Raw genomic sequence first — 576,716 nt, forward strand, 5'->3', positions numbered from 1 at the left:
ATTTTTTTTTAATGTCAGAATATATATGTATTTATATGTATGTATTTTTATAATTGTGCCATGTCCTTAGTATGAACCTTTCTTTCTTTCTGTACCTGTTATCCATATTGTCTTCGTTGAAGGTAAAACCTCTTTAAGCAATAATCGCTAGATTTCTATTCGCTGCTTTAAAAATCTCGTAATAATTATTTAGAACGACAGTTGATAGATCCGTTTAACGTAATTCATTGATGATAATGCCTAGGAACGAACGACGATCATTTAGATTTAAACACCGTACAATACGTGATCAGTGATGGCTTCATTTGGATTTAAAAAAAAAACAGTTTTGCTTCCTGTAACATAACGTTGTATGCAGTTACGAAGTTTAACACTGCAGGGCAATCTAAGATATGACCTTTAATATGCAATCAGTATGCACCAAATGGCAAACAGGCAATTCTGTATATTTTGGCGATTATGTAAACAAGCATTGGATTGAATTACGTAAATACATAAATATGAATATGTACATACTCTTATATATACTGGGAATTCCCAAGCGAAATATAATGATAGTACGTAAGATCGCCATAGCCTGTGGTATATATATACATGTGGTTGCAGATTTCCTTATTGTTTTACTTTACCGCCTAATGGCGGTTGGTATAATTCATGATACCAACCTTACAAATGTATTAATATCTCCTAAGATATTTTATCGAAATCAAATGATGTAAAATATTTGTATTCGCGATTACAACTTTACAAAACTCTAGTGACACGCATTGATGAATGTAAAGTTCAAAGCGTTTACGAAAAACGCTTTCAAATATTACTCAATACTGTTATTGTATTGATCATTGAATCTCTATTATTAAAATATTATAATATGCGTAATAGGCAACACTGTTATAACACATTAAGTAAAAGTTTTTATGGTGTAAGATAAGACGTTACTTGTTTAAGATTGTGTTTTGTTTTTTGCTAATTAAGTAAATGACCTTATTTACTATATTATACAGTTATTAATGACAGTCTAGAATTTTTGTTAGAGATCGACTCCGAACTTAGGACTAGATTACAGGCCCCGGGCAGTCTTAATTGTTTAATACAAATTAAAGGTTGAACCCATATTTTTAGGCTGTGTATTCTAAAATGTCAGTCATTTATTTCAAAATGTTATTAAGTAAATGCACATCTCTTTCCATTAAATCATTTAATAATGAATTAAAAATGAAAATGATCTGCCTAATATCATTAAGCATATTTCATGAATTAAAATTTAATTTACTAACAAAACAATGAACTAATCTTGACCTAATTGTGTGTCGGAGCTCTACTTGCGTAAACTAAAATGAAAGGCATACTTTTGTGTGCGAAGGTTCGTGGTTTTGAACACATAATCAAAATATAATTTAATAATACTTTTGATATTTATTTTAACTTTAAATATTAAGTAATAGCATCCTACGCTCTTAATTATGCTAATTACAGAACTTATTCGTGAACTATAAATAATAATACTAGTTGCATTGCCCAGTTAGAAAATAATTTAGACGTATTATACATTTTTTTTATTTACTACTACACTCGCATGTTGTACTAAATCATATTTTTTATTTAGATTTAATTATTTGGTTTTAGTAAGTGTAGGGTGATATCACAATATACAATGTCTGCTGTTAGTTTTATCGACACCACAGTTTTATTGGTGAGCTACATTTAAAGAGTAAAATTAAATAATTAGTTACAATTTTAGTAATCATCCATTAAAATTAGAAACAAGTACATAGCTTTTATATTTACTGTAGGTAACATTATTGAACAAAAGTATTGGCAATAATTTAATTTTGCTGTTGCCTCACTTCTTAAATGTCATCCATCAAGATTGTCTAATGACAAGACAAATGTCAAATAACACGTAACGGTTTACAATTTTTTAAAAAAGACGTTCTGACTAAAGATGATTTTTTTAGAATAATTACAAAAATTTAGTAACAATAAATCAAACAATGGAATTAAAAATGGCCCAAGCTAATCAACGAAACCGTATGTATTAAACGCACTTCGTTAATAATAATTTTTATGAAACACTGAAGTTGAATGATTCTTGACTTTTCAGGATTTTTCAAGCTCTCTCTGAAAAAAAATAGAATGAAAACATCCAACCGTGAATCCGATGTCGTAGTTCTCGACGAATCATTTGATAATCTACGCTCAGAATTTATGACTAATGTAAGTTTCGTGTGATTTATTTGATCATTATGTCGTTAATACAAAACTACATAATCTTGGTAGTTTTTGCCAGACAACACATAAAGATAAAGAAAACGTATTGATTTTTCTTACTTATAACTAGACTTAATAATAAACAAATCAAAATTTGTAATAACTAAAAATATATTGATATATATTTTCTGATTTCCACTAAAATATGAATAAATTTATATTTATTTATAACATCGAATTGTAGGGTCACTCCAAACCTCAGAAATATTCTCCAATTGTAATCAACGATTCCTGTGACAACTTATTCGATCAGTTATTATTGGATGCACCAAGTAAATCTGGCAACGTAAGTGGTTTTATTTAACTAACTTTAAAATTTATATATAAAAAGGGGAAGTGGTGTATCTGCTTGGGATTCATAGATTTTTATACTAACTACTGTATTGTCTATATATCTCGTCACTAGCTGTAACATATTGGCTTCTATTTAGTTCAAACAAGAGTAATGACAATTGTTATAAGCAGATATTGCCGAGACAATCATTAGAATTTGTTTTAACATACAACCTTAAAACTGTTAATTAAAGTAACCTATGATAGTACAGTACTCATTTGAATAGCTTATAATTCCGAACTTATCCTGTATAAGCTAACATTACTTTCTTTAACAGATTACTCTGTGGCAGAGACTTGCCTTTCTAATAATTTTAAATTATGATTGTAATTTGTTGAAAAGAGAGAATAAAACAAACTAATACCATTTAATAAATGTTCTCTGAAATATAAATTAAATTTAAATACACTATATAATAAAAATGTGTTGCACAGCACCTTTAAATAATTATTTTTTTACAGCTATGTGTAGTGTGTGAAAAACTTTTTATAAAATGTAGTTTATTTTTATGTATGCTAAGTTGGCCTTTAACTGCAATATGCAAAGTTCTATTATAAAAATGGCTATTGACATTTTTACTATGAAAAAAATTTTTTACAAGCCTTCTATTTTGAATAAATATTAGATAAGAACAAATATATAAATAACTTCACTAGAAAAATAATTTATTATACAATAATATTCTTCTTAATATCCACAACAAATATTCATTTTAACAATATTCTTTACATCTCAGCCAATGATATCATATCAATACAATATCAAAGTACAAAGAAATATTCATTTATATATATATGTGTGTGTATGTGTACAAATGATTAGAAAATTATCTTACTTGATAGATTTTTGTATTATTATTTTATGAAAAAAAAATTCTTTGATTCCAGGTTTCTCTTAACTTGACGAATGATTTCACATCACCTGTTAAGAAAGATTCCAGACCCAGTATAGGAGGCTGGTCGCCTGCCCAGAACATTATATGTGCTACTCCCAAACATGAGACAATTCCTTCCACACCATTGGACAAAGCTAATGTGACGTCAGAACAATGCTCTATTAAGAAAATACAAGATTCACATCATAAGCTGCTAAGCGATCTATATGGAGAATCTTGGAAATCAATACCGACATTATTCAAAAATTTACAACAAAATCATGACAATTTAGATGGTATTTCTAAGAAACTACACTTTAACGATGAAGAGGACAGTGACAAAGAGAACATACGATCTGATTTAAAACGGAATAAAGCTCTATATTTAACAGACTCGGAGATTAAAAAGAAAAATGATTTGGTTGACTTTGAAAGAAGATCTAAAAAGAAATTATACACAGAAAAGATTCCTAGTATCCCCGACCCTGATCCCGAACCCGAAACACCTAAGCTTAAATCGATCAAAAATAAAAATATAAATAGTTCAACAAAAAAAACCAAGGCTTTATCAGTTACCGAACTAGTAAAGGTAATGAGGAATGATGTTGATATAATAACAAAGAAAGTTCAAAGTGTAACCGTTACCCCTCAGAAGGCTGAAATAAAGAGGCTTAGTTTCGTTGGATCATTAGCAGGTATGCTTTTTTATCCCATATTAGAATTAGAATCAAAGACAGTTGGATTTCCAATAGATAATATTCAATTGTGCTGGAAATTTTAATTGCACAAGTGAGATTAGGAGTGTGAATTTGTGTTTGTACTGACACTTGTGTCGGCAAGTCTCTTTAAGCTATGGTGAGGAAATCATCATTTCATAAGTAGAACTACTTGAAGTTTTAATAAACTATTGTTCATACCGATATTAACTAATTTCAGATAATGTTCCATCTTGGAGGTGTCACGTTGAAGCATTGCAGTATCATGATAACTATAAAAAATTACGAGAACAACTCGCCAGACGTCTGTATGTTGAATTCAATAAAACAGTATTTGATGATGCGTTGGACGCCGATATGCCAATTATATGGGATACAAAATTGAGGAGTACTGCCGGGTGAGTGTTTATTTGTAAGCATAATATATGCCTCCTTGGTTGAGAGACTTACAAAGCAACAAGATTATAAAGACCTACGTTGAAATCCTGATTTGAGCTAGTTCGTGTGGTTTTTCTGACAAATAATTCTCAATTGTCAGTATTTACGTGTCTTGTTGTTTTTTTATAATATCGCTAAATGATGATATAATCACTGATTTCGGCTACAGCAGCTTATCTAGAGAAAGACCAAAAAAAACCGACATGAGCAGCTATGCCATTATTTAATGGTATAGAATCTTAAGATAAAATATTTTTTTGTTAAGAATACTATACTTTATGCTATGTATTCATAGGAATGTATTAATATATTTTTTTATTTTAGGACAACAACCAATAGACTGATAAAAACAGCAAGAGGTGACAGAATACGTACTTCAAGTATAAAACTATCAACGAAAGTAATTGACGCAGTGCAAAGGTTACGTGACACGCTCATACATGAACTCTGTCACGCTGCAACATGGCTCATAGACGGCGAGCTGAGAGCGGGACACGGGCCATTATGGAAGAAATGGTATGTGGACATTTTTTTTTTAAATTATAATTACAATGCAGATAAGCAAACAGGATAAAGCAAGGGGATAATATTATAAAGTTTTTGTTGACTAAGCTATGTTATCAGTTTTTTTATATCAGGGTATATTTTGTCTTATTAACAGGGCAACACGAGCGCTTAAAGAGTTTCCAGAGCTTGGTGAGATATCAAGATGTCACACTATGGAAATACATTATAAATATGCATATAAGTGTACTAAATGCGGTTACAGGTATAATTTTTTATAAATATTTTTATTTAAACACATATAAGTAAACACTCAGAGGCGCACGAATGCACAAACACACACATGCATCACAACACACACTCAATGCACGCATAAAACGTCATCACTCACACACACAAGATTTAACACTATCGTAGGATAATTAACCTGACTGTGTAAAAACATTATTTCAGCGTTAAAAGACATTCAAAATCAATAGACATAACGAAAAAGTGTTGCGGTTATTGCCGGGGAACATTTGAAATTATAGTCAATAAGAAGAACAAGGATGGCGTTATTGTCTCTACGCCAGCTAGAAAGGGAGGTCCGAATGATTTCGCGTTATTTGTCAAACAGAACTATGGTACCCTAAAAGATGGTACGAAAACTCATGCTCAAGTTATGAAATTGTTGGGAGAACAGTTTTCAGCTAAAAAGAGTAAAAATCAAGAAAAGGAGGAAATTTGTGATTTTAATAGTGATTGATAGAAAAAATCCTTGCCAGTAACAAAATATTATTCAGATAATATTTATAGTCAATGTATAAAGTGTATTTGCATAGAAATTTAGACGAATTCAATTCAGAAAAATATTGAAAAGACTCGGATTATATTTTTAAAATTATTATATTATCTTAAAAAAATTAAATAATTAAATTGTTCTCACAATATTATGATCTAGCGTAAACGCCCAGACGAAATCGTTTCTTTTATCATATATATTATTTGAACAAATGTACTTACTAGTACATTCCCACAACAAAAAGTACCTTTAAATGACAACTATACGTTATATCATTCATATTAGGATTAAAAGTAATATTAAGGGTATAATCCTACTATAAAAATGGGATGGAACCTTATTAAAAGTTAAAATGACAGTACTCAACCGGGTACCGTTAGCAAAGAAGTCCTGTAAAATAATTATCCGACTCTAGCAAAGCAAGTTATGATCTAAGAAAATTTTGATTATGTATGATATGTTTGTATTTGTGTATATATATCTTCAACTAAAAATTATTTTGTCTTCTTCAAATTTGTTTCACTGACTCTTTACACTCATTATTAATCTTATAACTAGAATATTTTACAATTATATAACTGCAAAATAATACAGTAAGAAAATCAAGAGGAATAATCCAATCGAACTCATAACGTCTCGAGTACATCGACGCGAGTTTGCTCTCAGTTCAAAAATATATCATCATATTCTGACCTCGCGCAATATATTTACAATCAACTAAAAACTATTGTATATTTTATATGTAAAAGATTTACAGATTCGAGATTACAATATGAATGTGTAAGTGTTTAATAATAAAGATTTATAAATGGTTGTCGATCTTGTGCGATCACATTAGTAGCGCTCTGAGTATATATGTACGTTTAGAAAAAAAGTTAACGATCATAAATCATTTTCGATTTGCATTTCAAATATATAAATTGATATCGTAATATTTGAGATGATATGTATAATGATTGTGTATAAAACATCTTCAATTTCAAGGATAACCCTATTAAATAAAACCAAAGAGTCATAAATATAAGAAAACTTTTCCCGCCATTTACTATTGTTTACACAGACCCAAAAATAAATAAATTTAAGTCTGATAAATGCTTTGCTCGAGAATATTTTATATGTTGACAGTAAACTTATATTTACGCAATTTTTTATAAGGTAAGTAGTATACACGAATTTATGAATCCGATGTGTTTTGTTTTTTAATTGTAATTAAATAAGGTACTAATTAAAATGAAGTCTGGACTTTGTGATTAATTTTAATTTATAATTGTATATTATAGAATAATTTATTAAAAATATATTTAATTATTATTGTTTTTGTATATTGTTAACCGTGTTCTTTAGATGTTTAATTAGTGCCACATGCACACTGAATACGAGCTAAACTTATTTTTAGGTATTTTAATTTAAATAGGAAAATTTACAAACGCTGTTTTTGTGTTTTTTTTTATCCTTTAATAATGTTTTTTAAAATTTATTTAGATAAGTTGGTCGTATTTCCTATAGTAGCGGTCAAATTGATTGCTATATTTAATAAATTATTTTTGTATTTTACGTAATTTTAAGACAGTTCAGTAATTATTTGTCTTTAACGGTACCAATTATGTACTTACGTCGCCACTGTTACTTCGAATATTAATTTATCCTTAGAAAATGAAACGTTAAAATGGCAGATTTTTAATTATATTAGACACAAACTAAATTCCTCGCTGGCGAAGCTGCGGTTTCAGCTAGTTAATAATTTAGTTGATATGTCAGGTCTGTTAATTGATATGACGATCCCTAAATTAATATGTAAGAAAACGTAACAATAGAATTACTCGATACGACAGTTTGTTAGAGTATCACGAATGACGTCATATAGCCTCGCGCTCGAAAAGTACCAGGGCGCCATAGAGTAGTAGGTGCCTTGTGTAAAGTACTCTCTTCTAAGTAGAGTCTGCGTAATGGTAAGTAGGCGGAGCTTGCGTGTGTCGATGTACTTTTTATCTCATGTACTACTCTACATTCCTAGTACTTCATAGTTCCGCATACTACTTATCCATACATTATATTATAAAGGCAAGTAACGTGTGTGCTTTTGTACTTGTTGTCATTCCTACTTTCCTAGTACCGGTTCATATTTTCGCGAACTCCCTTAATCTATATACATATATAATATATATATTTATATCTCAATTTTTCCTTGTTTTGTTTTATGTTTGTTATGTTAAGTCTTATTTTCACACTGCATACTGCGGAGCGGTGATGCAATCCGTTCCGAATTTTAAAGTTTTAAGAAAAAAAGTAAAATCTACTTACTGAACCGAAACTTAAATTTATTTATCACATGAAAATTAAAAAGTACGTTTATTATATAATATTTTGATTTAACTTAAATAAATTATTTAGAAAATGTTCCAGGACATTGCGCTGGGATAAAATTCTACCGATAAAAAAAATATCGGTAATTAAATATAAATGTGAATTTTAGCAGAGCTCAAGTAACGGCCGTCATGGTGTGAAGAAAAGAAAATAAAAACATATGTACCATTTTTCATCACTTCCCTTCTGAATGTGTAAAACAGGACTTGTGTTTTTTTTTCTGTCACTATCGAACAATTTCAACTTATATATCTATTTATTATCTCGAGCAGTTTTGCCAAGAAACAATTTAATGAGAAAGGATGTGAATACGATTGCTACTACCAGGGCTGCCAATACCACATCACTTTTAATTCGTATTTTCTCAGATTATTGCCAAAAGTTATATTTGTCGTATGGAGATAGAAACGAATAATAATTGGTCTAGATTTATTCGAATCGGCCTTTTTAGAAGTACAAAATCTACAGTGACAAAATCAATGTCCGTGTCGGAACAATGTATAATTGGAATTTTACTTATAATAATCTTAGTAAATTGTATTTTTTGTTTCTGGAATTCCGATTATTTCATTGTTAGAACGTTGCACCCATTGCTTTATATTTGAACTCTGATTGAATAGAACTTACGACGGATTTTATGGAAGTAATCAGATTTAGACTTCGAGTATCATTTTAATTTCTGTTGTATGAGATTATCGTATAACTACGCATAATATAGATTGATTTTGAAATTCTGAGAAAGTCTTCTTGGCGCTGATTGAATGATAGACCTTATTTTGTCTACTGAGATCTCTAGAGGATTTGTGTTAGAGTTCATTCGCCTTGTCATTTGTATGTTTTTTTTTTTTTTTTATGGCATTGGTTGGCGGACGAGCATATGGGCCACCTGATGGTAAGTGGTCACCACCGCCCATAGACAATAGCACTGTAAGAAATATTAACCATTGCTTACACCACCTATGCGCCACCAACCCTGGGAACCAAGATGTTATGTCCCTTGTGCCTGTGATTACACTGGCTCACTCACCCTTCTAACCGGAACACAACAATACAGAGTACTGTTATTTGGCGGTAGAATATCTGATGAGTGGGTGGTATGTTATTATGAATTGAAGCGCTACCGTAGGAAGAATACCGCTGCGACAAAATTATTGAACCAATTAGCTCTAAAGATATAAGTAATAAGTAATTAAAATAAATTTAATGTCTTTTTTCCTCAGTAGAGCCTGTCCAAACTTCAAAAGGATAAAATATGGAGTCATATTTCTCCCCTTAGATCTGAAATTTTCAAAAGTTCTTTCTAAGCGTCGTACACTAAACGTAATAGTGCGTAACGTTATAATATATTCAATATACATTCAGTTAATATGTAAAAATGAAATCTGAGTAAAATATTAAAAGTTTCGCTCGCACAGCGCTGAGGTTCGGGTGTCGTGTGTGTAAACAATGGCTGTTACAGGTAACTTTAACTTATTTATTGTAAGTAGTAGTAGTAATTGTAATATGATCATCAGTGACGTTTTGGCGTTTAATCAAAATAAGCAAGGTGATATAGACATTGAATCACATTCGTGTGTGTAACTCAGCTTTTTCGGAGCCCGATTTTCTAGAAGCCAAGTATTTGATTTTTGAATTCGATACGACATCTCAAAGGAAAAATTCAAAACGCAAAGACGGCAAGAAGCAAAGATATTGAGAATATTGTTTGATTATGCAAGGAAATTGTCTCGGTGTTTATTAAAATTTTCGTAGCACGGAACTTTCAAAAGGTAGGTAAGGTTTCGATAATTAAGTTACTTATTTCATCCCTAGCTGTTGCCGAATCATTGATATAACAATATTGATTGATCAATCTGCTTCTTAGAAAACAATTTAGATTTACGAGGGGTCGCTCGACTATCGACGCAGATGCCTTAGGGATTTTCGGCGACTTATCCAAAGCCTTTAATTGTGTTCAACATGAAACTCTGGTCAGGAAACTATATCACTATGGAATTAAAGAATGTGCGTTCGACCTACTGATTTCTTATCTTAACAAGAGAATTCAGAGGGTTGACGTTAAAGGGAAAAGGTCTCCTGGGTCTCATTTGGTATGGGGGTCCCTCAAGGATCAATTCTTGGACCTTTTCTATTCCTCATATACATAAATGACTTGCCCTTTCTTGTTGGAAACAAACATGATATAGTATTATTTGCTGATGATACTTCTTTGGGTTTTAAAATTAATAGAAAACAGATACAGTATGACGATGTAAACAATTCTATCTCTGATATAGTAAACTGATTTAGCGTAAATATTATTAGGCTGAATAATAAAAAAAACAAAAATTGTAAAATTTACTACACCAAATGTGCAAAATGTAAAAGCTGGTATACTTATCAATGGGGAATCGATGGATCCAGTTGAATCAACTGAATTTCTTGGCCTTACTGTTGATGCCAAGTTGCAATGGGTCCCCCATATTAACGGATTGGCGAGTAGACTAAGTAAGTCATGCTTCTATATTGAATAAAGGAATTTGAGTTTGTATTCCTGGTATCAACCATATTGATGTCACGAAGTTATTGAAGAACTTTGTACTATTTCGCAGCGAAGTTGATATGATTAAAGAAAAAAGTATTCCAGTCTTCCAGAACGAGAAATTGGCATCATTAGTTGATAATCCGAATTACGTTAACACGCATGTATAAATATAGATTTACTTCGGAATTTCATGACGTTATAATGTGTCATAATATCTATGTTCTTACATAGAAAAAATGTAGATAGGCTGTATCGCGAAGTAGTTTACATAAGTAAATGGATGGAACAAACACTTCAGAGAGGCTCATAGACAAGTCAGACATTTGATTATCTTTTATGTGGTCAATATGGCAAGTTTCATAGTGGTCCTATCTTTAATAAAAAAAGTCGTAAAGTTTTCAAATCTCTTAAAATACTGTCTGAATAACCAGGAACAGATCAAGATGGCCACACTTCCCTTCCATGTTGCACTCTGCTATATTTAATAAATTCTGAAAGGGAACCAAAAACTTATGAAGAGGCCCACAGACTCAACAAGCGCGAGCTTTTTGTTTACTAAAGGTAAATAAAAAGCTCATTGTACCCTACCATTCCTAGAACAAACAATGCTGGGTATATTAATGGGTAGTAAGGATGCACCCGCTCACACATTATTCTACATTTATCTCAGGTGGAGCCCAAATCACTGCATTACCTTCTAAGGGGCTCCTAACCAACACATTTTACAAGGTTAATTATAGCACTCATATTTCTGAAACCACGAATTGTACGTACGAATTTTATTATGTGACTACGAAAGGTTTGCTCAGTCCTAAAACTAAAGCCCAAATCTCTAAACTCTGAAACTCTTAACATCTGCACCACGTCAATAACTTATTCGCCAAGAGCAGGAACATGTGCACGAGTGATCACCACACATTTTTGTGTTTTATTTTGCAACCGATTTTCTTTGCTCACACTACACACTTTCACTACTTTATCTACATCTCTTTGCAACCTCGCACAGTCACTGAGTTGATTGAATTTGAGAGATAAACAAGTTATCGTCCGCAAACAGCAAATTGTTCGCCTCTTTTACCACATTTGGCAGATCATTGACCATTAAAATAAACTGCAAAGGTCCCAGATTGTATCCCTGACTTACACCAGACCTTGTGAAATATGATTCGGACTTATGTCCCCCATATTCCACATATTGTCGTAAATGTGGGGTGAACCCAACTGATGCACACTTTTTGAGTACATCGTTATCTACAAAATCAAACGCTTTCTTAAAATCATATGATGCTACATCAGGTTGTCCCCCTCCACGCACTACTGGCACAACGTGAGACATAGACATAGACAGTAGATTGCTGGTAATGCTTTTCACCGGCCAAAACCCGTGCTAAGCGTCCGATAGTTATCAGATCCAATAACTAAACGGTCCAATAACTAGCCTTTTCTTCTCAGGTCCGAGGTGTTAAATTCCGAACCAGTGGTAGATTTTGACTATCAATAAGCAAGTGTAAACACTTCTATATTGAATCAAGATTTTTGACTTTGACTTTGAATAGTTCGGTGCAGGTGCTGATAGCACTGAAACAGGTTTATTATAATTGTGTCCCAACTCCGCCCTTCGGTACTGGAACTACCCAAGTATTTTCTCTCTCTAAAAATATAGGGTCGTATGCCATCCGGCCAATAGATTTTTTCGGCTTAAGCTCTTTAAGAGCGTGCCTTACTTCGACCAACGTCAGTCGGTCCAAGTGTACTCTTGCATTTTCAATTTCCCCCCCCCCCCCCCAGCTTCTATCACCAAATTCACAGCAAACTTAGCTCGCTCTGCGTTATAAGTGTATGAGTTGAATGCTGCGTGTAAATAAATCCAAATCGCTGATATATTTAAAAAATTGTTATATAAAAGTATTTTTGCCTGTTTCCTATTTTTTGTCGACGAAATGAAAGGCAATTGAGTATAGATGTACATATTTATTGCAGTATTATAATTTGTCAGTATTTAATTAATGCGAAAATATTACAATGCGAAGCTTGGATTTAGACTAACTAACAGAACACAATGATTTATTAACTTAGTTTGTAACATATCGAATATCGATCTGTTTCTAGGTGCCAAATATGGACAGTGGTATTTGCTTATATTAATAACATAATATCTGGGCGTATATTTAATATTTCTCAGGGAGATATATTGTCAAAGGAAACTTTTTCCTCATTCGGGAACGTAACACTTAAATAACCCTAGGGCGTCACTGGGTGATGCATTAAGTCCTTTATTGTTATTTACTGGAGAGTTAGAAAAATACTCTTCGAATTCGTTGGATCTAGGCCTTCACTTATAATATTCCCTTTTATATTAATGGACACTTGCCTGCGTCAAATTTAATTTTGTCTTTCTCTGTACTTAATACAAATAAAGAGAGCAAAAAATACTATTTTTTAAGTTAATTTTAATAAAACGCCGAATGTTTGACGTAGAGGGACTAGACTCCACGAATGAATAGGTCATATACTTATTTTCTTCCACTGTTTGAGTATATTTTTATTTATTTATTTGGGAAGCTAACTTTATATACAAAGTATTTAATTCTATATATACGATAAAGTCTTAGAAATACTACAATGTACCATGTCATACAACTATTAAAGAAGAACTTCATAAAAAAAAAATTTAAATGTAGATATATATATAAGAGAAAAAAAAAGATAATATACAAATATACATTGTAAAAAAATATATATAATAAATCTCATAACATACGTAAGAAAACACTCCTATGGTAAAAAATATTCATTTAATTTTTATAATTCAATTCAGCGGTATATATAAAAATGGAATTATAGATTTTTACAACACTGTATAAAGAAGCAGGTTTGTTTAAATTAGTCTTAGTAGTTTCTATATTTAAAGATTTATTTAAGCTTTTATGCGTTCTTGCATTATTCAGGTACGTTTGACCTTATTGAGTAAAAACTCAAGTGCCAAAAACAATCTATACGTACGTTTGAATGTTTCTGTAATAAACAAAGTCCATGTCCATGTTTCTGCAATTGTGTAGTGAAAGGGTCTTATAAAAGTTTAACCGATTGAAATTTAGTGCAGTTTAATTTATTACTATTAAAACACTAATGTTTATTAATTAGAGTTTCTAAGAAAATATGAGTTGAAGACTTTGTAAGTGTAAAACTGTTTTTGATTGAAATAAAATCGGTAAATAAGTATAAAATAAAACAACACATTTTCAATACTTTTTTTTATTTATTTATACATAGTAAATGTATGACATTTCTGTCGTTTTGTTAAATGATAATAGGTACAGTCTTGAAATTATTAAAAAAAAAAGTATAATTTACAACAGAAAAAACGCAATTTTCCAAAAGGGTACAACAACCCACTTTTGTAATTTTATGTACAAAATTCTTAAAAATTAAAAGCGAGTAAGTTGCACACAATACAATACACTTATGTGCCGTGATATATTTGAATTATTTACATAGGAATTATAATAGTATGAGCACTGCATTTTTACGTATCGAAATTAACTCCGAATATTAAAAAAAAATATTATTTTCGATTATAAATATTACTTCTTTTCTATTTTACACAATTATTTATTACCTATCTATTTTAGTGCCAACATTATTTTTTTTCTAAATGTATAAATATGTTCATACATTTTTATAAATGTTGTTCATTTAACAATTCTATATTATGTGATCTGTTTTCCCGCTAAAATTGTGAATTCAAAAAAGGAATCGTACATAACCGTTCGAAAGGTAATTATGACATTTTATAATTGATCACGTGACTAGTCCTTCTAAGAATGTGTCAAAATAATTAAACAAATAATTTTATATGGTAACACTAAATAGAAAATACTGTATTTGCATATGGCAATATTTATAAGGGACATTTAGAATTGAATTTGTGTCATGATGATGCATAAAATTATAACACTGTAAAATTGACTGGAAACACAACATTCCTAAATCTATTGATATAAAATTCAATGTTATTTTTAAAACAGTATTTAAATGGACATTAATCTACTTGCCTATAAACTTACCAAAAACGAACCGTCGAAGTTTATTCAAGTGTCAATGTTGCAAGTTACAAATAATTGGCAAGTCTATAGAAACAATTATATTATTTGATATATTCCTTACAATAATTATGGACAGACTTATTAAAAACAAAATTCTATTCGATATCACATATATTTAATTTGTCATTTTACAACAACTGATAGCTTACGACATATCTTATGTCTAAAACAGATCTTTCAACTTTTTCGAATAATAATATAAATTACATGTAGTGCGTTCTTGTTTACATTTTTTCAGGTGAAAAAGAAAAAGAACTATTTGAAAAAGAAATGTTTTAGACATAAGTATAATATTGATAAAATGGCAACACTTAATGAATATTCCTTTAAGTTGTCATCGGCATAATACGATGATTTTAAAATGATACCATCATTGATTCATTATTTAATAATGAAAACGTTCATCATGATCAAGAATAAAAAAACAATGGCGTTTGTCTCGATCGAGATTTTATAAAACTTATATAATTACACGAGGCTTAAAAATAAATGATAAAAGCTATTTACAAGAGGCCGTCACGGTTCTTAAATACCGTTTATTCTAACTATACATTTATAATATACAATGAAATGATGAACATCAATAAGCTGGTCTCGTGTTAAAATGTTCTCGAACATTAGAAGCTAAGATTATCTGCCGCAGACGACAGATTAATGGTAAATCAGGTTTGCGATGGACCATCTTCTAAAGGTCTAAATCGTACAAACCCGTCCTGAGCTACCAGCATGCTTGCACCAGTATCGTTCGGATTAATCTCATCCTGGGGTTGGGAGTACGACGCTTCGTAACTACAATTTCTAGGAGCTGGTTGGGGCGTCCCCATAGCGCAATGATAGTTCCTTTCATTAGGGTCCTCGGAGAAACCGTATAAGTCAGTGGACTTCGGCCTGTCCGGGAAACCGTTACCTTTACCGCGCTTCTGACTACCGCTCGAGTTTACCATCGAAGTGGAGGGAGAATTGCGACGCTGTGAGTTCCTTATCTGCGGACAAGGACCCTCATAGCTTCGGTTGGGGTTAAGAGTTTGGATACCGGATGCGTGGTAAGAGGCATTCTCGGCATTGTAATTGCCATATTCATCTGGCATATGTGGCTGGTGATAATGATGACTCATAGAAGGATCGTAACCCATCGTCATGCAGTTCTGGACGTTTTTATTCTTTGCTCTGTGCTTTTTCCGCGGATTGCTATTCGTTCTTGACGAAACCCTATCATAGGACATGTGTTTGAAGTTATGGGAACTACGATTTGAACCGCCGTTGTAGTTTTGGTTTTTGATATCTCGAATAAAGTCACTATTGCTACCGTATTGGATGACATTGTATTCGTGGTCTAATGGATCGTCACCTTGTAACGATTGCATCGCGGGATCGCAGTTGGAATAATGGTCATCGGAGGCGGACTCTATACCGCTGTAACCAGCCATGTTTGGATGGGGTTTGATCAAATGATTGGTAACGCCTTGGCTAGATGTGGCATTGCTCGATTCTGTCGAACTGCTATGTCCGGCGTTTGCAATGGAACTGTGTCCAGAATAGTTTTCAGTGCCAGAATTGTTATCGCAATTACCGACTAATGTATTTAATGGGAATCTCTGGTGGTCTACTGGACCGCAGCATTGGTCTGGCAAGTTTGTATGATGACCCGCGGTTTCATAAATAGGCTTACCCGTTCTCAAAGTATACGTGTGTAAGTTCGTATTTGTATTACAAATAGCGGGAAAGTCTGATTCAAATTGTTCATTACTAGACCCTGCCGTGCAAGGGAATAGTCCAAGTCCTGGTATTTTTTGACCGTCAGCCTTCTCGTGTTGCAGAGAAGTCACTACACCTACTTTAAGACTTATTACCCAGGAAATAAGAGCTACTATGCTGATTTCGATCAGTCGCAATGAAAACTGATAGCCCCATTGCAACCAATCAAATTTGGTCATATTTACTTGATTTATACCAATTATGCCGTAAATTTGAAGCGTTGCCATCAAAATAAATAGCATTGCTGTGGCCAGGTTAATGTGTATCGCTTGGTGCAGATTTTGAAAACCATGAATATATGTGTGACTTTTCTTTTGTAATATCTGTTTAAGCATTTTGTACACATATAGGTAGCAGAGCCCGATAGTGAGGCAGACCATAATAAATATAATTTGACAAGTTAGACCTAGTACCCTTTTTTCGACCCCCTGTGGGGACCTAATAATCGTTTTACTATTTTCAAGGATATGCAACATTATACAGGACAAAAGATGCAGACCTCCGCCGATAATAATCGTCCTGGGGCGGTAGAGGAACGCGCAGCATGTAGTCTTAAAATTAATACTATTCGTTAAAAGGAACAAAATGGTTGACGCAAATGCTAGACTCAAGAATATCTCCGGAACGTGAAGGAGGATTTCGCTCGTGAAAACCGGCAATGAATTGTTAATATTATACGGATCATACAACATGTAAAATATTCTCAGAACACAAACGAATACCAATATCAAATGTAGAATTATAAAATAGTATTGAGTGAAGAGATGCGTGAATTTATTGTAATATATGATCGAATAGATGGAATATCCGGCGAGGAAGGTGAAAATAACGGCCGCTCCATAGATGTGAATGTTCCAAGCGACCGGCCATGTCACTCCGAGTCTTTGCACGGGGCCGTTGTTCTTCGAATCGTGTTTCAGTATTTTCTTATCTGAATTAACGTTTGCTAGGTTATGATATCTCTCCGTTGACATTTCAGGATCGCTCAATTCGAAGCCGATTGTCGTCGCCGGCGTGAAGGTTCCGTCTTTTCTGCTATCGTTTCGTTCTTGTTGTTTGTTTGTCGCATATTGGAGATTCCTTCTAGTGTTCGTTTCTCCATTCTGTTCTACAATAAGTGGCCTATCTAAATTATTCATATCGGGGTCTAGTACAGCTAAAACGCCTTCAGTTGAAGTGTCTCTATTAGAATCACTAAGTGTTACACCAGCGTCCTTCGTGACATATATGTCACTTTTTGAAGTCTTCTCTTGATTATGTTGGGGTTTCGCGGTGACTGTTCTGAGAAGAACGTCTGGAATATCCTCCTTCCTACCATTGGAACCGGAGAGGATCCTCGATATTGTTGGGATGTTAAGCGAATTCGGCACAAAGTCTGTGAAATTTGCTTGATCCGACCCATGCTTGTCGCCATCTAATTCTTCCGGCTGAAAACAAAAATAAATATATTTTATAATTAAATAAAAAAAAAAGAAATTTTAAATCATTATTATCAACAAGTGGTTCCGTAACTATGCATTGAACGTTATTGATTTTCAATTCAAACAAATATTGTCGCTGTAACGTTGTTTTAAAACTACATTCAGCTTGTTCCGTGACAAGTTGGTGATAGTTGGCAATAGTTACGATTTCAAGAGGTCAGAGAAATTTGTACCTTATGACTGGGCGTGTTAAGGGCCTTTTTCTTCTGCGGTTCCAGTCCAACTGGCGGCAAAGGCGGTGCGGGCGGAGGCGCCGGCACTTGTGGGGAGGACGTTTCCTGAAAATTGGGAAATTTGCTATTTGAGTGGATTTCGGAAAGGCAATTGGACATGTCTGTGGCGTTAGTTTTATTTTCTTGGAGTTGAATTGTTTTAAAGTGGCATCCGATGGACTATTTCATGCTGCTTATGCAGGATTTAGCTTTTCCGCGATAGTAAGATTTGTAATCAAAAACATTTTAGTTTTCCAAAACATTGGCAAGATTTTGACCATATAATATTTATATATATACTTAGAGAAGTTACTTTTTTTCTAAAGTTATTGCTACTTAATATACATATAAGTTATATTATAAATGTATTGCTTGTTACCTGTCCTGGTGGTCTGATGGGTATGCGTTCATGCCCAGGCCCAAGGGAAGGAGGAGGGATGGGCCGCCGATTAAGGTAACTGTTCCCATCTGTGTTCGTGCCTGAAAGTAATTATATTCACATTACAATATATGTAGATAAGTTACATATAATTTAATCTTTGTTACCTAAACGAAATATAGATATATTAACAAATTTGTTACAATCCAAACATGACGGTTATAAGTTTTTGAATTTCGAATTTAATTTCAAATATAGATCAATACGAAGGCGCGCCCTTCCACGCTGAATTGTCGGTGTGCATTAGTATAAGTGACGCTCGTGTTTATAAGACGTCTTAGTGTGCGTGTGATGACTAATATAATAACAGAGAAATCAAAAAGAATATAATTTCGATTATGTTCTGTTAATGATTGATCTATATTTTAACAAAAAGTTTCATGTAAAATAGTTTCTTATACACAGATTGGCCATAACCATTCGTCACAGAAATATTTATAATCGAGTGGGTTCGTAAGTTCGTGACTATATAAAACCTGAGGAGTTTTATAACATATTACATTGATATTACCTCTAAGTGTTGGCTTATCAGCAAACGGGTTTCGGTACTCCGGCGGCAACGGCGGAGTGAAAAACGCGCGGCCTGGCGGCGCGTACGAGGGTACCGCGCCGACGCCAGCCAGCAGGGCCGCGCCGTGGTGGGCGGGTGGCCTGGTGAATAATATTTATGTAAGTTTACATCATGTTAGTTTAGGTAGTTTCTAGTAATAAATATGTTGGGCTATGTGCCAGTTTATACAGCCCTAAAACTGAAAGCGTATTGCCAAAAAATAATATGCATCATGAGTCTTAAGGCGAGGCCCGTCGTTGACTAGGACTCGCGGCCATTTGACCGACATACAAGACTCTGGAATTGCTCAGCTCGTATGATAAGTTCTTATTAACTAATAATCTGATTCCTATAATTTTCAATAAAATTTATTGTTATTCGAAAGTATTCTAATTTTTTTTTATGGCTTTGGTTGGCGGATGAGCATATGGGACACCTGATGATAAGTGGTCACCACCGCCCATAGACAAAGGCGCTGTAAGAAATATTAACCATTCCTTACATCACCTATGCGCCACCAACCTTGGGAACTGAGATGTTATGTCTCTTGTGCCTGTGATTACACTGGCTCACTCAACCTTCTAACCGGAACACAACAATACAGAGTACTGTTATTTGGTATATATAAAAGTACTTAAATACATTCTAAATCAATAACGACATTACAAACGATAAAGATCCCGAGATAAATACGAAGATATTTACAAACACAATACGATAACGCAGACAAACGTAATATATACGAATAAATAATAAACAATAAACGCCAAACGCTAAATCGCTGGCAATATATTCCGTTTAACAATGAAACGTTCGAACGTAAATCTGCGCGGTCGCAGTGAATGCAAACTCGAAATTTCAATGAACGCTCGCATACCGCGGTTAGTGTGAAACGACACGTGCGGAATTTTAAAGTTTCACCTCTTTTGAGAAATCCTGATCGTGAACAGATAGCGTAATCTTTACATATAATAAAAATGTCTGTCCGTTCGTGAGATTTTTTTTAATAGTAATGTCAGCAAGAATGTCTAGTCGCGCTTGTGAAAGTCTGTTTATACCAAGTGTGATTTTATTTGATATGTTTTCATCATTAGATTTGGCTGCAGGAACAAACTGTTAAAATCGCGCACGGCCGTCTTTTAAGACGAAGATTTTGTGTTAATTCCAACACGCAAATCCTTCACAGTTCCGTTACGACCTACTAAAAGTAAATAGCACTCGTGAAAAATCATCAGAATAATTGACTTGACCAGCGATCTTAGGTTGAAACCTACTGGAAGGTCTCGGAAAATGCCATTTTAGCAATAAGACCAATTTTTTTATGACAACGGTAGTATAAAGACCTCAGATTTTAAAATAAAAGTCCATTGCAATTTCCCGGTAGCCAGAAACTCCACGTCACTTCAAATATTAATTAGTGACGTATTAAAAACACGTTAATTACTACGTACACTTCGGTATTCTGTATTCGCTATTAATTCCATATTCGGTTTTGTTGCTTCAGTATAATGTTTCGCGCGCTCCGCCTGGCTTTTGTTTCATAATCTACGGTAAACAATACCTCTAAACTCCGGTTACAAATCGGGATATCTTGACAGAATAATTGCTTTTTTTTATTGGTTCCATCAGGAATTTGAATTTAGTGTCTCAAAGCCTACAGCCTTACAAGTCAGCCACTAGGCATGAGGAAATAGTACCTTAAGGTAATAATCCAATATACTTATTAATATTAATTATAGCGACTAAATTAACAAAATTAAAACTACTCAATGATTTCTATAACTAGCTGGTCCACGCGGTTTCAGCTGTATTAAATGATCCTACTTCACACTGGTGGGCTGTATGTTAAATTTTACATACAAGCCAGCGAAATATATATATAATTGAGGTCATTGAAATTTGCATTAATATTTAGGTAATCTAGTCTCCATTATCTAAACCAGATCGAACGATTCCACAGACAAATAGTAGTACAAAACAGATTTCACATCAGCGTACAAGTTTAGCGAAATGTCAGTGACCCGTTGCCGACCAGTATAACTTGAACGTTTCACCAATATTCTGTATATGGTGATGTGGGTTTTCATAAACGGTGTGGGAACTAAAAATTGGCGTGGTGCCCGAACGATCGTACTATTTCGCCGTTCTCACCACGTTAACCGTATTTTAATGAATCCTGTTGGAATGTATTATAAATATTATTATTTGTTGCGGCAACACATATTAGAGTATACGAACCGTACGATTTGTTATCTTTATTCCGTTCTTAATTTGAATTTTGTTTTTAAACGACTTAAATTCAAATTAAAGGCATTCCATACGTTGCAAATGGGCAATTATTCTTCTATTTAATTCTTTATTCGAATTTTGATTTATACACGATTTTTTTTTTAATACGATTATTGAAATGGTATCGAAGATCATTGTTGTACATCCATTAAATATTTGCAATTCTATAATCTGTAATAAATCCGTCGTCTCTCTCATATCCCTCCATACACTCCAACCATGTCTTCTTAGGTCGTCTTCCCCTCCACCCATCTACGCTCACGCTCAATATTTTTAACTATAAAATCATTTACTGCTTCACCTAGAAATATTGTTTAGAGCGTGACTAGTTAAACAAAACCGTCTTTTTGTTTCGAAAGTCAAATTAAAGATTACGGAAAAAAGATCTCTAAGCGGTTATGATTAAGGCCGATTTTAGAAATCCGATTAATCATCATATACTCGTACATGTCATAGGGGACGATAAACATGATCCCACGCGGTCATGATTCGTACAGAAGCTGTTTAGAATTTTAATCGCTGTATATTTATTTGATTCCTCAATATAAATATTACACTATATAAATATTACACTCAATATTATATACAATTTAAGTAGCCAATAAAGTCTTGTCCATATTCTATTAAATATTTAATTAAATTAATTAATTTAAATATTGTAGTTATAAATACTCCCTAGTTTTGTCTGTGCGTTGATATTAAGTTACAAACGATTTTATATACATATATAGGTGATCTGTATTGTGTTTAAAAACAAACAAAAATAATAAATCGTAATGGTGAAATTTTGAATGAATGGAATGAATGAAAACCGAATGCATTGACTCAATTAATTAATTAAAAGTATACAAAGTACGGTTCGCACGAAAATTTTACAATGCGTTCACGGTCCGCTGTTTTTGTTGTTAACGCATGCTTGCACTTTTGTTAGGTAATTATAAGGTTATCATTTTGTAATGATTCTATGAAGAGAAAGTTTTACTATGTCAAGTTTCCGGCACATTTTTTCAAGTAATTGAAGTTATCTATATAATAAAATGAACGAAAATAACATTTTTTTTTTCAATTTTTGTCTATCTGTCTGTCTGTGTTTATTCCAGCTAATCTCTGGATCGGCTGGACCGGTTTTGACGGGACTTTCACTGGCAGATAGCTGATGTAATAAGGAGTAAGTTAGGCTACAACAATATTTTTTTTTGTTAAAGACAAATACGCACGAGGTCACGGGCAGAGCTAGTACTATATATAATAAATATACTATATATAATAATGAATATATAATTTGCATGACGCGCACAGAGTGACTTGAAGATGATCGCTAAGCCGCCGATCGCTCGAAACAACTTCAGTGATAAGTTTATTTTATTACGTAAAAGAAAAGAAAAAAAGAAGACATTGCATTTATCACATTTTTTTTTATTGTTAAAAATAGGTTCATTGTGTAACATGCCTTATTTTCAAATTCGAAGTTCAATATAAGTAAGAGGATAAACTTTATTATTAATATAACTTGTAGCAGAAGGAATACAATTTTGAAATTCATAAATTCCATACAAAGATACTAAATAATGGAAGGGTTTGATTAACGTCTCGGGAGTCGTGAAACAAAATCTAAAGTTAAGTGCTTCGAGAAGTTTCTATACCTATGTGTCACGTAGTTCGTAAACATTATAACTTTACGAGGTCAATGACCGTCGGCGTTGTAACATATGACAATAATTTCGAAATGAAAATATTTTCTTCTACAAGTTTCATGTAGCTTCTACGAAGGGAAGGATTACTTCAGTTTTTCACTTGGCTACTCGACGCTAGATGGCGATAGAAGCTTATTAATATCGCACGCGGCACTTTTGCAAGACATTCGATCTTTCATGTATTTTTTTTATTTACAGCTGTATTAAAATATACTCTAAAAATTGTGACTTATTTACATATTATTATATACATGTTTACACTACTTAACGCTAGATGGCGTTAGTATTAAGTATTACAATTTCTTCTTAATTCATATTATTCATTAAAAAAATGATCGAATACTGATTTAAAGCCCTTTTATCATTGTTTAATTTAACGTTAGTATAATTTTAAACGAACAAAAACTGCGTTATGTACAGCTACGATATCAAATTTCATTAGAATCGGTGCAGGAATTCGAGCGTATTTGTTTAACGAACAATCAAACCGACAGGGAGGTCGTTTAATTGACAACGGAACCCTAAAACCGTCGGATACAAAGTCTGAATTTCGATATAATAAATGAACGAGTGCAGTTGAATGCAAGTTTAGTTGAAAACAATAGCGGTTACACTAATGATGGTCGCGTTGAGCCGTCGAAGAATACTTTCGGAAAATATCCGGTTTGAGATGTGGGTTAAGAGAAGAGAGAATCGCTGAAATACTGGTAGACAGAACCAATGTTAACACCACTTTTTCATTTAACAGTATAATATCTAAAAAACACGACTTCCCTGAATTATAAAATGAATTAATTTATAGCCAGTGTAACTTGGGCCTCATACACCTTAATCTGTCCTGCCATTTAAACGTTATTGACATGCATATACAGTAATCTTGTGAACATAACACTAAATTTTTGGGCAGTCAGTTCAAAAAAATCCACAGAGTACGAGAAGAATAACACTAATTAATTTAAATGTAAAGAAAATTATTGTATATTTTTATTGAGTTGCAAGAATGGAATGTCTATAATTTATAAAGTCTGTGGTCAGAACATAATGGTCCAATAATGAAATAATCACCGCAAAAATAATTATTATCGTCACGTCGAAATTCGAATGTCATTTAAAATATTTTCAAATAACATGTAATTTATTTAATTAATCTTACCGCTGTGATGGTAATGCTACAAATGTATTCGTAAACAATTGGTACAGTACATGAATATATACACATAGTGTTTTATAGATACAGATCTGGCCGGACTTAATATTTATACATGAGCCTATTTTTGATGTAGTGTTTTTATTTGTTGAAACTTATGTTACAGTTACCTCATTATTATTTTTGTACATATATATATATATATATATATATATATATATATTTTAAATTAAAAATATAAGTATTTTTTTAGATCACTGTTCTTTATTGTACCATACATACAGAGGCGCAGTTTGATATTTCAAGCAAGTTTGAATTGTTTAAATGAAACTAAAGTAAGTTTCACATACACTTAATTTTTAGCTTCACGCAAAGGTTCTAAATTAATGATGCTAAAAGCGCACTCTTGATGTTACAACTAACTGTCAATAGATGGCGCTGAATGGTTAGCAGGTTTCTATACTAAATAGTACCTGATAATTTGATAATTGTTTATCTACCAACTAATCGTCTTAACCCAGGATACAGGGGATGCAAGAACCTGGGTGCCTTACGGATACATGCCTTACGGATGTGGCCAAGTCTTGGATCATAAGCCGCCTCAGAAAGTCTGTTACAAAAATTTTTTGGGGGGAGAGAAGCTCGCTGAAACACTTGCACTAGCTTGTAGTGCTTAAGGTTAGTGCACACGTATTATCAGACTATCATCCGCTCCGAGCAGATTTCATCACGATGTTCATCACTTCCGCCGAACATGAGCTGAATTTTAAACACATTTAAATACAGTGGGGTACTCGCACGGAGTTTTATGGGCATTGGCTTTGATTTTTTTTACAGAAACGATTTTAATCATCGCGTGCAACGAAGCACTGCTTCTTATTTATTTACAAGCTTATATTCAACTTTACTTCGTTAGTATTTATGGGTTAAATCTTGCAAATGAATTTTTGAGTTACTTCCACTGTAGCGATTGACGTGAAACGTTGAATACAATTTTATTCTGAAAATAAAAACTAATGCGTTAAAATTTAATATATTCGTATGCACTGATTTAATAACCTTTTTTCATATATATATATATAATAATTTATTGATATGAATCAAACCAAACAGTTTATTTTTAAAATAAATGTTTAATAAAATAGTCAATTAAAAAACGCTCATACCTTAAAAAAGCTATTATTTCGAGATTTATTTACTTTGACAACGAGACATTTTCATTTAAATCGTGAGACGGATTTAAACTTGACTTGTCAATCTAAAAATCCAACGATTGATACGAACGCTTCGTAATTATTCATTGCTTTCATTATTTATACGTCTACGTAGTGTCAAAGCTAAGGACTAGTAAAAAAAAAAATTGTGGCCATAATTGACCAGCAAGTACGCGCACACACACTAGTAAAGTAATTACGTGTTTGGCGAGTGTCAGCGTAGCAGTTACGCACACCAAGATCAATCAAGTTCGCTCGTTTGTTTTAGTTGTGTTGTAGTACTCACTCTATGTATATACATATATGTAAATAATCAGAGTTTCCTACATAAAAAAACAGCATGTCTATCTGTAATCGGAACTACTGTTATAAATGCGAGAGTACTTCTGTCCGTTCGTTATTTGAAGTAGACTCCTACCTGTATAGTGGTCCGCCCCGACATCACATTGATACAATTTATTAATATAGGTAATGACATTATATAAACAATTTTATACCGTATAGCACTCAGGATGTGTAACATAAAACCAGTGAAATTATTTTTTAAATTAAATTAATATTATAGATGGCCCAGTGGTTAGAACGCGTGCATGTTAACCGATGATTTCGGGTTCAAACCCAGGCAGGCACCACTGAATTTGTGTTTATAATTCATCTCGTGCCCGGCGGTGAAGAAAAACATCGTGAGGAAACCTGCATGTGTCTAATTTCAACGAAATTCTACCACATGTTGATTCCGCCAACCGGCATTGGAGCAGCGTGGTGGAATATGCTCGAAACCTTCTCCTCAAAGGGAGGGGAGGCCTTTAGCCCAGCAGTGGGACAATTTACAGGCTGCTAATGCTATGCTAATGCAATATTTGCGGAGATTGCTCTTTATAATATTTGTATAGACCACACGTAATAATATTCAAAACGAATAATATTATTTATATATTAAAACGAATTCTATATACATGCTTATGTAATTTAAGTGTGCCTGTCTTGGAGTTAATTGTAAGCGCGCTCTGTGCCAGATATTGTCCTTCTATTCAAATAGAAAAGCCTGGAAAAGATCACTGTAAACGATAACGAGGTATTTGCATGATTTATGCTTTATGACATAAGCTGTATTTGTGGCATAATAATCTTGTACCTTGTGCAAAATAAAAAACAAGTAAATACTTTAGATTGTCACCAGTATCAAATATTGATGTTTAACATTCGTAATATATTTAATAAAATTTATTTATAAATATAATTCAAAATACAGTTGCAACGAAATAAATGTTTTTAAAATTTAATGTTCGTTTTCGTTCGTATTCTATGACACGCTTGTTGAAACTTCGAATAATTGTATGCATATTCGTGGAAATTTCTGGCAAAATAATGGTGAGCCTTCGCTCCGGTATTGATTACAAAAAAAAAATAAACATAGTAAGTACAATTGTATGCACTTACGAGAACATTTCTGGCATAGTAGCGTAGGACATTCGATTCTGTTATTAAAAAAAATATTTGTAAAATAGTACAATAATTGTACGCACTTTCGTGAATATTTCTGTCAGTATCTTTAATCCTTTCGTTTCAGAATTAATAAAAAATATATATGTACTTTATTAAGCAAAAATACACAATTTTAAAAATGATAATATTAATAAATATAAAGGAGAGCGTAGGGCTCGATTCTATTTTTAAATTTTAATATTTTCTTCTTATTTAAATCGGATAACCACCTACGCAACAGTTCTATCTAGATTGGTCAAGCTCGCATCGCATTCGACATATTCCAATAATGAAAAAAGTTTTTACTCCACATATATATTTAAAATTTAATAAAACATTTTACAGTAAATTTAAAGATAATATTTAATTACAGCTGAAAACTAAAGTTACCCATATATTTGAAGCATGAATTAATTTAATGAAACCGACTTAGGTATTGATAACTTGGTCGACAATTTAAAACGAAAACAAAAGAAAAATGCAAATCAAGAAACACAAATCCAAGTAACGACGACTTACGTAATCCTTTCAGAGGGGATTACTTTCATATTTGCATAGTTTTTTAATTAAGCAACGTTCCGCCACGACGGCTCGCCACGGCATCGTGGGTCGTGCTGCGATGTGCAATTTTATTTGCATAATCGCTACCAATGAAAGAAAAGTGGTCACGATATGAATTACACTTGTACCATCGTCACGATTTTTTTAACGGAACTCCGGTCGCCTTTTTGAGAACTTATTCGGATCTCCACGAAAATTTAAACACACAATGTTTCCCGTGTATATATTTTTGGTATCTATATTTATAGATGTAATACAGTAACAACTAAGGCCTCCTCTCTCTTTGAGGCGAAGGTTTTGGAGCATATTCCACCACGCTACTCTAATGCGGGTTGGTGGAATACACATGTGGCAGAATTTCCTCGCGATGTTTAGCTTCACCGCCGAGCATGAGATGAATTATAAAACACAAATTATGCACATGAAAATTCATTGATGTTTGCCTGGGTTTGAATCCGCAAACATCGGTTAAGATGCACGCCATCTAACCACTGGTCTATCTCGGCTCTCGATGGATATAATAATTTTGGTTAATTATAAACACATAAAAATTAAAAACTTCAAATCAAGGTGTTAAGGTAAAGGTAAACTGAGTCATCTAGACACACACAGATGAAATATAAACTCACAAATAAATATATATATAATTATAAATTCTACTGTAATATCTAATGGTATTACCGGTTCGAGTCCAACGAAGCGATTTTAATTATCTTAACCGCAATTGCTTAATACAAACCACAGTTAATACGATTTGAATATTAATATATAAATTTATGTTATTTATTAATTAATCTCAATAATAATATAAATGATTATGTTTTGGATCGATGGATGTTACTCGAGTACACCAGAATCGCTGAACTGATTTGAGTGAATTTTGGTTCGGAGATACACTTTTTGTAAACAAATAAATTAACAACCACATGACAAATGCAGGTTTCCTCACGATGTTTTCCTTCAACGCCGAGCACGAGATGAATTATAAACACAAATTAACCACATGAAAATTCAGTGGTGCTTGCCTGGGTTGGAACCCGAAATCATCGGTTAAGGCCCGCGTTCTAACCTCTGGGCTATCTCGGCTCATTAATTAATTATATAATTATAATCAAAACATTCCTTGAAGATATTAATAAATAATCAAAACAATAACATATCAAAATATAATTAAAAACTAACGAATTCATCAAAATGTCTTTTGAACCGACGCTTTTGTTAAAATACTCATATGTTCAATAATAAGCAGTTAATTAATTTAAAGAACGTGATCAATGAACGGTGAACGAATGATGTTTCAAGTATTAAGAAATGTTACGATGCGATAATATTCATTCGACTCACTAGGAAGTATTTTAAACAATGTAGAGCGTTCGATATTGCCGTGCCGAACTTGGGCCGTGATTGATAGATCGAATGAATGATTAAACGGGAATGATAACGCTTTTTATTCAATGAGGATGTGGAATGTTTTAGGAAACTAGAATATCTACATACATATAAGAAGAGTTACATCAGAATCGTTTTTATAAATGTAAAAAAAGGGATACAATAGCACAACGAAAAACATTTATTTTTACGTTTTTTATAAACACTATCATCAATGAGGCCGTAGACATCGGCGCTGTAAGGAATATTAACCATTTCTTACGTTGCACTTGCTCCACCAACCTTGTTAGCTAAGATGTTATGTCTCTAGTGTATCCTCCCTTGAAACCGGATCACGACATTACAAAAGTATTGTTGTTCTTCGGTACATATTGTTCTATTCAAAATATATTACGATCTTTTTATATAATATATATGTTTACAAAAAATATAGACACTAAATAAAATATATCTCAATCAAACTTGGTGCGTGGGTGAGTACCTACATATTATATCTTGATAAGTTATTATCATCCGTGATACCAAGGACATAGAGTATATTATTCACTAGCATAGATGTCAATTAAAAAATGGTCCTTTAAAAATATGTATACAAGGTTACTGACATATCTTAGAAAAAAATATGAAATTGAATGAAGTTATGAATGTTACATGGTGACCCAGTGTAATCATAACATAGAGGAAGTGTACGCGTGTCTCCAGGCAAAGGACTCACTGAGTATTCAATATGGGCCAATGGTAGCGTCTACACTAAAATGAAAAAAAAAAACTAAAGTATTAAGCAATTATTTTATCGAAAAAAAAGTGGTTTAAAATTCGAATAGTTTTTTTAAGCCGTTACAAAATATTTATTCAGCCTAACTGCGAACAAATTGAATTGGAGTTAGACTCGATCGCAGTTTCACTATCGAATGGAGTCGTTAAAACAATAACCGTACGAGTAACGATTAACAATTATTATAGTGGGCAATTGTTTCGATAGAAAAGGTATTTTCCCTTTTCGACTTTTTTTACTTAGTATCGTGAAATGATTTTTAATTATAAATCAGACAGACAGGTACGGATAGGTACGGACTTGAATGGTAGCTTTATGACGTCATCGATCATGAATGAGTTTGTTATGTAATAATAAATTGCAAACTATAATGTCATTAATATGATTCTCCTAAATTGCATTCATACAACACTAAAATACTCACTAGTTTATAAATCAATAAAGTTTAGAATTGAATAAACTTCATATATATCATAATGACATAATACGTTTTAGAAATTAAAAAACAATTTGATTAAACGACTTTAATTCCGCTAACTTTATGGCAAATAAATCGAATTGCCCCATAACTCGATTTCAGTTTCAATTTCAAATGATTTAATTCGATAAAACAATTAACAGTTATCGTTGCCAATCGTTGAAACGAGTCTCGGTGTATTCCCTTTACGCTTTCTTGACTTTTGTTGGCTGTGTAACTTGCATCCATTGAGTAAACTTTTCTTTTGTTATGTTCGTTTATTCAATTAAATATATAATATTTATCAAGTAAAGAGTATATGTTTTATCGTATAAATCTGTACAATTCGTTTGTTTGTTTGAAAACGCTAAACTAAACTCAGGATATCTCGGTCAAACTAAAAAAAATCTAAGATAGATCTTTTTGACAAAAGTTACAAATTATTTACATTAACTTACAACCAACAGGGATTTCAGTACCGCTTATCAAGGGTGAAATCGATCAAATTAAATCAAAATAGTTACGAAATATTGACAATGAAAACAAACAATAATTAAATTTATATAATAAACATGTTATCAGATTCGTCCAGCATCAAAATTTAAATCCACAAGCCGAGTGGGGAATAGTCCGTTTTTACGCCGAAACGGATTAAACTACTCGGAAGGGATCAAACTTTTACGCCTCGTAAACGATATTTAACTTTAAGAGAGCACTAACTAGAATTTACGGTAATGATTTAATTATTTACAAAATTACATTACAAGCTATTTCGCGAACTACTCTTTGTGAAGCAGTACTTGAATATTTGGAAGTGTCTTAAATATGAGCCGCGATGCCCCAGAACATTGAAATTTCAAACCTGAACCATTGATTTTAATTAGAATAAAAAATACATTATAAAGACTTAAATATTCTAAATCGCACATTCGACCTTTTTAAAATGAATAATTATTTTTAGTTTAAAGATTGTTTAGCTATTTGCGTATGATTTTCGAAAATATATTTTTTAACGAGTCATCATTTTTCTGAAATGAAGTCTAATTTATTATTTTAAATTTACTACTGCTCACAATGAGTCACAACAATAAATAACACTGGACAGAAATTTGAAATCATTTGTTTGAAACAAGAAACAAATTTACGTCTGCGTTTAAAATTGGAACACCGAGCTTACCTGGGCTTGTGATAGGTTGGATTGCTGTTAGTCTTGAGTATGTCAGCGTTGGGGACGGACGTCGGCAGCGCGTGTTCTCGCTCCAGCTCGCTCTCATAGCTCTCAAGTGGTACGTGCTTGCCGGGCAAAGGGTCCGCTGTAACAAAAAAAAATACCTATCATTAGATAATCTTTTTATAAATTAAATAGATGTAGATAATAGTAAGACAAAGGGAGACCATTATATGATGAAACCAGAAATGGTTTGTCAATATTATATTACTAATTTATTCTGTTTATCCAAAAGTAGCGCTTAGTAAATGTCCCTAAGGGCTCATTCTAGAAGTATCCTTCTGTTCCACCGTATATCATTAGACATTTTATAGAAACGAATTAACCACATGAAAATAAACAGAAGGCCATCTCGGCTCTTGATAACACTAAAAATAAAAACTACTATAAAATAATAAATTAATTTAATTTTTTTAATAATAATTTAATTTATTTTATTTCAAATTAACATGTAACAACAAAGAGCACCAGGGCCCGATTTCGTTCCTAGAACTTTATTTTATAAACAAAAACCATAAATGCAAGCGCGCAAATATATACGGAACATATCATATTATATTATATTTCTCACGAGTTATCAAATTCGGGGTTCAGTGGAACGATAAAGACCATTGTTAAAACTTAAGGTCAAATAGTATTTTGTTACGGAGCTAGTAGTCGCTTTGTTCGACGACCTACTTGTAGTTTATTCTGAATAAGGACTGTGTTCTAAAGTATGATATGATATACACTGCGAAAGATTTATTTTAGCGAGTATATTAACTCTAAGACTAGCGTTTACCTTTAGCCACGGAATTACTATCGGTCGTTTAATCCCTTTCAAAGTTAAGAAGATTTCTCTTTCGATTTTTTATTTATGATATTAACCTTAAGTACTTATACAAATGTAACTTTTTTGCGTCAGAAACGTAACACGCAAACGTTACAATATATAGACATTAACGTTACAAAGGAACGTTGCAATAAAACTTTACTCTCATTAATTTTCAAAATCTCCGTGTGTTTTGGTTGTGACTTTATTGAAACTTTTAATAAAATAATCACGTTATTTCCTTAAGGTCTACTAATCTATTTATTACGTTGAGTTTTTGTAAATTATGATTCATTTTTTGAAATATCCATCAGTAGAATTAATAGAACGTCCAATATCACCGAAACTAATTTTGTAACGTAGTTTTTGTTCACAAAGATAATTTAATTTCCTCTTGCTTAATGCGACAGCATCCTAATCTTTGTGTAGCGTTAGTGTGATTGAATTTCATACGAATTTAGCTCTTATATCAACACGTTAAGGTCTATCGTTTGTGAGGCTAATCATTGTTTCACTCTGAATAATTTAATTTTTTTCTTACCTTAATTACGTTTCGATGGGTGATTTCAATATCATATCTACTAACGTTACAGAATTTGTTATTTACAAAGCCATTTGCCGTTATTTTAATTTTAAATTTTGATTATTTTTATGCGGTAAAAAAGATTACCGAGTTTCCCTTAAAATATTTGGTATCTGTGACAATGTATATTGTATTATGGTATGTATGAAGCTACCATCAGGTGGCACATTTATTACCTAACATTTATCCGTCTGCCTATAAAAAACACAGTGGTGCTTGCCCGGGTCTGATTCTCTGGAACATCTGAGCTGTTTTGAGTTTGAATGTTTTTACTCAATCAATGTTTTTCAGATTGTTATCTCTTTCTATCACCATTGATTTGACGTTGGAAAGAAGAAGAGAGCATTGTTTAACTCGCAACCAACTAAACGACGTTTTAAATAATGTTAGGATTTAAAAATAAGCCACAACATAACGTTATTTGTAACGATATATAACGTTATATAATTTGTAATATTATAGACGTGTAAATTACCCGATATCTTTTTCTGTTCGTCAGTTTACATGTATGCAAAATTTCATGACGGTAGGTAAAGTAGTTAAGACGTGAAACGAACAAGCAAACAAACTTTCTCATTTATAATTTAAGTTAGCTTTTTGATCCATTCTAAGGCGGGAATGAATAAATAACGAAGTTTTCCTCATAACACAATTTGGTACGAGCGAATTGAAGAAAAAATTTTTTATACTTTCTCGTGTTATTTTTATTGCATTCCATATTACCGTTTTGATTTAATTTCGTTTGTGTTGTAATTTTCGTTATGTTTTCTTTAACTTAGCATGAATTGCTATTTAATATAACATTACATTGCATTAGCATCCTGTATTTTCCACTGGGCATATTCCAGATTCCAGATTTATATTATAGAAGGTTTGGAGCATATTCCACCACGCTGCTCCAATGCGTGTTGGTGGAATACACATGTGGCAGAATTTCCACTGTTTTTACAATTTCCACATTTACAACTGGAATTACAAATGTGGATGAATCTAATGATTAAGGCTCGATCTAGTAATAAGTATATGACCCGAGTAGGCTGTAAATATGAACTTAAATAAATTTAATTTATACACTTGAGATTGAGGCCAGCGAGCATCAAAATAGCTTTGTGAATCTCCTAAAATATTAAATCTCATTACTATAAACATAGTCCATGAGATTAATTTTAATAACTAAGGTTATTTTGTTCGTTGAGTAATTATAATTATTTTTTATTTATTAATTAGTCGGCCACACGAATTCCAAGCGAGTTTATCGGTTAAGTTTCTCAGAGAAATAAAGTAGGACAGAAGCGTAAGTCATTACAGAAATCGTGTTGTGTTCATTTCTAAAGTCATAATTAACGTAAATCAACAAATCAACAGTTCAGAGAAGTAACGCCCCGAGAATCGGAATTGCAACTCGACGAGTAAACGGTGTTAGCATTGCAACCATTCTGAGCTGCCATGATTTGTAATTATTACTTTATTTTTATATTGACCTGGATCTGACTTATTAATAAGTAATCAAATTAAATTTTCTACCTATTATATCTAGGTACCACCCATTCTTCAGATATTCTACCGCCAAACAGCAGTACTCATTATTGTTGTGTTCCGGTTTGAAGGGTGAATGAGCCAGTGTAACCACAGGTAAAAGGGACGTAACATCTTGGTTCCCAAGGTCGGTGGTGCATTGGTGATGTAAGGAATTGCTAATATTTCCTACAACGCCATTATCTATGGGCGGTGGTGACCACTTACCATCAGGTGGCCCATTTGCTCGTCCGCCTACCGATATCATAAAAATAATAATAATTGAGTTTGTTAAGAAATATGCGAAGCGTAGTTATTCTATAACGCGACGAGCTTTTATCAATATGTTCTCTTTAAAATAGAATGAACTTATCCTAATAAAATTTCGCACATGAAATTTTATAGTGCATTGAATACGGCAGCACAGGTGCACTATCTCTCTCTTATAACCATGTTACAGCTATCCGTCAGGACAGGAGACATCAGGTGCGGGACCAGCCAAATTTTAAGTCACGCGAGTGTATCATCCCCAACTTCCTAATATCGATCTACTGCTAAGAATTTTTGGGTAGAAGCCTACGATCTCCGGGTCTGCATACTTTATAAGACACTTAATTAACTGCATGGTTAATCTTGTTGATTTTATTTTTAAATAAATGGTTCATTTATATATTCATATAATTATTATAAAACATATATGATCTATAAAATAAGTCAAGTAAGTAATTTAAAATAACTAAATATAAGGAGCGTTATATAATAAATTGAAATAGAAAGTTCAAAAAGTCGTGAATATAAAATACTTATTAATAAATGGAATTATGTCATTCAACTTAAAAGGCATTGCAGCCTTAATTGAATTTCATTGAAGTCTAGAAGCGAATAGCTAAAACGGTTTTCCTGTAAATAATAAAGCGAAACGTCGGAATATCACTGCTTTTAAAAGCGATCGATCAACTGTTATATTAAGGGTTTTAACAGTCGCCTCTTAGACTACATTTATTTGTATCTGTCCGTTGAATCAATAGTTCTTGAGGTTAGTGGTAACGTACATGCAAACATGTACGTTATATAAAGTAACATCGATTTTATCGACATTTTTCAGTTCATATATCTCTGAGTCAACTTCGAGACTAAAGAAGTCTGTAGAGACAAGTCGGGTTTGCACAGATGTATACGTACAGTGATGGTCCATCATGGCGGTGAACGAGAGGTCTGGTATTTGACTAGGAGTCTAAGTGGATCATATATAATTATATAATATAGGTATTAAAAACAGGCTCGCCTAAAACGAATTCTGCTAAATTAAATCACATAATACAATCGAACAATCCAACAATTTCAAACCCTCATTATTCGAATTAAAAAACCTGCCATTCATCAAATTATCGTAAAAAAAAAAACAACAAAGCAGTTAAAGCTATTGGTGATTCAACGGTCCCTATGCGCTTGCGCCTGAGTCACCGCAATGATGAATCAATCATACTATTGTGGTTTTGTAAATTATCTTACAAATAATAATTTCAAAGATAAGATAAGATATAACTAATGAATTACATTAACAGCCTGTAAATTTCCCACTGCTGGGCTAAGGTCTCCTCTCCCTTTGAGGAGAAGGTTTAGGAACCGCCACGCTGCTCCAATGCGGGTTGGTGGATACACATGTGACAGAATTTCTTTGAAATTAGACATGCCGGTGTCCTCACGATGTTTTCCTACAACGCCGAGCACGAGATGAATTACAAACAAATTAAGCACATGAAAATTCAGTGGTACTTGGTTGGGTTTGAACCCACAATCACCGGTTAAGATGCACGCGTTCACTGTGCCATCTCGGTTTATAACTAATCAATATAATAGAAAAATTTAAATGTATACTATGGTAATGTGGTGGTAGTCTCTATTTAAGGCTGTCGTTGTAGGCACCAAATAGCATTTTTTAGCAAGTGTAATTTTATTTAATAAATAAAGTATAACAGCGTCATTTAACAAAAATGACGCCACTGCAATAATTATTTAACCTAGTTACAATATAAGCAAATGTTACGTTGTTTCATAATTAATTTGCATTGCTCCGCGTCGAACCCGCACCGTTTCTCCGGAACACTTCAATTATGAATCAGACTGTATCCTTCTGAGTAATGTGAGTTGTGTTTATGAAGTTGTATCTTGCTGATGTACTAATGTTGGAGCAATATTAATGATGTTACTACTAAAGATTAAAGATTGAAGTTTGTTTGTTTGAAGGTCTTTATCAAATCAAATGAAAATATACTTTATTAAAGTAGGCTTTTATAGAATTGTATTACACATAAAGCTACCACTACTTTGGAATGAGAATTACTCTCCAACATTTAATGTACAAAGTCACGTCAGTTAAATACAATTGTGTATATATAATGTCAGAAAATCAAGTATTAGTTCCACGTTTTGTTATCATCTACGTAATCTTGTGTTGAATTTTGCCTTAAATTAATTGCCTTATTTATTTATCAATTGTTTTTTTAACAAAACAAATGATTTCAGTAAAGTTAAAAATATCTCCGGAAGTACTAGACCGATTTTGAAAAAACGTTTTGTATTAGTTAGCCTATTTACTGATAGCTACTTTCTGTCAGCGACTTCAGCGGTGTTGAGGAAGGTCTGTTTCTATACTGTATTCCTAAAAGCCTGTTTGTACTATTTTATGATAATCGCAGCAGTAATCAACGCGAGTGCAACCGCACGGAGCAACTAGCACATATTTAACGGTGCTTTCGGATATCTCGTGTGATATTATCAACTGACAAGGACAAAACTATACGAATCGTATGAGTAAGAACGAGAGGAAATGTTTCAACATGATGATAATATATTTCAATTTATATTTACTGTAAATAATATTATTCGATTACAAGAAATGTTCTCTTCATGTTACAATAATATATAAATATATCAACTATTTACGATTTATTTAAAAATGCGTAATCTTACGTCGTGTGTAACCACGTCGTATTTGTTATATTCAATATATTTTTCGTTTAACATTAATTCTTTCTACTACGGCTTGGACGTCAAGTGTTACGTATGTCCTTGGGATTTGAGCTTGCTTCGTTACAAGTTTCATCAAATTCGGTTCTGTTGATTGGCCGGAAAGAGTCAGACAGAGTTACTTTCGCATTTATAACTACTTATACAAATCATATAACACAAACATATCTTCGACTTTCTTCAAAGTCAAAATTACGGCATATTTAAATAATATATTTAATAAGTTTATAAAATACATTTGAATAAATAAACACGCCATATCAATATTAAAAAGACGAATGATATTTCTCGAGTAAAATACTTGACAAGATTCACAAATGCAAATTCGTTGTAACCTTGGAGTTAGGGTTGCAAATGCGGGACGGGAAAGTAGGGACGTACATTTAACATCGGTACAAAAAAATCGGGACACCGTTTATTACAATAATATCTTAATCATCATTATTTAATATTAAATATTTTAATAACATTAAGTGCTTAAGTATGTACAAATATGAATTAAAAATAGTTACTGTATAAATCTTGACCGCGTGAAATGGTGGCATTATTAAATAAATTATCGGGATATTTATGACGTGTCATATATTGTGACGAAATTAACATATATAATATATATGTGTTAATCGCATTAGTACCTATTATTCATTGATTATTGAATAATTTAAAACACTATGAAATGACTTCAATTAATGAAACAAAAAATAATAATGATAAAAGAATTTACCGCGCGAAGTTCATATTCCGGGACACTTTTTATCGGGACGTGTAACTACGGTCTAATGAAATATTCGTGAACTATTTGGTTCAGTGAGTGGATGACATAAATTATTAGTGACTTCAAGACCTAAGTAAATAGGAGCCGTCCTCTTAGGACGACCCGAATGTCTTCAGAACATCGCTGTTATGAAATATTGATAAACTAGTTTTTTTTTTTTAAATAAACTTGTATAGCTTGTAATGTAGTTGTCACCAGCGGCTTCGTTCGCGTTTTAGGGGTTGGTCATAATGTGTTAAGCCTAAAATAGAAGACCATGTCCAAATACTAGCTAAACTATAAGATACGCAAGTGGACTCACAAATTTACTCTCATATTTCGATAGGACGCGAAATCCGATACCAACGGAAATAGCTTAGACGCACCAACGGATTACAGATAATAATCTTTCGAAGGAAAAACTTAATATTTTTTGTGATGCCCGAGTTTTTTGTGCTTGACCCTAAGACCTCGGGATCCTCAGGCTTATATGCCAATAAAGCAACGAAGCAACTTTTATTGTTACATACTGACTGACTTTCAGACAAATACAAATCCAACTTTAGCAGACAGCTGAATAATAGGAAATGTTTATTGATTTCTACGTCTGTACGGATAAATTATTTCGAGTACCATCACGCGGATGGAACACATGTCTCATGTTTCCGACAAATGCAGGTTTCCTGACGATTTTTTTTATCTTCGAGTGTCATTTGAAGTGTAAGATAGAAGCATGACAAAACTTGATAAAAAAAAATCTAACCTATCTCATCTAGGATCGACAGTAACGTTTCTAACAGGTTTAAATCTTGGCAAACACGAGGGTTTCTGGAAATGTCATTACAAGATATGATGATGATATCGTCTGGCTGACTTCGGACAGTGGTCAGTCTCGTGGAAGACCAAAAAAAATACACAGGACATATTATAGTGGACAAGCGTGTGCGCAAAAACTGGTGCACTCTTAATACCATCAGCAACACGATCATAAAGAATCCGAGGAATGGGATTGTACACACTTCCAACTTCCAGACTTCAGGTTTCGAGAATTTTTCGTCAGAAAAACCCAATAACTTTTATCGGCCGACTTTTTGGCCCAAAACCTCGAGATCCACTAGACCAAGACGATTAGATATACCAACCCACGTTTAAGCAGCCCTCAGCCAATGGGATAGCTACAAAACGCTGTAATACAAAATTAATTGTTAATATCATACATATTTAAAACGACCTGAATTTCCTTACGAAGAAATAATCCGTGACCTACTCTATATGATCGCTCGACACGGTCATACAATATTCATGACATTTGATTGATTAATACTGACTCTACTCTTATTTTTGCGATTACTTTACGAAAATATGCGAATACTATTTATAATATCGTATTAAACGCGCATGTCCATGAAATTTCCCAGAAGTAATAATATGATAAATAATATCGCCTTCATTATGTATAAAAATCTAGTAATCGAGCTGAGCTGACTGAGTGTGTCTCTAATTGCGTTCTCAGGAAAAGACACCTACGTCGAGAAACCTCAGAAATAAAACCTTATCTAAATACAAATATTAAGGCAGATCACAGCCAATAAGTCTCTATACTTTCGGAGAGCCGAGATGGTCCAGTGGTTAGAACCCGTGCATCTTATCCGATGATTTCGGGTTCAAACCCAGGCAGGCACCACTGAATCTTCTTGAGCTTAATTTGTGTTTATAATTCATCTCGTGCTCGGCGGTGAAGGAAAACATCGTGAAGAAATCTGCATGTGTCTAATTTTAACGAAATTCTGCCAGATGTGTATTCCACCACCTGCATTGGAGCAGCGTGGTGGAATATGCTCCAAACATTCTCCTCAAAGGGAGAGGAGGAGGAGGGAGTGGGAAATTTACAAGCTGATAATGTAATGTAATGTACTTCAGATTTAAGAACAAACATCAAAAGAAAAATTCGTCTTATATCAGTAAATGTACCAAAAATGAGACTTGAGGTAAGTTCACTTAAAGGTGATGGTATAAATTTCTATTGGTAGATGAAACTGTTGACAGAATCTATTTATCTTCATGATGTTTTTCAGTACTGTCAACAGAAATTATGTATTAAATTCAGCGGGATAATTTTGTCAGGGTTTGAACCCGGAACCATCGTTGTATTCTCCTGTTCTAACCCCAAACCCATCTAGACTCCGTTTTAATGTTTTTATTAGAAATTGTTCTCGTGAAATGTTCGTTATTTTCTTTCTAATATGAATAAACAATTGGTTTGTTTTCGTTGAGCGTTTATTTTCTTTTCTTATATAAGTTATTCTATTCTTAAGAGGTTTTTGCTGTTCTTATCATTGAAAACAAACTATCATTAATAAGATAATAAGATTTGTATTGTTTGATATGATTTTTGTCTTTCAAACGACCCATAAACGAATGGACGAATTATAATGAATCAAAGCATATTCGTGGAATAAGATTACTTCAGTATGACAAAGGTGACCCTCAATTAGTACCAACATTACATTTTCCGACAAATTTTAAAAACAGCATATGTTTTCAAATTATATGTAATATAACATATTATATATATATATTGAGCCGAGATGGCCCAGTGGTTAGAACGCGTGCATCTTAACCGATGATTTCGGGTCAAACCCAGGCAGGCACCACAGAATTTTCATGTGCTTAATTTGTGTTTATAATTCATCTCGTGCTCGGCGGTGAAGGAAAACATCGTGAGGAAACCTGCATGAGTCTAATTTCAACGAAATTCTGCCACATGTGTATTCCGCCAACCCGCATTGGAGCAGCGTGGTGGAATATGCTCCAAACCTTCTCCTCAAAGGGAGAGGAGGCCTTTAGCCCAGCAGTGGGAAAATTTACAGGCTTCTAATACTAAATATATATATGTGTATTTTGATAAGTTCATGTTAAATTATTTGATACTGTACTGTATATGTCATTTAAAATCTCATATATATGTATTTTAAAATGGTGACGGTATGTGGTACTACCGCTCATAGACATTGGTACTGTAAGAAATATAAACCATCCCTTAAATCGTCAATATGTAGTTGTAGTTACACTGGCTCACCTTTCAAACCGGAACATGAGTCACCCAGGTTAGGTTAGTCTAACCTAACTTACTAAGGCGGGCTAACATACAGACAAATCACAAAGTAATTTATTTTATATATATATTTACTTATCCCAGCAACACAAAACATCCTCTTCGTCGTTCATATATCAAAAACTTAACTTATCCCCGGGTAATGTAACCCCGGATGTACGTAAATTATGGGTAGCTATTTTTGGACCACGGGGATACGACTTCTTAGCGTGTTGTGACTTTTGGCGTTTCAAGTGACACTTATATTCCTTTAAGTGTATTTATTAAGCGGACTTTCAAAGAGACGCAGTCGAAATGTTAACCATTTGGTATACAAGTTCAAATACCGGTATTTTTTAAAATAAATTTATGTTTATTTAAATTGTTTATTATCGAGGAAGACATACAGTTGTCATAAAATATATAATTTAAACATTTAAAAAATACAAAAAACCAATCAAGACTTCACATATTATTGAAATTAAAAGCAGACCTAGTTTGAAGCAATACATCGAATTACTTTAAAAGTTTATATAGAGCATTAAAAAAAAAACAAAAGTAAAACAAGTTAAACGACGAAATCCTGAGAGTATTTATTGATTCCTAGGCAGGATATATAAAAAAATATTGTACTTTAATGACTCTGTTATTAAAGTGATGGAAAAGAGGCTTTACATTTAATCCAACACTGTAACATGACTCAAAAGTGCTTATGAGTCTACTTGAATAGAAAGAATATTTTGAAGTTGAATTTTAATAATGAAGACGATTTTTGAAATGATAAAACAATAATGATAAATGAGAAGACAATAGATGTGCAATTTGGTGAAGCGGAGAAATAAACAGGACATGAAACGCGTAGAAGACACGTATGCCACGTGTCGATAAATTTATAACCAAGGCGGTAGATCTTTTTGATAGAAAGTCAGAAATAGTTAATAATAGCTAATTAATATATACATATATTGATAGGCATAAATTAGGCATTCGATTTGTAGCAGGGAGACTTTATTGATTGAATTTCTCAACCGCATCGCACGAGATGAATTATAAAAAACTCATTGACCTCAGATTCGTCATTAACACCGAAAAATCAAGCTAAGATTCCAGATTCAAACTAAACGTAGAACATTTACAAAGTTAAATTTTTAAACATACTAAAATAATCAAAGACAATCGAAAATTGTACATCTGTCATTAACGATATTTACTTTTGAATGAGTGATATATAAAATATTGAACGACGAATGAATGAATGAATGGGACGTTTTATACCAAAAGGCGTTTACACATTTCAAGCGTAGACTTATTTTCTTTTTATAGATACCGCCGTAAATTTCTTTACGATAGCAAAAGGGTGCTTGTTAAATAATACTTTCGACTAACATAGGGATTGCTCCTCACTAGTATTATTTAGCTATACAAAGCGATAAAATATTTAAAGTTTCATGTTTCATATAACTTTTCTGTGTGTCTATCTAATCGCATATATATGACATTAACATAATTTAAAACACTTTTATGCTCAAGAGTCAGATTCAAAATGTCAAATCGGATCAAGAATATATTGGAAGTATTATGGGATCAAATGAGGAAACATCCCAATTTGCGTGTTTAATTTGTTCAAGGTTTCGTGCAATGGAAACATTTCGGATTGAATTCCGCTATATGTTTATTCATCAACAAACTGGACCAGCGTGGTGGATCAAGCTCCAATTCCTTCAAAAACTGTTCTATGCAATGGATACCCATACAGAAAAGTTAATATAATCTTACAATCGCAAGGCGTGACGGTACAGGAGCTGCCCTAAAGGGTTAATTTTAAACTAGAAGATTAACTACGAGTTAAACACGTGTCGGTTGTTTTAAACGGCCATTACGTACTGTTTACCGATGGATAAAAATTTATCACTTCGCTTGAACAAGGAATACATATATCTTATTAAAATGGTTAATGGAAATTGTATTTTCAGAGCAAATTAAAAAAAAAAACTTCTTTATGGTTTAATAAATAGGTTTGTGCATGAGTGCCATCAGTGAAGCGCTGTATAGTATAGTATATTACATTTGAGATAAACATACCTTAGAGTATACTACTAAAAGTTCTTGATAAATATATCATTATTTATGATACAGCATAATTCCATTTAACTACTTATATACGCTTGAATTTAACTTCTAATGTTCCGATAACAGCTTCGTTGACATTCGAAATGTCATTCTTTCGCAAATCCATATCAGAATCAAAATATACTTTATTCAAGTACGCTTTTGAATCGTCATTTAACAAACTATTTAAAGTAAAGCTATCACCGGTTCGGAATGTAGATTCTACCGAGAAGAACCGGCAAGAAACTTAATAGTTACTCTTTTTCAACATCTATATACTATATGATTATCATATTTTATAGGATTCAAGCTCTCGATCAATGATAACGCGTTAATTTGATGTCAAATGTTATTTATTTGTATTTTGTCCTCTTGTGATTGGTATAGGCTTTAGGTCTCTTGAGAATGTAATCACTCTAGACTCATTTGTTACACACTAAGACTAAGTCATAATTTGGACAATTTTTTTATTGGGTCCAGTACTTTGTAAGAAAGAGATTTATTTTACACGCAAATGTATTTATCACTATGTATGTTTATCACGCATTCCTTCTGATCTCATAATCTGAAGAAAAAAATATATCTCAATTTCAAATCAATAAACACATAATGAGTTCTAATCAAAGCGTGATAACATTCAAATCGAAGTCTACAAACGCAGTGATATGATTTACAAAGATCTTTGTCTATTATAAAAAAAAAAAAAAAAATAGAAAACATTTGATGATTAGGGATTTCCCCGGCTTAGAACATTCTCTGCTAAGCTATGTGCCATGAAGGAATACACATGAAATTATATAAGATTATCAGTTATAGGTATATACTTAAGTTCAATGTTGGTATTTTTCATTTGTTTCTACGTCCATGTGTTGGTCGTGTGTTCGTTTGTTTTGACATTACCGCTTAAGGTTTAAGGAAGTTGTAAATTTTTAATAGGCAATAAGAAACGTGGAACATTGTTAGTTTTTTTTTCGTCATTAAATTGTTATCGATTTTGGACCACACAGAGTTTATACGTCGTTTTAAGACAGTCATATTTTTATGATGTCTCACTGCTTCGGTCACACACGCGCTGGCATATTATAGAGTGTGTTCAAAGAAGTGTACTATATTCTATCACTCTAATAATCCGATGGGACGGCAAATCCGACACGGAAATGTTCAGGTGAAGGACTAATGGTATACCGTGCTTTGCTTCACACTGAATGTTTACAAACGTTGCCAAATTTCTTCCAGTTACTGAGAATATTTTGACATTAAGATTTTATAAGAGCCACTAGACCAATGAGGCAGTCAAGTTTTGATCATATTAATTAAATAATTATAATCATTACTAAACAATGATGTGTGCACTCTTTGTGTCTCAGGCAGGCCGTCATAGTTAGCCAAATTAACTACCAGCAGTATAACCCTAATAAATAAAAAAGTAGTCAAACGAATGATGATTATTTTATCGTAATAATTATACAATCGCTTTAATTTTGTGCACTGTAGTTAAATCAGGTTTAATAAGCAACTGTGTGATCAAAACAGTTTTTATTATTTTGTAAAAAAAAAACTAATGACATAAACGGTAATTATTAACTTAATAAAAAAGCAGATATATATTTTTAAAATAGTCTAATATTAAATGTTAAAATAAAAGGGAGTTGAACTTCACGATACAAGTCACGTACACCTACTCGACAACAGATGGCGCTAGTCGTGTTCAGAATCATGACGTGACTGTTTACGAGATACGAATTTTCTTTAAAATACATACTGCTTAATATTTGTAACTTTATTTTTTTTTCATGTTTTATTTTAAAATAAATTTACTTTTTATATACGTGATAACTAATAAAATATACTTTTTTTAGCTACAAAATTGAATACATTCATAATTCGTAGAATTCATTCGAAACAGAATTTCTATGTGTGTTTTACGAAATATTCCTAATATTAAATCCATCATATATAATAGGCGGATTAAAGGTAAAAATACTCTCGGAAATGCTCATTCAAAATTTTTGACTTAGCGGACAATAATTAATTATGGGAATATTTTAATATAGCTAACCCAATTATATTCCTTATTATATATATATAAAATGCTTTCATTAAAGATATGAAGTTTTATAAGAATTAATTAAAAATCTCTAAATTGATTAATGGTTTTATTATTAAATATAAATACAATAAAAAGTAATTAAATAAATAATAATAAATACATCAAAAAACAATCTATAACAACAATATTTACGATAGTGAATATATATTAAAGATAGATAAAGATAGATCAGAGGTCCAAAAACGGTAGTGTAATTATGATGTGAACATCGCATAATCGCACCGTTACTTTAATGAAGCAACAAAATTAAAATAGATAGATAATCTCAAAAAGATCGTAAAAGATATGCAAATTTTTATAACATCGATGATATAAATTGCTTTATTACGTGAAATTAATTAACTCCAAAATTCGATAGAAATTTATTTCCATAATTTATGGTCGATCCAAACATTTGGTCGTTTGCTAAATTCAACGTTTCGTAAGTGCGTTTTTATGCTTAATTAGTTTTATATAAATTTGTGGTCGTTTTAAAATTCTTCGTTAACTACATCATCGAAACCGGTGGCAGTAGAATGTTCACTTGGCTATGAGAATTTTGGTATATGGTTTGGCGTTTTTAATTTAATCGTTTTATATGCCTCATCATCATTGTAGATAGTTATCTAAAATTTGAACACCGTAATGCTCTTCAAATAAATCTCTTCCATAGATACTATTAAAGCAACGTCCTCAATCCTAAGCGAACCTAATACGCCTCTTGAGGCTAGTTCCTAACAAATTAGGGAAAAAATAACCAAAAGTTCAATTCATAATCTATAAAAATCGTTCAATATTTTTTAGAAAGTGGACAGACAAACCGTAGCAAACGAAATTATTTGTACGTGACCACGTCGCACGATTTCAGTTCCTTTTAAGATGTCTTTTTTATTATATCGAGCGACGTGTTCAGAGTATTAGTCGATTCCAGACTTACTCCAGTTATTTTTTGTTCTAATAACTTATTGCATTCGTGGTCTTATTTCTGGAAATTTTCAATCAACTTAAATACAAAAACTTTACTAATTGTTTTCATCGTAGCTTTCGTTTTCTTTATAAATTATCTCTGGTGCAGCGATAGTAACCCGTGTGGTCTTTTTATCTGTTAAATGGTCCTCTAATTGATAATACATAAATGGTCAGTCAGTAAATTTAGATTCATTCGAGATGTTATGTTTGTTTATTCAATCGTTTGAAACTATGCGGGTTCGAATTCTAGGTGAGTGTTTTGTTATTTAATTTATCTTCCCAATTAATTGATTTAATTTAATGATTGAATTTATTTCTTTCTATAGATAGCTTTTTGATTCGTTCTAAGAAATAACTGTCTTAAAATGAAATCTTAGTCTTATGTTTTGAGTAACGTCTGAGAATTTGATAATTATAACGATCGGGTTGAACATTAAATTTTTTTGGAACACTTTTTAGCAATTAATATTCCGACGGCGTTGTGAATTTATTAAAGCTTATGAATTGATCATTCATCGGAATCAACAGTAACGTCATTGTCAACGAGAATAAACTTTACTTATGCGGTTGATGCGATGTTAATTTGTAATAAATAATAAAGTTATCACTACACTGGGGAACTATTAAATCAAGCATTTGTCAATTAAAAGATAAATTATATAATATAACAATAATTGGACTCACCTAAAACTACCAATATGAAGCACAGACTAATGTACAAGATCATCAGGAATCTTTGGTAACTAATAAACTAATATTATCACACACAAAATGGACAATCATTTAAGCGATCGCCTATAATTTATATCACAGCACACATCACTAACTACACGATTTCGGCCGCACTGCGATCCCATCAAACCATCACTATTATCAGCACATAATTTTTTTCGTAGCCGAGTGCATTCGGACCACAACTTTTTACCCAACTTAAACTTTCGGTCATCGTATGCGATATATAGTGTACCGTTCGTCGGTGGCGATTCCCATCACTATATATAATAAAACTCAGTCAATAATATAATTTAAAATGTTAATAAAGTCACTTTGAATTGTTTAAGTGTTGTATTGTACGATAGTTTCGACGAGACGAGCGACACAGGTCCGTCGTCTGTGACGGTCGGGACGTAACTGGCATGAAGTTGGTCGGGATTGGTGAAGAATCAAGAATGCGCGGCGCATGGTTGCCTCACCGGCCACGCTCGGATAGTTAGCCGTCCAAAATAGAGAGTTGTTTGTTGCGGAGTCGATAGGAACAATCCCATGAACCCTGAACGTTGTCGGGTATTATAACCAGATAGACAGTCGTGCATTGTCAGTGGCGTCGCCCTCGCTCTTGGCCGCTTTCGTTCCCTGGGTAGGTAAGAACGCATTGTCGAAATGCATTCAGTATACAATAATTCGAGTCGTCCGTCTCTTTCTAGCAAGCGACGGGAGAAAAAAACAGGTAAACGCAGCGATACCCAACACTTCGATATAAGAGTATTTTAAAAATCAAAATCGACGTTTAGAAATGATAGTTTAACAATAATTCGGTGAATAACTTGTGTCCGAGTAAATATTAAAATCGATATATCAATGGTTATGACTTTAAATAATATATACGTTTGATTCTGTCATCGGTCGCAATAAATTTCGATAATTAGCACATCGCTTATTGAAACACCAATTTGTATTGTGTACATTGGACGGCCGCTATCGTAGAGTAAATAATTTCGTGTGAAATATAATTGTTATATTATAATTCATAGGTGATATTAAAATAAATTAAAATTTCTTTGTCCGGCGACACAATTCTCGAAACCAAATATTGACGTTTGTAAATAAAAATCATTCCATTTCATCTTTGTTAACGAATAGTTGAAACAAGCACGCTTTGGCTCGCAATGATTAAATCCCAGTAATTATTTTAAGAGTGAAACCTCTTTGGGCTCGCTGAGGCATTATTTCAAGGAATCGTTGATCGCAACGTTTTTGTCTAATGTTACGTAGTGAAACGTTTTTGATGCAATACAGAAAATATAATATTCTTATGTATAACTAATAAATGCCCGGCGTGCGTTGTATAGACTTCATGCTTTTAATAAAATTGTTCGTTATGACTCGACTCGAACGTATCGTATTTGATGAAACCGTGCCAGAAATATTCACACAAGTATCGAACAACTGTAAGAAGTTTCAACTCAATCAGATAAACTCTTCAGAAACGCTTATGACCCTTTTTTGTGTAGAGAAGCTGAAAAATGTAATTGCGTTGTACTGCGTCTTCAAATTTGTCAGTAAAATATTTTTAGACACGACTAGCGCTGAAACATTAACCCTAATAGTCTACCAAAACTCGGCAGCTGTCATGCCTGTGTGGGCTGTGTGTATGGCAATTGTCCTATCGAACGATATATAAGTTTAAGTATATAAGTGCATTCTAGTGATGAACTACACTGGCTGACGAGCTCCAGCAACGTAGATATTAAACAAAAAAAGAAAAAATTAATATGTTTTCCAATTTATATACTGATCGGTCTTAAAGGCTAATCCCAAACCGATAAACCGAAATCCATGTTTATGTATAACAAGGACATAAAATTGAAGCTTGGCATGAATCGCCGTTAGTAACATACTCGTAACAATATTACATTACAAAAACCTTCGACGAAACTCGCTGCCTCTTCTAGTACAGTTTGATTAGTCATTAAAAAAAAATCTATTCTTTATTCAAGTAAGCTCATTAAAGGATTTCAATCATGTCACAAGTGTTGAAATATATGTGAAGCTACTACGGATCGGAAAGTAGATTCTCCCGAGAAGAACTGACAACAAACTCAGTAGTTACTCTTTTCCACCATTATTTTACTACTTGAGTTGTTATTTTTTTTATAAGTAAACCATGCAAATAAAAACTGTTGCGTTTATAATATTGGAAAGTTCAATGAAAGTCTTATTTTTAAAAGAGATTCTTCGTTTTGTCACGATCCGATACAGCCATTGTTAGTATTGGGTTAGTATAACTTAAAAGTTCAATGGTACCTTTTCGAGATATATAGTTTAAAGACAGACATATAATTCATGTATATATCTTTTTTTTTTTTGATTAAATCATAATTATCATTATTTTTTTTCCATTACGTATCCATTTAGTCCTTTCCAAACTTTTCGTTAATACAAACTGAAAATTATTCATATTCTTAGTAGGTTTCCTTATCCTTAATATTACTATTGTTTTCGTCGGTATTTTATATAAAGGCGTATGTCTCTTTGGACCAACGCTCCTTTAAGACGTGTTATTTGTACCTGTCCTGTTTTTTACCGTGACCTGGATGATGTCATCAACCCACCGCAAACTGAAGTTCATTAAATTGTTTATTGTTTCATATTCAATATTTATTTTTAATATAATTATGTTTGAGTCGTAATGGACCAGTCATTACAAGTCGGGAATCTGAACCGATTCTGAGTTCAAAATCGGAAAAACACCACTGAATTGATATATTTGCACGTGGTGTATGCCCAATCGCATAGACATCCACCAAATCTTTAAAAAGTGGGAGGAGGACTTTGCCCAGCTGGGGATGTTCACAGACTACAGTCTGTGAACATCCCACAGCATTTACACACACATTAATTGTAAAGATACATCTTTACAATTAAGTTTTAGTTTTTGCACGCGGTTTCACGAGTGCTCAACAAACAAATACATAAATACACTTATACCATTTACAATAAATAAGAATGTATGTGATTTCAATACATGTTTGTCTTAAATAAGCTTTCTATTTCTCTTATTCAACTGTAAAACTGTTTTCAACAGAAGTCCTAAAAGCTTTACATCTCTTACAGAGAAAAAAAAAATACTTAAAAAAGGCTCGTTAAAGGCGAACATTAAGGTTTCGACCGTTTAAACAAAAAAAGATTCCTATAATTTACGTCAAGCGAAAATGAATTTTAAGCGCTAACAATTAAAGCTTATAACGTACATTATAATGATTACTAGAATGGAGATTGTTATAGATAGTTTTGACACAAATAGGGTTGTATCAGTGTCGATAAATTTGCCCAAGGGATGACCCGTTCCGATTGAATGTAATATATTAAATCCTAGGAATGAAAAGATTTGTAAATAGTTATTTGACTCTTGGCTTGTTTTAGAATACTTTGTTTTTTTTATTCGATGCAATTGATTTCACCTATAATGTCATTCTGTTTTAAGTGGTCATGACTAAGAATATTGGGTCGATTCTAATGTATCAAATTATTAATAATAGGGGTTTGTACAAGCTCGACGACAAATGTACCACCCACTCATCATATTTTCATGTGCAAAACATCAAAACGTATTAGGACATGGGAGCCTTAAAGCTTCAAGGATAAGGGACATTTAGTTTCCAAGGTTGGTGGCGCATTGGCGATGTGTGCAGTGGCCAATATTTCTTACAGCGCCAATGTCTATTTAACCGTCCGCACATCAATCAAAAAGCGAATCGTTTCCGTCCCATTGTCTTTTTTAATTTAATAGAAATATAGGTTAAATAATTTTTGAGACAATAATGACGTCACGATTGGTAAGTTAATGCGTCTGCCGCATCTCTGTATTTAAAGAACAAAGATTGATATAACTAATTTCATAAGACAGTAGGAGTTTGAATGTGTGGCGTCGGTCTTAAATACCGAAGCGTTTCTATAAAAAGCGCGGATAGTAAACGTCACGAACACTGTGGAACAACAGAATACGCTCCTTTATTATTAATAGATATACAAGAACAAAATATTGCTTACGTCAATTATGTTTTTAACCTTTAAAAACAGAAACAAAAATTGAAGTTAAAATATCGCGTCTGCCATCCGCCATGTTACATTATTGTGACGTCACAAAGCATGCGTCGTCATACTCTATGACAGCAACGTCGACTTTTTGTAAATTAATATTTTTTTACAGATTAAAAATGTTTGTGACAAACTCAAATTGAAAATTTAAATATATCTAACAAATGGATTGTTTTTAATAAATTGTTATGTTATGTCTCGTATAATAAAATATCGCCAGTGCTACCAATCTTGGGAACTAAGATGTAATATCCCTTGTGCCCTGTTTACACCGGCACCTGTTTGCACCCTCTTAGCCGGAACATTACAATACTGCCCAGTATATACTGTTTGGGGGGTAGAATAGCTGATTAGTGGCTGTTACCCACCCAGACGGGTCAGCACAAAGCCCTACCACATAGTAAACTTGTATTTCTTACCTGGATCGTTTCAAATCAAAACCAAATATACTTTATTCAAGTAGTATATGTTTTTAGGAGCACTTTTGAAACATCATTTAACAAACTATTTAAAGTAAAGCTACCACCGGTTCGAAATGTAGATTCTACCGAGAAGAACCGGCATGAAATTCAGCAGTTACTCTTTTTCAACATCTAAAAATACAGTTAGTTAAATTCATAAATAGTTAATATATATTATGTTACATTACAATATTTCGTTGAGTTATAAAAAACGTACAATAAAACCTTCAAAATAATATATTAAAACAGGCAATTACAAATTAATATTCTTGAGTAATGATATAATTAATTAGTATTATAATTAATAAGATTAATACGTTAAAAGTAATTTAAATGCCAAACCTGTCTTTACATATTTAACGACTCAAATAATTACAAATTAAGACATTACGAAAAACATCGCTTCGATTTGAAATAAGGTCAATTTCGATAAAAACAGATGGTCATTATAAATAACACCTTTTTTTTTGGTAGTAGGGTTACGCGCGAGATCATTTGGGTACCACCTATAATTATTGTGCTAGTGTGATCACGAGTATGGAAAAATGATACACACTTTTATACGATATATTTGATCCGAGATGCACTGAAGCAGCATTGAAGCAGCATTGGGCAAGTCGAACATAAATAGTAAGTAAATGATATTTATAAAAAAAATCAAGAAAGTTTACTAACACACAAAATGTAAGAAAAACGCAACGCGAACCGTTATGTTGCTTTTTTCGCCAAATGATTTGAATGATATCTTCGAGCAAAACAATTTTCAACAATTACGCTACGGTTCAAACTCGCCCGCTTACGTTTTGAAATAGAAACATCATTCGTTATGCTTTTTCATCGTAAAATTTCGGAAAGGGCGAGCGCGTTGTGGCTTATTACTGGTTCCTTACAATTATGAAACAGTGGTTTTCATTATCTCAATTATTTATTAAATACTATATTAATAATAAATAAATAAATAAATATTGGACAACATCACATACATTACTCTGATCCCAATGTAAGTAGCTAAAGCACTTGTGTTATGGAAATCAGAAGTAATGACGGTACCACAAACACCCAGACCCAAGACAACATAGAAAACTAATGATTTTTTCTACATCGACTCGGCCGGGAATCGAACCCGGGACCTCGGAGTGGCGTACCCATGAAAACCGGTGTACACACTACTCGACCACGGAGGTCGTATATTGTTATATTATTATATATAAAGTAAACATGAGTACCTCCGTGGTCGAGTAGAGTGTACACCGGTTTTCATAGGTACGCTACTCTGAGGTCCCGGGTTCGATTTTGCCGAGTCGATGTAGAAAAAGTTCATAAATTTTCTATGTTGTCTTGGGTCTGGGTGTATGTGGTACCGTCGTTACTTCTGATTTTCCATAACACCAGTGCTTTAGCTACTCACATTGGGATCAGAGTAATGTATGTGATGTTGTCCAATATTTATTTATTTATTTATAAATATATGTCAGTTTTAAGGTTAAGGATTGCGGATAACTGGTCCGACTGTTCCATAAGACACTATGCAAGACGATATAAAATAAAGTCACTTCCCGCCGTCTGTGCGCTTAGATCTTTAAAACTACGCAACGGGTTTTAATGCGGTTTTCATCAATAAACAGAGTGATTCAAGAGGAGTGTATTTATATATGCTTACAACTTTTTTATCCGGAAAATCAATTTATTTTTCCATCAATCAAAAAGTTGTATATACGTAAAGCTTTATTGTGAAGTTGGAACGGTTAGTTAACTATTATATGGGAATACGAATGTATACTCCTATAATAAGTTTTATAATTCACAAAAGTTCAAAGAAATAAAACGTATAAACGATTTTTCAAAAACAATGTTTTTGTATCCGTTAAATAGCAATACTGTATTACTGTATTCCGTTTCAGATTATTATTGTGTGTGTCAGTATATGTACAAGGGACATAACGCTATCGGGTTATGCGTAAGATGAGTCATCATTTTTGTCTCTTCATAAAAAATATTGTGAAAATAATTTTAAGTCTGCCTAAAATAACACAATATTAAAATTGAAGCTAATTGAAACAAAACTAAAATACCCTCCATTCCAGTAGAATCTTACAAACAATATTCCATCGTGATTTTACAAGATTATATTAAATAATATATACCGAGACCGGCAAAATCTCAATAGTATTCACGTGTTATAATTCCATACACATATTACTAATAATTTTCAATCAGCACTCACAGTAAGCTGCTCAATACGTAATTGTATTATTATCAACAAAATACAACGTTCGTACCGTCGAACCCTAAAACATATAAAAAAACAATGGCAGGCAGGTAGCTGGCCCGAGCCGCAGACACAGTAATCGAATATCTATAAACTTCTATTTCTAACGCGTAAAATTAGCTTCTGTCACGGTAAATGTTAAATTCATAATTTTTCAATCTATTTATTGCGATGTATTATATCTGTGGTGAAATTTAGTTTTAATAATAGCATGCTTTTTATAACGAATAGTTCGGAGATTTTATAATCCGTATTTAGAATGCTTTTTGCCCGCGTTAAGGATAAGAATGTTCTCAGTTCGGCTTTTGGCAAAGCAACATACGCCTTATTTGTTTTGATATAAAAATAATTCCTAATTAAACATTTGTTGGAGTTATTAACTGACAATAAAATTTTATGCGATACAGGCTGAATGTTAGACAGTAATAAATAAAAAAAAAATAATGTATACTCTACATTTTTTATTAACGTTACCAAAAATTAATAAAAATAATTATGCAATTACAATCATAAAAAATATGACAGGAACATCAAAAACAGAATGAATAATTATATGCTTGGTGGTAGGGCTTTGTACAAGCCCGTCTGGATAGGTACCACCCACTGATATTCTACCACCATACATCAATACTGACGATTGTTGTGTTCCGATGAGAGAGAGGAAGCCAGTGTAACTACAGGCACAAGGTACATAACTTAAATCCCAATGTTCGCAGCGGCGCCTTACTAATGTAAATAATGGTTAATATTTTTTACAGTACCATTGTCTATGGACAGTGGTGACCACTTACCATCAGCTTGCTCATTTGTCTGTCCACCTACCTATATCATAAAAATTATAATGTTTGTCTGTGTAATGAGGTTATGTGGAAATATAGATGCTTAAGTCATTAGTGCCATCGTCAAGGGCGCACCTAATGATTCTTAAACGTCGCTTCAGAACTCCACTAATCACCGCGCCATAACATAATACAAAGGATTGTAAAACGATCTGTCTATAAGCGGATGGTACCACGCAAGACCAAAATGCCACGAAACATGTGGTACCATACAAGATATAAATATACGTGAAAAGGAAAAGATAATAGCATGTTGTTTCTTGAAATAGAGGTAAGTCTTTCGTAGGGTAATGTTCTTGGTATACATATGGTCTAATTTAATCACACACGTAAAGACAAAACTACTTTGACATTGGGTTGACGTGATATCATTGGTGGAGATCTTAAATATTCTAAGGTGTTCATATGGCTTTGTGAAAAGATGACGTTTTTAACATCGATGGTGTTTTCGGCACTTTGGAAGTAAAATTAATGAAAGGCAAAGGAGGTGGATGTTAGAAAGATTTCAATGAAGATATGTCAAGCAAGAACTGTTTGTATAGCATTGTATAGCAGATAAATTTGCACTAAGCCTAAGGCTTTTTTATCTTTGCGCCTTATTTAGTGTGTACGGTACAAAGATATTTCATAAAATAGCCTTTTATTTATAGCCTTTTATTATTATAAAGGTTGGCGGGCAAATGACAATGTAAGAAATATTAAGCATTCCTTACATCGCCGATGCGCTATAAACCTTGAGAACTAAGATGTTATGTGCCTGTAGTAACACTGCTTAACCACCCTTTACACCGGAACACAAAGACACCGAGTACTTCTGTTTGGCGGTAGAATATCTAATGAGTGGGTGGTACCTACCCAGACAGGCTTTCATTAAGCCTAACTCAAAACTCAAAGTCAATTAAAAAAAAATTATAAGTATTTTTTTTTAATTGTCAACACAAAACAAACGAAGTCGCAAGGCACAGTGCGTATGTAAATGCTAATGATCTCAGCCAATATCGTGTAATAAAACAAATATACCAGAAACAGTAGCTTCTGAGACTTCGAATGTTCGAAAACTGGTGCGAAGTTTAATTTAATTTTACACATAAAGTAAACAAGTTAGCGCAGTTGTTCGATAGCTAAATGTAACAGACATACACACAATCTCAGAATTAAAACGTTTTTCGAATTTATGTTTGTATTACTTTATACGATGTTATTGTTTCGATAAGGAAACGTTATTGACGCTCATTAACAGTCTGTAAATTTCCCACTGCTGGGCTAAGGCCCCCTATCCCTTTAAGGAGAAGGTTTGGTAATTGTATATATCAACGAAGTATACAGTATATGCATCACACACAAGGGAGTATCCCAAAAAGCGTTCTAAACGCCTGTGATGCTTGCTGGTTGCACACAAGGGTGATTCCGCAATTCGCAACAGTGGCATTTTGAACTGATGATGCATATACATATACTTTTTTTTTCTTCTTTTTTTTTTTCACTGGCTCACTCACCCTTCTAGCCGGAACACAACAATACAGAGTAGTGTTATTTGGCGGTAGAATATTATAATAATATAATAATAAGTAAAGTTTATTATCGCCACATTCGCACATAACACACATATTATTTTTAAACCTTTCAATAGTCATCGGTTTAAAAATTTCACATCAGCCGGGCGAACCGTGACGGATATATATATTTATAATTAATTTTCTTTTGACCTGTTATGCATAGAGAATATAATTAATTACTCTGTAATTAAAATGGTGGAAGAGAGTACCAGAGATTCTAGCCAGTTCTTCTTAGTAGAATCTATTTGAACCGGTGGTTATTTCAATATCGGCTATTAAATTGTAGGTCAGATACCGTTTATGTGAAGATTCATATTACTGTATATTTAATATATTGGCATACAATATATGTGTAGTAGGATATGAGTTATGGGCCTCTCATAGAGTCCCTTCCAAACCAGAACATAATCATTCATAGCACTGTTGGAGCTGAGATCGCTCAGAAGTTGGAACACGTGAATCGTAACCAAAGAAGCAGGTTCAAATTTTGACCAATAAAAATTTCATTTGTTATTTGGGGAAGTGAAACATATCGAGGAACTATAATAACCAACATTGGAACAGCGTGGTAGACGAAGCAGCAATCTTTTAAATAGAGAGGTCACACCAGCAATGGAACATTTACAGGTACCTCATACAGCGGAACTCACAGTATCTTCGTCGTTTAACCTTTGAATTTATTAGCATCTGAAACTGTACGCGATTTCGTTTCGCAACTCCAAGTAACCAGTAACCGGGACATTGTTTTACAAATAGATAACCTATGAACCGAATGATAACCCTCGTCATAAGGTTAACATTGTGTGTTTTAATTTGCATAGATTTTAACATAGTTTATTATTATCAGAAAACATTTAAATTTAAATAGAAACTGACATAGACAGACCGCACCTAAACCATATGGTTTAGGTGCGGTCTAGTCTTTCATCAGGCGGACGATCACATACCACCTGATGGTAGACGATGCAATCACCAACCTTGGGAACTAATATGTTATGGGACCCTGTCTTTCTTACCGTTCAAATCCGACAATAATACCAATTACTATTTAGCGGTAACATAAGTGGGTGGTACCTAAACAGACTCGTTCAAAGGCAAAACAAGTAAGGTACTAATTATATTTAAGCCTGGTCGAATCTTTGCCGTTCTGCTACTTCCTTTATGATACCTCTGTTCCTGTTATGATGTACGAGTACGTACTGATCGTAATTTTTGTGCTGTCATCCACACGATAGCTGTGATCGATGTGCCCCAGAAATTACAACAATACTATTGGAATTTGTTGCTATATATGTTGTATACTATGCATAGTATAGCCATTTCAATATTGATAGAAAACATAGACAAACGTTGTATATAAGCCAATGTATGTGAGCGGTGGTGACCATTTACCATCAGCAGTGCGATTCTGTAAGAATTCACTTCCCATCCCATTCGTGAAATGTTGACAACCGAATTACTGCGATACGTGATTTTGATACTTGCATCCTATACATTTTATAATTATTGGAGTCAATATCGCATTCATTAAATTAATATTTCTCGCTCGTGATCTGCGGTGAGTGAGATTCGTCTTACAGAATAACTCTACTCGTCGTATGAGTCATTTCCACATACCATTTACAAATAATTGAAAAAAACTTACCTAAAAGGATTGTCGTAACTCTACCAATTAATAAAATATTTTATATGAACTACAGTGTGACAATAGCTTTGTTTTGTGGAGTTTTTATATGTCGTGTGTTCGATGCTTTATATCACACTTAAACTGTAAATTATATAACAAAAAAAAAAGTATATAACTTATTTGTCGATATTTTTTGTATAATACGCAATCCTTAGTATATGAATATCATTTATATAAAAAATATAAATGAGTTTTATTTTATACGGTTATTGCTATTCAAGATATCAAATCAATTTATTATTGTATCTGTAGCGTAAAATTTATTTCATTATTTCAATATTATGGAATGTTTTCTTACGTTTCGTTATTTTAGCTTCAATATTGGAACATTTCAAGGACAAAAATAATATAATTGTATATCTAGCTTTACATTAAAGGGCAATGACCCGAATACGGTGGTAGGGCTTTTTGCAAGCCCGTCCGAGATGGTTCCATCCACTCATCATATATTCTACCGGTAAGCAACAATACTTAGTACGGTTGTGTTTCGATTTGAAGGACTAGTGAGCCAGTGTAACAACAGGCACAAGGGATATATAAGATCCCAATGTTGGTGGTGCATTGTTGATATGAAGAATGTTTATAATGCTTACAGTACCAACGTATATAAGCAGTGGTGACCACTTACATCACGTGTGTGTTAGGGCACGAAGGTATTTTATATACATCATGATGTATATTATTTTTTATTATTATTTAACAACATCCACGCTAACAGTTGCCCGTGCCTTTTTTACATTCTACATTAATATGTTTTGGTGTTTTATATTTTATATTATTTTACTGAACATCAGCAGATCAGATGAGCCGAGATGGCCCAGTGGTTAGAACGCGTGCATCTTAACCGATGATTTCGGGTTCAAACCCAGGCAGGCACCACTGAATTTTCGTGTGCTTAATTTGTGTTTATAATTCATCTCGTGCTCGGCGGTGAAGGAAAACATCGTGAGGAAACCTGCATGTGTCTAATTTCAACGAAATTCTGCCACATGTGTATTCCGCCAATCCGCATTGGAGCAGCGTGGTGGAATATGCTCCAAGCCTTCTCCTCAAAGGGAGAGGAGGCCTTTAGCCCAGCAGTGGGCAAATTTACAGGCTGCTAATGCTAATGCAGCAGATCTTCGCTAGACTTTGTCGTCCACAGCTCACACTCACTTATAACATACATATTTTTTTTCTTTCATACATTATTATTAATAATGTATTAATTAATATTGGTTAGAGTGTCTAGATATACAATATATCTTACAGATATAATTTATTTCTATAATTCATTTTATATTAATTTTATTCATCAAAATTATTAAATTATAAAAGGGTAACTTGATCGTAATGTTACGTTTTCTATAACACGAAAATAATTATACTGTTTGCCCAAACATAATAAAAACAAATGAGCGTTGATTAACACGCCGATGTAACTTGACGTCATTAAGAAGTTAACGAGAATAAATCCCCGCAAGCGCTGTACAGCGATATATAACGCTTTATTTATCAAGATTAATGATACGCTTATTAAATTCACCCTGTTTCGATACACCTGCGAAACAAACGAAATGCTTTGTCTATTATTTAAATAAGTTGGAAACACACGCGGCGGTGGAAACGACGCGTTTATTTAGGCGACGCGTTTTACTTGTTAAGCCTTTAAAATAAATTATATGAAAAATTAAATTTTAATATTATACTTGAACGTTCTCCTGGACAAAAAAATAACCAGTCAGTCAATAATATCGACTTGTTTAAGTCACTTTAAATTTGTTATATAAAACAAGCGCATGTAGAGCGATTATCTAAATACATAAAATATTAGAATTATATGATTCCTTTTTGTGAAAGTATTTATTTGTACATATATAAATTGTACTTTTACTATTAACTATATTAAATGAATATTTTGCTTATTTATAGCTTATATAATCAAAAACGGAATCATTAGTCGTTAAATTATCACCTTAATACCTCTCAGAGTCTTCTATATAAATACATATATATCTTATTTTAAAGACATAAAATTAAATAAAAAACAAAAACATTCATTTAAATATCGAAATATCTCACCAAAATTAAAACCCAATTGTAAAAAATTACGTTCACGAAATTCGAGACCTCTCACGTAGATTTTGTTATTATTTTTTTTAATTTACCATATAATCTAAATTACATTTATTACGGCTACGTGCTCGCGTGTAATTTACACCCGTGCATTTCGGGTTCTATCAGCCCCCACAATCAGCCTACGTTCTCATTACGCAATTTCACACTTTGTGCGTCAATTTTGACAGCTGCATGCAAATTCGCCCTACGTTATTAGCGCTTTTTAAACCGACTATGAGTTATATGTAATGATATAGCGAGATAAAAAACTGTCAATCATAATACCTTTTCTGGTTGATGAAGATTATTTTTCAAAATTATCGCTTTCTTAATAAAAACGAGTGATTATAGTTTAATATTTATATATATACTGGGAAAACTCAACAGACTGTCCTGCCAGTGTACGTGATATACGTAAAATTTTATAAACGCGAAAGTTTGTGAGGATGTATGATTGTTTGTTAGTCTTTCACGTAAAAACAATTGAATGAATTTAAGCACAATGCGTAGATTTCGTTATTGAAATAAATCATGTTAACATTGCCTGGGTATGCAGTGTCGTTTTATCGGTATTGAATGCATGCCACTGAAATGTACAGCTTAAACAGAAATAATCCCTAAGAAGATGAAAAGGACTGGAATTTAGTTACCACGAATTAAAAATATTTATACTAATATTAAAAATGGGAAAGTAACTCTGTCTGTTAGGTCTTCACTCTTAAGCCGGATTCAAATTAAATTTGGTATGAAAATAGTCCCGGGTAAGGATATAGGCTATTTTTTTCAATTCAACCGTCGAGTGGGTAAACTTAGGGCTGACCGTATATGCTATAGGTAAAGCGAACAAGTAGAGGGAGCAAAGAAGGATAATTCTTAACTATGTTCTTTCGACTGCTTTTGTTCTATCTGTTGATGAAAAAAACCATTTTAAATATACTATAAAAGATACGTTAAGGCTTATAACGCAATTACAAAAAATTAATCAACTAAAAACCAAAAATATCAAAAAAAGATTGAAAAGCGAGTTTTTAAAAACAGCCATTAAGCGATTCAATTTTACAAGAACGAAATCTTAACGATACTTTTTATTGGGCATGTCGTGACAAGCGTACATTTATCGATATCGATAAATAACATCTCTACCGTATTTCTCTCTCGACGTCTCGCGATGAAGATTTCGAAGTAATCTGAGAACGTTCTGGTGAACACAATCATTAAGTGCCGTTTAAAACTAAATTCGAAACTATTTGTAGCCTTTGACATTGCTTACTTTTTTTCAAAAATTGACAATTACTTTTTCAAATTTAATATATTAAATTATACGCTTAACAAAAATAGACCCATATATTTTAAGGGAGGTTTAAACGACCCCTTTTGTATTCAGGTGCCAATACCAGCCAAGTGCGCTGGACATATTATAGTAGTGCAAAAGTCTGCTGTGCTTGCACAGGCGCACAATATATTAAGTTCCATCATCCAATCGGACAGAAAATCAGTCACGGCAGGATTATTTGCGCACGACAAACGGTTTTACGTGCTTTCCAAAGCAAGGGCGTGTACACACTCTAAACTTGCAGAATCTAGGTTGCTGCTGAGGATTTTTCGATAGAAAACCCAAGAACTTTTATCAGTCCTGGATCTGCCTTATATGCCTGCCACAAGACTAACGAGAAACATAAGGGTTAACAATTCAACATAACATTTATACCAATATAATAGTCACCACATTCATTATCATCATCCTTCCCTTATCCCAATTTTATTTTGGGTCAGCGCAGCATGTCTTCTTCTTCCATACTTCTCTATCTGACGTCATCTCACAAGTAACATTCTTTCCAACCATATCGCCTTTCACACAATCCATCCATCGTTTTTTTGTCCCCTTCCTCTATATCCATCCACATCCATGCTCAAGACCTTTCTAAGCAGGATATATACAAATGTAATTGTTCTTTACTGACATACTTACTAAATAAAATGGTGGAAAAGAGTAACTATTGAGTTTCTTGCCGGTTCTTCTCAATTTAACTTCAATAATAAAATCAATACTCTAACATTACGATTCAAATGTGCTTTTATGAGTCTACTTGATTAAATAATATTTTTATTTTGTTTCGATACGTTCAAGTTCCAGTTGAAACTTTCTGAAGGTACTTATTACTTAAGCCTAAGGTTTTGCGCATAGTATCAACAGCAAGGATTGATTGATTTTCATTTTAAGTTGATGATTCATTCATTTATGTTTATTTAACAATAAAATATCGTAACTTTGAATGGTTTCTTACTGAGTTTCTTGTCGGTTCTTCTCGGTAGAACTTTCCGAATAGCTTTCTATTTGATTCAACAGTGTAACATGACGATTCGTAAGTGATTTTATGGGATTGCTTGAATAAAGAATATTTTTATTTTGAACACGGAATATATCGACTTTAGGTATCAAGATAAAGTTAAGTTTAAACAACGGTTAAGTATTACGTTACTTTGTCTCTGTTCTATTTCCACTCACCGACAGACAGTCGTATACATTCAAATGTAATTTCTTATCTTTATCTATATTTGTTTTCGATATCGACACATCAAGTTGAAGGCATTTCGAAGATTACACAAAAATAATCTTTCTTTAAAATTATATAGTACCTACTAGCTGAACCTGCCGCTGCCGCGCGAAATTTATAAAACACAAACCAGTCCCCGTTTAGGAGTGAAATGGTGGTTTCCTAAAAGACCTGAGATTTTGTGAATAATCAGTGAGTGGTATTTCCCTTTTATATATATATATATATATATATAAATTTATATAGATTGTCTTTTTTTTTAATTTTGAGATGGTGAACTTGTTAATATCGCCTATAGAATTAAGGAATCCTTCTCCAGTTAAGATCCTCCGATCAACAATAGGATCCAAGATGCTATGTCTGTGTCTTTAATGATACAACAGACTTCAGATTGTGAAATGTGATATATTTATATATATGTGTGGGTGTGTGTGATATATAATATTAATGTTTGGCGGTAGATGACTCGATATATAGATGGTACCTACTCAGGCAGACCAAGGACTACCCATCAGTATAAATAGCGATAATAATACGTGACGTATATTTGGATTCCGATTCGTGGTTTTGCTTCATCTCGGACCACATTGACGGGATCATTTCCACTATAACCAAGCTTTGATTACTCAAACTAAAACTCATATTTCTTTATTCAATATAGACGCATTACACTTATTTATTGATGGTCAAATAAAACAGTACGTTTCGGAAAAGGGAAACCCTGACCGGAGAAGAACTGGCGAGAGAAACTCAGCGGGTCTTTTTTTTATATTTACTTATAAATATCAAGCCATTTCCTTATGTTCATCTCATAATCTACATTACCCAATATAAAATACTTTAAAAATACAAAAAAACATCAAGTTTCGAGGTATTTAATCTTGCCACATTTAATTCCAATTTATGCCCAATTTTTTACCAACTCTATTGCAGTAATGTTTTTTTGTACCAAATCGGTGAATGAAAAAACTTAGCCTCTAGTTTTTATGTAATTTTTACGACAGATTATGCGTGGGCCAAGGTCTGATAAATGTCATTGGCGTTGGTACACTTTATAATGGTCGGTTAGTTATTATGAACGCAATTTTATTTTAGAGTAATCTTAGGCTTTTTTTTATAGAATTGTTTGGCGGACGAGCATATGGGCCACCTGATGGTAAGTGGTCACCACCGCCCATAGACAAAGGCGCTGTAAGAAGTATTAACCATTCCTCACATCACCTATGCGCCCCCAATCTTGGGAACTAAGTTGTTATGTCTCTTGTGCCTGTAATTACACTGGCTGACTCATCCTTCTAACCGGAACACAACAATACAGAGTACTGTTATTTGGCGGTAGAATATCTGATGAGTGAGTGGTACCTACCCAGACGGACTTGCACAGAGCCCTACCACCAAGTAATTACTATATAATAATAAGTATTAACATGTTGTCTCCGTTAACGTCAACATTGGCTCAAATTATTGTCTCACTGCTGAGGCTATCTGTTTCTCTTCTTATGGTTTGGAGTTTAAGGTTTGTATATACGTTAAATTGTTTATCGGTAATTGTTATCAACCTACATATAGCTTTTCCTTTTCTTCTCCAAAAATTTTAAGAAGTAAACGAAATAGATATGTAAACTACACTCTGATTTTTTTATTATTATTGTGTCTCCTGCACTGATTACACTGGCTCACTCACCCTTCAAGCCGGACACACAATATTAATTATCGTTTTTTGGCGTAAAAATATCTGATGAGTGGGTGGTACCTACCCTACTGTCGAGTAAATGTACATACATATGTTTTGAATAAAATCTGTCGAGTAATTCTTAGTCATCGAAAAAATACAAAGTATGATTATTTAATATAAATTTACATACACGTGACTTGCATGTTAATAATTTTAGAAAATATATATATATATATATATATTAAAATTCAAACAACATTCAATTTTAAATCAGCAGTGCCCTCGCGAGAAACGCTGTCCCTTTAGATTTATAAACCTTACCCCTGTAAGTTTTAAATGAAATATTTGCACTTCTATATCTATCCCATTCACACGTATTGATATTTGTAATGTAAGAATGAGATAGCACCAAATACGTATGTTCGCATAAGATTGAATTGAGTTAGCCCTATCTCTTTTTATTCGAGCAAGTGTAAAAGAAACAACATTATTAATTCGTATGCAATGAGTTTTAATATACAATGGCTGTATTTGAACCTGTAAGCTCCGGTTAAATTGAACGTATTTTAGCCACTGATCAAACTCTGCTCGGTGTTATTAATCTGTGTAGTCGGAAAGTTCTCGCAAAGCCAATAACCCGTTCAAATCAATATAACCGTATGCAGATACTAAATTATCATTAGAGATACTATTTGAAGATACTTATTAAAATTATGTTAATGTACTTTGTGAAATCTTTAAATAAATATACATTTTATTTTTTTATGTAAATATTTAAGCGTTAATAAATTCCCACCGCTGGGCAAAAGGCAGTGCATAATGGTTGATAAGCATGTCGCAGAATTACTAAAGTACGAGATGGATTACTGACACCCATGAAAACTCAGTGATCCAGGATTCCAACCTGCGGTGTTCGTTTAAGATCAACACGTTCTATCCACTGGGCTATGTGGACTTTCACCTATTCTCATTTGCCTAAATACAAAGAAATATCATCTACAACAATATCAATTCTGCTAACTTAATACTTAGTCACCAAACACACACACACACACATATATAAAAGAACTACGTAACAAAGGCACGAAGTAATTTACAATATTACGGACTATAGAATAATCTAGAACTGGGAAGTTACTTAATAACAAATATAGTTGTATTGATAATAAATTATAGTTGATTAAGGTATCGTTCTATTAATTATTTAGACACTTTAAATCATTTTCCCACGCCGACATTTATTATGGACACCCTACGAGATTGCAATTTGCGGACGCTCGGTAACCATTAAGCACACGCAAGCCGGACAAATAAGGCTGATTCATACTGTTCAGTGTGTTCAATTTTTTTTTTTATAATTATATATAGAGTCCTGTTCTTGAATATGTTTTTAATATTGGTTTATTTTTACTATTGTAGACTTTTAATTTTTTTTCATATATTTAAGTAATAATAAAAAAAAGTATTATATTAAAATTAAATAGTTTTCCAAAGAGCTTCAAACATTTTAAATAACGACTGTCATCATTTTCATTTATTATTTAATTATATTGAGTATGAAGGTTACTTTGTGGTAGGGCTTTGTGCGTATCAATCTGGGAAGTCCCAATCCTGTCATTGTTATTCTACCGCCAAATAACAATACTTAGTAAACTTCAAATTGTGTTCAAGGTCGTTAGAGCATTGGCGTAAAGGAAAAAATCTTGAGTGGTGTGTGGTGTAAATGTGGTGAAAAAAGCAAGCCTTTAAGCCACACAAGTTACGGGTCATCTACCAGCTATACTTTAAATTTACATACAAAACAAAATTACACAAAATATAAATTTAAAAGATTAAATTTTACACAGCATTTAAAATAACCATACTGTTAGTAAAACAACGATATTACTCAAACTATAAAAATCTCGCAGAAGTTAATACGCATAATTTAAAAGTTTAAAACGCGTAAAAACACAGACCACTGAACTCGTTGCTATTAGTGTAAAATAAACTTACGCATAAAAGCGACGGATGCGCCGTTTTAAAAATAAAATTTAAGCGACTTTTGCTATATCTTACGATTATTAATCATTTCATTTATATGTTGATTTGAATTAAGAACGCTTCTTGAATATATATCCAATATGGCACAGCGGCAAGAACGCGTACCGTAACTGTAGAATACGGGTTGAAAACCATACGCACCTATTAATTTTCATGTTTAAAATTCATCTCTTGCTCGGCATTCGAAATTTAAAAACGGAATTTGTTCACCCATTTGACACTAAATTCTTAAAAAAAAAAAATTAGGATGTATTTTTTATAATATTTAAATTGTTATTGCGAAATTTATAGAAATGCAAAAAAAAAATGGTAATAGCCATAAAAATCACAGAATGTTACGTTGCATTAAATATATTTGAAAATAGAACACGTCGGAGTCCGCAGTTGCTAATATATTACAAAAATGTCCCCCGCCGGGTTCGTCTGCCTAGTAAATCTCGTAAACTACTAAACGATTTTTTTTCACATAACATTGAATCTTGAGAAATTATAAATGACTGCATATCATCCGACTTTTCAATTAGTTATATAATTTAATGACTAAAGCCTAAATAATTAATATAGGATATAGGAATTCTTTCTGTTTTTTCGTCTGAACGCGATAAACTCAAAAATACCGAACAGATTATCATAGATTTTTATAAAAAATATCACAAAGATTGTTGAAGACGTCGGAAATAATCATCTCGTAAGTTATACGTAATATGTATTCACAATAGTAACGCTTTATGTAAACCCTTCTTCTTCCCGCGCGAAGCCGGTACGTTCTGCTAAGCAATCAATTAGATTGACTGAAATCAGCTTAAATTTTTTAAATATAATTTTTTACGCTTAAAATAGCTTATTTTCGTTAGCATAAGCTGTCTGAACATTTTACAAGCCAATCAAAAACGCAAATCCAAGAGAAAACATTTTCATTCGAAATTCGAATCTTTTTAAAATCAGAACGCGAATAAACAATTCCTTGCATTTCATTTCATTCTATTCGATTCAAAAGATTTTACGGCGAGCGAAACTTAGGCTCTCCGGATGAATTTCTGCTAATACAAGGACATAAGGTTTGATTTGTTACAAAAATTGTCATTACTTACGTTGCCCACTGTATCAAGAGAATGAAATCGAATGAACAGGTTTATCTTACAGTTTTAAATCCCGTGTGTTTTAAAATTCGAATATCCGATATGTATTGGTTTATTTTCAGTAAAATCTGGTTACGTACGCGATGGTCAAAAGATTTTATTTTTTATTTTTGCCTTTAATTAAAAAAAAAAAATCGTGCATAAATTGCAACGTTTGATAGTTATAAAGAAATGAGAAAATATAGGTTCTATATATTTTTAAATAAAACTGTCTTTATTTTATATAGCTATGGTTATTTATAAAATCTTGGTTTTGGTTAGGACAGACAAAATCATTCAAACATTAAAAAAAATAATACTCTGATACTGTTACTTATTTCGAAGAAATACAATAAAGCGATTTTATATATTAAAAAAATATGTTATAATATCAAATTTACATATTGCTGTTCTTAATTTGAAAATTAAACGAGTCATTAAGAAAAAAAAATACATATACATTTTAACGTAATTGAATATTTAATTTAATTAAAAAAATACACAAAAAAGTTTTACATACACATACGAAATCCACGAGAAGGAATTCGCGGGCAATGCTCGTTCGTATGTTAATTTTAAAGTAAAGAAAAACATGTGATTTTCGTTTGAAAACGTTCTAAAAAGTTCTTTCGTTACTCGTTCAAAAACCCGTCTAAGTATAATTTAAAAAGTTTCGAAGGGGCTACGGGACACGAACCTTTTTGCTCTTATAAACTTTTTTGTTATATTTCAACATTTTCATATTTCAAAAAGTCAGGCGTAATTAGGCTTCTGTGACGAATACAAAAAAAAACTACTTCTTTGTATATACATATTTTTTTCCTGACTGACGCATAAACTACATAGGAATTTAACTTTTACGCAAAACTTCGTTTTGCAGTATAATAGGGTCACGTGAATGCACTTTCAGAGGTGTGGGCTAATATTTATTTCAAAATAAAAATATAAATTTATTTATCTTCATAATAGTAAGTAAAATTAAAAAATTGTTATCATTGATTGATGGTACCACCTAGGTTGTTTTCGGTTAGGCTAGCGCTTCACCTGGTAAAATATACTCACGATATCTATCTTTTTATTCAATCTTTCTAGTTATTTCCTAAGTAAATAGGGCTTTGTGCGAGCCCGTCTGGGTACCACTCACTTATCACATATTCTACCGTCAAGCACCAATAGTAAGTATTGTTGTGTTGCAGTTTGAAGGATGAGTGAGTCAGTGTAACAAAAGACACAAGGGACATAACATCTCAGTTCCCAAGGTTGCCGGTAGTAAGGGGTAGGTAATATTTCTTACAGTACTAATGACAACGGGCGTTAGTGACCACTTACCACCAGGTAGCCCATTTGTCGGTGTATCTAACTATAGACGTTAAACATATACAATATAGTAATTATCAACCAAAACGACATACGGTACGTTATGCTATGCTATGCTATGCTGCGTCATTTAACAAAGAATGCTGAATCATTACACGAGTAACTATTACTGATTCCCGTGCGTTCAGTCTGCGGTATGATTCATGATTTTGAACCCTGATTTAATTATAAAATCAGAGGGTAGCTATTCGTAGATAACGTTAATTATATTAACAGACTAGCTGGGCCCGCGACTTCGTGCGCTTTTGAATTTAATAAAAAAGCACGACTTTATTATTATTTTCATTGAATTCTAAAATAAAAGCCTAAGTTACGCCTTATTACATCAGCTATCGGCAAGTGAAAGTCCCGTCAAAATCGGTCCCGCCGTTCCAGAGATTAGCCGGAACAAACAGACAGACAGACAAAAATTGTAAAAAATGTGTATACATTCATACGCATTTAGTAAAACGCGGTTATTTTAATATTACAAACAGACACTCCAATTTTATTATATGTATAGATAGAAACGAAACATTTCCTAACGAATAATGTTTTTTTTTCGAATTTCCCTTCCGACAATATTATGTAAATAACACGAATTGTTATTAAAATTCAGTACTATTTTATTTAGAAGGTATCCAAATCTGTACTATCATTATAAATGCAAAAGTTACTCTGTCTGTCCGTTGCTCTTGCCAAATCACTGAACCGAATTTGATATGAAGCAAACTTGAAATCCAAGGAACATGCGCTATTTTTACACACAACACCTGACGACCAACCCAAATACTTACCAACGACTAGTTACTAAATCACGGGTCAATAAGGTTAAACTGATTATCATTTACAAAAACACACACACATAAAAATCACAAAAACTATAGAAAACTGGTAGGGGAACCAATTCCACGAGTCAGTATTGTACGTATGTATCATGTATGTACAGTAATAATGATATTCGTACAAAGGAATTTCATTCGTTCATTTAATAATTTTCCGTTACTATGTTCCTTATATGATATTTCGTCGTAATGGTTCTGTTTAGATATATAAAAACTTACCTTTTAATCCTTTGGTGAGACATGTAAAAACAAATAATTTATATATTAAATATTCCTTAACTAAATTCATTATTTTGTTATACAAAAAGTATAACATTTCAGTTTCAACTAAAATATATATGTATTGTACATATACAGAATATCTTTTTCAATTTCGAAAGCATGACAATACAAAAAAAATAATTACAAAGTAATTTCGGGCTTTTGGTGAAAATTAAAACATACAATACACACATCATTGTATTGTTAAAAAAAAACCAACTACCCATCCAGGAATCGAACCCGTTAATTTAAAAAAGGCTACGTTATTATTACAACATTCGATAGTATCGCAAAAACGAATCAAATTCTTGGAAATAATGACATGTGTCAAATACAAGGAAAATGTTGAATTTTAATGAGACGTCTTTAATTCACAGATACCCGTAATATGGTCGAAACAATGATCTGTTTTTTTTTCTTCAACGCAAGCCCGCTGCGCAATATTTAATACAACATTATGTTCTAAGTTTTTTTGTGTATCTCTTCGTAGTGAAAGGAAATCCGTGGCCCAGACTATATAGTGTATCCTACCTATTAATCGATCTCTACCTTCTATAAATGTCTAAACTAAGTTTAAGTTATACTCAGTATTATATTTATTTAATAAATCCTTCTTGGGGCAAGGTATCCGTTTCGATGATAAAATTCGGCAAATCATTCGTAAAAAATACATTGGTAAAGAAGGCATATTATTCGATACAAGATTATATAAAGATTATAAAAAAGCGTGGAGCTAATACTTGTTGACTTCCAGGCAGGATGTATTATATACATATATAATTGTATTTAACTGACTTTGCATTTTTAAATGTTGAAAAAATGTAACTACTGAATTTCTTGCCGATTCTTTTCGGTAGAATCTGCATTCCAAACCGGTGATAGCTTCCCTTAATCTAGTTTGTTAAATGACGATTCAAATGTGCTTGTAAAATCCTACTTGAATAAAGTATATTTTGATTATTATTTTTTTGATTTGATATATAATTTTAATTGGAATTATATATTGTTATAATATAATTTTTATATGGAAGAAGAAGACATGCTGCGCCGACCCCAAGTAAAATCAGGATAAGGGCAGGAGGATGAGGATGATGATACAATTTTAAATGATTCAAAACATTTTCGCGTCAAAAACGTTGCATCAAAACGTCGCACCAATTTTAATGCCATCGCTCGAATAAGTGTCGTTTCAAGTTTCCAAAGTTATACGAACATAGTTGGGGCCGAGGTAAGTGTTATCAAATACACTATATATTAATATAGACTGACATTTGACTTTAACGTAAGAGGGTCATAAGATCAATCTGTTAGTTAAGCACTTTGTAGAAACTTCTAGAATCCAGCTTAGTCTTACCTGAGTGCATTTAGCTTAAGGCAATTTATCAATATTAACTGTTTTTTTTTTAATTCTCTTCGGATTTGAATAAAACTTCAAGGTCAAATTTAGATATAACGTGTGGTTCATATGATTTATTTTCATAGCCAGTGTTAATCCTAACTAATATTATAATTGCGTGTGAGTTTTTTTGTTACGCTGACACGTCTTAACTACTCAACCGATTATTGTGAGATACAGAAAATGACTTGACAGGTACCCTACCTAGCCCCTGCCCCTTCAAACACGAGGGTTAAACCGCGGGCGGATATAAGTTACATGTAAATCGACAACCGATTCCGGATGCAAATCATAACGATTAAAAACGATAAGAAACTTAAACAGAATCAATTATATTTATTTAACAAATCATCGTTTGAAATTACAGTTTTTTTTTTAAATTGAATACTTTTAAACGCAGCATGAAGACGCTAACTTCAAAGCAACCTAGCGTTCGTTCAAATATTTGCCTTGATACGCTTAAACGGAGAGATTGTCTCAAAATGGGACGAACTTTTTAGTTCTATATACGTACAAAACACTTCGCCGTATTAAAGTCTTCACTTCAATTGTGGAAGGCAGTCATATATTTTGACCGACCCGGTGTTAAATTACAAGGCTTTACGTGGGCCAACAAGGTAGACCATTTTAAGCTGTCTTATATGTAAAAAAAAAATTGATGTCAATTATATCTTTTTGATAATTTGTGCATGTACTTATGTATGTTTATAAATATATACTTTTATTAATTTACGAAAGCGAGTCCCAACACGTTTATTTTATCGGTTTGCATTAGTATGAGTGATGCTTGTGCTTACAAGGTGTTTTAGTATGCGTGAGATTAATAATGTATATCTTCTATACATATAATAAAATTGGAGTGTCTGTTTGTAATATTAAATAACCGCTTTTTACTAAATGTATCTGTATCTGTATTATTTTGTCATATTTTGTACATCTGTCTGTCTGTCTGTTTGTTCCGGCTAATCTCTGGAACGGCTGAACCGATATGACGGGACTTTCACTGGCAGATAGCTGATGTAATAAGGAGTAACTTAGGCTACGACGATAGCTTTTTTGTTAAATTCAAACACGCACGAAGTCGGGCACGGCTAGTATTAAAATATTTACTTAATGCTCGCCGATAATTTAAAGCGGAGGCTCGTGCTTTTGTCAGTGAACGGATCTATACACTCAAATTAAGTACGAATTCGATACTTTACGATAAGTGTTTTGTAAATTGTGTTAAGTAAAATGATATTCGTATAAAATGTAATATATACAAATAATAAAACTACATTAAAGGTGCGTGTACATTTGTAAGCGAATTTAATGTTATATCACCTACTTCTTTTTTCATATTAAGCTATAGAAGAATTTATAGATAAATAAGAATGTAGAGATAAAAAAAAGCACCCGTACATATTAATACGTCTCTCAGTGGACATAATGTGTTTAAGTAAATATTTTCGAAATTAATTTCGCATCATTATATCAGGTCCACTGTAAAATTTTACTTTCACCGCGCGTAAAAAGCACATTAAAACTTTCAAAAAGTGAGAATAAGCATATAGCTATTCTGAATAAAAAAAAAAATCACACGCAAAAATTATTAAATATACCAAATACAAAACGCACTTATATCGACAGACACTACACAACCCTATACCATTGGTCAATAATTCAGTGTCGAAATCTTGATCTTAAATCATTCTGAATTCTCAATTGACCGCAGAATTCTGAACTTCACATCGCCGCAGTGACGTATCCGAACTATGTCATTTTGAGCTTGATTACTTCCTGACACTGACACGAAATCGTGACTCAGGTACGCGCATAAACACAAGTGCTTCGTAACGAGTACACTCGTGTTCAATATCGAATTTCATGTTTTATTATCATAATGTTAATTATATTATGTAAATTAGAAACACTTCCCTAATCCTGACTTCTAAATTCAAACCTAACACGAACGAACAAGTGACCGCAGCGTACTGACAAACACAAACTGTGACTTTGTGTTTGACTAGCGATGGGATGAAGTCACGACGTGACTCCGGTACATTCATCATCTCAAGTGGTTTTGTTTGCTTTTCGAAGTACGGTTGCCATAACAAAATATATTTGAAGCGTAATTTAATTTTAAATTTCAATTTTCATAATATGATTTGTCTCTAGTAACGTAATTATTTCAAATTAATTTTAGTATCTAAATGAATGAGCGGTATAGTGACGTAGGCATATAAATGAGTTTGTTAATAGTTTCTGCGGTTATTTAATGACTGGTACAGTCAGAAAATTAAATAGAATAAATACTTTTTTTTTAAATATCGAATTTAAATCTATACTTTTTCTTTGCCATGTCTAACTGAAAAATCTACTAAACCAATTAGGAGCTGGGTTTAGTAAATACTGTAATTATATTGTAATTACCCGTATTAGCTTCACACGGATATAATAAAAGTCTATATAGTACTTTTAGATTAAAGAACAAACATACAAAGTTTTTTTCCGGACAGGAAAGTTTAAATTCTCGGCTTTTCTCGACTATAATACGGATGAATTACACATATAAACCTTCCTCTTGAATCACTCTGTTCATTAAAGACAACCGCATTTAAAGCCTTTTCGTAGTTTAAAAAGTCTAAACGTACAGAAGAAGAAGCGTACGAGAAGTTGCGCTTTGCTTCCGCTTTAAATATAGAATATTATCGTTTATTTTTTATTCTTTAAAATAAGACTTGTATAATTCTCATGCCTATACTGTAAAAGAACAATCGTAAACGTTTGACCAAGAGCGTTTAATTTAAGGCATTTTCGTACAAAACAAAAAAAGTATACCGTATTCTGAATGAGTTTGGTAATCGGCGCATTTATTTATTCCGTTCGAAAAGTTGAATTTAAAAATTGCATTAATAACGTATGAAGAAATAAAAAAATCTATTAAAAGTGCATTCGGCTCTTAAATGGTTTAAAATGGGAATTATTTATAAACCTTAAATGGATGTTTGGGATATTAAGATTTTGTTTTTTGGTTCAACGGTGACTACCTAAGTTGGCACCACCTTACCAACTTAGTTTATTAACGAATGCGGTTTAATACTTTATATTATTGTGTTCTCATTTGAAGTGTGAGTGAGCCCCAAATTGGCCCTAAGTTGGGTACCAAAGTTGGCGGCGTATTGGCGATGTGAGGAGTTTTGATAACGCTAATATCTATCGTCGGTGGTGACCTCTTACTATCAGATGGCCGTCCGCAAATATCCATATCACAAGAAAACCGTACCAAATGTTTTAATAAAACATTGGCTATTTAAACAAATTATTATTATTAAGCGCAATAAAATATTAGCCATACAAAATATTTATTAACCTACCAATTATAATCAATCGATCAACATAAACGACTATGATTTAATATCTCAAAAGATTTTTTTTTTATAATATAGCCTAAATATTATTATTTGTCTAGGAAAAAAATTATATTTTACGTGGACGTAAAAACCAGAATATACTACAAAGGTCATAAATGCATTTCATGTTTTATGACGTCACAACGAAATCAAAATGGCGGCCGTATGTTTACATCGTCCAATTTAATATTCCTTTTAATAATTTTAATTTCAAAACCGAAATCCGAGCTAATGTTATCTTATTCTTTATTTTTTATCTACATTAGCAAAATGCTTTTAATTCTAGTAAGCGGATTAGCGTTGCTCCCTACAGAATTACCCCACATTAATATCGGTTTACGGTTACGGGTTTAGTTTTTTTAATGTTTTTTTTTTATATTTTAAATCTGGATAAAACATTTTGAAAAAGGAATTAGAACACAAAATAATGTTTTTTTTTTCTCTTTACAAGGTTGTTTTATAAGTTAGAGGAGGATCTATAGTCTTCCGATAAACATCGTACATAGTTTGTTTATTTTTGAATCGTAAAAAAAAGTTTCTTCTTTACAGAAGATTGTAGATACCGTTACTAAATCTTTGTCTGGATAAGTACCATCTACTCATGATACTCTCAAACATCAATCCTCTGTATGCTGTGTTCCGGATCGAAAGAACAGCCGAAGTAATTATTATAAGAAGTAGTATCAATAATCAATTCAAGGCCAAAGTTCTGCCCTCCTTATCTTTACCCCCCATGATTTTGAAAGACTATATGTATCAGGGATGTTATGAAGCTCTCTCCGTAACCGTAACATAATCCGAAATAAATATATTTACTTAAGGAGTTGCTAATTGAATTTTAAGGATATATTTTTTATGTGGCTTATACCTAATAACAAATAGTATCCAAATAATAAGTACAAACTGTTACCTTGTAAATTTTTCTTTTAAATTTTTTAAATATCTGTAACTGAAACTGATTTATTTATTATTTAATTAGTGATCAATACTGAACTAAACTGTTAGATTTACTGAATTAAATGTTAAATCAAACGTTAAAACTCCCACCAGGCGACTCATTTATTCTGCATTTTTGATAAAAATAAAAAAAAAACCTCCGCTACGTAATTGTACTCGTATCAAAAGAAATAATAAAAGAGGAATTTATTTTCACATATTTTATTATTAGTGTGTTTATCGCAAGTATTGATTCAGTAAGGGTCCGCAGCCTATTGAGGTGCAGGTATGGGAGTAGACCGGGACACATGTCCCGGGAATTTCGTTAGGGGGATCGTTATTAAGGAATTCCATCGTCCATTCATAATTTTACTTTACCTTTTGGTGCAAACGAAACTGCAGTCGATATTTTGATTTTAATCGATTTTTAATAATTATAAAATGTAATTTTTAAATTAAATCTTTTAAATGATAAGTTTCATTACTTGTTCTTATAAATAATAAAATTGTAACAAGCATTAGCATTAGCAGCCCGTAAATGTCCCACTGCTGGGATAAAGGCCTTCTCTCCCTTTGAGGAGAAGGTTTGGAGCATATTCCACCACGCTGCTCCAATGCGGGTTGGCGGAATACACATGTGGCAGAATTTCGTTGAAAGTAGACACATGCAGGTTTCCTCACGATGTTTTCCTTCACCGCCGAGCACGAGATGAATTATAAACACAAATTAACGCACATGAAATTTCAGTGGTGCCTGCCTGGGTTTGAACCCGAAATCATCGGTTAAGATGCACGCGTTCTAGCCACTGGGCCATCTGGGCTCTTGTAACAAATTTCCATTCAAATTCAATTAAATGACAACGGTCCGAGACAAACGCTGACAATTAAAACGTATTTTTTTCAAGAAGACCACAGATTATTAATATCTGCCAATGTCATATCCATTTAAGGTCATATTGGTTTATCCCTACTAATGTTTAGCTCCGATTGGAAGACTATATCTATACGAATCTTATATATGTATATAAATACGATTCGACATTAGTAAAGTGCTTCTGATTCTAGCAAGCGGATAAGCATTGCTCAAATTTTTATATTTAATTTATAAACAGGCATATAGATTAGAATTTGTTGATTAGTACAGATAAATTTAACTAATTATTTTTTATTTAAATGCAGATCGGAGAGCGATACAAATATTTCTTTACCGCATTTATTGGCATGAAGTATGTTTAAATAATTACTAAGAAAATATTAACAAACAATATTTTATAAAAGACTCTTTAAAATAAATCTCGTTCACTATTTCGCATATTAAAAAAAAAATATAATCATAAAACACAATGACATTTTTTAAAAGGCTGAGTTAATCGCGTTTTTAATTTTCCGGCGATAATAGAGCTCGCCGCTTTGCGTTCGGAGTGTACAAAATCAGACATTAACATATTCAGGAATACATTACGTTAATTAAAAAATATTGTACGTGACGTCATAAACGATTAGTTACTATTAAAATTTAGGACCGTTGTTAAAAATTTGTCATTTTTATGTTAAGAGGAAATTGTTTAGGAATGGTGTTATTTTTAATATATCATAGGTATTTTTGATTATCTTATTAAGTTGCTCACTTAGCATATATTCTACCATCAAAAAGCAATTCCTGTGTTCCAATTTGACGAGTGAGTGAGTCAATGTAACTGGACAACATCTTAGAACCCAACGTATTCCTTAAAGTATAAAGTAATAAAGTGTCTATGGTGTCTAAAAAAAGTGTATATGGGCAGTAGATCACTTACCATCAGGTGGTTCATTTGCCAGTTCGCCTACTTATATGAGAAAAAAAATCTAATATTCAAGTAAAGTAGGAAATGTCTAGCAGTGCAACAATATAGAATAAATGGTAAAAGCTGCACTATAATAAAAAGCGGGCAACACTATGAGCTCAAGACTTTAAGTAGTATCCGTTACATCAAAATGATTAATATATAAATTTATTGGTACCGGCCCTCATCGTAACACGAAAACGAATCGATTATATTTTTATTATACATCAGTTAGTTTCGACTTAACATAACGATGTTAACAAATTAATCGCCTTGATGATTTTATCAATACCTTAACAAAAATTTAAATAATTCTCTCATTACAATTTAAACTTTATCGATAAGCTTTAAAGTTTAAATTCGATTGGTTTCATTCTGTATAAGTTTTGTATGAATATTATACTCAGGTAGATTTTTTTGAAGTTTCAAGAATAATACGCCTTCGATGCATCGCTTTCGAAAAAATGTAATAAAAAATAATTTAAAGATAGATAACTGATGATATGGAGGATAAGTACATTTTAAATTATCAATTTATTTTAAGGTATAGTGCAATACTAGCTGAACCTGCGGCTTTACTTGCACGAAATTTATAAAACCTTACCTACCGTCACCCACATTTAACCCTTCGAGGTGTGAATTAAACGAAGTAACCTGTGCCTTCCCTGGGACTCAAACACCATAGCAAATATCATCTAAATCTGTTCGCGGTTAAGCGTGAAGGGGTAATAGACGGAGTTATTTTCGCATTTATAAAATTAGTATAGTTGACATTCGTTTCAAGCGCATAAGTAGCATCTTAAATATTCCTCAATAACGATCGCAGTTTGTATTCTGTTTTAAGCATTGGGAAGTGGTGGTGACCATTCAGGTGTCAAATTTGTCGGTTCAACTATATAACTAAAAAATAGTATTATACAGTCGTACACATATGGGGGTAGTTATACAACAATTGTATAAAGGGGACGATCTCTAAATACATTTGCAATTAAATGCACCCCTTTTTTATTAAAAGCTTTTATTTGACTTGCAATGTTTGTTAGTTTGATTGCGACGAATATTACTTAAATTTGAAGCTACGGTTTTGAAATTTTACTTGTTCTGTTTCGATAACTATGAATTATTACGATACACGATTACTTGGTGGTAGGGCTTTGTGCAAGCCCGTCTGGGTAGGTACCACCCACTCATCAGATATTCTACCGCCAAACAGCAGTACTCCGTATTGTTGTATTCCGGTTTGAAGGGTGAGTAAGCCAGTGTAACTACAGGCAAAAGGGACGTAACATCTTAGTTCCCAAGGTTAGTGGCGCATTAATGATGTAAGGAATGGTTAATAATTCTTACATCGCTATTGTCTATGGGCAGTGGTGACCACTTACCATTAGGTGGCCCACATGCTCGTCCGCCAATCTATGCAATAAAAAAAACACGCGACCAAACATCCAGGATTGGCTTCAGACGAAGAACAATCAAAAGTTTATACCATAGACAAAATTGTTTATACATAAATCCTTCTTGGAGCGAAGTTCTTTTACGCAGCTTCCGTTAGAGTCAACTGGCAGGAATTGTCACGTAAAGGAAGAGGTTATTCCATCAGGCAACCTCTCTTTCTCTTTTCATTTTATACGGTTTTATACATTAGAGTACTATTTCAACTTAATTTTTGTTAATAAAAACTATTCATACGGAACTTGCAATTAAAAAAAAATGAAATTTGCATTTAGTTATTCTCAAATCTTGTTTATTTATTTCATTGTGTTTGTTATCTTAAATACTTAATATTGCGAAATTGCGAAAGTAACTTCATTCCAATCGGGTGCCCCAGGACACCTCTCGTTTTTTTTTCTAGATTTTATTTAGTATATTTTATAAAAGTAAGACAAACTGTTTTAACACACTATAACATTCATAATATGTGTATATATTTTGTTGGTATTTATAAGTAAGGTGTTTGCAGGTAGATCCCATATAATGCACGTTTCTTTTCGACCTCAACATTAGCCGTATCGATTCTCAGAGACGTTAAGATAATATTGACAAGACCACACCTAGTGTTTTTTTCTTTTCAACCCTAGCTATAAAGAGAGGAGCGTTGTATATGATACGGAATTTAAGTCCAAGTATCCTGATATTTGATATTATTTGTGTGTATACGTGCATGAGTGGATGTGTGCATGCAAAAGTGTTTTTTGAAACTATTTATATTTAATATTAATTATTGAAACATTTTTCCGCAAAAAAAAAAAATATGCATTTTTTTTTTTTGAGATTAAAATGGATTGTCGATTTTTGTGCTTTAATATTGCACAATTGTAAAGTTCAATACATTCATTGAGTATCGTTACTTTTCTCAATTTTGGGACGTAATAAGTAACTTGGCAAATTTTGGCAAGTAACTTGAGCAATATGTCAAGTTTCGCAGTTTCCAATATATCCAGCTCAATGCTGTTGTTTTAGTGATATGCCATATTTAGATGAAGTAACTATTACATTACCAATGACTTAATCTATCTTAAAAACAGCTTATACGCATCTTATTACTTTAATGTTTTTTGACATTTCACCAAGTGAACTGTACAATTAGTAAAAACGCTCTGGAAAAGTAGACAAAAAAATAATTTACCAATTCATAGAGTTTGTAATGTTTGCAACACTAAAGACTACAGAGAGGATTCATTTTGAATATTTCTTACAAAAATATATTCCAGTTTCACATAAATACCCAAACGGGCTTAACATAGAAATTCTCCGAAAACCCTTGTCCCGAAATGATCTAGGTTAATTATCCACTGAATTAAAATTTTAAAGCGCTTTAACGCCCGACGGGTTTACACTTATTTAAAAAGTATATATACACATATTGAGCAGAATTATTTGACGAAAATATATAGATCAATACATAAAACAGGCATACTTTAAATTAGCACTAAATCCGAGCGCCTCGCTTTGGGCAGCGAATAGGAGCGAACGATTTCGCCGTTCGAAAATATATATTAACAAATACAATCAGTATGTCATTATTTATATATAAAAAAAGCGGAATCGATTTTGACACACTCACATCAATAATAAATTATATATAGAAATAATTTTTGGAATGAAGTTTTGGAACGAATTTCTTATACGCGGCTTACATAACAGTGGACCGGGAAAAATCTTTAGATAAGGAAAAAGTTAATTAGGATACAATAATTTTATTTCTTATCATTCAATTATTCATAATTGTTAATTTCAATACATAATATATAATGAAAGCAACTTCTTTCTAACCGTGTGCCCCATGATATATATTTTTTTGTTTTTTTTTCCACTATTACCAATTTAAATTGAGTGTAGTTTAATTATAATTGTATTGTTGTAATTGTATTTAATAGTGTACACATAGCCTAGTGTTTTATTATCTGTGCATTTTATTTATTTTACATTATGTGGATTAACTTGAGATATAAACTAAAACGAACGAATAAACATCCAAGAAACCAGTAGAGGATGAGCTTTAGGAAATATTTGTGACGTTTCTTACGCTCGAATTCTCTTGTAATTTACGCAGAATTTTAATTATGCTATTTTAAGAAGTGGGGTCGCTTTAAATTTGTCTAGAATTTGATACATTTAAGATGGTCATTAGTTTTCAAATACCTCATGGGTCTGTTTATTATATATGGGAGTAATTTGCTACAAATGCAATTAATTTCTTAGATATATAAATAAAATCATGGGTTTTTCTTCTTTAAAGCATAACACAACGTGATTCATATAAAAACAGTTTCATTTGTTAAAAACAAATGAGTTTTACGTTATTAATATTAACTGAGGATTAATACTAACCTAAAAACAGAGAATCGACACTCAAATGTTCAAGCTTTACTTTTCATATTTGAAAAAAAAACAAACCGGAATTGTCCTTTACGCTTTTCAATTAAACTAATTAATTAAAAAATCAGGTATATAACTGAGTTTTAATGACATGATTAAACCACAATTGGAATCAACTATAACTTCAAAAAGTACGTTACGTTTTGACGTTTGGTTCACCTATCTCCCTCTTACGACTCAACTGCGTACACTCGAATGTCAATGTCAACACGAAGCTTACATATATACAGTATTTTGCTTACAAACTTTAATTAGTTAAATGAATTTGAACGCAGGTCCTGAACATTGCATCAGCAATGCGCTGCCAATGTTAGGAACTAAGATGCATAACAACCCTAGCAGTTCGAAACCAGAACACTGCTAAATGATTGAGTGCTACCTACTCAGACGGATTGCAAAAATCCCTATCACCAAATAATATATATATGTGTAGGGATTTAACGCCAAATTAATTTTGACAAAAAATTCTAATCAAAAGAAGTAATCGTTGGTTGATTTTTCGTTACTTTTGAAACAACGCCAAATTACCTGAAACAAAAAAAATATATATAAAAATTACAAACATGTCATCAATTTTTCCTAACATCAGAAATGTGAACGTGGGTTTGTTTGAATGTTCGTCACGTCTTATCTACACAACCTATCATCATGAAATTTTGCATACAGAAGAGGACATAAGGACACGTAACATCGCTCTCCCCCCCCCCGCACAGTCGAAGTGGAAAACTGTCTTTACGCATCAGTGACCTTCCACGTTTTTCTTTTATTAACACGTATTCTACTCTCAATTTCAAATAAATAAGCATCATTATTAAAATAGTCCTCATCGTAGTCCTTCGTAATCCACTACACCATAGCGTTGATGGTAATTTTTCAAATATATTCACACAAATTTCAATGCCACCTGTACAAAATTAGAATTTATCCATTATTGAATTAATCTATAAATATATAATATTTATGACATTTATCCAGGATGCTTAACTTTTTACCCCTTAAGGGGAAATGGGAAATAGTATTTTAGCTGAGATAGCTTACAGCTTACTCAAATGTTACTGTTCATCCGTGGAAGAGAGGAAATTGCTTTCGCATTTATAATATTAACTAGCAACCCGTCCGGGCTTTGCACGGATAGAGTAACTAACAAAATATTTCTATTGCAAAATATACATATAAAGAAAGAATCCTGTGGTTTGTTCTTGTTTGAACATTCTTGCGCGTACATTAGAATGATTCTCTAAGGATTCACTTCGTTTCTCTTTCGTGAAATATTGACAACGGACATTTTTTTTAATTATTATAGTTAATGTTGATTTCATGAAAGAATGAAACTCACATTATGAAATTTCACGTTCGTATTTTGCGGCGAGTTTCGAGTTTTGCAGAATGTCTGTACATAATCATAGAGGACAAACAGAAAGACACATTCATTTTGATGTATTAAGTATATAATATATAAAAGTGTCAAAATTCATATTTTAAACATTGTTGTATTTTATTAACCGGAATTTATTAGTTTGTACGAGTATATTCCGCAATAAACTGGTTCGAACTGGATTGTATTTTGGACAAATTTGACTTGGATACCTTAGTGCTACCCATGTAGTATTTACTATCGGAATAAATTAAAGAGTTCGAAGTAGATTAACAAAATCTGTTAATCTATACTACGATGTACCTACCGACGCAAGTTCCAAGCATTATTTAATATTAAGGACGAATATAAGCTTGCGTTATAAGGCTTCCAATCAAAACCGGCTTAAAGCCGTGTATCGCATAAATTGTCAAATTATGTTTGGCTTCATAGATAATGCGATTTTATAGATTGATCCGTCTTTATTAATTGTCCAAAGTAATATCGATACAATTATTTAATTTGGTAGTTTTATACAACTATTTTCTGAGTTTAATTTAGAAATAGTAATAATTGTTTTAATTTACATATTTGTGGTAGCCTGGTAGTATGTTACGTAGTATAGAAGCGTTATGTTAAAGCTTAATAAAAAAGAGTACTTTTAGTTTTTTTAAAACAATGACTGCCTTATACAGGCACAGGTTTGTAAATTTTAATTTTGGTTTTTACGTTACGTTCACGATGAGAAGAACGTTTCAATATTGCATAACGTTATTATATGTAACATTTTTGCAACGTTTCTGAGGCATTTTTATATTTCTTATGCTGTATGAGTGAGATCTTTGCCTTTTTAAAATTTTATAAAATATATATAAATAAAACTACCCAAGAAATATTATGTTAGTAAAGTTTATCAGGTAGTTGAATACTTTTTCCTTCCCACGTGCTAATTATTATGATTAATGCTTTTCCCCGAATATATCTAGTGACCCGTATAACTGAGCGATAAGAACGCTCTTTTATTTGAGTTATTCTAGGTATCAGAGAGAATTCAATTGAAATTAGTGTATTGTTTTAGTAAGATAACCTTAATAGATAAAGCTCTAGTGTCATTATAAAAGGGTCGTAAGTAATATTTAAAAAAAAACATAGTAGCAGTGTTAATTATAAGGAATTACCTAAAGCGTATGTTGGGGACGACAGAAGCCCAAGGCGTCAATAGAAACTGCGTTTTTTCATCGCTAGACTTCATCCCTTGAACCATTACGCTATTAACGCTCAACTAATTGTTCGTATAGTCGGTGGTGGTGACGAAATTCGAAATGGAATTAATATAAATTTTTTTTTCAATTATTGGACACATCAGTTATATACAAAGACTATGTACGCAGGAGTTTTTGTTTTTTAATTTAAAATAGGCAGGCAATGGGCCACCTGATGACACTTGACCACAATATAGGCACTATAAGAAATATGAATTACCTAAGCCTACTTTGGAAACTAAAACGCTATGTCCCTTGTCATAAATAGATTTAAAAACATACAAGTGGTTGTGCAATTAAGATCTCTAGCACGGCGATCCGATGGGACGTTAATCCATCACGACCAAAGAGATCAGCTATACTTAGTGCATTCCGAACAGCTGATCACATCACTACAATTTTCCACCGCGCAAGGAATTTCTACTTAAAACTCTATAACTTTTGTTTACCTCGAATTTAAACCTAGACTCTGAATACGGCAGAGCTAATTAATTTAGAAAGTAAACTTACCAAATAATCAAATTCCATTCTCAACGTAAATAAAAACATACGCTGAAAATTTGGACCAATGAAATTACGTCATTACACATTCATTCAAAAAATTAACCAATAAACAAGAGTTTTAATATGCACATACGTAATTTTATCAACACAAAACATACCGTCGGCGTGTTATATTCTAATTAGGTATATTGTTATAAATACTGAGTAATTATTAGTTTCACACTGTTATTATACGGTGGATTTATCCACGGCTGTTTCCAAATCTGTAACGATAATATAATTTACATAATAAAATATTTGGAGACCAGATACCTTTATTATGGGAATTATATTTAAACATGCGTTTATTTACGACTTCGCTTGTGAAATTCTTATTAGTTATCAATGGCTGGTGGTACCACCAAGGTGTCTAGGTTGTTATCGGTTACTTTAATCTAGATATCTATTCAGTATGTCTGTTAAAGATATATTTTTATTTATTTAATTTTTTAGTCCTTTACTTGGTGGTAGGTTTTTGTGCAAGCTCGTCTGTGTAGGTACCATCCACTCATCATATGTTCTACTGCTAAACAGCAATACTGATATGAATGTGTTCCAGGTTGATGGGTGAGTGACAAAAGGCCATCTTTGGTATATATTTCTATTATTTAGATATGTTTTTATCCCGCATAATAAACACAATAAAGGATTACTATTTTTATTTAAATAAATAAATAAATAAATATTGGACAACATCACATACATTACTCTGATCCCAATGTAAGTAGCGAAAGCACTTGTGTTATGGAAAATCAGAAGTAACGACAGACAAACACCCAGACCCAAGACAACATAGAAAACTAATGAACTTTTTCTACATCGACTCGGCCGGGAATCGAACCCAGGACCTCGGAGTGACGTACCCGTGAAAACCACACACTAAAAGTGTACACACTACTCGACCAATTTTTGTATTAGTTATATTCCGTCTGTAATTGACCTAAGATCTAGATTCCTTGGCTGTCTGGATGGAATCCAGCCAGCCTGTTAATATATATTTATATAGCTCAGATGCACTTAATAATTATTTACCATATAACAATCCAAAGCCGAGCTACGAAGCGTGTATCGATTATTAAAATCGATTAAAACTTCGAGTTCTATCGATGCTGTTAATTAACACGAATAGTTCAAACTAAGTGTTATGAATTCAATTTGTTAAGTCATTTATATTGATAACAAATTCGCGCCTCGCTAACGTAGTGGTTAGGATTTAAATTACTCAGATCAGAAAGTCCTGGATTCATATGTTCTGATAATTTGGCAAAATAAACGATCAATAAATAATCGAATTGATTAATCTCATGGATAATTAATTTATGTTTGACTAGCTTCGCGTCCCGGTTTCACACGGGTGCAATAAGGATCGATATAGGTACAACTTATTATAGAACAAACATTAAAAAAAGCGTCCATGTGTAAAATTTTCGGCTTTTTTCTAGAATAATATGCATGTATTATACGAATACATATAAATATTCCTCTTGAATCAAACTTTTTATTGATGAAAACCGCATTAAAACCCGTTGCGTAGTTTAAAAGATCTAAGCGTACAGACGGCGGGAAGCGACTTTGTTTTATACCATGCAGATTATTGGAATGTCTCGATAAATATTTTAGTTATTATTGATTGAGAGAAAATAAAGAAAAAATAAACTCAATTGAAAAATCTTTACTTATCACATTTATTCTTTCAAGTCGGTTAAAAATATTTTCGAGCATACATTACTTTAAAAACAGTGTCGTTTGTATTTCTATGTAAAAAATACTGAATGATAAATGCTTTGTTTACTCCGTCTGAGTTGAGATCTACCAATCACTTAACGGTATCCAGGGATCTCGCTCAGGGGTAAGGTCTAAACGGAGGCTGATACTAAGGCCGTCTGCACACAGTTAAACTATATACTACAAATTAGCATATGAGAATACTTACAGTGGCTATTATATATATATAGATATTTAAATAATAGCTAAAGTGTTCATTTAGTGTGTTACAATGTTTGTGTAAAAATATATCATACATATAATTTTAATGAAAAATAACTTCTAAATTGACTTCTTAAAATCGGCATTGAAAATTGCATTTAAACACTCGAAGACCTAATAATTTGTTCCTTTTTCAAAACTAAAAGTCACAGATAAAATATCAACTGTCCAACACAACAGTTTTACGTTCGGAAACATCCTTATATATATATATTTTTTATATAAACGTATGAATCTCAATAAAATAAAAAGAACGAAGTCGGTAAGCAGTAGCTGTTCGACATAATATGTTCTCGTTAGTGCTAACCCTTATATCACCGTGGGAACGGCAAAGACCTGTCTCGCCACAAAGCCTGACTGAAGGAAATCTTTTCCTAACGCAGATAAAATAGCACAATAGTGTTACCTCAGATTACCGTACACGCCTGACAGTTAGAAACAACGGATTTACGTATTTTTAAACATACACGAATTTATTTTATCTTTTTTCGTTCGGAAATGTAGATTTATTTTCTTTTATTTAATACTTACGGAAGGTATTTTTGTTCAATTCTACACATTGAATTACATGAAGTTTGTACTTCAATTTTCATGAATTGAATTAGACGGTTCTAGAATCTCTATTATTAAAAGACTAATGAGGTGTTCGTTATACGAATAATTACAAGGTCGGGATGGCTTAGTGGATAGAATATGCGTGTCTCAATCGAAGATTCTTGGTTCAAATCCGGGAATAACGAATTTGTAATCCTTTTGTAACCTTGTACACACCTTGTGTGTGCTTATGGTAGTATTGCTATTAAAAATAATTTTAATAAATATTATTATTTAATTATAAAGAAGACACTTGGTGGTAGGGCTTTGTGCAGGCCCGTCTGAGTAGGTACCACCCAATCTTCGTATTCTATCGCTAAACAGTACTTAGTATTTTGGTGTTCCGGTTTGAAGGGTGAGCGAGCTAGTGTTAATACAGACACAAGGTACAATAGCTTCTTAGTTAACAAGGTGGCAATGTCTATGAGTAGTGGTGGTCACTGACCATCATGTAGTCCATTAGCCCGATCACTAATACATAGAAAATAAATATGAATTATAGAAATCGAAGACTTGATGAATTTAGTCTGGAATCGACACGATCTTCGTTTAAATCCCACGTGTTATGTCCACTGAACCACCTCGGCTTTTATTCGTCTTTATGGCGAAGTAATCTAGTTTTATAGATACCATGATTATTATTTATAAAGAAAATAGCATATAATCTTCTCGATAGTGCCAGTTCGTGTTATGCAACGTGTTTATTTATTTAATAGCGAGTCATAATAAACACATGAGCGCCGCATTTTATAACTATGGGTATTAAACACATAGTTTTATGTTTATTTTAACGTTGTATACGCTATGTGTAGCATACAGATATCATATAGTAAATTCTTTAATAGATAATCAGTTAATTTCCCATACTCCCCCCCCCATTTCAATCAATTATAACTAAATCAATAGACTAATGTAAATCACTCGAGTTAATATTCAAGGTTGAATAATTTCTCTAATATCTATTCGATATCAATATAACGGGAACCTGTAATATAACGAAGCAATTTGTAATACAGGCCTCCTGCCTCAGCCTGCGGTCATATTTGAACAGTCGACCTCTACTTATACATGGTTGATTTGAAATAAGAACGAAACCTTACAAATTATGCATACATTGCTTGTTTTTATTGAGACTCATTTATAGATACAAAAATTAAAAAACGCAATGTATATCGGAATTGTAATTCGATCGTGGTTTGTAGTTTACTTTTGGATAAGTTTTGTTTCATATTATGGGAAGGGTTAAGCTATCCGCAAATGATCTAAAGGCCTTCGATGTTCGGTCTATTGATTGAAGATTATACTGTGAATATGGATTCTTGTTGATTGATACTTTCGTCATAAGACTGTCATTTGTACACGTATCCAGTATTGAGAATCTTCCTCGGTTATAACATTTCTGATGACTTTAAGCCACAGTGCTTTTGATATAATTTTAAAGTGTTAACGAATTTCGGCTATTTAGTAAGTACGTATATATACAACATAGGATTTATATCTTTACGGTAAATTGGGAGAATATGATAAATAATGCCTTAAAAGCCGGTTTAGTGTTCCTTTAGTAAAGTAAAAAAAAAAAGTAACCGCCTGTCCCTCTGCTGATTTAAGGTTTCATAGTTTGGAGAAGATTTGAAGCTTTCTCCACCATACTACGTGTGAATTAAAACAATAACGAAAAAATAATTTTAAATAATGTCATATTAAACCAAGATAAAAAAGGTTCGAGGCGACGTATACCGCTTTTTCCTCACGTGACGATTTCTGCCGTAAAAGAACTTCGTTTCGTAAAACTCATACAATTACTAAGTTTTATACGAACGAGCTTATAAAGATCGTTTAAAATAAATCACGGAATCCTAATATTAAGGATAAACCTATCTAGCAGCGAAGTCTTATCGGTTTACCCACATGTAACTTATATTAAATTTGATCAGACTGTTATATTCGACGTAAATTCATCTTCGTCCGCATCGCGAATCACAAATACGAAATATTTAACAGATAGATACTATTATGAAAATACATTTTGATTTACATCAATAATAATGTAGATTCTAGAACATTCCACAAAATATTTTTTTAAGAATATATCATAAATAAATAAATAATAAAACTTATAAAAAAATATATGAAGTGATTAAGTTAAACGAGGGAAGTCAGCGGATGAAAATCTGCCACCAACGCAAAGGAGAGAAGGGGCATTTCAGTCAATTTATTGTTACTCAACCGACTATCGTGAAATTGCTTTGCATTGCATACGTGTTGCTAGGGGTTCATACAAGAACTAGGGGAACCTAATTCCACACATCAATCCTAGTTTTAGGAAGAAACTAGTAAGTGGCCGTGAAGAATATTAAAATAATGTTTTTAATCCGCCAACCGTATACGTCTGATCTAAGCACGAGAAGTTCTTTAGAAATTCATATTCAATAATAAGATTTTTCTCCAAATTTTATAACGCGAGCCACTCGGAATCTAGCGATGTAAATAAAAATTGTATAATATGCCTTTGAGGTCTAATGGGCTTTCCTTTTACAAGATTTCTGTGCCTCGACCAAATGGTATAATTAAAATATACCAATCTAATTCAAATTGCATATTTTAAATATAAAACTAACATGACAAACGACTTTGAACCTTAAGGTAAGCTACATTGCCAGTCTGAGATCAAGCTGGCTTAATAAAAGACCAGGAAAAATTTGTCTGCATAAAATATCAACGTTTTTCCTCGACACCGTTTATTAGAGAGAATTCCGAATTCAAAATTTGTTTAAGTTCCGAATAGCGCGCTAAAGAGCTGTGATTGGCAGGCGCGCGTACGTGGAGGGGGAAGTACAAAAGACGGTGTAATGCATGTTTCATTATCACTATTGTGCGAGCCGAGTCGCCGCGCAGACGTCTAGGCGGCGTTTTATTGGATACTGGAAACGGGGGCGATTTAAAATGGGAATATGCAATGAGGTATCGATTGATAGAGACGGGTTCCGTCGAGTTTCTGAATAATTTGTGTTAAGATTCGAGAACGGAGGAGGTGTTGGTAATGATTTATATGTTCGCGCTGCATGGAATCGAATTTAATTTTAGTTTAGTATGTTGAATACTGTTACAATACTGTTCCTTACCATGAGTGTTTCATTTACACTGCGCTAGACGAAAATATTAATATTACATTAATATGTTTATTTGTAAAGATTATAATTATTTTTATTTTTTTTAACATACTTATATAGATGATTTACACTTGGATGTTTCATGTAAATTATAGATCGTTGCTGTTAAAATAAGACATTGTTACATTATATATATTTTTAAACTTTAAATCCTCTATAATGACAGTATACAATGACGATTAGAATGACGGATGTCCAATATTTCTTATAAAACCAATTCGCCGCCAACCTTGGACCCAATGTCCTTTGTTACATTAACTCAACATTATAAGCTCTTCAAATACCACGGCAAATAGCACCGTTGCATGTTGCATGGAATAAGCCTTACAATTAAAAAAGCATGTTCAAATATAAACATGTTATGTGTAGAAATGTCGATAAAATTTTGTCGACTTATGTTTCATAAATCATTTCACATAAATTCTAATATCAAAACTCGGTTATGTCAAGGTATAAAACTGGGAATAGATGCAATGTATGAGAGAATACTAATAAAACTTCTCTAATGCGATGCATAACTAGTTTTGGATTGTTCCGTAGTTTATAACACGAGAACTAATGAAACTACGTACACGAGCGAATTAGTTCAATACTTTGTGTTTTTGATATACATATATAAACTCAGAGGTGTATGTATTGAAGCATATAAGTGATACATACTTTTGTGTCAAGTATTAGCTTATAATGTGGTCAAAAATGTTATGTACATTTTTATAAACAATATTATAAATTCGAAAGTAATTTTGTCCGTCTATCTCTCTATTGCTCTTGCATGGCCGAACTACTGAACGGAATTTGATGAAATTTTGTTTGAAGCAAAATTAAACTCCCCAGAATGACAGAGACTTTTAATGGCTAACACGTTACGACCGAAACGTAAAAAGCAAGCGACGCCGCGGATGACAAATAGTAACTAAATGTATACTTAAAAAAAATGGAAACTTATCAAAATAATGTTGAATAATTTTGTATCACATAGCATTGTTATTTATCTAAAAGGAAATATTCTTATCTTTTTTATGATGTCGAATTGGCCACATGGTGGTAAGTGGTCACCGCCACCCATGGACAAAAGCGCTTAGAGAAAAATTAACTAACTTAACAACTCAAGGATATATAGTCCACTCAGCGTTATGACCGTCGAAGATTCGATTGAGAATTATTATAATAATGTAATTACCTTGATATAATTTTATAATTAAACATCCATTATGATATAAACATATACGGGTAATAAATATAGCATACATATTATATATAGATATCGATAGAAATCAAATTAGATCACGAGATGAATTTTAAATGAACTCCGCATGGTCTCTCTCATATTGTGAATAAACGTATATATTATATTATTATTCCTTGAAAATAAATGTTCATGAAAATCGTTCGCATTTAATATAGTATGTGCACTCTTTAACTTACCCGGTTATATATTGCTTCAATAGTCAATATCGAGAACATCGATCGATAGTCGAATGATTAGATACAATATAATTAGTAAGTTTTAGATAAACTAAAATGTACATAAATTAAATTCCTGCACTATCCAATTTCACGATCAATTTGCTATTCGGGACGCCATTAAATTCTAAATATTCGTATCTAGGCCGAAACACGAATAGAATTAAATAGTTTGTCGCTTGTTAACGCTAATTATCCGGCTCGAAGGACCAGTTGTCGTTCCCATATATAATTTCATTACGAATGCAAATCGTTTTATTTTAATTGTTGAACAAATATTTAATCAATCGAATTCTGCATCCGATGGAGTCGCGACTTATAAATTATTTAATAAAATGATCATCTCTTCTTCGTACGTTTCGCTGAAATATTGGCCTGTTTCGGATTTTAAGCCCTTTTATTATTTAATTAAAATTAAGCATATTACGTCTAAAATATTTGTCGTAGCGTTGAGTATGGAAAAGTAATCAGTTAGTCAGTTGAATATAATTTTTGCTATTACAGACAGTAAACGTACCATATCTATACTAGGGGCTACCCTTTTGTGGAAATGAATTGATGCTTACTCCACCAGGCTAACCCAATGCTGAATGGTAGATACAGTATATTTGAATTCAAAACAATCAGGTATCCTTATGATGATTTCCTTCAGCGACGATAAATTAAAAACACAAAAAGAAACGCATGAAAATTCACTGGTATTAGCTGGTTTGACCAGAAATCTTCGGTTAACATTCAAGTATTCTAACTGGACTATGTAGGCTCCAATTCAGCAATTATTCTACTGTAAATGGCGATCCGGTCACTTCAGTTCGCATCCAGAATCATATCAAGAAATTAGACGCCGTAGTAATTCGGACGCATAGATTAATTGGCTCAAATTTGTCATCACGACCATCCAATGGAGGATGAAACTACGTTGAAATTATTAATATGATTTCCAGAATAATAAAATCTTTATTGCAAACAATAATATAGATATAAATTTTACTTAGAAAATAAATTGTTGTGTATGACATTTTTTGGTAGTTAGGTATGGGTTTTCAATCTTTATGAGTGATAATTGAATTTTGGTGGTTTAATGTATCATTAATAATCATTGCTAGTATAATAAAAAAAAAATCCTAAGTGAGTAGATTCGTTAGGAGTGTTGGTAAAAAAAACAACAACATTCAACTTGGATAGGTTTGAATTTCAGAAAGATATTTAATTATGAAGTCTTATTTTCATCTATAATGAGTCTCGTGTGAGTTCGTTGTGAAAATCATGCGAAATTAAATGATTTAAAATTTAAAGGCTCGTCAACTCGATTTGGGGCGTCTCGTGTTCAAAATTATCTTCCTTATTTAACGAAAAAGCTTATCAACTTATATACCGTGTCACCAAATACTGTACCTACTTTTAATTACGTGAAATTAAACTGTTTTAATATAAATCAAATAACTTTTTTTTATTAATTTTATTGGCTGTCTACGGTGCGGCGCCGTTTTCCGTGCAACGGCACGGCACCGCCACCGGAAGATGGCGCGGCGCCGTGCCGCGCCACGGCGTCTTGTACCGGCACCCCACTCAATACGTATACCAAAATTTGGCTTGAGCTTGAAAGAACGGGACGTGCTAACGGCGCCGCACCGTAGACATAGGTCCACGCCCGTAAGTATCCTACAGTTGGATAAAGGCTATCTTCTGATAGTTTTGCGTTATGCAATTAGCATTTATGTATTCACTAAAGAAGCATTGTTATACTTGCTAATTGATTTATTGATTAACAAAGAGGGTTTTTTGTCAGATTATATATATGCACAATTTTTAATACAAATAATAAATAACCAAGGGACGATCGTTTAATTCCCAAGATGTGCTATCTAAACACTCACTAATTTTATAAGTAACCTATTGCAGTTATTCCTCTTCACGCTACTTTGCCGCGGTTTTGTGGACATATATATATGTATATAATTATTTTGGTAGGCGAACGAGCAATTGGGCTGTCTGATTGTAGTGGTCACCACCGACCATAGATATTAGCGCTGTATAGAAATATTAACCAATCCTTAGATCGTCAATGCGCCACTAACCTTGGGAGTTGATAAAGATCAGACAGATACGTCTACATTAATAAAATAAGTCTAGTGTCCAGCTTTGCCCTACAATCAAATAGTAATATTTAAAATCCACATGATCTACCAACCAGATCACTAATTTTAATACTAAAACTAATTGAATATAAAAATATTAACAAGGTACGTCTGAAAAATCAAATGATATCCGCTAGTTATAAACTGAGTTACAAAAAGTACACACGAGTTGACAAATACAACATAAAAAAATATTATATTGTTGTCTACGCGATTGTATTCAAAACGTTGATGATATATTTTAGACTACTTTTTGTTAAATATCTTTACAGAATTCTAGACCTAATCACACGTGAAATAAGAGTTATAGTTGTATCACAGTATAGATGTTATTAATATGTAAACTTATGCATTTATATTTAAATTTTAGACAAGTTTAAATTGGAACAAATTGTATAGTTTTGAAGGGCAATGTTTACACAGGTGAAATATATGACTCACTATTTCGTATACATGATACTACCTTCTTAAATTTGTCACATAACAGGAACAAAACAACATCTTGAATCAAATCTCAGACACAAGTTGCATACAAAACCACGATCGTGACGTCAGCAAACAACTTGTATCTACAAGTTGTTTGCACGATTCATATGACAAACCTCAAACTAATATTACGATTGACGCCTTAAAATTCAAGTTATTAAAGTCACGACCTATAAATGTACCACTACTGGGCCCCCTCCCTTTGAGGAAAAGATTTGGAGTTTAATTCACCATGATGAAAAACTCGATATGAATTAAAAACTCAAATTCAGCACATGAAATTTAAGTGGTTCTTGCTTGGGTTTGAACCCGGGATCATCGGTCATGACCGTTCAAGCCGATAGGCCAACTTGGCTCCTTAAAATATACTTAATATATATCATGATCCTAATCTAAGTGGGGGTTAAGTTACTGGTGTACATACCGGTTGGGTTCTATGTACTCACCATTTGTTGTACCGGTAAACAATAATTATTTCTGTGGCTGTGCTCTGTTTTGGATGAGTGAGCTAGTGTAATTACCGGCACAAGGGACATCTTAGATCCTGTGGTAGGTGGAGTATGACGGTGTTGAGTGTGGTATATATAATGTGCCACTCTATGGACGACATTCTAAGATACGGGTGAAGATATTAAAAAAAGAACAAAACGTTACTTTTTTCAGTAAATTTAATTTTAACCTCTGAATGTGTCTCTATAATCTAACAATTTCATTTAATATAATGATAAGATTTTGTTTTAAAATTCTTTATTCGATTTACTTACAGCAAAACAAATACTGAGATGGCCGGATGCTGAAGGAAAACATCGTGAAGAAACCTGCATGTGTCTAATTTCAACAAAATTCTGTCCCATGTGTATTTCACCAACCAAACGAAATATGCTCTAAAACTTCTCCTCAAGGAGAGGAGGCCTTAGCCCCTGTAAATTTCCCACTGGTAAATTTACAGGCTGTTAATGTAAAAACAAATGAAAATATAAAATAAGAGAAAAACGGTGGTGGGATACCCGGTCGTAACGAAGAGTCTTTCGGTATATATTATATATTTAATAAAAGACACAATGAAATAAATAAATTGTTATGGAAATAATAGATAAAAGGCGTACATAATAGAAAGAAAGAGAAGAGAGGGAAGTTCATCTGGTCCCATAGTGCGTTTTCCTTACTTGACGATTTCTGCCAATAGCAAATAATTACACCAAAACCTATCATGAATATAATAAGAAAACTTACTTAAGTTAAACACAAATATTGCCTCAATTCTAAAGGGTTAAATAAAAAATCATTTCTTATATTCAATTACGAAAATACGTTTATTTTTTTTAATAAAACTAAAATGTGGTTTTAATTTTTTCCTACAGTTTTTAGTTACAATTCTATAAAAAATGGTTTAACATAAATTATCAAATGTTAGTGACTTTGATTTTGGTATGTATTTAATATTTCTAAAATCAATTATTTTTCTTCGGTATATGTGAATTATGTATATAAAAATATCGTTAAGAATAAAAACGAACACGGCATGCTTAACAAATAACACAAACGAAAAATTTATCAGCAAAATCAATCTTAATACTTTAATACTCATTTAATGCCTATTTAAAAATTTACAGCGACCATAAACAATATTTTTAATGGTATTAGGATGATTCTCCTAATACTTCGCCGCCAAAATGCGATAGAAAAACCAACAAATTGAATATATTTTATTCATAAGAGCCGGCGTCTAATAAATGATTTGGGGACGTTTTTTGTTAAAACCTTAAAATTTTAAAGGTATCCCAAATAAAGGTAACTATATAAACAAAGGTTGGGGTCGGATGGAATGTCTATGGGATGTCGCGAGGTATAAAAAAATCATAAATAGATTAAATATAATCATAAGATTTCAGTTCGACTGTGAGCGGAGAGATAGCTAGTTGAAAGCGATGTTTGCTTACTTTGAAATTATGAAAGTTGAAACGTCAGCGGTCTTTTAAAAGAATATCTTCTATACTTATGTTTTTTTTTGTCCTGACTGAATATCAAAGCACAAACGCACAAACAAAATTCCTGTTATAAATCTGACATTGGGAAGATTTTTACGTAAGAAGTTTCTAAGAATATTTAATTTTTATATTGAAAAATGTGTGGAATTAATTTTGTTTGAACTTCACCCAGAAAAAAAAGACACTTATAATTATACAAAGTTACGCATAGCTAGTTTTACATACAAGTAATATCAAGATTAATTAAAATAAAATTATACTCAAGTAAGCATAGACAAAGGTCCTACAAGCACTACAGGTTTTAAAAAAAATCCATATATGAATGCCTTTTAATACTGATAACTATGTTTAAAACTACGCAAAACTTATGTACGAACTACGTACATTCAGTTTATACCAATCGACATTAAAAATAGTTGCTGTACAAATCACGACCGCGTGGAATGTTAGCAAGTATGTTACTAGCACGTTTTTAAATAGGTATTTAAAATTACCGTTAGAATTTGTAGTTACTTACCCACCCTCGATACGAAAATAATAATATGAAAAAAAAATCTAAATGTTTTATTTTTATTGTGTAGGAAGGTGAACTGGCAAATTGGCCACCTGGTGGTAAGTGGTCAAAGCCGATCCTAGACATTGGCGCTGTAAGAATTATTAACCATTCCTTACATAGCCAATGCGTCACCAACTTTTGAAACTAAGATGTTATGGGACATAACAACATGTGCCTATTGTGATACTTACTTACTCAGCCTTCAAACCGGAAAACAACAATAACCTACCCCCGGGCTTGCACAGACCCCTACCACCAAGTAAGTAGTTTACGTATGTACGTACGACAATTTAGTGCAAGCCCTTGAACGTATGAAAGTCCCAATTAGTGTCAGAACTAGTTCATAGCTTGCGTTCCTTCGTGCAATCTCGTAACAAAAATATTTATAGCTTCGCAATTAAAGAACTAAGAGCATATAATTTAAATTTTTCCTTTTGTTTTATTCAAGGGCATGCATTCTTGCTACCTCAAAGTTTTGTAGAATTAATTAGTAAAATTATGCTGGCATATTTATGTGCACGCTGAAACAAAGATAGAAATCTTAAATAAGGCTAGATGCATACGTGGCAGCTTATAATTGGGAATCGTTGAAATTTAAAATTGGAACTGCACGTAACACGCTGGACCAGTATTGTGAAATAAGCTACAATTTCTTCCTCCTCTAAGGGATTTGAGACCTTAGCCCAGCAGTGAGAGTACAGACTGTTACTGTACTTTAGCCTGAAGGAAAATGTTGTAACATCTTTTGACGTATAAAATACTTCAAATAATCTTTTGAGATTAGGTAAGTAATTGTGAATAGATAAGCAGAAGAAAATTAATATTAATATTTTAATTTTTTAAAAATAAATAATTAAGTCAACTTTTCCAACGGTAATTGATTTATTTAAAATTTAATAAATTATATATACATAATTTTAAACATATATTTTCATAAAAGATCAATAAAAAGAAAACACCTATTATCCCATCCATATTATAAAATATTTTAATTGCCCCAATCGAAAAAATATATTTATATACGGTAGATAAATTAAAATGAAACTTGCGTCACATAAACGCTGCGATTATAATCTGTGTGTGAACCGCCTTATGTTATGCGGTTCATTTTTGTATGAGTAAAAACATTAAAGGGTTCGATGCCTATCTGACTAATTATAATTATCTTTGTTGTCATCTCTTATTTAAAAACCGAAGGAATTGAATTGCATCGACATCTTCTATTGCCACGAGCGTTTAATACTAATAAACTTTAAGCAATATTTATTTTGAAAGACATTTTTTTTTTGGTCGCATATTATGAGGGCGGTTCCTTTTTGATTTTTTTAAATATTTATCTTGATACAAGGTAGATAATGTTAAGTATGTTTATAATTTCGATGTCTAAGGGATCCGCGGATAACGTGGTTCTTAAGCGACGGGTTCAAATAAGGTTCAATCAGTCCAAAGAGTTTTTATGTATTTTAAACGAACTAACCGTAACGGATTAGAAAATCCGTGTCTTTAAAATTATACAAATTAATTTAATATATAGGGTAACAATTACTGCTCCCCGTGTTAAAGGATAATTGAAAATCTGCATGTTTCGGGAGCAATTGATATATGATAATGAGGTGAAATTTGTTTGTTTGATTGTAGGGGACACCTCCGGTAATAAGGATCCAATACTAAAAGAGAATCCTTGGTAGAAAATACATTATTTTTGAGTGGTACAGAGCATAACTAACATTAGTCTAATATAATTTTCTTAATTAATAAACTGTAAGGAGGGACGCTACTAATGTATAATTGTGTAGTTGAAACGAACCCTTAAAATACATATTCAACCTTTTCTTTTAGTCTATGTCGAACAGTGAACATTTCTACGACTTCTTATTAACTAGCAACGAGCTCGTAATGCAAGTTATGCATTACAATGCATTTATTTTTATTTTTAACCTATTATAAGATATGACTGGCTTTTTACCAAATTAATTTTGATCGTGATATACCAGAAACTGTCACGCAGTACTAAGGTATTGGGCATTAAAGGCTAGAATCAGTAAAAAAAATAATAACCTGAAAAAAAAAGAACAGTGAAAATTTCTGAGTAATGAAGCAAGTGAGGTTCACACTCGGACTGGCTTTGGTCACACACACAAACAAAACTATAATTAATATATCTGTACGAGATTACTCGTACCAAAAATTCTTATTAATTGTGTATTATACAATAAAATATTCCCTGCGTTTGTCTGTTTGAACACGATTGGCTGAAACCCTTAGGCTTTCTAGGCCAAAACAAATTGACTAGGTAGCTGGAACTACCTGTACAAATATGTCCGGGTAGGGAGGGGATCCTTGACGCCCGTACCCAGTCTGACCTAGGCTAGACTTTAAGTCTCAACCCACTGGCTGAAATTTGATGATGGTTATTGAAGATGTTGGCACGTTTGTAAAAAACGAATGCAACAAATAAAGATTTAATCTCACATTTGCATAAGTCCATAACAAGAATGAACATTCAGACGGAATGTTTGGCGATAATGCATATAGTATGAGCTGTTACTTATGTACACGTCACACTAACGCTTTGTGTTAACAATTCACTTAGAGGTACCAATCCTGCAAAATGTCGCTTAATACCCAAATGTCATGGGATTTGAAATCAAAATCCCTCACACTGCCTAACGAATGGGAGCGTCTTTATTACCATACGAATAGAGTCTAATGTTCAACAAAAAAACATGTGGCCTACCGTATATAATTAGAGCGTCTAGCTATGAGATAGGGCGTTTACAAACTACGAAACTTATATTTTAATTAAGGATAGTTTGTTTTTTTTAAAACTTACATACATTCATATTTATTACCATCATACTAACTTTTTTTAAATTAAAAATAATAATAATAAACCCATTTTATTGAAATCTGCTTGGTTTTTTATTATTAATCACACTAAATTTACATATATTTTATAACAATAAAATAACTTTTATAAAGTTTTAAGCGATCTATCAAAATATTTGGATATCAAACATTGTGATTCATTAATTTAATACCCACGAGCTGGCACTTACTGAAAGACTAACCTAAGTCCTTTCTGTATATAATTAATTTGTTATAATAAATTATATAAATTAATTATATAATTATGTAAATATATAATAATGACATAAAATGTTCAATGTAATAAATAAATAAAACAAAATGTAATATGTAAGTAATAATTATTGCAAATAAATATATAATAATTTTAATTTTACTTCAAGTTTATATATGTCTATATTTTTCTATTAAAATCATATTTAGTTTTGAAATTATTATCATAGACTCTTAATTCCTTCGGATACAATGAACATGTGATTAAAATAACACGTGATTGGTTAATATTTGATATTCAATCAAGTTTCTTTGTTATCGTTTGTACATTGCCTTATTGCCTTCGGGCGGACGAACAGTAATTGGGCACGTAGGGGGTCATTTGCATTAACTAGAGGACTGTTTTGACCCCAGTATTGATTTCTAACCGGCACTACACGTGGTCGCTAGTTTTTGATTAAAATTTGCACCCCCTGGGCTTTTGCATCGGCGCTCTTAGGGTTACGTCTGCCGGTGTAAAATGAAAATGAAAAAAGCCGCGACTATTGTATTTTTTAAAGCAGAAAAATACATTTTGTCCATTGGAATTGTAGTCGATAACTATATTTTTTTGAGATAGAAAACCTGTTTTGTTTTTTATCACGAGAGATTTCAATTTAAATAAACCAATATTTTAATACTTGAATTAAATCAGTTTTATTAATAATATCTGACTTACGTCTAATGTACCTTTAATTTTGAGATGCACAAGTTTTAAAGTAATTATAAGTGTAAAATACCGGATAATCCTCCTCAAAATTTAATCCCCCTAATTAACAATAAAAATCAGAATGGCATGTCCACACTAGCAACTTAAAATGTCCACACTAACAACATCAACACGCTTAATAATCCCCATCTACTTTTAATGCTTTGTTATAAGAAAAAAAAACCGAATCGAATTTAAATACCACTTAATCAGCTGTCCATTATGTGTGTATGACTTGACTTTATGAACGTACATATTTTATACACACACATAGTCAAACACTGGGGTTCGATAACAATAACTTTAAGGTAAATAAAAAATAATGTTTGTTTATTTGAACAAATATTGGCGCCAATGTGCACAATAACTAATTCTACAGTATTAAAATACACGCAACCTTTTTTAACACAACACATTAGAAAGAGATAGTAATAAGTTAATTTATTCAGATCACACGTAAATGAGCCACTATTTGAGATGTTTTGTCCCTGGTGCCAGTCACACTGTCTCACTCAACATTCAAAGTAGTACACAACAGAATTTGATGTTGTTGTTGTTCAATTGGCAAATGGTTACGTATCTTGACCGACGTGTACAGAACGCGACCACTGATTTTATATTTGATAAAATACTTTGGCGACTGTAAAACAGAACGGGCAACCATTAAAGTAAAAGATTCACTGAAAATATATACAATATCGTTATCCAAATAAAAAATTCAAGTCAATTATGTTTATTCAAGAAACGTCCTTATTTTATTACACTTAAATATTGATTTTTTGATTGATTGATGTCAAGTTCCTCGGATCTTGTCGAATAAAAATTTGGCCAACAGTTGGCAACCAACTATGCGTATAGTTGGTACACGTAAAGCAGTATGACGTTTGGCGAGTATGAAACGTATCACGCACATCAACATAATAAAGTCTGCTTGTTTGTTTTAGTTATTTACTAGTGCTATACTCTATCTATATATATTCAATCTGAGATAATCGTGTTTGCAACTTCGCGGGGTCATTGGTATGTCATAATTGGACATAGCATAATTGAGAAACCTCGGGGTTACTATGTTGTATAAATTGAATCATATTTCCCTGTATATATAACAAGAATCGAGATAGCCTAGTGTTTAGAACGCGTGCATCTTAACCGATGATTTCTGGTTCAGACCCAGGCAAGTACCACTGAATTTTCATGTGCTTAAATATGTGCGTCTAATTCATCTCGTGCTCAACGGTGAAGGGAAACATCGTGAGGAAACCTGCACGTGTCTAATTTCAAAGAAATTCTTTCACATGTGTATCTACCAACGCGAATTGGAGCAGCGTGGTGGAATATGCTGCAAACCTTCTCCTCAAAGGGAGAGGACGCTTCAGCCCAGCAGTGGGAATTTAACAGGCTTTTAATGTAATGTAATATATGTAACACATTTATAGGAATAATAGATCATTATTCTGCCTCAAGCTTTTAAACAATGCTTTTATAATTTTCACAAATGATATTCGAATTTCAACCGCGAACTCGTGTAGTTGACCATAATGAATTAAATCAAAATATGCGCAACACTAAAATCAACAATAAAAAAATGTTTTATTAAAATGTCAAAAATTATTATTGAACGCAATCCATGTATTTTCGAAGGTATTTTCTTAATGAAAAGCTTTTAATAAATCTACCTATCCATCTTTGATTAAACCTTCATTTCGTCTTACGATAAATTCAATTAAAATATCAAATTCAATATTGTAATTAGATATGTCAGTGTTCAATGATTAAGACTTCAAGCGATAATGTCGTTGACCTGCCGTGACGTCACGCGTGACCTATTTGTTCTTATCAAATAAATCATAAGGTTAAGTAACGATGACCAGGGAACAAATGTAACGATTTTGTTTTAAATAGTTTTGCGAATATGATTGTTCAATTCGAGTGTCGGTTTGTCTGTTCAATTGAAAAACGGATGAATTTAAATGAAATGGTTAAAAAAAATTTAACTGATTAATTTGTTTTGCTGCGTTTTCTTGGTAGAGCAAGCTAGTGCATTTTTTTAATGCGATATTTTGCAATAAAATAGTTTCGCTTAAACTTCATCTGTGCTTGGATTTAGGCGTGAATTTTAACCGAAAATTCTGAGTTCGAAACGTTCTCGTTCTTGGCTGTTCAGCTAAATATCGCGAGGAAACTTGCAAGTGTCGGATGAAAATCTGCCTTGTTTATACACCAAGCCTCAAAACGGAGAGAAAGCATTTGTACACTGCTGCTTTTTAGATATAAAATTTATAAAAAAGATCAGCGAGTTTCTTTGACCGCTTCTTATCAGGTATAACCAACCATCGGGATATTGTATACACGTTACCACAGAAAATAGCGAAGTAAAAGTGCTCCCCTCAAAACGCGAGCGAAGACGCGGCGGAAACTAATATTGAATGAACAACGTTGAATTTGTATTTGAAAACTAACGCTGGTGACTTTACGCCATCAGGTGCGTCACGTGACTATCTGCTATCTACAGAAGTAACCTTTGCATTCTGAGATTCAATTTCACAAATTAATTCCCGATCTTTCATATATTTAGTTTTCTTTAGGTATTTAGAAAATTGGTTTTCCTCTTAGTAAGATTAAATATCTAGATCTAGAATACTGTGCTTCAAATAAATATTATCAGCAGTGTTGCAATCCGAACACCAATGTTACCTGTAACAAAAGAAAATACATATAAAATATTTAATAAGGAAGTAAATTTAAAATTGTATTCAAGCATCAAACAACGGGGAATTCCCCGTAGGTATTATAATATAATTTTATTAGCTTGTACGCTATGGTCGTAGATTGTGATTCTTAATTAACTGTTGGAAGGTTGACTGGCAAATTTGTCTCTAAAACATTTTCATTGTCATTGATTCAAAAAAAAAACAAAAAATCAAAATCAAAATATACTTTATTCAAGTAGGCTTTTACAAGCGTTTTTAACAAACTATTTAAAGTAAAGCTACCACCGGTTCGGAATGTAGATTCTAGCGAGAAGAACCGGCAAGAAACTCAGTAGTTACTATTTTTCAACATATATTTATTGTTATGATTATATTGTTAACATGCTTTCGTGCCTGGTATTACACTGGCTCACTTGCCAAACCAGCTTGATAGAATGGTTTGGTAGATGAAACTCAGGTAATCCGTCCAATAATATTTCTATTTATTGTAAATAAATGATATGAGCCTAAATGTACTAAGCTATCGAATTTATATAAGAAATTACGTATATACCTTACAAGGACTATATAAAATGTTGTTTTCAAGCGAGATTTGTATTGAAGATTTCTGTCTCCACAAGCGTCGAGCAATTTTAATAATTATTGTAAGAAACACATTAATGGTACAGTCATAAAAACAATCACTAACAGGCGTAAAATTCTCAATACGACAACATTATCTTAAACAGATCCAAAAAGAAACATTAAAATTTGTATTCTATTACTATTGAAATAAGGTTTATATTTAATTAAAAAAATATTTCATTCATAAATAGTAAGCGATATTTTGTAAACAATAAGACCGCAAGAACAAAACACTTTTGTAGAACAGTGTTCTAGGAAGGTACATTCGCGAACAACAATACTTAGGTTACTTCTTTTGTATACTGACATTGATTTTCTTGTCCTGTCGACACCAGAAAAGGGCCATCTGATATATTGTTCGATAATGGTAAAACAATCGGCTATTCGGTATTATACTCTTAATTTATGATGACATGTTTTTTCTTTAAAAGAGTATTGTTCAGAATAACATCTTAAATGATCGCGGAATACAAGCTATAATGAGGGCATTGTTTTTTATAAGCATTTTTCTTTTAGCATTATATTTCGCTTGACATATGTCAAGTGATTACGTGTAAGTAAGAGATTGGTCAATATTTTGGAACACATTCTATATTTAAATTTCGTTTTGGAATTTTAAAAAATACGGACGGTGATCATGCGTGATGTTTTTATGAAACGTTATATATTTGTTAACGTGAAAGATAAGTATGTATAATTTTGACGATTGCGTACCTTGGGAATGAAACGTTATCTCCTATGCCAATTGAAATAAAAAAAAAAAATTATTGTGATGAAATCCATAATTGTTAATTTTAAGGTAAAAAAAAACCGCTGTCTCTTTCGCTGGTTTATCTCAGGTTTGAGATGTTTATTTCCGAACCGGTAGTGGAATTTTAGCATCAATAAGCAAGTGAAAAATAAATGTTTCAGATCCTTACGAAAGGCTCAAGGGAATGTATGTTACATGTTATGTCAAAAATGCTATCATAATAAATACACTTTAATGAAGAGTACAAACCTCTCAAGTCTGCATTTTACTAGACTAACTTGTGACTGATAAAAAGCAATCAATTTTTTAATATAAAACTTTTTTCACATTTGGAACATCACTTTTATTATTACTTACAGTTATATATATATGTTATACATTAGAAAAAAAAAACGAATCACACTTTTAAAATTCAACATAACTTAATTTTGTAGAATATTTTTTACGACCCTTAAGGATTAATTAGAACGGCATATGAATATCGTACAATTGTATTCACTCTTAAACCATACGTTTTCATTCAATCATACATTCGCATGAAGACTCTAATAAACTGCATTTACGTCACCAAGAAGCCCGGTCCCCGGTGAATATTATTTAGATTCTTTACATTTGACGTAGGGTTGGCACAAATTAGTACGGGTTCAGGGCGGGCCGGTCGACGGTCGACGCCCTGGACGCCCTGAAGACTCGGACGACGGAAGCGGTGGCCCGGGGGCAAGTCGTCCTGGCGGTGTCGCTCGACGTGGCGAACGCCTTCAACAGTCTCCCTTTCGAGACGATACGGGAGGCACTCCGATACCATGGGGTGCCGACCTATCTCAGGAGGCTGCTGGAGGCGTACCTCCAGGACAGGGAGGTCCTCTGGGCGGGGGTCGATGGGAGGTTGGTCCGGCGTCGGGTGGGCTGCGGCGTTCCACAGGGGTCGGTTCTCGGCCCAATCCTGTGGAACGTCGGTTTCGACTGGCTCCTGCGAGCTCCCGTCCTTCCCGGGATGGGGGTGTTGTGCTACGCTGACGACACCCTCGTCACGGCGACTGGGCGGGACTTTCGGGAGGCGGCACGCCTCGCCGAGGTCGGAACGGCTCTCACCGTGGACCGTATGGGAATGCTGGGCTTGAGGGTCTCCATATCCAAAACGGAGGCCCTCCTGTTCCACGGTCCACGGCAAGGACCCCCACGAGGGGCGAGTATCACCGTCCGGGGGACGGTGATCAAGGTGCAGGCCCAGATGAAGTATCTGGGCCTCATCCTGGACGGTCGATGGAGCTTCGGGCAGCATTTTGTCCATCTCGGCCCGAGGCTCATCAACGCCGCCGCCGCTCTCGGCCGCCTCCTTCCGAATGTGGGGGGGCCGGGATCGCTATGCCGGCGTCTATATTCCGGCGTAGTGAGGTCGATGGCGCTGTACGGTGCCCCGATCTGGGTCGACGCCCTCACCGCTGACAACCGGGCCCTGCTGCGTAAGCCGCAGAGGGTCATAGCGGTGAGAGGCATCAGAGGGTACCGTACGGTGTCGTGGGCTGCGGCGACACTTCTCGCGGGCGATCCGCCCTGGGAGCTCCAGGCGGAGGTGCTCGCGGAAGTGTACCGGTTCCGGGTCGAGGCGAGGAACCGCGGCGACCGTCCAGGGTCGGCGGAGGTCGGGCGGATCAGGGCTCTAGCCCAGCGAGCCCTGATCGCCCGATGGCAGGAGGATCTGGGGTCACCCACGGCGGGCCTGGCGACAGTGGAGGCGATCCGGCCCCACTTGAGTCGCTGGGTCGAGAGGAAGAAGGGCACACTCACCTTCAGGATGACGCAGGTACTTACCGGGCACGGATGCTTCGGTAAGTACCTGCACGGGATAGCGCGGCGGGAGGTGTCACCCTCCTGCCACGAGTGTGGTGCGCCAGTCGACACGGCGCACCACACCCTGAGTGAGTGTGCTGCGTGGGGGCCCCAGAGGCACACCCTTGCGGCGACTATGGGCGGAGACCTCTCGCTGCCGAGCATCGTCAACGCAATGCTCGGTAGTGAGACGTGTTGGTCGGAGATGCGCTCCTTCTGCGAAAACGTGATGTCGCAGAAGGAAGCCGCGGAGCGGGAGCGGGAAGAGGATGCCGCTGCAGACCCGCTCCGCCGAAGACGACCGGGGAGGAGGAAGAAGCGCTACGCGCACCTTCTCCCCCCGCCTCAATAGGCGTCGCGGGGACTAGGGGGGGTCTCAGTACCCAGAGAACCCCCTCTAGGTGTTGGAGGCCCGCATAGGCGGGCCGACCGTCAGGGCGTCACGGTAGCATGCGCAAGCGATCCCGTGGCGCCCGCCGAAAGACGGAGAGGGTACCGCTGGTTTTTTAGTGGGTAAACCCGACGTACCTGGGCGCACTCGGCGTCCAGGGCTCCGGGGAGTCCCACACACCCCCCCACCTTCCATCACGTGGGGGAAGCGCGTAACGCGTTTTTCCAGCGAGAAAAAAAAAAAAAAAAAAAAAGGGTTGGCACAAATTGAAAATATTGTTTTGAAATTTAAAATGATTTTATGTTAAAAATTAATATTTAGCTACAGTTTTTATATTAGACTTTTATTTTGAATGTCAACCCTTAATGTGCGTACTTAAGATTTACGAAAATACTGCACGCCTTTCAAACTAGTCTAAAATGGTACCAAAAGTTTTAGAATTTTTTGCAGAATGCACCTTATTCAGTATTTTTATTAATCGACTGTTCATTCTAATTAAAAATAATTATACATTCGAGTGTACTATACATTTCACTAAACAGCACGACTTTACAATATAATTACTTAATTCAAATTTGGAATATTTTATAGATTTTATTAGAAATATATCAACTGCATCTGTTGTACTGCATTAAAAAAAGGTTCGTACGCGAGTGTCTCTCAATAACTTTCCACCGAACTGTACAATATTGTCACTTTGTTGGCAATCCTGCTCTTGTGACTTGTAAGTGAAAATGCATGCGATGGAAAATATTTTCTCACGCGACTGTACGTGTAGCAACATACGGATGTGGTATACGAGATTTTTTATACATGACCGCTTCCTTTAATTACGTGATTATATACCTATAGATTCGCCACCCATGAATGATCCTAATATCGAAAAAGAGACCCTGTATAGTCCTATTGTTCTAAAATCAATTCTGTTTTCAGAACATAGAAATTTCTATCAATAGTTCGACAGTGACAATAGAAATATTAACTTCAAGAGGTCCTCATCAACAATAATCGGTAAAACTGAAACCTAATTAACATTTAAATATCGAAGAGGGTTCTGACCTTAATTACTAAGACACATAATATCGTTTGTCTAGAATCCTAATTTCATTATAAGGTTGAATTTCTTTACTAATATTATAATTTAAACTCCTATGGCATAAAATGTGAAATGTCTGTAAGTTTGTCGCTGAATTACTTCTAAACGGCTAAACGGATTTTGTTATGATTTACTGTAAATGTACATTATGAGAAAATGTACATCAAGAAGTAGAATAAGCGATACAAGTTATTTACTTAAAAAAATAAGTAATAGGTTAGGAGATACGCTTTTTCAGTCTTCAAATCACACACAAACACTTTATCGACCAAATAAACCAAAGTCAACATTTAAGTTAATCATAAATAAATGGTGTCAATTAAGTATAATTTGTACAAATATAGATAAAAGAAAATATTAAAAAAAATTTCAATGCATATTTTTTTTTTATTGTAATAGTACCACCAGCACCAAATATGCTAAGCGGTTCATCGGCTAGGAGTCACCAGTACTAACAGCTGAAACTAAATAAAAACTTATAAGGACCTCTGGCAGAACCACAAACCTTTTTAAATTATTTAAATACATGCTCTTTTTTATAATTTGTTATAAATTCCGTTAAATTGATACGACATTTGGAACAACGAAGTATCCTATTCCAAAAAAAAAAAACGTTAAAAGACTTAACATTTCATTCCTTACAAATAAATCGTAATAACATTGAAAAGCTGCCCTAATCCCCCTTAAAAAGGTCTAAATTACATCAAACGATATATTTATTGCTGGGTTACAAAGATTATAAAAAAAATTAGGGTTCGGTTTTTTTTTGTAAGCAAAAAATCTGTCGTCGGCACAATAAATTAAAATATTTTCTTCCTATATTCATTTATAAAGAATTTTGTAAAATAAACTCTAAACACAGACCGTTAAGGTTTATTCGGGCTTACCATTAAATAACACATAAATTAGATATTAATAAACCGTTTCCCGTTACGTAAACTAATAATAACGGCCCGCGACTCCGCCTGCTTAGTTAATAAGACGAAGTCATTGTTAAGACGTTGGGAGATGATGAAATATTTATATTAATATCATACACAGAAGTCACTCACCCCGTACTTCATTTCGTATCTCACTCGAGAAATAAAAACTTACTTATAGTGATATGCTGTATTGGCCCGTGTATCCTTTATTTTGTATGTAGGCGGGTGGGAAAATAGGCATCCGATGATAAGTTGTCACCACCGTCCGCAGACATCAATGTCTACGGACGGTGGTGACCACTTACCATCGGAACCTTATTTCTTAAGCCAACACTGTAAGAAACTCACAAGACCAATACGCACCCAATTTGGCACTAAGGCGTTATGTCCCTTGTACCTATAGTTACACTGGCCCATTCACTATTCCAACTGGAACACAATAATAGTAAGTATTGTACTTATTATTGTGTGTTCCAGTTGGAACAGATTGCTGTTCGGAGGTAGAATAATGAATAATGAATAATGTGCAAGCCCGTCACTAGATGACGCCCTAACACCGAGTAAGTTATCATTTTTACCGTCAATGGCTTCACTTTTTGACATTAATAACATTAACAATTATTTTAAACGACTACAAATAAGTTCTAGTTTAATCTAAGATCAAATCATTGATACTGACGTTAGATGAAATAAATACTTTTTTAAACAAAATAAAAAATAAAGTACGTGTTACTTGATATCAAAATATTGTCACGTTAGGAATAATACGGAACCCAGGTATCTAATTCGATCTCAAAATATCAGTTGCTCCCATGCTGCCTTTAAAAAAACCTTATTTTTTGTTATTAAAACAGTAAAGTTGGTAATGCAAGAAATATATATGTAATATTATAAATGTGAAAGTAACTCTGTCTGTCTGTTGTTCTTTCACGACTCTAGAGTTTAACCTAACGTTACTATAGTGAGCAAAGATAAAAAAAATCACTTTAAGTATTAAATAGAAGAATTTATATAAATATTTAATTATTAAATAAGATCGTTTCAACAATAGAAATTTATTAATTGAATATTAAATGAAAGAAACCGTAATTGAAGCTGAGGGAATTCATAGAATGCATTCCCCTTTTATCGGACAAATCGGTTAATCTTAGTTAATTTAAAATGCGAAATCTCGAACTCTCGTAACGAACGGACAAAGTTCTTAATTAACGTGTTCTTTGTCTTTATTTTGTTTTACGAAAATTGTTTTAACGAAACTAAGCGTTCAATAACGGTAATAGTGTTTAATAATATGGAAAAGTTTGTGTCAAAAGAAGAATGTCGTAAAATCGTTGTTCTCTTCTTTGAAGAATGTCTTTTTTGATTGCGTCTTCATGGATGTCTCTGATTTTTTATTGACACTTTAGCATTTCTCATTAATAAAATGAACACATGAATATATTTCGCGACTGTATTTTTAAATGTTGAAAAAGAGTAACTACTGAGTTTCTTGCCGGTTCTTCTCGGTAGAATCTACATTCCGAACCGTTGGTAGTTTTACTTTAAATAGTTTGTTTAATGACGATTCAAAAGTGCTGGTAAAAGCCTACTTGAATAAAGTATATTTTGATTTTAATTATTTTTTTATTTTTGTTGTGTTTTAGTCTGAAGGGTTTGAGTCAGTGTAGCTACAAGCACAAGGGACATAACGTCTTAGTTCGGAAGGTTGGTGGCGCATTGGTGTGATGTAAGGAATGGTTATTATTTCTTACATTGTCTATGAGCGGTGGTGATCACTTACCATCAAGCCTATTTACCCATCCTATACATTACATAAAAAAGAGGAGTCATTTAGGTCAATACTCCGTGGGCGATGTCTGTCTGCGGATTTGTGATGATCCAGCGATAGCTGAACAAGTCAAACATAATGCCTAATGGTATACGGATTTTGATATATAACATACTAGTCGAAGCTGTACTAGCCGCGCGAAATTTAAATAAAATAAAAAAATATATAACCTATAGCCAAAAACCATCACTCCCATTACACATCGATGAATTAAAAAAAAAAAAATCATCTAAATCGATTCAGCGGTTTCCTCGTTAAGAGGTAACAGACAGAGTTACTTTCGCATTTATAATATTAGTGAAGATCCCATGTTTATAATTGTTATATATGTCGTAAAGATATATTTATTCAAGGACATATTAATTTTTTTTTACTTACTAAAAAAAAAAACAATTCGTACTAAAACTACACACAATGCAGCATAAAATGTAAAATTTGCAACAGACGCATAGTCATTGAACTATGAGGAACAAGCTATGCGTAAAAAGCTTATCCGGGGAATCGAACCCGTGCCGCGGCAGGTTGCGCGACAGAGAACCCTGTGAAGTGCTGTAACTTTATACGGAAGCCGGGCAGGTGTTAGCGGGTTCGACAGTTGCAATGTGAATTTTTTTTTTTTTTTTTTATTGTTTAAAGTCAAAAAAATTAGGTTTAAGAGTAACATCTGGTTCAAGGTTGAGTATTAATATACCTTTAGCGTCTGTTTTATTACTCGAGTGAGTAATTAAGGAGGGTAATGTTCTAACTTTGTATGTATAAGATACTTTTATGTGTTGCGACATATACTATACTAGTTGTTGCCTTCAGCGTCGCTCATCATGTGTTAGGCACACTCCTTTTTATGTTATCGGTTGGCGGACGAGCAAATGGGCCACCAGATGGTAAGTGGTCACCATGACCCATAGACAATGGCGCTGTAAGAAATATTAACCATTCCTTACATCGCAAATGCGCCACCAAACTTGGGAACTAAGATGTCCTGTCCCTTGTGCCTGTAGTTACACTGGCTCACTCACCCTTCAAACCGGAACACAACAATACCGAGTACTGCTGTTTGGCAACAGAATATAAGTGGGTGGTACCAACCCAGACGGGCTTGCAAAACCCTACCACAAAGTTCCTTGGAGTTCAAGCTTGCTTCAAACATTAATTACATCGAATTCGGTTCATTTAGCCGTGAAAGTGTAACAAACAGACAGACATACAGCGTTACTTTCGATTTCTATTAATCATTAAAGATTATAAAGTAGGTATATTAATAAAAATAATAAACAATATTATATTTTCTTTCAATGAAAAGCTCGTTGATTATGTACTAAGTTAAAACATTACGCTTTTATTTTACATAATGCGTGATTAAACTGAAGGCATACATTATAAGGTGTGAAGCGTTCGTGGTTAACATTGTACGCCTTTGTAGGCCAACTAGGACTGACGTGTTCATTGTTTAAGTTCTTGAGAAATATCGTGTTTTTAAAATAATTATAAAGGACATTTTAAATGAAAACCCAGCGCCACAGAATGCTTACTTAATGCCTTAGGGACGTTTTGAGCTTGTACATATAGTTTAAGTTTTAGTAGAATCTACATTCCGAATCGATGGTAGTTTTACTTTTAATACAAATCTGTAAAATGAAGATTTTAAAGTTCTTGTAAAAGCCTACTTGAATATTTCGATATTCATTTATTAAAGGTTGCCTCACAATGTATTACCGAAGAGCAATATCAGTTATGATCTAGGCACAAAGATAAGACGTTTGCTCAGATTTGAACCTGTGGGTGTTGGTTAAGGTGCTTTTTTCCCCAATGGTCTATCTCGGTGCTTTTTGTGTTGCTTTTTTTAATTTCAATACGCTTCTCTAAAGCGTAACTTCTTAAATATAAATCAATAGAATCATTTAATTTATTACTGTTTTTGTATTAAATTTATTTTAATTTAATAATTTTAAGAATATTGAGACACTTTTTTTTTCTCTTATATATAATAGGTTGGCGGACTATCCTGTCTATATACATTGGCGCTGTTAGAAATGTTAACCATTGGAAACTAAAATGTTATACTCCTTGTGCCTGTAGTTACACTGGCTTACTCACCCTTCAAGCCGGAACACAGCAATACTAATTTTTGTTGGCGGTAGAATACCTGATGGGCTTTTACTACTACCACCGTACCAAGTAAATGAAATATTTATTTATATAAATTAATATGAAAAAACATCATACATTAAAAAGAAAATACATATGCTGTCATACGTGTCATAGTATATGAAAGTTTTCGAAGATCGCATAGTTTAGTCGATCGTGTGGAAGTCACGCTTCGTCGGTTCGGTATGCGGGTTCGACGCGCGTTATTCAAATACTTTATCAGAGCGAAGTATGTAGCTGTAAGTTGTGTTACTGAAAATACTTTAACATAGAATTTCACTTACAGTAACTTATCTGTTAAATTTTTTTATTTTAATATAATAATAAATCAAACACAAAAATTTCCACTATAAAATAGAGAAATAAGATTTTAAATAACAAAGTAGTTTATTATAAACGTATATAATAAATAATTTATATACGGCACCGTGAGGAGCGGAGAAGGATGCAGAGGACGAGGACGATCAAAGAAAACAATGGAGTGTGTGGTGGATATGAGACAGATAGATGTGGTCGATCAGATGACAGGAAGAGAAGGCATGCTGCGCTGACCCCAAATAGATTGGACAACGGGCAGGGAAAAGAAGATACATCACTGTGATTTTTTGACATTTGACAATCACGCGATTAAGTCCTTATAGTTAGATGTCGACATTTATGAGATATAACTCGAATGGACGAGAACAGTCCAAGAGTTTCAAATCCAATGTCCGAATTTAAGCAGTTTGCTGACGATAAATCAAAATGGTCACTGCATTTGATCGGATCGCATTAAGACGTGTAAATATACCCAGGTGATCGATCTCGACTGACCTACTTCTGTCGAATGTCCTTTTAACATTTTTTGTTGATAAGATTAATATACAGACGGCACACAACTAATATTTAACGATTTAGATAAAAAAAAAATCGGAACGAACATCTGCGGGAAATAATTGCATCATGGCTTCACTTGGAAGATATTATCTCGTGTGATATGTTTATCAAAACAAGTGTGTGCACTATTATAGGTGCGCTATTTATCAATTCCCTCTCATAATGTAATGGTACAGCTATTAAAAAGAACCGAAGAGATATAAGATCTGAATCTGCAGCCTCATAAGCTACAAAGCCAAAAAGAGAGAAAAATTTATGAAAGAAAGAAGAAATATAGTGGTTTTACAAAAATAATGTCCAAATACAACATCGGACAGAGAGTGCGCTGATAATAGGATCAAATTTTAAAATTTTCAAGTATTTTCCGGAGCTCCTTTACAAGTAATACAATAAAATTTCACAGACTGTATTCATTGCATAAAATATTATAAAGAGCATATCAAAATACGTAGATCTCTGTGGAAAATTTCGTCGTTTCAAGTAAAACTTCGTGAGTTTTCTCTGGACGAAATCACTGGGTCGAGAACGGTAAAGTGGCGATTTGAATAATTTATCTTCTTTAAATAATATTCAGATATTCTATTCAAAGACTAGTTATACACCCGAAAGTCGAAGGAATATCTCCTAAGTTACGTCTACGTCATCATCATCCTCCTGCCCATATCTCACTTTTTTTTGGCATCGGCGCAACATATCTCCTTCTTCCATACTTCTCTATCTGACGTCTTCTCAAAAGCAACATTCTTTCCAGCCATATCGTCTTTCACCCAATCCATCCATCGTTTCTTTGGTCGAAATAAATGTTTTCCTAAATAATGTCTACATAATGGAAAAACTCTAAATATGTTCAAAGTGAAAATCTTCTTTGGTGCTATTATTTGCTAATATTATAACAATCTCTAAATTCTTGTTTGAGGAGAACAAGCTTATTCCACCACGCTGCTCCAATAGAAAATACATGTGGCAATGTACATGTCCACGTGTTACACACGCATCCGCCCCTCCGCCCAACACGAGATAATTCAGAAAAATATATAAATAAATATAAATAAATATTGGACAACATCACATACATTACTCTGATCCCAATGTAAGTAGCTAAAGCACTTGTGTTATGGAAATCAAAATATATATATACATATCTTCAGTTAAATTTAGTATTTTCTAGATCATTTTTTTGTTAAAAATTACGTCAAGTGCAATTTCAAGAGAAGACCTAAGTATTTATCTCTTGTTTTAAGAATAGCATGTTTTTTTTGCATAATAGGTACATGTATATATATGTATATATATAACTAATTGTGTTCCAATATCAACCTTAGAAGCAAAATTGTAATTAAAAACAGAAAAATTATATTCAATACAATAATTTTGGTCAAATAAGATACCCCGATTTAGACGTACAAGATCTTCCTGAGCTGGCCCCTAAAATGCCACATAAATTATAATCACAATGTAAAAACAAACAGCTAAAGCTTAGTGACCCGAGAAATAGTTAAAGGATCACATAAAATTGTAAGAAATGTTAATAGCTGGATTATGTTCGTCCAAACGATATGTACGGTCACACTCTCGCGCGAGGCATTCATTGCCCTCTATAACAAAAAATGGCATACAAGTATTTTCATTCTCAATGCATAATGCTAATCACAAGATAAACTTAATAGATAGAACGATGGGTAACTGGTTCAATTCCGCTACGCAAAAATATTTTAAAGGCTGATCTCGCTAAAGTTATGCCCACAAATTACCACCTATTCTGTTAATTAAATCGTACTGTTATATATAAGCATCTTTTAACCCTCAGACGCGATCACCACGCTATAAAATAATTCTTAAAAAAAAACAACAAAATTTAATGAAATATCTCTAAACATACTATCAAGGATTTATAATATGGAGTTTAATTGTATATAAGTCAGTTTAATCGAATGTCTTATTTAATTCAAACGAGAATGTAAGCTTACATAATAAGTTACATCTAGTTTTAGCTGCCCCCCGTGGCCAAGGATTGATAACGGACATTCTCTCTGGTACTATCACGGCTTGAAAGTACCCACAGCTTATAATGCGTTGAGAGCCTCGTCATTTCTCACTGTAATATATTTTCATTATCAAATCTATAATATATATTTATAAAATCGTTTGCACAGTCAAAACTACTGAGTATAAAAAGCTAATAATATATTTAGTTGTCTATTGCATACTGATAATGGCAGAATATTGATAAAATTAAATTCAAACGAACACCTTAACGATTACCAAATTGTTAACAAAAACTGCATATAAATTAAAGTCATCCATTAAAACTTATGACAAGTCACCTCCCTTACGATTAAGAAAGCATCAAGGTGTGAGTATGTAAAAACAGCGAGTTGCATGTGTGCGTGTAACAACCTTGATGTATGAATTAATGTGGCTGTTCGGATATTATAAGTTATGTTCGCACAGCTTGAGAGAACATTAGTTTAAGCATGCGTTTAAAATAATAAATAATTTGAAAGTTGAGTGTTGCATGACAATTAGGTAACAATATTTCATTATGGTACTTTGGATACTGAGGATTCGTTTACGGAAACGTCGAAGATGAGAGATTCCCTTATTATACACAAACATGCCTTTGATAGTAATCAATACAGATACATCTATGTCGTTAAAGCGTTCTTTGTAAATGAGAATATTTTTATCAATCATTGTATGTAGAAAACTAAATATATATACATTACAATGAATTTAGATGTATAATATTCGATACGAAAGTGTTTCAAAGTTTAGTCATGTAAATTAAAATAAATATTATATTTTTATTTACGTGTAAAACAAACCAATTAGTGTATAGATTAATATATAATTAAAAGTACAAAAAATCATGAAATTCGATGATAATCACCAGCACTTTGAAGCGCTTCTTTACAAAAAAAAAATCAAGACAAAAAAGCTCGAAAGCACACTTCCGTATGCACACTCGCTCGCCTCGGAAATGTTTCATTTTATATCAACGTTACAATAAACTTGTAGTTTCGAAACTTTCAAAGTTATCGAGCGTTTAAAGCCAACTCTCAACAAAGCGTTCAGCTACAGATTTCACTTTCTGAAGTGAGTTCGCTATTGTTTAGTTCGACTGGAATAAAACATTCACACCTTACCTGTTTGAAGCTCAGATTTCAGGAGAGAATATAAAAGACTTTATTGTATAAATATAAGTTACGGAACAAATCTGCCACGGCATACATTTGTATTTCATTTTAGAGAAATTTATAAAATATAATAATTGATAGAAAAACTTAGATTTAATTTGAATTGATTTTCTTTCGTATAAATCAATTTAATTTATAGAATTCTGTACACATGGTCCCATTATATATATGTACTTATTTTATCAATTAGAGAACTATCCGTCACACATACGAGTAGTACCTACGAGAACATTGTCAGTACAGTTATTTTTGGGTTGTACAACTTTTCTATAGAAAGAATTTATACTATGTCTTCTATAGTCAAGGTAGCGCTCGTACGAAACTATCGCTTGTCCGTCTCTTCGTCGACTGACGTCAAAAAATTGGTTTTCTCGAAAACGCTTTCATTTTAACGAGACATATTGGCGTACTCTTGGTGGTTCTTTAATATTATTAGCATTCGATGTGTAGTTTTGGAGATTAGATTACTTAAGAAATTTAAATGTATAACATATCCACTTCTTGCTGATTCTTTTAGATCGAATCTATATTCAGAATCGGCGCTAATCTTCAATTTATATAATTTATTACAAGACGACCCAAAAGTGTGTAGGAGATAACTTGAATAAAGTTTATTTTTGAACTGATAATAAAAGCAAAAACACATTTAAATATATTTGTGAAATGAACTTAAGAAATAAATGCTTAAATCAGCTTCGAAGAGAAGGAACCCGAGAAATTTGACTCGCGAACAGAAACAAAGTACCCAACAATTACATTATTTCGTCCAATCTTTATGGCAACATAAATATCTTAATAACAGAAGCGAACCCGTAACGAGACGGGACATGCAACTAAACAAAGTTAGCTTGTTACGAAATACGAGACGTATTTACCTAACAATTTCATAAAATCACTAATTATACGGTACGCCTAGCACTCACAAAGGGTAAGACCTTATTTCTTCTTTGTACACCATTTAACATTCAAACCAATTTCGACTTTGACTTACTGACATAAAACTTAAAATCCATTAATAATTACCTACATATGACGTTGTTGGTATGACAATACGTACAATGAATAAGGTTTGTAAGGGATGCTCTGATGCAACCGTTCGCATCGGTCGCGAACTTTATAATCTTCACGTCGAATTTCGATTTTGAACTTTATTTTATATGCGTCAAAGTTGATTATTCATTAAACGAATTGGTATGTTTGGGACGTTGAAGACAGTCGTATGTGCCTTTAGGATACGACTCCATTGAACTCTGTTTGGTATATCCGCCCATTTTTTCGTAACACCAGATGTATAAAAGGGCATTGTGAGCGCGCTGCGAACGAGTGCCCAATTATATTGTTAATTTTCAAAATATTAAAGCTTTGAAATATAACACGCTGGTACGAATAATAAGCTATTATATTGAGCGTTCGTTTTGCAAATTGTGAGAGATTTCGGACTGTAAAGATCGCGTTTCGTCTCGCTTATGAGGTGTGGCGGAATTCAAAATGGTGGTTGATTTCTATTTGAAAGGGGTCGATTGTGAGGAGCTGTAAGGAAAAAAGGATTGAGATCGGATGGCAGATGACACTATAAAGCTGGTCAATAGACATAATTATTTAATTGGGGTATTTAATATATTTTTCGATGAGTTAGTCATTTGTATATAATTTGGATTTAAGTTCTAATTATATATGATAAATATAAGATAAATCTACTTATATATTATAAGTGTATTTTGATATATCTCTAAGGGATTAGTAGACTTTCATAATTAGGCGATTACTATGAATTTTGGTAATTTTTTTTTATTGCATGCTTAAGTTTGTTATGCTCATTTTGTTAAAACTCGCCGCTAGATGGCATTGCAACAGACCAGCTTTATATATATGTATGTATATTAGTCCGTCCGTATTGTTCGAATCTTTGAGCAGCAGTTGCCCCCTAAATCCGGCCCTGACCATCGCCTGTCAAGCTCCTACATTATAAGACCGGAGAATTTGTATGGTTGAACGGGCTTATCTCAAGAAATACCGGTCAATTTGAGCTTTCTTTTTGTGTTTGGTAGATTGTTTATTGAGATAGATTAACTCCTCGCTTTAATCTTAAGTGTATGAGTACTGTTTGAAAGAGAAAAATATAATCTTTGGTATTCACAGACTGTTACTTACGCAGACATAAAATGACACCATGATACATGGTGTAATATTTTGTATATAGTAAATTAATAAATGTAAACAACATTTAAATAAAAACAAAGCAAATAGTTAAAGTAAAATACTTCGCAGCGTATTCGAGTGTTTTATTTAGTTTGATGAGGGTTCGTTAGTTTAAAATACGTTATATTTACCGCTTCTATTTTGCAAAAGGTCATATGTACAGATTGAATTTCAATATGAACTTTAAACCTTTTGTTACCGTATTTTTTTTCGTTATTCACCATTATAGTAGGCAAATATATTATAAGGAGTATGTGTTCGCTTCCTATGAATTTCAATGAAGCGTAATATCAAATAGATAACAGTACTATTTCTAATTAGAATTCTTATAAGATTTATAGAATAAGGATACATAAAAATAATATATTTTTGTTCTAGATCATAATACTTCTTCTCGAATTAAATCCTACCCTATTTATTACTGAGACACGTCTATTATTTTCTACGTACACCTTTTTCTTTCTAGATTCACCGTGAAAAATAACAGGAGAAGTTTGCTTGCTTATTCTAGAATTTAACGATTTAAACGTGAAACTAAATTTACTTTTTCTTTACAAACAATCAATACGAAAGTATTTACAAATATATTGCATGAATTTACACACATTATATGGAAATAGGTAAATATGAATTGTGTCGGATTCAAAACATCAAAGGCGCCTCAGGCTTTACTAAAGAGTATGAAATGTGAGAAACCTTTTATAACAATAAAATTACAACACAAAAGAGCATTTACTTCTATGTAAATAAAATGTAATTGAAATTGTATAATACTATAATTATCTGTCAAAGCGATTAAAAATTGGCGCCCAATGTGGGGCCCAATAAGTAGCCCAATGCAAAATGTTAAAATAAATATTTTACTAACATCGTTTTAACACCCAGAATATGGCTTAAAAGAACCGTTTCTCTCGTGATACTGCAATTCCCTGGAACATTAGTCACTTTAGAAGAGCCGCGTCAGACGAGTTTTTCTTTAGAAAATTAGCTGTTTTTCTGCTATTACGTAGAAATAATGAATTGCTTGAATTGAAACACTTGTTCTCGAGTTAAAGATTATCTCTGTGTTGCATGAATTTAATATCTACTTGAAATAAGTGGAGAATATTAATTATAACTCAGAGGGTTAAAATAAGTTAAATATAAACTTCTATGTGGAAACTCAAATTTTAGGTTATGAATATAACAGTCTCAGTATCTCAAATAAAATAAATTAAATCTTTTTACTTACCTAACAAGTGCTTAATTTTATTTGACTTAGATTATTATCAATAGATTACACATCAGATATCTCAGCACTGAATCAACATTCTACCACAAAATACAATACAAGACTTTTGAGCAATTTTTCCTATATACCTATATTATACCTATTTAAACAAACGAAATGTTATATTCTCCTTTATTATAAATCGTTACAAAGGGTAAATTCAATGAGAAAATGCTTAACAATCTAATAAGATGAAACCTTATGTTTGACGGTTCTATGTTAGTAGGCGAAGGCTGGATTGTTATATCAACTACATGGAACTGCGACTTTGTTCGTGTAGAGATTGGAGTAGATTACTTGGTATAAGTTTTGTAAAGGTCTTATTGCAAGCCAGTCGGGTAAACCACCGAGGTCAACTACATGTTTTCTATACGATGGCTACTAATACTAAAGCCCAATGTTGGTATACATATAATCTTATATCTTCAGAGCAGTTCCAGGTTAGAGATGGGTAGTAAAGTCATTTGAAGCTTGAGTCTAGTTGTGTCGGATTTTTAGCAGAAAAATCATTTTCCAGTGGATTAAAAAACATGACATGGGTTATCATCATGTATATATATATATAGTCCGTCCGTCCGTACCGTTCGAATCTCTTGTGGAGGCCCCAGAGCTGTTGCCCCGCCTCCCTCCACCCCCAAAACAAAATAACCTATGATAATTTATTCAAAATTAGATGTTGTCCGCGACTTTACTCGCGTTATAGGGGTAAGTCAGGTAGGCACAAAAATTAGCCTATGTCCTTTCGAGTTCAAACTTGCTTTTTACAAAATTTCATCAAATTCGATTCAGTGGTTCGGCCGTGAAAGTGCGACAGACATACAGTTACTTTTAAATTTATAATATTACTATACATGACTAAATAGAAAATTATGAACAGACAATTATTAAAAAATAATTTATATATATACATATACCTACTGATTATCTATCCAGAAACTTAAACCTCGTTCAAGTTATAAAATTGTAGGTTTTCCGACTTTGTTAGCTCTGCCATAGACTTTATAAGCGGAATAAATTACGTCGTTAATCCATATTCTAATATGAGAGGTAATATTGTTGTTTGTATGTAGGGGGGGGGGAGTAATCCCCGTACCTTATAATCCAATTCTAAAAGGTTTTTCATTGGTAGAAAGCCCTATTATACCTGAACGCTATACAGTATAAATAATATTGATATCATTTAATTAGAAATGTCCTGACAATCTCCTTTCAGCGGAACCTTTCAGCGGAAACAAATTAAATCAAAATTTTCATAAATTTAAAAAATAAAACGATAAAAAAATCAATTCAAAGCCAAAGTAAATGATTGTCAATCTAACCGGTGTAAACTGACCCGTCACTCACTAATCGCTGTGTTTGTTTCTGATCTCGTGGGACGGACAGACACACGTCAGGTTTAACAAGCGCTGGTTACTGGGGACAGGTGATTGGCTGGCCTAGATGCGGATCATTTGCTTTGGTAAATAGAATAAAGCCATCATTATAAATGATTGGCAATTTATTAACATATATTAATAATTTAATAAAGAGTGAATATCAAATTATGATAATTCAAAAATAGAATAATTGAACTGAAATCTTCGTTACATATTACACATATGTACATATTTGATCGATAATACTTCTCTACTAGTAATAGTTAAGTTTGGGTTACACTCGACCCCATAATTCCCTAAGAGTAAATCGTGATATGTCTCCACTTTAACCCAAGTCAATACTTGACCCAAGATACTATATTATGAAAAGAAAATATAATATTAGATCCAAGATCCGTTGGGACCAGTGGGTTGAACAGTATGGATCTTAAACAAAGTTACCCGAAATTATAATATTTCACATTTCTCTTTTGTACAATTCCACAAGGAGGACCGCCCCCCCCTCCCGGCTAAAGTATGTGTTATTTGTTAAATCTACGGCTCTTTTTAATAAGCAAATTTTATGAAGTTGCCCACTTGTTGCGGATTTTGATAGCTTATTAAATGTCATCGACTTTAATTTTCAAAAGAATTCAGTTATTTTAAGTAGTGGTGGTTCAAACCCTTACCTTTGAGGACAGTGGGACATGTACATACTATTACTTGCTTACTTATATAGATATTTTTTTAATGTAATTGTTCGGGTGGATCGATTGCTATTCAATGAGAAAATACTGTAAGCACTCTTATCATCATTCACGCAGTCATATCTTTAACAGCATGCTTACACTCGAATACTTACCAAAGTCCGCAACGTAAATAGCTCTTATGTAAATAATTAAGGATACGAGTATGGAATAAATACATTTAGTCTTCTAATATTGCACATACATTGAGTACCTACTCGGGCACAAATCGAAACACTAAGCGGTAATCGAATGCGGTCAGAACGCTAACGACTGCTGCACTGACCGCAGAACAGTTTCCGAACTAGTGCTGTCTATCTGTTGCATACACTAGTACAGGAAAGACCTTTATATTGCGATCGTTTTGATATTGAACGTTTTACCAACCGATTATTTCCTTAATGGGAAACTGATGTTCTAATTTTAAATTTACCAATCGACACACACGTAAGTAACAGTAACGGCCTGTAAATTTCCCACAGCTGGGCAAAGGCCTATCCCTTTAAGGTTTGAAGCTTATTCCACTATGCTGCTTCATTGCGGCTTGGTCGATTCACATCTGAGACTTCGTTAAAATTGGTCTCATGGTTTCCTCGCGATGTATTCCTTTACCGCTGAACACGATAAACACGAATAAGGCACATGAAAATTCAATGGTTCTTGCCTCGGTTAAGATGCACGCGTTCTAACCACTGAGCCATCGGCTCTATAGACGACACACACACATACACAATTCCAAATGAGACAGGCGTTTTAAAATTAGGTTAAACATCACAAACGATGTCTAGTATACCAGAATATTGACCGAAGATTGCGGTTCAAACCACTGAATATTCTATGCTTAACTTGTGTTTATAATTCATCTCAATCGTGAGGAAACCTATATATCGGAATGACCGTCTTCCACAGGTGTGCACTAGCCAATTTTGACCAGCGTAGTGGAATATGCTGAAAACGTAATCTCAAAGAATCCTCTCTTCAGAGATCTTTGCCCAACAGTGAGTGAGCTACTATTTACTTTTGATTTGAATAAAGCCCTTAATTTGTTTGCATTTGGGAGAGGACCGGTTGACCTTAATATTAGCACCGTGAAGGTTTCCATTTTCTCAGCTCTTTTTAAAGTTTATAAAAAGATGCGGTTTTTGACAAAGCCCAATAAAAATGTCTAAGCCGAATTCGGATCGTTTTCGTCAGAAAAAACTTACATACTCTTTATGAATCTAAATTATTTTCTTAGATCGGGAAGATCACAAATTCAAGTGCCTTTATTCAAGTTAATCTTAGTTGAAAGTTTTAAATCAATAATGCGATTTAAAAAAGTCCTTTTCATTATATTTCAAAATCATTTTTATTGGTTGACAGATTTGCGCTTTACGACTATCCGTTTTAAAAAACAACGATGATCCTATATTGGAGACCTATTCATTGACTGTTTTAAGGGACTCAACTCAAAGGTCATGTGTGGCAAGAAACACAGAAGCGGTTAAATTTTTCCAACAGGCAGAAAATTCCCAGAGTCGTACATATTATTATAATTATATTTGTTGCGACTACAACATGTATTCGTTAAAATAATATCGGAGAGCAAGAAAATATCCTTGTTAGCACATATCTCTTAAATGAGCAAACAGCGTTCGAAGACTCCAAGCAATAAATTAGAATTAGAGAACACTTCAACATGAAGCTGAGATACTTAATAATTACCAACGAATATCAAAATTAGGGCAAATACTGATTAGAAAATTCGAAGATAATTTTTTATACAATGCATTTTGAGTGGAATTTGGGAAACAATTCAATGTTTCTTTTATTTGCAAGGAAATAAAGGAATATTTATATTATTTTATTATTATTATTTTTATGGCATAGGTTACGAGCGTATGGGCTTACTTGAAGGTACATGGTCACCCACGTCCATAGACATTGGCGCAGTAAGAAATATTAACCATTCCTTACATCGCCAATGCGCCACCAACCCTGGGAACTAAGATGTTAAGTCCCTTGTGCCTGTAGTTACACTGTTGCATCGCGGTAGAATATCTGATGAGTGTGTGGCACCCACCCAGACGGGCTTGCACAAAGCCCTACCACCAAGTCAATTTATTTATGGCTTCAATTTATTTAACATCTACTTTGATATTAAACATTGTTTTTATTTTAGATTATTTATATGTCTGCACTACAAAGGTAAAACAAACGAGCCAACTTTATTATCTTAGTGTGGGTGACAGCTCTGTTTGACACTCGCCGACGTCGTTCTACTTACTAGTGTGTGCGTACTTATTACCAGCGTTGCAGAACTATCGATAGTTCGACTATCGATAGTTGATCTCGAAAACTATTTAGGATATCGATAGTACTATTGGTAGTTGCGATACTATTGCTAATATCGATAGTTCAGGTTAAAAGTAATACTATCAATAGTATTGTTCATGGGGAGCTATCGATATTGTCGGTACTATCGATACTATATCGATAGTATTGACACGTGACAATACTATCGATAGATTATCGATACTATCTCTAACATCTTAACTATTCTATCGATAGTCTATCGATAGTGGACTGTCGATATGCAACACTACTTATTACTATTACTTGCTACTATTATTTTCAATGCATTCTCATCTTTGATATATAACTTACTTGGTAGTAGGGTTTTAGTGCAAGCCCTAGGTATGTAGAGCTCACTCGTCATATATTCTAGCGCCAAGCAGCTCAAAGATTGGTACAGTTGTGTTCCACAAGCTACATAACATCTTAGCTCGCAAAGTTTAGAATTGCTTAAGATTTTAAACAGCGCCAATGTCTACGAGCGATTGTCACCACTTAACATAACGTGGCCCAACCCACCTAACTATTTAAATTAAAAAAAAATATTACAAATATAATACAATTAAGACATTATATCCAAATTATGTTAGTTCAGTTTCTTTGACTATTAAGTTAGTACCTTATTTATTATACTACAAATATATATCTAATAACTTCCTACAAACTCAAATCCGTAGTGTGCCTCAACTACGATGGGTATGCAGATAATTCCAAGCCCTCCAGAGAGGTACAGCTTGTACTGTGGAGAGCGTTAGTAGTGCTTATTACGGATTTATTACGGGAAAGATTGCGTAGAAGTGCACAAAACATCGGCAAATATCAAACATTGCTGACAACTTACAACCTTCTCAATACCACCTTTATAATATTATTATATTAACACGTAGGGCACTAAAAGTCCTCTGTTTGTAGTCCATCCAATGACTGCACGAATATTGACAGCACTATAACTTAATTTGGATAGCTTGATTCAATGAATACATCATATTATCTTAACACACCTGCTCCACCACCTTTTCCGTGGACAACGTGACATTAAACCTCAAATCTTCCTAGAGAATTACGCAATAAAATGAATATATTTTTAAATCAGACGGTACTTGCGGAGATTAGCGCTTTCAAATAAACTATTCAGCATACTATAGACAGCGACGAAAATAATATTGGGGTAAACCGCAGCGTCGTATTAACGAGTACCATTAGGAATGTTAAAATCAATATTCGATTACATAACCAACAATTACACAACCTACAATTTAATTATAATTATCTGTATTGAATGAATGAATGTGCGAACGGGTATTTATATAACAAGATACGAACGGAAACAATGTAAAAATACATATGCCATAAATTTATAATGATATTATGAACTGTAACGAAAAAGCAAAATATTGTTGAGCAGAGATATTATTTAATATGAAAGAATAATATTACAAATGATGCACATGTTAATAAATTAATAATTGTTAGTTATATAAATACTATAATAATACAAATAAAAGTTAGTAGTAAATCACTTTAAGTTTAAATGATCTTGACAAAAAACGTTCTGAAAGTAAGCCTTGAATGAAGTTTATTTTGTTGACGATAGAGATGTTTCTCTGACCTATAGTGACCATTATGTGGACTAACCAGCCAGCCAACTGTGTCATGTATCCCTAAAAGGATGGCATATTCAACAAGACCACAACGAATTCCGAAGCGTATCCTACCACACTACGAGGTCCTGACTGACTGACTCCTACAATTTTCGGACTAAAATACCCAATATATTTTCATTGGTCCAGCCCATAGCTAAATTACTAGTTCAGACAAAATATAAATCTACTTTATTCAAGTAGAATTTTACTAGCACTTTTGAATTGACATTTTACGTTATTATTGAACGTAATGTAGATTCTACCGAGCAGAACCGGCAAATTAACAATAGTAACTGCTATTGAACATATGTATAATCTCATGGTGAATATTATGCCTTATTTATAACATTATTCATGTATTTAACGATCCATTTAAATCGGTCAAGTATCAATACACCGTACTATAATTAACATCGTCTCTATTGAACGAATGAATAGTTGAACAAATGAATGAACGATGAGACAACGTGAATTTATTTGCTTATCGCGAGTGACGAAAATAACATCAGAGCAAGTGACAATTCCGTGGTCCGCAGCTCATTAACGCGCAAACAATACTCAATCGTACGGCGACGGGGCACTAAATTAGAATGAGCTTCGGTCGCACCAGTTGGAAATCACGTTCGATTCCTGGCGGACATTTTGGGGCCTCGTTTGTGTTCATTTTCTAGGTTAGCGGGTTGCGATTCGTTTGCGAGGGAAATGCTAATTTGTAACTTGAAAATGTTACATCGTCTTTTTAGAGTTCTAAATTCAAACGAATGCAATGTTTTTTTTTTTTAAATACGCTTAATTTTACTGGAATGTAAATATTATATATAGCTTAAATATTGATAAAATCTTTTGTATGATATGAATCGATTAATAATGACGTATGTACGTTTTCGTTTTCAACTAAATACTACACTTGATTTATGAGGGTTTTGCAGGTAATTTTTGGGAATACATTAATTAACTATATTATCATAGATATAAGAAAAAAAATTTGATTTTTTTATTTATATTTAAATATATACGTTTTGAGCATAAATAATGATATATTTTAAAGAATGAAAACTTAAAATATTTGACTTTTAAATATTAAAATATTTGTTTACCCAAAAACTAATGTTAGTGTACGGATAATTAAAGATTTAATTTTAATTTGGTGCAATGTATATAGTTAAATAAATAACACGACTAAACGAAGCACAATATAAATATTATGACAATATTTAGCTTTCAAGTTAAATGCCATGCATTAAACGGAGCACGGTGATGGAACATCATAGGGCAGTCATTCGGACGGACATTTTGAAACGCATCGCAATATACGCGATTAGCTTCAATACATGATTGCGCGGTTTTCGCGTCTATAGCCGATTTTAGTTCCAGAATAGGCACTATTGTCTCGTATGTTCGGAGATTCATATTTAGAACTTTGCGGAATTGTATTTGAGATATCCTGAACTGTCTATCCGTTAGCATTTCGATTTGAACTGGCTGTCTATATTGTTTACTAGCAGCACTCTACCTTCGCCTTAAATAAAAAAAAAAAAATATAAACATAATTTCATCGTCTGAAGTCAATTCTGGGTGTAGAACTAGGTCATTCTTATCATTAAGATGATTTGAAATTCGAACTAAATCAAATCCATTTATTTAACAAGATTGTCACACTTAAAATAAAATTTTATATAATATAAAATAATTACATATTTATATGCAAAAAAAAATGTCCAATGTTTTGACAAAGTTGCACGTGTTGGTTGCAAGCTGACGCCAAGTAATAAAGGAAAAAGGGAACTTTTGCGGTTGACACCCGAATATCTAATAAATGAAGTCGTTTTAATGCCTTACTAGAAATACTCCTAAACCAATATAAACAAAACTTATACCAAATGATGATTTAAAAAACTGTAATATTCTATTGGTCCTCAACTTTACTCGACGTATACCTCGGAAACTATAAATATAGTAAAACGGCACACATGATTTGTAAGAAGGATTTTTTATGGTATAAGGCGGGCAAATGGGCCACCTGATGGTGAGTCACCACCGCCCATAGACATTAGCGCTGCAAGAAATGATAACCATTCCTTACATCGCCAATGCGCCACCAACCTTGGGAGCTAAGATGTTATGTCTCTCGTGCCTGTAGTTACACTGGCTGTCACCCTTCAAACTGGAACACGACAATACCAAGTATTACTGCTTGGCGGTAGAATATACGATGAGTGGGTACCTTCCCTGACAGGCGTGAACAAAAACTTTCAAACATTGACCCTACCGAGTTATTATTATTGTCTATCTAGATATTCATCTATATTAATAAAATACATTTTGTAGCTGAAAAACCTACACATTAAATTGATACCAGATAAAATCTAAAACCTTCTAAAACCGCACTGGTTTTAGAAGGTTTTAGAATGTTATATGTATTATTAGAAACCGCGTCACAGTTTCACCCGCTTTGAATTTAGACTATATACGTCACAAATGCAAATGTCATGTTCTGATATAAAAAAAAGCGTTAAACGTATTTCAATAAAATCTACATAGTATTCAAGTTTTTTTTCTGTATAGTATTTAATATACGAAATTGGAAATTACATAAAAGTTGATCCAATTTGGACGGAGGTTTATATAAGATGGTTTATTGATGACTTATTTAAATATATACCTACTCATTAAATTGTGAATAGAGCGAGATGTTCTTTGTAAGAAAGCAATGGTTGAACCTTTTTCTAAAGAGAAGAGGAACTCTAGAACAAATACAATCTGCTTTACTTTTTTTAAATATACTATAAAATAATAATTTTATAGCATGTCAACTAGTCTGGAAGAATCGGTTCGAGATACACATCAAGACTAACAAGAAATGCTGTAATTACTGCTCTACATTTAAAATTTTATGCGCCCAACATAAAAACCAAATTTTATCGAAAAAAAACTAATGCATTTTCTAAAACCACCCCTAAGTTTATATATTCGATTATTTAAGCATTATGTATAAGATCGAAGCATAATATACAACTATGATTGGATTATGATTGCATTCGTGCCAAATGGCCCACTGGCCGCAGGATGGCACATAAATACAACGGATAAAACGCCGTGCCATTGTTGTTTAAAATATCCGACGATAACTTGTTACTCACAACATTGGTTGGGTGCCGCTTTGTTGTAGAATATGCTTTAATAATATTTTATCGACATTCTAAAGTTAAAATTTTAATTATTTTGTCGTCAAGATATTTTCGCAATTAAAGTTACAGTTCGTATATGAAATTTACTCAATTTACACACTGAAGATATTTGCCCAGCACTCCCAGTGTGTACCTATATGTTGATTGCTAGACAAAAGTGTCCGATACACGCATTGTGTTGTTTTGCTTCCACTTTAATGGGGGGGGGGGGCGTATTATAAGGGAGGATAGTTTTAGACTACAAAGTCGGGACGAGCAGGCAGTAATCTTTATTTTTAATCAGATTGCGTCATACAGCAGAGCGACTACCGTTACAAGTTTACGAGATGAATTCCTCTAAACCGCACCAGATATGATTGACAATCTCTAGAATTGATCTCGACTTGATTTGATACAACCGCAGATGCTGGATAGAACATTTTGTACGTGACTCATGTGTAATGGCGTAGAAATTAATTTGCTTCGAATATGATCATTTATTGTACATGTCCCAAGATACGGTAATGTTATTTTGCTTTCGAATATAGATAGATAAGTGGACGTGGACATAGATAAGATAGATAGATAGGTTCATTGATAATTAAATGAATGATCGTGAAGCGTTGAATGGGAATTTCATGTGTTGTGTCTTCAATGGGCTGCTGTTTTTCACCTTCGGATCTCGTCAAAATTCCAAGTTCCATCCGAACCACCTAGATGTCTGAAAATCTACAACTGCGCGATTTTCTAAGGCATTTTCTGTCTCGCACAACCAGAGTGGTCACTGCAAGTGGATGATGAGCTAATCGTTGTGGTGTTGTTTCCAGCTCAATATTTCCAAGGCTTTTTACTGGGCATACGTTACTTCATTATCATGGCGAGTTACTTTTACTTACACAATATCGTTATTTTTTATGCCATTGACTGGCAAATGGGATTGCTAATAGTAATTGATCAGCACTGCCCAATGCTATAGACATTGGTACTGCAAGAAATATTAACCATTCCTCATAAAACCAATGTGCCACCAGCTTCGGGAACGGAGATATTATATTCCTTGTAGTTAAACTAACGTTTCAACCCGGAATACATCAGTGCTAAGAATTGCTGTTTTGCGGCACCCAGATGGGCTTGCACAAAGCCCTACTACCAAAAAATGGTTTTAGAATTACTTTAGTACACTAGTTACGCTTATTGGATGTTCCCTTATTTGAACATCCATTTAAATATAATAATTAAAAAAGCAAATTAAATGCCTTCAACTTAACTTGACATGTAAGCAGAATCGAGCAATTATGTTAGGAACAATTCTTCTTTAATTAACGAAACTGTTGAGAGGAGACTGACTTTTGAGTTGTGCGGTCACGTGGTTTCTCAAAAGGAAGCTCGTAAAGTTTGAAATTGGTCCCACGATCCTGAATATCGACCGCAAAATCCCAAATCTCTTTTTATTACTTTAAACCGATAAGGACTTACTTGCCCAAGCTAATACTAATTCTACCGATACAACTAATATTATAATCCCAAAATCAAATAATTCTGTGACCTGATACTAAAAGGGCGAATATCAACACTCATTACTTTTGGTAATCAGAATAAAAACAATGAACACATGACAGTTGTTTTATACAACATATGTCTTTTTGTATATATTATAATGTAGTTTTCTTGATGTTGGATTTGTTCAGAGTATTCTATCAGATCCTTTATCAGCACCTGCTGGGATGCTTCTGGAATTCTATTTAATGGCTATTAATAATAAATAATGTTTAAACAAAAGAAAGAAGACGTTTGCCAGTGGGACTGACGTACCTGTGTAGGACAACAGTCCCAATATTTAATAAATAATAATAATAATGTAGCTGTGTTTTGTTTTTTTTTTGTATTGGACGAGCAAACGGGCCTCCTGATGGTGTATGTTCACCACTGCCAATAGTAATTCACGCCGCAAGCAATATTAACCATTCTTTACATCCCTCGTACGCAACCAACCTCGAGAACTAAGATGTTAAGTCCCTTGTACTTATTAAACTTACCTACTCGCCCTACAAAGTGTAAAGCAATAATATTAAGTATGACTGTGTGGCAGGTTTATATATGATGAGGCGATGGTACCTACCAAGACCGGCACGCACAGAGCCCTACTAGTAAATTAAATGTAATGTTAAGCTTATACCGTTTTAGCATAAATAAATTTATTACTGCTTAAATGAATTGGCCGATAGCAAATTTAACTCAAAAATTTACTTCAGCCCTTTTAACACGAAGCCACAGATTAAAACCATAAAATCGATTGCACTACCAAGACAAATCCAGCGTAACGCAATTTATCAAGAGCTGTTAAAACCCCCTCAAGGTCAACAAAGCCCCCTATATGCACCGATTTCTATTATAGTTCGTACCCTCTCTACTTCTATTCGAGATTATTCGAGTTTTGTTTATTTTTCATTACGATGCGGTAGCTATATGATATTCTATTGTTCGTCGTTTTCAAATGCCAGATGTAGGTCACGTGTTATAGTTTATTATTTAACGAAAACACATTCCTTATATTTATCACGGATACTGGTGTAAAATATTATTTATATACCAGTATCAAAAAAAAAAAAAAATAATATAACGCAAAAGAAATTTAGATAAAATTATATTATTTTTTTATTTAAAAAAGGTTGAAAAAAAGTTGTAATTTATTTTAATAATATACATTTCTAATTGACAATCATAAAAAAATATATATATTATATGCAACTTGTATTTAGATTTAAAAAATACATTGCAATTTACAAATAAAAACATTAAAGCCACTAGCCGACATTAAAGAGAATATTATAATAAAATGAACTACACGATAGGAATAATCAATTATATTAACGGGAATACGCTCCATATAATTCGGCACCATTACCGATGGTTTACACAACCGGTAGCACCCTGTATCATGTAAAACAAGATGGCGTCGTTGATCGAATTACGAAACGTGGCCATTTTTGCTTTATTATGCAATCAATTTAGTAAAAACGATATCCATTTGAGTAATTCGTATTATTTTTCATATGAAAATATAAAGGGATGTACACAATGGTCTTATCGAATTAATTAATAATAAGTTTTAGCAGCTCTAGGAGGGTACAATGTTATTAATTGATTGTGTAGTGTTGACAGATCATTATGGTAAGTTTATTGAATAATTTTGATCATTGAATAAGATTTTATATAATAAAATGAATAGTTGATTCTGTTCGAACTCTATGCGTGTTTCTTTTGTTATATAGTTTTGGTGGGCGGTCGGACAAATGGGCCAGTTGATGAAGAGTGGTCACACATTGGTATTGAGTGGATATTGGTGCTGGAAGAAACGTAAACCATTCCCAACATCGCCAATACGCCACCAACCTTGGGAGTTCAGGCGTTATGTCACTTATGGCTGTAATTACATTGGCTACCATTCAATCTAAAACACAATAATAGTAAGTATTGCTAAGGATAGGACATCTGATGTGTGGGCCTTACCTACCCGGACGGCTACCCTTTCACAAATACATATTAATTTAAATAACATAACTTGTAATTTATGTTATAGGGGGCAAACGAGCAGGAGGCTCACCTGATGGTAAGTGACTACCACCGCCCATGGACATCTGCAACACCGGGGGGCGTAGCCGGCCTTTCAGGAGGCTCTTTTCTTGAATGTTCCCAAGTCATATCGGTAAAAAATTAAGTCATACTAAAAAAGAAAAGCTCTACTTTTTACCAATAGTAACCGATGTTAGATTTACATTTAATATGGTCTTGTAAAATGACGTGTCAAAGTGCTTTCAGTAGCCTACTTTAATTTTGATTTGATTTAGCATCTTATGTGTTCTCAAAACGCTTATAAACTATTACAAATCCCATTCCTCCGTGCGCACAATACACTTAAAAAGGATGTTATGAAATGTTAAAAAAAAGTAACTATTAAGTTTCTTGCAGGTTATTTTCGTGAGAATTTGCATTCCGAACCGGTGGTAGCTTCACTTAATATAGTTTGTTAAATGACGATTCAACAGTAATTGTAAGATCCTACTCGAATAAAGTATATTTTGATTGATTTCGCGTCTTATTAATAATAAAAAAATCATGAAATTAAAAACAAATAATTTCAATAAGTATCAATTATCATGAACACCATTGCATATATCATATTCTGGATATGCAAAAAAAAAAAAAATAAAAGTAATAAAAGTCGTGGAATAAAACTTAAATAATTTTAGCTAGAGGGAATTATCATTGTGTCAAAAACATTCAATTACGTTGAAATTACGAAGGAGAACTTAAACTTTAAACAAAACATAGTATTACGTATGACCCTAATGACTGCCTGTGGTCAGTCAGATGTCATTACTACTGTCAGTTAGTGTCACTGAATAACAACTCGATAGCTATAAGAGCGTTTAAAATGTAATTGTGTATGTATGAATTATTTTAAACTACTTGTCGCCAGCGGCTTTGCTCGCGTTTTAAGTGTTGATCGACAGGTACGAGACATAAAAATTGTCCTATGTCCTTCCTCGGAGTTCAAGTACTCTTTATGACAAATTTTATCAAATTCGTTTCAGTAGTTTGGCCTTGAACAGAGTTACTTTCGCATTTGTAATATAAGTATAAATATCGACAACGAAATATATTATTTTTGGTGAGGTTCTAAGATCTTGAGTAAGGGCTAGTAAAAAACTGATATCGAAGGCCTGGAAGTATACACTGCTAGCTCTTAGTTAGCGTTGTAAAATCTAGGCCTCGAAAAGCACGGAAAACTTCAACAATCTCTCTTGAAAACAACCGCCGTGACCGTGACACAGGAGATCGATATATGAAAACTTCAATACAAAATGGAAGATAAAAAATAGTCCTTGGGATAGGAGGTTGGCTTTCCCTAAACAAAGCTATGACAATGATACCGTCGCACGTCATAACCGCGAAAGTGGAAACAAGAAATCTTCGAGTCTTCCAACCAATAACTGGTTCAATAGGACCCACGTGGGTTTCGTACATGGATTAATATATGACTAGATACGGCTATTATAAGCTATTCGATATTTTTAATAACTTATTGCAAAATATACATTGTACAAAACCTGGCTGATTGGCTCTATCATCAAACCTTCATAAGTGCAGGAATGAACGTTTATTGATGTAAGACATAAAAATAAGACAAAAAGAACATTAACTTATACACACACAAATACACATACACACAGATGAAAACAGTGTAGATATGTTACATACAAGTTTAGGTAGAATTTTATAATATAAGATATATTTTTAAACATATTACGTACATACATTCGGCAAACTTCACGCACTATTTAATAATAGTAATAATTTTATTTGTAAATTTATAAACGGCAGTCGCTAAAAATATAATTAAATTATTACTAGTTTAAATTAATTAAAAAATCATATTGAATATTAAATTCAACATCACAATTACAGTCCAGACGAACATACAAATCTGTTTATTTTACAAGCTTTTATTTATTTTCATCTGTCCCATATTATACAATACATACATACTTAGACATAATTAAAAATATTTTTAATATATGTTTATCGTAACATTAAACGCGAAAATAATTGAAAGAAGACGCATCTAGTTAATTTTATCTTCGTTCCCGTAGGATCGCGCGAAGTTTTGATAGCAGATGTTCCAATATTTGAACGGCTGGCGGCCCAATTTTATTTAGTTTTCATTTTCCGCGTCGGAGCACAGCGCGTTACTGATAACGCGTTTTTTTTTCGATAAAAACTTGCTTTCGTACCGCTTTCACAGCTGAGCTTAGCCTTTTCGTGTATGTTAACATATTTAATTGAAATTGAACACAATACATACTTTTATATAAACATTAGTAGGACTTCTTTAAAAGGTTTTAGTTACATTTATTCGCTTACTTGGCTTTACTGATACTATCTTATTATTATTTTTTTTAATATAGGACAGGAAATTACTTGATGATAAGTGGTGGATGGTAAAAAATATTAGCTACTGATTACATTGTCAGTGCACGGCCAACCTTAGGAGCTGAGATGTTATGTCCCTTGTGCCTGTAGTTGCTTGCTCACTGACATTCCAAACCGGAACACAAAATACTAAGTATTTATTTTGGTTGAGAATATTTAACGAGTGGGTAGCTTTATAACTATTTTATTAAATAAACAAACTCATTACATTTACAAACGACATAACCACACTATAATAATTCTAATATTAAATGCTTTGTAACATTAGACCATTAAGTTCGACCACCATGACCACAGGACAGCTGTTTCCCACCGATTACTAACAAAATGTCAAATTTAACTACATATTAGACAAATAACCGTTTTGTCACGGGTTCGCGTGATTGTAATCGTTTGTTTTAACCAGATTAGTACAATAGTGGTTAATTTTATACATCGAGGACAATAACATATACATATAATATATAAATATAGTATACATATATTAATTTATAGTATTCGTTTCTATAATAAAATTTCGTAATTATATTTAACTTTGCCGTTATTTATATTTAAATGCAAGAATTTATAGATAATAAAATAGCGTTGAGCTAATACTTGTTGATTTTCAGGCAGGATATATTATGTAAAATTGTATTTAAATAATCTGTTGCTAATGTTGGACAAGAGTAACTACTAAGTTTCTTTTCGATTTCTCTAGATACACTGGCCGGCTCACTCTGCAAACCATAACACAACAGTACTAAGCAATTGTATATGGCGGTAGCATATCTAATGTGTGAATGGTTGATCAACCCAGACGGTCTTGCACATCGCCAAAGAGGAAAACTAAGGAATTCGCCATTTGTTTTTCTAAGCGACATACTTAACGCGCTTCTTATTTAAAAAAAAATTCTTCATAATTCAAAAAAATGTTTTAATTCACAACGTTTTAAGATATTAGTAAGATATTAATTTAAGATCTAATTGAAAAAACATAACATATAAAAATTCATTACGAATTTTATCAACATAACATTCGGGTAAAATAATATAATTATACCTCACTATGACACAGCGACGTTATTAACTGAACGTAATTAAGTGTCCCATAATTTTTTTTTTTAAATAGAGAACTTGACAAAGACCAAGGCGGACGACATACGGTCGCCATAAATAAAAAATGTATTAATTTGTAGACACCTTAAATGACTGCATCGATTAGACATCTGTCTTATTTCACACGTTAAATTATCGTGACAGACTTTGAACAGAGATGAATATGGAAATGGTAGACGGCTTTCAGAAAAGAGGATATTATACATATTTGCGTCAGCTGATTATTGGTGGTCACCATTGCCTAAAGAGCACTTAAAATTATTAACGATTCGTTACATCGTAAAATCGCCTACGCTATCCTCCCTTGTGCTTCTCTCTTCAAACCAGAATATAACAATCCTTAGTATTACTGGTTGGTCGTAGAGTAAAGATTCAAAATAGCCCCCTTCTTAACTCCCCTCCTCTAGCATAGTTTAAAGATGAAACGAGAAATTTCTATTCTATATTCCATAATAATATTTTGTACAATACAATTATACTAAACTGGTGAAATCCTCCAGCCAGTATATATGTACCACTTAGTATAACACAGTTGAACGGATCAGGCGCAGATAAGACCAACGGTATTCAGATTTCCAACTTACAGACTTCGGGCTGGAACTGAGAAGTTTTCGACAAAAAAATATTTTTACTATTATTGAACCAACCTGGGGCTAGAACCCAGAACCTCTGGATCTGTGGCCTTACATCAAGCCTTTATACTAACGAGAGGGTCATAATATACATGTTATGTTTCAACTTTCACGTTGACCATACAAACGAAGTTTAAATCAGACTGGCAATTAAATGGAAAAAAAAATAAACAATTGTATCATGTAAAATGCTGTCAAAGAAATATTATTTTAGCATTAGCAGCCTGTAAATTTTCCCACTGCTGGGCTGAAGGCCTCTCCCTTTGAGGAGAAGATTTGGAGCATATTCCACCACGCTGCTCCAATGCGGGTTGGCGGAATACACATGTGGCAGAATTTCGTTGAAATTAGACACATGCAGGTTTCCTCGCGATGTTTTCCTTCACCGCCGAGCACGAGATGAATTATAAGCACAAATTAAGCACATGAAAATTCAGTGGTGCCTGCCTGGGTTTGAACCCGAAATCATCGGTTAAGATGCACGCGTTCTAACCACCAAAGAAATATAGAAATATATTCACATATAATAGACTGTTCTCTATAATATAATTTAATATCCCTATATATACATTGATTACATACGTACAATATATTTCGAAATTATGTAAAGTACATCGGATATTACAGACGCGACGACAGTTGTATGAAATTATCTTCTGTAATAAATATTATATCAGTCAAACCGCTGCAATTTCCCACGTTTGTGTTTGTTTGAATTAGGTTAGGTCACATTAAGAGAAATAGCGGAAGCGTCAGCGATTATCTTAAAAAAATTTGGTATAATATTTCAATATCAAATGTATTTTATTGCAAAAACTGTAATAAGTATGGGTGCAGGAGAATAGTACTTTTAGTACATAATTTACTAAAATAGTTTAAATAGAATAATAAATTGACTTCCAAAACTTTCGACTGATGACCATTTATGTTGGTACACACATTTATTAATACAGAATTGCATGGTCTTTTACTTTATTATTGATAAGTCAACCAATATATAATAAAGTCATCTGGAGTCAGTACAAATTACTTGACAGTTGAAACTATACGTTTTGAAAGGTGAGTTACGGCCAAATAAAGAAATGTTTAATATCATTTGCAGTGCCAATGTCTGTCGATGCTAATCACTCACCATAAGATATTCCATTTGGCAGCCAAAAAAAACGCTCACGTTTCCGCTCCCGCTACCGCGCCTACCAAAGTCGCATGTTTATAGAATACCCCAGGACTTGCATTTATGATATGAATATCTACTTCTGGAGTTATTTGCTTTGCGAAATATGCAACATTTTATTTCATACCCATATGAAAGGCTTCGTGAATTTAAAAAAATATAACTCATGATTAAATGCCATTTTATCTTGCATTTTTCCATTGTAAATACAAGCTTTATTCTTTTCATTTACGTATTATGCATTTTCACCTGAATATTAACAGGACATAAGTCCGTGAGGTCGTTTTAATTATGTATTCAAAATTTAATTTAATTAAAAAATCCACACGTATTAATGGTCGGCTACCAATTTTATCAAAAACTGTGATTGACGTCGTACGTGTTTGTGATTCTGTAAGAATTCACTTCGTATCTCACTCGAGAGAATTTGACAATCGACTTACGGCGATACGCCATTTTGATACGAGTATCCTATGAATTTTATAATTATCATAGTCACCCTAGCAAATCACTTATTTTTTATATATTACATTCATATTCCAGTTTCGATTCATGTTCGAGTTTATTCTTTTAGAAAAACTCGAGAGTTCAAATTGTGAGTTAGTTAGGATATTTTCGGTATTGCTCTGGTCGAACTCACTATTACGGGTTCACATTGGTGTATTATTTATGTACATCTACAGTCGTTGAATATGTTAGTCTCCTCGTATTACGACCACTATATGAATTATGAGTCGCAATGACACTACAAAATATAATTTAAATCAAAGATTTACAGTCACTTGTTATGTCCAAATCAATGTCATCTAACTATTGACAGGATGTCTTTAAAGATTCATATCCTGTCCGACAACCGGGTAACGCCATTAAACAATGGGGCGACTCTAAATAATAAAGATGTTTACAAACTGAGCGCTTAAAACGATAACTTTTTATGGAACGAGAAATCAGTCATTCATATGACATATTTGTTGTGTTAAGAAATTAATGTTCCAGACTACAGGACCCAAGATGTTCCATTGATATGAGCACTTTACTTGGTGGTGCTCTACCAGCACTAGTATCTAACGTTGTGTTCGGTTTACAAGCTGAGCTAATGTAATTACAGATATAAGGGGCGTAATTTTTTAGATATCAAGGTTGGTGGCGCTTTATCGATTTAAGGTATGGGTATACCAATAGGTGATGCATTTGACAGTCCTATGCATTACAAATAAAAAAAATATATATACATAAAGTTTTCAAATCTTCTTCGTCAAATTGATTTTTCAGACTTTCAATTAACAAAATAAATTGACATATCCATCTGTCAAGTTCCTAAATTAATATTTCGCACTTGACATAGGCGAGATAATCTGTATACTATTGGAACCAAAAAAAGAAAATACGTTCTTAATTCAAATAAAGAACGTTTAATAAATTATTAACATTTTACCGCTCAGTATGCAGTTGCCTTTATTTCCGTCGAAGTCTCAATAAATTAACTGGGTGTAACAAATTTGATTGCTATTGTATTCCATCATAATTGCTTTTTTTAATAACAGTATCACGCCTCTTTATATCGTCTCCATACATTTTATCATTGGTATGAAATTATCATCCAATTAATATTCTGTACTTTTAATACGTTTCAGTTGCTGTTTGTTACATTATAGCTTCGTAATAAATTTATTTTCAACAAAATAACATTCGTACTCGACGTTTTGATGTTCATTATTTGATTTTCTGATATTAGAGAGATGTGCTTGTGTGTGTGAGTATATAAACTGGCTCGTTGGTTTAGAGTTTATAGGGCTATAGATTTCAAGGTCATGAGTTCAGTTCGGGTCGGACTAATAATTGTTTCCTTTATACCCGAACACGTTTAAAGCATATCCTCATACTATGTACTAGTATATCGTATATCTAATATAAAACAACACATAAACGTGAAATTCACGTCACGGCATTGTATCTGCGAAGCATTTTAGTGTATAAGAATACTAGCTAAACTTGCGGCTTTACCTGCGCGATGTCTATAACATTTTACTTAATTCAAATTAATATAATGTTAAAAAAATGTAAATTTTAATCATTTTAAAATATATTATTGATAAATATTATTATTTTAAAAATAGTAAAGTACAGATGTAACTGTTTCGTTGTTAAATTTTGTAATTGTACTAATAACAGAAAACATTGTCTTACTAACACTATACGGGCTAGGGTCGAAATAAAAGTTTCATTGCTATTATTATTATTTACCTATATGTGCACAACACATACTCATCCGTCATCATGAATTTACAGGTGACGGGTGGAAAAAAAAGTAGCATATGTCCCTTGCCGGGACTCAAACTCCACACCAAATTTAATCTAAATCGGTTTAAGCGTGAACAAGTAACGGAGTTATTTTCGTATTCATAATATATTATTAATAAATAAATACTCAAACCTTCTTCGAAACGCGCTGCAGCTTATGATATAAGTATTACGTATATTGGATTAGTAGTTTTCATTCATTTTTAGCATTAGCATTAGCAGCCTGTAAATTTTCCCACTGCTGGGCTAAAGGCCTCCTCTCCCTTTGAGGAGAAGGTTTGGTGCATATTCCACCACGGCGGAATACACATGTGGCAGAATTTCGTTGAAATTAGACACATGCAGGTTTCCTCACGATGTTTTCCTTCACCGCCGAGCACGAGATGAATTATATACAGAAATTAAGCACATGAAAATTCAGTGGTGCCTGCCTGGGTTTGAACCCGAAATCATCGGTTAAGATGCACGCGTTCTAACCACTGGGCCATCTCGGCTCTTATTCATTCAGTTTAAACATTACAAAAAAAAATCATCTCCTTTTCATTAGTATCGAAGTGACATAATATTCCAAGCAATAGTTTTACGTTGATTATAGATCTTATAACGTAAATACAAAACGAATGAAATTATTATGTACAATTATCGCTTAATTTAAACCATGTACTACGTAATTATCTGTCCGGTTTATAATAAGCATAATTAAATTAAACACCGTACACATCAATTACTTAATTAGTATGATATTATTCAGAATAATCATTATGGAGATTAACGCTTTATTATTTATAATAATAAATTATAAATTATTAATTTTGCGTGATTGTCGCGAAGTTAAATTATAAATTACAATAATTGCAATTTCGAAAGATTTTACTTGATTTTACGCGTTTCGTTTCGTAATTAAATGTTTTATATATAAGGTCCACTGCTGGGATAAGGTTTCCTTTTGTGTGTAGTTTATTGTTTTGGAACAATAATACGAAATGATAATTATACTAATGTACTCATTCGTATCGATATGGATAAGAAAAGTAGGCACATAAAAAAAAATGTCTGCAATCGTGTCTCAAATAGTGCGACATTCTGATTTTAAGTTGGTTTTCAATACTCACACACATTACATTAATAGCCTGTAAATTTCCCACTGCTGGGCTAAGCCCTCTTCTCCTTTTGAAAAGGTTTGGAGCTTATACCACCACGCTGCTCCAAGGCGGGTTGGTGGATAAACAAGTGGCAGAATTTCATTGAAGTTAGACAAATGCAGGTTTCCTCACGAAGTTTTCCTTCACCGCCGAGCACGAGATCAATTAAAAAACACAAATTAAGCATTTGAAAATTCAGTGGTGCTGGGTTTGAACCCGCAATCATCTGTTAAGATGCATGCGTTCTAACCACGCAGTAGGGACAAAAGAGGCATGTCTGGCAATGCGTCCGTATAACAAAGTAAGTAAGATTAAAAAACATTAAATGATAATAAAAATAATAAAGATTTTTTTAATTGATTGTACCTGTTGACCAAAGTGGCCTCTACAGCGTCACCGAATCTTACAATATTCAGAAAAATATAGTGCATGAGTGTGTGCGCACAAACACTGATGCAATCGAATTCAATGTTAAAGAGAGATCATGCATACTACACATTAAATGCTTTCCTAGACATTGGATGAATTATACTGGATGAATTATACTCTAGGAAACAATTTCAAAATATTTCGAAAACTCTTCGAGTATAAATCTATCACGCCTAGATATTATCTGTGGCAAAGATATGTAACACATGATCTCATCATCATCATCATCCTCCTGCCCTTATCCCAATTTTACTTGGGGTCGGCGCAGCATGTCTTCTTCTTCCATACTTCTCTGTCGGACGTCACCTCACAAGTAACATTCTTTCTAACCATATCGTCTTTCGCACAATCCATCCATCGTTTCTTGAAAATGATTTGCATTAAAATATTAGTCCTAAATCTAAACACAAGCAGATATTATGATATACAATTGTATATGTTCTAAAAAAAAACCGATTATAAAACATCGACATCAGCAACATTAAACAAAATATACACAATTGTAAAAATATTATGACAAACAAAATTTCAGCTCTAAAATCGCTCGGAAAATAACATTGTCTGGCCACAGATAGCGACCACAAAAGATGGTTTATTCAAATGCAACCCTTTAGAAATAAAACTTGTTTAGTGAGCTATCTCGGCATTGTTATGGAGATTCGACTCGAGCGTGTGACGGGCGACGACGGAATCCGTCAAAAAAGACGTATGACATTATGAAATAATTCAATTGTTTATCTGTCACTACTTTGACAGATACTTTTGACAGCAAATAGGTTTTAATTATTATTATTTTTTTAATGGCATTGGTTAGTGGACGAGCATATGGGCCACCTGATGGTAAGTGGTCATCACCGCCCATAGACAAAGGCGCTGTAAGAAATATTAACCATTCCTTACATGCACCAATGCGCCACCAACCTTGGGAACTAAGATGTTATGTCCCTTGTGCCTATGATTATACTGGCTTATATAAAATTATATAATTCTACCAATAGTAATAAAATATATATTGGTGTCATATGCAAAATAAATAATGATAAGGACAGGACACTTAACAAAATATCGCAGGTTCAAATCCAGAAGAAGACCTCTGTTATTTTTTTACCAAAAGGTTACGTACTCTCACGTCTCAAGAGTCATAGAGCGTGTACTCAAAACGCATAATCCGAACCGAATTTCCGTCGTACAGTCAGCATGTAAAGTAGTTGCTTGACCTCGTTTCCTTATTCCATCCTTAATAGTACAGTTCGATACAACAATGCTTGAGGATAATACTATGTGAGTATCCGAACGTAGGCGTAAGAAAGCAAGGCGTGATCAGATCACTTCAGATTATACTGACCCTTCGAAGATTTAAGAAAAAACATTTGCAATAATGCACACAATAGTATTAATATTGATGTTTAATTTCTTGTTCTTTATTTAAAAAGTAAATTAATTTTACAGTGCAAAGAACCTTTAAGCGTTGGGTTAATTAAAAGGTTTAATGTTCATGTCCCTGATCCTGTACCCTCGAGCTAGAAGTATAATAAAAAAAACAAGCTTAATTGGAAAAAATAACACGAATTTTTGTTCTAAGATGTTACCTAAATCCTTATAGAATGTTGAGAATAAAACTACACTTTAATAAATGGTATAAAATAAATTCCACCAATTCCAATATTTGGAAGAATAAATATAAAGTACGTGCTATATAATACTTGAATAAAAGTTTGTTTAAATATATTCCTAAACGCATGCTAATGTCTGTCGAGCCCAATCCACAATCCTCGGTAACTTCACTCCAAGTTATAAAACTTCTACAATTGACATGTGACGGGTCGATATGTCCACAGGCTTCAGTTAATCGTATCAAGTGATTTCCAGAAATTATTGGGGTTATCAGTCATTACTCCCATTTTTTGCTATCATCAGTTCTCAGTAACAACCCAGTTGCTTGTATTTTCGATATAATCTACATCTTGAGGAGATCATGGCATTACATTTGATCTGATCCTCTCTATTGGCGATTCAAATGATCTTGTAAAAGTTTTGAATGAAGTGTATATTGATTTGGTCAAGAAGTTTTCCAAATTCAAATCTTCAGTGATTTTTTTTTAGTAGTAGTTTAAATTCTTGTCAAACGTCATTTTATGATTTAACTTGGTGATTGTTTTTTTGTAAATCCTATAAAGTCCATTCATCAATAGTTCTCTTCAGAGAGAAATGTTTTATTTTGCTGTGTTCCGGTTGGAAAATGAGTGAGGCAGTTTGAGCCAGTGTAATTACAGGCGCAAGGGACATTCTAGTTCCCATGGTTTGCGCAATGGCGTTATAAGGTATGATTAATGTTTCTTGCACTAATGCCTAGCGTTGGCGACCATTTACCATCGGGTGGCCCATTTGCTCGCCAGACTTCCTTTACGTAATACTAAAACCTAGAACTAACTTTTATATAAAAAGTGTTATATAATTTCTAGCCGAATCTACTGTTTGCTGTTTTAGCCGCACTTAATTTATAAAACTACCTATAGTACGCAAATCGTCTCCCTTAATTTCACCGAATGGTGAATTCAAAAAGCCTATGTCCATTTCCGGGAGTCAAATTAATTCCAAACTAAATTTCATCTAAATCAGTTCAGCAGTTTAAGAGGTAACAGAAATAGTGACATTCGCATTTTAAATATTAAATATTATGGGAACTTAAAGTCTCAAATGATTCAGTGAAATGTGAATAGAAAAAAATATGAATGCTATTCATAGAATAAGGACGTGCATATGACACATTTCTAAAATTATTATGTTATTACTTGTATAAGGTTTAGGATAAAAGTATTATTATATAAAACGCTGTTACATATTTGGTATAGAATAGATAAAAATAGAGGTCAACAGTATCAACTCGACCGTGTGCGTATCTCAAAAAGCATATTCGGACAGTCCCCAAATACAGTTGGTACCGTCAGCATAACAATAAAAAAATATACAAAAATACTTTTAAAAAGATTTTTTTTTGGCATTTTATGCTTTGAAGTACGATCATGCCTTTTATTTCTTCGACGTTTCTGAGCAGTCAGAGTGATACATAAAGATGTATGGAAATCATGTGATTTTTTTTCCTAACCGTAGTAATTTAAATGTCAATTTATCAATGAAATTATTCAATTTTATTTATTATTTATTCAAATTATTCAATATACACTTCGAGGATAACTTAGCGAATTTAATTATTCCCCTTCGCCGGATACGAATTTGTACTGAATATTTTTCGCTGATTATTTTCGCCGCACGAATTTTCTTTGCGAATTGTTTAGAATTTGTTTGTGAGCAATTTGATCTTTAAAGAGAAATGTTCTGACAAGTTTAATCTGAAACGTGAGCTATTATTAACTTTATTTTGTTCTTTTCTTATAACGAGTTCTTTGATGTAATGTACTTAAAGTACAGAAAAATACAAAAATATATGAAATTTCCATCCTGTTTAATTAGAGCACTCAAACTTGTGAATTTTTTAAAGATTTTAATCCTTTGTGTTTGATCTGAAAACTTCTGTTAAATTTACTTAGAACAAGAATATCTATATCTTTTTAAAGATAAATATACTGTTTAATTATATTATTAATAATTAATAAATTAAATAACATGAAATAATACCAAGTTATTTTAATTTTTCTGCTAACGCTACCGTTCAGTATTAACTCTGTAACAGTGCAGTTTGGCCACATGCCTAATACAGCCTGCGTGCTATCTGCACCAGATAGCCTAGTCTAGGTTCACATTATACTTATTTATTATTTTTTAACAATACACAAGATAATGGATGGATTTTTTAAATTATAAAAGTAAAAAAAAAAAAATCAATATAAAACGATGAATGATCATTTTATACTTCCATTAATCATACCTTTTACCCTAATAATGTTGTTATAATTATAAGAATCGTTAACTAAAGAAAATAATTGTAATCCAATTTTGAAGCCTCAATGTATGAAAAGAACGCGGGCTAGATAAGGTAAATGTAGCAAGTACGGTCCTGACTAATTGGGCTTTTGACCCCCAAACTTAACGCGTTGTTGGAGAGGCCAAAAAAAAAGAATAAGGCCTTGTTTGTATTTGTTATTAAAAATGGGGTCTCACGCATTTATGGTTTTAGATCTTTATAGAACTTGTTTATCTTTCAGATTTGGCAGAAATGCAAAGAAGAATAATGAGAAAATATTATATAATTATAATGGAATTACCAAGAGCAGTTCTAACGTTATATCTAGCCTTCATATTGTATGTGTATTTTAGACGGTACGACTAAAACCAGTACGATTTTTCAACAAGATATAAGTAATAAATCTGTCGAGTCAACAAAGATTGACATTAAAGCGAAAGGTGTTTTTACTTAGTGGTAGGGCTTTATGGAAGTCGTAGTGGGTAGGTACCACCCACTCATATATTCTACCATCAACCAAGAGTACCCAGTGTTGGTGTGTACCGGTTTGAAGAGTAACTATATACATATATAGGCACAAGGGATATAGCATCTCAGTTTTCAAGGTTGGTGGTGCCTTGGCGATGTAAGAAATGGTTAATATTTCTTACAGTGGCATTGTCTATGGGCGTTGGTGACCACATACCATTAGGTGGCCCACTTGGTCGTCCGCCTACCTAGATTACAAAATAGAGTTAAGGTGCAGGTAATAGATTTAAAAGTACCCTAAGTTCTAATCAACGAAGATGAGAGAATTTAAATGTAGCCTTTGTACTATTCCAGATTATAATCTATCAAAATTGTTAAATTTCATACAGATCCGTTCAGCCGTTCTGGCGTGATTGAGGAACAAACGTCCATCGCCGTTATAATATGAGATATAGCTCACTACAGCCGTCATATACAACGAAATGATAAACTAAAAGATAATATTATTGAATAGTTTTCGTAAAAAAATTGCATACGGTATTCGTTTTACGATTCGAGAATATTTTGGCACAAAATTATTCAATATCGTATCGCAATCGTCTCGTATAAAAAGCATCTATTGTGTCTTAGTCATAGCTATTGTTCCTTGAGCTATTAATTAAATTCGAAATATAATAAATGGTGTCTTGTTACGATATAATACAATGGAATACATATGTATTGTTAATTATATTATTGTAAATGTTTAGCTGATATAAGTAGAGTTGATATTGAGAAATGAAATAAATAATAGTGGTGAAATTTGTGTCAGACTGGTAGGTAAATATACTGTTTATAATATAAGTTCATTGTCACATTTGCACAAGAAATATTTTATTTTCATTATTAGCAGCCCGTAAATGTCCCACTGCTGGGATAAAGGCCTCCTCTCCCTTTGAGGAGAAGGTTTGGAGCATATTCCACAACGCTGCTCCAATGCGGGTTGCCGGAATACACATGTGACTGAATTTCGTTGAAATTAGACACATGCAGGTTTCCTCACGATGTTTTCCTTCACCGCCGAGCACGAGATGAATTATAAACACAAATTAAGCACATGAAATTTCAGTGGTGCCTGCCTGGTTTTGAACCCGAAATCATCGGTTAAGATGCACGCGTTCTAACCACTGGGCCATCTCGGCTCTATTTTATTTTAAGGATATTATTATTATACTTTAATGAATTTATATCTTCTACGTACACCCCTACCTATATCTATCTCTGTTTCTTTCCTCTAACTTTAGGTTGCCTGGAAGAGATCGCTGTTTTAGTGATGATGCCGTCGATTAATGGATTTTAATGGCCTTACTTGAGCCTCGTTTGCCTAGTGATTAGACGATGTGTATCTTAACCGATGATTCCGAGTTCAAGTCCTAATAACTACTGATTTTTCAAGCAGGAGAATTACGAATTACATTCATCACAATAAAAAATAATCATCTGCACGCATTTTAAGAAGAAGTAGAACCTCCCGCATTCGTACATAAGTGTGAGCACCTATGTTTTTAAAAAGGGCTAACGATCCGCCTTATATATTGTACTCAATATATAAGGCGTAATATTTTATATTGAAAATATAACATGACTTCAAACAGCGGGGCGGTGTAGTAACGTCACCGCGGGTTAAACCGCGCGTAGAAGCTAGTTATGAAATATTTGGCTCTGTGCTGTTTAATAGCAGAGATGCATTTAGCAGTAATGTTTTATGTTTTAAAGTTATAATGAAATATTTATGAACCTAATTTATTTACTGGTATGAATTAGAATCTGTATCACTTTTAGACTTAAGACTGCTCTTTCTTTATCCTTCAGAAAAATTATGACTCTAACCTTATTTTAATAAAAAAGTAATTTTAAAAAAAAATATAGCTGGTGTCGAACATGAATATCTGTGCAGGTATTTAAAAGTTACCATGGAATAAAAAAAACTCGCACACACACATGAACCCCGGCGACATGGCCCCCTATTTTGGGCAGTCGTGTAAAAATAATAATAAATACATAATAAGAATACTTAAATCATCAAAAACTTACTCTGTAGTACGCGTTGACGATAAAAACTTGGCAATTTTTCCTTTAGAGGAGGTGCCAGCTTAAGGATTTCGAGTAAAATATTTATTCATCATCTGTTTTCAAAAGGTACACTAATTTCACATCACACGAAGTATTCGTTATGTCGAAATGCATATTGAAACTGTGTGAATTTCCAAATTTGAACTCTTTATTTGAAAGCTTGCATTTCATGGATACGTAATACGTGGGGAGACCATAATTTTCAATATATTTCGGATATTTAAATACAATTTCTTAGACTATAAATTGGTAAACGTGATGCTTCAATAATGAAGTAAATAATATGACTTTTTTTATAAATCACGGTATTTTTTGACATCAATCCGATATAGAAAATCTTGAGACATACTGATCATAGTGAGGTAAAAAGGGAAGGTCGTCTGATACAAGGTTTGAATGAATGAAATTTACTTTATTGTACACCACAAACAGAAATAAAGAAACACACAGAATAAAAAGTAAAACAAAGTTAGTAAAATACTAAAAAATAAATGTTGATTATGAGTGTCGTACAATGGACGGACTTATGGCTAATTAGCCATCTCTTCCAGACAACCCAAGATACTAAGGTATTTGATACTAACGTCCACATTCAAATTCATTCAGATTGTATTTAACTAACACGACTTTGTATTTTTAAATGTTGAAAAGGAGTAACTACTGTATTTCTTACCGGTTCTTCTGGGTAGAATCTGCATTCCGAACCGGTGGTAGCTTCACATATACTCATATAGTTTGTTAAATGACGATTCAAAAGCGTTTGTAAGTATATTTTGATTTTGATTCAATCATCGTATTAACTTTGGATAAATATTTCCGGCTTAAAATAATTTAAATCTTTTGAGTCCCATTACGCTAAAAATATATCCTGAATTTCGCAAAGTTTTCTAGACAAACAGTATGTACCAGAATCCCAGAAATATCTTTGAAATCATCTCGTCTAGTCACCCTAAATTTAAAAGTATTTTCGGGTCAAATTGCAAGACGCTGACGGAACAGCAAACAGAAATACGTTCTATTAGTTTTACTTCGTTCACTTCAACAAATTTTAGCGGAATAAGATTTTTCCTTTCTAAATCTCAGTATTGATTCAACAGGATTCTCATTAAATAACTCTCAGTTTTCGGAACTTATCAAAACTTTGTTGGAATTCGCTGATTCGAATGTCGCGTAGATGTTGACGTCTTATTTGAGAAAACAATTAACGTCAAATTCTAATAAGCAAATAAAATTATGCATCAACGTAAATCTGGTCGCTCACCAAAAGAAGTGTTTTTATCGAGAATACATTTATGCATTCTGTGCTTTCTTACAAAAGAGTATTTATGTAAAGATTTTAAATAATAATCTAAATTCACTAAGTAATATTTTTTATCCTTAACGATTTAATAAAAGAAAAAAAAAACAATTTGAAAACAAGTCATGGGCACAGGACGAAATGCAATAATACAACCATAGCATAATATCGATTTAAAACGCTAAGATTACTTTTACGGCAAATTTTCACGTACCATTAAGTTACCGAAACGAATTAGTGATAATACCAGCACTCGCTGATGACTGTCAGGAAACGAGCGAGAAAAAATATACTCTAGTCATAAGTTACTTTATGGGAAATGTTTATTTATGCAAAAAGATACGCTATAGTTATATCATTACTGGCGTTAAGGGCATCGTCGGTCGGGGAACGGGCTTTTAATGCTTGCAAGAAATATGCTCTATCTATGTTAGAATGTCACAATATTTTAAATCCAAGTTTTAGAGTTCGAGTGCCCGTTGACTTGCTGTTGTATCCTCACATGGCTTTGATTGGGTTTCGAAAGCATGTTCAAGATCTGCCGATCTGGAAATGCGGTGGATCACTCATAAGTGAAAAGTGGGTTTTAACCGCTGCACATTGTGTTGAAGACCCTTCAGATGGAATAGCAAGTATTATTAGAATTGGTACTGCCACTTTCGAATTCGATGAAGTCGAAGAATTAGCTCAAGAAAGAGAAATCGATGAGATAATTTCTCATCCAGAATATAAACCACCATCTAAATATCATGATATTGCTTTGATGAAAGGCAAACCAGACTTTGTTCTGAGTAGAAATATACGATTGGCATGCTTAAATCTTAATTACACAGATAGTATGAAGCTGACAGTTATCGGTTTTGGTAAAACGGTATCCAATGCTCTAACTGGAAGTGAAACATTAATGAAGGTAGATGTAGACATTGTTAATAGTAAAATTTGTAACAGATCTATGCGATATATGATAAAGAGAAAAGTTTTGGCTCAGGGCATAACTGAAAATCAACTTTGCGCTGGCGATTACGAACATGGGGGTAAAGATACTTGTCAAGGGGATTCAGGTGGACCTTTGCAAGTGATGGATGAGAGAGTTGATTGCATTAATACTTTTCCTCTGCATAGAATAGTTGGAGTCACATCTTTTGGTAGAGATTGTGGAAGAAAAATGGCACCAGGTGTTTACACGAGAGTTTCAAAATACGTTGAATGGATTGAAAATATTGTATGGCCTGATTATTCAGTATCGCAAAAAGTAATAAAGGATACTATGATGAATGACACTGAAAATTGTTAAAATTTTACATGCAACTGTAAATCTTAAAGACGAGTTTTTGCACTAGGAAGTACTTAATAGCTGATGCTTACAAAGATCGAAACCATTGAGATACTCCATTGAACCTTTGGGACATTACCACAGAACAGTTTATTGGTGAACGCATTTTTTTATGGAACTAATCCAGAATGTATACCTTGAATATGAAATTATTTGATACGCAGCGTCATTTATGATATACTAGTATATCTATAAAACAAATACATTTTGTGAATTCTATAATTCACAATAACTTCCCGATCCCGTCTATAACGAACGAAATAAACTAACTTATAATTAAAAATTTGCATACTTACAATAATCTCCATATAAAATACTCCAGCCTCTTGGATATAGTTCTCTTTGAATATTTTAGTTATGATATATATTGAAGGATAGGGTCTCACCTGAAACAAAAGGAGTGTTCTTTGAAAAAAACCGTCAAGATTGAAGCCGCAAGGGACAGGTGCGGAATAAAAAATATATATGTAAGTGTTACGTTTGGGAGCGAACGGGTGTGGAATGAAGATGGTGTTCATAGCAAATGGGGAAGTGTGTCAGTTGAAAAATATATTTTCTTTGTTTTTTTTTCGTGGAATTCAGATTCGGTATTAGATTAGTTTTTGATACAATGTCAATTTGACACCAACTTAGATAATAATTTACCTTGTATTCTAGCAGTAGGACGTGATCTTTGATTTTTGTGATTTTCCTTTTATTTATTTTAAACACTTTTTATGTTAAAAGTTAGCTCTCCAGTTCGTAACTAAGGTAATTCGCCCGGCTGATGTAACGTTGAAAAATAGACAATTAAAGTTAGAGAAAGTTAGAAAGTCGTTTTATTACGGAAAATACAATTCGTAACTTACACTTGAATCAGGCAATTTTCTGTTTAGAAAATTGTCTGATTGAAGTGTCAGTTTTTATTAATGACAAAAAATACTTTTTAATCTAAAAAAATGTTCTGACTGACTATCATAAAGGCTAGATTATATTTTATTCCCTAATGCTTGAAAAGTCATTTTTTTCATCCCACAAAAACAAATAGATATTGTTAAATGTTTTTTGTTATTAAAGAAATGCCTCGTGATTAAATTGAACTTTATTTATTTTTTTATTTCATGGTTAAGGCCGTGACTAAAACTAGACTATATTATACATTAACATATCATGTTTTTTTATGTATCTAATATTACTTCAATATTAATTCAGATTTTACGCCATAGCTCCGTAACTAATATACTTATTAAATCGAAAAAAACAACGTGAGGAAACTTGAATGTGTGGAATGAAAATCTGCCAAGTGTTTCCTTACCCACAATGAAGCAGCATGGTTCAAACTCCCACCTCAAAAGGAGGAGTCCTTATTCCAGACATTTACAGCCTGAGATTTCTCAAAAAGATATTTCATTTGTGTTAGAGCAGAAATAAGTTATTAAAATAATCCAAGATATATATCAATACCGTTTAAGATTGAAATAATATGGACGCTATATTTCAAAGGAGATGAACTTTCTTTCTGAGAATCGTTTTAAATTTACCATTAATAAGTTCAGTTTAAATTGAAATATTAATTTATATTATATCAGACATAAGTATTTTATTACAAAATGATTATAATTTTTTTTTCATTTATTTTTATTTTGGTAACGATAACAACATGTCCTGTAGTTTCACCTGTGAGGATTTAAAATTATTAAGCCTGTGTTATTTTGACACAAATTGTTTAGTCATATCTATTTCTAAATCTATTAAATTTTAAGGTAGAACATACTAGGTGACCCAAATGAATGTTTAACTGAAATAAATATATATTTTTTTGCTTTATCATGATCGGCCTCGTAGGAGACACCCTTAAGACGTGAAAAAAACAATCAAACATTTGTAAAGTTTATCGGATAGGTTGACGTATATAGTCGTCTACTGTTCGACTTCGTAGCGTGAACTTGTCTTCCTTCCTTCCTTCCTTCCTCAATAACAGGCCTATTTTACGCAATAAGATTCTTCATACAATATATCCAGCTTTATACAATACTATATAGATAGCTTAGGTATGAATGTTTTTTTAATTAATTGAATGTAGGACTTTATGCAAGCCCATTTGGGTAGATCACACTTATGTACTTATCTTAAGCAATACTTAGTATAGTCGTGTTCCGGTTTGAATGGACCTAACATCTTAGTTTACAAAGTTAGTAGCGCGTTGTTTGTGCAAGAAATAGTTAAAATTTCAGACATGGGTGTCCAAGTCTGTCCGCCTATTGATGCCAAACAAAATGATGCAAATATTCATAATAAATTATAATGGAAATTGGGACTACGAATTTTCATTAAAGTATTGAAGAGTTTGGACATTAATATAAAGTTATTCTAAGACATTTTCTTAGTAGATTGTAATTTTATTTTTCTTTTCGTATTTTATTTCAATTATATAAATGTATTCGTATCTGTGATGAATTGCTAATCGTAATAGTTCCTCGGCTGTTAAGATGATTCAATGAAATTTTAAAGCAACTCTGTAATAGGAACTTCCCGAAGAATCTTAATCTTATCTTTGTGGTAAACAAATTCCTTTAAAACTGTTTTTCTTTAAGCTTCCGCCGGAAGTCGTTTCTCTATTAACGTCGCTTCTTTATTCCGCAAATAGCTTTTGCTACTTAGTTCAGTTTTTTGCATTTTTTTTTGAAAAACAATCTCTCCAATGGCCGACTTGGCGATAGGAATTTTATTACATTTTTCCGAAAAGTACTGGTTGAAATATTATCGTCTCATCTCACCGGTAGCAACAACATTACAACATTAACAGCGTGTAAATTTCCCACTGCTGGGCTAAATCCTCCTCTCCCTTTGAGGAGAAGGTTTGGAGCATAGCTCCAATGCGGACTGGTAGATACACATGTTGCAGAATTTCGTTGAAATTTGACACATGCAGGTTTCCTCACGATGTTTTCCTTCACCGCTGAGCACGGGATGAATAATAAACACAAATTAAGCACATGAAAATTTAGTTATGCTTGCCTGGATTTGGGCCCGCAATCATCGGTTAAGATGCACGCGGTCTAACCACTGGGCCATCTCGGCTCTGAGATCGTCTCATATCACCGGTAGAAATCTTATTATAAATATTATCAATTATTTATTATTTGGTTTATGATTGTCTCGATGATCTTGTGCCTAGTTCATAAGGCCGCAGATCCTTGGGTTTGATTGGACGGAGTCGGCCTATTAGAAGATTAGAAGAACTTCCTATTTAAAAATTAACAAACAAACAAATTTTACCTCTTCATACTATTTAAAGGTAACTTTGTCCGGCGGTTTTGGGTAGATCCAAAATATTTTTACGCGTGAACATCACGAGTTTGATCAGATTCCTGGAATATCCTGAAGATCGGCAGTTAATGAAATAACTCGGTTTAATCAAGCGACCGTTGTCCGTGTATCCGAATCTATTTAGACCCTAATCTTGGGTCTTAATTGAATATTTTAATTGGGTCGAACCTTTGACATATTTTAAGTGATTTTTTCTACTGCGATTTGTAGACGACTATTAACCATGACTTAAAGCACTTAATAAGTTTTTATCGATGATGAGGTATGAACCTCTGATCTCGGGATTTATCGAGACATTTAGCCAGTAGATCAACAAGGAAGTAAATTATATATAACACCCTAAAATAAATTCTGTGTATATAATTGTATGTAAATTATGACCTTCAATCATAGAATCGCATGAACTTTCGAAATTCAATTTTCATCAGGCGGTTATCAAATTGAAAGTGTCTTATTGAAACTTTTCCAATCATTGAGATTCAAGACACTTATGTTTGGATTCGTTGAATAGACCGCGTTTTTAAATCCCGCCTTTTCAAACCCGTCTGTTGGCCCGTGTTATCGGTTTTCATATTGGAGTCATTTCAAGACTTAATCTTTGAACTGATTAATTTCGTACCCTGGTTTTAGCGTCAGGGTTTTATACGTCAGATAATGTCGGGGTCACGAGATATAACGTACACGGGGTATCAATTAGAGATATAAAAAAACCAGTAGACGAATGATTTTTACGTTCATTTATTTGCTGAACACAATTTTTAAATTATTAAAATTTTAGATACAAAATTGTTCCAAATAAGGATGGTTACATAAAAGATGAAACTTTATCTGTTTCTCATATTAAACAGTATTCATATACTGTTTAATATGAGAAAACTTCATCACTTAAGATTTTATTTTTTTATTTAATTTGATATTTAAGATTTACTTGCCATGAATGTGCACAATTTCATTTCTGTCGTATATTACTTATAGTTAAACAAAATATTCTTGGTTTAAATAAGCTCTTATAAGCTTTTATATGAATATTGTACATGGTTTAATTAAATATAAACCTACCATTAGTGCAGAATATAAATTTTACAGAGACATGGAACTCAGTTACTCTTTATTATCAGCCATGAACATGTGTTTTTAGAATACACTATAGATAGGTAGGACGGTCAAATGGGTCACCTGATGGTAAGTGGTTGCCATCGTGACGTGATTTGTTCATAAAGTTTAAAATTCCTAATACTCTACACCGATTCCAACGACATAGCTCACCTAGATATAGTTAATATTCGGAGTTCTACAACACAGGTTAATGTAGGTTATATTGACATCAGGTTGGACATGACGTCGCCGTGTCGAGGCTTAAGGTCTGTATTACAAAGCAATATCCATATACAGAATGATGGAATATGTACTTTTAAATTCATATAATATATTAGCATTACCCGCGGGATCACTCGCTTAAGATTCAATTTGTGATTATAACACTAAATAAATGTCTGAAAGCTTTTTTATTACGGAAATAAAATATCGCAAATTTTATTTTGGCCGACATTAAAAAAAAAAAATCAGGGAAGCCGGAAGCCGAACGGCATTATCACAAACAATGTAATGTAGAATTTTACACGACTTTTAGTAATAAAGAGAACAACCATGAAGATTTTGGGCAAAAGTAATCGTTTCAGTAGTTTGCAAGTTTATCGATTACAAACACACAAAAAAAAATCTTTATAATATTGGTAATAAAATAGACATGTTTAAGGTACGTTGAAATCCACAACCCGTTGTTCAAAACGCGTTATGTCTAATTCAGGAAACAATTTACTAATGGTGATGCGGTGTCAATGCAGGTAGGATTTAGCAGTTCTATTGTAGAAGAGCTTGGGAAAATGCTGCTTGCAATCCTGCCACCGTTCCACGAGATCATGATCTGTACAGTAATTGTTTTAAATTTTTATTTGTATATCATTGAAGTTAATTAATATATTGTTTTATGAAAGAAATGTCTCGTGCAATTATGAAAACCAACGTATAGGGATACGCTATTTTTTTAAGTCATATATGTAGGCAGACTGGTAAATGGGCAAACTGATGGTAAGTGGTCACTATTGCAGGCGGACATTGGTATTTTAAGATATATTAATCATTCATTATATCACCAATACGCCAACAACCTTGGCGACTAAGATGTTATGTCCGTTGTGTGTGTAGTTACACTGGCTCACTCATCCTTCAAACCGGAACACAACATTACTAAGTACTGTTGCTTGGCGGTAGAATACATTGACGAGTGGGTGGTACCTAACTAGACTGCACATTAGAGCCGATGATGGACATCACATTCGAGTTGGTACTTACAGAATATGTATACTCAACGCGTACTAACTTTTTTAATTACTTCAACGCGTTTTCTAGTGTCATTAAATCGTCCACAACACTTGTTTGATTAAAGGAATATTAAATTCACGCTGGTCACGTTAATAATCTGAGATTAAAATGGGTGAAACTGCGAAGCGCAGCTATTTATAGAAACATATTCAATAAAACCTTCTTCGAAATGAACTGCATCTTGTTTGTTTTTGTACATAATATGCTTAAATATTATGTACATTAATTAATTGTTTTCTCGTTTAAAACTTAGCCAATGATTGCGGGTTTAAACTCGGGGAAGTACCACTGAGTTTTCGTGTGCTTAATTTGTGTTTATAATTCATCTCGAGCTTCTGAAGTAAAACATTGTGAGGGAACTGCATGTGTCTGATTTCAATGAAATTCTGGCACATGTGCATCCAACGACTCTCATTGGTACAGCGTGGTGGAGTAGGTTCCCAACCTTCTCCTCAATATGGTGAGAAGGTCCAAACCCAGCAGTGGGACACTTACAGGCTGTAACTTTAGTATAGACAGATGAGGTCAATAAAATATTGTTTTTGTAAGTTTAAGACTAATTATTGTAGAGCAGTAATTTCTGATATTTAAGATAACTCTGTTTTAACTAAAACTTTAATATAATTTTTTATTTACACGCGAAGTCAGCAAGTTTCCAATAGTCCAGAACTTGTTTTCGATCGAGTTTCTTTACTTTTTCTTTGAAACAAATTAAGTTACAGTTCCCTGCGTATTTTGCGGCGAGATATACCTATATATCAACTTTAAGTTTTTGAACAGAAATAGAGTTTGAAACATTTCATATTAATCTGGGAATCTATTCTATCATAAACTTATGTCTGTGAAAATCTATAAAAATATATTTTTCTTTTTATTGTCTTCTTGACATCAACAGATATATCTAAAAGTTTAAATATTGAGTTTTTCTTCTGCAAATGCTCTCATATTACTGGTATTCTTTACTGTGTAATATACTAGTTTCTATCCCAGCTTTCCCTGCGTGTTAATGAAAGGGGGGAAGGCGTTGGTAGATTTTAGGTGTCCTATTTTCTCTCCTATAGCCCTCACAGCGTGTGTGCAAAACTTCATGCTGATCGATAGAGAAGTTAAGACGTAAAATCATAACAAACACACTTATTTATTATATCATTTATGATATTAAATATTTAGCTTGAACAACTACAGGCGCAAGGGCAATAACATCTTAGTTCCCCAGGTTGGAGGCGCATTGGTGATGTAAGGAATGGTTAACAATTTTTAAGGCGCCAATGTCTATCCGCCTTCTCCTTCCTTCCTTCATTCCTTCTCCTCAAAGGGAGATGAGGCCTTAGCCCAGCGGTGGGAAATTTACAGGCTACTAATGTAATGTAAATGTAATGCAATGTTTTTCAATCCCGTGTGAATTAAAGCAATACCAAAAATAAGTTTAAATATTCATCTATAAAACCGTATAAAATAGAAAGAGACAAAGATAAAAAAAAAGAAAGAGAGAGTGGAGGCTCTACATTCGTCCCAAAGGAGTTAATTTCTCGTGACCAAGTAGTGTGACCAGGTCAAAGATTGGCGGTAAATATTCACCTCTTTTCATTGATGTAACCGTTTTAAGAGGCCCTTATAAGCTCCGTTCCATATTTAATTGAGATTGCCACCTAGACTAAGGTCCGACTTCATTACAGTTACTATAGAACAAACGGAGTGAAGTTCGTAAGATCAACATTGGGCGTCCTTGCATTGCTAATATCAGATGTAACTGTCAAAAGGTCAACAAACCTAAAACAACAGAGAAGTGGAAATATGCAAATGTTACTAAATACGAAGACTTTGACTTGGTCTAAGATTAGTTGAGAGGAATTTCGAAGTTACTTCACAGGTTAATCAGGTATGAGAATATAAAGAGATAAACTTCGACTTTTAAGGGTTACGGCGTTTTGTACGATGTTATAAATAAATAATCAATCAGATCCCAATTTAAGTAGCTAAAGCACTTGTGTTATGGAAATCAGAAGTAACAACGGTACCACAAACACCCAGACCCAAGACAATATAGAGAACTAATGAACTTTTTCTACAGCGACTCGGCCGGGAATCCAAATCGGGACCTCGGAGTGGCGTACCCATGGAAACCGGTGTACACACTGCCCGACCACGGAGGTCGTCGCTGTTATGTTATAGGGCTTTAAAAATTACATGAAATATTGTAAAATAATACTAAATAAAACCACGAGAAAATAAATAAATAATAAAATAACGTTCTGTATCTTTTATTTTAAAGGATGGTATATTTTTTTCATATTTAAAATTCAACCAAACGGAAGTATCAAATTGGTTCATAATTGATAGATTTCTGAGATAAGTTGATAGTTAACTATTTTTATTTTTGAATTCGGCTTATATATGTAGGTTTTCTAATCTAATAGTTGATTATATACAAATGTTGGTAATTACCATAATTAGTGGTAGGAAGATACTTCGACGAAACTTGAACTTAAACTTGTATATGTCCAACCGTCGGCCTTCTAATCTTAAACTTTAAGAATAAACTTTAAACCTTCGTCATGCTTAAAGTTAATCCTACCACACTATTCCATTGCAAATTGCTTGATGTGTGGCAGAAAATCATACAATGATACATACATACATGCTTTCCTCATAGTTTTCAGTGTCAGCCTGAATTAAAAAAAACAAACTTAAAATGTATATATTCTATTATACAATTGTATCTACACAGACATATTATCCGTGGCTTTGGTGTATCTTTAAGCTGATTTTATTTTTATTTTTGTGTGCGTGCATATTTTTATTACCAGACAAATTCAAAATTTAAGTATGACTGATATAAACAATAATAATAATTATTATATTTTTATCGATATAATATGGTATTTATTAATAAATATTTAAAATATTTGCTATAGAATTGCAAATATTGTCGTTCGATGTTATATTCATAAAGTAAACTTAATTCTGACTACGATCAATCGTGTTCAGCATATGCATAATGATAACACGCAACCGACGGGCAACGCCAAGCGGCGTGTATGTATATCACGTGCATTACCAAATACGAATATATGAATTGTGATCACTGTTTGTAGGGTTGCCATATCATCTGACATTATTATTATTAACTTTATTACTTAATCCCTTTATAATTATGATTTTATTGACTATACAACAAGCTGTCTGTCCCGACTTCGTACGCCTTAATTTATTATAAAGCGACAAATTTAAGGAGGAGTACATTGTTGGTGATTGGTGATTGGACATTTCTCCCCCTTAAAGTTGTCATGAGAACACCTATACGTTAGGTATTTTCTCTCTATACTCATAAATATATCGATTATAATAAAAAAAACACGGTTTTGTTTTATTTATCAATTTTTATTATTATAATATTTGTTTTTTTTTGTTTTTCAAAATGTTGACGAGATTATTGAATTTTAAATAAAGAACTTAGGACGGGGAATACCCGTTTGAGACCACTGTGGAATTCATTCTAAGCATCATTGTTTTTTGTTTGAAAGTCCAGATCATTTAAAAATTTCATCGTCGTTCAGCCCTGTCGCAAATAGTTTCCCCATAATAGCTCGATGCGATTGCGCGTGTAACAGACGGCTTAAAACTTTAATGCTTAATCGTCATTGGACGTTAGTAAATTAATAGTGATTAAGGGATGGTTTTATTGTTAGCCGGATTTATAACTATGCTTTGATGTGGTTTTTAAATGTAATTGTTATTTTTATTTCGGATTTAGTAATGTTATACGATATTTTTTTGTAAATATATATATAAAGAATAGGCGGATGAGCTAAAGGACCACGTGATGGTAAGTGGTGACCCTTTCTGTAAGAAATATTACATTAGCATACATACATTAGTAGCCTGTAAATTTTCCCACTGCTGGGCTAAAGGCCTCCTCTCCCTTTGAGGAGAAGGTTCGGAGCATATTCCACCACGCTGCTCCAATGCGGGTTGGTGGAATACACATGTGGCAGAATTTCGTTGAAATTAGACACATGCAGGTTTCCTCACGATGTTTTCCTTCACCGCCGAGCACGAGATGAATTATAAACACAAATTAAGCACATGAAAATTCATTGGTGCCTGCCTGGGTTTGAACCCGAAATCATCGGTTAAGATGCACGCGTTCTAACCACTGGGCCATCTCGACTCAGAAATACCATTGCGTAACCAACATTGGGAACTGAATAAACTCAACAAGTTGGTGGAACCTAAACTGATGGGATTGCCCAAAACCACTACCATTACCGACAAACGTTGTAAATTTAAATTTATTAAGGTTTTTATTTATAAAAATAAAAGTTCACTTGAAAGGAATAATTAAGCTAAACATATGTATCTAATAAGTTAGGATCAAAATAAATACGTTGGTGGTAGGGCTTTGTGCAAGCCCGTCTGGGTAGGTACCACCCACTCATCAGATATTCTACCGCCAAATAACAGTACTCTGTATTGTTGTGTTCCGGCTAGAAGGGTGAGTGAGCCAGTGTAATCACAGGCACAAGGGACATAACATCTTAGTTCCTGAGGTCGGTGGCGCATAGGTGATGTAAGGAATATGTAGGTTAATATTTCTTACAGTGCCTTTGTCTATGGGCGGTGGTGACCACTTACCATCAGGTGGCCCATATGCTCGTCCGCCAAACAATGCCATAAAAAAAAAGAAAACAACTATAAATACAGAAACTAAAAAGCTATACGCTTTAAATAAAAACAATATCGAATACGTATTAAATCAAGATGTGATAACCTTGAAGCTGTATTGAATTCAATAATCATCAGTAATAAAAAAAAAAAGAAATTATACCCGGACATAAACATTCATAGAAACGAATCAAATAGTAAATTTAAACACTGATAATCCAATGTAACACAATATTTTTCACAAATATAAACACAGTATTAAGAACGTGACGTCACCGGTCAGAAGAAACGGCGTTAGTTAGGTAGTGGCATCAATCTTGTTTTTTTATATTCCATTCCTTTAATTCTATAATCGTTTTTTGCATATAACCAAAACTTAGTCAATAAATGTACGTCAATATATTTAAAAATGTTTAAATAAATTGTCATTTATAGTATATTATACATAGATGTCATATAAATCACCAACACAAAATCTATTGTAAATCAATCTACATATACACTTAATATAAACTTAATATTTTTTTTATTTTAACCAATAAGAATCCAAATATCGCTCAAGGTTTTCTATAAGCCAGCGAACAAGTCAAGAAGTCCTCGCCTCTGATTGGTTCGTTCAGACTTATGCTCAATTAGCGAGATGCATTCGCATTCCGACATTTCATTTAGCCTGCAATCTATTGACACATAGGTTTTAATTCATAAAACGTTTTCCACATTAAGTCGCTGTTTCAGTTCAATTTAAAATCAATGCAAACAAAATTCCTTTATACGTTTGGCCAATTAAAGTATACATCTAAAATAATATTGTAAATGCGAAAGTAATTCTGTCTTTTAACATCCAAATAACTAAACGAATTTGGTATGAAGCAAGCTTAAATTCTAAGGAAGGATATAGGCAATTTTTTATGCATAAAACCTAACAACCAACCCCTAAAAAACGAGCGACGCCGCGGTTGACAAGTAGTTCTAAATAAATAAAATGAAAAATGATTACGATTATTTTCATTGGTTAAAGAAAAATATAACTTTATTTATTTTTTTATTATTCTAAATATTTATTCCTAACACACCTCAATAACCGTATATACCAATCGTAATAATTTATATTCGACATGAAGAATGAGTTAATCAGTGTAACAAAAAACCCAGGAGATATGGCAATCAGGATCCACTCACTAGCAGCAGTTTCCAGCGTATTAGCAATGTAACTAAGAAATACTGTCATGCTAATTCTGTCAGAAATACCTTAATAAGTGTTAAAAGGTCTTAGGACAAATTTGATTGGTGATAAAGTATTGAAAATCAAATCAAATCAAATTCCTTTGTTAAAAATATTATAGCATTAACCTGACTTTTAGATTGTTTCGTTTGTTCGGAAAAGAGAATACCCAGACCTGAGAAGAACCGGCGACAGAAACTCAGCGGGTTTTTTTTTGGCAATTTGTTATGATTTACAAATATTCAATATAAAAAGAAAGAACCAGGAGGCGATTCTTTTATTCCCAAGGTGCTATCAACCACGAACTCACTAATTGTGTAATAATTGCATAATTTAGCATTTCGAACGCTTTCTTGGGATGTCTTATTTTTCTTAAAATGATAAGTGGTCTTTGCCCATAAACATCGGCGTTGTAAGAAATATTAACCATTTCTTACATCAACCTTGGGAACTAAGTAGTATCCCTTATGCTTGTAATTATACTAACTTAATCACCCTTCAAACTGCAACACAATAATACTAAATAGTGCAGTTTAAAGGTACAATATGTGACGATTGGGTGGTACTTAGCCAGAAGGGCTTGCCTAAGTAAATACTTCGATGTCAAATTTCATTACAATAACAATATTACTGATTTCAAAGGTATTCGACGGATTCTATTGAATTTTTCACGCAACGCATTCAAGTGAATTAATATCATGACCTAGTTTGAAGTGATTTTGACGTTTTGCCAGCCAATAACCGCAGCTGCTGCAATTCGAACAAAAAGCAGATAGCATATCGGTCCAACGACATGTTATTTATATTTATAGCTAACATAAAATAATATAATGTTATCAATTATATTTTGAATTTATTATGTAATAATAATATGATTAATGGTCACCCATTGGTCGAAATTCGACCGTAATTCATTGCTAATAAAGTATAAGATGCATTGATTCGAAAAATATGTAGGCTGAACGGGACGAAACCTTATCACTACTATAATAAAAAAAAATAAAAAAAACTTAAAAAGAAATGTCGTTGATTTTCATCTTTGATTCTCACACGCAAGATAATCTTTGGGTCACCACAACTATCTACCGCCTACGACTTGGGCATGCATGCACTGCCATACACCTGTTTAAAATTAAGAGATCACTCTTTGTGTGAATGTGGCCTAGACGAAGGTTTCTTATCCCATATACTGTTCTCCTGCTCCAAACTCCTCCATCCCATATACGACGTTCTCCCTCCTAAAGTTCGTCGTCATATTAATGTTGAATGTTTGTGTTTAGTCCACTTGGTAATTTTTATGTAAATACATTGAGCGTAATAAAAATAAGTTGTTAATATTTTTGTGATTATTCTTATATGTTATGTTAATAATATTTTACGTTTATCTAATTATTTATTATTGTGTTGTTTTAGGATATGGGTTAACAAAGAGTCTCATACTACCTATAATCTCGGTCGTACCGATCAGTGTTCATCGTGTCTTTTCGTTCTCACTTGACAGTGGCGAAATAATCTGTGCCTTTTTAGCACAAATAAAAGCCAAAAAAAGGAAAATCATTTTTGACATATCGTGTTTAATGTGTGTACAATATTTTTTTAAATTATTTTAATGTACTTCTAATGGTACAAAGCTATTGCTTCACGTATTGATATATAGATTTACCGTTGACATTATATAATATTTGTTTTAAATTTGTCGTATATTTGCTAAACTTGCTAGATGTTGTCCTGCTTATATACATACTGTATGTCATGAATCCAGACCCCAGATTGACTCGAAAAAAATATACTGTTTTTTTTGTCGAAAAATTCTCAGTAAAACCCCGAAGTTAGATTAGGTGACCAATTTCGATACGTGCACAAGATACTACGGTATAATATTTTAAATAGCACATTTCAATACAGAAAAAAATAACACTTTGTCAATGTTACTGCTGCACGAATTCAAATCTTCTTAAAGAAATGATTAGCTCATTCAAGCACAATGCTCTCGCGCTAGTTGCGGCCGAATTCAACTAACACATACAGCTCACGATGGATTCCTCACCACCGGTCGGTGGTGAACGTGTAAATTATAATAACGATATTCTATCCACTGGGTCACATTGGTTCTTTTCTCCCGTTAGAATCGAAATTGATAATTCATTGAATCTCTATTTTCTTAATTACATGATGAGCTATGATTAAATAATAAATCAACGGGAATTCATCCATAGCGGTAAATTTATTGGATAGCAACATTAGCTTGTACTATTTAATAACACGAAATCGAAGCCCTTGTTAAAAACAAAAACTAAAAATAAATAAATATAAAAGTATTTAAATGAATATAACTCTATATGTTTTTATGATGGCAAGTGTATAACAAAATTCACTCATACAGTAATCCGACGGCCGTGATGCAGCATAGCTTTTCAATGGGAACCTACCGATTACTTCTCGTGTACACTCCATACAGTAAACCCATTGTTTGTTACACGATTTCCAACAGATATTCATTGTTATGCACTAAATGTTATATAGAAAAAAGCGTCCATCACAATAAACGTGCCGAGGAATTTTGACGTAAGTAATCAAATATTACATGCGAATAAGTTTAAAGCTTGAACCATTCAACTCGATATCAAAATCAAAATATACTTTATTCAAGTACAAACAAGCACTTTTGAATCGTTATTTAACAAACTATATCAAGTGAAGCTACCACCGGTTCGGGATGTAGATTCTACCGAGAAGAACCGGCAAGAAACTCAGTAGTTACTCTTTTTCCCCCCGTTAAGAAGCTCGTATATCGAAGATTCAAACTCCATAATTTATGCGATATAGAAAGGTAATAAGTTTAAGCGCCAATAGCTCAATGGTTTACGGGCCGCCTTGGGATGTAAAAAGTCGCAGGATCAATCCAGACCCCTTGGGCTATTGTCGTCCCCGCTCTTAACACAAGTGATAAGCTTAATTAGGGAAATTTCTACTATTCTATTTAAAAAAAAAAAAAGTAATAACTTGTTTAATTTTACAGTCAACAATGACAAGGTTCTATCGACACTAAGATAGAAAACTGACAATGCAATGGTAGGATTCAACAAGGCTAATAAAAATATTTTTTTTTTATTTTGAACAAGCTTGCGGCTTCGCTTGGCGTTGGTTAATAGTTCTTATGCATACTTTTCTTGGAGTTTAAGCATGCATCAAAACAAATTTCATTAAATTCTGTTCAATGGTTTGGCCGTTGAAGAGCAACAAACAGAGTTACTTTCGCATTTATAATATTAGTATAGATGAACTGGAGGCCACAGTTTGGCTGATCGTCGCAAAGCAACGTGCCTGTCATTCTTCTACCGTTATTCTTCGGAGAGTGTGCATGCATACCTCTTTCACCTTCACCTGCCGAGCAGAGCAGAGATTTTCCAGTTTCCAGACCAAATTTGCACCCGCAATCAGTTAAGATTGCCTTACATTAACTGCGCCACTGCGCTTACACGTTAAAAATGCTCGTTACAATTAAATTCGAAATTCGAAAATTAAATACACATCTTGAATATCGATATGAAATATATATTTAAGTAAAACTATTCGACAAAATTGTCACAACGCTTGTTTGTAAATAAATATTTTATACATCTAATGTTAAGACAAGAGTTTCTCAACAGTAAACATGGTCACATGTGATTGAAGTGTGTCCGGCACGTGGTTTACGGTTCCGTAGTTGGCGCTGACGGCTGTCGTTGTTAGTTAAGTAGTTTTACCTAGTTAAGCGGACTGAGTCTACGCGACTGATTCCACTATGTGACACGAATTTTGAATCTCCATTAAGATTCTTCAAAACTTTACAATTCATGTTATATAAAATTTTGCTTTAATTTTTTTTTGCTCTCGCTTTTATAGATTTTATTGCTTTTTTTTTTTAAACATATCATGTCAAATGTCTAAATTATAAATAATTATTATAGCGAGTGATAAACTAATAAAACCTTCTCCGAAACGCATTGCATCTTCTTGTATAAGTTTTATGCATATTGGTTTACTAGATTTTCAGTTAGTCCTCTAATATACTAGTATAGATATTCTGTTTCTGTGCATTGATTTAATTATATTGTAAATAATTTATTCATATAATTGAATTGTTTGTATATTTAATTTTAGCATATTTTAGACTGGATGTTGCTGGTAGATAATATCTTCAGACTTTATGTCATATATATTTATGGCTTTAAACGTAACAAGAACACCCCCCACCCCCTCGTCACACAGCTAGTTCCTTTAGGGGGCAAAGACGACGTCTCATCTAAGGGCCTCATACCACACTTGAACAATGAAATATATTCTAATATCATTATTTAATTACCCGTTGATTATTTCATGTTTTTTTTACGTAGTAGTAAGGCTTTTTGCATCACATCAGCGCTAAACCGTAATACCTTGTATTACTGCGTTCCGGTTTGAATGGTGAATGAGCCAGTTAACATGCACATGGGATCTTCCAAAGGTTGCCGTTTTGAAACTGTAAGGAATGATTAATATTTCTCTTTCTTTCTTTCTTTGACAGTGCCAGTCAGTTCACATACTTTAAATAAAAACGAAACGGAATTAGGAACACGCATAAATTAATTATTAAAAAAAATTGTTACAAAACTCTCAATTGAATCAAGCGAGTAGGTCATAAATAGTTTTTGTATAATATTACTTCCAATATTACATTTTTATTGTATGCATATTATACCATTACAATTCAATAAGACACACAGGGCGTTGTAAGCGATCGTTTCATTCGTATAGAAAACCGTTTCAAATACGTACGTACGATAAATCAAACGCCTTGTGTGACTGATGATCGGGCTGACTTCGTATAGTCCGCAATAAGGCTGATTACACGTTTAGTGGTTAAGCGGATGCGGGCGCGGGAGCGGGTTTCAATAACAATAAGAGCAATTATATCAATAGCTTAATATGTTTGAAATAAAATTGCAAAATTGCATTCACCTGTTCTAAATAATACTTGAGATAAAAACACTCGTTAACTTCAATATATGAGAAAAGAAAACGAAAAAAAAACGTTAAAAAAACGAGAACGCTAAAGTGTTTCTGAAACGTTTTATAGAATATAATACTTAATACGTATGAGTGATTTTTTTTTAATATATACTTAGTTATATTATAAATGCGAGAGGAAAACTGTCTTTCTGTCTGTTGCTCTTTTACGGGCAAACCACTAAATAATATAAGATAAAATTTGATATGAAGTAAGTTTGTACATCAAGAAAGGACAAAGGCTACTTTTTATGCTAATAGCCTGACGACCAACCCTTAAAACGCAAGCGAAGCCGCGGTCGACAACTAGTAACGTACATATATATAGAAAATAAAATAACCATTACAAAACTCGCTACCGCTTCAGCTCTTAAGCATGTCAGAGCCTTAATTCAGCAATGGGTCGTAGCACAATAAAAATAGAGCTCCTAATACAATGGGCTCCCTCTATGGTGGTCTTTGGTAACGAGTGATGGTTGAACGTCACTTAGTTATAGTCAAGGAATTGCGGAATGCATTCTTCATATAAAGAGCCGTCAAACGGAGTCCTCCGTTAATTGGCATTTGTATTGTCAACTAGCTGGGCCCGTGACTTCGTACGCATTGAATTTAACAAAAAAGTTATCGTCCTAATATCTTAAGTCGTTGGTAGGAGGCACCCGACGTGACGACGGAGTGGTGACTTGCGCGAGGGCTGCGCGCGGTACTGGACACTAGCGTGACTTTATATATCTATAATTCCAAAATAAAAGTAGCGTAAGTTACTCCTTATTACATCAGCTATCTACCAGTGATAGTCCCGTCAAAGTCAGCCGTTCCAATTTTCAATTTGACAGTATTTGTATTCTATTAAAGTTAGTATACATATATAATTAATAGTAATCGCATTATTTATGGATGGTTAAGTATTGTTCAATTGTTTCGTTCACTCAAAGATACACTATAGTAGCCCAATTTAGAAAATGTGAATCTTCATCACCATCATTATCAGCCCGTGTCAGTCAATTGGACACACTCGATTTTAAGCACTCTTCATGGCTCTATCTACAGAGTGCCCTACGCTAGCGACATACGGTCTGTTCCAACGACATTTCTGTCGCACGTGTGACTTGTCCTGCCACTTCAATGTTAACCGAAGATTTTTGGTTCAGATCCAGCCAAGCATGAGTGTCCGTGTGCCAATAATCATATCGACAAACATCGTGAGAAAACACGTGGCCGCTGAAATACAACCTCCAGAAATTATTCTTATTTATTCAAATAAAGAATATTCTGACTTTAAAATACATGTATATTTAATAAAGATCTTCTCATATTTTTTTATTTTGCTATCAATACAATTTAATTTGAAATCCGTCAAATTAAAAGATCAAATCTCAGCTCCCCAAATATTTGCATAAGACAGCTGTCACAGAGAGAACTCGTTAGGTATTTTTTATCTGTATTTAAATTTGATTGAATTCTTTTCCTCGTCAAGTACCAACGTATTATATTTAATCAAAAACTTTAACCTCATTTATGTATAAAAATGTACTCAAATATTACGTAAATACATTAGTATATTTAATTATTAAGTAATTGTTAAAAAAAATGCTCCCAATTTTTATTTTTATTTCTTTCTGTTCAAGTTTATTCGAGTATTTTGTTTAATATGAATATGTATTAGTTACTAAGATACTGCTACATATGTATACATACATATATAACAAACAAAATAATAGCAATTGTCAACAGCTATCATTCTCACTTCGAAAATCGAAGTCGTAATCACGACCGGCCAATGCCAGGAATCCCGGCAAATCCGGCGCCGGGATAGCGCAATATAACTTCTCATAACACCAACTAAACTGGAAAACGAAAATTGAACGATGAGTGGAATCGCACTAAGACATTTATTTCCGACGCCATTCTCGCGAGATATTCTCCGGGATTGCAGTCGGGATTGTGCAGTCTAGGACGCATAGGTTTATTCCGTACTCGACTGAAAATATATACAAATTATATATATTTATTTATTAACATGATTTTGAGAAACCGTTTATGATATTAAAAAAGAACACTCAGCTAATTAATTTTGTAAACAAATCAAAGGCAAACAAAAGCTTTTCTTGTTAATAATACTGAACGAATACTTTGATACGATTGATTGATATGATTTACATACACATACGTAAAATTTAAATATATATTGATAAAATTAAATTTGCAAGTTTATTGTTTATCAGGGTATAGAAAACTACAACACATTATCGGTATAGGTTTTAAAACATGAAAGAGAACTAGAATGCACTTTATGTATGCAATAAATAAGGCATATTATTCTGTACAAGAGTATATAGATTTTATTGATTGAAATTAGTATTCGTTGATTTTCACACAAGATCAGTACATCATTATTAAATTTCTTACCGGTTCTTCTCGGTAGAATCTACAATTCGAACCGGTTGCTTTTCATTGAATACAAACTTTACAAATAATACAAAAGTCTTATTGAAAGACCATCAAATAAAGTATATTCTTATTTTGAATAAAAAATAATAAAGTCAGGACGAGAGCGGAAAACACCGGTAGGCAGGATTGCCGGGCTCGGCTATTTGTGTCGTAATTGACAGCTCCAGTCAACTCGAGCTTTGTGAGGAGTCGATTTTATCCGTAGAGTGGCTCCGGTCAGTAATACCCATCTGTCCTGAACTATATTTATTATAATACAGGATGTTGTTATTTAATTGAGATATTTAATTTTAACTGTTTATGCTATTTTTTTTTTTCGACTATTCGGAACTAAATTCTTTATATATTTGACTCTTCCTTTTTTAATATGTTCCTATGAATCAATTAAAGAAGGTTAGCTGTAAAAAAGGCAACACCAATTGTTTTCAAATTTTTAATGTTATTTCAAAAGAATTTATGGTTAAACTGTTCCTAAGCAAGAAAGAAAGAATTACAGGTCACTAGGATCTGTAAATACGTATCGCTACCGTATCAAAGCCGGTGCGGTAGTTAAATATGAATTTATAGGTATTAGTTGTCGCTCGCTGCTTCGTTCGCATTTTATGGGTTGGTCGTCAGGTGTTCGGCAAGAAAGTATCTCATATCTAATTTCATTTTGTTCTATTCAGTGGCGTGATCTTGAAAAATCAACAGACATACAGACAGACAGAGTTACTTTCGCATTTATAATATTAGTATAGATTAATATTTTGCCAGTAGATTATTGGTAATTTTAATACTAATTGTCAAAAAAAAACAACTCTAAAGATTGTCTGATTCCATTTTTTTGTTAACTAGTTACATATCTTTATTAAATCTTTGAACGCAGATTATTTAAATTATTTAATTAAGAATATATAAATCTATTCTGTGGCACAAAAACGTTCTAGAAACTTAATACAACACATGATCGTGAAATTTCAGAAAGCGATATGAGCTACCTATAACAAAAGAAAGTCGAGGTAATTTCGGACATAAATATTGTATCTGAGATAAGAAATTAATTCTACTTAAAATATCAGTGCAGTGAATTCGGATATCTTGGTTTATCAAATTGAAAGATAATTAAATTGATTCACTTCGACCTCTTCGACCTTCGAATATAAAAAAGCCGGATGGAGCGCGCGGAACATTAGTGAAGCAACAAAAGCGAATACAAATAGAAAATTCAGTTGTAGAATATTGGCAGTGAAAAAAATATTAACCATTCCGTAATCGCCAAAGCGCCTCCAACTTTGGAAACTAAGTTGTTACGTCCCTTGTGCCTGAAGTTTCGCTGGCTCACTCACCTTTCAAACCGGAACAAAACTATACTAAATATTGCTGTTTGGCGGTAGAATATCTGATGAGTGGGTATGACCTACTCACGAGCTTGCACAAAGCCTTACCACCAAGTTGCAGTCTCTACTAAATTATACAGCCTTAAAAATTCAATTAAAAAAAATCGACTCATATCGATTTAAAACCTGATTAAGATAACGAAAAACACGTGTTAATAATTCCATTATTAAAAAAAAAAAAATCAAAAAACGCCCATACCAAAGCCGAGATAACGAAATTGCTACAATCCGCCACTAATTACGGCTATAAAAAGCGCATACGTTAATTATTATTCATTATTTATAAGATTAAAGACGGCGGTAGCTTTGACGATGATGGGTTTCTTTAATGACAAGCTATCTTCAGTACAGATTATGACATATCGTTGGTTAATTATATTCCTACCACTGAAGCGAGTAGTATTTACATGTAATTATTTTTATCAATTCCATTTGGAGTTTAACAACATGGTCGCTCGGTTCTCTTTTGTTTATTTGTTTATTTATTAAGTATTTAAATACGACTTTGAAATTCACCGGTATTGAGGTGTGATATCATAGACATACTATGATCAACACCATTTGGAGGCCAAGCAAGATCATAGTATAAGGCAGTTTAATATTGACCCTTGTGACAGGGTAACTACAGGCACAAGGGACATAACATCTTAGCTTCCACGGTTGATGGCGCATTGGTGTGATATAAGGAATCATTATTACTTCTTACAGCGCCAATATCTATGGGCAGTGGTGAGCACTTACCATCAGGTGGCCCATTAACCCGCCTACCTATTACATAAAAATCAGACCATTACTCGGTCCCTCGCTCGATGCCGCTGTAAAGATGAGTAGAAGTAAAAGTATTTATACAATCAGAAAAAAAAGAACACTTTTGAACCGTCACTTCCCGAGATTAAATAAACTTAAAGCTGCCATCGGTCTGGAATTTAGATTCTGCTGAGAATCGGCAAGAAGCTAATACATAAAACTAATAAATAAAAGGCCTTGTTCGGCGTCTGAGCTCTCTCCAGTACACCTTGCGCACACACTTTTTCTTCGTCTTTTATATTGAACGCTGTGGTTGAAATTCCAATTAAATAAAACATAAGGATTGCGTATATTTCTTTTAAATGTCCGATTGTTTTGTTAATATTGAATTCAAGGTCAATTGTTGCATCTGCAAGTGTTATTATTATTGCCATTATAAAATAAAAGATATACACTTGTACTTAGTACCTCAACCTTTTTAAATTGGTCGAAACCCTTGTCAATACAATTTGGTTCAAAAGACTTTCTCTTTGCTACTTAAAAAAACGCTGATCTTAGTCGAAGATGAAGTAAACCATGAGGAGATTTGCATGTGTCTATTTTCAATGAAATTCTCCTACACGCATTAACTCGCATTAAAGAAGCGTGGTGGAATAAGCTGGCAACGTACACCCCAAATAAACAAGAGGCTAAGCCCAACAGAGGGACATATAAAAGCATTTACTAGTATATGTTTATAAATCCGAAATTAACTCAGTCTGTCTGTCTGTCAGTTATGTTTTCACGGCCAAACTACTGAACCGAATTTGATGAAAATTGCTATAAACTAACCTTGAACACCAAGGAAGAACATAGGCTACTTTTTAAAACCCAATCCCTGACGATCGACCAAGCAAGCGTAACCGCGGACGACAATTAATAAATTATAAATATTCTCATTTTGAAAATATATTTATGTGATTTCTCTGAAAATATTTTTGGTCATAAAACATAATCCACTCAAGTAGGTTAAGTCATAAAATACAATACTCCGATACGTCTCGTCTGAAACGTCAATTCAACGTTTTTTTTTCGCTAAATGACATTTTGATATGGGTCAAGCGGCTATGGAAATACACATATGTTTTTTTCCTCACTCAACCCTATAACATGTTGATAAAATATTGTCGATGGTAATAAATTATTTATTAGATTTATTTAATGTTACTAGTTTTTACTCGATGGTAAGGCTGTGCAGGCCCGCCTGGGTAGGTACCACCCACTCGTCAGACCGCCGAACAGTATTGTTGGGTTCTGGTTTGAAGGATGAGTGATCTAGTGCAACTACAGGGACATAATATCTTAATTCCTAAGGTTGGTGGTGCTTAAGCGATCTAAGGAATTGTTAATATTTCTGACAGCACTAATGTATATTGGCGGTGGTGAGGTCCATTGTTCCATTTGCTGGTCCACTAACGATTACATAAAAAATAGCGGGTAGTACGGCTTGTGCCAAGCCCTACCAAGTTAACCTGTTGCTGGTACCGCAAAATTAAGTTTCACGTCTTCTACGTTTACTGTAAGCTCACTTGAAGAATAACTTAACTTAAGATATTAGTAATTTCTTCATGTAAGACGTAAAGCTAAAAAAGTGTTTTATTCTACAGAACGGGAAAGTATTCAAATAGAACTTTCACCATTAAGCAGATGTATTCAACAGCATTCAGTTTTTAATCAGAACGATTGCTATCTACAATTTGTAGATACGGGCATTGAAGTCACGACCTCAATTTCGACAGGTGAACTGAACCCTTAAGCACTAGTCTCGTAAATTCGGAATAAGAGTTAATAAATAATTATATAAAATTTATTTCTTTGAGTAGACCGACGGAAAGCACACTTGCAGTTCTCCACCTGTTGGTATATCTGCATGTAGATATTTTCAATGTAGGAATATTGACCAGTTCTTATACCAATAAAACTTTTTTTTTTGTCTTTTGTGTCTGTAATTATACTACATTTGCCCTTTAAAACAGCACAACCAACAGGAAATATAGTAGTTAATTTTGGAATCACTGATGAGTGGATGTTAAGCCCATACATAATGACTCTCACCGATCTACGCAAAATCAAAGCAAGCCCAAACAAAATCAAAACCTGTCTATTGTTACTGGGCATTGAAGGTTAGTGGATAAGTTACTTTATTTATTTCACCAGTGGAAGCCATGCTCGAGATGGACATGGATGAATAATGACAATACAAATATTAGTATCATAATTTTGTTACACATTGACTAGAGAAAGGAATACTAATTTATTAAAATTTCAAATTAAAACCCTAGTTTCGAAGCGGGCAATAAAATAATTGCGAGGAACAGCTCCAGCGGCACGTGTAAGTTTCATTCAGTTTTCGGTCTCACGTTTTTAATATAGGTAGGCAGACGTGTAAATGGGCCGCCCGATGGTAAATGCCACAACCTCCATAGACATTGGCGCTATATGAAATATTAACCATTCTTTACATCGCCTATGCGCCACAAACCTTAGGAGCTAAGATGTTATGTCCATTTGGTTATTACACTGGCTCATTCAACCTCTAAAACGGAACAGAACGATACTAAGTATAACTGTTTGTCACAATAGAAAAATCACATCAAATAAACGAGTTTCGTAAGAGTTAGGAGCAACATTTTTATTGAAAATTTATAATAAAGGAAATCGTATTGAAAGAAAAATAAGTCCAATAGAAACAGAACTGTGCCAGTTCGACTTACCTTTCGCCTCGCTTCAGATTCCATCCACGGACTCCAAATACAATTTGATTGCGCCAACTTGATTGTTTCAATGAAATTGACAAGAAAAACACAATTTTCACGACAAGAAATCCCGTCGATATTACTTGAAAAACAACTTTTAAGATATATTTTTTATACTACATTTGACCTCGAATTTATATTTCATAACGTTAAAAGATAAGACGTTATACGTATAACGTTATTGTGTTGATTTCAAGAAATCTTCAATGTATTAATTTGGCCACTAATATATTGAACTTAGGACGTTATTACGATGCAGGCGTTAGTTATCGACGGCAGATGCGAGATTACTTTAATAAGGTAATTTGTAAAAGTGAAACTTTTTGGACGTGAAATCCAAATTTCAAGTTTAATTCAAAGACTCACTAAATTAAACGATTCAAATGAAAAATTAAACTTGAAAATTGGAAAAAAAAAATTCAATTTTTTTAATGTAATTTTATTTTTATTCACATAAGTTTTAAATATAGATTTAAATAATTTATACTTTTGCGGGAACACTTTACAATTTCTTTGAGTTAAGACAACCCAACATTTTATTGCTAAAGAGAAAATCTTTTGTTTTATCGGTTGGGGTTGTGAGTCATAACTATTTAAACCAACGTAATGATGAAGGGCATCTCTATAAGCAGAGAGAGATGACAAGGAAGCTAATACCATGCTATCTGACAAATTCATGATCTCAGAAAAAGAAAATTCAGTCTAACTAAACACCCACTAAATAACTTTCATAAATAAGACCGTAACAGTTGAAATATTTTAAATCAAACTTTATCGTACTATAAAAAATATTAAAGAAAGGAGATTTTAATTGAAACAGTTATATTTAAAAAAAAAAATGTTGAAGTTCAACGGAAAAGATGTTATGGAAGTAATGAAAACTTTAGACATGTTCTCATTTCAATGTTGTCTGCGAATTATTCATCTCAACGAAACCTAGCTGGAGTTCTGCATATAATACGAATATATCTTTTCAGTTTAAAGCATTTCAGGGTTTACGCTATGAAACCATGAGACGCTTAGTAATAGAAATATGGACAAGTCACTATTGGAGATGGAAGTAATAGACGCTAAGGATATAGTGAAATTTATAATATATTTTATGTATTTGAAATAAAAATATCATAAGGAGTTAAAATTTGTTTGATTGTACGGTTTGTTCAGATGTAAAATGCTACATTGTTCCTACCTGCAGGGTATAAAGCATTATCATAAGATTTTCTTCATTAATAAATTGCACTCGTGCAAAGTCGAAGCAGGTCCCTCCGAATCCAAGCATCTATCATATCGTATCAAGCTAGAAAACCGCCATCGATCCGGCTCGAAGGACTTATAAGAGATTATATCTATACTTTTAATAGATTGAGGATTAATTAGCGCAGCGGTTATTGTAACGGCGGCTGCGTTAACGGTCGCAGGTTCTATATCTGTTTTGACAACCAATATGTAAGTATTTTTTTTTTTATTATACGTGTCTTTGGAAACTCTTGATGCATTACAACTGCTTTGAAACTAAGAACCTATATCTGAATAAAAAGGCTGCTCAAACTATACCCACTTTCCATGAAGCAACTTAATACACACAACACCTTAACTAAAACACTACCCCGAATCCATCTAGATTTGACGATATCTGTAATCCGATTTCCTAGACACTATCACGTACCGTCCTTATTGCGTAAACCATTAAGAACATAATGGCTTAACGAGTTTTATCCAGTTAACGTATGTATATTTACCATACCTGATATTATTCTGGGGACAGTTTTTTTTTATTATCAAGCAGGACGAAATAAAGCAAGATAGTAAATAAATACCTTTTTTATTTTCTCCTTACATTTTTAATCGACCAGTGAATGGATACAGTGGAACTTTATTAATGAGTTTTTGTATGAAGATTTTTTATATATTAATATAACTTATCCGTAGATTATCTGTACCGTTGCACCGTTGCTATACAATATTATATTTCTAAATTGAATCGTGTTATTTTATTGTGTTGCCAGGAAGCATCACTGTCTATTTCTTATTAAGTTTATTTTGTTTACAATTTATCTTATTTTGGTGAAATTATTTATATTCAATAATTACCTATATTTTCAAAATCAGACTGTTTCCTTTCTTTTAATAGAATACTTTTGTGCACGATTAGGTCATTTAAAACTGTTGAGATACAAGAGCATTTGTAGCCACTTCGATTCCCGAAAATACTTTTTTTTTTAAATTACCGTTTCCATGTTAAATAGTAGTCCATGTCTAGAAAAATATGTACATAATTTTCCAAATTATATGGTAACCCTAGCATTCCATATATAAACCGATAACCGTTTGAGTAACGAAAGAGCATTGAGGCTGAACGTTTCCGTAGGCCTAACCTAGGCTTTGCGAGCTAGCTAGGCTAGTGATATGTCGCTAGACACGTAACAAGATACATGCTGGTTGGCATTGCATCAATGGTTCATAATTTTGAACTAAATGTTCTCTTTACATGTCAATCAAACTGGAAATATTAGTGATATTTAAAAACAGTTAACCCAACCCTAATAGACTTTAAAGAGAGAAAACTAAAGTGGATTATTTAAACATTTTAAAATAAAATATATATCTTTTAAAAATAACTTAAGTCTAAAGAATTAACGTGCGTTATATACTTGGTAAAATAATTAACTCCAAATTTAAAGTAATGCAACGTCTTGCTTAGTATCCATCATCAAATATGTCTGAACCAATCAGTACCCAAATTATTTAAAAATATAACGCTTACTTATGTATATGAAATTATAGTCACACATAAAATAATATAAATATATTTATTTATATAAGAACTCTTTCATTACAAACAAATAAAATAAAAAATATTTTTTGTACATATCATGACCGCGTGGAATGCTGGCAAGACTGGCAGCATTTCAAAAAAGGAACCAACCCTCCTGTCACCGGTGGAGCCAATAAGATGAGATGATTTAATTTTAATAAAGGTTTGCACTATTACTCCAAGGTTCAAAGTGTTTTAACTGCTGATGGATCAAAATCATAATTTGGAATAAGATTAAATCACCATTGATAAAATTTTGGTATATATAGCAAAAATTTGTAACAACTTTTACTGTGCTAAAACAAAATGGTAAATGTTACAGTAAAAACAATAAATTCGTATCCTGCTGGAATGGCTGTAAAAACTGCTAACTCGCAATGGCCGATTTGTAGGGTTGTCACTTGTTAAAAAGTCAAAATATTTAAACTAGGGCAACTGTTTAGTATTTCGACATTTCGATACAGATTTTTCGACTGTGATATTTATTGTTAATCTAGTTTACATTTTTTCATTCAAAGTTACAGCAAACAAACTCAGACAGAACCTATAAAATATTTATTCTGTATTTTGGTCTTTATATCAACAATGACGTTAATAAAGCTGATTCCAAACACTATTCAGTCTATATGTCTGTATATATCTCGGTTCCTCTCATACGGCCAAACCTCTGCATTGAATGAATGACGCAAGGTTGAATTACTTTTTTATATGTAACACCGGACAAACCTTAAAACGCGAGTGAAATCGCGGGCACTAACTCGTTTTTATATATGATGATGACATTGATGATAATGATCAGTAACGTAAATGAAAACCGATGTAAATATTCTCAATAATAATAATAAATATTGCGACTTTCAGCATACGGAAGACCATCTTCGTGTTCAACAAAAAAAAAAAAAATTTAATGTAAAAAAAAATTAAATGTTTTTGACACGAAAGATCTGGTGTTGCAACCCTAAATTTTAATACGAAAGAGATACAAGTAAGCCCGTCCCACGATTTGCTTCTCGCCCTGGCGTTGCGCGGAGACAAACGGATTTCAAAACAGACTACCCTTGCATTTGTATGCGATCCTGGTACTTGAATCCTGGAAATGGTTCGAAATACATTTCATAAAAAAATACTTTTACTACTTACTGAGATGGTTATAATTAATTCAGACATAAATTCCTAGTTTAACTATCCTTAGATTCTGAGAACCTTATCTTAGGATCAATTCTGATTTTAATTACTAAATTATATAAATTTTATATAAAAGATTAATATATGAAAAAAAAATGACACATTTTATTAATTCAAGTATCATAAACCATGAGCAATGAAAAAGTCCTAACCTTCTTGGTTGTAAAAACTTTTCTAATGATACATAAAAGTGTAAAATTTAAGTAATCGTAAAAAAACACATTTTATATTTTACATTTTAGACTCAACAATACAGATCTATGATGTCGTCCAGATCAATTTTGGCTACGTTAACCAATTTCAAAAGAGAGACCACACAAATATTCAGAACATATTGTAGAGTACAAGTGTGTGCGTATAAACGCACTCCCTACACCCTCACTCTAATAATCCGAGACGGCAAATCCAACACGACTGGAAAAACATACACAGGTCCAACGGCTTTACGTGCTGTCCCAAAAAATTTTGCTTTGAATCGAGGACCTTGGGATCTCACTCTCAAAATCCGTGACTACAAATCCATCACGATCGGAAAGACGGGCGCAGGATCAACGGCTTTACGTGCTATCCGAGGCAGGGAAGTTTAGACACTTGAGACTCCAGGCTTTTACTGAGAATTTTTCGACCGGAAACCCATATACCATAGAGGGTGGGTGAGCCAGTGTAGCTACAGGCACAGGTTACATAACCACATAGTTCCCAAGATCGGTGACGCAATGACGATGTGTGGAATGGTTATTATTCTTCACAGCGACAATGTCTGTGGGCGGTGGAGGCCATTTAACGCCAGGTAGCTTATATTCACGATACCATAAAAAAACGATATAAATTACAGCTATATATTAATTTACAAACATTAAGGTATTTCCATTAAATTAATTTAATATTTTATTTGGTAAAATGAAAATTGTAAATCAGCGATATTGAATTTCAGAATATACCTCAGATTCTTTTCCGCTTAATATTTTCATAAACCCATCTCTGAGCTTCGGAACTTGTTTTTTTCGAGTGTAATATCGATGAGAATTTTACCAAATAGCTAATAGTGATTTGACCTATATAAAGATCAAAGGACGAAACCCTGAAGTTATTCTATTATCTATATCTATTTATTTTTGTAGAAATATCTTTGTTAAAATAAAAGTGAATTAATACTCTGGAAATGTCCCACTCTCGGGCAAAGATCTCTCTTCTTGAGAAGATGTAGAGCTTATCACTGATCTGATGTCGTCCTTCATTGTCGTGCAATAGATTTTCAAACACAAATGAAGCACATGGAAACTGATGAGCTTGTCCTGTTTTGAACCCCGCAATCGACGCTTAAGGTTAACGTATTCTAGCCTCTGGCCTATCTCGCCTGTTTTTTTTTCTGTTATATTAATTGTGATACAACCAATGGGCGACCTATGGTCACTACTGCCTATAGTTTGCACTGTAAGAACTAATTTTGTGAGATTTTAAGGACCTTTCAACTTCCAAAATGTTAGCGAGCAACAGCGGTTGCCGTTTATTTATGAATAATCGTAATAATATAAAAACTGATTATCATTTTTGAGCTTAATTCAATTAATATAAAAAAGTGTCAAATTTTATTTCCATATAAATCTATTTTTCCCATTTCTCCCTCCCAAAGAGGACAACAATAACAAAGTACCACTTTTTAAATGAGCATTTACAATGCCAACAAATTCATAGTATTTTAATAATTGAATAACCACAAATATATATTCATTATTTAGATATTTACCCGCAAAATAATTCAGCCATTTGTAATTCAACGTATGATTATAATACAAATATTTACACGCATTATTCGACGGACAAATGTAGGTCATTTTAAACACCGCTAATAACCAAACCCAATCCGTTAGTCGGGTTATTTCCGATCTATTTGATTTGCCGAAATGCAATTGACTCGGTTAATAAATTCTTGTATTGACGAGCGGGCTGTTCTGACACCGTTACGGTCGCAGATAATAAAACAATAGGCAGATGGAGCGCGCGGAACATTACACTAAAGCTACAAAAGCAAATACAATTCCCGGTAGTGTGAATCAACTCGTTTCTTTTTGTTAAGACAAAAGTGCTGTAACTTTAATTATTAATTTCAATGACATATTAACAAAAAGACAGTTTTTTTTTTATTGCCTGAGGTTGGACTGAAACCTGATGGTAAGCGGTGGGGCCCAGAGACTACCGGCTACCGGCTTTGTACCATCTTGGTAGCTAAGATATCCTGTGCCTGTAATGACACTTCCTTACTCTTTAGTGATGACTCGGTGATGTCTACCGAACTTGCACAAAGCCCTACACCAAGTTTCAATCGAATTATTCTTATTATTAGAGAAATAAATTAAAATATTTTTCTATAAATCTTTTATTCTTAGTGTCGGCAATGAAATAGTACGTGCACTAGTATGTAAGGCGTCGTTACTATACAGTATAGGAAACAAAGTTATTTAAGGGATATATTCTTCAAAAACCATTATATATTTGAATAGGATAATTTTACTATGAAATATTGCACAAATAAATTAAAAATCAAGCGTGCCTTACAATACTCGCATAATGTAACGTGTAACATCTGACATCTCACCTCGGTAATAAGGAAAATTAACATTATATCCTCGCGGAAAATGAATTCATACGACCTGATGGTCAACTTCAACGCACGTTCATTGGTTAAATCAAATAGCGCGCGCTTTGTGTTACACACATCCGTCCCTTTTCGCAAAATATATATACACATCAAAAATATTCATCTTTACATTAAACACATTAATTATAACGGATAACGATTAATTAATACCGTTTATATTGATCATTTTAATTAAAATATTAATTTATCAAAACAATAATATTTTCACATCCGGTGTGATGGGCGGTATGATTTATTGACGCGGTATTAGTTCTATTCGTCTAATTTTGATTTTGGGTTTCCTGCAGAATTTCAATTCGATTTGATGAGAGTTATTAATAAACTTCGAAGTTTTCATTTTGATAACACCGCAGATGTTAATTTGATATTATTATATTTGCATACTATCGCCCGCGGCTTTGTTCGCGTTTTAGGGGTTGTTCATCGGGTTTTAGTTATAAAAGTTTGGAATGAAAGCAAGCTTTTGCCTAACGAGTACCTAACACACAGACATACAGAGTTACTTAATCATTTATATCAATATAGAATATGACAATCGATGTAAGTTTGGGATGACAATATTTTTATGTTTTAATAAAAATAAAAAAAAATCAAAGCATAATAGAATATACTAGTAGACCAGTTTCAACCATCTCTTAATTCTGATTTTGTTCGACTACAATTAGCACTATTATTTAAATCAGATTGTAAAAATATGTTGATTTTTCCATATAATAATTCCTCGATTCATTCGCTGAGAAAATTAAAGGATAAATGTTAGCATTAAAATGTGGGGTATATATTGTACTTTTTTAAATGCGAACGAGACTGCGTCCTGAAACAGAATTAAATTTATTTATTACTTCAACAACATGTTATTGTTACGAGTCCTCATTCAGCACTGTACACACGTTCGAACTAAGCGAATGACGATCTATTTTCTGTCATTATTACCGCTTATTTTGTATGCAGGAAGGACTAGACTCGCGTGCACTTTAGAACAAATATAACACTTTTATGTCGTCGGTGAAATTGAATTTAGGTTCAACGAGTTGCCTAACGAACGACCTCACTGTTTGAACTCCGAACTGTACACGAAAGAAGTGCTGAAGATGGAGTGTGCAATTCGAACGTAAAATAGGTTCGGGAGTGACAGAGACAACATCATGATCTGCACTGGAGGAAAGAGATAGAATATTCGTTTAGATAAAACAAATTAAATTTTAAATTCAGATTATATTTAAAAATTATTGTTGTCAGTATTTTTTAAAGAGACTGATGCGATATTAACGTCGTATTAGCGTATTGTAACTTTTAAATTTTAGAATATTCTTGGGTACAGAGAAACGATCTTAACCAATCAGAACCATTTTGCGCGTCATTTTAGACGTCGTTGATTGGCTCCCGATGACGACATACATGTTCACAGATCGCCTTGCCATAGACAACCCACAGATTATATAGGAGTTGTGCGAAACAATTAATATACGTTATTGTTTAGTAAATATTTATACTTTATACACAAAAAAAAATATTGTTAAAGTTCGTGTAATATAACGAACATGATTATGAAAGTAATTTCATCATATTCTATTACAATTATAAACGAAACAAACTTTAGTTCAAGAAATAATTGGCATGAATTACAATTATTTTGTTGACAAAGACTTAAGTACTTCAGATATAACATTAGAAGTTAAAAAAATTACGCGGCACCCGAGGGGAGTGAGGGGTGTGAGGGGTGTGAAACATTGAAATTGATAGGAATTGCAAGCAATTATAATGAAGAAAATCGATTAATATGAAGTATCATTACATAGTATAAAAAAAAGTCGCTTACCGCTGTCTGTCCCTGTGTTTGCTAAGATCTTTAAAATTACACAACTTATATTGATGAATTTTTTTTAATAGATAAACTAATTCAAGATGAAGGTTTATATATGGTCTGCACAATATAGTAGAGAAACACTGATAATTTTAGAGGTTTCTAAAGTGATGTCGTAAATGAACACATTTTTGGCGCTTACATTGCAAACGCTGGCTGAACTCTACGAGATAGATCAAAATAATGTACTACAGTATTGTACACATTAAAAAGGTTTTCAAAAAATATCGCGACAGTATATGTCTATCTCTAATGGATAACCTACAATAATAATTTTAGTACTTTACTTATTACGAAAAAAAAAAAAATGTCTTATTTTCGAAGCCATTTTAAGCAATACAGCATTAATCCTTATCCAATTAATACATTGTGCATTTAATATAGATCAATATGGCCCGCTACAGCATGTAATTTAAATGAATATTTTCGAAGATATTACAGATTTAAAACGCACGGACATAGCGATTTGTATTGTATGACATTCTGTAGTATATTTAATATCAGCAGTGCACCCGTGCGAAACCGGGTCGGGTCGCTAGTAAATAAATAAATACGAAAGGGTTTCGGTAATTAAATAATCATATTAAAAAATAGCAACGTCATTTGATACACAAAAAGAATGAAGAAATGAAGATAAAATATTTACTGCACACAAAAAAACATTAAAGTTAAGTACACATTCATTTATTTGATTTGGGGTGTACAAAGGAGGCATTTATTGCTTTGAGTAATCTCGTAGAGTCAATCTGCCCTTTGATTCCTTTTTTCTCGGTAATCGTTAGCGGGAATACTTAATATATATAATATATATATATATATATATATATATATATATATATATATATAATTGTTTATCTACATCTTTAAAAAAACAAGTTAGAAGTTACGGAAATTACGAGTTCAGTACCCTCTGAATTTGTTATCATTAGCTTGTTTTTCAATAAATCCCAAGAAATACTATTTACATTGGAATATTAGGTAATACAATACTAAGGGCGCCTTCGGTTTGTTTTGCAGAATAAATTATGAAATATTTAAAAATATTTAAACGAATAAATACGAGGCACAAGTGTGAGGTTTCTGCGCAGCATATTTATCGATAACGTCCAATCAGGCATGGTCATGTGTGTCCACCTCTTCATCATCATCATCCACTGCTGGACGTATTCCTCCCCCAAGGCGCGCCACTGAGCCCGATCTTCGGCCCTTCTCATCCATGTTCTACCGGCCACCTTCCGTATACCACCAATATTCCTTATATATACAAATGATAAGTCCACCTCTTAACATAGGAAAATATATGTAACAAATAAAAGGAAAATTAAGGATATAGTAAAGCCGACACGCAGACACATGTACTAGAAAGCTGCGATGAACCCCCTCTCCATGACAGTATAAGCGCCACTTTTTGCCGTCACGGCGTAAGAGTCGTTTTTACTCCCGAGGCACGACAATCGATGTTTCACATTAAAATGGAATAATCACACGATGGAATCATAAAGATGTCGAAACACTTAGCTGATTTGCATCCAAGAAGCCGCTGAAAGCCTCATTCCATATTTTCTATATTAATAATTCATTTCGAGAAAAAAATTACCCTCATAAATCGAAAATTGACAAAATATGAGCCGGGATGGTTGAGACCGAATATTGCGGATTCAAATCCGGACATTCGGAATTGAACATCATGATGAAAAAATCATTAGATCGTGGTGGAATATGCTCCAAGTCTTCTCAAGGCGAACCTTTGTCTAACAGCGAGATTAACTGACTGTTAATATATATGAACATAGTCATTATACATATTTTTTAATTTAAACTATATTTAATAATATTATATCAAATACAACATATGACGACCTCCGTGGTGTCGTGTAGTGTGTACACCGGTTTTCATGGGCACACCATTCCGAGGTCGCGGCTTCGATTCCCGGCCGAGTCGATGTAGAAATAGTTCATTAGTTTTCTATGTTGTCTTGGGTCTGGGTGTTTGTGGTGCTGATTTTCCATAACACAAGTGTTTTAGCTACTTACATTGGGATCAGAGTAATGTATGTGATGTTATTAATATATTTATTTATAGTTTATTCATAAACATATAATAAATGAGGTTCTATTTCGTCTTCAAAGACTCTTGGACTTAATTATATGAAGCTAATAATGAGAAAAATATAAGTTTGAAGATTTGCATTAAAATCAAAGGAAATTAGGAACGAATCTTATATGGTTAACTTCGTTATAGTCAGTGTTATGTAAATCAATGTAATGTAAATTGTATTTACATGATTTTGAAGTTCGCACTGGTCACGTCAGTAGTATAAATTTAAAGCGAGTAAAACTGCGAAGCGGACCTACTTATGTAATAATATGATATACTAGAACTTCGTCCGATAAACGAAAACCATTTTACAAAGGCTTTATAAGAAAATCATCTCCTTATTGATACATAAACATTAAATATGCGCGTAAAAAAAATCAGAAGATTAAAAACTATGTTTAAAAATAAAGCTTTTTCTAATTGAAATATAAACGGCAGTTTTGACTAAAGACGGTCCCAATTTGTGTTGATGATCGGCAGTTAAGAGATGCACCACAAATTATTTACAGCCTGTAAATACCCACTGCTGGGCTATGGGCAAAGGTTTCCAACACACACAGACTTCCCAAGACATTTTCCATCGGCCTGCACGAGATGTCAGTCTTAGAACTGCAATATTTGATTAAAATTCAGGTGATCTACCTGTACGGTGCCATATCGGCTATAATAAATATTTAACAAAGATTTCCGCTGATGATTTCACTTTTATTCGACAATATAAATCAGCCGATGCTGCAAAGACCGATTGCAGAAAAGAAAACATGCCAAAACAAATGGCGAACTTCACTAGATTGCGACAAATAAAACGCCTATTCTTTCAAACTTGGCACAGGAATATAGGGGAATCTGTATTATTTGTAAGAAAAAAATTAAGATTTTTAGAATTTAGGAGCCAATACTAATTCATTTTAGTTTTATTGCGAGTTCAAGCCATCGAGTACAAGCTGTACGAAAATATATCTTAGTCTTTAGAAAATATGATGGAATAAAACTTCTGTAAGCTTCATTTCTATTCTTAAAATATTTAGTTTATAGAATATATTCATGTTAATTTAAAATACTTTATTCTAGTAGGTTCATAAAAGAACTTACTAGACTAAATATTCTTATAAAAATACCAACTTTTAATTAGAACTGACAATATATTCAAAATGTTTTTGTTCTTTAAAGAATATCGTATGTACATATAGTACCACTCATCATATACCACGAAGCAGTAATATTTAGTATAGTTGTGTCTCTAGTCTCTTCAAGAGTGACCAGGCACAAATTCCTAAGATTACTGGCACATTACGGATATAAGGGGTGATTATTCTTACAGTGCCAGTGTCTATGGGTGGTGGTAACAGAGGTTACCAACATGTAGCCCATTTGCCAACAATATCTAATATAATAAAATGAAATAAAAACAAGATAAATATTATAAAATTTCATATAAATCACAAGACGTCTTTTCCTCGAGACGTCGATCTGAGATATGTTGAACAACATCCAAAGGTAATTGTGACTATGAATCAATCCTATCGGAATATTCGATTCGGTACAGAGCAACTTAAATATTTTACGTTCCAAAGACATTCATTGCTGGCTGCCTGAGATGATATTACAACACAACCTTAAACAAAACCAGCAATGGATAGGTGATCACAAAATGAGATAGTTCAATTTAAGAGTAATAGTACAAGATACAGGACATAGTATCGGTAAACGATAGTTTAGGGTGTAATATACGGAATTCCGGCCAATTTCGTTGTAGGCTTTATGGGTTGCGAATTATACTGATAATGTTTCGTCGTGATTTATTCGAGATATTAAGCATTAATTGACAATACGGTATTAATACGGATGATGTGTGTATTATAGTATTTAAGAATTAATTCCAGTATAAATTGCGCTTCACAGAAATTTTTATTTATATTATTCATAATATGAGTAATGTTACTTGGTGGTAGGGCTTTGTGCAAGCCCGTCTGGGTAGGTACCACCCACTCATCAGATATTCTACCGCCAAACAGCAGTACTCAGTATTGTTGTGTTCCGGTTTGAAGGACGAGTGACTCAGTTGATGATGATGTAAGGAATGGTTAATATTTCTTACAACGCCATTATCTATTGGCGGTGGTGACCACTTACCATCAGGTGGCCCGTTTGCTCGTCCGCCTACCGATATCATAAAAAAAATGGTACCATTTAAAATTTAATTTTAGTTGTAAAAACCGGATTATTTTATTAGAAAAATATTTTAAAGTAACATTTCCTGAGGGTTCTCATTTAATTCTAATGTAATTATTATTTAAAACACTAATTTCAAGATGATTTACAAATGAATCCAAGCTATCGTCAGCGGCATCACAAACTACTGAATAAGGTAATGTTAGAAGAAAATTAAGTACTATCGACTGCGCTGGGCAAACACAATCTAGTCCGGAAAGATGCTCGCCTACCACGACTTCTCTAACTCATCTATTTTCACGAACATCGCATCAACTACTATCCAATGCTGATTATGTTCCCAAACATTGTAAAAAACTTGATACTGAATCAGCAATGTAAATAGATAATAATAATACGATAGCAGATATAGGAATTAAGGAGGATGAAATAGTGAAAGCTCTAATAAGTGTAGGTGGACGAACAATGTTCAAGAAAATTCTAAGTGCCAATGTGCTCGTTGGAACCAATATAAATGAAGGTAATTTTGTAAATACTTAACCAACGTTTGCAAACGTGTGACCTAGATTGTGTTGTAATTAAAACTGTGTCTTTATAAGTTGGTGAAATATTTCGCTTCATATCTGGAGCATAACCGGCGAGTTGACGTATTAGGTGTAGAATACTCACAAATATCAAACGCTAGTCATATATGGCCAATGTTGTTTCCAATTTCGTTAATTACCTGTAAAAAAGAAAATTTTATTAATTTTATTTATCCTTACTTTTGGATGTGGTATGCGTGTTATTTTACGCTGTGATTTTGCATAATATTAAACAAAAACTAAAATTATCGATTCAATAATTCTACTGTTGTAATACTGATAAAAACCTATTACTATAAAACATTTTTTTCGTAATATGCAATCACGAAGTTTTTATAAAAGTTATATGAAGTATTTTGTAAAAGTAATTTTACTATTAATTATTGAATAAAAATAGCTACCTCATAAAGTTGCTACGAATTAATTAATTCGACAAGAGCGATGGAGCGCAAATTTAATTTTCCTAATGGCAACATTTTAATAAAAAAAAAATCGTAAAAATAAATTTACAACCCATCAAAGAAATACCACATCGACGTATTTAACAATCACATCGGACAGCGCCAATAAATTTTATTATCATTGAAATCGTTAATAAAGCAATAAAAACGTATCATTTTCATATAAAATGATAACGTTTCTGTCTGTGATCATGAATTATAATTATTATGGTGACTTCGATTTATGTAAATTATTATGATTTGAATAATTTTGATATTTAGACAAAAAAAATAATGTTTGAGTTTTTTATTCGACTAAGAGTTTTCATTTTGTAATCTTTTCTGTTTGTTCGTTAAATTGTACGTCGATTACGATTCAAAAGTGCTTTTATGAATCGATTTGAATCAAGATTATTTTTACTTCGATTCATATTCTATATAAAATCAAATGTAGATACTTATATATTTGAATCATTGAAAAATATTAAATTTAATAGGAATCTACCACCGTTTCGGAATGTAGATTCTACCGAGAAGAACCAGCACTAAACTAGAAATACTTTTTTATCAATCATAAGTACATCTAATATTAATATACTCTAGGTATTTTTATCTATACTAATATTGGAAAAGCGAAAGTAACCCTTTCTGTTCGTCTATATAAATGCTTCATTTAATCGTATTCGATAAAATTTGGCACTATGCAAGCTTGAACCCTAAGGCATGTCATAATATCATAGGCTTAAACTTATAGATAACACCTACGTAAAAATAGAAAAAAAAACTTTAACGACTCTAGGTTTATTAAATGTTTTAAACGATTTTATACAATTTAGTCATATGGCTAATCGACTGAATGCAGGAGGAAGCTGCTGAGAGCATCGCTAGGGAGGGGCCGTGGGTGCGTTAAGACAATCCCGTAGCCCCTCCGATCCGAGCAGAGGACGGCCATCGCCGAGATTTTACTGGGGAAGATGCCGCACCGAAGCGTATTTTCGTCCTATTATACTTAATACACCGAAAAAATCTTTACTTCTTAGACACTTTTCGGATGATAGCTTCAAAGATCAGTTACAGTCAGTAACAATATTTGCATTATTACGTAAAAGGGGGTTATTGCCAAAATACATTATATTTAATAAGTTAAAGATCCAACACAGTTGAAGTGGACATAATAACGTCGATATTAACCGAGAATCATGGGTTCAAATTCGAGCAATTCCTCTTACAAGGTGTTTAAATTATATTTATGGTTCGTATTTCGATCGTGCAAAGACATCGTTGGGAAACCGGACTGTGTCGGATGTAATAATGACACACATGTATCCAGAAACCAGTATTAGAGAAGGCATGATGAATAAGCTCCAAGAGATTACCTCAGTCATAGGCCTTTGTCCAGAAGCAAATTACTTACGACGATTAGTTAAATGGGTAAAGCAACGCCTTCACACCCAGTCCAACTCGGAGCTCGAACCATTATAGTAATTTTAAAACTAATTTCATGCAAAAAAATAATGAAATAGTTTTAAATAACGAGACAGAGACAATTTTAATTGTATTATACGAAACACGTTTAAGTCCTTTGATAAAATACTAAGAATTTCATAATGACTTACTTACCGAGGAAGGACGTTGTTTAAAGAGAAAAATGCTCCTTCAGACGTTGAAAGAGAGAAGTTCTTATCAAGATTGTAATTATGGTAATATAAATAACTACAAGTCTTATTTAAGTATTATAATATAACTAGATGCTCGTCCCGACTTCGCTTAGCTAAATAACAAAATCTATCAAACATGATTTTTAGGAAACTTTAACCGTTTACGCAGAGCACGCAAAGGAAGTTTTCAAAATAATTCATTTTCCCCGTCATTGCAACATTTTTTATTGATACTCCGCTCTTGATTGTAGCGTGATGGTATATAACCTATGGCCTCGAAAAATGGGGTATCTAATACTTAGAATTTTTCATATTGGACCAGTAGTTCCTGCGATTACTACATTCAACCAAATAAACTCTGTAGCTTTATAATATGTTTATATGTATATAATATTATAATCTTGGGATTAATTAATGTCATAATGATTGTAAGTGTTTCCTATAAATAGTGGTCCATGATTTTGTAGAGTCTTTGTTTTGGAATAATAAATCGTTGAAGATAAATTCCTAAAAAAAAAAACTGGTTTTCTTATAATGATTTAATATTACTTAGTTGGTATTTGAAAGAGCGTTGTTACACTAGAACCACAAAAGTTCATTATGATCTGACAACATTGCAGATTGAAATTATTAAATATAATTTATTCGGAATAAAAGCGAATTCGCTCGTGTGTTTGGTCGGGAGGTGTAAGGCGTAAAAAAGTAGTCAAAAAAAGTATTAGATTGAACTCCAAGATATGTATGTGTCCTTGGAGTTTCATACGAAATCTTATCAAATTCAGTTCAGTGGTTTTGATATGAAATAGTAACAGACATACAGACAGGAGGTTTGACTTCAAAGAAGGGGTTCTGAATTTAAAATTCAAAATTTTATTTTTTTAAATTGGTTATTGTCGGAAATCTATCAATAATGAACCGCTGTTTGGGTATACTTCCCGTTTCGTACCATTTAAATTTAAAGAAAAAATACTACCCATTGTGTAATGAAGTGAAAAATACTTGTTTATAATTTATTTGCTCAGAGTATTATCGTCGGTTTTTGTTAGAATTTATTTATCTTAAAAATACGTACGTCACGAGGTCAAATTACAAACTACGGACTACTACTGAGATTAGTCCCATTGAAACACAACCCACCCCATTTGAATTACCTGACCTTGGGTTTGGGATGAGATCTCAGGATCTCCGGCTGCCACTTTTAAATCAAGCCACTAGATTACACTAGACATAAATGAATAAGACACCGTTATATGGTTATCTAATTAAGCGCCATTAAGTTAATTTGAGCCGAGATGGCCAAGTGGTTAGAACGCGTGCATCTTAACCGATGATTTCGGGTTCAAACCCAGGCAAGCACCACTAAATTTTCATGTGCTTACTTGTGTGTATAATTAATCTCGTGCTCGGCGGTGTAGGAAAACATCGTGAGGAAACCTGCATGTGTCTAATTTCAACGAAATTCTGCTATATGTGTTTTCCACCGCATTGGTGGAATATGCTCCAAACCTTCTCCTCAAAGGGAGAGGAGGCCTTAGCCCAGAAGTCGGAAATTTACAGGCTGTTAATTAAATGTAATGTAAGTTAATTTAGACAAATCTATCCGTAAAACGTATACATTATACAAATTCCATTCGAGTTGATCCTATTAATAAATAATACGGTGATGTTCGCGTGTGGGCAATATTTATTGCAGCGGTTTCGAACTCACGATACTCGACGAATAATGAATCACTTTGCACGCGATATTTATTTTTATGTCTGACTATGTTCGGGTGATTTGTATGAATATTTTTATTTTAGGTTTAATAGATCTTTCAATGCGAGTTTTATTTTTAAAATTGGTGATATGTGGTCAGCATTGTATGCTAAGTAAATTATTTTATACATGATAATAAGAAGATGTAATGTCGTATGCCTATAATTACACTGACTCACTCACCTTCCAAATAACACAGATTACTATAGCATCTGAATGTTTTAATGAAATGGTAGAATAACGGATAAGCTGGTAGTACCATCCTGATGGGTTTGCATAAAGCCACCAGTTACAGCAATCAGGCAAATGGTCCATTTGATGGCCCATGGACATAAACACTAAGAAATATTAACTATTCATTACTAATGCTCGACCAACATCTAACTACGTTCAATCAAAATCTAAAAACCTTTATCAAATATCAATACTCCACGAGAAATAGTTAATTTTGTCAAAAGTATTAATTATTATGCTATTCTAATATAGAATTCAATAATGCATTAATTCTCCCATCAATTCTGCAACTAGTTCTGGTAAAGTTGACTAGTTTGCAACCGAACGATCTTATTTGTTGACATTCAATAGGGTTCCGCATACTCCGAATTTAACTTACATTCATAACATTGATATCTTGATTAATAGTAGTAATAACCGTTATTGATCTATTCACTAATGACGTCGTCCAACTCCACATCACACTCAACGTGTATTAATTAATTTTGAATATAATGAACTAAACAAATATAAATTTGTATTTTTCTTGCTGTCTGTACTTTTAGTCTTCTCACGCACACTAAGACGTATTATAAGCACGGGTGTATGTCACTCATACTAATGCAAGCCGTTAATAATTTGAAGTGGAAGGGCGCGCCTTCGTAAGTAAAAAATTCTTTAATAGAATAAGCTTAAGATCAAGGTCGTATTTTTGAACAATACTTCTAAGGTAACGTTTCTGAAGCAAAGGCAAAGTTAAAACAAGATACAAATGAAAGTAAATAATAAAATTATATAACATATATCTCATATACCTATAAATAATACACGAGTAATCTAGTAAAAAAGTGCGTGGTTTAAATGGTTATTGTTAATTACATCTAGCTTCTAAGTCCTTTTATAACTGTCATTGGTTCATGACATCAACCATTAAAGTTTCGTGTCACAATGACGATGATACAATCGCTAACCCTTTTTTACTCTATAAGTGAAAAAGAGATAGCAATTTTCGTCCCTATTATTATACAAATAGTTCAAAAAAAATTTATTACATATTGAATACTAAATAGCGATATTTAATTGATACGGAACTCTATAGCTAGATATTAAACCGCGCTTGACAAGTTTTTCCATCTGTAAATTGTGTAGCGAACTGTGTACAACTTTGTAGACTAACTCTAACATAGATACTGAGTGCGTTTCTGTGTTATAATAGTATTGATCTGTTTGTCTGTAACATGCATATATTTAAATATATAATTGATTAGCTATATTATATGTAAGATAGATAATAATTATTTGGAATACATAACGAGAGAAATATATATTTCCATATTGATTTTAAAATAATTTTGCAAAAATACTACACATGTGAATGTTAGGTACCTTTTAATAAAGAAATGCAAAGACAGTTATACATATTATAGGCTAAAAGAACTAATCAACAGAATCTTAACCGGAAGGTTGCAAGTTCGAAGCCGGGTAAACCAGCCATGTTTCATGATAATATGTTTTTGTAATCCATTATTCAACGGTGATGATGAACATCGTAAGAAAACTCTGTCGTATATGGTGCATCAACCCGAATTTGAGTAGCATGTCACAAAAATTTTGATTTTTTGTCAACATTTTTATAGAAGCAACAAGGTGTTCGAAAATTGTTTACACTCCCGTGCCTCAGAAAGCAACTAAAGTCGCGCGCCTCAACAATATCCTGTAGTATCGTGTCATGTTGTTTGTTCATTTATTTATAAAACACTTATTTAATAAGCTAGAAGAATTGTTGAGTGAGTCAGACTCATAATGACGTCAAACCACGTCGAACAGTGAAAGACAAAATTTAAAAATTATTAAATTTTGAATGGGGAATTGCGGGAAATTGTAAATCAACCCTTTAAATTGAATTTTGGGATTGATTACACTGTTAATTATTTTCGAGTCCAGATATCTTTTTCATTTCATTTAGCATCTATATATAATATAATTCAACTTTGAGCTGATGATTGTACCGAATTATTTGGTAATAGTACCAGAGAACAGTTAAGTTTACTAAGTTAAGGGGACCTATTTGTAGGTAGAGTGTAAGTTGCATTAAAAAGCCAGACCTTTGAGACTATCCTCCTTACTGGCAGCAATCACTCATGGTAATTTATTTGCTGGTTAGTTAGGTAAGCAGCGGGTATCAGATAGTTTTCCTATTTTACTTACGGCACTTATTATTTAAAATGAGATTCTATTTAATTGTAAAATTCTAAAAATTCGGTAAAGGATGTTTGTGGCGCATTGGCGCTTGGGTGGCCCAAGGTTGGAGCCCCATTGGTAATTGGTGAGTTGTAAATATTTCTTACAGGACTCTAATACTGGTCACCACATAACATCAGGTGTGGCCCATATATAAGTCTGCTACTTATTTGACATAGAAAAATGATATTATGCAATAAATACACCAAGCGATATCCACTTCTTCATTAACAACCTGTCTCCTCTCCAATGCGGGTCATCCACCAGATGCACATGTTTCAGAATTTCGTTGAGACACATGCAGGTTTCCTCACGATATTTTCCTTTACTGCTGAGCACGACATGAACTACAAACAAATTAAGCACATGAAAATTCAGTAGTGCTTGCCTGGGTTTGAGCCCGCAATCATCGTTTAACATGCATCCATTCTAACCTCTGGACCATCTCGGCTCTGGATCTCCGCTTATATAATACTAATTTGTGTGTTATAAATTAAACAAACACAAAACACTAAACACAAACAGAGACATTGTTCAAAAAACATGACCTCTAGGAACCTCCAACAATTGTTCAAAATTGTCTTTGAAAAATTGCATTCCAATGCTAAAAATATATATTTGCTATATTTTGCAGTTTTTCATGCAAAAGTATATTTGCATACAATTGTTTGAGCTGTTTTATACTTCACTATAAGTTGAATGTTTAGCGAGGATAGCTACAAACGAGAGTTTTATTGTCTCATACAGAGTTGTTTGATAAAACCGCTTGTTTTACTTTTTTTATAAATAACTGTGAAAATGTTGAAATTTTTTATCAGTATAAATATAAACAAAGGATACATTTCTATGCTAAAGGATTGCAGGCATATAGCAGTCATGATATGTATTATTATGTTTATAAATATACTGTAAAAGCTGGAACTACGGTAGATCCTAAGATTTTCCAGTAGAACCTAAGATTTACCAATTCTTAATGGTAATTGTCCAAAAAGGTTTGCGATTCAAACTTATACGACCATCCACTAATTAATCGGTAAATGCTAAAACTTATTCCGATATAAGATTTACCGTAGTTCAAGCTCTTACAGTAATATATACATATATCAATGGAAATATATTATTTTATTACAATTACATAGAAGACTTTCCCCCTCTTAAGAAAATTTGATTGCTTTAATTCACTATTATTCAAATGCGTATTGATGGATACAAAAGTGACAGATGTTCATGCATGCAGGTTGCCTGCCAATGTTTCACGTCACGCCTGAGCATAAGAAGAATTAAAAAAAAATTTATTTTGTATAATGATGATACAGTTAAAGCAATACCAAAATATCTTTTTAAAAAAACGAGTTCTATTTTTAAATAACTTCATTATCAATGCACAAGAGTAAACAAAATCATATCCAGACGCAGCATCCAATCTTAATTTGAAAGCCGGAACAGGATGGAGCTCAGACGAAATGGAAATGCGGAAGTTGCATCAGGCATTCAACAAACGTCAACTGTATTTGAAATACCGAAGTATTTTGCAGATGTGTTATTTTATCTTATATAACAAGAGGTTGAATACAATTGGGTGCAAGCACAGGTGCTTATTCTATTCCCTCCTCCCTCATAATTCGATTGGAAGACCTACCTGTAAATATGCCAGACTCCTCTGAAGGAGCCGCTTTGATTCCACCCTGCTCTAATAGGGACAAGTTGTAACAGATATGTTTGGGTAGGTTTTCAAATGGTATTTTCCTTCAACGCCGAATCAATTTTAACGATAAAAACAAATTAAGACTGTAAAAACTCATGGTACTTCCCCGGCTTAAGCGCACAATATTCCGTTTTGATTGGTGTATGATATTAATACTTGGTAAGGTTTGTCGCTCATCACAAATTCTACCGTCAAACAGCAATACTTAGTATTGTTGTGGTACGATTTGAAGGGTGAGTAAGCCAGTGTAAATGGTACGAGAGTAATATTTGGATATATGGGATATTAATAAATATTTCTTGCAGCACTAATGTCTATGGGTAGTGATTAACATTTACCGTCAAGTGGCCCATTTAAACACGATCTAATACTTACTTTACTTGGTGGTAGGGCTTTGTGCAAGCCCGTCTGGGTAGGTACCACCCACTCATCAGATATTCTACCGCCAAATAACAGTACTCTGTATTGTTGTGTTCCGGCTAGAAGGGTGAGTGAGCCAGTGTAATCACAGGCACAAGGGACATAACATCTTAGTTCCCGAGGTTGGTGGCGCATAGGTGATGTAAGGAATGGTTAATATTTCTTACAGCGCCTTTGTTTATTTATTTATTTATTTTTATTTATTTATTACATAGGTCGCTAACAGAGCATACATTCATACAATTGTACATGCTAATAAACAAAAGAAGATCTAGACTAAATGATGCCCTAATTATAAGCAACACTGCATTCTAATAAGACAACAACATAATACTTAGTACTAATAGTTTAGTGAGCAACAAAAAATTTTTTTAAATAAAAGTTAGTATATGTACTCGAACAAAAATATAAGAATGTGTTTTTTAGTTATTACAATAATTAATTAACCATTTATAGAAGAATGAAGAAATTTAAGTTTTATGGTTTTCTTAAATTCATAAAGAGAATCAGAAAAAATATCAATATCATTGCTTGAGCATAATGTTTTGTGAGATCGTATCATTCTATTAAGTGGCGCATTTTGACCCAGGTTGGTTTTACAAAGTTTTTCATGAAATAATGAAACATTCTTTGATCTAGGTAGTCTTGATGGTATGGCAAAGTTGGGCGATGGTGACCACTTACCATCAGGTGGCCCATATGCTCGTCCGCCAACTAATGCCATAAAAAAAAATGTGCATTAAGTAATTATCGAATTTCTTGCAAGTTCTTTTCTATATAATATAATATTCCGAACAGGTGGTAGCAATAAATTTAACTTATCTTGTAAAATAACGATTCGAACAGGTTTATGAGGGTTTATTTAAATTAAGTTAATTTTTGGTTTTGAATATTTCTTACCGTACTCTCTACGGACGGTGGTGATCTTACTATCAGGTTACCTTTTCCATCTGTGTGCCTGCATTATATTAAAAAAAAATGTCGATGCTCAATTTGAATTTGGAATAATATCTTCAAACGCCAATTTCTATTAGAACCGGAGACGATTTGTCATCAGACGAATAGCATCAGGTGCTTGATTCTTCTTAAAAAACAGAAATCGAAGAAAAACGACAATTCTTAAAAGATTCAATATTTTCAATAACCTCTTATATACGAGAGATGAAATATTGGATCGTCAAATGCCTTGGAAAATTAGCCAAGTCTTCAAATAAGTGGAAAGATGGTCTGATAGAGTGAACTCGTGGGCTTTGTGAGGATTATGTCCTTATGGTAAAAGAAATAGAGGCTGAATTTCCTTGAAGTTTAAATCATGTTAGAAATACGTTCATTGGATGCTTTATAGACATGGAATTTATATTTAAATGGGTTTTACAATGTCAAAGGCATTTGACAACTATGCAGCAAGTATGTTCTGTGCGTCTAGATTCTTTATTCAACCTTTTAAGTTTCTTGATACGCGACAAAAATTCAGAATAGTTAAAAAATATTTTAACACAAAAACTAAAAATACTAACGTATTTCATTCTCGAAGTGCTTATTCAAAACGTCTAAAACAAAATGAGTTTCTACTCCACCCCCCCACGTTTCTTTCAAAAACGAAAAAAAAAAACACTTTTAATATGACAAATGTAGCTAGTTGGGTAGGGATTTAGTGTTTCTGCTGAATTTATGCCAGGACTCGTGCATAAATTGCAACTTCCTGTTAAATGTATCCATTACACGTTGACACTTTATAAGGTGGGGCCTCTCTGCGGCGACGAACTTAAATATACTTATTATGGTGATTTCATAGTTTTACGGACTCCATTTTTTTAACTTTTTCATAGTGCACATTGAATTTTTTGAATAAGAACGAACAAGACACACAACAAACAATCTTTATATTACAAAAACATATTACAGATATACGAAATAAAGTTATACGGCATTTTTAATAATGCTTAAGCATTAAAAGATAAATTCGTCAAAGACAGTCGGTTCTTGTTGAAGAGGTCAGACATTAACGTCTCCGTGCTGGCGATGGTCCAACCCGCGAGTGGCCGCAGATGACGAGACCAAGTCGTTATCGCGGACGACTTGAGCCTGATCTCAAACAAGCCTTAATTTGGTTTAAGTAAAGATAATATTATTAAATGACTATTGCTATCATAAAACTCACAAGACTAAGCGAAGAATTGGCGTTATAAAAACATTTAAATTATCTTTATTTATATACGGATGGACAACCAAATTATCCGTATTTACATGGATAAGTACTTAGAGAAAAAATGATACTACAAATTTGCTTTGCCAGTTCAGCATAGGTCTGCGATATTCTTACCCAATCGTTGATAAAATTTATCAATTCAAATCATTTCCACCCATAAAAATCGGCAAGGAATATGAACTACTAGTTGTCGCCCGCGGGTTCGTTCGCTTTAGGGGTTATTCGTTAGCTGTTAGGCGAAAAACCTATGTCCTTCCTCGGAGTTCAAGTTTTCTTCATACTTACAAAATTCACCAAATTCGATTCAGTGGTTTGGCCATGAAAGAGAAACGAACAGACAGACAGAGTTACTTTCACATTTACAATATTAGCATAGATTACATTGAACTCACATATAAGTCAGATATATGGAGTTCTAATGTTTGGCATTGTGATAATTTATGGTACCCAGACATCATGTACACAGCTTTATGACCAAATTCAGAAAATTTTTCGTAGTAAGATTACAATTATTACCAAATATTAATTTCTCATATTATATCTGAGTTACATCATTAAGTATATTATAATTCATATGACTGCCAGTGTATCAGCAACTTGGGAATTTATGTAAACCTTTCTTATTTTTTTCAATTCAATTTTATTTTGGGTACGAAAAAAATCATTCGAAGTGTACTCTCGTGTCGAGGAGGCTATCTTGAGCATCGTTTTCCAGGTCACGTAAATTTTCATATTTATTATGACGATATTATATTTGAGTGTAAAAGCATATTTTTCGCAAACATTTCTACAATTTATGAACATGACATACGACTTATTTGAATACATATAACATTGAATCTCATCGGTAAACATAGTCCCTAGTGATGTAGTCGCAGGTTTGATTTCGACCCCTTGTGTTACGGACCTACTTCTATTCAGATTTAGTCGACGACCTCCGTGGTCGAGTAGTGTGTACAGCGGTTTTCATGGGTACCCCACTCCGAGGTCCCGGGTTCGATTCCCGGCCGAGTAGATGTAGAAAAAGTACCTTAGTTTTCTATGTAGTCATGGGTCTGGGTGTTTGTGGTACCGTCGTTACTTCTGATTTTCCATAACACAAATGCTTTAGCTACTTACATTGGGATCGGAGTAATGTATGTGATGTTATCAAATATTTATTATTTATTATAGTCACCATTTTGAAAAGCCAAGTGATTGAAAAAGTTTATCTAATTCGTTTTACATTTAATTTCATAGTAAATATTTTTACTGAAATTTTTTTTCAGATCAAATACTATAAAAATTAAAAATATATATATATACAAAAAACTTTCGAGTGTATTCATAGAATATATTGTTTTTGTACCTAAAGGAACAAGTTTTGTACACATACGTTGTCGGTATATCTGTATGTCGCACAACAAATGCCCTGTCAATAACATATAAAGACAATATTTTTTTCGGTTTACACGAAAAACCTTGAGAAAACGACTCGGACCGCTTTAGGATCAGATTAAATGGGATTCTTACCCACTAAACCTGACACTATATGGCTGCCTTCGACATGGATCGCCTTCAGGATAATTTCAACATATATATTGTACTAGCGAAACAATGATCTTGACCCCCAACTCCTAGTGCGTGCTAACTAATGTTTTAGTCCGTTATTAGTACTTTTATCCGGCAAAAAGCAACTACACTGACTGGTCAGTATTTACAACATATATATTTATAATAAGGCAGTGTCTTCGCAATTACTAGAACCTTACACAAAGCTAAACTTAATTAAATAATATATATGTCGCAGCAAACTGGTTAAATCAGACATTCAATGCAACGCCTAGTCACTTTACTGAACTGGGAACTCTATTTAGTCTTGTCGGTTTTACCCCTAGTGTTTTTAAGAAACCAAAGGAACGATGGAAGCCCAGCACTTTTTTGACGCGTGCTTCCCGTAGCGCCAAAGGCTACCAAGTTTCGAATCTATTGATAAACAACCTTTTTTTTTCAGAAGCGTCTCTAAATTATAAACGGAAGATGAATTTGCTAAAATCATTCGAGCCACTGTTTGAACAGCACCGTTCAGTAAATGGCTAATTTAACCAGTTGGCTGCTTCATATATACAACTACGAAATGTTTGTATACTTTAATGGAGAAAGAGGTACATGAAATAGTAATTAGGGATCATTATGGAAATCGGGCGAGTCCAATTCCGGTAGAAAACTGGCAGTATTATTTAAAACAATGGAATTTATAAATGTGCTGAACCCTCGATTGGAGGCTGTAAGTTAAGATAGAATCAAAAGACAATACGAACCGCACGTAATTTATTATATTGAGCAAAAACGTTTGAAAGCAACGGTTACAGGCTAAAGTGGGCGACACACGGTCAGTAAGAGTAATTTATTTCTAGAAAAAACGCACGAAAGTACAAATTTAATATTTATACGCGTAATAAACTTATTATTAAAATTATCATTTACTTTTAAGAGACGGTCAATATTTTCACAATGCAGGTGTCTATGTGGAATTTGCCAGCCTGCCTTCTTATTCTAATAATTTAATATATGTTGATACAATTACACTAATCGCTCCTTTTCACATCATATAACTTATAACGCTTATCATTTAATAATAATTGACTCAGACTCAAGCCATTTAGTTATATTAAAAGCGCCATGTGTCACTTTAGCAAACTAAATAACTCCAAGCCCCTTGTCATGTGTCAGAGAGACCGCGAAGGGTCAACTATGCCCCAAAAATTGGTTTTGCCGTGGTATACGCTCATTTGTTTTTATTAACCCTTAATAGGTTAACCCTATGATGATATTTAAGATATGAAATTTCCTTCTATAAAATACGAAAATATTTATTAAATAAATAAAGGAATGACAAAGAGGTTTTTGTAAATATTCCTCAGTTTATTGTGCTCATAAAAATTGTTTTCCAATTGAAATAAAACTAGTTTTTAACGGATTTAATCGCGTATATTAATTATTTTAACATCCCGACGTTTCGAGCACTTTGCAGTGTTCGTGGTCACGGGCAGACTAAGGTGACATTTGTCTGTTTGAATTAAAAAGAAATATTATTTACAACTACCGCCAACGATTTCTTAATTGGTATCTTGAGTAGCGTTCCGGTTGCACGCAGAAGGCACTAACTGTATCTTTAGGTCTTGCAGTCTGGTGGATTTGGGATTTTAAATTTTTAATAAGTGGATCCCAAGTGTTAGAAAGTCTCCAACCATCTTCTCTATTGAAGTTCGGATGTTTTTGAATTTCAATAGCCTCGCGTATCATTCTAGGAATGAATCTGTGTTCTCTAGCGAGGATCTGTGGTTTATCAAATCGAATAAAATGGTTAGGTTTATCCAGAGCATGTTCACAGACTGCAGACTTTGAAGAACGCCTATTTTTGACATCTCCTATATGTTCCTTGACCCTAGTACCGATACTTCTCTTTGTTTGGCCTATGTAAGATAAACCACACTCACATTCGAGTTTATATACTCCCGCAGTTTGTAAAGGGATATTACTCTTGATAGGTCTCAAGAACTGGCTCACTTTCTTATGAGGCTTGTAAATGGTTTTAATCGAAGCTCGCTTCAAGATATTGCCAATCCTGTCTGTAACTCCCTTCACATATGGTAGAAATGCAGGTTGTCGCTCAACTGTGGGTGGCTTGATACGGCTTCTGCGATGCTGGCGAGGCACGGGCAGCTTGTTCTGGTGGAGTGCAAGCTTGACCTGAAGTAGCTCGTCCTCTAGGTGTTCAGCATCGCAGAGATGGTGGGCTCTCTGAAACAAAGATTTGCCAACGGTAGCTAACTGACTAGGGTGGTGGTGCGAGTCACCATTGAGGTATTTATTAGTGTGTGTGGGTTTCCTATAAACTGTGTGACTTAATGTATTGTCAGGATTCCTGATAATAAGGATGTCAAGGAAAGCTAAAGAATTATTTGCCTCTAATTCCATAGTAAATTGAATGTTTTTATTTATAGAATTGAGATGTACTAAAAATTAAGAAATCGTTAACCAATTAAGAAATCGTTGGCGGTAGTTGTAAATAATATTTCTTTTTAATTCAAACAGACAAATGTCACCTTAGTCTGCCCGTGACCACGAACACTGCAAAGTGCTCGAAACGTCGGGATGTTAAAATAATTAATATACGCGATTAAATCCGTTAAAAACTAGTTTTATTTCAATGTGTAATAATCGCGAAAATCTAAGACAACATTATTGTTTTCCAATGTTTGATACTTTCGTTTATTTAATTATTACTTGGTGGAGCTTTGTGCAAGCCCGGCTGGGAAGGTACCATCCACTCATCGGATATTCTACCGCCGAACTAAGTATTTCTACTTAGTTGTTCCGGTTCCGTTAAAGGGTAAGTAAACCAGTATAACTGCAGGCACAAGGGACTTAACATCCAATGTTGGTGGCGCATCAGTTTTATTTAAAAATAGAATTGATAGATTGCACATTTTTTTATATATGATATAGTTGGGCCACCTGCCAACCGCAGTAAGAACGGCTTTACTTGCTTACCGAGGCACTAAAGAATAAAAAAATCTACTAAAGAATAAAATTAGTATCCGTATCAGGACTTATTCTGAGAGCTTCTAACCAAAAAACCCATTAATTTCTTACTTAGAACATATAAGTTAAATACAAAATCGAAATAGTCTATATATACAAAACATTGTTTAAGTTTAAATTCTCGATTCTATTTAAAGATAAGATTATTATCATCGCCGCAGCGAAAATTTAATTCGAAACAGCGACTAAAGCAGCGATCTAAAACTGAAATGTATATAAAGAGCGGATCCGGAAACTCATTGTGGCTCAACTAAAACAAAGGACCAAGACGCTTAACCACTGAAAGTGACAGAGATATCATTAAAAATCTAATACGATTCCAAACACATCAAACTTTTATTGTACCCTGTATAATTTATCACGTTTAAACCGGTTCGAACTGGATCAATACGATATTTCAAAATTGTTTTTGTAACCTCTGTTGTGCGTTAAATGGTTTGATTTAATTACTAACATATTTAGGCAATTTAATCACTAACACTATAGGATAATTGGATTAAATAAAAGTTTAATATCTATGTTGAAACTATGAAAGGGTACAATGTACAGGTTGTTTGTTTGTAGGGGGTAATATACGGAATTAATGATACAATTCTAAACATATTTTCACTGATAGTAAGCTACGTTGTACCTGAATGCTATAGGGAATAGATTATATTTGTATCATATAATTTTCTTAGTTAATAAATTGCACGCGTGCGTCGCCGGGGCTGATCGCTAGTATTATTATAATTGTATCTTTCGTTAATACCGACTTTTGACTTTTTAAATACTTACGAAGACACACGAGTATAACACAGCGGAGTTCCAATTAATAATTCCAAAGGAATTTAATTATATATTGATATGAAACCGAGTAATAGTATCGGAGTGAGTAATACAGATATATACTATATATAGTATGTATGTACATTATTTTTATGCTAAAGCAAACGGGGGCTCACCTGATGGAAAGCGACTACCACCGACGATGGACTTGTGCAACACGGGGTCATGCAGGTGCGTTACCAGTCTTTAAGAAATATGTAGACTCTTTTCTAGAAGGTTTCCAAGTCATATCTGAATCCATAGAGTGGTTAGGTGAGGCTCAAATAGGCACCATTCTGATTTACATTTTTATTTAAGGCACATACATACATTTTAAGAAAATATTTCTAGATCCTTCTAGAAATATCTTAATCCTAGTCGAAGATGTTATTATCGCGTAGTTTGAGTGAAACGAGTGATATTGCAAACACAGTGCAGTTTCAAACCCGTTAGGGAAATCACGAATACGGTAGGTATATAAGAAAAAACAGTTCTATTATTTCATCTTTCATAAATATAATATTTATTGTTCTATTTTTTTAAGTATATATCGGTGATTTAAAATCGGATATTTTATTTTAAAAAAATGTTTGTGATGCGTTCGGATAATTTATTGTAGTACTCGTCAGTAGGGCGTTGTGCAAGTACATATTCTAGCGTCAAACAACAATACTTAGTACTGTTGTGTTCTGGTTTAAAAGATGATTGTATAAGAATCATAGCTTAAGCTTGGAAACTAAAATGTTATGTCTCTTGGGATATATGTCTGAATATAGGTTGCAGTTGTTTTAAGTATTGCGGTAGAATACGAGTATATTACGATGTCTCGATACCTACTCGGGCGGTCTGGAAACATATTTAAGATATAACTATCGCACGTGACATTGGCGAAATAATCTCTGCCTTTTTTGCACAAATAAAAGCCACAAATTTAAAAGAAGATATAACCAGGCATATGGCACGGCTCATTGATCGTTTTTTTCTGAAAATTCTATAATTTATATCACAATAAATTCGTTTTACATAAGTGTTTTTATACATGTACTTAGTCTAGACAAGAAACAAAACAAAACTAAGTAATTTAGAGTAAGTACGGACATACTAGCTAGAGTAGAAGAACAAATTGTAAGTTAATTTACTTATATATATGTATGTATATATATATATATATATTCACCCTCGTAAATCGTGAGTTAACAAACCAACTGATATATTTGCACACATATGTATAGACATTAATGAATTCAGTATTATTATGACTTATATACAAAAAAAAAACAAACGAAATAGCTATCAAAATGAACATTTCCATTTTAAAATGTATCAAAAGATCTCTTTCACAGTTTGCTATTCATTGCACCCGAAATTAAAGTTTAAAACGCGTTCATATTTAAGATAGAAAATTCATTATAAACCAGACGGTAAGACAATCGCGACGTCGGATGGGTAAACACAGTGTGAATAATAAAGAGAGCCTTAAATTTGTTTCAGATTGTTCTCAGCATCAAGAATTTTAAGTCTCTCTCAAGTCCTATTCGTATACCGTGGAGATATTCTTTACGAACAAACTCCTAACTCCCCGCAGGACACGAACGTGAAATCGTCAGAAAGTTATACGCGACATTATCGAAATTAAATAATTAAATCACGTCAAATCTCGTATCATCGTAGAAGTAAATTTTCAACGTTTCACGAGTGATACGAATTAGTTTTAATATAATACCAAAGTACTTACTTGGGTTGCCACCTGATAAGTGTACCTCCCGCACACATTGGCGCTGTAAGAACCATTCCTTACATCGCCAATGCGTTACCAACCTCGGAAGCTAAGATGTTAAGTTCCTTGTGTTTATCGTTACACTGTCTCAGTCACTCTTCAAACCGGAACACAACAATACTGATTAAACTACTCGCGGTATTGATATAATGTATTTCTTCTTTTCGGTAGAATAGTTAGCTACCCAGACAGGCTACCACAATAACACCAAATTTTAACTCGAACGAATATATATTTTTAGGGTCAATTTATTCGTTTCTTTTAAACAATCCTGTATATTCAACAGTTGTTGATTCATTTTAGTCTTTTGTATAAATAAATTCTTTCAATAATGATGTCTTCGAGGCGAATTACTGATTAATTAATTATAATAATTTAAATATGTGTTATCACATATGTCTTAATTGGATTTGAACCGGCTCCGATGCACGTATTTTATCTCCTCGACCATCTCGACTGAAATTAGAACAACTTCGTAACTTATAAAATAACTTATGCAGTAACGAAATATCGTGGTCCGGAGTATCAAAACTGTTCCGTCGCAGTAAGTTATAATCGTCTGGCACACTGTTTAGCTAATCCGTTTTCTAGACATGACAAAAAACAAACGGCCATTGATATTGATTTTGTACGTAAATTTAGCATTTTGATTTGAAACAGAAGCGTAATGTTATCATTTTCTTATGCACTTAAATAAAAAAACAGTAAGTGAGCCAGTGAGATGTAAATGAGACGAGGTGGCGCATTGACGGTGTCAGGAGCGGTTAATATTTGTTACATACGAATACGAATTAAATTTATCAATCATAAATAGATAGAAAGGGAATACGTATACCACAGTTACAAGTTTTAAGTTTAATTATTTATTTTAATTGACTTTACTCAAATAATCTATAATAACCACGTTTTCACTTTTGTTTTATAATAATCCCTTAAATAAAAAAAAAATATATAAGGTCGGTATTCTCCTTAGTTACTGAATAAATCAAATTCGGTTCAGCGTTTTGTCCATGAAAGCATAACAGACAGAGGTACTTTCGCATTTATAATATTATTACGTATAGTCATTGTTCTTTACTCAGATTCGAATCCGGGACTCCGCTTCCACAACGACGTAGTCATCACAGCTCAGACTCTAGTTTGTAAGTATATTATATAGGTACATTAGTTAAACGTCAAGTAAAGGAAAGTAGCTATCTAAGCGATTTGTTCTAGGACATTAAACAGGCGCTAAGGAGCGGTTTGGGGGGGGGGGGTGTTTCTTGGAGCTTAAGGAAACACAAGGTAACTTTATTTAATACAACATCTTATATAATAAAATGCGACTTCGAATCTTACGAAACGTTTCTAAAAACGACTCATTTCTTGAATATAGTAAGCGTTCGTTAATTAATTGAATGATTCTATCAATTATTTTCACTGATTCGTTCGTTAAGCCCATGTTCCGTCATGTTTTACGGAGGATGTGGTCGGATTATGCGGTGTCCAGTTAACAGGGAAGCCCAGAAATATTTAACGATAATCCCTTGCGCGGAATAGATTCGGATTAACTCGACTTTCTGTCTGGGGTTCGATTACCCTAATCTAATTGTTTGTTGGTAGCATGTTTATGCATTTAGTGAATATTTTAAAAGATGTTTTCACTGAAAAACTCAATATTAATACGCACGAGGTAAAATCTAATGTTTAGCTGTTTCTAGTCATTTACTAACATTATTATGTAGGAAACTTCGTATCGTAACGTGTGACGTGATATTTGAAAAACCGGACGCAAGTATCCTTTAATTTGTATATATTTTTTAATTCAAACAAAAAATCAAAATCATAATATACTTTATTAAAGTCATTTTACATGATTAAATTAATTAAATAAGCAACCAGTCAACGTCGTATATCACTTTATAACATTTAAGATTATCCATCAATCCGCTTTGAAGCAAGACGGTGCAATAAGCTCCAAACAGTCTCCCCTGTATAAGAAAGCCGTACATTTACGGAGGACCGAAGCCGAGGCCCCTCATTAATAAAGTTACACGCTGTTACTTTAGTTCTTACTTTTAGTCGAAACAACCGAAACTTAAAATACGTCATTTTACTAAATATGCCCCCCCCCCCTCCCGATAATAACTATCATTAAAATATTAATAACGAAACATAAGGTACTCAAGTAATTAGGCAATTAGATAACATTACCTAATTAAAGGGCAATTTGTAATAAAAATCCCAAAACAACTATTACATGTTAATAGGCAGGCTATCAGACTATTACCGAGTTTAATGGACACCGAATAAAACACCATACGAAACGAGTTCAGTGGGTCGAATGTCACACCGTTCTTGTACGGACATTGTTTAATTATACAACATTTATTTTTTTTACATTATCAGCCTGTAAATTTCCCACTGCTGGGCTAAGGCCTCCTCTCCCTTTGAGGAGAATGTTTGGAGCTTATCCACTACGCTGCTCCAATACGGGAATATGCTCTTTACATAAGATACGTTTCGTAATTACCTAGGCGATATTTCTAATGTATTTTAATTATTTCAACTTTCGGTGAGAGGACTGATTATCCTTAGCACTGGTTAATTAATTAGCCCAGCTAGGATAGTCAGTACTTGATCTGGGTTTCGTTTGTTGACCATTTTATTATACATTAATACTTCACACACACAGTTATACACACACACTGTCACAGTTCAACCATGTAATATTGTTATTATTATTATTTATATAAAGAACGTATAGTTTGTTCAACCGATCTCCTTGACATTTGATACAGATACACACACACACATAGACAGAACTACGTCATCCATATTCTGCTGGTATTATATTTAATGGGAATGGTATCGAACAAAGCAAACACGATAGGGATCTAGATCGTCGTTTCATTTGAAACTAGCGGGTCTCCCGCGGAACTTCGCGTTTACTCAAATGATTTTTTAGGAATTTCGAAACCTTTGACAGGTTTTGTTTTGATTTCATTTCATTGTAAACTACAAGTCACTTATCCACATTCGGCGCCAAAGTGATGTAACCTTACTTAAATGTAATCTTTAATATCAAATAGTATACATAATCATAATATATAATAGTTCAGGTACAATTGGAGTTTGTCGATAACGATTTACTTTTTATTTGTTACGTTTTTCTTTTTCTTATACAGCTGTAGTGCCGCTTTCTAAGCGGCCAGTAACTAATTTCCGTTCTTTAAAATAGATTCTTTGTTAAATCGTAACCATTTATTAAATTTCAATCAAGATGACTCTTTAATTTTCTGTACATCTACGACTAGAGCTCTTCAAAATGTCCTATAAATAATCACTGGGGCATAAATCTGCTTTCTTGTTTTTAGATGTTATTTATTTTGCTTAAGATAATGTGATGCATATATTAATTAAATATATCGTCCATTTTTAATATTAAAAGATAGATTTACAATCTTACGCATCTAGAAAATATATAAATATTTTTTTTTAATTTAAAGATATTACGCGACGGTGTAACGGACGCCGTGTTAAAACGTTCCACCATTAACCTGTGAACAAATCGAGGGACCTCACGTGCGACCCTTGTCGTCACTTAGCAAGATATACACATACAACTATATATATATATATGATATGCATCAAAACATTCAAAGTGGACTCGTATTCTTACTTTTGTACGTCCAAAAATTAAAAAAATATATATATTCCAAATTTTATATTTATATATGTACATAATGAAAATTATTTGTAACTTAAGGGTAGGGATTTTTGCAAGACCGTCCTACCAATAATTCATAACATATTCTACCGCGAAACAGCCTTAGTATTGTCGTGTCCCGGTTTAAATGGTGAGACATACCATCTTAGTTCCCAAGGTTGGTGGTGCCTTGGCGATGTAAGGAATGGTTAATATTTTCCACAGAGCCAATTTATATGGCCGTGGTATATTTACCATCAAGTGGTCTATTACCCCGTCGGCCTATCTATATCAAAACTGTGCACATTCATATATATAAAAAGTCTTACGTAAAATAATTCAAATGTATATATTATATAGTTAAGATAAAATATAATATTAACGTTTTAATTAAAATTACATTGTTTTAAACCATTTAAAACATTTCGTACTTAGACTTGAAGTAATAGTGCAATGAGATGGAATTTAACGCCCCTTCATATTACCCTTAGTGACAGGGATGTTTCGTTTCTCCTAGAGAATCGAAATTGCAATTTAAAAACGTAGCTAGTATCTTTAATGATTAAATATATAGACACGAATATGACGCTTGAATCTGAATCTTAAACCGGGTGAAACTACAAAGCGTGTTCTGGAACCTTCTCCGAACGAACGATGAACTTTCTTTGCCTCCTTATTGATACGTGAACATTTTAAATGCGTTGAGTTTTGTTACATTAAATGAGAAATGAGATCAATACCATTATTATGTACCAAGAATTCATTCAAAACGCGCAATGCGTATCTTCTGTTTATTTCTGATAAACTATCAGTACGTACATTGGTTTATTAGATTTTGGAGTTTATAAAAAATACGTCACATTATTTCCTAATAAAGGTGAATACACATGTGGCCGAATTCCTTTGAAATTGGACACGTGCAGGTTTCCTCACGATGTTATCCTTCACCGCCAACATAATAAGCACTAGCACAGCTGAGTTTGAAACTTCAGTCATCCGTTAAAATGCACGCGTTTCATAGATGTAATAAGTGTTATTAATTTATTTGGTTGGCGTCGTTGCTCATTCGGATATATTATAATGCTTTAAGCCCCGATAATCTGGGTTCAAATCTCAGGTCGGTAAAGTTATTAAATTTTTCTGTCAAGACATTTTCGGTAGCAGTTGAGTTTGGAAGTTGGCAGTGCTTAAGCCGAGCCTGGGAGAGCACGTAAAGTATTGGCCCTGCGCCTAAATTTTTTACAGTCGTGTCGGGCCCACCCTGTCGAATGATGAAAATAAAGTCATAGAGAATTTACCTGAGTTCGATACAGTCAAAAATCAAAATATACTGTATTCAAGTAGGCTTTACAAGCACTTTTGAATCGTCATTTAACAGACTATATTAGGTGAAGCTGCCGCCGGTTCGAAATGTAGATTCTACCGAGAAGAACCTCAGTAGTTACTCTTTTTCAACATTTAAAAATACGGTCATGTTAGTTAAATACAATTATATATGTGTGTAATATATCTTGCCTAAAAGTCAACATGTATTAACTCTGTATAATCTTGCGTTGACTAGAATATGCCTTCTTTACCAATGTAGTTTTTACAAATGACTTGAATTTATGAAACGGCAAAGTTAAAAATGTCTGCGGAATTTAGTTATAGAAACGGATACCTTGCCCCAAGAAGGATTTATTGACTGATTTTGAGTTTCTGTCGCATGTCAGAATATTTTCTTTTCCAAGCCGTTGGTCATTTTTACTTTAACCATCGATATGAACTTGTGACTCAAATTACTCAGGAGTTTTCACAGTTATCAGACAATAACTTCAACTTGAGTTAATTATAAAATTAAATACTAAATATTAATGCATTTGAGTATGATGATAATTTTTTTCTTGATATATATATTTACATATATACAAAGAAAATATTTATAAGACTTATAATATTGATAACTGTGTTACGTTTGAGTGCTTATTTATTGCGTCTAGCAACACTAAGCCGCTCTTCAAATAATAAAATATACGTAATGGTTATTATTCATTAATATATATTTATTTTGTTTGAAATTAATTTTTTATAACCTATGTGAACATTAAACTATGATACGAAGGTGAATAAAGATAATTGTTATGAATATTTCGTTAGTGTAACACCGAGGACCATTTTTGACCAGCTCTTTTAGTTAAAATTTGAATGTAATAAAATATCCCACTCCTGGGCATTTAACTGGATAGAGCATGTGCCCTTTCGAGTTAGTTTTTGTCATTTTCCAACACATCTCCAATACGAGCTGATGAAATATGGCAGACTTTCGTTTCAAATTCGCAGAATTTCTCTCAATATGAAATATATTAAAACGAAACAATTAATTATTATATTAAATATATCAAAAAGGTTTATAACGTCGTGCACTGAGGGTTATGGAGTGTCGCGGCGGGGGACTGGGTTAATTAAACTCATCGCTCCAACTACGAACAATTTTAGTTAGAAAGAAATGCCTGACAATATATATTTAGGTAAACAGAATATACTGTAAGAATAGTATACTATAAAGAAGAGTCGATATGACCCAATAATTAACCGATGATTGTCCAAACCCAGGCAAACACCACTGACTGACTGTCTGACTGACTACTGCCACCGATGCTTAGTTAAGTTTGTAATTAATCTCTCGCTAGATGATAGAAAAACATCGTGGGTAAACTTGCATGTGTCTTATTTGTTAACAATCCGCAATGGAGCAGCGCGTTGGAATTATCAACAAACTCCTCAAAGTGAGAGGCCTTAGCTGAGTAGTGTGTCATTTAGAGGATGTTAGATAAAATGAAAATGCAATACCTACCCACTCATCATACAATAAGAGCCGAGATGGCCCAGTGGTTAGAACGCGTGCATCTTAACCGATGATTTCTGGTTCAAACCCAGGCAGGCACCACTGAATTTTCATGTGCTTAATTTGTGTTTATAATTCATCTCGTGCTCGGCGGTGAAGGAAAACATCGTGCGGAAACCTGCATGTGTCTAATTTCAACGAAATTCTGCCACATGTGTATTCCACCAACCCGCATTGGAGCAGCATGGTGGAATATGCTCCAAACCTTCTCCTCAAGGGAGAGGAGGCCTTAGCCCAGCACTGGGAATTTTACAGGCTGCTAATGTGAAATGTAATGTAATGTACCCACTCATCAGATATTCTAAACGGCAAACAGCATGTATTGTTGTCTTCCGGCGCAAGGGCCATAACATCATAGTTCCCAATGTTGGTGGTAATGGTTAAAATTTCTTACAGCTTTTGTATAATGTATACATATATATTTTGTATAATATATACATATATATGCTATAACAAAATATAAATACATATATTAATTATTTTAAAGCTAAACTATATTAACTATGATCCGTTCATACTATAAGACTAATATTTAATTTATAGAAACTTGTGCAAAGCCCTACCACCAAGTAGATAAGTGTTTATAATTAAGGTTATTATAAATAAAATACTCACTAATAAAACATACAATGTATCATTTCATCGTTCAAGGATAAAAAACATCCTTTTCTTTGATATAATAAACGAAAGAAAATAAAAATACCGAAGCTAGAGAGTGCAAAATACAAAAATTGCTACAATCCCACTATCCAAAGCTCACGACCAATAAAAGCTCGCGTGTAGGCGCCACAAATGTTATAAGCTAAGATTTAGAAACACTAGAAGCGGCTCATCTAATGGATAATCGCAATAAATATTATATATTCATTTTTAATTCATATACAAAAGTAAATATATTTAAAAAATATGATGAATGATAATTATTATTAACACAAAGATAAAAAAGGCAAATATTTAATAATATTGTGTGTTGTTTTTTAATCGTATCAAGTTAAATATACTTTTTATTGATTTTAGTTAAACTCAATTTATGATAGTTTATGGCGTTTATGCTCTTGGTTACCATATCGTTTATTTATTAACTCGGGATAATAAAATATGACCAGGTTATAAGGAAAATCGGTAGGTACGCACAGTCGATAAAACATTAGTCGTATTTGTTTAAAGCAATTCAGATTGAGTATATGTCAATCATTTATTATATTCAAGACTTATGTCTACGGTTATTTCTAGAGCCGCACATTAAAACAGTCATTTAAGTAATTACACCTGAACTTGTTTACATCAAAGATTTTTTTCAATATTTAATGACAGTAAAACTGTTTACTTATATCGAAACGATCAAAGTCTCGCTTAAAAAGTAATAATTTATTACGATTTCGTAACTTCAAATCTGATGGCTCTAGGTCTATAATATAAGCTTTAAATTCGCTAAACATAAATAGAAAACTTTTATTTGATACTCGAAGAGTTTCGAAATCCCCAAACAAATATAAAGATTTCAATATTTCCCTTCCAGTATTGTACAACCGAGTACACGAGTGAGCCTGATATTAAAAAAGAGCCAGAACAATCATTCGGGCCCCGACTCGCTCATTCTAGCCCCATATCCAATTACGAGGCGCTGACTCGGGGCATAAGTACACTCGCGCACAGTTCATGATGAAACATAGTGAAATTATTTTAGTCACAACTAGTTAACGAGTTAACAACGCTTTTGTGTGTGGCTGAAAAAGAGATTTTTTTTTTAATATTATATGATTATGTTTCTCGTGTATCGTGTTGAATGTTTGATATGTGTGCGTAGGTTTGATGTGTGTATTTATAATTTAAATGGAAAAACTAGGTTTCACAAACATAGATCCAGTATGTTTTTATTAATGTAACAAATTTGTATTTAGTTTTATCGACTTTAAGCCTCTTCTATACATGTTATAGTACATTTATGAAAATGTTTCTTCTCAGGTCCGAGGTGTTAATTTCCGTACCGGTGGTAGATTTTTGACTATCAATAAGCAAGTGTAATCACTTCTTCTTCTTCTTCACAGATATTGAATAAAGATCTTTGACTTTGACTAAGCATATAAAATTCTCCTAAACTTTCTGTACTAATATTTATATATACAAAATAATAGTCATTATCGACACAAGTCATAACATCTTAATTACCAAAGTTGGTATCGCATTGAGGATGAAAGGAATGGTCAATATTAGGTGACCACTTTTGGTGACCATCACGCGGCACATTAGTTCGTCCACCTAAAAAAAGGGACTGAGAAAAATATCGTATTATGTGTATCATACACATATACAAGTAAATAATATCGTACAAGGTATTATTTAAATAACATTAGTGGTAATACCTTGAATTACGATTGATACTCACGTTAATGGCTACCTTTGCTATAAATGTTGATGTTGAACAATAAAAGATCACGAACACAAATACATAACACCTATATTATTCTACAAAATAATTCAAAAGTCTTTGCAAGATACCTTAGACATTAATTAGATTATATTTTATTAAAAAAAAAACAAAAAGTATGCAAAGTGTAAAACCGGACGATATGCTTTATGTGTGTATAAAAAAAGCTGAAATGGCCCAGTGGTGACAAGGGCATCTTAACTGATTATTTCGAGTTCAAGCCCATTAAATTTCATGTGTTTAAAATTAATTTTCTGCTCAATGATAAAGGAAAATATCGTGAGGAAATGAGTGGTTGTGTTTAATTTCAATGAGTCCGCAATGTAGCAGCGTGGTGGAATTAGCTCCAAACCTTATCGTACAAGGCAGACGAGTAGGCAGGTTTTTGCCCAGCAGTGGGTTACTTAAGACTGTTACTATACTATAATATATATTTAAATAAACATGTGTGTGAGTGATTCAGTGACATTGATTGAATAAGCACAACGAACATAACACGGAAACGGAAAACGGTATGGAAACTCAGAAATCATACTCGGGTTATAACTGTCAAAGAAAAAAAAAAAGAAAAACGGTAAGATGGCGTTACGTCCACTTTTGTGCCATGCATTCGTCAGCTTTCCTTAAATAAAGAATATCTGCCATTATGTAGCCAAGGCATAAAATAGATTTTTATATTTAACACTTAATCCATATAAATTATATATTACGATTTCATTTGAAATCAAAACTATGTCCCGTTAAAATTACTATAAATATAAACAGCTCGAAATTGTTGTGTAATGAATTTCTCAAATAAATAGCAATATAACTCGCAGCGTAAGAGACGGGTCATTTGGACGAGATGGAACTTGGTACATTTCTTCCGCATCATTTGTTAGCCGGCAATTTCGCAGAGTCACCGGTTAATGGTCGCACAAAAACGTGATGAAATTTGACGCGCTTTTAAAAAATGAACTTTGTCATTTTTACCGTAAATTCGACGTCAGACTCGGGCTATAACTGTTCGAGATTTTTTCGACGAAAATCCTAGACAAGGTCACGATTAATTGAGTATTATTTATCATTTGTTTAAAACGTTTTATCCTTAAGAGCTTTTTTGTGCGTGCCTTTTTGAGTTTCCCTATAGAGAAACCTCTTTAACGTCGATTTAATCCCCACCACGAAACGGGTTAGGACACAAATTGCTAATTGTATTGATGGATGCGTTCAAATCATTTCTGAGTCGTCTTCTCACCACCTAATGTTTCAAATGGGGTAACTTCATACCACTTGACCGGAACCCCTTGAAATAAATAACGTTAAATTATATCTATGCATAAACATAAATTCTAATAAATATAATTTCTCGATATATAAATCAAATAACACCCTTTTAACAAAAAAAAGCAAATCTTTTGCACGGTAAAGCGTAAAACAGCTTACGTGATTGAGACAAAAAAAAAAACTCAGTATACATAATAAATGAGAATCGAGTTCAAATGTATTCTTTTGATATTTAAATCATTGCCTAATGAAAGGTGCCTGGGATGTTTCAAAATGTATATTTCTCTCGGTGAATTGATTTTCCAACTGCAAAGATAGATCAAGATTCTCCAGCTGATAAATCGGAGCTTCAAATCCGGTTGACGATTTTTCATGTGCTCGTTTTTACATTTGTAGTTTCATCTCATTGAAGAAATAAAACTCTTTCATTATTTATAACTAAATAAACTGTCAAAGCTTACGTGTCGGAAAAAATTTTGCCCACCAGTTGGGCATTACACGCCCACTAGTAAGGTAGTATGACGGTTGCAGAGTATCGAGCGTAGCTGTCACGCACACCAAGACCAACCAACTTTATTAAAGTTGGCTCCTTTGTATAAAGACACTCTATAACTATATCTATCTAGATATATATTTTATAATACAATGCGGTCTATAAAATAACTAATGACCATAAACTACTAGTCAAAATTAAAAAAAAGGCCAATATTCGTAAATGTTTTAGAAGATCTATAAAGTGCGCTAGAAGGCCTAAGGTTATCAAAAGGATATCAATTTTACTTCTTTACTAGAGTAACAGACCATTTCTCTCATGATCTACTAACTTAGAAATATAGTCTCTACGTTATTCCTTAGTTGTATAGGATATAAATTGTATATCTATCATATCATTTTGATTATTAAATTGTACCCGTGCAAAGCCGGTGCGAGTTACTAGTATGGCTTAGAATTTATACTCACTAAACTGTTGTCACTGACTGACTATCAACGTACTAAAAATGAATCTAGAATGAACATTAGGATCATTGGTTTATTTTGTAGAATAAACATCCGCTAAGAAATTTCAACTTGAAAAAGGGGGGAAATGGCCCGCCCATTTAATTCTTTAATGTTGAACGATTCGAGACGAAGTTGGAACGGAGAGCCAGTATCTATACCAATATTATAAATAACTCTGTCTGTCTGTATGTTGCTATTTCACGGCCAAACCATTGAACCCAATTTGAGGGCATAGGTTACTTTTTCATGGCTGATGACAAACCTCTAAAACGACAAACTCGTGTAATATAAATCGACCTTAACTATAAGATATAACATTATAAGTGACCCATGATCCTCTATTTAATATTTTTTTATGTATATTTAGTAAAACAAACGCACGAACTCTTTAGAATATTAAAGGATCTGTTATTGTTTTGATATAAAAGCTATTAGCAACGTAAAAACCGAAACAATATCTTGTAACATATACGAAACTTTTTATACAAAATATTTTTAAATGTGTGCAAAAACAGATTAAATATTCTCTTTTACAGTACGCGCATTTGTTTAATCCACGGTCCCTGACAATTCCTTTGGTCCTTTGAATTGGATCCATTTCAAAATGAACCTGAGGCATAATAGAATTGAAAATAAATTAATAATTCACTTTAAAACACTTCAATCACGAAGACACTAGACAGAATTTTTAATTAAAAAACGTGTTGTTATCAGCGGAATGGTTCTTTGCTAATAAAAATTATCGGATATATTTTGTAAATTGCAATCGAATCGTTTTTTAAAAACAATTTTCTTTTAAGGAATATTTTTTTTCATCATTAATATGAATATTATACTAATAGTTCGTAAATTTACGATTACTGGAAAACAATTAACAATTTTAGCCTTCGCCATACTTCGCTACTGAATGTCGGTGAATACTTCTAGAGACAGAAGAATGACTAGAGAATTTTGTGTAATAAATTATTTCCTTATTTATTATCTAACTGGTAATAACTAGTTATATATATATATTTATATTGTTTGGTCTATATCCGGCGACCCGGGTATTGCCCGGGGCATCAGGGTCTAAAGGAAGCCCCCTTTGAGTCAGTGTGTGAAGACCTGATTCATGTATGAATTAAAATAATTCAGCATGAATCAGTTAAATTGAATTCAATACTACAGTCTGAAGTTTAGCCTCATGGAGCTTATATGATGAGTCGACTATTGATTCGTAATTCAAACCCAAAAGTCGATCAAATCACAGCTTCTTGACCATTCGTACTTACTATGCTGTAAAATTGATTTACTTTACTAAGACGTAAATATTTACTTACATTACATTACATTAACAGCCTGTAAATTTCCCACTGCTGGTTTAACGCCTCCTCTCCCTTTGAGGAAAAGGTTTGGAGCATATTCCACCACGCTGCTCCATTGCGGGTTGGTGGAATACACACGTGGCAGAAATTAGACACATGCAGGTTTCCTCACGATGTTTTCCTTCACCGCCGAGCACGATGAGTTATAAACACAAATTAAGCACATGAAAATTCAGTGGTGTTTGCCTGGGTTTGAACTCGAAATCATCGGTTAAGATGCACGCATTCTAACCACTGGGCTCTTTTACCACTCTTTAAAATAAAACTCAAAATTTTTTGATCTTATTAATTAATGTTGATCCAATAATGCGACCACCGAAGTACCAAATCAATTAAAAGAAAATATTAAAAAAAAAAAACAAATACGTAAATTCTAATTAAAAATGTACAATTTTTAATAAAAGTCAACACAAATGAACAAAACGCGAATAAATAGTGTAAAGTCAATAGAACTCTGTCATATGCAAATGTAGGACGTGTGGTCCGACATTAATGTACGCTGTGTGAGACCTCGGACATGTTGCTATGGAAACGGCGGGTAATATTTATAATAATAATACTATATGCATATCGCATTTTCTCAGCGAACGGATGGAATCCAAATATACAAAGAAGTATTTTTTTATGTTATTTATTGCTGGTTCGGAATGTCACTAAGGAGAAAAGACGAGAGAGATTTCAATATTCGTTTTCAAGGCTGTTATTTGTATCCATCGGTACGTAATTAAACTGAAAAAAAATGAGGGCCAATGAGTTAATACATAATGTGTCAAAACAACACTTTAAATAATATTCTAAATAGTACGAATCAATTGAATTCCAACTATTATTGTTTCGTCCTTATGGGTGGGTCAGGTCACCTTTCAGTTCGAAACCCGCGCAAGCACCATTGAATTAATGTACTTAATTTTGTTTATAATTTATCTCGTGCTCGAAATATCGCGAGAAAACCTGCACGCTATGGGTGAGAATCTGACACGTGGAAGGAAGGTGGACGCTCCAAGCCCACCAGTGGGACGTTAATATGCTATTAATTTTTACATTTTAAAAGTATTTCAAAAACCAGATAACTGATATATATCTAGTGAATCACTCAAAAATATACTATGTATTTTACGTTTTGCTTGTATTTTGTACTGATATGAATGACAATTTAAAATGTGTTGTTAAGATGAATGTTTTGAATAAGTTTCTAATTACAGTAATTAAATCTCGCTCCGCTTATCGCTACCCGCTCAGCGTATGCGTGATATCATGCTAATAGCAGGGTTTCAATGCATGAGATCGGATTTAAATTTCAAAGGCAGTCTGTAACTAGAGCAATGCTTATTCAGAAATCTTGATATATTAGTTTTTCAAATAATTGAGATGTTTACAATTATTTATATGAGATCTGTGATCATATGGACAAACTTATTTGAAATACCTACGTAAGGACCAACGTGAGATCTTCAGTCACTTAAATCTCTATATATACGAACATAGGAGTCGCTTAATATATAATTATATATAACACGTCACCACTCAATGACAAGGGTATACGACGTAAATTGAATAACCCATAATTTCATTGTGTGTCCCATGGGATAGTTCAAGTTTGAACTTTAATTTAATAAGACAAAGATTTACTCAATTATGTATTAAGGTTTAACTTAACGCGCGTGGGACTTGTGACGCGTAAAGTTGTGATCGCTTTTCAAACAAAGTGTTAGGTATGAGGGTCTTTAAATATTCGTAGCATTTTATCCAGATCACGTGGACTGGCTTGCCTGGTTAAGTACCACCACATCAGATATTCTAACAGCAATGCTTAGTATTGTTGTGTTCTGTTTTGAACGGTGAGTGAGTCACTAACTACAGGTACAGGAGAAATACCATCTTGTTTCCCAAGGTTAGTGGCGCATTGGCGATATAAGGGATGACCACTTACCACCAGGTTACCATTTACCCGCTCACTTACCTATATAGAAGCAAAGAAATAATAAAAACATTTTATAAAATATCAATTCGATGGCACCAATAACCGTTTGCCTTTCAAATATAAATAAAAAGATACTCAAAATAGTATCTCATTATTGTATTACAAAAGATTAATTTATATTAAGACCTTAATTACATACAAATAAATATTAAAAATTAACATTACATTAACTGTAATGTAGAAATCATGACCGCGTGGAATGGTGGCAAGAAATCAGCATTTCCCCGTTGAATCGCAATTCCGATCCTCTGGGCAAAAAGTGAACCCGCCTGTCGCCATTGTTTCATTATATGCATATTTATTTCCGAGTTTTCATTTGTTATAATTATTATTATTGCAAAAGCATTAATTGTCTTAAGTCTATGCAGTAATATGAGATAAATCAACGCTGCGTTAGTATATATATTGTGATCTAGTTGGTGAGGCGGTGAACCAAGCGTGTGGTTCTTGCGGTTGGGGCGTCGATCTTGTAGGTGGCCCGTGCTTTAACGAGGCCCATAAGTCTATATCATCAAAGATCAATGATTATTGTTAAATCTATATCAAATTAATGGTTAATTTGTATTATAGCATATGGTAACATCAATATAGTAACATTACTATAATGTGTTTGTGTATGTGTTTATCTTCGTTACTGAGTTTTAATCGCCGTGCATTTAAAGTGTCAGTATTACTAATAACGTAATTTTTTATATTAATTAGTGAATTGCTTTTAAATGCTTTTATTTCAAAGCTGTGCTATTTATATACATTAATGTATAGAACAAAGTAGTACTGCTGGGTAAATACCTAGTCTCCCTTTGAGGAGAAGATTTGGCGCTTATTCGACCACGCTTCAATGCGTGTTGGATACACGTGTGGCAGAATTTCATTGAAATTAGACACATGCAGGTTTATTCATCTCTATCGTCGAGGACGAGATGAATTATAAGCACAATATAGTACTTAAAAAGTCCTACCTAGGTTTCAATCCGCGATCGGTTAATATGCACGTGTTTGAACCAAAGATCCATCTCAGCTCTGTTTTAATAAATAAATTAATTTATCATAAAATATTTTAGTTAATACTAGTTTATTTCTTATTGTACTAAGAAAACTAAAGTTTCAATGAAGTGTAAGTTATTTAAATTAATTAGTATATCCAAATACTTTATTTCGTAATAATAATTATGTTGATCTTATAATAATAAATACATTAACGAAAGATATATTTTTTTATCTATAAAATTAATATAGATAATTTGCAACTCCTAGATATCGGGTTCAAGGTTACATAATGCGCTAGACAGTGCGGAGGGTCATACGCGCCAAACAGCTATAACGCTTTAGCCGCCATTTTGAAGTGCATGGCGCCCGCACCCCGCACTCCTCAGTCTTCATTCGACATTTGAAAAGAGTGTTCGTGTCCAGTACTGTTAATTCTTAGCAGGTATTTACTTTGATATTATTTCAGTTATACTTCATTATTATATAGAATATTATTATGAATCCTAACTTAATTATTTTATTGTATGATGTACATATATTTAAGATATAGCATGGCATCCTTAAAAATCCTTATAGTATTGGGAGGTTACGATTCAGTAGGATCTGTACGTTGGAATTCGAATCAATGATTGTATAACATACGTATTACAAGAAGGGAAATAAATCACTCAAACTAAAACCGTGTTTATGTCAAGACCAAGAGTGTCTAAAACCGTTTGTGTATATGTATTTAAATTCATTTTTAGCAGCAATATTGAAACCTTACCGTGATGTGCTCTTACCTTGTTTAATAGAATTCAGTAGGCGCTTGTTAAATAAATTTACTTTATGTATAGTAAACTGATTAATTCTAATTAAGCTTATTACATAAGTTATTAATATCAAAATGAGAATTTTTTGTGTCGATGAAATTATATTTGAAGGCACCTTGTAATGAAATTTGATAAAGCAGTTGATTATATCGTGTTTTAGGGACATTGGATCTTTGAATGATTTGTATTAAATTAAGAAAAAACTAGTTATATAGTACAAATAACGAAAAAAAAGGATAGGCAATAAATAGCAATAAAAATAATAATAGTTGACCTGGTACCGGGAATTATTTTAAGCAATTCATTGTTCGTCTTTCAGATATGTCTTTGTCACCGAATACGCCGCTTCTAAAAACGAAAAACAAAACAGTAGAAGAACTTAAGCTGTATGATGTTCGAATGAAAATGAATCTAGCCAAACATATTGTCACGTCATGTATGAACAAAACTATTAACAGAACTAATATAAGTGATAACGATTTTTACATAGAAGCACACAATTACATAACAGCTTCGACCTTATTGATGTCAACAATTCTAGCAAAGATAGATAATAAGGATAAGCCCAAAACATTTGCCGATTGGTTTGAAGAACTGTCATGGGAAAAGTCGGACGACTTAAACAGCGATACTCGGTTTTTAGATATACCACTTAGAGAATGTATTATCAATCATTATATATCCATGCAAAGCATACCGACTAATGTTTCTATATATGATTATTTAAAAAATAAAGGTATAAACATGACAATACCACAGTTTAAAAAGATTTTAAAAGTAAAAGGTTATAAAACGCAACGCCTTCCACGAAACAATGCAACTATTATTGTAGAAAATCCAGAACAACGTTTCAATAGAATGAAGTATTTATATAATCTTTTACAGTTTCGTGAACTTGAACTTCATATAGTTTATATTGAAGAAAAAATAAACAAAGAATCTGATAACTTGATGACCTTGAGTTTTGTAGCAGTGTCTAGTTTAATGGGTGTCATAAGTAGAAGAATTCAAAATATTTCAGTAGCGACAAATTGTATTCAAATAATGGAATCAAGAGATGATTGGATTATAAACAACGTATTACAACATTTATCTATAAAAAGCGTTATCATTATTGAAAATAGCACAATCGATACAAACGATCAGGTCCCAAAGATTAGCAGTAATAAAAGTGAAATGATTAAATGGTTACAAAAGTGTGACATACCACATACCTCTGAAATGCATTCAGCAGAACTTTTCGAATTGATAAAAAGATCTAAACGTACCCTTTCATCCGTGAAGCACAAACTCGACGAGATTTTAGCCGCATATGGACATAAAGCATTAAGACGTCCACGTCGTGCTCAATACTTAAATATTTTCGAAACATTTTCGAATTCAAACGATTTAGAAAATATTAACACGAACAGTTGGAAAAACTTAGAATTGGATTTGATTGAAAGAGAAAAGAAGGTTTATCGTGAAGATGTTGCTGTAGACGAAATTATAGACAAAGTATTGACGTATGCAAAATATGGGACGATACCTTATTTTTATACATACAAATGTGATGAAGATATTGACGAAATAAAGATGGCAGAAATAGTGCTAGATTAAAACGTTCAAAAATTAAAATTAAATATTGTTTTATTTTTCTATTCACAGTAAAAACAGAATCCTATCATGAATCATATAAGGTGTAAATTTTTATAGCAATACAAATTTAAAACACCTTAACAAGGTTGTACCTCAAAGAATTAGTAATTTTTCTATATAATACGTATTTTGTTAAAAATATTTTATCAAAGAAAACTACGGGACAAAATAGTCTTCCCATGTACAAATATGTCCTTTAAATGGAATGTTTTCACATACAACGGACGGGGCTTTCATTTCATGAATTGGGAAAGAAATTAAACCAAATAAAATATGTAGGGAGAAAAGGCTATTAGAAATTTTCAGATTGAAATATTTTTAGACTAAGATTCATATTTATGAAATCTGTATGTAGTATTTATCTAAACATTGCTTAGTCAAATACAAACGATTTTTCATTCATATTTGTTTATAAACAGGTCCCCGATACTCATTTCCGTTTTCCTTTGAGGGTAAACATCTTGGAAATTGAACAGTACAATTAAACCAGGGCACTTCCTCATAACTTCCAAGAAATACAATTCATAATCATGTACGTATAATGGAAATCAACAGCGAGCCTTTTATTTCAAATATAAATTAGGTAATAAAAAGAAACCGCTGCAAACCAAAAATGATCATAAAATACAACTTCTCCCTCTTTTTTGAACCCTATGTCCTATGTTGTACAGATATATATGTAACAATATATGTATATGCTAAGTTTCAGGACGATCAGTACAGTAAATTTTTAATCGTAAAGTTGTCTAGTAGTTGTTACGCAACTTTTGTATAATATGCATATAACGCGCCTTTTAAATATATATATTTGTTATTTAAAACGATAACGAACCCTTAAAATATAGACATGAGCAATAAAAAAGCTATATATTAGTATAATAATTCATTACAAAATAAAAATGAAACTATAATCTTATATTATAAAAAGATACACTTAAAACATTTTTTATAATTAATTATTCAGAATCACTAAGAGATGGCAAATGTGTATCCAGTTCTGAATCTGTAGAAGGTGATAAATTATCTATAACATTGTCTAATTTCAAATCTAAATCGAGAAGTCTCGCTTCCTCAGCAACAAGAGAAGACTCAATCTCATTTAATTCCTTCTCACCTATTGCTTTTACCACGTCTTCGAGATGTTTGATTACAATTTTCATATTAACAATATCTCGGTTAAGGTTCATCTGAATAATATTATGAATAAATGATGCTGGTGTTAGATTATTTATACAATCTGGCAATCTTAACACTTTGTGTCCAAATTGTCTTAACAAATTATCTACTTTGTATAAATTGGAATTTAGGTCCGTGTATTTTTCTATTAACATCCATAGTTCCAATCTATTCATGGTTTCTTTTAAATGTGGTACTTGGTGATATTCAAGCCATTCTATCATGTCACATTTCAAGCTATTTCGATTTGGAGCTTTGCAAAACTGTTCACAATACTGTATAAAGTTATCAATAATAATAACACTGTTGTTATCTAAATTGACAGCCGTGTCTAATATCCACTTGTCGAAACTGAAACCACCAGGTGCGTGTTTGAAACACTTAATTTCCTTCGAAGAGACGGCATAAATAAACTGATACAGCCATGCTTTATACTGATGTCGTTCGCATTCATCAACGTTCAGAATTTTATCAGCTGTTAGACCTCCTTGACATATGTAGTAAATAGTTTTTTTTTCTTCACGATAACGCATTACATTTTTCAAATACATAAATCTCTGGAATCTTACATCTGGATTTTCAATTACAACAGTATTCGAATCCGTTTTCTTAAATATATATCCCATTTTGACGAGTTTGTTTCGAAACGATTTTATATCTAGATAAGGAGGCAAGTCGTTTTGTAAACTGTTGAAGAGATCTGTCGTTGTCGGCATGACATTCTGTTCCAGATTATACCTCATGACTTCATCGTATATAGCTCTCCTGTCGATCTCTTTGATACAATCAATTGTTACAGACTCCTTCCAGAGCTTATATAAAACATGTTTGTGTAACCCTGTATATCTTTGAGCTTGTTCAAGGCATCGTTCTTCGTTACATTCTTCGAGGTCATCTTCTTTTCCATGTTTAATTTCTAAGCAAACTCGTTCGAGTAAATCATATGTTTCCTTGCCGTATGTATCAATTGTGCTATGACTTCTAGACATGGTTAATTGGATGTCATTTGCAAGACCACTAGCATTAGACTGCAGATGTCCATTGTCTAAAAGTTATAAAATAATCATTCACACATAAAAGAAAAAAGTAATTTAAATACAATTTATAAAAATAATACCTACTTAAATAAATTATTCTAGGGAAATGCTATTTATTATTCATTAAAGAACTCATTAGGCGAAAAATCAAATTTTAGTATTTTTATATAACCTAGATAAATCATAATTAAATAATTACACTACAGAAGCAAATATTATTAAAATTACCTTCGGTCAAATCGTTACAGGATACGTCCATGACGATCGAAATGTATGACACAACTGCGTGGTAGACACGAAATCGAAAGAGATAGAAACTTTGTTTGCCACGTGATAGAAAGAGACAACGGCCAGCCCCTCTTCATTCCTCAGCCAGACACTATAAATAGCTACGCGCGTAATGCGAAGGAAACTTTTTGTTTTGAATAAAATAAAATGATTTTAAATTTGAAATTTCTCTAATATAAAAAATAATAATTATAGCAAAATGTATTGTATTTATTGACTAATATCAAAAGACAAAATCATTACGAATTTTTAATGAATTTCTAAATGTATATTGTTAAATAGAATTAAAATCCTAACAAATACTTAGTACTGATCTGTTTGGGTTTGAAGGGCGATTGAGGCAGTATAACTATAGGAAACAAGGAGCATAACATCTTAGTTGCCAAGGTTGGTGGCCCATTGGCATCATCGTCCGCCAATCTATGTTATAAAAAAATGTACATAAGAGTTGATTCTGCAACACACTTTAGCATGTAAAGTAGATAATACGGATTGAATGGCGAGGAGTAATCGTGCATTGGTTCAAGGTCATTGTACTCAACGTTTATCGCGACCATGGTTATCCGTCAAATTCCCATTTTCATCAAGTTTTGTACATATGAGTATATTTTTGTTGATCATATGAATACAATCCGAATCTTTTACTCCTGTGTACTGTGATCCTACAGCAGTTAATATTTTATGCAACCCTAACTGATTTATTTAAATAAAGTTACAACTGAACGCTTTGCTATAGAGTCATAAGACTCCGTCACCAGAAAACAGGAATGCGAAATTTGCCGAGCCAGTGGTATTGTCTCCCACGTTACCATATATATATTTAAGATAAAACTAAATTAAAAAAAAATAAAGGCTACCATTTTCTCTGGCATTAGAACCCGTGTCTGCGAAATTGAAAATTTTATCTAATTATTTTCAAACGATATTAGACTTTATTTCTGACGTTTAAACATTAAAATCGCTTAGCAATATTCAAACAATTCTATGCACCTTCTACTAATCCATATGCAATATAAAATGTATTCTATTACTATAACCGTAACGTTGGAAATCGTTTGAGACTATTACATATACACTGTACACATGAAGTGCGAATAAACACAAGGCGTAAATGAACTCTATTGTCTAAGCTTAAGATTAAAAATAGCTTGCCGACGTTAATTCCTTAATAAGCTTTATTTTTAATTAGCCGCAGGCGCCCGTAGCGATACGGGTTCGATTCCCGGTCGCACTCCGGTTCAAATGTGTTTCATCGGTTAAATGTTAACTGGGTGCTTGTTAAACCTTAATTAGCGTGATCTTAAGTGGATTCTGTTTTCATCTGATCGGTGAGAACCATCTTTGTTCCTTAGACTTGTTAGTGAAAAAGTATATACATATATTTATAGACCTTCCTTTAAATAAAGCTTAAATAATACCAGCCGATGTCACAGTCGAGATGAACTTGGATTAAGTCGCATCTGAATAAATTAAATATACTGTTAAAATAACGTATAAAAAATCTGCGAATTAAAAACTTCTTTTACATACATTTACATTTTTACATTAGCAACCTGTAAATTTCCCACTGCTGGGCTAAGATCTCCTCTCCCTTTGAGGAGAAGGTTTGGAGCATATTCCACCACGCTGCTCCAATGCGGGTTGGTTGAATACACATGTGGCAGAATTTCGTTGAAATTAGACACATGCAGGATTTCCTTCACCGCCGAGCACGAGATGAATTATAAACACTAATTAAGCACATAAAAATTCAGTGGTGCCTACCTGGGTTTGAACTCGATATCAACGGTTATGATGCACGCGTACTAACCACTGGGCCATCTCGGCTCTCAAAACTTCTGATAAAGTATATCTATTGGTATGTATGTTTATATGTACTGTGTTTTAAACTATACAGGGGGTTGCCATATTCAAATAAATTTTATTAATAACGGAATAATCTAGATCAATATAAAGAAAATGACGGTTAATCTTACCTTTTGTTTGGCAGGACTTTGTGCGAATCTTAGTGACTTAGTTTTGTTGGGTTCCGTTTGAAGGACAATTGTTGACCTAGTACATACATGTAGTAACTACAGGTACAACCTACAAGGGACATAACATTTTAGTTCCCAAGGTTGGTGGCGCATAGGTGATGTAAGGAATGATTAATACTTCTTACAGCGCCTTTGTCTATGGGCGGTGGTGACCACTTACCATCAGGTGGTCCATATTCTCGTCCACCAATCACTGCCATAAATAAAAAAATAAAAAACACGTAAACGTTCCTCTTGAATCACTCTATCTATTAAAAAAACTGCATCAAAATCCGTTGCGTAGTTTTACAGATACAGAGGGACAGACAGCGGGAAGCGACTTTGTTTTATACTATGTAGTAAGCTAAAGTACAAATAATCTATACTAATATTATAAATGCTATCTCTGTCTGTCTGTCTGTTGCTTCACGGCTAAAACTTAACCGAATATGACGAAATTTATTATGAAGCAAGCTTCACCTCCCAGGCGACCAAACCCTAAAACACGATTAAAGCCGCGGGTGGCAACTAGTTTTTTAGAGTTTAAGATAGTTAATCTGTAGTTAGTCGAAGAAAATCGATAGATTATAACAATTATCAATACATCAATACAATGAAATCAATTACCAAGTTTGAGACACCTCACATGGGAGCCGAGGCTTTCTAATTCGTTAACACAATCAGAGGCACAGCTGGGCTGTACTAACTTACTCAAATCGAGGGCGAGTTAGTAAACTAATTAAGTGTTTAGTTTAACTTAGATAGGACACCGTTGATTCGTTTTTAATATCGCTTTAGTGAAAACGTGTTCCTTAATAAGTATTTATAAATCGTCTACGTCTTTTCGTTTCGATGGGCCATTGGGATGTTTTTATGGCAGGTAGGCGGACAGGTAAATGGTAATTGACCTTGAAGATATATTATGTCCCTTTTATCTGAAATTACACTGGCTCACTCACCCTTCCAACCCGAACACGACAATACGAAATACTGATACTTGGCGGTAGAATATATAATGTGTAAGCGGTACCTACCCAGACGAACAAAATGTAGAGAATGATTAGTTTTTTATACAGCGCCAATGTGTATAAGTAATGGTGGTTACTCACCATTTAGTGGCAGACTTGCCTGTCGTATTAAATAAAATAACAATACACACAATTTTATACAAAAATCACCGCTTAAAATACTTAAACCGTTATATTTACAAGCACATTTTAGCATCACAACACATTAAACACATTTCAGCGATTCTCCGAGGCTTTAATACGCATTATAAATATTTGCTGAGCCCGAAATAATAAACATTATTATCGCGGAACACAAAACATGCTACATTGGGTCTCCCGCCCTTTGTCTTACAGACGTCGCTATTATGTCGCACCTGCTTCTTTAATAAGTAACAACGCAAATAACATGCGTAATACAAAATATGATTTATACTATAATGAAAAAATAAATATAATTGTATATCATCTAAACCATTAGTGACTATGCAAGGATGAGTAGTTCCGCGTACGCTAAAGATTCCTAGACTTCAATGCCTTTCATGTAAGCTACCTTTTGTTTTTTTTTTTTTAATCTTATGTCTTTTATTAACAAAGATCTCAGCTTTACAGCCATAGAACATAAGCTTTCAAATAATAAGTAAATAATTTGTTCAATAGAACTACAACAGAAGACTTGGCAATTATTCTTAATAGTTATATTTATATATATATACAAATTGTCTATATACAATGATACAAGTGTTCGAAATTGTAACGAATAAATAGTGTTACAAAGGAATATAAATTATAAATAGGTATTGAAAATTTCAACTTGTAATAAATTATTAAAAATATTTACTTTACTAAATTCGCTTTACTTTAAATACATTGAATATTCACGAAGACTAATTAAAATATATTAAGCCAAGTAGCTTAATGGAAGGATCAGCGACATGCAGTCGCAGGGTCGATTTCGACTGACGCTTAATTGGATGAGAAATGGGATTTCAAAACTGTTGCAATTATTTTCTTCATAAATACTTATAACGATATTCCATGAAAGGTTTGTATATTTATTTAAATTTTATTAACCGAACATAACGTCATCAAGAATTTTTTGCCAGTCAAGCTTCATACTAATGAGGTATTTCTTACCTGTAGAATTACAGTAATATAAGCGTCAATAGCGCAATGGTTTACGGGCTGCCTAGCGATTTGAAAGTCGCAGGATCGATCCTGACCCCTTGAGCTATTGTCGTTCCCACTCCTAACACAAGTGATAAGCTTAAAAGGAGGGGTAAATAGGAATATTAGTAATTCCTTAATTAATTTCGGACTGTAATAGATAACTTCCTTTACCTCAGACTTAAAAAAAAAGAGTAACTACTGATACTAGTTTCTTGTCGGTTCTTCTCGGTAGAATTTGATCTGATTTGTCTGTGTTTTTGATTGGAGTTTCTGTTAAATGACGATTCAAAAGTACCCATGAAAGTCTATTTTAATAAAGTATATTTCGATTTAACTTTAATACTAAATAATATTAAATCTATTTTAAAGCAAAACCATCGAGATTTTTCCAAAATATAAATATTTCAACTATTTATCTTAAGATAGAGAACATATAAAAGCTAAACCGTTCATTCAAATGACAAACTAATTCTCAAAAATGTATCACAACAGTTCGAAATGAAATTATTCATATTCGAGAGAAATTTCCAAATAAATTCAATTGGATTATTTTTTATTCTTTACTACAAACCATAGATAAAATTATCAGAAGCGTATAATATTACAACAGAAAACATTTCATGAGGCTGATGCCTGTAATTAAATTCATAATTAATTAAATGTATATCCCACGTAAAGTACACAAGAGAATATAATATCACTTTTCGTATACATAATTAGTTGATATATATGTACACAGTTCAATCAAATCAACAAAGTCTAAAATCAGAAAAAAAATACGATATTTAAAGAAGGAACACTCTGTATAAGTATCGAACTGAAGAGAAGAAGACTTTGGAGCTGCCCTATATGAGGTAAGAATTTCATCCGACACATGCGGATGCCTCTTGATATTTTCCTTCACCAAGCACGAGATGAACAACACAATTAAACATTTTCCAAAAAGAGCAAAAATATATGTTCAGCTAAATACATGTTCCATATCATGTAGATGTAAAGAAAAAAACATGCAAAATTTACAATCAGAGATACGTTTGCGGGATTTTATTTGAATAATTTAAGAGGCATCTTGCCTCGAGCCGAGGTGATGCTATCAGTTAAATTGTGCACACACCCTCTTATTACTGCCGTTGGAGATTATTGCTTGGATGCGGTACCTGAATAGAAATTACAGAAAACGTTTTACGTATCAATAACGTTTCATCGTGTTTCGTTTGCAGTTGAAACCCTTGGCCCTCGGTAATCGTGCAAAAACATTTACTAAGCATATAACGCCTCGACTTATTTCTCTAATGGTTATAGAAGGGCTGGTTCATTTTTCGCCAATACGATCGTTGCTATTCAACAGAATAGTGCTGCTAACATTCTTGCCAGTATTTCGGGATTTATTATTGTATTTTTTATTTTCAAGTAAGTATATAATTCTTATGTAAACAATATGGGATTCGAATTAAAATCGTTACATAAGTACTGAGTTACTAAATGTTACGGTTGATACGCTGAGGAGGATGTTTGTAGCTTATGCTTTGACGGTAAGATCGGCCTTAGCTCAGTTGTGGGACATTTTTATAGAATTATTGATTATCTTTATATGCTTGATAATTGTTGTCAGCTATAAGTATAATAAGTAGAACACGCAGTCCAGTTTTAGGTCTCCATACTAAATTTAACGATACAAAAATGCCATATTCGAATAAAATTCGTAGATCCTTACTAAATTCTACGAGCGAAGATAAAAATTTCGTAAGGTGTTGAAGTCAACAGCGAAGGGAGTAATGCCGGGGGCGTGTTGTAGATTCGAGATAACCGTGCACAGTGGTACAGGATGTAATGAGTATACTGATGGGACAAGAATGTATAATGGCCAAAAAACATTCGAGTTGTCTTTGGAGTGAAAAAAAAAATCAGATATTATTTTGAAGGTTTTATTCAGAGAGACTGTGATGAGATTTGACTTGTTAACGTATTAATAGTGGTGATGAAATAACTTTAGCTTTTTTTTGAGTACGAAAAAAATATGTTTTGACTATTCTATGGAAATGGCAATACCCTATAAAAGTTTGGTCATGCCTACGGATGGATAAATCCATATGAAATTTGACATGAGTAGATTAAAATAAAAACTCGGACAGTAGCGATTTGTACTCGCGCACTAAGGGTTCCGTACCAGATAGAGAAATAGACACTGATGTAACAACAATTTTAAGTTTTTTTTCTATACTGCACAAATAGGAGATATTGCTTTTTGCCAAATTTCATGATTGATTTCATGAACCTAGGTCAACGGGAAGTACCCTATAGGTTTTGATTCCCTTTTCGAATGTATGGAAAATGCGTACTCAGATATTTTTTAACTTCTAAGGTATTTGGTATTAACTTCATAGCTCCAAGAGTTCTTAAGAGGGTCTCAACATCAGATACTCATCCAGTCTGACAGACAGGCGGACAAAAAGTGAACTTATACGGGTTCCATTTTTTCAAGGTAGGTTTAGAACTTTAGAGGTACGGAACTCTAAAAACTTATAATAAAGTTTAGTTTCACGTAGCGAAACTATTATACGTTAATTCACTATGACGTATTGTTTTTGGAAAACGTTAAATTCCCCTTTAAAAATGTGCAAATAATGATTAAAACATTAAATAAAAAACCCATATCAAGTATTCCTAATCCACAATCCCAAATAAGGTATAAACATTATTATCTTTATAAATATAATCTTCATCTAAGCAACTTGTCTGGTTGAGATCATATTCGTAATAAATTTCGTCGAGACGACGGCTCCTTGCTAATATGCACAGCGAAGAGACCGCAAGCCAACATTGCAGATGAGTTATTAAATCGAATTAAATCTATATTTACCTGCAACGACTTAAATGTATCAATACACTAGCTATCTGTTCTGGCTTCACATGAGTACAAAAATCTATATCTGACTTTAACATTGAACAAACATGAAAAAAATAAAATTGTTTTTTTTTTTTGCTACAAAAATTAAATGGTTGACTTTTCTCTACTACAATATGTATGTGTTATACATATAAAACTTTCTCTTGAAACACATGTGTCTATATGTATGAATGCCGCAGAAAATCCGTTAGATTAAAAAATCTAATCGTACAGACGGCAGGAAGCGCCTTTGTTTTATACTTTAATATAATGTAATAAAAATATGTCGTCAAATACTGAAATCACAACTGAAAACATTGATACCACTAGTTATTAAATGAAGTATACCACGCAATCACGAAAAAAATACCAAAAAAAGTAAAATTTTGTACCAAAAAGTATCCTTTAAAAATAGATACGAACCGAGTGTCGAGACAGATTCCCCTGCACTCCTAAATTTCATTGTTTCGTATACAATTCCATGAATAGGAATGACATCGCTTACCTGAAAAAGAAAAAAAAAAACTTTTAGAAATTGTCTCAAGTTGGGGGCCTTGATTACAAAGGCGACGAATACGTTATGAAGCTGAGTTAGTACAGGTTATGTATATAAATAATTATTATAGCGCTTAAAAATATTAACTCAGCCTTACGAGAACTACATAGTCGTCATATTGACTCAGTTCTAAAAATGAGAATTGAAAAAAAAATATATATATATTAACTCAGACCAAAATACCTAATAGCTAAATAAAAACTAATTTTAATAAATATTCAATATATTAATAAAAATCTCGAAATAAAAGCATTTACTGTAACTGATCCAAAATTGGGTTATCTGGAACAAATATCAGGATGCTTTCTAATATTAGGTGAAACGATCAATTAAAAACTTATGTGTTTTCTTTCAAGCAGAAATAACAAAAAAAAATGTGCTAATATATCTATGACAAACGCCGTACTATTAAGGGCAATATCTCGGCAACACGGAGTATTATTTTTAAAGCGTCCTTAATAGATTGTAACGGCGCAATATATCGCGTGGCGCGTGACGGTAACAAATATGCTCAAAAACGAGCCGTGAGACGTTATGAGTTATATCGTGGTGTAAATTTAATTCTGTTTGGTGTAAACGTTAAGTAATTATGGCTCTCTGAGATAATTAAAACGGTGGTTTGAAAATGTTACGTTTTGAATTTTAATAAAATTGCTTCAGTTTTACTACGTCGAAAGTAATTTGTAATTTATGTATATCATATTGTTCGTTTGTTTGAAATACAATAAATATTTGTTGATTAATTTAAAACGTAATTTAACAATATTATTTAAATTTACGATATAGTAGGAAACTCAATAAATTCTCCGATAATTTAATTTATATTTCTTTATGTATAATATATAATATATTCGCAAAATAATAATTGTATGTGTATGTATATAACAACGAATAGTCGTTATACATTTAGCAAAATAATCCAATTTAAAAATCACTGTTAATATAGATATTTTAAACGCACGATTGCGTAAATAATCTATCCAATTAATAAACTGCATTGGCTATAAGATTGACCATAGTAATCACCATTAAATTCCCCACTCCACCCATCGCTAAACTCAAGGCTGCACCCTAATTGGGTGTGCATTAAACGCTTATGCTCATATAAAATGATTTATTCATGCCTCGTGTCGACTTTATATAGCATAGGACCCAATGACCAACCTTGTGGGACACCAAACGACTAAATATCTTAGGCAACGTACATTGCTGTATTTGAAGAAATTTTGTTTACCACCGATATCACACTAACAGCAATGTATTTTAAATTATACAATATAGTCGAAGCGTTGTCTTTCTTGTTTAAGTGTTTTAGTCTGAGAGTGTCACAGCTTAGCCATAAAACATTTATTCAGTAACAGCCCCACAGTTCCTGTTAGACTAACGTACTGTTTTAATAGCATAAAAGTGAGTTATTTTTATGATATAATAACTTCACAATTATTTTTAAAAGCAGATGTTTAATTAAATTCATGAATATAAATTTAAATAAAATTCAGACTAACACTTTTATGAAAGAAAATTTGTCATACCACAAATGATTTAAAATTATGTTGAGCGTATCTTTAAACTTGAGCTTAAAACTACTTAAAGCAGTACAATTGATTAATGTTACAACACTTATTTATAACCCACGAGGGAGACATAACTTTTAATGTTACTTTTGAGGTTATTTCAAAAGTTTACTAATTTAGATCTTAAATACTTAGTGTACATTCTAAGCTGTAACGTCTAGAGTCACGTCCTAATTAGGCTTAAGTTATTGCCTTAATTATGACTTAAGTGTAGACGTAATACATGACCCGAATCTGACAGAGAGATTAACTAGCACGGATTAAGGCACAGATTAACTAAATCTTTAATATTTTCATTACAAATGACTCATGTATAGTTTGAGTGTAACTTTATATAGGAAATACAATCAGGTAACTAAATTAAATAATTCGAATGTATACAGGCCGACAGCGGTGTTAGAGTCGCAGAATCGATCTTCGCCCTTTAGTCAATGGTATCCTAAATCATAACACAAGATTTATGTTGACAGAAAAAAAGAGTATATAAGTTATTTCCTGATAAAAATAAGTTATATTTGAAGAAAAAAATCAAAGTCATTATTCAATGAATTTTCCGATGAATTAAAGCAAGAGACTTTCGTTAACGAAGCTATTTAAATATAGCGAGCGAATTGCATCGTTGTTTTTTAACCATCTTATAATTGAATAAATGTACTAAGGCGAATAAAATTTATAGTAGTAGATTTATTATCAAGTACGTGCAAGTGGAATCAAACAAGAACTTTAAAAAAGTTATAATAGAGATAAAAGTAGATGTGAAATGAAAGGGGGGGGGGGGGGGGGTTTATAGGTGATATATTAAATTCAATTCCAGATATTGAAAGATACGATTCTATTAATACATATGGGTGAGGTTTGAACCCGCAATCGTTATAATAAAGTTATCATTTTCCAAAAATAAAACGAATCTATTAAAAATTTAATGGGCTCGATATAATTTATACAAACTTATCCCTTCTCTTTAAAGTAGTAATTTTCCTAATTTCATCATTCTAGTCTCAGTACTTGTGTGTGTGCGTTGATAGTCAGTCAGACGAACGATTTTATAAGTAAAGCTGTAATTATTCTTTATTGCAGTTCAATTTTTAAAGGTAGGGCTTTGTGCAAGCATTTCCGGGTACCATCCACTCATCGCATATTCTACAATCAAATAAAAATACTAAATATTTGGCGGTACTATATAAGAAATTCTTGGAATATACAAAGTTGCATGACGTGGCGTTATAGCTTAAGCTTTCGCTTCCAGGTAAATTTGGGCAGAGGACCAATTGAAAAAAATAAATAGGACGGGGTACAATACATAACCTAATGATCACTGATACTCAACATGTTTTTATAAACAACAAAAAATGTGACAAAGAAATTACTTAACAAACTTTTTAATCGTCGCCAATACCATAAAACTTTTACTTATTTATATGGATACCGTGCGAAGATAGTATTTGATTTTGTGACTTGTTTGACTTAACTTTCATTTAGGATACTTCAATATTCACAAATCATATAACCGAACCATACTCGGAATCAATATTTCTATTGCTGAAAACACAAGGAAAATTAGTGGAATATTTTAAAAACTTATCGCCAACATACGTATAGGTAAAGTGAGTAGGGGGCTTCAATTTGTAATATTTTTTTCCCTGCCCTTGTCTCAAGCTATTTGGGGTCGACGCAGTATGCCTTCCTTCCATTCTCCTCTATTATTCATCATCTAAACGTTCATTTCCCCTCTCTAGTCTCACTCCATCCATCTCTATCTCTCTATAATCATGCTGATCACTATTTTAGCAATATGAATAGAATTATTATTTGATTAATATTTTTGCAACTTTGATTTTGTCTTTTGGTTATAAATCTGTACATCTATACATATAATAAAATTGGAAGAATAAAATTGGACTGATAGCTGTTGTAATAAGGAGTAACTTAGGCTACAACAATAACTTTTTGTTAAATTCAAATGATCATGGTGTCCCCTACGCCAGGTAAGTATTTCCGCCAACCCGCATTGGAGCAGCGTGGTGGAATACGCTCCAAACCTTCTCCTCAAAGGGAGAGGAGGCCTTTATCCCAGCAGTGGGACATTTACGGGCTGCTAATGCTAATGCTAAATTCAAATGCACACGAAGTCGCGGGCCAGTCATCTTATAAACTATTTAGTTACTCAGATGTTCGTCACTTGTAATTTAATTATTAAATAATTGTACAAGAATAACACACTGCTTATTAACATTTCAAAGAAAGTTAGAGTCTAGATTTTAACTTGGCTCGAACTTTAAACAGCTCCTTAAAGGCTCTAAGTAAGTCGGGGCATACGCCTTGAACTCGTTACCTCATCCATGAAAATTTTAATTATTTGCTATGCGTGAAAGACTTGCTAATTTTACATTTTAATCCCAACAGAGTGAGGTGCTGAAAAGTTTTTAATATTCCGTTAACTTCATATATACTTTTAATACCCGTTCAGTTATGTCTCATAACTCCATGGTAACTTAAGTACCTTTTTAAGTAACATAGCAATGCCCCTGCAACATAATTAAACCAAATCAAAATACATATATCGATCTACTTAAAATCAATTGAATACAAAGAAATTTTAAAAAACAATCATGATGAAATACTTGTAAACTTCACAGATTTCACATGTCTGGATATTTTAATACAATTTTCCAATAAAACTTAATTTAAGTATTGGCTATAAGAAAATAAAGACACGAAGGTGTCATTCGCAGCCACGAGCCGAGTTCGTCGACCTGATGCTATGAGGTTTTTAAATCTAATATCAAGACAAGTCCCTTTTGCAATATTGCCACTAAATTCAATAGTAAATTTTATTTGAAATGTAATATTAAATTCTGATTATAAACAATTCGTAGACAAATATTAGATTTATTTGTTATTCGCTTAACTCTCTTTGAATTAAAACTAGTTGCTCGTCCCGACTTCGCTCGCCAAATAACTGATTCTGTCATTGTGATTTATGCGAAACTTCAACCCTTACGCAGTGCAACGCAACGCAAGCTCTTAGAAGGGAATAATATTTTTCGTTTTGCAAGATTTTTCATTGATACTCCGCTTCTATTAGTCGAAGCGTGATGGCATGAAACTTTGAAAAATAGACTATCTAACACTGAAATATTTTTTCAATTTGGGCCAGTAGTTCCTGAGATAGGCGCTTTTAAACAAACAAACAAACAAACTCATCAACAAGTTTAATACAATTATATTTGTGGTATAAATATTAGGGTTCTGAAGTTACATAGCCTAGAAGCGCAATAAAACATCATATCAGTGAAAGGTCTGTTGACGCCCCTGGGTCACCTCATATGCCGAGACGGCATATGACATTACTTTATCTACAGCTCGTCACAAATCTTTACTACCTTGCTAGTTCATGGCGCGTGTCTATATGCGTATATAGATAGTTCATTTTTATATAATATTATTGTAGTGAGGAAAATATATTTTTTTAAACAAATTTGTAATATTATAATACATAGTACATATACAGGTATTTACATAAACATTATTAGCATTAAGTCCTCGAGTATATACATTATACAACTATAAATTAAAAATGTATAAATCATGACCGCGTGGAATGGTGGCAAGAATGCTAGCAGCATTTCCCCGTTGATTCGTAATTCCGATTCTCTGGGCAAAAAACCATCCAGCCCTCCTGTCACCAGTGGAGGCAATAAGACGAGAATAACTTTTAATGAAGCCTTTTGCACTGCTACTCCAAATTTATTTATTTATTTTAATTAATTCATTGGTGTTCCTTAATTAAAAATTCACTCAATGACCATATATTCTAAAAGCAGTGGGCGCCCCTTGACTGTCTAATTTTTTTTTTAATCCAGTTTTAGTTCATACAAATAACTCTCCCGCTTTTAAATATTAAGTACTGCGTAAATTCAAGTTTATAGTGAAAATTGAATCAAAATCAAAGAAAATGAATAGCGAATATTATATTATGAGTTTCGAGATAAATTTCAATTAAGTTAATGATTACATTAGTTTTCACTTTATTAAATTTTCATTCGAAGCATTTGTGTAAAATATTAAGTAGTCTTTATATTTAGTATCAACACTAAATAAAATAAAAAAAAAAATCAAATACGCGTACTTCTCGGGACGCCCGACGGAAGTGAGAACTTAAACTATCCAAAATACAGTTACCGCTGTGGGTTAGAATGAAAGGGGAGGAGCCATCGCTGCCGTAAAAAAGAAATCAGTTCAAGTGAGCTAATACGTATAATTATTAGTAGATTTGTTTTCACATAGCTCATCCGGGTAGGGACCACGCACTCATCAGATATTATACTGCCAAACAGCAACTTTTAGTTTTGTTGTGATCCGGTTTCGAGGATGAGAGAGCCAGTGTAACTAAAAACACAAGGGATAATATCTTATTCCAAGGTTGGTGGCACATTGAGTATATAACGAATGGTTCATGTTTCCACCTGGTGACCCATTTGCCCGTCCACCTACCAATATAAAAAAACAACTTGATACTGCATGATGAATTTTTCCTAGATTTTATGGACATTTTTCTTTCATAAAACCTATGTGTAGAATGGCGTCTAGGTGGGGGGATGAAAATGGTTTATTATACGGAACAGGACGCTACGCCTTGTTTGTGAAGCTTTATAAAGCTTGGATACGGTATTTAGGCTGACATTTTTATATTACTTAGTAAATAAAACATACGGTATTACTCTGTGGGATTGTAGTCATATTTTATTCAGTACAACTGTATCTCCTTCTTTATTTTACAGGATAACACTTTTTATGTACACTAATAGACTATTTGTAAAGTTAATTAACTCGTGTTATAGATTACACGAACGCGTCAAAGAGTCTTTAATGTAAACGAATTTATGTAACGTCGTCAGCCTACTATACTAAAGGCTATGATTTTCCTAGGGTCAAGACCCTGAGTGGTACAAATTAAATAATTAGGTTATGTTAGAAAATGATTAGTGATTAGTAAGAGCCCAGAGTTTGGAAGTCAGCAGTGCTCAATTCCGTTCCTCTCATAACTAGAGGATCAGACTTAGCCGTGCAGCCATACCAAGTCGCTATGTTTCATAAAGTTATTCTTAAAAATTTGATCTCCAGTACGTAAATAATTGAGCCGTCAATACGAAATCATTTCAAAAAATAAATGTTCAATTGGTGTTATTATTAGTGACATAAAGACTGTTTTTAATTAAGTTCTTGGCCGAGATTCAATAGAATATTTAACTTTTGATCTTGGTTATAACAAAAACCTAACTGATTTGCTTCATTGCTGGTTCACTCGAATCATAGATCAGAAAGACTTATAGTTTCGCGCACAGTCAAACTCCTTACAGAAATGATTTTTGATATCATTCAAAGTTAGAATAAAAAAAATATATTTAAAAATAGAATGAAAGAGAGATTTGCACGAACTATATGAACGATGAATGAATAAGAATGATATTATTATTATTTATTTACTAGTTGCGTCTTTAATATGTAATGTGTGTGGTATTACAAAGTCCCACAAAACCAGGTGACCTGTTTAACTCCGAGATCGATAATTGGGTCTCGTATTACAAACTTTTTGCTTACATGCTCATTACGAACATAATTATAAAGAATAATGTCATATGAATGAAGTAAATATTTTTTTTAAATCCTAAAACCGAACCGATAGTAAGATTGATATGATGTTTATTATCGATAACAAAACGAATCGTTAAATCAGGTATACATTTAGAATCCTTTAGTAGGACATTCATATTATTAGTATTGTATTGACAGTACAAACTTGACGCGTAACTATTTTTATGGTAATATTACATATTAAACTTACCCCTAAGCGCGCTGCATCGTCTGATATAAGTTTCGTGTAAATTGGTACAATAGTTTTTCGATTACGTATCACAGAAAAAAAAGTTTTTTGTTATTAGTAGAGAATCACACATTATTTACATTTGTTTCATCAATTTTGCGGTGTCCCAGAAAAATGGGCCACGTGGTTGTCACCGCCCATATTTGTTCATTTCATCATTCATTGTTGCACTGGCACACCCTTCAAACAGGAATACAACGATACTAAGAAATCTTGTTTGGCTGTAGAATATCTGATCAGAGGGTGGTATACCCAGACAGGCTTGTACACAGAGTAAATTAATAAATAATTGTCTATTGTTGTATTCCGCTCTAAGAGTTACTCAGGATAGTTAATAACAGCCTTATTAATTACATGCATAAAGGACATCACGACTTGAATTCTAAGGTTGGCGGCACATGAACAATGTAAGGAATGCCTTCTTATAGACGGAGGTGACCGCTTATCATTTAAGTGGACAATTTGCTTGTATAATGTTAAGGAACAGTCAGTTCTCACTGCTCTTAAATATCATTTTTCACGAGGTTTGGAACGTATCCTGCCACGCTGCTTTCACGCTTGGTGGACATACATGCGGCTGATTTTTATTCGGTATCTGTAGACTGATGATTATAATATATTTATCCTTGCTATGTGCATCCCTAACTCTTTCTACCTCTGTGTCTTTTCTCTGCCTTAAGGTGGCCTGGAAGAGATCGATGTTAGCTGTTTAGCGATCTAATAACGTGATAAGGCTACAGTATTTTTATTAATTTTTATTTTGAGGTTGTTTCCGTTCATCTCATTAATCACGTAAATAATATATACATTCTTTAATATGCTCCTTAATTTAGTTGATTCTTCTTACGTAATAAGTAACTTTATATTCCTATCCCTTAGTTAATACACGTTATTTCTCCTTTTTTAAACACCAAAAACTAAAATCAAATACGGTCAAAACTTTTTTATTCTCTGATCTCGTAAAATGTATAATAAGTACATTATTACCTTTTAACTTGATTTTTAATTTATTTATTTATTAAATTTTTGTTGACTTTTTAATATATTGTTTTTATTCGAAACTTGATTGGTTTGTCTATTCGTGGTCTTAATTTAATTTATTGTGTTATTGTACTGTTTGTTTTCTAAATTATAAATAAATAAATATAAATGAAAATTCCAGTAGCTTGCATGACCTTGAACTCACTTCAAATTTAAATAAAATCGCTAATTAATTTCAGTTCTTAATGAAATAATATAAAGATGAACTCTATTTTTGTATTTTTTCTTACAATTTATAAGGAAATCCGACTCAAGTAATAATGACTTGTCCAAAAATTTTCATTACTACACGACAACGGCACCCTTTTTAATATCCCTTCACGACAAGGGAGGAAGGTGCCCTTTAAGGGTGAACTGGCATTTCGGAACTATATTTAGGAGTATCTAACTGAATATTACTACGTAAGAAGCTCTCAAAATTAATATAAGGTGTGGCATATTACGCCCAAAGGCAACCGTAGTACATACGCTTAAACAAAAGTAAATTTAGAAAAAAATTAAAAACCTTTAAATAAACATTCATTACAACATTACTTGGTGGTAGGGCTTTGTGCGGGCCGTCTGGGTAGGTACCACCCACTCATCAGATATTCTACCGCCAAATAACAGTACACTGTATTGTCGTGTTCCGGTTAGAAGGGTGAGTGAGCCAGTGTAATCACAGGCACAAGGGTCATAACATCCTAGTTCCCAAGGTTGGTGGCGCATAGGAGATGTAAGGAATGGTTAATATTTCTTACAGTGCCTTTGTCTATGGGCGGTGGTGACCACTTACCATCAGGTGGCCCATATGCTCGTCCGTCAAACAATGCCATAAAAAAAAAAACAACAAATTACATCCTAACTATCCTTACTGTACTGTATATAAATGCAAAAGTAAGTTTGTCTGTTTAAATATCAACAAATTTATTTCATAGAATATAAATAGCGAAATACCAAAATAAAAAAAATAGAAATGTATTTAAAATGCAGTAAAGAAAATCGTTGTAAGGAGCACTCCTTTGAAGATTTATCTCAACTATTAGATCAGAAGCTGTACACCTCACAAGAGAAATCTATATCCGTCCCGTTATATTATCAATATAGTCAGGCATTCGAGTTGATCTGTTCGATTCCTTTAGTCCGATTCGTTAACGACTGAATAATCATCAAACGATAAGAAAATACTTAGCTGACATCAGGTTAACTAGTGTCTAACCTGAATGTGCATAACGCGAACATCTTCACAAGCGACACAAACAGAGCCTAGATGGTTCAGAGATTACAATTCTTGCTGAAGATTACGAATTTAAATCATATGCTTAATTTTTGTATGTGTGTGCATAAATAATTACGTAATCTGTGGCCAAAAAAACATTGTGAGAAACATGGAACAGATTGGAGTAGCGTGGTAGAATAAAGTCCAGACTGACTTTTTTATGGAATACGTAGCGAGCAGGATGCTCAGCTGATGGAAAGTGAATACCACCGCTCATGCAAATCTGCAACACCGGAGGTCTAACAAGTGCGGTGCCGGCCTTTATGAAATGTGTAGGTTCTGGGATACTTACAGAGTGTAATTGTTACTATATAGAAAACCTACTGATCTATGGTCCATTGTTCCATATTTTAACAAAACTTGTTATTTGTCTATGGGATGTATCTACATTGCATCACGATAGTGATGATGTTGCCAAATATGATCAGAACAATAAAAAACGTATGTAATGTATTCCAATCGGAAAGGGATGAAGATAAGCAAACCTTAGATTTACGTATTCCATGCGATTTTCTAATAGCTCAGCTGTATTGTGCACTAATAAGAGTTCTTGATTGATTTATCTTCATTACATAGTCTAAAATAAAGTCGCTTACCGCTGTTTGTCCGTATGTATGCATAAATCTTTAAAATTACACAGCGGATTTCAATGCGGTTTTTTAATAGATAGATTGATTCGAGAGGAAGTAGTAGAGGAACACTGATGATTTTAGAGGTTTCTGAAGTGATGTCGTAAATAAAGACATTTTTTGCGCTTACATTGCAAACGCTGGCTGAACCCTACGAGATAATAATGTGCTACAGTATTGTACACCTTAAAAAAATCTTCCAAAAATTCCGCGATGGTATATCGGTAGATCTATTTCTTAGGGATAACCCACAATAACCAGTTTTTATCCTTTACTTTTAATTTTTATCAGCATTGCACCCGTGCGAAGGCGGTGCGAGTCGCTAGTTATTTATAATAAAAAAAAAATCCACTTAACTACTTATATCTATTTTTATTTTACTTCCAAAAATTCAATAAAAGTTTCTTCGACCTTAAAAATTACATTTTTCGAAAATACATAAAAAATATCATAGATTATTCAAGCTCTCGATCAATGCTATCACGTCATCATAAATATTGTTTTTTCGAGTTTTGGCGTCTTGGGGTTGGAACAAAATATATAAACATTGAAGCAATAAACGAAAACAATCCGTCACAAATTTTGACATTAAAAATATATCACAATTCATTATTTGAGTCACACTTACTTAAAATTATATTTAGAAAAAATAAGTGACTCAGCGATTAAATTAAAATTTGACCTGAGGACCGATTCCATGCAAGTCACTGAATTTTAATGTGATTAATTAACAACGTCAATCTACAGATACCGATTAAAAATCAGCCAAATGTACATCTACCAAGCGTGAAAGCAGCTAGGTGGAATACATTCCAAACCGTCAGATCACATTTTTTAAACAGTACTGCCAATTCTGTTGCAAGTGTCAAACATTATAAAACTGACCAACTTCGGTTAAAGCGAAACCGTATTAAAAAGCGAATAAAAAACATAACTTAGCTCTTTGATATCAAACTCCATCAAAGCATCTACTAGCGACTTTGTCAAAAGGGGTTATTCTGACATTCGCTATAAAGTTATACAGCAATGACAATCGTTAAAGGTATTTCCGACTCTCTTTAGAGTTTAATGAATTATTCAAAGCGTGATTCGTCGTTTTTCTATGTGACGTCTCCGTGAAATGTGCGTTATTGTTGGATGAGGAGGCATTGTGTTTTTGAAGTTTCTTTGTGTTGATAAAGTGAGCTTTTATTGACTTAAATTTTTGACTTATAATTGCTATGAAATAACATTTTAAATACTTTAATAGTCATATAGAGTTCGATTCGCAGCATTTGAGACAAAATTTTTATGATATAGATAGGACGGGCAAATGAGACACCTGTTGGTAAGTTGTCACCACCCATAGACAATGTCGCTGTTAGAAATATCAACCATTCCTTACATCGCCAATGCGCCACCAATCTTGAGGGCTAAGATGTCCCTCGTGCCTGAAGTTAAACAGCCTATGTCACTACTCAACACAAAAACTATCTTTTTAAGTCAACATACATATTTTCAATATATATCCGATAATAATATATAGAATTACTTACTAGTGTATTTGTAAGGTTTCATTTCTCGTGTAATTTAAACATTTTGGAGTTCCATGTTTTCGAATGATGTATTATATTTATAGCTCTGGTTATAAACTGAACTAATACTAAACTTATTTTATAATTTGAGTACAACCACAGTATATAGTCACTTCCATTTTTTTTTAATTAATAGAATGGTTCTCGGTTGGAATATTTTGAGGCAACTTTTTTAAATACACCGAGTATAACTTAACACTAGGTGATGCTATTTTTAATAGTATTGCCATGAAGTCGCGTATTTTAAGCAGACTACATCCTCGAGACATTTTATTCGTTTCGCTATGTATGATTTTTGTAGTCTGAATAATTACATTTTGTACTAACTTTATTTTTATTTCTTTGAGACAAGGTGCATCCCGTAACAAGAATCCTAGCCAAGAATTGCAGGTTCAAACCTGACAAAGCATTACTGAATCTTAAAGCGCTTAATTCATGTATCATGTTGTGCTCGAAGATGAAAGAAAACATCCTGATGATTGTCTTTGTAGTGGAATAAGTTATTTTTAACTCAAAAAGGAAGAAGCCTTTGTAATAAAAAAAACGAGATGTGTCGCGGTACACCTGGTTGGAACGAAGCTGCTTTCGGTACATATTATAAATTAAATAACAAACACAAATTAAAGTTTGAATAATATTATACAACACTGTATATAATCCAAAGAGAAAGAGAAGGAAAGGTCCCCTGAAGGGGGCATAACGCTCTTTCCTTATGTGATAACTCCTCCCAGTTCGCTCTACTGTAAGCCACATAAAAGACCGACGAGTTAGTAACAATTTGAATTAGGAATTATTTATTATTTATTGAAAAAGTTACGCCATCAACTTATCACTAAGCACTAAAAATTAATATCTGATGTGGGTAACATTAAAATACACCTTTAAAGTTGTAAAGAACATTGACATTCATAAATATTTTTTATATAGTTTATATAAACTATAAAAATATATAAAATCAAATTTTAATAACTAAATATAAATTGAAATTAAGACAAAAAAAGATAAAATACTTTACTGAGGAATATAAAAGCGAATAGAAAATTTAAAAAAGAAAAAACAAAACTTGAATATATTACTTGTAAGGTATGAGATCGAACAATGAGATCTTTGGAATGTTTAACAAAGAAAAATAAGAACAAATATTATTATAACACTATCTATTTATCAAAAAAAATGGAGTGAGATGGAGGAGGCCTATACTCGTCGAGAGGTCCTTAGTTAAAATTAGTTTATAAAAAAAAAAATTCTTATTACTTTTATTATACTAAGGAATAAATGAGGCTTAAATAAATAAATAAATAAATAAAATCTATTTATCATTTCTCATTAATTATACATTTTCAATAAGACCTCAGACTTTTTAGTCGCAACGGATCCGGTATTTAACGAAAACGTTCATGTGTGAACGCCCTTTTTACAGCCATCTGGGAAATTACAGTTCGACTTCAAGTACTTGAAAATTTAATTTTACTATATATGTACTGTGGTTACAATCTTTTTAAGTGAAATTAATTTTTAACTTGCTCATAGCGAGAGGTGATGGCTCCGTTCAAAGTTAAAGTAACTTTCATGGAATGTGTTTTTATATTTAATTTTAAAATACCCAAAGAAGCTATAGAGATGTCAGTGAGATAAAAAAACAAATGCAAAAATACAGCAAACGAGTATAAATAATTCGTACGAATTATTGTAAATAATAATTCAGGGTTAATATTTTTTTTTAATTTTCTAGAAATAAATTTATATAAAATTTAAATTCTTGCACTTAAGTTCGTAATACTGATTTCATTTGCATTTTAAAACAATCTTTCGAATATTGTCTAAATATTAAAACCACAGTATATAGTTACTTGCTTTGTAAGTTTTTTTTTTTTATTAATAGAATGGTTATCGGTTGGAATATTTTTTAAGGCATTTTTAAGGACGAGAGGGATCAAATCGTATCGTATCGTATATATTACATTCTTAATATTTTTTTAGTAGCTAAAGTATCATTTCTTTCAGCTAAGATGTGTTTCTAACTCTTAGTAATTACATATCTGTCCCAGTAAAAATGATTTTACTATATACAGACGTGTAAAGTAAAATAAAACGGTACGCTTGTCTAAAATCTACATAGAAATAAAGTTATATTTTAAGTCCATCTTATATACAAAGTAAGTATTACTATATAAAAGTAATGCCCGAGTTTCAACGGTCGACCGGGGTGCTATTACACTCATAACCGTGGAAGGGACATTACACCACTAAAACATTAGCTATTCTCTTGAAGATGGTGTGAACGGTGAAGTGATAACGATATTACTTAATATTTTACTATTTAACTAATGCATCCTTTATCTAGCAGCTTATCAGACAGATCCTGAGGTTCTAGATTCAAAGTCCGGGGTATCTATCGAGTAAATCTTCCTTGCTGTTCGAACTTTCAAACTTGGTAGTATTCACACTTCCCCGCTTTGGAAAACACGTTACGTTACTGAACATTCTTTGATCGTATCGATATACAGTGCCGTTGGATTTTGAAGGACACTCTCAAAAGTACGTAAGGCATTAGTCTTGCATCTGAATTCTCCTTTCACTCAGAGTGAGGGAAAAGGGACCAATTTGATTGCGCACTCACAATCAAATATCCATGATAAAATATAATCGTTGCTTAATTTAACATGAAAGTTGCTTGAATTATACTTCTTCGAAAAGTAAACTCGACCAATAACAAAATTTTTTGGATATCTAGATTGTGTTTTTCAAGAGGAATTCGAACTCATTACCAATGACGTTTTAGTTTACTACGTCGGAGTGAAATCAAGATATATTTCTTAGGTGAAAGTAAAATTTAATTTCATAATGAGAGTTCATGATGAGAATTTCGAAGTTGATTTTGAGTGCAACGCTTTATGTAACGTTTTAGTATTTCTGACGATTACAATTTTATAACGTATACTGAGTTCTATGCTTTATTTTATTTTATTTAAAACCTGCCCGACTCGACTTCACCGAATAGAATTCATGTATTTTTTTTCCTTTCTCTTTATTATTTTGAAAATTCACAAACTTTTTTATCATCTAGTCAAAATAAATCTACCAGTACGAAAAATTTATCTAAATAAATTGGTGTACAAATTCACCTATTTTGTTAGTCCACTTAGTATGTTTGGTGTATTTAAAAAGTAGACTTTTTTATGTACAATACAGTGTAGAAAATAATACCGTAATTATGAATAAAAACCATTGAGGTAGAAGGTATACATTTTAAGAAATTAGAAACGGTAGGTGTGACCTGAGACTAGCACTGCCTAGTACCGACGACATGGTTAATCCGGTCCTGGTCCTTAGGGTATACAATCCTACAACATCCCATTCCGAAGACAATTCCCTAAGCCCGATCCCATGTAAGTTATCCGACAAGTTATAAATAAAAATGCACACGAATTCGTCGTGTAGCCTATAGTCAAGGGTGAGCGGAGCATAACCGGCTAATTTTCGCAGACAACGGACCGTGGACACATCCGCGTGCTCATATGACCCGTTTGTTTTTTGTCTGGACTTGCCTACCTGCTTGCCTGTGTTTTTTCCAAAATTGATTTGTCGTAGTAACATATCTTTCTTAACAAATTATTATGAGCTATATGTGTATGTATGTATTATATGAATATGTTGAATATTCCAGTTATTGTTTAAAATTTAGACTTAGTTGAATATTTCCGATCATTGGTCTATTATTATGTACAGCCCTTCTGAAACTAGACCTCCATTTAATTGGAGATAATTATAAGTTACTCATTAAAAACAGCAATTATATTTGTCAAATATATTTAAAAATAATAAGCCTAAAATGAAACAAATCTTTAAGGTTCATAGCTCCAGCAGAGCTGAATGTCTGGTAGACCATATCAAGCAATTAGTGTCGTAAAAACTAATTAAGGGAATCTTACAGAAACCCACATAAATTGTATAAGGCAAGCAAATAATGATGATGCATAAATAAACATTGTCTATTATATGAATTTCGATAATTCTAATCGGGACTCACATTAACGAAAAATTAATTTAAATTAATGTTTGTGTGACTTGAGCAACTGAAAGAGTTAGTTCAAACGGTCCATAGAGGCGTATTAGAAGACGGCAATTCAGCCCATGCCGCAGATAAGTATTGTTACCGTAATTGTTGTTACAATTACTTCAGCTACTTTCGAATACATATTATAATTGCTAGAGTCGCATGCAGACGGATGTAATTTTTTTTTTAATCTATAAGTCTGAAACTTTTTTCCAGAACAGTACCTAATTTAGAAAAATTCGGTCAGGGTCTGTTGATAAAAACATTGGCCCATTTGAAGAAAACTTAAGCGTCAGTTGATATTATTATTAATTTCCAAGATTTGCTAGGGGAATTACCATAAACACGCAAATACACCTACAATCGAACAGAAAATAACTATTATATAAAAAAAACAAGGAATTCAGCTCGCAGACTTAAAAAAAGGTTAAAAAAACCTCAAATGGAAATTGCAAATTTGAACTTGGCGTTTCAAGTTCAGTCTGAATTTATTGACAGCATCACCAGGGTTGCTAGTACTGAGACTCAACCCACATCGGGAACCTACTTAAGGGCTCAAAATACGAACGTCATATTGAAAATAATTTAAGCGAACGAACTCAGCGAATCTTTGCTAATGCGAAATTGTTTTATGTCACATTTTTTTTCTTTTTTATTGGAAAGGAATGGGAACGTGCTGACTTTCGACTTACTTAAGACCTCTTCACATTTAGCCCTGGTAATGAAATGTAATATTATCCATATTACACATTGTATTCTGGTTTTAACAGCGATCAGCTTTTTTTGTTTTGCCTCACGTCTCGACGGAGTGAGTCATCAACTTTTACATCTGTCTGATTATAAGTTGACTGAAGAATGATTATTATTTAAAATAAGTATTTTTAGACATAATATACCTATACCCTTATGTACGGAAATATAAAAATTCTATTTTATATGAATAATATGCCACATTGAATCGATCATACATTTCGTCGATTAATTGAAATTGAATCTTGTGTACATAACAATAATGTTTTTATTAATTTAATACAGGGACGCAGACTTGGGCTATATTATGATGAACTGTTATCATCACCGATATACATTGCTACTGCAGGGATACTTACACAAGCGACACTTTTCAGACTGGCAATCTTCAATGATGCCTGAATTTATTCGAAGTAATTATTACGTCTTAACATTATTGTATCTGAATTGAAATAAAATAATTATATTTGAAGTTCTTAACTTGAAAATATTTTTTTTTCTCATAAGAGTAGAGAGAGAAACAAGCGGTACTAGTTTACGTGGGTTACTTGTTTGAACGACAAACTATTACTGTATCTATTCGAAGAAAGTTTGATTTTTATTGATTGTAGAAAATTTCGATGGAAAGTTTTTTATAAATTTAATCTCAAATAGATTTTTTCGGGTAAATCAGTTTACATTTCTTAACTATTAATGATGTGGCTTGCTTAAAGTTATAGTAGCATTCAATAATAATATGTGGAGTAGATGTCCGAAAATCCACAACAGCGCGATTTTTAAGACATTTTCTGCCTCGCACAACCAATCTGTGGAACCAGCTTTCGCCGGCGGTTTTTCCGAACCGACACGGCTTGGGAACCTTCAAGAAAAGAGCGTACTCCTTCCTGAAAGGAACGCACCTGCACACGCCCCGGCGTTGCAGATGTCCATGGGCGGTGGTAGTTACTTTCCATCAGGTGAGACTCCTGCTCGTTTGCCACCTCTAACATAAAAAAAACGACTCGTAACGAATGATATTATACAAAAAACAGCCATTCTTTACGGAAGTAGGAAGTAAAAAGAAACCGCCAGTAAACGTCTCACTGTTGGCAAAGAACTCCTGTCTATGCTATTCAGTCACAAATACACTTGAGCCAGATTTCATTCAAAACATGTATTTGCTTCTCGATGTGTGCCTTCACTGCAGAGCACGGGATGAATTATAAATCCTAATGAAGCAGGTGACAACAATGTGTACCAACAATCAGCAATTAAGAGTCACGTCGTTTAACAACTAGATCATCTATATCAAAAATATATACTTAAATCTAAATGCCGAATATTATGTAATAAAATTAAACAGAGGAACAGCCTGTGAATTTCCAATGGGCTATGGCCTCCTCTTCCTTTCAAGAGGTTTGGAGCTTATTCCACCACGCTGCTCCAATGTATTGGATACACACGTGGCAGGATTTTCCTGAAATTAGTCACATGAAGGTTTCCTCACGATGTTTTCCTTCATCACCGAGCATGAAATGATAAATGAAAATTCAGTGGTGCTTGCCTGGATTCGTACCCGCAATCATCGATTAAGATGCAAGCGTTCTAACCACTGTATAATGAAACTTATGAGTGAAATTGACAAAACAGTGTATGTGAAATTTCTCGACAAATCTTTGTTCGAAGGATTAAGTTGTGCAAAACTGAGTTTTACTTTTAAACTTAATTTCATCTCGTTATTAATGAAACCGCTACTATTTCGAAATTCACTATGCATTAGTGTATTCCAATTTCAAAGAGAATTATTTAAAATATGATGGGACAATTAACCCGTCGGCTGCAAACAGGAAATTATAAATTGTACGTTTATTTTTATTTATTTGAATTATTTATGACGATATAAATATTTATTGCAAAATTTATCGTTGAAAATAATAAAATTATGTTTAATGGATGCCCGTGTGTCCAGATGTTCATTCCAATGGATAAATAACTTTACTAATATAAACGAGAGGAATAATCATGAACAAGGGTACCGAATTCTTAGTTTTAAGAAGCCCAGTAGTAAGACAATCACAGTAATTAGTTAAAAAAACAGAACACTATTACCATAGGGGTAAATACGAATGTGCTATTATTCATTTCAGATGTAGGTGAATGACCGTTGCAAACACACACACACTGATATAGATTCTACAAAGAACTTCAGTAGTTTTTCTTTTACCTTGACAAAATTTAATGATCTTTAAACTCCATTCTTAACAACATAATCTTTTGCACAGAATAATAAGCTTTCCTTATTTATATTTATTGGAATTTTAAATTTATTCATTGGTCAGTAATAAAATTAAAAATATATATTAGTATGAAACAAATGTATATCTCATTAACTCCAATCCACCATTAGAATCAAAACAAATGCAATCATTGCACGTGGGAAACTAAGGTTCCATTATGAACAAATTGTGCGTATTCGTCACGCTGATGATTACGATTATAGAGTCATTATGAATGAAGGTTATATCCAAAAATGTTCATTATTTTTATTGTTCCAATCATTTCAATATGTAGATTACCTTTCCCTTATCTTCCTTAGTCTGGTATTAAATTTTAAACATATTAAAAAAATCTACCAGTTGAGCTTTTGTTTAAATCTGTTTTGTGTTTTTGTATTTTGTCAAGTTTGTTACATATCTTATACTAGCTTAACCTTTACTTTATACTAACATATTATTGCTTAGAGTAATTATCATCATGCGTAATATTACGGATTGGTGTTTTCTCATGAGATTGAACTGAAATTTTACACATCCATTTATGTATTGCTCAATCAAAAATCAAACTATACTTAAGTATGAAAAGCATAAAAAATATATATATTTTCAACGGAGTATTATTACTAGTATTGAATTAGATAAGTGTATTTTGTTCGGTCACCTAAAATATGTCAGAAAATATTTCAATTTGTGACGTGACATGATATGTGTGGCTGTTACATTTGACTTGACGGACGGACGGCTGAAACGGGCAAACAAATTAAATTTCAATATATTGATATATTCTAATTTATAGCCAAAATGTTGTATTTTTCATTTCATTTGCATTAAGTTTGCTTGTTATTATACAATTGTAAAAGTATATTGCTTACTAAAAAATATTTATTTAAATATAATTATAATAAAATTCTAGCAATTAGGTTGAACGAGGGACGGACGCTTAGTCTGCGGCGAATTAATTATAAACAATTAAAAATACGTTAGTGAGTTGATTACGCAGTCTGGAGCAGATACAATGATACCAGGGCTTGACGCAATAGATTTTTGCACATCATACAATGCTCCGTTGCGGATGACACCGAGCAATCTATCGATCGATCTATATTCGATCAAATCAGAAATACTATCGCGAAGAAGAAAATGTTGCCAGTTCTAAAATTAATAACAAAAATATTGTTTTCAAATAATGAACATTTAAAACTTATTTACGGTCTGTACATATTAAAAATGTATCATAACATGTGAAACATTTATCTTTATTAAGAATTTCCCATGTCACTTCATAGTGTAGGAAAAATCCTGTAACAATATCGAAAAATAGACCAACAACGACCGACAGGCGTTTCTAGTGCTTTTTATTTTTTCGCTCGCCTGCATTTGACGTCGCTCGGGCCTCTGCGACCCACATTTATCATTGTGGGGTTGTTCGAACGGGTGATTTCTAATTTTAATATTTTTTTAAAATACCTTTTATAGTTGAAAAGGTGCGAATTTGTAATAATGTGTTTTTGAGAATTGCTATTATTTTTAGTTATGAAATATATTTATTTTTTCGAATAAATATTTAATATGATTAAAGTTTGTTTTCATAGAAATACTATTTGTGTGCGTATGTGTGAGTGGGGTGAATGTTATTATAGAATAAAATATTAACAAAAAGTATCAACTTCAGTTTTTCTTGAAATTTAAGTGGAACTTAATGTCAATAATGTATTTACCAAATTGATCCATAAAGGAAAGAGTTCTCAGGTGACAATCATAAAATAACAATAATAATACAATCGAATTGATTACCTCGTTAAAAACATTATAATTAGTACATATTCAGTCTCCGAGGAATTTAGACTTAGTCCAGGTATATACGTATGGGCATTATGTTATCTATTATGTAAAATAATATGAAAATTAAAAACTGGTCAATAAACGAAACGTGTTACTTATTATATGCCAAAGCCATTTCCAAAACACGACGAATCTTCTAGAATAAAATACAATCCTTTTAAAAAAAAAAATCCTTATTTAATCGGATAGATCAGTATAGATTCATATGACTTTCTAAGACGAATAATATATATTTTTAATCAATTTATCAAACATATCATATCTCATAATGAATATGATTGACCCAAGTAAAAAAATACATACAAAATTAATTTCAAACCGCACAATAATGTCTGTATGTATGAAAATTCTATATTTTTCAATAGCGAGTGAACTGGATAAATTCACGTGCCTATATTATTAATTATTTCAGTCGCCACAACTTAACAAGGCGAAACATGTTGATATTTTTATATTTCAACGGGATCACCGCAGGCGTATTGTGCTTCATTTGTATTTAGACATTATCCTATTGTAATAAGGACTGTATTCGCTTAACGTATATCCGATTCTGTTATAATGAACAGGCCGTGTTCGAAATGTTATTGAACATTGAAAACTGACAGCTCTGATAATGTTGATTCGAAATTCAAAAGGTTAGTTCATTATTTTGACAGTTATTACAAATTTCTGGTATTTTAGCAGTAGTTGGTTTTATTTGGTGGTACCACCCACTCGTCAGTTATTCTACCACCAAACAGTAACACTCAGTATTGTTGTGTTCCGGTTCGAAGAGTGTATGAACTGCAGGCATAAGGGATTTGAGATCTTAGCTCGCAAAGTTGGTGGCGCATTGGTTGTGATGGTGAAGTGTGTTATGGGTAATATTTCTTTTATCGCCAATCTCTATGAGCGATCGTGACCATTTACCATCAGATAGCTTATTGCTACCTATCTATTAAATAAAAAAAAAACAATGTTTAGCTTATGAAACATAACAGTGAATCCTTTAGAAAAGTATTCGTCAAGTATATCTCGTACTAGCTTTTTTCTCTATATTAAACACCATAGTCACCATATTTGATTACGTCGCTCTATTAATTATTCGTAACAATTTTATTATTATACCTAAGTCTTGATTTTATTAAAAATTCCAGTCACAAAAATACAAAACCGATCGTTACCTAAGGTAAGTGAAGATAAATCTTTTCCATTTCCGCATGACGGGTAAAAAAAATTGCAAAACGACAATTCCTCGGAGGCTTTTGTGGGTTATTTCTCAAAATTTTGGCTTACCGCCAGCCCTGTGTACTGAGCGGGAGATGGATTTAAACATTGAAGGCGCATATATTATCATTGGCTTATATTTTTTAAGGTAAAAATGTTTTGTTTTCTTATCAAACAGGTAGAAGAGAAAAGAGTTTTTACGTAAAATCCTTTTAAGAATATTATCTCGCCGTCACAATGACGTGTGTTTTGTGAAATGTACATATTTATTATTTTTTCTTTAGTATTTGGTTTTATTCGCGACTTCATTTGGTATACTTTATATATGACTACATTCGACCCGTTTGATATCGTACCAGTAAAACAAAGTGTAAATACCCTTTCCAGCGGAAAAATCGGTACAAGACCAACGTTACTAAATGCTTTCGTAGAAACGGGAATATCACTGGTATCTTCAAGAAATGCTCCTGCGAATTACCAGAAAACCTACCTCATGGTCTTGCCCCACAATCTAGTCTCTAGACCAAAGAATTTATAAAAAAAAATCACTTATATAAACGACATTAGTGTCGCACACTTTTCTTAACAACTTTTTGGTACGAAAAATTTTACCATACATTATTTTCATAAAAGTTTATCCATTTAAGCATCGCATGTTCTGGGAACTCTCAACGGGCGCGAGTTATTCAAACTTCATCAAAAAAACATTACATTTTGTCGGTGTGTATACATGTATGTACTATAGATTAGCTCAGCTATTATATAACAGTTATTAACCGCGACTTCGCTTGCGTTTAAAGAGTCTGATGTTAGCCTATATCCTTAGGGTTCAAGCTTGCATCATATCAAATTTCAACAAATTCGGTTCGTTGGTTTGGTTGTGAAATCTCAACAGACAAACAGACAGGCATTTTTTTTTATGATTACCTGATGGTAAATGGTCACCACCGCCCATAGACAATGGCGTTGTAAGAAATATTAACCATTCCTTACATCACCAATGCGCCACCAACCTTTGGAACTAAGACGTTATGTCCCTTGTGCCTGTAGTTACACTGACTCACACAGCTTTCAAACCGGAACACAACAATACTGAGTACTGCTGTTTGGCGGTAGAATATATGAGGAGTGGGTGGTACCTACCCAGACGGGCTTGCACAAAGATCTACCACCATGTGATTTTGCATTTATAACATTAGTAAAGAAGTTATAAATCATATTTTTTTATTGTAGTCATCTCATAAGTGCACACTGCTATTGATATCCTTCATAATATCTAAAGAGGTTTTACCTAGAAGAGATCGGCGTATTAACTTATTCTAGTTTAAATATTTGTAAATTGTGTGCAATAAATATATAAACACATAAACTGTAAATAATTCGCACAAAAATTTGAATGATATAATTATTCTCTCATCTTAAATTATTTTGTCTCCTGGAGACACAATTATAATCTTAAATGTAATTTCTTAGTCCTATATTAATAAAGACACGTGCGAAGCAGGACATTCACATATACACATAAAAAAATCTACATTTTGAGTCAAGAAAAAAAAACTTTATTAAATTTGTCCATCCGTTACAAGACCATATCAAAGGGCGGATATCTTTCAAAGTAAAACATATCCGCGTCACGTCGTGTGCGGTCTCTTGTATAACCATCAAAGATATTGTTTGATCTTAAAATATTAAGACGTATGATATGTTTGGTTAAATAACTTAGAATTAGATCAGATTATGAAAAGGCGTGAAATTGGTATTCGTTTATTTTGATGCAGGATATGAGAGACACCATCTGAATACGCAGGACAAGTGTACGCAAATACAGGTGATCTCTAAATCGGCTCGTCTCGCTCTCATAATCCGATGGGACGGTAATTCTGAAACGACCGGAAAGAGTTCAGGTGCAAGACCAACGGCTTTACGTACTATCCGAGGCACGTGAGTGTACACACTACAGATTCCGGGCTGTTACTGAGATTTTTTTTGACAGAAAAACCCAATAACTTTTATGGGGTCGACTTGGAGTGAACTCAGGATTTCGGAATCTGCGGCCTTACATATAGCCCGCTAGACCATAGATGCAGTCAATTATATTAAAATCCATATACAAAGAACTAAAATTCTTGACGGTTCTTGGTGGAATGTAAAATGTACATCTCGTAACTAAAGCTTTGAGTTTATTTAAAATTGTAATAATCTATGAAGCCGCATTGTAGCAGACGAGCACAGTACAATGAGCTGCGATTATCCTAGTTCTTTCAGTCCAGTAGTGGGACATTAGCAGGCTGATACCATAATCTTGTAAAATAATTCATTATTGCTCGAATAAAATTTATTCTGATACAATGACAGTTTCTGTACAACGATTAATTTTAAAAGTAATAATATAATAACAAAACTAACTAACAAAAATACACTGACAATAACCAACGGATGACTGAATAAACGAATAATCGAAAATTAAAATCGAGATCCGATAAATGATCAATACACAAAATGGCGTCCTTAATTCGTATGTTTTGAACCGTGAAATTAGCGACACAAGATGGCCGCGGACTTTGAATGTCGGACTAACGATCCGTAGCTACGAAGCCATGTAACTAAATTATAATCGAATAAGCTATTTGATATTTATTTTATCTAATACTCAATTTGTTTCAAGAATTTCGTATTGTGACTTGTATACGTATGCCTATTTGGACAGCGTGGGTACCCACTGGGGGGTTCCCATTCATCATTTATTTTAGAGACATAGAGCAATATTTCATTCGCTGTGTTTTAGGTTGAAGGGCAAGGCCGTGTTTATATGTGTGTAGTAATCTTGCTAAAAGACCAGTAAGCCTTGGGCACTTAGCCTATCCAATATAAGGATTTGGTTACACTCTAGTAAGTCTACAAGCGCCATGTTTTAACTAAAAAAATATTATCTGTGTCACTATCGAAATTGTGATAGAGTATCTAATAATCTAGACTAAATAATTGCTGTCAAATCTTAGCAAGCAATTCTCAATACACGTGCTAAGTTTTTATTTAAAATTAATTTCATACTCAGCATTTTCGAATGAAAACCCGCCAAGTTCCAAATATTCTTAAAAACAGAATAGATTTTAAAACAGTACAGCATAAGGACATATGTGGTCATATTTTTCACTTTAATTTAATCGGTTACGGCATTTGAATAACCTTACTTGGAACGCCAAGATAATTTTTAAATGAGATCAAAAGAAATGACTATAGAATAATCTATGTATTGAATTTAGTCGAAACATCTCACCAGTTTCTCCTCCCACCCATTCAGAATCGTCCTCTCAATACAAATTCCAAGTGTTATTCCACACTAAACTATCTAACGAACGCTTGAAAAATAAAACTGTATCGAGAACGGTCGAAGGTATGGTTCGATTTCCCACGGGATCCTGTAAACGAATTTCGCACAACGTTCATGTACCTACTGTATTAATATTTTGGGGGAAATATCAACGAGTGAAAAATTGTGAGTAATTTATTTTGGAAGTAATTCGAAATTCAAAATGTACTTTGTTTAAAGTTAATGAGCAATCAAGCTCATACGTTTGTCTAAAGGGTACTTCCCTCTTAATTAAGTAGATATCTAAAATTTATAAATTACCAACATTGTATTATAAGAAATATTGTTACTTCACCCTGTTGTTCTAAGGACAATATATGTAAGGACGTAGATCGCGAGATCCTAGGTTCGAATCCTGATCTAGTCGATAAAAAGTTATTGCCTTGTCTATCGAAAAATTCTCAGTAACAGTTCAGGGTCTTGGAAGTTGGAAGTTAGAAGTGTGTACAGCCCCGTGCCTCGGAAAGCACATAAACCAGTTGGTTTTGCGCCTGAAGTCTTTCCGTGTCTGATTTGAATGCACTTACGAAAATCATTTTACAAGCTAAATGCTAAGTCGCACCGGTCGGAATGTAGATTTTACCAAGAAAGAGAAACTCAGTCTTTCATTAAAGAAATTTAATTCTATTCAGTCAAATGTATTCCATACAAATCAACAAACACTAACCTTACGCTTACATAATCTTGTACATAATTTACTCCTAATTAATATTTAACAAACGCTCTACGTAAATAAACTCTTAATGAATAGCTAAACATCAAAGTTAATTAGCTTTATTAGTTTTTTGTCTGCAAACGAAAAGTACTCGATAAATATAACAGTCGGAAGTGGAAACAATTTCGCTAACTACCCGCAAAATGCCGATATTGAATGTGATCATCGTAAAATTTTATCTGCGGGCATAACTTTACTAACAAGAGAAAGGTAGAAACGACAAAGGTGAAATTTCCATATCGAACTTGTGTTCCGTACGAATATATTAATTGATTAATCCATTTTTTTTCCTTCAATCATCATCTCCGAAATAATAATAATAATAAAAAAAAAAAAAAAATTATATTAAGATTAGCGTTTACAATTCGATCACAACGCAACCAAAAAATATATTAAAAATAGTAACAGCCTGTAATTATACCACTGCTGGGCAAAGAACTCCCCTTGTGGGAAGGAAAAAAGCTCTTTTCAACGCGCTACTCTAATCGGATACACCTGTGATATACTCACATACAAGTCTCCTCACGATATTTTCCTTATCAGTCAAGCATGAATTATAAACACAGATTAAGTACATGAATATTCAGTGGTGCTTTCCTAGATTTGAACCCGCAAACTTTCTTTAGGATTGACGTGTTCCTATAAATGACCTACATCTCGAAATATTCAGTAAATTAAGGACATTGTAATATTAGATGAATATCATGTAATTATGGACTTTTCTAAGAATAAAACACAAAGGGACTCACTGATAACAATCCTATATTGTAATTTAGGTGGGCACAAAATATTCTCTGAATTCCTACTTCAGAAGCGAGCAAGCCAACCAATATTAATACCAATTTAGTCAAGGTGAATTGCACGCCAACATTGGTCCAAAATAATGTGCTCAAGAAAAAAGGAGACTTCAAAGCATACCCTCTAATTGGATAAATCACAACCAAACTATATTAGTATGAGTTTTTATTTTGATCTAACTAGGCGGGCATTTGAGCCAGTTGATAATTAGTGGTAACCACCGCTCATAGACATTGACAAAGTAAGATTTCTATCATCCCTTACATCTTCAGTGCTACCAACTTTGGCAACTATGTTATTATGACCTTTGTGCCTGCAGTTACACAAGTTCACTCACTCTTCAAACCAGTATACTAAGTATTGCTATTTGGCCGTGGAATATATAAATGTATCACAAATGAGCATACACAAAGACCGACCAAGTAAAAATAAATCAAGTAATTTTTAATTTATAAAAGTTAATTATTTTAAAAACGACACATAATTTTTGAAAATAAACATTCTTTTAGGCTCTTACGTTCCCCGGTTGTTCGAGACAATTATCAATTTATATAATCAACAAACACTCTTTGCCGTTTCCATATCTGGCCACAATATCTGCGGAACCTTGATAGAAGCGTCTGCAACGGCATAAATTTAGTTAGAACACCTTTTTGCACTTATTGTGCTGACGTTACTGAGTTACTGACATTTACTCGCACACTGTTTTGTTTTCATTACCTGTATCGGATATGTACTAGTTTTACTGCTATACTTGTTACTATTAATACTTGTTGATTTTCAGATAGGATATATTGTATACATATAATTGTATTTAACTAACATAACTTTGTATTTTAAATGTTGGATAACTAACTACTGAGTTTCTTGCTGGTTCTTCTCGGATCTACACTCCAAGCCAGTGGTAACTTTATTAAATCTAAAAAATCTTATAAGAAAAGAACGCCGAACAATTAGATTGAGTATTTTTCGAGAGGTGATTAACCTTTTAAACGCGACAAATATTTTAGATATTATTTGAACAAATATTTATCGCAAACATTAATATTATTTCCTTAGTCAGGAGAACAATAAACAAAAAAAACCTCTCGCTTTGAGTCAGACAAACGGTATTATTTGAACTCTTTATATTTTCGGATACAAAATACGAAATATCGCTTTATTTGCGAAGGTAAAGGATTTGTTCGCGAGCGAGATAGTTTTGCATAAAAAAATGTTTCTAGTTTTTTAACCGACGTTGGATATGGAGATACGGTTTTTCGACTATTCCCCCGGTATCCATTCATATTCTGAGTTCAACGATGTACTATATTTTTCGATAAAGTACGAACTATTATCATGTCGAATTTTATGAAAACTCGTCTAGGTAACGATGGGCTCTTTTACTGGGGCCAGACAGCCAATAGGACGGCATTTCGTCTGGTCATTATCATATGACATTAGTGGGCCCATATAATTTATTTTTATCACACATTTTTGGGCCTCATTTTCATCTTAGCTCAAGTGACGCCGAAGAATTTGTGCTGATCTCTGCTCAAGCACCTTTGGAACATTTTACGACGCAATTAACTTTATAAAAACATCTTCAAAGAAATTATATGAAATAAATGTAATAAAAACTACTGAATATTTAATAACTCTAGGCTTGATTTTAAATAGCTTTGAAAGACGATAATAACACAGTGAAAAAACATTGAATGAAAGATATGACTAAAAGTATGAATAAATATTTTTTTTAAAACATATGTGTAAAGAAACGGTTATTAATCAAAATTTTAATTAAAAACAAAAATGTATTACTTTAACCCTTTTTATTTTATTCATAATAACTTAAATCAGTCTATTTAAAAATATCACGAAACGCCAGCAAAGGTTTTACCGAGAATTCGATGAATTTGATTAAAAATCGACATTCGAATCGCAAACACCCGTGATATTATTTTATTTTTTCGATTCAAACCGATATTTTAATAATAATATTGAATTCCACGACTGAATAAACCGAAAACGGTATTGCGACAGTTACAAAAAGCAATAATAAGTAATTCTTAATACTATATACATATTATATAATCATTTCATATTTGTCCGCCAACAAAACAAACATTTAAAAAAGAACCAGTAACAAATTCACCGGTTTCTTTATATGAACAGACTCAGAACATATACATATATATTTAAAGAGTTAACTTTCGTTTTCAATGATCATAGCTTTTTGTTTAACGACGAATGTTGATTAACGAACCCGTGAACCCGCTATAAGAGAGTTCTGGAATTATAATGTCATTCTAATTTTTTAAAAATACGAAGTATGTTCCAGAACAGTTTCTACTAAAAGTTTCCACATAATAGAATTATTTGTTGAAGTCATGGAGTTAATACTAATAATATTAAAAAAAAAGTTACTTAAATCGAATACACTGAGTGAAAAAGGCTACTAAAGTACTAACTAATACGAATGATTAATGATACAAAAATATCGGTGTTAATAAATAAAAGTTGAATATAAATTATAATTTTCACATCGTCCTTAACCCAGATGTAGAGGAAAATGTCCAAGTCATTGGGGATCGGGCCGCAAAAACAAAGTTTTCCGTTCCTTATAGTCATGGCCATTTCACCCGACCCGGAACGTGGCTTCTATCACACCGTATCATTTTAAATATTACATTTATATTATTAGAACATAAAATTTAATTTTTTTCGTATTATAATATTATTGGGATATAATACTTTATAAGATTTTAAATTAACTTGGTTATTTTTATTACTAACAGTATTTAAAACGGGTATTGTTCTGAGAACAAGACATTCCTAGATAATGTCGAAATATCGAGCTCCACCAAATAATAATAAAAAACATGGTAAATATCCCGTTTTAAATACTGTTATAATACTTTAATAATAATAATAAATCATTTATTTCAGACATTATGTCCATTTTTGTGAGTAACAATTATCTTATCCTAGTAGTAGTACAATAAATAATACTAAATAGAACAAAAACAAAAATTAAAATTAAAATAACTGTTAACAATCACTGCGCCGCCATTTCTTTAGAGATTGCACAACAGTGATTGATATACAAGTAATCAAGTCTGCTGGACTACTACTATTTTATGGAGTTCAACATCGTTTTTTAATTTAATACTGTATTTATAAAATAATGATATTTATTGATTAAAAGCTACTAATCGCAAAACGCTGGATATAAAGTAATATCTTATCCTCCAATCAGAGTCTAAAAGTGACAGCCTAAACATGTCCCACTCTTGGGCTTTGGCCTTCTCTCCAATTTGAGGGGCAGGTGTTGAAACATACTCCACCACACTGCTGCAATGTGTGGCAACAACACACGTGGCAGATTTGATCCGCCACCTGCAGATTCTTAACTTCTTACCAACAGGCCATCACGGCTTTACACTCTAACCATTCACTTAAACTTTTATTACTGTACAAATACAATTTATATTGACTTAGCTGTAAATCAGGCTTTGATATTACCGCCTATAACTATGTCAAAATCTAAATTAATTATATCTGTGTTCACAGTTAAGTAACGCAATATTGGCAATTACCACCTTGTTCAATTTGTAAGCAATTAACATTTTACTTCATGGCAGGTATTTGTGCAAGTCGGTCTCGAACCCACTCATCAGATATTCTACCGCCAAACAGAAATACTTAATCCTAGAGCCAGTGTAACTACAAACACAGGGGCAATGACATATTAGCCCTCAAGGTTAGTCACGAATTGACCATGCAAGAAATGGTTAATATTTCTTACAGCGCCTACGTCGGTGGTGCCCACTTACCATCATTTGCCCTACCTACCTATGCTATAAGAAAAGATTAAGAGCAACACAAATCATTTGTGGTTTCTTCCCCAAATGTATCCATCTTCAAATTCCAAGACATGCGTTTATGTCAATTCAAGTGGATCAATGGATTTCGTACCATATTATAATTACCATCATAGCTACGTGGAAAACGATGTCACTAAACAAAACATATTTTTAGACCCAATATTTTTTTAATTAATTATATACATTTCAGATAAATTTTAATATTTTACACGGACGGTGTAACGTACATCCACCCTCCTTTATATTCCGACGCCAAATAAACAGTTCAATGAAAATTCTTATCATTGTCTCTTAAGATAATATCTGTTCGAGACAGCAGCGTTTTATCGAAATGGGAACCGCTTCGTAAACCATTTACTTTTGCGGTTTCAAAATAATCTATTTTCAAATTAGATATTTTATTATAACAATTTTTTTACCTGTTAAAATGTTTTCATCGAATACGAAAAAGCTATTCTTTTAAACGTCTATTATTCTCGTTAGGTTTTTACTTCGTGAACAGTCACACGGTCAACATGATGTTGTGGGTGATATGCAATTTTAGATACAATAATTATTACAATTAAAGCAAATAAGTGTTAATATAGCGCGTCAATATAAATTTGATAATGCGGTATGTAACGCAGTAATCTCATTTGACAACTGTTAATATTTTAAATTGTCTTTCTAGATAATAAGTTAAACAAAATATTTTAATAAAAACACTTACTAGTCCGTCGCTCGCGTTTTCGTTTTTAAGGGTTAGCTGTAATGTGTTAGGTATGTAAAAGTATAACCATGTCCTTCCTTAGAGTTCAAGCTGGCTTGATACCAAATTTCATCAAATTCGGTTGAGCGTTCCGGCTGTGTCAGAACAACAGACAGACATACAAATAATTTCTAACATTGCACTACCGTGTTCTGAGTTCATTATCATAGAAGTCAAACGGACGGACCCTGCTTCATACAGGAGTAGTGTATGAGTATATAACACTTTCTACCAGTGAAAGATTTTTTAGAATTGGATCTCTAGTTTCGAAGATTACCAAACAAACAAACTAACAAAATTTACCCCTTTATAATCTCAGTGTAGATTCAGTGTACTGGATATACAAATAGCGAAACATCACTTCCAAAAGTAGAACGGTCCAATGCTAATATACAAAATATGATATATATCAAATATATAAATTTAAACACCCACACAAACAAAACTTATGATCAAAGATTATACGGGTCTATTTCAGCACAAACAATATCAAACTATCAAAACTTCCCACAAAACTACTTAGTATTAATCCTTATTACTATAACAATAAGGACTACAATCCAAGCTAAATATAACATATTTCATACTGGCAATGCAATCTGTAATTAATCCTAAGACCCTGATAACATTCTAAGGGTTTATTGAGACATCAGAACCAGTGGCGTCTTATACCTGTCACATTCATGGGCCCATCATGTACAGACATACTTCGATAAGCTGTTATGAATCTTATCAGCATTGAATAGAGTTGATTTTACAAAATCCCCTTTAATACGACAAACTCTTAAGGCCATCAAAGTGATGACAAGAGATTTGATACCTTAATCCTTTAAGAATGGGTATAAATTTGTATGAATTTATTTTTAAATGCTCGTAGGTTTATTAAGTTTTAGTAAGTACTTAGTATAAAATTTTGAATTTTTCTTATAAAACGGGCGTGTGTATATTTTTGTTACGCGTCACGTCTGAAATTTCTAATTTAATATTCGTGTTATTCATGTTACGTTTAGAGGCTATAGAGTATGACGTCACAAGTTATGAAGCACTTACACACGTATGATAAATATTAAGCTATTACATACATACATAAATACGGCATTAATATTTCAAATATTATAAGCGCGAAATTAAATTTGTCCGTCTGTGTGCCTGTAACATTGTCACGGCCAAACCTCTAAAAAGAATTTGATAACATTTTGTATGAAGCAAGCTTGAACACAAAGGAAACATTTATACTTATATCTATCATATATATTCCAATCCCTAGAACGCGAGCGAAGCCGCGGGAGAAAACCAGTTGTATAACAATAGCTTCTGTCAATTAAAACCAAACCTGCAACCCATCAGAATAATCAGGACACTTAAAATATTAAGCCATTGGTACCTGTAACAAAAGAAATGAATATATTTAGTATAATGACGAACAATTAAAAATTAAAAATTTAATTTGTTTAATTACTTAGTACTTAGTTGTTAAACATAAGTTAGTACTTAAACATAAGTTACTTTTACTGTCGATGTTAATTAGTTACTTGAGGCTTATTAACATATAAACGACTTAAAAATATTCAATTTTAAAATAAAAATGGAAACTCAATCAGTAAAACATATATAGTTTAAAAATGTATTATTAATTTTGTTTAAAAAATATACTGTCCGTAAATCCATGTACATCTGGGCCTGGGAAAGGTTTAAAGCTTATTCCGCCACGTTGCTCCAATGCGGATTAGTGGATACACGAGCCAGATTATCATTCGACATGCAGTCGAAACCGCACGTGATGAATTATAAACACAATTTAAACACAACGAGATGCTTGCCCTGATTTGAACCGGCTTCGGTTAATCTACACGTGGTCCACAAGACCATTGGCTCGTCATAATAATAACCAAGGGTAAAATTATGTTCTATTTCATGTTCAGTCGTGAAGAAATTCTAACACCAACACCAATAAATAGTGGATCATCGTAGCGAATTAACCTTCAAATAATTCTCGTTAAAAGCACTTGCGCAGCACTGGGACGCTTATAGCTTTTATTAACTGAGGAAAATTGTTGGTTGAATACTGTTTTCACCGGATATCCGCTCCGTGAGTACGGTTGGAAGAAAAATGTATAACATTTTACAGATATTGTATTATAATGGTATTTGTATCGAACCCACGTCATTTTTAGGATAACTGTAAATAACTCGTGCAAGCCCGGCTGAATTAAATTAAATTTTATTTTCAGATATTATTTAAATAGCAAAATATATAAGCATTAACAAAAAATTACTTATAAATATTCGATACAGATTTTCGTTGTTTTAAATAGAGATATTATTTCACAAAAAACATCCATTCACTTCTAACGCTACTTCGAAGCGGATCGTTCATACATCTTGCTAAAATTCAGTAATTTGTTAGGAGATGAGGCGAGACACATGGACCCCGTGCAGCCGCAGTAATCCACTCCTACATGCTACATATCCCACATGCACGAAGTTTAACTAAATAACGTACATAAACTACATACATAGATGTTACTACGATAACGGTAGCACAAATACTTCCAAATATTTTAAGACAATAAAAAAAAAATAGAAATTTTAAAATTGAAAGAGTTTCAACGAGTGTTTATAGATAAAGTTTAATGATAAATGTTTTATTGCTAGTAGAGCGATCTCTACCAGGACACATTCATTACTTTTATTTTTATTTACATTATCAAAAACTAATAGAGTAAAAAAGTAACTTTGTCTGTTGCTCTTTCACAGTTAAACCACTGAACCGAATTTGATGGGATTTGGTATGAAGCAAGCTTGAACCTTAAAGTAGGACATACCCAATTTTTATGCATAGCACTTGACGACCAACCCCTTAACGCGAGTTAAACCGCGAGCAAAACCTGGTATAAAATATTTGTGGAATAAATTATTATGTGTAGTGTGTATGTAGTCCACTATAAATTGTTATTTGGTTCGTTTCCACTAGACGGAGACTGCAAACTGCAAATCTGTTCTAAATTCAAATATTAAGACGATCCATAAATTAATTCATGGGTTAAAGTTTCAAAAACACTCAAATATAGGCTGAAAATAGATTAGTCCGTTTTCACACTAATATTTTAAGACGTAGACTTGCTGTTATAAGTGTGCAGTCAAGTCGAATTATCATCCCACGATATAGTAAAAATAATAGATTAGAGAATGCACCTATGTTTGAGCACGGACTTGTCTCGTACAATATTTTCTGTATAACTCTACTCAATTGTGACTAGCTAACCAGCCAGTGCCGTTTGAGAGACGCCGTCGTGGTCGATATCGATCTTAACTTTAATCTACCGACGCTGTCAGTTAGTCAGTGAAACGAATACCTACAAAATATTGAAATTTAGTCTATTTGATGGTAGATTAACCTACCAGTCACATAAAAAAAAATCATATAATCAAAAATATAATATCGATTCACACTTTACTGAAAATTAAAAGAGCCTTGAGAAGACATTGTACAACCAAAAATAATCAATTCGTTACAGGCGAACAATAAGCGTGATTTCACAAGTGTTGTAGAAGACGTCAAATTATTCAAATATTATATTTAGTTAAATCTTACAACACTGACCCCAATGGACCGTGAGATAGAGATCTGTAATAGAGTCTGACACGTAGCTGGTTCATGTCAACGCGTGTCAGCTATCGTGCGTGTCAGTCATTGCAAAAATGTAGTCACATGTTTATCTTATGACCCAAACATGACACGTGAAAACATTTAAATATATAGTTTCGACATAATATTGAGAAAAAATAACTTCCTATGTTTAATAAATAAAAATGTTGGTACACAGCGGGGCTTGCACAACCAACCTGTGTGGTTAGGTACCACACGCTCGTCTTATATTCATTTCCTTTTGTTATTTTTTTTCTTTTAATTTAGTTGTGTTATATATAAGAGTGAGTGATGAAGTCCAACCATAAGCATTAGCATTAGCAGCCCGTAAATGTCCCACTGCTGGGATAAAGGCCTCCTCTCCTTTGAGGAGAAGGTTTGAGCATATTCCACCACGCTGCTCCAATGCGGGTTGGCGGAATACACATGTGGCAGAATTTCGTTTGAAATTAGACACATGCAGGTTTCCTCACGATGTTTTCCTTTACCGCCGAGCATGAGATGAATTATAAACACAAATTAAGCACATGAAATTTCAGTGGTGCCTGCCTGGGTTTGAACCCGAAATCATCGGTTAAGATGCACGCGTTCTAACCACTGGGCCATCTCGACTCATAATAACCATAAGCAGTTAGGGATATAACAATAACATCTAATCCTCCACGGTGAGTGTCCCATTGGCCATCAAAGAGTGCTATCTATAACAAATTTCCTTGCTAAGTCCTTGCTTCCAAAGTGCTATCTACACCAATATATACTTATATGTAATACCATTTAAATTTTCAGTAATTACTAAATCTAGAAAACTGTATCACCAGTTTTCTTTGTTCACACGTTCGAATCAATTTATTTTCCAACACCAGAATACTAAAAAACAACCTCAAACTTCAAAATCCGATCCCGGAGGTGCTGTATCCAAAGAAATTAAACTTCGAGATAAATTGTTCATAGTTGCATCTTCTATCACTTGGGGAGACTGAGCCACAATATCCTGTAAAGTTGGTGATATTTATCTGTCTGCCAACATTTTTCATTTGCAACTTCCGCTTCGGCGCAACTCGAGCAATAATGCCGATAAAACTAAGAAAATGTTACGTGATAACTATTGGAAATGAGGTTGGAAATTGTTCTTTATATATTATTTTGTAAACAGAAATGAATTTCCTTGGTGGTTCAGTGCAAACCCATCTATGTGGGTACCAGCCACTCAGGTATTCTACCGCCAAGCAAAATGCAATACATAGTATTGTTGTATTCCAGTTGAAAATGTGAGTGAGCCAGTGTAACTGAAAGCACAAGGGACACCTTAGTTTCCAAGGTTGGTGGCGCAACCAATTTGCTATATTAATAATGGTTAATATATCTTACAACGTCAATGGATTTGGGCGGTGGTGACAACTTACCATCAGGTGGTTCGTTTACCCGTATCATAAAAAAGAACTAGAAAAAAAAACACTTTTATTTTTTTTTCGAACGTTATAATTCGAGAAATAAATAATTAAAAAAAATCTTACTTAAAAAAGTATATTTATATTTAGATTGTGATTCCTTACGTTGCTGCTTTTTCAAAGGATGAATGAGCCAGTGTAATTACACGCATATGGAAGATATCACATTAGATATCAAGTTTAGCGGATTTAGGATAAGTTCGTACCTCTTGCCGAAGCTTCTATGTGATCACACGTCTTTAGGCTGTTCTAACTGCTCGTTTGCTTATAGCAAATAAATAAAAAGATAGTATTGAGATTACTAATATGATCAATTGGACAGTGAAATTCAATCCGACCACATAAATTAATAAAATACTATTAAAAACAAACTAATCTATCCATCAGAACATTATCCTGTTCACCCCTAAACACGATAGGCCGGGGCGAGGTCCATTATAGGAAAACATACGTTTGAGAAATATGACACGTGTATCGACGTCAATACGGCACTTTGTCAGGGAAATTGATTGTCCCTTGAAGCTTACATACTTTTTTATTAAAACTAAATTCAAGGGTTCGATGGGATAAAGCTAATCGAGCATAGTTTACCCAATGTTTTTCGCTCAGATATTATGTTTTTGGAGAATTTTTGAAAATTGAATTTTAGATTTATACATATTATAAATGCGAATGTTATGTTGTTTGTTTGTTACGCTTTAGCATGAAATTTTGAACCTCTCCCAGTTTCCTACGCATTTCTCCAAAACTCCTTTCCTCTGAAGGACAATTCGAAGTTTACTGCTGATTCGAAGTACTATTCTTCTGCCAGTCTGTTGGTTTATATATATGTGGCAGAATTTCATAACATTATATATATTAATATCGTTGTAATTAAATTCAATTATAAATGGAATTTTAAATTAACATGATTATTTTAAATACAATTTAACGCGAAACAATAAATATTCCAACGTTTCGAAATTTTACCCGCCTTTACGTATAATAAACGATATATATTTTTACAATGCGGTACCTCATAATATACGTGAAAACAAAATACATTTCCTTGGTATCGTATAATATTATAAATACATTTTCAGTTCGACGTATTTCCTCTTAAATTCAACAGACCACCAAATAATACTCAATACATTTCCAGAACGGTAGCCGTTCGCATTAGTGACGTCACTGTTAACGTCATCCCCCAATCTTACCCGCGCAGGCGAGCAATGAGCAACGAAATTCAAAATAACATTCCAATTTTGAAATTGGAAATCAACGCTTCGACGCTGATATATTTAAAGTATAAAACAAGATTGTACAAGACTTCGAGAAACGTCTGAAAAAACGGGAGTTCTATCACGGCAGATTGACATTTAATAAACAGTTTTATAAAAATATATAAATCATATCATTTTTGTATAATTAAGATTTTATGTATAATTTATTTGATTAATAAATACCATACAAATCTTTTGACAAACAATAAATTCAGTCAATTCAACAAAAAAAAAAATGTGAATCAAACTAACATTCAGAACATTTGCAAAGAAATTGCGTCTTACTTCTTTACGTCTTTGGCAAATTATCTCTACTAATATTGTAAAAAGGTTAAAATTTGTTCGATTTTATACGTTTATCACTGATAGTAAGGTACATTATTCCATAGGGTATAAATTATTGTATATATGTACGAAAGCGCGGCAGGCCAGTAGTCTATAAAAAAATAATTGTTTATTTCGGAGGAGAGTTGGATTAGAGAGGTGACTTAAGATAATCAAGGCCAGTGTAGCACTTAAGGGTTCAGAGTACGCACGTCCATAGGGTGTCTCCCGTGAGGCCGGACCTTGGTTCAGGGCTTCGTCGGGAGAGAATACATTTGCAGAATCTTTATACTCATCTAAAGAATTTCTTAAACGTATTTAGTGAATCATTATCATTATTTATGTGAAGTAAAACATAATTTGATAGGAAACCCGCAATATTAAACAATAACATTGAAATTTAATTTAAATTTGATATGATTTGACCGAAATTGTTTGGTATAAACACAGATTAAAATAACTACGATTGAATTGCAAGCTCTTTATTTTGTTTAACATAAATCGTAAATATGTATTTATATTTAAATATGTTAAATATAAACATACTTTCGCTAACCGAAGTAATTCGGGACACATAATTAGTGATCTTGTAAGGCCACATATGCCGAGGTTCTGGGTTCAAACTTGGGTTTGACATGGAAAAATTCTCAGTAACAGTCCGAAGTCTGGAAGTTAGAAGTATGAACACTCAAGCCGTTAGTCCTGTGCCTAAGCTCTTTCAGGTCATGTTGGTCACACTATATGTCCTGAGCCATGGCTGTTACGCCTGAACTCTTTCCCATTGGATTATAAGTGAGGGAACAGAGAGTGCACCTGAGTTCTCGTGTTGTGTTTGAGTGTTTTTTATATAAAATTGGTAGGCGTGTGGTCACCATTGTTCACAGAGATTGGCGCCAATGGATCGCCAATACACTACCAAAATCTACAATTAAGTTCTCAAACACTGCACTCTCGAGATCCGATAAAACAACAATCGGTGAAGATCAGAGATAATCTAGAAACATCCCCAACGTGTGTTGGTCTGTAAATAATCGGCACAATATTAACAAAGTTTGTACCGAACGGAAGTAACCCTAGTCTCTTACTAATAATCCAAATATATTTATTTGGACGCTGAGATTTGAACTGTGTACTTCGCGATTATTAGCCTTATAAAGTACCCACTAGACCATCGAGGCAAGTGAAATAAATCACAAAATTCTTGACTAGATTAAACGAGACGTCAATCGTTAAGTCTATAATGAAAAATCTCATTTCTAGGCGCGATTTTGGAATATCTTTTGATTATAAGTATTGCAAAATGAAACATTTCATTACAAAAATAACCTGTCGGATTGAATTATTAAAACGTAGGATTCTTTTATAAATCGGACTTCTTTTAATAATTCAATTTATATACAAATTAAATTTTATATTAGTATAAACTACCTTTGAAGTTCGTGAGATCTTTGTTAATCTCTGCCCTTTTTAAATAATATATAAGTTAGCTTTATTTGAATATTTGGAAGAAGAAAATAATTTTAAATTATTAATATTTATGTTTGAAAGTAAGAACTAAATATATTATACAAGAATAATAAGTACTTCAAAGAATTGATTTCTTATTTTGTTTAGGGCGAGTGCTAAGTGTGTTATTGAAAGTAAAATTTTACTTGGTGCTAGGGCTGTGTGCAACCTCGGCGGGGTAGGTGGAGGTCGTATTGTTGTGTTCCGGGTTTATGGGTGAGCCAGTTGAACTACGGTAGCAGTTCAAAATTTTAAGAATTCCTTACATCTCCAATGCGTCACCAACCTTGGAAATTAAGTTGTCTGTTTTTGAAAGCTACCGTCTGCTGTACAACTTCGGTAGAATGCCTTACGAGGCATTTGTCCAGTTGTGGGAATTAACGTAATAGTAATCTTATGTTGAATAATGTGCCTTGTTTATGAACGTTTTTTTAACAATTTATTTGAATTTATGAATTGTTTAAAATATCTGCGGATTTTTACTGTAGAAAGATAGAAAATGTTTGGAAATATTGTCTAGCTGAAAGCATCATACAAATACATTTATTTTTTAGTGGAAATTCGTCAATTGAATATTTTTCTAATAGGGGATGGCCCCGGGCGTCAGGGCTCAGCGAGTTTTCATTGGTCTACTCATACATTTTTTTTTACCAATGTATACAACGTTCGTCGAAATATCATTGAATTTTTAACGGAAACTTGGTACCGGTAACAGAGCATTGTTCTGGTTCTCTATTCTCTTACCAAGTAAAAGGAAATACTGATCACGAGCCAACGATTTTCAATTCGGTCGTGCAAATTAAAAATAATAACTTTGCTGTTACCAAAGTGTTGAATATTCTTCTAACTTCTTATCGTAAAGCTAACTGAGACGCTGATATAGTACATAAGTGGTTGGGTTATAGGGTAGGGGGTTGGGAGAGGTGCAATAGTTTCTTCTTTGATAATTGAGTAAAGAGATAACCTATGGCATATTTAAAACATATATATTTACACACACACATATTTATTGATATGCACATACATGGATTTTCTGCTAATTGAAATTCTGATTGAAGCCTTGATTTTAACGCTAAATAAATATATTTTCATGAAATACGTGGGCTATCTGACCGTAAGTGATCACAACCGTCCTTAGACGTTGGCGCCTTTCAAAATTTTAATCCTTACATATCCAATGCGTCACCAATCTTGGAAATTAAATTGTCTATTTAACGGTAGCATACGAAAACGAAACCGTGGCGCCCGCCGAGACGTCGAGGGTACCGTTGGTTTTTTAGTGGATATTCCGGTGTATTAGGGCGCATTGGGCGTCCTGGGTACCGGCCAGTCCCACATACTATACTTTATATTATACGTTACACAACATACTTCACACGTTTTTTCCGGTAAGATAAAAAAAAAATGTGTTCAGTAAAAACCGAGATCTATCGGTAAAATACGTTTATCAATACCATACGTTTCATCAATTTGACATTAATTTTGGATTCTCTAAAAAACCACGATTAATAAAAATGCAATTATATAAGAAATAGTTGAAGTATTTATTTCATAATTAATTGTATTTTTTTGTTGAAAATTCGCGTGAAATAAATATAATTGATAGAATCAATTCATTTATTTTTATTTATTTACAACACGATAGATAATTTTTATAGTTTCAAAAACATTTTAACTGTGTTTAATCTTTTAACATTTACTACATAAAAAAAGGTAAATAATAAATTATTTAATAGTCTGTTGATGTACTTAAGTCAGTATTATAATTGCTGGTAAGATTTTGCATAACCAAGATTAGGTACCACCAAATAGGAATCATTTGTATTTTTGTATTCCAGTTTGAAGAGTGAGTATTTTTTGTTCCTATTGGTAGAGTACTGATCGTCAATTGTATGAATATTATTTCCTAGACAACCTATAGACGTTGGTGACCACCAAGGGATCTGATAGCCTGTCTGCCTTTCTGAGTCATGTAAAAAAATATTTAATTTTATTTATTTACAATGTAAGTTATATAAGAATCATCAATTTTGATTTTATTTGCTTTTGTGGTTTCGAAAATATTATCCATCTGCTGTGTAAAGCCTCCTTTCTTTTGTTTTAAAGCATCGTGAGGAAACCTGCATATGTAATCAACCTCCTAAACGAGGTTTAGGTTTAAAGGAAGCCTTTGTTATTTTATCTCTTGATTACGAGTTAAGTGACTCTGTGAGAAGTCGACTGTAGGTAGTTCGTATTAAGTTAGTCTTCTCAAGTTTTTTATTAGTCGACTTAGTTTGCTTGGACTACTTTTGCGTTATATTTAAGATTGAACTTCGTATAAAAATGATGAACAGCATCTCTTTTTAAATTTAGTAATTTGTAAATAGTGAGGTGTCGTGGGATACCTAGTTGGATCTACATTGCTTATGCTTTATACTATGTATTAAATAATATTCACATTTGAGAATAATTAAATGATAATATAAAAAAAATATATTTAAAAATAAATTAACATCTTTTGTAAAAATACTTTTAATTGAAAAATCGTAATCACCAATCAAATTAAAGAAAAATAATTATATACCAATAAGCGTGTTTTTTGACATTATATATTATTTTCTAAAGTTGATAATATTATAAATACGAAAGTTTGGATGGATGTTTGTTAGTCAATCACGCCAGAACGACTGAACGGATCCGAATGATATTTGGCACAGAGGTAAACTATACTCTGGTTTACCTTACCTTACTTAAATCAGTATAAACCAGAAAAGAGTAAATTCTAAATCGGTCGGAAGTAATATACCAAGTAAAATTTTAATAATTCAAAAATGCTTGCGTTCATATAAAAACCGATCTCACCAAAATAATAATACTAAACTAAATTAATTAACAATTATTCGAATTCTACTTCATTCAAGTAGGTTCTCTGAAGGATATTTCGCCATTTCACAATATTAATTAATCTTAAAGTTAACAAGAATTCTACTAAGATGAATCAACGAGGAACTCGGTAGGTTAGATCCTTGGTTGCTTCGACAAGGGATTAAAAATGAATTGGTTATTTACGAATAAATTTTGTACACACAGCAACAAAATATTCTAATGCGTATAATTTTATTTTCTAATTACGTCAGTTTTATAAAAAAAAAAAAAACTTTGTCTATTTATAATTGTATAATGGGACTATCCATTACTTTGACCCAGAGAGAACGTATTGGCTTATGGATTCGAAATTCTCTTTGTGGTAACTATGTATTTAAAATGTTGGAAAAAAGTAACTGAGTTTCTTGTAGGTTCTTCTCGGTAGAATCTACATTCCGAACCGGTGGTAGCTTCATTTAATATAGTTTGTAAAATTACGATTCAAAAGTTATTGTAAAAGCCTACTTGAATAAAGTATATTTGGATTTGATTTGTGCATGCCCCCTCTGTAGCAATTGTTAGTACCATTATGTTGCGATTTAATTTATGTTTTTATTTAAAGGATGCGTGACATACACAAGGGAAATACCAACTTAGTTGCAAATGTGTGTTACGTTGGTGGTACGAGGAATGATTATTTCTTACAATATAAATGTTCTGTGACATCGGTCACACTTAGCAGCAAAAGGCAGTCCACCTACATACGTCAAAAAAAAATACCATTATTTAAAATCGAGACTAACATATATGAATTAGTAAGATTCCAACTTTTTTTATTCCAATCTTAGTTTTTCTTTAACTGACTATACTGAACTGTTTTGTTTCCTATTTATTTATAAATACCGGACAAAGTCACAGTACTTTCTATATACTAACATTTATTTCTTTCACAATATTAATGTTTCTGTTCGAAACACCTGTCTGATCACTCACAAACCGCAATTAACGCAATAACATACCATTAAGAATATTTAGCAATTCAGATTTTATTAAGCAATAGGTCATAGGTCTGAAAGCGGCCTGAAGACACTGCCTCGCCTTTAAACAGCGACAATCAAATATCAACTCAAAAGTCGAGGCACAAAGTTTATTTTCCTTTAACCAAATCTATTGGTCATCTTGATGTACCCAATATCTGTGATATTGGAAAATGAATTGTATATCTTAATGTTAAGGTGTGTTTTTGTTTGAGGTTTATTAAACAAGTAACCTTTCACACATGTATTCCGGGTTAGGTAATTTCGTCTGCGCGAATATAATTATATGATTTATTCTGACCATTAGCGCTTAAAATATGCTAAATTCCTCAAGTATGGTATCCTGTGTGAATCTCTGACCTGTGTCTTTGTTAGGCTTTATATAATCCCGGGAGTATTTTAAGTGTGACGTAAACGAAAAATTCTTTCGGAGCTGCTGGACTGGACTGTTTGTATAAAAGTTAAATGTTGTATAGGCGAAGATTTCTATTTAATATAAAGAAGATTTAATGCCCTTAAAAAACGCCTTTAATCGTTGCGTTGCTTTGGTTTGTGTGACTCGCCGGTCCCTATAACGCCTGGTACACCGATGCCCCTTAAAAAAATAGCAGTACCTACTCCGTCTCTTAGGACGTCATGGGATCAGCTGTTGTGCACGCTACCGTTAGATGGGTGCTTAATTTTAAATTTTTTAGACATTTTAGATGGGCACCGTCCACTCCTAAATTATTCTAGCACCACAGATCAATGAAATCAAATGATATATGATATATCCAGTCGGCTCGTACACACACAATTGAATCACTATTTTACAAAATTAATTTTCATTTAAAGCTACCACCTATTTGAAATGTATGTATATAATAATCAAATCAGTAATATAATCACTAATGAGGCTACGAAGATATATATATATCGTCATAGAACACAGTTGGTAACGCATTGACGATGTAAGTAGTTCTTGCTGGGACTGTATCGAGCATAAACCACTGCAGTGTCTATGGATGAGATTAAACACTAACCTATTGGCTTCCCAACATAATTCTATCAATGAAAATACTAAAACATCCCAAACAGATATATATTTCTTCTTTAAACAAATCTCAGAACGTAACGGTCTAAGTAGTGAAGGAATCACGCTCTTGAACTATACGAGCTTTACAATCGAAATCGTTCGGGTGTGATCTTGTTCTTGCGCTAAGCGGGCAGCGGGGATGATAGCGGAGCGTTTCATAGTACGTATGACCGAGATTGCCCAGTGGTTGAACACGTAACTAACAAGCGTGGAAATATCAATTACGTGGATAACAAATGAGTATTTAACTTGTATTTCTAATTAACAATTAATAACATCCCGACAGATGAAATTTGTGAGCCACGGTTTGCTGATACTTGAACAGCGTGGGAAAATAAGCTCCTAACCTACATATATAGCTAGAAAACCTTTGCTATTTAATTAATTTTTAATACTTAAAATTTGTATTGTTTTCAATGTTCAAAGACAAACCATGTTTGTTGTTATTACAAATATTTGATATATGTATATTATTAATTGTTTTTCGAATTACCACTTGGGTATAATATTGAGACTTGGGTATAATAATGCTGTTTACATTTGAACAACCGTAAAATATTGAAGAAGATTCTTGTAAAGGCCTCGTATTCGTTATCTCCATTGGTATCGTGGTAACGAGGTCGACTTTATTATCATAATTTGTTAAATTAAATCTTTTATCGTTTCCAAACATATTAATTAAAAAAACAACTATTGGAATAATTGTAGTTTACTTAGTCACTACAGTTAAATAGTAATACTAATATTATGAACCAGGGGTAAGTGAGCCAGTAACTACATGCACAAGGGACATAACATTTACGTGGCGTACCAGTGTCTATAGAAAGTGTTACCCATTACTTACTATGAGGTGGTTCATTAATATCAAGTGGCTCATTTGCTAGTCCGACTACATGAATTTACAAAAAAATAATAATAATATATTTTAACGTCGTCTCTTACGCAATATGTCAGCTACCTTATTCAAAGACTTGATTCAGAACTACGAAGTTCAACCTTTTCTTCTTACCTGTACTTCTAGTTTCCTAACATCACTTCGAAACACTTTAGTTTGTCTTTTAAAGTAACCTTAACTATATTTAAAATAATAATTTCTACCCAAAGGTTGATTACTTTTGTTAATTATATAAGGTTATTAAGGATGTAAGGTGGCTTCCATTAATTAATCTTGCGTTAAGTGCTAATTAAGTAATTATCAATATACGCTTATTCAATTATCCCGATTATTTGAGCCTGCGGAAGTTTTTACACATCTGCCTCTGTAAGCACGCGAACGTACATGACCTGGCAAGAAACCACAAGGTCATTTCTGCTTATGATTGCATAAAGTCATAATTACTTTGTACTTTACAGAAACATTTCTCCGAGCATCGTACCCACGCATCTCAATCGAGCATCATGGATTGGAATCCAAGCAATCGCCTGTTTATCTATGTTTATAATTCGTGTGTTCGGTGTTTTAGGAGAAGATTCCAAGAAGTCGCATGTGTTATGAAGTACTTCAGTCATGTGTACCCAAAATAGCGATCTTGAGACGCGTCATTGAATTAACTTCCAGTTTTCTTAAAAGGTTGTCCCGGGTTGTCATCTTAACGAATACTAATTAATATTATTAATGTGAAAGGAATTTTGTTACGCTTTACCATCTTAACTATTCAACCGATCGTAATTTTTTTTTTCATACACCTTGTCAATACGACCTCCGTGTTCGAGTAGTGTGTACACCGGTTTTCATGGGTACGCCACTCCGAGGGTTCGATTCCGGCCGAGTCGATGTAGAAAAAGTTCATTAGTTTTCTATGTTGTCTTGGATCTGAGTATTTGTGGTACCGTCGTTACTTCTGATTTCCCATAACACAAGTGCTTTAGCTACTTACATTGGAATCGGAGTAATGTATGTGATGTGGTCCATTTAGCATTAGCATTAGCAGCCTGTAAATTTCCCACTGCTGGGCTAAAGGCCTCCTCTCCCTTTGAGGAGAAGGTTTGGAGCATATTCCACCACGCTGCTCCAATGCGGGTTGGCGGAATACACATGTGGGAGAATTTCGTTGAAATTATATACATGCAGGTTTCCTCACGATGTTTTCCTTCACCGCCGAGCACGAGATTAATTATAAAAACAAATTAGCTACATGAAAATTCAGTGGTGCCTGCCTGGGTTTGAACTCGAAATCACCACTGGACCATCTCGGCTCAATGATGTGATGTGGTCCAATATACATATATTTATTTAAAAAAAAAGAACTAAGTAATAGGGTATAAGGTAACCACACCTTCCCCTTCCTACACACGGGCACACACAGACATTGATGATGTCAGCTGGCAGCCCAATCTCGTTTGAGACCAGCCAAATACGCAAGACACCTTATAAAGCAGAAGTGTGTGCATAAACACAGGTACATCCTATTCCGTCACTCTCAGAAGCCGATGGGACGCCAAATCCAACGCGACCGGAAAGAGTTCAAGTACAGGACCGCTTTATCTGATTTCTGAAGCACGGGATTGTTCACACTTCTAACTTCCATACTTCATGCTTTTGGTTGCCCGACCTGGAGTTTGAATGCAGAACTTCGAGGTCTGTGGCCATATATCCATCCAATAAAGCAACTGCAAATTTTATACACTAGACACAGACCTCATTGCTTGATATGATCATAATCACTGATAATAATGGCAGTCATTGTGTAATAGAGAAATATTTCGATGATTGCTTTTAACGTAATTTATCTTAAGATCTATCTTTAGAAAAGGTTACATTAGTGAATGTTAGATTATCTTTTAGGTGCTAAAGATAAGTTTACACTTTAGCGATATTGTAATAGGTTAAAAGAATACCATTTCGAAAATTTCTTATACGTATAAAATTATGTTTATTATAGAATTTTACACTTTTATTATGTATGTTATAAAGAGGTACCATTTATTTGTATGTAGGGGTTATCTGTGGTGGGTATTCTCTTTGGAACTAAAAATAAATAAACTATTTTTTTTTCACTGGCAGCTACATTATTCCTGAGTTTTATAGCAGATACAAAAAGATATATATCAGATATTATCTTTATTAATAAACAGCAACCGTGCGAAGCCGGGGCGGGTTGCTAGTAAAATATAAAACGAATGAGTAAGTACCCGTTCACTCGAAATAAATTCCTTCCACCAGAGAAAACATACATAGGCACTAGCAATATTGTCTTCGCGATTGAACAAAACTCAATAGTTATTTCCAGGATATGAAATAACTTTAATGTCCATTGGTATAACTCGACACACGTGTGATTCAGGTTACTCTTGCCACACTCGAGTACAAACCATTTAAAAAACGAAATAGTACTTTTGTCTTTTTTTATTTTAGGTCAATATAACCATTGAGCCAATCCGAGTCACTCCAAACGTGTGATTCAGATTACTCTCACCATACTTAACCGAGAGCCGAGATGGCCCAGTGGTTAGAACACGTGCATCTTAACCGATGATTTCAGGTTCAAGCTCAGGCAAGCACCACTGAATTTTCATGTGCTTAATTTATGTTTATTTAAATTTGTGCTTAATTTTGTGCTCGGCGGTGAAGGAAAACATCATGAGGAAACCTGCATGTGTCTAATTTCAACGAAATTCTGCCACATGTGTATTCCACCAACCCGCATTGGAGCAGCGTGGTGGAATATGCTCCATACCTTCTCCTCGAAGGGAGAGGAGGCCTTAGCCCAGCAGTGGGAAATTTACAAGCTGTTAATGTAATGTAAAAATACTTAACCACAACCAAATCAAACAATAACGACGAATCCTAAAACTTCTCGTGAAATATCAGACTTTATTTACCCAAGTTATATACCTACGTCACTAAGGCATATTAATTACTGATATTAGAGGATATCAGTGTAACGACTAATAATTCCAATTGCTTCGTATCATTAATCAAAACCTGCGTCATTAAAACTTTGGCAACCCGACCGTTATTATAGATCGGCTAACAAGTTATGCTTAGTACAGAATAAAAGCGAGTTGTATTGAAATGATTCAGGGTTCCTTGTTTATGTAAAAAAAACGTGTCCAAGCGTGAGTGTGACTTGAGCAGAAAGGGTTCCGTAACATTTGGGTTTTTACACATATTTCAGATTTTCGTTTTTATTATTTACACTTATTATCATGGATTTGTATTTACTTTGAGAAAAACAATGAATATATATTTTTTTCCGGATTCGTTCGATATGATCTAGACTGAACCGGTGTTAACCGGAAATATAAAAACATAATTTGATTTTCATCCTCCATTTTTTTCGAGGTATGTGCAAATTTGTCTATAAAGGTACCATCCACTTGATACATGTTTTACAACCAGATAGTATATCCTTAAAATTAATGTGTTCTGGTTTCCTGGTTAAGTGAGCTAGTGTAACAACAAACACATTTCCCAAACTACCATCAGGTGGTCAGTTCTCCAATCTGCCCTTACTACAAATAATAAAATTAGAGTGTCTGTTTGTAATATTAAAATAACCGCTTTTTACTAAATGCATATATATGTATACACGGCACTTGTACCAAAATATATTTTTTTTACAATTTTTGTCTGTCTGTCTGTTTGTTCCGGCTAATCTCTCGAACGGCTGGACCGATTTTGACGGGACTTACAGCAGCAGAAAGCTGATGTAATAAGGAGTAACTTAGGCTACAACAATAACTTTTTTGTCAAATTCAAACGCACACGAAGTCGCGGGCACAGCTTGTCAATAATATAAATGAAGTCGGTTAAAAAAATCCTTTCGTTACGGAAACCAAAAAGCTAAGAAACTGTTCGTAAGTAATTAAGTAAAGTAAGTAACTAAGCAAGCTTCTCAGCAACGGCCTCGATTCTTCGTAAGCAAAAAAATTTACAGCTTATTCTACGCCACTGCAATTTTTGTAAGAATTTGTTTCAACACATGTACGTTTTCTTACGTTTTCCTAGCCGAGCATAAGATGAATTGTAAACAAATTTAGCACAAGAAAATCTTAGTAGTACTCGCCTGAATTTAAACCACAAAAACATGCGGTTAAGTTACATGTAATCCATTCACAGTTCTTACATAAATGTAAAGTACACATTTGTGAGGTCAGATTGAAGTGTGTGTAGATTTTTTAATAATTTCTGAAAACATATACAATTATATAAATTATATTGGACAACATCACACACATTACTCTGATCCCAATGTAAGTAGCTAAAGCACTTGTGTTATGGAAAATCAGAAGTAACGACGGTACCACAACCACCCAGACCCAAGACAACATAGAAAACTAATTAACTTTTCCTACAGCGACTCGGCCGGGAATCGAACCCGGGACCTCGGAGTGGCGTACCCATGAAAACTGGTGTACACACTACTCGATCACGAAGACCATCAATTATATTTATGTATCATATATTAATATAAATAATACCTCCAAATTCCGTACGGTACAATAAGCCTTAGGTACAATTGGGCGAAACAGTTTTGATGCTATAGGGTAAACCACGGTACAGCTAGTTAGTAGTTAAAAAAAAGGAATTCTTATTTAATAAAATGCAAAGACATCGGTAATTTTCATTGAATGAATTTCACATGAAAATACTCTATAAATTATAAGCATTGAATGGTAAGTCTGAAAAGCCCACGTATCACACTAGACTTGATAATCTTAATAAGAACTAGAAACTTGATAGCAGTTTCTAGGAAAGCTATACAGAGGTTCAATAGAGCTTTCATCTCGTGTCGAAAAATACCTTCAGAATAACTTGAAAATGAAAGAGCGAAATAATTTTTTAAAAGCTTATTTATCCACACCCTGTATATGTGAATTTTTTTACTCAATGCTAATGACATGGTAATGTAAGGCTTGTTTGTTTTTCTTTGTACATAATAGCTTAGTGACTGAATACCATTATCAACTTGGATCTCGGATTCTAACCTGGATGCGTTCTACGATACTTTTATTAATGATTGTAACTTGCAGTCGTAGGATTCCGATACGCACCGGAACGACGCGTCTTTTTATTGCCACGCCAAAAGTGTTGCCAATTTAAATATTAGTTATTGACGGACGAATCGTTAATCACTTCATACACGAAACAAATTCGGTTTTATTTTGTATTCACTTTTGTTGTTCCAATATAGTGTTCCGAGAGATCTATCTACCCTTTGTTTTATGAACTGAGATTCGCACATGGACAGTTGGATACAATGCATTTCTGCGTTTAAACGTGAAATGTATATAATATAGGTACATATTTACATTGAATACAATTCTAAATAATTCTTTGAATTTGTTTTTTGGTATGATTTGATTTAGTTATTTGAAAGGGCTAAAACATGAAATATCTAACGGATCGGTTAAAAAAAACGTAACAGCCTGTAAATTCTCCACTCCTAGGCTAAGGGCTCCCTTAATCTGTGAGTAGTTTTGGAGTTTATTCCACCACGCTGATCTAATGCGGGTTGATGGATACTCATGTGGAAGAATTTCTTTGAAATTAGACACATGCAGGTTTCTTTACGATGCTTTCCTTTATTGCCGAGCACGAGATAAACATAAATTCAGCACTCTAGGATTAAGAAGATGCATTCCAAATAACAGACCTTCTCGACCCCGCCCTCGGATCATTTAATTTAGTCAAAAAGAAAATTTACTTAAAATTTTCATAGGTAGTCTTCATTACGAAAACGCTCCGGTAAATTTCTGTCTAATAGATTACGCTATGCATTGATTAGTTAGTCAGGTACGACATTGCCATTTATATACAAGTACATCGATTACGTACGACAGTGTAAAACTCAATATATTACTGGAAATTCTAACATTTTCAAAATTCATGTTAAAAACAGAAACTATTGAGGGAGAGAATAAACTTGCTTGTAGAGTTCAGTAGAGGCTTTGTGGGTAGGTACCACCTATTCATTATAAATTCTACCGCTAAGCAGCAAAAAGTGCGGTTTAAAAGTCTAACTGCAGGCACATGGGAGATCTTATCTCAGTTTCCAGGATTGATGACGATGTAATGTATAAAATCTTACGGCTCCAATGTCTATGGACAACGGTGACCAGTCATCAGGTGGTGGATATATAAGAAAAGATTCTCGGAAAGACATTGGAGCCGTAATCCAGACCAACAGTAAGACGTTCAGCGTGCACCGTATTGTTACAAATATCTACATATAAAATACCAGTTGTCGCCCGCGGTTTCACTCGCGTTTTAGGGGATTGGTTGTCATGTGTTATGTAAAAAGTAGCTTATGCCCTTCCTTGGAGTTTTATTTTGCCTCATACCAACATCATCAAATTCGGTTCATTGGTTTGCCAGTGAAAGAACGACAGACAGACAGACAGAGTTTCTTTCATAATATTAGTATAAAATTGTTAAATAACTAAGAGATTAATTTTTAACTTAAAGCGCGAACTTTTGTTTTAAACTATCAGAATAACATTGCATACTGTTGGTTGAGACGTTAATATATACGAGTAGAATAAGTAAAGTTCTCACAAAAGATAACGAAACTTAACAAAAAATTAACAAACTGCTTTTAACCCAAATCCTCAAGAACATTATTACTATTCCGAACTTAAACAAGAAATTTAAATTCTCTGGCAGAACATTACAAGTAATTAAAACAAATGGAATAAAAACGAATATCCAAAACGCCTTACAAAGACGTTGTTTGAACTGAATTCAGAGGCAGGCTTCCTGCCAACGAGAATTTGGTGTTCACACTCCGGCGCACTTCAAAAGGCATCTCGGAAATGCTCGAATGTGAAGTACATTGTAAATTATCAAATATCTAAATATTTCTTAATATTAATATCACGCGTAACTACGAAATCATTACTTTTTCGTTTTAACCAATTTTTATCAAATGTACAATTGTATTTAATTTGGTCTGTCTAAGCTTACGTGCTCTCATATATTATTTCATATACATAGGTGGATGGCAAATAGGTCATCTGATGGTAAGTGGTCACCACTGATACCACCAAATATAGACATTGTTACTGTAAGAAATATCAATCATTCCTCGTATAAATGCGTACCAACATTGGGAACTCAACAACAAATGCTATGTCCCTTGTGCCTGTATTTACACTGACTCACACACCCTTTAAACCCAAACACAACAACCCTGAATATTGCTGTTTGACGGTAGAATATCTCATGAGTGGGTGGTATCTTCCCAGACTGGCATGATGAGCGGGTGGTACCTAAACTAAAATTAAATTTTTAAATAACCAATGCATAAATAAAATTGTTATTGATACTATTTATTTATAAATAACTTCTTAAATATTCCATGTTGTTGTTTCGAATGTTTCTACCACCTAACATGAATACTTTGTATTGTTGTGTTACCGTTTAAGGGTAGCGATATAATTACATACTTCTTTCAAATTCTGACATTTTATTTGAAGATGACATTACACTAATACGGATATATTTATGGAACCGAAATAAAAAATTTTTAATTCTCCGTTTTATGATTCAGTTTGTATATTGTGTGTGTGTGTGTTAGTGTGTGGCCGTGTGTTTGTTTTCCTATTTATATTTTGTGTTAATCGTACCGTATACTCTCTGTTTTTTTAGGGTTGACTAGAGACTGCCCTTTGGCATTACGTCTTTGTATACAACCTTTGCATAATTTGTGTAAAAAAAAAACAAGATTCTGTCGGAATTCTACGAAAAACCCTTCGAGTTTATGTTTGAATAAAACATAACAGATCTTTTAAATTCCACTCGAACTCTTAAACTCGAATTATAGAAATACCGACATTCTTTTCACACTTGCGAATTCACACCGTATTCAAAATACGCTGCGGTTACAAGAGCGGGTTAAATTAAGCGTGAAACGCGACAATTCCTCGCAACTTTGCAGCTACGTGTGTAGGCGACTTTATTTCGAGGGGTTTAAATATATTATAACACTCGCTGTTCTCGCGATTGCTTTCACGTGGACGCCGAAATTATGTGACGTCATATAAAAGTAAAATATAAACGTTTAGACTTTTTGCAAATCAATCTGTGACGGTACCATCCATTTGTTGCAAACATCGATACTTTGTTTCGCTGTGATTTAAATAATGCTTACCTGGCCGTTTATTACACTGGTTTGAGGAGTTTGTAGTCAAATCAGTGTCTTTTTTATTTTATTTTATTTATTTATTATTTAAGCGATAATAGGAATAGACATTGACACTTTAAGAAATGTACGCTATTCCATACATTCATTATGTCCCTCATGTTTCTAATAACATGGACTAAGCCTTTACTACTGCTTGGCGGAAGGATCTGGACTTACATTTACCATCAGCATAGGTATTATCCCGCCCGCATTATTGTTACAAAAAAAACACAATCGAATACAACACAGACAGAAATTGCAAATTACGAGCCATCAAAAAAGGAGATCGGCGAATGTGGCTAGGTATAATAAATTAGAGGGGGATTCAAGACACCATGAAATTTGAGTGATGTTATTTATGAATAGCCCCTTATCTTCAGAGCCCGTAAGGCCCTACTTAAATTATTATCTGCCTTAATCATACAATTACCATTATATATATATATTTTTTTTTCATATGTAGATTATTTATATGGTAGACTTAAATAAAGAAAAAACCAATTAAAGGAACCGAATAAATATAGGTATGTTAATGGATTAATTTTAATCTTTATTTACTTGGTGGAAGGGCTTTGTGCGAGCCCGTCTGCGATACTTACCCACTCGAACAGCAGTACTCGGTATTGTTCTGTTCCGGTTTGAAGGGTGAGTGAGCCAGTGTAACTACAGGCACAAGGGACGTAACATCTTAGTTCCCGAGGTTGGTGGCGCATTGGCGATGTAAGGAATGGTTAATATTTCTTATAGCGCCATAGTCTATGGGCCACTGGTAGTGACCACTTACCACCAGGTGACCTATTCGCTCGTCCGCCTACCCATATCATAAAAAAAATCTTAGTATTGTTGTGGTCCGGTTTGAAGGGCGAGTATGAAAGTATAACTGCAGACATAATAACACGCCCTCATATACTATAAATATATATATATCTATACCATATATATAGCCAAGATGGCCCAGTGGTTAGAACGCGTGCATCTTAACCGATGATTTCGGGTTCAAGCCCAGACAGGCACCACTGAATTTTCATGTGCTTAATTTGTGTTTGTGGAAAACATCGTGAGGAAACCTGCATTTGTCTAATTTCAACGAAATTCTGCCACATGTGTATTCCGCAACCCGCATTGGAGCAGCGTGGTGGAATATGCTCCAAACCTTCTCCTCAAAGGGAGAGGAGGCATAGTCCAGCAGTGGGAAAATTTACAGGCTGCTAATGCTAATGCTATACCAATATTAAAAAGGTTGGTTTTGTATGTAGCCGGTAATCTCAACTCTGGATCGGGGTAGTTCGATAGTGTAGTATAAAAATGCATACTGGAAATATTTAATGTGTCTTTTAATGAATAGCATTACTAAGCTGTTTCTTTCTTATAAGTACCGAGTATGACGTGAATTGATCACAAATTTAGTACAAGAAAGACTTAATGGTAAATAAAATCACTTATATATATATATATATGTGTGTGTGTATAAGAGTTGTGTTGTTTACTCAAATATTATATACACTTACTTGCTGCAAAATACGGCATGTTTAGTTAAGTAATAGAAAATATAAAAATCACGAAGATTTTTTAAATTTACTTCACAGAAAATCAAAGTTAATTTCAAGACAGTCCGGCCTTGAACGGACTCAGTGGACATCACACGCTCGAATGGTTCAACGGACTCGTGGGATAAGGGTTTGTTCCACTTTGAAATAATTTAAAAACTAGTAATATTATGAAATATAATATTCAGAATTAATTAACCTTAGGATACCGAGGAGTTTTAATGAAAAGCGAGAAACGACGTCATTGGTAAACCCCTAATTAGGTCGACCGGAATCGAGAGATTAGTGGGAAACATACATACGGACAAACTATTACGTACATACTTAACATAATACGTGGAAGATATTATGGTGAATAAAAGAATATATAAAATACCCTTTATTCGAACATATATGATATCTATCTTTTGCTATAGTTAAAAAAAATACCTAAAATACAGCATTAGTTCGATTCCATTTAATTCATGATGACATGAAAGAACTTAAATTTTTGACTAAACATAAGCCATTATTTATAAATAAATCGTACGTATAATATTTATTTCCATATACTTTCGAATACTATTGAAACGCCCACGCAATATAAACTTGATACAAAACGTAAGTAACGATATTAGAAAACTTTACTCATTTTATATCATATTATTAGGATTACATATTGATAAGATTATTTTTGAATATGTGATGAATTCACTGATTAAACAGAAAAAAAATTACATATTAATTTTAGTTACCAACAAAGCACACAGTGATACAAGTAGCTGTTTTAGAAAAAAAAAACATTTGAGAAACTACTTTGTACATAAATGGTGTCCAAATTACTGCAGAACAATATTTTAAGATCAATGGTTTAGTTTATAATAACGAGGTAAATGATTCTAATTACACAAATAAACATATAACTGAGTTTTCGATAAGTGAAAACATACAATTCAAAAGCAAAAAAAATCACGCCACGTGACTTGACGTAACGTGACAAATGAATAAATGATACAATATTCAAATTCGGCTTGAGATTACACAGCTATTATTTTATATATATGTAGGTATACAATCATAAGATCTTGTTAGCCTGATGGATGTCTTGTATCCTGGATTCGAACTAGATATCTCACTATGAAATATCGGGTAATTCATAGATATAGATAGATATTCTATCTTAATTGGTGGTTAAAGTTACTGCTGATATTGTTGAACGTGGGGGAAAATTAACTAAATTATATTTGATTATTATATGTAGCTACGAAAATGTCTTCAAATAATATTTAATAAAAAACCTAATAAAATAATTTAATTACTAAATTTAAGTAATATTTTATTTACGAATATAATATTTATTGAAAAGTCAAATTCAAAAAATAAAAAACACTATTTTGTGTAAACGAGTACAGTTATAAAGTTTTTATCGAACATTTTATTTCGTATAAATTTATTATTGGCACCAAGTGGAACGTACCAAGAACCCATTCCAAGATATCGGATTACAGCACAAGTGGCGACGTGAGGATCCCCATTTTTCAAGACTTGTCCTGATTTAGAGCACGATGTATCTTAGTCTTTTCCCTTGAATAAAATTTTAAACTGAGGAAATGTTGCGAAATCTTTCACAAAGGAAAATTTGATATGACAGCGAAACTAAATGGTTCAGATGGATAACGAAATCTTTCTTACATATTAAAATAAGATAAGAGTCTATACATCCCACAGCTGGGCTAAGGCCTCTCAAGCTGGTCCACTGGAGGATAGTGGAAATACAGGTGGCAGATTATTATCTAATACATGTTTTATTTCACCACTGAGAACGGGATTAATTATAAACGCAAAACAACACATGTTAGTTTGTTGATTTTCCACTGGTTTGAACCAGTAATCGTTGATTTAGATTCAAGTGTTGTAACCATTGGACCACCTCGGCTCCCGGCTTTGATATATCAAGTAAAACTAATAGCCCTCTCTGCTTCTCTTCTTGTTAAAAGGCTTGCAGCATATTCCACCAAGATAAATTTATACGACACATAGGTTTTCAATATTCCTTCAGCGTAGTGCCCAACATTAACAGTCTGTAAATTTCCCACTGCTGGGCTGAGGCCTCCTCTCCCTTTGAGGAGAAGGTTTGGAGCATATTCCACCACGCTGCTCTAATGTGGGTTGGTAGAATACACATGTGGCGGAATTGCGTTGAAATTAGACACATATAGGTTTCCTTACTTAATGTATAAAATGTATAATGTATATAAAAACCGAATTAAACAACTTCATATTAATGTTTGATGGTTGGTTTTTCGTTTGTAAATAAATCACACATATATTCGAATAAAAGAATTACCGATTTTCTATATTCGAGCGACAGGCGTAACATATTTTTGTCCCTTTTGTTAATACGCCTTGTATACACAATCCATAGCCTTCTATTGTCATATATCTGACACAAGTCTTTGTATTATATTACAAGAAAGTCTTAGCAAATCTGATTTTTGGTATAAAAATAACAAGATTTAACTTAAATAAGAAAGGTAACTAAAACATTATGCCACCCACTCATTATATATTCAACCAAGCAGCACTACTTAGTTTTGTTGGTTTTCAGGTTGAGTGTGGAGAATTACAGGCACGAGGGACATAACATAGCTGTTACCAAGGTTAAGGAATTGTTAAAATTTCTTACAACGCCCATACCCGCCTAACTAGGAAATAAAAAAAAAAAACTATTTGAAAATTTGAATAAAGAACCCATTATTTTTTAACATAATTATAAAGTCAAATATCACACTATCAAGTCTTTCTTTCCCTTATCTAAAAGTATTAAAAAAACGCAGCTGACACGTAAACCACATTTTATCACTCACACGAATAACCGTTTCCGGGAATTTAGAGTGCTTTGACACATAAAATAATATCTGTCATCAGTACAGTTGACGTACACTTAACTTAAATGCAACCATTGAAAAATCTGGAACCACAGTGGCGCCATCTTGTAGCGATAGTAATTAATGCTATGTCTCATCGCCATATATTCCTTTTCCCACTTTTTTAATGATGCGACAGTTGGTTTTGACCGCTTACTCGTTTGCTTGCGAGACATACAGCAAGCAGTAAACTGTCCACTTGGCTTTTTTTAACGCAGCTGTTTTCTCGTCGTCCTCGTCAAAGTAACACACAGAAAAAAATAAGGCACACGAAGACAATTATATATGCAACACATTATAGGTTAAAAGTAAGAAAAAAAAACCTAAATTTGTGCAGCATCGATCTCATCGTTTACTAGCGAATTCTTCCAGACACATAAAGTCCGTAAACTTATTATAATAATACTGAAAATATTAAAATATATATATTTAAGAAATATTAGATAAATATATGTACCTGCTACATATAATGAAAACGTGGTATGATACAGGATTATTTTAAACAAAAACTAATGTCTTTCCAGATTAAAAACTTGTTTCTTAATAAAAACCAAATAATGACTTAATATAATCCTAAGACAAAACAAGTTAATAAAAAAAAAACAAGAGGCTAAGACTTAAACTTTAAAGAAACACCTCGACGGAACACGAATGGAACGAAAAAGAACTTGAACAGATGTGACAATGACCTAGGCCAGTCTATTTACAATTCTTGATTAAAGGCAATCAAGTAATTCCAAGCAATGAATCTTTCCGAGACTGAAACATCAAACGGATAAATCGTCAAGAGACAGACAAATGTGACCACACCCCCGCTAACAGCTGTTACTAACAAACTGAGAATAAAGGAGGTGTTATTTATTACTGTACCTTTTTATGTGATGAAACAAATATTGATTTAACACTTTGACAGTGCAAATTAATTAATTTTGCATACTGAATTATTTTACCTACGATTTAACGTATGTATCGAATTTCGTTGCAAATTTACAAAACTTGGGATTTTTGTGGAAAAAAAAGTAATTATTTTATGTTAGTAAAAGTACTAAAAGATTACGTATTTATTGCAATAGATTCAAAGGCACATGCGCTAAATACAGCAATAAAGGTTAGACTTGTTGCGGTTTGAAGAAGCTCTTTATAGCCAAAATTATTTACCTTCTCATGTCACCAAAACTTCGACGGTCTTCTAAGCAAGTTAGCAATTTCAATTGTGTAGAAAGTTCTAGAATTTTACTTATGACATTTCCTACCTGATTAACATCGTTATTATATTTAAAAAATTCTGTATAAAATACATGGATAAGTGACCATTATATATGACGGAGTAGCTTGTCCCGGCTTGTTTTTAAAAACATTACGTCATCATTGCTGACGTCACGAATTTCAGGGTTTGGATTTCTATCCATCCTCGAAGGTATGAAATTATTCACTCAATGTAACACGGTATTATGGACGGTAAAATATTTCAAACTAATTTAACATCTCAAAATTCACTAAATATAATTTAATAATCAAACAGTTTTAAATTATTAAAAATAATTAAAACAACAATTTCCAGGCACGTGTTTTTCTTAAATACGTGATTTTCCGCCGACATATAACATTATTATCGATCAATCACTAAAACAATATATTACCCTTTGTTTTAGTTCGAAATTATTATCTTAAAAAAATAAACTGACACTACCATCAAAGCAATTTCTCAACACTTCTCTTTTCTCAGCACATGACTAATGGCAGTGCAAAATACACAAGACACGCCCTCGAATTGTTCAGCAAAGTGACGATGCTACAAACAAAACGAGGATTGACGTAAAAGTGGGTGATTAACTGACACCTTCGTAGGGGGAATGGTAGGGTTTATTCATTATTGCTCTTAAGATGTTTGTTCACCTTTTCTCTTGAACAATATTTATTGAAAAACCCTGATGGTATTGTTGATAACAATGGTTCGTGATGATAAAATTGGTCGCGACAAGAACATCACGTTAGTGGTCAAAATACATATATTTTGTAATATTGAAGATAAGTAAGATAAGGCTTAATAGTATTTTAGGTATTTAGTAAGCCTAGGTGGGATAAAATATGTTATCAGAAAAATATAAACCACAATTTTTTTACGACTTACGTAGTTTCTCCTGTAAAATACTGACTTGATTTATTAATTATAAATATTCAATTAGGGAATAAAAAGACATTTTCGACTCAATTTAAAAGTTCTAACCACAAGCATTTTCTTTTTCATTCCAACCCCATAAAAAAAGAAATTAAAAGACCGAATCGTACAAAATTTGGCACTCCATATGCTAACCTAACCCTTCGCTGGATCCCCTAAATCCCGACACGGTCTCTTGTACCTCACGCACCACTGCGTGCGAATTCAGATCTCCCCGGGGCTGAAGGGCCCTCAAGGTGTCTATGGGTGGGATAGGGTTACCATTTTTTGTTCCAAAATTCTATTTTTGTGTTAATTGATATTTATGTTACAAAGAGCTAAGATGAAAATAAAAAAAGGTTTCTATTATGAAATAGTACGAAGCATTAACGGAAATATAAATCAGAGCAATTGTTTGATGTTGAGATTAAATGGAAAAGGTAATTAATTTTAAATGTTTAATTAACAAGAGTTTATTGAGCGAAAGTTTTCGACGAGCACAATTTTTCACAATAATTAGACTTTTACATAAAATTTTGAAGAATTTTGGAGTGAAACTTTAAACATGGGCGCTATGGGAATTCATCAAGGTCGAATTTTAGATCAACATTTCTAAATGTAACTCAGATATGAATTATCAAATTTTGAAACATAAAGGAGGTACTTTCCATCTGTGTGTTATATGTTAGATGAAGATGCGGAAATTTCAATTGTGATGCTGCAAGGGAATTAAAAATTTATGGACATCAAACTGTAAATACTCAAAATCTAAATAATAGGATTACTGAACATAAATGTAAAGATATATCTTTCCCAAATTTGTCAAGTTACCTCACGATCAGAAAATGAAGTAGTAGCAGTTTAGCAGTTAAAAGCTGATCAGAGGAATATTCCAGAAGGTTCATAAATAATGTTTCAAAATAGCCTGTGTCCACATCTCACGTATGGTAACCCTGGACGGTGGGTGGCATATATTGTGAAATGAAACAGATGTATCGAGTTGAGTGTTGGCACTCCACGCAGATTGCTCTGGGGTACTTAATGCGCGACGAATCTTGAAAAGGCTCCTGTTTGAAATTTCCTTTTGATAGGTCTCCAGTGCTACGTCTAGACAAAGAAATAACGAACGCTGTGTATAAACATATTAGAATTTTTTAATTATTTCGAATGGTTGTCGTAATTCTTATTAGCAAACGTATAATTATCCTTTACGAAGATATTTTGTATTCAATAGAATTTTTGAAAATGGAATTTTAAGTTTTGTTTTTATCCTTGGTCAATTATTTAGCAACGAAAAATTTACTCCAAAATGAGGATTGTTTTGAAAGACGAACGTTTACGACGAGACGAAGTTTGAGTAGGTTATCGAATTTTGATTGGACATATATATTAATGTTAAATCCTTTTAGGTTTTGCGAGTGTTCACTATTTGATATTTATTACAAATACGAATTTTCGAGTGTAATGACACAAAATATTCCAAATATAATATATAATATAATTACTAGTTTAAATTAGTTTATTGAATATCAAATTATATATGCACGTATCATTTATAGGTTACACAATTTGAATGTTGTATTAATAAACTATGTTATATATATTCACTTGGCGGTAGGGCTTTGTGCAAGCCCATCTGGGTAAGTACCATCCACTCATCAGATATTCTACCGCCAAACAGCAGTACTCAGTATTGTTATGTTCCGGTTTGAAGGGTGAGTGAGCCAGTGTAACTACATGCACAAGGGACGTAACATCTTGGTTCCCAAGGACGAGCAAATGGGCCACTTCATGGTAAGTGGTCACCACCGCCCATAGACAATGGCGCTATAATAAATATTAACCATTCCTTACATCACCAATGTGCCACCAACCTTGGTGATTAAGCAGTTAAATCCCTTGTAGTTACACTGGCTCACTCTCCCTTCGAACCGGTACACAATTACAGTACTACCCAGTATAATATAATATCTGATGAGTGTGTGGTGCCTACCCAGCTAGCACAAAGCCCTACCACCAAGCAAACATGTATTAGATATCGTTTTGTAAATTATCTAATTAATCCGTCTTAGTACAGAAAAGTAAATTTAGTTGGTCTGTTTCGGTGCATAGATATTCTCAGTAAGAAAAATATCTTGAAACCAGAAAACATATATTTGACATATTTTTGACCACTAACCACCTATTTTAGGTATCTTATTTAAAAAAAAATTAAATCAGTTTAGTATGATTAATAAATAATTTACAAAAAAATAAAGCAAACATAAATGCCAATACACATACATTTACACGCGATTGGCATCGTGACTGACTTTACTGATAATACGTTTGATAATATATTTATTTATTTAACTCTTCAAAACTATTCGTCAAATTCTCATCTAAACGTAATTGTTGTTATTTCGCGGAAGGTAATTAAACATTAAAAATACAACGCCATTTTGTTTATGCCTTAAAGGTGTTGAAGGAGAGCACTCAATGCTACTTGAAGCGTAGATAATTAAAATATACCATTCTGTCAGGAGCGATTAAACTTTATTTATATTGAAATTTTATTATCTATTTTAATAAACAGATATTTCAAAGGATCGCAATTTATACTAATATTATCAATGTGATAGTCTGTCTCCTGTACTTTCACAGCCAAACCCCTTAACCGAATATAATGGAATGAAGCAAAGCTTGAACCTCAATTAAATACATAGGGATTTTTTATAACTAACCTTACCTTACACCTGACGAACATGACTAGAACGATGATAACCAGAAAAAGGACAAAGTGGTACGAAAAGTTTACTAGAAAGTGAACCTTAATAAGTCTAATTGTTAGGAATAAAAATAAAAATTCAATTAAATTGATTTTATGTCTTATTAAAACTATGAGAACAAAGTTGATTACCGATATACATCCACTCACCAGTAAAAATGCTAAAATACTTCATTATTGAAATCAGAATCTTACCTGAAATAAAATAAAAAAAAAATATTAAAACTTCTATTATCTTAGCAGATTCTTAAATAATCTTCATTCACGATCTTAATACTTATAATCTGAATGATCTTTTAACTAGAATTATTTAATACGAATTCCAAGTTAAATTATCTGTATAAAATATCTTCTATCAAAAGGAAATTCATTACTGTATAAGATATTAATGTAATGTAATCAACTACATATTTTTCAGAATTCATATAAAAAAAGAACTAAAAATTATAATTAAAATATTAAGACAAAGACTAGAAGTTTATATAATAAAAAATTACACATTAATGGTATATCATAAGATATTCAGATTTATTTACATAAACTGTAAAACATCACAATTAAGAATTGGCTTTAGGCGATAGAATATTTGATACTCAGGCGAGCTTCGACAGCGCCGTACCACCAAGAAGATTATATCTAGTATTAGGACAGATGGTCGATACTAACTGAATTTGATTTAAAAATAATAAAAGAAACAGCCTGTTAACGTGCCTTTGCTGGGCTGCCTTTCTTTTGAGGAGACGGTTTGGTGGATGCACGCTGATTCTCATCCACCACGTAGAGATTGCACGATGTTTTCCTTCACCACCGAGCACGAGATGAATTATAAATATAAATTGCCTTGCCGTTAAAATTCACGTCTTGCGAGCTGCGTCATTGACCTAACGGTTATAAAACTTAAATATTATCTCTGTAACTATTTTTTGCTAATTTTTTTTATTTCAATCAGCTTTGATAAATACAATCAAGGCAAAGGTGTGATCGTTAATAAATGTCACTAGCAAAGGCATCTATTGCATCGAATATATCTTTAAACTTTTGCCTATACTAGCTTCATGTACCTTAATTGCGTAAGCCGAATTTTGTCCAAGTTAATCAGTCAGTCAGTCAGATTATGGGACAATGGCTGAATTTAAAAAAATGGTTATACTCTCATTTTGAAGAGCTCCTGCCGTAGATGTGCAGAAAATTAAAGAGCATTCTTGATTGCAATTTACGATTTAACAAATAATTATATTTAGAGAGCGGAAATAAGTTACTGGCCGGTTAGAGACCGGTACAACGGCTGTATAAGAAAAAAAAAAGTTAACATTCTAAGTAAACAAATGTATACTATTTGATATAAAAAAAAAATCATTTAAAAGAGGTTTCATCATTTTGGCGCCAAATATAGTGACTTGCAGTTTACAATGAAATGAACTCAGACAAAACCTGTCATAGGTTTCGAACTTCCTATAAAATCTTTTGAATCAGCGCGAAGTTTCGCGGGAGACCCACTAGTTTCTGTTTAATGTAAAATAGTGTTTAACTATTATAATTAAGATTTAAGACTATTAACTATATACAAATAAAAAAATAAACTTGTTACTATAAAAATCATGACGTGGAATGTTGGAAAGAAGGCTAGCAACTTTTTTAATTCTAAGAACTTTCCTAATGATACTTGTACTATTCGTTATACAAAACAAATTATGCTTGCACTCGGATGCTTTATGAACTTCGTCTGAAATGCGCTGGCCTTTAAGTAAATAATTCTAATATCTAATTAATTATTAGTTCTTTTCCCGCAATGAGAGTTATCTTCTAAGATTAAATATCAGTGCAACATTTTTATCTCGTATATCTCGACTCTCAATGGCCCAGTGGTTAGAACGCGTGCATTTTAACCGACGATTTCGAGTTCAAGCCCAGGCAAGCACCACTGAATTTTCATGTGCTTAATGTGTGTTTATAATTCATCTCGTGCTAGGCGTTGAAGGAAAACATCGTGGGGAAACCTGCATGTGTCTAATTTCAACGAAATTCTGCCACATGTTTTCCACATACCCGCATTGGAGCAGCGTGGTGGAATATGTTCCAAACCTTCTCCTCAAAGGGAGAGGAGGCCTTAACCCAGCATTGGGAAATTTAGAGGCTGCTAATGTAAAAAAAAAAATCTTATCAACTAAACCACCAATTATCATATCAAATAGACGATTATACTTGTAACATCCATTCACCAAGTCAAAAGGACGTAAAACTCACAACAGTAAGATTAATATTTTGCCAAACATTAAATATAATAAATAATCTAGCCTCGATCAACCATCGGACAGTATTCAAAGCCGACGTCGAGAAAGCGTTAACAAATTATTAATATACATAAAACCGGTACAACATAAAAGAAAACGTAACCTTTGGTCCTTCTAATTCCGATCGTAATCGTAAAACCGTACAATCTATACAATATCAATCGCAACACTCGAATCGTACCAGTTCCCGTACCGTAATTCAGGGTTAGCGATCGTCAATAGAATTACAAACCTCAATCTTGAATGGTCGAACCGTCTCTTTTGATTTCGGCTGGTGGCACAAGGAGCAAATAATATAATTTATCTGTTTTATTATACAATAAAAAAATATATGGCATAGTAGTAGGGCGGGCAAATGGGCCACCTGATAGAAAGCGGTCGCCATTGGCGACATACATTGGCGCCGTGAAACAAAATCTAACGCCAATGCACCACTGACTTTGAGAACTAAGTTCTTACGTCCCTTGTCCTATAGTTAAACGGTGTACGAGTCTCTTTGTAATGTGAATTTCGCAAAACAAAATATAACAGTTTTGAATAAAGAATACAATAATGAATATCATTTAAATGTTTTAATTAGTCGAGGAACAATAACCTGAAAGAGTACATATGCGTAGTTTTTTTATATGAATTAATGTATATGGAAATATTACTTCACTAATTCAAATGATTTCAGGGGTTGATTGTTAAATAAAAATGTATATAATTAATCTATATCGACGTCTGCTTATCGAGACTAATAGGTACATTTTTATATTTTATCAGAATACACCTAGAGACCTGCCTCTCAGTGTACCCCGAGCTTAAACCTCGAACGGCCAGTTAACCCTCACTTACTGCGTCGTTCCGAATGGAACACAACCAGTGTTTTTACGCCACCTGATGGTGGAATTAGTGCGCTATTTGCGGGTTAACTCCGCCCATTTCGATTTCATTAGGGTATAAAAGACCGTACCGATATATAGGCAATACGAAAGTGATTTACGGGTCAAGTTTCACGATGCATCACATACTATTTTGGAGAATATATCGAAATTTCGAGACCAAAAAGAATAACAACTTAAATGTCGTTACTTTAAACATGGAATAAGGCAAATGCCTTTAAAAAAGGGGATTGAATTGTCATTGATAAGGCGTTACAGGATACGCAGGCGGGCAAATGGGCCACCTGATGGTAAGTGATTACCGTCCATAGACATTAGCGCTGTCAAAAAGATTAAACATTCCTTTCATCGCCGATGCGCCGCCAACTTAGGGAGTTAAGATGTAATGTCTCTTGTGCTTGTAGTAACATCGGTTCTCTCCCTCACTCTTCAAACCGGAACACGACAATACTAAGTATTAAGGTTTAGCGGGAGAATACTTTAAACACTAATTGCCGGCGAGCATTAACAAATATTCTTACATTAAATCGCACACAAAAACATGGTGTAAGCATAAACGGCACTCATACTAATGCTATATATAATTTAACAAGGATTGAAAATAGTTTATTCCAATCACAAGAGACAAAAGCCAAAAAACAACATTTGACGTGGAATTCAAGCAATACCATTGGTCAAGCTTGAAAGGATGCCGTTTTGAACGAAGACGAAGCTGTTATCGAAACTTTGGAATTAAATATAAAGTGTATATAAGTATTTTATTGGAATAGTGTTGTAAAAACTGGTATTAGCGCACAATACAGCCGTGCATAGCAAATAGCGTGGAAAACATAGATCTAGGGTTTGTTTATATTCATAATTTCTTCAATTCCAATAGACTAAAGGTCTATACAAGATCGGAATACTGCTCTGATTTCAAAAGTACTATTTTACAATTAATATATATGTGATCAATATACCAATTTATCTTACTAAATACAATATCCATTCATCATTAAACTTTCATATTCACACACACACATTTGAAATCTTCACACACAAACACAATGTTGATATTTGTATATTTATCTTAACATTAACGTAGGTACGTACAGTCGATTTATGAAGCCACAAATTACGTACAAGCTTGTATTAAATTTGTGTGTGTGTGTATATTACTACATTTATCACGCTCCGCTTAACAATACTTGCTATTATAATAAAAAACCGGCCCCAGATGTAATTTGTTTTAGCCTAAGATTAAAATGTTTAATGGAAGTGACATGTGTAACCATATGCCTTGATGGTCATATGTATTGTCGTTGAAAGATACTTTTATGATTGATAAATTGCTACACGTGAAAGCGATCCAGTGGCGCCCGCCGAAAACAGAGAGGTTACCGCTTGTTTTTTAGTGGGTATTCCGGTGTACTAAGGCGCACTAGGGATTCTGGGCACCGGCGAGTACCACATACCTTCATATAGGGAACACGCGTTATGCGTTTTTCCAACGAGAAAAAATGGGTATGGTAGGTACTCTTCCCTAAATATCACACGATTGAAACCGCTTGTGCAGAATCGGTCTGCCATCTTCCTTCGTTGTGATAGTGTCCCAGGGCATTGTAAATGCCTTAAACAGGCTTTCAGGGGCACAAAAGTTGGTAGCTTTTGTATTTGCTTGACTAGAATAATAAACTAGGTACAGATGTAACGATTCACAATTGTTTAAAACGAAGATTGATGAAAAATTATAATGTATATTATACTCATTTCAAAAACGTCTCTTGATATATGTATAAAAAGATTAGTATCTTCGAAATTGTTGATATGACAAAAACATCAAACACATCGATCATCATTTCAAGAGTAAAATAAAAGGTGTATCTGGAATACTTTCTTTGACAACGTATCGTTCTACTCCTGTGAACATCGGGAACCAGTAAACCCTTTTCGACACATTAGTGAATCATCATTATTGTGCCTATAATGACACCCTTCGCTCACCCTTTAAACTAGAACACAACAATAATAAGTATCATAGTTTATCCGTAACAAGTGGGGCATAACCTATCTGGGTAGACGGGTTTACTCAAGATCTACCACCTAACTCACTAATTAATATCGTTATAAATTTACTTTAAATATATTCCTCAATTACAAACATTCGATACCATTTCCAACACAAACATCTCGGGCATAATAAGCGCCCAACAGAATTAGAAGGGCGAAAAAATACGGATTCCATCAAAATTAGCATAAGACAAGGTTTGCGAAACTTTTCTGACAATTCAATCTACGCATGCTAATTTACGCAGAGCTTGAGGATTCCTTCCATCAAGCTAAATGGATAAAGTGTGATTTGTAGGGAGAAAGTTTGCAATTTTTCTCGGTAGTTTGAATATATTACGGTGGCGATGTCGTTTAATTTCCTTTTTTAAATTTATTTTGTTCAATGAAATATTTCACGATTTGCAAAAAAAATAATACGATTTCAGAAGCGAATATATGAGGCGGATGAGCAAATGGACCACCTGACGGTTAGTGGTCACTACCACCCGTAGACAATGGCGCTGTAACAAATATTTAATCGCCAATGCGACAACCACCTTGGGACATCATATGGTACCTTATCGACCCTTTAAACAGGAACACAACCATATTGAGTACTGCTGTTTGGCGGTAGAATAAAGCCGTTGGGCTTTGTGCAAGTCCGTCCATGTTATAAGGTGTTATGTCCCTTGTGCTGACAGTGCCTTTATACTGGCATACTAAGAATTGAAACAGAAAAAATAATTGATGTATGAGCAATACCTATAAATTCGGACGCGACCATAGTAAACCCAGGTAGACAGACTTGGCATTTATTTTTTATAATAACTTCTAATATATAAATGTATATATTAGTAATTATGTTATATATATATATATATGTTGTTAGTGTTGCTGCTCCAATGCAACACGTACAGGCAGATGAGTTGTAAACACAAAGTAAGCAAATGAAAAACCGGTGCCTGCACGTGTTCGACGGCAAACTTCGGTTATCCAAGCCCTGCCACTCGTTCCCATGTTCAAAACATTTCGACAAATAAAATTAATAAATTTCAATTATACCGACTCAATATTTCAAAGTTATAACACTTCGAACAAAACAAATTCGGAGATTTAATATACTTGCCAAATTAGTTAGGTTTTTTTCCATTTCCAAGACAGAACATTAATCTCTTTCTCGTTACAACTTGTGATTTATATACTCCACGATTTTGTTTACTTGGCGACCTCTGGTCGTGGGATTAAGGAGTCAATAGTACTGGATATGGCTTAGTGTATAGAACTACGATTACTCATAAATTCATCGCAATCGGCCTCGTGAAACAGTGATAATTATGTTCTTGTAGGAATTAAAATTATATGAATGTTAGTATGATTATCATTGTATTTATGTTAAGTTTGATCATCTGTCTGTGCAAGCCCATCTGGGTAGGAACCACCCACTGTTACAGGTATTTATGTGATCCGGTTTAATGGTCAAGTGAGCCAGTGTAACTTCTGGCACAAGGGGCATAACACCTTAGTTCCAAAAGTTAGTAGAGAGCCAATTTCATAGAAGACTACGTAGAGCATATTATGCGCACACAGGTGCAAATCCGACACAACCGGAAAACGAACCGGAAACGACTTTAAGTGCTTCCTGAGGAATGGAAGTATAAATTTCAAACTTTCAGACAACGGACTCCTATTGTGATATTTTTGAAAGAAAAATTCTACAACAGTATTGGTCGGATTCGGTTATGAACTCAGGACCTCGGGCTCTGCGGCCTTATTGACTAGCCACTACACCAGGGAGACAGTAACAAGAAATCGGAAATCGTTTCAATAAATTAAATATCACACCAACGAAAACGCGATCAACAGATAATTATTGAATATTCGTTTCACTTATTTTTTTAGGAATTAATATATTATAAACTAATTCAAATTTCAAATAGTCTAAATAAAAAAAAAATGAATAACCTCATCTAGTTATGCTAGATCACAGATAAGATGCTAGGAACGGGTTAAACTGATTAGCCCTTAATCCCTGCGGCCCTCGAAAAGGTTGACAATGTCTGCTGCTTAACGTTGACAGATTAAAGAATTAAAGAGCGCCTAAAGTTTAAAGTCCCCGGCTTCTTGATTTCGTGTCGCCCTTTTTTAATTATCCAAGTCTAAAAATTCAATAGAAGAAACTTTTAATTATTAGGAATTAACGAAGAGGATTATACTAGTATCTTGCATTTAGAGATTAAATACTTCCGATTTTGTTTAAAACTTTGTACAATTAATTCTTATTAACAACTAGCAACCCGCCCCGGGGACAATTTATTAATAAAGTAAATTATATTTATATAGTACACCGGCATAATGTAGCATATGTACCTGTGAAAATGTTTTTAGAATTGGTTCATTAGTTCAGGGGATAACCTCTTACAAACAAACAAATGTTACCCCTATTTTAGTGTAGATTTATTTGGATACCTAACATCTGATAAGTTATCATAAGTAAGAAATTTCGGAACAAATTTGTATATTTGCACATAAAATGAAATTTCGTGTCATACAAAGGAATATTACGTGCGTACAAATGTTAGAAGTAAAACTTACTTACACGTGTAATTGTTGCACTGAATTCAACTTCCTTACTTTGGTCTACATATATGTATTTTTTTATTGTTAATTTGTTTTGTAGACCTTTGAACATAAAAAAAAAAAATTAAATTCAACTTCCATCGAATAATCCCCTACTACGAAATCATTCCTCATGAATAATTCAAAGGACGTTATTTTTGTAGTAATGCCAAACTGAAAAAAAATACACATTTTTTTTTAATTGGATTCTTCGTATATGCGATATTGCCATGGTTGAGGATACAAAAATTAAATATATTAAACTTAAAACTATCTTAATTAATCATAGGTCTACGACTTAATTTGGACTTAAAAATTTTTGCGAGATTCGACATTTGATCTGAGTTTAGTTCTAAGCCAATACGAGCCAGAGATCATCAGGTACATCACGAGTTCTGCATATCGGGAATGTTGTTTTCCGTATCAGAAATGCAAATTAATTGCATTCTTCGGTTTCGGTCTGGGCACATCCCAGAAGAATTTTGTGAAAAAGAAAAACTTAACCAATATACATCAAACTTCTACCAGAGGATAAATATAATTACTAAAGCTAAGCTTCCAGTTTCATCCGGTTTCAATTTAGAATATTGTCGTAACACGCGTTTCATGTTCTTGTTTTAACGTAACCATAATCGTATCATTAAAAATTTAAAATAAATTCGTAATAAAGGCACTTTTAATATTACTTTATGTTGGAACAAAAAAAATCTTTTTTTCGAAACACAATGTAAACTACATACTGAGATAGGCTCGTAAAGGTTTATGAATCGTAAAAAAAACGTAAAGTCGTTTTAAGATCGTTATTATCATTCGTTTTTATATATTTTTGTATTAATATTTTTAACATATTATATAAGTTTGAACAAGTTCAGGTGATGGTTGAGCATTATGTTAGCCCTTGTCAGTACAAATATTGTATTCTTGTGATCCGGTTTTAAGGATCCGTGATGTTGTAACAGGCAAATTGGCAATTTAAGGAATGTTTAATGTTTATGAGCGGTGACCACTGACTGACATTGACTCAGGGGGGCAATTTGTCAGACTCACATACAATCATAATGAAAAAGTATTTTTATGGCATAGCTTGGCGGACGAGCATATGGGCAACTTGATGGCAAGAGGTCACCACCGCCCATAGATAATGGCGCTGTAAGAAATATTAGCCATTCCTTTCACCACCAATGCGCTCACCTTAGGAATTAAGATGTTATGTGCCTTATGTCTATAGTTACACTGGTTCACTCACCCTTCAAACCGGAATACAAAAATACTGAGTATTGTTGTTTGGTGGTAGAATATCTGATGTACCTACTCATACGGGCTGGCACATAGCCCTATGTCCAAGTAAATATTAGAATTAATCCATATATACACTAATACATCAAATGCTATTGTAACTTTGTCTGTCTGCCTATCTGTCTGTCTGCTGCGCTTTCATGGCCAAACCACTGAATAAAATTTGACTAAAATTGATATTAAGCAAGCTAGAACACTAAGGAAGGACATACGCTAATTTTTATGCCTAACAATGACGACTAACCCTTAAAACGCGAGCTCCTAAAAAGCCTTGGACGACAATTACTTACATATACATATGTATATGCATTAAATTTAAGGTGATATATATCTATTCATAAGACCTAAATTGTTAGTAACCCAAAAATAAATTCACACATCAAGAGGATTTCTCTACGTCTTAGAAATAAAACATTAGCACGAATTAAAGAGAGGTTTTTCAAGAAACTGCCGTCGACAGTGTTAAATTGCGGGGTTGTTTCGACCCCCGAACTCGATTTAAGCTAAGCGTTCCGTTTTACGGAACCGATGTGTGTTATAGCGTCGTGTTTGTCTTTATTACTTAAGTTGAATTTAAAATATTGAGCAGCAATTCTTTTTACAATTCCTGTGTTCGATCAATTGGAATTTTTAATGACTGTCTGTTTATTACTATATTTTTATATAGAATAACATTGTCGTAACCAAATTATTTTTATTCGTAAATCATTGCGAAGTTTGATACAAATCACTTTAGTAAAGTTATTCCTTTGGCCATATGAGAAGGAATCAGTACAAGTCTTATGACATACATATAATTCCTTTCATTATTGCTAAAAGCAATAATGAAAAGGTTAAATTATATATATACGCTACAAATAAAATATCTTCAAATAATATAATTTAAAATCTTATTCAATGAAAGCTCCTAAAACTTTAGAAAAAAACAGACATTTAAATGTCTATGACAAGCTAATTATTCATGTGAAATTTAAGCCTAAATAATATGTTATACGAGTTTTTATTACAACTCTTTCCAAATAGTAAAAGGTAATACAGCGAACTAGAATAAATACGTAATTCCATAATAATAAAGTCACTATGCCTCTATTATTTGAATAGAAGCATATTATATTCAGGGAAATAAACATTTCGTTATCTAAATAGGTCATAACACAAGCGGGAACGCGAAATACGTATGAGGAAACGCTCTGGAGATGGATAGCGGCAATATTATTAAGGTCCTTTGTAACACACTGGAGTAACGTTTGTAAGTATATATATAATGGCAGAATATAAAAATACACGCTTTGAGTAAATAAAAAATAAATAAAAAAATATCCGGCTCGAAGGACCACTTTTTATTACGAGATTGAAATGCTCATTACATGATAGATTTACTTTTACTTGCTCATAGATAAGCTATAAAAACTGGCGGAGAATGGTTGATAGTCTTAATTTCAGAAAATTTTCTAGTCTCTACACGTGTTAAGTCAGTTTGAGTTAGTTCGGAGTCATTTATGATGACAAAATTAGTAAAACCACACTTATATTTATTTTATAACTGATATATACATCGGTATTTATAAATGCATTACATAGTCAGGTATTTTCGTTGGTGCCTGTAATTCCACTCGCTCACTCATCACTGCCATTGAAACACCGCAATACAAACATTGCTGGTCGATGTTAGAATAACAAAGCGTACTGTTACCTAGACGGACTTGAGTCCTTTTACCAGTAGATAAATATACAAGCCCCCAATAACGACTATACCAAGCAGGTATGAACGTAGGCTACGTGAGCCAAATTCGTAACATTAACAGAATTAATTTAACCCATAGGGAAGCTTGGAAACTTTGGTCGTATCCAATATCGTGGTTTAGTTAACGCTTCGGTTACATTCATGGCATAATTATTTCAAACTATGGCATGATTGGCCTTCCCCGTAAGTGTGGTCGAGTTAAGAAGTTTCAAGCAGTTTAAATTATAATAAGGGTTTGGAACGAATTAGCTAATACAAATATATTATAGTAGGTTTTGGGAGATCTTTTAAAGCGTCAGTATAGAGGGTTAAATTCAATATGAAGCTTGCGCCATTTCCAAGAAGATTTGGCAAAATTGTAGTTATAATTTTGCTTATGAAATATAATGCAAACATTCAATTCTATATTAAATATAAAATCAAAAAATATAAATCTGAACACAGTCCTATACGAGAAGATTGGAATACACTCATATGAATTATTTATAAAAAAAAAAAAAATTAAAACACTTTTAATTTTTCATTTCGGTTCGTGTTAACAAATAGAAAATCACAAATTTTACCAAAATTAAAACCAATTTCCAAATACAAAAAAATACAAACGTAATTATTTGTTTCAGCATATTCAGATTTCAATTTCATTACGATTGGGAATCCAAGTGCTTGACAAATAAAATTAAACAGAAATCAAAAACACAGCGCAAAAACAGATCTCGTAATCAATTTCTGACAACACACGTCAAAGAAGATTATTACCGACACGAAAACATTCGTACTTTGGGTTGATAATTAAAAAGTCAAATTTCGTATAAAAATAGTAAAAATTCCCCTTTAAAAACTAGGTATCTGTTTCAAGATAGTTCTTAAAGTATTTCCCGATGGGGTTATTTAAGAGCATTAAACGTCAGGCAACGCCGCGATAGCTCGTTAGTCTATAACAAACGACTTATAAGTTATGTCCTAATGGACTGCTTGAACGTATTATACGGTAACTTTTTAAACTTTCCGAATTATCTTTCATATAACGAAGGATTTTTTTTCGTGACTTCGATGACGAAGCCGATATGCATCGACTTTTTCTTATAACGTTCTAAGATGCACATCTTCCTACTCAATTGCAGTCATTTATAACATGAACTTTGTACTTGAAGATATTCTGAATATTCCCTGGAAGCCTTTGCCCTTGTGAGGATAATCTTATCTAGTAAATAAGGAGATAAGCAGGCCACGCATACGAGGAAGGCGACATATTTATTTACAAATACAAAATCCCTAAATAATTCAATAAATATAAAAACACATTGATGATAAAAGAGATCACCAAGTGGTGGTCTGGAGAAAAGTAACGGCCTGTAATGTCCTTAAATTAATGTCTTTAATTAATGTCCCACTGATGGGCTAAGACCGCCTCCCACTCACTCCAACGCGGATTGACGGATACAAACACGTGCTGATTTTCTTATGATATTTTCCGTCGGTGCAACCCGCAATCATTGGTTAAAATGCACACGTTCTAACCACTGGCCCATCTCAGTTTATGAAAACGTGTTCTAAATATAGCAATTAGCGACTGATTAACATTTTAAGCTTCAATAACATACCGGTAATATTAAGTAAAAGGTGCAGTTTTTCAAAGGTTATGTTCATAATAATGATCAAGATAAAAGTATTTATATCACTAATGTATTATTTATAAGAATTTTGCTTAAAAAGATTTCGAAAAACGAATTCATTGGAATCAAATTGAACATTAAAGTCATATCGATTTAATTGTGTGATATTTATCTAAAATTACGAACGAATTTTAATTCAATTAATGAAAGCAAAGATACACATACATACCTACACATACATACCTACACACATTCTTCCAATAATTTATATACTGTATTTTTATACATATATAGATACGTCGACACAAACAAAAACAAACACTTATAGCTGTTTTAAACTAAATGTCTGTAGTTTTCTAAAAGCGGATGTAGTTACTAAATTTTTATTGATAGAAGGCGAATGGGCGAATAGGCCACTTTATGGTGATTGATACCATTAGATCATAAACAGATTACCAGCGCTGCGTTCGCACGGTGGGCACGCTTAAATAGTTTTCGTTTATGTCTTGCGAATTTTATTTGATAAAAATCAAAGCGACTAAGTGCACGTCGGGGATTTTAACTGTCAAATTTCTTTCACATACAGTAACGTTTACTTGTTGATAAAGCTAAGTAAAAATCCGTCTATCTTGATACCGCGTATTCTATCGTCAAACAGTAATTTCGGTGACGCATTGATGACAGAAGAGTTAATGTTTCTTACAGTGCCAATGGTTAAGAGCGATGGTGTTCACGAACATCTGTTAGTTCATATTCCAGACTGCTTACTCATATTGAATTAATAAAATAAACTTGGCTCTAAAATTATACCCTAAGAGTTCACGATTGAAAGTTTAAATTAAAAAAAATATTTTAACGTTTCAAATAATACGCTAAAGACCAACTCAAACATCACTCGATTTCCCCTCCCGTCTTGCTTCTCAGTTAAAGGAAAAACAATTGAATTTTAACAGTTAAGAGAACTCCGTGACAAATATTTACGCCGAACGAAGTTTTAGTAACAAAACGAGAATAAACTCATTATTGTAACTTCTCTGACGACTTCAGTTTGTATTTACGAGGGTTCTAGAAATCGCAAATCATTACAAGTCTCCTTCTTTCTTTGACAAAAAGAAAGAGATGGCGAGTCTAAATGTCGCCATGGTCGATTACACAAATTAAACATTCTTTGACTTATGACTTAAAGTGGGGCTCGTTTTGGACTTATTTAGTTATGGGCCACACACCACCATTTGCTCTACCATTAAAAAACAATTCCTTGTAGTCCTATGCCTCGTTTGAAGGCTAACTAGTATAATCACAGGCATAAGGGACATAACATCTTAGTTCCCAAGGTTGGTGGCGCATACGTGTTGTAAGGAATGGTTAATACTTCTTACAGCGCCTTTGTCTATGGGCGGTGGTGATCACTTACTATCAGGTGGCCCATATGCTCGTCCGCCAACCAATGAAAAAAAAACATTATATCTTAGATCTTAATTAGAATAATTATGTCAATGCGAAGAAACTATTTTAGTTGTTTTAAATTATCTCTGAAACAAATTATACATTGTAGAATAGTTTACTTATTGTCAAACTCCTTATAACAATTTGTAAGCAAAGTTTGAATTTAATCACAAATACCAAAAAGTATTTACATCAGATTGAGGAAAGCTATATCTCGCTAATTAGTAATATTATGTTTTATGTAAATATTATTTTTTATTAAATTTTTAAAATGTTTTTTGTGTATTTTTTTAATTTGAATTTTTTGAAATAATAGTAGCAATGCTTCACAATAAGGAATTATTAATATTCCTATTTACCCCTCCATTTATGCTTATCACTTGTGTTAGGAGTGGGGACGATAATAGCCCAAGGGGTCAAGATTGATCCTGCGGCTTTTTACATCGCTAGGTGGCCCTTAAACCATTGAGCTATTGACGCTTTATTATGAACGAAGCTTATTATGCCAAATAAAGAACCACCGATGGTTCGATACTCTACAGTATCAATTACGGATTGTTAAATCAACAATATTACATATTAACATAATTTAGATATAAACAAACATAATAAATAAATATATATAACATAAATATAATTAACCTTTTAAAAGGTCACAATGTTAAACATATTTAATTTGTGTCGATAATTTATTAATTAAAGATTTCTAGGTCAACGAGAATTAAAGTTCATTTTTTAGCGCTTTGAATATATATACGACCTTTCCAACTCCTTTATATATCTCGGCATTTATAATTCTGCTGGACGTAAATAGAATTTATAAAAACTAATTTTTTAATTAAAAAAAAAAAACAAAGCAATTATATATTCTATTCCGCACTAGAAACGACATGAAATTAGACTCCGCCGATTAGAACTGGAAAGAAAATCCAACAATTAAAATAAAACAGATACTCGTATATAAATAAAATAGACAATTTCATTTATCTAGTGTACAGGTGTAAGGTTACCGATCCTGAGGTCCTGGATTCAAACCCCAGGCCGAGCCGAAAAGGGCAGATTTTGGGTGTTTGCGTCGGAAGATTCACAGCTGCTGCTCACAGTTTGGAAGTTGGAAGTGTGTGCACTCTTGACTGTTCAAGTACGTAAAGCCATTGGTCCTGTTCCTAATTATCCGGTCAGGTCGGATTTGCTGTCGAATCGAGATGTGAAAGTGAGGATGAGTACACCTGTGTTTGCGAACAATGTGTACACTTCAATATCACCCTCGCGATTGATCTGCTTGGCCGTAATCCGTCAAGAGGATTTTATTAATTAAGTATCATTTTTATTAATGTATCCTGAACGGAAGTCAACGTACTGTAGAATACCATAGGCCATATCTTTTGTTTGCGTAGACTTAGAGATTTGACTATTTTCTAAGTTCTAAGGGACCGTATGCATCAGTATTTGGTATTTAAACTGAATACCTGGACGCGTTCCCGAGAAAAAATATTTTGACGGACACACATTCGGACAGAGAGGCAACGAAGAGTTCGTATAACAGTTCCTTTTTTTCGTTTAAAATTACAATTTATACCAAAATATCATATATGTATTTGTCAAATTTTTAACAATGTTTACAGCCGAATTTCGACCACTGAGCGAATAATATTCGTTTTAATTATATAGCGATTCCGTAACGATATTATATGTTCCTTTGTTGAACATTAAATTTTATCAGCAACCCCGATTTCAAACGACCCAAAGTTGTAATTTCATCTCAAACTTTGTCACGTCATAACTCTTCGTTTGACTTATACAGTGTTCCTTATATTTAATGAGTCGTTATTGTACTTCAATAACCGATCATTTTTTTTAAATTACGAATAGAGGTTTTCTTATAAAAGAATAGATAAATAAATTAATAATAATATACGTCATCCGTTGCTTCGTAGACAATTCTACCATCCGTAAGGTTAACGAATCGTTTTTTAATTATCGTAACTCGGCAGGATTAAATTTTTACTTAAATTTAGTTTTAGTTATAGTTTTAATTTAGTTAACCAATAATCTTATAATATTACATTATAGCCGTTCACAACTCCCCAAGAACAGTATACTTAAAGCGTATTCCACCACATTTCTCTATTACGGAGTGGTGGAAATATCATAAAAGTATTTTTTTAAATTATTAAACAAAATAACCAATAGTAAATTGATTCGAATTTTTGATAATATATAATAATAATAAAGGTAGTAATAAATATTACATTTACTTCTTAAGCCCGTCTGGATAGGTACCGTCCACTCATCAGATATTCTACCGCCAAACAACAGTACTCAGTATTGTTGTATTCCGGTTTGAAGGGTGAGTAAGCCGTAACATCTTAGTTCCCAAGGTTAGTGGCGCATTGATGATGTAAGGAATGGTTAATATTTCTTACAACGCCATTGTCTATGGGCGGTGGTAATCACTACCATCAGCTGGCCCTTTTGCTGCATTATACAATAATCAATCCAAGAAAATGTAGATAATAAAAAAAAAACATATTTTAAAAACAAAGTAGACAATCTGAATCAATTCATGAATGATTTTTAAATGCCCCGAGAGCACTTACCGAGGCATCTGTAAGTGACGATCGTCCCGATCGCAACATGTCAGCCAATTGTCCCGCGAGACAGCGCTCGTCAAACTTTAGAGGATATTACGATAAAATATTGACATTTTATTGAATATTTATCTGTATTATGTGAAGCGTTCTATTTGTTCTTGCACACACGTAGACCGATAAAGTTTCCACAAATGTATGTGTATGGAATTATTAGCGAATGGAATCTTTTACAATTAACCTGTATAACTATATATATATAACACGTACTAATATGGATGCCCTGAATTAGTATTAAATTGTACAATCTTATATTCTTATTCCAAATTGTAGCTTCGCTTATTTATTTATTTAATTGGCTCATCAAGTTTATAAGTTAATATAAAATAATGTGTTCTTTTTATTGTTAATATTTGCTAGCTTTTGTACTGATTATGATAATAAAATTTTCACATTTAAATACAGGGAAAAATTTATACATTCTATATTTGAAAAATAATTCAAGCGCTCAAAGACCACTTAAAAATAGTTTAGGAACTGAAATCGGTATACTTTATTTGGTCGTAGTAAGTTCGGGAACCAATTGGCTGTCTCGTGAGACAGCGCTTGTCAAACTTTCATCGAGTTTGTAAATCTAATGGCGTGAACTTGACGTAACGGTTTTATTGGATACAAAGATTTATGAAAATAAAAATTGAATAAGTCTATAAAATATTCACAGAGGACAATAACATTACCTATTATTACCTACTTCCTGAGTAATATTACCACTGCACTACTGGGCTGAGTCCTGCTCTCCCTTCGTGGAAAAGATTTGAAGGACATTCCACTAAGCTGGTCCAGTCGGGTTGGGTATATTATATGTGGATATTAAATGTTAATTTGTAATAAACCAAAAAAGTACAAAGGAGTACTATTTTAACGCTGTGCAAGTAATACGAACATTACAAGACAAAGACTTATGTATGTTCAGAATTTAGCCCATTCGTCTGAAAGCTCTGCTAATATAATATAATGCTATGATAAGTAATGAAGATAGCATAATTATTATCATATTAGTTAGGAATATCCTAAGATAATTTTAAAAATCACACCAAACATTCAAACTTAAGTATTCATCTCCGCCATTATTAGTAATCTCAAAATATAACCTAACAATTATATCGAACTAACAAATGCATTAAGTGACTGTATACAAATATTTTTAGCTGCACTAAGTATAGCAACGAACAAGTATCCGTTAGCTGGTAATTTGTCTGAAATGTCTGCGTATCTTCAGTCATACGTGTAAATCTAAACCAATTAGGCACTGCATATATTACACGGTGTGACTAATGTTATATTCTAAAATAGAACTAGCATAAGCAGTACAATGATTGAAATTCGTTTATTTAAAGATACCTCCTTTTAGATATTATTTATACGGTAACTACCAATTATGGCACGACAAATGACAGGTTATTCCAAAACTGAAGATGGTTAAAGATATGAGTAATTTTTTGTCAAGAATAAAGTACCGTTTAAAATCAAAAATATATAGAATGTAACATTTCAGCCACGGCGCTTATACTTTAGTAAACCATCTGTGCTTGAATATGTGTCTAAGCATAAATGTACAGTGTCCATTCTCATAATCAGATACGACCGGAAAGAAGTCAGGTGCAGGAACAAGGCTTTCCGATTCACGAGAATATAACCGTTCAGTCTCTATATTGCTAGTGATAATTTATTTAAAAACTCAATATTATTTTCAATTGCTCAACCATGGTTAGACCTTAGACCTAGTGGTGCTTATATTTATGAGTTAACCTCTAGACCAAACAGTCAACAGGCAGTCACAGCTAAATATAAGGATAGACTGAAAATGGCAAACTTGTAACGATTTTCATTTGCGACGCGAGTTTAAACCGATTAGCACTAGAATTCACTCGAACTATTCCTGACTGGAACTATTATCATTCTAGTTTCAGATACAATTCTATTAGATTTTGTACCATAATATTAAGCTGAGTAATTGGATTTTATTGAATATTGAAAACGATATTTTGAAATTGCCCTTTTAAATAAATGTATATGAATATTATTTTCAAATATACTCGAGTAGGTCAGTAAGAATTCATATTTGAATAAAAAAAGTAGTCTACCCTATAAATATCGAGCATTCCTCGACAAATAAATTGAAAATGGAACGATAATGGAAATAATTACCATATTATAATAAGCGACTCTTTTAGTAATACATGAATATTTATGATGAACAAAATTTCGACTAATAGGTAGAAAAACAAAACTTTGAGGTTATGTGGATTTTTAGTATAGACAAAATTTAATTTATATAATAAGGATGCCAAGGTAACATAAACCTTTGAAAAAACCATTAAGATTGGAAATACATTTATATTTGTTGTTTTTTTATTAATTACAAATGACTTTTAAATTGAGACCGATTCCTGATAAACAAAAAAAGTGAATTATAAAACTTCTATCCAACACTATTTTACTTATCATTATGTTATCAACAATTGCTAAAGATATAAATATACATTAAACTCCAAAGGTTTTTCGAAAATATATCGCTTGTTAATAAAATTTATTGTCCAAATATTTGTAACCGATTTGATCGTTTCGAACGAAAACCGCAAACAGTCTGATTTAGTTCGTTAAACTACGATGAATAGCTGTCAGAAAATATTCAGCCAATCAGGCACAATCTAAATAGCAAACAGAACAATTTAATTTAGTTACGTTCTGCGTTTTTTAAACTAGTTCTAGTTCAGATCTGATCTTCCTGTAAATTTTAGCCATTATTTGTTTTTATAAGTTTAAAGACAATTTCCAGGTCACTTAGGCAATAGTTTTATTAGGACGAGACAGAAGAAATAATTTAATTCTTACCTGTAAATAATTTTGACAAGAAATATAAAATGTGTTCATAATTATTAAATTTATTAGAACCAAAATCGAAATATTCTTTATTTAAGTAGGCTCATAAGAGCACTTTTAAATCGTCAGGTTAAAGCACTGAATTAAATTTAAAGCTATCATCGGTTCCAAAAGTAAATAGAACCGACAAGTAGTCAGTAGTTAGTCTTTTCTACCGTTTTAATCACAGAGCATGTCAGTAAAATACAATTAAAGTTTTATATATCCTGCCTAGAAATCAATCGATACTAAGTCCTCGCTTTTACATCTAATAATATAATTTTGTATTGGTAATATGTTTTGCGCAAGACGGCTGGCAGGAGCTGGATGCGAGTTGCCGAAGAAAGACCACAGTGGCGTGCATTTGGAGAGGCCTATGTTCAGCAGTGGACGAATGCGGGCTGATGATGATGATGAATATGTTTTATTTATCAACGATTTTCTGACATGAGCTTTAATTTTTTAATAAAGTGTAAATTAATTTTAATTATCAAATTCAAATCAGATTTATTTCCAACATTGTGTTTAAAACACAAAATAGGTATAATATATCATATACGATACATAAAAATATTTGTTCAAAAGATATGTTTAAAATATAACCGTAATGAAATGATCATATTTCGGAATAACATCGCGAAATGTTAGGAAATTGTTTGTATCGGACGAAATCAATGGGATAAGCCTTAAAGCATCTCCTTAATAAGGGTTTTGGTCTGTAGTTGACATTTTACGAGATGTTATAATTGTTATAACAACGAACATTTTTATCAATTTATGATTCTAACAAATAATACGGAAACCGGCTTATTACAAACGCGATAACAATAATAATTCGGATACATATTTCTCTTAACGCTTACATATTTTTATTTGAATACCTATTTCTGAACTTGCCTGTTCGCCCTTGTCCTTACGCACTCATCGCCAAACACCAATATTATTATTGTGTCTAGTTTAAGCCAGTGTAAGCCAACAATAGCCAGTAGGAACAGCCAATTTTTAGTTCCCTAGTTTAGTGGTACGTGTATGTATAACGACTAACAAAATTGCTAATATTTCTTCTAAAAGTCAATCCGAATGCACGATCACTAATTTTAATACTTTTTAAATAATAATAAAAAAAACATCCTTTTTCATCTCATTAACTCATACATTATATCAAACTTATAAACTAAAAACAAGCTTAGGTAGTCGCTATATTATTTTAATTTCCTCACACCGCTTAACGATATTAATTATACTTATACGCTTCCCTGAAAGCTTTAATCTGCTAAACTATATTACGGCACCTTGGCACCTTCAGCGGAGTGCATTTAACTAAGGAACGCTTTTATTGATTTAATGCGGTTAAAAGTTCACTTGAAGCAATGTATAGAGGCATCATTTATTGCATTGACGTCGTATTACGTTAATTAACTATTTCCTAAATAAATACATATAATTATAAATAATTAATATTTATTACAATAAAAATTTCATACCACAAAGAAATCTTATTTTTATCATTAAAATATATATATAAAAAAAAGTTTGTTTTAAAATAACCAAAACTTTAAGGACCAGCGGCACGACATGTGCGTTCTGATTGACCGGAATTGACCACCGTCGATCGTTGTCAATCGACGATACTCAGCTAGCCACTTACTCAAGTGAGCACACTTACTGCAACGTATACATTCATTCGACACTATCAATCATTACTACTAGGTTTTGATTTACTTTCCCGACCCGACTTCGTATGGATAAGATTCATAAGATATCCCTCTATTTCCTCCCTCTTCGTGTTGAAATCTCCAAAATATTGTATAGCAAACATATGTTCCAAATTTCGACTGTCTAGACTTAGCAGTTTTGGTTGTGTGCGTCAGTCAGGATTGTGTTAGATGATTTAGGATGATTTTATAAGCAAAGATAAAACATTATAACTTAGACTTAATTAAAAAGGACACGATAAAAGGTCAACCACCTAATGTATCCGTTTGTTTATATTTTTATTTAAGGGCTAAATGCAACTGATAAGATCTTTCAAAGAGAAGGACCCCGATATCTAAAGCTTTATTTCTAAAAAAATATTTGCCTCAATTTTTAGATTGATTATTTGCACAATACATATCTTTTTCTGTCTTTTTTATGGAATAGGTTGGTCATCACTGCTCATGGACAATGGCACTGTAAGAAATATTAACCATTCTTTAAATCCCCAATGGGCAACCAGCCTTGGGAACTAAGATGTTATGTCCCTTGTGCCTGTAGTTACACTGGCTTATAATTCCTTTCAATTGTTTTTAATTTGAAATGTTGATCAACTTAAATCGACTCGCGTCAACCAAATAACAAATTATATTTAAAAAAACGAATCGTAAAAAACGTTACAGCCGAGTAATGATTTCTAATAGCGTCATTATAAGTTAATAGTAATCAATATCTCATAAGTATAGTTTATGAGATATTAACTTTCTAAAGCGTAGGCAGACGAACACAGAGACCGATATATTAGAAACATGATACTCAATATTTTACGACGTTTTTATGTTTGTTTAAAAAGTAATAAGTATTTTTTTATTGTTAGTCATTTTAAATTTTAAGTTTATCGTGCCTTGGAACCACTGATTCGAATTTATGTCAAAACAAAAAGTGTTTGAAAACATTATTTTATGTAAGTTTAGGATAATGATCGGCTTTAAAACAAAACAATTCGTTTGAGATTGTGACTGAAAATTTTATCAAGTGTATGGATACGCATTTATAAAAAAACTGTATATAAATATAAAGATTATTCAACGAAACGAAGAATAATGAAAAATTAACAATGACCTTGAAATAACGCGACATCATTGGTCAAAATCATTATTATCATTACATAGTATAAAAGAAAGTCGCTTACCGCTGTCTGTCCTTATGTATGCTTAGATCTTTAAAATAAAACAACGGATACTGATGCGGTTTGTTTTAATAGAAAGATTGATTCAAGAGGAAGAGGTTTATATGTGTAATACATGCTTAATATAGTAGAGAAACACTAATAATTTTAGAGGTTTCTGAAGTGATGTCGTAAATAAACACATTTTTGCGTTTACATTGCAAACGCTGGCTGAACCCTACGACATAGATCAAAATAATGTACTACAGTATTGTACACCTCAAAAAGGTCTTCTTCTTCTATCTCTTAGGGATAGCCCAGAACAATAATTTTTTAAGCTTTACAATTTTACTTTTTACGAGAAATAATGGCTTATTTTCGAAGCGATTTTAAGCAATACAGCATTAATCCTTATCCAATTAAGTATCTTAAATACATTGTGCAATTAATATAGATCAATATGACCCTGTACAGCATGTAATTTAAGTGAATATTTTCGAAGATATTACAGATTTAAGGCGCACGCATATCGCGGTTTGTACTGTCTAATGACTGAAAAACTGTAACCGTTGTAAGACATTCTGTAGTATATTTAGTATCAGCATTGCACCCGTGCGAAGCCGGGCCGGGGCTAGTTATGGTATAAAAAATAGATTTGAAAAAAACTTGCACATAAAATTTTAGCGACGTTGTTAAATTTTGGAATAACTTTGTATATATAAATATATATATATATATATATACAAGAATTGTTTGTAGTGCATAATATAGTAGAGCTGCTATTAGCAAATCGATTAGAATATGTTAATCTTAGGTTTGTTTATCTTTACTACTCCTGCGAATGGAATATAGTACACATTAAGTCAGATGGCGCGCTAACATATATTAATGTAACTTAATATATGTAGGTATTTAGGTATAAGTATTTTTGACGGTTAAAACTAGTTTGAACTGGTTTGGTGTTATGAACGTGTCGCGGCTTCGCTTGCATGTTAAGGGTTGACCGTCAAGTGTAAGGCATAAAAAGTCCATCCTTTCTTCGTTTGGGCTTCATACAAAATTTCATCATATTTAGTTCAGTAGTTTGACCGTGAAAGAGATAAAAATGATCTATAATTTAAATAAAAAACTTTATACATAAGGACATTCGACGTATTTCAAAAACAGATTTAAAAAAAACCATCTCATTTAAAATTCGAATAACTATTCTATTAACGAATAAACAATTTATCTAAAAGAGACAACGATTATAAAATATAAAAAGAAATATTGTATCACCGTAAAAACCAATATTTTAAACGTGTCTCGACGATAAACTTAAATTCAAATGGTAAATCTGTGTTACAAATTTCTTGGTGAAATTAATTCCATAATATTAGAAAACGATTTAGTGTTGTGTATCTAATCGATTAAATTTATCGATAAGTTTTCTGTCACAGATTTTTTATTTTAATTTTACAACATTATCCAGGCGATTTCTAATTTGATTACAATCTCGGAATAACGAATACAATGCGATTGTTATAAAAACGACTTGCAATGGTCACGTAAATGGGTATAAAGTAATCATTCAAATTACCTGAATTCCACAAAATTAGATTGTAACAATACACAAACCCTGCGTGTTCTGTTGAATATATTATTTTTTTTATTTTTGCTAGTCAGAGGGAACACCAATTAGGCACTTCGAAATAAGTGGTCGTCATTCACGAAGCCAGAAGCACAGGAAATCTCAAAAATTCTTGACCAATTGTACAATATACTTTATCCGAGTAGGATCTTGCAGGCCCTTGTAGATAGTCATTTTACAAATGTATACTCGTGTAATTTATTCCAAGTGACGCTATTGCACTTGTATCTTGAAACTGTAAACAATTATAAAACAAGCAAAATGCAATTAGTGGAAGAAAAATGTTATTTGGTCATACGACCATAACATTTATTTTTTCTTTATAAGCAAGCGGACGGGCAAATACGACCTGATGGTATGTGGTCACCACCATCCTTAGACATTGGCCCGTAAGAAATTTTAATAATTCCTTACATCTCTAATGCACCACCGCCCTTCGAACTAAGTTATTATGTCCCTTGTGCCTGTAGTGACATTGGCTAACACACTCTTCAAACCGGAACACAACAATACAGAGTATTGTAGCATGGCGGTAGAACATATATTGAGTGGGTGGTGCCTACCTAGACGGACCAAGAACTACCTAAACTATTTGCCTGAATATGTGGTTCAAATGAAATTTTAATGGTAGCCAAAAACAATGAAATAAAGACGGGACAGTCTTGGAGCCATTGAAAATAATAGTCAAAAATAATCATCGAAATCCGTTCGAAAACAAAACGATAAAAATATAATACGGACTAATTGAAAGACCATATTTTTTGGGATGTTGGTTGAAAAATAGGACACCTTAAATGATATTAGTGTCAAAGCGTTTAAAAATCTGTTGGCATTTAAAACGTCAGAGTGGAATATTTTAGCGGGGAATGATTTTATCATTTCCCGGAACTTTTGCGTTTTATGCGGGAATTTCAAATTCAATTATTTATCAAGTTTCGTAATTAATAGTGGAAGTCTTTGTACTACTATCCTCGGGGCTAGTAGAATTTACATAAAATCGAATTACTATTCTCTATTCGATGTCGTTTTGTAAATATCGTATAGACAAAATTAATGGTTTTTCGTTATTTATGGAGCGTACATTCATATTCATGTAAGTATTATTTGATATTTTTAGCTCCGTGGTTAGAGCACGTGTATCTTAACCGATGATTTTGGGTTCAAGTCTGGACAATTTCTTACGTTTATGCATCGCGTGTTCGGTGGTTAAGAAAAACATTGTGAATATAACTGTATGTTTCGTATGTAATCTGCCATATATATATGAGAGGTAATCTAAGCCCAGCTATGGGATAGTCCAGTGGTTCTACACCGATGTTGGTTCATCCCAAGTAAGCTCTATCGCTATGGATTTAACAAGAATTTTATTTCTTTACTTTCGTTTTAAATCTTTTTAAATTAATTTGAACAAAATCGTTTTATAAGACTTAGATAACACACTTTGTATTTAACACTTAAGTCGTATAATACTCAGTAGTTACTCTTTTCCACCTCTTCAAACAAAAAGTTATGTTCGTTAAATCCAATCTGTATATAAATCTTGCCTAAAAGTCAAAATTACTAAATCCACACTATTTTATCAATATAAATATGATATTGTTTTGAGAAGTATGCCTTATTAATTAAAAGTTTTAATTTATTAATTGGCAAAGAAAATAAAATTAATTAGCAATAATTTACAAAATATTTTATTTGGGAAACGTACCTTATATCGTACTGTTGTTGCCTTATATTAGGCAAAATTAATTATACAATCGTTTTCAACGCTAGCTCAGGTCATTAATTGAAATGTTATTTTGGACTGAAGCCAAATGAAATAAGTAAATACGATATTCACAGATTTAATTTAAAAAAAAACTAAACAACAAAAAAAACATCGAAAACATTCGTATTAAGAACAACTAAGAACTCGTTCATCGAATTCAAATAAATCACCCACGATTTTAGCCGAAAACGTTTAAAAGTCCAGCAAAAATATATAAAATGATTTAATAAACACCACAATTAAGTCAAAGGCAAAAAGTATGCAGATTTTCAGAGCGGTCACGAAATTATGCCGCAAATTTGCCATTCAAATTGAAATGGGATGTCGCCACGCCATGCGGACCCGTAAAACAATTATTCACTCATCCACACATCTAAAAAGTTTTATTAAAAAAAAAAAAACGAAACAGCAATGAAATCACGGTAGATAAATAATTGATTTCCTCCAACAACACGTTACAAATCACACGATTCAAACGTGCTTTTATGAGCCAACTTGAATATCGAATATTTTGATTTTACTTTATCAAATCTCGCCTTGAATTATACTGAGTACTTACAGATTCCCTCTTTATAAAAATCTTTAGTCCAATTCCAATTTTAAAATTGAGAAACCAGCAGCAATTGACCTTTTATTATAGTTAATATTAATAATTTTAATAATATTTAACGTTTATCAAAGGAAATAGGTAAATAAGTCTAAATACATGCCGGCTAATACATTGTTTTTCGCAATATGAAAAGGACACATGTACAATGTACATATATTAAGGCAATTACAAAGTCAAGCGGACCACCCAACGAAAGCATTTACCAAAGCACAGTAATGAATATTACCAAAGACGTTACGTCCCTTGTGTACTGTATAGTAGCCATTTTTGCTTTAGTGAATAAAGGCCTTAAAAACGAAATTTCAGTTTGAAAAATTACCAATGACTTCTTATGCATTACCATATTAAGCAACCTCGGAATTTTGATCGCTACCATCAAATATCTCTATAAAATGTAGATCCGGGTAATCCACTTCAGGTCCCACAAATGTCTTTGCTATCTTGACCTCTCTTGTGATGTAAATCAATGAAACTTGACCGGTTTTTATGAGGACGTTTAGCACTAAGGCCAAGTTATATTTTAGCACTCACTCTAAACGTGAAACTCTCGCCTTTTTTATACTTCTAAATTTTTTTCACATCGCAAATATTCAACTCGTGATGATTCTAAGCTAACAAATAGCCACAAATTTAAAGGTCTGTAAGAAGGAACTCGAATCTCACCTCTGAACACGAGTATGAATTGTTATATTATTATGGTTATTTATATAATAATTATAAAATTTATAGGATGCACTTATAAGGTGACCTATCATCGTATGTCGGTTGCCAATATTTCACGAGGATAAGTGAAATCTTACAGAATCGCAATATTTTATCTTTATCAAAACTCAAATGATCATCGTACAACACATGTGTGACCAATTAATAATACTGTTAAAGTATTACTTTTTACTTTTTCATGACAAAATATTAAAATTTTCCAGTAACATTAACTAAAAAAAATATTTAATTAATCTAATTATTATTACCTTTTCGTTGAAATTAGACACATGCAGGTTTCCTCACGATGTTTTCCTTCACCGTCGAGCACGAGTTGAATTATAAACACATGAAAATTCAGTGGTGCCTGCCTGGGTTTCAACCCGAAATCATAAGGTGCACGCGTTCTAACCACTGGCCATCTCGGCTCCAATAAATTTATAATTTACTTAAATATATTTTCATAAAATAAATTGTAACTTCCAACTTAAATATATTTGTATTAAATCAATGTATTTCAACATCAATCATCGAAGTATACATTATCAGTGAAATAATTATCTGCACATCTTGATATTGATACTTTATCGATATCGATATACATCAACTCTCATCACTAGCGTCCCGGAATCGAGCCAATATGCTAATAAAACAGCAATTGATTTGCATGAAACAAATCGGCCCACCAATTATTGTTATAGCCGATTAATTAGAATAAGCGACGTCGTGTTGGGTCTTATCTTTTAGGAATCCTTAGGAAAATAATAGAACCTCATAATAATCTCTTCAACACTTAAAAATTGACATAAATAAATTCTCCTCTGTAAACCGAGGTGATTGTATTTCTATTTTTTTTATTATACTGCCAATAGTAGATAAATAAACTAATATTTTATTTAAATTAAAAACATATAACATAAGTAACCTGAACGTGACATTTTTAAAATTATACTCGTGCCATGACTTTCTTTGCTTTAAATCTAAAATCATCTATACTAATATTATAAACGCAAAATAAATTATGTCTGTCTGTTACGATTTCACGAGTAAGCCACTGAACCGAATTTGATGATATTTTATATGGAGAAAACCCAATGGAAGGACATATTTTTATACTACGGCAGCTCTTTTAATAAGTAGCCAATTTCACGAGTAAAAACTATTAAAATATAAAATCTTGGTGGTAGGGCTATGCGCAAGCCGGTCTGGGTAGGTAGCACCCACTCATAAGATATTCTACCGTCAAACAGCAATACTCAGACTTGTTGAGTTCCGCTTTGAAGGGTGAGTTAGGCAGTGTAACAGGCACAAGGGACATAACATCTAAATCCCAAAGTTGGTTGTTGGCACATTTTCGATGTGAGGAATGCTTAATATTTGTTACAACGCCAAAGTTTATGGGCGGTGGTGACTATTTACTATTAAGTTTATGGGCGGTGGTGACTACTTACTATTAGACCCATTTGCCCGACCGCGTAGCTATATTACGTGTTGTTGGCCGTGCTGCTACTGGTTATCAACCAGTGACGCTGGTAAGAGCAGCCAGGCCGACCAAAACGTGAGAATCGGACGAGAACTTGTGCACACAGTCTCTTAAGACAATTCAAGATTTTAAACAGCAGCCGTCACGACAGTACATGAGCCGTCACAAGTCGAATCGCCTCGCCTCGTTCTCGCCGCAGACAATGTCAGTTGGTTCTGCGTGGATTTTTGTAGCTTTGTACTAATATTTATCATAATACATTAACTTAATGTTTATCGAAACTAAACTATTACGTTTTTTGTAATGAAAGGATTTCACGTGTTACATCATTTAATTAATCCTTATATTTATTTTGAAACGGATTAATATTTTTCATAATATTATTAATCGTTAGTTAATATTAACATAATATTATGTGAAAGCGTTTAAATTATAATATAAATTATTAATAAAACAATCAAAATAAAATAAATAATTATAATAATATATCGTGGCGACGTATATAGTACACGCGCCATGCTTACACATGGAAGCTAATGGCGGCAGCAGAGTCACGATGGCATAAGAGGGCGACATGCCATTTGTCGTCACAGTATACAAGTAGGTGGTACCCCAAGCCCCGTTTTAAGTACAACAAGCAGTGTCCAAGCAATCCCATCTCCCACACATATTTTAAGGGACTTTTGGGGCTCCTCAAATTGACCCAAAAGTACCACCATCGGCGAGGCCAACCCCTCCCTGGATTAAGCTGAGCCTGCGTAACCCAAAAGCCCGTCAATAGAAGTTTAAATCAAAATATACGGAACCATTGCTATTGCAATTTTTTTAAACTTCAACTTACACCTCCTTAAAACAAGTTTATAAACAACTAATGCCTATAAAATAAATTACGCGTGTCAAAATAACAGCCTCGTAATTTCCGAACGAAAATCGTTTTTTGTGAGCTTTAAGATTTTTGTTATTCATATATTTTTATTGAGCTATCATTTATACTTATATTTAACTTCGTAAATGTGAAATTCGATATGAAGCTATTAACACGAAGTGTTGATAGGACATTGGGCAAATCCATATGTCCGAAAGTCGGTAGAATAACTGAGGTTACCCATATCTACATTACGCTTTAATATTTTATGGCATAATAATTACTCTTTTCAGGTGGAGCTTGTATATCTAGAAGCACAGTTTTTTTTTTTCAAATATATAAGCTCTTGACTGCTATCACATCTGATGCAAAGTGATAAAGCCTAAGGTGGAGCACGCTTGCCTATAAGATGCCCATTCACTCTAGGCATATATATTGTAGGTGGTGGGGAATACGGAAATCGGAAGGATATTCCAGATCTTCGCGGTGCGTATAAAAACGTAACGTCATGTTAAACTATTGAGGCTGCTGCTGTGTATTCCAGTTTCAAAAGTGAGTAAGCCAATGTAAGCCATATCACAAGATTCTGGTATGCAGCCGATTGGCAATATAAAATAAAATTCTTATTCTTTTGCTTTCTTGATATAGATTTTGAATATATAAGGTACTAATTATCACGTCATGGTAGCATGCGCAAGCGATCTCGTGATGCCCCGAAGAGACGGAGATGGTACCGCTGTTTGATTTATGGGTATTTTGGCGCATCCAGAGCCGACAAGGCTCACGTACCTCCCAAATCATGTGGGGGAAATGTTTTCAGCGAGAACAAAAAAAAACTCAGTATCGAGTCAGAGACCCGTAAAAGTACAAATTTTAACCTGATTGTGACAAATTAATAGAACTATTTTGGTAGGTTGCTGTCGCAGTTGACACTTATCGGTCTGGATTTGAACCCGCACCCTTCCATTACGAACCACATTTTTCTATAGACCATTTCGTTGTTCATTTACTCTACTTACAATTACTAAATAAGTATAAAGTTTTCATATCCAGCATTATTCCAAAAATGTGATGGTGTGCGTTTACAAGCACAAACGTATAAACCAATCATGTTGCTATCTCCCTTTATCTCGCTAGTGTATCTATAAAACAGGGATTATCTTAAGAACCCATCGCATTAGTCAGATAATGAACAGGGAATTCACATTACCCTTGATAGTTTGCAAGAACTTACAATATCACAGATGTTAAAGATAATTTTTATCGAAGATTTCGCAATACGAAAGCAGGTTGTATATTTGTTTATCAGGAGAGATAAATCGGTGACAACTGTGTCACTAACTTGCAATCACAATCGTGTTCGAAATAAAAACAATTCTGTGGTCTTTCCGAATTGAAGACAAGAAGATCCTACTCGTTTTATACTACACCTGAATTATGTTGCAGATGTCTATGGTCTATGTCTATGGACGGTGAGAGTCACTTTCTACTAGGTGAACCCCCTGCTCGTGTGCCATATATGCCATTATAAAAAAAGTACCAAAGTACTTTATGGTATGTTTTCACAATTACCACAGACACAACTTTTCACTGTAAATACAACAACAATAAATAAAATCAATGCTCAAGGTTCATAGGATTTTTATGCTTATAATTACACTGGCTTATTGCAGGCCGCTCTCCTCTAGGATATGATCTCGCCCACTCTTATCGAATGTCGATTACGGCAGTGCGAGGTCATCCCGTCTGCAGTATTCTTCAGAGCCGTCTGAAACACGTCCGGTCAGGCGAGGTCTCCACCTCACGCATCCACGGAGGTACGCCTACATGCACCTATCATTGAGTACGATACGACACAATCACACATCTAAATACTTATAATAATTATATTTTAGATAAGACTAATCGTGCTGTCTCACTCGCACACTATTCGCATCTTTATTGCACCTTGGACGGTTAGAAGAAGAATGTGAACATAAATTTGATCGTCTCGTAGTATCGGTTATTATCGTTGTTAATAGGTGTCATAAATATTCAAAACATCTCATAAAGGAACAAAGATTTCCGTTGCCTTAAGTCCAAATATTTACAATGACGTACGAACTTTAAAAGAGAGGAAACATTTTAACCATTTCACTATCATATACATTGTTTTACAATTGACTAAACTTGTAAGGGGTTACAAGTCCGTTTGCATACGGTACAGAGAACGTTTTTGGTCAATGGTATACGCATATATAATAAGATACCGGGAAATATAATCAATTTACCATTTACTAAAATTAAAAAGTTTATTAAGACTAAATAAATAAATAAATCTTATTATTCATTAAAATAATATTTAAAAAAAACGCTTGAACTTAGGCTCGGGTTCCATCACAGGACAGTAATTATTGTAAAAAACAGCATTGTAAATCTGTTTATTTGAAAAGAGCAACTATGCGAGTTTCTTGCCGCTTCTTCACGCTGGAGGCTGCTTTCTGAAACGGTGGTACTGTTTAAATATCGACGATTCAAAAACGCTTTATTGTGAAGTTTACTTGAATAAAATTTATTTATTTTGATTTGACTTCTTTTTACGCAACTGCACAATAAGGAGTGTAGTGTTTTCAAGTTATATGTCTGTTGGTTTGGCATTGTGTGATCACTTATAATCAGAAAGCCTATCTGACTGCGCTTACCAAATTTATAAAAAATAATACCAACATTCAACTTTACGTAATTTATTTATATAAGATAATTCTAATATAAACATTAATCAGATATAAATTTTATTTGTTATGCTATCCATACAAGCAAAATAAATCAAGAACAGATAGTATTTTTAATTCTGAGAACTTAAACAGTATTAATGTATATGGGCAGAGGCGAATGACTTCAAAATATTTTTTAACCGAAATCAGTTTAAGGATAATTACGAAATCAAATAATCATAATTCCATCTTAGAATCTTGACTACGATTTATCTTTCGTCTATAATTTTCCGATACATCTCGTTTATCACATTTGGACCAAACATGTAATTTGGCCGAGCGTTCACGCATAAATTAAACATTTAATTATTGGACCGCGGTCCATGGCGGAGTTAGTAAATTGAATTGTGTTTGGATGAGGTATGATAATTTACACATAAATATATTTAATTAAAAATATTTGCGGTTCAGTGTATGTTTTATTTTATGACGTCACTTTGGTGGAATGATAATCCTTCAACGTTTCAGTTGTGTAATTTTAAATGAAAACCGAAATTAGTTACTTAATTCTTTGTAAATGTTATACTGGGCAAATTTCGACTTAATTCCCACGATCTAACAAAGCACATAATAGCTTGTGAAGAATGTTGGTCAAACAGTATAAAATAAAATCGCTTACCGTTTTCTGTCCCTATGTAAGCTTAGATCTTTAAAATTACGCAACGGATTTTGATGCGGTTTTGTTAATAGACAAAGTGACTCTACAGGAAAGTTTTTTCGTATAATACAAGCATATAGTATTTAAACACTAATAAAGAGACTGATAGAGAAAATAATTCTAATTTTAGGTTTTTTTTTTATTAAATTGTAAAATATAGTATTATAGTATATCCGGAACTAATGTTCCAATCCAAAAATAAATCACTGATAGAAAGTTACCTTATTATAAATTATATTATTAATATATATCTGTTTCTTTATTAATAATGGTGCTAATTATACAATAATTATTAACAGAAAAAAAAAGAATTTTTGACGCCTGTTTTTCAAATAATTTATTTGTTTATTAAGAAACATTAATGTTATCAATAATAATAATATTATTATTCTCAAATTTTTAATCAAAATTATGTTCGAATTTCGAACATAGGGCGAACATTGGTAAGCAGTAATGTACTATAATTATATAATAAATTATTATAAAATAAACATTGGATGTTTTTAACAAACACGAAATGATAATTAATAATGTTTATAATTAACATAACATCTTTATATCGTTTTACGATTATCATATATCTTATTAAATGATGACAAATGCTCTCTCACTAATGTATTATGGATGAAAATTAAATAATTTATTTTTCGATCACAAAGAATAAATTATCTCCGAATAAATAAAATAATTGAAAAATATTTTAGAAACGAAGGAATTCATAGAACAGTTTGGAATACTTATAACATTTTTATTCATAAGCTCGAAAATAGTTCGTCTCCTTCTAACACATAAGAAATGTCTACGAAGAGACAGAGATGGAATAATCTCGGAGGAAATGAGATATGCAAATGTATTTACATATTAATCATAAAACATTAAAAATATTTATTGATAGCGAGAAACTTAAGTGTATGTTTGAGAGGAGGTTGGGGTTAAAAGTAACAGTGGATTTATCTCGTGTGGCTTCAGTGATATTGGGTTACAAAATCGACCTATTGTCACCGTATTTGTACCGGAAGGTCTAAAATGGAACCAAATTCCCCACCTGCACCTACCCCCATATACCCCCTATAGAGATTGAGTGTATTGGCCTATTACTTAACTTGCGGGGCCATTTTCAACTGTTGACTCGAGAAATGGTTCCCGCGTATCGGGAGCGGGTACATAAAACAGTTTTATTGCCTATTCCAAAAGAAATATTTGGTCATTTGATTTTTATTTTGTCGCGTATGATTTTCTATCTTTATCATAATTCTTTCATTGGCCTTTCGGAATATTTGTCATGGAGTTAAGCTTCAATATAGCTGTAATTACTAGACATAGACTGTCTAATTGGTGTAAATGCTAGCTACAAGGCCACAAATCCTGAGATTCTGGGTTTCAACTCTAACTCCGGGTTGGGACGATAAAAATTTATTGGACTTTTCTGTCAGAAGATATTCTCGGTAACAGCACGGGTTCTGTAAGTTGGAAGAGTGTCGCTTTCGTGTCTCGTAAAGTACGTAAAACCGTCGTTCCTGCACCTGAACTCTGTCGGATTTGCCGTAACATCGGATTATGAGAATGAGGAAATAGAGAGTGCATCTGAGTTTGCACAAACTTGTGCACTAACATACCTATGTCCTGCGTAGTTGGCTCTCAGTTTGGTCCCAAGAGATTGGCCGCCGTGACTAAAACCGTCCAGGTCGACATCATCGTGAATAACAACCACGGATAAATTCTACGAAGTCGTTGTAAGAGATCTGTGGCCACAATAAACGGACAATTATTTAGTTATTATACAACTGCCATTAAATTTTAGATTTAAATCATATATATTCACGAGTATTCAATTTAATTGGACGATCGTGTGGTTTGATTTTTAAATACCTGTGGTTTTGTTTTTATTATTATTTTTATATTTACAATACCTGTTACAAATATCGTACTTTTTATGATATAGGTAGGCACGTTCAAATGGGCTATCTGATGGTAAATGGTCACCACCGTTCATAGATATTGTTGGTTTAGGAAATATTAATATGTAAAAGATATTAATCATTCACGACATCGCCAACGTTCCGCCAATTTTGGAAACAAAGATGTTATGTCCCTTGTATTGCTGCTTGGCGGTAAAATACTTCACTATACCAAGTGGATATTTACTTATTATATATAAGTTTAAATAAGTATTTAGGGTAAAGAAATGCCACTTCCTATATTATACATATGCGTATCTTTGTTAAACAATACACAGTAAATATAAGGCTTAGTTAGTTAAGTAAAAAAAACCGTATTACTTAATAAGGTTTCAAAGTAAAAATTAATTAATAATAGTAAATAAAACACTATATATATAATATAGGAAACGACTATATACATATATTAAACTTTATGCGTAAGCATTATTTCACTACATTAGCAATAGAAAGAACAGCCGATCAAATAAAACAATTCAATAAATTCAGTAAGTATTCGCCTAATAAAAGAATTAGTTCGCTTTGACAAACGTGGACACCATTTCATTTGACCTACCATAACCGTATACCTCAAGGGGTCGACACGACCGTTACGGTTCTGGATAAACTGGTCGTTTTTCAACACAATACTGGCTCCCCAGTTTGATATATGAGAGGGAATTTTATTTAATATCGGATTATTGATTTATTGCTCGAGTACGCTTGGCCCACATATCCCGCGCCTCCCCTTAAATTGTATTTAGTGACGTGTCGCCATGAATGCCATATAATTCACGAGTATTGTTGTTTAGGTATTGTTGTTGATATACGGACAAAGAGCCGACAAAGAAAAGACGTAGAGTGTAATAAAAGAAAGAATCGGCCTCTCAATGTCTCAAGCTAGTCTATCGTCTGGTTCGAATTTTAAATCCCTGTTTTTTTTTTTTTAAATTATTTAGTGTTCCACTTACATAGCCGGACCACCTTTTCAAACTTAGAATTACTACTTTGCTATATAATATATAATGAGTGAGTGTTACCTACCCAGACTAGCTTGCACAAAGCTCTACCACTGTTTTAGTGATACTTTACATTCACTTTGTACATCATCCTTAACTTTTTTCTGTCGTAAGTATCAGTAATAATATTTCAAAGCAGAACTCGAAACGATATGAAATAAGGATATTTTAAAATATTTCCGAAAAACCGACTTCAAAAAACCATAGGGTGATATTGAGACGGGATCACTTCCACGCTTTACTGACCCACACATAGATACATATATATAACCACATGAACAAACAGATCCGTTTCAAAGATACAATAAATGGTAATAACTAAATCCTTCCCAGCTAACAGATTAATAAGTACATCGCTATTTTTAATGAATTCATTAAAATCCAAAGTGTTCGCTAAATAGCAATAAGAACGATCAAAATAAAAAATTACAGCCATCCAGCGGCCCTCCATCGCTAAGCACCGAAGTTCCTTCGAAATTCGTGTAATTAATACATAATTCACAATACTTTACTTAAGTTTTCACAACTTGCGTAATTTTGTTGTTATCTTTGACTTCGTAAGTTTCTTCACTTAATAAATATAATATGCACCTTTTTTTAATAGTTCTTACTTGGTAGCAGGGCTTTGAGAAAGCCCGTCTGGCCACCCACTCATTAGATATTCTACCGCCAAACAGCAGTACTCAGTATTGTTGTGTTCCGGTTTGAACGGTGACTGAGCCAGTGTAACTACAGACACAAGGAAGATAACATCTTAGTTCCCAAGGTTGGTGGCGCATTGGCGATCAGTGCGGCGACAGTTTCTAAGAAATGGTCGAAAACATTGCAAAGCAACGTAATCTTAACCTTATTACGTACGTAATAAAGTTTAAATTTAGTTGAAGAACGGAATCGAGAAACTTATGAATCCTTAGCCAACACACAAATATAAATCATTCGGAATGTTGGTAGTTTGTTACAGAGAACAGCCATATTTGTTTTCGACATTTCGAACTTAACAACGTATTTGTGAAGTTCGGTGTATCTTGAAAATTTTATTTTCATTGATAATAACTGTGTTATTTGATTACTAATTGTATTGTAATGGAGAATATACGACATTACAGTTATAGGAAGTGTGCGATTTGTGGTGTGCGAAAGTTACCCAAGTCTAACACGCTCCTTTCAAGTTTTCCTTTAGACCCAGATCAGTAAGTTAAATACCATATTTATTTTATGTCTTCACATTATTAAATTTATCAAAACATCTAACATTTTAATGTTTACAATTTTACAAGTTTACAACAGAAAAACTTAAGTATCTGGTCGTATATTTGAATCGAACCGACTTATGAAAAGTAAACTTAGAAGCATGCTACCCTTACTTTAACGTATAAATGCTGCTTTCAGATGCCGATTATGGGTGAAAGCAACTGGTGATGAAGATTTAATTCATTTGCCGATTGAGAAGTTGCATGAGTTAAAGTATATATATGTGGTTCTCATTTTGTGCCTGAGTTTTTCAATACCAAAGGAAATTGTTTACTTAAAACTGCAATGCCAACTGAGAAGCTTACTAGATCACCTTTATCTGATGATACTTTGAATGAGTTTCCTTTACATGTTAAGTCTTTTTATGAAATGAAGAAAAAGGACTCAGGTATGTAAATTAAAGTAAAAACGAAGTATGTGATTATTTAAATTATAGTAATTAAATTCTTTACTGTTTGTGTTCCTCCAATTACTTTAAAAAGCACATAAGTTCTCATGTGAATTGCATAGTAGAGATTAAAGATCATCTAGATATGTTGAACTTAAAACGCCTGTGTATTTTACAAAATTCTTATTCTATAGTATCACATTAAAGAGGTTGCATATTAAATAATAAACTCCCTTTATTTCTCTTTCTTCATATTTTAAAATTTCATTTTGCTGAAATGCAAAAAAAACTATACTTAAGTAATGACATTCATATTCATATCTAATAATACAATTTCTTAATAAGTAACATTTAGTTTTTTGTATATTTATTTATTTACTATATACTATTAAAAATATTAATTTACAGTTACACATTTTATGTCATTTCAAACATTAAATTTTAATTATTTTCTAAATATTATTAATATTTCTTTCATTTCAATTAAATTATATACCTAGATTCAATTCAAGACTGACTGGATTGAATATTGATATTGAGTAATAACTAAAGCGCAATTATAATTAACTGCTTATATTTCAAATAATTTTATTTTATTAACCATATTATTACATTATATTAATTAAAGAATTTGTTTATTATTTATAATTAGTAATTTTTAAGCATTTTTTTTCTATTACTTTTATTACCATGCAACAATAAGAAAAATATAACAAAGTATTCTTTTGTTATATTTTAATATAAAAATTGAAGTTACTGCTTTATTTTTTCATAATTTAAGTAATTCATAATATTTCTAATTTCTAATTCTAAGTATGTACTGATAACAATATTACTCATTTAAATTATTCGATAATTGCACAAATATTAAATGCATTCAAGGTTTGTTAATTATGATATTATTTAATATTTGTGTTATTACTATTTATTTCATACATATTTAATGTTATTTATTATTATAAAATGTTATTTGGTTTTTGAAAGAGATCATGATTTTTTTATATTTGTTATGCCAATTACTTATTAAATATTCCTTGTTTACAGTTGTACTGGCAGAAAGTACCAATATCAATACCAGAATGGCAGTTGAGGAACTATTCAATTATTTAATGTAAAAAATTATATTTCATTTACTTCATTTTGTTTGTATCTTAATTATGATAAGTAAAAGTAGACTATAACTCACTTGACGATTTTAAAAGTGCTTGTAACAACATATGTAAATAAAGTACATTTTGAGTTAAAAGTTTGTGTTTTTATTTATTTAAATCCAAAACTATAAAATGAAAAATACAGACATGATCTATTTTATCGACAATTAAAGCACATTACTATTTTATCGATATCGATACATTTATTGTCGACTACACCACCTCCCTACAGTTGTCAAAAAAGTGGTTGGGTTGGCAGTAAGTACTTCCGTATTTTACTTCCAATTGGTTGGTAGTGCTTCTCGTACAGTTCATATATGTGTGCGTGAGCTCGGGACTAGTGTTCTAAGTGCCGACTCTTACTTTATATACTCTTTGTTGGCGATGTAAGGAACGGTTAATATTTCTTATACCGCCATTGTCTATGGGCGGACCAATTACCATCAGGTGGCCCATTTGCTTGCCCGCAAAACTATACAACACAAAAAAATTAAAATCACTTGCTTGGTTGTAAGACTTTGTGCATGACCTGATCAGGGGGCAACCAATCGTCACTGGACTAATCAAGTTCAAACTCTTTTTTATTTCATATCAAATATTCTATCGCCAAACAGAAGTTATCCTTAGTATTGTTCTGTTCCGGTTTGAAGAGACAGTGTAACTACTGGTACAAGGGACATACCAACTTAAGTCCCAGGCTTGGTGAATCAAGGTTGGTGGTTGGCTAATATTTCTAACAGTGTCAATGTCTATGGGCGATGTTGGTTACCAACACGCCTATTTGCTAATCTCCCTCCCTTTAATTTAGTGTTAGTAAAGTAACTACGTTGACATTCCAAAAATAAATCATTCAATTAACTTTATAATTTTATTTATAAAAAAATTTTAAGTCTGCCTGCCACAGATGTAACCTTGATTATATTTACAGTGGGGTGCGAAACTAAGCTTGGCTGTAAATCTTTCCCCCTAACATTATAGGGGGAGCGGTCACAATATATTACTGATTTAAAATTCTATTATTTATTTTAAATTTCGAGGCGTAATTGGTATCATCTGCGGTTGGTTCCTCTTAACCCTTAAGTGGATCCCTTCGCGTCGAATCGACACGATTATTTAATTTCTAAATTCCGGATACTTATCCAAGTGGGGATTTGACTGATTAACGATATCCCTATAATTTATTATATGGAATTACATATCTATACTAATATTATAAATGCGAAAGTAATTCTGGATGTCTACTTACTTTTTCAAGACTAAATCGTATTTGATGGACTTTTGGTATGCAGCAAACTTGTACTCCAAGAAACGACATAAATCACAAGAGCAAAGCTGGGGCGACAACTAGTCATTATGTCAATAATGATAATAGCATTAATTTTTTAAATGCAATATTATAGATGTATATAAGGAGAGGTATTGAATCAATACGATAAACACTATCACTTTGTCATGAAATAGATAATTAATTTATAAGGTGTCATGTAGACCTCACCAGAGGTCGACGAGGACCTCCGTGGTCGAGTAGTGTGTACACCGGTTTTCATGGGTACGCCACTCCGAGGTCCCGGGCTCGATTCCCGACCAAGTCGATGTAGAAAAAAAAAAACATAAATTTTCTATGTATGTAGTACCGTCGTTACTTCTGATTCGCCATAACACAAGTGCTTTAGCTACTTACATTGGGATCAGAATAATGTATGTGATGTCGTCCAATATTTATTTATATTTATTATTTATGAAAAAATATATTTCAAAACAAAGTCTATTTTATTATATATTGCATAGTGTAGTATGCAAAATTTGAACAATTATTTAAAAAAATATAGCAAAGTAACAGTCGATTTTTTTCACTACTAGGATAAATCTCAATATTTGTGGAAAAGGATTGGAGTTTATTCCACACGCTGCTCTAAAACGTTTTGGATACACGTGTGTAAAGTACATTCCGACACGTGCAGATTTCCTTACATATTTTCCTTCACGAGTTGGTTTATAAGCAGATACAAGACAGGTGAAATTTTTTAGATGCCTGCCTCCCTCCCTGATTTTCCACCAAGCCATATCGGCGTAATAGTTATATACGAGTATTAAAAATACCCGTAGTTTTACTCCTTGAAGATAATGATCGAAGACCACATTAATCAAATTAGTTAATGTTATTTAATTCAAGCCTTTATAATCATTTCTGTCGTAAAAACGACAATCAATTGTGATTAATTTAAGCAAAAATTCCTTTAGTTAAATTATCTTACTTTTTGGGTAGATTTGCCATAAAAAGCGAGTAATTAAGGAGAGATGAGAAATGGTTTTTAAGACTGATTACGTATTTCCCTAGAGTCGATAAAGGATTTATTTGGTAAATAGAACTTGTTTTTTTTTTTATAATATCGGTAGGCGGACGAGCAAATAGGCCAACTGATGGTAAGTGGTCACCACCGCCCATAAATAATGGCGCTGTAAGAAATGTTAGCCATTCCTCACATCACCAATGCGCCACCAACCTTGGGAAATGAGATTTTATGTCCCTTGTGCCTGTAGTTACACTGGCTCACTCACCCTTCAAACCGGAACACACCAGTACTGAGTACTACTGTTTGACGGTATAATATCTGATGAGTAGGTTGTACCTACCCAAACGGGCTTGCTCAAAGTCCTACCACCAAGTAAAGTGTATTTTTTGTTGATATTTCTCAGTGCCAGTTTGCCAATGACTGCTTCCTTCAAGTGGTCCATTTGCCAGTCTGCCTACCTTGTTTTAATTTAGTGTCAGTAAACAAAGTTTATTGATTTTTTATGATATTTTTTTATATAAAAATAGTATCATTAAAAAATCTAATCATTTATAGAGGAGACTGGGGCTGATTGTGTAATTTTTATAACAAAGTTTCATATTTTTTATTGGTTTCAATGTTTTATTTAAGCATATGTTTGTTTGATTAAATAACTACTCAGAACATTAATTTTAATATAATTAAAAGAATCATAACAAAAATAACATAATCGAATTAAATATTTAAAAAGTCACGTGTAACTTTCAAACTCGTACCATGAGCTGGTTGTAACACTCCAAAGGCAAAATGCTACAACAAAAAGCAATCGTTATAATACCTTTTTATTAAGTACAAAGATCACGATTAGTTAATTTTCATAATTGAATTCGTAAATGAATATTTTATAATTATTGCTCTCATCTACATCAGCCTACCCTGTGTCTGTGAATCGAAATATTAGCTGTTGGTACAATATTTAAACGAGGTCGAAGATTAACTTATATAAACATACAAAAGGGTTAGAGTAAGTACAAACAAAAGTTGCGAGCTTGGTAATATCAGCGGCTTACAAGTAAATATTTTACGATTTCCGCAGACTAACCGATGTGCAGACATATGTTCCGTCAAAATATGAATCTAATAAAACTTTTATGCACTTAATTTACGTGAAATTATCTTGTCTATCAGTAGGCATATACAATCCCAAGAGATGAAATTAACGTACTTAATGGATTTTGATGAAACTTGCCGTTATATTGGAGCAAATCCTGGGTCATCATAAAGCGTCCATCTCCAGGCTAATAAAATAATTTTCAAGATATTGTAAAACAAAGATGATTTTGACAGATAACTAGATCTTTAGACCACAGTCCGTAGTAATACATTAATCTATCCAATACGTAAGTGCCTCAAAGGTCAACATCACTCTTGCAAGTACCCCGGTTTTGCTAGCATGGGAGATGGTAGTCACTTTCCATCAAGTGAGCCTCTTGCTCATTTGCTGACTATTGTAAGCACAGTAAAAGCATTTCTGAGGAGTCAGTTTTAAGAAAAACTAAAATATAAAGGTTATTCAACGTTATAGAAAAATGATCTATGTAAAGGTTACTCTGTATTTCAATGTTTATATACAAAACATTGTCTACACTCAAGGAAATTACAAGGTACAAAATATTTTTTACGGATTTTTTTATCTCGATCTCGGATATCAGATGAATTCTGTTTCCTACACTCTCTTAAACGTATGTTTTGATAAACGACACCGTGCTTTATTTCAATGTCAATAGCACAATGATTTTCTAACCGTGTAGTGATATAAAATTCACCTGTCAATCCGAACCCTTGAGCTATTTTCGTCCCTATTCCTAGCGCAAATTTACTTTGCACTTTAAGATAATTTAAGAAGTCATCTTTCATCAAGTTTAAGTAAAGTTTAAAAGTAATTTTAGTAATTCCTTATTAGGGATATAATTGTTTCAGTAACCACGGTGTTATATATAAGTATACATACATATAAGTATGTATACACCATAAAGTAAAACATGTAACATTTTATACAATGTCAATGCGCCACCAACTACAAGTACTAAGATATCCTTTTTTAACTGAAAATACTTTGACCCCTTCTACAAATTAAAATTACATAGGGCTACATCCTGATCCCGGAAGTAACTGTTTAAATAAAGCCCATTGGGAAGGCCTATATTGTACCTTCACCTAGTTTTTGTGTGATATATTTTGATTTCATATTTGGAACAATTTCTATATCGACATATAACCAATCGAATCTGACGCGTAATAAACACATCAGAGGTTTCTAGAAAACTCGATTCAACAGTATTGCCTTATGAAGCGTCAAATAGATATACGGTTGACAAAATAAATAAATCGAATTCAGGTAAACAGAGTGTGTGATCTTTTAAAATATACAGGACACTTAAATGTTTGTATCGAATATAATCTAATTTAATATAATCTGCGTCAACAATAAATTTTATAATCGAAAAAAGAATCCTCAAACCGGTCCATGTCTACGACAAAAAATAAAACTCAATTTAACATCTGACACACCCTTAATAAGTTTTCGATATCGCGTAACGGAAACGCCTTTTTATCTATGAAAGTTCTTCAATCAAATTTAAATCTTATTACAAAGCTATAGAGTCGATATGGAAATTCACTCGATGTTTGGATTTGCAAACTATAATCTGAAATTATTAAATTTGATTTTGAACTCTATCACAAGGACTTAAGGGTGGTATTGACTGTAAAATACAGTTGTAAAGGTCAAGGCCTACTTCAGGTGTCTTTGGGACAGGGTTGTATGTTAATCAGGTGATAAATATACGAGATACTTTCGTTTGAAATAACTCTGGGATTTACGGCTGTTGGGACACTGGTTTAAAGATAAACTGAGTAATGGATATTAACATTTTTTTATCTTAATAATCGTAGGAGGTATTTTCTCGTGAATTTTAATATTGGTATATAAGTCATGCAATTGGGTTTTCGTTTAGATTTATAAACATTTAATTTTAACTCATAAATGTGTTCAGAATAGTTTTTGGTAGCGATTTAAAGACTTTTAATGTTTGTAGTTTTCTACTCGTTTTTTTTTCAGTGGGACGAAAACGACCATATGGGTAGATGAGGGTTGAAAAGGATATAAGCGTTCTGCTGAGCAATGGCTCCTCTCATGTTAAGGGTAATTAAGAGCTTATTCCTCCACGCATTTCTATTGTGGTCGGGGATTAAATATTTAAAATGTAAAGATTTCATGAAAACAGTAAAATTTGCCTTTTTTAAGTTCCACGTAATATTTTCCCTCCGAACACGAGATGAATTAAATAAACCTCTTGAAATATTACATTGCACTTGGACTCGCAGTATGAGCATCGAGAAGGAAATCTGTAGGTTTTAAATTGTATACACAGAAACCTTAAGTTAAGAAGCTATATATATAGACTTTGAAAGTAAAATTTATGGAAAATATTTCCGTCTGTAGATTAATTGAACGAAGAAATTCTATATGTTTCCAGAATAACTACTGCCGTCGATTTATCGCATCAAAGTGTCAACTGGATAACCGATTCAGATCTCACATAGACCTGCAGCTTCCACCATTGGAATTCAACACCTCCATATCTAACACGATCGCTTCCCTTGGGGAGTCACCTTAGATTGTAAGCAAATTTTTTTGCTGCCTTTCCTCTTGTATTCGATATATGTAGGAATATGTAGAATTGTCTTGATGGAATACACGGAAGTGTAATTACTTTAAAACTGTCTCTAGGCCGAGTCTATACATTATTGATTTTCCTTTTGAAGTGACGTCTTATTAAGCGCGATGAAAGTAAAATTTCAAGGTCAAACTTGATTGCATCTCTCTGAGCGAAAACTTTATTGATTCGAACTCGTTAGACTTTCAGATTTTAACTAACTGTCCTGTTGGTCTCGTGGTAAGAATGTATTACTGCTGATTCCTCAGTCTCGGATTGAAATTTAAGAATTATCGCATTTTTTGACACATCAAATTATCTGTCTTACAGAGAGCCTAGAGTTAGGAAGCTTTACACTCTCACGGTTAAAAATTCAGGTAAATTTGTTTGTTGTGCTATTGTTCTTTCTCTGGTTGTGTTGAAGTATATGCATAGACTATATATACATAGTAATTTATCCTAATAATGTCCAGTAAGATTAGTTAGGTAATCCTTGTAGTAAATGCTGTGTGATTTGGTCTGGACAACTTTCAGACAATGATTTCTACCTTCAATTCCGTTTTTTTATCATAGCTTATGCAAGCTACAAAAATGTCTACTGGTAGGGTTGACCATCAGGCACAACTGATCGCTCACCTCTATAAGAAAAATATTTTTTATCTCATTCATTTCTTATAGCCACGAACCTCACTTCACGTTTCAAGCCTTACAGTTACTCTGTCGTTGTTTTTTCCGGATAAGGGTCTTGTTGTTCAATTGTGTGATCGCTCAAAACATTTCACCTGTACATTTCAGTGCGCAAACATCTCGTAGCTTGAAAACGCATTTTCATCTATTTGCGAACGGCTTTTAACAGGAATGTTTGTTTTTGTTACAGAATACGAGCATGTTTCCGACTTAAGCATTTATTTGTATGGAAAATCTGCTTTAAGTTTCTTTGTATTTTTGTTTAAGCTTAACATCTAGGAACGGAAACCATTCTGTTCTTGAGACTTAATCCAATGCTTTGTATTATTATGTTTGATAAGATAATTCTTCTAAATTTTAATTGTCCTCCTAAAGTTCTTTTATTATAGTTTTTATTTTGACTCTAATTTTTTTCATAATTATATATTGAATATTTTGAAATTACCATTTTATTCCAAAATGTTTTTTTATCAATGTAAACAACATACTAGGTTCGAGTAACTGAAGATACTAAAAAATGCCTCTAACATACTATAAAATCGACCTCAATTCAAGATTGAAACGCATTAAACAATCATGGGGCACGTTAAGGTGTACATCGGCGGTCAAATCGCTCTTCTCAGTTGATTACTGATTATATCAAAAACATCTGTTTACATCTCATTATTAAAATAATGCGAAATACTTAGTAAAAGGCAAATTTATTAAATGAGCCGGTTATTAATAAACATCATATGAGCCACAGATAAAATTACCATTTAGTCGACTTGGAAGTCCATGTATTATTAGAATTCATGTATTTCTATTAGATTATTCAGTTTCCATCAAATTAAGTGAGACAAACACAAGATAACAAAACGCACTATTGGAATAACAGTAGGAAATAAAATAAATGGGGACACGGAACAAGAGCTCTATGGAAGTGGTACGTATGCGAATTAATTATATCTGCATAGTATAAAACGAAGTCGCTTCCCACCGTCCGTACGCTTAGATCACCAATAAACGGATTGATTCAAGAGGAAGGTTTATATGTATAATATATGCATGTTAAAGTATGAGAAAAGCCGAGTATTTTAACATTTCTAGCCGTAAAACAAGAAGGTTTTTTTCTATTTATGTTTGTATCCGCGTAGAATAGCGACAAGTAGCTAGTTGTAAATAAAATGTAAGGAAAGTAACCTTTAATGAAAATTATTATTTTAAATTCCTTCTATATGGAAATGTTTGGAATTGTGTAATCCATATTTATTCGACAAATTATAAGTAAGTATAGCATTTCCATAATTCTTGTTGTTCTTAGATAATAATTATTCTGAAGAATATATCAAGTTCTAGTTTATCTTAAGTTTGTTTGTAAGACGTTCTATTTGCAGAGTCCATAGACATGTATTTGGGTCAATTATTACTTCTACAATAATATTTACTGTAACCAATTTGAACAGAGACGGGCCAGTAGTTAAAGAAACAAAATTTACGGGTTCGAGTCTGTGCTAGAACTGCTGAAAATTCATGTGTTTGAATTGTTTATGATTGCGCTCTGTAGTGAATGAAAATATCGTGAGGAAACCTGCATTAAACTGAAAATCTGCACAAGTGTAGCTTCGAATGAGGACAGAGTGTGGAAAGGACGGAGTCCTTAGTCCGGCAACAAGAAAAAGCTTCACCTTACTTATCAGGTTAAGTTCAGTAACATACTTCTGTATATTAATGTGTATATATCGTGCAAATACAAATATTGTATGTTTGTCACTCTTTCTGTGTGTGTGTGTTTTACACCCACACAACTTTACCAAAAAATTCATACACTGCTAGTGTACATAGCCTCTATGAAAGGCGATCGCACGTTTTTTTTAATGTTTTACGTTACAACGCATTAAGCATTAAGAACATATGTATTTAATTAAACTCACGTGGCTTGTTTGATGTATCCGTGATATAAACAAATAGTAGGTACTGACCTGAAACAAAAAATAAACAAAATTACCAAAAATGAAACATGGAGTCTATAATAACAAACTTAGTCAAAATCGTCCAGTAGAAAATTATCAATAAATTAAATTAGTTTGAACACACCAACAGTAAATAAATATTCCGACATTTAAAGCCGCCAATAAAACCATAGAACGACGAAATGTATTGAATTTTATTAATAATTAAATCATAAAATTGCAAGAAAAAATTTTTTTTTATATTAACCATAACAGACAAACCAACATTTTAAGCTGGACACAATTATTAACATCCACCTAGTACTTAGCATTAAATTAAAACTTACATAACAGTTCTTTATTATGCAGTCGACGAATTTAAACCCGCTTGCAACAAAGGAAAATTGAACATTAAACCGTTGTATTAAAGTTTAGAATCGGTCGGTGTTCTATCAGAAATATAAAGAAAATTTACAACTACCCTCATAAGTGAAACGTCTTATCCGGATGATGTATGAGGTCAATCTTTATTCATACGGTGTCTGGACCGGACCGTACATTCTAAACTGGACGTATTATTTGTCTAAATAAAATTTATATTTGCTATGCACCGTTTAATTTCACACTGATATACATTTTTTTTTAAATATTTAAATTGACTTTTATTTATTTCATTAGCACCATATTAATGATGTAGATGACGTAGACGTCTTCCAACTAAGAGCCTCCTGCTCGTTTGCCACCTATATACATAAAAAAAATAAGAGTCGGAAGACGTCCACTGCTCCACAAGGATCTCCACAGCGGCCGATCTTTCGCTACCCACGTCCCACACCCAGCGGCTTCGCGCGCCCCTTACAATATCATCAGTCCACCTTCTGCATCTTCCAGTTCTTTGTGACCACGCAAAATCTATTCTGCCACGGTGTCGGTTCTACGAGGTATATTCCCGGCCACTTATATTTACATATTTATTTACAAATAAATTATTTAAACTCTTAAATTGTATATATTATACATAAAACTAGCGACCCACCCCGGCTTAGCACGAGTGCAATGTTAAATAAACTACAGAATGACTTTATATAAACATTCACAGCTTTTTTTGTCATTATTCAATACAAATCGCTATGTCCATTTTTAAATCTGTAATATCATCGAAAATGTTCAATTAAATTACACGCTGTAAAGGGCCATATTGATCTATATTAATGATTAATGCTGTATTGCTTAAACTCGTTTCGTAAATAAGCCATTATTTCTCGTAAAAAGTATTGATGGTATATTCAAAATACATTATGTAGTAAATTAATTTCATTAACAAATTAATGAACTCCAACAACATGGAAATATATAAAATGCACCATCCAGATAAACTTAAAATTAAAATATATATAAAACAGCACAACTAACTGCTCAGATTTTGGATGACGTCATTAGATGGTAATTATCATATCCTATTAAGTGAGTTAATCTGTCGAAATCAGCGATCTGGACCACTTAGAATATTAGTGACAATGGAGGCAGTGATTCGAAAAATCACCTTTAAAGACATGTTAATTTGGATACTATTCCAAAATCATTCAAGGTGGTTTATAATATCTTATTGAATAAATCATTTTATTCAATCACATCTCTTCATTTTATGATAATTATATTTTTAATTATACGACAAAACTTCTAATATAAATCACCTATCAATACATATAATAAAATTGGAGTGTCTATTTGCACTATACATGGTTTATATACCAAAATTATTTTTTTGTATACTGGCTTAAAAGTTTTTCAGTTAGACCATAATATACCATAACCAAAAACGTATTCTAATTTATTATAAAAGATTTAACCTTTTATGGTAAGTTTTCTACTCTACCTAATACTGACCCGCAGTACCTATGATTGATATAACATTGTTGACTTCCTGTTGGCCAAAGATTCCAATGTTTTGGGTTCAAATACCGAGTTGAGCCAGTAAATATAAAGGTTATTCCATCCAAAAATTAAGAGTATTCCGGAATCACCACACTCTCGTTTCTCAGCGCGTAAAGCCGTTACAGTAGGTCACGTGGGCATTATTATCATCATAATATAAAAAGAAAAATAAGAAAAGCTTAAGCGCCAAAATTGTACTTTTGGATAATGAGTGTTAAATTTAAAACTTTAAGACTCATTCCCGAATATACTGAAGATATACAGCTACATATATATATGTTTAACAGGAACTCCATATTTCAAATACAATATCAACTTGATATTACGAATGATATTGAAATAGTAACCTTTGAACTTTGTTAATTATAAAGCATAGATGTCAGTATGGAATAAATAGTAAATAAATACAAATTTAATTTTGAATTATTTACAAAATTTACTGATATATCATTTAAATCGTAACCAATATCACAATGGCATACTGGCCGTCTTGCGATATGAAAGTCGTGGGTTCAATACAGAATCCTTGGTACTCGCTGATACATAATATGCTTAATTTAACACATTACAACACTAAAGGATATTACAACACTAATGACTGTTGACTGCACACCTTGGGAATGAAATGATCGCCTCCAGGCTGTTTTAAATAACTAAAATATAATTATTATTGTACATGCAAAATGGAAAAAAATGAGTTTCTTTCGCCGGTTCTTCTCAGGTCAGAGGTGTTAAATTCCGAACCGGTGGTAGATTTTTGACTATCAATAAGCAAGTGTAAACGCTTCTAATTCAATTCAACTCTTAGTTTAATGGCTTTTAGTTGTGCCACAGGGCACAAATTATTTCGCCAATGTCACGTAGGATGGAGAAGAGTAAAAACTTCTATATTGAATAAAGATTTTTGACTTTCACTTGATTTTGACTTTGACATTACAAACGTCAAAAGAAGGCGTAGAATAAGTGACACAAGGATTCCGAGATTCTCGTCGGTTTTTTTAAACAAACTACACGCTCTAAGTTCGTATTTACGATAATCAATTTCGTATAACAACGAACATGCCAACTCATAAGAGCCTTATTTTAATTTAAAAATGAATTCATTATTTTTTAATTAAACCTACACATTCAAACATTCACACGCACACATTGAAAAATTGTAATTGTAAGTATGTTTACGACTTTGAAACGCAACAACAATAATACAATAATATTATTTGTAGCGGTAATACGTAATTTACATTTCATGCAACAAAGAATTCCCTTTACAATTAACTTTATTCAATTACAACAAAATCGGCTTTTATGATTATACCTAGTCGTCTTTTTTTTATGTAATAGGTAGGCGGACCGGCATATGGGCCACCTGATGTTAAGTGGTCACCACCGCCCATAGACATTAAAGAAATATTAACCATCCCTTACTTCGTCAATGCGCCACCAACCTTGGGAACTAAGATGTTATGTCTCTTGCGCCTGTAGTTGGACGGGCTCACTTACCCTTCAAACCGAACACAACAATAATGAGTACTCTTGTTTAGCGGTAGAATATCTGATGAGTGGTTGGTATCAAACCAGACGTGCTTGCACAAAGCTCTATCACCATGTAAACATCACTTCCCTTCGTCCACTTTACTAATTGGTATTTAAGGTATCACTGGCACGATACGGGCATATGAGTCAAGATAAGTTTAAAAATTGAAAAAAAAAAGTATAATTTCCTAGTCATTTGGTGTACATTGTGTTCATACTGTGAGCGTTCCTTCCCGGCCAAGAGACATTTTTGTATGTTACATGCTACGAAGCTAATAGTTTTATAAACATTACAAGCGTGGAGCTAATACGTGTTGACTTCCAGGAAGGATGTATTATATACATGGTATATAGGTACATAATTGTACTTAACTAACATTTTGTTTTTTTAAATGTTGAAGAGTAACTATTCAGTTTCTCACCGGTAAAATCTGCATTCCGAACCGGTGGTAGCTTCGCTTAATATAGTTTGTTAAACGACGATTCAAAAGTACTTGTAACCTACTTGAATAAAGTATATTTTGATTTTGATTTTGTATTAATACAGTATTAAATACATAAACATCGTACATGACTGTGTTTTTGTGACTATAGAACGTTCTTGTACATATATTATTTTACAATCGAAGGATATTGTATTTGTTAGCCAAAAGTTTTGTAATATTTTCCGGATACACGTATGTATGTGGGTTTATTTATTCCGCCATATATACAAATATAATAATACCCCAGCTATAATTTTGCAGAGAAGTTTTTTAGTATAATTTATTTTCACGTAAATTACATTACGTCAAAAGACGTAACGCAGGGATCGTAACGCGCGTAAATAGAGATGCGCCGTCAACATGGGCCACATGTGCCGTTTTGGGAACCTCAACAATCTTGGGGCAAAAATATTGGAGTTTTGAGCCAACATTTTTTTATTAACAGTACGGAAACATTTACATTTGGAAATTGACAGTGTTATCACGTCTACAAATAACGTACTTCTTTCGTATCTTTTTTAAAACTTTGTTCATTGGGAACTTGGATCAACTTGGCTTTACCGTTGGTCCAACGCTTGACTTCTCCAACCAGTTTGGATAGCTGTCCCATCGAATTGTAAGAGAGCCAACAGGCTGCACATGGTTGTCAACACACTTGAGCACACACACACACATCATATCCGCCTCAATTATCTCTATTGAGTACAATAATACAGTCCCAAGCAATTGTGAAAGTGAACCAACTGAGTTGGACATAACTCGTGATAATAAATTTATACCTCTAAAATAAAAATCCACTATTTTTCAATGTTGTCACTTTCGAAATTTATGATGATTTCCTTTTAACGGTAACAGCCGTTTCATGTTTGTGTCCTTCACGAATATTTCTGGCCTTTTTTATTCGTATGAAAGATTGAGATCAAATTAGAATTTTTGTTTCAAAAGTAAACGGAACATAAACGACATTGAGCGAGGTTTGTCCACTTTAAGTTAATGTATATTCATGTAAAATTATTACATTCGTATTTCGTATACAGAGCCGAGATGGCCCAGTGGTTAGAACGCGTGCATCTTAACCGATGATTTTAGGTTCAAACCCAGGCAGGCACCACTGAATTTTCATGTGCTTAATTTGTGTTTATAATTCATCTCGTGCTCGGTGTTGAAGGAAAACATCGTGAGGAAACCTGCATGTATCTAATTTCAACGAAATTCTGCCACATGCGTATTCCGCCAACCCGTATTGGAGCAGCGTGGTGGAATATGCTCCAAACCTTCTCCTCAAAGGGAGAGGAGGCCTTTAGCCCAGCAGTGGGAAATTAACAGGCTGCTAATGCTAAATGCTAATGCTAATTTCGTATACATTACTTTGGGACAACTCTTCAGATATTAAATCTGTTTTCATTTTCAAAGCAGTTTTCTAGGCTATTTATCTTGGAGCTAGAGTCTCTCTTCGAGATGTTTTTAAAAAGTAATAATATCTTCAGTTACGTCACAGTATATTTACAACAACGTTATGTATATTCAGAATAACATTGATCACTTAACGTTTAATACACCTATGTAAAATGACGAATCAAACAAATATAGATTTTGAAGTTTAAAAAGTAAGCAATAGCATACAAGCGCTTTTGAATCGTTATTTAACAAGTTTAATTTTAATATCAAGCCATCGCCCGTTACTCTTCTGTCATTTATATCCTGTACAATATAAGATGCCTCATTATTTACTTTTTTAACATAAGTTTTAAATTCAGCGATAGGGAAATATAATACGTTTCGAGGAACTTTATTATATACGAATACTCGTACCCTGGATGTCTAACCTTGTCGAGTTGAAATCTTCGTGGTTGAAAAAATTCCTACAGGGCAAATACATTGATAGCAATAACGTTCCTGTTGGTCAAATATTAGCACTGTTAGATAAGCGCTCGAGTAAAATTAAGCCAATAGACAAACAGATCTCGATGCAACCTGATCAAAATTAAATTTAGATTAATATTGGCAGCGGTGTAAGATTACCCGATATTTGATTAGCTATCCAGAAATCACTGACAAGATTTGTTATTGGTAACGAACATCGATTGAATATTGATTTCACAGTAGTCAATTTAGAAGTTACTCAAACATCTACGTAACTAAACATAAGTCATAAAATAATATCCTTATAATTAATTCAACTGACTAAATGATAAAATCAGTGATTAATAATGGACACCTTAAAATTCCATACAGCATTACGCAGCATCGATAAATCATCGACATGTGTACGCATCTCGTACAAAGAGATGATGAAACTGCAAAAGTGAAAGGAACACGACCTTCGACCTCAGCCTTTGGTTCAAACCACTCGCCACCGCAAAGAATCTATCTTGTGTCATCATTGAACAAAGTGCATACGTATGTTCTTAAGAAATTGATTAAAAACGTATATTTAGCAGATCTTTTAGAAATCTGAATACGCGGTTCATCAATTTAAAAAAAAAAACATTGTCAAAACTGAAAACTGATCATTAAATTTCATTTTCATCAACTAATAACTTTTTGGTTGGGCTCTGAACAAGCCCTTTCGGGAAGATACCACACATTCAACATCCATCATTCTTAGTATTGTTGTCTTCCAGTTTGCGAGGTGAGTAAGCTAGTGTAACAACAGGCACAGATAACATAACGTCTTAGTTTCCAAGGTTGGTTGGGTTGTTTAAGGAAAGGTTAATATTTCTTACAGCACCAATGTCTATGTCCGCTGGTGACCAGTTACCGTCAGCACATTTGCCCACCTTGTATCATAAAAAAAATTAAGAGACTATTCTAAATAATTCAGTAATAGATATAGATCTTAACTTTAATGTTATCTCCATCTTAGTCCGAATAAGAAAATTAAATCCTAATTTGTACATAATAAAGAAGATTATTTTTTGCGAAATGTGCCCAGAATTTGTTAATTTAAATAATATCATTATCCGACTAATATAATAAGCAGCTAAACATTTGTTTAAAAATGTATTATTTAAACGTAAAATTACATAATCTAATCTATAAATCGACGTTTATACGTTTACTCCTGACCGTGATTCTCAAATTGCAAAATCAAAGAGTTCAAAGGTCGAATGCTGCAATCATTTGTCACGACGTAAGAGCGATTTACCACGGTTTAAAAGAAAGGCTTTGTTTTGTAATGGTTTTTGGATAAAGGTTAAGATAATTAAGAACAGATAATGTAATAATAACTGATCTTGTTGGAGATAACAAACACTTTTTATTAAATACTATACAAAGACAGACATTCGTTGTGAGGTCTTTTTCATTTTTATTTGTAAACAATTTCAGTTTACCTCTATTGAATGGTGGTAGAACTACGGGTATACTTTGTAGTAGAGCTTAGTATAAGCACGCCTGGTTAGATACCTACTAACTACAGTTGAATACCGCCAAACAGCAGGACTTAGTATTATTGATTTCCAGTTTGAAGGGTGAGTAACTACAGGCACGAGACGAAGCATCTTAGCTTCCAAGGTTGATGGCATATTGGTGTTTAGAAAAGTTATTGTTTCCTAAAACATCAGTCATCACTTACCATCAGGTGGCCTTAAACTGTACACATTTACTCTATCAAAAGCAATAAGATTCGTTCAAATCCGTCAGGTTGATCCTTAGATAAACCTGTTCAAACAAAATCTTCAGCTTTAAAATATTCGTATGCATTTATAAAATATTCGTATACTACTCGTATGTGGACAATACCATTTTAGTTTTGTATTTTCATATACTTCGAAGATTAAATGAATTTAATCACGCTAAAACAGCGAACGCAACGTTTTGTTTGTTTTTGTTTTTCGGAATTTACACAAAACATTAATCCAATTAGTGTGGAATTTGCATATGGACAATTAAAACCAAAAGTTTTGAATAAATGATTAATTACTTCTAGCCGCGCGTGAACACTAAAAACGCTGATTGGGTTGTTAATAAGAGAAACTTGGTTCTAAAGTTGTATAAATAGATATTTTTAGATACTCTTTTAACATCAATGCAGTTGTTTTTGTGTTAGGACTTCGTATTTCAGATGTAAAAAGGCGAAAGTCGATAAACGTTGATACGCTGTTTTGATACATTTACCCTTTAGATGTTATAATCATTATGTCCAATATTGCATATCACTTCCTGACATTTGAATTTGTAATGATTTCGAATTATCCAATTGTTTCGAATAGCTATATATATAGCTATTCCTCTTACTGTTTTGATATTAGGTATAACCACAAAAAAAAAAACCTAATAGCTGTTTAATTATAAGACTATGAAACAATTAAATCATATCAAAGATTTTTTATCGGATCCGATTTCAGTTTGGGATGGATTTTCATTTCGGATATCCGATTCTTTCGCTTACGGAGCTTCAAAACACCCACGCCAGGATTTTTTTAAGGATTTTTGTTTTTTTTTTTCCGTGAATAGTAAGTAACCTACAAATAAAGTCAAACTGTTACATTGGAGTTTTGCAATTTCTAAATAATCTAAATCGTAACTGAACTATTCGAAATGATCGGATAATCTGTTACCGTTACCGATATATCATTATAACATTTATCCGTATCCTTATCCGGATTCGAAATTACAAATCCATAACCTGACCCCTGCCTTTCACAAACAGAGCAACTCTACTGCTAAAACATTTAAAAAATTAAAATTTTACAACGTACACAGTACAAGCATATTCGAAATCAAATTTCCGTACAGTGACTAAGTCTGAAAAATCTTTCATAAAACGTTATTAAATATTCACAAGCCATCGTCAATATCGGCGCTTAAGCGTACAAAGTCACGGGAGTTTGACAGTGGAACTGAGGTATTTCTACGAAATTTAATAACACGAGGTCCGGGTACATACCCTTGACAAAGCGCCCGTTGCTTTGCGATCCGATGCACGTATTTAGTAATTTTAGAGTTTAATGATCGTATAATACATGGATACGGTAATTTGGTCAGAAGCATACTAATATTGTATTTTGGTCGGATTATTTATTAATATTCTCATTTCACTTTTCATATAACTATATTAATATCATAAAGAGGTTAAATTTGTGTGTTTGAATGTAGAGGCTAATCTCTGAAACTAATGATTAAAAAAATGACACTGATAGAAAGAACATTGTTCCTGAATTCTATTGGGTATAAATTGTGTATATACATATATATATATATATATATATATATATATATATATATATATATTTAGAATATATATATATATATATATATATATATATATATATATTTAGAATATATATATATATATATATATATTGTATGTATTTTTTTTATTAATTAACTGTATCCGTGCGAAGCCGGAGCGCGTCGCTAGTCTCCCAAGAAACGATTCACAATACAAGAGATTGTATTACAGAGAAACGCGTATGTGGTTGAAGCAATTGTTGACGTTTGCACATAATTTTGTTGCCAATTTTTTATATCTTTAAAAAAAATACAGAAAAATTAACTCCAAAAGATCACCTTCCAAAATATTCTTAACTCAATATACCAAATATATTTGCTTTAACTAAGTAATCACGAAAACATAACAATATACATTTAAATTGTGAGTCCTATTCAATACTGTTATTAATGATGGCTTGACTTGCCGTCCCATTGCTAAGTAATGAGCAATATCAAAATGTAAACATTAAATTAATCGTTCAACATCTGAGCAACTAAATTTAGTAGCTAATCTAAACATTGCGATAAATTAAATAAAAGCATAACAATAAAAAATGCCGCATCCATTAATATAAATATTTATCAGATTAAGTTATTCCAGTGCTGAAAACCTTTACAGTGCGAATTAGATGTTAATATTTAATGACCGTTTCATCTCTTAATCTATTCCATCTTGTTGATTGTGTGATTTTATTATTGAAATTTAACTTAGAATAATATTCATAATAGTATTTACTTGGTGGTATGGCTTTGTCCAAGCCCGCGTGAGAAGGTACCACACACTCATCACGTATTGTTGTGTTCCGGTTTGAAGGGTGAGTGAGCCAGTGTGACTACAGGCACAAGGGACATGACATCTTAGTTCCCAAGGTTGGTGGCGCATTGGCGATATAAGGAATGGTTAATATTTCTTACAACGCCATGTCTATGGATGATGGTGACCACTTACCATCAGGTGGCCAATTTGCGCGTCTGTCAACATATATCATAAAATAAAAAAAGATTCGTCTTCTTCATTCAAACGTCAAATTGCTAATGACGGAAAGAGATAAATTATGTGGCTATTCACTAGAAGTTTTCAATTTTAAATTTGGAAATACTTTGCAACCCCGAATAGCAAGTAAGGGCAAATCAGTAATAAACAGTAACATTCAAAAAAAAATGTCATTCATAACTTATGTTTAAGTGAATGTGTATTATTTTGTTTGTACTTTATCTTAAATGATATTTTTTTTCAACGCTTGCGATTTTGACTCTTATGTTTAAAGCATTACAATCAATATAAATATAATGATTTTCTACTTATTGTCAAGTGAGGAGGCTTTAGCCCAGTCAGTTACATGATGTCAATATGACATTATGTTAAAAAAAATTTTTTGGTGCATTTTACGTTAGAAAATTGTTCCACCATGCTGTTCCGTAAATATATGTGGTTGTGGATGCATGTAGGAGAAATTTAATTGAAGTCAGACACATGCAGGTTTCCTCACGATGTTCTCATTCACTGCCACGCACGACATGCATTATAAACACAAATTAATCACATGGAAATTCAGTGATGCTTGAATAATTTTGAACCCATAATCATCGGTTAAGATGCACGCCTTCTAACCACTGTACTACCTCGGCTCTTAGTATAACTAACACATTACAATGACTCGAATTGTTCCTGTGATATGATCACGATCAAACGCGCGTAATGAGCTTTGAAAAGGTCAATTGCATTAAGTAACGCCTACTTGTCTATTGATATAAAATTATTTAACCGTGGGAACAGACTTGATTTTAAATTTATATTTATTTATATATATATATATATATAGTTTTCGACCGTGGCTTCGCTCATATCGTTGGTCGCAGGCGTTCGTTGTTAAGCATAAGAAAATAGCCGATGTCCTTTCTTGGAATTCAACCTTGCTTCATACCAAATATCATCAAATTCGGTTCAGAGGCTTGGCCATGACAGCAACAGACAGACACAATTACTTTTGCATTTATAATATCAGTATAAATAACGCCTTATAGTAGTCACCTATGTATAACATCTGAAATCTCACCTTGGTAATGATGAACGTCGACATCAATCAATCATCAATCCTCAGAAAATGAGTTAGTACCCTGTCGCGCCAAATCTAGCATCAAGCGCGCTCATTGGTCAAATCAAATCGCGCGCGCGCCCCGGCTTCCTGTTACACACTTCCGTCCCTTGTCACGTAACCGCTCCCATAAAAAATCAGCGTATTCCACCAAATTGTTTACTTCAATGCGTATTGGTAGACTTTCATCCAACGCATTCCAAGTCGGCTCCTTAAAAGCGTATTTATGTATTTAACACTTAGTCATATATTACAAATTATATAAATAAAGAATTATGTTAAATAAGTTGCTTCACAAACATAAATAAGAAATATTGAAGAAAAATTATTAGATTATTGGGAACATGTTTTACCGGATGATATACAAAGACCACGTAATAAATCATATGACTTACAAAGCATAAGAAAGAATTGCCATTTAATTTCCTGTCTCCAACTCGTTCTGACATGCATCTGACTTTATAACATGTGGAAATTAATCCGATTGAGATTCCATATTCAATTCACTTAAACTGGCTTGACAGAGGCTTCGTCTGATGTATTGATCCTTCTTGGAGACATGTATTACTAATAATTCACCAAAGACACTTAAATATATGTATATTAATAAATTCTAATGTTTATTAAAAATCAACATCAGGGCTATTTGATGGTAAGTGGTCACCACCGCTTACAGACATTGGCGCTGTAACAAAAATGATAACAGTTTCTTACGTGACCAATTTACCATCACGAGACATTTTGCCTACCTAATTGTTGTATTTTTTATAAAAACGATTTTTTATCTGTTATTTGACATTGATATAAGGAAATATTTATTTGTTTTTTTTTTTTTTTGGTTTAATGTATTAATTATATTTGTTTGTACATAAACTTAAGTTTATTTTACGGTACAACAAACATTAATACTAAATATAGCTGTTTGACGATAGAATTTGTTTTGTTTTGTTTGGAGGTATATGATGAGTATATATCTCTATATAAATAAGTATAGTTTTCTTTTAGTGTTCATAATAGTTGATTTTTATGTATGACAAAAAGTAACTCTATGAGTTTCTTTCTTATACTTTTAGATGATATCTACATTCTAACCAGGAAGGACCAATGGCTTAACGTACTCCTTGACACGCGAGTGTCAACACTGCTAACTTCCTAACTTCGGGCTTTTACTGAGAATTGTTCAACAGAAAAACCCAATTACATTCATTGATTCCACACGGAGTTCGAACCCTCGACATTGAAACTTAAAACAATATAATCAAGGAAACTTTCAAGGTCAGTTACGGTATAATAATTATGAATTCACAGAATAAACAACCGCACAGAGTCACGGGGATCAACTAGTAAAGTATAATGTTAAAATATTTACCAAGTCAACACTTCTCCGTTGCCCTTAAGTCGAAACTATGAACAATGGCGTTTTAAACTTGTTGATGCCCACTCGTAATACTTAAATGTTAAGTGTAATATACTCAGTATATGTTAAGTATATTCTTAACTATGGGCGGATACGGACAAGTGTGTCGATGGCTTTTGTTTATTGTGTACGGTCGATGGGACTTGCAGTATATACAACCGACTTAATAAAGAGGGATTCAGTGTTTTCATATAAGTTTGTACGTACGGATGAGAGATAAAAACTATGCGATGCGAACTACGGTTAATTATAGTAAAATCACAATCTGTAAATGAACCAGTGTTGAGCTAAGGCTCTTTTTAAGGAGATGAGTTAGAATTAGTTCCAACAAAGAAAATTTCGTCGTAATAAAATAAAGCACATTGATTATTATGGGGTACGAATCTTCAACCTGCAGTTAAGGTTATCGTTTTCTTACCATTAAGTCCTCGCTTAGATACTATAAATGCAGTTTTTTGAGATAAAATGGTTTCAAAAAACCGCTGTTTACCGCTGTACCTATGACTAAGAAGACAATACGTTCATGACTAATACAGTCAACGATTTCTCCTTTACAATTCGAAGCATGTTAAACATGTTAATTTATATAAATGTTCGTTTGTACACGTACAGTATTTGCAATTCGACCGCGTAATAAAAACTGATGAGTAATTGGAAAAAATGACGGTACTTTCGAATATTCCTAGAAACACTATTTCCTTAATACTTTGAGAAACTAAATTTCTTTAAAACCGCTTGAGTCACTTGGTGGTAGTTTTGTGGAAAAACGTCTGGGTAGGTACGACCCATTTATCAGATATTCTTCAAACAAACAGCAATAATCAGTATTGTTGTGTTCCGGTTTGAAGTAACTTCAGGCACAAGGGACATAACATTTTAGTTCCCAAGAATGGTGGCGCATTAACGGTGTAGAGGAAGGTTAATATTTCTTACAGCGCCAATGTATATGGGCGAACCACTTACTATCAGGTGGCCCAGTTAAACTATACAACACAAAAAAATTAAAATCACTTGCTTGGTTGTAAGACTTTGCGCAAGACCTGATCAGGAGGCAGCCAATCGTTAATTGTCAAGTTCAAACTCTTTATTACTTCATATCAAATGTTCTATCGCCAAACAGCAATTATCCTTAGTATTGATCTGTTCCGATTCCGATCCTATTTGAAGAGACAGTATAACTACTGGTACAAGGGACATACCACACCTATACCGAAAAAAACTAACTTGATTTTCTATACAAACTTAATAATTAATATAAATAAAGCAAAAAAAAAAAAACAAATAAATATTTTTTTATATCGATCGAAATTACAAATTAAAAAAAAAATGATTTCATAGAAAACTCAAAAACATATCAGTATTCGAATTAATTTGGTAGACTGGCAAATAGGTCACCTGGTGGTAAATTCACAAGGTTTGTGGCGCATTTGTATGTAGCGACGGTGACCACTTCCCATAATGTGGCCCATTTTTCTGCCTACGTAATTAATAAAAAAATTAACCATATGCCGGTAGTGACACTGTGTCAATCACCTTTTTAACTGTAACTTAATACTAAGTATTTAAGCGTCAATAGCGCAATGGTTTACGGGCCACCTAGCGATATAAAAAGTCGCAGGATCGATCCTGACCCCCATGGGCTATTGTCGTTTCCACTCCTAACACAATTGATAAAATTAAAAGGGGTAAGTAGGAATATTAATAATATTCTTAATTAAAAGAAAAAAAAGTATTGATATTTGGTGGTAGAATCTCGTTACTGGTATCAGAAACACTTCCCATCACCAAGGTACACAAAATAATACATTACTCAATCAAGATCCATGTGAACTGAATTTCAAAGAATTTTTAAGAATATTATTTGAAACAGATGTGACGTAATATAGAGACTAATAAAATGCATTCGCCGCAAAAATAACATTATAACGTGTGCTGAATAATTAATAAACAAGGAATACTGTATGTTTCGCGTGTTACTGCTATAAAAACTAGATGGCTCATTAGGCGGCACGTTCCTACAACAAAGGCTTGCTAAAAGACAGCGCAGACATGCTCTCAAAAAAAAAAAGTGTTCCATATTTAAAAAATATTTTCTTAATTGTGCTAAGGTTGCAATTAAACAGCCACTGCGTGAATAAAATTTCTTAAATAGCTCGTTTTCTATATAAAGCTATTATTAAGGTTTTCATAGCTGAACGGTATATATGTAGCCATTTACGATGAGAAAGTCTCAGGTTCAATGCTTCATGAGATATTTCTTTACTATAGTCGTCCCCATTCTTGATAGAGATCTTCAGTTAACTAGGCAAAGTAGAATTAAGTAATTGTTTAAAATAAACAATTGCTGATTTTTATACTGACGCAGTTTTCCCAATACCCGGAAACCGGAAAACATCAATACAAAGTATAAACGCTATACCCAGAAGGGATGTGACACAAAATAATTTTCCAATTTTAAACTTATTTGTTCAATAGAGAAGCATTAAAACTATTGATACTTAAAGTGACAACAACAATATTGAAACGAATTTGTTAAATAAAATATTTAAAAAAAATTAGATCATAGTAAGTCAAACGATTGTCGTTAGTCTACGCTGCGTTCATAGACACTAAATATAAGTACAATTAGAAGCAATGTTTGAGTCTGTATGTTAAAGTTAGACAACTACTGTTAGCACTTTTACACACTAATTTAGGTCATATTTGGGACTAGATGGACTCTACGATTATGTTCGAATATATGATCTCACCTTTATAATGATATGTTTTTGTTTATTGTTTGATATTGAAAGTGAATTGCCATCAGATGGTAAGTGACCACCACTGCGCCGCTAGACATTGGTGTCGAATGAAAGTTCTTTAAAACACCAATACGTCAACAACCTTGCGAACTAGGCTAGTGAGTTATGTCCTCTCTGCCTGTACCTGCTTGTCCGAGTTTGAAGTCGTGACCTTTGGCTAACATCGATGTTTAATCCATGGGTCGTCTCAGCCCAATAAATCAACATTTATTGCAGAACTATCGTTACCTTTTAAATCTTCTAAACCACTCCAGCTACCCTTATGTAACAAGTCAAACCTAAGTAAACACTAAGCCTTGTTCACACTAAATCTTCAACCCCCAACGTGGATTTACCGAGGGTGATAAGGCACGATCCACCCCTCATTTAATTAGCTGCCCCTAAAAGGGGGAAAAATTGCGGAGTGGGTACGTGACCTAACGCTGTACGGTAAGTAGTGTGTGTCAATTTTTTGTGACCTAGTTTAGTTGTATTGTTCATAGGAAAATTATAAATTCTAATTTTTAATATTTTTCTTAATAAATTAAACCGACATATATGCAATGACCCAGTGCAGTGATAGTATATGACACAAAGACCCTTTATAAGAAAATAAGGCACTTGTTACTCTATCAATGCGTCGTCAAACGTAAGACGTCTGTGACTAAATACTTGGAAACATCATACGTAAAAACAATTCAATTGTTTGATTGTCTGACCAGATAAAGCCTAAACCTGCTATTCGATAATAAACCTTATCGATTCATGAAATACTACGGACTCGGAAAATTACAGCTTAAACATCAATACGTAGAATTATATTCTATATGATGAGAAAATGTTCTACTATATTCAAGCAATGATGCGTTTTGCTTATAAACAGTAAAATTGTCTACGAGCCGTAATTCAGACGTTACCATGGTTTGCTACTTATGGATCAGTAAGCTACGAGTAAAGGATAATAGGATAAATCTATAAAGATTTCAGATAGCGTTTCAATAAAATATGAAAACCTCATTCAGACAAAACCCAATTCTTAACATTTTTTTCTGAAAAACTATTTGGATTAAAATTTAATTGCACATAATTTTATTTGACAACTGGCCTTATTTAAAATCAAATCAACTACTAAGCAGTATAAGGTGACGAGTTAACTAAAGAAGCTTAATTATACTTATTAATCAAACATCCGAATGATACACATAACTTGTATTTAGTACCTTGTAAATGTATGTTGCAAACTTAACTGAAATAGATCGGGTTGTATCGTCCGATGTTACCAAATTCTATTGTGTATTCCAAACCTTTAGAATTTAATTAAACGTAAACTGTTATGTGAACAGTCATCATTAGCAATGTTGATTTGATATCGCTTTACTGTAATAGACTGTACATTTATATCTATATCTATATATATAATAAAATCGTGGCTGATCGATATCTATACATGGAAGATATTTGAGAAAGAATATTAATAATGGTGTTTATTAACGCAATAGATGACAAAAATATGTTTTTTTGAATTTTTGACTGTTTAGCTCTTCTAGTAATCTATCAAAAAAAAAACTGTCTTGGATATGGAAACTACAATACCACGACAGACGCAATATATGTCAACCATATAATATAGTTTGATATAAAATTACTAGTACTACTACCAAATAACTGTAATCATTGAAATCTTTACAATCATCAAACAGCTTGGGATCATGACGATTGATACTCAGTCATGCTAAATAAAAAAAGTATGACAGCAAAAACACCTTTAATCTTACGCATCATATTCGATTTTCAAACAAGACTGTATCATTGTTTTGTGTATTTTTACTGAGGACCAGCCTAAAACAGTGATGAGCATGAGCGTGGAAGGAGTGAGGGGAATAGGACGACCTAAGAAAACATGGATGGAGTGAGTAAGGATAAGAGAGAGATGGATGTGAACGATCAGATGACGAATAATAGAGGAGCTGCGCCAACCCCAAATAAATTGGGTCAAGGGCAGGGAAAAGAAGACTGAAGAACTGTTACACCAATTTACATAAACCTACAACCACAAGTTGCATAAGATTAAAGAAGTCTACCCACGGTTTTGGTGGTCATTTATAAATATTTAAATATTGTCGAAGTCTTTGTAAGGAAGGAATTTGTATTAAGGTTTTATAAATTTTTTTAGCAATTCTGGTGTATTTTATTTTAAACTAGCCGATTGTCCCGACATCGCATGGCTATAATACAGATTCTGTCATACATGATCTGTGTGAAACTTTAACCGTTTACGCAGTTCACGCAACGGAGGCTCTCAAAAGGAATGATACTCCTCTGTATAACACATTAGCATTAGGGTTGTATAGCACTGAAATATATCAAACCGGACCAATAGTTCTAGAGATTTAAGAAGTAGTTTCAGAGGTTCCACGTTCAAGCAAACAAACAAAGTATTCAGCTTTTTATTATTAGTATTATATTCAAAAGTTAATTACAAAATCAATTACCAATTAAGCTTTATTTATTTATATTTGTAAATTTATGTATAATTATTTTCTATATAAAATAAATAAATAAATACGAAAAAAACATACCTATCAAATTATTTAAATAATAAATTATTTGAATTAATTATTTGTTTGTTTGGCTCTATCGTTAATAAAACACGATCGTGTGGGCGAAATAAATTACGTTCTCAAAGCAACATGACATGCCGGGCTGAGACAATTATTTTGAAATCTTGAAATAAATATAAATCAAAATGTATTAATTTGTATTTAATTATATCAGATATATTTTAGCGAAACTACTGAGTTTCGATTCTTAACGGTAGAAACTACATTCCGAATCGATGGTAACATTAAATTTAAACTAAATAAAGTTGTTTTGTTTGTATTTGTTTAAGACATATTTTACGTGAGTAAGTATTTTATTTTGAATCTTAATGTGGATTAAATTCGTGTGGCCTTTGCAACGTTTGCAGGAAGTGAGCGGCGTATTCACCCTTATTGCATTCAAAGCGAGGGATTTTGAAGTTATACTTCTTTAGACGCACTTTTAATTGATAAGAGTGATTATTTTGTTTCGTCATCATATTTGCTTGCTAAAATACGAAATATAAGTCACTCGAACTAGAGAACTATATCAATAGCCTGTAAATTTCCCATTACTGGGCTAAGGCCTCCTCTCCCTTTGAGGAGATGCGGGTTGGTGGATACCAGTGTGGCAAAATTTTGTTGAAATTAGACAAATGCGGTTTCCTCACGATGTTATCCTTCACTGCCAAGCACGTGATGAATTATAAACACAAATTAAGCACATGAAAATTCAGTAGTGGATTCAGTAATTTGAACCCATAATCATCGGTTTAGATGCACGCATTCTGAGCCATCTGGGCTCTCATATACTAGACAACTAGATGTGAATCTATTCGAACACAAGATGATTACACAAATCTAGCACACGAAAAAGAAAATTACGTGTTACTTGCCCAGGAATTAACTCGGCACCATCGGTTAAGATTTAAGTATCGCAATCGCTGGGCCACGATAAATAAACGTCATAAATACAAATATTCATAGCACTTTGGGCTTACAATTAATCTAAAATTACATAATTTCTTTTAACATTGTATCATACGGGTGTTATAAATTATATATGTCCATACAAACGAACAATTCTTAGGCAATTGTACGAAAATGACAGACAGTAACGGTTCAATGGACAATTTATCTCAAACAATTGGGTAATTCTGCTACTATTTATGGATACGTAAGTTCAAATGTAACTCATTGAATTTTTATATATAATTTTTAATATATCTTTAGGTAAACGCTAACTGATGGTAAGTGGTCACCACCATCCATAGACATTGGCGCGACATTTGGCGGATAGAAATATTATGCGCCACCAACGCCACCAACCTTGGAGACAGATATGTCATATTCCTTGTTTCACTGGCTCACTTATCTCCAATAGGAACACCACGATACTAAGTATTGCTGTTTGGCGGTCGAATATATGAGTGGTTGGCCCATACGGAGTACATACATATATAAATAACCATCTTCGCAACTGTGGATATGACAAAAACATCAAAGACATTAGTCATAATGCCAAGACTAAAATAAAAAAATATATCTGACATACTTTCTTTGATAACGTATTGTTCTACTCCCGTGAACATTGGAAACGAGTATAGCATTTAAAATATATTATTAAATCTATATTTCGTCGAGTCATTCATTTCGTGATTATGAGTATTGAGATTCGTAGAAAATAGAAGTGGAGTTCATGGAGTGGACTATGGACCTTCTATGATTAGCTCATTCATACATTGTGTTTGATCGTATATCTATACTAATATTTTGAAAGTGAAAGGCACTCTGTCTATCTGGATAAACTACTGAACTGAATTGGATGAAATTTGTTATGAATTAGCTTGAAATCTACGGAAGGACATAGGGTTTTTATGTAATAATTATACTGACATATACATTATATATGATATCACATATCAGTGATATAAAAGTGACTGCCTTTAAATACCCCACAGGTAGGGTAAGGTCTCCTCTCTCTATGAGGAGAAAGTTTGGAGCATAATCTATTACGCTGCTAAAATGCTAGTTGTGTCAAAAGTGGCCGAATTTTAGTAAAATTATACACAGGTAGGTTTAACCGCCGCGCACGGAATAAATCAAAAACACAATTTAATCACATAAAACCTCAATGGTGCTTACCTGGATTTGAACTCACAATCATCACTTAAGATTCACCTGTACTTATATATTTATAATAAATATCATATGTATATAAAATAACATTATTAAATAGTAGGTACAGTATGCAAGTAAGACATTTTATTATAATAAAAATTAAAAAATAAAAGGTAAAACACTAATCGACATTTACGAAGATAATCTCAACAATGTGGCAATATAAAACAGGATTTTCCACGGTTAAATAGAAACAAGGGGTAAGTTGTAAAGTTACTTATCTCAGCCGTGAATCGAACCCGGAATCCTCAGGTAAGTTAGGACGCGGATGGGCCAAGTTAGAAGACATTTTGCTCACAGATAAGATAGGATGAATTGGGCAACAAAATGTTGTTTTTTCGTAACATTATATATAACATATGAACACTGTCCTCCATAGCAAAATATATAATATATTTAGTGACCTTGAAAAATAAATGTTAAATATCGACACAGTGTTATATTATTCAAGGATTTTTTTTTATATACTTGTAATGGAATAGGCGTTTGTCTTCCATCTCACCTTATGGAAAGTGTAGATAAAGACGAAGGTGGTACACGCCCATCCAAAAGAAACCTGTTCTCTCTACTCAGACTAAGGCTCCAGAGTTCAACTTATCAGGAAAATAAACCCCGGCAGGTCGTTCTAAATCTTGGCGACTCTCACCAAAAATGAGCTGCCAAACCGTTTTCTTCGACTTTTGTCAACAACGTAGGGATGAAACTTTTGCCTGCGCCTAGTAGTCCGATAAAGGAATGGAGATGGCTCAATCAGTTAGAAAAGAGCATTTAAACAATTGTTACTTTAATTAAAGAATAGAATAATATTTATTACTTTAATTAAATTATAAAAATCAATAATATATTAAAAAAAAACTTATTTTAATATAGTTAAAGAATAACCCGACGAGTAACAAGCGATGCCGCAATGCGCCGGCGCACGGACAGCTAACACGTAGATCGCGATACGCAGCTGCTGCCCAACGAGATATCGGTGATTAATAATTGCGTGTTTTCCGTCAACTAGTCAGAGATTCGAATAAGGACTTGAATAAAGAAAATTTTATTTTATTTTAAATAACTTTGATTTAAATGTAACTGTTATTTATTTTCGCATAATATTAAATTAAATAAATTAAATATTTATATTGTTTAAATTTTGTAATAGTGTTTATTGATCGCGGTGCCACTTTGTGCTCCGTGGAATAAGATTCCAAATATTTCCGAGAAAGGAGTTTAATAGGTAGGTCACTTTATTTTTCATACTGTTCTAAATTTGAAATTATTTTAAAAAAATGATAGATGATTTGAACGTATCTTTAAAACAAAAAGAAAGTATTATATAAAGAGTGATGAAAAAATGTTTATAGTGCGTGGCTACTTTATGGGTATGAGTTATACATAAAGTCGACTTCCAACGGCAACGAGACAGACAGACATGCGTGATTAACGACTACTGGGCGAAGATTACGAGATTAGTTACCAGTTGGGCTCCGTTGACATCGATAACTGATTTGCAACGTATACCTGTAACATTTATAACTGTTCATTTTAAGTAACTATTATTGTAATACCATTACGTGCGTGTTATCCCACGTGTGGGGGAGGACGGGGGGGGGGCGAAGTCAGATGTTTATTAATTTATTATATATGTAAAATTATGATCAGTTCAGTAGTTAAGACGGACAGCGTAACAAGCCAACACATAAAATCACTGTCATATCTGTAATATTACAAAATTCGATGCCTCGTTAGTCTAATGGTAGGTTATAACGTTGCGGATCTCGAGGTTCTGGGTTCAAATCTCTTTGACTAGCCCATTGCTAATTCATTCTGCTCGTTTTGCGATAAACGTCAGTAACTCTCGTTCAACTCCATCTAATTTCCGATTTTATAGTTTAAACTACGCTCACGTACTTGTAATGATATAGTCACATCGAATGGCAGCGATTGACAATCTAGGAGATTGCTACGTATTGATTGGATGGATGACTCTATTTATTGTTAAATATCGTCATAGCATATAATTTAGACTTTACTCTCAATAAAAATTACATTTTATATTGTATGTAAAATAAATATTATCGTCATTACATAGTATAAAACAAAGTCGCTTACCGCTGATTGTCCCTGTGTATGCTTAGATCTTTAAAATTACAACACATTTTGATGTGTTTTTTTAATAAATAGATTCATTCAAATGGAAGATTTGTATGTATAATACATGCACAATATAGTACAGAAACAGAGGTTGCCATAATGATGTAGTATGCTGGCGCAATCCTATGAGTTAGATCAAAATAATGTACTACAATATTGTACACCTTAAAAAAATCCACGATGGTAAATGTCTATCTCTTTGGGATAACCCACAAGCCGGGGCGCGTCGCTAGTTAATAATAATTTATTCCTGAACACGGAAAAAATTACATGTTGTATAATTTGTGTTAGCGTTAACTACCAACGACCCATAGGAAATCAGGAATAAACATCCGTATGTGTGCAAAAAATAACTCACACTAAGACACAGTTCATATTATAACCAAATTGTATGTGTTAATAGATTTTGATCTTTTGTATATAAAGCAACCTTATAAATAAGCATTATCTACCAACGAACTTTCGTAAGTACGATAAACATTTGTATGTGTGCAAAAAATTTAACACACACTAGGACACCATTCATATTTTGCGTTGTTGTACGTGCCAGAGTTAGTGGCTTTTGAACTATTGGACAAAAACGGAACGAAATACAATGTGCATTAGCGACCAGCCAGAAAGTACAGGAGTAAATATATGTATGTGTGCAAAAAGATTAACTCACACTAAGACACTGTTCATATTCAGAATTGTCTGCCAACGAACCTTTGAAAGAACAACAATAAACATTTGTATGTGTGCAAAAAAATAACACACACTAAGACACAACACTTACAACCAACTTGTATGTATGTGTTAATAGTTAGCAAGCGGAGTTTATAAATAGAACTTCCGATCCCCGATTAAAAGGTAGATAAATTATCTGAGCAAGACAATCTTTTAAATAGCAAAACAGTTATTCCACGATAGAGTCTTATCGATACCAAGGACAATGGCATAGGCTTGTAATAAATAAAAATTACAACGGCTACCCATTGTTTTGGGTACAAGATAATCGCATTAGGCGACTTACGGAGCCTGGTTATGCAATTAATCTTCATCTAGCCGGACCGGGTGAGTGGCTCAAGTTAAAAAAGGACATACTAGAATTATTAAAAACGGGTGGAGTTTCGTTGAGGCATTCGTTGATTCACGTGCAGTAACTTAATATTTGGAAAAGAGTAACTACTGAGTTTCTTGCTAGTGCGTCTCGGTAGAATCGACATTCTAAGCCGGTGGTAACTTTAAAAGTAAGAACCTACTTGAAAAAAGGTACTGCTTTAAATATATTCTTGACGAGTCTCTTTGTTTTTGATTTTAATTTATTTTTCAGTACTATGGAAGATTTGGTGGTAAGTACGACCGTAAGGCCTACGCTCATTATACGCACGTAAACAATTAAGTCACTTTATAAACATTCATTGTGCCACCTACTACGGGCTAAATTAACCTTTTAACTAGAACTCAGTAATACCAAGTATTCCTCTTTGACGAAAGATTACTGAGTGTGTGAGATAAGACAGATGAGAATTCTAATGAAGCACCAACGGTTTTAAGTGCTCTAAGGAGTGTTAACACAGCCAATTTCCAAACATCGGACAGAAAAAAATAATTATGAACACAAATCAAGCACTCGAAATTTCATGTGCTTGGCTTTTAATATACAATTTCTAATCAACGTTTAAAAACCAAGTGTATTTTTAGTTTAAATCAACATTTCGTGATGCACCAATTTAATTTAAAAAAACATCAATTGCACCACAACAAGACCCTTGTATGAAACCCTCAGTCGTCTAAAGCATTCTGCAAATTAGGGTATGCGTTTGAATTATTGCTTTGGCGAATTTTTTATACGTTACATCTATTTGACTAAGCGTATGTACAGCATGGTGAGTAGGTACAAGCCAATGTTTGTTAATTTTGGAACGAAGTTCTTGTACGCGTCACGTAAGGAAAAACCGTTATGTCCTCGCGACCTTTCCATATTTTTCTCTCCTACTCTTTATATTGTTTATATTACATACATACATTAACAGCCTGTAAATTTTCCGCAGCTGGGCTAAGGCCTCCTCTCCCTTTGAGGAGAAGGTTTGGAGTTATTCCACCACGGTGCTCCAACGCGGGTTGGTGGAATACACATGTGGCATAATTTCGTTGAAATTAGACACATGCAGTCAGATGAATTACAAACACAAATTTAGCACATTAATATTCAGTGGTGCTTGCCAATCATCGGTTAAGTTGCACACGTTCTAACCACTGGGCCCACTCGGCTCAGTACTATTGTATATGGTATAACCGTTTTAATTCTTGCCGTCTAATATTCTCAATACTTGTCAATTTATATTATCGCGTATATTATTTAACTCATAATATACAGCGGAAGTAACTTCGTTCTAAACGGATGTCCCAAGATTCCTCTTATTTATTTTAATAATTAAATTTTCAATATTTAGCGATCCGTTGCCATTAAAAGAAAGTAAAGTGAAGTGACATCCTGTATATCACAGCCTGAGAAAAGCAGCCTTCTTTTGAGGGGAAAGTGTGAAACTTAATCTACCATGATTTTTATGTCATGTAGGTAGGATGACTGACAATGATGTTAAGGTATAAAAACTGGTGCTACGCTAACTTTGGGAACTAAAATGTAACGTCCCTTGTGCATAAAGTTACATTGGCTCGCTGAAACTTCAAACAGGAACACAAGTATACCAAGTATTGCTGTTTGGTGGTAGAATATTTGATGAGTGGGTGATACCTTTTTTTTTTTTTTTTTTTCTCGCTGGAAAAACGCGTTACGCGCTTCCCCCACGTGATGGAAGGTGGGGGGGTGTGTGGGACTCCCCGGAGCCCTGGACGCCGAGTGCGCCCAGGTTCGCCGGGTTTACCCACTAAAAAACCAGCGGTACCCTCTCCGTCTTTCGGCGGGCGCCACGGGATCGCTTGCGCATGCTACCGTGACGCCCTGACGGTCGGCCCGCCTATGCGGGCCTCCAACACCTAGAGGGGGTTCTCGGGGTACTGAGACCCCCCCTAGTCCCTGCGACGCCTATTGAGGCGGGGGGAGAAGGTGCGCGTAGCGCTTCTTCCTCCTCCCCGGTCGTCTTCGGCGGAGCGGGTCTGCAGCGGCATCCTCTTCCCGCTCCCGCTCCGCGGCTTCCTTCTGCGACATCACGCTTTCGCAGAAGGAGCGCATCTCCGACCAACACGTCTCACTACCGAGCATTTCGTTGACGATGCTCGGCAGCGAGAGGTCTCCGCCCATAGTCGCCGCAAGGGTGTGCCTCTGGGGCCCCCACGCAGCACACTCACTCAGGGTGTGGTGCGCCGTGTCGACTGGCGCACCACACTCGTGGCAGGAGGGTGACACCTCCCGCCGCGCTATCCCGTGCAGGTACTTACCGAAGCATCCGTGCCCGGTAAGTACCTGCGTCATCCTGAAGGTGAGTGTGCCCTTCTTCCTCTCGACCCAGCGACTCAAGTGGGGCCGGATCGCCTCCACTGTCGCCAGGCCCGCCGTGGGTGACCCCAGATCCTCCTGCCATCGGGCGATCAGGGCTCGCTGGGCTAGAGCCCTGATCCGCCCGACCTCCGCCGACCCTGGACGGTCGCCGCGGTTCCTCGCCTCGACCCGGAACCGGTACACTTCCGCGAGCACCTCCGCCTGGAGCTCCCAGGGCGGATCGCCCGCGAGAAGTGTCGCCGCAGCCCACGACACCGTACGGTACCCTCTGATGCCTCTCACCGCTATGACCCTCTGCGGCTTACGCAGCAGGGCCCGGTTGTCAGCGGTGAGGGCGTCGACCCAGATCGGGGCACCGTACAGCGCCATCGACCTCACTACACCGGAATATAGACGCCGGCATAGCGATCCCGGCCCCCCCACATTCGGAAGGAGGCGGCCGAGAGCGGCGGCGGCGTTGATGAGCCTCGGGCCGAGATGGACAAAATGCTGCCCGAAGCTCCATCGACCGTCCAGGATGAGGCCCAGATACTTCATCTGGGCCTGCACCTTGATCACCGTCCCCCGGACGGTGATACTCGCCCCTCGTGGGGGTCCTTGCCGTGGACCGTGGAACAGGAGGGCCTCCGTTTTGGATATGGAGACCCTCAAGCCCAGCATTCCCATACGGTCCACGGTGAGAGCCGTTCCGACCTCGGCGAGGCGTGCCGCCTCCCGAAAGTCCCGCCCAGTCGCCGTGACGAGGGTGTCGTCAGCGTAGCACAACACCCCCATCCCGGGAAGGACGGGAGCTCGCAGGAGCCAGTCGAAACCGACGTTCCACAGGATTGGGCCGAGAACCGACCCCTGTGGAACGCCGCAGCCTACCCGACGCCGGACCAGCCTCCCATCGACCCCCGCCCAGAGGACCTCCCTGTCCTGGAGGTACGCCTCCAGCAGCCTCCTGAGATAGGTCGGCACCCCATGGTATCGGAGTGCCTCCCGTATCGTCTCGAAAGGGAGACTGTTGAAGGCGTTCGCCACGTCGAGCGAAACCGCCAGGACGACTTGCCCCCGGGCCACCGCTTCCGTCGTCCGAGTCTTCAGGGCGTCCAGGGCGTCGACCGTCGACCGGCCCGCCCTGAACCCGTACTGAGCCTCTGAGAGACCCGGACCGACCTCCTCGAGGTGCTGAACGAGACGGGCTGCGAGGACCTTCTCGAAGAGTTTGCCCGTCTCGTTCAGCAGCACTATTGGCCTGTATGCCGAAGGGGAATCCATCGGCCGACCTTCCTTCGGCAACAGGACCAACTTTCCTTCCTTCCAAGGCTTCGGAAACTGCCCGCTGCACAGGCACTCGTCGAACAGCTCCCGAAGCCTTGCACCCAGGAATTCCAGGGCGTCGCACAGAACACGCCCTGGAACCCCGTCCGGACCCGGCGCCGTGTTCTTGGCCCTCAAGCGGCCGAGGGCCATCTCCATCTCCCGCTCCGTGATCAGTGGTGGAGCCACTGCGTCTTCGATCACGGAGCGGGGGGCCATCTGCGGAGGGACATGCTCGCCTGGATGGGGAAAGAGTTCCCCGACCAGGCGCAGGAGGAGTTCCGGCGGCAGCGTCTCAGTGACGGGGGCGCCTTGAGTGCGGAACTTTCCGCGTACGCCGCGGTACGGGCGCCCCCACGGGTCTCGATTGAGACCCGCCAGAAGCTCCTCCCTGGCCTTCTCCTTGGCCTTGCTTATCGCCAGCTGCAGATCTTTTTTCAACTGGCGATAAGCGTCCAGCATCTGTCCCTCCAGGTCCGTGTCGAGGCCGTTGCGCCTTCGACAGCGGACGTAGGCCCTCCGCGCCCGGCAGCACGTCGCCCGAAGGTCGGCGATTTCGGGCGACCACCAATAGACGTGCCGGCGCGGAACCCTGCGCCGGGTCCGAGGCATGGCCGCATCGCAGACCTCCTTGAGCGAACTGCGCATGCGGCCCGCCAGCTCCTCTGCGCTGGCGCCCTCCGTCCTCCCCGCGGAACCCCACCGCTGCACGATGGCGGCCTCCTTGACCAGCTCTCGATCGACCTGGCCGAGAGACCACCTCGGCAGCGTAGTCGGCACCCTCTGGGGTTCCGCCGGCCTGCTAGAGGTGGAGATCTCGAATCGGATGTACCGGTGATCCGATAGAGTCTCCACCTCCTCCTCCACTCTCCAGTCGACCACTCTGCGTGCAACGACAGGGGTGGCGAACGAAACGTCCACCACGGAACCCCCCTGATGTCGCACGCAGGTGTGAACCTGCCCCCTGTTTAGAAGGGACAGGTCGGAGAGCAGGGCCCACACCTGGACGGCCCTCCCTCGCGGATTCGTGGCGGGGTTGCCCCAGGCACGCGACTTTGCGTTTAAGTCGCCGAGAACCAGTATCGGTTTCGGCGACTGCCTGGCCACCGCAGCTCTGACTAAGCCGAGGTAAGTCTCGAACTCAGCCAGGCTGCGATTAGGGGAGAAGTACGTACCGACGACGACGTACTCCCCCCACCCCACCACTACGTAGCCCGAGCCCCTCTCGATGAGTGAGAGGGGGGGGCCCGTTCCGCTCCTCGTGAGAACCGCCACGGTGTCGTCCGAGTCCCCCAGCCAGTGAGGTAGGGGAGGGACGAAGTAGGGCTCGCAGGCCACCGCCAGGTCTACCTGCCACTCCGCCATGGACTGCAGCAGAAGGTCCTGCGCTCCGGCGGAGTGGTTCACGTTCGATTGTAGGAAGCTCAGGTGTGCTGGCATACTTGATTCTTCTGAGCTTCCTCCGTAGCCTGGCGGCTTTCCTCGCGCGGGGCGGTCCTGGTTCCTTGGACCGCTTTACCCTTCGTGATGGGGGGGTTGCAATCCCTGGCCCCCATCAGGTGCCCCGAAGGCTTGCCGGCCTCTGCGCAGACCGCGCAGCGCATCTTGGCCGTGCATTCCGCTGACTTGTGGCCGTCCGAGCCACAGCGGTAGCACAGGCCTCCCCTCTCCGCCTTCGACGGGCAGAGCGCCCGTGTATGGCCAAGGCCCATACACTTGTAGCAGCGCATAGGGCGCTGCTCCACGACGGCCACCTTGGCCGAGCTCCACCCGACGAGGAGGCGACCGGCAGCGGCCAGCTTCTTCGCTGCCGTGAGGGGGCAGGTGACGCGGACCATCCCCATATAGCCGGGTCCGCGCTGCATCACTCCGCACTTCACCGCCTCGGAGGAGCAGTCACCGGCGTGCGCGATCGCCGCGGCCAGTTTCTCCAAGGTGACGGAGTCGTCGAGCCCCGTCACCTTCAGGTCGGCCTTCTTGACCGGGCGCACTACGTCAGCGACCCCGTCGAGAACTGTGCGGAGCTTCGCCGCCAACCTATCGGCCTGCTCCGCTTGGGCTTTCGGCAGCTCGAGAGCCCTGGCTCCGGTCGCCGTGCGTCGCACCTTCAGCCCACCGCTGATTCCTAGGTCCTGGAGCTTGACACTTTGCTCCGCTCTCTCCAGGACCTGCGCGTAGGTGACGCCCTTTCCTACTGCTTCCGGCTGCAACGTGAGAACGATTGCAGCCGAGCGAGGGGTGGCCAGCTTCGATTTGGCTGGCTGGGGCGTTTTCGGCAGCGTCTTAGTGTCGGAAGAGGTGGTCTTGCTCCCCTTCCTGCCCTTCTTCACCACCGTGGACCAGGACGTCTCCTGGTTCGGTGGTGTTTGGGACGTCGCCGGTGCCGGTGCGCTCGGTAGGCAAGCGGTGGGCTTGGTCTGAGCAGCCAGAGCAGCCGCCTTCCTAGGCTTGGCTGGGGCTCCCACACCCCCGTCCTGGCGGGCCGTCGAGATAGACGGCGGTGGACCCTGCGACATCTGCGTTTTATCTGCCGCGGAGGGAGGTCGCTGCATCCTCGCCGGGAGGCGCTCCTCCAGGCCCGCCAATTGGTCCTTCATCGCCGCGCCGATCGACGTGACGATGAAGTCCTTGAGCTCCTCCATCGAAGGAGCGCCTCGCGGGGTGTTGGCCGCCTCGGTCGCCGCTGCCACCGTGGTACGCATCTCCGCGTACTCACGGCGGTGGGCCTTTAGCTCCGCCTTGAGGGAGTCAATCTCCCTCACAATTTTTCGGTTTTCGACCGATAACTCTCGAACGGATAGGCCGATCCGGGAGATTGAAATGTCAACGGATGCAGAGCAGAGGGCCCCACAATCGCGCCGAACACGGAAAAAAGATCGAAACAATAATAAAAAAGATATAAACGAAAAACTTAAAAATAGCTTAAAAACAGACAAAAACGGGAGATATAAGTAGGTTAAAAGTGGAATAATAATTTTAATAGTGAGAACTGAGTGAGGTATTTTTTTCAGATTTTTACGACAATAAATGGAGAAAAAATTTTGAAAAATGTACTTCGAATATTTAGAGTTTCGGTTCGCTTAAGAAGACTTTCAAGAGCGATCCGATTCTTATAGCGAATAATCGATACAGATTCTGTTTATAAAAATTAATAGCTCCGGAACGGAGACGCCGATCCGGGAGTGAGATGTCTCGATGGATGCAGGGCAGAGGGCCCTACAAATGCGCCAAAGAGCGAAACAAGATAAGATTAAAAATGAACGAATTAAAAATAAAAAACAGAAAAATATAATGAAAAAAGGTGAAAAATTTTTCGGTTTTCGACCGATAACTCTCGAACGGATAGGCCGATCCGGGAGATTGAAATGTCAACGGATGCAGAGCAGAGGGCCCCACAATCGCGCCGAACACGGAAAAAAGATCGAAACAATAATAAAAAAGATATAAACGAAAAACTTAAAAATAGCTTAAAAACAGACAAAAACGGGAGATATAAGTAGGTTAAAAGTGGAATAATAATTTTAATAGTGAGAACTGAGTGAGGTATTTTTTTCAGATTTTTACGACAATAAATGGAGAAAAAATTTTGAAAAATGTACTTCGAATATTTAGAGTTTCGGTTCGCTTAAGAAGACTTTCAAGAGCGATCCGATTCTTATAGCGAATAATCGATACAGATTCTGTTTATAAAAATTAATAGCTCCGGAACGGAGACGCCGATCCGGGAGTGAGATGTCTCGATGGATGCAGGGCAGAGGGCCCTACAAATGCGCCAAAGAGCGAAACAAGATAAGATTAAAAATGAACGAATTAAAAATAAAAAACAGAAAAATATAATGAAAAAAGGTGAAAAATTTTTCGGTTTTCGACCGATAACTCTCGAACGGATAGGCCGATCCGGGAGATTGAAATGTCAACGGATGCAGAGCAGAGGGCCCCACAATCGCGCCGAACACGGAAAAAAGATCGAAACAATAATAAAAAAGATATAAACGAAAAACTTAAAAATAGCTTAAAAACAGACAAAAACGGGAGATATAAGTAGGTTAAAAGTGGAATAATAATTTTAATAGTGAGAACTGAGTGAGGTATTTTTTTCAGATTTTTACGACAATAAATGGAGAAAAAATTTTGAAAAATGTACTTCGAATATTTAGAGTTTCGGTTCGCTTAAGAAGACTTTCAAGAGCGATCCGATTCTTATAGCGAATAATCGATACAGATTCTGTTTATAAAAATTAATAGCTCCGGAACGGAGACGCCGATCCGGGAGTGAGATGTCTCGATGGATGCAGGGCAGAGGGCCCTACAAATGCGCCAAAGAGCGAAACAAGATAAGATTAAAAATGAACGAATTAAAAATAAAAAACAGAAAAATATAATGAAAAAAGGTGAAAAATTTTTCGGTTTTCGACCGATAACTCTCGAACGGATAGGCCGATCCGGGAGATTGAAATGTCAACGGATGCAGAGCAGAGGGCCCCACAATCGCGCCGAACACGGAAAAAAGATCGAAACAATAATAAAAAAGATATAAACGAAAAACTTAAAAATAGCTTAAAAACAGACAAAAACGGGAGATATAAGTAGGTTAAAAGTGGAATAATAATTTTAATAGTGAGAACTGAGTGAGGTATTTTTTTCAGATTTTTACGACAATAAATGGAGAAAAAATTTTGAAAAATGTACTTCGAATATTTAGAGTTTCGGTTCGCTTAAGAAGACTTTCAAGAGCGATCCGATTCTTATAGCGAATAATCGATACAGATTCTGTTTATAAAAATTAATAGCTCCGGAACGGAGACGCCGATCCGGGAGTGAGATGTCTCGATGGATGCAGGGCAGAGGGCCCTACAAATGCGCCAAAGAGCGAAACAAGATAAGATTAAAAATGAACGAATTAAAAATAAAAAACAGAAAAATATAATGAAAAAAGGTGAAAAATTTTTCGGTTTTCGACCGATAACTCTCGAACGGATAGGCCGATCCGGGAGATTGAAATGTCAACGGATGCAGAGCAGAGGGCCCCACAATCGCGCCGAACACGGAAAAAAGATCGAAACAATAATAAAAAAGATATAAACGAAAAACTTAAAAATAGCTTAAAAACAGACAAAAACGGGAGATATAAGTAGGTTAAAAGTGGAATAATAATTTTAATAGTGAGAACTGAGTGAGGTATTTTTTTCAGATTTTTACGACAATAAATGGAGAAAAAATTTTGAAAAATGTACTTCGAATATTTAGAGTTTCGGTTCGCTTAAGAAGACTTTCAAGAGCGATCCGATTCTTATAGCGAATAATCGATACAGATTCTGTTTATAAAAATTAATAGCTCCGGAACGGAGACGCCGATCCGGGAGTGAGATGTCTCGATGGATGCAGGGCAGAGGGCCCTACAAATGCGCCAAAGAGCGAAACAAGATAAGATTAAAAATGAACGAATTAAAAATAAAAAACAGAAAAATATAATGAAAAAAGGTGAAAAATTTTTCGGTTTTCGACCGATAACTCTCGAACGGATAGGCCGATCCGGGAGATTGAAATGTCAACGGATGCAGAGCAGAGGGCCCCACAATCGCGCCGAACACGGAAAAAAGATCGAAACAATAATAAAAAAGATATAAACGAAAAACTTAAAAATAGCTTAAAAACAGACAAAAACGGGAGATATAAGTAGGTTAAAAGTGGAATAATAATTTTAATAGTGAGAACTGAGTGAGGTATTTTTTTCAGATTTTTACGACAATAAATGGAGAAAAAATTTTGAAAAATGTACTTCGAATATTTAGAGTTTCGGTTCGCTTAAGAAGACTTTCAAGAGCGATCCGATTCTTATAGCGAATAATCGATACAGATTCTGTTTATAAAAATTAATAGCTCCGGAACGGAGACGCCGATCCGGGAGTGAGATGTCTCGATGGATGCAGGGCAGAGGGCCCTACAAATGCGCCAAAGAGCGAAACAAGATAAGATTAAAAATGAACGAATTAAAAATAAAAAACAGAAAAATATAATGAAAAAAGGTGAAAAATTTTTCGGTTTTCGACCGATAACTCTCGAACGGATAGGCCGATCCGGGAGATTGAAATGTCAACGGATGCAGAGCAGAGGGCCCCACAATCGCGCCGAACACGGAAAAAAGATCGAAACAATAATAAAAAAGATATAAACGAAAAACTTAAAAATAGCTTAAAAACAGACAAAAACGGGAGATATAAGTAGGTTAAAAGTGGAATAATAATTTTAATAGTGAGAACTGAGTGAGGTATTTTTTTCAGATTTTTACGACAATAAATGGAGAAAAAATTTTGAAAAATGTACTTCGAATATTTAGAGTTTCGGTTCGCTTAAGAAGACTTTCAAGAGCGATCCGATTCTTATAGCGAATAATCGATACAGATTCTGTTTATAAAAATTAATAGCTCCGGAACGGAGACGCCGATCCGGGAGTGAGATGTCTCGATGGATGCAGGGCAGAGGGCCCTACAAATGCGCCAAAGAGCGAAACAAGATAAGATTAAAAATGAACGAATTAAAAATAAAAAACAGAAAAATATAATGAAAAAAGGTGAAAAATTTTTCGGTTTTCGACCGATAACTCTCGAACGGATAGGCCGATCCGGGAGATTGAAATGTCAACGGATGCAGAGCAGAGGGCCCCACAATCGCGCCGAACACGGAAAAAAGATCGAAACAATAATAAAAAAGATATAAACGAAAAACTTAAAAATAGCTTAAAAACAGACAAAAACGGGAGATATAAGTAGGTTAAAAGTGGAATAATAATTTTAATAGTGAGAACTGAGTGAGGTATTTTTTTCAGATTTTTACGACAATAAATGGAGAAAAAATTTTGAAAAATGTACTTCGAATATTTAGAGTTTCGGTTCGCTTAAGAAGACTTTCAAGAGCGATCCGATTCTTATAGCGAATAATCGATACAGATTCTGTTTATAAAAATTAATAGCTCCGGAACGGAGACGCCGATCCGGGAGTGAGATGTCTCGATGGATGCAGGGCAGAGGGCCCTACAAATGCGCCAAAGAGCGAAACAAGATAAGATTAAAAATGAACGAATTAAAAATAAAAAACAGAAAAATATAATGAAAAAAGGTGAAAAATTTTTCGGTTTTCGACCGATAACTCTCGAACGGATAGGCCGATCCGGGAGATTGAAATGTCAACGGATGCAGAGCAGAGGGCCCCACAATCGCGCCGAACACGGAAAAAAGATCGAAACAATAATAAAAAAGATATAAACGAAAAACTTAAAAATAGCTTAAAAACAGACAAAAACGGGAGATATAAGTAGGTTAAAAGTGGAATAATAATTTTAATAGTGAGAACTGAGTGAGGTATTTTTTTCAGATTTTTACGACAATAAATGGAGAAAAAATTTTGAAAAATGTACTTCGAATATTTAGAGTTTCGGTTCGCTTAAGAAGCGAGTGGGTGATACCTACCCAGGCAGGCTTGCATCCAGAAACCTGCTCCAACTCGCGTTACACATGTAGCTAATTTTCATCTCACTCATGCAAGTTTCTTCACTTTTTTTTACCGCCGAGCACGAGATAAACGATAACCACTAATTAAGTAGGTATATAAAAATGAATTAGTGCGTGGACGACTTTGAAACTGCATCTGCGGTTAAGATTTACGCTTTCATACTGCTAAGCCATCTCGCCGTTGTACTGACATTGACCACTGACTTTAATGATTACTTTTAAAAATAACTCATTAATCAATAACATTAGATATTTTATAAGACATTTAAAAAAAAAATGTAACAGTAAAATACTTAAAATTAACTTATTTGCTATCGAGTTCGTAACTTGTACCCAAAAAATTATATAATCTCGGGACAAATGGATGACACGCAATATACTCAGCTGGAGTCTGTCCTTGATAATTTAGGATTAATGGTCGCGCTAGGGCGCAGGTTGTTAAATTAATCATTATCCTTATTTTTCACACTGATCTGTCATTCTGATAAATTCGACACATTGCCCTGAAATTTACACCCACACGTATTCTAATGCCAAGCAGTAATGCTTAGTATTGTTGTAATACGGCTTGAAGAGTAAGTGAGCCAGTGTAACTATGGGCACAAGGGACATACCATCTTAGTTCAAGGAATGATTAAAATCTTTATTACAGCGCCAATGTCTGTAGGCGGTGGCGACCACTTACTATCAGGTGGCGCTTTAGCCAAACTACCTTTAAAAAAAAAAAAAGAAATCCATACAATTGAGCTTATGCATCAGGCTATCGGGTATATTTCAATTATTTTCCTTGCGTGAAATAAAACGGCTATCAAAAATCATAATCGTGCAACAGCCTTGAACATTTCTGTCTATTCCAATCGAAAACGTAATAAAGATAAACAAACCTTAGAGTATTAATCAAAAGCTCGACTATTATATATGTAATTATTTATAAATTCCAATTTAACGACTTATATCCATTTTAATTTAACTCCCTAAGTTCCGATACCAGCTTCGTCGACGTTCAAAACTCATTTTTTTTCGAAAATCCTTAATGAATATCACAGATTAATCAAGCTCTCGACCAATATCGCATCAATTCGCTGTCAAATGTTGTTTATTTGGCTGTTGTACTCTTGTGGTTGGTAAAGGCGATACGTTAATCAATGCCCAATCAACAAACAAACTTACTCATTAACGAAATAATTCCAATTTTATCCAAGAACATACCTGAAACAAAAACGAAAGGTTAATAACTTGTGAAAACCATTTTATTAAATGTAAAGTTTAAAGGACAGGGACGTACATTAATTTACTGCGGTGTCTCGGTTTGTGTGAAAAATTAATAAAACAGGTGTCAGTTCGAGCGAATATAATATTACTATACATTCTAAAATGTTTACTAAATACAGTTTTTGAATCATTTTATTTATATTCTCTACTGTCTCCTCTACGTAAGGGTGGACTTAGAATTTTATTCACTTCCCGTTCGCAGCGCCATTAACAGGTCCAATCTAAACCAAATCTACCTACTCGAACACACTCAAAAAAGAAACATCAAAATCGGCCCAGCCGTGTCGGAGGAGCTCATTCACATAAACATATACAAAAGAATTGTATTGTTTTCAAAATTATACTTTAAAAAAACAATTTTCAAGAAAAAATCATTAGCCACATATTAAAAATTAAAGTTATTACTACCATATGAACACGATACTAAACAAACTTCAAAATTAGGTAATGAACGAGATTTCCAACTTCACTTCAATTAATTCATCGTAAAATTAATCACCGAATACTAGTCGAAAATTTGTTTGACAGAAACCCTTAACCCGACCCGAGACTCGAACCGTGTACTCACTAACTCGTTCAACTTAATAGCACGTTTCATTTGAAATCCAAAAAGGTGGAGTGTGTTTCAGTAAAAAGTAGGTTGGATTGATTTCAGTTATGATGCTGGGAGAAGTTAATGTTAAATACAAGAGCATATTATTTCAAGTGATACTTCTTTGGGACTTTTTAAGAGTCAAATTTGAACATACGAAACATTCCTGCCGCAAAAATATTTTACTTTTTTCAAGTATATTGGGCTGCATTCATATACTAGTTTATTTTAAAACAAAAATCCTCTTCGCCATCCTATGATGATTTCGGATTGAGAAATTCTGCAGTCGATAAATCACTATTATGGAGTATTATGCATAGGTCTATAATAGTGATTCTTGCGTGAGGTCTGCATTTTAAACGATGATTGCGGGTTCAAACCCACGCAAGCACCACTGAATTTTCATGTGCTTAATTTGTGTTCATAATTCATCTCGTGCTCGGCAGTGAAGGAAAACATCGTGAGAAAATCTTGTGTCTAATTTCAACGAAATTCTGCCACATGTGTATCCATCTTACTGGAGCAGCGTGGTGGAATATGCTCCAAGCCTTCTTAAAAAGAGAGGATGCCTTAGCCCAGCAGTGGGAAATTTATAGGCTGTTAATGTAAATAATACTGATTTAAAATATTTTGATTTGATTTGATGTCATTCCGCAACAAATGTCCGATAGCAACAGTTGCTATACACTAACCGTAATAACACCACAGGAGATATTATGGAGCATAATATCGTAAACAGGTATATTTTTACTTGCTCTCCTAAACTCCCGAACTGCTGAAGCTACTGAGAATTTATGGACACAAAATCCAAGCCGAGATAAGAACTAAAGATGTAGTCATTATATAAACTGTTCACTTAATTGGTTAGGTACCACCATTCATTGGATATTCTACCGCCAAATAACAATACTTACTTCTGTTCCGGTTCAAAGGGAGCCAGAGTAATTCTAAGCTCAAGGCTTATAGCATCAAGTCTAAGGTTGGTAGTGCATTGGTCTGATGTATAGAATGGTTATTTCTTATAGCGCTATTATAAATGGGTGGCGGTGACCACTTATCATCTCTATTGTATATAAAACAAAACTACACAGACAAATGATATACAGCATATATACATGTTAATATAATAATTAAGAAATATATAGCTAATTATTACGCCATATTCGTGTTAAATATTTCGATAGTGTGTCAAGGGACTAATAAACTTTATTTACGGCTGACCCATATATTTAGTACTCTTGTTTCTTATGAGTTATTTATAGGAATTTGATGGTATTGGGTAAACACGACGTGATAAAAGAACAAGACCTGACTTTCGAAGTTAGTGTGAAAAAATATTTGTTTCCAATTAAATTTATTTTGAAAATACTATGTAAGGATATTATGGATATTATGTAATTTCGGATATATGAGGATACCGAAATTATTTCGGATAATAGAGAAAAATAAAATTAAAATTGGTCTTTATATATAGACTATTATTTGGTATCAGGTATAATTTACAAATAAAAAACTAAATAGCCTTTAAAAAGTACCTTCTTTAATTACAACACTATGCAAAAACTAAATTCGTTTACGGTTTCGAATAGATTTTTATTTCGGATATCTGATAGTTTCGTTTACGGTTACAGAGCTCCATAGCATCCCTGATTTTAACGTAAAGATAAGGGGTAAAATAAAATAACTGAACTATAGACAGCGTTTTTAAATTTGAGGCATCTATAGTTTTTTTTTATTATTATTTAATTCGATGTTAAAGGAAAACAACGTAAGGCCTATATGTGTTGCGTGATAATGCCATATGTGTATCTACGGACCTCTAATGGTTCCAAACTTTCTCTTAAACGAAGGCTCTTATGAGCAATAAGATATAACGATACAATTACGAACGCTTACTTTTTATGTACTATAATACGTATAGTCCTTATTTTTTTTTTAATTTAAAAAATTGCTGGGCAGTCTGGCAAAGGAGTCGCCCTGATTATAACCACAACCTACAGAAATAGGTACGGTAAGAAGTTTTAACAATTTTTACACAAGTGATGCAACACCAATTAAACGGACGAAGATGTTATGTCTCTTAACTAGTACTTACACTGGCTCACTCACCATTCAAACCGGAACACAAAAATACTAACATTTGTTTGGCGGTCGAATATGTGAGGACTGGTACCTACCCAAAGAGGCTTGCATAAAGCACTACCATACAATAAAATTATTATTATTTCATCGATATATTAAGTTGTTTAGACAACCTTTTATTATGCTCTAGATACGGAACCCATAAGTATTATCGTATTATGATAACCTAGATAAAACTAAAACTTCCAATGTGAGTGAAACCGTACAAAATATATAAGGTTCGTCAACAAATAATTTTCTCGTTTAATCTCAAGGCATTTTGAACTTTATTTTCTATACATCAAGAATCAAAACTAGCTGTCAATAATCTTACGATATTTTAAATATTAGTGTACGAAGAAAAAATCAAATCATAAAGATTGCACATATTTTTTGAACTTTATCTTCTAAGGGAGAAGTGATAAAATTAAATAAATCTAAATCTAATAATAAAAGTTTCTATCAAAGAATCTAATTACAAAAGTATTTTAAACCACACTGATTTAAAATACTACACATTCAGTTAGACAATTACTGGGCAACTTATCACACTGTAACTATTGTATCAGTCATTATCTTTCCTCATACACGCATATTTTGGCTGGCTTTAAGAAATTCAGCAAAAACAAAAGACATTTGGCCATTACGTGTTGCGTCTCTAAAACGGGCAATGAATTTGACCCCCATGAGCTCTTAGGGAAGTAGCGGAATGATTAAGTTCATAAAAATTCAAATGATAACATTTAAAACCGCTTGAAATACGCAGGGCTCTTACCGCTCTAAGGGGGAGTTTATGAGCTATAGTCTGAACCAATCGAAGAACGAATAAAGGTAAGTAAACAAACCTCAGATATAAGTATATCACGCGAATAGCTCTCCTATATTATGTACTTCTATATACTATATATATATACATCTTTTATAATATATCTTTATTTATAATACAACTTATCAAATTTTACTTTCAATAACAGTGCCCGCGACTTCGTGCGCGTTGTTTGAATTTAAGTTATTTGGATATTGTAGCGTGATTTTATATTTATTCTATATATAATTCTAAAATAAAAGAAGTTACTCCTTATTACATCCGCTATCTGCCAGTGAAAGTCCCGTCGAAATCGGTTCAGCCGTTCCAGAGATTAGCCAGAACAAACAGACAGACAGACGGACAAAAATTGTAAAAAATGTTATTTTGGTATATGTACCGTGTATACATACATATGCATTAAGTAAAAATGGGTTATTTTAATATTACAAACAGACACTCCAATTTTATTATATGTGTAGATAACAGTTTAATAGCATAGATTATATTCAAGGTTTCGACCAAAGATATGGCGTTATTTCGATGTAAATTTTTGGTTATTTGGCTTTTGCCCTTGTGTTGTTGGAGTTGACTATAAGTGGTTTATCAAAAGAAATGTGTGATGTATGGTAGAATGCTACATATGACTAAGTTTACGTGAACAGAGAAGGGTCTGGGTAGAATTATGATCCATAATTAAAAAAAAGGTCAAGACAAAGTATACCTTACGAAACACAAACCCCCCTTGGGTTCAAGACACTTAAATGTATCAACGTGGTTTATGGACGCACCCTTACGACGATATATTCGCTGTAAAATGCCAGCGTAACCCAACATAATCTCTATCACTCGGTAATACATTCGAGCGTCCAATCCTGTTTCCGTACCGTGCCGTCACGTGATCGCATTACGTTCAAATGCGTGTAAAATTGAGGAGAGATTGCTTCTTACGAACGGAGCCGTGTAACTCGTATCGTTAGATTTTTGTTACAGGGTGCTGTAATTTATTACAAGTGTTGCTGATTTCAGTTTATTTTAAATAAAAACCAATTTTTTTTTTGTAATGATTATGTAAAGTTGTTACTTTTTTAATTTAAATGGGATCAAACAGGAAGTAATTTTCCAAGAAAAAATACTAAGGAATTGATAAATTCCTTTATTTTGAAGTCAGTTAATAAAAACGATGGTGGAAAGGAAATATTAAAAATAATGCGTCATCTCGCTAATTGCGTTAATATATATATATATAATTTACAATTGTCGCAATGTTTGACGCTAAAGTACCTCAAAGGTGTTCTAATGTTGAAATTGAATCCACCACTTTAATTAAGATCAGGTTGGTCCACATCTCTTTCAATAGGACACTGTAAATTATTATATAAAATACTTTTTGAGCCGAGATGGCCCAGTGGTTAGAACGCGTGCATCTTAGCCGATGATTGCGGGTTCAAATCACTGAATTATTATATGCTTAATTTGTGCTTATAATTCATCTCGTGTTCGGCGATGAAGAAAAACATCGTGAGGTAACTTGCATTTGTCTAATTTCAACGAAATTCAGCCACTTATGTATTTCACCAACCCGCATTGGAGCAGCGTGGTGGAATATGCTCGAAACTTTGTCCTCAAAGGGAGAGGACGCCTTAGCCTAGCAATGGGAAATTTACAGGCTGTTAATGTTATGTAATGTAATAATTTTTTTGACAACTTTTTTTTAGTAAACCTTTTCTCAAGACATTCAAGACGTTACACTACGGTGTGAACAGCGGTTCTGTTAACGCATTTTATTATCTGTAAACGAAAATTTAATACATCATTCGCGTGTAAACCGTGACGTGCTTCATATACACCAGATGAATAGAAACGGCGATTTAATAGAAAAATGATAGCCAATTTAGTTTCCAATTGCGTAGGAGTGATCTATTTGTGGGTTAACGGAGGTGGCTAGTAATGGGCCTAGATTTTTACCCGACATAAGTACAGATATTTGATCGATATAAACACGCATCGTGTGCGCAAATCACGTACAACTTACTTTTTTTATATGATATAGGTAGGCATGGGCCACCTGATGGTAAGCGATCACCACCACCCATAGACCCATAGACAGCGGTAGAATATATCATGAGAGAGTGGTACCTACCCAGACGGGCTTAGAACTTACTGAAGATATCAATCAGATGAAATTGAGATTAAATTTTATATATTTATTTATTTATATAATATATTGGCGCGCCTTGGGGTAAGGCAGACTTTATACCGTGACAGAAAAAGAGAGCAGGACAATCTTATACTTACTTGTGCGAGGAGTGTTGCCTACTCTTTTTTTATAGGTAAATAAATGTATAAATGGTTCATATTTCTTACAAAGCCAATGTTTATTGACGGTCACTTGGCATCATGTGAACAATTTACCTATAGCCTACCTATATCATTAAAAGAAAAAAAAATAGTAACAAGAGTACCAAAGGAATTTGTCACTGGTCCTCTCGGTAGCATTTACATGAGGATATCATGAAATCAAAGGTACATAAAGTAAGCTCATACTTGATTGATATTGTTATAGATATGTTAGCTATTTTCCATTACGGCCAGTAAACATTTATAAAAAAAAAACAAACAAATAAATTATTGAAAAACCACGATAAACCTACATGTAATGTTTTAATAAAATTTAAAACCTGCATAGCGAATAGAGCATTCGAAAACGTATTGTATTTCACGAACTATTCAGTAGTTTAATGAAAACAAATATTATTTATTAGACGAGCGAGGAACTTTATTAATTTAGCTTCGAAAAATATGCATGGATTAATATGTTAGTGCATAAATTAGGGTCTCCAGACACTGTGAGTCTGAAAATATTTAGATAAATCTATGTGTTCGTCGTTGATCTTAACATTCAAACCCGCGAAGAAAACCCCTAAACTTTCAAGTGCTTAATTTGTGTTTATAATTTATCAAAAAATCCACAATACGCATCAATCTACCAAACACCAGTGGTATCCACCGACATGATTTGGAGCGTGGTGTGATATCCAAACCTTCTCCCACAGATCCTTCAATAAGACTTTCACTGTATTTACTTTCATAAATAAAATTTAACACATATAAATACGATCAAGTCCTATGTGTGTGGAAGTAAGCACACATAGAAAGGCATTCATAAATTCCCAATGCGCTTTATAGAACTTCAAGGAAATATAACACAATAGCGTTGCATTTGAAATAGGTAGATCGGCTCTATCTCTGGGTATCCCGGCCTCTTTGTTGGGATTTCTTTTGATTCTCATTTGTCACATTGTGTCGATACTTGCTCTGTATTTCTTCGGTTTCTTTTAAACATACTTTTCATACTTTCTTATACATGTTTTGTGAATAATACAACAATACCGGAATTGAGGAATTTGTAACGTAAAGCGTTTACCAGATTATGTAACTTATACTAAAAATGCTACCATCGGCTAGAAACATCGTCAATGTATCAAATATTGACCTTAGCAATGTAAGGGATACCTTACATTGCTAAGGTGTCACCAACTTTGGGAACTTCTTGACGTTACGTCCCTTATACCTGTAATAACAATACTAATTGCAGTATGTCGGTAGAATATGTGATGAGTCTGTGGTACCAACTTGTGGGTTTTCACTAACCAAGGTGGTAGGTAGAAGCCTGCAGGTATTACAAACAAGTAAATATTATCACATAACCTTACACGCTACAATTTGGACCGCAAAGCGGCCAGCTTATCATCCCTTGTGAGTGATTTACTAAATCAAACTAACTGAAACTAAAACTCTATATTTAACTAAATTTATATATTAATATATAAACTAAATATTTATATTCCATCGGTCTGCTATATTTCGATAAAATGGAGTCCAGATAAACGAAGCGTTTTCATAGAAACATATAAAAAACTTTCAGAAAGCGAGATGATCCATAGGTGAAAACCGTGTGTATATAACCACTAAAGATTCAACACATCCACCGTCCATCTGTATGTAGTACAAAGTTCAAACATATATACCCCCCATCAAAGGGGGGCATTTAAAAATCTAAATTTTAATCTCATATAAGTTACTCTTTTTGTGACAAAAATATGATTATTATCAAATAAACATTCTTTTCTAGTAAAAACTTTCATCAAAATCGGTCTAGTTCTTTAGGCATTATTAGAGGGCAAATAACAATAATGGAGATTATCTCTATTATAAAACTACATACAGTATAACATTTAGAATGTAAATTGAGAATAGTGTGTTTGAATGTTTGTTACATGACATCGTCATACAGAAGAACAAATTACGAATAAGGGACTAATCCAGGCCCTGTAATAAGTCATACTTTTGTATTTATTCTTAAGGAATATAGATTTACCACCATTTTAATTTACGCCTATCAAAGCGGGCAACAGCTAGTTTTACTAATAAAGGAATTTCTTCAACATTTTTATTTAAAATCTAATTATATTATTTAATTAGCTTCTCTTGGAACTTTGTTAACATAGAAAGTAAAGAAAAATTCTCTTTGTATTTTATCTTTTATTAAACATTTCAAGCACAGGTGAGCATAGCTTTAGCAGTTATAATACAAATAATAATATACCTTGTCTTAAGTAACAAGTTGTATCTGTAAGGGATGAAAAATTACAGTCAATTATTTTAGTTATCAAAAATATATTAAAAATAAATTGTTATTTTTTTTTTTACCTTTACGTTTGTTACCTCTGAACTCCGTTTATGAACCGAATTCGAAATTTTTTTTTTTTTTTGTTTTGGAGATGTACTTTCCGTTTGGTCTTATATAAATTGTAACGAAACTTATCAACCCTAAGAGTGACAAAAATTTTTGAAGTAATTTTTTTATTTTTTTTGTAATCAATATTTTTTTATTAAAACTCTGATTAGAATAACTTATAAGTATGTCAGATTTGTTAATACTAATGTCCTCTTGTCATTGATGTATATTTGTATATGTAAGTGTGTGTCGTCAACTTTTATTGAGTTTTTGATTTGTAATCGTTTTTAAGGAAACATTCTAGAACAATGACTTAATTAAACTATTGTTAAGCTTTATCAGTTCAAGAAAATACCCTACAAGCTGACAGAAGATACATTTTCTAACTTTATCGACATATATCATAATAATACTAACCAATTTGCACAAAATATATATCTAAACCCTTCTTGTGAAATGCAAATCCCCACAGCAGTTTCTGAGATGTACCCAGACAGACACACCAGGTGACTTCAATTAGTTATATATGTAGATATAATATTTAAGCTGCTGCTAATTGCATTCAAAACAATATTCCACAATTGGAAACGTGCATTATGTATTCAAACATTTTTAGTTTTAAAGTAATTGAATTATAATCCAATTTCGTTTGCTTATTTAACAGGAATAAACCTAACGTGTATTGACGTCACATTATGAAGGAACTATCTAAAATTTATAACTTAATTCTGATCGTGATGTCGTTAATACACACTACTATCGAAACTCGAACGATTCTCGAATTAATCCTCGAAAATTTTTCACTTTTTAAAACTACTAAGTATATTTTTATTTGTATGAATTTACGATTTGATATTTCACTATCTTACAGTATTTAAAAAAGGAACAAACGTTTAAACACGCATCATACTTAAAAATATCATGTTTTGTAATTATTTTTGTAAATATTTCAATACTTTTAAGAGTAGCTTATTTATTTATTTATTTATTTATTTGGGAAGCCAACGTGATATACAAAGTATCTAATTCTACAAGATACATCCTGTCTTAAATAAATATTACCATGTACATCACTCTTACAGGCTAACTCATCATTTAAGACAAAAAAAAAAGTAAAGAATCAGACCAAAAATACTAATGTGCTTATTAAAAAAGCAATAAATTACAAAAAATAAAAACAAAAAACCTATTAAAATTATAAAGTAAAAATCCAAGAAGAAAAAAATACATTATACAGAAAAAAAAAGAAAAAAATATATAAATAGGTACCTCTATAGCAAATACAACTGTGACATTAAAACAGTGTTAGCTTATATATAGATGTTAAATCCCATTTAATATACTAATAAATTAGTTTTTTGTAGTTTATTAGTCTTCTTGTGTATTACAAGTAACTGCGCTTCGCAATTCACTCGCTTCACATTTCGACTACTGACATGACAAACATGAATTTTATCTTCTTGTAAATAAATAAAATGAGACAATGGTAGGATATGTAATGATGTTCAAATTCGAAAATAAATTTAGCGCCGAGTGCACTAACTCACGCCGATAATAAAATGCAATTTACCTCCATTATTATATCCACGAAATTTCCAATTTCAGTCTTAATAAATTCAAGATGGCGTGAAATTTAATAATCCGCATTAACGTGCAAGCTTCAATTTGTATACCATACATTTTAGACATTAATTTTAAATTTTTATGATATATTTTATATACTATTATTTATATTATATTCAACGACAATTAATGCATTATTTATGGGAGATATCTGAACTATCTTGTCGTTGAATATAAATTTAATATTTATATTGTACTAATAATGCTTCCTATATTAATGTCGATTCAGAGATTTATGTGGAGAACACAGACATACAGGGGATATATTTAAAACAATTCTTTAACACAGTTTTTAAAAGCCACTGGTGGGCAAAAATCTACTCCTTTATGAGATAAGTTACGTCATGATATATTTTTTCATAATTAAAAAATTCAAAACACTAATTATAAAAGTAAACTCTCAGATATGCCTTTTGAATTTAAATTATTTATCGGTAAGAGTCCTTGACTTTCATACATTTACCATCAATATTGGTAAACAGTTGGTACGCGAACACTCTTAACTGGACACTTACACTGAAAGAATTATACACCACTGGCTTCAGCGACATGAGTTTGATAATCCTTTGATTAAATCGATCATTGTAGTGTGTTATGCTTTCAGCGATTTAATTAAATAAAATTATGTGTTTACCCAGTAAGTTATTAGCTGAGCCAACGTTCTCGGTATACTGTGACGTCATTTACGATGTTAATGTAAAATTGGTTAATCAAAGAACGATTCTTCAATCAAGATTTTTGTTTATTTTATTTTAGGAAGGCAGTTGATAAAATTGGTAGCCAGATGGTATGTGATCAACCTCGAAATATAAGCAACATTGGAAAAATAAAAAAAAAACACTACACTACCAAAAAAACTACCGATCAAAAAAAAACACTGGGAAATTTGCACTCACCCTTCAACCTGGAAAATACCTAGAACAATTATTGGGCGGTACAATGATAATCAACGAGCAGGAGGTATTTACTCAGACTAGCCTACCCGCATGCATACTCATACGTCATATATCCTTACTTATCAAATCAAATCAAATTACTCTTTATTGTACACCAGTAAAGACATACTTCAGTCACGTTCAAGAAAGATGCACAAGAGGCGGCCTTATCGTTAAAACAGCGATCTCTTCCAGGCAACCTTAAGGTAGAGGGGTATATAATACAATTACTCAATTACTAATGAGAACTGAAAAAGGGGATTTAAAAAAAAATGAAAGTTTAAGAGTATAAAAAATCGTTACTGGTGGTCGAGTTCTACATATGTATTTTTTCGTAAAACATTCGTAGCATATGTGAAACCGGGCCCGTCAATACAAATGGCGGAACGAAATGACATGTTAACAGAAAAATGAAATGTGTACAGAATTCGAAAAACCGAAAACGAAAACAAAATTATAACTCGACTGTTTTAGATTTTTCAGAAAAATATATAAGGTTTATGCACCATTACATCGGATATTTTCGCTCGACACTTTGATATAGAAAGAATATTCTCATAATCCTGCACAAGCGCATAAATATATCACTTATCTAGCTGATAATCACATAATATAAGCACATACGACTGGAGAGCCGAGATGGCCCAATGGTTAGAACGAATAATTCATCTCGTGCTTTGCGGTGAAGGAAAACATCGTGAGGAAAATTCTGCCACATGTGTGTTCCACCAAACCGCATTGGAGCAGCTTGGTGAAATATGCTCCAAACCTTCTCCTCAAAGGGAGAGGAGGCCTGAGCCCATTTACAAGCTGTTAATGTAATGTAATGCAATACGACTGGAGTACGAAAGATTGCAAAGTCAACTAAACCACATTTTACGAATTTTAAGATTTAAAACCAGAACCTCGACCGACCTAAATACACGAGCCAATTCAGACATCATTTATCTCATAGGAAAGCAAGGAAACCAATCAGTACTTGGATTTTATTTGTGTAATATATTTTTAATTTTTTCACCTTTTTTCAATGATAAATTTCAAATCATTTTATCAATGAAAGATAATTACAGCGTAATTACAGCTTTTCGATATTTTAAAATTGAACTAATTTGAGTTCGTTTGTATCAAAATAATAATTTTACTAATAATTCAATTCAATTATGATATTTTAAGACAGGTATACCAAGAATAATTCATAGATATTTGTAACCCACATAAATTAAAAATAAATGTTTAAGTTCTTGTGACATCTCGGCTTAAATATCTCATAAATGATAAAATGTAATCTTTGAATTAAAGTTAAATGTCCTTACAAAAGCGAAGAACATCTTACACTTTACTTCCGTTATAAGCTAGCGATAAAATCTACATTATATTTCATTACTATATCTTTCACGACTACTATACTATATAAGATATATAAGATCAACCAACGACACTTTAAAATGACTAATAATTCCCAAAGTGCTACATTTTATTACGCCAGTGACAAATTGTAACTCAAAGCGAACTGCAAGTCTAAAGACAATTTAAAATGCTGAAAAAACTATTAAAACGATTAAATTCGGTCTAACGAAATATGTACTTGTCAAATACTATCAAATATATTGATGTCCTCCTGGCCAATTATTTCTCAAAGAAGACCACTGTCAACTGAGCAGTATTCCCTTATAGTTACGGAATATGAAATCCGATAGGACCAAATAAAATTCTGGAGCAGGACCAACACCTTTACGTACTTACTGATTACACTCCCAGACTGGAAGACAATGGTACCTCGACTGGCCTAAAAAATTAGAACTCCAAAATCTTTCGGTATCTACGGCAATATAAGCTGACCATTAGTACAATTATCTTTCAGCTGATTCTGTACTTGTTTTTGTATTATGTACAGTACAAATATACCGCTTCGTCGGTCTAGTGAGATATAAGGCAAGATCCCGAGATTCTGGATTCCAACCCCAGCCAGGAGTCTAGAAATTAGAGTGTGTTTACCCCCGTGTCTCGGAAAGCAGTTTCTACTCTTTCTGTCGGATTTGTCCCATCGGATTATTAGAGTGAGGGAATATGCAGCAACCGTAGGACATACATATGCCCCGCGTAGTTAGTAGACTAGTCACCCTTGAGATTGGGCGCCGTGACCGATACCCTTTAGGACGAAATAACAAACATACGCTTCAGTGTATAACGGACCTAATTTGACGGAATATCGGTTTTCCATGGGCCATGACATACGCATGACGTTTTCAAGCCTGAGCTTAAAATCAATTAAAACTTAGTGAGGCTGCCCGTCCAGTAAATGTTTTGTAGTATAGCTTTATAGTATAGTATTTTACTAAAAACGTAGTCGATAACATTTCTTTAGCGCTAGCGACTACAAAAAAACTGTAGTAATTTTTCCGTCAAAATAATTTCACTCAAATATAAGACATATCCAAGTGTCATACATTATCATCGCGTCCAAAGAACTTTGGACTTTAAAAATTGCCAAAATATTCCTATTGCTATAAAACAGCAGATTTCATAATAAAGTACCAGCTGTTAAATCTCTCACTGGTGAATTTATTTATTTTGTATTCATAGATAATCTTACGATATATATATTAAACATACACGTATTATATTATGTTAAGGGTGATATACTCACTATGTACGTATCAATGGCAAGTGCACAACATTAACGAGAAATACGCATTACGCGGTAGCCTAATATTCACTTACAGAGAGGTATTTACATTAAAATTTTATTATTCGTATATATTGATACATTATAAATACATACATTAAAAAATAAACAGGAAATTTGTGAAAGTATATATTTCAGAAACTGTATTCAACAGCAAAGATATAAATCCCCCAGGACAGATATTAAGATAAAACATCGCGGAAAATACATAAATTAATTTTATTGTGCGCTCCGCCATTTCATACGCGTTAAATTTGGATTATACCTGCCTGTTTCGCCCACACTATGAATGCTTGCCTACAATCTGGTCGATTGATTGATGTTTATAGTTTAAAGTAATATAGCCTTTAAGTTTATCAATAGTCGAGCTATATACCAGCAAACCACAGGAGCAATTTATTTATGAAGAATGATCGTCATCATTTTTATTGTTCCAGCCAGTCACTCGAACGCGTGTTTCGCAGCGAACGATTTTTTGGTTGAACATAATTTGGAATTGGTGATATATCCTGATGGTAAGCGGTCACCACCGCGTGGTCATATATACGAAATATAAAATTAGACGTTGCCATAAGAAATCTTAATCAACTAAAGAGACAAGGGACATAATAACCCAAGGCATTTGCGATGTGAGAAATGTCTCATATATCTTATCGCGCCATTCTCTACCATCAGATGGCCCAATAGCCGCCTATCTATACCCACCATAAAAAAATACAAACCAAGCTAAAGTCAAATATTAAAGAAAATCTTATACGATTACAAATAAAAGCGTTTATTATTGCACTGTTAGCTAAGATCCATTGGATATTCAGTCTTAGATAGAGGCCAACTCCCGCCCTATCTGTGTTCTGTGTTAACACATCAGTTCGTGTATTATGTAATGATGTAAAGTTTCTAAATCTTCGATTGTGTAATTATTCGTTCATATCTTCTCATATCTTGTGTACCAAAACGTATTTGTTCAAATTTATTTTATTAAAATAGTTAGTTAATTTTGTTGTTAATAGATGGCGTTAATAGTTCTTTAAATCGCGCTATAATTGTCTCTAGTCATTATTTTAAGTATGTCGTCAATCAAAATAATAATTTCAATCATTTAAATCTTCATTTCATTTATCAGCTTCATTTGTTTTCTAATATAATAATTTTAATATTTATTTATTCAAATAGACGAATAAAGTACTTTTGAATCGTCATGTTAGTCTTGAATTAAATGTAAAGGTAACCTCCGGTTCACAAACAGTTTCTACAGAGAAAAACCGGCAAGAAACTCAGTAGTCTTTGTATTATCCTTCAATCTAATGAGTTTACCTTCGAAGCTCAAATTCAACACTATTCATTATGATATTTTTCTTCCTAATTTATTAATTAACTAATGATATCATATATCAGTTATACTCTACCACAATCTACACTTTGAAGACCCGTTTTTTATACATTTTATTTACACATTAATGCAGATGTGATGCATCATTATATATATAAAAAACATCATAAAAACTGCAGCCCTTTCCACCCCAAAGTATCTGCTTAGTAACGGTAATCTACGAAATAAAAAAAGTGGAAAAATCCCTAAAAAAAAACAATTTCCATGTAAGATTAATCTTTCATACGACGTCAACGGTTCCTTTCACCCCTTACGCGTTACTAGTGTAGAGGGATGTTTTAGGGTGTGGTACAAGTTGATAATATTTAATTTACTATGTGATGAGTAAATACGGGAATATATGAATCTTAACTGAAGATTGCGGGTTCAAATCCTTGTACTTTCATTAACTTTATTTATGTTTACAATCTCGTGCTCTAGTTAAGGAAAATGGAGTTTGGTAACGCGAATAAAAATATATATCTACCAACCTGCATTGGAGCAGCGTGGTATGATATGCCCCAAGATGTCTGAGTTCAGCAGTGAGAGGTGGATATGCTATTAATGTACTTTACTGACGAGGTATGTTACTTAAACTAAAAAAAACTACTAAATGTTGTAGCGGTTATTTAAGAACGAGCTGAACCTGTGGCGTTGCCCGGGCGTAATTTATAAAACACAAACTTCCAACCCACGTTTTAACCCTATAGGGGTGGAGTTTCGTAAAATCCGGTATTAGTTACTTTGCCGATGTCTACACCCTATAAGATAGTTACCTGCCAAATTGCAAGTTTGTACGTGTTATAATTTCTGAGATTTCGTGATTAATCGCTGTTTTAGCGATAAGGCCGCCTCTTGTGCATCTTTCTTAAACGTGACTAAACTATATATATATATATATGTATATCCAGTAGTAACTCTACGCTTAATTAAAACCTATTGTTACTAGAATTAATTATATTTTCATTTTAATTTCGTGTAATGAATCTTAATATTTATAACAGCCGAGGTTTATAACTTGCGCCGCGCGTAATCCAACGCGGGTCGTTAAGTATTCAGCTATCTCCACCTGGAAGTGACTCTGGGAGGACTTGAAGGGTCTATTGTGCAGGCCAGACAGACGCACCGGCTTTATGTAGATACGTCTAAGCGCTATACTTCAGTTCGACATCGGCTACACAAATTTACGCAGATACTCAGTCCTTGTTAATTGTATTACTGACTCTTTCAACGAGTAATTCCTCCTTTCATTTTAAGGAATAGATTTCTTTTTCTTCGTGCATCTTAATTGATGAATACAAGGCCAGCACCAATGAATTTTCATGTGCTTAATTTGGATTGTAATTCTACTTCTAGTATATAGCGGCGAAGGAAAACATCGTGAGGAAACCTGAATGTGTCTAATTTCAACGAAATTTTGCCACGTGTGTAGCCTCTTTCTATACAGGTTAAAGTAGCTTAAAAAACGCGATAGCTCAAAAATGATTCACATTTGCATAATGCATATAGGGGTTAAAATTATCGTAAATAGTCACCCCGGTCAACTCTTAATGGAAACACGTCGAATTACCAATATCCCTGTATAATGTTTTTGAGAACTTGTAAGGATTTTTGAAAATTAATCCGCTAAAATAGTTACATCTATGACACTCGAAATACTTCTAGGAATTTGTGTTTTGGATTCCGTTCGATATTCATACCCTAAGGAAAAGTTTTTCAAACAATACAATCAACGTGATTTTAATGAAACACTTCTCATATCGTGATCTTACACGGAAGATTATTAAAGGTACCGTCAACAAAACTACGACAAGGTGCTTTTTTAATAATTAAATTCATATCGATTTAATTTACCTGGATTTACGTAACACCTGCTTTTAATAACTAATAAATATTTGTCATGACGATCGTTTCAAAACTCGATTACCGTTCGTGTTGATACTGCGACCATTACCAGGTAAAATCGATTTACGGTCATGATAAGCTGTGTAAGCAGCCGTTATATTTGCATAAAAAACTCGTGGTTTCCTAGAACCACGTGGGCGGGTAACGACAACAGAAACCTTAAAAAAAAAACAATTCTTTTTCTTTATTGTACAAAATGTAAAGAAGAGATGACATAAAATTTACAATAACTGATATCAAATAATTTGCACATGTTGAACATTTTTTTAATGATAGCAAAAACTCGTCATACAAAATAAGGAAAAAATAGTCGACGATTAGAGAAGACATTTGTACAAAAGCATTTACACTTATATGTAGTTAACAATATTATTTCAGTTAATTACTATTCATAAATCCATTATTCATTATTAATACATTATACTTCTGTAATTATAATTGGGAAGCACATATGTGGTAGAAATTATTACAAAAAAGACTTCGTAGTATCATTCGTGATTGCTATACGTGTGTGAGAGATGGTTGACGTAAAAATCAAAACAAATTTATCAAATTATTTCAAAAGCGATAATTCTGTTACGCTTTCACGGCAAAACACTGAACCGATTTTAGTGAAAATTGGAACGAAAAAAGCTTGAATACATATGGTATTTTTAACCATTTAAATTGATTTTGAAGGTCTTTCGTCAATGCGGACAAAATCACGGTTTCTTCTAGTTCAAAATAAATCAATAAATAATAAAAATATAATTTACCTACTATTAAAAAACAAATTCGTAGATGAATATTTACCGAAATACTTGACTTTTTTGCTGACGCTACATACGAATGTTAAACATAATAATATTTATCGATGATAAGTGATGTTTCATCGATACATACAGCTGAATCATGTATGTGTGTTCAATGAACGCCATTATTTAATGTAAGCTGTTTGCTATCTGTTTTCAATGGACTTACTGGGGTAAATTGTCTTATCTGCGAGTATTAACCTAGATTATAAAACAACATTATTGATACATCGTCTGTGTTTAGTATCTACGTATATAGTATAAATGTATCTGTGTGTGTCACTTAATCTATCAATGTGTGTACTTGGTGATAGAGCTTTATACAAGTTAAATACAAATTATAATCTATATATGTATATATTAAAGCGAAATACCATCATATACCACACACTGATTAATCACGAAATCCCAGAAACTATAAAACCAACAAACTTGAAATTTGGCAGGTAGATTCTTTAGGGCGGATTTTACGAAACTCTACCCCTAAAGGATTAAAACGGAGGTTGGAAGTTTGTGTTTTATAAATTTCGCGCGATCAAAGCCGCAGTTTAAGCTAGTAAATGTATATATATGTTTTAAAGCCAAACAGCAAGACTTAGTATTATTGTGTCCTGGTTTGAAAGGTGAGTGAGTACAGCGTAACTACAGACACGAGATACATGACAACTTACTTAGGTGGTAACAACTTACCATCAGGTGTCCTATTTGCCAGTCTGTAAATCCTTTGTAATAATCCTATTTAAAAAAATACATTATAGAATTTCAATAATGATGAAATAAGAATTAAAAATCCGTCTACGACGATATGGATATATATGACGTTGGATACAAAATTGAACAATAATTGCCTTTCAGTATATAGATCGAAACCAATAAAAATGTCACAACAGGACTTGCCACTCCGTATATTCGCAGCTAAACACGAAATTGAAAAATATACGATCATATTTTCGTTCATCGATGCGTGTCGTCCTGAAACACCTATACAGGAACATTCTAGAATCGAACCCGCACTGTCCTAAAGGGAAAAAATCAAAACAGACCGCGACCGCAAATGAAAGTTCTCGTCGGTGACAAAAAATGCAGCGGTGGGTACCCGTATTTTAGGGTTGCTTGTGAAATTGGAAAAATGATCTTGGTCTTTTTAATGTGTAACTTGTATGTCATTATAAGTCTAATATCAAATTTAAAATAAATGCGTGTTATGTTTAAATAAAACCTTTTTGTAAAATTATATTACACTAAACTTGTGTAGATTTGTGCTATTCATTTAATTTTTTTTTCAACCTTATGGTATACATGCGTCTTTATTTTATAGTCAAAATAAAAGCTTCAACAGTTTAGTTTGAAATGCCTTACGAATCCCAATAGAATCATTTGTCAACATCATTTGTATAAATACGTCATCTAAAGTCATAGACTATTTTATCTCGATAGAGTGTCGCACTACAAAAGGATTACTTTTAATACAATGTTTATTATCTTGATGTGATGACAGCGAGTACTTTTCGACACGCTTTGACATTCTATCTAAACCTATAACAATCCAAGGTCACAATATAAGTAGTGACCTTGGATCCTTTTAAAATTATTTCAATTATGTATTAAACAAAGTCACTAGCTTATATTAGTTTCTATATGAACAAACCTTTGCAACAATCCAAATCCAAGAACTATTTCGACCATAAAATGCTACAAAGGCCTTCTCAAAAAATGTCTGGAACCACTCGGATATAGAAAGTTTCTGGTTTGATAAAAAAAATGTCAGTCCATACGCGAAACTTTCGCAATCAACTCTGTCGCTATTTGTTAAAATAAAACCCGAGTCGAAGCTAAAATAAGCCCTGTTCTACGGAACCGTGTGTACGGGGATATTTTTGTTCCTTTTAGGAGGACGCTTATTTTTTTTCTATTAAAAACAAAGCATGTGAATTATTTTTTTAGTTGTATAATAAAAACCTACTTCATCTTCGACGTTCAATATATTAAAAAAAATGTTTCTCTATTTTATTTCGTATGCGTTCCTAAGCAATTCATCCTATTGAGATTAAACTTTTGTACTGTTTACATTTGCTTTGACTTGCTTGAAGATTTCTATTATAATACCATTAAAGAACTTAAGTATATAGGTAGCGTACGAGTCAGTCGTGTAAATATGGACAGATAAATAAGTAATTACTCAGACTTATTTTTCAAGTCAAGCCAGTCAAGTCCGGCATATAACTATGCAGTAGCACATAATTAACTATTTTACAAATAACCTATACTGGAGAAGGTGCAGCTTCTTGTATAATAATATGGTGTGCTGAAAACTTTCAAAACGCCTTGCATTTTCTATTCTATGTATATTGGTTTATGAATTTTACCAGATAGGCATTACAATAAAAACCTTACCTCATTTATAAGTATAGATATTTTACATTAACAGCCTGTAAATTTCTCACGGCTGGGCTAAGGCCTTCTCTCCCTTTGAGGAAAAGGTTTGAAGCATATTCAAGAACGCTGCTCCAATGCGGGTTGGTTTAATACACATGTGGCTGAATTTCGTTAAAATTAGACACATGCAGGTTCCCTCACGATATTTTCCTTCACCGCCCAGCACGAGATGAATTACAAACACAAATTAAGTACATGAAAATTCAGTGGTGCTTGCCTAGGTTTGAACCCGAAATCATCGGTTAAGATGCACGCGTTCTAACCACTCGGCCATCTCAGTTCAAGTATAGATATAAATAAAAAACCACAGAGCCGAGATGGTCCAGTGGTAAGAACGTGCAATTTAACCGATGACCACTGAATTCTCATGTGCTTAATTTGTGTTTATAATTCATCTCATGCTCGGCTGTAAAGGAAAAAATCGTGAGGAAAACTGAATATATCTAATTTCAATTAAATTCTACCGCATTTGTATCCACTAACTCACATTGGAGCGTTGTAGAGTAAGCTCCAAACCTCCTTAAAGAGAAGAAGCCTAGACCCAGCAGTGGGAAATTAGTTATTTTATCCTTCTTTATAAATAAAACATAAAAGCTAATAGTTTCAATTTAATTTTGAACAGAAAATACGATGAGAAAAGGCCATTTTCAACAGAGAATAGTCAACAGGTGAACGCAGGTGCACCCTCTGTTACCTAACTCTCGTTATGCGATGGGTTATCGTAATCCGATCCAGGACGACCGGAATGCAGGTTGACGGCGGATTGACGTGATTTCTGTGGGACAGGAGTGTTGACATTGACACTTTAAAACTTCGTAGCACTCTTAATTTTTGGTTTTGTCACAAACTTTTGACTCAAAATCTCAAAAACTATTTATTCGGTTTACCCGGGGTTTGAACCTAGGATATATCCAAAACAACGGCCTTAGAAACGGCCATCGTATCCAAATATATATGTTACTGATTGGGGGGATTTACGAACCATGTTCACATTTTTTTTATTTGTGAGGACGTTATGTGAAGCCCACAAACAAACAAATATTTTTCTTTTTTAATATTTATGTTTTGACTGAAATCCACTAGTGCGTTTTGACATGGAAAGAGTTTGCGTCAAACGGCTCGGGGCTGCGCCATGCTTTTTCAGATGTACACGGTCTAAATTAATAGTACCCATGATAACATTGCCTCAGTAGTTACACAATCATTTTTTGTTTGAATGAAACATCACTGATGTTAGAAAGAGAAAAATATATGTGTAGCTATTTACTCGCTATTATACAACGTTTATTAAGGTCGTAATAAATCCGCAACCAAAAATCTTTACCCAATAAAGTAACAAGCGTCGAAAACCGAAGTGGTTGTAACCGTAACTTAGACAAGCATCCACACCTCGGGTATCGGCGTTCAATTAACGATGTCAACGCGTGGAATTTTCCAGAAGTTTCTATAATGACTCTGCGAACGGGAAAAGTTACGAAATCTTTGAAAACGTAATCTCGGAAAGTGAACGCTTCTTAAGTATGTTAAACTTTTTATGTTACAATTTTATGTTCGTCTAAGTTACATTGTTACTTTATCGATTCTGTTTTTTTTACTGAAACTACGTTAAAATTTATTTATAGCATAGTTATAATATATATATAAAGCAAGCCCGCCTTTTATTTACTCGTCAAATATTCTACCGCTAAATAATTGTTGTGTTTCAGTTTGAAGGGTGAGGAAGCACGTGTAACTACAGGCACAAGGGACATAACATCTTAGTTCCCAAGGTCAGTGGCGTATGGGCAATGTAAGAAATGGTTAATGCTTACAGCGTCATTGTCTATGTCCACTTGCCATCGGGTGTCCCACCTGTCCCCCTACCTATATAATAAAAAAATTATATTTAAGCAATCGACAATAAGATTGACAAAAAATAAAAAAAGGCCCGCTGAGTTTCTTTCGCCGGTTCTTCTCAGGTCAGGGTGTTTCCTTTTCCGAAACAGTGGTAGTGTTTAATTTGACTATCAATAAGTAAGTATAGTGCTTCTATACTGAATAAAGGAGTTTGAGTTTGACGCTCAGCGCGACTCACCAGTCACTTGTCTACCCGGTTTGGATTAACATGTGTTTGACCATCTTCCGCGTAAGTAAAGTCGGTTCACATTTTAAAATTTTATTGTTTATGATTTCCAACCCTACAGACATTGAACACGCATATAGTAGGGCCTAAACCTTAAAGAACTCAATCTGAAAGCGCGCTAAATTTTATACTTATATCTCAGTGCACTAGTTTGTATCGTGATATAACTGCAACTAAGTTGTTGACAATATATAAAGGCAGTGGTTTCGAGTGTACGGCGGTTTTTATGTCACGTGCCTTCAAGTGCATGTTAGCAAACATATGAGAATAATTAGTCTCTATATTCCAGAAAACAAACTGTTTCAGTTAATGACGTCACAATTCCGTCTCTAAAAAGAGTTTTTATATTAATTTATATTAGAACCGGCTATCAGTAATTGAAAATAAAAATATTTTTTATTTCAGTAGGCTCAGAAAAGCACCTGATTCACGTTACAGTATTGAATCAAACGTAAAGCTACCATCGATTCAGAACGTTGATTGCAACAAGAAAAACTAGCTAGCTACTCTATAGTTACTCTATTCCAATAATCAACATAGAGATGTTCATTAAGGCTACTTGGTGGTAGGGCTTTGTGCAAGCCCGTCTGGATAGGTACCACCCACTCATCAGATATTCTACCACCTAAGAAAAATACTCACTATTGTTGTGTTTTGATTTGAAGGGTGAATGAGCCAGTGAAAATAAAGACGCAAGGGATATATAACATCTTAGTGCCCAAGGTTGGTGGCGCATGGTCTGTAAGGAACTTTAATATTTCTTACAGCGCCAATGTTTATTGGCCGTGGTGGCTTCTAGTTATTCTACATATGCCCATGGACATCTGCAACACCGGGAGGCTTGCAGATGCGTTGCCGGCCTTTCAGGAAGAAGTACGCTATTTTCTTGAAGGTTCCAAATACAAATAAATATAATATAAAAATAAGAATAACATACTCTATAACTCAGTTTATTAATACATGTTTATTTATTAGACTTTAATTTTAAACAGCTTCAATATATTGAAACGAAACAGCTCGTTCGTAAATATAACAAGAATGGAACACTACTCTCCTCCTGCAGGTTACATCCAGAAGGTTCCTATTTAACGACGCATTGAACGTAAATTATCACGACCGGACCACGCGCCATATCTTATTAAAAACCATGAATCCCAATTCATTTCCCATCTGACAAATGACTAACTTAATTATCTTTACAATGGATGTCCAATACAACACTATAGACGGATAAATAGGGTTCCCGGGGGAATAAAAGCAAAGGGTTCTGTATAGAAAGGGTGCAATCTAATTTCGCAAAAAAGGCACCTTTACGATACACACGACCTCGGGCAATGGATTTCTAAGCCCTTTGCGATATAAATTATGAATTTAATTATACACAAAGTTAGGAATATATTCATATTGTTGGATTTGGACAGTTATCCGCCATGTTTTATATTTAATGTTTCGTTAAATCTTATTTCGGATGATGGAATTATTTTAATTCATTTTGATAAATTAAATATAAATCTATATTAATATTTTACAAAAAATATTTTCTGTAAACTCTTTTGAGCGGAGTTAAACTTTATTTGTCAAGAGTAAAACATTGAATGAATGCAATAAATACATGTATGTATTTGTTACACGTATATATATTTTATATGCCTACGGTATATTTATACTATTAAGTGCATTATACATGAAAATCATAATCATAAATTTATTTAAGTAGACTATTACAAGCACTTTTGAATAGTCATTTTATAAAACTAGTTTAATTAAAGTTACCACCGGTTCGAAATGAAGATGCTACAAGAACCGGTAAGAAACTCAGTAGTTACTCTTTTCCAACATTTCAAATACAAAGGTATGTTAGTTATATGGGTTAATTACAGTAGTATTGTACAAGCTTGCTGTCTGTATGTCCGAGGGAATTCTATAGACGATGAGCGACCAACCGTGACTCGTCGCGCTGAATGGCGATCGTTGAAGTTGCTTTTTCAGAAAAACCGCCCTGTGAATCCCTTCACGCTTTATTTCGATGTGAGAAAATTCTATTGGGAAAAATAATTTCTATTCGTGAACCTTTTATCCCATTTACAGGCACTTCGAGGCTTAAAACGTTTGAAATTGCTTACATTATTATTAAGAAACAGAGATAGACTTTGTTAATGAAATTTTTTTTCGTTGTAATTTAGATTTTTTCAGAAATAAAAGATTGCTCGATACGTGATGTTCCATAGCACTAATTAAAGCTGTAGCTAGACTAGTGGAAGACTTGACAGGAAATGAAAACTAGTTCAGCTTGAGACGTGACGCTGAACTTAATACTGGCTACATTGATTTATTTTTCAGTAGATTAAATCTGTTAAAAGACAATAATATTTATGATCATTATCTTTTATTATTATTAAATAAAAAGACCACTTAAATAAAGAACAGTTTTATAGTAGATACGAAGCGTAGTAAAAATCGATTTTCAAAAACTTTATTATTGAAATGTATATAAGTGACAAATTTAATTTTCCTTCTTCAAATTCCTTTAAGGTCTTCGGGTCAAATTGTTTCATTGATAGATTGAGGTCGATCAAACCATAACATTTGATAGTATAAAGTCATTTGATTGAGTAATTATAATGTCTTCTATATATATATGTCTATATATAATACTAAAGTCTTTGTTCATATACGTTTCAATGTTCTTAATAAATAATAATCACAAGATAAACTAATTAATTGGCATAATCTTGAAATTGTATCGAAACGACGGTTCTCTATGAATTGCAAAACCTTTTATAAGAAAGGGAATACCGTATGTAACAACATTTTTGTTTAAAATATTTAATTCAGACAATTGATGGAAGAATATTATGTAGCTATTTTTCATTTAAATGTAAACTCAGATATAAAGAAACAACATCTTAAAACTTTTTCCATTTCAAGCATATATGTTCCCGACTGGATACGGAAAGAGACAGCAGCAGTTCAGTATTGGATTGTGTAGAACTGATCTTGCTGATGTATAGTGTTTTAAATGCAAAATTTCATCTCGTATTTATTCACCGAAAAAACAAACCTCCTCATATTGAATATTAATGTCAATAATAGTGCTGTTTTCCGGTGAACCGTGCCCAAATATACAGAATCATCTAAGCCTAATCTTTAACAATTATCATTGCCCACTCCTGCCAAGTATTACCCTTAAGTCGTATAATTGTATAACGTCATCGACTGAGACACAGGCTCGGCCTAGTTCAGGTACTTGTACTCATAGAATAAGCACGTAAAAATTGCAATAATATTCATAAGTTATAATACATGCATGTAAAATTGGTTTTGGGTTCTAATAAATAAATAAATTAGAAAAAAATACAATATTTGTAATTCTTCAAACACAGGCATTGTAAAAATCATAAATTTTCATTTAAGTAAGCCTCAAGAAATTCGAGAAAAAAATGTCAAATACGCGGTTTCAATTTAGACGCTAAAACATAATTTGATATAGAATTATCAGAACATGCTCAAGCAAGAGCGTTTAATATTCATTCGAGTACTATAATTGGATTATCAACAGGCTGTTAAACACTATACAATTCCGCTCCAATGCCTGATTTAGGACATTTCAAGTCGCCTTAATGTCAAATCTCTTTGTTCAAAGTCATAATACAAATTATTGATTTCAACATCGTTTTGTTAATTATTAATTATTTAACAATGGCTATATATGGATAATCTCGAAGTTTCAAACTCTGAATCGAGCCTATGTAAAGATGTTGGTAGTGTGAAATTCTTAGTAATATCTCGAAACTTGAATGGAATCAGAGTTAATACTTCCGTGTTATGGAAAGCAAGTAAAATTGGTCCTGCACCTGAACTGTCTCCAGTCGTATCGGGTTATCGTCTCATCATTTGTTATTAGAGGGAGGGATTTCGGAATGCACCTGTGAATATAACGAGCAGCGAAGCGAAGAAGATATAACCACACATAATTGATATATAAGCGAAGAAGATATAACCACACATAATTGATAACAGAACCTGCATCTAACATTCTACGTCATCAAGATCAAAGAGCATAATAAAAATGAGAATAAAATCAATTTCGGAAGAAACTTTCTTTAGATTGAAATATTCTTCACTTTAACTAATATTTTTATAAAGACTCAATTACGTGCTCCTCAGAATTTTTTCATCGGTAGATAGATTGAAACTATTCTTAGAAAATGTACCTGTATAGCTGCAATTACAAATTCTTCTTGAAATTGTTGTCATAATATTAATCACAGTAATAAAGTTTTATTTAATTCGGTAGACAAGAGTAACATCTAAGTATTTCGCTGGTTTGGTTCGATTAAACATACGAACCGATGTTTAATTTACAATCGACTTCATCCAGTAACTTGACGAACGAATTTGTTGATTTACGTCTTGTCTTCCTGGAATAATTGCCGAACACAATAATCATCTTAAAGAAATGTTATATTTTCTTGTAAAATTTTATCCAGATTAAAAACATCTAGTAGACCATTACGGAACATTTCCAACACAATCCCTACCTAATGCGCATCCTCCTTGGATAATCTACAACGGGGCTTCAGAATAAATTAGACATTCATGATATATGACCTATTGTGTCTGGGTCTAGACGAGACGTTTAATGGTAATTTTATCACTGAATAATTCTAGACTGAACTTATATGTATGTTGTTATGTAAGAAATTTAATAATAAAATGTCCACACCGCAATGTGTAGACAAGCTCTTAATCTTCTCCTCAAGAGGAGAGAACTTCTTTGCCCAGCAGTGGGCCATTTACAAGTTATCACTTTATTCAATTAATTTGGAGGATTCCCGATTATGGTTAGAGACAAAAAATTAATATTTTTTTTTCATTCCAATAATTATTGGAACCTGCATTCGATACCATCACATACATATACAAACTAAAACGACATAAAGAAATGGAGTATAACAACAAAAAAACATCTAGAGAACAATTTAACGTTCCTGAACAAGACAAATGTCGGTACGGCTTATCCGCGTCGTGGATTAATTAATCATCCAATTACAACTTTCTGGTTAAAATATTTAACGAAGACTAATTATTGTTCAGGTTCAATTCGTGGAAATATGAAATTTTATACAAAATTAATGTTGAGATTGATCTAGACGAAGTTGTATTAATTTAATGTTATGCAAACGGTATACACAACTAAAGTAATCTCTATCATCTCACTCTAATGCCAATTAAAACTAAAAATGAATATAGATATAGTTTAATGAGTAAAGAAGCTTTTGAGTTTCTCTAAATAATTGTAAAACTACTGATATTTCGACCGGCTCATAATGGTTTCAAATCGTCGGTAGATTAAAAAAGTTGAGAGGTGTCAGGGACACCCGGATGGAACGAAGTTCTTATTATTATAAGAAATTATTATAATTTTTTCTTATTTATTATATACAAAAAACCTGTACATACTCAACAAAAATAATCGTCGCGACACCACGCCTGTTCAATGCGAAATGGAAATGAAAAAATCTGGCATGCGTTCTATAAGAGAGAGAGAGAGAGAGAGAGAGAGAGAGAGAGAGACAGACAGAAACATGCGCACGCCGCACGGCTTACAATAGCTTACTATAGCAAAAAGTGTCGTTACAACTTTTCGTAAGATTTTTTTCCGTATAGCCCCCTTTCACAACGCGCGATAAGGAACTTCAGTCCAAAATTTAATTCTTTTTGAAAAATGATCCAAGCGTGCATGTTATAGCGTACCTTTAGGTTATCATTATTTATTGATGTGGAAATCAGTGTTATTAAAAACACATGGAAAGTCTTAACATATCTCATAATAAAATTTGGTCACTACACCATGAAAGTAAAGAAATATTAGGTAATTGTGACCACTAACCGTTTGTTGAATATCATAGTTTGACCTATCGAAAATAAAATAAAATGTCATGGAAATAAACATGATCATATAAAGCACATTATCAACAGACACAATAGAGATAGGGCTTTAAATTTTAGTAATAAAATTAAGACCTAAATATGAAATAAAACTATGGACCTAAAACGTTTGGAATTTTATCGGGGTGGCACCACATTCATGCGGAACGTAAACTTATTCACACGTTCTAAATCCAAAGTCGTATAGTTTATAGTAGGGGAAAATAGCCACCTAATATTCAGGACAAATGGACTTTGTACCGTTTTCATTGATAGTAAAACCATCACATTTGAACTTTAATTTGTCAGTAAATAGAACGAAAATTATTGTTAATACAAAACAAAACTAGATCCTAGATCCTATTGTTTCTATGACTAGGGATTTCCAATTAAAATTTTGCTAGAATTCATCCAGTCTCAGCAAACATACAAAAACATCCTTCGCAATTATAACCTTATCAAGATTTATGAAAAAATGAAATGAAAAAAAATGAAAAAAAATATATCCCGCTGAGTTTCTTTCGCCGGTTCTTCTCAGGTCCGAGGTGCTAAATTCCGAACCGGTGGTAGATTTTTGACAATCAATAAGCAAGTGCAAATACTTCTATATTGAATAAAGATTTTTGACTTTGACTTTGACTTTGACTATCAAGAACGCGAAATGAATTGCAAAAATCGATAAACGTTTGTTGCATGAACGACGTTATTAAGCGTTCCAATATTGTCAAAAAGTTGACAAAAACAGCCTCAGCAGCCGTGGAGGCAATAGAAACTTCAGCCAAGTTCCAAGTTTCGATACCGTGTCTTCCAAGAGCAGATGTGTCGTGACTACTTCGTACAAGTTTTGGCGACTTCGCGACACGCGGCGACATGTGAAAAACTAAAGGAAGTTACGAAGTTTATCGTTTTTCCGTTGTTTCATTTGGTAATGTACAAGTTTTGGGTAAACGCATTATTTATCTTTTATTCCTCTTGCTCTTTTATTTGAGTTCGGCGGTATTTTGTTAAGGAACTTTTTTACAATAACACGATTCGATCATTTTAGAATTTCTTTTATAAATGGATCCTAAATAAACTAATTAATAATTTTCATCTCCATATATAATTACATATTTACTAAGATACGGGAAATTTAAAGAATTTACCTTTTAACAAATTTATAAATTTTATTACAACCAAATTAATCAATAAATCTTACAATTTATGAAAAGAATACTTTTGGATAAAAATCCTTGGATTTAGGTTCGGATTCACACAAGACTGAATATTAACATAACCATTTGAAAAGAGCAACTACGGGACCCTCTTGCCGTTTCTTCTAGCCGGAGGCTGCTTACGAAAAAATATTAACGGTTCAAAAATGCTTTATTATAAAGTTTACTTGAATAAAATAGACGTAATTTGAATTTGGTATGATAAGCAGTATTAAAGAGATGGCACTTTCTTGTCTTTTAAATTAACTCAGTGAGGGTAATTTTTTTAATTACACTTGAACTAAAGCAAAATAACTTCCATTACAGAGCAAAGATTTCCTGTTCTCTTAGGAAAAATATTAGAGTTTATTCCATCACGTTACTCTAGCTGTAGCTTAGAGTTATACACATGGAACCTGCATGATGTTTTCTTGCATAGCTAAACACGAGATGAATTAACCTCGAATTAAGCACATAAAATGTAAGTTTTTCTTGTTGGAATTAAAAGTAGAGACGTTGAATTTTACTTATGATAGAAATGTATATTATTACTAGGAAATTTTAGGGATTTAGTTACATTTTTTTTGGCAAACATATACATAACAGCTTATTATTAAATGCAAAAACCCTGATAAAGCCAGTATACCAATGAACCAAGCCACTTAGGCATTACTTTTGTAAAATACTCTATATAATTACGTAAAAAAAATACAAAAATAAACTCATTTTCATTGGCCTTTATTCAATACTCGTATTTATTCTGGTAAACAAATATAATACTCAGATTTATATATCAAAGCGATGCCACGAAACCGCTTTGTCTATTACGGTATTTGAAACTTCAAGACAGTTTCAACTTGAAAAGACACGGTTGTCATCCCACAAAGAGAAAAAAGTTGGGTAAGTCATAGAAATATAATCGTGGCCATGGAATGCGATCACTGAACTGCGAAATCGCTGTACAGTCGTCAGCTAAAGTTTTTTTAATGCGAAATACTTTGAATTAACTCATTACTTTGGAACTAAGCACAGACTACACGAATGGTTATATTCTATAAGCCGTACTTGGAGCATAAGTGGATATTTAACTATTAAAACCGAAAAGCTTGACTGGTCCTTATCCATATACAAATAAGATCTAAAACTGAATGATTGTGTTTATGTACTGTTTCATATCTTAAGCCATTGATGTTATACTAATGAACATTTTGAATGTTGTTGGACGTACGTATGTACGTCCTAGGGAAACTTCTTGGCCCAGGATATCAATTTTTTAATTTACTTTTGTCCTTCAATATAAACATTGGAACCTTTGCGAAACCGAGATGAAAAAAACATATATTAAAAAAAAACAATTCATTACATATTGATTTAGCATACAACGTTTCCAATGTAAATTTGTATATTAATTCCAATTTGTATATTATATACAACCCATCCATATCCATTATATCCAGTAAACATATAATGCAGAGTAAATTAATTGTGTAGTGGTACTATATATTTATATTTTTAAATATGCGAAGTATATATACAGGAAGATACAAAGCAAGTATGTATATTAAATAAGTTATAGAAAAACTATAAATATCTATGTACAGACCTATATATCTATCTATCTAAAACATATATACCTATATACATATATATAACTTAAACAAACAGATGAGAAACAAGAATAGGAATGAAGAAAAATATTTTATATATATATACCGATATCGATTAAGAAACTTTTCTGCCGTCCGTACGTATGAAATCGAAACGCTCAGGGAGGATACGAACTAAGGAGATAAATCACGCGAATCGTGACTTGATCCTAATGCATACTAGCTACATGCCCGGACTCGACTTGTGAAGCCAGATGTTACTTTGGGGGTCACATTTTCCGCTTATATAATTTCAGAATTTTTATATTCATTGTTTTCTAATATACGATGCATTTTCAAATACAAATAAATGCTTGTTATTTAATTTGTTTTTTTTTATGCTATATGTTAGATGGCCTATTTAATGTATTGAATATACAGATATATATAATCTTATTACTCTTTCATAAAATATAAAATCACAGGCACAAAGGACATAACATCTTAGTTCCCGAGGTTGGTGGCGCATAGGTGATGTAAGGAATGCTTAATATTTCTTACAGCGCCTTTGTCTATGGGCGGTGGTGATCACTTACCATCAGGTGGACCATATGCTCGTCCGCCAACAAATGCCATAAAAAAAAAAAAAATCAGTACAAATTATGACGAGCGGGTCGGGGGCACGAATACTAGCACGATTGTAATTATATATATTAATAAATCCATTTAATAAATGAGCCGAAAGACGCATATTTGAGCGTCTCTCAGAGCTCTCGACGATCCTTTTGATATATTAATAACAATTTCAAAAAGAAAGCTATCAATCCAAGTGCGCATAAACTAAAATTTTCTAAATAATCTAGACACGCGGTAGCGTGTCAGCCAAGTTCTAGTAGCAGAACTGGCGTGCAGCACCGTGTGTAATATTACACGAACCATTTGGAGCCACTTTTGACCTCCTCATAACTCAAAAACTATTTGACATAAACGAGTCAAAATTGGCTCATATATTGAGACTCGCGAGATACATATGTGTTCCTAATTTCATAAACGCATCTCAAACGGTTATTTAGATATTAACGTCTAAAAATCGTCATTTTTATCACTGACTGACCTATAGATCAAAACTATATCCTACTTCCAGGTGACCTAGAAAGTTCAAATTTGGCATGCAGGTAGATAATTAGGCTAATATAAAGGAAAAAATCTGAAACTGGTAATTTTTTATCTTTTATTATAATTTTTCAATTATTGGGTCTATTAGGAACACTTATATACTTAGTTCCTGTAATAACTGTAATAAAAAAAATAATGTAAGAACCAGCAATCAAAACTTATGACAGCCGGTCTTAATGTGGATTTTAAGGTCTTCACGTGAATATATAACAAGTTGAATACCACCCTTAAGTTTTTTAAATCCAAATATTTCCGTTTTAGTACTTATGAGTATAGCCGACTTTCGTATTTATTACGTTATTCACTAGCATTTAGTGCACATCAATGGTGCAAAATAATTATACTTAAAAAAATAATAATAATAGGCATTTCGGTACATTGGGGAGGTCGACAACAGCAATAGCACACGTAAAATAACGATTCAATTTAAACATATTTTAATTTGCGAACTAGAAGTCAAAACTAAGTTACAGATATGAAGTAATGTACATATATGTTCAAAGGAAACAATTCTCTATTTGCTTAGCATATTCTACTACTATACACAAATTACAAGGCCTTCGCTTTGACGGTGCTCTTTTCGACATAGGCTCCTCTATATTAAGTAAAGAGCAGGCTTACGTTGGCCTCTCCAGAGTTAAAACCTTAGATCTAGTACATCTTATCAATTTAGGTCCAAGTCAAATCAAGACACAAGAGAGCTCTATTGTAGAGTAAAACCGTCTGCGCACGTTATACCACCCCTACTTGGCCAAATTAAGTATAAACAGAAAACGCGTAAAAAAAATCAGGACACTGAATAGGCAATTCACTCGAACATTTCAGAGGTACCTACAAGAAAAATAAGAAAGTATCAAAAAAAAGACAATTATACCCCGTAAACGTAGGAAAATAGAATAGCTTAACAAAAACCATTTGGAAATAATTTTGTTATTAATAAGTACCTACTAATAATTTATATACAAAAAGTAGTGATATCCCATCAAAAACATAAATGTAAAAATGAGAGCCAAGTTAAATATTATGATACATACCTCGGTTGTTGACTTCAACGACAAAAGAAGTGAGATCTAAATTTGTGCCAAGTTAAATAGTCCTTTCTGAAATTTATTTATAACTACATAAAATATCATTTCTTCTTATAACTTGGGATAATATATTGTTGCCTAAGGTCTGACTTGGCTAGTTCTTATATGTTTATAAACACAAATTGTAGTTTGTGTTTAGAATAACAAATTATAACTCAGAACATCTAAGAAGAATGGAGGACAGCTCAGTATTGCTTAGTTAGTGTTAACGTACATTAAGAGCTGCGATGGTCCAGTCACTAGGAAACATGAATCTTAACCAGATATTGCGAGTTCATATCTAGACAAGTACCATTGAATATTTGCATGCTTAATTTGTGTTTATAATTCATTTGTAAAGGCTTAGAACTTACGAAGGCTACAATATAATTCGTATATGAGAACTAGCCAAGTCAGACCTTAGGCAACAATATATTATCCCAAGTTATAAGAAGAAATGATATTTTATGTAGTTATAAATAAATTTCAGAAAGGACTATTTAACTTGGCACAAATTTAGATCTCACTTCTTTTGTCGTTGAAGTCAACAACCGAGGTATGTATCATAATATTTAACTTGGCTCTCATTTTTACATTTATGTTTTTGATGGGATAAATTTTAATAGAAATAATGTTTATTTTTATATATCGCGCGATGTCGGCAATCAAATGAATACTGGTTCATTTGTTTTCATTGTGACTATTCAAATTAGAAAAGCCTTTACACATTTATATTTATTAAGTTGATAAATAAATCGCCACGTTATTATGTAACGATCTATTATTATTTCGTTTAGATTAATTTATCATCATCAAATAAATAACTATATGTATATATTATAAAATTTGTACGTTTGTATCTTCGGAGCTAATAAACCAAATCTAATATTTGTTCTACTGGTATACCTTATCCCTTAGTGCTATAGGGTATAAATAGTAACAGTCTGTAAATTTCCCACTGCTGGGCTAAGGCTAGAAGCATACTACCATCACTCTGCTCCAATACGGGTTGGTGGATTTACATGTGCCAGAATTACATAGAAATTAGTCACATGCAGGTTTTTAATTGCATGTTAAAATTCAGTGGTGCTTGCCTGGGTTTGAGCCCGAAGGGGTACATGTCAGTCACCTCCTCGTGGTGTACCCTGGGCAACGGGGCCGGCTTGAGCTTGCTCGTCGGCCACGGCTAAGACTGGCGGGAGGGATGCCGCGGGGCTGCTCCTGGTACGTCCCTGATCGGCGTCAGGGCGGACCATGTGAGTGGCCTCGTTGGCTAGGAGGGAGTGGGAGGGCTCGCTACTCGAGCCTCCCAGGTGTTTTACACCGGCGGTTTGCGGCGGAGCCTACCATCTTATCCGCCGCAGGGCGTCAGCTTCGTTGACGCCCAGCCTCCAGTGGCGGACTCGGGGGAGTTCGCCACATTCCCGCGTGGAGGATGAGGAGGAAGGCGCGCACTAGGTGCGCTTTCCATGTATATTCAGCCGCCTTACGGCGGCTGCCGCTGGTGGGGTCGCGGTTGCATGCCCTTGGCGATCCCGTGGCCTCACCACTCGGCGGCATGGTGGAAACCCGAGGATGGTTTTAGTGGGTAGGACAGGGCATTAGCACTAGCGTGCCCTGGCACGGGGCATTAGTTCCCGGTTGAGTCCCACATACCCGTCCCGGTCCCCCGACCGGGCGGCATGCGTAAATGCATTTCCTCCTCGTTAAACAAAAAAAAAAAAAGGGTTTGAGCCCGAATCATCGGTTAAGATGTACGCGTTCTAACCACTGGGCCATCTCGGCTCACTAGGCTACAAATTATAGTCATATTATATTATTGTCTTTAATAATAAATTGCAGATGGGGCGTGTCGTTAGTTATTTAACGACAAGTGATGAAATCACTTAGTGTGGTAGGAACTATATATAAAAAATTGTCTTGACTGACTGTCAACAGTCAAAACACCTGATCTTAGGAAACTAAAAGTTAGAATATAGATTCATTTTATAATGTAATCATCAGTTAAAAAAAAAATTTGGGACAAAAAAAGCGTATTTTATAAAAGTAGATATTACGCATACACTCTTCATATTACGTAACGTGACTTAGTTAATCTTATGCCATAAGTCATATCAGAGAAATAAAGATAACACTAAGAATAATAAAACATTATTAAAAATAAAAAATAACGAAAACATATACAGACACACATATGTACATAATATGTACACTATGAGGGTACGTAGACAGCTTGTATCACCTTTTTTTTAGTTAGCCGGAATTCCAGGTCAAATTATATTATTGTACTATCATCGGTCCTTAGTATGTGTGCCAATATTCAATTTAATCAGTCGTCGCGAAATACCGCTGAATCTTTAATTTACAGATATACATACATACAAAGCAAAAACAAAGAAATACTTAAATTTGTTGCCCGCGACTTCGCTTACATTTTAGAGTTGGTCGTCTGGTGTTAGTCATAATAAAGAAGATTATGAACTTCCTTGGAGTACAAGCTTACTTCATACCAAATTTTATCAAATTCGGTTCAGTGGTTTGGCTGTAAATAAGCCACAGAGAGACAGAAATTTATTCGCATTTATAATAGTATAAAATGTATATAAAAATGTACATAAGTCGAATTAAAAATAAATGGTTAGTAATTCTAAATTCGAAAAACATTTAACATTTGCTGAACATTTAGAGTCCATTAAAGGCTGTAACAAATTCCATTAAATCACAATGAAACGCGGCAGACGAAACACTCATTCGAAATTGAAATATGTAACAACAAACACTTCATAATGCAGGAACAGCAGTGTTGTTTTGTGAAGCTATTTATGTTTGTAAATGCTGTACAGAGTACAAGTATTTCATAGCTATACGAAACAATTCTATTAAATAAAAATTAAAACGGAACTTGGAGGTTCTATATGTATCCGTCAAAATAAAAAAAAATGGTAAAGAAAGCATATTATTCGATACAAGATTAGACAGATGATAAAAAAGCGTGGAGTTAATGCTTGTAGATTGCTTGATGGAAGTTATCCAGAGAGGATATATAACATACATTATATGTAATTGTAATTGCATTTAACTAACATGACTGTTTTTTCAGATGTTGAAAAAGAGTAACTACTGAGTTTCTGGCCGATTCTTCTCGGTAGAATCTACATTCCGAATCGGCGGTAGCTTTACTTAATATAGTTTGTTAAATGACGATTCAAAAGTGCTTGTAAAGGCCTACTTGAATAAAGTATATTTTGATTTGGTATTTTTGAATAAATAATAACCTTGAATCAAGTAACTTGGCAATTTTGTTAATACGACATATTTGTGGGCGGATTTGCTAATGGGCTATTTGATGGTCAGTAGGCACCACTACCCATACATAACGGTACTTTAAGAAACATTAATGATTGAATGAGTGTAAGAAATTAAGCTGTATGACATAAAGCTAATAGATGATTTATCTGCATACATATTGCTGTTTGGTTGCAAAATATTAAGATAATTGAGTGGTACTCAGACGGGCTGGCTCAAAGCCCTACCAGCACGAAAAAAAATATAGTGGAGAAGCAAATATTATATTATACATTATCAAACATATTCCTATTAATATTTTCAAACAGAGCTTAATACAAAATATGTTGAAAGGAACCGATAATCTAATTTTAAAAAATGGTAAAAAATATTATTAAAAATACTGTAGGAGACTCAGACACAAATACTAAAACAAAAAATAAATATTACTTCGTAATAATTAACAATATTTTAATTAATGATCAGCAAAGTTGCAATCCACGTACAATTTTGTAATAACTTTTGCTCATAAAAGAAGATTTATGACTCAGAAAAAAAGATAAAACTCATTGTTGTACACAAATTACCTATATTTTCGCAATTGCAGCGCTGAAACACGGCATTAAAGACTCAAGATTAGTTTTCTCCTAATTGCACAGACGTAAAATCTACAAAGTTTCCAACTTCTTCGGTTTCGTTCAAGTCTGTACGGAACTCAGTCCGCGTTTTAATACCGGCTTGCGATTCGCGCGCTTTCTCGCGAACACTTTATTGGTCCTTCGAGCCGGATTTATGACTCAACTATAATACTAGAAGTAAACACTTGCAATCCAATCTTAATTATACTTCAGGGCTGCTTCAAGTATTTAATTAAATTTAATGTTGATAAGTTTACATAGCACTTTTAATTTAACTCGGTTAAGTGTTGTATTTTATCTTTTGTTTAGTACTAACTACCCGACCCGTCTTCGCACGGGTAGAATAAGGGTTACATAAAACGTTTAAACTAGAGTACAAATAAAAAACTAATTAATTAGATACGGGCCCACCAATTTCTTTTTATGTTTTTCATAATAAGTAATTCGCTTTAAATGATATATATTATTTTTATCCTATTCTGGGATCAGGCTTTCACTTCAAATCAAATCAGGATAATTCGTTAATCCTATCACAACATACGTGTAATTTGTAAAGATACAAATGAATCTATTACTATTATTATAATATATAACTGGGAATAATATATATATTGTTTTAACAGCCACCTAACACATTTTAAGTTTGAACTGAACTACAAGAAATAGGCAACCCTTATACCATATTATTTTAAATTAATATTAAAATCAACAGTTCACACACATACAAACACACCCACGGACACTTCTATCTATGAACCCACAAAACAATAAAGAAAACTTTTATTCAAGCATTACATTTATACAGTAAAAATAAATTAGAAGCGAATCTTTTATAGCAAACAAGATCAGTTCAAACAGCCTTCAATACAGGAAGCTGCAGAATTTTTAATACTATTCCCTCAGCAAACAGTTGCAGCCAATCGAAAATGCATTAAGATTTCCTCTCAGTAAACCCATTTGCTGGCCCATTGTTCAGGCCAAGTTACTCGAGTGCCGCTTGTTTTAAGAAAATCAAGACACGGAATTGTGTTCACTCATTTTAGTTTTCTTCTTTGGGATTTCGCTAATTGTGATGTTTTGGTTTACGACTGCTGGAATGAAACTGTATTGCGAAAGGTCGTAAGTAAAATTAGATTACATTTGAAGGGTGAAAAAAGTTGATGAAATTTTAAATAAATTAATCCGCGTCATAGAGTAGATGAAAGTAATATTGAATTGCTTTTGAACGAAAATTATTTTGTTAATCTTATACAAAATGTTCAATCAGAAGTCAAAAAGTATCACGTCATCACCTGTGATGGAATTGTATCATCCGATTTTTCCTAAATCGCATTGACCAGATTGACCTTTCGACGTAGACGTATCGCATACTTTATTCGATGCTCCACACGTTTCGGTCGTTCCGTGCCGATAGCTGATGAATGGTACCCATAATTAAGGTTCTGGGGGCATATTTCATTCATTATTCCTTCTCCAAAATACAGGGCCTTTAACATAGAGTATATTGCTTTTATACCTGTTTTGTAAATGCGACTGTAGATTCTTGTATCTTAAATAATATTTTCGTGATCTCCAATTAAAAATTGAAAGCGGATGAAAACTTAAAAACAACGGATAGTGTTATTCTGTTAAATGTTCAGACATGATATTCCGACTCTCGTGCGATTATTTATAAATGAACCCAAAAAGCTCTTCTCCAATCCGTCACAAATTATTAATTTCTGACGTGGCTATAACGGAAATTGTAGGCCAAAATTATTTCCAAGAACGCAAGACAAATGATCCGATGGCTGCCCCGAGGCACATCGATCGCTCAACCGCATCAAGCCAAGATCTCGTGAAAAATTTCCCCTCGTCTGATGTAGTGTCGCATTAGGTGTCGCAAACTAGAATTTGAATGAGATAAATGATGGCCACGAACTCCACACTGTGTAAGGAATAGATTATATTTGTTAAGAAAAAGCGGAAAAAATTAAATTTCTTTTTTGCGATATTTTTTTTTGTTTTTTTATTCAATTTAAAGAATTGTTTATTTGACAGAAAATTTTTCAGAATTAAAGTTTTAAGATATTACATATCTGAAGAACGACAAACGAACAAAATATGGCGTACTTTGTATATATTTGTATTCGTATTTAATATATAACGATAAAATCTCAAAAATCACATAATTCAGATTTATTGTTATATCGCTTTCCACCATTTCAATAAGCGTCATCTAACAGCCGTTTGCTTTGAAAACTTGTTTGTTTCAACTTCAGTCGAGAGGCGTCTATATTTTGAGGCACTCTACAATGCCGACACTCTACGACACGCATATCGTGTACGTTGAATGAAAGTAGCACGAGATGGGACTAGTTGTTTCATCGCTTGAAAACTTTCTGCTATTCCGTGTCGTTTAAATGGCTTTAAAGTGGATTTTTCCTGAAGTGACACGAAAAGCGTTTAACCTAAAAATACAATTTACTCGAAAATATTTTAAACAATAAACCTTAGATGATATAAAATCATATCGTTTACTGACAACTTTATAAAATTTAAAGTTTTTAGGAATATGATTTCCAAAAACGATAGTGCATGAGTTATGTTTCTGTGAACTACGACAATGGCTCTTTGTCAAATAAATAGTCGAGAATCGGTCATTTTAGTCCCCCTTAAATTAATTTTATTTCTCACTCTCAACGTGGCAACGTTGCTAATTGATTTGTACAACATTAATTGGATCCAGGGCACAACATTGTTCCAACATATTGGAGCAGGTATATACTGAGATCGGGATAAACGGTTTGCTTGTAATTGTAGTTTAGGTATTACTTAATAAGATGCTACAACTACAACTAACGAGAACTAAGCAGATTATTATGATGCTTACTTAAATATATTACATGTATACCCGTTACCATGTCATACAGGTAACATTATTTAAGCATAGAACCAGTTACTGTGAACTATCTATAATGGATATACCGTCAATTTTTTTTTTTTTGGACAACATCACATACATTACTCTGATCCCAATGTAAGTAGCTAAAGCACTTGTGTTATGGACAATCAGAAGTAACGACGGTACCACAAACACCCAAGACAACGTAGAAAACTAATGAACTTTTTCTACATCGACTCGGCCGGGAATCGAACCCGGGACCTCGGAGTGGCGTACCCATGAAAACCGGTGTACACACTACTCGACCACGGAGGTCGTCAATGACTTTTCTGAAGACATTTTGGAGACCTGAAATCTCTCATGTAAAGTTTTTGTGTATGCCGTTATAGTTATGGTAGCGTTCGCTTCGAAAGCGCCTGGACGGGCAATTTTCTGTCCGACATTGTCGGCTTATGAAGCTTTATCTTAAAATGATAACAAAATATGTACATGTTTATATTCTATAGCTCTGTATTGTATTATGTTGCGTGAAACTATAAACTTAATATGGAAGTTCTTTACCAAACGGATTAGTAGTTTCTGGTTGAAAAGAGAACTTAAAACTATCGTACAAAACTTATGTGTTTATAACATTGGTAAAATTTATCTATATTATAATCGACCATTCACTAAAACATTTAAAATAAATGTCAACGGACACTGATTATCGAATATATTAACAAAATATTATGAAATTCATCAAAAATGCAACTGACAGGTACAAACTTGTTACCACCATGACAACCCAAGACGGATGCCCCTTTCCTTTACTACGTCTGAAAGGTGACGTCACTTCCTCGACCACGTCAATCGGTTTCCGTTCTACAATAACATAATAATTCTTACACCACCAATGACTATGGGCGGTAGTGACTTAAGGTGGCCCAAATATTCAGCAAAAAAGTTAATTAAAATCATGAATATAATCTGAAATATAAAGCAAGATACAAACAAACATTTAAAACAAAAAAGATTATACTGTATAACTGAAACTTTGTTTAACGTTTTTGTAAAGGTCCTTTAATGAAAGGGGTGCTCGTTTTCTTTTTTGCTTCTTCCCTTTGTTTTATAATTTTTCATGGAGTTGTAAGCGTAGGAACGAATGTTGCTGTCTCTAGCCTTGGGGTGAGTAAAGTTTAAGAATTTTTTAAGTGTTTTCAGCTTTAATATTTGCCCGTCTATTTCGCTGTAATTTTAAATGATCATTCAATTGTTTTGGTTTATCGCTATACGTAAATTTATATAATTGATAATTGCTGAATAATTTTTAGATTACTATTTACACAGTTCTAGATTTCCGATAAATCTGATAAGTTCGTATACAGATAACGTCCAATGAACTGACATGGGTTTAAATTTAAAATAACATACAATAATCATGTTAGTGAAGTTGTTATCAAACCGATTGTTCATTTTATAATAAATGAAAACTGATCAGATAGTATAGCTAAACTAGATGATTTTGATACTACGTTTTAAAATTTAGACGATTCAGATGTAACTGGAGCAAATGAAAAAAGTATACATTCAATAGCAAATATTTAAAAATGTCGAAATCGAAACATTTTCCACCACTTAACCGCCGGCGTTTAATGTACCGATGTTTACATATGGAGTGAAGTGTTGAATGATAAACATAACATTCGGGAAACTGTAGGTGTCAACAAACTGCCCGACGCTGTTTACATAAATTTTAAGATAGGTTTACATTGAGCTTAATTTCAAATTCAACTATTTACGTTATTATACTGAAGGAAGTTTTCAAACACAAATAGTGGTAAGAACTTAATTACATTACAGTCAAGCTATTATAAATGGGAAAGTAAATTATTATCACAATAAGCTACCGGACACGTCGATCGCGAACCTTATATTAACGTACAAAGGTATAGAACTTCCGGTCAACGGGAAGAATAAATTAACTTCGCATGAAGTCTCGTCGATCAGCTAATATTCGAAATAAATGTCATTCGACTAAACTTTATGTACAAGATATGTATTATTCTATCGTTCTGTGTTTTCTTCTGATTTTTTTATTGGTTTGTCTGGTCATGTTAAATATTCTAAATCTTAAAACAAAATATGCGTTGGATTTTTTTGAAACTACCTCGTTGATGACCAAGTATTAGAAACTTTGAAGTGATAACGAAGTTTCAGTTCAATCTCACCAGCAAATGCGTTAAATAATTTTAATATACATATGAGATATTAATTACTCCCAGATATACTCTTAGTTTACGTTCGGATTCTATTCTTTTTTAAACTAAATATAATTTAATATTGTAATTTCAATTTCAAATAAAAATTATATCACTAATTAAAGCAAAATAAAACTGCCATGGAATACAAATACACTAGTAGAATTAAGAAATCTTTTTGAATCGATTAGACATCACCCGGTGCTCGACGTTTGTCCATCTGATTTATTGGCAACCTACCTTTAGCATCAAGCAATGCTTTCATGCATCCAAAACCCGGTGTGATAACATTAAACATTTCAAATTATAAATAAAACTGTGATAAACCCGTGATAGAAAACTAAGAAGGAACAAAATACATAAACACAAGTAACGTTACAAATAAACACAGTGTAATACAAGCCTTAAAACATGCTCTGGTATCTATCACATCGTAGCGTGTTTGTGTCTTGTACTTTAACACTTCACAAAACACCGGAAGTAATTAAACCGACCAAAGAACATAGTATTAACATGATGTTACTAATTACTGTCTCACGATAGTTTCTACAATGTTTAAATGCAGATTGTTTCGAAGTACAAGTTCTCTAAGTATCTCTCGTAGATTCACCCGTATGAGCATGTCTGTTTTTTTCAACATCAATTAATATCGTCAGTAAATGTAAGCTTTAAATATAATCCTCTGAGTTTCAACGTCGCGTGCGTCTGTAATAATTTATGAAATTATTGAAATATTTTCTAGTGATCGTATTATTGTTGATGAAACGAAATAATTCCTGAATCATCGTGATTTTTTACCAAGAAACACTGGCAACTGCGGCTCAGTAGATTTTTCCACCAATTAAACGGTACGAGTATGTTATTTAATATAAAAATTAACTATAGAGATGAAAATCAAAACATTGTTCTACGTTTTCATAAAATTGCTTCTGCTAGAAATTAATTAAATCTGAGTCCACCAGATAGCATCGTTGCAAGCAATTACTAATTTAACAATTTAAATTTAAGAATATTATTTAGTTACAACGATTTTATAAGAAGAAGTAAGTTGATTTGAATTCGATTAGCATATATATCAAGTGCATTGATCTATGCTAATGTCAAATATGTAACATATAATGGAATTCTTATTAAATCGAGAACTGGTAATCGGGACAACAACAATGTTGTTGTGGTTGAATAAAGCAATATGGGAAGTCGCAACGAAATTGTACTTCAGATATGATTCATGATACTGACCGAGTTAGCACATTAACTCGACCCAATTTTCCACTTTTCTTTGTACAGTATATCATCGATCACGTGTACCAAACGAACATTTATCAAAACGAAACAATTGTTGAGACAATATTGGAGAAAGCACCGAAAACGCACATAAATATATATATAATATAAGCGTACAAGCAAAATTACACTCTTCAAGCACGTAACATAGGTCATTTTCCTCTAAAAAGGGCACACAACTGGTCACTACAGTTCTCACGATAGAAAATTGAATGAAAACATCCATTTCGTTTGTAGAGTACGATTGGAGACGTTGAACAAAGACCATTGAGACCATTATAAAATTCTGTTAAAGGAATTTAAACTTTAATGCAATTGAAAATAGTTTTATAATATAAGCAATATATAGTAACTGTAATGTTTTAACTAATTTCATTAGAATAACTCAATTTAATTATTTTTAAATAGAGATTAAAACATAACTTGAACTAAAAGCTAAATAATGAAATATTTGCATTTGAAAACAAAAACGTTCAAGGTCAATTGAAGAACATTCGATACGAAATACGAAAAAATAAAAGAATTAAAAATAAATAAAGTCATAAAAATATCACTTACAATATAAAAAGAGAAAGAATTAAACACTATAGAGCATTTGAGGTGGTAAGTACAAAACATTGGGCTAGACAGCTCTCGGCGCTGGGAAAGCTAGAACAATTTCAGGTATTAAATATTTCATCAGGCGAAGTTCTAAGCAGGGAATTCCGCTCACGCTCGCAGACCAAACAAAATGCGCTGCGAACTAGACTTAACCGTGAAACCTAACTTAGCTAACTTTTAAGCGGAGTGTAGAATTCAGAAACAATGCTATGGTATGGTCGAGTAAAATAATTTGCGAGTTATTCAAATGCGCTGGTAACTATGCACTGTGTCGTCGCTTGCTTTCCTTAGAACACACGGTCGGAATTAATGATGAATAAAAAAATTTTACAACGACGCAAATAGCCTGATATGTAAAAAAGGCGAAGCCGGTGAGAAATGGCGTGAATAAATATAGCAAATAATGTATGCGTTCTTAAAATAATTTGTAGATTACTTGAAAGAGCAACACTGAAACATGCACATCGTTGTCACGATTATGGAGATACACCATACGACTTAAACATTATTACCACACAATGAAAAATCACCAATAGTACAAACTACTACTAAACCTAAATCTTTGGTTTTTTCTGTAAAAATATATTTTAATTTAGAAAAATGCAAACACAAAGGTGCGACGGATTTGGCTGTGTGTCACCTAACCTAACCAGAAGAAGGTAGAATTTTAAGCGCAATTCTAGATAGATCATTGTACCATTCGCACTCCTTAGTAAGACATTACAGTTCACGGAATGAAACTGCGATGTAATCCTACCGAACGGCTATTATATGTCTTATCATTTAAATGCAAAACGGTAGTTTTAGCCCCGTGGAGTAGTATCGTTCGTCTTCAACTTATGCAGATTTGCGGGGGAATCTCATGGAAATGAAATCGTCCAAGTTACGACAGCTGCGTTAGAAATATTTGCCAGTTTCAGTGCTTGAACATCGCTTTTGGGATTTCGCTAAAATCTTCCAAATGACATTAACGAGCTAAATTCAGACACGATTGCTTCCTGGCGTCACTTGCCTTTGAAGACTTTGCATTTATATACTATATTTTCAATTGCATACATATTTTTAATTCAAATAATATTAATAGAGGTGTTTCAACAATTATTTTTGTTGTTATGTTAAATAAAAAAAAAATTGTAACTGCATAAACAATATATCAATATAAAACCTGCATATAAATGGGTTACCTTGCTTCCTTTAAAATCATTAATTTAAGGAGAGTAAAAAATCGTTGTTGTCCGTATAAAATGCTTATATTCATATTAACTTACTTTTAGCTAAATATAATGACTTCTTTATAAATAATCACGTTACAAATCCCTGGAAATAAATCCAAAGATTGATCTACAATCCAAACTAATCCGTTCTCGCCAGTCATGCCAATCCTTGGCGCAACTTTGATGAGACTACGTGACGCCATTATCCAGTTAATGGGACAGGTTTCGTTAGGTTTGACTTGAATGTAGGAGTCTAAAGCATTAATGGAATCTAGAATCTAAATTGTTCAGGAAGCAATTCATTAGGAAGTGAAACCACTGGAAATGATTTTGATCAATTGGAGAAATGGTAAACAAAGATGGAAGCACTTTCGATAAAAGTAAATACCCTTATATTTAAATATTTTAACACCCTTATATTTATATTTATATTTAAAATAAATTAACTAACGTTTCATATACTGTTAAATTACCGTCAAAATTAAGAAGATATTTTATTTTTAACCTTTTTTAAATTCAGCCATTTAAGCTTTAAAAGAAGTATAAATCGTACTTCTATCTTCACATTAAGACTAACTGTACTAAATCTGGGGAAACTGAGTAGAAAAAAAAATCGCTGACTAATTCATGGCAATCAGTCTTGCACGATAAAAGGATTCAGTGTGCCCTTACTCCCGCTTTCCGGAACACTGTGACGTAATAAACATACCATTCTCAATTACCTTAATTTAAATATTCTACAAGTGATGTATTTTTTCATATTCTTTATTTAAAGTCAAATTTGTTTAGCTTTTTAAAAATCAGAAGATTGTTTTTATTAGTTTTGTTTGTTTTACAATTTCAAGCGTTTTGTTTTCAAGTTATGATAAACTCATTTAACTTTATTTGATATTATGCCGAAAATGTTTCGAGATAATGTAATACCACCCACACTTTTAGTACTAGTGACTGTATGATCGAAACTAGAACAAAATACAAATGTGAATGTATCAGTTTTGGTATCTGATTAAAATACCTAAATCATTTTAATGGCTTTTCGCTGCCTCAGGATCTTAGTACCGTTTTTATTATAATTAAACTTAAAGGAAAATTTATTTCAAAAAGTTAAAAGTAATCAAACATCGTCTAAAACGTTTAAAGTACGCTATATACTAGCAAAACACCTGAGGCCAGAATTAAGGGACTACATTAATTAATAAGGAACTCCAACGTTCCAGTTTACTAGGGATGGTAGCCCCAAGTTCTCATGATACTAAGACATCGTCAAAGTTAAAGGTCCTTTAACAACGGCGTCCCAAAGTTTTTGAGTAATTAAACATCGCCCTTTTTCACAATCATTGTCGCTGAATGAAAGTTTCGTTGAGATTTCTGGTCTTGACCTGACAAATTAAGTTGGACAAATTGGATGGACTATTCTTTTTAAGATGGAACTTTTTAACGGTTGAAGTAATGAGATATTAGTTGAACTCGTCAGTCTAAAGAGGAATTGTTGTTTGGTATAAGGTAAAAACTAAACAGAAACCATTTAACGCGACTGTAAAGGGATCACTATTTGGTATCCCATTATAATATTAATTAATTACTTATATTTGATTGCAAAATTTAATTTATAGTGATTCAAAATAATTTAATATTCAGTTTAATAGTTTATTAATTAAATAATCTTGTAATTAGTTACGGATTCGTGGCTTCCAATATACTCATTAGAGTAAGAAATGACAAAAGGGTTTTTCGGAAAGCGTATCTACCAATATTACCAGAACTTCGAGCCTCAATAATTAAAAAAAATAATCAATTAGCGACGGCAATCTCAAGGAGAATTAGGATGAGAAAGGCTCAAAAAAGTCTAAAAGTTTTTCCACAAGAATTTCTCTTGGAGTATTATATATTTAAGTGATCCGTGACCTAAATAAACGGTACAGGTGTAAATGATTGATGAATAATAATAAATGAAAACATTAGTTTAAGCTCACCTCCATCCTCAGGAATATTGAGCAGCTTCTTAGCCCCAGGACTCGGTCCACGGACCGCTGACAGCGCCCTTTGCAGCGTCTCACTCATCTGCTTACCACTGACACTATCACATAACACTATCACACACACAAATACACTGAACACTCTCCGCCAGCTGGAATCCTGTTTTCCCATCGCCCTTCGCCGTATGCTCATGATGACCAAGTTAAAGAGGCCAAGCTACATTTTATGCTGACGGCGCCATCTGGAAAATAAATAGTAAATTATTATCTCAATTGTAAAAGAAAAACACAGTGACATTAATATTTAAACTAATATATTAACATAAATCTTAATATCATTCATCTAACATGATCTTAAGATACCAAAGAAGTCACTCGGATGGTGGGCTTGATTGGAAAATAACTTAAAGACCAATAAGCAGCTTCGGTTCTAATCATGTTGACTTTTTTGCAAGATTTATAATAAAAAATATATTACTTAATGTCCGCTTACATATAAAATAAATAAAGATATACAAATCGAACAGTATACAAAGAAAATAACAACACAAACGATGGAATCATTCAACAAATATTTACAACAAATTTTCAAATAAAACCAACGGAACAGTCCAGAAAAGTATAAGAATAAAATCGAGTACCATTCTGCTGTGACTAGCAAAAACGACATTTATCTACGAAACTAAATTAAATTTTTATAAGATCATGTTTGTAGATTTTTTTTTTTCTACTGGAAACAGAATCGTTATTTCTGTTCAGCGCAGTCGAGGCGCTATAATGAGGATCGAGTTTGTACTTGTCTATTTTTGTTCGGCTGTTCGCTGTTAAGCCTTCTTGAGATTCTTACGACTATAAGAAACATCTGTTTTAAATTATTTTATTGAAAATATACTATAATTAAAATAGAAGTTATTGCGAAACTTGTTTCGAAATTTGTTCCGAGAATTCTTGTCGGTTTAAAATCTGAGATCTAGTTATTAAGGCTAAATTATTTAATTACTCGTTCGACTTTGTTTACAAAAGTTTATTTATTTAAAATCTATATTTCATACAATTTCAAAGTTTACATTAAAATATTTAATAGAAGGTGAGAAACTTACAAAATGTCATATTCAATAAATATCAATGAACCAATAAATGAAAAAACTATAAAAACTACATAGAAAAAGTATTTTAATAGATTTCTAAATAGTACTTATATAGTTCTAAGATCAATCAACCGGTAATATTACGTATGATCAAACCATAACTAGTTTACTACAAAAACTTTAAGGCGCAACGCCAATCTATTCGTCCAACGTCAACATAACCTCTAAAACCAAACAATACATTCCAGCCGTTCAAGGTCAAAAACCGATACAAACCTACAAAACACCGGTCACACGACATTCATACACTATTACAACAGCATCACAACACTTTAAAACACTAATTAAAACACTAAAAACGAGAGCAGCATGGTCCCTTATCGAGAACGAAACGAAACTAACCTAATATTTTAGGCTTACGTTTACTGATACCTATAAAAATTTGACCGCCAATACGCGTTCATTTCAAAAGAACTCTGACTCGATTCCTTAGCCGCAATATTTGCATTTCTTAAATAGATTTTTATTGAATAATCAACTCTATTTCCTGGTCATTAAAGTTGATAAAAAGTTTTGAGGACGGTTGAATTAATTTTGTGAAGCGGCGCGAACGAACGCATCTTTTGTATTCAGTTTTCTACCTGAGTCTTGTCCCTTTTTTCTTAAGCCACATGCTCTTTAGACTATTAAGGTGGCTCGTTCTTATACCCTTACAATAGAGTTTAAAATCGATTGCTGAATAGTGATGTGTTGAGAAGTGAAACAGTCGATGATTGCAAGCGCCTTACTTTTTCTGTAATAGGAAAGCTCCATCAGGAGATACGGGACTTTAGTAGAATGGTTCATACATTCATGGGTTTCTTAGAATGTATAAAATATGTGGGTTTAATTATTATAATACTGCAAAAAAAAAATACGAATATAAGTACATGTGAGTTTTTTTTTAAATATAACATGAGCTGGCGGACTAGCAAATGGGTCACCTCAAGTAATGACCATATATGTACATATACATTGGGGCTATAAAAAATGTTAAACATTCTTTAGATCACCAATGCGCCACCAACCTTACAAACTGAGATGTTTGAGCCTGTAGTTATACCAGCTCACTCAATTTTCAAACCGGAACACAACTATACTAAGTATTGCTGTTTGGTGGTACAATATATACGGGGACGTTGGTAACCTACCCAGATACGCACAAAACCCTACCATCAAGTAAACCCAATTGATCATCATGAAATTGCAAACTTATTCTCACAAGCACAGAAAAGTACCACCGTAACACCTGCACGATGACTCCCTCGCCCTCTCCCTGTCTCACTCACACCTGGGCAGAAACTATTTGCTTATTCTATGTATATATTTATGTTACCGGAATTGTATGAAATCTAGGCATTGCATACAATTCCTAGGAATGTAAGTAATTCCTAAAATCGCATGGAAATGTGTAAAATAAATTACATATATACGACACATTTCCTAGGGAATCTACACATTTCCTAAATAGCAATCGGAAATGTAAAACATTTGAGATATCAATGGGCACGCGGGGATAGCGGGGCGAGGGGAGGGTATTGTTAATGAAAGTTTGACTTTATAAGAACAGTATAAGTCAATTTTGTGATAAATACATTTTAAAAGTTACTAGATAGTTGATTTCGAAGCTTTAATTAGTAATATGAAGATTATTATATTTTACGATAAGATTACCTGAACGTTGTTGTCTCAACGAGTGCTTTAATAAAAAATATTATTCTCATTTTAACAACGTGCTTATTACAGAAAGTATTATTTTTATTTATTGCCTAATACGATATTAGAATTATTTACAATTCCTAGGAATTGTTCACGTTTCCTAGGACATTTATGTGTTAAATAGTTTTGAAACAATATTTTATACATTTTCTAAATAGTCTAAATTGTCTTAATTTCCTAGGATTTGTATACAATTCCTAGATTTCATACATTTCCGGTAACATTACGGAAGCGAAATACCACACACTGATTAATCACGATATCTCAGAAACTATAACACCTACAAACTTGAAATTTACCAGATAGGTTCCTTATAGGGTGTAGACATTCGAACAAGAATTCGGATTTCACAAAACTCGATCCCTAAGGGGATAAAACAGGGGTTCGAATTTTGTGTTTTATAAAATTCACGCGGGTAAAGCCGCAGGTTCAGCTAGTAAATTATATGATCGAAAACAAAAAAAAAACAATATATGTTTGGTTCTATTTTAGCGATACATAAAGAAGAAACACACACACTTAATATAATAAAGAGGAAAAATTGTTTGTTGTATGTAAGAGGTAATCTCCTGAACTAATTTAAATATTTCCATCTTTAATTAAATATGCATTATTATTAAATATTTATTTTTTGTAGGATTATCGGCACAAACTAAATCATATGCAGGCGAAACCGCGGATTCAGCTAGAGAACATATAAATTTAATTGAAATAATATTCGTCATCACCATTCAGCAAGCTTATACTGTTACCTGAATTAACTACCAAACTTTGATAACTAATCTTGTACGTGGCCTCTTGGCAGGAAAATGTATGGAATTTGAATCTGCTGCCGAAACCCTTGAGATTGTATGTTGATTTATTATTTAGTACCTACATCATATATTTTATGTTTTTTTATTATTTTATTATAAAGCTTCATTAAAAGTAAATAAGTACACACATGCACAGCCTCTAAATTTCTCACTGCTGGGCTAAGGCCGCCTCTACCTTTGATGAGAAGGTTAGGAGCATATTCCATACAAACATTCATTTTCATTCATTAAGAAAAAGGTCCAAAAGCTGAATTGTTTGTTTGTTTGAATGCGTTTATCCCATTATGACCGTTTATTGAGAATGGTTAGGGTTAGAGTGAAGGTTCTAGAGTGGAGACCACGAATTGGAAAGCGTAGTGTAGGACGCCCTGCGGCACGGTGGAGCGACGATATACGGAAGGTGACCGGTAAAACATGGATGAGAAGGGCCGAAGATCGGGCTCAGTGGCGCGCCTTGGGGGAGGCGTACGTCCAGCAGTGGAGTAATACAGACTGATCATGATGATGAGGGTTTGAGTGGAAGGTTTGGAACTTATTACACTGCGATGCTCCAATACGGGTTGGAAGATACACATATGGCAAATTATCTTCCGATACTAACAGATTTACATACGATGTTTTCCTTCAGTTAACCACGAGAAACAAACAAAATAAGCACATCCGTACTCCGGTTTCAACCTACTAATTCTGATTAAGATTTACGTAACCACTGGACCATCACGGCTCATATTCGTTAGTGAAATTAAAAAGTATATCTTAATAAACGTGTAAAATATGAATGAAATTTGTCAACATCGCAGACCGAAAACTAAAAGCCGCAGTCTAGACACAGACTAATGAAATAACGACCCTCCGTACTTCAGCGACATGCCTCTGTATTTATTATTTTTATATTCAGACTATTTAGTTTTTTTTTTAAATTATTAATAAAATTAAGAGCATCTTTCTTTATTAAAATAATTAATTATTAATTTAAATGTAATAATGCCTGTTTCAAGTTCAAGCTGATAGGAAGGAAAGTAAGTTAGATGGGAGTGACCCTTAATATCAAACTAAGTTTTTGTAGCTCAAGGCTGTATAATTTATTCCTACTAATTAATACTAATAACTCAAAACGCTTACATACTTATAAAAAAGGGCGTGTGGGCTGTTTATAAACTTGACATTTTGATCCAAATGGAATATTTTTTAAATTAAAAAAAAAAATGCATAAATAGTCTGTCTATTTAAGGGAATGTTATAGGCAAAATCACTTCAAGCTTCGACTGTTAGAATAAAAAAAAAACTATAAATAATTCAATCTGGCATACCGTAGTAATATTATATTTTGTATTATATATTAATATACAGAAGTTTTATATGTTTTTTTTATGTGCGTCATTCATATGAAAACTACGGAACGTATCGATATGAGACTTTGACTATCGACGCGAAGCCGTCCTCAAATAGTTATAGTTTATTATTATTGTTTTAATTTTGTTGCACCCTATTTGAGTAAGCGGGTAGGTGCTAGTCGGCATACAAAAGGCATCTTCTGGCTAACTGTACTATATTAACTGTATATATTATATCTAAAACTGTAGGTATATTAACCAGTAATTCTGCAGTGTGGTGGAATAAGTACCAAACCTTATCCTTCTGAATCTTTTGTCCAGCTAAGAGGCATGCAAGAAACATATACGTTGACATGTGCATGTACGACTAATAATATTCGAATTTAAAACAAGAAAAAAAAGCATTTAAAATAAATCTACAATATTTTATACGTGTTTCTGTATATATGTATTATCATTGTTGCAAAAACATCGTATTATCATATGTTTATTACATTACATTAGCATCCTGTAAATTTCCTACTGCTGGGCTAAAGACCTCCTTTCCCTTTGAGGAGAAGTTTAGGAGCATATTCCACTAGGCTGCTCCAATGCGGGTTGGTGGAATACACATGTGGCAGAATATCGTTGAAATTTGCCACATGCATTTCCTCACGATGTTTTCCTTCGCCGCCGAGCACGAGATACATTATAAACACAAATTAAGCACATGAAAATTCAGTGGTGCCTGCCTGGGTTTGAACCCGTAATCATCGTCTAAAATGCACGTGTTCTAACCACTGGGACATCTCGACCGTCAGACCTTTCGTTACAACTTGCTTTAAAAAAAAAGCCTACCTATATAATACAACAATCATATGTTCACGAAAAAAAAAAAAAAAAAACAAAAGAATATTTCTTATCAAAACAGAAAACGTTAATATTGATAAAACTCAATAGCCGGAGCCGATAATTTCTCAGAAAATGAAACAACAATTTGAAAGCAACTTAATTAAATTTAACAAAAAAGAATATTTATACTTATAACGAGTCAGAGAAAGAAATTGAAATTGCTTTCATAATTACCACTAGCGTTTCGCTTCGACTTCGTATATATTTTTTTTCAAAAATATAAAAACATCTCATCATCAAATCAGCTCGTTACTATTATAAGAAGTAGTAACTTAACAGCCTCTAAATATAAAAGTGGGCTAAGACCTCCTCTCCCTTTGAGGAGAAAGTATGGAGCTGTAAGTAGTATCCACTATGCTGCTCCAATGCGGTTGGTAAATTAGACTCATTCTGTTTTCCTTAAACACACACACAGCAGTACTCAGTATTGCTGTGTTCCGGTTTGAAGGGTGAGTGAGCCAGTGTAACTAAAGACACAAGCGACATAACATCTTAGTTCTTACGGTTGGTGGCGCGTTGGTGATGTAAGGAATGGTTATTATTTCTAACAACGTCATTGTCTATAGGCGGTGGTGACCACTTACCATCAGGTGGCCCATTTTCTAGTCCGCCTACCGATATCATAAAAAAAACACACACACATACACATACACATTAGCACTTTAAAGTTCAGTGGTGCTAGCCCGGGTTTGATTTCGGGTCCATCTCGGCCATTAGAAGTAGATTCAAGTTAAATTTTCTTGTTGTAAAGTTTACTTGAATAAAATACATTTGATTTGATTATAAATTCAGTTTCGGCATACTTTCGTTTAAATTGATCAAGTGATGGGAAGTCATAGACGCTGGCGGTGCCAGATATAATGATGGCGCTATTAACACAGTTAAAGCGAAGCCAGTCATAGAATATTACATATGTGCCTTATGAGATCCTGTTGCTGCTCTCTGATGATTAGCATCACGCATCGTGCAATTGTCTTTTACACTCAGATTCGAATGCACAAATTATTCGCAAATAAAATCGTTCGATGCGAAATTGTTGGTCGGACTAAGAAGACATTTTGAACTTGGCTTGAAATTTTGATCTACTCAAATATGTTTGACAAAAAAAAAATTACGACTCAAAACAGTTTCTATAAACGATATAAAATAAAAGTTATTAAAAAACTTATTTTCCTGTTAAGTACACTTCAAATATATCCTTTATATAAATTTTAGTCGCTATTTGTATCATATATACGTTTGAAAAAATCTCAAGTTGCATTTACAGGAATAACATTTTGCATTTTTCGTAATAAACTTTTCGACGAACACTTTTCCTAGAAATGATATTTTAAATTCTCTTTCTCGCTGAAATAAAATGCTATATTACAATGAGTCGAAGGCCATATCGTTTACATGGATGAAGTAAGCTTCACGTAATGAGAATCTAAATTCTAATTAACTTCCATTCTAATGACTTGTGCGTACCACATTGGGATTAAATAGATACAGTTTCAAATACCTATCAACGTACACCTGTTAATCATTTATAGTGAAACAATAAACCGTACGATCGGACTTCCAGTGTATCGTTTCCGGAATTTGAAGAAATTTTAATATAGCCACTGTTTCTGTTGACAAAATATAAATTCATATATTGAAGTAAAATAATATTTAAGATTATTTTCCTTCTTACATCGATGTTATCTGGATCCCTGATGCAGACTTATATTATATATTTGTATTGCATATAAAAATTAAAAATACCAGATATAGAAAAACAAAATAAATAATAATCCTGAAACTCATGTCGAAAAGCTGCCTGGAAATAATAGGCACGGACAACATGTCTATGAAGATAAAAATACAGTAATCAAAATTAAAAAACCTAATCAAAACCAAATGCATCTACTACTACTACTACTACTACTAGGACAACATAAGATGGTATTAACATTATAGAACCATTATAAAACGGCTTCTGTCCGATCACACCGCGACAATTGAGAATAAATAATACTAGTCAAAGAAAAACTTACATTCAAAAACGCCACAAGAGATTCGACGATTCACATAATTTATTTATTTAACAATAAAAATGATCTACTGAAACAGCATGCAGATAATATTCACACAAAACTCAATTAAAAACATAGCTTTTGTATATAATCTATGGTCCTGACGTGCTAATGACGGAATACATCAGTGGATTTTTAAAAAGTAACACATTTACATTTTTTACCTCTTAACGACACTTATAGTCCAGTTAATGGTCAATAAATCTAGATTTTCGTGTAAGAATAGCAATTTGGACCTCTTACCCACTGCATATTTATGAGGGTAACGCTTGGCGCCCGATGTGGGACCGGCCGTAATAATCTCCTATGATTATTGGTCAAGCATTAAACAATTAGTCTTTGAGCACTGTTTTCGTTGACATAATACTAAATCATTTTATAATTTGTACCCGGTTATTTGCAATATGACATATGTAATTCTTGTTTTTTTTTTTTTTTCTTTATTCAATATAGAAGCGTTACACTTGTTTATTGATTGTCAAAAATCTACCACCGGTACGGAAATAAACACCTCGGACCTAAGTGGAACCGGCAAAAGAAACTCGAGTTTTTTTTTTTAATTCTCCAATTTTCGAAAAAAATCATAGTTTCCATTACGATTGCAAACTAAATAAGATTGTATCTCATCTTATTGGAGAATACGTGTAACGAACGGACAAAGGGTACATTGTTAGGTACATCATTATAAATATAACAGTAGTAAATATTAACATTGCAGATATATTATATAATTTGTGATAAAAAGTTAACTTATTCAGTACACAGCTATTTACTTATATGTTTTAAAACATATAGTTTAATGGTTTAATAAAAAAAACCGAGATAAGTGTGAGTCGGACTTGTGCATTCAGTGTTCCGTACCACCAGACAGATAGACAAACGGACACTAATGTAGCACAAAATTCTAAAAGATATTGCTTCTTGTCTAATTTCATGATTCTAGGTCAACAGGATATTATATACGAGTATACTACGGCCATATCTTTGTATTAAGCTGTGTAACTTTTTTCACAGCTCCAAATTACTTCAGCCTTACTGGTATTCATTTCAACCTTTATGCGTTCCTGAGAAAAAGGCACTTTGACAGACGAACAGACGTACAGACCTCAAAAAAATATAATCGATTCAATGTTAACTTCATTGAATGTCATATTAAAATAAAAGCGTTCCAACACAATCGGATGTAAAGAAGATAATCGGATAAGCAAAGTTTTTTTTTATTGTATCCCGTAAGGAGTCGATTTGCATATAACATCGATATTCAATTAGGGGTTAAAGTAATTGTTGGTGCAATGCAAACGAGGTCTAAGCTCCGCATTTATCGATTATGTTAATCGATTTCCAATTAACATAATTAAATGTGGTTACATATGGTATAAACCCCACAAGGTACGCGCAGCTAATTCCAAACGAATTGAGATTTTATTTCTAAGTACGGACCACACGCATTTCAATTAAAGAAATTAAATTCTGAGAACTCATCGTTAAGGAATATATTGAACACTTTAAACTATTACTTTTGTAAATACATAAATATATACTATTTAGGTTATCTACAGTAAAGTAAAGTAACCGTAGGTGAATTATTCCTATATTGTTAAGGACAAGATTTGGAGATTTCCCACCACGCTGTTTCAATGAGGATGCACACGTGGCACATTTTTCTCCAGCACATACCTATTTTCTCACGATGTTTTGCTTTACCATCGAGCTCGAGACAGGCTTAAACCCACAACCTTGGTCAAGTTTAACATGTTCTTACTCTGGACCATCTTGACTTATGAAACAATTTTTGAAAACATCTTTAAATACTGATTAATTATTTCATTGTATATCAATTTCATATAATTGTAGTTCAATTATCTAATACATTTCTACTAGTATGACTTGCGTTGTATTTTGAAATGGAAAGATTTTTGTATCTTGCTTATAATTTAAATATTTGATGGTATGAAATATATTACAAACCAAATGTTTTAATAAGCGATTAACATACATACAAGGGTTACAGACACTAAATTGCAGACAAAAGTATTCCAGTTGTCACGAAGAAAAAACATATTAAGCTTAGTATACATTTGAAAAAAAAGCATCGACAAAATAAGTTTATTTTAAACTCTTTATTAGAAAAAAAAAACAACCTATGTAAAAAAAAGCAAGAATGAAGGCTAAGAATATCTTTAACACGAAACATGTAAAAAAGTAAATAAAAGTAACTTGTAAAAGTCCCACGATTGGCCAAAGTCTAATCTTCTTTGAGGCGAAAGTTTAAAGCTGATGGCAAATATTCATCCGATACATGCATACATTTTACGATATCTTTGTTACTACGAGCACGAGATGAATTTTATAATTCATAATTCACACAAACGAAGCGCATGAAAATTTAGTGTTGGTAACCAGGATTCGTATCCGCAATTAAGATTCACTTGCACCCATTGGACCATTTCGGCTCCGAGTGTGCCCAACGAAAATCAAAATTCGTCACATCACCAAAAGCCGGCTTGCGTCTGGTAGCTGATAAATATTCAGGAAGGGTGGACAGAACCAGAGGTTCAACAATTTGAATCTTGGGACAACCGCGTATTAATTATACGAGCGGGTTCGGTAGGAACAAAATATGAAAATTTTCTAATTAATTCAACTGTCTGAACACGAATTGGCGGAAAATTAACAAAAGGAAAATTTACCGCTTAGTTCCCGTTTCTGCATTGAATCGTCGCCGCATTATTTTACTACATTTAAAATAGTAATTACAAAGAGAGGCAAATTTGTATCCAATGTTATTTGTGAAATAGTTTTAATTAGTTTTGGTTTGAGAAGCTTAAATCTTCTACCGACACATCTGATAAATAATTGCCAAATCTTAAAAGATTAGGTTTAAAAATTTCCTTTAAAAATCAACTGAACACATTTCAAACTAGGACTCGAAGAAAGAAAAAAAAAAACCAGTGCCAACACAAAAGTTCCTCAAGCATCTAATTCTGAACTCGAAGCTCGGAACTAAAGAGCATCAACTGCAAAACCCAAGGGCACAGTTCCGAGACGATAAAGTTCAAGCAGGTTAAGTACTAACTTAGCGCGAACTCGCAACGGCAAGCAACTGATAGAGGAAATATAGACGCTGGATAATATGAATTTGTTTGTGATTAAAAGAGATTAATAAAACTAATGTAAATTAAGAAAATTACGACACAAATTATCGTATCTTTATAAATGGAAAGAATGAGAGAGGGAGAAAGAGTGAGTGAAACGCAAAACAATGAATTTCAGCAGCAAATATTTATGGATGTTATCTGATATATTCAGAGCTATTCTGAAGCAACATATCAAAAATCAACCTAAAAAGACGACCCATTATTTACCCAATCATAGAGTTCGTTTCAAATGTACAACAACATAACAAATGTCATCGTCGAACCGAACCTTAATATGGGACATTCAGGATACGAAATTAATTTAATTAGTTTTTTATAATGTCTATACAAATCAATGATGATCCCGAAGATCAAATTTAACAATTTATTTAAGACGCTATTGTTTTTACTTTTGAAGATTATTTCTTATTAATCTTTATATTAATCTTATTGGTAAGTCAATATATTCGAAGTATAAATATATAAATAAATATAAATATTGGACAACATCACATACATTACTCTGATCCCAATGTAAGTAGCTAAAGCACTTGTGTTATGGAAATCAGAAGTAACGACGGTACCACAAACACCCAGACCCAAGACAATGTAGAAAACTAATGAACTTTTTCTACATCGACTCGGCCGGGAATCGAACCCGGGACCTCGGAGTGGTGTACCCATGAAAACCGGTGTACACACTACTCGACCACGGAGTTCGTCAACTCGACCACGGAGTTCGTCTACTCGACCAAGGAGTTCGGAAGTAAGTTTATCCCAAACATTAGTACCATATTTTTCTTTAACGACAATTATTATATCCTTGGAGAGATTTAGATTAGGTTTCTCTTCCATCGCCACTAATTCTCCGTCAACCATTGCAGCAACTTATAATTATATAATTGATTTAGAAAGTTTGCCCTCTCGTGGTCGAGTTTGCTGAATTACAGAATTTGTTGTCAGTTCTTTTGTTGGAACAAATTTGGAGACGGGTTTATTTATATTATAATCATTGTTTACAATAATTCCCATTCTTGATATGGTTCTTAGTTGTAGAACATGAAGGTCTTGTCTGTCTACTTAGTACCTTCTCGAAAATATCCTCCCAACAAACTGAATTCCTACGCTCCGTCATACGAATGACGATGATGAGTGAGTCATTGACAAGCACTGACAAGAAACGCAGTAGTTATTTTTTGTCATCAAATATATTAATGTATTAATCATATTTAATTAAAATAAAATAAAAAAAATTTAAACATAATAATAACATTACCATCGTTCATACTTTAGAGCATATCTTAATTTTAACATTCCAGTTATACGAAATGAAATAAAAAATCTATAAAAAAAATTAAGCGCCATTCAAAAGGACTCCCGACTAATGCGTCATATTAATTCCTTGTCCTTAAATCAATTATCATAAAGATTGATTTCGCGAAGCATGTTAATAGCGTTATCTTTGTATTCACATATGGTATTAGGTAAGATAACAAAGAACAAGGAATATCTTAAAAGTGGTATATTGGAGAATATATACAGCAGATGTTTAATTGAAAAGTGCTTTATCTCTTTCTGTCATCATTGGTGTTACATACGAAAGAAGAAGACAGTGTTATTTAACCATTAACTACTGGAAACATAAGTAAAGCCTCTTAAGATGAAATTGTGTAAACAATATTGAACTCAATATAATTTGGACGCGATTATCATAAAACGTCTTTTATAATCAAATAGAATTTTTTCTTCTTTCATGTGTGTGTAAAAATGTATAAAATATTTATTTGTTGTTATTTTGCTAATATTTTCGACTGAGACAATTAATTAACAGGTTTAAAGTATATCTACATTATTACACATTATGATAAATATTTCTCGTGATGTCATTTCTAATTTTATATTCTGTGACCAGCAATGATCAATCAATGTCAGGCTAAGTCTCGTGTACTCTCGATCAAGTGTACAGGTAACGCGGCGTGTGCTTTGAGTATGGTTTTATTTGACCTTTTAAAATCTTTGAAGAGTTGTTTTCTGATATTACAGGTTTATTAGCTTTTAAAATAAATGTAATTATAAGGTATATGAATATTTTGGTAATGGGAAATTGGGAACTAAGAAATTATGTCTTTTAAGCAATATTAAGCAGGATCTAATGGTAGAATATGTTATGATTGGGTGGTACCCAAATCTAAGACATCAATAGCCTCTTCTATCAATACAAGTAACGACTATACACTTATTATCTCTATTACACGTCTACACAATATTAATAATTCTTTTGTGAGATACACTAACACAACAGACACAAAAAGACATAAAAAAAAACAATTGTTCAATTCAAAAACATTGCTTAGAACCATTTGTCTGGCAAAAGTTACTATAGAAGTAATGACTTTATGGACTTTATATATACATATACAGATAATGATTCGGAAATAATACAACCGTTTTGGAGCCGTTTCTATTAAATAAAAAATATATAGAATATATTAAAAGTCAAGTATTTTGTATAAAAGAAATAATGAAGCCTTTAAATTTCTTTAGCGGTTCTCGTCGTGTGGGTCAGTCATCAATTATTCTTTGTTCTTCTTTGAAAAATAGATAGCCAAAGATACATAAACATACACTGTTATATAACCATTTTATATACTATTCTTAGTGTTACATTAACTGTTTTTTCTTGGCATATGTAGCAAACGAACAGATGGCTCACCTGATGAAAAGTGACTCCCATCGTTCATGGACATCTGCAATATAAGAAGGCTTGCTGGTGCGTTGCCGGCATTTTGTAAACTTGATTTTAATTTTTGCACCACCAATGTCCTTAGACAAATAAGATAATCTTTCAATACGAGGTGCAATTGCTTGACGTAACAATTTACGGACAAAATTCACTTCTATTTTGTTCAAGTTACGGGTCTTATTTAGTATATTTTTTCCAGAATAAACAAAAATCAAGTTAAAAATGTACTTGATATAACGGTTCAAATAAAAAATTAAAGATTCCAGATACCAATTAAATTTAGATGGGACCACATTGGAAATATACGAGTCGAATCGAAAAAGATTCATGAAAATTGGTTCGTAAGCGTATGCTTATTTAAGTATTTAAATGACTACGCAAACGAATTGAGAATCTGTAATTCTTGAATTATTTGAGTATAGCTAATTACGTAATAAATAAAAAAGAAAATAACTCAAGTGAAAACAGAAAAGTCGCCATTAAAACATCAGATAGCATGCACTCCGAACACAATCAATAGTCAATGTCTTGCTCAGAAACCTATGCCATCGCGTATTGTGTTTCGCCCTCAAGGCCTAGACGCATCAGAACGGCCATTGGACTCTGGCCAAGTACATTTGGCACGGTTTACGCAAATTATGTTTACAATATACCATCACGTATGTCGTGTTTATTTGTTAAGCCGTAAACATGTAAAAAGCTGACGTTAGTTGTTTTGTACGTTGAATATATAAATATTTTAAAATGCGATTTCGTTATTTCGCTGTTGGTTTTAATTTTTGAATTTGCTGTTTTTCTTTGACAAATGCAAAATGTTTTTGCGAGTGGGTTGAGCTGCGCAAGCAAGCCTTGATAGGCATATTTTATTCGTTACTTAATCACCGTTTAAAAGAATTAGACACATGGATATCATTTCCTTGAACATAGGAATTAATTAATCATGCATTGGTGTCTACTTCCTGCAGTGTATCTAACGACTATGAGGGCAGAATCTTATATACGACTTTAATTTGCCAGTCGATACATTATTTGATTGGTGGAAAATAGTAGTTACTGAATTTCTTGCATAGCGTGTTCTTATTTTAGGGTAGGTAATATCAATTTAATCACTATGATGAAAATTTCAGCTACTTCCAACCTAACGGATCCCATTTAAACGTTACCAAGTTCGCTGGATCAGAAACTATTAGACAAGTTTTTGGGAACTAAATTAAGATTATTCACAATTCCGCTATTCCCGACTTGCTTTACAGTAAGCGTAGTGTTCAGCAAACATTGCGATGTAAATTGCTAACGTTAATCTTGCGATTTCCTCTCCTGAATTTAATTCCGGTAACGATAAAATCTAAATAGCTCGAGACGATCGCGGGATAGCTTGGACGTCGGCCAAATGTATGTTATTTTGCGATTATTGTAAGGAAAACCTCCATGGTGATGGACAGTGTCTGAACGTATTATACAGTTTTAATAAATACATCACTAACTTATTTACTTAAAAAGGTTATCTAACTGTCACGCAACATATACTACACATATATAGTTAGATTCTAGAGGAAACTGCTTTTGTTTATCCTTACCTATTAGAAGTCAAAATTTTAATTTTAAGAGGGCGTTGCAACCCCTTTTCCTTAGAATTCATGCTATTGTCCCGATCAAAGTGTTTTCTTCTCAGACGAACACAAATACATACGTTTTTGGGATTAGACAAACAAATGAGTCTAGACGAGATAGTATGTGTCTTTATTAATATAAAATATCAAAATGATGTACTCCAAGCTGCATACTATAGACCAATAACATAAAAAAAATACAGAATTTAAGGGCAGAGAAATCTAAAAGTATTTATTTGAAATTCAAATCTGAACAAAATATAATATTAATAATTCAATAACGCGATTCGCGTGATCGTATTTATAAAATAAGACGGTTAATATTTCATCAAGGCACAGCGCAATATGTTGGAATTCATTTAAGGCGCCGTGCTGTTTATCTTTTTAAGGGCGTAATTTGTTTTTCAAATTGATTGGAACCTCGAAAGCCGCGTCGGGGTTATTTACGTATATTTAATCTGTCAAAACCACGCACACTGTTATGTGTTTGGTGTTTAAGACATTTTTAATAATGTAAACGATTAAGAGATATGCAGAACTATTACGAATGAGTATATAAATATAACTTTAGAGATACAATAAAATAATTAGTGAGAGCATTTTTTTTAATAATAAAAAGCGCAGTTGTCCTCGTAGACGGAAATCGTGGATCTTAAACGAGACACGCGGGTTTAAGCCTGGACAAGAAATGTCTAACGTCTCTTATAATTCATGGATATACTTGTTAGAGGATACTAATGCGCTCTGCAGCAGAATTGAGGAATAAACTCTACACTCTCACACTTACGAGAAAGAGGTCTTTACTCAAAAAGAGGTAATTTTACCATTTCTGCATTAATTTGTTTTTAATAATAATAAACAACTTACTCAATAATGCCTACTATTTTGATTTTATTAAAATATTTAATAGTAATAAAATTTTACAAAAATAGAAATTATTTTTTTATTCTTTAAATGCCGTATATATTTGAAACTACGTAGGGTTGGTACCACCCACTGATCGCATATTCTAACGGCGAACTACAATACAGTATTGATGTGTTCTGGTTTGAAGGGTGAGTCAGCCAGTATAACTACATAGTTCTCAAGGTTGGTTACTAGTTCTTACAATGCCTATGGGCAGTGGTGACCACTTACCATCAGGCGGTTTAAAATCCGCCTATCTATATTATATTTAAAAAAAAAGCAATACAATGATGACTTTACAGTAATTCGGTACCATCATACCCAATAGAACCAAATATCAGAATACTTCATTGATTAACAATAAACCGTTCAAAATTAAAATCATTTGGTATGTTTTAACAGTAAGTAGTTTGACAGACAATTAGTTTTTCATTCATAATACCTTGGGGAGTAGTGTCGTGGTTTCCATTATCATCGCAAACAGCTGATAGGACGCGTTAACACGTACATACGATTAATCATAGTATTCATACCTAATGTACCGATGCGTTCTCTTTGTGCAGCTGATATTTGATGCTAATCATGTTTGTGTCCAATCCTTGTGATCAAACTTGGGAGAAACATTAATGAGGAAGTCAATTTATAAACTACTAGTAACCTGCGGTTTCGCTCGCGCTTAGGAGCTGATTCTGAACACAAGGACTATGTCCCTTTGAGTTAAAGCTTGCTTTATACCAAATTTTAACAATTAGGATCAGTGGTCTGGTCACGAAAGAGCAACAGCAACAAACAGACACACGGACAGAGTTTTTTAGGTTTTGCATTTATAAAATTAGCATTTTTAAAAATCTCATTCAGATTGGATTGTCTGGAAGAGATGGCTAATTAGCCATAGCTAAGTCCGCCCGTTGTACAACACATCAAATATTTGTGTAAATTTTTGTTTTTATTTTTAGTAATATTTTTTGTTTTGTTTTTTGTATACTGTCCAAATTTTTGAGGTTTGTGGTGTACAATAAAGTATATTAACATTACCATTAGTATAGACTAGCTGAACCGTGGCTAGGCCTATTAATTTAAGATGTATATAGATCTATAATATATCTTTGAATTATTAATTTATTTTAGGAAGGCAGAGATGCGAATTCGTAGGTGACATCAAAATATAAGCCACTTTAATTACTACGGGATCTTAGATGTTACGTCCCTTGTGCCTGTAATTACACTCTCTCACACAGAATACTAACACGCACACACACAGCATTGCAAAGTATTGCTAATTGACAGTGACTTGAAAGCGGATGCTATCAACCCTGGTTGACTAGAACAAGGCACAATTACCGGTTAAAGGTAGTAAAAATAATGACTGACACAAAAAATATAACAATTAGGATTTTGTAGTTGGGAATAAGTTGGCCAATGATAATACGGATGTTTTGACCAAATATGACAGATAGACAGAACCAATGAATATTGTAGAAGTGTAACGAACTTTTATGAGGATAATATGCCTTTCTAAAACCTTTAACACAGCAGTTAAGCAAACATACCCAAAACTATGAATAAATCAAGTACCAAGTATAAGTGAAAGTTTTGATACCCTAAATCAAAGACCATAAGAAACTTTACCAATTACTGTTTACCAAAAAGCATAATCACGTCAGACAACATTGATATCTTTACCGCAAAATAATATAATTCTTGTAGCCGAGCCCAACTCAGACATTTCTGATCCAAAGATACGGCTGAAGTTTTAAGCCTTTTGAGGATCACGGTCGGGAGCAAATGCCGAACTAAAGTTGTGCAAAAGTTTGTATCCAACGGAAAGACAAAAGATCTCGGAATACTTGTATTAACAATTTGTATAAATACAAGAATTTTACTTAAAGCATATTTTTGTGTGATGATTTGAAAGAAATATTTCCATTGAAACTTTGCTGAATATTATCGTTTGATCTCAGAGAATTTAATTTAGAAATATAAATGGAAATGTCTTTAATTAAGCAAAACACCCGTTTAATGGTCAGTCTCAAAACAACCATTGGTTTAAAAGAAGAAAACATTCAAATCAGCGACAATCATCGATTTGAAAACCAAACTAGAGATAAAATCTATCGAAAGAAACTCAGCAGGTTTTTTATGCGTAGGTAGAATGAGGTAAGAAGTTCAACAAATTCTGGTCGAATTATTCTCAATGTTAGACATTTAGGATTACGAAAAAGCCAATACCAGTACAGTATGAAACGTAGGTACATTTGAATCATTAACTAAAAACAAAGCAAATCTACATAAATGGCTACAAACATCAGGACCCCGGTCCCATTGAAATAAACCATTGAAAATAAAAAAGGTACCACATACGGACGGCTGTCAGCGGTTGTCGAGATACGTATGCGCAGACAGACAGACAGGCTTGTCAATTAACCGCTGAATTATTATATCGTTGCACGCGATCCGGGATTCAATGCCCGGACAGGGACATATGCAAATCGATTGTTTGTTAAAGAACCTCTTTCTTGGTATTGTTTTTGCGTTTTTTTTGCACAATGTTAAGATTGTTTCGTAATGTTAAATTAATTTTCATATTTAATATTTTCTGTGCACTGACAACTTGACAAGTTAATGAAATGTGGGAGCATTTTGCACGTTTTGAATGATAATTAATTAATATTAAAAACATGCTTCGTATTTTTATTCAGAGAATATTTGTTTGATCGAGATAATGTCAGAATTACAATACGTTCTGACTCAGGGATCATTTGAATATTCGCTTATGCGAAGTGTTATTGTTTCTGTTCGAAGTGAAACCTCTTTAGTGCGATAAGTGTAAAAATTCAAGGTTATATTTGAGTGCAATGGTCTTTTTTCCATTTCAAATAGGTATTTTGAGAATAGGTTGATTAGTAAATGAATCAACTGATGATTAGTGGTCAGAAATAGTTTATTGTACGTCGTAATCTTCAAACCGGATGGTTGCTGTGTGGCGGTAAAATATATGATATATCCAGTATAACATAACATCTTAGTACCTAAGGCCGGTAGCGCATTTTAGATGTAATGAATAGTCACAGTTGCTCACGGCAAAAATATCGATGGGCAGTATGGATTACTTACCATCGAGGCACTTGCCAGACTGCCAGACATATTGAGGAAAAAAAGGGCAAGACAAAGAAATCATCAATTCCTATCACATGCTAATAAATGAATATTTATGGGTAACTCATATACTATTCACATATACTCATCACCATACGAAAAGTATAATGTACCGTTGTCATAAAATTAATCTTGAAATACTCAACATGGATTTGACAAAATCGGCCATTGTACTATTATGTTTACAGCGAAGATATAACACCAGCTCTTGTTTACTTAGTAAGTTATTATCTAAGCCAAAGTTGCGTGAGTACTGTGACCAAATACACGATGAAATGAGACGGATGGTAGCTTCGATGTAATTGAATTCTAAATTAATCTGTTAAAAATCGATTCTTTCGAATCAAAATCTAAACCGGAAATTCAGGAAGAACCACTTCTTACCCAGTCATTATAGCGGATGAACATCTTATAAAACAATTTTTTTGTCGAATTGGTTGTGGAAACACTTGGCCCTTGGAGTACTAGTGCATAAAGCTTCATTAAAAGTATGATTATCTTAGTGACAGGTAGGTTGGTTCGTTTTTTGGCCAGAGGATCGGAATTGCGATTCAACGTGAAAATGTTGCTAGCATTCTTGTCACAATTCCACGCAGTCAAGATTCATAAAGTAACTATATTAAATTCATATTTGTATTCATTTAAGGACTTAATATTAATAATTCTTATGTAATATTTTAAATATAATACCAAAAACCCGTTGTACTAAACCGCCCATTGTACTATGCGCTGCTTCAGCGACGTAATTACACAAATTCTGGGGTTCATAAGCGCGTTATTATCGAAGCCAATATTGTGTGAGTATTCTATGACGTCAGACAATTGACGAGAATGAAAATGAAATACCACGTTTTTTAGACAAAGTTAAGTATTCTTGTTTATCTGACGTCCATACAGAATTTTTGTCCATGTTCATCCTCATCCTCCTGCCCTTATCCCAATTTTATTTGGAGTGGGCGCAACATGTCTTCAATCACAGAATTCTTACCCTTTTCAGATATTTTAAATAAAAGGAGTGGTGTAAACAATATATCATCCCAGAAGATATTATAATTCTCACTGACCTATTTTTATCCGATGAAACAGCAATCAGACTAGACCAAAGAGAGATCAGCATTAATTCGCATAAAAAATATACTATCGGATATAAATGATATTATATTAAAATAAACAGCTTTACGCGCTTTCCAAGGCACTTGATGGTAAGTGGTCAACATCGACAATTGGCATTGGCTTTGTAAGAAATAGCAACCATTCCTTACATCAGACCAATGCACCACCAACCTTGGGAGCGGTTGTGTTACGTCCCTTGTGCCTGTAGTTACACTGGCTCACTCACCCTTTAAATTTGAACATAGCCATACTAAGCACTCATTCAGGTAACTACTCAGGCGGGCTTGCACAACACCCAATAAATATTACTAGTCCGATTCGGAATTTGAAATTTGAACCTTAGAATATAAAGCTTTAGAAGCTAGACACTTAGCTAATGTGGCAATGTGTAACATATATAATTATATACCTATTTATATGATTTATTCCAGTCTCCCCTTAGTATTTTTCTTTACTAAATATATACAATAGTTTACGAAACAAACTTATACGTATTTCTTTACGTAAGTTGTTTTTAAAATACAACAGTAATACCACGTGTTCAAACTCGCCATTCATCATATTCGTACTCAATCGTATAACGGAGCAAACGTAGCGAGATTTGATGGGCGGGATGCGTATTTACAACTACTCTATTTTCATAAATAAAAATATTACTATTTGGAAATTTTATCAATAAATGCTATGCAAGAATTTAATTTAGAGGCCTATTCGCACATCATCTACTACGTCAAATAATATCTCGTTTGCATCCTATCGTTGGACAAAGCCCTCTGTCATTAAAAGTGACCAATTACGCTCTACCACGCTCCTTCGTTGTTGTTGCACAAGAGAGATAACAAATACAAATTAAGCATAAAATCACTCAACATTATTTGCCAATATTTATAACCGTGACTGTTGATTCAGATCACATGCGAATCTTGTACACGATTTTTCATAACGTTTTTAAATCGTATCTAAGCGTTCTGGGTTTATTAGCGAAACTTCATCTGAATTCTCTGTAAGATATATTAACTATATCACGTGTTAAATCTTTCTCCAAGAATCAATACAGAAATTATTTTTTATTAATATTATAAATAATTTATTACAAAAAATGTGTTTGTTTGCATGTACATGATAATCTTCGGACTGATGATCAAATTCTAAATTTGTATTTCACAGGTACAAAGCTACATTTGCTATAGGTATAAAATATATTTATATCACGTATATGAGCCGATCTATCACAACTTTGTCTCAAAGACATACCGCTTAAAACAGAATATATCTACAAGATATCTCTAATACAAAATGATGTGCAATCAAATATTTTTCGGTTCGATGTGAAATGGGTGGTGCTGTAACAATAAAATTTTGGTCCTTTCTTTTATAAAGCACACGAACGAAGTCGGAACGGGTCGCTAGTAAAAAATAAAACACTTTCAATTACTATTTTGAATGCCAATGCAAAATTGTAAATTATTCTATTTATTAAGTAATACATAAATATGTTTTTTTTTAAAGAAATTGGTAGGCAAAGATATATGGGCCACCTGATGGTAAGTGGTCACCACCGATTTTTTTTTTTTGCGCAGCAAGCGATACTAATTATTCCATATATAGCCTATGTGCCACCAACCTTAGGAAATAAGATCTTATGTCCCTTATGCCTGTAGTTACAATGGTTCACTTACTCTTCAAACCATAACATAACGATACTTGAGTATTGCTACTTGGTGGTGGAATATTTGATGATGGAACCTACTCAGACGGTCTTGCACAAATCCCTACCAGCAATTAAATGAAACATAAGTTTATTTCAAACAAGACATCGGTGATGCGCATCCCAGCGGCTTATTAAGCGCGCTGACATATTTATGCTAATGTTAGACTTACCGGCCTTACGATATAGCGCGGGTAATACCCGCAGTGTATTATCTAAAGTTTATGAACAATTAGGTATAAGACTGACATGTGTCTGTGGTGAGAGACTTAGATCGAATACGGAGTAATTGCTATGAAATAATCCTCAGTTATATGGATAATTAATGATTTGTTTATTTTTGTTCCTGAGCTAAGTATTTAATTTTTTTAATAATTCGATATAAACAAATATTATAGACCAGCTGAATCTGGTTTATCGGCGCGAAATTTATAAAACTTTTACGTTATACGTAATAACACACCAACCGTCATCTCCCATTTTAACATTTCGTGAGGTATATTAAATAATGCATATGTCCTTCCCTGGGCTTCAAACTCTCTCCATACCGAATTTCATCAAAATCGGTTCAGTAGAAGTGAATAGGTAGCAGATGGAGTTACTTTCACATTTATAATATCAGTATAGATTATTTATAGAGCCAAGATATACACCAGCTTGTACTTATTTTGAAACAAATATCCTGTATATCTATCAAATTTTAAATCTAAAACTACTTATCGAAATTAAACTATAGTTTAACATGAAATTCCTTTTGTTAAGGAACGCTACGCTCTGAGAGGGAGATTGATTGGAAAAATTACTGATTTTAATATATGTTTTGATTAACCAAAAAAATGTTGCCTTATAAAAAAATACTGTATATGAATTGTATACATCGCGTAAATACTTAAGAAATGGAATTTGTCAGATCTATTATAATAGATTTATTAAATTTGTATCTACTTATTCAATTATGAATTTATGAACTTATCAAATAGAGATATAAGCTATTTGATTGGTGGAGTTTCTTGAACGCCATTGGTTGCACCTGACCTTGATAATACATTTCATTCGAAATTTGAATTTTCGTAATGAACTGTTAACGGTTGTTACTTCTTAGTACATTTCAACATTTGTTCCAGTTTCTAAATATACACCAGTTCGACTCCCGGGTTTACTAGCTATCCGCGTTCTCTATAAATATTTACAAGACTTAATTGAGGTTAATCGCTTTTGTGAACATTACGATGTTGCATCTTTTTTACTCATCAAGTTCTGTAAGGAAGGAAAAGGACAGTATGATTTTGTACGAGCATAAAATTAATTATCGCTTGTTTATCGAAACTTAATACTATATATATATATTGAAAGCATATATTTTTAAAAATGGCAATAAACTACACACAGTAAATAATAATTATAGTTAAATATACCATATATATTTAATTTTGTAACTCGAAACAAGATGGCGCCGTAGTAATTCAACTTCTATGTATTTCAAGCGATCGCCATGATAAGCGATGACCTTAATTTCGGGCACCGCAGCCGTTCTCATTGGAGACTCTCATCTGTGCGGGACATACAACAGCGCACAAGCGTTAAACACAAGTGAAGTCTTTATTTCCACACTCTAAGCTTATATATTAAAAGCATAAGCTGATTGTTGTCCCCGTAATTATGGGATCGGTTACGGTCTCATTTTGAAGAGTTCCAGCCGTAGATGTGCAGAAAATAAAGAGGAATCTTGGTTGCAATTTACTAAATTGTTACGATTTTACAAAGAATTAATTTTAGATAGCGGAAAAAAGACTGGATGGTTACAGCTGTTCTATGTATAAGAAAAAAAAAATGAAAAATGTAAACTAAATTAAAGTAAATTATTTTCGGCAAACTCCAATTCTAACTGAACTAATGTATTCTATTTGATATTAAAAAAAATCATTTAAAATAGGTTTCATCAATTTGGCACCAAATGTATGTAGATGAGTTGCATTTTATTATAATTAAAAAAAAACCCGAGGACAACGACTGCCTTTGCTCGTAATATATGAATTAATAGATATGTCGTCTTTAATTAATTATATTAAAAACTAGTTGTTGCATGCGACTTCGCTCTTTAGACGTTGACCGACAATAAAGTTAAAACTTCCTTGGAGTCCAAGCTTCATACCCAATTTAATTCTATTCAGTTCAGAGGTTTGAACGTGAAAGAGCAACAGACAGACCGACAGACAGCGGTACTGTAGCATTTCTAATATCAGTATGCATTAGTATAAATTTTTACAGATAAAAAAATACCTAAATAAAGGTTGTGTTATTCATATTTTCTTAACTGTGGCATATTAATTAATCTCATGTCAGCGCTTTCCGTGAGGTACTTGTATGTGGAATAGTTGATCACGACGCACTATACCGAGTAATTACTCGACGAGAATGAGTAGCGCCGTCGTCAGCAGCTTTATTGATGTATCTACATTGTTGTTACGGCTTAGGTTATAGATTATAATTCTATGTTATCTAATAAATAACGTACCACACATTTTCATTTACTTGGTACAACTTTGTGAAAGCACGTCTCATGTGAGGACCCAGATTGGCGACGTCACGGAGGCGGCTGTGACGACAGTAAATTCTATCAGTGCTTAAATTCACACCCCACCGACTACGTTCTAAGCCGATGTGCGATCTCATAGGAGACACCCTCAGGACGAACGTCACTCTCGAGCCCAAAAGGGTTCACTCTAAGGCAGAGTCGTTCGGTGACGCTGTAAAGCCAGTAGGACCAACAGCAGTACTCAACCATGATACATAAAAAGTCTCATATCTGGGTGAGTACCCCATGCTCGTCAGATATTCTACCGCCAAACAGCAATATTTCGTATTCATATGTTTGAAAGGTGAGTGACTCAACGTAGGGAGTACTACAAGCGCACATAACATTTTAGCTCTCAAGGTAGTAGTATGTAAGGAATGGTTGAGGTACTACAATAAAAAAAAAACCTTGCAGAAGCAGAAACATTTTTCAACAAACAAATTTAATTAATAAAATTAAATATGCTTCTCGGGATACCCACAAACATACTTTTTTATTAGGAAGTAACAATGGAAACCTGCAACATGACGTGTAGAGTAAATAAAGAATCGGATGAGGTTCATTATTATTTTTATTAACAGCATTCGACTTTAGGTTCTTTGAGGGCACTATTGGGCAGTTTGGAGCCTATTCCACGTTTATTAATAATTAAGATAGAAATTAAATAGCATACAATTAATGCATACACGAATATTATTCAAATAAGATGTAAGGGAGCCATAAAAAAACGAAACTCATAGTTATTAGAAGGGGCCTTAAAAGGGCACAGACGTTAACATCTGTAGAACGGAACGTCTGGCTATTTATGCTGCTATTTGCCCGGGTTGAAAACCATTACAAAACTTTATTTTAAAATAATATAGATATATATACGAATTCATTCTATATATTCACCTATAGATTTGTATATATAGTATATATACAAATCTATAGGTTTATCCTTCATTAAATAGCGTTGCTTCTTTTGCCAGTTCACAACACTTTAAGTACCTATTACACAAATTTTATTATTAGACATTTTACTAATAAAGAGATGAACTAGTTGGTACTTTTAGGTTATAACAGAAGCGGATAGTATTCTGATCACAACTAGAATTATTTTAGTTCTTTTTGAAGCGATCGTGAGAAAGCCTGTAAGTATCGAATAATAAATCTATATAGTCACTATACTAGATATCCAAAGATTTTTTTATGTGTTCCGTGAATCGTACTACAGATTTGGATAATCCCAACTCTCCCCTTCCCTGACACAGGCGCTAGAGCCTTGATGAGTAATAAATTTTAAAACCTCTTCATAATCCGCGAAATATTCTGCTGGATTAAGTACCATATTATTTTTAGCAGTCTTTTCTCAGTAATAAAGCATATACATACTAATTCCTTAAGTACAAAAAACAAAATAATTCCTAGCAGTCATTAGGTTAGGTTAAAATGGTCAATCGTAATAATAATATAAAATAAATAATAAGGCTTATCCTTTTGAGGAGGTTTGGAGTTCATTCCACCACGCTGCTCGAAAGCGGGTTGTTTGTTACACATGTGGAAGAGTTTCATTGAAAATAGATATCAGCTGTTTTCCTCACGATGTTTTTCTTCATCACGCAGCACGTGATGAATTATAGACACAAATTAATCTCATTAAATTTTAATGGCGCTTGCCCGGATGTGAACCCGGACTCATGAATCACCTCTACCTCGTAATAAATAAATACAATAATAGATTATTTTCAAACATTATTATCGTACTATTGTCTTAGTTAACTTATTAAACAGAATTATATAAGTAATTAATAGGATCAGTCAAATTATACTTTATTAAAAGTATAACACTAAGTTTCACTTGGTGGTAAGGCTTTGTGTAAGCCCGCCTGGGTAGGTACCACCCACTCATCAGATATTCTACCGGCAAATAACAGTACACTGTATTGTTGTGTTCTGGTTAGAAGGGTGAGTGAGCCAGTGTAATCACAGGCACAAGGGACATAACATCTTAGTTCCCAAGGTTGGTGGCGCATAGGTGATGTAAGGAATGGTTAATAATTCTTACACCGCCTTTGTCTATGGGCGGTGGTGACCACTTACCATCAGGTGGCCCATATGCACGTCCACCAACCAATGCTATAAAAAAAAAATAATAACACCTCGCCTTATTGCGTCTACTGGTGATAGGAGGTTCAGTTTTTGCCCAGAGGATCGGAATTGCGATTCAAAGGGAAATGCTGCTAGCATTCTTGCCACCATTCCACGCGGTCATGATTTCTACAGTAACTATTTTTGTTTTCATTTGTATAGAATTAAAAAATGTAAACAATAATTTTAAGCTTCATTGATATTTAATTTTACTATATTTAATAAAATTATTTATCTTAAGTAAGGTGTAGTAATATAAACTGTTATTAAAACTGTTAAATAGAAAATAGTTAAAATCAGTTGATCACGACATAGTTTATACACTAATTAGACACCTACAGTGAGGTGCGGTGCAAGTTAGTACGCCCGACTAGTGATGTAATTAAAATATTATAATATCGATAAATATAAAAAAAATCTTATTAGAACATTATTTGCTATACGACTAAAGCTCATGTTAAAATAATAGATAAAGTATTATAATTCGACAAATATTTTTTTCGTTGAATTTAATAATTAAAATACAAAATATCATTGTAATAATTAGTCATATTAATGTGTCTGAGTACTAATCTCTAATTACTCATTCGAATCTACATTCCGGACCGGTGGAAGCTTTGCGCTTAACTAATCTGGGAACATGACGTTTCAAAAGTGCTTTTATAAACATACCAGAATCAAGTAAGTGCTTTTATTACAAAACAGAACTTGTACTTCAATTCAATTTTGTTTCATTTTTACGCTGAGTGATAACACTAAAGATAATTTTAATATTACTTACCCAATTCCAATTAAAAATAATTGTATCATAAAATAGTTAACGATGTTAAAACTTCACTAACATTTATGATAATTACACTTCAATTATCACCAAATCCATAAAGCTTTCTTTATTAAACTCATTATAAAGTAAAATTCCATAATATGTTAATTAAAAACCCTTTAAACTAAATTCAATATCGATAAAAAATTCTAGACTATAATAAATAAATTAAAAGCTAGACAATAAGCCGCAAGGTGCACGATGAAGTCGGATGCGACGTAGTGATGTGCATATTAAAACATCGATTATGAGGGTAGACAAAGGAAGCACACGCCAAAGAATCTTGAACGATTTGTTCGTGTCGTGCACATGGCGCACGCTTTGATGTAATTTTTAGGGATGGGACGATAAGCTTTCCCGATATCGATGTAATTAAATATAACACATTTTAAACATGTGGGATTTGACTGAGTGCAATAATGTATGGATGATTCCCGATAAAATTAATCTACAATTATAATCAAAAATATCTTATATAATATGTTTATTAAAGACAAAAATAAATTTCATTGAAGTCAAATTATGCTAATAATATAATTACAAATAGAAAGGTACTAATAATACTTTTCAATGTTAATTGCAACGGACATGTGCAAATAAACATAATATAGGATCCACATTACTTCATTTAAAAATATGAAATACATAAAAAAACATATATAGTTGTATTTAAAATATATTTATCGACACAACCCCATCACTAATGAAGTGTAAACGTAAAATAAAAGTACCGTAGCTGCAACAAGCGGTTAATATTTTTAGTTTATTTTTAACCTCGCGGCTGAACCGTGATCTTAAGCTTTGGCGAGCTGAGATAATTAGTATAGATTTTATGGGAATACTTAATAACTGACTCGGTTGAATCATCATTGAATTTGTAACTGGTGTGAGGGATACGTAAAATATCTATTAAAACCTTATGACTAGTAATGGGCCTGGTCGAGGAAGCACCATTGAATTTTAAAGTATTCAATTTGTATTTATTATTCACGTAGTGCTCGGCTGTACAGGAAAACATCGTGAGGAAACCTGCCGTTTCGGAATAAAATCTACCACGTGTTTATCCATAAATTGAAATTTTATTTTCTTAATTAGAAACTAGCCCAGAAGAAAATTAATATGTTTTTTTCTCTACTAAATGATTTGATATGATATGGATTTCAGAAGAAACTTACCGTATTTTAAATTGACTATTCACTCTTCAGATATTCTACGGCCAAACAGTTTCCAGTATTGTTGTGTTCCTGTTTGAAGAGTGAGCGAGCCAGTTCAACTGCAGGCACACGGGACATAACATCTATGTTCCCAAGGTTGGTGGCGCATTGGCGATGTAAGGGATGGTTAATATTTTTACAGTGCCGATATCGCATTTGCTAGCCTAGCCATATTATAAAAAAATATAACCAGAATTCGAAGAGAATCTGAATGTGTTACCACGTGACAAGAGAACAAATATTTAGAAGAATAATACAAAGAAAAATACTAAACGAAATGTAATCCTTGGTGGATGGGACTTGAAGTTTTTATAATTTAACTGAAATTGACTACATATAATCAATAATGTATTTTTTTATGTATACGTTCTACTGTTAGTTGGATCACCGTTCCCAACCTTTCGATAGTATATAATTACGCGAGATAAATTATAATCTAATGGTATTTACAGTTATAGGATGACACTTATACGTTATGAAAATAATAGTGTTTTTTTTTTTCTTCATCTTGTCATTATTTACTATTAAGGACGTAGCATTAATTTATAAGGTTAAATAACTTGTTGAAAATCTTGTGATTTTCTGAATTCTTTGATTAATATCGTAATTTTTTTGACTTAGACAAAACTTTTTGCCCCCGAGGCAGTAATCAGGCTAGCGAAAGTCGTGTTTCTAATTAAAAGTTTTAATTTAGTAAGCATTGCCAAAGGACCATGAAATAAGGAAAATAAAAAAAGGGTTCATCAAAGTTACATTTACAAAAGACCGAATTTTCTTGTACATTTCAAATACATAAATCACCTTCGGGTAAGAGGTCTCGTAATTAAAATTCACGTAAACCTACAAATGGTTTAGACATGACAACGGTTTTTTGGTTAAACTGCGATAAGTTTAAAATTTTATGATGAAAGAAAACGTTTACCTGTGTTACGTTGTATAAATGTTTAACGTAAAAATGATGAAAAAAAGTTTCGATAAATTTAATTTTCGCTCTTTACAGTTTAAAAAATCAATTAATACAAAAATATGCGTACATATGATTTTGTATTCTCAAGAAATGATTCAAATATGAATTTCAAGAATTATTTAGTAGTAAGTAAATTCATTTCGCAACACAAAAGTCTGAAAGATAGAAGGGCTTATTTTTTGCTCCTTATACAAGTGCAGATTTCGATATTCTGGATTCGAATACCGGTTCCGACCACCAGACTTCTTCGTCGCATTTGGTAAGTCATTAACTTATTGCACGTATTAAACTATTAATAAATTAATTTGCCTCTGTCTAACATATTCATAGATCTATAAGAGTGCGTGAGCCCTGAACGTTTAAAGATATCTCCTCAAGAGAGTGCTCCTGTAATTATTTTAGGCAGTTAATTTCACGCTACACCTAAATCAATTACATTAGCCTTAATTGCTGATTGTAGAAAATATATTGTACACGTACATTTAAGTAATTTAAAGCATTTAACGATTGAAAAATATTTACGGATAACACGAAGCTTGACGTGATTTATATAAGGTTGTAATAGAATTAACGATGTAAATGATATAGACTGGAAATGTAGCATCGGTGGTCGAAAATAGCTTCATCCGTTGCGAAGGGTTCTGATTTCAATTCTCAAGACTGTTCCAGTTCAAGTCGACAAATTTACGAGTAATACCAGGATTTAATTTCGTTTTGCAACTTAAATTTATTGATTTTTCATTTAATTCAAAATAAAAACTAAATCGGTTCATAAATGACGAATTTGTGAGGTAACAAACATACAACCGAATTGATAATCTTTTTTGAAATATATAGGCATAATTAACTTTCGAAATGAAGAATTAACTTTGGCTCAACCATGTTTTATCCACTGGTATATTAGCTCCAAACATTTGTGCATAGACCGATTTCCAAGTTATGTTCTATTTGACCAATACGTGGCTTACCAATAGCCAACTTATGATCTATTTGAACAATACCTGGCTTACCAATGTCTCTGGGTCCATTATGTTTATCAATTAAAGACGTATTTGTTGATGCATTACCAATACGCTACCAATCATGTTATAATCAACTTACGTCATAATCAAATTACAGTATCTTTACCTTTGAACACTGATACATTTGGCGAGTGGTACCAACAAATTACGAAATGTGAGTAAATTCTACACAGAATATTTTCCAGCATATCAAAATCAAAATTTGACAAACTATTTTAAGGAAAGCTACCTCCGGTTCGGAATGTAGATTCTATCGAGAAGAACCGGCAAGAAACTGAGTAGTTAGTCTTTTTCAATATCTAAAAATACGGTCATGTTATTTAAATACAATTATATACATATATATAACATACATATGTTATGTCTCCTGCCTGGAAGTCAACAAGCATTAACTCCACGCTTTTTTATCATCTATATAATCTTGTATCGAATAATATGCCTTCTTCACCAATTAAATTTTTTACAAATTATTTGAATTTATGAAACGGCAAAGGTAGAAATGTCTATATATCCCACTGCTGAGCAGATACCTGTTCCTTTGAAGATGCTTGAAATTTGTTCAAGCCCATCTGAATAGGTACCACCCACGTACCATATATTCAACAGCCATACTTAGTATTTGTGTGTTCACAAAACGTGTGACAAAACGTCTTAGTTTCTAAGATAATAATATGTATGACTAATATAAAATCATTTTGCCTTTATCGTCCAATATTGGGCCAACTTATTTACAATAAAATATTGAAAAAAAAGGTATATTACTCTTTATATATAATTAAAATACATGATTATATTTATGATAAAAAATCTTAGACTTCGATTTTGTTGATTTCTAGACAGGATATATAGAAATGTAATTGTACTTTATCGACATTCTCTGTAATTGAAATGGTGAAAAAGATTTCTTGACGGTTCTTCTTAATAGAATCTACTTTCCGAACGAACGAACTTTACATGTAATTCAAAACTGTAACATGACCATTCAAAGGGCTTTTATAAGCCCACTTGAATAAATAATATTTTTATTTATTTTGACATAAATTTGTAAAGTTACCTTGTTGAGTTAGTAAACGACCGTTCACCAGATCCAGTAAAGAAGAATATAATACCTGAAACAAATAAAAAAAATATTAATGTGATTGTGACAGTTTTAATTAGGAAGTTTACATAATATAATGGAGTGTGCCCGGAACGAGGACTATAGACAAAATATGTCATTTGTATCGCAATTAGAATCTTGTGTGGGATACTTAAATAGCATTTTAGCTGATTCCAATACAGAAAAATCTTCTGAATTAATGAAATTAGTTAAGGTCGACCTTAATAATAGAAAAGATAATGTAATATTATAAGTAGTACTAACTAACTTAACTTTAATTACTTGTTGTTAATTTTATATTCGTTTTAACGAACTCTTTAATTAAAGAAAAAAATAAAAACTTTGGTATAACCTATCAAATTAAGATGACATTAAATATAGTTGCTCAGTTAAAAAGGTTAATAACATTTTCATTTTTGTCTTATAATATTAAATAAAACAAATTTTAGTATAGTTAAATTTAAATTTTACTTAATTGTGAGTGCTGTTATTTATAAAAGAGATTACTTTGTTAATTAAAATGAATGATTAATGAAATCTATCTTAAGTAAAGATATAAATTCGAAAGTGAGTTTGTTTGTCTGTTACACCTCGTTTTACCTACTCAACCGATAATCGTGCTAATTTTATACACGTCAACAGGGTACTGGAAAGATAGAGTATCTACCGCCCACGTATTTCCCACGCGAATCCACAGGCAGAAGCTAGTATTCTAAAACTATACGAGGCATATTTTAGCGAAGCGTAAGTTTATAGAATTTTAAGACAACAGAGTTAATTACTTGAAAATGTCGTAAGCTGTTAAGATCGTGCTAAAGATTAATTAAAAACCGTGACGTAGACGGATACATCCGAAAAGAGCATATTAAAGTACTCATGTCTCAAGGCCCCAAACAGCAACAGCTTGTTAATGTGCCACTGTTGTGCAAGCCTCCTGTGTTTTTGAGGAGAAGATTTAGAGTTTAACCACGATGCTTTAACGCGAATTTGTGGAATTAGATGAGACAGAATGTCGAGTGATACATGCCGGGTAACGTTAACAATAACTAAATAAAAACGCTCTGCATCTTCTGGAATAAATATTTTGTGTATTTGTTTATCAATTTCTTAAACATAAAAAAAAAAAAATCTCATTGATGACAATAAATTGAACTTGTAATATAATCCGGACGAAATCTAGAATATTAATCGTAGTTTATATACAATATCTAAACGCACTTTATGTAGTAAATAATAATTTGATATAAGCTCAAAATATATGGTATAATAATGGCTAATTTCGAATACAAAATTCGATTGAATCGAAACAACGGGACAGGCAGCGTTCAATTTTACAGTTAAATGCTCAATTAATATCATGAAGTCAAAATATCGTCCACAATCGAATCAGCGATTCCGATACGATTTATATCTGCCTCGAATAATTGCTAATTCTCTACATCGGAACAATTTCGCTACAAATTTCTCGTAGGCGATTAATTTGAATTTAGATATGTCACATCGATTGTCATTTATGATAATATTAATTTATATGTCTACGATACTAATTATCCTTCGTTATCAATAAATTAGCTTTCATTTGTTTGAAAGTCAGAGTTGTCGCCCGCGACTTTGTTCGCGTTTTAGAGGTAGGTCGCCAGTTGTTAGGCAGAAAAACCCGATCCTTCCTTGGAGTTCAAGCTTGCTTCATTTTAAATTTAATCAAATTAGATTCAGTAGCCGTGAAAGAGCAATAGACAGACAGACAGAGTAACTTTCCCATTTATAATATTGGTATAGATGTCCTTCTCTAATAAATAAATATAATAATTGGACAAAATCACATACATACTCTGATCCCAATGTAATTAGCTATAGCACTTGTGTTGGAAAATCAGAAGTTACGACGGTACCACAAACACCAAGACAATATGGAAAACTCACTATAGCCACTAAACCCGATATAGAATACCCATGAAAACCGGTGTACACACTACTCGACTATGAAGGTCGTTCTCTAAATCCTACAAAAAATTTAAATTACATTACAATCGGTCCAGCGTTGAATACACTTGTGTGATTTAACAAACCTAATATTAGTCTTATAGCTAAAATGACATCAGCAAAAAAGGTTTTAAAATAAATACAAAACAGTATTGGACTCCGGACATTTGAAAATGGGTGTGTTATCGCCAAATCCGCAAAGAAGCGCGTTAGTCAAACACGAGGGTGCGGATATGCAAAGTGCTGCTCTGCATTTGATACGCTTGTGCCCGTTTATATGACCCCATGTCACACCGTAGCGTAACAATAAATTTGGATACAACTTTGGCATGAAGATATAGTCAGAAATAGAACATTTGTTTCACCCAGAAAAATGTAGCAACACCAACAACACCAACGCCTCCTATCCTCGAGGGCGAAGCCACGGGCGGTAACGAGTTTAAAAATAAATTTAAAAATAAACTAAAGGGTTTGCAATTGCACACCTCGAAACAGAGCGGCTTGATCGTGATCTATTTTATCATACAAATATTAAAATTATTACTATTCAATTATACATAATTGTATCAAAGCATATTATCAATCTCTAATGAATAAGACTTCTTCCATTGAAGTTAACATTCGGAACATATACGTCCTTGCTTTTTGGTTGATTTGTATATGTGACAGGTTGAGCTTAGTCACGACGTTTTCCTTAACAAAACAAATCATGCACCAATTTATAAATTTTAATATAATGTTAAGAAAAAAATTATAAATAAGACTTATTACTCTAAGACATATTATAATCAAGATAAAAAGAACGTGACGTTATTATTTGTTTGTTTTTATTCATAGTTAATAGTTAAGTAAATTTAATGTGATAAGTTAATTATTTAGCAAATCAGAGTAAGAATTTCTTACCAGTTCTAATCGGTAGTATCTTTAGATTTGATTTAATCTCTTCAAATTACGATTTAAAACTACACGAAAAAGGCTATTTGAATAAAGAATACTTTGATTCTTGATTACAAAACGGTGTAAGAGAGATTCAAAAGTTTAATATTCATGCGACGGCTTATCTCGCAAACGCGCGCATGTTATATGCGCATGTGTTAACGCAGGGCTAAGACAGATCACGGCCTCGTTGGTCCAGTGGCTAGATATAAGGCCGCACATTCCGAGGTAATGAGTTCAAATCCACTCGAAACTTTGGGTATTTTTGACGATTTGAGGTTAACTATTATATGTCCTGTGTAGTTGTCTGATTTCCCGTGAGACTGGTCGCCATCAAATCCGTAAGGAAGACTTCAAGACTAACTGGTTGAGTGACAATATTTTTTATTACGTTATCAATTTATAATCAAAATCAGAAAACACCTTTGCATTAAAAATAGTGCGTGTGTGAATGTTTGTTTTTCTTTACTTCACAAGAAAAACCATTAGTGCTTGTCTGTTAAGCCCGCAATAACAGTTTGAAATTAACTTGTTCATAGATTTAGTACACCTAAACATACGAACAGATATATTAAAATGATTTACGTCCAAAGACAATATTCCAACTAGATTACGTAACGATGCAAGTCCCATCGGCTTTTAATATTCATAAGATAGCGTAACCAGTGAATGCATGTTGCGCAACATGCACATGTATTCATGTAGACGTCTGGACAAGACATTACTTGTTAGGTGCCAACCAGATATAATATAATAATTGCCTCGAACATTTTCGTTAGCAAAATAGGATCTTCTGTACTAATATAAAGACGATTTTATTGTAATTCCTAACACATAAAGTTACTAAACCAATATACAGTACTTTTTAGTAGATTACATTACATTTAATTGGTCGTAGGTACCACCCACACATCAGATATTCTACCGCCAAAAATTTTGAAATTTTGTGTTCCGACAGGCTCAAGAAAAGTAACATTGTTTTGATGTAAGGAATGGTTAATATTTCTTACAGCGTCAGTATCTATGGGCGATGGTGACCGCTTACCATCGTGGCTCATTTGTCCGTCCACCGACATATTTAATAAAAATAATAAAATATTATTAAGCAAGTAGTTACGATTCTCAGTTAACCCGCTTCAAATCTAGTATACCGATATAAAAATAGTAAAAAATACTGATATAGAAAAAAACATATTCACACGGTTTACAATAAAACTAAAAAAAATCAATTATCTCCAAACAATTAAATTACTAATGCACCACCTATTAGTTAATTAACAGTTATATAAGACAGAACAGAGCGACACTAAACTGTGTGAATTTGTCAACTTGCCTAAGGCTAACCGCACACTTTGCACGTCAACCGCATTCGTACAGGCCGGATTAATTCACTACACTCAACGCCGTTTATTGTATTTAAATAAACTAAGACGCTCAACATTAGCGTTATAAGCACATCAATGTAAGTTATTTCGGTAATTATTCAGTGTTGCTATATATAAATAGACGAAGATTTAAAGGATTTGGAATTAAATAAAAGCTTGTTAGTTTTAAAGAGGGCAACCCTGAGAGATTTATGTTGACTGTTGATATAATTTTAATATCATTGGTGTTGTGAGTTGTTTGTCAAACTGTAATCATATATATTAATAGCGTAAGTCGTTTTTTCCCCAGTGATTATGGGGCGATGGCTGCATAAAAAAAATGGTCATGGTCTTCGGTTATAGTCTCATTTGGAAGAGCTGCAGTCGTAGATGTGCTTTCTTGACTTGCCGCTTATAGAGCGGTGCTACGGCTGTACAAGAAAAAGAATATTTAAATAAGGTTTCATAATTTTGATATTGACTGGCGGTTTACAATGATATGTCGAAACAAAATTCGTCATAGGTTTGGAAAATCCTATAATAATTATTTTAAATAAAAGCGAAGTTTCCCGGGCGACGCACTACTTATATTTTATTCAAGAATACTATTGCTTGTTTAAGTTGAAATTTAATATAAATCTACCACGGGTTCGGAAAGCAGATTTGACATTTAAGAAGTAGAAATAAAGTGACGTCATCATAGTTTAATTTGTAGACACGAGGTATGCCTTTGTGCAAGCCCATCTGGGTAGATACAACCATCAGATATTGTACCGCCAAACCGCAATACTTTGAATTGTTGTGATCTGGTTTTAAAGGTGACTGAGCCAATGTATCAGGCACAGGAGACATATTGGATTCCAAGATTGGTGGCGCATTGGCCATATAAGGAATATTTAAAATTGCTTACGGCTCCAATGTTTATGTAGGCAATGGTGACCGGCTATCATTAGGGCTTATCATTATCCCGCGTATAGACCAATCCAAACGTTATAGAAGTTGAAGTATTACAATAAGAATATATTCAAGTATGTGTGAGAAAACCCAATTTTTTTAACTTTTGTATAAAACAATATGGACATATCAATTAAATCCTTATTGGAATTAGGAAATGCGATAACCAACGAATATTTGGTACAATATGTGGTAAGTTTTTCTGAATTAAATTTTCAAATACGTTTAAGAAAACCGAGCGTGACTGTACCGCGAGGTACAGTCGCGATTGGATTAATGTTAATCCAAACTGAGTTAGTTGGGATAAGTTACTCTTGAGAGGGCATTAAATAATTGTATAAACACCTAAAAAGTATTGTAGTTAAGGAATTAATACCCAATTTGTTCAAATGTTGGTTTAATGCACTTCGAGGACTTACCTGATTGTAAAATGTACGTGTGAGGGGGTACAATTTTAAATTGCGAATATGTTATATACAACATATACAATACCATAATAAACATATAACTATAAATAAGAAGCAATAAATATACTAATATTATAAAAGTAACTCTGTCGGTATGTCTGTTGCTTTATCACGGCCGAACCACTAAACCAAAATTGATAAAAGTTAGACTTGACGACCAACCATGAAAATGCGAGCATAGCCGCGGGCGACGAATAGTTAGTAATAGAACATAAATTTCCCATTCCGGCCAATCTAAATAGAAGAGGAGTCGTTTCCCTAGATGTGTTACCTCATCAACGAGCAAGAGATTTATTATAGACACAAGTTAATTGCCTAAAACGACTGGACTTGTAACAGCAATCTCCGATATATATCCAGATACGTATTTGATTCTCTGAGATATTTCGGGTCATGTTATTTAAAGTGGATAAGTTTTAAAAACAAATACACTTGATAGACAATGAAATAAACTTGATAAACAAATACAATACATCAAAATCAATATTGTTGTAGCGTTACACTGTTTAATTCGTTTTGATAAAAATAAAAATTTACTGAGAAAAAGTTAAAGAGCCGAGATGGCCCAGTGGTTAGAACGCGTGCATCTTAACCGATGATTTCGGGTTCAAACCCAGGCAGGCACCACTGAAATTTCATGTGCTTAATTTGTGTTTATAATTCATCTCGTGCTCGGCGGTGAAGGAAAACATCGTGAGGAAACCTGCATGTGTCTAATTTCAACGAAATTCAGCCACATATGTATTCCGCCAACCCGCATTGGAGCAGCGTGGTGGAATATGCTCCAAACCTTCTCCTTAAAGGGAGAGGAGGCCTTTATACCAGCAGTGGGACATTTACGGGCTGCTTATGTTATGTTATGTTATGAGAAAAAGTTATACCTGACTAATTCATAAGAAATCTTTAAAAAATTATTTAAAAGAGAGCAAACTTTTATTGAACCTATTTTTGTTGCTTCAATTTAAATGAGATCAGTCAGTGAACCAACACATGTAGACGCGGTTTTACAGCAAAGCAATTAGCGACTTGATTCACAGCATCAATTTGAAAATTAACTTTATAAAACAAAGTAAAAAATTTATGAATCATAAATGGAATTTAATTTGCAATGAATCGACGACATTCCCCGCCAATTACACGCCAATATTTCGATGAAGCTGAAAAAGAACGAACAGGTGAACCTGTTACGCTGTGACTGATCTTGAATTCTCGTCAGTTTTTGTTAGTTAATTTAATTCTTAACATTATGTCGACATTTTACTTTGCCGATTCATTTTTTACGTCACATTAGCAGCCTGTTAATTTCCCACTGCTGGCCTCCTCTCCCTTTGGGGAGAAGATTTGGAGCATATTCACCACGCTGCCCCAATGCGGGTTGGCGGAATATACATGTGGCAGAATTTCGTTGAAATTAGACACATGCAGGTTTCCTCACGATGTTTTCCTTCACCGCCGAGCACGAGATGAATTATAAACACAAATTAAGCACATGAAATTTCAGTGGTGCCTGCCTGGGTTTGAACCCGAAATCATTGGTTAAGATGCACGCGTTCTAGCCACTGGGCCATCTCGGCTCAAACTCAGCAGGATAGACCCAAAATACTTCTTACGATATTCAATTCTGAAATGAGTACATTAATTAAATATTGGTATTCGTTATTATTTATTATTTTTAATTATAATTCCTCAAGCAGTTCTCAACGCGTTACGTGCTGTGTGAATTTGATTCTGTATCCGACTGTAAATTCACACTGCACGTCATTGTGTTAATCTGTCTGGTCAAGTCTAACTCATCATTGTACTGTACCGCTCTGGTTAAAACAAGTAAGCCTGTGTAATTAGAGACTCAACCGGCGTCTTCGTTGCCATCGCAGTAATGAATGGTTAGTATTTTTTAATGCCTTTGGTTTATTTGTTTTGTATATCAATGGACTGTCGCCGAGCTTTTGAAGATAATTAATGTGGCACTCGTTCAGTGTGTTATTATGAATTTGATTCGATCAATCGAAAGAGTTGAGTGACTTTTATTTCAATCCGTGGATTGAAAAGTATTACATTATCTTAATATTATAGATACATATGGTATGTATATGTTTTTCTATGTAGTTTTATATAAGTATATGCATATATTGTTATATATTGTTAATTAACTTTTAATTAATTTTTAATTACCGCCTTCATGGTTTTTCTGTTTGACCTAAAGGTTGACTGGTAGAGAATGCCTTCAGGCATCAAGTCCGCCTTTTGTCCCATTAACTTTATGGTGGTCAATAAATCATTTAAATAAATAAATAAATACATAGTAATTATTTGTTAAATTTCGATTGATTTTGGTCTTTTTCTCAGTTTTCTGGTCAAACTCTCAGTTTCCTGCGGCTTTCCTTTAGTCAGAAAACTAAAACTTTAAAATATTTTGACTGTTTCACTTAACATAGGCTTAAATATGTTGTATACATTTAGTAGTTGTAGATATTTCTGTTTTGGTTGTAACATAAGTAACAGCTTGTAAGCGCCCCACTGCTGGGATAAGGCCTCCTCATTAAGGAGAATTTAAAACTTATTCCACAAGAATGGCATAATTTCATTGAAATTAGACACATGCAGGTTTTCCTTCATCGCCGAGCACGAGATTGACACAAATTAAGCAGATGAAATATCAGTAGTGCTCTCCTGGCTGTGAACCCGCAATTATCGTTTAAGATGCACGCGTTCAAAACATGTTGGTTGTGAGCCAACGATGTTCAATGAAATCATATTAAAAATGCATATCCGCAGTACTATTGTGCCATTTTACATATATATATAAGCTTTAAAGTACAAACGTTTGAAGAATAGGTATTATCTGACGGTATTGGCCATAAAACTTCCCTTTATGCCGCAAACGATGAGAAAAAAAAGGCGTAACTTTTGAATTTGCGCATCGCGTATTGAAGCCATTTTGAATATTAAGGTTTTGGTAGAATTTAGTGGTTGAAAAAATTGATAGTGCTAGCGGTCGAGCTCGTACTGGCTTTAAAGTTTTACAAATGTCAATTGTACAAAAAAGAAAAAAAAAACATTTTTGATATTAGTTTTATGATTAGCTAGTTGTCTTATATAATCGCTCGCATTTTAGGGTTTAGACGTTAGGTGTTAGGTTTAAAACGCCTTTGTCCTTAATTCGAGTTCAAGCTTGCTTCATACCAAACAAAATTCATCGAATTCGGTTTAGTGTTTTATCCGTAAAAGCGTAACAGAAAGAGATACGTTCGCATTTATAATATTAGTATAGATTTTATTAATTCCTTCATTTACTTATGTTGGTATTGAAATATGGATTAGCGATATTCGAAATTCAAATAATTATGATATTGATATATCTCTATTAAATATATCCTTTTCAAACAGCCGACATCATTTTCGTAAAAAAAAAAAAATGCATTTTAAAAATCGAAATATATTAATACAGAAATTCTCTCAGATTATTATGAAATGAAAAGAAAGAATTCACATCTGAACTAAACAAAGCAATAATCAATAGTGAACACTAATATAACAAAAACTCGTGGGGCCCACTGTAGCTGTTACAAAGGATTCCGCGCTCACAATACGAAAGCCCCCATCCCTTGAATATCATATTTTTACGACGAATACTTTAAGGGTTCTGATTAATCATTGGGTCTCATACAAATATACCATTAATATCATCGAAATGATTTTAAACTTTATTCCCATAGTTATAAAGATGTTTATGATTTATTTAAAATATGTTATCGATTTGAGGAACTTGATACGATCGTTTGTTTAACAGCTTATTTTAAACTATTAAATGGTTCGTATTGAGTTTTTTATTAACAATGGAAGAGTACCTACAGATGTGTACTGTAATTGCAGTCATTAGAGACTAGAATTGTGGTTTAAAACTGGATAATAGACATTTTTTAAAGCAATCCATGCAATTTATGAGGGTGAATATTTAAGGAATTTAAATTTTAAGTTATATACATATTAGGTATGTACGTTTGTTGTGGTTTATTCTGCTATATTATATTTTTGTTATCGTATACGTGTTGTAAAGTTTATAAAATTGTTGGCATTTGCGTGTAGATTTACACAGTACTAGTAACCGATTTTTTACAATGAAATCAAAAAGTCAGCGTAAGTATGCTGAGTAATAGTGAGTTATTTTTTTTAAAATATTTTATACATACTATTGAACTCAATCTTATTTGAATATTGATTTTATACAAAGATTATTTTTAACACAACTGACTTTTTTACAACCTTTTAAAAAAATGTTTGTTAATATGGACTTTTAACCTACTTCCACTCAACTAATTGATCTAAAATTTAAATGTGGACGACAATACAATTAAGTGTATGACATAAGCCGAGATGGCCCAGAAGTTAGAACGCGTGTATCTTAACCGATGATTGCGGGTTCAGACCCAGGCAAGCACCATTGATTTTCATGTGCTTAATTTGTGTTTATAATTTATCTCGTGCTCGGCGGTGAAGGTAAACATCGTGAGGAAACCTGCATGTGTCCAATTTCAACGAAATGCTGCCACATGTGTATCCACCAACAAGCTCCAAACCTTCTCCTCAAAGGGAGGGGAGGCCTTAACCCAGCAATACGAAATTTACATACAGGCTGTAACTGTATTATACACAAACATTTGATTTTAAAAAAAATATATTTATTATTACATATTTCTACAATTTCTTAATAAGTATATCAATATAAAAACACCAATCACATCTAGTTTCTGTGTTTGAGTTTACATTAAAAATTAAATAGACAGTTAACTTAATATCAAAAAAGGAAAAAAAAAACCAATTAGTACAGGTCTTAATTATTACAGAGGTACAAAGAGAAATAACCTTGATCTATTCACTTACCTAATTTTAAAATGTAAAATTAATTTAAATTTGGAAAAGAAAATAATTAATAAAAGCAGCTCAAAGAAACCCACTTTGAATCCGGTAAGACCCTCCAGTTTTTCATACTTTATAACTGTGCCATAAAACATACGTGGTCTAAAATCATATTATCAAACCAAGTCAAGTGTGCTCAGTAATTAATTTCAAAGCCAGAATTCATTTCGTCATAATTTTCCCGCTTTTAAAAGCTTAATATGAACCATTTAGTTGACGGCCAGGAATAAAAAAAAATTAAACAGAAAAACTGGAAAATATTTCACACGCGAAATTGTTCCCTCCGTAGCATTGCGTTCAATTAAATATAGCGGAATATAAAATGGCGGTGGAGTTTTTTTTTTTTTTTATTTCTACTGTGAGACGAGTTTTAAAATTCGAGTGCTTTTTCGGTGCGATTTCGTACGGCTATTCTGGAAGACAGTCGAAATTACTCGACGTTGAGTTTCGATTGTCAAATATTTAGAATCTATTTATTTACTGATAATACCGAAAATACATAGACTTCTTTCAACAGACATATCGTTGAAATTCGCACAAAAATGACCACTTTAAAATATATATAAATCTTTTTCGATATTTCAATATTTGTAGTATTGGTTATACATGCTTTTTACTTGTTCAATTTTCGTTTTAAATTCACTTTTTTAGTTTTTTTTTCAGTTCAGTTTAATAAATTAAATGTATGAAACCTGAGTCCTGGATGGAACAAACTTGCTTTATCTACATATTACGTATTAAACACACACAATAAAATATGTTTGGGAAGCGTTCAACGACGAGGAATCAAATTGTTATTATAAAATTCCGTGTGAATTAAAACAATATAAAAAAAGTTGAATAATATAAAACCGTATATAATAGAAAGAGTCAGAGAGAAACAGAAAGAGAGGGAAATATTGCCTGGAGGAGGCTTAACTCTTTTTTCTTACGTGACGTTTTCTGTCAGTTCACTCTACTGCAAGCGGAGTAAAAGAACTTAGTTTCAATAATAAAAGATCTCGTTATTATTTCATTCCTATATAGTTGTTTAGCGACGTCTTAGATTATGAGGCTTAAATTTTGAGCCTCGGGCGTAAAATCCCGGGTGAGTTTTTATTTCAAGGAATTATCAGTAGCAGCCTTAAGAATGATTATATTACACAACCCAGCCGCGAAACGAACGTAAGGCCTGTTGATTGAACTTAAGACCTCGGAGTCTGTAATTAGCTCTTCAATGAGGCAGTAATAGACGCAGCAAGTAAATCACGCAACAAGCTTTTATATCATATAAATTGTGTCAAATGTGAAATGACGTTAAGTTAACAGTCGTTTTAACGCATCTAAATAAATACTTGTTTTTTAAAAGGTTTTTTACTCTTAATTTATTATCAATAGAAGACTATGAAATTATTTAGAATTTAATTAATTCCATAGCACAATACAAACGATGCCATAATTAAAACATTAACCCTTATCCAAATGCGGTGGTATCAAATAGAAACATCACTCTCTTAGTGTTCTTCAAAGGGTTGAGGGGTACTTCCAGTTGTGAAGTATCAAATAGGATAGAGCCGGGATGTCGAAGTGGATGGAACACTCGACTATAAACCGGAGAAAGCTTCATTGAAGCAAACATTCCAAGATTTTTGAGTGATATATTACATTTTGTGCATTTATAAAGGACTCGTGTTAAATATATCTTACATTGGTTAGGAAATTATAATTAACTAATTGCCTGTCTCGACTTCGTTCGGGAAAAATAAAGATTATTTTCCGAGATATTTTTTAAGCATTCAGAGAAAAATTAATTAAATAATATTGAGACTTATCGGGTAAATCATTGTTTATTTGTTTATATAATTGATATATCAATAAAAAACTATAATTAAAATGATTGCAACTGTAGCTCAGAAACATGAAGGTGATCTTATAAAAACAATATTAGTATTTTGTATTATTAAAATTCTTTAAAAAATTTTGGTATTCCTGTGTTTAAAACAACAATTCATTTTAACAGCTCTATAACAGGACCAAGTCTGTACGTGAAATGTGTATCAATTATCTTGAACGTTGTTATCCTGGTTATTTCAAAGGAAGAGAGTCACAAGAGATTAAGATTATAGAGGCTAAAATCACAAATTTAGGATACCGATAATATTTTACCCGGAAAAAAGATTCATCGACGCAAACATTTCAAGATTTTTAAATGATTTATTACATTTTGCGCTTATAAGGGAAAACTCTTTGGAAAAATATTTCTTACGTCGTTTAGGAAATTATAATTAAGTCGCTACACGTTCCGTATTCGCACAGGTACAAAAAAATATACAAATTTAAGATTGAAGAACAAACATAAACTATTATATTATTAAAAAAAAACAAATTTACTTTTAATAAATTTATTACATCAATATAAAATAATAATTAATTAATAACAAAATACTTTAATCTATTTCTGGTAAAATTATTACAAAAACAGCTTAACAATGATACGCCTGACCGTATATCGCGCTGCTTCCCGCCAAAAAGCGAATGAATTTAAAAGACGTCTGACAGTTTGACGCAAGACGTTCGGAAAGTCACACTAATTCTCCTTATAATATATATAAACCTCCTTCTTGAATAACTCTGTGTATTGATGAAAGCCGCATTAAAATCCGTTGTGTAATCACTCTAGAATAAAAGATCTCAAAGTATTGACGGCGGGATGTGACATGGTTTTATATTCAGAGATAGTAAAAAAGCAATGGACATCTACATTGACCTAATGATCCACGAATAGTGTGCAAGTTAAAAAAATAGAAGCATATATGAAGCCGAATTTGGTGTCCGATTAAATCTATTAAAATAACATAGTATATGTAAACACTTGTATTCTTACATATAGCCTTTGAGACTACATTTATAACTGTTAAAGTCATTACCATTTTCGTGGCTCGATTGTCGGTTAAAACACAGAGACAATCTAACCGTAAAAAGCAATAAGCCTTCCGAGCCACAACAATGTATGTCTTCCATCAAAATGTAACTACTATATGTAAACTACGCACATAGAATACAAGATATGAATACATGAATACAAAAACAATCGTTCCTCAACAAGAATAACAAATCCCATAATCCAGTCACAGGTTCTTGGGATGACATACGTCCGACTCGTGGTGTAAATTCGCCAAGTTACGGGTGTGATCACATTGCACTTAACGTTCTATGTAAATTATAATTTTAATATTAAAATTACGTCGGACGTTATGGGACGGGGATAAATTTTCAAGGTCGTTTCTGTATTTTCTGATATAAGAAAGTTTGACTTCTATTACATGTATTGACTTGAAAGAGTTTTAATTTGTCTTTGTGATGAACCGACGTCAAATTATTTTATAAGGCTATTACGTCACAGTATGTTTTTATGAAAAGTCATCGAAATATAATTGCACGATTCGTGTAGAAACGAAGTGCTTAAGAACGTGTCACGGTGGAATTAATTTTATTAGTACGTATGAGTTCGATCTATTTCGAAGTATATACCCATGTAGCCTAACAATTATACTATAAATTGTTATTGTACCATAGAATATAAAAAAATAATTGTTATTGTCTTCCGGTTTCAAGAGCGAGCGGACCAGTGTAAGCAATTCTTTAAAAAAAGATATTGGCATATAACATATCAACGAACATAAATAAAAGAGGCATATCTGAGATCTCGTGGTTTGCGGCGAGCAGACGGTGCGAGGAGTGATGATTTTTCTTACAACGTTTATTGGTGAATGTGACCAGTAATCAAATCAATTTGTCTGTGCGTGTCTTTGTGTGAGTTATTTTATCTATAACTATAAAAATATCGCTTTTTTATACGGCCATCCGGGAAAATCGCTGAATATTTTGACATGAAATTTATAACATTATATTCAGCGATATCAGAGATGGTTCTGACTAATCATTATCATACAATATAATTCAACGAAATAACTTCGCCATAGCAACGCGTGGCCGGGTCTGCTAGTTATATAGTAAAATAAAAATATTAAGTTTATCACCAATTTGTTCGTACTTATTTTTGTTTTGTTAGTATTTTAATTAGTAAATATACTTAAAGCAATCTTTATAGCTTCTTAAACATCACATTAAAGTTTGAAAAATCGCAATTGCCAAGATAATTTATGTTTTACATGAACAGAAAATATTGTATCGTATTTGTATTTTTAAATTAAATCGCTGCCGCTCCGCTCGTCACTGAAGCCTCGATTTGAGTCTAGACCGAGCATTCCTAAGCCGAACACGCACGACACAAAGCGAACACCTTATTACCCTACAAACGCGATATTCACAATGCATAAACTAAACGTTTCACCATCTTACAGATAGCTCATATGGACCAACCCTGATTTCAGATGCATATTTTGGGAATAATTATCAAAGTAGACAACAGCTTCTCCTATAAGCTATATTCTCCGCCTGAGAAGTCAATACACATGTACAATAATATTGTCCACTACAATGTTTTCTCACCGAATACAAAACCATTATGAACATATGAAAATTAATCGTTACTTGCTCGGCTTTGAACTCGCAGTACTAAGTATTCTTGTAAAGTAGTTTGTAGCTATTTAAATAATTCTATATATAAATAGCGTAAGCCGATTTTTGTCCCAGTGATTATGGGACGATAGCTACACATAAAAAAAAACTGTTTGTTATTTAATAAATTATTATGATATATTAAATAATTAATTTTATGCGGAATAAGCGGAATAAATAAAATAAATCAAAACAAAACCTGTCACAGGTATCGAAAATAAAATTATCTTGAATAATTAAATTTATTCTACAAAAAAAAAATGACTTCACATTTCTCCCGTAAATAACGCTAATTTCATATGTAAAGACCTAATATATAATTATATATGATTATTACATGGCCATTTGAACCGGTGGTAACTTAATATTTTGTGTGGTAATTTAATATCTAGCTGTGTGCTGTTTGTTTGGAAAATCTTAATATTTAAAAACCTAATTAAAAAAAAAAACACTTCAGTATTGTCAAGATAAATCTCATTGTTATGGATGAAATATATTTCGATATACATGCAAACGTAATCGAGTCGAGATTCGATTTAAAATAATCGAATCCAATCTAAACGTATTGTTAAACGAGAATATATATAAAAACTATACTTTATAACAAAACAGTACCCCTCTAAGACGGTCACTTATTATTCCACTAGCGTCTCACCACCCTCGATATCGCCTGTATCACAAACGAGCAAACATTGTGATACAACAAATATCGGTTTTGGGGGTTGATTGACGTCATATAAGCGAGACGAAAATACTTTCATCAGTATTATATTGCTATATGTAAATATTTGGTATATATAAAAATATTATATGACGGAATGAACGATGGTTTATTATTAATGAACATAATATGACAACGAGAGTCAATATGTTTCAGTAGATAAAACACGTTCATCTTAACAGAAGATTGCGGGTTCAATCTAAGCGAGCACTATTGAGTTTTGAAGTGTTCAATTTAAAAAAAAAAATTCTTGCTCGGCAATGAAAACACTTGCCTAAATTCGCATGTGTGTATCCACATTGGAGCAGAATGGTGGAACAATCTCCAACACTTATTATACACGTATGGGATAAGCACGGGTAGCTATGTAGATAATGAACCGTACAGCTTCATTTTATCTCGTTACATAAAAACGCCATTGTTTTCCAATTTTTCTCATGCCTTATACTTTCTAAGATTGTTTCCATTTCATGCTATTTTAAAAACTAGAAGAAACTCTAGAAACCCGCCCCGGCTTCGCACGGGTGCAATGCTGATACTAAATATACTACATGCTACATCTTACAACGTTCACAGTTTTTTTGTCATTGGACAATAAAAACCGCTATGTCCCTGCGTTTTAAATCCGTAATGTCTTCGAAAATATTCATGTGAATAACATGATTTAAAAGGCCATATTGATCTATATTAAATGCACAATGTATTGAAGGTACTTAATTAGATAAGAATTAATGGTGTATTGCTTAAAATCGCTTCGAAAATAAGCCATTATTTCTCGTAAAAAGTAAAGGATAAAAATGGTTATTGTGGGTCATACCTAAGAGATAGACATATACCATCCCGGACTTTATTGAAGACCTTTTAAGGTGTACAATACTGTAGTACATTATTTTGATTTATCTCGTAGGGTTCAGCCAGCGTTTGCAATGTAAGTGCAAAAAATGTGTTTATTTACGGTATCACTTTAGAAACCTCTAAAATTATCAGTGTTTCTCTAATATATTGGACATGTTTTATACATATAAACTGTCTCGTTGAGACAATTTTTCTATTAAAAAAACCGCATCAAAATCCGTTAGGAAAATTTTAAAGATCTATGCATACAGAGGGACAGACAGCGGTAAGAGACTTTGTTTAATACTATGTTATGATTATATTTAGGATGGCAAAACTATTATTCCAAGGCAGAGGACCGAAGAGTTTACTATATATATATATATATATATATATATAAAAAAACTTAAAGAATATCCCAAAATCGATGGCAAGAGATGAATAAAAAATGTACATTTACGTACAAAATACTTAAGTTTTAATGTTGTCTTAGATTTTCGCGATTATTACACATTGAAATAAAACTAGTTTTTTTTAACGGATTTAATCGCGTATATTAATTATTTTATTTTAACATCCCGACGTTTCGAGCACTTTGCAGTGTTCGTTGAGTCTGCCCGTGACCACGAACACTGCAAAGTGCTCGAAACGTCGGGATGTTAAAATAAAATAATTAATATACGCGATTAAATCCGTTAAAAAAAACTAGTTTTATTTCAATACTTAAGTTTTATTGTTCTTATCTCGAAAACCGCTAACTGTTCCGTATAAGGTTACACGCAGTAAATAATGATCGGAATTCGAGCCTCGCTCGTAAAAGTAATGACTTCAATTTATTAGGTGCAGCGCTGAGCGATTGTACGTGATAATTAAATATTTGTCATTTTAAATTGGATATTATTTTAATTTATAAAGAAGAATATACAGATTTTCTTATTCAAATGTATATTTATTTATTAATGAGCCGTGATGGCCCAGTGATTAACAGATATGCATCTCAAACGATTATTGCTCGATTATTTAAACCCAGATAAGCAACATTTAATTTCCATGTGCTTAATTTGTATGTTTTAGGTTCAAAACGACGAGCGTTAGGCCCAGCAGTGGGATATAAGCAGCATGTTACTTCACATTTATGTGTGAAAAAAAAACGTAATAAAACTTTAAATGACAACATATTAACCCAAATAGTATAATTATCAACTTTACACTTTAGGGTGATAGTTCGTAGGTCGCTAAGAGATATTAGTAAACTTAATTTATTCAAACGTCACGCTATGTAAGCACTTGAAGAAATGCCAACAGCAAAAGCGATGCAGTGATTCAATAATGATGTGATGGTACGCAGATGGTACGGTAACGCTTGTTACTAGGGCACTTGTCCTTTACTTTAACTAAAAATCAATTGAATCGGTTATTTAATAAAACAATTGATTTGTTACAGTTCATAGACCCTCGTACCCCCATTGAGATGATAAAGGGCAATGAACTCAGGAATAACAGTTCTCCAATTTCAAATTTGTTTAACGTAAAACTTATACATAGGTATTTATGGTGCTCAAAATAAACACATTTGTGTCGGTTGCTAAATTATAATTTTACTTGGTGATACCACCACCAACTCAACATATATTTTACTACTGTGATTGCGAGAGTCTAATTATCTCAGTTCTCAAATTTGGTGACGCTTTAGCGATGTTAGAAATGATGGTAGTGAATCTGGTGACCCACATTTGCCTATACATATATACAGTTACCAGAACCATTCTAAGTTAATTGAACAATTTCTTTATAATTATCGAAAAAAAAAATATTTATTTTCAAAATACATAGAAGGAAATAAATTGATCTCTCATCTTACAAACACAGTAGAGGTAGTGTTGTTCGCCTTAAAAGCTTATCCCGGATAAAGGTAGCGGCGGGACTGTTCACGTGGGATCCGTTATTAAAGCTCTCATTGTATGTGGCTTTGCCTTTAACAACAGAGATTCCGGGATTCACCTATTACTGTCCAGAAAGATGATGTATAATTCAGGTTTGGAATTAAAAAAGAAAAAATAGTGATCTTTTTAAAGCAAGTCCGCCAAAAATTATCCATAGTTCCATTTATAGAGACAGTATTATGGGTAGATATCACTACGTGTGTGTACGTTACCTATGTGAGAAGCTTATTAAATTACTAATAACTATTCGCTCAGTGGTCAAAATTCAAACACAAATATTATTATAAAATTTGAGAATACACATACTTATATGAAATTGGCCGTTTCGAAAATAAATAATTTATCATTATAATCGAAAATCTATCAAAAAAAGATATCCCGCTGAGTTTCTTTCGCCGGTTCTGGTATATCTGGGGTGTTTATTTCCGAAACAGTAGAAGAATTTTGACATCCAATAAGCTAAATAAAAATATTTAAATTAGATTTTTGCACGTTTCAAACATTTTCATTTTCTAATTTCCAAATTTTATCGATAAAATTTAAAGCAAAAAGAAATGGCTTACAAACAGAGGAGAAAAGGTCATTGAACTGTTATTCTTACCTATTAATACATAGAGATACTATCATTGTTACTCTCATACAAGTGAAGATAGTGATCGAAAATGAGGTAAATGACCTTTATTGACAACAATCGAAGGTGTATATTTCGAAATCACAAACGCTTTTCGAGAATAAAAACACAAGTACGTTGTCTCTAAATCGTGACATTTTTGTTTGAATAAGGCGATAATACTTGATTTCCATTTATGGTCCTACTAAGTGTTTGGGGCGAGTTACGTTCGAGGTGTTTCATATTTATGGCATAGGAGTTGGATATAAAAGGGCCGAGATGATAATGTATGTGAATATATTATATTATTTATTTTCGTGTTTTAATTTGATATTTCATTTTATTTCATACTAGCTGTCGTCCTCGGCTTCGATCGCGTTTTAGAGGGTTGGATGTCATAAATCACTCAATATTTTTATAGCTTTGCCCGTGAAAGCGCCAGACAGATGGAGCCACTATCGCCTTTAAAATAATATATAATATAAATAAAAACAAGAAATTCTTGCTGTCAAGTCAATAGTCTAAGCTAAAAGAATGAAGTTACGATGCACAGCTTCTTATAAATTAATATCATGTACTAAAACCTTTTTAGAAACGCACGGCAATAACTGGTATTCTTTTTATATAGATTGATGAGTTTATTAGTTTTTTCAGTTGCGCATCAATACAAATATGCCTTCTCATTTATTAGAACAATCTTAAATTTCATTATAAAAAATGCCTAAATTCGAAACTTTCATGGTATATTTTTGTATTTGATTAGTGTTCTTAGTGGTTTTTTCAGTTTTAATTATACAAACGACATCTTTCATCCAAGATCTATCTATAGTGTACTTATATATATTATGTTAAGTTAAATCAAAATATACCTTAATTAAATTCACTTGGAAGTAGAGCTGTGTGGGTACGTACCACCTACTCATCAGATATTCTACTGCCAAGCAGAAATACTGCTGTTTCAGTTTGAAAAAAAAAATTGGTGGTGTATTGTCGATGTAAGAAATGGGTATACTTTTTAACGGCGTCTATGGGCATTGGTGACCACTAAGGTTGCCGTCTGACAACTGGCCACCTGGGGTCAATTCCTATTATATAAATATAAAAAAAAAAAACTATTAAAAAAGGCTCCTTTGTAAACAAATTAAATACTTTTTATTGCGTACTACATTTTTAAATAAACATAAAAGCAAGAGAAGATGAACAAAACTGGTCTCATCACCAAGAAAGCGATCACAGAGAACCTTTGCATAAGACTATTATCGGAGAAGAAAAAAAATACTGAGAAGTTACTGTCACGATACTAATAACAGTTTACTTATGGTATATTAATTTATTGTAATTAAATATGGAAGGTAGGGATGACCATGAATAGAAAAATAAATTATTCAATTCTAATAAAAAACATATAATTACGTTTATAAATATTGTATTCCCAAGCGTCAGAAATATTATATTTCACAGATTTTAAAATATTCTTTATATATTTCATTTTATAGCGGAGCGGAAAAATAACACGTAGGACACTTATCCGGATATATATATCGGATGTTGAATATGATCTCTCTACACTGAGACTTTAAGCACCCTATATGCGGTTTCGTAGAACTTTACCACTAAAAGACTGAATCATAACAAGGCTGGAAGATCATACCACACCAGCAATTATCCCTACAGTGGGCAAATATCTTTCATACTGACATGATCCTCGTTGATCTGGTGACTAACTTATAATACCTAAGTCTTGGGTGTGACCAGATAAAAATGAATCTGTCGATAACATTTTCTGTATAATTGTGGAGTGGTAATTTAGGTGGTGTTTGAGTAAATCGTATTGTAAATTTTTATACAAAAAAGTAATAAGAATTAAACATCCTCAATATTCTAAGGATAAGGATAGAAAAGCACATATGTCATCTCTGTTACCTTATTCTGATTTTTGGTGGGGTCAAACAACCACAGATGTTCTAGTTGCTTTTTGACACACGGGAGTATAACACCGCAAACTTGATGATGTCGTCATAACTGATGTCGGATCAAGGCAGACCAGCCAAATACGCAGGGTAGATGATAGTGCACAAGTCTGCATAAAACAGGTACATTCTCTTTTCCCTCCGGCAAATCCAACACCATACATTAAGAATTCAGGCGCAGGCATACGTGCTTTCTGAGGCGCGGGAGTTTATACACTTTCAACTGCAGACTCATTACTGCGACTGATAATATTGTATCGTTTTTTATCGCAACCTGGTTTGTGAACACAGAACCTGGGTTTCTTTAGCCTAATTTCTAGTCACTAGTCACATCGGACTGATACTGAGGACCCAACAATGACTCTATGTTACCTCTAAATCTACAGCATAATAAGCCACCCAAAAATCCTAGCCAAATAAATTAAATCTGTACCATTAAACTAAAGATGCCTTATAAATCTAATTTAATATCAAATATATCAAACGTACTGAGTTAGCATCTACAAATGACAATTAATCTTATAATGGGATTAGTGACGTAATGTAACATACTGATAATAATCAAAGTGACAATTAACGACGAGATGAGGTCCAGTGGTAGTGGTTTCCGTTATAAACTATTGATGTATTTATCTATGTTAAATACTCCAGCATCTATGTCCATATTTTGATGTCTTGCTAGAAAATGTATTTACGCAACGCTCCAGGTGAGGCAGGGAGCTCATATACCCTGAACCAATGACACTGATTGTACCAGAATACCAGAATAACCATCTGTCGGTGAAAGAAACATGGGCGCGAGCTGTTTAAAAAACAAAATACTATATTGTCGTTCAATGGCTAATGCTTTGACTTAGGATTATTTTCTGCTTTATCGTTTTGTACAGTTTTAAAGCATGGACCATCAATGAAGTCACCAGGAAACGACTTGTTCGAGACGTGCTACCTTCGCGTGCTTCATATCACTTGGGTGGAGAAAGCAATGAACGAAACTGCTCTACAGCTCGTCAAGATGTAGAATAAGAGTTTCAACTGGCAATATATAGGAATGCATTCAAACAGCTACCGGCCAACCTTTAGGGCAGGCAACTTAAAGAACAAGTGCCAAAATATGACCTTTGAAATGAAAGCATGCTCACAAGAGTTAGTGTAAGATTAAAATTATTATCTTAATTATGCAAATAAATATAAATTAACAGGATTGACAGACTGGCAAATGGGATATCTGATATTATGGTATTAATTCTAACATAATCAGTTCGAGGAATTTCTACGTAGAAGACATATTATGTTTTCGCTTTGATATAGTTTATAAATAGTAACATATGATAAGTATTTAACCGATTCGTCGAACGTATCAGCAACATATACGTATATTTAAATTAAAAGCTAAATGTAGATACTAATAAATTTATAAATTTCTAGATTTAATTAGATAGACATACAGGCGACCACCTGGTGGTAAGCCACTGTATATGTTTAAAAAATCACTTTATTAGCAGAGCTGGTACAGTACAGTAGCAGAATTAGTAGTAGTATTTTTTATTTTGTTCTGTGGAAACAAAAATAGTGACCAAATTTTAACTTTAAGGACAGTATTAGCTAGAAGAACAATTTGTCCATAGCTGGGATATTGCAAGTTACATCTGTAGCTAAACTAAAAGTAAAGGCTTATCCCCTGCTTATCCCCTTAAAACACCAATCAATGTCATATTATCTAAATTGACTTCAATCTAAGTGGGCATTGGTCGATAGTAGTCGATGACGCAACTGGCGACCGACTTGAGTATGTAGTCATTAATCAAATCATAGCAGAATCAGGCTTTTACGTCAATTTTAACCTCTAGACATGTTTTTATTTGAGATTTACACAACTTTTTCACAAAACAATGGACAATGTTTTAAGTACAATTATCGCAAAATGAACTTTCTAACTCGGTCTCAGAGTCTAAAATTGTATGTCAGTAACTTTATAAGAAAATCACCTTTTGTTGAAGTAAATAGACAAAAAAAACTTTACGTTTGTGAGTAAGTACCAGATATATACAGAACCGGACACATTGACATGTGCCATTATGAGACTTCGGGGACGAATTTTTCGTATTAAGGGATAGTTCACTTTATTTATATTACTAACCTCGTATAAATTTATGTGTATGACATCCTTTCGATCGGTTTTGACAACTAAGGTAACTAATTCAAGGATGTCTAGCCATCTGAACTGGATATTTTATATATGTGCACGCAAATACAAGTACAACCTTTATTTCCTCCCGGACGTGAAATCTGATCCGTCCTGATAAAGTTTAGACTTACCAACTTTCAGACTTCGACCTCCAGGCTGTTATTGAGTATTTTTCGATAGAAATACCCTAGATCTAGGGGCAGCCTTATGCCTTATAAACTAGTCACTATACCAACGAGGCAATTTTATTTATATCTGCCTAGAAAGTAATAGCTTGTTTATATTACACCAGCGAGTCCTACATACTAACCCTACCTCATGTAGAGGAAACGCGTAATGCGTTTTTCCAACGAGAAAAAAAAGTTCGACCCTGATTATGATTGGTAGATTTATTTACATATGAAGATGATAATAATTGGAAATAAAATATATAATTTAGTATTCGTTGATTTCCATAAAATATATACAATCACAATTGTTTACACGTCATAATGTTCAAACTGTTTTCTCTTTTCTCTTCAATTTTTTCATTAATGTGTGTGTGTGTATGTGTGAAAGAGAGAGAGAGGACAGATCAATAAGAATGACTTACATACCGCCTCACATATAGGTACTCATTATTTATCATATTATTATATTACAACATATATTATTACATTAAATGTTAATAGTTTGAAGTCATATGATCATTTAATGATTCGCTTCGCTTCGCTTCGCTTCGCTTTAATAAATACTTAGTGTCCACGGTAACCTTTGCCGAGAAAACTTCATAAAATCTGTCTGTATAATACAAATATTACAAAGTTTAAACGTAAAATATTCCCATTTTCAAAGCAGTAATTTCATTTTCTTTTAGACCACTGAACTATTTATATATTAATACGTGAAGAGAAAGCCACGTAACCCCTTTTTAAGCATATTGCGCGCACGATGGACCGTGTGTTTTGAGTGAAAATGAAAGTGTAAAATTTATAAATCCATACTAATATTATAAACCCGAAAGAAAATCTATCTGTTATGATTACATGGCTAAATTACAACACTGAATTTTATGAAATTTGCTATGCAACAATCTTAAACATCAAGGAAAGACATAGGCTACGGTTTTATACCTAAAACCTAAAACAATTCCCAATAATACGCAGACGAAGCTGCGGGCAAAAACTAGTGAAATATAACGTTCAATTTACATTCATACTGCCAATGAAAACACACATCAAGCCAAACTAAAAAATCAATAACGCTTTGACATATCTTTAGGATTTTTATTTCAATAATGACTATTCTATCGTCCAGCCGAACCTCAATTTTCCTATCTTTCGAATCACTTTTTACTTTTATTAGCAAAGAATAACGGAATTTCGACCAATAGGCGACCAATAAACTTTATTTTATCCAATACAAACATTTAAAAAGTACAAAAGTACTTATAAATGTTTTTTTTAACGGTGATAAGGGGCTGGGCTACAAATATCGATGTAGATACCATCAACACATAAATTATCTTACTTATAATCACTGATACTTTGTTATTACTGTGTTAATGTTAAAAGGGCGAGCTAGTGAAGGGCCATAACATCTAAAGTCACATGATTTGCGACAACAACAAAAAGTGCTTTATACTTGATAAAACCGACAGAGTTTTTAAGTGAATATGTCCCCACCAATGACATCAAAATATATACATTAAATATAATTTTTACAATTTTTTATATCTGTTCTATGATTCGTTTTCCGTGTTTTTGTTACAAAGATAATTATTATTACAATTTAAAACGTGTTCAGTAATAACTTTTAAATCCAGTGATTAGTGTTTTTAATTTGATTTCGTACTTTTATGAAATAAACGATCACATTTATGCATAAAATAAATATGAATTTAAAATTCTCGGTAACTGGCGAACGGGGAAAAAATGTAATTGCGTAGCGAGCGAATATATATTGGTTATTTTTTATTTAACAGCGAGTAGAACTCCTGGCAAGCAACTAGTTATTATACATTAAACGGAAGCGAATATTATGGAATTTACAAAGTATGTACATGACCTAAAAAATTTAAACGATGTATGCTTATAAAATGTTTACAAAACCGCAGCGTTCTTCGTGGTTATTTAAGTTATCCTGCATAATACTGAAATTTAGAGACTTGTTTGTTCAGTCAGAAATAATTAAGAAAGAATAATGTTTTCAGGTACAATTAGTATACCCGAAATCATCGGTTGAGATGCACGCGTTCTAACCACTTGGCCATAATAAATGCATATACATTATTATACAGTAATTGATTCTTTCGATACGAAACCCGATCCCTAAGGGAGTAAAAAGGAGGTAAGAAGTTTGTATGAACGACCTATGTTTCTGAAGTAAGAGAAAGAATTTAAAATGCATGCTCTATAGATGGTGTAGAGTTGTACTAATAATGTATCGTTAGAAATCAAACCCCTTTTGGGGTTAAAACATGGGAAGGGAGTTTTTATTTATTTTAAGAAGGATATTAAATGGTATTTGAGTATAATAATTATTGAAAACATCTACTTACTATTACTATAAGGAGGGGTGTTTTATTTTAACAATAAAAAGTATTTATATATATATATATATATATATATATATATATATATATATATATATATATATATATATATATATATATATATATATAAGCGTGAACAGTGCGGACCGAGTCGTACATAATAAAATTTAGGAATAAAGATTTATTTGATTGTAATAGATAAAATCTGAATCTGTTGAACCGATTATCCAATAATAACATTTTATTATATTTCAGTAACAATAAGACTCTTACAGTTACCTGAAATATATCCGCGGATACGGATAAATCCGCGGTATAGATTTCTCTTATTCTAAAAAAAGAACTACCCACAATTTATCTCGTTGAAATAAACTTTTCTCTATTCTATTTAGGAAAGTAAATTTTTATTTCGAACATTGTTCATAGTACGTCAGTAGACTTTGAAAATACAATAGCATGTTTGTTATCGGATACTTCTAGGCTTCCTTTGTTTAGCTTGATAACATGTAGCTGTCATCTATTTTGTTTCCATCTAGAATCAAATTATCGATGTCGATTTTAGAACATATTTAGTATTTAGTATTTAGATAGTGAAATTGTAAAAGGTAACAACTAAAGATTATTATTATGAGCTCGTTCTAAACATAATACGTTTTAGAACGAAGAGGCATTTGAAGAATCAGATCCAGGTAGATGTAAATATTAATTTCTGGTATAGAATTATACAAACTTATTTAGTTTATAGAGTTATTAAGCAATGGGTGGGTGGTGGTGACCATTTACTATCAAATAGTTGCCAAAAGTCAAAGTCAAAGTCAAAGTCAAAAATCTTTATTCAATATAGAAGTGTTTGCACTTGCTTATTGATTGTCAAAAATCTACCACCGGTTCGGAATTTAGCACCTCGGACCTGAGAAGAACCGGCGAAAGAAACTCAGCGGGATATATTTTTTTTCATTTTTTTTAACCATTTTCCATGTAGGTACAATGATAAGTATATATTAGTTGTTTGAAACAGCCTGGAGGCGATCATTTCATTCCCAAGGTGTGCAGTCAACTAAAAAGTCATTAGTGTTGTAATATCCTTTAGCACACAAACGCTCTTTAACGACTCTTTTGAATTTTATAATTGAATAATTTTGAACGTTTTCTGGGATCCTGTTGTAAAAACGTATACATTGCCCCAAAAAAGAGTTACTAACCCTGTGTAATCGGGTACTTGGAGTAACAAGTTTATTCTTGTTCCTAGTGTTAATAGAATGTACGTCACAATTTCTGGGAAAATCATTTATGTTTTTGCGTACATACATAACATTATCAAAAACAAATTGAGAAGCGACAGTCATTATTTTAATTTCTTTAAATTTACCTCTTAACGAATCTTTTGGGACCAGGTTATAAATTGCACGAATAGCCCTCTTCTGCAGTACAAAAATAGTATTAATGTCAGCTGCATTACCCCAGAGTAGGATGCCATACGACATTATACTATGGAAATAACTGAAGTACACAAGGCGTGCCGTATCCACATCAGTCAAAAGTCTAATTTTTTTTACCGCATAGGCTGCAGAGCTAAGTCTATTCGCCAATTTATTTATATGGGGGCCCCATTGGAGCTTAGAGTCTATTGTCATACCAAGGAACTCTGTTGATTCTAAAACATCTAATGCTGCCCCGTTTAAACGTACACTCGTTTTGACACATCTTACATTGGGAGTAGTGAATTTAATACATTTAGTCTTTTTACTATTTAACATTAAATTATTAACACTAAACCAATTTACTATTTCAGAGAGAGTATTGTTCACATCGTCATATATTGAAAGACGTCTTTTTATTTTAAAAATTAAAGAAGTATCATCAGCAACCAATACTATCTCGAGTTTATCACCTAGGAGATGTGGCAGGTCATTTATATAAACAAGGAAGAGAAATGGTCCAAGAATTGATCCTTGAGGGACCCCCACAGTAACTGGAGACCCGGGAGATCTCTTTCCATTTACATCAACCCTCTGAATGCGATTGCTCAGATACGAAATCAGAAGACTGAGTGCAGTGTCCCTAATTCCATAATGACGTAGCTTCCTGACCAATGTTTCGTGTTGCACACAATCAAAGGCCTTAGATAAATCACAAAATATCCCTAAGGCATCCTGTGACTCCTCCCAGGCCCTGTAAATATTTTTAACGAGCTCAACACCAGCGTCAGTTGTCGAGCGACCCCTTGTAAATCCAAATTGTTTCTTGTGTAGCAACTTGTTATTGTTAAAATGTACTAGCATTTGATTTAGTAATAACTTTTCAAAGATCGTGCTAAGAGTTGGTAGTACAGAGATGGGCCTATAGTTGTTGGGGTCTGATGTACTACCTGATTTAAATATTGGTAATACTCTACTATGTTTCATGAGGTCAGGAAACACGCCACTAAGGACACATTTATTAAATATAGTGACAAGGTAGGGTGCGATTACATCAATTATTGAATTGACTACCCTGACAGAGATCCCCCACAGATCGGCCGTTTTCTTAATATCTAGTGATCTGAAGGAACTTATTACATCACTTACACTTACTGTATTAAATTTAAAGCTAATATTACATTCTTCCACATGGTTTTTTAATAATGATTCAGCAACGGTAGGAGAGGAATTTAATGAGTTAGTAGTCGAAAATGGAATGTCAGCAAAAAATTTTTCAAAAACAGTTGCAACATCCCGATCTGAGGAAAATAAATTGTTGTCAATAGATAAGCTAAAGTCGGAGATGTTATTTTTGACTCTTCCAGTTTCACAATTAATAATTTTCCATGTCATTTTAATTTTATCAGGTGCGTCAATAATTTTTTTTTTTATATGCAATGATTTAGCTGTATGACATACACGTTTGAATAGTTTAGAGTAGGCACTAACATAACTGATAAATGAAAAAGACCGGTTGTATGATCTTTCACTATAAAGTTCATACAACCTCTGCCTACTCTTGTGAATTCCGACAGTCGCCCAATCATTAAATTTAAGAAAATTCCTAGAATAGACTGTCTTGGAAGTAAATATGGCATTAAATTCTGTTTTAATTAATTTAAAAAAATTGTTATAAAGCTCATTAGAATTATCATTTAATTGTAAATATGAGAGCTTTGCCATGATATTACTTCTGAACTTCTCAATTCGATACAAATTGATTGGAACAAATGTCTGTTTTAAATCCTTAGCATTATTATTTATTTGCGAATTAAATGAAGCCAACTGTCCACAATGATCAGAACTTAACATATTTATAATACATTTATGATTAGGTACACAGTTGGTAAATATGTTGTCAATACATGTTCCAGTGGATTCAGTGATTCTAGTTGGCTCTAAGAATAAGTTAATGAGGTTTTATGAATATAATAATGATCTGAATCTAATACTTGTGCTACAGTTTTCTAATAAATTTATGTTGAAGTCACCACAAATAAAAATATATTTACTTGATCCAGATAATTTCAATAATGCACTTTCCAATATTTTCTCAAATGCTTCATATAACCCGCTAGGAGGTCTGTATACGCATACAACAATGACATGCTCAAGCTCTGCACAGGCTATTTCAATAGTCTGCTCAATAGAAAGGCTCACAACATCCTTACGTTCTTTAAATTTTAGATTTTTGTTAATAAGTATTAATGAGCCACCACGTATAGCTTTTTTTCTATTGAACATACTAGCCATCTGGTGACCACTAAAGTTAAACATAAACTGATAATTTACAAGCCAATGTTCTGTTATACATAAAATATCAATGGCATTACTGTTTATGAATAACTCAATTTCTAAATCTTTTCCTGTCATTCCTTGAATGTTTTGGTGCACCAGGTTTACAAGTTTACTATTATTATTGTTTTGATTATTTCTAATTTTAAGATTTAGGAATTTATCCAAGGTTAAATTACTATTAGGTAAATTAATATTAGTATTAATAATACTTGAGCCAGAGACTATCTCTTTTGTCTTAAAATTCAATTTAAATTACTTTTATCAGTGTTAATATAAATTAAATTGTTATTTTTATTATGCATATGATCCTTGGTAACATTAGGCATAAAATAATTATTGATATTGTAAGCTATTAGGTTACCAATTTGTCTTCTCGATTTTATTGGTAGGTACATAGTACCCTCTGTCAACTTAAATCTATATATGAATTTATTAATGTCAAATAACATAAAATCATTGCTACAATGTCGGGTCAAATTGTATAAAGATACATTTAAGTCATAAATATGTAAATTCTGTGCATCTGTCAAGGTATGTGAATATGGAAATGTACTAATTATAAATTTGCATTTCTTTTGATTTTGAATTTCACAAATGCCCGATCGCCAAACTATATTAAATAAAAAATAAGATTTCAACGATTTGAATTTTTTGCTCAAATATTTAACTGTAGTTAAGAGACCGTCTTACATGATTTGTTGTAACTTTAAAACAATGAAAATATCCTAACACTAAGAGCTATCATATTTACATACATATACATCAGGCATGTGTATAATGTTACTACAAAAATGTCCAAAATACCGCATCCAAGGAAGGATGTATCGATTTCAACTTCACACGGTTAATACATCCTTCCTGGGCCCTGTCCCTGATATTTGTATTTTTTCTAGAACATTTTTATTTATCGATAACTATATTTAAACCTCATGTTATTTTTTTAATAATATACATGTAGTAAATATACTTTGGCTTAGTACTCGTTGACTACATATGTACTTTTTTTTATAAAAAGCGACTCATATTCCAAATTCAAATATCTTTATTAAACATAGAAGTATAACACTTTCTTATTAATGGTAAAATTCTACCACACGTTCGGAAACAAACACCTCAGACTTGAAAAGAACCGGCAAAAGAAACATTATTTTTTTTTGTCTTAAATTTTAGTTACCAGATAAATTATTTATTTTTATATGTCGTGTTAATTTTATAATAACCTTTATTGTTTTCTTTTAACCTTTTAATAGCAAAATTATGAACGTTTTCCACAAAATACTTACCAACCCTGTGTAGTCGGATAACAGGAGTAACAAGTGTGTGTTCCTTGTATTAATAGCACACTATCATAGAGTTTCCGTTTCGGGTCTTCCTGTTAGTGTACATTCCGAAAATTTTATTATAATAACAGCAAAATGTCTATTTAATAGTTTATATAAGAGCCTAATTAAATAAAACATTTCGATTGTGCTGTTTTATTCAAATGAAAACTTCAAAGTAAATATGTGTTACGGTTAGTTAAAAACATTTTGGTTATATTCATATATCCTTTCAATTTGTTAGCGAACGAAGAGTATTCACGCTACCTGATAACTGATTGGTGGGTTAATGGCTGATTTACATACGCGCGATTTTCAGCCAATAGTTCTTGAACTAAATTATATTTCACATGCGAAATTCGAATATCAAAATATCAGAATATATGAGACTGTATGGAAACTTTTTTTTATGATAATGCAAAGATACACGATATACTTCGTAGAAAAACATTTACATATGTTTGTTATATCAAAACTCATTTTCTATTATTGCTTGATAATGTACCAGTATTCCTTTACATTTTATTTCCTTATTATAATGCTGAAGCCGAGATGGTCCGGTGGTTAAAACGCGACCATTGTAACGAATTATAATAGGTTTAGGTAAGGACAATCAACGATGAAATTTCTTGTGCTTTGATGAAGAAAGAAAGAACCTGCATGTGACTAATTTTAATGAAATTCGGCCACATGTACGTCCATCGTCCCGAATTGGAGTAGCGTGGTGGGATAAGCGCCAACACTTCTCCTCAAAGATAATTCTCCCTAATTTTTTTGTCATTGTACAAAATAAAGGATTTTAATATGTGTCTACGTTATTCGTATTTGGGCATTCTTTATCTGATATGTGATTTAATTTCATGCAAAATACGCCAAAGCTAGTGTTTGTCCTGATATTAGAACATAGAACAGCGATAGGGCTGTTCGCGGGATCGTCTGGGTGAATAACACGCACACCCCAATTATTTCACAGCATCCAGAATTAAACATCTATTTTCTTTTTACTAGAAAAACGCATTTACGTGTTTCCCCGTTGTATGTGGAACTGACCGCTTCCATCTGCAGCGGAATACTACTAAAAAGCAGCGGTTCCTACTCCGCCTTCTATCATTACGGTAACAGATTCCGCAGTAGCCGAGATGGCCCAGTGGTTGGAACGCGTGCATCTTAACCGATGTTTGCGGGTTAAAGCCAGGCAAGCACCACTGAATTTTCATGTCCTAAATTTGTGTCTAACAAAATTTAAAAAAAAAGCGTGATGGAATATGCAGTTCTGCTAAAATTTATTAATAAAAACGCGTATTATTCTGTACAATACTCGATGGGCGGACGAGCACATCGAGCGGTCACCATACATTGGCGCTGTAAGAAATATTAATCGTTCCTTACATCGCTAATGCGCCGTCAATACTGAGTACTGCTGTTTGGCGGTAGAATATATGAGGCGGATGAGTGGGTGGTACCTACCCAGACGGGATTAAATACTTCATAAATTTAAAGGATATTAAAATATAAGGTATTATTAATGGTATGATGTTTCATCGAGACCAATATTTGTTTATTGTGGTTTTTCGATATCAGCTCGCATGACCTAAATGAAACTTGATGTCTCTTCGTGGAAAATCAAATTATTTGTTATATATATTTAAAAAAATATATATTTTTTAGATTTTCGTGTTTATGTTTAAAGAGGAAAATGGTTGAATGCATTAAGAGCACTAGAAAAAAAATTTGTGAAAGGTATGGTATTTGAAATTTACACTCTACACGTTACTTAGACAAAGGGTCTTGACGGACAGAGAGACCGAGAAACGGACGACGATGTGACTTATAAGGATTAATTTTCCTTTAGAGGTGTATAACCTTAAAAAGTGTTGGAAATTGAGTCGATTCATATCAACTAATTATCAAAATTAAAGTCAAGAATTTCCCACTACAGCTTTAAAACGATGAAGAGTCATAAAGATATCTCCCATCAAAATAGTGATATGTTTAAAATTTTTAAACTACCGAAAACAGGGTTAACACTTTGTATAATTTTGCAGTATGTTTATTTTTCATATTATACATCAAAATATTATTTTTTTCAGTTAGCTCTTATTGTTATTGAATCTAAGGCGGTTCGAAATGCAAAGAAACTCAGTAGTTCATCTTATTCTCAAATGAAAGTCATACAACTATATTACATCAGCAAGAATAAAGTGAGTGTGACTGAAAAGTTTTTAAACCCATTTTACTGTATCGTACTTACATTTCTATACCGTGTGTAAAAAAAAAAAAATTAAGTTTAATTAGAGTAATTTTATTTGATTTTATTACATTTATATTTTAAAACTTTACAGATATTTTAGCATAGAAAATTTCCAACAACTTTCCAGACGTTTTTAACTTTGAAATAAATCGAGAAATACAAAAGTAGTGGCAACCCTGAGAAACTAAATGTATTAAGAGTATCTTTTAACCGTAAAAATCACAACTGCTCATCAAGTCTTCCATAAAATTACTCGCCATATATTTATATCTTTGATCGATATCCCAATTTAAAAGATTTCATCAGCGTCTGAATTTCGGACGAAAAAAGGAAAATTTGCATTTTGTCGGCTAATCGATTCTCGTTGCGTAGCTATCGAGATTAAGGAATCGAGTTTTTCGCTCGGACCTTGGATAGGGATCGCTTCTTACACCGACACGAATAAAAATAAATATCCGTACAAATATTTAATCTAATTCTACTAGAAAAAAAAAACCTTTGAATCAGTTTCAAATGGCGTAAATTCCGCGTTCAAGTAATTAATTTGTTTTTTTAAATATATTACTCGCAAAATAAAAACATTTTTATTATCTGTTGACTCACTTATTCTGTAAGAAGAAATTCGAAACTCAAAGCAGAACACGAGCGTGAAATGTTCGAATATGCGACATTGACTAAAATAATTATAAAATTAATTGGGTCGGTGAAATGTTGACAATTTCACGAGCGAGATACGAAGCTTCTCAGACAATTACACTGATGTTCAGATAAATGCATCACTGTACAGTATACAAATTTGCCAAGCGTAAAAGAATAAAAAAACTATCTGAGAAATTGAGTATCCCTATGTGTCCAAACATCTTGGGCAATAAAAAATTTGCATGATCAAGCCCAGCTTCTTTTGTATCTTAATAAATATTTAATATTTTGCAACGGTGTGAGCGCCGGTTGAGCCGCTTTACCTCCTTTAATACGGGTTCTTACGCAACTTTTTTCGCCCTAAAATCGCTGATGGCCATTTTGATGTTGTTTACGGGACTTCCACTTTTGTTATCTTTGCATATCTGGCCTTGTTTTTTCTAGATCAATTGATTTTGTTTCAAAGGATTTCTTTTTGTGAACGACTAGACCCTAATGTTATTTTGAAAGAACAATATTATCTTAATAATAATAGAATAAGGCTCTTTTTATTCTAGATACGAGGAAGATGAGTTTTGGCAAATGGTCTATTGTACAAGGGGTTTGCTTTAACCAGTGATACGGTGAAAAAAACAAACAGTCAGTTAATGTGTCACTTCTGTATAAGGCCTTCATTCTTCTTGATGAGTAGCTATTGCATATTCAACCACACTGCTCTAATACTGGATTTACGTACATGGCAGAAGTTAATTTCTCATGTTAACTTAACGATGTTTTCACTGCCGTTAACGAGGTGAAACGTAAAAAATAATCAGTATAAACATTACAAAAAAACTCATTCCGTCTGCCCATCATACCTTAGTCTTGTATTATACATTTCTTATCTTTAGTCGACATTATACAAGATGAAAATCAAGTTTGTCACGTCAATAGTCTAAAATTGAAGCGGGAGAAACGGCGAAGCGTATCAACTTACCTACATAATAATACCATACACTAAAATCTTACCGCGATCTAAATTAATACCTAGTATCAATGTTATATATATATTGGTTTCATATATTTTTTTTTATATAGGACGAGGAAATAGGCCACGTAGTAGTAAGTCACCGCCTATAGACAATGGTGCCGCCTATAGTCAGAAATATTAAACATTCCTTTCATCGATAATGTGCCACCAACCTTGGGAACTAAGATGTTATGTCCCTTGTGCCTGTAGTTATACTGGCTTACTCACCCTTCAATCTGACAAACAAAACTAAGTACTGCTGTTTGGCGATAGAATATCTGGGTGGGTGGCTTTGCACAAAGCCTACCACCGAGTAAATTTTTTCAGTCTGGCAATACAAAGAAATTTCTTCGATATTACTACTACAGTTTATAATATTACAAAAGCCTTCACAGAATATTTTAAATAGATAACTTAAACATTCAATTTATACACTTTCTTAATCATATTATAAATATATGCGGTCTTCTTCGAAATGTTTATTAAGCATCAGTCAAAACATATTAGATTATGTATGAACTTAATTGAATTACGAGATGCGTGCTCAATTTGCATCGTCGAAACTTGACGCATATGCGATTAGAGCATGCATAAATTGTTTATTACTTAGCATATTAAGCCTTTGATCCAGCGTTACCAGTATACAACATGATAAATCAGCTGATCATCGGGATCTGTATCTTAGTGGATTGTATGTAAATATATATCTATAAAAATACATTTCAGGCCTTTTAAATTATGTACATCTTAATTATATAACAACAAAATCGGACTCAAAAACAAACGTCTGTGAACACATCTATGTAAATTATTTCGTTGGAAAAAGTACCAACTCATCTGGGCTGGTATAACTATCAATTCTTTGACCGTCAACAGCAATACGGATCCTGATTGAATGGGGACTGAACGAGTATAATTACAGGCACAAGACATATGTAATCTATTACTCGTACACCTAAATATATATATATATGAGTAAGGGCAATACTGACAGTTACAGTACTTTATCGAGTTCCAGTTTGAATGGTGCCTGATAGTCTAATAAGTCTTCTCTCGTGTTTTGGAGCTTATTTCACCCCTCTGCTCTTATGCAGGTCAAGGATACAATGTCTTACTCAAATTAAGCATAAACAAACACCGTGATTGAAGATTGAGACGGAAAGCGTCTTAATCCTCAATTTGAAATTTATAAGGGTTACATGTTCTCACCTCTCTCATACATAATCTTTTAAACTTAACTGAATACTTACATATACGTCAAGACTTTGCGCTTTTACATATAAATATGTATGTACAATAATTATTATATGTAGCTTATTTTATATAGGACTCGATATTTAATCTTTATAACGTCAAAGGAATAGGTGAGACAGTATTAATGCCTCAGCCACTCAAAGTAATCCATTGCCATAAGGCAAGGTCTCTTCACTCAGATCTTCGATGGTTAGATCAGTCTCTTCGGTAAAGCAATCGCGATTTGTTCCCAGCGGCCTCTTAATTTAGCTATGGAGATTAATAAATAAACTTAACCCGATAAAGCCATGACAATACGCCTTCGAAATATATATACGATAATTTTATTTAGCGAACAAATAAAATTCTTACATCGTTTAATTCACGTCAGCGTATCCCATATACATCGGGATCGTATATTGTATTTAAAGCCGGGAATCGAACCGGCGCATTAATCCAATCGGCCCCTTTTGTTTTGTCTCGGCCTTATTTATGTCGGAGTGCCCATTCGATACCGATTCTTGCCTCTTACGTGGACACAGGGACGTATTTGAGAGGTAATTTTTTATATTTTATTAAAGGCAACTATTACTCTGAAGTGATAAAAATTATATTAATTGTCTGTATTCTATAAAAATTAGTTGATTTTAAAATACATAAATACAGATTTAATTATGATTTCATATGAGTAATTAGATACATTCATAAATGTTTTTTTCGATTTAATTCCGTATATTCTATTAGAGTTTATACTTTTTATTCATATATTATAAAAGATATTCATTTTTAATTTATGTTATTGAATAATCTACTAAAAGAGAAATGAAGAAAATGTTAATTTAAACTTAAATCACAATTTATACACAACGTTGAATACAAAGCAAATATAGGTAATCAGTATAAATTAAAATGTGATGAAATTTGATCGTACTAGATCAAAATATTTTTTTTTTTCTTTGTCTGTAAGTTCTTTTACGGTTAATATAACTCTATCCATACCAGAACAGGTAGCTGCTTTAAAATAACATATAACGTATGCCAAACATACTCTCAAAGTTAACGACGATATAAAGAAATAAAACCAATTTATGTTAAATTTTTTGCCGAAATCCCTAAAAGTATAGCTTGATTTCCACCAAAAAAGTGAGACACATACTATTGTTTCCATCAACGGATTTCCGCACAAAAAGTTATCCCCAAATACGGCCCTGTATAAATTCAATTTATAAATTGTCATTCTGCGTTATTTATGCTTTATTTGTACTAGATATTTTTTTATTGAACATCAACATTATTTTGTACGAAATAGTTGCCATATTTAAAGTCTTTACATATTTATTGCGTCGGTTATTCGAAGATTTTCAACTTATAGTTAGTTTTGTTTGTAGCTCTAACTTGTTTATGGTAAGAGAATATTAAATTCGTCCAACGATATTTGTATTAATTTTTAGGAGTAGGTGGCAAACCAGCTGAAGGCTCATCTGATGAATATCAACGAATTCTTCATTCAAGTAGGGTCATAAAAGCACTTTTTGAACTTCATGTTAGTGTTGAATTTGTATAGCTACTACCAAAGTAAAAGTTGTTGAAGAATCTTATTATATAAACAAATTAAATTTGTTTATTTGTACGTAGGAGATGTAATATATGGAACATATGATCCAATTCCAATATTTTTTCTTTTGGTTAGAACATTATTTGTGAGTGTTATCCCTACATCACTCAGACATAATAAATAAATTATAAATATATCATATGATTTTATTTATTAATAAAACGCACCCGTGCAAAACTGAAGCGAATCGTTGGTTATTCAAAAAACTTTATTAATTTATATTTGTCAAAAATGGCCTCTAAATTGAAATCAACTACAAGACCATAGACATTTAATTTCCCGTTGAAATAAACCAGCGTCTCGAGCAGTTGTCAAAGACTAAACAGAAACACGATAAAGAGCATAGACATTTAAGAAGACAAGAAGACCTGTCATTTATGTTGTTAAGAGACTGGAATTATGATGTACGAGAAAATCTTCTAAGTTCTTACAACTACAACGATGTCGTGCAACTTGACTTAGATTTGATTCATCTTTGATTTTTTTTTTTTGGTAGTGCTCAAACAGTAAGTGGTCAATCAAGTTTGCCTGAATATTGACAACTTATTGGCTGACTTACTAAAACTATCTTTAAGATCGATTTCATATGTATTTAACAGGGCAGTAACATAATGACAAGACATTATTTTCCAACAACCACGCAAATTGTAGGAGTCCGGAAACATGGATAGTCTCCGAAATAATTTGTTTTTTTTTTTAGTCAGATTTATTATTGTACATGCGTCATTATCTTATAACTTGATCACATTATTTACAATTAGGTAAGTAATTTTAAATTAGCTATCAATCTTAGCTTTACTATAGATACCTATTTTTCCGCTTAAACGTATAAATTATTTTAATTATTCGGCTTCTTTATTTATGTAACACATAAAAAAAAGCAGGCAACTAAATCTGGCAATCATTGTTCTGCCTATGTACACATCTTCATGGAGGACAGATGAACGGTACAGAAATTGATTTAATTCAGCGCAATCCAAGTATAAGTGTCAAAAAGGTGAGTTGTATAAAACCATTCTCCATAAAAAATACATGTATATGCAAATTTTCATAAAGATGGGTCAAACTATGTCGAAGTATATCCATCATACATGAGATACAACAATAAAAACGATATTAAAAAATAATAAGACACTGTCGTGAAATAAACCATAAAATACTAAACACTGCATCAGTTTAAAGTTATAGTAAACAAGATAGAAGACATCACGCTTAAACTCGGAACTGTAGTTAAAGTTTGCGAATAAACCGCACCGGATAAAGTTAGTATAATGCCTGCTTCTTGGATAAATAGAGATTTCATTTGGTTTTAGAGAACAGATATAACTACCTACAAACTTATTTCGAATCAAGAACAAGAAAAAGTCTTGTGATTGTCCACATTATATTACATTAGCAGCCTGTAAATTTCCCACTGCTGGGCTAAGGCCTCCTCTCCCTTTGAGGAGAAGGTTTGGAGCATATTCCACCGCGCTGCTCCAATGCGGATTGGTGGAATACACATGTGGCAGAATTTCGATGAAATTGGACATATGCAGGTTTCCTCACGCCTGGGTTTGAACTCGAAATCATCTATTAAGATGCATGCGTTCTGAACACTAGGCCATCTCGGCTCTCATTGTGATTGTCCACACTGTCATCTAATAAAGATTATTTTCACATGTGCAGCCACGAGTGCATTCATAGACATACATATAAAAACCATATGTGAAACGCAGATATTCTTAAATATATTTGCGTTTACAACTATAGATTATTGAAAACATAACAAATAATTGAGAATCAAGATATTTCGACAAATGTTTATAGATTCATTAGATTGAAGTAGATTTTCAATAATGGACAATTTTTTCATAAAAACAGTACGAAGTTGTAAGAGATGAAGTGGTCAACTTTAAACTTTTATGAAGAAAAGCGATGAAGCAGAACGTTGCAGGAAAACACAATGTTACTTTAATATAATAAAATTCCTGGTGAAAATATCTCCTTAAAATTAGTCACGAATCTTCGAGCAAAATTATTCCCGAAACAGCGACTGTAAAGATTACAAATGCTCGTCATAATGTACCTTAATATTATTTTTTTAAATATATTTGTTTTTAAAATATCGAAGAGTCCGTTTAATTTCTTCCAACCAACAATTTATCACCAATTTTCTCCTATTTATAATCAAGTCGCAGAATTCTTAGTTAAAAAATTACTCAATATTTTGAATTTATGGACGTCACTTGGAGGAGATAAAAATTCAAATGGCACAGCGTTAAACCGTCATAATTTTACCAGAAGACTACATATAATTTATTCATATTTACGTATATAAATATATCGTCGTTTTTGTCCGTTTCTAAATCTGAGAAAACTGACAATATTTCACGTTTTTAAATATGGAATACTTTCGAAAATACTACTACGACCAAATTTTACCACACATAATGCCAAAATGCTCCTTCAGTTAGCACAATTGGTAAAATTTATGGGAAAATTTGACCCACTTATCATCGCGTGGCCCATTTGCCACTTGCATTATATCCACATATACATATATTGCCACAATGTTATAAAATAATTACTATCTCAACTTCAACAGGCATCACTTTCTTCTAATATAATTGAATTTTATTCTACATTTAAAATAATATATCCATCGAGTTAAGGGTATATCCCTTACCTAAACATGATTTCTTGTATTTTGTGTAACAAACAAACAATCAAGATCATCATGATGCAGATTTGTTTGATTATTTTTAAGGAAAACCAAATCTGATTCTAGTCTTGAAAACAAAGCCGTTGAACCGTATTAAAATTCAAAACGTCAAGACGACTTGCAAAGTAATCCGATCTCATAGTTCGGAGCGCTCAACTTTATTAGTATACATACTTACTTAATTTACTTTTTAAATTAAAGTTTCATCGATTTATTATAGTAAAAATCAAAGTGAAATTGTAATTGTATGATCAAGATTTTTACAATAATTTAACTAAATAAGATTTTTTTACCATCATACAATATTGACAATTTCTTATAAAAATATCATATTATTAAGTAAATTGTAATTCAGAGCTATACTTTGAAAAAACAACCCCCGAGTTCCTTTAGCTGATTCTTTTCAGTTCTGATATATTTCTTTCCGAACTATAGGTACGATTTTTTATACTAAATAACCGAGTTTAATTAAAAATTCTCATCTCCGGTTCGGAAAATACCTGAGAAGAAACAGCGAAAGAAACCGAACAGATGTTTTTTCGTCAATTTGTGATGTTTTTACATATATTCAATATAGGAATGAAATAGCAAGCGTTTCATATCCAAGGTGTGCCCTCAACCATGAACTCATCAATTGTAAAAGAACCTTTTGCACACAAGCAATGATTCTGCGAAACTTTATACATCCAAAATCATTATTCAAACATTTCTCTCACGTTACAAGAAATTCTTATTCACAATTCGTACGAGGTACACGTTATATGTAATCCTTTACACATTTTATAAAACATTTCCGATACGAAAGACATCGAGACACAAAATACGAGTATGCAGTCCATTTGACTACGCCACTTTGTGTTGCTACGATGCTTGACGTATAAGGGACAACAGGAAGGAGGAAAAAGAGCGGAGATAAAATGAGGGAAAGAGATATACATATATATGCACATGTTCTATCAGATAGAAAATTGTTGTAGCAATTTTATATTTGGTTTGTGGTGACGATGTAAGAATGCTTAATATTTCTTAAAGTAATATTTGGGCGGTGGTGACCACGTACCATCAGATGACCAGTCTGCCTACATATTTTACCTTAAAAGAAATAAAATATAAAATATCATAACTTTCTTTCGGATGGATAAGATACTATATACAAAATCCCAAACCTCTGATACACTTTATTGACTTTCACGAGTACTTTTGAATAATTTTATAGTATTAAATCGAATTTAAAGATTCCACCGAACCGAAATACTAATTAGTAAGAAACTCAACAGCCACTCACCCGAAATAAGTCACTTTGTATTTACATAATACACAATACAATTTTGATATATAAAGTTAATTATCTAATAATACGCAAATATTTAAAATAATCCAATGCATTCGAAAAGGTTTGGAGCGTTCATCGTCTGTAACTTGGATCGCATCCAGAGCAAATATTGTTGGAAAATTGCTAATTTATATCTTGTAGTCTCCACGAGTGGGATTCTCCATGAGTGGATTCAATAAGGAACAAATGTTGAAAGAGAAGTGATACCACAACAACTTGCTTCAAATATTAAATAAGCATATCGTTAAGTAAGGAACTAAAACATTTTTATATTTCAAAGGATTTACAAACATTGAAAGCGAATTTGTACAAATTCAACTACATTTTCTCTTTAGTTTAACTTGATGGTAGGGATTTACAAGCCAGTCTGGATAGATACCATCTACTTGTATGTATTCTACATTTAGTTCTGTTCTGAATGGTGAGTGAGTCAGAACTAGAGTTGCAAGGAACACATTAGTTCCCAATTTTTGTGGTGACGATGTAAGAATTGTTAATATTTCTTACAGTACCAACTGGTATTGGTGTCGGTGACCTCTTACCATCGGATGACCAAAATCAAAAATCAAAATCAGAATTAAAATATACTTTATTCAATTAGGCTTTTACAAGCACTTTTGAATCGTCATTTAACAAACTTTTTACCGGTTCCGAATGTAGATTCTACCGAGAAAAATCGGTAAGGAACTCAGTAGTTACTGTACCTGTACCCAGTCTGCCTACCTATTTTACCTAAAATGAAAAAATATATAAATGATGTAAGATTGGAAGATTTGTTTTTTTAAACGCGATAAGGTCATCTATCTGCAATTTTGTGTCCGTCTACTTTGGGCAAACGTCTTAATCCTCCTATAACCTAGTTATCCCTCACGATTGTTCTATCAATGGAAACTACCCTTAAATCAAAACAACGTTTCTCTTCACCAAATGAGCCTCTGCTGCAATTTTATTAAACACCCTAAATCCTTGAGGGCGCAATCAGGATGGGTCCGGAAAGGCCTTCAAATTTAGAAGGAGGGATCGAGAGGCAAGTCTCGAAACATTGTTATAATGTTTTGAGTTCGTTCTTGTGACAATTTGATATTACTACAAAATATTATTGAAATATGTACTTGTCAATTTTACAGCAAAATATCCATAATACAACAGAAAAGAATACGACTTATTATTACAGTCTAAATAAGTTATTTATTGACAATTCCATTTTTTGTTACAAAACTAAAATGTCCGATTTATTTCTTTTAATGGTTAGAGTAAAGTACAGATTTAGTAATTTTTGATGTTAGTTGAATATTGAAATTTGCCCGCACACATTGTACCCTAATGTTTGTTTTTTATTTTCTGTTTATAGATCATTTTTGTCAGGTTTCGCGTGCGACTTTAGTAATGCTATTGAGGAATGATGATGACGATATTTATGAAATGCACTCTTAGGCATTTGCACGTGATGCATGTAGCCATACCGAGATCTCAAAGTGGAACATTTAGATATATTTAGCTTAACTAATGAAATCAATTAAAACTTGGTGAATGGACCTTGGCAGATAAAATTTTTCATTTCTAATTAAATTTTTTTTACAATTTTTTTAAATTTATTTTTATCAAGTTCATTGTTTCAATTTTATCCACACCCTGAACCCTTAGGGGACAATCGGACAGGACCGGAAACACCCCTGAGACGGCAATCAAGAGGGACATATCCGAAAACAAAGTTATGGGTTGTTTTGCTGCACAGGTTCAGACTAAATGATTTTTGAGGAAATATTTTAAGTCAAATTTTACAAAAAAAAAATGAATTTCTAGTCAAATGAAGAATGAAATGCTTAGTATATTAAACTTTTAGAATCCATTTGAAACCAATTCGACCGTAAAAAAACAATGAAAACCGTTTTAGACTTAGTAAAATAGTAAAAAACAAAGTTGTACTAGTATTCACGGAATTTAAAGATTGATGGAAAATTGACCTACATTTTTTATTGTTTGTATTTTGAACAAAATTGTAAAGCCCTATACTATTAAAGCAAGCTATAAATCTGCAGAAGCCAATTGCTTGATCAGGTTTATAATGAATCAGAAATTATTATGATATTAATTCAACTCCAAGCTCTTACTTAGACCGAGAACGTCGAGATGGGCAACCTTAAGCCGACCTTGATCTGCCACAGCCGGCCAATAGAGACTAGCCCACCACGCCGGGCATATTATTTATATTTATTGTGTACAAACACTGGTGAATTATCTATTCCTCTAACTCTCATAATCAGATGCGACGGCAAATCGACGCCTTTACATGCTTTCCGAGGCACGGGAGTGAACATACTTTCAACTTCTAGACTCCGGGCTTTTACTAATGTTTAGACAGAAAAATTCCTTAACTTTTATCAGCCTGACCATGAGTTTGATCTCAGGACCTAGGGTTCAGCAGCCTTATTTCTAGCCATTAGATCAATGAGGATAGAGATGACATGACGGCATATGAGAGCGTCAAGTCGTTTGCCGTCACGGTATACGAGTTGGTTTTACCCCCAAGGCGCGTCGAAATATGTTCAACGTCAATAATAACTAAGCTACACACAGCACAGTATTAAACGTTTTCACACAAATGTAATAAAGTTTAAATTACAATTGGAATACAATGTTACAAAACACAAACCGTAATAAACCATTATCAATCTCGTATCGGTTTTAATAAAAGTATATGATATAATTATATACACTGAAAGTACAATTTGTCTGTTAAAAGTTATTTACCGGCATAATATAGTTTTTATTATTATTTTTAGCAGCCTGTAAATTTCCCACTGCTGGGCAAAAGGCCTCCTCTCCCTTTCAGGAGAAGGTTTGGAGCATATTCCAACACGCTGCTCCAATGCGGGTTGGTGGAATACACATGTGGCAGAATTTCGTTGAAATTAGACACATGCAGGTTTCCTCACGATGTTTTCCTTCACCGCCGAGCACGTGATGAATTATAAATACAAATTAAGCACATGAAAATTCAGTGGTGCCTACCTGGGTTTGTACCCGAAATCATCGGTTAAAATGCACGCGTTCTAACCACTGGGCCATTTCGGCTCATTAAATATAGTTTATTAAGCAAGATTTCTTTAGTTAAAAATGCTGTAACATTTAATGTCCTGTCTTAAAACTGGTTATTTGTTTTATATTTAAGATGCAATTTTAAAGACTAAGGCGTTAAGATACGTGATAGATATATAAAAGCTATATATATGATAAATAGCCTTGCAATAACACGTTGATTCCGATCTACAGACTATATATAATTAAAGGTGAATTTAAAATATACAATATACATATTAATTTGATATCACAAAGTTTCCAATGTTTTCCAAATTATCTTAAATATACAAATAACTTTCGAACTTCGAGATAAACTTCAACTAAAACTATATAGATAAGATATCGAATACACGAAAGTTGAGATCAATCAATTGATAAGAAAATGCTCTCAGGAGTTTGATGAGATTCGCTCATTAGAGAACGCCGACTTCCGTACAAGTATAATTACTGGGCTAATTTCAATAATAGCATCCACGGAAAGAATTGAGCAATATCAATTTTGTTTAATACTAGCTGTGCACGCGGCTTCGCTCGCGTGGATCAGTTAACTTTATTACTGAAATAAGATAGGTATAGTCTATTCTGCTTTTGGATAAGGGGTAGCTTTTTGGTACTAGAATTATTAAAATTGATTCAGTAAACTCGCGAACTTGCGAGTTTCGAATAATGATCTGTAAACCGGTGAGCTATTAAGACTCCATATACCTTTTATTATTTACATGTATAGCGGTTTAATGTTTGAATTTCTTCGCTTATTTACTTTAATGATCCTTATTAATTTTAATCTCTTTTTAGAAATTTCACAATTTCAGAAAACGTTGTGACACCTTAAAATGTATGCATTTCACCGTGTGTTTTATAATTAATAAAAAAAGATAATATCAACAACTAGTGCTAAAGGAGTAAGTAAGTAGAGCAGAGCTCTTTTGGCAAATAAATAAAGCAAAAATCAATACCGTCGAAGGGTTACCGGTGGCAGTAGGTTACAAACTATTATTAAATTGAATATGACAGTAATGAATACCTAACACTTGCTTAGAGGCTCTATTTCTCTTGGGAGTCTCAATCTAGTGCTAATAGTCGTTTCGAGCTCAAATAAGGTAACGGCTTAAAAACCGTACATTTCAGTTTTCCTGTATGTGTCAAATTTTAGCATCGCGTAGTAAATCTTCAAGCTTCCTTCTCGGAAAGATAATTTTCTTTATTGTCTAGATATGTCATTTCTATGATTTTCAGAAAAGAACTGTACATTTCTCAAACTATGATAGACGATTGCGTTGCCCTAAAAACTTATTCGCCCTTTCTTCTATTTATTTGTTGATACATTGATTTATTGAGATACGTTTAATGTTATCTAGTTATGATGGTTTCTGATTTGAAGAATCAGTCAATATCTGGTCAGCGCAAACTTAACATTTCGCACTTATGGTTTAGTTACATGAACATCCTGTAAGTTTCTCACTGCTGGGCTAAGGTCTCCTCTCCCTTTGAGAAGAAGATTTGAGCATATTCCACCACGCTGCTCCAATGCGGGTTGGTGGAATACACATGTGGCAGAATTTCGTTGAAATTAGACACATGCGGGTTTCCTCACGATGTTTTTCTTCACAGCCGAGCACGAGGTGAATTATAATCACAAATTAAGCACATGAAAAAAGGGTTTGAACCCGAAATCATCGGCGCACGTGTCCCAACCACAAAGCCATCTCGGCTCATGGTTTAGTTACTTTTCCTTTTTCTGTTTGATTAGTTCTAAAAACTGGGCCATCTCGGCTCTCTCATTTACCAAATATCTGATTGATATTGACCACATTTCTAGCATTTATCATATTCCACTTAAGTTTAAGAACAAACTAATTTATTTTCGATAGAGAAAAACACTTGTAGCTCTTAAAAAAATACATACACCGTAAAATTTCAAACAGTAGTACAACGAGCTCGCAACAGCTAAACTACCACCGAAGTTATAGTTTTAATTGTTCTCATTGTACAAAGTTACAATTCATACTGGAAGTTAAATGTATCGCATTGAAATTGTTTGCACAAGTGTTCCGCGTCTCGACTGACGTCTTTTATGTGACGTTGAGGATATACGTGTGTTTATCGCGTGCGTTTTGGATTTCTTACATTTATTGCCGCAGAAGCAATTGTTTTTGTGATTATTGTGGAATATTTCTTTATAATGCACGAATGACAGGCGTGAATCTTAGTTTGTAGTAACGGAGATGGACATGTTCAGGCACAGGGCAAATATGCTTTATGAGAAGTTTTAAAGACTAACAAATTTTAAACACCGGGTGCTACACAGATTTTTTTAACGAAAAACTCAATATTGTTTCGTTGACTCCGCTCATAAATGAATTCGAATCATACGCAGCCTTATTACCAGTAGACTAAGGAATAGTTTTGTTTGTTTTAATGCAAGATCTAAATTCATTTATATAGTAAACGTTTAATTCACTTACTTTACAATCCAAACTAATAGAAGCTTTACTGAGCTCACTTGAAATAACTTTATCTTAATTTAATTTTTTTATAAATTTTTAAAATTATTATTCATATTCCAAAACAATAGTGCCAATTTATTTGGTGTTTTCACAGTTTAATCGAAAACACTAAAATACGAACTTTAGATGTTAGTCGAACTTACCTAACTAATTTTAGTAAAGGTCAAGTCTTAAAATAGTTACATAGTCAGATAAAGGCCAGCTTAAATACCTAGGTAGTACGAAAACCGATGAATATCCCATTGCGTATTGATGAAATCCGAAGGCTCTATTGACAAATATGTGTAGGGCATAGTCTGAATGTGTTTGTGAATTATTGTGCCCAGGCTTCTGATACATAATATCACGCTTTACACTCGTGAACGTAAGCCGTGATTGGGAACCATGGTTATAAATATGGAAGAGCTTCGTAGAACAGATTTTTTATCCATATAAATGGATAACATCCAGCGCTATCGTGCATATCCTTCCGTTTCGTTAACTCGATCACATTTCATTGATACGTTTCGACTTATCGCGCGTTTTATTTTTTAATTTGATTCTCTAATCTGATATACATTGCGTATTGGGGAGGATATTGATGCCAGGTTAGTTAAATGAACTGAGTTTTCACGAGCTTAATTTGTGTTTATAATTCATCACGTGGTCTTCGTTGAAGGAACACATCGTGAAGAACATGTATCGAGTCGAAGACGACATGTGTATCCAGTATCCACCAATCAAAATGAAAGACATTTTGTATAGAAGTGCGCTATATGCACTTTTTAATCTAAATATATAGAATGTAGACACCCGCTAAGGATTTACTATTAAATATCAAATATAATCTATTAAATCTTTTTAGGTCACGAATAAACACATTCAATTAGGAAATCGGCTAGCCACGAAAATGACGCTATCCGGAGAATAGCAGAAAATCCAGGACTTAGCTGTAATCCCCGATAAGATTGATCGCGGTCAAAGTTCCGGTAATTCCCGAAATTACACTAAGCACCTGCGAATGATTTCATTTGCCAAATAGTTGTTATTTGTTTATCATTTTAGGCGAAAAACATCTTAATGTATATTGTAACTAAATTCATTTTGGCATTCAATTGATATCTTAATATAGTCTTTTTCTTCTTAATAATATATTCGAATATTTAATTAAATCTTTATTGTTACATATGAACAAAACTTCCTTTTAACCACATATAATATAGCAAATGTAACGTGACGTTAACGTTTTAGTCTTGATTCCATTGTCGTGTGTCTAAAGTGTAACGCGCGTTAAGAAACAATGTATTAAATAGCATCTTAAAAAAAAAAACAGAAATTATTAATCAAAAAAAAAAACCTTATATTTTCTGTTTTTTGAAAATCGAACACTGTTAAATTATTTTATGACATACTTAATAGAGCACCTAAGATGAAAATATATATTGCGTTCGAATTTTGAAAAAAGAATAACATTTTTTTTTTCAGTAAGTATTAATCCTATCATACCACCCATTCTCAGAATCAAAGACGATCATAATAATATAGACGGATAGGTTTACGCGACAAGAATAATTCATTTACGACAGCAATCGTTTTTACTTATCATTCGCAATACATCTTGATTTATTCAGCTGTCGAGAAAGAATACTGAAATGAGTTTTCAAATAGTAATTACTGAGTGAATATTCTTTTTGTATTTAACTTACATGACTTTGTATTTTTAAATGTTGAATAAGAGTAACTACTGATTTTTTACCTTAATATACGTTTATTAAATGACGATTCTGTGCTTGCTGTGTGAAGTGCTTGTAAAAGCCTCTTTGAATAAAGTACATTTTGATTTTGATAATAATTTACAAACAAAAAAAGGTGTTTTGCATAGCACGCTGGATATTAGGGAATATATCGAAATATAAGTTTAAATATATATGATATAACTCGGGTCGCGATACGAGATCAATGTCGGGGAATAATTCCATATTGTGGGAACATCTCGCGCTGCCATGATAATACAGATGGATGGCTTTACACCACACTGAATTATTTATTTAGGATTTGACATCCGAATGTTTTTGTACATTATATTTAAAATATTAGGTTCATTTATAGAATAATATTCAGTACATAAGGCAGCTTCAATAATGAAATAAAAAAGGAGGTATGTAAAGGTTCGAACAAATTATTCCGTAGTTTGAGTCTATTTAAAATGTTCTCATTTTACTGAAATCATAGAAATAATATTGTTACAAACAAATTGGACCTAGAAGTTTTTTTTTCATCGCACTATATAAATCCTATGAATATCTTTGTGTCTCATCGGGTCCACCCGACTTATTCTAATTGAGTCGAAACTTTGTATCATTGTTGTTTATTTTTGCGCAAAGACTCCTGAAATAATACACCTAAGGATTAAATTGGAATATTTTTAATATATTTTATATATAATTATCGTAAACACACCAACTTACACGAAACATGATATTCACGCTTGTCACGTCAAACCGAATTTAATGTCGGTGAAATTGCGCAGGACAGATAATGACATAAATATATGTATTAATATACCATAATAAAAACTTTTTCGAAACGATCTTTTTATACACATGAACGAGAAAAAGTGCCACTTAAAGATGAGCGGTTACCCCCACCCATAGACATTTGCACTGTACGAAATATTAAACAATCCCTACATCGCCAAGCGCCTCCAACTTTGGGATCTGAGATGTTCATATCCCTTGTTGTAGTTACACTGGCTCAATTTTTTTTCAAACCGGAATACGTAGAATATGTGAGGAGTAGGTGGTACCTACCAAGTTGGGCTTACTCAAGGGCTTACCAGTAACAAAAAAAAAGAGCTGTCGTTTAAAAATAGTCAAACTAATATGCACCGAACTTTAAATAAGCAAGTCAATGTTTTTTTTTTAACTCTAAAGTCATAAAGGCACCAAAGCCAAAAGTTACAATAGCTTCACTCAAAATATTTTTTCATATTTAAGTAAGAATCAGCCCGTATATTTTTAACATCTTAATTCCCAGGTTGGTGGCAAATTGGCATATGAGGAATCATTTCTTAGCCAAAGTCTATGGGCAAAGCTGAACACGTATTATCAGGTGACCCTTATGCCAGTCCAGGTGGACTACTTATGACAAAAAATATCACTGATGGTAAAATGCTCACTCTTCCCTAAATCAGGGTTGAAGCTTATTTTGTCTCACTACACAAGTTCGTGTACATCTTGGGATTTGAACCCGCAGTTGTCGATTGAAATCCACGTGTTACATCCAATGGGTCATAAGTCGTTACAAATGCTTGCACTGAAATAATACTACCTGAAAAGACTCTTTGGAAAGGTTCCCCAAAAATAAAAACGAATGATGGCGATGTACTGCATTATGTCGTCCAAAGTATAACTTCCGAGATAACGGCCAAGACTTTGGTGACGCGGGTGGCTTACAAACCGGCCTTATTAACGTGTTGTATAACGAATAAATAGCAATAAGTATAATTTATTACTTTGAAAATTAACTCGAATTCTTTCTTATATATAAAGGAACTATCCCTTATACAAGTGGAAAAAGGGGGGACTTTATGTACGTTACTTTTGATAAGATATAGAAGAAGGATTTAACTTAATGTGATATTTTATGAATTTTGTAAATAGCTTATCAAATATTGATAATAATAATTATTTTACTTAATTCGTAATGATATTACTTACGCTTGTTTTTATATGGATAAACAAACCTGAAACAAATAGAAGGAATGATTACATATTTTATTATAATATAGTAGGTATATTATATATAATATATAAAGTAAAAAATGTATATAAAGTAAAAAAAGTAACATCCTATTTCTGGGCTAAAACCTCTCCCTTTGAGAAAAAAGGTTTGATGAATCCACCACGTTTGATACAAATGTGACAGAATTTTATTGAAATAAGACGCATGCAGGTTTCCTCACGAAGTTTTCCTTTACCGCCGAGCACACAAATTCAGTGGTGCTTGAACCCCCAACCCACAATCATCGATTAGCACGGGTTCTAACGACTTGGCTATCTCAGCTCTTTTATATATATACATTATATATTTAAATTGTTTATAATTTTTTGTATTAAATGTTAATATAAACTTTGTAGACTGCTTCGATGGTGTAATGGTATAATAGAAGTTTTGAGTTCAAATCCATAATATAAGAAAACCTGGAGGTCATTGCATAACAGTGATAAATGTATTTAACAAAATCACTTCCATTATTTAGAAGTTAATGAAATAAACAACGCAGAAAGAAGACGACATCCTAGTTTCAAATGTCAAATCAAGGTTGACAGAAAGAGACACAACTACGTTTAACAATACACCCGTTAAATAACATTTAAGAAAGGCCGTAAGTCATTACACTGAGAAGTATGATGACTTGTAGTATGCAAGTTCGACCATGTTATTCACCATTCGTTTGACCACCAACAGCGGTATGAAAGACTTTAAAGACGATTTCTTCAATTGGTACATGGCCTTGTTAAGTGTACAAGCGTTATGACTATTCGTTAAATTCAATTACGTTTGATAATATAAGTGATGATGTCTAAAGTGTTGGTTTGTTTATTAATGAGAGTTGTATCGGACAATTTTCTCGACGCGTGACTCAATGCTATATAAATAATTGAAATATCTAACGCAAAATCACTTTTTCAAATCAGATAGGTAAAATATGAGACAAGCATGTTAAAACACAGATAAAAACAAAAAAACAGCCAAGTGCGAAAATGTTCCGTACCATTATTTATAAATACGGTCAAAAATATCGTGTTCCCAGACACGATATCCTTGAATATTTATACAATTCTATTTTTAAGTATTATTTAATATAGTGGTAATCATCATCATTTGTGAACATTTCAAGTGTCAACTATCACGGTTCATGAGATACAGCCTGATGATAGACGGACGAAAGGACGGATGGCGGAGTCTTAGTAATAGGGTCCGCTTAACCATTTGGGTACGGAACCCTAAAAACTCTTCAGCTTTATACGATATAGCTTAGAAATTACATCCGGTTAAGGTTTCATCGTTAAACAAAAGGTAAACCATCCCATTCGTTTTAAATAGTGGGTTTAAAGCTTGCATTAACACACTGCTTCAGCTTCAGGTTTGATACACACGTGATACAATTCGTTTCGTCATGAATGTAGGTTTCCTTACGATGTTTTCTTGACGATATGAATTATAAACTTAACATTAACGTCAGGATGAGGCCCACCTAATGGTGAGTGGTCACCACCGCTCATAGAAAATGGCACTGTAAGAAATGTTAACTATTCATAGGGGACCTAAGATGTTATGTCTTATACCTGTAGTTTCACTGGGTCACTCACCCTTCAAACCGCATACTAAGTATTGCTGTTTGGGGGAAGAATATCTAATGAGTTGGTCAAAGCACCACCACCAAGTGTAGTTATATGCACTGGACCTTCTCGAATCTTAGCTTATTATAATCTAATTAATTATTATTATTCACTTACTAAATTTAAAGTTTTAATAAAAATGAAGATTAATTATCTTTCTAAATATATAAGTAAGTTAAGTAAGTTTAACAGAACAGTTGAGGGAAATTACATACAAACGTACATTTAACACGAAGTAGGTTTGAACATATTACAGACATCCGTCTGGTGTCATGGAGTAATGCTCCGGGATACGGGATCGTTATCCCGTGATAGCCCGGGATTTTAATCGCATAGCTGAGAGATGGTAACTTAACTTGCCTTTAGTTTGAGTGTGTAAGTTCTATTTTATAACAAAACTTTGTGTATATTTTGAATAGTAAAAATATTTGTATTGAGCACTTGGGTATAATTTTAATTTTCAGGTCACACGCCACAAATTAAAAATAACTATACAATAACATGTCTATTTGATAGAATGCACCACCAGTAAGTGACTCTCTTGGTTCGGAAAACAAAACATTCTGAAAAGTAAAAAAAAAAAATATCTTTAATTTTTATAATAATCTATTTGTATAATGAACATTCTGCATATAGACGTTCTTTTCTAATTTAGCAACATAAATCAACTTTATCTATGCAGCCTTAAACACCAATGTTATCAATTTCATAATATTATGACGCCCCGCACAAAATATTCGTAATAATAAAAAAAAAGGTTTTTGACTAATAAAGAAATATATAATTTTATTTTAAATCAAGAATCATGGGAATAGACCTTATTAACAAAATTAGTAATATTCTTTATAACCCCTCTAATTAAGCGTAAAGCTAGAGTGGGGACGAAAATTGTGCAAGGGGTCATGATCAAATGTTCGACATTACATCGCCAGGCGGTTGCATTTTGACATCAATTGGTAATTCCATTTAATAATATATAAATAAATATTCTTCGTTTTCACAACTTGAACGCAAAGCGACGTACACCTATCTGCTATGAAAGACTACCTTATGTGAAAGGAGCGTAAAGTCCATTATGTTATGTTTATTACTAAAAGTTAAGCGATCTTCTTTGTTTATGAAATAGGGAGGCCGATGGGCAAATGAGCCTGATGGTAAGTGGTCACAGCCCATAGACATTATCATCGTAAGAAATTTTAATGACTTCTTACAATTGGCCCCCAACCTTTGGAACTAAGTTAATAGGTCGCGCGCGAGAGATGAGTGGACTGTAATATGATGAGTAGAAAGGGGAGTCGTTACCTCAAAATCCGGGCTCTTACTTTAGAAGACACTTTCTTCTTGGGATCGCTCCCTTGGTCTTCACACACTCGAAGAACACAGCCAAGGGACGGGTGATGTTATTTGTAGTATAGGTGAAGGATAATAGTTCGTTACACTAACTAACTTTTAAACGCGGCGCACTCCCAATGCACACGTTGCCGCAGCCCGCACGAGAAGAGAAGTACGTCACACGTCAAAATCAAACCATGGACAAAATTATTGTCGTTTCAATATATGCATAAAACCTAAATACACTGGCTGATGAGTGGGTGGTACCTACCCAGACATGCTTGCCCTACCAAAAAGTATATATATCAATTATCAACCCAATACGAATATATCTGAAGCTCAATTCAAATCTCCTATTTCTGAACTGTTGGAACTATTTATAGTGAATAATAAAAATACGCCTTCAGTACTCTTCAATCTTATGATTAAATCCATTCAAGACTTCTCAATAGATTACTTTGAAGTTCGAAATAGGGTCTACGTTATAGGGTGAAAGATAATTACGAAATTCATTTCAATTCAACAAATTAAGCTACAATTGATACTAAAATATAAATGGCAATGATGTAAGTTGTTTTGATAAAGATAATTACGAATTTAGGGTCTTGACCTCAACGTCAACGACTTTTCTGTTTACTAGCCTAAACATTTTGTACATACCTTTGTAAATATTTTTTATTTTTACACACAAATTTTGTTTACATTTTAATACCAGCCCTAAATTCCAAACTAGAAAAACTTTAGAGATAATATTTAAAAAATATAAACTATATTCTGTGCTGTTTGGTTTTAAACGACTTAAATTATTTTATTTTATTGTTAAATCCTGTCCTATTAACGCGGTGAGAACTTGTCCACAGTTTGCAGCACTGGTTGACGTTTATGATTATACCGCTTCTGAGGGTTCGCTTCCAGCGTTAAGTTATATGGCCCATAAACTTCTTCAATATATGGGATATCTATCCCTACAAGTTCTTTTTTTCATGATACAGGTAGGCACACGAGCAAATGGGCTACTTGATGTTTAATGGTCACCATCAATAATCAACAATACTGGGTACTGCTGTTTAGCGGTAGAATATCTGATGAGTAGATGGTACCTACTTAACGGGGCTAGCACAAAGCCCTACCACCAAGTATATATTTAAATCAAAGTCATTTCTGTATTTAGTTCATACAAACAGACAAACTTTTCTGCTTTCCTGCTTATATATAATATTATTTTTTATTGTGTTAAAATAATTTCAATAAAATACAATTCACATTTAATACTTTAGGAAACAAAAACACGACTTCAAATCTGTTGGAACTCGACGTGAACTTTTGGAATAAAATTGTCATAAACAAAATTTGTATCAAGCAATTTAAATTGTATACAACTTCAAACAACAAGCTTATGCGCAATTAAAATATATTAACTGAATATGAGAAGCCTCGATCAGCATTTAAAAGGGAACCAGTTTGTTAATTACCCTACAATGATATCAAGCAACGCCGCGTCAGATCGTTAGTAGTAATAAATTCAGAGTTCAAGTTACACCCACTTCAAAAATCAACTATGAAAGTATTATCATAAATCAAAACACACATGCATCTACAAGCACACACATAGGCATATATGCGTACATGTGTGTGTAACCCTCTTTAAAAATCAAGAAATAACGTATTTTCATATATCGAAACGCACACAAATGTGTAATGATATGGATTGTTCGTTGTGTGTAACCGGTTCGTCGAAGGTGCGCTTGCGGCGTCTGCTGAGATTAAGCGTTGTGATACAGCGTTATAAGAAAAGCGGAAACATTGGTAGATTAAACAAAATAAATGAGTATTACAGTTTGCTAATAAAAAATAATAATTAACCTATTTCAAATTATAGTATACTGGTTGTCGCATGTGGCGTCACCCGCGCATTATTGGGTCGTAGGTTTTACTTGTAAAAGCCCATGTCCTTGTGATTCAAGTAACGGTTTAGATTGAAACTTAACAAACAGACAGAGTTACATTCACATTTATAATATTAGTATAGATAATAATTGTCTGTAGTGTCATAAAAATATGTTTAGTTATTGTTGGTATCATTAAAATGAATATTTTTTTATTAGCATAATAAGCAACATCGAGTAATATATATATGTGTGTGTGTATTTAAGGATTTTTTTTTTTACTTAACAGAAGAATTGCTAAGGTTATTTTGTGAGAATTTACATTGAATATAGAATTTTGTTTTAAATAATATGATTCCCTTTAAAGAGAAAGCGATGCGAAATAATAGTTTTAGCAACGTTTTAGTCTAGACGGCATAAGAATTGTAAATAGGATTTAGTAAAATGTTCGGCTCACTGATTAAATCTTGTACGACTTGAACGAGACGGAAGGAAGATTTATGTTTAAAGGAGACAGTTATTAAGAAGAGAATGAAAAAAAGTGTATTAACTTATGCAATGACTAGATTTATTTGTAGTTGAAACACTTGGACCTTGGAGTAATAGTGTTAAAAGCTTCATTGAAAGTATAACACCTCGCCTTATTGCCTCCACTGGTGACAGGAGGGCTGGTTCGTTTTTTGCCCAGAGGATCGGTATTGCGATTCAACGTGGAAATGCTGCAAGCATCAAGATTGATACAGTAAATATTTTAAATTCATATTTGTATATATTTAAGGCCTTTATGTTAATAATTGTTATATAAATGAAAATCTGAAAAAAAACGTTGATAATGATTCTAAAGTGTACTCATAAGATATTCTTACTATTTTTTGTATTTTGGTAGTACTTTCTTAAATTTATACATATGTAATTTTAGTCACGCTTAAATTAATAAATGTTTGTATGTACATAATACATATACATACAATTATAATATATATAGAAAATATTAGCCTATAAGCATTCGTCCCAAAGATTATTCTTAAATAAAGTTAAGTTCAATTATTTGCAAAGAAAGGAATAATAAAATCGCTACCTCCTACAAACAAGACCTAGCCCTAACAGAGGCGGTGTCACTGACACGGCGCCCGCGCAGCCTTAGATAAACGTGCTCCCTCGCTGAACTATTCCAAGCCTTTCGGTTAAATATTTGTATACTGAACTAAGATTACTCCCATTAATCAGTATTATAGAATGCATCCTAACTTATCTCCACAAATAAACATGACAAAAAAATATTTACTACTAAAAAAATCTTATAACATTGGGCAAATACACATCTTAAGAAGTTGTTTTAGTGCTATTGGGTGTTATATTTTTTGCAAACCTGTCGTAGTGGGTACCGTACACTCAACACATATTACACTGCCATACAGCAATACTTAGCATTGTTTCTAAGGCCGGTGGATTATTGATGATGTAATGAAGATGGTCATTATTTCTTACAGTACTAATGTTAAGGCGGTGGTGACCACTGGCCATTACTTGGCCTATTCGCCAATCTGTCCACCCGTTTTAAATAAAAAGCTGATGCATATACACGTCCCAGAGTTTTTTTCTACAATAATTATTTCACCATTATTTTACCCTGGATTAAGTTCAAACTCATGAAATCATGGGACTGTGGTAAATGTTCAATTAGATACGTGTTTCATCCACTGATCAGTCACGGTTTTATTAGATGCGCAAACTTGATTTATAATATATAACTGTAATATAATGAAACTTTCAACGTCACGCTGAATAATTTCATTTCGAAAATCTTGAAAATCTTAAAATTGAAGATATGTCAAAATTCAAACAAGTATAATCTATTATCATATTACGTATAGACGTTTGGTTCGGAAAGGCATCCATTTGTCTAGACTTTATCCTATTGGCCGATATATTATTCCTCAAAGCCCGAGACCCTCTCGGAGACTTGCGATGCATCAAATGTCTATGTATGGACAATTGCATTTTCCTTTATATGCCCATCAAGTATTTTGCTGTATATGCAAATTTAGCCATTATATGTATGTATATTGTGCACAATTTCATAAAGCTAGTATTGCAGTAAGGCATCCGCCTTTGATTCGAGTCAAACTAAAGGTCTTTTTATCGTCAATTTTTATTCAAAGTCTAAATCTTCATTCAATATAGAGCATAACTCAGCTTACTGACAGTCGAAAATCTACCACATTTTCGGAACAAAATGCCTCATTAGTGTACTTCTTAAAAGTAATTATTAAATCGGTATATAAAAAAATAAATAATTATTTAAATGTAATGTTCATTATTGTTTTTGGGACGAGATCAGAGCAATATTGGAACACTGAGGTCATAGAACTAAGCTTTTTTTTTTTAAACTTAAATTACTTTAAAATGGGAATATAAGCATAAGAATGTTATGATCAAACTAATACTTACTGAAAAACATTATTCAATACGAAATCAAATTATTGGTGTACTGTAATACTTGAATACTAAATGGAAAAACGGTATAGGGTATATAAGTCGTGAATTTCCTGCGCCAGATTTGACCACAAAATAAATTTCACTTAACAACAAAAGGAATCTGCCAATATTGAACGCAATACCTAAATCTAGATCCCGCTAGGATAATCTGTGCCTCGGAGCTAGGTCTGAACTTTCTGGTATAGCGGTTCATGATATAACGCGCTAGGCACGTCTGTTTTTCTTTTTATGTACATACTTTTAGATTATATACTGCTTCTAGTAGATTTTTCATTTGATATGGAAAAATAAAATATTTTATTTTAATTTGCATTTAATCCTTATAATCTAAATTTCATAGCTAATGTTAAAAACGTATTATAATATAATTAATATCGCTTAAATCATCTACATAATTATGAGATTTATTATCAAAGCCCGTAAAGTGTTAATTTTCATACAGGATATACGTAGGTACAATTGGAGGATGAATGTTTAAATATAATTAAGGTTTTTATTTAATTTTGGTTATTATTGTAGAGGTAAAATTTATTTCTATGTATAGGAACATACGTAACCATAGAACCAATTAAAAAAAATTCACGGGTAGGAAGCTATAAAAATCTTGAGTGTTATAGTTATAAATTATATTTAAATAACTAGCGACCCGCCTAATCCCTAAGAGATAGACATATACCATCGCGGACTTTTTTGAAGACCGTTTTAAGGTGTACAATGTTGAAGTACATTATTTTGATCTATCTCGTAGGGTTCAGCCAGCGTTTACAATGTAAGCGAAAAAAATGTATAAATTTACGACATCACATTAGAAACTTTTAAAATTATCAGTGTTATTTAACTATATTGTCTATGTATTATATATAAAAACCTTCCTCTCGAATCACTCTATCTATTTAAAAAAACCGCATCAAAATCCGTTGCGTAGTTTTAAAGATTTAAGCATACAAAGGTACATAGGGACAGAAAAAGCGACTTTGTTTTATACTATGTAAAGATATCACTTTCTTAATTGCACCTGTACGAGGCTGGGGCGGGTTACTGGTCAGCAGTATCAGAATAACTGCTGAGTTCTAGCTTTGCATTAAGCTTAGTAAGGTAGCTTTAATTTTTGAAATATAATGATTAACCCTAAGTCATTTTGACAGCATACTTGATTAAAATAAAATTTTAACTTTAATGTATTTTTAATAAGGGGCACATTAACTACATACACAAAATGTACCCTTATCATATGGGAGTATTTATCGTATTCCTGTATGATAATGTTACATTTTGCATAATTAGGTAACAAACATTCAATCATGCAAGCATGTTATATTTTCAATAAGATAACTTACAAGGCGCTGGACAGTAGGTTATTTTTGTGTTTAATTTAATTTAGTTGAATGTTTTTTAATTTTCACCTAGAAAAGCGCAGTGGCTAGAACGCGTGCATCTTAACCGATGATTTCGGGTTCAAACCCAGGCAGGCACCACTGAAATTTCATGTGCTTAATTTGTGTTTATAATTCATCTCGTGCTCGGCGGTGAAGGAAAACATCGCGAGGAAACCTGCATGTGTCTAATTTCAACGAAATTCTGCCACATGTGTATTCCACCAACCCGCATTGGAGCAGCGTGGTGGAATATGCTCCAAACCTTCTCCTCAAAGGGAGAGGAGGCCTTTAGCCCAGCAGCGGGAAATTTACAGGCTGCTAATGCTAAAAAAAATAAAAATAATGAATTATTTTTAATTTTTACCGAGAAAAGCGGTGCGTTAAATCATTATATACTCGTATCAACAGTCTTAGGTAATAGAAAACTTAGTTAGAAAATTATATATAAATATATATAAACGTTTAAAGTATATCTTCCTTCGCTTATATATTTATAGAGCGTATTTCTTCAAGCAGTATCATATCTTAATTGCGTGCGACACACGATCCTTCTCCAAGGAGGTTGTATGTCATTCAATCTGACGGTAAGATGAGGAATGACGTCATAATCGTCTCACATTTACTTATTGAATTATAGAATAAATAGAGAGTATTTTTTGAGACTTTTCCTTACATTTATTTAATTACTATGTTTTTTTTAAACCTTAACACTGAGCTTGTTAGGGAATGAGCTCAAATGACCGATTTTATTAATATTTATTTAAATCAAAGGCCGAGGAAGCTCAGTGAATACACTATGCTTTTAGCTGAAGATTGCGGGTTTACATCTGGGCCAGTGATCTGATTTTTCACATGCTTAATGTATGTGTATCATGCCTCTACTGTTAGGGGTTAAAGAAAAACATTGTTAGGAACTCCATTAAATTCTACCACATATCCCGCGACCCGTAGAGGACCAGTAGTGCATATGCAACAAAACTTGTCTTTTGCCCAACAGTGGGACGATTGAATGATTATTATTTACTAACTGTCATTTCATTCAAATTCAATACCTGACGACCAACATCTAAAACGCGTGCGAAGCCGAGAGCAACAACTAATCTATTTTACAGTAAAATGCTTTTCAATAATCTTATCTCCGTTTCAAATTAAATTCCGTTTAAGACTTAATTATTAAACCATTGATTTTAAAACGAAGCACATCACTCATAGTTAAAACCAAGTAGCGAGACCATATCTCCTCGACTCAACCACGTCCGTTCCGTTATCAACTGGATGTCTTTTCATGACAGTTGTTCAAATTATATTAAATACTAGCCGTGCCCGCGACTTCGTGCGCGTTTGAATTTAACAAATAAGTTATTGTTCAGTTCGCAGTTTTTACCATAACTTGTTAATTCTCTATTAGGCAGCTTTTGTGACACTAAGGCACCAGAATGACGGCGGAGTGGTGGCATGCGCGTGGTACTGCACAGTATTTGGACATTGCTAAGTGACTTTATATATAAAAACAAAAGTAGCCAAGTTAGTCCTTATTACATCAGCTATCTGCCAGTTAAAGATCCGTCAAAATAGGTCCAGTCGTTCCAGAGATTAGCCGGATAAATAGACAAAAATTGCAAAAAAAAAAAAATCGGTATATGCACTTACCGTGTAAAAAGCGGTTATTTTAATATTACAAACAGACACTCCAATTTTATTATATGTATGTATAGATTACTTATGTTCATTTACAAATATCAACTCTGCGTCTATTGTAATAAGAAATGCGTGTGGTTGTGTTACTTGGACACATCGATTGAATATTACAATCGTAACATTACATTTGACTGAGATGAAACAGATCTTAAAGTGATAGATTTAAGGTCGAATTTTAGGTGACGTTGATTTCAAGGATTGTATTTTAAAATTGTTTTTTTTTTATTATTGATATAATTACGAAGATGAAATATGTCGTATGGCATTGTCAGATTTTTAACGATTAGGTCACTTCGTTATTGGGTCTCATTGAAGACCAATTTAGAATGTATTTGTGGTTGAAATATTGATAGTATTTTAAGATAAAGTATAGTTTAATAACATTAATGAATAAACAAGCTTATATAGATATAGTTTAGTAAAATGAATACGAGGTATTGTTTAGTACCTTCGATTGCTGAGTCCAATACCTCAAGCGTGAAAATGTGTGCAATCAGTTATGTAGAAAATATCAATCTTAATATCTGTATTGTTGTCGTTGACTTATATTCGTCCTATTTCTAGGCAAACGCTCGACGTTTGTGTATATGTGTAAATTTTTTTGTGCCGATTTTTTGAATGTTATAGTTGATGTACTGCCATCTGGTGAGTGACATCAAAATGTATACTATAAAAAGTTTCACGAAATTTTTATATACGTGCCAACTTTCATGACAATCGCTCAAACGGTATTGAAATATCCAATCGGACTGAAAAAAGGAGTGCAATGTTTTCATGGTTTAGGTATTTATGTGATTGAGGTTATTTATTCCACCGCAACTTTGAAATTCTTGAATATATTTGGATGTATGGCATAACATCACGAGTGACATTGGCTTTTAAAAATAACCAATCAATATAGGAGAGTCGTTATTTCGTTTACAAAATCTATTTGTTATATACATAAGATTATCCTAGACAATTTAAGTGTTAAATTTAAGTCATAGTCTCTTATAAGCAATGACAAAATTTCACTTAAAACAAAAACATACTACCATTTCGAGCACCTTTATTTAGACAATAATATTATCACATTTTAAATTCACATAACAATTTTATGGTTAAGTTTAAAAGCATTTCACTATTTTGTGTTTTATTCTACCAAAATATTCTGCTTTCGTACTATTTTATCTGTGAAAATTTTACGATTACCGACGTATAAAGATATTTCGTGAATAGCACAAGCAGACGTACTTTGTAACTCGACGATGCTCTTGAAATACACAATCGTCGAGTGTCTGACAATAAAATGTTTAAGTTTGATGTAATTTACATTAGCGTTATAAAATTCTCGAAAGAAATGTAACCATTTGAACGTATACTTTTTACTCAAACGTTTTTCTGTTTATTTTCAAACTTTATGCGATAAAAATGCAGTTGTTTTGTCTTTGTCTCGCTTGGTATGAGTAAGTGAAATGAATTATTGGAAATTTCAAATTTGGATATAATAGAGTTTGACTTTATTTTTTGTGGGATATTATGCTATGTATTTCAAAGAACTCTTACAAAATAAATTCCATTCGAGCCATTTACACGTATGACGTATTTCATCTGTACCGTCATTATATGAAAAACAGATGCTAAATTTAAAAAAAAAAATGTATCAGAAACATTTAATTTCTTGTTTTAAACTAAAATGTAATTATTTATATCTCAAAGGACTTTCTATAATAAAAAAAAATTGATGTAAATTCAAAGTCAACTTTAGGATTAAATTATGGTCTCTAAGAATATTACAAATAGGTAAAATTTATTTATTTGTTTATAGGGAGTACCATATAAAATAAACATGTGCGACGCCGCGGCCAGTCGCTAGTTGACTATAAATACGAACTACTCCTTGATTAATTTTATATTAAATACAAGCGTTAACATGCCAATTAAAATAGTATCCGTATTAGTATCATAATCGACTTTAGTATCACCAATTCAAAAGCCTATTAACTTTCGAAATAAATACCAGTACGACGAGATAATTTTGATACTAAGAACGTCAAAAGTATCTCCGGCTAAGCTTAAAGTATCAGCTTATAAAGTTCCGCATAAATTCCCAGATGCGATGTACCGGTGTAATGGGAGGAGCGGATTATTTATCGCTTGAGCGTGGGGCTCGGCAACGCGACACCATAGTGATAGCCGAGAGCGAGTAATTAACTCCGAAATAGAAAATACAATTTTCGTATTCGGTAATCAGAAATTCCCATTTCATAATCTTGCGAAATATAAATTTCAGAATTATTCGAAAAGATACGTAACTTAATTAAAAAAGTGACTCTCCATCAAATTTAATCCATATACAATTTTTTTTCATAAAGTGAGTATTATTATTCCGTTGCCTATAATAATGGCGGTTAAATATAAAAATGTATTTATAAAACAAATTAAAATATTATTTATTCGAATAGTCTTATAAACGCTTATGAATCGTCATATAACAGGATTCAATTAAAAGTAGGGTTCCATCAGTTCAAAATGTAGATTCTACCGAGAAAAACCAGTAAGAAATTAAGTACTTAATGTTTTTAATCACTAGTAATATATTTTTTATAACTAATTAAGAATAACTATTTTACTTGGGTACATTGTGTCTGGGAAGGTACCACCGCATATTCCATCGCCAAACAGCAATAGAAAAGACATACAATCTTAGTTCAAAGATTAGTGGCGCATTGGCGTTGTAAGGAATGGTTAACATTTCTAACGGTGCCAAATCCTATGGGCATTGGTGACCACTTACCACTCGGTTGCTCATATAGCCGTCCACCTGTCTATTTTATAAAAAGATCAGTCTCACGAATTAAAAAGGAACACATAAAAAGTAAAATCAAAATATTTAAGAAAAATTAAATTAAATTATTACGATTCTTAAAATACATTCAAAATATACACGTTTTATACTTATCTTTATCTCGAAATACATAACAATAAACATAAGCCACTTACAAATCCAAATACATTACTAAATAAACTATATAACGTGACTGAAGTAAAAAGTTGCATCGAAAACTCATTCAAACTCAAACTGAATCTCGCCCAAAGTTTTACTTCAAAACTGAGCGTGTGCAACAACTGAGTTGTAAGTATACGTACACGCCAATACAATAGACTATTATAAGAATTATTTAATTTTCAACCGTTACACGTAAATGTTACAAATAAATCTCGCTTAAAACCGCTCAGTCGAGGACACGGTCTCTACCCTTAAATAGCTTTTAGCGTGCCATACTAAGAGCGCTCGTAATGACAATATTGATGTGCATTAATTATTTCGTAGGAATATACCAGAGAAAGTTGACCGCTATAACCTTTGAAATACACCGCATTACAACACGATTCATCTATAAGCTATAACATAACGTGTTATGGTTATAAAATCGAGCGTAGATTATTGTTAGTACCGCACGTTTAAATATTTTATCTTCGCAAAGCAAAATATTGTTGTACGCCGGTTTATATTGTACGTTGTGAATGCCGCACGCATATAATAAACTTTGAACAACGATGTCTGTGTATCGTAAAAAAAAAACAGCCTTAAGAAGTTTCGCAGCTTATTACCGATCGGTGGATGTTTGACAGATGGATCAAAATTTCCGACAAATACAAACGGTATTCTTGGTTGATTTATTGTTGATGCTTGATTGACCAAATTCATTATTCGATTTATAAAACTATACACATAGCACACAAAACGTCACCCCCCGTTTTGCTCCCTTGAGGGATGAAAGTAACTCCGTCTGTCTGTCGCTTTTTCAGGTCTAAATCACTGAACCGAATTTGATAAAATTTAGTATGAATCAAGCCCAGCAATGGCAGCGAATCAGGCATGACATCTTACTTTCCAAGGCTGGTGCTGTAATGGACAGTTGATATTTCTTACAGCGGTGGTGACCACACTCAATGTCACCCATATGTCGTTCAACTTTTTGAAAATAATATTTTTATTAAATAATAACAAAATTTCCATTATTTCCCAAACGATATTAAATTTCATTTGAAATTGTGTTCAATCTTGTATCTCTGTGGATTTCATATACAATAATACATGAGAATCCGTTTATAATAGAACAAGATACTTTCTAAATTGTTTATGGATGTAGCCGGGTTTAATACTGGAAGAGGCTTTAAGTTTCCTAGCCATAGTTAAGTCTTTAGGCACACGGAAAGGACGTATCACGTAAGCTATATTCAGATTTTTGATTATTTACATAGACACTGACGTAACAGCTGTATAGATCTAGTAACTAAATTAGTAGTAGTAGAATTGTTTTTTTTTTCTTTTGTTACATTTGTCACCTCACGCACACTAAGACGTCTTGTAAGCACCAGCGTTACTTACGCCTTCGTAAGTGAATAGATCTAGATCCGAATATATGACGAGGCGTTTTTTGTAAAAATGAAAAATGCACTAAACCAGTAATTAAAATAAAACGTATATCGCGAAGAAGCGCGTTTTGGATAGGTTTTTCAAGTCGAATTGTCTATAAGAGTTATTTGATAAGCATATCTATTTATTTAAATGAAGTATTTATATAAATAACATGTTCCTACCCTAAATAAAAGCGGACAATTTTAATACATATCTCTATTATTTAGAGCACATTTATCTCCAGTGATATTCTTAGTTGAAAGTTTGTACAATTGTTAAAAGTTTTTAGGTGACCTAATTGAAGACGGATCCACTTTTAAGAACAACTTAAAACAAGTTCAAACCCACCAAGGCTTTAGAAATTTTCTTTCCGAAGTTAGAGAAACTAATATTAAATTTTCAATGGGTAAACTTTCTTTTAGTGATGACTAATTCTAAAGTCATGAAATTAAAAGTAAAATTGATAAGTAGTCTCTAGAGAGAAGACGTTTGAAGGTTATACCAGCACACTGCGTCAAAGTTCTGTTTTTATGGTATAATTAGGCTGACGAACAAATGGCCGATCTGACCGAGCATTGGCGCTGTAAGAAATATTATCCATTTTTACATTCGCCAATTTGGGAGCTAAGATGTTACGTAATTTGTGTCTGTAGTGATACTGATTCACTCACCCTTCAAATCGGACCACAACAATACTAAGAATTTATTTTTAGCGGTAGAATTTCTGATGAGTAAGTCGTAACCAGACTAGCTTGCAACATAGCCTCCCAGCCAGTGAATTACAAACTTTAATTATAATTAGTTTAGAATTGATTTTCGCGTCGCACTTTTAAAATGGTACAAACCGTCTTACGGTGTTACACTATTTTGATTCGTATGTCCTTTGAGTAGAATAATTATTACAATCCACCACATACCACTATTTAACATATCGCGATTATGTTCTACGATTTTCGAATTTTTTCTCGCAGAATAGCTCCCCAATTATGAAGACAAACATATTATATTGTGATATTTATACTCTTATTTCCTCAGTGCTCTATTATATTAAATATACCAGAATGTTTTGTCTCAATCGGACACGGAAGTTCTTTATCATCCAAATATGTGATTTTGGGAACAATGGGCAAATTTTACTAACATTCTTGCTAAATGCAATATACCCATCATGAGCTCGGCGTTATATTTATTTGATAATTCGATGTAATAACCGCTGACAAGCGTCTTGTATCTGAGATCTAAGATAAAGATAGGCAGTACGTCGTCAATTTAATTAATATGGCACTGTCTGAATTCCGATCACGGCTACTTAAAGACTCTGAATCAGCAGAGGACATTGGTAAAACAAACTCAGGTGCATTCCATAATCGCTTACTCTAATAGTTCAATGGGACGAGAATCCGAGGCGACCGGCGAGAGATAGGGCGACTTATCGCAGTTCCAAACTTCTGCTGCTTCTAACAAACACTTGCTGTCTGCTGATGCTTTTTATTCGGAAAGATACGAATCCTATATCAAACATATATTGCGGCATTAAATATTAAAACTAAAACCAAAATGTAAAATATTTAAAGTATCAACACGATACGGTCGCATTATACACAGACACACACATATACCTATTATACTTGTAATTTAATGCAATCTAAAAATTAATCGCTACTATGTTTACATTTTGTTAGAGGAAATAATTTATTATTATTTTTTCGAACATATATCTCAATTTGATCGAAATAGGCTGGAGACGTCGTCAGACGGAAGAAAGAAAATAGGGTCTCTCAATCAGTCACCACGGTGTGCACGCGAAGAGGCTGGAGAGTCATCCAATGGTCACGTTTTAAGGCAGCACCGTAAAAAATTTTGCGCCAGAGAAGAGGCGTACGTCCAACAGTGGTTTAATGTGGGCTGAATATAAAGATCATCATATTTAGTGCATCTAGAATATAATAAAACTTAGGATAGTTAAAGTTCTTGTCAAAGTTTATATTAATACATTTCAACAGACACATCCAGTGGACATTAATTTCATAGCATATACAAAGTTGTAAGAGAAATAATAATAGCAAAAGCAAATTATATTCGAAGGATCGAAAATATATATTTATTACTGGGCTACGAATATTGTATCATTATGCGATATAATATACATATATATGCACAACAGAAATTGTATACAATGTTTCATATTTAAATAAAATAAAATAAGGTAAAATGTTCTACTGCTGGGATTTGGCCCTTGCTCCTGTCTTTGACAAAAGTTAGGAGATTATTCCATCACTTATCGAAATGGCCCAGCTGCCATTTCGACTATCAAAGGAGATCTTATTAGCATTAGCATTAGCATTAGCAGCCCGTAAATGTCCCACTGCTGGGATAAAGGCCTCCTCTCCCATTGAGGAGAAGGTTTGGAGCATATTCCACCACGCTGCTCCAATGCGGGTTGGCGGAATACACATGTGGCAGAATTTCGTTGAAATTAGACACATGCAGGTTTCCTCACGATGTTTTCCTTCACCGCCGAGCACGAGATGAATTATAAACACAAATTAAGCACATGAAATTTCAGTGGTGCCTGCCTGGGTTTGAACCCGAAATCATCGGTTAAGATGCACGCATTCTAACCACTGGGCCATCTCGGCTCAAGGAGATCTTATGTCTAATTATAAATGAACGTATAGCTTTATAACTTTGTCTTTGTCACTCGCCATCAGGTGAGCTGCTCAACCTCTTTAACTCATTAAAATAGACCGATATCAATATGTTTAACATCATATATGACGAATTCAACAGAGATTTTCGTCCCTCTTTTAAACCTTTTAGAAGATGAATCTTGTAAATTCCCTTCCTTGCAGCTTACTTGCATTCCATAAGTCCTAAATTACCGTGCTTTGTCATCCTCCTGCCCTTATCCCAATTTTACTTGGGGTCGGCGCAGCATGTCTTCTTCTTCCATACTTCTCTGTCAGACGTCATCTCACAAGTAACATTCTTTCTAACCATATCGTCTTTCACACAATCCATCCATCGTTTCTTGGGTCGTCCCCTACCTCTATATCCATCCACATCCATACTCAAAACCTTTCTCACAACATGGTCCTCATTCCTCCTAAATTACCTTGCTTTGTAATAGAGTCATTATAAAATATTATTAAGTAAATCAAACATATTTAATTTCAAACTTTTTTTCATGATTTTGATCTAAAGTCATTAAAAATTTCATCTCAAGACGCATTTACGTCTTACCGAGGAGAGCTGGACACCCAACCTTAACCGATGATTTCGGGTTCAAACCCTGGCAGGCAAATTCAGGCAGTCTAATTTCAACGAAATTCTGCCACATGTTTATTCCACCAACCCGCATTGGATCAGCGTGGTTGAATATGCTCCAAACCTTCTCCTCAAAGGGAGAGGAGGCCTTTGACCCAGCAGTGGGAAATTTACAGGCTGCTAATGTAACATATTTAAAGCTTTAAATGGTCTAACACGATATTAAAACAAAAATATTTTATAAAAAAATAATATATATAGGTAACTATATTTGTACATTAAATTAATATTAAAAAATATATAACAAAATAAAAACAAATATTGTACACTAACGAAACACGATAAGGAATGTTCTATACGATAATGATCAATTATAATTTACAAGCTTTTCCAAATACAACGCGGTACATGTATTTACTTACATACAAACATATTTTATATGTGTATAACATTCAATTGGATATTATATACGTATCAAAACAAAATTCATACGGTTTCGTTATCTCATTATGTCGATATGGTTGCGATGTTATCGATATGATAATTTTATCGATATTATACAAAAACTATTAATCCAGATTCGATATATATATTTTTTTTATTTGAACTACGCAGACTGTTTAATGGGGCAATTGATGGTAAATGGTCACCACTATCAATAAACAGTAGCAATACAAATAATAAACGATTTAGGAAATGGAGGATTTTTTGTCAATTGTGTTAGTTACATTGGCGCGCTCATCCTTCATGCTGAAACTCAACAGTGGGTGGTACTAACTCAGACGAGCTTACACAAAGTCATACGACCTATTTATAGTTTACGTCATACACATATATTTTAGTGGCTATCATACAAACAATAATATATTCTAATGCTAATAATATTTTATCACACTTTTTAATGCACCAAGACTGTTCAGTGGTTGGGAGACGAATCTTAATCAGAAGAATTACTAACAGTTCAGTTCAGTTGACAGTTCTAACCAAGGCCCCACTGAATTATCAGTTTTTGAATTTGAGTTTATAATTTATGGTGAAAAAAAATGCTATATTTAAATCCACCAACGCCCACATTGAGCAAGACAGTGGATTAAGTTACAAATATGCTATAGAATACTAAATAACTATAATTTTAATGACATATATTTTAAATACATATAGTATCGTTACATAAAAAATGCCTAAAATCGTATTTTTCCTTTAGTTTTTATGTCGTGGTTCACTTTATTCGTTATTCTGATGCAGGCCATCAACAAGTCGATTTACTTATGGATATTCCACTGGACCCTCGAATGATCAACATGAAACCAATCACAACACAACATTCATCCAACTCTATGCTCGAAAAAGCAATTGGACCAATCGGGGTTGTCGCCAATAATGATCGAATACTGAGAACAAACGATTTGGCAATTATTAGCGACCAATAGACATTTAAACCGTTATAAGCTTTGGCGGTTGATTTTGCACATTGAGAGGACATCTGATGGTTTTGGAACTAATATTGTTTGTCATTTAACAATATCACATAATTTTAAAAGCTAAAGCATGTGTTTAAATTAAACTACCATCAAGCAAAACTATACCTCTCAATTGAATATATTGCAAGTATTTTTTAATCATTTTTTAATACATCCTATACACTTTATCGCAAATATGTATATATAATTTGTATTGCGTGTATCAGCATCAAGATACATGCCGTTCAGCAGTATTGTCTTAGCGATAAGGCCAATTGTACATATAGATCAAGTTTTGCAATTACTGTATAATTTATTTATTCTTTGGTGTACAATAAAGAATACTTACTTATTGTCAAAATCGAGTTAAAAACATAAACACAGAAACTTATACTGGTTTAAGTACTGGTTTAAGTTTTTTTGCTATTTATAAATCTGGAAGCCAATTTCAGCTTTAGTTTAAATTTTTATTTTAGTTGGGCGAATGCGCGACCTTTTGCTAAGTGATCTGCTACAACCATACAGACAGACATTAAGTATTACAAACTACATCTTATTCCTTATTTATAATACTGCCATAATGAAATACCAAGAATGGCATTGACTTGTGAATGTGTGGTACCACTTTAATTTTTGAAATATAACACCGATTCCTTCATCTACATATCTTCAGTAATAACACTTTCACTTAAATAAACTCACTAAGTATATTCCAATAGTACTCATAAGATAAGATAGTTCAAAATTCCATTAATCCAATTTTATTAAGTGCTGTGATAAGTACTGTCGTAGACAAAGTATGGGCCATATTTTATTATTTATCGCTCTGTTGATGGACCATCAAACGTTTATCGATAATAAATCTAATCCCTAGTTATGATATTGGTTTCATAAACTAATCAAATTCAATTACACGTAGTTCGCATTACTGTTTCAAGGGCATAGAAATGTATTAATAAATATTGGTAAGAAGCACTTGAACATACCTTGGGCTTCTTTTTATTTATGGAATGTTCTCGACGATTGAATTATTATATCTGATATTGAATGTCACACTGCTAAAAATAAAGATATTGCGAATTTATAACAGTAAATATGATTTTTTTTTTTATATTTGTATTTTACTGAAGTTTATATTTCATTGGTCATTTCACTTATAAACCATGATAATAACATCAAAACCCAAGGGAACACAATAAATGAAGATAAATCACATTTCCATAAATACTGCATCAATTTATTCATTTAGCATTCATCACTACAATTACAATCGACCGTGCAGTGGTCTGTAACAGTATAAACAATAAACAACGAACAAACAGAAATAAATTCCACTTAACGCATTAACAATTTTATACACTCAGTACTAGGGTCGGTCAATTTAACGGTTCGAGCAAAAACTACAATTAAAGCGGTCCCACGTCGGGCGCCACTTTCTGCCGCTTTATATAACTTTTATAACCGTTAGTGGCTCTGAACTAATCTATTTTTATTTTATTGTCGGTTCGAGTTTTAAAATATCCGCATCGAAATTAAATGCACAATTGTAACGAAGTTTTCACTAACTAGCATTTTTCATAGTTTTAATTTGCATTTAGTTTAAATGAATATTTGTTTTTTATGGGATATTTTTGCAGTGTAACCTCTACAGCTGTAGCAGTTTGTTGGTCATTTAACAGTTGTAAAAGTTGTAAATCTCAGGGTTAAGATTATTGTTTGTTGCTTGACCACCTGGGCGTGCAAAATTTACAGTACCATAAAAAGAGTAATGTCGACTCTTAACTTACCGATTTTTTTACTGAAATAATTTAGAGTTCTAGCTTCATAATAAGAAAGTTGAGCAAAATAGGGCAAATAAAACATTTACAAAAGCCCGTATATACGAGTATATGACGTCGCAAGTACATAATAAATTTATTTTCTAGACTATCTTTAAGAAACAAACGAAATTAGAGTTGAGCGTGGCGCTGAAATACATTGTTACGCTTGTTTTCTCATTTTCATTAAGATTTAGAGCGTTACTAAAACGTTCATTGTTTGGGCACATGTGTGTGCTATGCTTGAAACATAAGTGCTTATTGCACTCGCGGAGTTTCAAATGAAACAAATAGCACTAAATTCTGCGAAAATCTTTCATGACATTAAATATTTGGGAACTTTAACCACGAATTTATTATTTACTTGGTGGTAGGGCTTTGTGCAAGTCCGTCTGGGTAGGTACCACCCACTCATCAGATATTCTACCGCCAAACAACAGTACTCTGTATTGTTGTGTTCCGGTTGGAAGGGTGAGTGAGCCAGTATAATCACAGGCACAAGGGACAAGGAATAGTTAATATTTCTTACAGCGCCTTTGTCTTTGGCGGTGGTGACCACTTACCATCAGGTGGCCCATATGCTCGTCCGCCAACCAATTCCATAAAAAAAAATTGAGGGTGTGTTCGTAAGTGCTCAGACAACGGCTGTAAAATTGGATTGTCGGCTGCAGAATAGTAAGAACGATGTACAACTTTTCATTAAGTGATAACTGTTATCTCTAGGATGGGTTATTCTAGTGTTTTATATCATTATATACATATGAGCATGCGAATATTCATTTAATTTTTTGGGGATACCTACTTAAATGTACTGCTTATCTATGGAATCACAATCCTGTAAATTGGGCGCCAAAAAAAAACCAAGGATGTATATAAAATAAATGATAAAAAATTATGGGTTTTGAAGCTAGAAGTGACCATTGTATCAGCAATTCTTATAACTCCTGTACTAAAATGACCTAAGTAATATAATATTAAAAAAAAAAAACAGCAAATAGTACGATTAGTATTTCTCCTTGAAAGATAACTTAATGATTTGCCGTTGCTTTTAATCATTGTGGAAACTCTGTTTTGACAAATCCTGTATGCAAGTTAAGATGCAAATTTTAAATAGAATCACCTTTAAGACATAAAATACTAACGTATAATTAGGGATCGAGGTTAAAACTGATAAACCCTCGTCGCAAATTGAAAGCGTGCGGGGATATAACGCCGCAGTGCGGTCTGACGCGTCTATTGACTGATCATAGAAAGGTGTTAGATTTATGAGTTAATATTGCTTGGGTAACGATAAATTTATATCAAACATCGTCGGATTTTCTTCAGAAAAAATAGTAATATCGTTTCACCTAAAGCTTAAATCTCGCTCTATATGTCGGCTACTAAAACTGGTGTATTAAGTGTAACATTCATTTATGTTAATTCAATATATTAAATTTAATTATTTGTGTCTATATTTCTGTCCATAGAATCATCATCCTTAGACGTATTCTGTAAGAAACTCGAAACTCACCGCAGAATTCGAGCATGAAATGTGAGATTGGGAGATGCTACAACATGCACAGCCTGTAAATTTCCCATTGTTGGGCTAAGGCCTCCTCTCCCTTTGAGGAGAAGGTTAGGAGCATATTCGACCACCCTGTACACAATTCCAATTCCAGACTCCGGCTGTTATTGAGGATTTTTCGTCATAACTTTTATCGCTTCGCCCCGGGATTCAAACATACGACCTTGAGATTTGCGCCCTTATATCGAGACATTAGACCATTAGGTATAAGAGAACGTCAAGCCGTTTGCCGTCACGGTATACGAGTCGGTTTTATCCCCAAGGCGCGTCAATATATGCTCCACGTCAATAATAACTAAGCTATACACAGCACAGTATTAAACATATTTACACAAATCTAAGAAAGTTTAAATTACAATTGGAATACAATGTTACAAAACACAAACCGTAATAAGCCATTATCATCATTTCGCATCGGTTTTAATAAAAGTATATGATATAATTATATACACTGAAAGTACAATTTGTCTGTTAAAATATCTTTACCGGCTCAATATAGTTTATTAAGCAAGATTTATTTAATGAAATTCGCAGCAACATTTAATATTCTGCTTTAAGGCTCTGGTAGTTTGTCAGACATTAAAGATGCACTTTTAAATTGCTGATTACATACATCATAGTAGCATATTATAAATATATACATATACATATTGGACAATATCACATACATTACTCTGATCCCAAAGTAAGTAGCTAAGTAGAAAATCAGAAGTTACGACGGTACCAGATACACCCAGACCACAGACCACATAGAAAACTAATGAACTTTTTCTACATCGACTCTGCCGGGAATCGAACCTCGGGACCTCGGAGTGGCGTACCCATGAAAACCGGTGAACACACTACTCGACCACGGAGGTCGTCATTTGTCGTTATTATGTAATGTAAATAATACGTTCGTTAACTGATGGACTGTGTCCTCCTTACACATCAACATAGACTTTGGGAAGCATAGACCAATTCTTACAAAATCAACGCGTGAATTTAAGTGAATGGCTTACGAGCCGCCTAGCGTTAAAAAAACTCGCAGGTTCGTAGGATAAGCTTTAGGCATATGGGGCATCGTGCCCATTCTTTATTCAAAAAAAAAACAACCACGAGATGTTTCGAATCTTGTGTCTTTAATTACATTGGCTCACTCAAGCTCAAAACATCCACATCAATCATTTTGGCGGTTTAATAAAGTGTATACTATGAGAGAGCCAAACATAACGATATTGCAATTGAAATAACCTTAGAAAATATACGTAAAAATCGATATTCTAATAAGTCTACACTCATTTAAATCGACTCGCATTTTACTGAGATTGAACGAAATGGATCGCAGTTGATCATTCGAATTGTTCGAATGATATATCGATTGTGTCCGATTCGATCAGTCCGTTCAATTACTCTGTCAAATTGAGTTTCTTAGGATACATCTGTTCGTTGTCGGTCCAACAACTTGTATTTATACATATATTTAGGATCGACTCCAGCCAGACCCAAAAAATTCGCTTAAATCTTAAATTATAAGGTATTCATTTTTTAAGGTATACATTTTATTAATAGAAAAAATAAAAACATTATTTGTGTAATTCATTTATTATTGAAATTAGGTAGGCAGACCAGGAATACCGTCCGATGGTAACTGTTCGACACGAGCCGTAGACATTGACATTGTAAGAAATATTATGTATGCCCTACATCAATGCGCCACAAACCGGTAGATCTAAAATGCTATGTCCCTTATGCCTATAGGTACACTGGCTCACTCACCATTCAAACCAGAACACAACAATACGAAGATTTTCGGTTAAGCGGTAGAATTTATGATGAGTCGATGGTACTTGCCTAAACAGGCTTGCAGAAATCCCTACCACTAATAACGAAGCCCTACCACAAATTAAATCGACATAAAGTTATAATAATCCAACATAACTGATATTCCCTAAGGTATATCTCATCTTTTTAGATTTCCCCTGCAAAAAATGAAACACATTTTTTGTATTATAGTATTCTCTATAGCGTATAGTCCACGTGTAATAGGCAAAGAATAGCTGCTTTTCATTACAAGTAACATTAACTATTTAATTCCACTCCCAAACAGTGGACTCATTTAAAGCCCAAATATTAATGTCAGATTTTTCTGAGCAAAGTTTGTGTTCCCTTTGTATTACAACAATACTATCTCTTGTTTACATTTAATTTTCATTCAACCCCAGAGAGAGAATAATACCATTATATTAAGAAAACACAATTTCTGTATATATTTTTTTACTAGAACTCAGTTCAGCAATTTTCTTTATTATGGTATTTTCAAGCGATTTGTAGACTTGTTTGTTTTTTTAACCGTTTTATATCAATCTCTGGTGATCAAAATAATTAGCCACTTGGTGTACCATCCACTCGTCTAATATTCTACCGCCAAAAAGTTATTCTTAGGGTTGTTGTGCCCCGGTTTGAAGTGTGTGACTGTTTGCGTAACTACAGGCACATCGGGCATAATATCCTAATTCCCAAGGTTGGATGGATCGCCGATGTAATGTCTGCTGAATATTTCTCTCAGCGCTAATGTCCACTTACCATCAGGTGGCCTATTTTCCCCTACGCCTACCTATTTCATAAATAAAAAGTCTTTGTTTGGTATTCGTAATAAAGTTTATTTGTTAAAAATACTGGCTCGTAATACACGCACATTACACAAATATAAAATATTAAAAAAAATATATGTTTATATTTCGAACGAGGAACGCGGTAAACCATTATAAAAAAATTAATAAATGGCGGCTTGGTGTAAACAATTTTGCGGCGTTTAGGAATATACGAAATTAATAAATAATATTAGAATGGCTGGATTTTGCGGAGAACCAAAGTTTATACAGAATAAATAATTGCACGACTCGTGATGCGATACATCAGAGTGCTTCATGATTGAAAGATTTTTGCGGCTCATTCGGATAAATATTTTTTATTATAATTGTTAGTTCACGGAAATCAAGATGGTTTGCATACCGCCGTAAAGACCATTTAATGTAGATCAATTTCGTAGTGTGGTAAAAAAATAAAATGAAAACATCTAAATGACGACCTCCGTGGTCGAGTAGTGTGTACACCGGTGTTCATGGGTACGCCACTCCGAGGTCCTGGGTTCGATTCCCGGCCGAGTCGATGTAGAAAAAATTCATTAGTTTTCTATGTTGTCTTGGGTCTGGGTGTTCGTGGTGCCGTCGTTACTTCTGATTTCCATAACACAAGTGTAAAGCTACTTACATTGGGATCAGAGTAATGTATGTGATGTTGTCCAATATTTATATTTATTTATTATTATTTATAGTACAATATATATCCCATTCAAATAACTTGAGAAGAAAAGAAGACCACATTTTTGTTTTTAATAAGTTCGTTTCAGCAGGTAATTGTAGGTCCTCCTTTTTCGAATGGCCATATAACTAAATGTCGGTTCATTATTATTAATATTAAACCAAAAGACGAATATTCCACAACCGTTATGAATCTTAAACTTTGGATATTTAAGTTATTTAATTAGTATATTTTTAAGTTATGATTAGTACGTGAAAAAACACGTTTTAAGTATATCAATGTTCGGCCACATTGTAAATTATTAATATTAATATATATTATTTTATTAAGACAATTAATAATAAAGTGTAACAGATGAGTTTGTTGTTGGTTCTTCCCGTATTGATTTTATAATTTGTTAATGTTGTATAGTAAATGTCAACACCAGAAACAGATACCGAATCTATTTGTCTTGATATCATCATTCATTCATAATTCAACTGCCCTTATTCCAATTTTGCTTGGGGTCGGCACAGCATGTCTTCTCCTTCCATACTTCTCTGTCGGTCATCTCACAAGTAACATTCTTTCTAACCATATCGTCTTTCACACAATCCATCCATCGTTTCTTGGGTCGTCCCCTACCTATATCTATTTCTTAATTGATATATTTACGAGTTATTTGTTCTAAAATGATGTCTATTAAATTGTGATTTTATTCAGATTATTTTTAAAAAATAATTTAAATATATTTTTGAAAAGTTGATAATAGGCCTATAAATTTACCACTCTTGGGCAAAACGCTATTTCCTATTCCGATACAATGCATAAATTAATATGATGGGCAGGTTTTCTCACGATATTTTCCATGTTATCATGGTATCCGTAGTTTTCGGTTAAGTGTCACGTGTTAAGAAGGGCCGAGGCATGATAGTTGAATCTGTGCTATGTTTAAGTATATAGTTAGCAATCATTTCAAAATTGTTCTCTTGCTTGGTAACTATTCTTTGATACCTTTACGCTATGATACGATGATGAAGTCAGGGTATTACTGTAACGATGTTCCCATGGTTGACAGCAACGGACATGGTAATTGCTTTTAACAATACCATTGACTGAGCAGAGGTCACCACTTACTGTCACAGTTAAGTAGTACGCTATTAAGCTTAACCTTAATAAGAAAAAAAATAGCTACAATTTAAATTAAATTATTTTTAGAATGAAAATCATATTTACTTAGCTTAGTTAATCTCTACATAAAATAAACAAAGTAGCTTCCCGCCATCTGTACGCTTAGATCTTTTGAAATACGCAACGGATTTTGATGCGGTTTTCATTAATAAACAGCGATTCAAGAGGAAGGATTACATGCATATTATTGTACAGAAGAGCCAAGAATTTCTAGTGTTATTTTATCTTTTTTTGTTTGTACTTCAATAAAAAAGTTGTATATAGACCCCAGACTCCACACCTTAATATATAGATATCTAGATATCTTGTTATTTAATATCACTGTATTTAAATGTATAACGCTTTATATTTTTGAAAATAAATACTAAGAAAATAAAATATATTTTTACAGCATAAAATGGTTGGTGATATAAAGTTATGGTGTAACTACACTCTCGAAAAAGTTTTTAAGAAAAAAATTATGTTATATACAGTGATGTACTAGATTTATGGATGGAAAAATACACACAATATATATACGCTATTGAATATAATTTGACATTTTATAAGTTGAGATCTCGTGTTCTATAAATTTTATTATCACAAACATTCGCTTAGTCATATTTATAATCTTTATTGCCTTTAATGACGAAACAAAATATTTGTAAAAGCCTCCCTAAAAGTGTATTTTAAGCTTAACTTTTGAACGCAGTGAGTTGTTTTAGCGATTTTAAAGTTTAAATGTGTAATTTATATTTGGGTAAGCATCCGTAAACGAGACGATACCCACATTATTTTATTAAGGCTTGAGCCGTTTCAAAGCTGACACTTTGGGTCAAAACATTGGGCGAACGTGAAAACGCTTATGATACAATAATGACCAACATTGGCTACCAATCCAACATAGTTTGTTTTTCGTGAACTCAATAACTTTTTTGTCGGTGTGTTTTATAAGAAGATCGAATAAACGGCCAATATGTATCAAACTTAAACTCAAATTCCTTTATTGAATATAGACGCATTTCACTTACTTATTGATAGTCAAATGAACCTCTACCGCCTAACAAACATCCTGACCTGAGAAGAACCGGCAAAAGAAACTCAGCGGGTCTTTTTTTTGTCTATTTTATTATTTACACAATTGAATATGAATAGAAATAGCCTCGAATCAACAAATAATGTACCAAAGATTACTGCTCGTTAATAGTTATTAAAATAATTTTAAGTTTAATTGTGATGGTTCGTTTTTGAAATGAAACCAACGGCGAATATATTTATTAATAAAAAATCTTCCTCAATGAGAGTTGGCTTTTGTAATTTATTTTTACTGTGTATAAATAAGTTAAATAGATAGAAGTTCCACCTGTTGGCAAGCGGCCACTAGTTTGGTACTGAAGGCGGTGCCAAGCTGCCATCCTTAAATCTAATTTATGATATCTCACATGTCTGTAATTACACTAACTCCCTTTACACGCCGTGTTCTAATATTGAATAAGTTTAAAAAGTGTTGCTATTAAAAAAAAAAACCATTTCAATTATTTTAAATGACTCGTATATTTCTTGTTTTTGGAGGTTTTTGGTTTTTAGAACAAAAGATTGAGAGTTTTGACAGACATTTGTTTTAATTTATCCTTTTGTAAAAAATAAAAGCTGTCTTCTTCTGTTTTTAACATTTAGATATAAGTACATTAGTTTTATTGAAGAAAAGTCTGTATGAAAATGACATATCGAAATAATTTACAAGATATTTTATCGTTTTTTTTAGACAAACGTTTATAATATAAAATACTATTTCATCATCATTTAATAGGTTTTTTTTTTTCTGTAAAGAAAAATGAAGTCGGGACCAGTTTTAAATCACATTAACTCAGCGATAGTGTGTGCCTTCCATATTACTCTTGTATGGCAACTATAATGATGTATGCTTTATTATATAAACTCAACTCTTAGAAAGGGTTCATTCACTTTAAGTCCTGAATACAAAACATTTAATATTTATATGGAAATGTCGTTTTTAAGTCTATACATGCACAATACATTCAAACTTCATCGTGGAAGTTGGAATTTAAGATGGTATGCCATAATAACTTTTACGCTAATATTTCCATGCCTGGCTCTCTATTATTAATTAATCGTTTGTTCACAGTGTATGCGAGCTGAGATGGCCCAGTGGTTAGAACGCGTGCATCTTAACCGATGATTTCGGGTTCAAACCCAGGCAGGCACCACTGAATTTTTATGTGCTTAATTTGTGTTTATAATTCATCTCGTGGTCGGCGGTGAAGGAAAACATCGTGAGGAAACCTGCATGTGTCTAATTTCAACGAAATTCTGCCACATGTGTATTCCGCCAACCCGCATTGGAGCAGCGTGGTGGAATATGCTCCAAACCTTCTCCTCAAAGGGAGAGGAGGCTTTTAACCCAGCAGTGGGAAAATTTACAGGCTGCTAATGCTAAAAAAAAATCACAGTGTATAATAAATAATAGTTTTTTTTAAATATTTGCCCGAGTCAGGTGGACGGGTAACTGGGTTACCTATTGTTAAGTGGTCACAACTGAAATTGTAACCATTCTTTACATAACGTTGGGTAATGAGATGTTATCTCCCTTATGCGTATAGGTACTGAACACAAAAGTAATTATTAATGTTCGTAGTCGGAATATATGACGGTGGTACCACGACCCAGACGGGTTTGCACAAGTGGTATACTTTTACTTAAAAATTTACTGTACTAACGCTTTTTTTATCACCAGTTTCATGTTTTTAAGTGATATTTATCATTGATAATTTTTTGATAAATATAATTTGAAATGTTTAATTTATTTTCGATTCTTCGGATACAGATTATCAGTTAACGAAATACAGGTTGATTAAGACGATATCCCACGTAGCAATTTTACTTACGAATATTAAGTATGTCGTGGGTAAGTTTCTGTTATTTTGATTTTGGTCAGTATTTAGAAAATTGTGAACCCAAAATAAATCAATTGATTGTTAAATGTGTTACGTTTAAAACTTTATGACGTCATGGTTTCCAACGTATGATACGCTGATATTATACTGATATGTAATAAGTTAAAGGATATACATATACACTCTATTCCAACCATAAGAGGAGAAAAGCCAAATAAACATCAATTGATAGCAAATTGATGCGATATCACGTATATCATGGTCGAGAGCTTGATTAATCTATGATATTCACTATGGATTTGCGAAAAAATGGCGTTTTGAACGTCGACGAAAATGTTATCGGAATTTTGGAAGTAAAATTAAAGTCGATATAAGTAGTTAAGTGTAATTTAATTAGGCTCATAAAAGCACTTTTGAATCGTCATGGTACAGTGTTGAATTAAATGTAAAGCAAGGGGAGAATCGGCAAGAAACTTAGCAGTTACTCTTTTCCACCATTTTAATCACGTAGATTTTCAGTAAAGTACAAAGTACGATTTAAGTTATAGATTATTTAAATTTTATATGATTGCCTAACAAACCTACTTTGATCGTGTTATGAAAATATAAAAAACAACCCTTTAAATATCACATTAAATCACATTATCAGCAACGCCCTCAGTCACACCCCGATACCATAACTCACGCCATTAAACAGTTTGTTTTTATTACGGGAATCCCCGGAAATTTATCGTCGTCATGGATCTACTAATTTATGGCGTATTCGAGTAAATACTAGTCGATGGTACGTTTTAGGTTAAAGAGAATTATCTTTAAGAATAAGAAATTTATTAACACATTTTATTTTTATTATAAAGAAAAAAAACCGTAAGTACAAAACGTCATAAATTATTATTAATAGTATAAGGCCGTAAGTGCGAATAACGCCGTAAATACAAAAGAGGTACGTAAATACTGATGCTTGTACCTATTTGTAATTTGAAATTGTGTGTGGTCTATAACTTATACTCCAATTAATGTTCGTGGATTCAATCCCCTTTGTTATGCTTAGTCTTTTAACACAGATTAATTCCCTTATTATGTTTTATAATTATTTTCCCTTTAATGATAATTCGAACTCCAGAAGTATAATAAAATATAAGTAGGTATAAGTCAGGTTATCACTATGTGACCAATCTACAAATAAGCAAAACGTAACAGTTGTAACTTTAGTAACGTAAAACTTAAGTTTTGTTTGTGTCTATTTATGATAAATTCAAATACACGTCCTGTATACAAATTATAGACAGTACACACCGTCCAATACATTGTCCTGTGGCTTAGTACCTAAGACTAGTTATAGGCTGTTTTCGAGCCAAGTTAATTTCAACTGTTCACTCGATCAGTTTATTTTAAAGAAATATCATATTTATAAATAAACATTATGTGATACAGACTTTTAATATGTTAATTAAAACATAAATAAATCAGTAGGCTCGCAGATTAACAAAAAACACATAAATTAAGAACTTTGGCAACAATAAAAACAACATAACACAAAGTTTAGGAGTTACAGCTTAAATTGGGATGGTTGAACACGCTCCCTCGCGAATTGTTAACGCAACGACATAGGTATTGTAAATGGTCCTTATGTCCATAAACATTGAATTGAAAATGGTTTAAAAACGTTAATTTTGCGTGTACGCGTAAGTGCTTTGAATGATGACATCAATTTGCTAAAATTTCTAAATTTGTTTTACGTCGTGTTCTCGGTCTATGTAATAATGTATTATAATTAAAAATTATTAAAATAAAATGTATATGTTACCGGAAATGTATGAAATCTAGGATACAAATCCTAGGAAATTTATACACTTCCGAAGCTATTTAGGATTGAAGGAATGTTTAATACATTCCTTCAATCCTAAATATTGTTTCAAAAACTATTTAATACATAAATATACTACGAATTGTGTATTATTCCAATATCGTATTATGAATTAAATAAAATTAATACTTTCCGTAATAAAACACGTTGTTAAAATGAGAATAATATTTTTTATTAAAGCACTCGTTGAGACAACAACGTTCGGGTAACAATCTTATCGTAAAGTATAATAATCTTCATATTATCTTACTAATTAAAGCTTCGAAAATCAACGATCTAGTAACTTTTAAAATGTATTTATCACAAAATCGACTTATATTGTTCTTATAAAGTCAAACTTTCATTAACAATACCCTCCCCTTGCCCCGCTATCCCCGCGTACCCAATGATATCTCAAATGTTTTACATTTCCGATTGCTATTTAGGAAATGTGTCTAATATAATTTATTTTACATATTTCCTTGCGATTTTAGGAATTACATACATTTCCTGGGAATTGTATAAAATTCCTAGATTTCATATTTTCCGGTAACATATACAAAACATCTTCATTACCTATTTGAAGAGTTGACTTGCAAAGAAACCTTACTTACCCCACTCCTGGTTTCCTCGCGACGTTTTCCTTTATCGTCGAGAACAATTATAAATATAAATTAAGCACATTGAAATGCAGTTGTGTTTGCCTCGGTTTGAACTTAGAATCAAACGTTGAGATTTACATAAATTTAAATTAAAAATTAAATGTTTTACAAAAATTTAAAGGCCGGCAACGCACCTGTAACCCCCCTGGTGTTGCAGATGTCCATGGGCGGTGGTAATCACTTTCCATCAGGTGAGCCTCCTGCTCGTTTGTCCCCTATATCATAAAAAAAAAAAAAAACAAAAAAAAAAAAATACATCCTTTTACTACCACGACAATGATTCTATCGCGTCAAGAATTCAACACGATAAGATATCAAACGCAAGGGCCCGTGGGCTTAGGTGCTCTCTGAAGTACAGGAATGTAAAATTGTTCACATTGAATCTTCGTGCTACTGAGAATGTCTTAACAGAAAAATAAATATATTTTGTTCACATAACTCTGGTTTCGAATTTGGAACCACAATCAAAAGCCGTATAAACTGGTCACAACACCAACGATCCAGATGCGTAAGTATAATTAAATAGTGCGAATAAAAGTATTTAAAATTCTAAGCTCGTTACAAATTTCTTTAAAAAAAATTAACTAAAAGCTCCACAGAATTAAAAGCTAGCTTATAAGTCGACTTTATGTTATAAACATAATGTTTTAATATGTACATTTTATTCTACCATAAATAACGAAGCTACTAAATGAGATAGAGTCTCCTTGGTTCTAGCTCAGTCAGCGGGGAATCTTGTCTAGCGAACGGTGTAGGAATTTTATACGGTCAACATTCAATTTAACTTTCTCTATTATTTAATTACGAAAACAAGAAAATCACGCTTATCACCTTGATAGTTTAAATTTAAAGCGAATTAATTGTGAAGCGTTTGTACCTTTGATTATTTTATACAATAAAACTCGGTGGTAGGGCTTTGTGCAAGCCCGTCTGGGTAGGTACCAAACACTTATCAGATATTCTACCGCCAAATAACAGTACTCTGTATTGTTGTGTTCCGGTTAGAAGGGTGAGTGAGCCAGTGTAATCACAGGCACAAGGGACATAATATCTTAGTTCCCAAGGTTGGGGGCTCATGGGTGATTTAAGGAATGGTTAATATTTCTTACAGCGCCTTTGTCTATGGGCGGTGGTGACCACTTAACATCAGGTGGCCCATATGTTCGTCCACCAACCAATGCCATAAAAAAAGAAACCTTTTTTGAAACTGCATCATTTTCTTATAAGCTTTGTTTAGATTTTTTTTTCAATTAGGCATTACGAATAAAATATCATCTTTTATTAGTATAAATATCACACTATGCAATAATATATGTATAGATGATTGGTTGTCGCCCGCGGCTTCGCTCGCGTTTTAGGGGTCGGTTGTCACGTTTTAGGCTAAAAAAGTAGCCTATGGAGTTCAAGTTTGCTTCGTACCAAATTTCGTCAAATTTGGTTCATTGGTTTGGCAGTGAATGAGCGACAGACAGACAGAGTTACTTTCACATTTATAATATTAGTATAGTATAGATAAAAATTGTGGAGTTAAAATTGGTTAAATTCTTCATATATTTATATAACCTTGTCGTCTGTCCTGTTTGCGACCCAAGTGCCTGTCACAGACTTGTCAACTTTATTAAAATATATTTCGATTTTTTGGTTCACAGATTGATTTGTTTTCCCCTTTTTTATTTTAACGCGCCAACAACCTTGAAACGAATGATTTCTCTGGTGCCTGAACACTGGTAGTCTGGAACCGGAACACAACAGTATTGCTGTTTGGTATAGGTTTGCACAAAGCCCTACCGAGACGTCTTTTCGTTATTTCATTTCGTCGGTAGCAGAATGCTCAAGGACTCGACTTTTATTTGTTCAAAGTTAACTGTATCTTAGCTCTCTTTATTACATTCCTGCACTCAGTTTTATCTTCGATAAATAAAATAAAAGAGATACGTAATTTTCTTCTTTCGTTTCGACAAATTTTCGTTACCCGCATCATTAAAATAAGCTGTTCTCTGTAGCAGAGATATTTACACTGTTAAAGCAACGTAAATACTGGAAGTGATATGCGTTTGTTGTAATCATTTTTAATTCTTGATATTATTAACTACGAAGCGAACGAGAGAAACAAACTATATATATATTTTTTTAAATAAATTGTCTAAAATGTCTTTAATATTTTTGTATAGACAAATTGTTTAGTTTCTAAATGTACTGCCTCGTTGGTTTATTCTAGGTCGGTAGCAAGGTACTGGGTTCCTACCCTAGGAACTACTTTATTATATTGAAACATTTACAGTAGCAACCTGGAGTCGTCGTTGCTGGAAGAGTAAGTATTGAGTGTTTACATTCCCGTGTCTCGAAAAGCGTGTAAAGCCGCCTAAACTCTTTCTGGTCGGAATATAAATGTGAGGGAAGAGAGAGTGCACTACAATATATCCTGTGTATTTGGCTAGTCTCCCAAGTCAGAAGGTCACCGCCATAATTACAGGTGGTCCAACGATCAGACGAGCCACTTAATGTCAAGCAATCAGCGTCGCCCATAGACAATTACAACATAATGGTTGGGCTGTTAGAAAAACAAAAATTCGTTCTGGTATTTAAACGGTCTTAAGCTAGATGCCATTTCTAGTGTAATTTATTCTGGTATTGTGACTAAAACGTAAACTCATTTAATTGGTGCAATTTGCCCTCGCATGTCTTGATGATGAGGGCTTTAAATAGTTGTAATGTACTTCATAGTTCAGAGAATATTGCACTTTTGCTAGGTTATGAGGATAATGATCTCTCTCCGTCTCGCTCGCACATGTTACGCACTGCATAATCATTAAAAAAATATATACTTTAATCGTTTTAAACTTGGCAGAATTGCAATTATATTAACTCAGTATGATCACATAAGCGATAACTACGCGAGCGTATGTGTGTGTGTGTGTGTGAGATATGATATGTAGGTATATGTGTAACAAACGCATGGTAGTGTGTGTAATTTTTTCTAAATTTATTATTACTTTATGAAACATATATGATATTTGTAATCCTTCTCCGTATTAAGTTTAACTTTGCCAAATTTCGTATTCCTCATACGCATACGTACAATTTTCGTAAAAAGACGAAGTTAACAAAGTTTTCGTTTCGAGTACTAATATATAGATTCAATTCAACATTTCGTTTAAGTTTTTAATATCGAAGTGATGATAATCGAATCGATAAGAAATATAAACAGACGTTTGAACAATGCTAGCATTTGATATCCTAAAATTTACATTAACAATCACCGAAATAATCTCAAATTCCGAACCATGGAACAATATTTTCCAACGCACGATTTCAATAGAGACTCATTACAATTAGTATTCATTACCGCAGCGGATGTCTCTTATGCCGCAATATAGTTTAAATGACTGCGTAACACAATATCGTAATCCTTTATTATCTCTAAGTAAATTGTACAGGGATGATTAGCTCACTGACAAATCTATTATGTAGTACGAATCAAAATCGATGTTTATACAGCATCCAATCATTGACACAATATAATTGATATTATTACAGATGATGTCAGTGATGTTGCTGATGCTGTTAGCTGGGAATTAATTTGGAAAACATAAATATGATAAGAATTATTTGGACTGAAATTAATCTAGAGGATGTACTGGTGTTAGGGATCTATGTGGTAGTATCAAAGTCAAAGTCAAAAATCTTTATTCAATATAGAAATGTTTACACTTGCTTATTTATAGTCAAAAGTCTACCACCGGTTCGGAATTTAACACACTCGGACCTGAGAAGAACCGGCGAAAGAAACTCAGCGGGATATATATTTTTTTTTCCATTTTGCATGTATAATAATAATTATATTTTAGTTATTTGAAACAGCCTGGAGGCGATCATTTCATTCCCAAGGTGTGCAGTCAACTAAAAAGTCATTAGTGTATCAGACACGGGTATTTCTTGCCAGTGTCCAACTTATCTAGTATGAAGTCCTGAGTTCGAATCCAATAAAAATGTATGTTGTCTATCAAGAAATTCTTGGTAGAAACTACTATATACCATAGCTACAATTTAGTAATGCTTATACTGTTGTGTTATGGAAAACTCTTGGTTCCGGGCTGGATTCTCTATAATCCGTACGTGTAGTATTAACTCTGTGTTGAAATTCAATACTTATGTATGTACGTGTATGAAGGTGTCTTCTAGTAAGTACTTTTTTTTTTATTTTATTTATTTTAGGGAAACATACAAAATAATTCTAACATATGCCAAAAAAAGTTTCCACTGTTGCATTAAAACATAAAGTGAACTAAAAGATAAGTAATAAAAGTAAAATATTATCAAAGTATATGAAATAAGGTTATCAAACATGAATTATTCCAAGATTAACAAAAAAAAAAAGACAAAACAATAAGCTTCACATAATATTAATGATAAATAGCGTTTTATTTATGAGTATCTATGATTCACAATATAAATTACCAAACATCAGTTGTTTCGATATTTATCATAAATATCGGATATTTACGAACCCTATTAAAGTCAAACTTCGATTGATAATAAGCCATTGTTCTTAGTTAGGCTATATGTTAACATCCTTTGCATCACCACTGAAAATCCATTACTTATATTTCTATATACCAGCTGAACGGATAAGTAAGCCAGTTTAATTGAAAAATCAAAGAGAATATTATTTTAATTAGTATGTATGACTATATAACATAAGCGTTTTTACGTGATTTGTTAATCTCTATACAGACAAAGCTGTTTCTACTACAAGTAGAAAGTTTAATAGAATCTCAACATAACCATTTTTAATATCAACAGTTATATGCTTTCTATAATTTATAACCTCTATTAAAGTTGTGTTGTTCCTATTGTGGCTCAGACTAGTATAGGTGACGGTGTTCAAAACTACTGTATTTATGATTAATTGTAACAAGCAGATAAGTTTTGCTATCTAGATCGTAATAAACGTAACAGCAACAGCAAATGTCCCTTTGTAAAGTAACTGTTAGATTACCTTTAGACGAATGTTTAATTAGTAATATACTAATTTAAGACAATCGGCAGTAATTATTTTAAAATTTCGAAACAAAAGAATACGCGTGCGTCTCGGGACACCCGATAGAAGTGATAACTTAATCTAATCCAAGTTGAACTATTTGATATTAAAATTGAAATTTGTAGCCAGACAGGCTGGCGCCGTAACGCGTTACGTTACGAAGCGGTTTACCCTCCCATAAGAAGTTATCGCTTCAAAACTGTTTTAATATATGCTGTTATATTAAATCGCCATATAATTTGACTTAACGTATCATTTTTAAACTTCGAATTTCAATGTTATGATGATTGATACGATTTAACAGTGTAACTACAGGCAAAAGGGACGTAACATCTTAGTTCCCAAGGTTGGTGGCGCATTGGTGATGTTAGGAATGGTTAATATTTCTTACAACACCATTGTCTATGGGATTTGGTGACCACTTACCATCAGGTGGCCCATTTACTCGTCCGCCTACCGATATCATAAAAATAAAAAATTAAATCTGCTAAAATAGTCAGTCATTAGTGAATAAGATTATTAGTCATTACTTTAATGTTTCGCTCGAAACGAAGAAACATAACTTGATAAAAATGTGGTTTTGAAAAACTTTAATCAAGTAAGAGAGCAAACACCATAACCGTAGATGCATTAGCCAAATTCGTCTGCAATATCTGGCTAAGTGCCTAAGCCTATCTAGCCGAATTTCCGCAACCCATGCGGCTTGCTTTAGCTATTATTAGCTGCCATTTGGGATTATTCGGCTTAACAAAGTGATGGCCTAATAGAACTGAATTCATCAATGTATATGCATGTATTCAGGAATTCAAAGGCGATACACATTTTTAGGTAATAATGTAGCTATTGAAAAAGAAACAAACCGTTCAACTGAAACTTTATTTACGACCATACGTATGTGTGGGTGTTAGATAAAATTATTTTACATAAAGGATTGTTTTCTTAGTTTCCATTATTATATTATGGAATATATATGGTATTTATGTAAATATAACCTTATCTGTCTGTATTATTTAAATATGACATCTTGTTTATACGCTTTCTAGTTCGATGACTCTAAACTCGGAATGTTCAGAAAGGTATTCCCTTTATGTTCCAACATCAAGCAAAAATTATTAACTGTTTTCGTTCAATCCAATTTATTGTAAAAGACGAAACCTTCATAATACAAGTTTTATTAGAAAGTTGAGCTAAATATTAATTTATAGAGTGAAAAGGGTCTCTGAAAGTGAAATTATGGAAATAATTTAATTTATGTTTTGATTAGTTTAAATATATTAACTTTTGCACGGATGACATAATTTTTTTCTTACTGATTTATAAAAATATTTAATTTTACACGCAGTATACTATACTAGTCACATCACCTGTACATTAATATATCAAATCTGATGTTTTGTTTTTTTTTGTTTAATACCATGCCATTGGTACCGTAGGAAATTTTAATTATTCCTTACACGTCCAATACGTCACCAACCTTGGGAACTAAGTTATTATGTTCCTTGTGCCTGAAGTTATACTGGTTTACTCACCGTTCAAATCGGAACATGACTAAGTATTACTTTTTGGTGGTAGAATATATGGTAAATCGGAGATTCCTTGTTAACAAAGCTCTATCGCCAGCTGATTTGATTCGAGTATTAAGGTTGTTTACGTTTCTTCTCAGTAGAATCTATCCTCCAAACCAGAAGATTTATGTTGTGTCGGTAGATTTATGTTTAATTATATCTTGTTATTTAACGACTTTAAAGTGCTTCTACAGGTCTTAGTTACTTAAATGGTTATTTTTTTTTAATTATACATTATGTATATTATTTTTATTCGCTTTTCTAGGTAAGAGAACTAGAAAGTAAATTATATTCAGCAAACGCAATGGCTCGCAGTACTAAAATCGAACCCAAAAAACATTTGAAATTCGAACACTGCCGAGTAAGAGACATTTAAAACCGTTAAAAAATCATCGCTATAAAGTCGTTTCACGTTAAATTCAGTTTCACTGCGATACGCGAACTTCGCTCAGCCATAAACATAATTGACAAGCGATTTCTCTCACAAATAACACACCTCGCTGAAATGGTTATACGTAAATTAATTTACATTTGACTGACCAACAAAGTTTTAGTAGAATATATAGAATTTTTACTGAAATTATATTACTTTTCTTCCTGAAGAAATTTCGGTATAAATTTAACGTTACTTTTTACCGCCAATTCGTTTCTGTGAAAATTCACTTCACTTTTCACAATCCACTCGTAAATATTCACAATTGACTTGTGGTGAATAATTTCAAATCGCGTATCCTATAAATTTTATAATTATTTTACAAACCAAATCAAATCAAAATATACTTTATTCAAGTCGGCTTTTACAAGCACTTTTGAATCGTCATTTAACAAACTATTTAAAGTAAAGCTATCACCGGTTCGGAATGTGGTAGATTTTTGACAACCAATAATCAAGTGTAAACACTTCTATATTGAATAAAGATTTTTGACTTTGACTTTGACTTTGAGATGTCAATGTAGCATCTAGCAGCATGGGATACCGAGATGGACCAGTGGTTAGAACGCGTACATCTTACCGATGATTGTGGGGTTCGATCCCGGGCAAGCATCACTGAATTTTCATGTTCTTAATTTGTATTTATAATTCATCTCGTGCTCGGCGGTAAAGGAAAACATCGTGAGGAAACCTAAATGTGTCTAATTTCAAAGAAATTCTGCCACATGTGAATTCACCAAAAATGGAAAGCAGGTAAATCTTTCCGGTCGTGTCGGGTTTGCCGTCCCATCGGAAAATGAGAGTGAAGGAATATAGAGTGCCCATGTGTTTGTGTTAAACATATACTTGCCCGTCCTTTCCTAATTAAGAAGTTGTACACAACACGTGCAACGACAGTTGATTCACAGACAATATAAAAGAAGGAACATACCGACTAGGGGCACTTTCTTGTCAGCGCTCGACCGGTGCACATGTTGTATCCTGACCATCGAATTTACTGTGATTTTGATTAAATCAAGTGTCAATCCGAAAGTGTTTTTTTTATATATATATAATTCATGAACTATGTCGGACATCAAGCCGATATACTTCTATGGAGGATAATATTGTGTTAAACATTTCTTTACGAACATTTACAATCTTCTATATACAAACAGCAGATAATTTCATTAAATATATTTAAATAGCTATTGATTTTTTTCTGCTCTAGAATCGTTATAGCTCTGCTCTGCGCATGTTAATGCAATGCTAAATAGCTTTCCTAGAATATGTAATTAATGAAGAACTTGAGAGATTCTTGCTAGTTTTTCACGATAGCATCTTCGTTCCGAAACGACGGTAGCTTTACATTTAAATTGAACTCATAAGATGACAATTTAAAACTACTTAAAAGAGCTCACTTGAATAAAATGTATTCAGATTTTATACTTTTGAAATTAATTTATAACTAGCTAGCAAGTCCCCAAGGCTGCAGTTTATTAATAAGTATATACATTCTATAAATATTTATACCCCATATGACTCAGGAATAATGTAGCTTACTACCAGTGAAAATATAATCAGAATTGAATAATTAGTTCCAGAGATAAAACCTCTACGATAAACCAAAATTTACCACTTTATAATCTAAGTATATGAGCCGAGATGGCCCAGTGGTTAGAACGCGTGCATTTTAACCGATGATTTCGGGTTCAAACCCAGGCAGGCACCACTGAAATTTCATGTGCTTAATTTGTGTTTATAATTCATCTCGTGCTCGGCGGTGAAGGAAAACTTCGTGAGGAAACCTGCATGTGTCTAATTTCAATGAAATTCTGCCACATGTGTATTCCGCCAACCCGCATTGGAGCAGCGTGGTGGAATATGCTCCAAACCTTCTCCTCAAAGGGAGAGGAGGCCTTTATCCCAGCAGTGGGACATTTACGGGCTGCTAATGCTAATCTAAGTATAAATTACTTATGAAATAATTAAATTATTAAATAAAAATAAATATAACAGAAGAGTAAACCACTGTTGAGCAAAGATCATTTCTTTTGAGGAGATTTGCAACTAACTCCACGTCGTTGAGCCATGCGGGTTGGTGTAGGTATACCCACGTGCAATTATTTCCTGGCTTTCATTTACCGCCGACCTCGGTAATCGACCGGCTACTAAACTTGCCCGGGTTTGATCCACGTATTCTTCTTTAGCGGATAACACGTGATGAATTACTAATATGTAATTGCCTTTGATTGAATTCCTGTCTTTTAATAAGCCGGATAATGTTTTTTTTTTATATATTATAGGGGGTAAACGAGCAGGAGACTCACCACCAAAATGAGTAGGCTCTTTGCTTGAAGGATCCCAAGTCGTATCTTCCTCAAAGTGGTTATTCGAAAATATATTTAAAATTGGACGGTGTACACACTACTCGACTAAGGAGGTCGTCTAGAGATTGACTCTCTACGTATAAATAAATTTTACTTTACAATATTAGTATAGATTGCATTTATTTATATAACGATAATGACAAGTTATATTATCGTTATATATATATATATATATATATATATATATATATATATATATATATATATATATATATATATTCACAAAATCATTTTAAATCAGACACAGATCACACAGCCACAACAGAGATTTGGAATGTTTAATTTACAACGGAAGCATCTTCTAAGGAAGGTCTTTTGGAAATTTAAATTTTAACAAAATAGAGAAAACTGTATGATTTTTTCTCGTACAAAGTCAGGACGTGCATCTAGTAGTACGATACGTTCAATACCAGGTTTTAAACATATTATAATATTTCACATTTTCAAATGGACACGAACTATCACAAATGGGTCACAGGTGGCGTGTTCTTAAGTGTAATATGTTTGAAAGCTTCTACGAAAATATATTAATCTTCAAAACATTCATTATATTTGTCGTTTTAAATTCAATTGTTTTATTGGTCTTGATATAAATTATGATATTATTCAATCTAATATTTAAAAATCGAATATTGCATTGTTATGTTTAATAGCTAAATGGCTGAACTAGATTATATCTAACAAAATCATTAGGAAAATATAAATAGTTGTATATACTATCGTGTGATTATCATAATGCACATGAAAGTTAAGTTATTCCTACCAACGCTCTGCTCATATTATGAATAAAAAAGGACTTCTGAAAAAGATAAATTTCAAAGTGTGTGTAATTCACCTATGATAAAATTTAAAATAAATAATTAAATTATACTTTTCTTGTTCGTCTAACGATTCTTAAGAAGTTTCACTTCAAAAAAGTAAACAGCCTTCAATATTCCACTGAAAGAAGTCAAGCTGCTCCAATTCGGGTTGGACGATAAACGACTAGTAGATTATCATCGATTCATGCAGACTTTACAAACATACAGACGAACATAAAATGAATTATAAACACGAATTCTATAACAAATGGGCCTTTATCAACATTTTAATAATAATCGTAATTCTAATAACATATCGGCAACACAATACATACATGTACTAGCTCTGGTGTGTAGGCATTCTATATCTTCAAGCCCAAGACAATGACGCCAAGATCACTGTAGCGATACTCCCTTCATACCAAAGGTACCTAAACTTCCCACAATACGGTAGGTATAGCAGTAACGAGTTCACCAGCTTAAGACATATGACATTCTATCAGAATTCTAAATTTATTTTTTAAATCTTAAAATTCAAGCATATATTAATTATCTCATTGAAACTTATATGAAAAGTTTTATTAAGAAATATATTCTACCTTAAGACCTCTGCTTGGAATCATACCTGAAAAAAAAAAAGAATAAAATTATTATTATTATTTAACTAAATAATGTAAACTATTTAAACGATGGGGGCGCTGACTAAGACCCCGTTTACTATATTCATACAACATTACGTTTTTGTGTTGATGAGTGTAAACCGACGCTTTGGGTGACTAAGGAAATATATTTTGAACTAATTTCCTGCGATGCTGCCTGCGGTTTCGCTTGCATATGACGGAGAGGTAGCTCTAAGAACCCTTTGTTGCGTGAACGAAAAAAAAATTCCAGATCATCGGGTTAGTAAAAACGTGAAATAATCACAAACGAACTCACATACAAAATTACAGTATTAAGATTAGAATACGTTACGTGAAAATTTGTTTATCCTAACAAGATTATTTCATGCTAAATTTATAAAGGTAATTGAAAACCCACAAAATCAATTAAACGTTAATTAAACAAACCACGAAAGCTACAAAGTTTAAGATCAAATTAATTCAAATAGTCATTCCGCAGACCATCCGAGCAGAACCGGCCACTTTTCACTTTACCCAATTTCACATTCTTCTCAACAGTAAATTAGTGAGGGTTTCGTCCCAAGGGGGGGTCGGGTGGAGGGATCTGTTTTATGAGATCGCTTTCGTGTCCTAAGATATATGTTCATGAGTGTTTACTTATATTGATTATAATTTTTTAAATATATTAGTATGGAATTTTGTCTAAGATTTCTTGTTCTGTTCTTGTTTCCGCATTTTCTATTAAAAATATTATTCTAATTTATGTAACAACTTTATTAAGCAAAGTAAATATTACTATTAAAAATGAGATAAAAAACATTTAACCAAATAATATTAAAGTTTATGCAAGCAAATCGGATATTTAATGCTATAATTTTAGTTGCTGTCAACCACTCGTAGATCACGCTAGATGGCGTTAGCGTCCAAACAAACAAATCACGTCAGTCGGGTGGCGACCTCGCCTGCGGGCGCACGTTATTTATGTGTCACGCAAGTGGTTTTATTGGGAATTTGTAGCCGTGTCACCATTCGGTTTAGCGCTGGATAATGCAACCTAAATTTATTGCACTTTTACAGTTGAAACAAATAACAATATATAGCACGTTTGTACAAATACATAAAATGTTTATTTGTCTATTAAATGTATAAGTTTATGTATTATTTTTAATGATTGAATGTTATTCGCTTCTCAAATGAATAACTTTATTAAGAAAGTTACAGTTATATAAGACATAGCCAAGCGTTCTTTTAATATTTCATTTATTAAAACATTCATAACCAACCCACCATTGCAAACACGAGGTACTTTAGACCCGAGTCTACCTTAAAGTATCAAAACAACCACACCCAATACTCGAACGCTCATTAACGAAATGGGCCGTTGTAGAAATGAAATATTTTATTTGGCGTGAATTTAACGTTGGAATCGAGCTCAATGATGCGTTAACGTTTGAACGTATAAAGTGAAAAGCAGCTGTAATTATACAATGTTTACAGCTTAATCATAGTTAGCGATATCGGTATTTTAATATAATTTTATTTCAAACACGATTTTGAGATATTTGTAAGTATTTTTTGGCTTTACCGTTGATATTCAAAAAATATATTTTTTTTATTTTATGTTTCTGTAGATAATATGAGATGGGATATTACATTCCTTAGAAAATATACACAATAAAGTAAAACCTAATAATGAAGGCACTCAGATGCAAAACCAAAGTTGACTACCTTTTTATTAAAAAGTTATTATATGTGATTCAAAAATGTTTGAATTTTACGCTAACCTCAAATAATTTAATTTAACACGTACAAAGTACATATGTTACTGACAGTGGTAATTTAATCTTAATGGCAAATTGTACAAAAAAAAGGAAAAAATACTAGCCTACTGATCTTTTATCGTACATAAAAGAACCTAAAAAAAAAAACAACTTCTTACTTTCCACACATTAATGCCGTTTTGACGTTTTATTGAAGTCGGTTTAATTGTTATTTTTTGATATTTAAATAAGGCAAATGAGGACTCTATGATAATCGTGCGGGTTAAACCCGCAAACTCCGATTAAGAATCGATTGTTGTAGCCACCTGTCTATCTTGACTCGTTACGTACTCGTTATTAAAGTTTCTGTTAATTAAAATGGTTTGCGTATTTATTGTCCAAAAATAACATTCGTTTCAAACTATAAATGCTTTATGGACCGTCCAACTACTAAAACATAAAACAAACAAAATTGAACATTTGTAATAGTAATAACTATAAATCAGAAAAAAATATTAAGCCTGGCAACCCTATGGACATTAAAAAAATAAAGTCATCAGTGTAATGACCAGGGTAATGGGCCGTGCAGTGCGTGCGGCGTTTGAGGGTTGATCTCTGTTCAATGGACATGCGACAAAAACATGTGTTACTCAACGGTTATTTGTAATTAATTCTATTTCAATTTATTATAATTTGCATATTACAGTAATCTATGAATTTTGTTAAGCTATTTCTTTAGTTTTGGTCATTATACAAGTAATGACTAAGTATTTTAAAATCTATTTTTTTTTAATTAATGTTTCAATTATTTAAACTTTTTCAATTAACCCTAAACATTTATTTTTTTTTGTATCAGAACATGAACGCAATATGAAAATAATATTCAATAATAATCTCTGATAAATATTTTCTATTGTATAAAAATATTGGATTTAGATTCCGATAATCGGGGAATTATACACTTGATAGTATTTATATTATAAATGCGAAAATTTCGATGGTAGAATGTCATAACGGCTGAACGGATCTGAATGAAATTGGGCGCAGATATAGACTTTAATCTCACACATAGGTTCCTTTTAATTCCTAACATCTCCCTAACCTGAGTGAACATTGACACAAAGCTGTTTTTTTCTTTGAATTTTTATACAATAGGCTAATCAAAATTAAAGTAATATTTCATATACAGACACTCAATCCAAACATTTTTTTATGTGTGTTACCATTAATGAAATATAAAAGAAAATTTAAAAACTCGAGTTATGCATCGAGGGATATTTGCAAAGCCAACCAATAAAGTACATTTCAGTTGATTGTTCATAAAATGGAATCCTGTACTATAAGAGTCCTTCACCCCGCTTCATTAGACATTCGTCATAGTTAACACTATAATAACGTCTGGGATATAGCGCTTGTACTAAGGCGCATTACAAGCCCGCGTTTCATTTTACGAAGTCAATATACGATACTTGAAAATTTTTGGGCGCCATGTGAGTCAAATTTCAAGGTCATTTGATAACAAAATTTACTCAATTACTTCTGTAACATTTGCTAAGTCGCACGCACTTATTTTTTATTTTTTTTGTAACTGCTGACATAGTTAAGATTATCCAACACGACTATCTCAATCAGAAGCTCTATGAGATAAAGGAACCATAACAAGAGGCATTTGAGAGAAATGTTTTTGACAATGCCTTAAATCATGGGTAACCGTATAAGAAATTCAGAAGTATAATACAATGAGATAGGATCCAGATATGCTGGGGTCGTTCGATCTAATATAAGGAGGCTTACCCTGCAGAATAAACAAGGCGAGCTACAGTGATAAGCTAATAGTAGGAAAATGAACCCTGATATTTTACTTAGAACAAGATAAATCCGTAATATTCTTATTATCACTAACCGGTTTACCCAGCTATGCGTCATAACGTTCTGTATCTTGTTATATATAACTTTATCGATAACTCGTTTAAGCAAATAAAATATCTCTGTTTTTATTTTTTATATTATTTATATATCGACTGTTACTTTGATCTTAATGTTAGTATGATTACGTTTTTCGTTATACTGTACACTGCTAAGAGAAGTACGAGACTATGTGAATATCACCGCTGGATATGAAAATTAGTTCACCACACTGCTCTAATGAGAGTAGATCTATACACATGTGACGGAATATCATCAACACATGGTTTCACATGATTGCTTCTTTCACTGGACGATCACACCGAGATGTTATTTAACCATAAAAACAACTCTGTCCGCCTTTGAATCTGCCAAAGGTTTCAGTTTAGGTGCTCTCACTAATAGAAAAATAAATGTGACTGCACTGATTTAAATATGGATCTGTTATATTAAGGAAAAGTTGTGGATATCAAGTGTATTGATAATGTCCTATCGTCTCCTTTTTACTTTTATAATTATAAAACCTTCAATATATACGATAAAATATAACAATAATTTATAAAACTACCTCGACTCGCATAAGGAACATGTATTTTACAATTTATCCGCATATAACTTGCAGCTTTCATATAAAATTCGTTTGATACGATTCAAAGAGAATTTAACTTGAATATATTGAAAAATTATATGTAAATCTAAGCAAAATATAAACGAGAACTTCATCTTAATACTTTTAAGTAAATTAAAGTAGTAACTTGAAAAATAAAAACGCATATATTTTTAATAGTTGTAGACGAAATAGTTTTACACGATAATCTTAGAAGTTGTTATTTTGGGAGCGAAAAACACACAATTCGTTTTCTTTGTGCTGACCTTAATTAAACTTTTAGTCTATATTCTTAACTAACTATAAATATAGTGATTAAATCAAATGTTTGGCAAGCGATATTTAAATGATGGCAAAATATGTTCGTACGATAACGATCCGTAGAAGATTGGCATTTGTTTTTTTTTCTCTAATGACAGGACCTCAATGGACAAGAAATTAGTCAGTGTCAAAAATTCAAACAAAATATCCATGTACACGTACAAACACCTAGATCATTTGGCTCGTTTCTAAGTTCCGAGTAGATAAAACTCGCTTGGCTGAATATATCCTTGGACAGCATCCATGGCATACTATACGCGAGCCAACTTAACTAACTTTAACAGATGTTAAATATATGTAGGCATTCATGTCTTGATTAGCAATTTAACATTATATTTTATTTCCCTGCAATTTGACCAAACCCATTCTGAAGGATTAAAAATCCAATAAATGACAAAAATAATTTTGGTGACAAGTTCTTGAGCAAATTTTGCAAGTTTCCTGAGATTTAAGTACTCAATAATTAAACATATGAAACAAGCGAAATGACCACAAATTATAGCTTTCGCGTCCAATTAAACCAACTTGTATAAACCGGAATAATTATAGAGCTTTTACTTCATTAATAAGAAGACTGGAACATCCTAATGACGTGACCAATTACGTAATAATTGCACCAATTATGACAATTACGTTTCAATTGCAGGTTTTTTCAGCAGGAAGCTGTTAGCCAATAGGAAAATTTAATGGTAAGTGGTCACAGTTTAATATGCCTTGGCATTGTAAGATGCATAAGCCAGACTTTTATTTCCAATGCCAAATAAACCTAACATAGATTCTTCACATCTTGTTGACATATAATGTGAAGGTGAAAATTACGGAATAATATCCGGACAACCAGCGCAAAGATTTTCTATGACCTTAATTTGTGCTTATCTTATACCTGACAGAATTAAATAGAAACCTATTTCGGAACAAATTACATATGTCACAGATGTATTGGATGTATATATATTTCCATTATAGCGTTTGTATCATTTATTTATTTAGTATAATAGTGGGCAACATATTCACAAATATAGTATAGTTTATACTTATATTATAAATGCGAAAGTAACTCTGTCTGTTACCTCTTCAAGATTAAACAGTTTAACCGATTTATATGAAATTTGGTTTGGAGATAGTTTGAGTATCGGAAAATAATATAGGGTACTTTAATTTCACCCCTCGAGGAGGTAAATCGAAGGTGCCGGTTTGTGTGCTATAGGTAAAGATTCAGCTAGTAGTTAAATAATTCTTAGAAAGCGAAAAATATAATATCGAAAGAAATTTCTCGTGACAATATTTATTTTACAAGTACATTCACATGTTTTTATATCTAATGGCAGCAAACATAACTAAAATCGTTTTATATTTATTTCAATTTTATGTAGACTCCATAAAAGTAAAGGTACAGAATCTCGAGTCGAGAAGAATCAATTTATGGGACGTTAAATCTCGTCGTCTATTTCAAGTTTTTATGTCAATACAAGGTCATTTATTTGAACGTATAACTTCATGTTCTACAAACTGCTAGTCCCTGTTTCGTGTAGTAGTCGATTCAATATTTACTCATCAGATATCCAAACGTCAAACAACAATAGTATTGTTGTGTTCCGGTTTGAAGGGTGATTTGTCCAATGTAGCAGACACAAGGGATATAACATCTTAGCTCCCAAGGTTAGTCTCGTATTGATTGTGTAAGGTATGCTTAATATTTCTTACAGCGCCAATGTCTAAGGGCGGTGGTGACTACTTAACATCCGGAGGTACATTTGCCTACCGAAACCATAAGAAACTATTTTGGATTTGTGTTACGTAATATTTTTGAAAAATATACTATAAAATACTCCCTTTAGCCAAAAGTAATATCTTCGCTGTTATCACGAAACACTTGAAAATCATGTATAGACACGACCCGTTACAATTTTATTATAGATATAAAAGATGTTGGTAATAAAGGTGTTCACAAACATATTTATATGTTCCATGCTGAATGGTCTCCTTAATATTATCTCTATGGAAAATATGTACAGCCAATGGTAATTTTATTTTTATTATAAGAACGACAGTGAATAGATATTTCTGTTACGATCATTGTCATTGTATGAATTAGAAAAAAAAAAATAGGTTCGTTGAACTCAGATGGTACAAAATAGCTTCTGCGTCGGAAACGTGACATGTAGAAGCGTTGTATTAAGGTTCGACCTTGAACGATCGTCAACTTACTCAAATATATTCGATCACTAACTACAGCTTTCTCAGTGATGAACTGACAGATACAATAAAATAACGTACATATATTTTAGATTATATTCGTACTATAGAAAACATTATTTTCTTATTTGCATATGTAAGTAAGATATATTTGTCAAATATTAGCTATTAATCCAATGCTCGAAACACTATGTATAGACAATACGTAATATATGTTTGAACATAGTTATATATTATATCAACGTTGTCGTCAGTTAATATTAGTTCGTTGTGACGTGTTAAACGAGGCTTTATCACCGGGCGTTGAAAGCACTCAGAACCTTAGAACAAATAGATGAAAAGAAGTAATACCTACACGCAATTTTGCTTAACATAATTTATATTTTATTACTGTTTTTTTTTTTTTTATTAATAATATATCCAATGATTATAATTATTATGCATGTTATTGATGACATGAGCTGTGATGACCCCGCGGTTAGACGACGTGTATCATAGAATTTTCATGTACGACCTCCGCGGTCGAGTAGCGTGTACACCGTTTTTATGGGCACGCCACTCCGAAGTCCCGGGTTCGATTCCCGGCCGAGTCGATGCAGAAAAAGTTTATCAGTTTTCTATGTTGTCTTGGGTATGGGTGTTTGTGGTACCGTCGTTACTTCTGATTTTCCATAACACAAGTGCTTTAGCTACTTACATTGGGATCAGAGTAATGTATGTGATGTTGTCCAATATTTATTTATTATTTATTTAATTAATTTATGTTTATAATTAATCTTGCGTGGCGGTGAAGGAAAATATCGTGAAACCTGCTCGTGGCGGATGAGAATGTGCATCGTGTATCCATCAATCCTCATTGGAGTAGCGTGGTGCTTTAGATCGTCCCAAAAAGGATTGGAGCCTTTAGCTCAGCCCAAGGGCATAAACAAGCTGTAACTATTTTTAATTTATCTGATAATTATGGAAGAGAAAGATAACCTGAAAATGAAGATGATGATTTAACTCGAATTATTGCCTAGGTACCTAGGTTATTGGTCCGAGACGATTATAGGCATTTGTTTATTATAAACCTTAACGTTATCATCGAAACAATCACAACCACTAACTTTAAGAACCAACAAGGTAGTAATCTACACGAGAAATAATTAAACAAATCCACGAACCATTTCCAATATTTTCTGTTCTTTGATAAAATCCATCAACGCCGCCTAAAGATAAAAGGAAGTGTACAATATCATTTCCACTCATAAGTATGATTAAATAACGAATAACAAATACGTTAGTAACTCGAACGATAACATTAATAATAATTAACTCAATTTTATCAATCAATAGTTGTCGCCCGTGGTTGGTCGTTCGTGGAGTTCATGCTTGCCTCATAAGAATTTTCTTTCATATTTGGTATAAAGAGCAACAGACAGCAACATACAGCATTTATAATATTAACATATATTGGCTAATGGTTGCGTTGCGATGTTTAAATATAAATATATAAATATAAATTTTAAAGTAGAAAGAGCGACCGACAGACGGAGTGTCTGTCTGTCGCTCGCTCTTTCACTACCAAACCAATGAAATGAATTTGATGAAATTTTGTATGAAGCACACTTGAACTCCAAGGAAGGACATAGGTTACTTTTTTTGCTTAGCACATGACAACCAACCACTAAAACGCGAGCGAAGCAGTGGGCGACAACTAGCATCTTTATAATTCCGATACGAATCGTTCGCCAACTTTTTTACATTTATAGTGATTTATCAAATAAAAGTATAAAGTTTAGACATAATTTTTTAAGACTTGTAATCTTTAAAAACCCTATAGAATTTCTTACTAGTATTATAATTGCAATAGTGACACACGTTTCTAATGTTTAAACGATTGTCACTCACCTGCTGTAGAAGTTTCAATGAAACTTTAAACATAGAACACAGATAGTAACTTCTCTTGTTACATATATATTTTAAAAACATAGTTTCAAAAACTAATATATTCTAACTCACTAGTATATTAATACTAGGGACAAGAATAAACTTGTTACTATAAGTACCCTTATTACACAGTGTTAAGCACACTTTTGTGGGGCAATGCCTACGTTTTTACAAAAGGAGCCCAGAAAACATTCAAAAATATTCAATTGTAAAAATAAAAAGAATCGTTAAAAAGCGTTTGTGTTGTGACTTCTTAGTTCATTGCACACCTTGGGAATGAACGAAAATATATTTAATGTTATAGAACATGAAATGATGTACAATGAAATTTAAAAAAAAAACCGCTGAGTTTCATTCGCGGGTTCTTATCAGGTCCGAGGTATTAATTTCCGAGCCGGTGAAAGATTTTTCATTATCAATAAGCAAGCGTAACACTTCTATATTGATGAAAGATTTTTGACTTTGATTTTGAGTATCAATTTAAGAAAGATGTAAATCACCAAATAAAAAATAGTTTACTTCATAATAAAATGTTAATGTAGGAAATCTCATATAATAAAAATTCATATTATGTCGACCCTAAAAAATCATTGGACTGTTATATTACGAACGAGGCATTGACCCTCCAGTAACAAGTTATAATGGAGGCCTCCCTTCCACTTAAGAACCTATCACATAAATTTGTCAAAACACCCTAACAAAAGAAATTTAGCTGTAAGCAGCTACAATGAAATATTCTTTGGGAATTGGGCTAGATTAGCGAACTGAGTTACGCATCTTGGTTAGGGTTAGTGAAATAAAATTAATCCTAAGTTACTTCAGGATAAGGTCTTAAATGGTATAAAAATATTTTATTAATAAAATATAGATTGAATTTGTTTCTGAGTTTATAGATTACAAACAAACCAATCTTTCCTTTTTATAATATTAGTATTAATGATAAGATGAAGGAATTTATGATAAGGTTAGTTGTTCTTTGTATAGTTATGTTTATTATCTTTATGTATACTTTTATACCTTTTCGTATTTATTTATTTTTCATTGGTCTATCAGCTAGCTTGTTATGCGGCATATTTTAAAGTTCTGGGTTCGAATCCCGGGACGAAATAGCCTACCAAGCTATTAACATAATATATTATTTAAAAAAGGTAAAGAATAATAACATCACGTTAAGAGAAAAATTACAATGCACTGCACGTAGCCAAGGACAGTACGATGGCGCAACATCATCAGGAAGATGAGTTCAAGATATTTGTATAAGTAGCACAGTTCAAGCTATAAAAGCTTAGGAGGTAATTAGTTAAACAATGCAGCGTCTTCATCTTTCGAATGTCAATTCAATGACTGAATAAAATAATACAGTTTAAATAAACAAGCGTGGCCGTTAGTTTCAGAAATGAGTTTCTGGACATTAAATTTTCATATCTCGTAAAACCTCAACAGAACTATTCGAATAAAGCTACTAAAACACAAAGAAGGAAAATACTCAAACAAAAACTGAAAAAAAAAAGAACAGAAAACAACATTGTTGTTCCTACACGGAATACGCATTCAACAATTACCATACTATATTTCCATTATGAGCGTTGGATTAAAATAACAGTTTCCCTTTGTACGACTTACTCGACTAAAACTCGACTAATCCACTTGGAAAATATTCTGCGTTAATGGATGAAGTCATCCGAGCAGAAGAGCCAAAGAGTCTGGTAGTCCACTGAATATAGTATCTCATCGCGCTAAATATTTTGCGGTGTTTTCGAACTGACCTGAGATCCTTCAGTAAATGACCCTACTCATTTCGTAAGGCTGCCAAAGCACCTGCATACTTTCGGATGTTGTTAATGTCCATGCGCGGTGTAGTCAATTTACATCATGTGATTCTCCTATACCATAAAAAGCCACTTAAAACTAAGGATCGCATTGACTTTGGTGTCCTTTAGTTATAAGATTACTGTAGGTATTATACTAAGTCTGATTTTATATGATTTATTTTATTTCTCCTATTAGTACGTGTGAGTCAAATCTTGCAAAATAATTTTAAAACAGTCAATTTTTTTTCGAAAGAATGCTGGTGACACTTCATTTTCTGTAAAGCAAAATTTTCAGTTCTATTCTATTCTATATTTCAATAAAATAGATTTTAACAAGTAATTTTAAATGTTTCCCTCAATTTCAACGAAAACCAAAAACAAACCCTGCAGTATTAATAACTCGCGATATTGAGCTAAGCATTCACTGGAGAGTTAACCTGCTTTTTCTCTAATGAACAACTCAGCGGGTTCATTATAACAGCGGATTAAAAACTGATTCCTGTTGGGGAGTGAAACAATTTACTCTTATCGGAGATTAAGGTCCTTAAGATCATGCTTTATTACGTAATTCAGTGTATGCAGTGGACGGTTGGTGACTTACGGGACGAGAAATGCACCAACATTTTGAAGCACAACTTTTCTTAACTAAAAATAACAAAAATTTATAGTAAGCTTACGAAATGTAACGCATTTTTCTAAACTTCATCTCTGTATATATTACTATAGGAATTTTATCTTTCTTATTATTATTTTTATTAAGACTTAATTGAATTAACGGTGGTTTGAAAATTACTTCAAGATGACGAAGAAATACACTCGGTGGACTGTCTCACGATACGATCAAATCAATTGTCCAGTAATAAAACTAGATAGTAATGAGCTAATATTAAACATTGGATTAGAATGAAGATACATTATCATTATATATTAGTATCAAGTTTTTTGTTTCATAAGACTCAAAGAGTATGAAACTGTGTTCGCCAAATTTCGAAACAGTGGTACCCCGGTAAGCTGTCGTAATTACAAGTCTCCTTAAAATTAATCATTGCATGGCGATTCATTTTGAAACGTCAGAGACATAAAACGAGTTACTTTTCAAAGGGTCTTTGAAGTTTGAACAGACTGGAGTATGTAGTTTCCAATTTTCATAATAAAGAATGGATTTATTTTAAAATGTTATTACATTTGTGATTCAATTTTCAAATATATTATTCACATTCAATTTGCAAAAATATATTACATTTAAATTCTTTGAATCAAAACGCACATAATTTAGGTAGGTTCTTTTATTCATCACTTCACGAGATATTTTTTGTGTACTAACACATTTTGCACAAATCAAACGGTTATCCTGTTAAATTATCGGATCAAAATTGGTAAACGCGCGAATGATGCTTTCCCGTTCCATTTCGATAGTCAAGTTCCCGATCGACGGATGTTAATCTGCCGAAACGCCGATGAAGACGAAGGAGGGATACGAGTAAGATTTAAAAGTTCTCGGCACTTGGAAATCACTTGATGGATAAACAGAAAAATTTTAAATGACTATAAGAATTTAGGCAAAAATCACACATGGTATGGCTTAAAATATTTAATTATTCTGTAATAACATTCGTGTCTCACTTTTATAATGACGAAGGCCGACTGTGATAATACGCTATTTTGATGCGTGTATCCTTTTAATATTATATTATTAAAGTACATCGTGGCAAACGAGCAGGAGGCTCACCTGATGTTAAGTGACTACCACCGCCCATGGACATCTGCAACACCGGGGGCTTGCAGCTGCTTTATACTTTCTGTCATTTCACGATTCTGTGACACGATTTTTGAATTTGGTCTTACAGAATAACTCTACAGTCATATAACATATTATATTCGCATAGAAATTCTGTTGTTTGGGTAAAAGCACAGGGACCACCTGTTCTTTTACCCAATCCAGCATCATATTTGGTTTTGATTTATACATCCAGTCTTTTGTACAATAATAATGATTCATACACCAGCATATTATATGTAGTGTTTATCAAAAAAATAGTGAACCATAAATTGAATTAAAAAAAAAACACTGAAGCTGCGAACAAATGTTAAGATAAACGTACAATAAACGTTTCCAAAGTAATTGATACTGTATTTTCAAAGAAATTGTTAATTTAATAATTACAACTTAAAGAAAAGAAAAAATAAATATAAAGATGTATTTTAAGCAACAAGCAGAAAAATTGATAAGACAAAGTTATTGAGCTGGACAATTTAAATGACTTGCTTGTAATTCACTAATTAAGCACAACGCCGACAGCGATACTGATTCATCTTTACTTTATAAAAGATAAATTCTTGGAAGTGTGACGAACGGACAAATTGCAATTACACTTTCTTTTATCGTCGAGAAAGTCATCAATTTTAGAGTTCCATAGTCGACTCTTCGATGAATAGGTTAAAGCTTGCCAAGAACAAAGGGTTCTCTTAAAAGCTTTTCGGGCCAACAGCCTGACCAGACGTTTGATTTGTTATAGTTAGTTAGTTATTGCCATTATTGTATTCGTACTTGTATATAAAATTTTAAATATATTTGTATTATTATTTTATTTATTAAATTGACGTTTTGTTTAGGTATCGATGTTTCTGACGGCTCTGGAAACAATATAGTTCAAAACCTTAGAATTGACGCACCTACAATAATATCATTAAATTATACTAATATTTTTATATTCCATTTCTTTAGTTTGATTTTATAAATATATATTTTATTAACTATAACCAGTAATTATATCAATTCATAAAGCGAGTTCAAGTCAAACATACTTTCTGCACATATTTTAGAATGGGTATAAAATAAAAATATGAAATTACTAAAAATCTTTCCTAAAATGCTAAGCAACAATACAAATTTAATTATAGATGAAATCAATGATCAAAGAAATTCAATACCAAAATCTGTTATATTGAATTCCATTGAGTTATCAATCAGTGAACCAAACAATCATCGAGGCACACCAACGATTTAAGCGAAGCGATTGTTTAAGATACTTCTAAAGAGGGTTCCATTACGAGAGGCAGTTGATACGAAACATTATCTTATACACAGAAATTTAGACTCAAAACATTTATAATAAAGGCTGTAATTGAATATCATGATACCGCCAGAACATTTTATGTTCTACAAAAGAGCAAGGGAAATAAGTCATTAATAGAAAATAACATATCAGTTGGGGGATCAGAAACAAGATGACTGTTCTGATAAGGGGTGAATAGAATTGTGTTTCACTCCCCCATTGTTGCATTCCAGGATTGGGGAGTGGCTCAAAATATATGTTAATGACGTAAAATTCTACAACATTGTAACCGATTTGATAATTACATTTAATTACAGATTCCTTATCAAGATTCTAATGTGTTATAATAATCGTCTAATTAGTTAATGCAGGAGGAAGTTGATGAATGGGGACTGACGTAAGTTTTAGAATATTTCGACTTTATAACGAGCTTCTATCGAATGTTTTGTAGTTAGTCTGTAATTACAGTAGGATGGGAAACCTTCTAAGTTTAATGCTTGACATCACATTTACAATCCGAGAAACTTGCCAAAGGCTTTCGGAATTGTCTATGGCCAGATAAGATGACCATTGATCATCTATTCACGGCTCTGCTTTTAATTGATCTAATTGCTGTCATTATTGTATTAACTAACCACCATCGATCACTTCAAGTGACCTGACATTTTTTATTTCCTTAAACGGCTTCTTTAAATTTTAAATTAATCCTTTTATAATATGAGCATTATTAGTAACAAATAAACACTAACATTTCGCAATTATATCGCCAAAAAAGTTCCTAAAGATTTCTTAATCAATAAAAGCACTTTGTCATGTAACAATATTGAATTAAATGTTAAGCTAATAAAACTGTACCTTCTGTCTAAATTCCGTAGTTACTATAGTGGAATACTTCTCAACCAGGAACATAAGCATTATAAACCGTATAAGTTAATCGTACAAAATGCAAACTCCTAATATTAAGTCTCAATAATTTTCACACTTGCCTGGTTAAGGCAAAACTTTCGTAAATAAAGCCTCCATTACCCTCGACCGGTTTGATGTTCATAATTTCACTTTAATTCCATATGGGGTGTTTAAATTTATATAGTCCTTTGAAGCCGAGATGGCCCGGTGACTAGAACACCTGATTTATAAACAGAAGGTGCAGGATCACATCTTGGCAAGCACTGAGTTTCATGTGCTTAATTTTTATGTATAATTTATTTTGTACTCGGCTATGAAAGAAAACATTGTGTAGTAATATACACGGGTCGAAAAAAAATCTGCCACATGTGTATCTATCAACCACATTGGAACATCAACGTGGAATTATGTCAAAATCTCCTCCTCAAGAAATGGCCTTTACTTTACTTAAACATTTAAAAAGGTCGAATTAGAAATGTGTATTTAAATTTTGACAACAAAAAGATAACATAGGAAATATACGAATAGAAAAAATATATATAAATATAATATATAGTATGTACTGACCTAAACTCTGAACTATATAATTCATATACCAATATGTTTGGAAGAAAATATAAGCCGTAGTTCTATGAAAATACGCGAAGAAGCCGTCTCGACTAGGTATACGACGTTTCATGCAAGCTTACTTTTATATTGTAAATGAATACCATACTTCCAGCAGCTCTTGATCCAAATACGCTGTTTCGTAGTAAAAACACTCGCAGGTTAAAACAAATTAAAGTTAAGATATATCTAAGTCGCGGACAAAACGTCTTTTGAGATACATTAAAAAATAAAACTATAGTACTAAGTTAATTGCCTTTTAATATCATCAATATGTCGTGATATTTAATTTAAGACGTACGGATTCCACGAGCGCGCCTCATTTTTTCTTAAACTTCTGAACCCTCCGTCGGGGTGACAAGTTTAATCTAAAGTTGGTGGGTCGAATAGGCCCCGGGCCGACTTTGAACGATTATAAGTTTGAAGTGTTATTTTTAATGAGTTTTTGTGGATTTTAATATTAATACCATGGATTCGAGTGTCAAAACTTGAGTTTATATTACAAAGTACCCATTTCATTTTCAAAACATAAACTCGGAAAGTACGTGTGGTTAAGTACCATTTTGGCAATAAAATTAAGTTCATTTATTTTTTTCTTTAATGTTATTTTAATTGTAAAAATAAGTACACCATTAGTTTTAATATTTTCAATATAAACATATCTCAACCATTCTTTATATTGTCTATTATATACAAAGAATGTCAATATTTAAATGAACTACTGCCCTGGATTCGTTTTGCTTCGTAAAATTTTAATATCTCGTACCAAACAAGAGATCGACTTATGTAACACACGGCAGATGGCCAGCGTATATTACTCCAGCGTTTCGCACACCATTATCATCTAAACGATAAGGTTTATATTCGTTTGAAGCGAATAATAACGCAGAAAATATTTCCCCAATGGCAGTAGATCAAAATATCATTGAAGTGTGTGTCGTTGATATTATATTCAAAATATATGAAATCCCTTCTCAAGTGTTTGGGGATTATTAAATGTATTTTTTGTCGCAGATGTTTTACAATCTTTATACGGATCGGGGAGGGATCAGCTGAATGGCTTCTGAAGTGTCTATTTTACAATCAACATCGGAGGGCTGACAGTACTTGGCATCTGATGAACATTTAATTTGCTTGTGTGGATCTAAATTAAATATTTTGACGCATCAATATTAAATAGATTTTAATTACAATGTAATTACTTATAAAAAATATTCCAATATTTTTTTGTTTTTACAAAATTAATAAGTAAATATATTAAAATTCATAAAACGAAAAGCTCAACAATTATGGAAGGATATCTTCTATAATATAACCAAAGAACCGCAACTTTTCTCAACAAACACAGCGCGTATTTACATTTCAAAACAGCATAAGGTCGAAACAAAGAAACTTTGCCCTACTTGGCTCACGTAAGTAAAATAAGACACCAAATAATACGAAGATCCCGAAATAAAACCACAAAGTGCCAACAAAGTCTTGCGTTCAGGAACAGATAAAATCGAGGAGTCGAAATGTTCAGTTGAAAACAAAAAGCAGTTGGTACTAAAAGTTAAACGCCAGTTCATTTGGAGTAAACTTGTGAATTAAAGACAAAACTGTACAAAAGACGATCTGAGGCGTTAAACGATTGCGGGACAATGCTTTAAAACAAGCTTCATTGAGGCCATATCCCTTATCTAAATGGCCGCGTTTATGGTTATGGATCTGCAATAAAAATAACGATGTTAAGCTAATTTTTGGACTTGTAAATTATGATCATCGCTTTGATATTATATATAAAGTAGATTTGATAACTCCTTTAAAAAGATAGAAGGATAAGACAAACGACGTCCTGAATGTTTATTCAAATGTAAACGACATTACGGCTGAATCCAAGGACTTGTACAATCTAAGTCAGAGTCGAAAATGCTGTTACGGATATTTTACTATGGAAACTTCTGTCGTCATGTTAGATGTGAAATTTATTATTTAAAAGAAGCGTGTATGTTTTGGTAACACAAAAGTAATAGTAATACACTATCTTTTTTAAAATTAATAGTTGTATTTTTTAATTCGGATCCATTTAATAAACATGCAATATGTTTTTATTGATAGCGTGTCTGAAAAAGATAGATTTATGAATTTAATTTGATTTGCTTTCTCTTTTCACTATCTCATCGCGATTGCGTGTTGCTACTTCTGTTTACTATTTATTTGTATAAATCAATGGGAAACTGTAATTGACTCTATTTATTTTCTAGGTGTTGTTTTTTTAATGTTGTTTTCCTGAATAAATAAATGTGAAAAAAAAGTTAATAACATATTTTGTAATCATCGTTCAGAAAAATCGTAACACAATGACCTCGGTAACAGCAAATGTCACTTTAATTTCGGATAAACCCAATCGCAAGTCAACATCTTGCCCAATCTTAAAGTTAAATGAATACTAAGTATACTTTAATAATCTGAAAGTTCCGATATCACAAGATGAGAATTTAATAAAAAAGCCCTGCCTATTTTATGATTCAAATTATTTACATCCCCAGATTTTAAGTTATTTATTGATATTTCTAGGCTGTTTTAATATAGCAAACATATATATCCTATACATGATGATGATAATAGATATGATGTTCTCGCGACCGACTTTTTATGATATAGGTAAGCTGACGAGCATAGGGACCGCTTGATGCTAAGTGGTGCTAAGCTCGAGTGGGAAAAGGGTCAGTTGTAGGACCAACGGTTTCACTGGACGGCTCTGTAAAACTTCGAGATGTTACTGGAAATGTCTTAATGGACCAACAAAAAAATGGTAAATACATATAACTTAGAGACCAGAAATTAAGGATTATTAGCCTTATAAGCAAACCAGCCAACCAACAAGCAACCGTCAAACTATATCAGAGACAAATACATAATAAAAGTACACAAAAATTGGATTACATAACTAATATTTATAATTGTATGAAAGTAATATAAAAGAAAATTTAACTTAGTTTTTTAATGAAATATCTCGGCGATTTATGAAACTTTCCGCTGTTATATTTCTTGGCGTGCTTCTTCATATAATTTTAGCGCTCTCTACTTTGAGTGTTTTGTTTTCCGAAGTGTCGAAAAAGTCGAGCATTCTCCGCTCTAAGTTAGTGTTTTAGATATAAATAGAACACGAGAACAGTTTTAGAAAAATTGTAACAGAATTTCAAAGTCAATGTGAAAAGGGATGTTTAAAAATTAACGTGTAAGGTGATTAAATTTATCATTCTGTAATGTTTTAACTATATGATGCTAAAGAAATATCAGTAGCTAATTGTTCCTATTTTTTTTTTTATTTATTATAAGCAAGTGCAATGCAGAATATCAACTAATGTTTAGAATTCTATTCTATGAAAAATAAGCTTACCAATTGGGTCCATTTCTTTACTTAGTGCTATCACTTGGCGGTAGCTCTTTGTCAAAGCCTATCTGGGTAAGTACCATCGAATCATCATAAATTCTACTGCCAAACAGCAATACTTAGTACTGTTGTGTTTCAGTTGTAAATGAGCCAGCGCAAATTCAGACAAAAGGGATACATCACCAATGCGCCACCAACATTGGGAAGGTTTGTAGGGCATTGGTGATTTGTGGAATGATTAACATCTCTTGATGTACCAAAGTCTCTTGGCAATGGTGACCACTTACCATCAGCTGGCCTATTTGTCAGTCCCTTATTCTATATATAAACAAAATTTGTAATAATGATAATGAAAGGACGATTAAATTTAACGTATCAAGATTCAATCAAATATTTACTGACATTATTATTCACGCCTAGGACATTAATAAACACATCAGAAACAAACATGACCAATATTTTAAATTTATATATTTTATTAAATTATAAAAATGTATCCGCAAAACAATAACTAAACTACGACGCAATAACAAGTTCCTGAACTCATTGACTCAATGAGCTCGTTTATTAAATCGCTCGCACTTAAATTTAATAGCTGAAGCCATGCTGGAGTTCACTGAAGAACTATCCGTAGCCCACACAGCAACATGTTTATACGGAAACATCAAACGATTTTATAATATGTTGATCGTTAAACCATATTTCAGCATTAACGCCAAAACTTGTCTAGTGTACGTTTCCGGTCTTCGACGTTTTTTTTAATTTTGAAGACGTTTAAAATTGAGTGCGAGCTTCGTTAATATCTTGTTTATAAATGAAGTGGAAGAGGAGGAAATGAATCTGATGGGAAGTTGTCACGTCTTGTATATTTATCTAAGAATAAATTAAACTTCAAAGTTTTTTTCAGATCATGACTAAAAAGTCGTTTATTAAAAGAACGTCTAATTCAGTGACGCTAGAATTAAAATGAGTGTGATTTAAGTTTACATCTTGAACCAGCACAAATAATGCATGTTTAAGAAAAAATAAAACCTCCGTTGAAAATTTTAGGACAGTGACAGAAAACTTATATTTAAAATCGAAAGTAAATCTGAATACAAATAATTTAGTCAAATATTAACATAATAATTGACAAAGTTGAAACAAAGAGATACAAGTTGGATACAAGTTACGAGTTCGTTGATACAAATTTCATATTGTGCCTGATTACATAAATTACTTGAAAGATCGATAATAGGAATCACACTTTCGAAATGCAAATGAAAATAGATCGGAGATGAAACTTGATGATCGTGATTCAATGAAATACTTTGTTATATGTAGAATGTTCAAAATCGTATATTTGTATCTTTGAATTTTGATCTAGACACGCGGTAGCGTGTCAGCCAAGTTCTAGTAACAGAACTGGCGTGCAGCACCGTGTGTAATATTACACGAACCATTTGGAGCCACTTTTGACCTCCTCATAACTCAAAAACTATTTGACATAAATGTGTCAAATTTGCCTCATATATTGAGACTCGCGAGATACATATGTGTTCCAAATTTCATAAACGCATCTCAAATGGTTATTTAGATATTAACGTCTAAAAATCGACATTTTTATCACTGACTGACCTATAGATCAAAACTATAACCTACTTCCAGGTGACCTAGAAAGTTCAAATTTGGCATGCAGGTAGATAATTAGGCCAATATAAAGGAAAAAATCTGAAACTGGTAATTTTTTATCATTTTATTATAATTTTTCATTTTATTGGGTCTATAGGAACACTTATATACTTAGTTCCTGTAATAACTGCCAAAAGCCAAGTCAGACCTTAGGCAACAATATATTACCCCAAGTTATAAGAAGAAATGATATTTTATGTAGTTATAAATAAATTTCAGAAAGGACTATTTAACTTGGCACAAATTTAGATCTCACTTCTTTTGTCGACGAAGACAACAACCAGGGTATTTATCATAATATTTAACTTGGCTCTCATTTTTACATTTATGTTTTTGATGGGATATTTTATACATGCCGGAACTTATTAAATATGAGTTCCTTTTTAACAAAAAGTACATGAATACACAAGAATAATCACAAATTAAAAGCAATAGAAAGATTACTTTAATTTACATTAAAGTATACAATAAAATAAATGAAATCAGAATTGCCAAATATAGCAGGTACTTCAGATTGCGCAATAAAATATAGGGAATAAATCAACGATTATCCAGATGATTTAAAAGTTTGACAAAGTTTTATTAAAATCCGCAAAGTTTTTCTTCAATGGCATTATTATATTATAATAGGATCCTAACCTAAACAATAAATATAGCACGAAGTCTATCTTTTAAATTAATTTAAGGCAATATTCATGTTAAAAATCTTTCTAGTTTTATTAAGGAAATAATATTGACATAGGAATTCGAATATAAATTCACTGTTAAATACAGAAACAATCTTCAGACAATATTACTTCTAATTAAACATTATCTATCTTAAACATTTCCAACAATAAACAAAATTGAAACTGCTTCCCTGGGGGCATAACTTTATCATAATAAAGCCGAACTTTCCAACTTCCTCGTAGTAACTACTTTATTCGTTC

The 576,716-nt window shown here is 33.1% G+C and overlaps 3 protein-coding genes across 4 annotated transcripts; 2 read left to right on the top strand and 1 right to left on the bottom strand.

Moving 5' to 3' along the window:
* Window positions 1-1,890: 1,890 nt before the first annotated feature.
* LOC125073730 (germ cell nuclear acidic protein-like) lies at window positions 1,891-7,348 on the top strand. The gene is made up of 8 exons (XM_047684742.1): window positions 1,891-2,031; window positions 2,105-2,217; window positions 2,456-2,557; window positions 3,493-4,174; window positions 4,416-4,593; window positions 4,958-5,149; window positions 5,295-5,402; window positions 5,591-7,348. Exons 1-8 carry the CDS (start codon window positions 1,995-1,997, stop codon window positions 5,880-5,882), a joined length of 1,704 nt encoding a protein of 567 aa, XP_047540698.1. The 5' UTR covers window positions 1,891-1,994; the 3' UTR covers window positions 5,883-7,348.
* Window positions 7,349-14,206: 6,858 nt separating this feature from the next.
* LOC125073806 lies at window positions 14,207-428,919 on the bottom strand. 2 transcript variants are annotated; one of them, XM_047684864.1, is made up of 6 exons: window positions 428,675-428,919; window positions 31,538-31,673; window positions 19,311-19,450; window positions 18,740-18,840; window positions 18,322-18,426; window positions 14,207-18,094 (listed from the first exon to the last, which is right to left on the bottom strand). In XM_047684864.1, exons 1-6 carry the CDS (start codon window positions 428,868-428,870, stop codon window positions 15,575-15,577), a joined length of 3,198 nt encoding a protein of 1,065 aa, XP_047540820.1. In that variant the 5' UTR covers window positions 428,871-428,919; the 3' UTR covers window positions 14,207-15,574. The 2 variants fall into 2 exon arrangements, with proteins under 2 accessions (XP_047540820.1, XP_047540821.1); XM_047684865.1 differs by lacking the exon at window positions 428,675-428,919 and adding an exon at window positions 47,227-47,683.
* Window positions 148,851-151,923, top strand: LOC125073807 (serine protease snake-like). The gene is made up of 2 exons (XM_047684866.1): window positions 148,851-148,867; window positions 150,913-151,923. The coding sequence occupies exons 1-2, from the start codon at window positions 148,851-148,853 to the stop codon at window positions 151,865-151,867; spliced, it is 972 nt and encodes a 323-aa protein (XP_047540822.1). The 3' UTR covers window positions 151,868-151,923.
* Window positions 428,920-576,716: the final 147,797 nt, after the last annotated feature.

This window comes from Vanessa atalanta, chromosome 25 (assembly GCF_905147765.1).
Source record: "Vanessa atalanta chromosome 25, ilVanAtal1.2, whole genome shotgun sequence".
In the NCBI taxonomy this organism is placed as follows: Eukaryota; Metazoa; Arthropoda; class Insecta; order Lepidoptera; family Nymphalidae; genus Vanessa; species Vanessa atalanta.

Coding starts and splice junctions, on each gene's coding strand:
- LOC125073730 (XM_047684742.1), top strand. CDS start 1,995: ATGGAATTAAAAATGGCCCAAGCTAATCAACGAAACC. Junction 2,218..2,455: donor GCTCAGAATTTATGACTAAT/GTAAGTTTCGTG, acceptor ATCGAATTGTAG/GGTCACTCCAAACCTCAGAA. Junction 5,403..5,590: donor TGTACTAAATGCGGTTACAG/GTATAATTTTTT, acceptor ACATTATTTCAG/CGTTAAAAGACATTCAAAAT.
- LOC125073806 (XM_047684864.1), bottom strand. CDS start 428,870: ATGAGCATACGGCGAAGGGCGATGGGAAAACAGGATTCCAGCTGGCGG. Junction 31,674..428,674: donor CAATATTCCTGAGGATGGAG/GTGAGCTTAAAC, acceptor TTTTTGTTACAG/CGGACCCTTTGCCCGGCAAG. Junction 19,451..31,537: donor CCAACCTATCACAAGCCCAG/GTAAGCTCGGTG, acceptor ATTATTCACCAG/GCCACCCGCCCACCACGGCG.